The 487,452-nt window shown below is 39.6% G+C and overlaps 4 protein-coding genes, 1 long non-coding RNA gene and 1 pseudogene across 48 annotated transcripts; 4 read left to right on the top strand and 2 right to left on the bottom strand.

Moving 5' to 3' along the window:
- The first annotated feature begins 17,024 nt into the window (after window positions 1-17,024).
- On the top strand, window positions 17,025-76,159 carry CYP20A1 (cytochrome P450 family 20 subfamily A member 1). 3 transcript variants are annotated; one of them, XM_082688908.1, is made up of 13 exons: window positions 17,025-17,181; window positions 25,574-25,623; window positions 26,574-26,740; window positions 29,743-29,885; window positions 46,550-46,717; window positions 52,831-52,909; window positions 57,973-58,088; window positions 58,833-58,887; window positions 61,899-62,019; window positions 66,118-66,229; window positions 68,025-68,089; window positions 75,565-75,654; window positions 75,803-76,159. In XM_082688908.1, the coding sequence occupies exons 1-13, from the start codon at window positions 17,110-17,112 to the stop codon at window positions 75,951-75,953; spliced, it is 1,389 nt and encodes a 462-aa protein (XP_082545034.1). In that variant the 5' UTR covers window positions 17,025-17,109; the 3' UTR covers window positions 75,954-76,159. The 3 variants fall into 3 exon arrangements, with proteins under 3 accessions (XP_082545034.1, XP_082545035.1, XP_082545036.1); XM_082688909.1 differs by having other exon boundaries at window positions 17,047-17,930; XM_082688910.1 differs by lacking the exons at window positions 17,025-17,181; window positions 25,574-25,623; window positions 26,574-26,740; window positions 29,743-29,885 and adding an exon at window positions 36,544-36,567.
- Window positions 76,160-98,575: 22,416 nt separating this feature from the next.
- ABI2 (abl interactor 2) lies at window positions 98,576-226,240 on the top strand. 29 transcript variants are annotated; one of them, XM_082688872.1, is made up of 12 exons: window positions 98,577-99,075; window positions 167,074-167,241; window positions 178,414-178,590; window positions 180,013-180,030; window positions 186,497-186,594; window positions 190,098-190,244; window positions 191,033-191,154; window positions 192,164-192,346; window positions 196,697-196,855; window positions 210,733-210,819; window positions 214,641-214,814; window positions 221,722-226,240. In XM_082688872.1, the coding sequence occupies exons 1-12, from the start codon at window positions 98,959-98,961 to the stop codon at window positions 221,895-221,897; spliced, it is 1,626 nt and encodes a 541-aa protein (XP_082544998.1). In that variant the 5' UTR covers window positions 98,577-98,958; the 3' UTR covers window positions 221,898-226,240. The 29 variants fall into 29 exon arrangements, with proteins under 29 accessions (XP_082545005.1, XP_082544998.1, XP_082545025.1 ...); XM_082688887.1 differs by having other exon boundaries at window positions 98,690-99,075; window positions 191,030-191,154; XM_082688899.1 differs by lacking the exon at window positions 190,098-190,244.
- Window positions 213,168-329,309, bottom strand: RAPH1 (Ras association (RalGDS/AF-6) and pleckstrin homology domains 1). Of its 8 annotated transcripts, XM_082688856.1 has the most exons (17): window positions 328,792-329,101; window positions 289,371-289,490; window positions 284,859-284,964; window positions 283,537-284,042; window positions 273,659-273,739; window positions 266,553-266,627; window positions 258,062-258,139; window positions 257,451-257,610; window positions 255,927-256,048; window positions 254,487-254,552; window positions 252,726-252,869; window positions 251,581-251,691; window positions 241,448-241,546; window positions 240,299-240,419; window positions 236,137-236,279; window positions 234,767-234,836; window positions 233,511-233,587 (listed from the first exon to the last, which is right to left on the bottom strand). In XM_082688856.1, exons 2-16 carry the CDS (start codon window positions 289,488-289,490, stop codon window positions 234,768-234,770), a joined length of 2,001 nt encoding a protein of 666 aa, XP_082544982.1. In that variant the 5' UTR covers window positions 328,792-329,101; the 3' UTR covers window positions 233,511-233,587; window position 234,767. The 8 variants fall into 8 exon arrangements, with proteins under 8 accessions (XP_082544981.1, XP_082544976.1, XP_082544975.1 ...); XM_082688855.1 differs by lacking the exons at window positions 233,511-233,587; window positions 234,767-234,836 and adding an exon at window positions 213,168-213,680 and having other exon boundaries at window positions 328,792-329,102; XM_082688850.1 differs by lacking the exons at window positions 234,767-234,836; window positions 328,792-329,101 and adding an exon at window positions 329,248-329,309 and having other exon boundaries at window positions 226,726-233,587.
- LOC309843407 lies at window positions 233,609-267,105 on the top strand. 5 transcript variants are annotated; one of them, XR_014300123.1, is made up of 7 exons: window positions 233,609-234,197; window positions 238,716-238,818; window positions 239,888-239,999; window positions 242,016-242,135; window positions 245,377-245,402; window positions 258,095-258,193; window positions 266,754-267,105. It is a non-coding gene; the product is annotated as an uncharacterized lncRNA (long non-coding RNA). The 5 variants fall into 5 exon arrangements; XR_014300125.1 differs by having other exon boundaries at window positions 238,716-239,999; XR_014300126.1 differs by lacking the exon at window positions 266,754-267,105 and adding an exon at window positions 259,626-260,156 and having other exon boundaries at window positions 238,716-239,999.
- On the bottom strand, window positions 322,920-323,489 carry LOC309844461 (large ribosomal subunit protein uL15 pseudogene; annotated as a pseudogene). The gene has a single exon. The product of its transcript is annotated as a large ribosomal subunit protein uL15 pseudogene (transcript).
- Window positions 329,310-455,097: 125,788 nt separating the features above from the next.
- CD28 (CD28 molecule) lies at window positions 455,098-487,156 on the top strand (the record flags this gene model as incomplete). Of its 2 annotated transcripts, none has more annotated exons than XM_082689801.1 (4): window positions 455,098-455,188; window positions 475,789-476,145; window positions 476,384-476,508; window positions 482,126-487,156. In XM_082689801.1, 4 exons carry the CDS (start codon window positions 455,098-455,100, stop codon window positions 482,252-482,254), a joined length of 702 nt encoding a protein of 233 aa, XP_082545927.1. In that variant the 3' UTR covers window positions 482,255-487,156. The 2 variants fall into 2 exon arrangements, with proteins under 2 accessions (XP_082545927.1, XP_082545926.1); XM_082689800.1 differs by having other exon boundaries at window positions 455,125-455,318.
- Between the last annotated feature and the right edge of the window lie 296 nt (window positions 487,157-487,452).

Genomic DNA, 487,452 nt, shown 5'->3' with positions numbered 1-487,452 from the left:
AGCCACCTCAGAAACTTGTTACATTTCCTCCCTCAGGAAATGATCATAAGCCAGAGATGTCCATTTGTAGTTCATTGAATAATACATTAAACTGGGCTTTTTTTTTTTTTCCTTAACTTTCTTTCCTTTCACATAATTAAAATCTTTTATTCATCAACTTTTGACAGTCTAAATGTTGACCTAATCCTCCTATGTTTGTTAATAAATCCTAATCCATAATAAAACAGAATCCAAGCTCTGTGTCAGGGTCTTTCTAAGTACTTTTGCCTAGATCTAGAGTAACAACACGCAGAAATGAACATTAACCTTTTTCTAGCCTGATGCCATTGATATATGATACTACACTTATATTGAAGAAGGTGTTAGAATTGGAAATTTCCTGCATTAATTTCATCTGGTAAGATCTCACAGTCATAGGACAGTCAAAGCCAGATCAGTAAAAGGTTTAATTAAGAGTGTCTTGCTTTTGTGAGATAGTCTGTAACACCATAGCAAGCAGTATATTCATTTCTAGTGTTTTTTTTCTTAATACAACCTTCATTCTTTGGGTGCTTGGGTGGCCCAGTCTGTTAAGCATCTGCCTTTGGCTCAGGTCATGATCCCAGGGTCCTGGAATCAAGCCTCACATTGGGCTCCCTGCTCAGTGGGGAACCTGGTTCTCCCTCTACCTCTGCCCGCTACTCCCCTACTTGTGCTCTGTCTCTCTGTCAAATAAATGGATGAAATTTTAAAAAAAAACCTTCATTCTTTAATTAATTTCTCACAGTTGTCTTACATACCATCAATAGATCCTAATGTACTAGTGTACTAGGGTCACTACTATTTTTTAAGTATACTGAAACAGGAAGTTTTGATCTACGATCAACAATATTGGTCAAGATTCTGAGATACTATCTTGTGTCTAATAGACTGTGATAGAATGAAAAGGGCATGTACCTGGAACTAAAGATCTGGTTTCAATTACTTCATGTACAAAATAGAACGTTAGTAATGGTTTAGGTATCAAATGAAATTATATTAAAGGTTCAGAGGTAAAAAATATACTATTGGGGGTGCCTGGCTAGCTCAGTTGTAAGAGCATGCGACATGATCTCAGTCAGGATCATGAGTTCGAGACCCACTTTAGTGAAGAGATTGTTAAAAAAAATAAAAATCAGAACAAGGAAATGCAGGATCATTGATTGCCCTGTGAATGTAAATTGTAAGCCCGGCATATCATTAATCAGAGCAGACACAGGCAGTCATCTGAAGAATGATGAGATGTATCAGGATGGCTGTTAGGTAAGTTGTGATTCATAAGATCATAAACCAAAAATTTTTTTAAAAGAAATACACCATTGTAAAACAATTTTTTTTTAAGATTTTATTTATTTTTTGAGAGAGAGACAGGGAGAGAGAGCATGAGCGAGGAGAAGGTTAGAGGGAGAAGCAGACTCCCCATGGAGCCGGGAGCCTGATGCGGGACTTGATCCCGGGACTCTGGGATCATGACCTGAGCCGAAGGCAGTCGTCCAACCAACTGAGCCACCCAGGCGTCCCATTGTAAAACAATTTTAATTTCACTTTAATGAAAGGCCAATTGACATATTAGTTATAAGAATCCAGATTATTGCTACATATGTTTAAATATTAGGTAACAAGTATGGGATTCTTAATAAAAATGTACTAAAAGGTTATTAATAAATTATTAAGGGAATATGTGATACATATGCTATGGAAAATATAGAGACAAATCTTATTCAAGGAACTCATTGCTTACATTATCTTTCACAAAAAATCTCTATCTCGGCAATGAGTAATCTTTTTTTTTTTATACACGTATAATGTATTTTTATCCCCAGGGGTACAGGTCTGTGAATCGTCAGGTTTACACACTTGGCAGCACTCACCATAGCACATACCCTCACCAATGTCCATAACCCCACCCTCCTCTGCCAAACCCCCTCCCTCCAGCAACCCTCAGTTTGTTTTGTGAGATTAAGAGTCACTTATGGTTTGTCCCCCTCCTGATCCCATCTTGTTTCATTTATTCTTCTCCTAACCCCCCACATTGCATCTCCACTTCCTTATCTCAGGGAGATCATATGACAGTTGTCTTTCTCCGATTGACTTATTTCACTAAGCATGATACCCTCTACTGCCATCCACATCGTCGCAAATGGCAAGATTTCATTTCTTTTGATGGCTGCATAGTATTCCATTGTATATATATATACCACATCTTCTTTATCCATTCATCTGTTGATGGACATCTAGGTTCTTTCCATAGTTTGGCTATTGTAGACATTGCTGCTATAAACATTCTGGTGCATGTGCCCCTTCGGATCACTACGTTTGTATCTTTAGGGTAAATACCCAGTAGTCCTATTCTGGGTTATAGGGTAGTTCTATTTTCAACTTTTTGAGGAACTTCCATGCTGTTTTCCAGAGTGGTTGCACCAGCTTGCATTCCCACCAACAGTGTAGGAGAGTTCCCCTTTCTCCGCATCCTTGCCAGCATCTGTCATTCCCTGACTTGTTAATTTTAGCCATTCTGACTGGTGTGAGGTGATATCTCATTGTGGTTTTGATTTGTATTTCCCTGATGCCGAGTGATGTGGAGTAATTTTTCATGTGTCTGTTGTCCATTTGGATGTCTTCTTTGCAGAAATGTCTGTTCATGTCTTCTGCCCATTTCTTGATTGGATTATTTGTTCTTTGGGTGTTGATTTTGCAAAGTTCTTTATAGATTTTGGACACTAGCCCTTTATCTGATATGTCGTTTGCAAATAGCTTCTCCCATTCTGTCAGTTGTCTTTTGGTTTTGTTGACTGTTTCCTTTGCTGTGCAAAAGCTTTTGATCTTGATGAAATCCCAATAGTTCATTTTTGCCCTTGCTTCCCTTGCCTTTGGCGATGTTCCTAGGAAGATGTTGCTGCGGCAGAGGTCGAAGAGGTTGCTGCCCGTGTTCTCCTCAAGGATTTTGATGTATTCTTTTCTCACATTGAGGTCCTTCATCCATTTTGAGTCTATTTTTATGTGTGGTGTAAGGAAATTGTCCAATTTCATTTTTCCTCCTGTGGCCATCCAATTTTCCCAGCACCATTTGTTGATGAGACTGTCTTCCTTCCATTGGACATTCTTTCCTGCTTTGTCAAAGATTAGTTGACCATAGAGTTGAGGGTCTATTTCTGGGCTCTCTATTCTGTTCCATTGATCTATGTGTCTGTTTTTGTGCCAGTACCATGCTGTCTTGATGATGACAGCTTTGTAATAAAGCTTGAAGTCTGGAATTGTGATGCCACCAACGTTGGCTTTCTTTTTCAATATTCCTTTGGCTATTCGAGATCTTTTCTGGTTCCATATAAATTTTAGGATTATTTGTTCCATTTCTTTGAAAAAAATGGGTGGGATTTTGATAGGGATTGCATTAAATGTGTAGATTGCTTTAGGTAGCATAGACATTTTCACAATATTTGTTCTTCCAATCCAGGAGCATGGAACATTTTTCCATTTCTTTGTGTCTCCCTCAATTTCTTTCATGAGTACTTTATAGTTTTCTGGGTATAGATTCATAGCCTCTTTGGTTAGGTTTATTCCTAGGTATCTTATGGTTTTGGGTGCAATTGTAAATGGGATTGACTCCCTAATTTCTCTTTCTTCTGTCTTGTTGGTGGTGTAGAGAAATGCAACTGATTTCTGTGCATTGATTTAATATCCGGACACTGTACTAAATTCCTGTACAAGTTCTAGCAGTTTTGGAGTGGAATCTTTTGCGTTTTCCACATACAGTACCATATCATCTGCAAAGAGTGATAGTTTGACTTCTAGGCAAGGAGTAATCTTAATAAGAGAGGCAAAGGGGACGCCTGGGTGGCTCAGTTGGTTAAGCAGCTGCCTTCGGCTCAGGTCATGATCCCAGCGTCCTGGGATCGAGTCCCACATCGGGCTCCTTGCTCAGCAGGGAGCCTGCTTCTCCCCCTGCCTCTGCCTGCCATTCTGTCTGCCTGTGCTCGCTCTCTCCCCCTCTCTCTCTCTGATAAATAAATAAAAAATCTAAAAAAAAAAAAAATAAGAGAGGCAAAGTAGGGGCGCCTGGGTGGCTCAGCAGGTTAAAACCTCTGCCTTCCGCTCAGGTCATGATCTCAGTGTCCTGGGATCAAGCCCCACATGGGGCTCTCTGCTTGGCGGGGAGCCTACTTCCTCCTCTCCCTCTCTGCCTGCCTCTCTGCCTACTTGTGATTTCTGTCTGTCAAATAAATAAATAAAATCTTAAAAATAAAAGTAAGTTTGCCTTGAAGTGGATAGCTGACACCGTGAATATAATTACCTTTACTATGAAATAATATTTAACTGAAGGGTATTATTGATCACAACATTAGATAACTTGGCTCTTCTCCTTTTATGTCATTTTATTTAAAAGAGGATTATACTACATTCTATGGCTGCTGTAACAAATTAGCACAGTTTAGTGGTTTAAAATGACATAAATTCCCTCTTACAGTTCTGGAGGTCAGAAATTCAAAGTCAATTTCCCCGAGCTAAGGTCAGAGTGTCAGCAGGGCTGTTTTCTGGAGGCTTGGTAGGGAAAATCTCTTTCCTTTTCCAGCTTCTCATGGTCCTCTATGTTCCATGGTCTGTGGCCACTTTCTCCATCTTGAAAGCTTATCACCTTAGCCTCTGCTTCCATCATCCCACTGCCAACTTCTCTGCTTCTGACTCTTCCTGCCTCCCTCCTGTTAGGCCTGTTGTGATCATGTGAGCCCACATGGATCATCCAAACTTGTCTTCCCCACCCCAAGATTCCTAGCATAATCACCTAATCTGCAAAGGTGACTTTATTTTACCCTGGAAGATAACATTCACAAATTCCAGAGATTAGGATGAGGACGTATTTGGGTGCCACTATTCAGCCTGACACAGTAATGAACACAAAAAGCCAAGAACAGATACCAGTTTGCATTCTTTTCTCTTTTGCTACTTGATCCAGATTATTTCCTTACAAAATGATATAATTAGTTTCACTTTGTAATTAGTGTTCCACAAATCTTACACAGTAAAAGAACATGGAGATTTGAAATGGGAATGTGTATCATTTATGAAACATTTTGTTTTTAGCTAGTAAACCAGCAAGTTAACCAGGATGAAAAGGTGTTTGCTAAAGGAAAATCTGAGTTCTATCAATATCCAAAGGTTAGAATTTAATTTCGAATATTTTAAAAGATATGAGCTATTTGGGATGCCTGGTTGGCTCAGTCGGTTAAGTATCCAACTTTTGGTTTTGGCTCAGGTCATGATCTCATGGTCTTGAGATTGAGCTCTGGGTCAGGCTCCACTCTCAGTGGGGAGCCTGCTTGAAGATTCTCTCTCTCCCTCTCTCTCTATCCCTCCCCCCCCACTTGCTCTCTCTCTAAAATAAATCTTTTTTTAAGATTTTATTTATTTATTTTACAGAGAGCACAAGTAGGCAGAGAGGCAGGCAGAGACAGAGAGAGGGGAAACAGGCTTTCCACCCAGCAGGGAGCCTGATGCGGGGCTCGATCCCAGAACCCTGGGATCATAACCTGAGCTGAAAGCAGAGGCTTACCCCACTGAGCCACCCAGGTGCCCCAATAAATCTTTTTTTTTTAAGATTTTATTTATTTATCTGACATACAGAGATCACACATAGGCAGAGAGGCAGGCAGAGAGAAGAGGAAGCAGGCCCCCCAATGAGCAGAGAGCCTAATGCGGGGCTTGATTCCAAGGCCCTGGGATCATGACCTGAGCCGAAGGCAGAGGCTCTAACCCACTGAGCCACCCAGTGCCCCTAAATCTTTTTTTTTTTTTTAAAGACAAGTAGATGAATGGAATAATATAGAAGCCCTTTAGACACATCCATACATAATATGATGAATTAGTTGTCTACAAATGTATCAAAATCAGTGGGGAAAAGGAAAGTCTTTTCAACAAATGGTCTGGAACTGGTTATCCATATGGAATAAAATAATCTCTTATCTTTACCTTACAAATTAACTTGAAGTGAATGATAGACCTAAATGTCAAACCAACAACCATAAAGTAAATGAAATCATAAACATACATTTCACACTCTTGCATCACAACTGAAGACTCTGAGTTTAGGGAAGCTGAATCTTTTATAACGAGCGGCAAGAAAACCTGTCTGACCTTGGCCCTGGAAGGAGACTTCTGCTGATAAGTAAGCAAACCTGCCTTCTCTTCCAAAGGAAGACCATCTTTGCCTTCTAATGTTGTTGCTGTACAAACATCAGTGAAAAGATATCTCCAGGACAAAATGACAGTTAACGCCTTTCTTGTCAAGACTTAGTTTACCAGTACCACTGATCATTGATTTAGGTCTCATCGGACCACCAAGTCTTAAGGACCACAGGGCAGAGGCAAGTTGCATGAGTAAGTAGCCGTGATCCCCAAAGTATTCACTACTCTAGTACCAGTGCCCCTTCCTCAGCTGAGACGTTTTATTTTATAGGTGATCCTGTATGACCAGATGGAGGAAGAATAAAAAGCCAAAGCCTGATTTATAGATGAAATGACTCAGTATGTGGATAAAGCCAAAAATGGGTAGCAGGAGATTTGAAGCCTTACTTACAGATGGTCCTGAAAGACAATGGCAGGGGGGAAACCATCTCAGTCTCAGATCTTCAGTGCTGCACCTGGTCATTCATTTAGTGTGGAAAGAGCAGAGGCCCTAGGTTAGAATATCTACGGAATCATGGGCAGTGATGAAAGGCCTGGCCAGCTGGTCAGAGGCATGAATGGGGAACGATTTTAAGATTGAGGACAAAAGAGTCTGCGTTAAGAGGTATGTAGATGGACACATGGGAGTGGGAAAAAAGGGTTAAAATCTTTGAGTCACCTATTAACACGACGAGCCCACCCACCATGAAAGAGGCATTCAACAATCAAGTGGATAAAACAACCATTCCAGTTAACGGCAGGTAGCCCCTGCTTTGGCCACCCCAGAGTTGGCAAAATGGCGCATGGAAGAAAGAGCCACAATGACAGAAATGGAGGCTATACCTGGGTTCAGCAGCATGAACTCTCCATTTACCAAGGCTGGTCTAGCTATTGCCACCACTGAACGTCCAGCTTACCAGCAACGAAGATCAATGCTTAGCACTCAGTACCATTCCTCAAAGAGCTCAATGGGCCACTTGCTGGCAAGTTAGTTATTTTAGATCCTTTCAATTCTGGAAGAGCTAGAGATCATTCCCATAGAACAGATATGTATTTTACGTATTCTTACCTTATGTGTCTACAGGACTTCAGCCAGCACCGTTGTTTTAAGGACCATGGAGTATTTGATTCACTGGGAAGGGATCCCACATAACATCACCTTGGACCAAAGAGCCCACTTGATTTTGGTGCTGGAGACAGTCCAGACTACGGGATCCACTGGTCCTACCACGTGCATCACCCACAAAGCTGCCATTTTGATGAAGTATTGGAACAATTTGCTGAAGCATTGGCTTCCTTTAAGATTCCCTATTCTCATTGAGTCAAGGATTTTTACATGGTGTTATGGCTCCAAATATAATAAAACATGGGTCTGGGAATCAAGGAGTGGAAGCGGAAGTAAGCCCTCTGACTTTTACTCTTTTTTTTTTTTTAATTTTTTTTTTAAAGATTTTATTTATTTATTTGACAGAGAGAGATCACAAGTAGGCAGAGAGGCAGGCAGAGAGAGAGGAGGAAGCAGGCTCCCTGCTGAGCAGAGTGCCCGAAGCGGGACTCGATCCCAGGACCCTGAGATCATGACCTGAGCCAAAGGCAGCGGCTTAACCCACTGAGCCACCCAGGTGCCCCCCCCCCTTTTTAAAAGATTTTATTTATTTATTTGACAGACCTCAAGAGTGGGAACACAAGCAGGGGGAGAGGAGGAGGGAGAAGCAGGTTCTCCGCTGAGTAGGGAGCCCGATGCAAGGCTGGATCCCAGGACCCTGAGATCATGACCTGAGCCAAAGACAGACGCAACAACTGAGCCACCCTGGCACCCCTCTGACTTTTAAGACTTTGTTCTTCCCAGCCACACAAATCTAGATTCTGTGGGGGTCCTAGTCCCCCAAAGGGGCACACTTCTATTAGAAAACACATCAAGAGTCCCACTGAGTTTTAAGATACAGCTGTTTCCTGGACGTTTGGTTTCCTTTTTTTTTTTTTTTTTTAACTTTGGTTTCCTTTTGTTCAAGGACTAGCAGGCAAGGAGTCGCCATCCTGTGATCATTAGGAAAAAGTAAAGCTGGTATTCCATAATGGGGACAGGGGAAATATGTGTAGAATCCAGGCGACCTACTTGAGCATAACTTAGACTCCTTTGTGACTTGGCTCCATTGTGACTGCAAATGGACAGAGAAATTACAGCCTGAGAAGTATATGATTACCAGAGGCTCAGGGAGTTCAGAAGAATTCATTCTTTAAGACTAACTACCAAGTGTGGGAATGCAAACTAGTACAACCAATCTGGAAAACAGGACGGAGATTCCTCAAAAAGTTAAAAATAGAACTACCTATAATCCAGTAATAACACTACTAGGTTTTACCAAAGAATACAAAAATACCAATTTAAAGAGATATCTGTACCCTGATATTTATAGCAGCAATATCTACAACAACCAAATTATGGAAACAGCCCAAGTATCCATCAACTGATGAATAAAGACACGTTTTATATATATATATATATACATACATATATATATATATGTATGTATATATATATATATATATATATAATGGAATATTATATACATAATGGGTCACATGCTTGAAAAATGCCACATATCATGAATTCATTAAAAAACTTAATATTAAAGAGCACATGAGTAAATCAGGATTTGGTGTCCTATCAGGATTTAGTGGTCAGTATTTGTACAGTGAAACTAAACTTTCAACATTATTCTCATAGTGAATACTGCTCAGGCTTCGGGGAAATACTTCACATCTCATGTCTTTTATCTTTGAAATAAAATGTGACTGCATCTAAGTGCTATAAAGGTTTATAGGCTGTGCTCAAGCTCAAGTTGGAGAAGAATATATGAGTGGAAAGAGGATTTGAGCAAGTAGATAAAATAGATAAATTAATTTGTCAAGTCTTTGTTCTCAGTAGCATAAACACAATCAATTCTTGCATAATGAAATATCATTTCCCAGCAGTGCTCAGCAATCATTCTCTTCTTCTCTTTGGGTTTCAATTAATGAACTAGAAGCACTCAAGAATTATTATGGTGGCCACAATGGTTACAACAGACAGCCTATGATCAATTTTCTATATTAAACTACTCTTACATTTTAATGCAGATCTAGACATAATAGAAGCAAAATTCTTTATATTACTTTATATTACTGCACAGATAAAGTTATTGCTTTGAGAAATGATGAAAAAATCACAATGTAAGTGATACAACTGTTATGATGAATTTAAATTATTTTATAATATTTCCTGCAATAAAAATGTTACCATTTATAATAATTCCATTACAGTCAAATAAAATAGTTAAAATTTTGGTTCATTTCTGAATGTAAATATTGCTTTTAAAATTGTGTTGACATGAGAGACTGTGGACTCTGAAGAACTAACTGAGGGTTTTGGAGGGGGGGGGCAGGTTGGGTGAGCCTGGTGGTGGGTATTGTGGAGGGCACGGATTGCATGGAGCAGTGGGTGTGGTGCATTAACAATGAATTCTGGAACACTGAAAAGAAATTTAAAAAATAAGTAAAAAGTAAAAAAGAAAAAAAGAAAGCAAATTGTGTTGATAGGGGTGCCTGGGTGACTCAGTTGGTTAAGTGTCTGCCTTCAGCTCAGGTCATGATCTCCAGGTCCTGGGATCGAGACCTATGTTGGGTTCCCAGTTCAGTGGGGAGTCAGCTTCTCCCCTTCCCCCTGCCTCTCCCCTTGATTGTGCTCTCTTTGTCTCTCTCTCTCTCTCTCTCTCTCAAATGAATAAATAAAATATTTTTTAAAAGAAAATAAAATTTTATTGATAATTCCAGTTGCTACTGTCTCAACAGAGCAAAATTTCTTCAATTTAAAAAAATTGGCACCTGGGTGGCTCAGTTGGTTGGGCGTCTGCCTTTGGCTTAGGTCATGATCCCAGGGGCCTAGGATCCAGCCCCAGTCCCCCCACTTATGCTCTCTGGCTCTCTCTCTCTCTGTCAAATAAATAAAATCCTATTAATTAATACATAAATAAATTAATTTAAAAACTATCCTTTAGGGGCACCTGGGTGGCTCAGTTGGTTAAGCAGCTACCTTTGGCTCAGGTCATGATCCCAGTATCCTGGGATCAAGTCCCACACTGGGGTCCTTGCTCAGCAGGGAGCCTGCTTCTTCCTCTGCCTCTGCCTGCTTGTGCTCACTCTCTCTCCCTCTCTCTCTCTGACAAATAAATAAAATCTTAAAAAAAAAACAACTATCCTTTATATGAATAATGCCTCAATAAACCTGAAAAGATTATTTAAAAAAAAATCTATCCAAGAAATACTATGACCCAAAGCAGGCTAATTTGGCATAAGTGCCAACAGAACACAAAAGATATGAAGATCTTGATTACAAAAATAAGGATTACAAAAATTGCTGAGACGAAGGGAAAAAAATTAATTTTATGGAATAAATGAATTATGTGTCTATTTTATTTTTTGCTCAAACACACTAGACCATTACAGAACACCCGGACATGTGCAATAGTTAAGTAAAGCTAGTTTTGTTAGTTTATTGACCTTCAGTCATAAAAACCATAGCTTTACACATGTTTTAATTCTGTCATTATGAAGGTGTATTTTTAGGGCAGAAAGATAGAATATCATTTATGTAACAGTTTATTAACTTCCTTTGTGAGTTGTATTTTGACACATCAACAAAATCCATACCAACATTCCCATCTCCCTAAACCTGTAGACTTCTTTCCTCTATAGCAGGAGCCCATAGGCCTTTTCCTGTAAAGGACCAGATAATAAATATTTCGGGCTTTGAGAGCCATCAGGTCTCTGTTGCAACGACTTAATATTGCCATTGTAGCATGAAAGCAGCCACAGACAATACATAAATAAATAAATGTCTTCCCATAACACTCCATCTACAAAAATAGATGGGGCCCCACAATCCTTAGTTTGCTGACCCCATAAAACAGTATGCTGGGGTATAGCCAGCATCTCAACTAGAATGACTCAGCCAGTGTTGAATCCAGGCTTCAGTTAACCAAACAAGCACATAGTCAGATCCAGTATGGGCGGGGGGGTACTCAAGCTAACACTAAAATCTCAAATCCCGAATGAATGAAACCATATAAATATACTTGGCCCTTACTATTTTATACATACATATATACACATATATATACATATATATATGTATATATATGTATGTATATATATTTGTATATACATGTATATATATGTATATATATTTGTATATATATACATATATTTGTATATATATGTATATATATTTGTATATATATATGTATATATATTTGTTTTTAAAGTTTTTACCTCAGTAATCTGTACACCCAACGTGGGGGCTTGAACTCACAACCCTGAGATCAAGAGTTGCGTATTCTTCTGACTGAGCCAATCAGACACCACTGTTTTATCCTTTTTAAACAGATATGCCTAGAATCCACCCCGGTACATGCTTCCTAGTTTCTCTCTGATGCAACAGATCTTACTGTTTGTTTGCTGTATAAGCCAGTGTTCTTCCCCAGGTTCAGACAAAAGGAGGTGCACTGTGTGTAAAGAAATTTATTTTATTATTTTTTTTTAATATGGAACACTTCACAAATTTGAGTGTCATCCTTGCCCAAGGGCCACGTTAATTTTCTCTGTATCATTCCCATTTTAGTATATGTGCTGCCGAAGCAAGCGCTGTGTGTAGAGAATTTTAAAGCAATAATAAACCAACTAAATGTCTTCTGCTTTTTATGATCACGAAGTGGTGGCAATTGTAAAAATGTCGGTAATAAATTCTTCCATTCTGCTGGGGGTGCCCCATCAGCAGAATGTTGGATTATTCCCTCTAGGAACTGAACAGGCGTTTCTCTTCCTGGGTCACGAGGAGTTTAACTTTTTTTTTTTTTAAGATTTTATTTATTTATTTATTTGACAGAGAGAGATCACAAGTAGGCAGAGAGGCAGGCAGAGAGAGGAGGAAGCAGGCTCCCTGCTGAGCAGAGAGCCCGATGCGGGACTCGATCCCAGCACCCCGAGATCATGACCTGAGCTGAAGGCAGCGGCTTAACCCACTGAGCCACCCAGGCACCCCGGAGTTTAACTTTCTTTATGGGACTGGAGATAAGGAGGGGAAATGGGAGTTCTTCTTCAGGATGACAGGCAGCCCCTTGTGATATAACCGACCAAAGAGAAATTTCTGAAAGATTTTTATGTGTGAAAAGGCAGCTTCCTTAATAAGGGCACAGAGAGCGAGGTTCAGAGGAACTTGGGGTTTGGGCTGTGTCTTGCACTGACCAAATGTCCTGATCGCAGAGTCTTAGTCCTTTCCCAACAGTGCTCTAACTTTAGAATAAGAGACTCTACAAGGTTGTTCTTTTAACTAGGCATCGAAACCCTATAACCTGCACAATTAGATTCTAGGTCTGATATTAGGCCGTATCAGCCCTGCAGCTGCACAAGATAGGAAATCCTTTTGAGACCACCATGGAGGGTTTCTGGTTCTTCATCTCTACCTTGTTTTGAGAACTTATTTTTCCCCTTCGGTAAGATCTATAATGCAGTTGGAAATAGCCATCCACTTCACAATCTTTCATAATCCCTACTGTTGTCATCAAGAGGTATGTGACCACCCATTGTTTTGTCCCCTACCGGCCTTCCATCCCATGCCACCATCAGCGACAATCTGAATCATCTTGTTGCCATTGCATTCCACACTATCAAGGGCAGGTGTCTGTCATTCATGAGGTTGTCAAATATGTGTTTAACCTGGCCCAGAATTCCATCTTGTTTCAAGGGCCCGTTCCTGTTTTAAAAACAGTATTTGACTCAGATCGTTCAGAAGATTTTAATGAAGGAATGATGCACAGGGGTGTCAGCAAGGTTATGACACTAACAAGGGACGCCGAACTATGCAGAGACTAGCAGCAGGGGAAACCATCATTAGCCTTAGATCTGAGAGGTCAAGGAGAGAAAATGATAGTACTGTGGCTCCGAGAGGGCTGGAGGACCAGAGGAGGAGACCACCTCAGCTGTGGGCAGACGGGGATAGGCGCCTGCGGGATAACATGGCTCGGAGCTGGATGAGGAGCAAAACGGAAGCTTCGAAACCTGCTTTCTTCTCAGGCTCAGCATATTGATGCTCCCTGTTGGTGGAACCCAACTGGAGGCAAGTTTACAAGGGAGCCCAGGGGGTGTAGTCTGTGGGAATTTGCTCCAATAGTCACAATACAGGGCAAAGAATGCAGAGAGTGATCTGAGGATATGTGGGGAGGGTGGAGAATGGAGAACAATCGACAAAAAGATGTTTCTAATTCTTTCTTTTCTGTAAAATGCAAAGAGGACCTAATTGAGATGTGAAGGTGAGGTAACAGACCAAAAATATAAAATAAACATAAATATAATATATATATATATATATATATATATATATATACCTAGTTAATCATATTCTCATATGATTTTTGGTCTCTCAAAAGCATTGCCAAAAATTAAATAATGTTGCTATAACAGTGTCTCATCTTACTATTTTTGTGAAAAATGTTTTTTAGGGTTTATATGTATTAAAACAAAAACAGGAATAGAGTTGATATTGAATCATGGCTAATACTAGCAACAAACAGTATTCACTCATAAATACATGAACTAATTGAAAAACTGCCTGTCCATCTGGAGAGATGCATTTCTAATGGAATTTTCCTTATGTTTACTGCTTTATCAAATTTTTTTTTGGTGTGGGGGTTTTGTGTGTGTGTGTGTTTAACCAATTATGTAACAAAAGTGTAATGACAACTTGATCATGAAGAAATATTCAAGAGTTTAAGGGACACCTGGCTGGCTCAGTCAGTTAAGAGTAGGCCTTGGGAGAAGATATTTGCAAATGACAGTACAAACAAAAGGTTGATATCCAGGATCTATAAAGAACTCCTCAAACTCAACACGCACAAAACAGACAATCATATTAAAAAATGGGCAGAAGATATGAACAGACACTTCTCTACTGAAGACATACAAATGGCTATCAGACACATGAAAAAATGTTCATCATCACTAGCCATCAGGGAGATTCAAATTAAAACCACATTGAGATACCACCTTACACCACTTAGAATGGCCAAAATTAGCAAGACAGGAAACAACATGTGTTGGAGGGGATGTGGAGAAAGGGGAACCCTCTTACATTGTTGGTGAGAATGCAAGTTGGTGCAGCCACTTTGGAGAACAGTGTGGAGATTCCTCAAGAAATTAAAAATAGAGCTTCCCTATGACTCTGCCATTGCACTCCTGGGTGTTTACCCCAAAGATACAGATGTAGTGAAAAGAAGGGCCATCTGTGGGCGCCTGGGTGGCTCAGTGGGTTAAGCCGCTGCCTTCCGCTCAGGTCATGATCCCAGGGTCCTGGGATCGAGTCCCGCATCGGGCTCTCTGCTCAGCGGGGAGCCTGCTTCCCTCTCTCTCTCTCTGCCTGCCTCTCTACTTGTGATCTCTGTCTGTCAAATGAACAAATAAAAAATCTTAAAAAAATTACTGTATATTTAAAAGAAGGGCCATCTGTACCCCAATGTTTATAGCAGCAATGGCCACGGTCGCCAAACTGTGAAAAGAACCAAGATGCCTTTCAACGGACGAATGGATAAGGAAGATGTGGTCCATATACACTATGGAGTATTATGCCTCCATCAGAAAGGACGAATACCCAACTTTTGTAGCAACATGAACGGGACTAGAAGAGATTATGCTGAGTGAAATAAGTCAAGCAGAGAGAGTCAATTATCATATGGTTTCACTTATTTGTGGAGCATAACAAATAGCATGGAGAACAAGGGGAGATGGAGAGGAGAAGGGAGTTGAGGGAAGTTGGAAGGGGAGGTGAACCCTGAGAGACTATGGACTCTGAAAAACAATGAGGGTTTTGAAGGGGGGGGTGGGAGGTTGGGGTACCAGGTGGTGGGTATTGGAGAGGGCACCAATTGCATGGAACAGTGGGTGTGGTGCAAAAACAATGAATACTGTTACTGCTGAAAAGAAATCTTAAAAAAAAAAAAAAAAAAAAGAGCCAGCCTTAGGGCACCCCCCCACCCTCCCCTACCCCCCCCTACCCCGCCAATGGGAGTTTAGGCTCAACAGGGAGTCTGCTTCTCGCTTTCCCTCCCCGCTTTTGTTCTCTCCCTGTCAAATAAATAAATGAAATCTTAAGAATAAAAAAGTTTTGAAAATTTAAATAGTTTAAATTTTGAAATACTTTATTTAAAAATTGAAATCTTTTTTTTAAAGTTTTTTATTTTTTTTTTAAGATTTTATTTATTTATTTATTTATTTGAGAGACAGAGATCACAAGTAGGCAGAGGCAAGCAGAGAGAGGAGGAAGCAGGCTCCCTGCTGAGCAGAAAGCCTGATGTGGGGCTCTATCCCAGGACTCTGGGATTTTGACCTGAGCCGAAGACAGAGGCATTCTAAAATGCAATCTCGAATGATTTCCCTTACCAAATCGCTGCGTGTGTGTGCGTGTGTATGAGAGAGAGAGAAAGAGAGAGAGACAGAGAGAGAGAGACAGACTTTATGCCGTTAAAACTATAAAATCTGTACTTTTAGGGACGCCTGGGTGGCTCAGTGGGTTAAAGCCTCTGCATTTGGCTCAGGTCATGATCTCAGGGTCCTGGGTTCCAGCCCCACATCCGGCTCTCTGCTCAGCGGGGAGCCTGCTTCCTCCTCTCTCTTTGCCTACTTGTGATCTCTGTCTGTCAAATAAATAAATAAAATCTTAAAAAAAAAATCTGTACTTTTAGGACGCGGTCACAAAATGGAGCACCTGTAACTAACGGGCTTTGCCTTACATTGTCCATAATTAAAACTTATGAGAAAGAAGAGGGATCAGAGGGGCGCCTGGGTGGCTCATGGGGTTAAGCCTCTGCCTTTGGCTCAGGTCATGATCTCAGGGTCATGGCATGGAGCCCCGAATGGGGCTCTCTGCTTAGTGGAGAGCCTGCTTCCGCCCCCCTCTCTCTGCCTACTTGTGATCAATCTGTCTGTCAAATAAATAAATAAAAACTTAAAAAAATAAAAAGAAGAAGAAGAGGGATCTTAGGGTATTTTTATGCTAAATACTAACGAGCATTTTGCCAGGAGCTGTGCTAAGTAAGAACTTCTCATAAAATATCCGATTTATTCCTGCGGGCCACTCTGTGTCGTAGTATTTCCACTGTTTTACAGGAAGGAGATGGAACCTTCGAAATCCCAATTTACTGCAGCTCTAGCGTGAGGACCCCGTCCCTGAGCAGTCCGGGGCTCCACTCCCGAGGAAGCGTCTGGGAGCCCCACCAGGAGCGCTTCACAGAAGTTCCTTCGCGGAACAAGGAGCCTCCACCAGAGCTGGCCTCGGACACTCCCCAGTCCGGGTTCGCTTGGGTCGGCGGTTCTCACGGACGACCACAGCTTTGTTCCAGAACACACACGCCCTCGCTCCGGGAGTCCGAGCCTGTAGGTCTGGGATAAGGTAGAGAGATCAGCGTTTCTAGCAAATTCCCCGGGGGCGGCTGTGGGTGCTGGTGCTCCGGGGGCCGCAGCGTGAGAATCTCCGGTTTACGGGTTTTCATTTAAACCACGGGGACAAGTGTTGGTCGGGGCAGAGCGAGAGTAACCGCAAACGTGCGTGAGGAGCCGGGACTCGGCTTTCCCGAGCGGTTCGACCCCCAAGGCCTGGGCGTGCCCCGAAGCCGCGGCGGCCGTCCCCTCCGCCCGGGGGTGCGGCCCCAGCCCCGGCCGCCCGCCCTCGGCGCTCCATTGCTCTCCCCGTCGGCCCCGCCCGGCCCGGCCCCGCCCCCGGCGACCCATTGGCTCGCCGGTCTCGCCGGGCGCCTCCGCCCACACGCCCATTCGGCGCCGCGGGCCAGGCCGAGGCGCTGCTGCCCGAGCGCGGGATCCGAGACGTGGCTCCCGGGCGGAAGAACCATGTTGGACTTCGCGATCTTCGCCGTTACCTTCCTGCTGGCGTTGGTGGCCGCGGTGCTCTACCTCTACCCGGTAACCGCCGTCGGGGCCTCGGGGGCTCTGGCCGCCGCCCCAGCCTCTGTGTTTTCCCGCGTCCACGTCGCTCTGCCCACGGCGGGCCGCAGGGGGCGGGCCCGAGGGGAGGGTTCCCGCTGCCTCTCCCGCTCCGCTCCGCTCCGGCTCCGCGCGGGGGCAGCTCCCGGGCCAGGGACGCTCCGCGGGCGCGCGGGCAGCGCGGAGAGGCAGAGGCGAGCGGCGTGGGCGGCCCCACGGCCCCTCCGGCGCCGAGAGGTCCAGAGCGCGTGGCCGCTGGGGTTCTCAGGCCCGGCCCCCGGGGCCTGCCTCCCTGCCCCCGGGGCCTGCCTCCCTGCTCCCGGAGTCGCCCCGCCGCGGTTACCGTCCGCGCGAGAAGTACTCGGGTGGCTTTTCGGCGGTAACTCTGCCCAACCCAAATCACGTTTTCCAGTGCGTCTGCGAGGCAACTGGAGGACGCTCCACTCCTTGGTCCTTCCCCGAGGATTCTCCCAGCATTTTGTGCAGCGGCTGCCTTTGCCGTCCATCTTTCCCGCCGTAACGACTGAAACCCGAAGTCCTCAAGGCCCGGGCCGGGCTTGCTCTTTGCAGGGCCGCGGCGGCCGGCGGAGCCGGGCCGTGAGCGTTACGGTGGGTTAGTGCGTGAGTCCGACGGAGCGGCCGCGCCTCGGCTCCGAGTCTCGTCCCAGCCTCTTTCTCGGCTTGCCTTTGTGGGCCGCCGAGAGTGATTCTGAGAACGAAAGGAGCCGGTAGGGGAGCCGTCATCTCTTTTTTTTTTGTTTGTTTGTTTGTTTGTTTTAAGATTATATTTATTTATTTGACAGGCAGAGATCACAAGTAGGCAGAGAGGCAGGCAGAGAGAGAGGAGGAAGCAGGCTCCCTGCTGAGCAGAGAGCCGGATGCGGGGCTCGATCCCACGACCCTGGACCCTGGGACCATGACCTGATCCGAAGGCAGAGGCTTTAACCCACTGAGCCACCCAGGCGCCCCGGAGCCGTCAAACAAAACAAGGGGGTGTTTTTGTGGAAAAAGTTGTAAAGCTGCCGAGCACGCCTCGCTGATAATGACCGAACACCTTCAGTGTTCCCTCCAGAGCCGGCACACGGATCAGGCTGGAATATTGCAACTACACAATCCGGAACATCCAGGGCCTTTTTTTGTCCCCCCCCCCCCCCCGCCCCGGCCCTTCCTGAGAAACTAAGCCTTTCATTGCTCCAGATCTTGAGTTAGTGATAATCTATGAATGACACTGTCCTTTGATTCGTTAATAGAAAACAACACTGTTTATTTCAGCCAAATACGTGTGCCAAGTAGGGTTCCGTGTGCTGGGGCTGCAGCAGTGAACAGCCAGGCAGGAAATTCTTGACTCACGGAATGCCTATTCGGGTGAGAGGAAATAGATAAACAGAAAACACACACAGTATTTTTAAAAATTAGCATATGATGTATTATTAGCCCCAAGGGCACAGGTCTGTGAATCGCCAGGTTGACACACTTCACAGCACTCACCATAGCACATACCCTCCCCACACAGATAGTGTTTTAGTGTTAAGTATTATGGAGCAAAGTAAGGTTGGTGACAGGTAGGGTTGTTTCCAGAAGGCATCTGGAAGCGTCGGTCAGTTTCAAGTGCAAAGGTCAGTTTTTTGTTTGTTTTTTTTTAATTTTATTTATTTATCAGAGGGGGGGGGAGAGCAAGCACAGGCAGACAGAGGCAGAGGGAGAAGCAGGCTCCCTGCTGAGCAAGGAGCCCGATGTGGGACTCCATCCCAGGACGCTGGGATCATGACCTGAGCCGAAGGCAGCTGCTTAAACAACTGAGCCACCCAGGCGTCCCCGCTCAGTTGTTTTTTAAGGAAACTTTGTAGTGTTTTCCACAGTGGCCACACTAGCTTTCATTCCCACCAGCAGTGCCAGAGGGTGCCTTTTTCTCCACATCCTTGCCAACACTTCTTTCTTGTGTAGAACTACACTGTGATTTAGTTATTGCACTCCTGGATATTTACCCCCCAAAAGCAAAAACACTAGTTAAGAGGATACACGCGCCTCTATTCTGTAACAGCATTATTTATAATAGCCGATTTATGGACGCATCACAGGTGTCCATCGGTAGATGAGTAGATAAAGCTATGTATATACACACAATGAAATATTATTCAGCCATAAAAAAGAACGGACTCTTGCCCTTTGCAATGACCTGGCTGGAGCTAGAGAGTATAATGCTAAGTGGAGTAAGTCAGAAAAAGACAAATACCATATGGTTTCTCTCATAGGTGGCATTTAGGAAACAAAATAAATGAACAAAGGGGGGAAAAAAGATAAACCAAGAAAGAATTTTTTTTAAATTAATTTATTTATTTGAGAGAGAGACAGTGAGAGAGAGCATGAGCGAGGAGAAGGTCAGGGAGAAGCAGACTCCCCATGGAGCTGGGAGCCCGATGCGGGACTCGATCCCGGGACTCCAGGATCATGACCTGAAGGCAGTCGTCCAACCAACTGAGCCACCCAGGCATCCCAAGAAAGAGACTTTTAACTATGGAGAACGGATGGATACCAGAAAGGGAGGTGGGCGGGGAGGAGTCAGATAGGTGATGGGGATGAAGGATTACAGTGGTGATGAGCACCAGGTGTTACATAGAAGTGTTGTCACTGTATGGTCCCCCGGAAGCTAATACTACACTGTATGTTAATTATAGTGGAATTAAAAGAAAAAGTAGGATGGTCAAGAGATAAGGAGAACTTTGAGCGGAGACCTGAAGGGGATGAGGGAACAAGGCTTTTCGCTATCTGGGAAAGCATTCCAGACGAAGAGAATAGCAAATGCACATCTTCAGGGGGAACCAAACTAGTATTTTACAGGAAAACAAGAGTACTAGTGTGGCTGGAGTGGAGTGAGGGAGAGACTAGTCTGTTAGAATGATGGGGAGGAAGGGCAGATTTTTGTTGCAGGCTAGTTTATGGACTTGGCTTTTATTCTGAGAGAAGCGCTGGCGGGTTTCAACAGAAGAGTGACATTTTAAATGTAAGGGAATTGAAATTTCGTTTTACTGTTAAATTAAAAAAAAAAATCATTTTGACTGCTATGTTAAGAAGAGACTTAGAGGCCTGGGGCAAATGGACTGATTTTAGTCCTTAGGGAGTCAGTGTTGTTGCTGCTTATTTAAATACAGTTCACTGTACAATACAGTGCTGGTGTACTCTGCTTTCCAGATGCCTTCTTCCTCAGCCGCCAGGAGGGGTGGGCACCGAGCGGTGACTTAATTTGGTTCATCAGTGGCTGCTCAATTGAAGAACTGGGATTTCATTTTTTTTTTTCCAAAGATTTTATTTATTTATTTGACTGACAGAGATCACAAGTAGGCAGAGAGAGAGAGAGAGGAGGAAGCAGGCTCCTCGCTGAGCAGAGAGCCCGATATGGGGCTCGATCCCAGGACTCTGGGATCATGACCTGAGCCGAAGGTAGAGGCTTAACCCACTGAGCCACCCAGGTGCCCCTGATGCCCTGTCTTAAACCTGAATTGATGTGTGGTGGGAGCAGCTGATTATTTTAAGATATTTTCATGATTCTTTTTTTTTTAAACTCCCCTCCCCCATTTTTGTATATGTAATGGTGAAACATCCTCTAATGTTTTAACAAGGAAGGAGAGAGAAGGACCTTAATTTCTTTCTTTCTTTTTTTTTTTTTTAATTTATTTGACAGAGAGACACAGTGAGAGAGGGACTCAAGCAAGGGGAGTGGGAGAGAGAGAAGCAGGCTTCCTTCCCACTGAGCAGGGAGCCCAATGTGCCAGAGCCAAAGGCAGCCGCTTAATGGCTGAGCCACCCATGCGCCTCAGGACCTTAATTTCTGAGTGGAGAAATCTCCCTCTGTGGAAAAGTGGATCAAAACTATTATCAAGGGGCATCTGGGTGGCTCGGTGGTTAAAGCCTCTGCCTTCGGCTCGGGTCGTGATCCCAGGGTCCTGGGATCAAGCCCCGAATTGGGCTCTCTGCTCAGCAGGGAGCCTGCTTCCCTTCCTCTCTCTCTGCCTGCTTCTCTGCCTACTTGTGAACTCTGTCAAATAAATAAATAAAATCCTTTTTAAAAAAAAATATTATCAAAAGTTTGCCTGTGTTATTGCACCTGACTTTAAGATCTAAAAAAAAAGGGTTTTTTTTTTTTGCCACGTTGTGCCTCTCCTCCTGGAACTGTAAGTGAACACAGTGCTAGTACCTGTTTAAACTGTGAAATGGATATTGTTACAGAGAATACACCAGAGGCTTTCTCACTGTTAAGCAAATAATGCCCTTGTGAATGTATGCTCTGTGGAGAAACCTCTGTAGCTTTACCTGCTGACGCTGTCTCTCTTATTGAAGAATAAATTTTGGCTGCCCCCCGCCAATTCTAATGTATGACCATGGGAATGACCATGGGAATGTTGCTGAGCTAGGTACGTGAGTAGAGGAGAGATGGATCTGGGAAGAGGATAAACTTCTGTAGGAACAGGAGTCTGCGGGATGAGGGAGGACCTGGGGATGGTGGTCTTGGCCTTCATTGGTGTCTAATATCAATAAGGAAAAGGTCATAATAGCATTCTGGGTCGTCTCAAGACACATGGCAGTGGTGAGGTTATGAATTGGGGGGATGGAAGTTTTGCTGGGTCTTGTCTGGGTACATGCCAGTTTGGGGATCCCTCTTATCAATTTAGCCATCTGGCAGATGTGAATGTTGTAAAGGGTAGGAGAGCATTTTACCTGGAATTCTGGGGTTCATGCTTCATTAAAAAATTTTTTTTAAATTTATTTATTTGACAGACAGAGATCACAGGCAGAGAGAGAGGGGGAAGCAGGTTCCCCACTGAGCAGAGAGCCCGATGTCAGGCTCGATCCCAGGACCCTGGGATCATGACCCGAGCCAAAGGCAGAGGCTTTTACCCACTGAGCCACCCAGGTGCCCCTCATGCTTCATTTTTTTTTTTTTTTTAAGATTTTTTATTTATTTACTTGAGAGAGAGACAGTGAGAGAGAGCATGAATGAGGAGAAGGTCAGAGAGAGAAGCAGACTCCCCATGGAGCTGGGAGCCCGATGCGGGACTCGATCCCGGGACTCCAGGATCATGACCTGAGCCGAAGGCAGTCGTCCAACCAACTGAGCCACCCAGGCGTCCCCCTCATGCCTCATTTTTGCTGATGAAGTGTAGAGGTTGCTACAGGAGCCATTTTATCCACAGTATATACAGACTTCTAAGGCTCCTTCTTCCAGTTGGCTGGAGTTGTAGAAGCCAGTATTAGACTTGTTGGGGAGGGATTGTACTAGTATTTCCACACTGTTAGAGTTTATTCACTCTTGCCTATCAGTAGTTTTTTTCCAAATATTTCAACATTTCCACATATTTAAACATTTCTGTCATAACGCCACTTTGTGAAGTTGTCCAGATATTCAAAGACATCAGTTGCGTTTTCTTTCCCGTGAAGATACCCGTTCTGGAGCTTTCCATCATCCTTTCCCAGTTGGTATTGGTTACAGTCTCTTTCAGTTCAGCTGTTGTCCTTTTACTATCATAGTGGATATTCTCTTCACCTGTGTTCTATAACCTATTTCCTATATGCCCCACGTTTCTTTCTTCTTTCACTTCCTTTATGTGCTGCAGTTCATAATTTTCCAGAAGCTTCCTAAAGACATGTGCATGGAAAATACATCTTATGAGACCTAGCTTGTTTGAAAATCTTTCTGTTCAAGTTATACTCTTCAATACTAGTTTGGCTTCGTATAAAATTCTGGGTTCGAAATAATTTGCCCTTAGAATTATAGGGGCTGTTTCCCCCCGCCCCCAGCCTGTATCTCCTGAGTCTGAAGTCTTGAAGTCTCCTTCTAGAAGGACAGTGATCACAGGAATGGAGAAAGACATCTAAGGTGTCTAAGGGATCTGTACACCAGCTTTTCAAGAATTGTTAGAGTCTATGTCTTGCCTTGTGTCTTACCCTGTCTTTTAGTTACTGAAAACAAATCTGATTGCTTCTTGTAGGAGTTCTCCTTTTTCCTCTGCAGACCCCCAGAAGAGACCTCTACAATGTCTGTTAGTCACTTCTCCAACAGCTTAACACTTTCAGAAAATGTGTTGAATTGTTCTACTCCCATTCTCTTTATCCTCGTTTTCTCCTATTTAATTTTTTCGCTTTCATTTAGTGGGATTTCAGGAAGAAGAGATAGTTGATGAATGTTATCAATCTGTCATGTTTGAAGACAAATCAAGAAACGTGTTTTGTCATTAGTAATTTTAGCCTGGAAAAAAAAGGTAGGGTTTTTTTTTTTTTTTTTCTACTACTGACTTTATATCTTTCTGATTATGGATTTCTTTCCATCCTTTTCCCTTCTATTTATATTAAACTTGACAAGGTTCTATCATTGATGAGACTGTGGGACAAAATACAGTGTGGATTTAACTGTTATCAGTTAAAGACAAGTTACACATACTGGTATCTAGATAGCATTCTTGTAGTATTTAGCGGAAAGAGTAAAACTCTTCAATTAATACCAGTCAATCTAGTATTTCTCTTTTGGCATACCTACCCCAAAGGAGGAAAAAAGTAAAGTCGTACAAAGATTTTTCTAGAACTACTTATATTAATGAAAAAAACAAAAGAAAGAAAAGAAACTGTCAGAAGTTTAGTAGCAGTGTAGTAGGAAATTGATTAAGCAATTTCAGCTACATGATGGTACATAGTTTAGCCTTTAAATGTTCAAGTATCTTGAATCGCCTGGGTGTAGCCATTGGTTAAGTGTCTGACTCTTCGTTTTGGCTCAGGTCATGATCTCAGGGTTGTGAGATGGAGCTCCACATCAGGCTGCCTGATCAGTGTAGAGTCTGCTTGAGACTCTCTCCTGCCCTCTTCTCCTTTGTGCGCATGCATGCGGTGCCCCCTCTTTCTCTCTCAAATAAATCTTAAAAAAAAAAAAAAATGTTGAATCACTATGTTGTACACCTGAAACTAATGTAACACTGTATGTTAACGATACTGGAATTAAAATTTAAAAAAATAAATATTTTCCTTTCATTAAAATATTTGTAAAAAGTGTTCAAATAAAGAAACACTGTTCATTTACTTTTATAATGTTAAGTAGGTAGAAAAGGGCAGAATGTCAGATAGGTAAACTCTGATTAGTATTAATCAAAATCACTGACAAAATTCAGAATTGATTCTGGAGTAAATATTTTAGGTTATTGTTTCTGTAAATATTTATTTAAAATTATTTTGTAAAATATCTTACAATTATAAGAATAATATGACTGTTGGGGCGCCTGGGTGGCTCAGTCATTAAGCATCTGCCTTCGGCTCGGGTCGTGATCCCAGCGTCCTGAGATCGAGCCCCGCATCGCCCCACATCGGGCTCCCTGCTCAGTGGGGAACCTGCTTCTCCTTCTCTCACTCCCCCTGCTTGTGTTCCCTCTCTCGCTGTGTCTCTCTCTCAGATAAATAAATAAAATATTCAAAAAAATGTTTTAAAAAAAGAGAATAATATGACTGTCATAAAATTACATAAAAAATAACACTGATCCCAAACAAAGCAACTGTAAACCCGGTACAAAATTGTAAAATACTAAAATTCCCCAAACTTTCCCCCAGTTCATTTCTTAGAGGTTGTTACTTGAACAATTTGCTGTAAATTATTTTGTTAACTTGTTTGTATGCCACACACCTCACTGACTATCTGACCCTCACAGTAATGGCTACATTAAAGCAAAAGATGAAGATCATATTGTATTTTGGTAAATTCTTAAACTAGAAAAAGAACTGTTTTAGGAAGGAGTCTGTTGTAAGCATGGCTTTTTTTTTTTAAACTAAGACAGATGGGATCATATATAGACTCAGGAAAACAATTTTTAAAAGTGCTTAATTATGTATTTGTTGATTAGAATGGACATTAAATTTTTCAAACTTGTTAATTTAATTGACACAGGAAGGGTATTAAGATTATTCTTTTAGGGCCATCTGGGTGGCTCAGTGTGTTAAAACCTCTGCCTTTGGCTCAGGTCATGGTCCCAGGGTTCTGGGATCGATCCCCGCATCAGGCTCTCTGCTCAGTGGGGAGGCTGCTTCCTCCTCTCTCTCTCTCTCTCTCTCTCTCTGCCTGCCTCTCTGCCTACTTGTGATCTCTGTCTGTCAAAGAAATAAATTAAAAAAAAAATCTTTAAAACAAAAAGATTATTCTTTTAAATACACACCCATTTTTTGTATTTTAATATAGAAAGAATTCTTGAGATTCAGCCAAGATGGAAAGCCATCACTTAAGGTCCTGCGGATGTCTTGGCAAAACATCTGACTTATGGGATATATGGTTATATATCATATACTAAATTATGTATTAAATACCAAATCATTATACTGAACTATTTCTTAATTTCTCCTTAAGGCTTCTAGACAAGCTGCAGGAATCCCGGGGATTACTCCAACTGAAGAGAAGTGAGTAGTTACTTTTCTGGGAAATCAATAGAGTTAACTCTTAATTTTTGGTATCAAAACTAAAACCTATTTTTATTTTTATTTTTTATTTTTTTTTAAAGATTTTATTTATTTATTTGACAGAGAAATCACAAGTAGATGGAGAGGCAGGCAGAGAGAGAGAGGAAAGCAGGCTCTCTGCTGAGCAGAGAGCCCGACGCGGGACTCGATCCCAGGACTCTGAGATCATGACCTGAGCCGAAGGCAGCGGCTTAACCCACTGAGCCACCCAGGCGCCCTAAAACCTATTTTTAGATTACACAGTTTATTTAATTCCTTTGTGTACTCTAAATTTATCGCTGGGCATACAACCTGAACTTTATTAATAGAAAGGAGGACTGTATAAATCAAAAACTTTAATTGCTTTTGGGGTTTCTGGCTGGTTCAGTCAGTAGAGCATCCAGCTCTTGATCTCAGGGTCATGAGTTCGAGCCCCATGTTGCATGTAGAGGTTACTTATTAATTAATTAATTAATTAATTAGAAAATGGTTAAAACACAAATCTTAAAAAATATTTTTTCACTTTCTCTAGCCAGAGAGTATTAAAAATAGAAAGATAAGATAGAAGGTAAGAAGAAAAGAATGCCATAGCTGGTTGATGATTTAAATTAGCCTAGGATGATGTTCATTGCTTTCTCAGAATGAGATGTTGCAGAAATTGGGTCATTTTCTATTGTCTGAGCAGATGTTCCTTGTGTATCTTTACTTGGCTTCAACTGTTACAAATTCTCAAAATATCAGACAAATCCAGATCTAAATATGTCCAAGCAGCTTGGTAATTTGCATTTCATGCACCTCTGCTCTCATCTATTGACACAGTTAATTCAGAGTCAACTATTGTTTTTCTGGCTTTTCCCAGTTAAACTTCTTATTTTTCCAAGTTGTTTTGTCAAATGTTGCTCTTTTCTCAGGGATGGTAATCTTCCAGATATTGTGAATAGTGGAAGTTTGCACGAGTTCCTGGTTAATTTGCATGAGAGATACGGGCCTGTGGTCTCCTTCTGGTTTGGCAGGCGCCTTGTGGTTAGTTTGGGCACCGTTGACGTACTGAAGCAGCATATCAACCCCAATAAGACATGTAAGTTTAATCTGATTGGTTGATCCTTATCTCTTAAGAATAAACATCTGTAAATGAAGGGTAAGAAGAGATAACATTTATTGACTGCTTTATATTATGTGCTAGGCATTATGCTAAGGTCCTTATCTCATTTAAGGCAAAGTACTGTAAAATAATTATTTTTTTCCTTCAATTTATAGGTATATGCAGTAGAATCCCAATGTAAATTCCAACAGGATTTTTTTTTTTAAAATAGTTCCAGGGTGCTTCTGTAGGAAACATCTAGAAAAGAATATTAATGAGGGGAATACTTATACTATCAGGCAGAGCAATGTGCTATAAACTTAGATTAATTTAAAGAATCTTGTAAGACTAGACAGATTGATGAAATAGAGTAGGTAGTCCAGTAGATAAACCAAGGATACATGATAAAGAGAGCATTTTATGGTTTGGGAAAACTGGTTAGTTATTGGGGAAAAATAAATCTGCATCCCTGCCTTACTCTTTACATCAAAATGAATTCCAGGCAATTAAAATGTGAAGTCCTGAAAGTATTAGGAGTATTAAATTGGGGTTGGGTGTTGATAAACCTTTTCTTACCATAACATGAAATCTAGGACATCAAGCACAAGACAGGTAAAGCTGTCTGCATAAAAATGAGAAATTTCAGTACAAAAGAATACCTTAAAAAAGGATGTAAAAGAGAGAGGTGAGTGTTGGCCACATATTACTACACATGCTGTGTAATAATTGGCTACTGTATTTCTCTAAAATAAAAGATGCCATGAAGAAGTTTAAAAGAGATATGGGGAAACTATTTACCACCCATTATATATAAAGTAAATAAAAACTAGTGAGAAAATAAAAATAAAATGCAGTTGTAGAAAAATGGGCAAAAACAAGGTAATTAAGAAAGAAGAAATAAAAATGGCCAGTAAGCAAATGAAGATTTCAGATTCACTAATAATTAGTGGGATGCAAATAAAAATGAGAGTTTTACCTATCTGAATGGAATAGATGAAAAATATTGGCAAAACTCATTGTTGATGAGGGGATGGAGAAACACTGAATATAATTATTTTATAAACTTGGGAGAGGACATTGATAGGATCTTTGGCTTAGCAGTGATACCATAAGGAAGTTATAAATTGATATTCATGTAAATAATATAAATTACATAAATATAAATATTCATGTAAATAATATAAATTGATATTCATGTAAATGAGAAAAGATGTATTAGTATTATTTACAATAAAAATTTGAGAAAGAACCTAGATGTTCATCAACAGATAAATGGATAAAGAAGATAGATGTGGTGTGTATATGTGTGTGTGTGTGTATATATATATATACACACATACAATGGAATACTATGCAGCCATAAAAAGAAATGAAATTTTGCCATTTGCAATGATGTGGATGGAACTAGAGGGTATCATGCTAAGTGAAATAAGTCAATCAGAGAAAGACAATTATCATATGATCTCACTGATACAAGGAATTTGAGAGGCAGAGCAGGGGGGATGTAGGGGGTAGGGAGGGAAAAAAATGAAACAATATGTAATCAGAAGGGAGACAAACCATAAGAGACTCTCAATCTCACAAAATAAACTGAGGGTTGCTGGGGGGTGGCGGGAGGGATAGGGTCGCTGGGTTATAGACATTGGGGAGGGCATGTGCTGTGGTGAGTGCTGTGAGTAGTATAAGACTGATGATTCACAGACCTGTACCCCTGAAGCAAACAAGACATTATATATTAATTAAAAAATTTTTGAAGCAAACTTAGATGTTTTTCTTTTTCCTTCTTTTTTTTTTTTTTTTAAAGATTTTACTTTTTTGACAGAGAACAAGCAGGGAGAACAGGAGAGGGAGAAGCAGGCTCCCCACCAAGCAGGGAGCCTGATGTGGGGCTAGATCCCAGGACTCTGGGATCATGACCCAAGGTGAAGGTAGATGCTTAACCAACTGAGCCACCCAGGCACTCCTAAACATTTTTCAGTGGCTGAATAAAAAAACATATTCAGGCTTTAATATGATGACATAAATTTATTTTATTTTGTTCACCAATATCTGTTATAGCCTACTATATGCCAACACTGGTTATAAGCCATTTATACATATTATCTCATTTAATCCTTAGAACAACCCAATGAAATAGATATTAGTGAAAATGGAGATACAAAGAGGGTAAGTCATTGACGCAAGGTTGCTCAGCTAATTAGTGATGGAGCTAGGACTCGAAGGTAGGCAGTGTGGTCTGAGTTTGTGCTCTTCATCATCAAGTTTTCTACACATGAGTGAAACCAGACACGGTCTCTGCTTCTGTGGGGTTCATAGTGTAATTGGAGGAGTAGGGGAGGCATGTAAACATTATTTAAATGACCACACTAATGACCTGGTAGTGCTCTGAAAGAAGGGCTTGTATTCTTTACAAAATCTGACGTGTTTTGTCTGTCTCTGTTAAGTAATGTTAACAGCTATAAAAAACAATCTTGAAAATGTTCAGTGGAATCTCTGTGGCGAAATTTAGATGAATTTTATATTCTTTTTATTTTACTGTTTTAATTGTTTATAATGACAATGTATTTTTTGTATGAAAACAATATAGTCATTAAAGAAATACTTAAAAATTAAGTGAAGAAGGAAAACGTTTCTGAACTCAGCTAAATAATTTTAACCATAATATATGACCATTACAACAATTTTCCTTTAACATCAGTGGAATGAGCTTTTAATAAAGTCAAAGATACTGTTTTCATGTAGGTAGAAAACTTATGTTAAGTATTAATGATTTATAGTAGAATTGCCAGTCAGGATATGGTATTCTTGCCAATTCTTACTGCCTCTTGAACTGTTCATATCTAGGAAAGATATGAGAGGAGTTGGGAAAAAGTTGCCATGCTGTCCGCTGCCGCCCTGCCTCCCTGATGTGTTTGTTTTACTGCTGGAGTTTTTATTGTTACAGTTTTGTTTTCTGAGTCACTACTTTGACGCACAAATGTTTAATTTGTCTGTTTCAGCGGACCCTTTTGAAACCATGCTTAAGTCATTATTAAGGTATCACTCTGGTGTTGCAAATGTAAGTGAAAACCACACAAGGAAAAAATTATATGAAAGTGGTGTGACTAAGTCTCTGCAGAGTAATTTTGCTCTCCTGCTTAAGGTAAGGTGATAAGAAATTTGGCCCAGAATTCTACAATACAGATAATAGTATATTTTTGACTATTAGTGTGTCTCCCCTTGGTACTTTTTTCCTTGTCTCTCTCTCTTTATTTATTTTTAAAGATTTATTTGTTTATTTGAGTGGGAGAGAGAGAGAGAATGAGCATGCATGGCAAGGGGAGAGGCAGCAGGAGAGGGAGAGTCTCAAGCAGACTCCCTGCTGAGCGTGGGTTTCCCCTGCCAAGCTTGATCGGACAACCCTGAGCTCATGACCTGAGCCTAAGTCAAGACTCAGATCCTCAACTGACTGAGCCAGCCAGGCCCCCCTCTTACTTGTCTCTCCAAGGTGATTTTTATTCTTCTGAAATTCTGAAACAAAACAAACAACAGAAATCTAAACACCTGTACTCCTGTGTAAGTTGGAGTGATATGATTACTGGGCATTTGCATATACAAACTGAGTCATACTGGGAGAGGGACCTGACTTTTTTTAAGACGTTCCACTAATGGGACACCTGGGTGGCTCAGTGGGTTAAGCCTCTGCCTTCAGCTCAGTCATGATCTCAGGGTCCTGGAATCAAATCCCACATCAGGCTCTCTGCTCAGTGGGGAGCCTGCTCCCCACCCCCACGTGCCTCTCTGCCTACTTGTGCTTGCTCTCTTTCTCTCTCTCTGTCAAAGAAAGAAAGAAAGTTCGTTCCACAAATGATATACAAAGTTTGAGAACAATACTAATCCATACTATTTTCCTTTTGACCCTAAAGATCCTTAGCTGAGCCCTGTGTGCTACCTGACAGTTCTCTGTGTCCCAGTAGGACTGTTCCAGATCTTCACCCTTACTCTAGTATTGCCAGTCCTGACGACCTCTTTGCTTGCCTCCAGCTTCGCTGAGACCAGAGTCCCTTACCTGTAAGCTCCCCCAGTATCCTGTTTCCCCACCAACAAACTCTATCCATCTCAATCTTTTGTTCTTACCTCTCATTTTAAATCTTAAAGAATCCTTTCTTCTGTTCAAAACTCTATCCATTTGTGGAATTATTAATAAATGGTTGCGGTAGAAAACATGGAAAGTCGAACTTTCAAGAAATCGTCCATAATTTCACTGTAGATGTATGTGTGGAAAACTTCATACTGTACGTACAATTTTATAAAACATCTCATGGGGCACCTGGGTGGCTCATTTGCTTAAGCATCTGACTCCTGATTTCTGCCAAGCAGAGAGCCTGATGCGGGGCTCGATCCGAGGAACCTGGGTTCATGACCCGAGCCGAAGGCAGAGGCTTTAACCCACTGAGCCACCCAGGCGCCCCAAGAGTCTGTTTCTTTGGTGCTTAGTGGCTCAGTCAGTTGAATGTCTGCCTTCAGCTCAGGTTGTGGTCCTGGGGTCCTAGGATCGAACCCCATATTGGGCTCCCTGCTCAACCAGGAGCCTGCTTCTCCCTCTCCCTCTGCCATTCCCCCTGCTTGTGCTCTGTCAAATAAATAAATAAGTCTGTTTCTTGGTTTACCTCTCTTTTTTCTTCCCCCTCTTTGTTCGTTTATTTTGTGTCTTAAATTCCATAAATGAGTTAAATCGTGTAGTATTTGTTTTTCTCTGATTTATTTTGCTTATCATAATACTGTCTAGATCCATCCATGTGGTTGCAAATGGCAAGATTTCATTCTTTTTTTTATGGCTAAGTGATACTTCATTGTGCATATATATATGTATGTATGTGTATGTCTGTATGTACACACACGTACACACACACGCACACATACCATCTTACCCATTCATCAACCAGTGGACGCTTGGGCTGTTTCCATAATTCAGCTATTATAAATAATGTTCCTATAAACATCAGGAATGTATGTATTCCTGTGAATTCGTGCTTTTGTATTCTTTGGATAAATACCTGTAGTACGATTGCTGGATTGTTGGGTACAAAACTTCTATAACTTTTTTTTTTTTTAAGATTTTATTTATTTATTTGACAGAGATCACAGGTAGGCAGAGAGGCAGTCAGAGTGAGAGGGGGAAGCAGGCTCCCTGCCGAGCAGAGAGCCCAATGCGGGGCTTGATCCCGGGACCCTGGGATCATGACCTGAGCTGAAGGCAGAGGCCCTAACCCACTGAGCCACCCAGGCACTCCCAAAACTTCTATAACTTTAATGATATTATAAGGGACAAAACCATTATTTTGACAGTTTTAAAATAAGTGTAAGATGATGTGAACATACTTGAAATTTATATTGCTGACAGCCAAGGGCCTATATTCACAATTAAAAAAAATGCTAAATTTCAATTAGAGGTTAGTAAAAAAGATTTTTCTCCCTCATTCAAGTTCATGAACTCCTGCATTCTAGGCATAGACACTTTGGTATCTGTGGACTTGAGGTTCAAAACCCTTGAAAAAAAATATATATATATATTTTAAAGATTTTATTTATTTATTTGACAGAAAAAAATTACAAGTAGGCAGAGAGGCAGGCAGAGAGAGAGAGAGGAGTAAGCAGGCTCCCTGCTGAGCGGAGAGCCCGATGCGGGACTCGATCCCAGGACCCTGAGATCATGACCTGAGCCGAAGGCAGCGGCTTAACCCACTGAGCTACCCAGGCGCCCGAAAATATATATTTTCAAAATGCATTTCATTTTTTTAAATTTTTTAATTTTTTTAAAAGATTTTATTTATTTATTTGACAGACTGAGATCACAAGTAGGCAGAGAGGCAGGCAGAGAGAGCGGGGGAAGCAGGCTCCCTGCCTAGCAAAGAGCCTGACGCGGGCTCGATCCCAGGACCCTGGGATTATGACCTGAGGCGAAGGCAGAGGCTTTAACCCACTGAGCCACTCAGGCACCCCTCAAAATGCATTTCTTATTTTATTTCTCCCTTGATCAAAAACCTCCACTGGCCTCCCTTTGCTCTTGGAATGAACTCTTGAATATTGAAAATAGTTTTATTTATTTATTTTTTTAAAAAAGATTTTATTCATTCATTTGAGAGAGACAGAGACATAGAGAGCACAAGCAACGGCAGAAGCAGACTCCCAGCTGAGCCAGGAGCCCAACACCAACTCAATCCCAGGATCTGGAGATCATGACCTGAGCGAAAAGCAGACACTCAACCATCTGAGCCACTCGGGTGCCCGTATTTAATGCAGTTTTAAAGACCATTTATGAGGGACGCCTGGGTGGCTCAGTTGGTTAAGCAGCTGCCTTCGGCTCAGGTCATGATCCCAGCGTCCTGGGATCGAGTCCCACATCAGGCTCCTTGCTCGGCGGGGAGCCTGCTTCTCCCTCTGCCTCTGCCTGCCATTCTGTCTGCCTGTGCTCGCTCTCTCCCCCTCTCTCTCTCTGATAAATAAATAAAATCTTTAAAAAAAAAAAAAAGACCATTTATGATTTAGCTTGCCTACTTTTCCAGCCTCATTTCCCATTCTCCTTTGTGCTTGCTTATATTCTAGCCACACTGGTTTTCTTTTAGTTCTATTCCTTCTTCTCTCCCATCTCAAGGCCTCTGTATATCCTGTTCCCATTGCTTGGATTGTCAGGTCTAAGCACCCACACCCAGTAGATGCATGTTCATCTTTCAGCTCTTAGTTTGAATGTCACTTCCCCAGGGAAGCTGTCTCTGATCACTCCACTGTCCCTAGATCGGTCTTCTTTTAGCTGCTGTCATGACAGTCTGTACTTACCTTTACAACACTTGCCAATTTGTTAATTACGTTTTGGGTAATTCTTTGAATGTCTGTGTCCTAAAGTGTATGCTCCATGGAGGGAGAGTCTATTTCAATTATGTCTGTATATCTGGCTCTTGGTGTAGAATAGACCCTCAGTAAAAATGAGTCTAGCTCTTTTTTTTTTTTTTTTTTCAAGAAACATTTTTCTCATCTAGCCTGGCTAACTCCTCCTCTAGTCCCCGGTATAGTGATGTACCCTTCTCTGTGCACCTTCTCTAAATTACAGTGACAATCTGTATATACTTACTGATTTTCTTATCTCTCTCCCTTCTTCGATTGTGCTGTCTACTTTTTTCTAATGTGTGTGCTTCACAGGAAGTTACTTATTTTGTCCTATGTTTAATGAAGCTCATTGGAAAGAGCATTATTTTATAGTGTGAAGGTGAATCTTGGCCAAGAAGCTTTGAATCTTGCTTCTGCCATTTAGTGTCTGCATGATTATGTGTTACTTAGCTTTTTTGTGAGCTTTCATTTCCTCGTCTTTTTTTTTTTTTTTAAGATTTTATTTATTTGACAAAGAGAGATCACAAGTAGGCAGAGAAGCAGGCAGAGAGAGAGGAAGGGAAGCAGGCTCCCTGCTGAGCAGAGAGCCCGATGCGGGGCTCGATCCCAGGACCCTAGGATCATGTCCTGAGCCGAAGGCAGAGGCTTAACCCACTGAGCCACCCACGCACCCCCCATTTCCTCATCTTAACGACATTTACTACATTACAAATTTGCTGTGGGGATTATGTGAGACAATGATGTAAAATACCTAACAACAGGTTTTAGGACACAATAACTTCTCAAGAAATACCTCTCCTTCCCCACACCCCCCAGAAGTGGATTTTCCTGCCATTTGTTTCCTGATCATCATCCTCCCCCAATTCTTCTGTTCTTGCTTTTCCTGCTTCTCTGAAACACTTCCTTTTTAATGTTTCCTACTTGCATAACACATTCCCTCTTTCATGTGTGAGTTGTTTTTGTTTGTTTTTGTTTTTGTTTTTGTTTAGTAAGCTCTGTGCCCAATGTGGGGCTTGAACTCAGAACCCCAGGATCAAGTCACATGCTCTGCCAACAGCCAGGTGCCCCTCATGCAGGGTTTTTATAGTTGATGGGCCTATAGCTGTCTCATTTAGAGGGTTACATAGAAGACTTTTCTGACTTTTCTGTTCTGAAGAGTTAAATCCACATTCACTCCCAAGAGCATAAACACACCCCACTTCTTTTTTCCCCCCACTTATTCTTGCATTACATAAAATAAATAATTTTTAAAATCATGGGAAATTTAAAGGAACAGTTATAGAATAGTATAATGACAATCCATATTCTTCTCATCAAATTTTAACAGTTACCAATAATTTGGTAACTCCGTCTTACTTTATCTCTTACTTTATCTCTTACTTTATCTCTGCCCCTACTTACCTCCCTTATCTTCTCTCTAGAGTATTTTAAAGCAAATTCCAAACATCATAGTAATAAGGACATGCTCTTTAAATGGCCTAGCAGTGTAACTTTTTTGAGTTATAGAATGCCTAATAGTTAAGAGGATGTGTTATTGACTCTTAGCCACTTTTTAAAAATAGCATTTGATAAATGCTTAACGCCATTTTTTCCTTATCAGAGGTCTATTTGAAACTCATACTTCCTATTCAAGGCTTGAGACTGGCTTGCTGAGTTTACTGGAAGCCTTAATTAATACATTGGCTCCTCTCTACAGTTTTCCTCCTAAAAACAAGGCCTTTTACCATGGCTGGATATTGATTAGTCTCTTTGCTTCAAGCCCTTAAGTCTGCGGGGCCATCAGGAGACAGAACACCAAATCCCCAGCTCATTACTATCACTCCCATCTGGTGTCTCAAGGTTCTGTGCTGACTGTGTTCACGGCATGGTCTCAGCCTCTCGGACTGACTTCTCGGACTGACTTCTCGGCTTGTCATGACTCTTCTGTCCTCCCTCATTGTCCTCCCCGGAAGCAGTTATATTGCCTTTGTCTAAGCATTCGCCAGTCAGAATCTTCCTTTCTGTTCTGTTTAAACACCTAACATTTGTCAGTAAACAACATCTTTTTGTATTTAATTGTATTTACTATCTCCAAGGAGTTTCGCTTATTTCTCTTTGCCTTGCTTTCATTGATAGGGCTGCCTTTTTCTTTTTAGTAATATTTACTGTTAAAAGCCTTAATTACTCTTTTATTCTCCTCTTCAAACTAAGTTTTTCTAACTTTTTTTTTTAAAGATTTTGGTTTTATTTATTTGACAGACAGAGAGCACAAGTAGAGAGAGAGGCAGTCAGAGAGAGGAGGAAGCAGGCCCCCTGCCGAGCAGAGGGCCCGATGCAGGGCTCCATCCCAGGACCCTGGGATCATGACCGGAGCTGAAGGCAGAGGCTTTAACCCACTGAGCCACCCAGGGGCCCCAGTTTTTCTAACTTTTTAATCTTCTATCATAGGCTCCATTTCCCAGGCTTTCACTCTTTTGTGTTGTTGCTCTGTACTCCAGATTTTTCTCTTCCTGTCTAATTAAAGGCGAATCAAGATAGAAAATTATTTCCCAATTTTCATGTTTCTTCCATCACATTTTAAAATTTTGGTCCATCGATCGGGTCCAAATGTAAGAAATGTGTTTTGGGTTCATATTGTCAACCCCATGGTACAAGCCAGTTACTCAGCTTAGGCATTAGTGAGAAGTGCCGCTAAATGTTTACTTGGGAAGTAAGTGATTGAACAGTGCAGCTGTCAGAGCACCGTCCTCCTCCCTACCGAGAGACTCTGCTACCAGAGTCACCACCCCAAAATAAGTTGTATACTTCATGTTGACATAATAAAACTTTTGCCTTTGTTTTTGTTGTTGTTGTTGTTCAGATCCGAGTTCTGTGTTCTGATTCTTCTCTAATCCTCTCAAACCTCATCCTCTGACTTCTGGCTCCTTCCTGTCCTGACCGTCTCTGCTCCAAGGCTGTGCGTAAAGCTCCACTTTTATTCTGTGAGTGTGACTTCTCTCTTCCCTATGCTAATACCGCATATTCTCCTGTTACTTTTGGGGGGAAATTCTGATTTAACAAGTATTTTTGGATTTTAGTACTTAGGACTGTTGTCCAGAATCCTCTTAATTGACAGCTCGTAATAGTTAATAGTGAAAATTACTGAGTGTGTTGGTTTAATTGCTTGTATGAACTCATTAAAGCCTCACAACTTAGAAGTAGGTATTGTTATTTGCCACTTTAAAAAGTGGTTAAATTATTTAGTCCAGTGTCATATAACTAGTAAAGAGTAGGACCAGGATACCATCCCAGTCTGGCACATTGTTTCTCTAGCTTGGTTCTGCGGCCCCGTGATGTAATTTTGCTTGGCTAGTTTTTTTCCTTCCTTTTTTCAAAATCTTTTTTAAGCTTGTGGTCACAGTAATACCCTAGCGTAAGTTGGAGTTGAAAATATTTGCTTCTCGGAAATTCTAGTAAGTTTACGATAATTCCCTAAAGATTTTTTTATGAAAAGCAAGTTTGTATTCTTTCTGAACAACTGATACATACCTTAAAATCTTATCTGTTGAATTGTAAGTCTGCCTCCAGGTACACTTATATCTCAAACCTTATTTCTCTGTAATATAATTAATTTTATGTTAGTTGAAATTGGCTTGGTATTTTAATATGAACATCCTGAAGATGTCTAAATTATATTGTATCCTATGACATGTGATAAGATTAATAGCATACATTTTCCAGTTCTTTATACTTCGTATATCATAGATAGTCTTTATAGCTTATATATCATGTAAATATAGTTGGTGAAGGAACAGTCTAGCCTAGACACATTCCTCTCATTCAGCCACTGGGTAGTTCTGTCTTTCATGTAAATGCACATCTGCCACACATGAAAGAATTGGAAGGGATTGTCTAAAAAAAGCAGTCTGTTAGGAATGAAAGGATTTATCATAGAATTAGACATTGCTACCAATGATAAGTCAGTAAGGAACACTGAACTCTCAAATGAAGCTCATCAACAGGTAGTTAGAATTTTCATCTACCATAAACCGGTCAGGATTCACAAACTAAAAGAGATTCACGCAATCCTCTAGCACATGTACTAGGTATATGTGCCTAGAGAAAAATCCTGCCTGAGACTTTTATATTTTCATTGTTTTGTAGAGGACTGTACAAAACAAGTAGATGTAGCCATGGGTATATCACTGTGCAGTTATGTGATGCAAGTGACGGTACTGGTAACAAAATTTTTATGGCCAAAAAAAAAAGGGAAAAAGAAAAAAAGACTTTACCAGCACTTAATCTGTTAGTTATATAATCAGCAGTGATCTGTGGGAAAATAGTCACAGTTCAAATCTCTGGTAAGTAACCCATTGTCTTAATAGGCTAGAAGATACCATTTGGGTCCCAAATTTGGTGTTCAGAAATACCATCTACAGCTTTTTTTCCTGTAATGTGTAATGTCTCATTTAAGAAGGCTCACCAGAAAACTGTTTGACTACCTATCACTCAAAACTAAGGAAAGATGCACCCTGGATTTCATTTAAAAACCAGCTATGTACAGAAGCTTTTACACACTATTAAGAAATATAGGGGCGCCTTGGTGGCTCAGTGGGTTAAGCCTCTGCCTTCGGCTCAGGTCATGGTCTCAGGGTCCTGGGATCAAGCCCCGCATCGGGCTCTCTGCTCGGTGGGGAGCCTGCTTTCCCTTCTCTCTCTGCCTGCCTCTCTGCCTACTTGTGATCTCTGTCAAATAGATAAATAAAATCCTTTTTAAAAAAAAAAGAAAAGAAAAGAAAAAGAAATATAAGCTCCAAAAGAAAAATGGCTAAAAAAGTGAACATGCAGTTCACTCAAGAAAACATGTAAATGGCCTTTATGGTTACTGCTTTTTGTGTCCTGTGTAAGGTATGTTTTTTTATCCTAATTGTCATGAAGATAGTTTTGTTTTGAGACTTGTTCTGAGACGTGTTCTGAGAATCCTCTTTCTTCTATTGTACTGTAATGTTACCTTTATCATAAACTAGGTGATTGTGTACGTCACTTGATTTATGTGAAGTTACCTTCACGTGTAATGAAAACTTCCAGTCCATGAATGTGGAAGAGTACCCTTCCACTTACTTTGGTCTTTAGTTTTTCTTAATAATTTTTTTTTCTTTTCAGTGTATAGGTCTTGTACATCTTTATGAAATTTACTTCTAGATACTTAGTGGGGTTTTGATGCCATCATGAATGGTAATGTTTTTAAATTTCATTTTTTGTTTTTGCTGATGTATATAATTGATTTTTGCATATTGACCTGTTAGTCATTCACCTTGCTAAATTTCTTTATTAACTCTAATGGTTTAACCTAGTGTCTGAGATTAATGGACAGTTTATTTCTTTTCCAATTCTAATGCCTTTTCTTCTTTTCTTGTTTTATTGCCAGACATTCTGTGACATTTTTAATGTCTTTAGGCTCTGGAGTACCTTCCCCAAGAAAAACTTGGTTAGTGTTTCTAGAGGTCTTTATCCTAGTGGGTCCAATCAGAAGAGAGAAAGCACACAATTACTTAAATAGGGAAAGTTCAATATAAAGAATTATTAAGTACAACAGGGGATTGGAGTAGTGAGAGGTTGGCTGGTCAGAAGTGATGAGAACTCTAAAGGATATGGGAATAGCAGGTAGAAGGAGCAGTCATTGATTCTAGGGCTGAGAGGGCCCACGAGAGATCCCATGTGGGACTGAGCTGGATCCAGACTGTTGGAGAGGGCAAAGCTTTGGATGGCAACTCTTGAAATCAGATTCTTTATCATCCTCAGAGTTTATTGTGGGGTATTGCTGCTTGCTTATTGAGTGTCTTTCCTGAACTGTTTTTGTAAGGTCTGTATTCTCTTATGTGGCCACTGAAGTGTCTTCGGTTAGCCTCATGGTCAGCTGGCGTTTTGACAGATTTAATCTTAAACACTTGACAAAAGAAAAGTAAAAAGAGGGGCGCCTGAGTGGCTCAGTGGGTTAAGCCATTACCTTCAGCTCAGGTCATGATCCCAGGGTCCTGGGATCGAGTCCCACATTGGGCTCTCGGCTCAGCGGGGAGCCTGCTTCCCTCTCCCTTTCTCTCTGCCTGCCTCTCTGCCTACTTGTGATCTCTGTCAAATAAATAAATAAATAAATAAATAACCTTTTAAAAAAGGAAAAGAGAAGTAAAAAGAAAAAATTCTCTTCTAATATTTGTAGATTGGCTTTGCCTTTGGGCCTTCCTTTAACACTTATCTGGGCCTTTTATAAATCGACTTTTTACTTCCTACTTGATTGGAGCCAGAGGACCTGTCATATGTGAAAGTTGAGTCTTCTCAGGCCTTCAAGCATGTGTCCTGCTGGGATGTGTATGGCTTTCTTAATCCCCTGGTATAGACAGAAACTTTCAAAAGATTCCCACATTTATCTCTTGTCCTAACCGCTTCCTTTCCAGGCTTCTTTGTCTGTTTATTGCTTGTTCCAAGTGTTGTTTCTTGCCCCAGCTGCTGTGCCCAGTACCTGTGCCTTTAAATGTTTTTGGCAGAAGCCACCCAAGAACGTGTCCTTGGGAACACTCCAGGAATATTGGGTTGTCCAAAACAAAGGGAGGTCTTTGCACCAGTACTTGACGGGAGGTGCCAGGCAGGTTGAGGCTCATAACTACAATTCTTGGAGAATAATGTCTTTATTTCTTCCTAGCGCTCTGCACCAGGGATGTGGACTGCTGTTCTCACAGCTTCTGCCTATCTGGGGTTTGGGGCTGTAGGCAGGTTGTTTAAAATGTCACAGAGTGAGCTTACCACTTACCACAAAGTCACAGCTTCTTTCTTCACTAAGCTCTACCCTGGTTGTTACAAGTTTTTTACTGCATTATAGAGCTTCTTTAGAAGCTGATTGTGATAGTTTTAGCCAGCTCATTACTTGCTTTTGGGGAAGAGAGAATCTTGGGATTCCCTATTCCATTTTCAGTGACCATTTTGGTGACTAGCGGTGATTACACTTTTAATAACACTCCAAAGATGTCAGGTCTCTGTGGTATCTACAATACTGTTGGCTTTTGGCCACCATGCTGCTACTGAGCTGGGGAGAGAAGAAAGCTAGAAATAACCTTGAGTTAAAACATCAGACTCCACTATTTTACCGAGGTGCAGTTTCTGTTGAATAGATACTTCTCGGTGGGCTTTTTTTTAACTGCCAACACCTACAACATGGGGAGGAAATATCCTGGGAACGCTATTTTCTGTCTTGCCCTCCGCACGGACCAACTTCAGGGGGCAAAACAGCGCCACCCAGTGGAGATCAGAGTTGCTACAACAAGCCCTGCGCCCCTGTGCCCTGCATCTCCACTAGGGCAAGTGCATCTGAGAAGGAAGCACAGCAGGCCCCACTCCCAGAAGACCCTCACAGACCCCTTGCATGCACCAAATCTACTGATCATAGAGTGCCACAAAACTTAGGTTCTTGAGAAAATAGGATCTATATATTTTTAAACCTCTTTTTTTAAAAAAAAGGCTTATTTATTTTTGAGAGAGAGAGCAGAGGGAAGGGGAAAAGGGAGAGGGAGAGTCTCCAGCCGACTTCCCGCTGAGTGTGGAGCCCAACACAAGGCTCAGCCTCATGACCCTGAGACCATGACCTGAGCCAAAACCAAGAGTTGGATGCTTAACCTACTGAGCCACCCAGGTACCCCTTGGACCTATTCTTAATATAGCCATTACTCTCAGGAGCAGAAATGCAGTAGGCTTTCATAACTATCACACACACACAAAAGCAGGTACAAAATGAAAAGACAGAGGAATTGACCTCAAAAGAAAGAACGGGAAGAATTTATGGCCAAGTATTTATCACAAATACATACAAGCAAGATGTTTGAACCAGAATTTAAAATGATAATCATAAAGATAAGCTGGGTTTGAGAAAAGCACATATTATACTAGAAAATCCCTTACCACAGAGATAAAAAAGCTTAAAACTAGTCAGGCTGAAATAAAAAATGCTGTAATGGAGATACAAAACCGACTGAATGCAGTGATAACAAGGATGAATGAGTCAGAGGAATGAGTGAGGGATATAGAAGATAAAATTATGGAAAACAACAAAGCTGAAAAAAAGATGGTAAGAAAGGCTTTGGATCACGACTGTAGACTTAGGGAACTCACGAACTCCTTAAAGTATAATAACATTTGTATCATAGGAGTCCCAGGAGAAAAAAAAAGAAGCAGAAGGTTTATTTGAGCAAATTATAGCTGAAAGCTTTCCTAATCTAGGGAAATAAACAGACATTGAAATCTAAGAAGCACAGAAAACTCCCACTAAGTTCAACAAAAGCCAGCCATCACCAAGACATATCAGAGTGAAATTCATAAAATACACAGACAAAGGAAAGAATCCTGAAAGCAGCAAGGGGAAGAGAGTGCTTAACCTCCAAGGAAGGACAGATCGGATCACAGCAGATCTCTCCACAGCAACTTGGCAGGCCAGATGAAAGTGGCATGATATATTTAACATGCTGGATGGGAAAAATATGCGGCCAAGACTACTTAATCCTGCAAGGCTGTCATTCAGAAGAGCAGGAGAGAGAACAAGTTTCCCAGACAAACAAAAACTAATGAGACTGTGACCACTAAACCAGTTCTGCAAGAAATATTAAAGGGGACTCTTTTGAGGGGGGGAGACCAAAAGCAACAAAGACTAGAAAGTAAGAGAGAATATCACCACAAATACCAATTTTATAGGTAACACAGCAGAACTAAATTTGTCTTTCAGTAATCACTCTGAAGGTAAAAAGAATAATACTCCAATCAAAAGACATAAGGTATCAGAATTGGTTAAAAAAAGAAAGACCCATCCATATATGCTGCCTCTAAGAGACTTATTTTAGACCGAAGACATCTGCAGATTGAAAGTGAGGAGATCGGGAAACATCTATCATGCTAATGGATGCTGAAAGAAAGCCAGAGTAGTCATATTTATGCAGACAAAGTAGATTTTATTTATTTATTTTTATTTAGTTTTTTTAGATTTTATTTATTTATCTGACAGACGGAGATCACAGGCAGGCAGAGAGAGAGGGGGAAGCAGGCTCCCTGCTGAGCAGATGTAGGTCTCGATCCCAGGACCATGAGATGATGACCTGAGCCGAAGGCAGAGGCTTAACCCACTGAGCCACCCAGGCGCCCCGACAAACTAGATTTTAGACCAAAGACTGTAACGAGATGAAGAAGGGCATTCTATCATAATTAAGGGGCCTTTCAATGAAGAAGATCTAACAATTGTAAATACTTAAGTCCCCAACTTGGGAGCACCTATATATATAAATTAATTACAAACAAATTCATTGATGGAGTGCTTGGATGACTCAGTCAGTTAAGCGTCTGCCTTCAGCTTAGGTTATGATCCCAGGGTCCTGGGATCAAACCCCGTATCAGACTCCCTGCTTAGTGAGGAGCCTGTTTCTCCCTCTTCCTCTGCCTGCTCCCCCTGCTTGTGATCTCTCTCTGTCAAATAAAATCTTAAAAAAAAAGAGAGAGAGAAAGAAACTTACTGATAATACAATAATAGAAGGGGACTTTAACACCCCACTTACAGCAATGGACAGATCATCTATCTAGATGGGGAATGGGCTAAATATAAATAGGTGACTGCTACTAAGGATGGTACTTGTTATAAGCACTGGGTATTACATGTAAGTGATAAATCATTAAATTCTGCTCCTGAAACCAATATTACACTACTGTTAACTAACTAGAATTTAAATAGACTTTCAGAAGAAAAAGAGAATAGTAATAGAAAACATAAACATAACAATAAATTTTCAAAGTTGTGATAGTGGCATATGTGTAGTCAACAAAATAATGTTCAGAAAAAATTCCAAGGTCATATGGGAATCTGTATAATGAATGGCATTTCAAATGAGTGGAAAAAGACATGTACTTAATAGTGAGAGAACAATGTTAGCATTTTGAAAATTAAGTGAACAAATAAACCAATGGAACATACACTTTATACCAAAGTAAATTCTCCTTTATTTATTTATTTATTAAAGATTTCTTATTTATTTGTTTGACAGGGAGAGCACAAGTAGGTAGACAGGCAGAGGGGAGGGAGAAGCAGGCTCTCCGCCGAGCAGGGAGGGAGCCCAATGTGGGGCTCGATCCCAGGACCCTGGGATCATGACCCAAGCCGAAGGCAGCTGCTTAACCAACTGAGCCACCCAGGCGCCCCAAATTATCCTTTAAATGTAAGGATCAAGGTGAAGGCCCGGCATTGACATGTGCTACCTGGGATAAATTCAAACATTTGGTTCAACACTAAGATCATAAATTATGAGGATGTAGCTTTGACACATGGTGTTTGGCCTGACAACTTACTTAAAACAGATTAGATACCCAGGAGTAGACCGAGTGATGAAGAGGGTAAGATCTGGCACTCCAGTATCTGAGTGCGCGAACACTGAACCCTCAGTTGGGTTTCCCAGCTTTATGCTGGCATCTGAGATGGTTGCAAGTTAATACTTTTCCTAGAGCTTTGAGGTAAAATCCCATGCTTATTAAGGAAAATAATGTTTTTTGAGGCAAAAGAACTTTGATGTTTAGATAAAATAAATCTTAAGGATTTATTTTACATCCATTAATATGTTTTATTTTTTCTATAAGAATGCTTTTTTACCCTCAGTATTTACCTTCCACATTTGGAACTTCTGTGATTATCTGTAGTCAAACTTAAATTGTCTGTTCTGATTTTGCCAAGAAATAGCCTCACTTTAATGGTTTGTTTCCAGAATCCCTTATAACCTTTTAGTATGCAGTTATGTGAACTTCAGTAATAACTATAGAATTCCTAAAATTTTCTTTCTTTCTTTTAAGATTTTAATTAATTATTTGACAGAGAGAGAACACAAGTGGAAATGAGAGAGGGAGAACAAGCTTCTTCTGGAGCAGGGAGCCTGAAGTGGGTCTGGATCCCAGGGCCCTGGGAGCGTGACCCGAGTTGAAGGCAGACACTTAATGACTGAGCCACCCAGGTGCCCCGTAACTATAGAATTCTAAGTTTTTAAAGTATCTGGGATTATTTTGTTCATAACATGAAAGTAAGTTTTAAATTATATAAGTAAATTCTGTTTTGATCATTATCTTCCTGTTTTCTCCATAGTTCACCCATCTCAGAGTTCTTTTAAAGTATATTAACTAGTTCAGGGGCGCTTACATGGCTCAGTCGGTTAAGCGACTGCCTTTGGCTCCGTCATGATCCCAGGGTCCTGGGATCGAGTCCCTTATTGGGCTCATTGCTCAGCGGGGAGCCCGCGTTCCCCTCTGCCTGCTGTTCCCCTGCTGGTGCTCGCTCTCCCTCTGTGTCAAACGAATAAATAAAATCTTAAAAAAAAAAAAAAAAAAAGTTGGGGGCGCCTGCGTGACTCAGTTGCTTAAGCAGCTGCCTTCGGCTCGGGCCATGGTTCCGGGGTCCTGGGATCGAGCCCCGCATTGGGCTTCCTGTTCAGCGGAGAGCCTGCTTCTCTCTCTCCCTCTGCCTGCTGCTCTGCCTACTTGTGCTCTCTATCTCTCTGTCAAATAAATAAATAAAATCTTAAAAAAAAAAAAAAAAAAAGTTGGGGCGCCTGGGTGGCTCAGTGGGTTAAGCCGCTGCCTTCGGCTCAGGTCATGATCTCAGGGTCATGGGATCGAGCCCCGCATCCGGCTCTCTGCTCAGCAGGGAGCCTGCTTCCTCCTCTCTCTCTGCCTGCCTCTCTGCCTACTTGTGATCTCTCTCTGTCAAATGAATAAATAAAATCTTTAAAAAAAAGTGTATTAACTGGTTCAACTCATTAATCTTGATACTATGGAATCATTAAAGCTTCCCTTTCTCCAAAAAGAAGGTATTATATTCCAGATGCATACTTTAAGTTGGTATAAACCTACATGGTGAGATTCTTTTCATCTTATTCTCTTTCTCACAACACTTAATTTTAATCCTTTATACTGTGACAGAACTTTCATGGTTTTGATATGAAAAGGAACTTAAGTATATTATCTTAAAAAACCTTTCCTCCCTTGTGTGGAATGGGTATAATTATATATCACAGCAGCCTCAGGAAGCTGATGTCATGTGCTTTTACCTGTTGAGACACCTGAACCTTGGAAGAGTCAAGCAAATGGCTCAAAGTCATGTTGCTTCTGAGCTAGAAGGAAAGAGCTAGAAGGAAAGCACGGTTTTTCTGACTCCATAGCTTTTGATCTCTTTACTACTCGCCGGTTTTATTCCGTAAGGGATTTTAAAATATTTGTTGAATGAAGGAATGACAAAGAGACTGAGAAGTGTCTGTCACTGAAGCATGTGTAAGGTTTCACATCTTCATATGTTTATTGCTTACTTACCATATCACAGGCACTGTGAGGAACCTTTATTTTTTTTTTTTATTTCTTATTTTTTAAAATTTTAGAACCTTTATTTTTATTTATTTATGTATTTTTTAAAGATTTTATTTATTTGACAGAGAGAGAGATCACAGTCAGAGAGGCAGGCAGGCGGGCTGTGGGGAAGCAGGCTCCCTGCTGAGCAGAGAGCCCGATGCGGGGCTGGATCCCAGGACCCTGGGATCATGACCTGAGCCGAAGGCAGAGGCTTTAACCCACTGAGCCACCCAGGCGCCCCGAACCTTTATTATTTTTTAATAGAGACTAAGATTTTAGTCTCTTAATTTCTTTTGGGTTTAACGTTTTTCCAGCTCTTGAACTTTCAATTTATATTTTCTGTTTTTACTATTGTGGTGGTTCCGTTTTGTTTAGCAAACCAACCCTTTGGCAGAATCTGAACCTGAACCATTGAGGGTATAATTGTAGGTGAAACCAGTGTTAGCTTGGCAAATCAAGTAAACACCTGAATGTTTACTTTGATTGGAGTTCATCTGTGAAATTAACCTACTTGCTGAGTTTTTCTAAGATTTAAAAAGAGGAAATAATAAATCATTGTGCTTTTCTGTTCTCTTTCAGCTTTCAGAAGAATTGTTAGATAAATGGCTCTCATACCCAGAGGCCCAGCATGTACCCCTCTGCCAACATATGCTTGGTTTTGCTATGAAGTCTGTTACACAAATGGTATTGGGTAGTACATTTGAAGATGACCAGGAAGTCATTCACTTCCAGAAGAATCATGGCACAGTAAGTGTTGGGACAAATTTAAAATTATTAATCAAATTGGTTAGTTTAATAATGTAGACTTTGCCTCTCAAGAAGATTTAAGATCCTGTAGTGTAGAATTTCCTTGTTTTGGGCTAAAATAGTAATGCAAGCAAAGATGATTGTATTTCTAAAAATATGTAAGAATTACTTTTTTTAACCAATTTTTGAAATTTAAAAGGTGGATAGCCAAAGAAATTTTCTTTTATTTTTATTTTTTAATATATATATATTTTTAAACTTATTTGACAGAGATCACAAGTAGGCAGAGAGGCAGGCAGAGAGAGAGAGGAGGAAGCAGGCTTCCTGCTGAGCAGAGAGCCCAATGCGGGGCTCGATCCCAGAACCCTGGGATCATGACCTGAGCCGAAGGCAGAGGCACCTGAGCCACCCAGGCGCCCCCAAAGATATTTCCTTTTAATACTTAACAAATATGTTATAAAATAACACTAGATTCTAGAATAAAGAGAAAAACTTTAAAAGAACTAGACTATGTCCTGTATAGAAAGAAATTAATGCCAGTGGAACATTAAAATGTTAATGAAATGAATATGATTTGAAGAAAGGCTAATTCAGTCTAAAATTGATCTACTTTTTTTTTAATAGATTCGTGTGGAATTTATTTTATTAGTCTCTGTTTTTACCAGTCTTGATATTAATTTACTTAATCCCAATATTAAATGAGCTTATTTGGTTCAAATCACACTTAGGTCATTTTGCGTCTCTGAGAAATTATTTCTTATTTTATTCAGATGTATAAAAACATTTTGGTTAAATAATCAGGATAATGTGTTTAGAACAAAAATCACTAGAAACTGTGGCTTGCCACCTTGTTATTGTGTAATGTACTTTTCCCCATTAAAATGGTTTAATTAGGGGTGCCTGGGTGGCTCAGTTGTTAAACATCTGCCTTTGGTTCAGGTCATGATCCCAGGTTGGGGCTCCCTTCTCAGAGGGAAGCCTGCTTCTCCCTCTCCCACCTCTGCTTGTGTTCCTTCTCTTGCTGTCTCTCTCTCTCTGTCAAGTAAATAAACAAAATCTTAAAAAAAAGAAAAAAATTTAATTAGGAGCTCCTAGGTGGCTCAGTCGGTTAAGTGTCTGCCTTCCACTCAGCTCCTGATCTCAGAGTCCTGGCACTGAGCGCGTTGGGGTCCTGGGACTGAGCCCTGCCTTGGGCTCCCTGCTCAGTGGGGAGGGAGTCTGCTTGTCCCTCTGCCTCTGCCTTCCCCACTGCTCATGCTTTCTCTCTCAAATAAATAAATAAATAAAATATTTTTCAAAGATAAAATAAAATGATTTAATTATATATATCTGATGATGAAAAAATACATGTTTCTTATCAACATATTCAGGAGTATAAAAATAAAGGTAGAAAAAATCACTCTAAATTCCATTTTCTAAAGTAAACTAGTCTGTGTACTCAGGCAAATAAATTGGTTAAGGATTTCCTAAAATGTCTTCATATTTTAATGAAGAATCAATTTTTTTTTTAAAGATTTATTTATTTATTTGATAGAGAGAAATCACAAGTAGATGGAGAGGCAGGCAGAGAGAGAGAGGGAAGCAGGCTCCCTGCCGAGCAGAGAGCCCGATGCGGGACTCGATCCCAGGACCCTGAGATCATGACCTGAGCCGAAGGCAGCGGCTTAACCCACTGAGCCACCCAGGCACCCTGAAGAATCAATTTTTGACTCCGTTATTACTGATTTTTTTTTTCATGTTGACAAGATAGCATTTTTTAAAAGTGACATCCACTGTTATTTCCAGGATGACCTACTGTGTATGTTTTTATGCTGGTATTTTCTTTGTCTTCATTTTTCATTCTTTCCTTAGAACTTCAAAATAGAAATAATTTCAAACTTAGTTGCAACTAGGCTAAGGAACTCCCATATATCTTTTAACCCAGGTTTATCTGTCGTTTACATTTTCTCCATTTGCTTTTGTCGTTCATTATCTACCTCTTTGTTGATCTGTCTTTTCATTGCTCCCACCCTTACCTGAACCATTTGAGAGAAAAGTGGACATTTTGCCTTTTCCCATCTAAATAATTCGGTCTGTATTTCCTTAAAACAGTATTCTCTTATATAGTGACAACATAGTTTTCAATCTTGGGAAATTGAACATTCATACAATATTGTCACCCACGGCCCATATTCAGGTTTTTTTATTTTCAACGGTTAGACCTCTTTAATGTGAAACAGTTCCTTGGTTTTTCTTTGTTTTTTGGCCTTGATATATTTTTTAAAAATACAGGCCAGTTATTTTGTGCAGTGTCTCTCAATTTGGGGTTTGAGTAGATTCAGATTATGTACTTTGGAAATCTGGTATTCTCTTAACAATATTAGAAGTTGTCAAAGGAAAGTCTTCAGACCATAAACATGACTTAAATTCCTTCTTCAAATGATGTTTTAGTATCTGAACCACCACAGTGTTGCTATTGTCCTGTCATGGCACCAGGAGTAATAACCAATTTATGCGTGCTACTCCTTGGTTCTCAGCAGAGAGATGGTTCTCAACAGAGAGGTGCCATCATGTGTAGGATGTATACTGATCTCACAGGTGTCAAATGGAAAGTGTATCCCTCACATTAGTTGCATATCGTGTTTCTGAAGTACTCTCCAAAAATACTGTCCCAGTTATTTTTCCCACCAACATTAATGTGCTCTTTTCCTGACATTTAGAGTTATTGGTCCTTTAAATATTTGCCTGTATAGGGTCGCCTGGGGGGCTCAGTCATTAAGGGTCTGCCTTCTGCACAGGTCATGGTCCTGGGGTCCTGGGATCGAGTTCCATGTCAGGCTCCTTGTTCAGTGGGAAGCCTACTTCTCCCCTCTCCCACTCCCCCTGCTTGTGTTCCCTCTCTTGCTGTTTCTCTCTCACACATAAATAAAATCCTTACCAATAAATAAATACTTGCCTATGTCATAAGTCAAAATGGTATTTCATGATTATCATTTTTATTTTTTTTGTCATTTATGAGGTTAAACATCTTTTTTTTTTTTTTTAAGATTTTATTTATTTATTTGACAGAGAGATCACAAGTAGGCAGAGAGGCAGGCAGAGAGAGAGGAGGAAGCAGGCTCCCTGCCGAGCAGAGAGCCCAATGCAGGTCTCAATCCCAGGACCCTGGGATCATGACCTGAGCTAAAGGCAGAGGCTTTAACCCATTGATCCACCCAAGCACCCTAAACATCATTTTTAAAATTTTAATTGAACACTTGTGTTTCTTTTGTGGGATACTTTCTTAGGTCCTTTGCCCATATTTCTACTGATGTGTTTTTCACTAATCAGAAAGAGCTCTTGGGGTGCCTGGGTGGCTCAGTGGGTTAAAGCCTCTGCCTTTGGCTCAGGTCATGATCCCAGGGTCCTGGGATGGAGCCCCGCATCAGGCTCTCTGCTCAGTGGGGAGCCTGCTTTCTCCTCTCTCTCTCTGCCTGACTCCCTACCTATTTGTGATCTGTCAGATAATAAATAAAATCTTAAAAAAAAAAAAGAGCTCTTTATTTTTTTTCTTTAATTTTATCTTTATTTTTTAAAGTAACCTGTACACCCAGTGTGGGGCTTGAACTCATGACCCTAAGATCAAGAGTTGTATTCTCTACTGACTAACCCAGCCAGATGCCCTAAAAGTTCTTTATTTTTATTTCACTTTTCATTTATAGGGCTTTAAAAAAAAGTCTTTATTTTTTAAAGTAGTTTTGGATTTCCAGTAAAATTGAGAGGAAAGGCTGCTGGGTGGCTTAGTTGGTTAAGCGTCCAACTCTTGATTTCAGCTCAGGTCATGATCTCAGGATTGTGAGACTGAGCCGTACATTGGGCTCCGTGCTGGGTGTGGAGCCTGCTTAGGATTCTCTCTCCCCTTTTCCCTCTCAAAAAGAGAAAAAAAAATTGAGAGGGATACAGAGATTTCCTGTATACCCATTATTTCCACACATGCGTAGCCTTCACTATTAGTGGCATCACTTACCAAAATTGTACATTTTTTTCCAAGGATGAACTTATATTGACTTATAATTACCCGAAGGATTCATGGTTGGTGTTGTACGTTCAGTAGGTTTGGACAAATGTATGATGACATATATCTATCATTATAATATATAAAGGACATGGTATACTGGGTAAAAGAAACTGGTGTAAATAGGCCTTTAGAATTGTGATGGTGAGGGGCGCCTGGGTGGCTCAGTGGGTTAAAGCCTCTGCCTTCAGCTCAGGTCATGATCTTAGGGTTCTGGGATTATGCCCCACATTGGGCTCTCTGCTTAGCAAGGAGCCTGCTTCCCCCCTTCTCTCTGCCTGCCTCTCTGCTTACTTGTGATCTCTGTCTGCCAAATAAATAAATGAAATCTGAAAAAAAAAAGTTAAAAAAAAAAAAAGAATTGTGACAGTGAGCTGTGGGATCCCATAGTCCTATGAGTAGGTGTCAGTCTTTCAGTGAGCCTATGCCTCTGGATTGTGAACTTCGTAAGTGTTTCTCAGTATTTTCCCCCCCATTTGGGTGGGACAGGATGGCTAAGTGGACTGGAGTTTGATGCTTTCCTTCTTCCACACAAATGCTAGCCCTGGCTGGAGTTGGATAGTTCCCTTCTTCTAGGTGGTTGGGCTCTGACAAAACCCCAGCAGGTTAGGCTGTCAAGGCAGGCCTTGTTAACAAGAACAGAGTGCTCTGGTTTATTTCAGATCAGTTCCTTTTCAAAGGAAAATTTTTTCAAGTTCCCTGCTAGAAGCCCTAGAGGGAGTTTCTTCATTATTTACCATAGGAACCTGGTTGAGCTCTTGGAGGTAAATCTCACAATATTTTTGCTGGAGAACATTGGGTCTATGATTGGGTTTCCCTGGAGTTTTTAATTCTCAGAGTTGTGTATTACTGAACCTCCAGCTGTTTGTTAATTACAGTTCAGGTTTTCCTCCCCCGGGACTGGTTCCTGAGGTGGTTTCCGTTTGTGGGTCTTTGCTTCGGTAAGCGGTCACTCCCCGATTTGACCTGTCTCTTTAATCTTGGGCCCTTTCCTGTCTTCCTGTTTCCCTAGTTTCTTTAATCCCTGGGTCCTCTCCCGTCTCAGAGTCCAAGAAGAGTTGCTGATTTTTCAATCTGTTCAGCTTTTTGTCATTGAGATGGAGTTGCTAAATTAATTCAGCTTTCTCATGAATTTTCGCCCTCTGCTCTGTGTCATGCTTAGAAACTCCTTTCCTGGGGTTCTTGGGTCACTCAGTTGGTTAAGTGTCTGCACAGGTCATGATTTTGAGGTCTGAGTGAGCCCCACGTCGTGGGACTTCCTGCTCATTGGGGAGTCTGCTTCTCCCTCTCCTTTTGCCCCTCCCCCATGCTCATGCTCACTCATTCTCTCTCAAATAAATAAATGAAATCTTAAAAAAAACAACTTTTTTCTTGCTTTAAGGTTATTCCTAATATAAACATTTATTATATATTTTCACAGTACTTTTTTTGTTTTTAAGATTTTATTTGTTTATTTGACAAAGATCCAAGCTGAGGGTGGGGAGCAAGCTCCCTGATGAGCAGAGAGCCCGATGCGGGGCTCGATCCCAGGACCCAGGGATCATGACCCGAGCCCAAGGCAGAGGTTTTAACCCACTGAGTCACCCAGGAGCCCCAGGGGCTACCCAGTTTTAAAATAACTGGAAGCCAGTTTTATTATTTACTATCTGCAAACCTTATACTAACTTTTAACCTTTTATTCTGGATTTCAGCCAGTGATTACCAGTATCATAAGTGAAGTAAAAATTTAGAATTTCCCATGAATTTTATTCATCCACTGGTGCTATTATAATAAAAAATTGAAAATTGACTCTACTGCCATGTCCTTTTCTTCCCTATTCCTACACCTTTTAAAGAAAAGAAACTTTTGACTTCCTAGTTAAAATTAGTTTTAAAGTGCCCTGACTGAAATTATTAAAACATATTTGCACTCTATCCTCTGAGACTATAGAGTAAATGATTATGCAGCCCACTTAAAAGAGAGAGTTTAATTATTAGATCTGTTAGTAAGATAAGAATTTCTCAATTATTGGCTTAGATTGCCTGGTGTTACTTAGAAAATCGACTTTACTAGATAACAGGTATGTTTTCCTGTTTTCAGATTTGGTCTGAGATTGGCAAAGGCTTTTTAGATGGATCACTTGATAAAAGTACAACTCGGAAAAAACAATATGAAGATGGTAAGTTTTGCTACTCTTAAATTATAGTAGGGACAGGATATGTGCCCCAATTTTAATAAGGTCATCTCTGAATCATGGGATTATGGGTCATGTATATTTTCTATCTTTATGTTTTTCTCCTACATTTCCTATATTAAAGGTTTTTCTTAAAAGAGAGGAAAAAGCAGTGAAGCAGTAAAGGAACTCTGGTACTCACTATAGAATGAGGCTCGTATGGCCTACAGGAAAATGTAAGGGTACAATCCTGGAAAAGCAGTTTTATAATACATCTTAAGAGTAATAAATAATGGGGGCCCCTGGGTGGCTCAGTCAGTTGAGCGGCTGCTTCAGCTCAGGTCATGATCTTAGTGTCCTGGGATCGAGTCCCACATCGGGCTCCCAGCTCAGTGGACAGCCTGCTTCCTGCTTCTCCCTTTCCAGGCCTTGTGCTCTCTTGTGTGCTCTCTCTCTCTCTCTCTCACTCTCAAATAAATAAATAAAAACTTTTTTAAAAAGTCATGAATAATTGGCGAAATTAAGAGAAAAAAGAAATAAGTATTTTTTTTGTAGTGCTATTTCTGTAAATAGAAAACCAGAAGCAATCTAAATGTCCAATAATACTGGAATTGCTAAATACCAGCTTACATGTTGAAAAGATGTTTGTAAAAAAATACGTAGCAACGTAAGAATTCTTGCTGTTGTAACACTGATTAAAAATATTTTCAATATTTTGGGGCATTGGTTGCAACTTTATAAATAATCTACTCAGAAAAACAGCAGTTTTAGTTTTAAGATGACAGCACAAAATTATTCTCACTTGGGCGCCTGGGTGGCTCAGTGGGTTAAGCCTCTGCCTTCACCTGGGGTCATGATCTCAGGGTTCTGGGATTGAGCCTCACCACATCGGGCTCTCTGCTCAGCAGAGAGCTCCCCCCTGCCCCGCCTGCCTCTCTGCCTTCCTGTGTACTTGTGATCTCTGTCAAATAAATAAATAAAATCTTTTTAAAAAATTATTCTCGGGGCGCCTGGGTGGCTCAGTGGGTTGGGCCGCTGCCTTCGGCTCGGGTCATGATCTCAGGGTCCTGGGATCGAGTCCCGCGTCGGGCTCTCTGCTGAGTGGAGGGCCTGCTTTCCTCTCTCTCTCTCTCTCTGCCTGTCTCTCTGCCTGTCTCTCTGTCTACTTGTGCTCTCTCTCTGTCAAATAAATAAATAAAATATTTAAAAAAAAAATTATTCTCCCTTTTTTTGGTTGTATATCTTCTGTCAGTAATTTCATGATTGTAATTCTTTAATACCTGTATTTTGAGCTATTTGAATTCTTTTTTTGGAAGTAGGGTAAATTAAAATACATGGGCTGTGTTGGAATGATGGATTATTTTCCATATATCATTATGTTCCTTTCTACTATTCTCATTCTTCATTCTTTCAGTAAGTATTTATTGAGGACTGTATGTGCTAGGCACTATTTTGTGTGTAGGAGTCAAAAATCCTGGACCTCATGGGGCTTAGAATTCTAGTGATTCCCTTGATGTCCAACATAAGTTCAGAAGAGCCAATTTAACAGACACATTTTTCTACACTCTGGTTTTTATTGCCACTGTGAGTATCTTCATGGATGCAATAGGCTAATTTCCCTGAATAAAAAATGTATTTCACAAGTATTTGTTCAATTAATACAAAATGAAAATTAGTAATTTATACTCTTTGATTTTAAGTAAAACTAGATTGTCTAACATATGTTCCTTGGGTTGTAACATTGGCATAAATCAAATTTGTGCTTTTATTGAAAATTATTCTTTATGTGCTTTGGTTAGTGCTGTGAATTGTTTAAGACTGATGAATCACGGACCTGTACCCCTGAAACAAATAATACATTATATGTTAATTAAAAAAAAAAAAAAAGATTCTTTTTTGGAATTTATGTGAGTAGGAAACCATGGCTGGGTCAGTGGGTCATGTGTTTAAGTGAGTCATTCTTAAACTGATCTGTACATTAAAATCACCTTGAGAACTTAAGACAAAAAAACCCTGAAAATCAGACGTCACTCTAAACCAGTTTATTCAGAGTCTGAGAGAGAGGCACCCTGGGTGTGAGGTATTTCTATGAAAGCCGTGCAGGTTATGCTGATGTACTTGTAGAGCTGAGAATATACAGCAGTAGTTCCCAAACTTTGCTAAACTTGAATCTTTGAAGAAATATGGGGGTTCCTGGCTGGTGCAGTTAGGAGAGCATATGACTCTTAACCAACTGAGCCACCCAGGCGCCCCGCATAGGATGAGTCTTTATCTTGGGGTCCTGAGTTCCAGTCTCATGCTGGGTGTAGAGATTACTAAAAATAAATAAATAAATAAATAAACTATAAAACAAAATAAATAGTGACATCAGGCTTCCATTCCTAAACACTTGGATTTATTTGGTGTGAGGTGTGACTTCCACTTTACGATTTTTTTTTTTTAGGAGAGAGAGTGAACGTGGTGGGTGGGTAGGGAGAGAGAGAGAATCTTCAGCAGACTCCCCCGTGCAGAGCCCAGTGCGGGCTGGATCTCATGATTCTTGGGTCATGACCGAAGCCGGAATCAAGAGTCATGCGCTTAACTGGCTGAGCCATTTAGGCACCCCTACTTTACGATTTAAAAAAAAAAAATCTTCTTAGGTGCTTCTAATTTGTAGCAGAGTTGAGAACCACTGCATCACAGTGTTAGTAATTTTTAATTTTCATCAATAATATGTTACATTCATGCAAATCTGTAACTATTTAGTGAATATCTATAGTATTCTGGTATGTTTTGGTGCTGGGGAGATGTCCATGAACAAAAGAAACAAAAATTCCTGCCTTTGTGGCACCACATTCTAGTGGGAAGTAGCAGACAATAATCTAAATGAGTAAACCGAATAGTGTATTAAAAGATGAAAAGTGCTGCAGAGAAAATTAAATCAGGAAGGAGGATGGGGTGTGCTAGGGATGGGGAGGCTGCAATTTTGAATAGGGTTAGTAGGAAGAGCCTCAACTAAGATTGGGTGACTGATGAGCTACACTTGCAAGAGATAAGGAAATCATTCAGTGCCGATCATTGAGGCTCTCACATGTCCAAAGGAAGATTCTCTAGAGAGGGAGAGTAATTGCTAAATCCTGGGGGTGGGATTCTGGTGTACAGGGAACTTTTTGGCTGGAGTGAAGCCAGTCAGAAGAGAAATAGAAGAGATGAGGCCAGAAAAACTGAGGGGAGGGACAGATTGTCTGGCGTATAGCTCATTGTAAGACTAGGTTGTTACTATGAGATAGGAAGCCACTGGAAGGTTTTAGCAGTTATAATCTGAGTTGTTATTTTTTTTAAAGATTTTATTTATTTATTTGACAGAGATCACAAGTAGGCAGAGAGGCAGGCAGAGATAGGAGGAAGCAGGCTCCCTTCTGAGCAGAGAGCCTGATTTGGGGCTCAATCCCAGGACCCTGGGATCATGACCTGAGCCGAAGGCAGAGGCTATAATCCCCTGAGCCACCCAGGTGCCCCTGTTTTGTTTTTTTTTTTTTAGATTTTATTTTTAAGTATCTCTGTATCTAACATGGGGCTCGAACTTACAACCCTGAGATCAAGAGTTGCATGCTCTCCTGACTAAGCCAGCCAGGTGCCCCAGTCTCAGTTATGTTTTCAACAGGTCAGTCTGGCTGCTGTTATAGATTATAGGCACCTGGAGCAGAAGCAGGGAGACTAATTGAGGGGCTGTTAAATGAACCAGGCAAGAGAAATAATGTGACTTGGACTAGGTGGTAGGCAGCAGAAAATAAAGAATGAAAAAAAAAAAAAAGGTAAGGAAGAGTAATTCTGTACTTTGAAATTAGAACACCAACATTAGCTGACAGCTTAGTTGTATGGTATAAGAGAGAAGGAGACACCGAGGTTTTAGGCCTGAGTGTTTGGAAAATGAAGTTTTTAGGGGGATGGGGCAGATTTGGGAAGATCCAGTTTTGGTGGGGAAAGATGTAGAGTTCATTTGTGGATATGGTGTGTTTAATAGGCTTCAGACGTCTAAGTGGAGATGCTAAATTGGTTGTTAGGCATAGGAATCTGGAATTCAGGGGAAAGAGGTCTGGCCTGGAAATATAAATGTGGGAATGTTCAGTCCATAGATTGTATTTAAGGCCTTGAGACTAGTGACCATCAAGATAATGAATGTAAGTAGAAAAAGAAAAGAGGTACGAAAACTGAATCCTGACCTTGGACATTCCATCATTAAGAAATTCAAGAGATGAGAAGGAATCATTGAAAGGAGACCGAGAGGGGTGCCTGGGTGGCTCAGTGGGTTAAGCCGCTGCCTTCGGCTCAGGTCATGATCTCAGGGTCCTGGGATCGAGTCCCGCATCGGGCTCTCTGCTCAGCGGGGAGCCTGCTTCCCTCTCTCTCTCTGCCTGCCTCTCCATCTACTTGTGATCTCTCTCTGTCAAATAAATAAATAAAATCTTAAAAAAAAAATCCTTTAAAAAAAGAAAGGAGACCGAGAATGAACAGGCAGCAAAGTAGGGGGAAGTATGGGGTCCAGTAGGGCATGGAGTCCCAAGATCCAAATGAGAATCTTAACACCTAGAGAGTATTTGATCAGGGTCTTGGGATCAAGCCCCACATCAGGCTCCCTGCTCATTGGGAAGCCTGCTTCTCCCTCTCCACTACTTGTGCTCTCTCGCATTCTCTCTCTCTCAAATAATAAATAAAATCTTTAAAAAAAAAGAATTGAGAAGGGAAGTATCAAGGGAGAGGTTTATGTGTATGGAGTCCTCCAGGATGCTGGTGTTAGTTCTAGCTCTTGACCTGGTTGTTGGTATTATAGGTGTTTGCTTTATAATTATTCCTTAAATTGTACATATGTGGCATTTGCAGCTTTTTGTATGTATAATTTAGCAAAAAGAAGGAAAAGAAGATTGATGAATTTTAACATAAATGAGCTTTGTAAAAATTTTTGGTTACAGCTCTTTTTCTTGAAAGTTTTATTCTGCACATAGCAACATTGTACAGAAATATTAAAAGAGACTCAATCTTTACAAATGCTTATATTCTAAAATATTTTTTTTCTGTATTTCTTCTCTAAGCTCTTAGGCAACTGGAATCTATTTTAAAGAAAATCATAAAAGAACGAAAAGGAGGGAACTTCAGTCAACATATTTTCATTGACTCCTTAGTACAAGGGAACCTTAATGACCAACAGGTGGTGTAATTGTTAAGTTTATTAAGTAAATAATAATCACCCATGTATAGTGCTTTGTACTCACTTTACTTTTGTAGCACATCGTCCACAAATAGAACACGTATTTAGTCTCTTCTTTATTTAGCTCTTTGAAGCCACTGTATATTATTTAATATTGGGTAAGCAAATGTTGAATCAAATTCTCCGATCATAAAAGAGGAGACTTAACTGACTAGGTTGGCAGCTTGACTTGTTCCCAGAGTGCCTCTGTTACCCCAGCACGCCGCTGTGTTCGCGGGGTTGTCAGGCAAAGGACAAGAGCGGAGCCATTATTGCCACGCCTGTTCCCTATAGGAATGATGAATGCCCGGTCTACACGTGTGAGCCTTCAGAGACAGAATGGTTTTCTGGGTGTGTACAGGTGCAGCATCGAATAAGGCTTCAAGGGCAGTGGCAGCCTCTTCACTGTTCTGAGGCTTTGTTGCTGCACCAGCCTAAGCCAGAAAGACAGCCCTGAGGCAGTTGGTTTGCAAAAACGTAGCACCAGACGGTGATAACTACCAGTAAATGTTTATTGCATCAAAAAGGCAATGCCATATTTAGGTTGATTTTTGCATTAGTTTTTTTTAGGTGAAAGCATTGTAAAGAAATAATATACATTTTTTCCTTTCCTTGACCTTAATTCTATACTATAGGTTATTTTGGTAGGGTCTAATACAGGCCACCTTACGTTTTACACTTTCTAAACTTAGTTTTCTCTCCTAGATCCTTGAAGACAGTATGATATTTTCTCTGGCCAGTTGTGTCATAACTGCCAAATGTGAGTATAAATTGATTTCTTCTTGAGATAGATTATAAAATACACATGGGTAAAATAAAGGAAACATTGTTTGCAAGACCTCTTTATAATTTCCCTTCTCTTTTCTTTTTTATTTTTGTTTGAAAGGCTTGATTCACACAGCTACCTTTTTTTTTTTTTTTGAAACCCCCAGGTGCTCTATGCCACCTCTGAACATTGCCATAAATTTCTTGACACAGTTTATGGATTGTGAATTCTAGTTAGTGCCTTTAAAATGAACTGCTATTGACACCTTTCTAAGCAGAGCAGTGAGCTTTTCAATTTCCTGCTGTGGTTTTCACTTTGACTCAAGTCCAGTTTGCTATTATTAAGGTCTACCAACAGAGGATATAGGCCACAGAAATCACAGTTTAAAAGAACTCCTCTCTTGGTGGAATTGAAGGTGATTTTTATTTAAAGTTCTAAAATGTGTGAAATTTGTGTATGCTTATAAAAATATGCTAAAATACTAAAGGAAGTATCAAAACTTCAGTTTGAAATAGAAAAAAATGATACTCATTGAAGGATTTCATTTACAACTCTTTCTGTTGAAAAACAATAAAGATGTAAACTGCCTGTAAGTTCTTCTTTATAAAATTTTTGACATCTAGAGATGTCCAGGTATTCTAGATTAAATGGAATTTGTGCATGTGTCAAAAATAATGTATGGAACTTCTTTAAAAAGTGCTTAACTTGTTTTTTAAAAAATTTACTACATTAAATTATATCTTTGCTAAAGACCTTCAAAACATCTGGAGTACAACAACAGAGCAAAAAAAAAAAATGACCATTTCCAAAGTTGGGTTAATATTTTAATCTTATCACAGTTTTTAGGGGGGATTTCAGATTATCACTGTTTCTTTGCATGTGGGTTGGTTATTTTTTTAAGATACCTCTGAATTTTTTGAGAGCCCAAATAGGCAGGAAACTTTAATCTTTTGCTACTTATTAGCCTTGAGAAAGATATTTGGCTCTGCATTTTTTTTTCTCTCAAATAATAATTTAGCTCTGGTTGACCTCCAAGGTATATTCTCAAGTCGGTAATTGTGTCTTTGGTTCAGTATCATGTTTAAAGAATGTTCATGACTTAAAATCTTATTTTTAAGCTATGCCCAGTCATACTTTAGAGTTCTACCAAAGAACCAATGTTTGAGATTATTAAACCATACAGTTATGGTAATGTTAAGTGGTAATATGGTAAAGCAGGGTATAAGAGTGCTCACTGCGTACACATCCTTGTACTAAATCTTTCAATATTGTGTATTACTGTATGTTGTAAAATTACAAACATGTACATATTGTACACTGCACAAGTTTCCATTATCACTTGTGAAGCAGAAATTCTGCAGTTCCTTCAAAAGCCCTAATAAAGAAATACATGTAGGAAAAAGTTAAATACAGGCAGTTACTCATGTGCCTTTTTATAAACTCTGAATATGAGTAAATTATAAAGAGTTGAGTACCAGGCAGCTATTAATTTTATTGATAGTAGCATTTAGTTCAGAATGTGAATTGTGTCCTTTCCAGGCATAAGAATTGGATATGTGAATTAGGCAAACATTAAAATAAAAAGTAACTTTGAGACAAATTTAAGTCTGCCCTTAGCTCAAGAAGGGGATAATTGATAAGCAGAAGTAGAAATTACTTAAATACATTTTTAAAAGTGTTTGACTCAGGGGCGCCTGGGTGGCTTAGTGGGGTTGAGCCTCTGACTTCCGCTCAGGTCATGATCCTAGGGTCCTGGGATCGAGCCCCACATCGGGCTCTCTGCTTGGCAGGGAGCCTGCTTCCTCCTCTTTCTCTGCCTCTCTGCCTACTTGTGCTCTCTGTCTATCAAATAAATAAATAAAATCTTAAAAAAAAAAAAGTGTTTGACTCAGAAAAAGTAATAGCAAAATCTAGGGTAAGAGGTGCTGGTATTTGGATGGTATCTGGATAGTTCCATTCTTTGAGTAGTTGTAATCCCAGTGGATTTCTAAAGGAAATATAACTTTTCATATTTTCTGTTTCATGTTCATCATGTGATTTTCTTACCTTTTCATTTCCTTGGTGTATATAATATATAGGCCATTTTAAGCAAAAGTAAGCCTGTAAGCTTAGTGATCTTCCAGTCTTGTTGTTCATCAAAATAAATATGGTATTTGTTGGAAGTACAGATGCCTGGACTTCACCTAAATCTTTTGAATCAGAATCTGTGAATGTGGAGTTGTGCCATCTGTCAATTCCTGGGTGATTTTAGAGAACCGTTGTCCTAAGCAATAACCAATACCAATTCTTGAACCAGCTTATCTACCATGACAAGTAAAAATTTAGAATATTGATTTATAGGTAAATCTCCTGCTACTTTGATTTGTATGAATCATTTCATTAGGTCTCCTGAAGGAACTAATAAATCCGTATTTTATTACACAAGGTTGGGTGAACCAGACAATCCATTACAGTTGCCAACATTTAACACTCCTCCAGATAATGAGGTTTATTTATTATCATTACTGTTTTACTGAAGGTAAAAATGCATTTTTGGCTTCAAGTACTTGCCAGTTTTAAGAAAGCAATTGCAGATCTCCTTAGGAGTTGTCATGTTCTGTTCAGTGAAGTACAAATCCTGTTCTGTTCAATGAAGTACAAATCCTGTGAACAGGGGCGCCTGGGTGGCTCAGTGGGTTAAAGCCTCTGCCTTCGGCTCAGGTCATGGTCCCAGGGTCCTGGGATCGAGCCCCACATCGGGCTCTCTGTTCAGCAGGGAGCCTGCTTCCCTCTCTCTCTGCCTGCCTCTCTGTCTACTTGTGATCTCTGTCTGTCAAATAAATAAATAAAATCTTAAAAAAAAATTCCTGTGAACAATCGTTGTATTTTTTGGTAGCATTTCTGTGTCTTCCATATCAGAAAAAAGGGAAAGTACAAGAAAGAAATAATAGTATGTTCTATCTTACTCTGCACCCAAACTATGAAATTAGCTATTTTCATTGCTATTAATATAAATTTTTATTTAGTGTGCACCTGGGCAATCTGTTTTTTAACCACCTCTGAAGAGGTTCAGAGAAAACTTTATGAAGAGATAGACCAAGTTTTTGGGAAGGATCCTATTACTCCAGAGAAAATTGAGCAGCTCAGGTAAGAATATAATAAAAAGAAGAGCAGATCATTAGCAGGTAAATTTGAGTTGGTTTAACTGTCTTACTTAAAGCTAATGATAATATCTAGGAAAGGTATATATTTTTACAGGACTTAAAATGTTTCAATACAGATTTAAACACCTGGGTGGCTCAGTTGGTTAAGTAACTGCCTTCAGCTCAGGTCATGATCTTGGAGTCGGGATGGAGTCCTGCATCAGGCTCTCTGCTCGGCGGGAGTCTGCTTCTCCTTCTGACCCTCCCCCTTCTCATGCTCTCTCTCTCTCTCAAATAAATAAATAAAATCTTGTAAAAAAAAAAAAGTAAATACAGATTTTATTAGATAATTTAATTTGCTCTTTAAAATCACAAGGTAGTTTTGGGGGTGCCTGGGTGGCTCAGTTGGTTAAGTGACTTTCTTTAGTTCAGGGCATGATCCCAGGGTGTTGGGATTGAGCCCCTCATCAGGCTCCCTGCTCAGTTGGGAACCTGCTTCTCCCTCTTTCTCTGCCTCTCCCCCTGCTTGTGCTCTCTCTCTCTATCAAATAAACAAAATCACAAGATAGTTTAGGGAAACCTTTACATTAGATTTATGTAAAATAGTATCAGTGATGTTCAAGTAAGTGGAGCATTCACATCTTGTTGATGGAAATGCAAAAGGGTACAGACCCGTCAGAAAACAGTGTGGCAGCTAAACACACACTTACCATACAACCCAGAAATTCTCCAATGCATTTATCCAAGAGAAATGAAAAAAATATATACACAAAGACCTTTATGCATATGTTCATAGCAGTATTATTCATGATAGCAAAAAGCTGGAAATAGTCCAGATGTTCGTTGGCTGGTGAGTAAATAAACAAATTGTGTCATATCTGTACCTTGGAATATTACCAAGTGGTTAAAAGTAATATAATATCAATATATACAACAGTGTGGTTAAATGTCATTATGCTAAGTGAAAGAAGTCAAAATCAAAGACTGCATACAATATAATTTCCTTAAGGTGAAATTTGAGAAGAGGCAAAACTATTGTAATGGAAAGGAGATCAGTGGTTGTCTGGGGTCAGGAATGGGGCGGAGAGAACTAGCAGGGAGAATGAGAAGGGTTTTTAGGGGGGACTCTTCTATATCTTGACGGTGGTTGTGGTAACACAGTTATACACAATTACTAAATTTCATCACATTGTATAGGTAAAATAGATGAATTTTTATATATAGATAATACCTTAGTTAAAAAGATTTTTTTCTCTTATATTTTTAAAAGATTTTACTGATTTATTTGACAGAGATAGAGCAGCAGAGGGAGAGAGAGAAGCAGACTCCCCGCTGAGCAGGGAGCCCGATGCAGGACTTGATCCCAGAACCCTGGGATCGTGACTGGAGGCAAATGCTTAACTGACTGAGCCACCCAGGCATTCTAAAAAGATTTTTTAAAAAAAATAGCAATTATGGCTGCTTAGGGTGTTGGAAGTCTATGTCTGGACAGCAGGCAACCAGTCCTACCTTGGAGCCTCTTTTAACTATAGAAAAAAAGACAAGGAGACTTCTGTTACAAATTCTTCAAAATTTGGAAGTTTTATTAATTACCTTGAATATAACTATTTTTCATTTCAAAAGTAATACTTGTCCTTCAAAGTTTTTATAATACAGAAGTGTATGAAGTAGAAAGTGAAGGTTTTTTGTAATTGTATCCCTGGGAGATAGCAATTGTTAACTATCTTTACTCTTTTTCCAGGTTTTTCTATGCATATATACATATATATAAATTTTTATTATTATATATACATAAATTTTATACATATAAAATTTTCTATGCATATATATGCATATGTATGCACATATATGCATATATATTCAAAATAAAAAACTTCCAAGATGTTTTAAAATGTAAAAATATATTTCTTCTGTAAATTCCATCTTTTCTCTAAACATTTTGTGAACAATATTCTTATGTATATAACTCTACTATGCCCAGTCAGAGATTAAGTTCTGTTGATTTGACTTTCCAAACAACTTTTAGTTGGAAATTCGTTTTTTTATTTTATTTATTTTATTTTTTGGTCAGAGAGAGAAAGAGTGAGCGAGCACACAAGCAGGAAGAGTGGCAGGCAGAGGGAGGGATTCGATCCCAGGACTCTGGAATCAGGACCTGAGGCGAGTGGAGGCAGATGCTTAACTGACTGAGCCACCCAGGTGTCCCTGGAAGTTGAATTTTAGTTCTTTTCATTGTCCTCACTATTCAGATCACCATCAACTTGCCTGGGATATTTCAACAGCCTTGGATCTTGCTCCCCACTAATCCAATCTCCAAATTGCCGCTGGAGCCCATGACTGTACACAGTAACACTGTGGGTGCTTTAACCATACAGCTAACCTAGGACCAATGCCAAATCAGCAGTCTCTGGGCATCAGAAGTTTGCAGAAACTACCTAGATGATTCCGATTTGTTCTCATTCTAATGTTGAGAATCCCTGTGCTAGTAATATTTCTGTAACTGAGGAGTCAACATCTGGGCAGATGAGCCCTCAATTTAAAATCTTTCAGTGACCTCTGGTTGCCCTGAAGATAGAACTGAAACTCACCAGCGTGGCTTAGGAGGCATTTCCAGGGCTGGGCGGCTTATTCCTTTCCCACCTTATCTCATTGTTTGTGCCTCTTCCTTCCTTGGATTTAGCAATCCTGAAATTCTTTGGTTTCTTCAAAGCTGTAGTATTCTTTCTCATCTCCTGGCTTTTGCAGACTACTCTTTGTCTAGATTCTCTCTTCCTTTCTCTACTGGCAAACTCCAGTTTCTTCTGCAGGTCTCAGCCTCAAGTGCTTATTTCTCTGCAAAGTCCTTTCTTTAGTTATGTGCTCCTGCCATGTGTTCTCCAGAATCCTGAACTGCCTTCATCATAATAGTTACTGGGCTTCTTAACTTGTTATCCTTGCTGTCCCTACCTCTCTCACTTTCTCTGCCAACTAGACCTTGGATCCCTTTGTGGGTTTCTGTCTTACTGTTGCAGTTCAGTGTCTAACATGGTGTTTCTAATGAAACAATAAATAGTAGTTCAATAAATAGTCCCAATAATAGTCGTTCAAAGAGGAAAGGAAGGATGTTTTCCTTTTTTGTTTTTTGTTGCTTTTAAGTATTATAAACAATCAGCATTCCTGTGCTTGTTATTTTTTTTTTAATATTTCCAGTTGTTGCTATTAATAAAGTCCTAGAAGTGGGGGATTGTTATTGAAGGATACATCCAGTAGTTTGGTATTTATGATTAGGGGCTATGGAGTAAAGCAGACCTGTGTTTGAATCCTGCTGACACCACCTCCCCGCTACGTGATCTTAAGCAATTGCCCAATTTAAAAAATCTATAAAATTAGAATAATAATAGCACCCTTGAGGTTCTTGTAAGGATTAAATGAGATACTATATAGAAACTATTTAATAGAGGGGCATCTGGGTGGCTCAGCTGGTTAAGTGACTGCCTTCAGCTCAGGTCATGACCCCAGGGTCCTGGGATTGAGCCCTGCATCAGGCTCCCTGCTCAGCGGGGAGCCTGCTTCTCCCTTCCGCCCCCTGCCCCTCTCCCTGTCTCTCATGAATAAATAAATAAAATCTTAAAAAAAAAAAAAGGACTTTTCTACTTAAAAATTATGTAAATAATGTTTCGAGTTTTCTTCTGGTACTTTTGAATTTGTTTTTATTTGTTTAAATTTAACCTACCTGGGACGCCTGGGTGGCTCAGTTGGTTAAGCAGCTGCCTTCGGCTCAGGTCATGATCCCAGTGTCCTGGGATCAAGTCCCACATCAGGCTCCTTGCTTGGCAGGGAGTCTGCTTCTCCCTCTGCCTCTGCCTGTGTTCGCTCGCTCTCCCTCTCTCTCTCTCTGACAAATAAATAAAAAAATCTTTTAAAAAAAAAACTTAAAAAAAAAATAAATTTAACCTACCTGGACTTTATATACCTCTAATATATAACTTAATTTTCAAGCAAATTAGAATTATGATATGCCTATTTCCAATTAAGAAGATTTTTAAAGTTGTTACAAAATGTATCTGCATTTCAAATTGCCTTTCCCAGAATTAAGAACTGTAAAAAAAACTTTTTAAAACAGGTATTGTCGGCAAGTACTTTGTGAAACTGTTCGGGCTGCCAAACTGACCCCAGTTTCTGCCCGGCTTCAAGATATTGAAGGAAAGATTGACAAATTTATTATTCCTAGAGAGGTAAGAAATATTTGGTATACTTATTCAGTTATTCTTTTCAAAGAAAAGAATATGTTTTTGAATTGTATTGTCTAATACGTTCAATAAATACCTATTATTAAATCAAAGACATAGTTACTTTAAATGAAAATAATACATGTTGTTTTAGGGTATAAACAATACGAAAGGCTCCTTTCCTCACATGTACTATTGTTAATACTTTAGTGTGTATTTTTGTAGGTCTTTGTGTATATATGTTACTCTGTATGTGTATATACACATATATGTATTTTAAAAACTGAATTTGTATGTGAAAAGTTGCTTTTCGTGCATCATTCATTAATTTTGCTTCTTTAGGTATACTGTGGTTAAGAGTACAACTGGGACTTGATATAGATCCAGCTCATTTTTAATGGATGCATAATATCCCATCACATGAGTGTGTTATAGTTTATTTAAGCAGTCCCCATTGATGAAAATTTAGGTTACATCAATTTTTTTGTTATTACAAATTATATACTTGTATAGATATTGATTAGAACCCTAGAAATTGAGTTTTGGGGTCAGTGTTATTTATGTGAAAATTAAATTACCCTCTAAGATGCATTTTATATTTTTAGCAACAATGTATGAAAATGCTATTTCTCTCCATATCCTTACTACTTCTAGATTTATTAATTTTTTACATTTTTAAATTTTCTTTTCAGTGTTCCAGAATTCATTGTTTATGAGCCACTCCCAGTGCTCCATGCAATACGTGCCCTCCATCATACCCACCACCAGACTCACCCAGCCCCCCACCCCTCGCCCCTCCAGAACCCTCAGTTTGTTTCTCAGAGTCCACAGTCTCATGGTTCGTCTCCCTCTCCGGTTTCCCCCAACTCACTTCTCTCCATCTCCCCATGTCCTCCATGCTATTTGTTATGCTCCACAAATAAGTGAAACCATATGATAATTGACCCTCTCTGCTTGACTTATTTCACTCAGCATAATCTCTTCTAGTTCCGTTCATGTTGATACAAAAGTTGAGTATTCATCCTTTCTAATGGAGGCTTAATACTCCATTGTGTATATGGACCACATCTTCTTTATCCATTCGTCTGTTGAAGGGCATCTTGGTTCTTTCCACAGTTTGGCGACTATGGCCGTTGCTGCTATGACTATTGGGGTACAGATGGCCCCTCTTTTCACTACATCTGTATCTTTGAGGTTAATGCCCAGTAGTGCAATTGCAGGGTCATAGGGAAGCTCTGTTTTTAATTTCTTAAGGAATCTCCTAACTTTTCCAAAGTGGCTGCACCAACTTGCATTCCCACCAACATATTTCTTATATGAAATACTGTCTCATTATTTTAATTTGCTTTTCCCTGACTATTGGAGAGATTGAGCAGCTTTTCATACATATTATCAGTTTGTATTTCTTCTTTTGTGAATTATGTGCTTGTAACTCATTTCTAGTGAGCTTATATATATATTTTTATATTGTACATGCTAACTGTTAATTATATGGAAAAATATTTTTCCTATTATTTATCTTTCAGTGGTGATTTTGGTGTGTTTTGTTTTTACTGGATGCAGGTTTTGAATATTCGTGGTAAAGTCTTTTATTCCTTTATGACTGTCAGATTTTGACATGCTTAGGTCGGCCTTCTCCACTGTTAAGTCATCAAAATAATGGCCTGTATTTTCTTTGATCATTTTCTGTTTTTATTTTGTACTCATTATCTATATTAAAAGAGCATTCAGGAGGAATTGGCTCTCTGACAGTCATTTTGTCTCTGTAAGGCCTCGACTAACTAGAATAATTTTTTTGCAGACCCTTGTTCTTTATGCTCTTGGCGTGGTACTGCAAGATCCCAGTACTTGGCCGTCCCCACACAAGTATGAAATATCTGTGTTTATCTTTGTGATTATTGATTTTTATGTGTTTGTGTGTTTTGAATTTCCTAATTTTTGAGGAGAAAATTTAATATGTGACAATGATATAACATAAGCAAGCCACTGCCTTCTCTTTGGTATCTTCTGTTCACTGTTCTTTCTTTCGTGAATCTGCTGTCTGCTTGCTACTCTTTGTCTCTCCTATTATCACTTCTAGCCTAAGATCTGTTTAATCTCTACAACTGTCCTTTAATTTCAATGGAAATTCGGAATTCTTTTGTTGGTAAGTGGGTGTTCTTCCGTAGTTTCTTTGTTTTCCTGCTGTTGGTCTCAATTAATTAATCTCTTTAGTCAAATTCAAAAAGTAGATGTTGTCTCTATACATGTTGTATGTGAGAATGGCAGAGGAAGGAAAAAGCAAAGAGCAAAGCTGCTACTGTTTGCCTGCTGGATAGGCATCAAGTAAAATCCACCCTAAGGAAATGGGTTAAGATTTATTGCCTTGGTAAAAGGTTATAGATTGAGTTGATTGGGGTTAAGACAGATGTGTGGGGACACCTGGCTGGCTTAGTCATTGGAACATCCAATTTTTGATCTTAGGGTTGTAGGTTTGAGCCCCACATTGGATATTGAGTTTACCTAAAAATAAAATCTTAAAAAAAAAAAAAATACAGCTGTGTGAAGTGCAGTAGGACAGAGTTGGTTGAAGTACTCATACCTATTTCTAGAGGATAATGATGGGTTTATTAAGTGTTCTTATTGTTTCAGTTTTTAATATTATAGTGATATTAAAACAAATCTATTAACAAATGAAACAGTAGTCCTCCAAAATTTGCTCTGAGTAAAAAATATATTTTATATTCTAAATGACTTATAACAAAATCGAAGATCTATATTCATGGAAAATTTATGCTTATGGTTTAGAAAAACTAATATTTGCAGTTTTAAAATTGTTTAAAAAATTTGGAAAATGCCAAATTGTTGTTGTTGTTTTGTGGGGTTTTTTTTGCCAAGTTTTTGATAAATTTGAAATGTAATATGAAAAATAGAAGAAATTTGTTGTAACTTTTGACACTATTGCTTCCCTCAAAACAGATGATCTAGGTTACAAATTGAAAATATTAAAAAATGTGTATGCTAAAATGTGGAACTCATTTTGATGTATCAAATAGAATCAGATATAGGAAATGTTAGTAATAATGTTGCATACTAATGAAAAGCTTTCTGAAATTGGGCACCTCCCTCTTGAGAGACAGCTCACACTAACGAAAATGTACATAGACTGAGATAGACCTTGTAGAGACAGTTGATTACTATTTAATGTAATTGTCACACAGACAAGGATAAAGAGATTAACTTTTTTCATAAACTTAATGCTCTTGAGGTCAACATAATATGTTTTATACCATTTTTTGGCTGCAGAGTTTTTCAACCTTTCACCCACCGGAGAACATTTGGATTGTTTTGGTAATGAAACCGCAAAGAACAGTCATGTAAGGGGTTTTGTGTGAACATAGGGTTTATTTCTTTGGATAAATGCCCAACAGTGCAGTTGCTGGGGTCATATGGTTAGTGCGTGTTAAGTTTTGCAAGAAACTGCCAGGCTGTTTCTCAGAGGTTCTCAGCAGCAGCATTTGAGAGATTCATCTCTGCAGCCTCGGAAGCACTGACCACTGCCACTGCTTTTATTTTTCATATGAGGTGGTATTCCATAATGGATTTTTTTTTTAAGATTTTATTTATTTATTTGACAGAGATCACAAGTAGGCAGAGAGGCAGGCAGAGAGAGAGAGAGAGAGGAGGAAGCAGGCTCCCTGTAGGGCTGGATCCCAGGACCCTGGGATCATGACCTGAGCCAAAGGCAGAGGCTTTAACCCACTGAGCCACCCAGGCGCCCCTCCATTATGGATTTAAAAGTTGTCTTTTTGAGTAACTGACATTAACGTATTCTCCTAAAGAAAAAAAATGTCTGGATATGATTTATTTATATAAAGAAATGATAGAGGGGTGCCTGGGTGGCTCCGTTGAGCCGACTTTTGATATTGGTTCAAGTTAGGATCTCAGGGTCATGAGTTTGAACCCTGCGTCAGGCTGTACACTCAGTGCGTTGTCTGCTTGAGATTCTCTCCTTCTCCTTTTGCCCCTCCCCCTGCTCACACACACTCTCAGATAAATAAATCTTAAAAAAAAAATGATAGAAATACGTTATTACTATTACCATATTGGCATGTTTCAGAGCAAGAAAACCTGGGTCAAGTTCTATGATTTCAGTATATAATAATGTAAATATTACTCTAAACTATGAAATATTATGAATTTTAAAAAAACAGACTAGTACAAAATTCTCAGCTGAAAAGAATGAAGGCAAGTACCCAAAATCTCCATATGGACTGGGACCAAGAGAGTGATAGAGCAGGCTCCTGAATTTCCCTCCTCTCATGGGCACACTCAGTGTTGCCGTGCATGGAGCAGCTCCTTCTGCGAGAAATCCAGAAACCAGCTGAGTGACTTACACACATTGGGAAGACGAGAAAATACCCATACTGAAATGTGTAAAAGTCTGAGACACGCTCTTATCATAAACCCACACCCAGCACAGTGCCATATAATCTGAAGGGAACCCTCACCTGCCAGCTCCTACCTGAGAATCGAAGGGTTTGGACTGCACAGCTACTGCCCTAAATTGAAGACTCCTACCTGAGATACAGGTTTCTAAAACACTTAGTTCTGAAAGCCACCACTTGTGTTCATGAGTCCCACAGGCTTGTAAAAAATGAAGAAGCAGTTCTTAATGGTGCATGATAGGAACACAGACATTTCCTGTAGCTTTTCCTCCAGGGTTCAGCAAAGAAGGGGCAGGCAAAGCAAAAACTCTTTTCCTTGAAGGAGGTTAATTGCGTATTTTAGAAGCTGCTGCCTGCGGTCCAGCTTCTGGTTAGCACACATCTCTGTGTAATGGCCGTGATCCTCCTTGAAGCCTGGGGGAGCCAGTGGGCACAACCCCAACTGAGTTCACTCCACAATAAAACCAAGTCATCCTGTACACATCTAGTGCCCCAAAGTTATAGCTGCTGTCTGAGGGACATGCCCCAAATTACCTAACTCTTATAGCCAAGGGGTCTTATATCCATAAGTACCAAAGAAAAATAGCAAACAAAAGTACTTGTTAATAGGCATGCAGGTATTTACTGTGGCTCACCCCCAAGGTTCAATCTAAAGGGGGGAGGCAAATGCCCACCTTCCAGTCTTTTCTCAGGAAGGGATTTGACTCCTTCCGCATTAGCAAAGTGCAGTCCCTATCAAAATGCCAATAGTATTTCACACAGAACTAGAACAAATAATCCTAAGGTTTGTATGAAATGATTAAAAACCTCAAAAGGCCAAATAATATAGCGCAACATAGTAAAGGCCATATAAGACAAACCCACAACCAACATCTTCCTCAGTGGTAAAGAGCTGAAAGCTTTCCCTCTAAGATCAAGAACAAGACAGATGTTCAGTTCATCACTTTTTTTCAATATAGTAATGAAAGTCCTAGCCACAGCAATCAGACAAGAAAAATAAATAAAAGGCATCCAAATTGGTAAGGAAGAAGTAAAATTGTCACTATTTACACATGACATCATATTATATGTAGAAAACCCTAAACACTCCATCAAAGAACTGTTGGAACTAATAAATAAATTCAGTCAAGTTTCAGGACACAAAATTAATATGCAGAAATCTGTAGCATTTCTATATACTAGTAACAAACTAGAGGAAAGAGAAATTAAGACAACAATCCCATTTAAAATTACACAAGAGACCCCCAGTACCTAGGAATAAATTTAACCAAGTGAAGGACCCGTACTCTGAAAACTGTAAGACATTGATGAAAGAAATTGAAGGTAATACCCATAAATAGAAGGGTAAACCAGGGAGCCTGGGTGGCTCAGTTGGTTAAGTGGTAGACTCTTGATTTTGGCTTAGATTCATCCATGTTGTGCAAATATCAAGATTTCCTTCCTTCTTGTGGCCCAGTAGTACTGCAATAAACATGAGAGTACAGACACCCTTTCGAGACAATGACACTGTTTCCTTTGAATATATATGCAGAAGTGGCATTGTTGGATCATAGGATAATTTTGTTTTAAATTTCTTGAGGACGCTCCATACTCTTTAGCCTTACGGCTGTACCAATTTACATTTCACACCACATCAGTGTACAAGAGTTCCCTTTTATCCATATCCTTGCCAGCATTTGTCCTCTCTTATCTTTTTTGATAATAGACGTCCCAACACGTGTTAAATGGATAAAGAAGTGAATAGGGGCGCCTGGGTGGCTCAGTGGGTTAAAGCCTCTGCCTTCGGCTCAGGTCATGATCTCAGGGTCTTGAGATCAAGCCCCGCATCCGGCTCTCTGCTCGGCAGGGAGCCTGCTTCCTCCTCTCTCTCTGCCTGCCTCTCTGCCTACTCGTGATCTGTCTCTGCCAAAGAAATAAATAAAATCTTTAAAAAAAAAAAAGAAGAAGAAGTGAATATTCCACTTTATGTCTGTGTATATCTATATACACATACATATATTATCTCTTTATGTACATACACATACACAAAATCATCAAATGATTATCTGATGAACTTCGGCTCAGGTCTTAATCCCAGGGTCCTGGGATCCAGCCCAATGTGGGGCTCCCTGCTTGGTAGGGAGTCTGCTTCTCTCTCTGCTCCTCCCCCCACTCATATATGCTCTCTCTATTTCTCTCAAATAAAGAAAATCTTTTTTAAAAAAGATCTTATTTATTAGTTGAGGTGGGGGAGGGGCTGACAGGGAGTGGGGAAGAATCTGAAGCAGACTCTGCACTCAACATGGAGCTCAGTCCTATGATGGGGAGATCATGACCTGAGTTGAAACCCAGATTCAGACACTTAACCGACTGAGCCACCCAGGTACCCCAGTTGTGAGGTGTTTTATAAAATAATTGGGAAATTGTTTTTTGGTTTTTTTTTTAAGATTTTATTGATTTATTTGAAAGAGAGAGAGTACAAGGAGAGTGGCAGGCAGATGGGGAGGGAGAAGTAGGCTACCCCTGAGCAAGGAGGCTGATGCAGGGCTTGATCCTAGGGTCCTGGGATCTGAGCTGAAGGCAGATACTTAACCCGACTGTGCCACCCATGTGTCCCAAGTTTGATTCTTTTTAAATCTACAAATACATAGATATCTGCAGGTAAAATTTAGGGTCTCAATTTTCAAGATAGTTGATAAAAGGAAAAGCTGATTGGGGGACCCAATTGGAAGAGCATGCAACTCTTGATCTTAGGCTTGTGAGTTTAAGCCCCACTTTGGGTATAGAAATTACTTAATTTTTAAAAGATTTATGTATTTATTTTAGAGTGAAAGCGAGAGAGCAGGGGAAGTGGCAGAGGGAGAGAGAGACTCCCAAACAGACTCCCCACTGAGTGTGGAGCCTGATTCAGGGCCTTAACCCAAGAACCTTGAGACCGTGACCTGAGCTGAAACCAAGAGTTGGATGCTCAACCAACTGAGCCACCCAGGAGTCCCAAGATTACTTAATTCTTAAAAATCTTACTTACTTTAAGTACGCTCTGCTTAAAATATAGAGCTTGAACTCATGACCTTGAGATCAGGAGATCAGGAGTCTTACACTTCACCGGCTGAGCCAGCCAGGTGCCCCAGAGATTACCTAGATAAATAAATAAAGGGGCACCTGGGTGGCTCAGTGGGTTGAAGCCTCTGCCTTTAGCTCAGGTCATGATCCCGGGGTCCTGGGATCAAGCCCCGCATCGGCCCCTCTGCTCACTGGGGAGCCTGCTTCCCCCTCTTTCTCTGCCTGCCTCTCTGCCTGCTTGTGATCTCTGTCTGTCAAATAAATAAATAAATAAATCTTTTTAAAATAAATAAATAGTTAAAAGGAAAATTATTTTATATAATTTTTAATGTCAACTATAATGTGCATCTAGTATATTCCATCAGTGGAAGGTAATTTATACTTTTTAAAAAAGAAAATAAAGTAGAATTCTTTTTTTTCTCATAGCACATTTTAAGTCTTTTAACATTTGTCTTTTTTTTTTTTAAGATTTTATTTATTTGTCAGAGAGAGTGGGGGAGAGGGGCTGAGCAGGAGGGAAGTGGGAGGGAGAAGCAGACTCCCCACTGAGCAAGGAGCCCAATGCGGGACCCAATCCTAGGACCTTGGGATCATGACCTGGGCTGGAGGGAGATGCTTAACTGACTGAGCCACCCAGGCGTCCCTAACATTTGTTTTTGAGAGGAATTTTTATGTTCCGTAGTGGATGAGTTTTTGGTTGTTTCTGTGTATTCCATTTCACCAGTGACTTTTTACAAAATGAAATTCCGTACAATAAAAAAAACCCTTCCGTCACTTACTAATAAGTCTGGATATAATATAATTGATGAATATAATTTTAAGTCTGGTATATCCAGTTTTAGGAAATACATTTTAATTGAAGAGGCAGTGTAAAATGCTTTGCATATTGATGAGATGGGTCTCATGTAATAGATAATTTGAACACTTAATTTTTCCTTAAAAATTTTTATTTATTTGATGGAGAGAGGCACAGCGAGAGCGGGAACACAAGCAGGGGGAGTGGGAAGGGGGGAACAGGCTTCCCATGCCACAGGGAGCCTGATGTGGGGCTCGATACCAGGACCCTGGGATCATGACCTGAGCAGAAGGCAGATGCTTAACAACTGAGCCAACCAGGAGCCCTGTTTTGAACATCTTAAATTTAAATATTCATTATGTGCTTTTGTATGATTTATCCTTATATCTCATAATATGATGCACACCTATGTTATAGTTTCACTCCTTGCTGGTTCCAGAGAAATGTATTCTGTATCTGTTGTTTAGAATTAATAAATTAGGGGCGCCTGAGTGGCTCAGTCATTAAGCGTCTCCCTTTGGCTCAGGTCATGATCCCAGGGTCCTGGGATCGAGCCCCGCATCGGGGCTCCCTGCTCCGTAGGAAGCCTGTTCTCCCTCTCCCACCATCTCTGCTTGTGTTCCCTCTCTCGCTGTCTCTCTCTCTCTCTCTCTATCAAATAAATAAATAAAGTCTTTTTTTAAAAAAAGTGATAGAAAAAATAGATATGTTTACTAGTTTGAGAATATAATAGGTAAAACTTACTAAAGATTTTTATTTTCGAGAGAGAGAGATTGAGGGTGAGTGTGCAGGTGAGCGGGGCAAGGGGAGGAGGGACAGAGGGCAGGGAGGGAGAGAAGCTCAGGCGGAGACCCGCTCAGCACAGAGCCCGAGGCAGGGCTCAATCCCGTGATCAAGAGTCAGACACTCAGAACCCACTGAGCTGCCCCTAACAGGTGAAAATTTAAATACAATTGTGACAGCAGTTCTTATTTTCAGTACTTTTCAGACTTTATTAGATACCTGTGTTTTTCTAGTACACACACGTAAAATGCCATTGGAGCTCTGTTGTCATTTGTCCCAAACCTTCTTTTTAGATTTGATCCAGACCGGTTTGATGATGAATCGATGATGAAAACTTTCTCCTTGCTTGGATTCTCAGGCACGCAGGAATGCCCAGAATTGCGGTAAGTGATAGAGAAAGGGACGTGAAAGGCAAGATGCCAGACTTCATACTCAGAGTTTTGCTGATGACTGCTGATGAGAATGAGCAGTCTATGTAATTAAAGTGTAATTGTTAATCGTTAGTAACCGGTCAACTCTCTCCTTGGCTAGGTTTGCATACATGGTGACCACAGTACTCTTGAGTGTACTGGTGAGGAGGCTGCACCTGCTTTCTGTGGAGGGTCAACATATTGAAACTAAGTATGAACTGGTAACATCATCCAAGGAAGAAGCTTGGATCACTGTCTCAAAGAGATACTAAAATTTTATACATTTAACTTTTCTTGAGGAGAATGATGGTTTCAAAAATCTGTATTGAATCCTTTTATAAATCAAGTTATACTTTGGAATATAAATACCTACTGGTACTTCATTATGTAAATTTGGACTTTTGCATATTAGATTTTCTTAATGCATGATATACATTTATACTTTATTGCCTCAATATAATGATAATTTTAATGGGAAGCACTCTGTTTTAATTTTTGTTTTGTCACTTTTTTTGTTTTGTTCTATCACTTTCTATGACATTATCTCTATATTATTTTTCTTAGTTTGATCTGTAGTATTCTTTTTTTTTTAAGATTTTATTTATTTATTTGAGAGAGATTTATTGAGAGAGATCACAAGTAGGCAGAGAGGCAGGCAGAGAGAGAGGAGGAAGCAGGCTCCCTGCTGAGCAGAGAGCCCGATGCAGGGCTCGATCCCAGGACTCTGAGTTCATGACCTGAGCCGAAGGCAGTGGCTTAACCCGCTGAGCCACCCAGGCGCCCCGATCTGTAGTATTCTTGAAAAGAAATGCTATTTTGCACTCTTTGGGGAATCATGTTTTCTGAATATTCTTAAAAGGAAAACATAATCCTAACTTCTTTTCATACTTTAAATCACTTTAAAGGGAGAAAACAAAGACTTCCCATACTTTTGTTTCTTGGATTAATATTTTTATTTTCTAAATATAAATTAGCTTATACTTAATCATTGTTATTAGGTTGAATAACCTACCTAGTATTTGCTTTTATGCCTCCCAGGTAATACTGTTCATTTCTTTACCTATACAAGGCTCCTCATTTTGACTGCTTCTGAGTCATTTGGAAATGACTGAATGTATTTTGAAGTGCTCCTTCTGAGGCTTGTCTTTCCTTCTGTTTTGCTGGAAATTTTAGTAGCACTATATTGCTTCACCAATTCTCATTTGTGGGAAACACTGAATTCCTGATATGTTACTATCATATCTATTATGTCACATAATGAACTTAATGATTAAGAAACAAGAAAGCACTTACCAAAAACCAAAACCAAATTAAAAAAAAAAAAAAACAACAACACATTGTAAAACATATGGTAGGGATAATATCCATATGATATATAAATAGCTTATATAAGTTGGTAAGAAAACATAATAGATAAATGGTCAAAAGACATGAATAAACATCTTTTAGAGGAGGAAATAGCTATTCAACTTTCAGAAAAAAGGGTCAGCCTCACTAGTAAGCAAAGAAATATTGGAACTATTTAAAAAAATATTTTTAAGTATCTTGGAAATTTATACTAAGTACTGATAAGTTTTATGTTTAATACTTTTATATTGATAGCACTATAGTTGAGTCCGCTTTTTTTTGTTACATTGTTCTTGAAGAATTTTTTTTTTTTTAAGACAACAACTGGAGGAAATATGCCAAGTGCAGATAGAGAGGACGGGAAGAAAAATGATAACTGTTGCAAGTTATCATTTTTTTTGACACTGCTGAATTCCTCTTGTAATTTTAGTTTCGAGATTGTACTCTAGTTATTGAGTTATTTTATGCTGTGTTTAAAGTCAGGTAGCTAACATTTTAGAACTAGTTAGGAGTGGTTAAGATAGAATTTAAGCAAGTACATGCAGCTTTTATTTCTGACAAAAATATTTAATTTATGGAATAATTTAAATTCTAAAACTGTAAGTGAAATGTATTCTTAGTTCCCAGCATCATGTTGTTTCTAAAAAGGCACACTGTTAAATTCCCTCCTATCATTTTGTATGGTTTTGTATATATAGAGCATCTTTCTTTGTTCTCCAAGTACCTTAATTGGTTTGGAAACTGGCAGTGGAGAGTTAGAGTGGGCACTTGATGTGTAAACCGAGTGTCAGTAAAATTAGATGAGATAAGTAGAATTTTAAAGCAAGTGAGACCTGATCAGCAGTGATCAAGGCAAAACCAGGACAGCTGAGCCAGAGAGTGAGTGGATTGGCCTGTTGCCAATATATGAGACAATGCGTTATTACTCATAATGATTTGAATCAAGGAAAATAAGAGAATCAGCTAAATAAGCACATTTTATCCATGGTTACATGATGGACTTAAAACATTTTACATATATTCTAGAGGATTTTTTAAAAATAAAAATGCTGTCAATCCATGCACTGTTGTTCTTACTTGACCCTTTGTATTTATCAAGTGACTGAAATTAAAGTGGCCTCAGTGTCACTAATGGCTCGTAGCGTGGCTCCGAGCAGGACTCTTAAGTTTAGTAGCTTTGGGGTTTTTAAAAAACTATTTCTTGGGCGCCTGGGTGGCTCAGTGGGTTAAGCCGCTGCCTTCAGCTCAGGTCATGATCTCAGGGTCCTGAGATCGAGTCCCGCATCGGGCTCTCTGCTCGGCAGGGAGCCTGTTTCCTCCTCTCTCTCTCTGCCTACCTCTCTGCCTACTTGTGATCTCTCTCTGTCAAATAAATAAATAAAAATCTTTAAAAAAAAAAAATAAAAAAATAAAAAACTATTTCTTACCTGATTTTGATCTGCATTCTTTTCGACTGTTGAGAAGCTTACTGTTGAAAACACCAGCACAGGGCATCTGGGTAGCTCAGGCAGTTAAGCATTTGATGGTTGATTTCAGTTCAGCTTGTGATCTCAGGGTTTTGAGATCTAGCCTGGAGTGCTCTGTGATGGGCATGGAGCCTGCTTAAGATTTTCTCTCTCCCTACCTTAAAAAAAAAAAAAAGCACATTTTTTATAGAAAGGGCTCTTCCACACTTTGTGCTAATAAAATTCAAGGGAGAATTGATTCTGTGCATGTGCATGTGTCTGAGAAAAAAGCAAAACTCACATGCTGTTTTATCTGGCCTATAAATGTGCTGTTCCATTTTTTATATAAGTAGATTGTATCTTACTTATAGACCCTATGTAAAAATTTATTTGTCTTATTTAACTTAAAATAGTTTATAATTTAAAAACAAAATGTTCTCTTTCTTTGTCATGAAAATCATATAGGTTTTCTGTAGAAAAATCTTGGAAATACAGAAACACAGAAATAGAAATTCAGTCAACCGTAGTCTCACCACTTGGAGTTAGTTGTAAATTCCTGGGGTAGATACTTCTACTCTCTTTTATATCCACTTGTAATTTTTACAGATGTATACAATGTTCTCTTCATGTAATACCTTATGAACTATTAGTGTTTTTTACAACTGAAACACTAACATTCTCAGAATATATTCTTTCCCATCGTGGGTATTGTTATTCTTTTCAACTTTAAGATTCTATTTATTTGTCAGAGAGAGAGAGAGCACAAGTAGGGGGAGTGGCAGACAGGGGAAGAAGCAGGCTCCCCGCTGAGCAGAGAGCCCCATGTGGACTCGATCCCAGGACCCTGGAATCATGACCTGAGCCAGAGGCAGCTGCTTAACGGACTGAGCTACCCAGGCACCTCTGTTCTTTTCACCTTTAAAAGTGGCTTTAGCAGGCGCCTGGGTGGCTCAGTGGGTTGAGCCACTGCCTTTGGCTCAGGTCATGATGTCAGGTCCTGGAATCTAGTCCCACATCGGGCTCTCTGCTCAGCGGGGAGCCTGCTTCCTCCTCTCTCTCTGCCTACTTGTGATCTCTCTCTGTCAAAAAATAAATAAAATTTAAAAAAAAAAGTGGCTTTAGGGGCACCTGGTTGGCTCAGTGGGTTAAGCCTCTGCCTTCAGCTCAGGTCATGGTCTCAGGGTCTTGGGATCCAGCCCCACATCGGGCTCTCTGCTTGTCAGGGAGTCTGCTTTCCCCTCTCTTTCTGCCTGCCTCTCTGCCTCCTTGTGATCTCTGTCTGTCAAATAAATAAATAAAATCTTTAAAAAAAAAAGAAGAATATAACTAAATTCAGATTGAGGTGGCATTTCAACTTTTAAGAGGAGATTTTAAGAATTTTTGTTGTTGTTTTTGGACCCTGGGGCAAACAGATTAAGATTCTTCCCTTGAAGCCATCTTCATTTTTTTTTCCCTCCAGATTCACGAAAAGTGCAGTTAACCAAAAAGCATACTTTTCTCATTTCTCATGTGTGGTTATGTTGACAGGTTGAAAACTGCTTAAATGCAATTCTACTGAGTCTGTAAAACTGAGGACATGACAAGTAAACATCAGGGAGTAAGTTTAGTAGCTGTGAAAGGACAGCTTGTGAGAGAAGTGGACACTATTTTCAAGGGCAGGTTTATATCATATCAACAAATTGATACTAGTGACCTTATTTCTCTTCTTAGCCAGCCCGATGCCTGTTTCCTAAGTTACTAAGACCAACGATGAAGGTAGAAGGGTTGGATGGAGGGGGAGGTAGGACAACAAAGCAGTTACTGTTAGTACAGAAGTCAGAGGAAATCAGCACAGCCAGAAAGGCTTCGTTCAATGTCGCTTTGAGGCCCTGGGAGTGACCTCCACTGATACAAAGGAATGAGACTGAATTTGCAGCAAGAGTTAAGCTCAGAGAAGAAAGGGAGTGGAAGGAGCATTTGTTATAAACCAAATATTTTATATACCTGTCTTACTTAGTCTTGTAGAGTATGATAGTAGGTTCATTGACTAGCTAAAATAGTTTTTCATTTCTGCTGGAAGAAATACTATAATTGAATATAGGCATATACTTGCTAAGAAATAGAAAGTAAAAGATCCAAATTTCGAATTCTCTTAGTATCTTCAGTGGGGCTTATTGGTGTATTTTGTTATTTAAGAGGGAATCAAGCAATAGTTTCAAATGATGTGTTCATAATAACTAAAGAAAATTACTAAAAAGAGTATTGTAAGAGCAGTATTAAAAGAAATCTTATGGGGCGCTTGGGTGGCTCAATTGTTAAGCGCCTGCCTTTGGCTCAGGTCATGATCCCAGGGTGTTGGGGTTGAGCCCCACATTGGGCTCCCTGCACAGCGGGAAGCCTGCTTCTCCCTCTTCTACTCCCCCTGCTTGTGTTCCCTCTCTCACTGTCTCTGTCAAATAAATAAATAAAATCTTAAAGGAAAAAAGCTAAGTTAAGCTTATAAAAAAAAAAACTTAAAGAAATCTAATGCTACCAACTCAGCCGTATCTGTGTAACTGATTAACTCTTTTCCTATTTCCACATACATATATTTTTACACATTGCAATCGTAACAATATGGTTCGCTTTTCACTTACTGAATTTTAAACATTTTCCTTTGTTACTTTTGTAAGGGCTTTGGGGAATTGATTTTGGGGCGTGGGATGAGGAATAGACTTAAAAATCTATAAATCAAATACTGCATTTATTTCGATGACTCTGAGTGAATGGATAATTGTGAAATTGGAATGGGGAGCCGTTCTGTAAAACATCCAGGCAGTAGACCAAAGGGCACAAAATGACAGGCCTCTTCCAGTTCCACTCCCTCATTTAATCTAGAGACTGGGAATGGATCTTGTTAGAGCAGATAATAAGATGGCATGAGCAAATAATATCCTGTTTGGTAATTTAAAAAAGTTATATCTAAAAGACTTGCAAATTCCTGTTGTAATTTTTAACATGGGAGATTAGGAAATAAAACTGTGTACTTGACCATTGTAACTATGTTATAGATAATGTTGTAAAGTGCCTGTCTCTAAAAAGGCAATCAACAAATATTTTTGAATAAATGAATGAACTCTTACATTGAAGTTTTCTGTGCTTGTAGAATAAAGTAAAGGTGATAATATTTAATAGTTGAGAAAGTGTTCTAGATAGTCAAACTACCTTTAATGCTAATAGTACTTTGTGATATGCTAAGTATCCCATTACTAGAAGTATTTAAGATGTTTTGTGGACATTTTCAGGGTTACCTGTATCAGGTGTGAACATAGATGTAGAATAGGCTGTAGTTGTACAAATATCAACTAAAATAGTTGGTAAGCAAGTAGTCCTTTCTTCTTCCGTATCTATCACCAGATTATCATTAAACTGGGAATGTTTAAGGAACACAGTTTTTTAAAGATTTTATTTATTTGACAGATAGATCACAAGTAGGCAGAGAGATAGAGGGGGAAGCAGGCTCCCCACCTAGCAGAGAGCCCGATTTGGGGCCCGATCAAAGGACCCTGGGATCATGACCTAAGCCGAAGGCAGAGACTTTAACCCACTGAGCCACCCAGGTGCCCCAAGGAACACAGTTTTTTAAAGTTAGTTTAGCAAGAGCATTATTTCCCAAAGTGTGTTTTCATGGAACACTGTCCTGTGAGATGCTCTAAGGAAGAGGAAGAGGTTGCTTGATCATGTTCACTCTCAGATTCTCGATACTATATTCTCTCTCCGATATTTCTAATACTTAATATATCGGAAGTGCTGAGAGGCTTAACTGTAAAGAAACCTATTTTCGGGGCGCCTGGGTGGCTCAGTGGGTTAAGCCGATGCCTTCGGCTCAGGTCATGATCTCAGGGTCCTGGGATCAAGTCCCGCATCGGGCTCTCTGCTCAGCAGGGAGCCTGCTTCCTCCTCTCTCTCTGCCTGCCTCTCTGCCTACTTGTGATCTCTCTCTGTCAAATAAATAAAATCTTAAAAAAAAAAAAAAACCTATTTTCACTTGATATAATCCTGATTGTTCCTAATGTATTTATGTAGGTTTCCCTTTTTTCAGTTACACCCTTTGTCCTGTAAACCCACTGTTTCATGGAATGAGTCCTCTGTAGAACAGAATCCATTTCTTCCAACGTGACCTAGAGACAAACAGGAGTCTCAACGGGGCGCCTGGGTGGCTCAGTCGGTTAAGCGTTTGCCCTCAGCTCAGGTCACCCCACATCGGGCTCCCTGCTCAGTGGGGAATATGCTTCTCCCTTTCCCTCTGTTGCTCCTCCTGCTCCTTCTCTCTCTCTCCATAAACTAAATAAAGTCTTAAAAATAATTTTTTTTTTAAATATTGAAAAAAAAAGTAGTCTCAGGTAACATCTGTCTTGGCTAGTTCCGTAAACTATGCAGGTCCAGAGGTTCTCTAGACGAGGAACAATTGTAGGCTTAGAACCAAACCACCCGAATTCCGTAGTCTCTCACTCCTTTCTCTCTCCCTCTTTTCCCTGTGAGGCCACAGCACTCTGAGCTCTACTGACTCTCCCTCATACCCCTGTCCTGACTTACATTCCTGTCCAAAGAAATGGAACTGACTTAGTCCAGCAACAGTGTTTTATTCAGCATGCCAGCTTTTAGGTGAGGCATTGGGAATATAGCAGCGGACAAAACAGACATGACATTATAACTGTGTTCTCTCTCTTCTGTGCTCTACTCGAGGAGAGAGAACCCTAAAGTCTAACACTCCAGAGCTTAACCTTCTAGCACTCAACGTCCTAGGTCTTGAGTTTGGAAGTAGCTCAAGAATCCTTTAGGCTAGTGGCTGAAAGAGACATAGGAGAGAACTTAGAGATGATTACACGACAACATGAAAGGCTTCAGTTATAGGCTATAGTGAGGGAAGAAGCACAAGGAACAGTTGGGGGCAAACCATTGGTTTTGCTAGTTCTAGTGTATGAGCAGGAGAAGAATCTAAAGGTCTTACTGAGGAAAATTGTCAACACCGATGCCAAATAGCAATCCCGCAGAACTTCTAGAGTGAGATGAAACAATAAGATGTGGTTTGACTAGTTAAGGAGCGATATTTATTGTAGTGATTTGTATGAATTGTTGCTTACCTATATGGCCACACTAGGTGTCTTCAACTTTCATGATTTGTTGCTTGTGTTGCAAGGTCATCAGCTAATAGAAATTTGATCTTTAGGGGAACCTGGGTGGCGGCAGTCAGGCGGCTGCTTTCAGCTCAGGTCATGATCTCAGGGTCCTGGGATGGAGCCCACATCAGGCTCTTTGCTCAGCGGGAAGCCTGCTTCCTCCCTCTCTGCCTGCCTCTCTGCCTACTTGTGATCAGTCTGTCAAATAAATAAATAAAATCTTTAACAACAAAAAAAAAGAAATTTGATCTTTAGAGCTTAAAAGGGCCTTGTAGAGATTATAGGGAATAGCCTGCTCATAATTTTAAATTTTAGAGGGAGAAGCCTAAGGCTTCTGGAACTAGTAAGATTATTGGTCTTTTACTTTGGATTTTTCTCATATCCTTCTCAAAATATGTGCTTAAGTATGCTGCTATTATATTCATAGGATTTTGTTAAGCTTTCAAGGAGGTGTAGCTTCAGAAGGAATTGGAAAATTAAAAAAAAATATTCTTGATACAGAACCTTTGAGGGAGATGCAAATGTGTTTTGAATGTTAAATTTACTTAGATTTAAAAATACATATCTTCAAGCAAAGTTGCCATGACAACCTTTCATAATGTGTGTATAAATTTTATGTCTGTCTCTTTGAGGTTTTCATCTTGCCCAGTATAGGGTTTAATCACAAGAATTGGGCACTGTGGTGTGTTTCTATCTGCATAGTGCCCTGTGGGAATTCTGTTATTTTGGAAAATGCAAATCAAGCAATAGGGCAGCTCTGTGGCACAGCCATCCCACCAAGATAAATGTCATCTTGTTCTCTCCATGATCGGAGATTGATCTGGTTTCAAATCCAAGGTGAGCTTTTGAGTGGAAGTAGAACCATGAGTCCATTATGAGTTTCTGCTTTTTCTTATTTGGAAGATTTACAGGAGGGCCCTAGGAAGCTTGGGAAATTCTGGACCAAATCTCTTGGTTGACCCCCAAACTGATGCGGGGTCCCTGAGATCCTCTAGCTCTAAACCACAGTTGTTATTATAGGTCACCTTAGAACCACGAGAGACTTCTCTGCAGTGGCCAGACATGTGTATAGAGACCCCTCAGAAGCTCTTTCTGGCTTGAGCTCCAATCCAGCACTGCTAGACAGGTACTGTTAACAGACCTTTTCACTTCCTTTTACCCCAATTCAGGTACCCTTGTCTGTCAAGTTCTATTTTGCACATCATGGGCCAGGAAAGGAATAGTAGGATTTCAGAGAACCAAAGTTTAGGAGGAAGGAATTCTCACCCTTAATTTTGAAAATATGAATTTATTAAGCAGTAGAATAAGGGGGTAGTGACCAGTATCTTTTCATAACAATAACTATGATTTTTATTTAAGAACTCTTAATCTTGGAGCACCTGGGTGGCTCAGTGGGTTAGGCCTCTGCCTTCAGCTCAGGTCATGGTCTTGGGGTTCTGGGATTGAGCCCTACATTAGGCTCTCTGCTCAGTGGGGAGCCTGCTTCCTCTCTCTCTCTCTCTCTCTCTCTCTGCCTGCCTGTCTGCCTACTTGTGATCTCTCTCTGTCAATAAATGAAATCTTTAAAAAAAAAAAAAAAAACTCTTAATCTTGGGACACTTGGGTGGCTCAGTCATTAAGCGTCTGCCTTTGGCTCAGGTCATGATCCCAGGGTCATGGGATCGAGTGCCCAGTAGAACTCCCTGCTCCCAGGGAAGCCTGCTTCTCCCGCTCGCACTCCCCCTGCTTGTGTTCCCTCTCTTGCTGTCTCTCTCTTTCCAATCAGTAAATACAAATCTTTAAGTTAAAAACAAAAACAAAAACTCTTAATCCTAACATGGATGCCTGAAGTTTTGAGGTGCTTGCCAAGAAGAGCTGTTCGTGTTTTATATTGTAGCTCCTCTGTGATGCAGTTTTAAAAAATTAATGTTTATAGTGATTTAAGAATCCCTGAAGACAGTTAATTAACTAAACTGAGCTCAGAAGTATGATTTATTAATTTATTAGCTTTGATGCTTTGATTCCCTTTAGTCTTTAATAGGCTTTATATTACTATGTTATATTTAAGAGAATCTATGAAATTTTTGAATCCAGTCCCCATGTAAAAGGGGAAAATTTAAACTGGGAGAGGTTATTGTATGGGAATTATGCTCAGGATTATGCTTTTTTTAAATGACATGTTTAGATTTCCTTTTTGTTTCATCTTAATCTCTAAAGGAAGAATTTTTTTACAAAAAGAAAAAAAGGGAAAGGCCCCTAAGCAGAAAGAACTGGCTATTTCAGTGTACGATGTTTTCATAACTGAGAGAAATAGATAATAGTCTTCTAACAGCAGAAAACACTTGAAAAGAGATGTCCCACAGTGGTGGTTTTTTCTTTAAAGATTTATTTATTTGAGAGAGAGAAAACGTGCGTATGGGAACAGGAGCAGGGGCTGAGGGAGAGGGAGAGAATCTCAAGCAAACTCCACTGAGCGTGGAGCCTGACCCTGGGCTTGATCTCAGAACGCTGAGATCATGACCTGAGCCAAAAGCAAGAGACAGACGCTTATCCCACTGACCCACCCAGGCATCCCCATGCTGTGATGTTTATAAAGATTTTTTTAGTTTATCTTGACTGTAAGGGCGTAAATTAAGGCTGACTACATAATTTTCAGGGCCCAGTACAAAACGAAAATATGGAGCCTTCGCTGGGGACGAAGTTCAGTCTCCCCTCCCATGGGCCTGCTCTTTTCAAATAGGATGGGTTTGAATTCTCCACTCCAGGACTCCTTACTTACTGGGATCAGGGGTAGGCCAGAGAGCCCTGACCAGCCAGAGAATGTGCAGTGGTGTGGCCAGCCCAAGGCGGGGCTGCTGCTTCCTTGCCCTCCTCAAGATGCTCCAGACGAACTGCTTGTGGGAGCCCAGACCTCCCCATGGAGGCTGCACCCAGGCCCCCCCTGCTGAAGCAGGCCTATTGCTGCCCTGGGCAAAAGGCAGCAGTGCTCCCTGGCAGCGGTAGGGAGATGGGGCACCAGGGAGCAGGGAGCTGGTCGCTGAGAACCTGTCAGGGGAGGCAAGAAAGTAGTCTCCAGGGGCGCCTGGGTGTTTCAGTGGGTTAAAGCCTTTGCCTTTGGCTCAGGTCATGATCCCAGGGTCCTGGGATCGAGCCCCGTATCGGGCTCTCTGCTCAGTGGGGAGCCTGCCTCCTCCTCTCTCTCTCTGCCTGCCTCTCTCCCTACTTGTGATCTGTCTGTCAAATAAATAAATAAAAATCTTTAAAAAAAAAAAAAAAAAGAAAAAGAAAGTGGTCTCCAGGCCCCCAGTGCATGCTATGTGGTCCCATTGACTCCACTTACAAAGCACAAATTCAAAAATAAAATTCGTAAGAATTCACTACAGTTCCCCAAGCACAGGGCCCTTCTGAGCAGTGGGCTTTGTGGGACTGCGCTGGTTGCAGCCCATGAGGCCAGCCCTGGACACATCTGACCTTACAGGGCATGGAGCTGTTACTCAGTGGTCCCGAGTGCCATACTCCCTGGTTGTATGCCAGTTTGCCTTGCAAATACCCATAAATGTTTTATTTATTATTTATCATTAAATGGTTTAGACTTCTGTTGGATGTCTTAGAATTATATTCACAATAAGCAATACAGAGATAACAAACCTAAAACAAAAGCGATTTCTTAGTACACGTGTATATTGAAGTTGCAGAAGTGTTCTAGTACAGTAAAAAATCTCATCTTGAACCCCCATTTCACTGACAGAACTTTTACTTTTCCTGTATTTTAATCATAAGTGCCAAAGATTTTTCAGATGAAAGGTAAAATGGAAATTTTCTGTGTAATATCATCATAAAACCCTATGAAATATTTCAGTGATATGAGTCATTCACTTATTCATAGGGGTAGACATTTAGATAATAGAAGTAGCTAACAGAAATCTGTGAGAAATATATTGTTAATTCCTGTGGAGGAGGAAGGAAGAAATCCTACTGAAGTATTTTTAAGTGTAGTTAAATTCAGTGTTCCCTGCCATTTTAAAATATCAAAATTATTCTGTTCTCCTTTCTTTCCAAGAGGCTACATAAAATCTTTGACAAGATCATGAATCATTTTTTGCCATTAACCTCTTATACATTGCATTTCATAAACATAGCAATCAGTGGTCAAGAATATCCTCATTCTCATCACCCTTGTATTGATCTGTAACACTTAACTACCATGCACTGTACTATTTAGTTGGCAATTTTGTGAAAGTATAACCTCTTTGTTTGTAATATTACTGAAAGCGACAAGAAACAGACTATAATAAATAAAAGTTAGCAAGTGTTGGAAATCATGCATGCTATTATTCAGCATACAGGTTCTAATGGTTTTAAGGCATAATGAACTGGTACATTTGAAACCGTTAGCAATTCATGTTATTAAATGAAGGGCAGCACTGTATAGTTTTCAGTAATAAAAACCCAGTACATTTTGAGGCTTGAAGTTTTATAAAATCTTTAACATAATTTAAACAAAGGTGTGAACAAAAGTAGCTAATTTTAGAAAGCAGTTTTTGTCTGCTGTGAGGAAACTATTACCTATTTTATGTTTTAGCTCTGAAATTCAGTGTTTTTCATGGGGAAAAGATACCTAAAGCCAATTTTAGGAGGAACTAAAGAATTTTTATTCTTCACAAACATCTACCTTTCAAGATAAATTGTCTACACCATTGATAAACCTATACACAGATGTATATGTTACTGTGAATAATTTCAGGTTTATATTGCCCACTCTCATAGTTTAACTGAAAACACATTTTTCTCCATAGCTATAGAGAACAACCTGATGGTTATCAGAGGGGAGGTAGTTGGTGGGGGGGATGGTGAAATAGGTGATGGGGGTTACAGAGTGCACTTGGGATGAGCATCCAGTAATTAACATAAAACTTAAAAAAAAAATTTTCTCTTTTTATCTTTCACAAGGAAGGGAACTATTTTGTTGTCTTTCAAAGAAAACTATTATAGATTACTAAGTATCTAAATAAAGTCTCTCCAGGTTGTATTCTGGATACGTAATATTTCCTCTCTTTATTAGAGTAATTTCTTCTCCAAAAAATGTTTTTCGTTGGGTATTGGATAGTACAAGAGGATTATCGCTGACTCTGTTTGATGTGCTAACAGTATTGTGGTTACGTAGCAAAATGTTTTTTTACAGATAGATACTAAAGTATTTAGGGGTTAAATGCCACGTTTACATGCTTAAAGTTCTTTAGTAATGAACTACTATGAGAAGATAAGGTAAAATAGAAGCCATTGTTATTCTAATTAATGTGTATTTATGTATTTCTCATACCATTCTCCATACCATGTTTATATTTTCCATACTAAAGAGACAAAAAATAATGATTGTCAATAAAAATGAAACAAAAAAATATATGAGTTTGTGGGCTGCGTAGCTACTGACTTTCTGAAGATGAATTTTTTTTTTCAAACTAATTTTGGAGGATGTGTTTTTCAATAACTTTAAACTTATTTTATAAAATGTATATTCATACAGCTATAAAGCACAGAATGCTCTATGGTACAGTAAGCTTTTCTTGAAAAAAGAAATGCTTTAGAACATTTTTAACCATTAAATAAATACCCCTAAAATTGAGACTAAAACTTTTATCACTATCACAAAGTTTCAGATGATAAAGCTTGCCTAAAAATGTAAGGCTTAGGGACTCCTGATTGTACGTCAGTGGAACCTATGACTTTCCATCTCTGGGTCATGAGTTCAAGTCCCATGTTGGGCATAGAGCCTACTTACCAAAAAAAAAAGTAAAGTTTAGATTCCAGCCATTTCTCTTTTGATCACATGCAGAACATTTGTTTCAAAGGTTTAATATGTCCAAATTATATGCACTTGGTATTAAAATTTCCTGATAGTCTTAAATAAGATTAAAACCCCAAAACGTGTATAAATACTATGAACATATTAATCACCGATAATTATTTTTCTTGTGTGGGGGTGAGAATGGGAACTCAATTAACTGTGTCATTACTTGAATAAAAACTCTGTTGCGGAAAAAGCATTTGACAAAGTACAACATCCATTCATGATAAAAACCCTCAACAAAGTAGGTTGGGGGTCAACATAATAAAGGCCATCCATGAAAAACCCACAGCTAATATCATCCTCAGTGGGGAAAAATTGAGAGTTCTTCCTCTACAGTCAGAAACAAGACAGGGATGTTCACTCTTACCACTTTTATTCAAATAATACTGGAAGTCCTGGCCACAGCAATCAGAAAACCGAAAGAAATAAAAGGCATCCAAATCAGCAGGGAAGAAATAAAACTTTGACTATTTGCAGATGACATGGTCTACATGGAGAAAACCCTCAAGTCTCCACCAAAAAACTACTGGAACTGATAAAAGAATTCGGTCAAGTTGCAGAATGCAAAATCAATGCACAGAAATTGGTTGCATTTCTACACATCAATAATGAAGCAGCAGAAAGAGAAATTAAGGAATCCATCCCATTTACAGTTATACCAAAACAAAAGGATACCCAGGAACAAACCTAACCAAAGAGATGAAAGCCCTGTACTCTGAAAAGTATAAAACACTGATTAAAGAAATTGAAGATGACACAAAGAAATGGAAAGACATTCCATGCTTATGGATCAGAAGAACAAACATCTTTGAAATGTCCATACTCCCCTAACCAATCCACATATTTAATGCTCTCCCTTGCTAAATACCAATAGCATTTTTCACAGAGCCAGAATAGTCCTAAAAGGTATACGGAACTGCAAAACACTCTTGAGTAGCCAAAGCTATTTTCTCTCTTTCTAATCTCTCTCTCTCTCTCTCTTTTTTTTATCAAGATTTTATTTATTTGAGAGAGCAAGAGAGCGAGAGAGAGAGAGCAGAGCAGGAGGGAGAGGCAGAAAGACAATGTAGAGCTCCATCCTGGGACCCTGGGATCACGACTTGAGCTGAAGGCAGATGCTGACCCGACTGAGCCACCCACGTGCCCCGCCAAAGCTGTTTTCAAACTTTGAAAGTAAAAACAAAGCTGGAGGCATCACAATTCTGGACTTCCAAGTTATATTACAAAGCTGTAGTAATCAAAAAGAATATGGTGATTGTACAAAAATAGACACAGATGAATGGAACAGAATACAACACACACACATACACACTCCACTCGCACACACTCTCTCTCTCAAAAAATAAATCAATAGGGACCCTTGGGTGGCTCAGTTAAGTGTTTGCCTTTGGCTCAAGTCATGATCTCATGTGCTGGGATCAAGCCCCAAACTGGGCTTCCTGCTCAGTGGTGAGTCTGCTTGTCCTCCTCCCTCTGTCCCTCATCCCGGCTTATGCTCTCTCTCTCTCTCTCTCTCTCTCTCGTTCTCTCTCTCTCAAGTAAATAAAATCTTTTAAAAAATAAAGAAATCAATAAATAACAACACCCCCAAAATGAATAATCCAATTAAAAAATGGGCAGAAGACATGAATAGACATTTTCCAAAGCACACAGATGGCCAACAGACACATGATAAGATGCTCGCCGTCCCTTATCAGGGATATACAAAACAAAACTACAAAGAGATATCACCTCGCACTTGTCAGAATGGCTAATATCAGCACTACAAGAAGCAACAGGTGTTGGTAAAGTTATGAAGAAAAAGGGACCCTTTGGCACTGTTGGTGGGAATGCAAACTGGTGCCACTACTCTGGAAAGTACGGAGGTTCCTCAAAAAGTGAAAACCAAAAAGCAAAATGATCCAGCAATTGCACTACTGAATATTTACCCCAAAACGCTTGTTTAAAGAGATACATGTGCCCTGATATTTATAGCAGCATTACTACAATAGCCAAACTAGGGAAACAGCTCAAGTGTCCATCAACTGATGCACTGATAAAGAAGATGGTGTGTGTGTGTGTGTGTGTGTGTGTGTGTAATGGAATATATAATGGAATATTACTGTGATTCAATATATATGGAATATTACTCAGCCACAGAAAAGAATAATATCTTGATATTTGCAATGACATGGATGGAGCCAGAGATAGTATGCGAAGTGAAGTCAGTCTGAGAAGAACAAATACTATATGATTTCACTCCTATGTGGAATTTAAGACACAAAACAAATGAGCAAAGGGGAAAAAATAGAGGCAAACCAAGAAACAGACTCTTTTTTTAAAAAAAAGAGATCACAAGTAGGCAGAGAGGCAGGCAGAGAGAGAGGAAGTTCCCGGAAGCAGGCTGCTGAGCAGAGAGAGCCCGATGCGGGGCTCGATCCCAGGACCCTGGGATCATGACCTGAGCTGAAGGCAGAGGCTTTAACCCACTGAGCCATCCAGGCGCCCCAAGAAACACTCTTTTTTTTTTTTTTTAAGATTTTTATTTATTTATACGACGGAGAGAGATCACAAGTAGGCAGAGAGGCAGGCAGGGGGTGGGGGGAGCAGGCTCCCCGCTGAGCAGAGAGCCCGATGCGGGGCTGGATCCCAGGACTCTGAGATCACGACCTGAGCGGAAGGCAGAGGCCCAACCCACTAAGCCACCCAGGCGCCCCCAGACTCTTAAGTATACAGAACAAATTGATGGTTACCAGAAGGAAGGTGTTGGGGGATGGGTGAGATAGGGGATGGGGATTAGGAGGGCACTCCGTGTGGTGAGCACTGGGTAAGGTATGAAAGTGTGAATCTCTATATTGCAGTGAAATATTACACTGTATGTTAACTAATGAATTTAAATAAGAGCTTTAAAAAAAAACCTCTGCTTGCATTTCTAAGGACTGTGTAAAATCTCTAACAGGAAACATAATTGTACAAAAAGGAGTTCTTTTAAATTCCATTGAAATATATATTACTTCATTGAAATATATATGTATATATGTATTTAAATATATATGTATATGTTTATATATATTATATATTTATATGTATGTATATATACATATATATGTATTTAAATATATTTACATATATACACATTTATATACATATATGTATATATATTTATTTATGTGTGTATATATACATATATACACACATATATACCCAACTTGGTATTGTCTGATAAAATAACAGCCAGAAAACTAGTTTTGAAATTCTCAAGGTAAAAAAGTTAAACAACACCAAGTATCCTCATGAAGAAGAAAGACATTAATATTTAATAGTTTTTAAGCATTTAACATAAAATGAGGAAAAGGGATAATATTTCAGGAAATACAGATATGAAACAGTTGGTTTTATTCTTTAGGTGCTGTAGATGCTACTCTTTAATAGATTTTAAGAATGTATGAGAAAATGCAGTTGCACTAAATATTTTTTGACACTCTTAATAATGTTAAGGATACTACAGCTGATAGATTGATGCCATTTAAAAGAGGAAATTTGGGGACAAAGAGTTAATAGTGAAAACAATGATTATGGTTAATTAGCATGTCAGTGGTATGCAGAAAGAATGAGTGGAAAGTCTGGAGTGAATGGGTATGTCTTTTTTTTTTTTTAAGATTTTGAAAATTTATTTGACAGAGAGAGAGCATGAACCGGGGGGTGTGGCAGGCAGAGGGAGAAAGAGAAGCAGGCTTCCCACTGAGCAGGGAGTCTGACTCCAGGCTTGATCCCAGGATCCTGGGATCATGACCTGAGCCAAAGGCAGGTGCGTGATGGACTGAGCCACCCAGATGTCCCTGAATGGGTATGTCTTATAAGATGTTGTAAGACGTGTGAAGTAAACAGTACTGTTAAACAACATTAATTTCTTTGGAGCCAACAATCACGCATTGCATTATGAACTTTTCCTTAATTTCTTCACTTAAGGATATAGTTATTAGAGAGTGCCTGGGTGGCTTTGGCTCAGGTCATGATCTCAGGGTTCTGGAATGAAGCCCCGTATCAGGCTCTCTGCTCAGCGGGAGGTCTGCTTCTCCTTCTCCTTCTCCCTCTCCCTTGACCCCCTGCTTATGCTCTGTCTCTGTCTCATTCTCAAATAAAAAAAATCTAAAAAAACCCAAAACAGTGCCTACCTTACACACTTAACCTAGGCATCATCTCACATCATAAGAAGGATGAGTACAGTAAAATAAAATACATTTTTAAAAAGATTTTATTTATTTATTTGACAGAGAGACAAAACACAAGCAGGCGGGGGGCAGGGAAAGCAGGCCCCCCCCCCGCTGAGCGCAGAGCCAGATGCGGGGTTCGATCCCAGGATCCTGAGATTATGACCCCAGCCGAAGGCAGAGGCTTAACCCACTGAGCCACTCAGGTGCCCCAAAATAAAATAAAAAATAAAAATAAAATAAAAAAATTTAAGTTATTCATATAAATTTTATTACAGTATAATTTTTCTGTTGTTATTCTTGTTAATCTCTCACTGTGCCTAATTTGTTTGTTTGTTTTTTAAAGATTTTATTTATTTATCAGAGAGGGGGGAGAGAGCGAGCACAGGCAGACAGAATGGCAGGCAGAGGCAGAGGGAGAAGCAGGCTCCCTGCAGAGCAAGGAGCCCGATGTGGGACTCGATCCCAGGACGCTGGGATCATGACCTGAGCCGAAGGCAGCTGCTTAACCAACTGAGCCACTCAGGCGTCCCTCACTGTGCCTAATTTGTAAGGTAAACTTTGTCCTAGTTATGTATGTATAGGAGAAAACAGTACATGTAGGGCTCATTACTAGCCAAGGTTTAGGGCATCCACTGGGGGTCCTGGAACACATTCCCCAAGAGGAAGGGGGAACTACCATATATTGGTAGTGGTCTGAACAACTAAGTGAGATTTAGAAGGGCAAGCCAAGAGGCTCTCTTCTTTGCCTTGACTTATTCAACAAAAGGCTATGATGAACCCCAAAATCTTGCTTATCAAATCTGTAGATGATGTGAAACAAGATTATTTATTTCAAGAGATGGTTATGAGGATTAAAATTTGGGTTAAAGCCAAGGTATAATTTATTGGCTATAAAGAATTGCAATTAGGTTTTTTAAAAGAGTCAACTGGGGGCACCTGGGTGGTTCAGTGGCTTGAGCCTTGCCTTTGGCTCAGGTCATGATCTCAGGGTCCTGGGATTGAGCCCCGCATCAGGCTTTCTGCTCAGCAAGGAGCCTGCTTCCTCCTCTCTCTGTCTGCCTCTCTATCCTACTTGTGATCTCTGTCTGTCCGATAAATAAATAAAGTCTTAAAAAAAAAAAGTCAACTGTACTTGGCGTGAGTAGATTAATATGTAAAAAAAAAAATCTGGGAATGTTTAATGCTTACTTCAAATCAAGTTGATGATCAAATTGCTTTAAAAATGTTACCTTGAAGGGACGCCTGGGTGGCTCAGTTGGTTAAGCAGCTGCCTTCGGCTCAGGTCATGATCCCAGCGTCCTGGGATCGAGTCCCACATCGGGCTCTTTGCTCCGCAGGGAGCCTGCTTCTGACTCTGCCTTCCACTCTGTCTGCCTATGCTCCCTTTTGCTCACTCTCTCTCTGACAAATAAATAAATAAAATCTTAAAAAAAAAAAAAATGTTACCTTGAAGGGGGCGCCTGGGTGGCTCAGTTGGTTAAAAATGTTACTTCGGGCAGTTTTAATAGAAAATATTTGCTCTGATTTTGGGAGATAATAGTTTCACTGGACTCTTAGAAAAATCATCCATGTTAGGGGCACCTGGGTGGCTCAGTCGGTTGAGCCTCCAACTTTTGGTTTTGGCTCAGGTCATGACCTCAGGGTCCTGGGATCAAACCCGGCGTAGGGCTTTGCACTCAGCTGGTAGTCTGCTTGAGATTCTCTCCTTCTCCCTCTGTCCTTCCCTTGCTCACATGCACACCCTCTCTCTCCAATTCATAAAGAGTTGTTTATTTATTTGGGGAGCAGAGGGAGCAAGAAACTCAAGCAGACTCTGCTGTGAGCCCAAAGGCCAACATGTGGCTCAATCCCACAACCCTGAGATCACCGCTGGACCTAAAACCTAGAGCTGGCTCCCTGCTGACTGCACCACCCAGGTCCTCCAACAAATAAATCTTGAAAAAAAAAAAAGAAAAGAAAAGAAAAGAAAAAGAATCCATGTTCATTTTTGGAAAAAGATGATCAAAACCAAAAAAACCCCTCCAACCCCACCACTCAGATAATATATACACACACACGGTACGTGTACTTTTATAGAACTTGTGGTTGTTTTCCTTTTCGCTTAAAATTATCTTTGTGGCAGCAGATGCATATCTAAATCCTTGGATCCTGAAATTCTGCTGAGTGGTTTTTTTGTTGTTTGTTTGTTTTTTAAGTTTTTAATTCCAGTTAGTTAACATAGAGTGTTACATTAGTTTCAGGTATATAATACCGTGATTCAACACTTCCATACAACACTGGGTGCTCATCGAATGTGCCCTCCTTAATCCCCATCACCTGTTTCACCCATCTCCCCACACCCCCCGCCCCCCTTTACCGCCCACTTCCCCTCTGGTAACCATCAGTTTGTTCTCTGTAATTTAAAGAGTCTGTTTCTCGGTTTGTCTCTTTTTTTTCCCCCTTCGCTCGTTTGTTTTGTTTCTTAAATTCCACACATGAGTGAAATCATATGGTACTTGTCTTTCTCTGACTTACTTCACTTAGCCTTAGACTCTTAAGTTCTATGTCTTTGCAAATGGCAAGATTTCATTCTTTCTTATGGCTGACTAATATCCCATTATATATGTATCATATATATTACATCCTTATCCATTCATCAGTTGATAGACACCCAAGCTGCTCCCGTACCTTGGCCATTGCAAGTAATACTGCTATAAACATCAGGGGCCATGTGTCCCCTCAAATCAGTATTTTTGTGTTCTTTGGAGAAATACCCAGTAGTGCTATTGCTGAATCGTGCAGTAGTTCTATTTTTAACTTTTTGAGAAACTTCCATGTTTTCTAGAGTGGCTGCATCAGCTTGTATGGCCATTCTCAACACATGTTGTTTCTTGTGTTGTTGATTTTCGCTATTCTAACAAGTGTGAGGCGGTATTTCATTCTACCTCCGCTGTGTTAAAAGCTCCCTTGCTTAGTGGTGATTCTCAGCTGCCAGAAATTATAATCAAAGACCTTCAGAGCCAGAAGGGCCAGTTTCATCAGCATTATGTGGGAACTTGGTAGAACTATAAATTGGGAAAGATCAACCGTATCAGAAGCTCCGGGGGTGGGACCTAGCAATTTTGTGTTTTAATAAGCCCTGCACGTGACTTCACTCCACACTGAAATTTAAGATCAACTGACCTAGTTAAACCCTTTGCGTTTTTCAGATAGAGAAGTTAAGATCCAAAGAAGTTGTCACAAGTCAATTTAAGAAAGCACCAGAATCGGGGCGCCTGGGTGGCTCAGTGGGTTAAAACTTCTGCCTTAGGCTCAGGTCATGATCTCAGGGTCCTGGGATCAAGCCCAGCATTGGGCTCTCTGCTCAGCAGGGAGCCTGCTTCCCCCTTTCTCTCTGCCTGGCTCTCTGCCTACCTGTGTGGGATCTCTGTCTGTCAAATAAATATAAATAAATACAATCTTAAAAAAAAAAAAAAAAAAAAGCAAGCACCAGAATCTTCAGGCTGTGATTCCCTGGATGACCAACATGCCTCAGAGAGATCTCTTTATTGGGCTAATTGCTAAACAGTATTTGAAAGAATGCTAGGTGGAAAAAAGTGTAATGGGGGGAGAGTCTGTTTACCACTTTACTCACCTGGTGAGCTTGTTACAGTTCAACAGGAGCCTTTTGATTCACTGAAGTTTAGTCTGAAAGAAGAGTTTCATCTAATTTGTTTCAGTCCCTTGATTATTCATATGTATCTTGTTCCCCAAAGTAAGTTTACATACCATTGAAATAACTGCCCCATTCTGTCACTACTGCCCTCTAATTAGGACCCTACAGCTTTCATTTTTAACAAGCTCCTTACGCTTAAGTTTAAGACCCACTAATACAGAAGATGTTCGAAGTTGTGAAGGGAAAAAACTACATGGACTGGACCAACATTTTCAATATTCTTTAATTTGGGTTCCACATTGAAAATTCCAAAATAATTCACTAACGTGTTTATCATAGAGCCAATATAACACCAGAGTTTGCTCCAGAAATTTGTAAAGGCATAGATAGCATTCAAATGGTTTTTTGAAAAAGTGCAATACCATTTTCTCATTATTTGGGGAAGAAAAAGGTGGAGGGGGGAGTCACTGTAGGAGGGCCAAGACATCACAAAAGCAAGAACAAGAGTTGAAATAATGGATCCTGTTCTGAACTACAAATGTAGTCAACCCTGACTTTGTGCATAAATTAAAGGTCACGGACAACTCAGCAGTTGTCTGGAATTTTAGTTAAGATTACGTAGTGCGGAGCCGTCAAGATTGAGGAGAACAGATACGGTATCTGGGAACAAGAACAGAACAACTGCAAGATCAAAATGGTCTACCTTGAATTTTTGCAGCATTTTAACGTTTTTCAAAGTACTTTCACATAAACTTTGACTTTATCCATGTCACCACCCTGTAAGGAAGGAAATCCGCATCAGCAAAACCCGTTTTTCGAAACTTTGAATACTGGATCTACGAAGAAAAAAGGCGAGGAAGTTGACAGAAGCAGAGACACGACAGAAGAGGATGTCAGTGGGGAAGCGAGTCGCAGCCAGGGCCCGCACCACGGCTGAGGTCCGCGGCGGGGGCACTGAGAGGGCGGGGGCGAACCTGGCGGGGCACCGGAGGGCAACAGCTCTAGCGGCAACTAAGTGCAAAAAAGCCGGGATGCAGGACATTTGGGATTAGGAAACTGCAATTTACTTATCCGTACCAAAGAGAATGGATGGGGTCAAAGAAAAAAATGGAAAGCAGGCAGGCGCTTCCAGCCGCACGGAAGTTTTGTGGGCTCCGGCGACCGCGGGGCTCGGCCTCAGGTTGGGAATAACGCGGAGGGGAGCCGCGCAGGGCGCGGGCGGGAAGACGCCGGAGCCGGGGCGCGCTTTCCCCGGACCAACAAAGGCGGCCGGGGACACTTCCCGAGTCACGCAACTTGCGGGGGCCGAAGGGTTAACTGCGCGCACGACTCCCGCGCGCTTCCCGGCCCCCACTCCCACCGTCGCTAGGAAACGCCGGCAGTGGGGGAGGGGCCGGCGGCGCGGCCGAGGGTGGGAATCTTTTTCGGGCGCCCGGGGGCGGAGGCAGGGGAGCGCGCGTGCGCGCGCCCGCCGTCCGTCGCCGCGGTGACCGTCCTCGGAGTCCGTCGGCTCGCGCCCCGCCCCCGTTCCGCTGCCCCCTCCCCTGTGGCGCGCGGGGGGTGTTTCTCGCTCCTCCCGAGTTGCCGCCGCCGCCGCCGTCGCCGCCGCTCCTCCTCTCCCAGGCTTGGGTTTCCCAGGCGTTGCGGCCGCCGCTACCTCTGCGGTCTGTGTGAGGAGGAGGAGGATGTGAAGATGGCGGAGCTGCAGATGCTGCTGGAGGAGGAAATCCCGGGGGGCCGCCGGGCCCTCTTCGACAGTTACACGAACCTGGAACGGGTGGCGGATTACTGCGAGAACAACTACATCCAGGTGCGAAGCAGGTCCCGGCCTGGGCGCGTGGGGCCTCCGGCCGGTGGGCGCCGCGTGGGGGATCCCCGGGCCGGCGGCCGCGCGCGCTGGGGGCGTAGGGCGCGCGGGGTCGAGGCCGCGGCCGCGGCGGGGACCCGGCCCAGCGAAGCCCCCGAGGGCGAGGGATTGGGGGAGTAGGTGGGAGCCGGGGCTGGTGAACTGGTGAGAAACCTGCGGCTGGAGGAAACTGTAGCTTTAACACATCGTTAAAAACCGGTGAATCAGTCCGCGGTGCGGGGTGTGTGTGTGTGTGTGTGTTGGGTTGTGTCGTGTCGTGTCCCAGCCCCTTCGCTGCTTCTCCCCTCGGCCGCCCCCGCTCTCGGTACCCGTCAGTGTTCGGGATGGCGGAGGAGGCGGAGAGTGGCTCCTTCGCTTTGACAGAATCCTGCTCCCCCGTATGGCAGGGGTGTGGGGGGATGGATGGGTCACCCCCTCCCCCAAGCGCTGGAGGATTTTTAAGGGACTGTGTTGCTGCGAAGTAAAGTGCCTTAGTTTTATATTCATATAAATGTCTCAAGAGACTGGTAATTTTGCTTATTATTATTATTTTTTTAGTTTCTAGCCGGGGATCCAGTAGAAGAGCAGTTGTCTCTTGTTGGAAGTTATTGCCATTTTCCTCCCTATGGAGAATGAGAAATTGCATGATAATGAACACCCCCCCCCCATTCCCGTTAGAATAGTTCATTTTCCGGTGGGAAAAAGAATTGTATTTTTCAGCAAGGATTAGGAAAGGATCCTCATGGTTTAATTTTTCCCCGAGATGGCTGGTTTGGCACGGAGACTCGAAGTGGTAACGCTGTGTGTTATGTATATGGAGGTGGGGTTTATTGGGGGAGATGGGATCCAGCTGCGCCCGGACGAAGCAAAAGATGCTGTGGATTAAAAAAAAAAAAAAAAAAAAAAAATCTTTCTTTAAAAATTATTTAAAAGGATAGGTTAAAACACAGTTTGCAAATTTAGCATCTTTTGTTTTCTCTATGGCTTATTCTGAATCACAGGTTCTACCTCCATTTTTTTTCCCCTTCCCGTTTAAATTCTCTTGGGATAAAGGTGGAAATGGAAGAAGTATGTTAAATTGCTCTTTCCCTACCGTCTTTTTCTTTTTTTTTTCTTTCTTTCTCCCACTTCGATCTCTCCAGGCATCCTTCTTCTTATCAGCTATGTTGGGAGGCATTCTTCAGTCTTAGTATAAACTAAAAATTAAAAAAAAAAAAAAGGTGTTAGGATTTATAGGTTCATAAATTTTGTAAGGATTGCAGAGTTAATCAAGGATGGTGTTGTGAGATTTTACTTGATTGGATATGTACTGAATTCTCTGTTATCTTGTAGGGACTATTCCTATTGGGGAAGGAACCAGGCATAATCCAAGGCTTTTCCCTCCAAAGGGGCACTTGAAAGTATGGCTAGTAGGAACAGGAAAAAATGTGTCTTAGGTCAGAGTTCATACAAAATATACAGTGGTCCATATTTGGAGGGTGCTTTGCTAATACCCAGCGGGATAGAAAAGAGTCAAATGATTAGTTGCTCAATTTTCAACTGAATATTATTCAAAAGTCTTCTGCAGCCTGGCACAGTGTAAAGGTTTGATGATACACACCTAGTGTTTATAGAATTTCGTAGTGTAGTTAATAGGAGAGGCTGATCTGTGAACAGATGAATAATGTAGTGTGTCAATTTATACTGTGTAAGGACAGAAGGACTGGAGGAAGCTCTGCGATTCTCAGGGAATTCACAGTCTCTTAGGAGTGGCAGATCTAAAGGACCGAAGTGGTAATTCCATTGCCTCCTGCAACATATTATGGGATTATAGGTCTGAAGAGACACTGGGAGTTGAAAAGTGGTTTGGTAGCAGTTATTACCAGTAGTAAAAAATAAGGAACAGATTTGTCTCTCTTTGGAAAATAATTTTTATTTTTGAAGGCATAGTTTTTCTTCGATTACAGTTGATACATAAAGGTAAAGTATATGGGTTAATAAAGCTGAGAGGTTAAAGGGATTAGGGATTGTCCTCTTTTAAATATTTTAAATATTGTCCTCTTTTAAATATATTTCTTCTAGTTGAGAGGAGGAGAATATTACTGCCACCGTTATGTTTTAGCAATGAGATTAAAAATTTAGTGTGGTGGTATTTTAAATTCATTGTATAGATATTAATAGAAATGGATTTGAAAATATTCTTTCAATTTAGCATCTAAAATAGCTTTTACACTTTAGATTTTACCTCCTAGGTTATCATCTGTTTCATGATTCGGTGGGTGTATTGTTGGTGTTTCTCTCTTCCCAGATGACAGCTCTTTGGATGATTTGTTTGTAGTAAAGTTGATAAGTAGAACATACTGATTGTATGTTTATGCTGACCCAGCTGTACAGTTGACCCAACTGGCTCTCTTTGTGACCAGAGAACTGACCAGCAGGGGTTTTGATGCTGCCTCTTACCCTGCAAAGTTAATTGGTTATGTATATGATTACGTAGTCAGTTTAGCATTGTTATAGCAACGTGCCCTAACCACTAGCTCAAGTTAACTAACCTAACACTCATTTTATTTTGTGGAAATAATTTTTGCTAGTAAAGTAGAAAAAGATAAATCTGTTGATTATATATAGCAAAGGGTAAGGTTCTTTATTGCATGTTCTTAAATAGCTGTTTTTTTTTTTTTTTAAAGATTTTATTTATTCATTTGACAGAGAAATCACAAGTAGATGGAGAGGCAGGCAGAGAGAGAGAGAGGGGAGCAGGCTCTCCGCCGAGCAGAGAGCCCGACGCGGGGCTCTATCCCAGGACCCTGAGATCATGACCCGAGCCGAAGGCAGCGGCCCAACCCACTGAGCCACCCAGGCGCCCCTTAAATAGCTGGTTTTAAGCATAGGAATATCCAAATAATTAGGTTAAATAAGAATATCCTAAATGTGGATTGTATTTAGTGTGGATATTGAGCAAAGGAAGGAAAAATGATTGTACTGTCTTTCTGGAAACAACTATATTGTGTTTAAATTGTTGCTAATAAAAACATCCTTCATATATATTGTCAGCATTAAGAGTGACTAGGTATTGCCTGTGTTAACACACACACATACACAAAATCTACAGGTACAGCAGTATTGTTAAGTAGTAGTTTTTCAGGTTACTAATGCAGCTAATGTTAAAAATTTAAAAATCATCCTTAGTAAAAATTTAGATGGCTTTCTTTTATTATTTCAACCTGTAGGAAAAGTGATACTAAACATATTTTTTTTAGAATGTGATAATAAAAAGTCATAACTAACATTTGCTGCTGTTTACCTGATTTTATTTCTTCTCTGTAAAAAAGGGTTTAGTAGTTGTTTAGGATTTTTAAAGATACGTGTAAGACCTGTGTTTCCTTTTTTCATTTATTAATATAAACATTGATACCTAAACTAAGAAGTGTGCAGAAATTTCAAATAGTATTTTAATTGACTTGGAATCTACATTTTTACAAATAGAAGAATTTTATAATAATATGAGTTATTTTAATGTTTTGGTAGATGAAATACATTTCTAGTTGGTACTTTCCTAGAGTAAATCTGAAAAACTAATTCTTTTTTTTAAAAGATTTTATTTATTTGTCAGAGAGCGAGAGAGAGAGCACAAACAGGGGAGCAGCCGGCAGAGGCAGAGCAGGCAGAGGAAGAAGCAGGCCCCCTGCTGTGGAAGGAGGGATGCAGGACCTGATCCCATGACCCTGGGATCATGACCCCAGCCAAAGGCAGATGCTTAAGGGACTAAGCCACCCAGGCATCCTAAAACTAACTTATTCCTAGTTACATTTTTGCTTTTTTAAAACGATTTATTTGAGAGAGAGAGAGAGCATACAGACACGCATGTCTGAGTGGAGGGAGGCAGGGAGGCAGGGAGGTAGGGAGGTGTGCACATGGCCTCCCTGAGTGGAGAGTCCCACTTGGGGCTGGATTCTAAGAGCCTGAGATTATGACCTGATCTGAGAATGAGAGTCAGACGCTTGACTGACCAAGCCACTCAAGCACCCCTACCTTTTTCCCATTTGTTAGATAAAGTAGTTAGTGCTTTTTGTGAGTGTTAATTCACATTAGATAAACAGTAAAATCCCATTGTCTGTTGTTTGGAGTAAGAACAAAATCATTCAGTAACATGGATTTGCTTAGAAGAACAGAAATTAAAAATGATTCTCAAGGGGAGCCTGGCTGCCTCGGTCTGTAAAGCATGCAGCTCCTGATCCCAAGGTCACGAGTTAGAGCCCCATTTGGGCACAGAGCTTCCTTAAAAAATAAGAAAATAAAAAATACTTTATAAAAATTTTTCAAAAAATATACCTTAAATTTTAGCGGAAATATATCTATGTATATTTCTGATATTTATGTAAAATATATTTTTGTATTTTGCTTTTGAATAATAGGAGAGATGTCATTAGTGGCTTCCTTTCTTCATCTTTATTAACAATGATACTCTCAGAATTCATTAAAAATTATGTGAAAAGTTTACTTATAGGGATCTAATAGAATCATGACTTGTTACCAGATTCATAAAAAAGCCATTACTGAAACAGTGTAAAGATTTAAGATTCTTATTTAATAAAAACTATTTGAATACATGCTCACTATTGAAAAATTACTAGGAAAAATTATAAGGAAGAAACTTAAAATTGCCCAGTCATTTTGAACACATCTAGTATTTATACTTTTAAATCTTTTGCTATACATAACTATATATAAAAAATGGGTTCATGTTCTTTATTACCTCTGTACCTTGCCTTAAGAAGAAACTTTATTTCTATTACTTTTATTTTTTAATTTTATTTAAAAAATATTTCATGTATTTATTTGACAGAGAGAGAGATGGCGAGAGAGAGAAAACAAGCAGGGGGATGAGACCAATATTTACATCCTTCTCTGACTTATCTTTTACCTCCACAGAGAGGAGTGAACCGCCCAAGTGCATATCAGACTGGGAAACTGAATTTCCCTAGATTGAGGTGACTTAATTCATCAGGAGTTGACTAAGGTTTATCATCCTCAGAGAGACTAGTCTTGACTTTCTAGCAGATATTTGGTAATTGGATTTTTAGTGATAACCCAGTTATTATCAGGACCTTCGATAAAATTGCAAATACAGACTAAATTGTATTCTGAGACCCTTATTCTTTTTTCTCATTAAAATTTTTAAATTTAAATTTTATTTATTCATTTATTTTATTTTAAAAGATTTTATTTATATACTTGAGAGAGCGCACAGAAGGAGAGGGAAAGATCACAGAGGGAGAGGAAGAAGCAGACTCATTGCTGAGCAGGGAGCCCAATGCGGGGCTGAATCCCAGGACCCTGAGATCATGACCTGAGCTGAAGGCAGATGCTTAACCGGCTGGGCCACCAAGACACCCCTAAATTTAATTTTTTAAATAACTTTTAAAATTTTGTCATCTGTGCACTTTCTTTCTCTTCCTCTCCAATGTACTTAATTGGCCTTTTAATTCCCTTTATTGATCCAAGGACTGAGATTGCATTTAATTTTGCCCTATCCTGAAGAGCTCGTTGGTATGAAATGACCCTTTACTCAAACAATTAATAAACTCTCCTTTACTTTCTCTTCTTACTGTGGTATGATTAGTGTTTGAACATGTGATAGGCTTGCTTTATTCAGGGTCATCTTTCTTCTTTTGTAGAATAGTTAATCACCACATTGATTTACTTTTGTGTAGAATATACTGTTGGAGATAGTTTTGAGCATGGGATCCTTTTGGTGTTCTTTCCTTTTAAAATGGGAAGAATTTAAATAGCATGCAGTGGCAATATGTCTAAATGTAATCTCAGTGGATGAATGGAAATATCTTGAAAATTAGACTATTTGTGGACTTTGACAACTTACGGTTGAATTTTTATGGGACTTCTGGATAGATTGGCTTCATGAAGTAGCGTGTGGGAGAACACCTGCTTTGAATTTTTCATTTACTTTGTGTTCCTTCTCCACATAGAAAGCTTCTAGAGGATAGAGTCATATCTAAAACAATTTTGAGATCAGTTGATTATATATGTGGGTCAGTTTTGGATTCTGTTTTGTTCCTTTGATCTGTGTACATATTCTTTGTTCATATCAGGCTATCGCTTTATACTGAGTATTTAAGTCAAATAGTGTGACTCTTCTACTTTGTTCTTTGTCAGAATTGTTTTGGCTTCTCTCGGGCACTTACTTTTTTTAAAAATTATTTTTATTAACATATAATGTATTATTGGGCCTTTGCTTTTTAAATATATGTTTTAGAATTAGCTTTTTAATTTCTGCAACCCTCCTTAAGATTTTGAAAGAAATTGCACTGAATCTGTAGATCATTTTGGGACAGATTGACATTTTGACAATATATATTGGTCTTCTACATCGGGGAGGGTATGTGCTATGGTTAGTGCTATGAAGTGTGTAAGTCTAACAATTCACAGACCTGCACGCCTCGGGCAAATAATACATTGTTTGTTAATAAAAATAAAAATTGGGTCTTCCCATCTGTGGATTTGGGATTTCTACTTATTTAGGTCATCTTTGATTTCTTTTGTCATTATAGGCCTTAGAATACAAATTTTGCACAGGTAGTGTTACATTTATTCCTAGTTCTTTTATGATTTTTGGCACTAGAGTAAATAGTACTGTTTCTAAAATTTTCAGTTCCTGTTCATTCCTAATATACAGAAATAGGATTGGTTTTGTATATGGATTTTTTATCCTATGACCTTGCTAAATTTATTATTAAACATAGTAGCTTTTGTTGAAGATTTTTTTTTTAATGTAGGCAGTCATGTCATCAGCAAATAAAGGTGGTTTTAATTATTCTTTCCTAATCCTTTTTCCTTTTATTTCCCTTTTTTACCTTACGTCATTGGCTAGAACTTCCAGTATGATGTTGAATAGGAATGGTGAGAGCCCGTGTTCTTCACTTGTTCTCAGACTTAGAGGGAAAACAGCTAATCTTTCACTATTACATATGAAATTAGCTATAGATTTTTTGTGGGTGCCCTATATCAGATCAGGGAAGTTCTCTTTTATTCTTAGGTGGCTGAAAAGATTTTCTTAAAAACCATGAATAGATGTTATATTTTGTCATATGCCTTTTTCCACATCTATTAAGATGTTCATTTTACTTTTAGTCTGTTGATAAGGTGAATCATTTGATTGTGAAATATATTAAAAAATAATTACAGAAGGTTTGATCAGTGAATAGGCATTTTGAGTTATAGAACATCTTTCTTTTATAAGAAATGGATTTATATTAATGTCTAGAAATTTGCTATAATAAGCAAGCTTGGTTAAATGGGTGTACGTTATATATTGGCTGCTATTTTTTGCACTCTGCTAGATAGTATATTTGTGTGTGCAAAAGGACTGTTTATAAAAGCTTACAACTTTGTTAAAAAATCCTTTTGTTTTCATGTTGAGATCACTAAAATAGTTCTGAAAATTTGAGAATATGATATGGGTTAAATAGTAATTTTATAATTAAATACTCTCATGTGTTAAAGATAATTTTAATTTATTTCAGGATTTTATTTGATTATTTGACAGAGAGAGAGAACGCACAAGAGGGGGGAGAGGCAGAAGAAGAGGGAGAAGCAGGTTCCTGCCTAGCAGGGAGGCCCACGTGGGGCTTTATCCCAGAACCCTGAGCCACTCCAGCTCCCTGACAATTTTAATTTTAGTGGATGTGTGACTCGGAAGCTATTTAACCCCTCTGTCTCAGTTTTCTTATCTGTAAGATGGTAGAGTTACAGCAGCTACTTTGTAGGGTAGTTTTGAAGATTGAGTGACTTAATATAGCTAAAACAGTGTATGTTTAATCAAAGCTAAGACTATCATTTTAAGATATGCCATTATTTTATGTGCTACTGAATTGATGAACACTACCTCTTAAACACTTAAAATACTACCACTTACCTGACACAGTGCATTTTGATTTCAGTTATGTTAAAATAGGAAAAAATGTTCATCATGCAATCAGTGAAAAATGATGTGTGAGAGTTTGCTTTTACTATAATCATTATTAATGATATTGAAAGACTTAGGTATTTTATTTTGTTATCTTTTAACCCTGTTCTTTTGTGGTGTGTCTTTGGTTACTTTTTTAATTTCAAGGATTTTGATAGGATGAGATCTGATTGTTTGAGATTCAAAAATGCTAGGTGGTGCTAGGATATTTTGGATCCTAGTTTCACATGTTCTATTTATTTTTATTTATTTTTAATCTTTAAAATTTTCAAGGTTTTTTTTTTTTGCTATTTTTAAAAAGGAATCTCCGCACTCAATGTGAGGCTCAAACTCGTGCCCCTGAGATCAAGAGTTGCGTGCTCCACTGACTGAGCCAGTACGGTGTGTCTCACACGTCCTGTTTAACTACAACTGTATGATGGCAGTATTTTTTTAGTTAAACAGAATTTCACAGCTTTTTGCAACTAAAATGTAGTCTGTAAAGTTGTAGTTCACATTCATAGACCCACAAATAGTTGTATTTTAATTTTCAAGATATGGTGATACGCTAACTAGGTATGCCCTGGGTTCAACGACTTTATCCCAAAACTGAATTGCTTTAGAGTGATATTTCTTTTTATCATGTCCTCATGTCCTCTTTTGATAAATATACAAATCAACCTACCTTCTTTTATATCCATTTTATGGTTATATACCGACTGAAGGCATAACCATTATAACTTGTAGCTTCTCCAGCATTTTGCCAAGATGGAGGGAGTTATAGGTTATATAACTTATATAGATGTTATATAGTTATAGGTTATATAACTTATGTAGTTATATAGAGGTTATATCAGGGTGATAGATTTGGCAAAGTTCAGAGGTTGAGAGAGGAGTCTTCAGATCATATGTGACCAAATTTTATATTATCATTTAGTTTACGACTATTGTAACTCCCAATTTTGAACTTACATGTATGAGGACATTTATTTAAAATGCTAAAGCATTTATTTAACTTGACACAATATCTTTTGAGTATATAACCATATAATCCTATAGTATTTTTTTTTTAAAGATTTTTTATTTATTCATTTGACAGACAGAGATCACAAGCAGGCAGAGAGGCAGGCAGAGAGAGAGAGGGAAGCAGGCTCCCTGCTGAGCAGAGCCCGATGTGGGGCTCGATCCCAGGACCCTGGGATCATGACCTGGGCCGAAGGCAGTGGCTTAACCCACTGAGCCACCCAGGTGCCTCTAATCCTATAGTATTAATTCCAAATTTTGAAGGAGATTTTGTTGTATTACAGAAAATCTAATACTACAGATAGTTCTTAACTTGTAAATATCTGAACTGTTGTATTTATATTAATTTTCTATTGCTGTTATAACAAATTACCACAAATTCAGCAGTCTAAAACAACACACATTTACCATTTTATCATTCTGGAGGTCAGAAGTCTGCAGTGGGCCACAGAATTGCGTTCTTTCTGGAGGCTCTAGGGGAGAATCCGTTTCCTCGCCTTTTCCAGATTCGAAAGGGTGCCCGCGTTCCCTAGCTCATGACTGTCACTCAGATTCCGAGCCAGAAGTGGCACCGCTCCAGCCTCAGCGTAGGTTTTCCCATCTTTTTGCCTCGGATTCCGTCATCACATCCCCTTTCTCTCTCCCCCCTTCTGTTGTCACATTGTCTTCTCTGACTCCGATCCTCTGCCTTTCTTTATAAAGATTCACCTTGGAACCGCTCTGATAATCTTTCTGTCTCATGGCAGGTACTGTATTCACAGGTTCCAGAGGATTAGGATGTGTTCATCTTGGTGGAGGGGGAGACACAATTCAGTCACAATGTCTGAACGTAGCTTTTCCTTCCTTTATCAGTAAATGGCAATTCTGACCCCCTTGATACCTGAGCCCAAAACCTTGCTACCGTCCTTGACCCTTCTCTTGTGCATTGGATAACCGACGACTCCATCTTCACATGTCTGGATCTGAGTTCTGCCGTCTCCCCTGCTGCCAACCTGGTCCAAGCCACCATTATTCCTCAGATTATAGCAATAGCTAGAGTGATCTTTTAAAAATCTTTTTTTTTTTTTTTTTAAAGATTTCATTTATTTATTTGACAGAGAGAGAAATAGTGAGAGCAGGAACACAAGCAGGGGGAGTAGGAGTGGGAGAAGCAGGCTTCCCGCAAGCAGAGAGCCCAATACAGAGCTCGATCCCAGAACCCTGAGATCATGACCTGAGCTGAAGGCAGATGCCCAGCCACTGAGCATCCCAGGTGCCTTGTCTTTTAAAAATCTTAGTTAAGTCATGCTCTGATCAAAACACTCAAGAGAATTCCCTTCTTAGTATAGGAATTAGAGTCCTTAACATTTCCCACAAGCCAAATGATCTGGTTTTCTAGTCTTGAATCCTCTCCTAATTTAATTGCTCTTCTCTCCTTTGTTTATTCTACTCAAGCCACGTCGCCTCTTTTTCTTGAACATAATAGGCATACTTCTTTTTTTTTTTTAATTTATTTATTTTCAGAAAAACAGTATTCATTATTTTTTCACCACACTCAGTGCTCCATGCAATTTGTGCCCTCTATAATACCCACCACCTGGTACCCCAACCTCACACACCCCCGCCACTTAAAACCCCTCAGATTGTTTTTCAGAGTCCATAGTCTCTCATGATTCACCTCCCCTTCCAATTTACCCCAACTCCCTTCTCCTCTCTAACACCCCTTGTCCTCCATGCTATTTGTTACGCTCCACAAATAAGTGAAACCATATGATAATTGACTCTCTCTGCTTGACTTATTTCACTCAGCATAATCTCTTTCAGTCCCGTCCATGTTGCTACAAAAGTTGGGTATTCATCCTTTCTGATGGAGGCATAATACTCCATAGTGTATATGGACCTCATCTTCCTTATCCATTCGTCTGTTGAAGGGCATCTTGGTTCTTTCCATAGTTTGGCGACCGTGGTCATTGCTGCTATAAACACTGGGGTACAGATGGCCCTTCTTTTCACTACATCTGTATCTTTGGGGTAAATACCCAGGAGTGCAATGGCAGGGTCATAGGGAAGTTCTGTTTTTAATTTCTTGAGGAATCTCCACACTGTTCTCCAAAGTGGCTGCACCAACTTGCCTTCCCACCAACAGTGTAAGAAGGTTCCCCTTTCTCCACATCCTCTCGAACACATGTTGTTTCCTGTTTTGTTAATTTTGGCCATTCTAACTGGTGTAAGGTGATATCTCAATGTGGTTTTAATTTGAATCTCCCTGAGGGCTAATGATGATTAACCTTTTTTCTTGTGTCTGATAGAATAGGCATACTTCGGCCTCAAGACATTTTTTTTTTTTTTTTTTTGGAGAGAGAGAGAGAGAGAGAGTGAGCAGGATTGTGCGATTGTGTGCACACAAATGGGTGGGGAGGGGCCTCAGGAGCGGCAGGGAGAGAGAATCCCAAGAAGGTTCCACGACCAGCACAGAGCCCTTTGTAGGGCTCCATCTCACGATCTCGAGATAGAGACCCATGCCAGAATCAAGAGTTATTTGGTTAACTGACTGAGCCACCCAGTCCCCACCCCACCACCAATTTTTTAAAAACAAGTTCTGACCACTTTTAGAAAAAATTTTTGCATGAATTACTTTTCCTAGTCTCATTTGGCATGTTTCTAATGATACCAGAATCACAATGATAGCCAGTATACGTACCCTGTAGTATTTACCACATGCTGTGCCCAATTTATTAGTATTATTATTAGCAGATATGATACTTTATGTGGAAAACCCAAAAGATTCCACTCCGAAACTGCTAGAATTTAGTAAAGTGTCAGGATATAAAATCAAAGCACAGAAATCAGTTGCATTTCTATACACCAACAAGACAAAAGAAGGAGAAATTAAGGAGTCAATCCCATTTATAATTGCACCCAAAACCATAAGATACCTAGGAATAAACCTAACCAAAGAGGCAAAGAATCTCTACTTAGAAAACTATAGAATACTCATGAAAGAAACTGTGAGGAAGACAGAGAAATGGAAAAACACTCCATGCTTATGGATTGGAAGAACAAATATTGTTAAAATGTCTACAGTACCTAGTGCAGTCTACACATTTAGTGCAATCCCTATCAAAATACCATCACCTTTTTTCAATGAAGTGGAACAAATAATCCTGAAATTCGTATGGTACCAGAAAAGACCCCGAATAAGCGAGAGGAATGTTGAAAAAGAAAGTCAAAGTTGGTGGCATCACAATTCCAGACTTCAAGCTCTATTACAAAACTGTAATCATCAAGACAGTATGGTACTGGCACAAAAACAGACAGATAGATTGATGGAACAGAATAGAGAGCCCAGAAATGGACCCTCAACTCTATGGTCACTATTGTTCCACAAAGCAGGAAAGAATGTCCAATGGAAAAACGTCTCTTTAACAAATGGTGTTGGGGGACGCCTGGGTGGCTCAGTTGGTTGAGCGGCTGCCTTCGGCTCAGGTCATGATCCCAGCGTCCTGGGATCGAGTCCCACATCGGGCTCCTTGCTCTGCAGGGAGCCTGCTTCTCCCTCTGACTCTGCCTTCCACTCTGTCTGCCTATGCTCGCTCTCGCTCTCTCTGACAAATAAATAAATAAAATCTTTAAAAAACAAAACAAAAAAAACAAAAACAAAAGATAAAAACAAATGGTGTTGGGAAAATTGGATAGCCACATGCAGAAGAATGAAACTGGACTGTTTCCCTTACAACCATCCACAAAAATAGACTCCAAATGGATGAAAGACCTCAGTGTGAGACAGGAATCCATCAAAATCCTTGAGAACACAGGCAGTAACCTTTTCGACCTCAGCCATAGCAACTTCTTCCTAGAAACATCACGAAAGGCAAGGGAAGCAAGGGCAAAAATGAACTCTTGGGACTTCATCAAGATCAAAAGCTTTTGCACAGCAAAGGAAACAGTCAACAAAACCAGAAGACAAGGGACAGAATGGGAGAAAATATTGCAAATGACCTATCAGATAAAGGGCTGGTATCCAAAATCTATAAAGAACTTATCAGATTCAACACCGAAAGAACAAATAATCCAATCAAGAAATGGGCAGAGGACACGAACAGACGTTTCTGCAAAGAGGACATCCAGATGGCCAACAGACACATGAAAAAGTACTCAACGTCAGTTGACATCAGGGAAATACAAATCAAAACCTCAGTGAGGTACTACCTCACACCAGTCAGAATGGCTAAAATTAACAAGTCAGGAAACAGCAGGTGTTGGTGAGGATGTGGAGAAAGGGGAACCCTTGTATGCTGTTGGGTGGGAATGCAAGCTGGTGTAGTCACTCTGGAAAACAATATGGAAGTTCCTCAGAAGGTTGAAAATAGAGCTACCCTATGACCCAGCAATCACATTATGGGTATTTACCCTAAAGATACAAATGTAGAGATCCAAAGATGCACATGCACTCGAATGTTTATAGCAGCCATGTCCACAATAGCCAAACTATGGAAAGAATCTAGCTGTCCATCAACAGATGAATGGATAAAGAAGATGTGGTATACACACAGACACACACACACCACGAATACGAATACGATACAGCCATCAAAAGATACAAAATCTTGCCATTTGCAACAATGTGGATAGAACTAGAGGGTATTATGTGAGTGAAATAAGTCAACCAGAGAAAGATTAATTATCATATGATCTCACTGATATGAGGAATTTGAGAAACAAGACAGAGGATCATAGGTTAAGAGAGGGAAAAGTGAAACAAGAGGAAACCAGAGAGGGAGACAAACCATAAGAGACTCTTTTTTAGTATATGTGCTGCCGAAACGAGCACCCGTAAGAGACTCTTAATCTCAGGAAACAAACTGAGGGTTGCTGGAGGGGAGGGAGGTCAGAGGGATGGGGTGACTGGGTGATGGACACTGTGGAGGGTATGTGCTATGGGGAGTGCTGTGAATTGTGTACGACTGATGAGTCACAGACCTGTACCCCTGAAACAAACAATACATTATATGTTAATAAAAAATAAATATAAAAATATTATTTTAAAAAGTTTTATGTATTTATTTGACAGAGAGAGAGACAGTGTGAAAGATAGCACAAGCAGAGAGAGTGGGAGAGGGAGAAACAGGCTTCCCACTGAGCAGGGAGCCTGATGCAGGGGTTAATCCCAGGACCCTGGGATTGTGACCTGATCCAAAGGCAGATGCTTAACCACTGAGCCACCCAGGCACACCCCAATTTAATATTGCCACTGTAGTGATGGACAAATTTTGGCCAGCGTAGTGTAGTGTTCGATTTCAGATTTCCTCAAGGCTGGGCAGTTGTTGGGGAGGATGACCAGTTTTACTGTGCCATGTCTGATCATTTTCGGAGTTTGCTTCTACCCCAAATGTGCTTTTCATTTTTTGTAAGGAATTGGAGCCTAGAGTTGATGAATTCCAGCAGATTTTTATCTTCTTTGTGGCCACCCACTTCCTCCCTTAGGTGCAGGATGGTCTCAACCAAGAGCAGCTGCCACAGTAGCTAGATGTGAGAAAGGTGCTGCGGGACTTTCTTACTCTGCATTCCATGCCCTTCCACCAGGAGTACTCATTCCCCAGATAACTGTAGCACTGGCTCTTTTGCCTTTTTCATGCTTTTGACCAAATGTCAACCTCTAATTTTTTAACAACAACAAAACTCCTAGGGGTGGCTGGGTGGCTCAGTTGGTTAAGCAGCTGCCTTTGGCTCAGATCATGATCCCAGCGTTCTGGTATCGAGTCCCATATTGAGCTCCTTGCTTGGCAGGGAGCCTGCTTCTCCCTCTGGCTCTGCCTGCCTGTGTGTGTGCGCTCTTGCTCTCTCTCTCTCTCTGACAAAAATAAATAAATAAATAAATAAATAATAACTTCTAAAAAGTTGATTTTTAATCCCAGTGTAACATACAGTGTTATATTAGTTTCAGATGTATAATAGTGTCTCAACAATTCTGTATGTTACCTACAGGGATAAGCATCCCAGTCAGTGTTCTTAATCCTCTTCACCTATTTCACACATCTCCCCACCTAGCTCCCCTCTGGTAATGATCAGTTTGTTTTCTGTATTTGAGTATCTTTGTGTCTTTTTTTTTTCCCCCTTTCTTCATTTGTTTTGTTTCTTAAATTCAGTCTTAAGGAGTGAACTTCACATATGAGTGAAATCATATATTTGTCTTTCTCTGCCTTATTTTACTTAGTGTTACACCATTTAGCTCCATCCATGTTGCAAATAGCAAGATTTCATTCTTTTTTTATGGCTGAGTAAAATTCTATTTTGTGTGTGTGCTCACATATATATACACACACAGAATTCTGTACATATGTATACAGACATATACACACACATATATAAATATATGTATATTTATATAGAAAACATCTTTTTTGTAGGGTCTCCAGAATGGGGCTTGAACTCAGGTCACATGCTTTACTGACTGAGCCAGCCGGGCTCTCCATACTACATCTTCTTTATCCATTCATCTATCAGTGGACATTGGTGTTGCTTCCATAATTGGGTGGTTGTAAATAATGCTGCAGTAGATATACAGGTACATATATCTTTCTGCCTTAGTGTTTTCATAGTCTTTCAGTAAATACCCAGGAGTGGAATTCTATTTTTAATTTTTTGAAGAATCTCCATAGTGTTTTCCACAGTGGCTAGACCAGTTTACAGTTTACAGTCCTACCTAGAATGTACAGGGTTCCCTTTTCTCCACATGCTTGCAACAAACACTTGTTTCTAGTGTTACTGATTTTAGTGTTCTGACAGGTGTGAGGTGATTTATCAGTGTGGTTTTGATTTGCATTTCCCTAATGATTAGTGATGCTGAGCATCTCTTCATGTGTCTGTTGGCCATCTCTATGTTATCTTTGGAGAAATGTCTGGTCACATCAACTGCCCATTTTTAAATAGGATTATTTGTGTTTTTTTTTTGGTGTTTATTTGTAGATGGTCTTTATATATTTTGGACAGTAATCTGTCATTTGCAAATATCTTTTCCCTTTCAGTAGGCTTTTAGTTTAGTTGATTGTTTCCTTTGCTGTGCAAAAGCTTTTTATTTTTATGTAGTCCCAATAGGGGTTTTTTTTTGTTGTTGTTGTTTATTTATTGTTGTTGTTTGCTTTTGTTTCCCTTAGGAGACATATCTAGAAAAATGTTGCTGTGGCCAATGTCAGAGAAATTACTGCTATTTGCTAGGATTTTTATGGTTTCAGGTCCCAGATTTAGGTCTTTAACCCATTTTGAGCTTACTTTTTTGTGTAGAATGTAAGAAAGTGGTCCAGTTTCATTCTTTTGCATATGACTGTCCAGTTTCCCCAACACCATTTGTTGGAGATGGTGTCTTTTCCCCGTTGCATATTCTTTCCTCCTTTGTCAAATATTGACTACACAGTTGTGGGTTTATTTTGGGGGTTTCTGTTCTTTCTAAACATTTTTAAAGCTTTATTTATTTTAGAGGAAGAGCGCACATGTGCAGGGGGTTGGGAGAGGATGGCTGGGGGAGAGAGAATCTGAAGCAGATTCACTGCTGAGGGTAGAGCCTCACCATGGGCTGCAGCTCAAGACCCTGAAATCATGACCTGAGCCAAAACCAAGAGTCAGAAGCCCAAATGACCGAGCCACCCAGGGATTTCTGGGTCTTCTGTTCTGTCGATCTGTGTGTCTGTTTTTGTGCCAATCCAAATTGTTTTGATTACCACAGCTTTGTGATAGATCTTGAAATCTGAGATTGTGATACATCCAGTTTTGTCTTTCTTTTTCAAGATTGCTTTGGGTATTTAGGATCTTTTGTGGTTCCTAAAATTTAAGATTGTTTGCTCTACTTCGGTGAAAAATGGCATTTTAATAGGGATTGCATTAAATCTGTAGATTGCTTTGGGTAGTATGGACATTTCAACAATATGTTCTCCCAATCCATTCATTTGTGTTATCTTCAATTTCTTTCTCCAGTGTTTTATAGTTTTCAAGTACAGGTGTTTTACCTCCTTGGTTAAGTTTATTTGTAGGTATTTCATTATTTTTGGTGAAACTGTGTATAGGATTGTTTTCTTAATTTCTCTTTCTGCTTTATTGGTATATAGTTATGCAACAGATTTCTGTATACTAATATATCATGCAACTTGACTGAATTCATTCTATAGTTTTTTGGTGGAGTTTTTAGGGTTTTTTTATATATAGTATCAGATGACATACAAATAGTGAAATCATCTGCAAACAATGAAAGCTTTACTGCTTCTTTATCAATTTGGATGCCTTTTATTTCTTTTTGTTGTCTGGTTCCTGAGGCTAAGAATTTTGGTACTATGTTGAATAAAAGGGGTGAGAGTGGACATCCTTGTCTTGTTCCTGGAAACCTGTCAGTGTTTCACAGTTGAGGATGATTTTAGCTGTGAGTGTTTCATTTAAGGACTTTATTATATTGAGGTATATTCCCTCAAAACCTACTTTGCTGAGGGTTTTTTTTTTTTTTTAAGATTTTATTTTCTTATTTGACAGACAGAAATCACAAGTAGGCAGAGGTAGAGAGGAGAAAGCAGGCTCCCTGCTGAGCAGAGAACCTGATGCACGGCTCCATCCCAGGACCCTGGGACCATGACCCGAGCCAAAGGCAGAGGCTTTAACCCACTGAGCCACCCAGGTGTCCCTTGTTGAGGGTTTTTATTATGATTGGATATTGTACTTTGTCAACTGCTTTTTTCTCTGTCTATTGTAACTACCATACAGTTTTTATCCTTTCTCTTTTTAAGTGATATATTTCATTGATTTATTTGCAAATATTGAACCACCCTTGCATTACAGGAATTAATCCTCCCTGATTATGGTGAATAATTTTTTAAAAGGATTGTTGGATTTGGTTTGCTAATATTTTGTTGAAGATTTTTCCATCTGTGTTCATTGGAGATACTGGCATAATTCTCTTTTTTTGGTGATGTCTTTACCTGGTTTTGTTATCAGGGTCATGCTGGTTTCATAGAATGAATTTGGAAGCTTTCATTGATTTTCTTTTCTTTCTTTCTTTCTTTTTTTTTTTTTTTTACTAGTTTGAGAAGAGTAAGTATTAGGTCTTTTTTTTTTTTTTTAAGATTTTATTTATTTATTGGACAGAGAGAGATCACAGGTAGGCAGAGAGGCAGGCAGAGAGAGAGAGGAGGAAGCTGGCTCCCCTCTGAGCAGAGCCCTATTTGGGGCTCAATCCCAGGATCCTGGGATCATGACCCAAGCCATGACCCAAAAGGCTTTAACCCACTGAGCCACCCAGGTACCCCCAAATCTTCTTTAATTAAAAAAAATTTTTTTTTAAGTGTGTCCCAAGTGGAGATCAAACTCAAAATCCCCAAGATTAAGAATTGGATGCTCCACTGGGGGCGCCTGGGTGGCTCAGTGGGTTAAGCCGCTGCCTTCGGCTCAGGTCATGATCTCAAGGTCTTGGGATCGAGTCCCGCATCGGGCTCTCTGCTCAGCAGGGAGCCTGCTTCCCTCTCTCTCTCTCTGCCTGCCTCTCCGTCTACTTGTGATTTCTCTTTGTCAAATAAATAGACAAAATATTAAAAAAAAAAAAAAAAAGAATTGGATGCTCCACTGACTGAGCCAGCCAGGTGCTCTGTTACCAATTCTTCTTGGGATGTTTGGTGAAATTCACCTTTGGAACCATCTAGTCCAGATGTCACCTTCCTTGATGATCCTTCCTGGTCTATATAAAGTTATAACATACTTTGTTTACTCTCCTTTTTCTTGTACTCCCCCCCCCCCCATGCTTTATTTTTCTTTGTTTTACTTAGCATTTGACATACAATGTATCTTATTTATTTGCTTCTGTCTTCCCTGGCTGGTGAGTTCTATGAGGAAAGGGAGTCTCCCTCACCCCTCATCCCCCACCCACCTGAGAGGGGAAGGGGATGTAGAGGGAGAGGGAGAGAGAGAATCTTAAGCAGGTTCCACCCCAGTGTGGAGCTTGATGCAGGTCTCATGACATTATGACCTGAACCGAAGTCAAGAGTTGGGTGCTTAACTGACTGAACCACCCAGGCACTCCAAAGGGAGTGTCTTTCATTGTCAATACCTGGAACAGTGCCTGGGACAAAATAAGCATTCAATAAATATTTGCTAAAAGAATAAATTAGGGTATTTTTTTCGTGAAAGCAGTAGAAAATACCCATGAGAGTAGTGAAAATAGATTAGTTTTCCAAAATGGAATAGTTTGTATTTATAGGTAAATGAAGTTGGTGAATATTTCTAATTTGTTTAGGATATTTAACAGAGATGTGACCAACAGAATTGCAAGTGGTATTTCACATGTGACTAGTGCTTTGGAGTTAATTCTGTAGTTGGTTTGCTTTCATTTAGTGCATGGCTTATTCAGTAGGGAAACTCAAATGTATGAGTGGCTCTCTCACTTTTTGGGTAGTGATCAAGGGAGATATTCCTACTTTTATTTATTTTTAAAAAGATTTATTTTAGAGAAAGAAAATGAATGGGAGGGGCGGGGTGAGGGGAGAAACCCAAGCAGACTTAGTGCTGAGTATGGACCCCAGTGCAGCGCTCGATCCCATGACCCTGAGATCATGTTCTGAGCCAAACCCAAGAGTTGGATGCTCAACTGACTGTGCTATCCAGGTGCCCCGAGATATTCCTATTTTAAAAAATCAGTTAAGTAAACTCAAGCTTAGTTGTGACTCTGTTAAACTAAAATTCTATAAAGATAAAAATTGTGTTCATTTCTGGGTTTTTTTTGCCTGTGTCCCTTGTGCTTTGTTGAATAAAATGATTGAAATCATGACTCCTACCATTTAAAGTTTTTATATATGATTTTTTTTTCTTCTTTATTCAAGAAATGCTTATTGAGTATCTGTTCATGCTGGGAAATCAGGGTAACTCACGGAGCTACGAGTCTAATTCTGTTACCATTTTGATTGTTATGAAGAGCCTCTGTTCAGTAAATTCTGAATTAGTGGGGTTTGGACTAAATATAATATGGCACTGCTTTTCTTTTTCTTGCTGTTATTTGGCTTTATCTATTTATCTATTGAAGACTTTGAATAGAGCAAGGAGATGCATTGTTAGGAACTTCCAGAACCTACAAAACAAGATTGAATAGAGGAAGCAACAAGGGATGCCAGCCTTTTTCATTATGTAGTACAAGTCTTCTGGGAGATTACATTTGAATAATGATCCCTTCTCTTCTCCCTTAAAACCGCTTATTGTAGAAGAGCAGACCAGGTTCAGAAAAATAATTTGAATAGCTTAGCTTAATATATCGTACTGTTTTTGGGAGAAGAAGAAATTAAAATTTATTGACATTAAATTCATATTTTGGGGGTTTATCATCTACATGTTTGCTTATAATGTAATATGTATAATTATGAATTTTATTTATGTGCAAATAACAAAACCTCATTTAACATAAATTTAATGTCAGCAGTTTGGTTTGTGGTGTGGATGTACATGTAATGACAGGGCACTGTATCTCAATTTTTTCTTCTTTTGAAGTGAATAAAGACTGGATCTCTTGTATTATTATTTTTTGATCTCTTTATATTAACATGACATTAAAAAAATTAAAGTCTGATTAATTCAGATAGGTTTAATATTATTTGGTGTTATACATAGACTCTTTTGACACAAGATGTGTAAATTAGATCAGATCATTTTGGCTACTTTAATCCTGCCTCTCTGTTTTTCCAAATGTAACAGTTGTCATCAGTTTGTTAAAAATCCTGTTTAGGGCGCCTGGGTGGCTCAGTGGGTTAAAGCCTCTGCCTTGGGCTCAGGTCACGATCCCAGGGTCCTGGGATCAAGCCCTGCATGGAGCTCTCTGCTCAGCAGGGAGCCTGCTTCCCCTCTTCTCTCTCTCTGCCTGCTTCTCTGCCTACTTGTGATCTCTGTCTGTCATAAATAAATAAAATCTTAAAAAAAAACCCTGTTTAATTGATTTTTTTTGTTTTACTTTAAACAACATTGACACAACATAAAGCTCACCAGTTTAACCAATTTAAAGTGTAAAGTTCAGTGGTTTTTAATGTTTTTACAGAATTGTGCAACCATTACCAAATCTAATTTCAGAACATTTTCATTGTCCCAGAGAGCTTGTGCCCATTAAATAGTCATTCCATGTCCCCGTACTCCCTGGCAACTGCCGATCTACTTTCTGTCTCTATTGATTTGCCTATTGTGGATATTTCATATAAATAGAAACGTAATATGTGGCCTTTTCTGGGTGACTTATTTCAGTTAGCATAATAATATTTTCCACATTCATCCATGTTGTAACATGTTTCGGTATAGGCATGCCCAGGAGATACTGGAGTTTGGTTCCAGGGCACTGCAATAAAGCCAATACTGCAATAAAGCAAATCAAATGACTATTTTGGTTTCCCAGTACATGTAAAAGTTTTTATTTTTTTAATTTTTTATTTTTTATAAACATATATTTTTATCCCCAGGGGTACAGGTCTGTGAATCACCAGGTTTACACACTTCACAGCACTCACCAAAGCACATACCCTCCCCAATGTCCATAATCCCACCCCCTCCTCCCAAACCCCCTCCCCCCAGCCACCCTCAGTTTGTTTTGTGAGATTAAGAGTCACTTATGGTTTGTCTCCCTCCCATTCCCATCTTGTTTCATTTATTGTTCTCCTACCCACTTAAGCCCCCATGTTGCATCACCACTTCGTCATATCAGGGAGATCATATGATAGTTGTCTTTCTCTGCTTGACTTATTTCGCTAAGCATGATACGCTCTAGTTCCATCCATGTTGTCGCAAATGGCAAGATTTCATTTCTTTTGATGGCTGTATACACAATGGAATACTATGTAAAAGTTTTTTTTACACTATAGTCTATTAAATGTATAGTAGCATTATGTCTAAAAAAAAAAACCCCCACTGTATATACTTTTTGTTTAAAAGTACTTTAATGCTGGAGTGCCTGCCTGGCTCAGTTGGTAGAGCATGTGACTCTTGATCTTAGGGTTGTGAGTGTGGGCCCCACAGACCTAGAGATCACTTTAAATAAAGTACTTCATTGCTGGGAACATCTGTGTGGCTCATTGGTTAAGTGCCTGTCTTTAGCTCAGGTCATGATCCCAGGGTCCCGGGGTTGAGTTCTGCGTCAGGCTTCTTCCTTAGCAGGGAGCCTGCTTCTCCCTCTTCCTGCAGCTCCCCTTGCCTGTGCTCTCTTTGTCTCTGTCTTGGTCTCTCTCTGAAATAAATAAAATCTTAAAAAAAATAAAACAAAACTTCATTGCTAAAAAATGTTAACCATCATCTGAGTTTTCCAGGAGTCATAATCATTGGTCACAGGTTATCATAACAAATATAATAAGGAAAATCTTGAAATTGTGAGAATTACCAAAATGGAGAGAGACATGACATGAACAGATGCTGTTGGAAAAATGGCACCCATAGATGTGTTAGAGGCAGGGTTGTTACAAAATGTTAGTTTGTAAAAAACAGCATCTGGGAAGCACAGTAGAATGAGGCATGCCTGTTTTTCATTCCTTTCTTTCTTATTTAAAAAAAATTTTTTAAAAAGATTTTACTTATTGGGGCGCCTGGGTGGCTCAGTGGGTTAAGCCGCTGCCTTTGGCTCAGGTCATGATCTCAGGGTCCTGGGATTGAGTTCCGCATCGGGCTCTCTGCTTGGTGGGGAGCCTGCTTCCCTCTCTCTCTTTCTCTGCCTGCCTCTCCGTCTACTTGTGGTCTCTCTCTGTCAAATAAATAAATAAAATCTTTAAAAAAAAAAAGATTTTACTTATTTATTTGACAGAGAGAGATCACAAGTAGGCAGGGGGAGGAGGGAAGCAGGCTTCCTGCTGAGCAGAGAGCCAGATGCGGGGCTCGATCCCAGGACCCTGAGACCATGACCTGAGCCGAAGGCAGAGGCTTAACCCAGTGAGCCACCCAGGTGCCTGCTTCATTCCTTTTTTTCTAGGGGCAAATATTTCATTGTATGGATATACCATATTTTATTTATCCATTCATCAGTTGATGGATATTTGGGTTGTTTCCACCTTTTGGTTATTATGAATAAGGTTGCTCTGAACATTTGCTTATAAGCTTTTGTCTGAACATTATATTTTAAATTCTCCAGGGTATACATAGGAGTGGAATTCCTGGGTTGCACTGTTTACATTTCTACCAGTAGTGTATGAGAGTTCCAGTTTCTCTACATCTTTGACAATATTTGTTATTTTCTGCTTAAAGTTGTAGCCATTGAAGTTGGTGTGAAGTGGTATGCCATGTGGTTTTGATTTATATTTCTCTAATCACTGATAATGTTCAGCATCTTTCCATGTGCTTATTGACCATTTTGGGAGAGATGTCTACTCAAGTTCTTTTTTTCTTTGTTCATTTTTTAACTATGTTGTTTACTTTTTGGTTGAGTTGTGAGAGTTCTTTATATATTTTGGATAGCATATCCTTATTAGATATACAATTTGTAAATATTTGTTTCTAGTTTGTCAGTTGTCATTGCACTTTCTTGATAATGTCCTTTGATGCACAGAAGATTTTAGTTTTTGTGAAGTCCAAATTAATTTTTTTTTGTGCTTTTGGTGTCATATTTAAGAAACATTGCTTGAACCAGAGCCATGAAAATTTATACCTCTGTTTGCTTTTAAGAGTTGTATAGTTTTAGCTACAAATAATGTGTGGTTTATTGTATCTGACTTCTTTCACTTAGCATAGTGCTTTTAAAGTTCATCCATGTTGTCTATCATATATCAGTACTTTAATCTGTGTTACGGTTGAATAATATTCCATTGTATATAATATTTTAGTGTGTTTTATTTAGGTCTTTGATCCATTTTGACTTAATTTTTGTATATTTTGTATAAGGTAAGAATTTAGATTGCTTGAGCCAACCAGGAGCCCCACTGAAGCATCTTTTCATATGTCTGTTGGCCATCCGCATGTCTTTGGAGAGATGTCTATTCATGTTCTCTGTCCATTTTTAAATTGGACTATTGTTTGGGTGTTGAATTGTCACCTTTTGAGTTTTTTTTTTAAGATCATATTTATTTATTTGACAGAGCACAAGCAGAGGGAGCAGGAGAGGCAGAGGGAGAAGCTGGCTCTTTGCTGAGCAGGAGCCTGATGTGGGACTTTATCCCAGGAATCATGACCTGAGCCGGAGGCAGACGCTTGACTGACTGAGCCAACCAGCCGCCCCCTTTTGAGTTCTTGATGCAGATTATTAGTGTATTCCCTCTCTCTCTTTTTTTCCTGATTAGTTCTGGCTAAAAGTTTGTCATTTGTATTGTAACCTTTGGTATCATGATTTTCTTCAGTAACTTTCTATTTCTTTTTATTGACTGTGCTCTCAGGTGTTATTTCCTTCAATTTGCTTTCCTTTGGTTGGGGGTTACTTTGTACTCTATTTTCTTCTTAAAGTATAAACTGATGTCATTGGTTTTCTTCTTTTCTAATATAGACATTTTAGGGCTATACATTTTCCTCTTAAGTACTGCTTTAGTGGCATCCCACAAATCTTAAATCTGTCCCCCCCCAGACATCCCCCCCCACTCCCGTTTCTCTTTTAATGGCTTTTTTTTGAGCAATAAGTTATTTGGAAGTGTTATTTAATTTCCAAAGAGTTGGGGATTTTCCATAGATCTTTCTGATAATTTCTCTCTCTCTCTCTTTTTTTTTTTTTAAGATTTTATTTATTTATTTGACAGAGAGAGCACAAGTAGGCAGAGAGGCAGGCAGAGAGAGAGAGAGAGAGGAGGAAGCAGGCTCCCCGCTGAGCGGAGAGCCCGACGCAGGACTCGATCCCAGGACCCTGAGATCATGACCTGAGCCGAAGGTAGTGGCTTAACCCACTGAGCCACCCAGGCGCCCCTCTTTTTTTTTTTTTTAAGAATTTTATTTACTTGAGAGATAGCAAGAGAGAGAGAGAGAGAACGAGAGAGAGCATGCATGCACACAAGTGGTGAGGAGAGGGAGATGTGGGGTTCAATCCCAGGACCCTGAGATCATGACCTGAGATGAAGGCAGATAGCCATCCAGGTGGCTCTCTGATAATGATTTCTAATCCAATACTTCTGTGGTCAAAAAACACTTTGACTTGAATTTTTAAAAATTGTTCTGAGACTTTTTACTGGCCTATAAAATATGGTTTAATTTGGTTAATGTTTTGTGTGCATTTGAAAAAAATGTGTATTCTGCTCTTGCTTGGAGTGTTCCCTAAATGTTAATTAGATTGAAGTGGTTAGTGGTTAATTGTGGCATTCAAGTCTATTACGTTTACTTTCTATGTATTTTGTCAATTTGAGAGAGGGTTATTGTGATCTTTGACTATACCTATGGATTTGTCTATTGCAAGTCTATCAAGTTTTGCTTCATGTGTTTTGAAGCTCTGTTATTATGCGTATGAATGTTTATATTTCTTTTCCCTTTATGAGTTGGCATTTTTATCAGAAATTTAAAAAAAATCTGTGGTAGTATTTTTTTCCTTTAGCAATCTACTTTGTACTTATGTAGCTACTCCCATGTTCTTTTGGGTTGCATTGGTATAGTATATCTTTTCCCATTCTTTTTGTTACTATGTTATCTGTGTTTTTGAAGTGTATTTTTTAAAAAGATTTAATTTGTTCGAGAGAGAGTGCATGTGCTGGCGAGAGTGAGCATGAGCCAGAGGGAGAGGAGAAGGAGAAGGAGAAGGCTCCCTATGGAGCAGGGAGCCCCAAATGGGGTTCTATCCCAGGACCCTGTGTTCATGACCTGAGACACCCAGGAACCCCTGAAGTGTATTCTTTTAAAGGAGCGTATAGATGGGTTGTGCTGTTTTATTTACTCTGACAATGTCTTTTAGTTGGCATGTTTAGATGTTTAGATTATTTACTTTTTTGTGTGATTATAGATACGTTTAGGTTTAATTATATCAACTGTTTATTTTGTTTGTCTTATCCTTTGTTCCCCTTGTTATGCCTTTGTTTGGTTAGAGTAATTCTCATAATTCTAGTGTATTTCCTTTGTTGGCTTATTAGATCTCTTTACTTTCCGATTTTAATTGTAATTTTATAGTACTTACCTCAGTTTCCCTTCAGGTGATGTTATAGCACTTTTTGCATTGCTTGAAAAGTCTTACTTTTCATATTTCTTTTTCTCCCTTCCCATCTTTTATACTGTTGTCATCATACATTTTATGTTCACATTTGTTATAAACTTTTTAATACATTTTTCTTAACTTTTGTTTAAATTGTTACCTTTAAAAAATTTAACAAGTCATATATTTACCAATGTAATTACAATTTCTGGTATTTGTCATTTTTTTGTGTAGATCTGTATTTGTTATCTGGTGTTTTTTTTTCCATTTCTGTCTATCCTATACGACTTCCTTTAGCAATTCTTGTGCAGGTCTGTTGGTGATTATTACTACTTTTTTACTTTTGTATGTTTGAAAATATCTTTCCTTTTTATTTTTGAAAGGTAATTTTGCTGGTTATAGGATTCTGTGTAGACAGTGTTTTAAAGATTTTATTTATTTTATAGAGGGTGCATGAGTCGGGGGAGGGGCAGAGGGAAAGGGAGGGAGTGAGAGGGAGAGAATCTGAAGCAGATTCTGTTCTGAGCATGGATCCTGATGCAAGGCTCAATCCCATGACCCTGTGATCACAACCTGAGCCAGAACCAAGAGTTGGACACTTAACCATTTGGGCCGTGTGGTCAGTATTGTAAAGATGGTACCCGACTATGCTCTGATTTACATTGTTCGAAATGAAAAATTTGCTGTTGTAGTTTGTTCATTTGTAGGGTTATGTCTAATTTTCCCTTGCTAGTTGGAAGATTTGCTCTCTCACTTTTTTAACAATTTGATTTTGAAATGCCTTGGTGTAGTTTTCTTCTCGTAGTCAAGATTCATTGCACCTTTTTGATCTGTGAATGTAGAACTTCCATCAGATTTTAAAAATTTTCATGCATTTATTCTGTCAGGTATTTTTTTTTTTTCTGTCTACTCCCTTTCCTGGGAACCTTGATAACATATATATTATGCTATTTGAGGTTGTTCCATAGCTCACTGATTCTCTTTTCATTAAGTTTTTTTTTTTTCTTTCTGCTTTTTTCATTTTGGAGAAATTCTTTTCTTATGTCTTCAAGTTCATTAGTTTTTTTTGTCGTTGTTGTAATGTCTTTTGTCATTATTAGATGTATTCTTTATCTCGACATTATAATTTTTAATTTCTGTGGGTTCAGTTTGGTTCATTTTATATTGGTCAGGTGTTTGGTTAACTTTTTAAATGCATAGAATACAGCTATAATGATTATTTTAATATGTTTGTTGTTAATTTTAACATTTGTGTCCATTCTAGATTGGCTTTAATTGCTATTTCTCCTCATTATCAATATACCAATATATATTTTCCTCACTTTTTATGTTTGGTAAACTTTGATTATCACTCGTAGTGATTATTAATTTACTGGGTGCTTGATCTTTGTTTATCTTCCTATAAATGTTCTTAAGCTTTATTCTTTTTTTAAAAAAGATTTTATTTATTTATTTGACAGAGAGAGAAAGATCCCAAGTAGACAGAGCAGCAGGCAGAGAGAGAGGGGGAAGGAGGCTCCCTGCTGAGCAGAGAGCCCAATGTGGGACTCGATCCTAGGACCCTGAGATCATGCCCTGAGCCGAAGGCAGAGGCTTAAACCCCCTGAGCCACCCAGGCGCCCATAAGCCTTATTCTTGAATGCAGTTAAGTTACTTGGAAACTGTTTGATCCTTTTGTCCCTTTCATGATTTGTTCGGTATGAACAGTGAAGTTTTTTAGTCTGGCTAATTATTACCTGCTACTCTGTGTAGTGAAACCAGTGAATTGGGAGCTTTTCCATTTTGGCTGGTAGGACCATTCACTATTTCCCAAGTTTGGCTATTTTAGATTCCACATTTAAGTGAGATCATAGAGTATTTATCTCTCTCTCTAACTAATTTCACTGCACATAATGTCCCCCAGGTCCACCCATATTGTTGCAAATGGTGGAAATTCCTTCTTTCTAATGGCCAAATAGTATTCCTGTGTGTGTGTGTGTGTGTCTGTTTGTGTGTATAACATTTTCTTTATTCATCTGTATATTAACATTTAGATTGTTTTCTTATCTTGGCTTTTGTGAATAATGTTTCAGTAAACATGTGAGTGCTGCAGATACTCCTCTGAGATAGTGATTTCATTTTCTTTGGTTATATATACAGAAGTGGGAATGCTGGATCATTTGGTAGTTCTATTTTTAACTTTTTGAGGAACCTCCATCCTCATTTCCATGGTGGATGTATTGAATTACATTCCCAGCAACAGTGTGCAAGGGTTCCCTTTCTCTACATTTTTGCCAACACTTGTTATGTATTTTCTTTTTGATAGTAGCCATTCTAGCAGGTGTGAGATGATATGTGATTGTGATTTCGATTTGCATTTCTCTTATCATTAGTGATGTGTTGAGCAATGTTTCTTGTGCTCTTTGGTCTTTTGTGTCTTTTCTTCGGACAAATGTATATTCAATTTCTCTGCACATTTTTGGTCCAGTTGTATGTTTTTTTCTTTTTTTGCTCTTGATTTGTTTGAGTTGCTTTTATATTTTGAATATTAACCCCTTATTGGATGTATGATTTGTAGATGTTTTCTCTCATTTCTTTCATTCTGTCAGTTGCCTTTTCATTTTGTTGATTTTTTTTTTTTCTGTCTGTAGAAGCTTTTATTGTGATATAGTCACACCTGGTTTTTTTCTTGTTCTTTTTGTTTTTGTTTTACTTTTGTTGCTGTGCTTTTAGTGTCACATCCAAAAAATAGTTGTGAAGATCCACATTAAGGAACTTTTTCCTTGTGTCTTCTAGGAGTTTTATGGTTTCAGGTCTTATATTTAAATCTTAATCCATGTTGAGTTTATTTTTGTGAGTGGTATAGGATGGGGGTCTAGTTTCGTTTTTCAATATGTGATTATCCAGTTTTCCCAGCACTATTTATTAAAGAGTATCCTTTAGCCTCTGACTATTCTTGGCTTATTTGTCAAAATATTGGTTGATTGTAGATGTCAAGATTTATTTTTGGCTCTAGATTCTGTTCCATTGGTGTGTCTATTTTTATATCAGTATCATAGTGTTTTGATTACTGTAGTTTCTTTCTTTCCTTTTTTTTTTTTAAAGATTTTATTTATTTATTTGACAGACAGAGGTCACAAGTAGGCAGAGAGGCAAGCAGAGAGAGAGAGGAGGAAGCAGGCTCCCTGCTGAGCAGAGAGCGTGATGTGGGGCTCCATCCCAGGACCCTGGAATCATGACCTGAGCCGAAGGTAGAGGCTTAACCCACTGAGCCACCCAGGTGCCCGTATAATGTAGTTTAAAGTCAGAAAGTGTGGTGCCTTCGGTTTTGTTCTTCTTTCTTAGGTTTGCTTTGACTATTTGGGTTCTTTCATGATTTCACATGCATTTTAGGGTTTTTATTTTCTATTTCTGTGAAAAATATGGCACTATTTCTTATAGCTGAATCTGAGTGCTATACACTCTGCTCCCCAAGATCTTGCATAATGGTCACTATTTAATTGAATTGTCATTGTGCTTTTTATTGCCCTTGCCTTTGGAAACATTGTGATACTTGGTAGATTAGTATTAAGACATTTGTCAGTAGTCTCTGGGTATGGAAAGAAACTGTGACGTATTTAAGTTTGTTCTGTGCTATTGCTTATTATTTTTGTTATTGAGGTATAACTAGCATACAATATTATATTAGTTTTGGGTATATAACATAATCGCTTGATATTTGTATATATTGGAAAATTATTACCATAGTAAGTCTAGTTAACATTCATCACCAAATGTACTTACAGAATTTTTTTTCTTGTGATGAGAAGTTTTAAGATCTATCTTAGCAACTTTTAAGTGTATAATACAGTATTATTAACTATGGTTACCATGCTGTACATTCCAGTCTTACGAGTTATTTATGTGCTACTGGTTATTGAATGTCTAATATCTCTCTTGCCTTTGAATTAGAGCATAGTAGCATCATTTTTTTTTTTTTTTCCTATTTATAAGGTAGAGGTGGAGGATCATGGTTGAAAGGTCTTTGATGACTCATCTAGCCTGTTGGGCCTTTATCTTGAAATTTTTATTTTTAAGATTTTATCTGTTAGAGCACAGGTTGGGGAGGGGGGTTGGAGAGAGCAGCAGGGGGAGAGGAACAAGCGAATCCCAGCTGAGCAGGGAGCCTGATGTGGGACTCGATCTGAGGACCCTAAGATAATGACCTGAGCCAAAGTCAGATGCTTAACTGACTGAACCACCCAGGTGTCCCTTCTATCTTTAATTTTTATTTACATTAATAATCATTTATGCTTCAGTGTTTTTCCTCATTATGGACAACTTTTTTTTTTTTTTTGCAGGTAGAAAAGCATAAATATGAAAAGGGAAATCAATCTGTAAATAACGGTTTCAGTGTTTATAGTTATAAGTTATTCCAGAAATGTGAAGAAAATACACAGATTCTCAAATGGCCTCATTTTGTTAGATTTGAGTTTAGTATTTTTAGGTTTTTGTTAATCCAAGTATAAATAAAGCCAATTAAGAATTTAGATGTATTTTGGGGCACATGGGTGTCTCAGTCAATTGTGTCTGGCTCTTGATTTCTGCTCTAGTCCTGATCTTAGCATTGTGAGATCAAGTCCTGCATCAGGTTCCATGATGGGTGTGGTATCTGCTTAAGATACTCTCTCTTCCTTTCCACCTGCCCCTTCCCCCTCTAAAAAAATAATTTAGATGTATATTTATTTTCCTGTGACTTGAAATGCTAAGTGTTACCATTGATTTGTTATTTTTCACATTCCTTATGTTAATAATAAAGCTTTGTGTTTAATCTTTGTTTAGAAAGAATCTCACCTAGTAGTGTAGTGTTACCATTTTGCAACTGGAAGTAGAAGACTGACATTGATATTGCTGTTCGTAGAAAGGAAAGTTAATCTCTAATGATAATTCAAAAAAAATTCCAAGTGGGCCAACAATTGCTTGTAAGTAGTGACAACATACTGTAATGAAAATCTAAAGAACCATGTAATTTTTTTGTAAATAAGTATTTTCTCTTTTTAAAGCATTGTTATTTATTAGTAAAAGTTTTGATTTATGGGTGCCTGGGTGGCTCAGTGGGTTAAAGCCTCTGCTTTCCGCTCAGGTCATGATCCCGGAGTCCTGGGATGGAGCCCTGCTTTGGGGCTCTCTGCTCAGCAGGGAGCCTGCTTCCTCCTCTCTCTCTGCCTGCCTCTCTGCCCACTTGTGATCTCCCAACTGTCAAATAATAAATAAAATCTTTAAAAAAAAAAAAAAGTTTTGTTTTATTTTCGTTTTTACTCTTTATACCCAACCTGGGACTCAAACTCATGACCAAAAAGTCAAGAGTTACATGCTCTACCAATTGAGCCAGTCAGGTGTCCCTATGTATTTTCTTTTTTTATGAATGAGATTGCTTGTGATAAAAATTTGCTTGTAATATAACTCTCTTTGGACTTTTCCCCACAGAATAGTTCTTTCCCAACTACTTATATCTTTGAGAAATTTAGTGTTGCAGACACACACAAACCAGAGAAGTCTGTCAAATGCTATTTTTGTGTTTGACATCTTTTTCAAGTTTGTGCTAACGAAAAAGAATACTTTGTAGTATCCTTGAGGGAAATAATTTTACTTGTGGACATGAGGAACTAGTGAGCATGTCTGTCACCATTGTGAGGGATATACCATGTTGTTGGCTGAATGGATACGTCCGCTGTAAGAAGGCACGTGAGGCCTGGGGTAATCATAATCTGCTGCACTGTGGGTTTATCCATGACCAGAGCCATATAGTCATAAATACAGCACATTTCTTCTTTTCGTAGTCTACGGTCTTTTATTTCTCTGTCTCCATTTTATTGCCTTTGGTTAAACTATATGTATGTTTTTTCACCCTCACTTTTTGCTTAAGGGTATATAAACTTGTGCTCTTTTTTTTTTATCCCATCTTTCTGTTACCTTTTTCATTTAACATTTTTGTCTTTGATAGAAGTGACATTGACCTGTAAAGGAGGAAACTGAGCTACCTTACTCTGGGGAGAGCAAGTTCTAAGATAGTAAACTGCTGGCAGGAAGGGAAACATCTACTGTGAAATGTCATTCTTTCACATTTTCATCTTCTAATCTTACAGTATTAGCTTTTTTTTTTTTTTTAAGATTTTATTTATTTATTTGACAGAGAGAGACACAGTGAGAGAGGGAATACAAGCAGGGGGAGTGGGAGAAGGAGAAGCAGGCTTCCTGCCGAGCAGGGAGCCCGATCCTGGGCTCGATCCCAGGCTCGATCCCAGGACTCTGGGATCACGACTCAAACTAAAGGCAGACAATTAATGACTGAGCCACCCAGGCGCCCCATAGTATGAGCTCTGTTTACCCTGTACCTGGAGCCCTTCCTTGGTTTTGCTACCCACTCATATGCTAGAGTAGCTTTTAAATTAATTCAGCCATTTATTATTTACTAAACTTCAGTTTGTTTTAATTTTGCTTAGTATTCCTTTACTTAGGTAGTATTTTTTTTTTCTCGAGTATGAAATGGAGTTTTGCTCTTTAAATTGTAATTAAGAATAACGATTGCCACAGGGCATGCGTTGGGTACTTTTATTGTTGGTAGTTTGTTTTGAGGCCTTGCAAGTCCCTCAGAGAGTAATGAGTCATCCTGTAAATGGTAAGAAAGTGATGGGTATGTTTTGTGGCCAAACCGTGGAGGTGAATTGAGTGAAAAACTTTTTGTAGTATGAATATCATAAGATCTAAACTTTAGTTTACAGGCTTACATTTAGTAATTATTTTTATCTTCTTTTTTCATCTGAAAATGGGAAGGATGATATCCTCTTATTTTATTTTATTTTTAAATATTTTATTTATTTATTTGACAGAGATCACAAGTAGGCAGAGAGACAGGCAGAGAGAGGGCAGGGGAAGCAGGCTCCCCGCTGAGGGAGCTCGATTTGGGGCTCAATTCCAGCACCCTGAGATCATGACCAGAGCCGAAGGCAGAGGCTTTAACCCACTGAGCCACCCGGGTGCCCTGATATCCTCTTATTTTATTCAGATTTTATCCATAGATCAAAGGTGCACTGGTTTTCAACTAATATTCTTTCATGTGAGATTCTGGTGGCATAGGGAATTAAAAAGAAATTATTAATAAACAGTGATTCTTGTTCTCAAGATACACTGGTATAGTCTTGTCATCCCATAATGGACATAGGATCCAGTGCACAACCATAGCATTCCTAAGTGGCAGGATGAAATTACTTCCCAGGGAAAAGTACAGTGGGAAGTTGGAAGATCGTTCAGTCCAGCGGAAATTTTTAGACCTCCACCATATTCTAGCCTCACTGGTCAGCAAGAGAACAAACGTAAGACAGTAGTAGTCCCCGTGTTAGAGCTGGGAATAGAAATTAGATAAGGATTGAAACTGTACTTTTGAAATACTTCAGGTTTATTCTGAATGAACTGTATTATATGATATCTTACTATTACTGCTCTTTGGTTTCAAGCTGGTTGTTGTAGTTGCTTTTAGTTATTATACGTTGGGAATGAATTTTTGGTTTGGCAATTTAAGGCCTGACAGTTGTGACAGGAACATTCACATGCAAGAGTTAATGTTTTGTAATGTTTTCAGAATTCTACAACTTGGATGTTTTTTAGATACTTAGAATTTGGTATTAACCAGGTGATTATATATTAAGATGCAGGAGAAATGATTTGAAAGAGGAAAGGCTAGTAACTGCATCCTAAGTAAAAATAATGTCATTAAGGTTCAGTCTAGTACTTTCATGTTTATTCATTCCTAGTGAGTAATAGTCTCCGGGTTAAACATGAAAAGTTCTTTAAAACTCAGTCATTATTTTAATTGGTCCGAAGCATGCAGGGGATAATTAGTTTAAGAGGTAGTGGTAAAAAAAAATATGCATAATTTAGACTCATGCCTTTTATAGGCTTGAGTGACTATGGAAGTTTTTTTTTTCTTTTAACATGTTTAATTATAAGTTGTGTGTTGACAGGATAATTAAAAGTTGTATGTTAGATTTATGAGGCAAAATTTAATGATGGTGAAACTTTAAGTTACTGGAAACTTTTTCTCAATTTTTTTTTAGCTCAACAGTAATTTAATATTATTCCATCAGTTGAAGTAAGAAGTTTCTTTTAAAATTTTTTCTAAGATTTTATTTATTTATTTGAGAGAGAGAGACAGACAGACAGAAATAGCGACAGACAGCGTGAGTGGGGAGGAGAGGGAGACAGGCGCTCTGCTGAGCAGGGAGCCCGAGGGCATGGGGCTTAATCCCAGGACCCTGAGATCATGACCTGAGCTGAAGGCAGATGCTTAGCCCACTGAGCCACCCAGGCGCCTCTTTTAGTTTTAATTTAAAAAGTTAAAATTAGGGCACCTGGGTGGCTCAGTTGTTTGAGCGTCCCACTCTTTTTTTTTTTTTTTTTAAAGATTTTATTTATTTATTTGACAGAGATCACAAGTAGGCAGAGAGGCAGGCAGAGAGAGAGAGAGAAGAGGAAGCAGGCTCTCTGCGGAGTGGACAGCCGGATGCAGGGCTCAATCCCAGGACCCTGGGATCATGACCTGAGCCGAAGGCAGAGGCTTTAACCCACTGAGCCACCCAGGCGCCCCTGAGCGTCCCACTCCTGATTTCAGCTCATGTTGTGATCTCTGGGTTGTGAGATCAAGCCTCACATTATGCTCTGCTCGGTAAGGAGTTGCTGAGATTCTCTCTCTCCCTCTGGCCCTCCCCACCATGTGTATATTCTCTCTCTCTCTTTAAATAAATCTTTTTTTTTTTTTTTTAATTTAAATTAAAGAACTTTTTGTTTTCTGGACCATTTGGATATAACTTACTGACCCGATGTCCTATCACTGCTAAATACTTGAGTGTGTTTTTCCTAGAATCAAGAATATCTTTTAATTTAGTCACAAAATAACCATCCAAATCAGGAAATATGATCTTTTTTGAATGTTCTAGTTGAGATGGTTTATTTCTCTATAGTCTTAGAATGTTAAGAAGTTAGAGAAATATATCACTTTATATAGAAGTAACTTTTTTTTTTTTTACAAATTACTAATTTACCTTTATGACAAACCAAATTAAAAAACAAAAAATGAAGTAAAAACTTGTTAAGAATCTTACAGCCTTGAAATCAACAGAATCCTTGTGCTTGTGTAGTCTAGTATTTTCCAAACTAGCATTGCATAATATGTAAAAATACTTGTGTTGTAAATTGGATACTGCAAAATGGGCCTCCTATTGAATCAACCAGGCTTAATGTAATTTAAAATTTTCTGGGATGTCTTGTAGTGAAGAAACCTGTTTAACTTACCTCAATGTAGTATTTCACAAAATCTATTAGTCCTTAAAACTATTTTTGCAAGCCCAACAGCTATGAATAAATACTATTGCATGGTCTTAGAAATGCTGTTGTGATTCTTTTTCTTTTTCTTTTTTTTAATAAATCTCGACGCTTACGTCCATAGAATTTGAATTTTTTTTTTTTTTTTTTAAGATTTTTCACTATTTGAGAGAGGGAGCGAGCGAGAGAGCGTGTTCATGCATGGGCAGCAGCCATGGAGAGGAGCAGAGGGAGAAGGAGAAACAGGCTCCCTGCAGAGCGGGAAGCCCCAAGTGGGGCTTAATCCCAGGACCTGAGGTTGTGACTTGAGTGGAAGGCAGACACTCAACCAGCTGTGCCACCCAGGCCCCTGAATATTCTTTTGAAGTCATTTGTCCTTGGACCACAGTTTTTGGGCTTTCATCTGTGTTTACATTCTGAAGTTTTAAGCCTGGGTGCGTTGGTGGCTCAGTTTAGCATCTGACGGTATCTTGGGTCAGGGTCTCAGGGTGTGGATTGAGCCCTGTCTCAGGCTTTGCGCTCAGCAGGTAGTCTGCTTGTGATTCTCAGACTCTTTCTCCCTCTGTCCTTCCCCGTGCTTACACACAGTCTTAATCTTTCCAAACTTTAAAAAGTTTAAAACAGGGGTGTCTGGGTGGCTCAGTCGTTAAGCGTCTGTCTTCGGTTTGGGTCATGATCCCAGGGTCCTATGTTTGAGCCCCACATCAGGCTCCCTGGTTGGTGGGAAGCCTGCTTCTTCTCCCTCTCCCCCTGCTTGTGTTCCCTCCCTTGCTGTGTCTCTTTCTGTCAAATAAATAAAATCTTAAAAAAAGAAACTTAAACAATTACAGCCCATATGTTTCACCCTTCTCTGCTGCCATGTTTTTTTTCCCTCCTTGTCTAGCCCATACTTCCCCATGGTTTAAAACAGAAGTCCAGCTCTTGCTCTTAGATGGCCTGCTCTGAATGTAGCCACCTTCTGTGGCTCTCCTGTCCAGTATGGTAGTCACTGGTCATTGTGGCTATCTGACGTTTTTGAATTGTGATCTATTTTACATTCCATAAAATTCACCCACTTAACTACAGTTTGGTGGGGTTTAGTATACTCAGAAGATTGTGCAGCCATCACCACGATCTGATCTAGAACATTTTCATCACTCTAAAAAGAAACCCTTTGTTAGTTATTTTCCCATACCCCTTCCTCTGTGCCCTGGCAACCTCTAATTTTTCTGTTTCTGTGGGTTTGCTTATTCTAGGCATTTCATATGAATGGAATCCTACAACATGTGATCTTTTGTGTCTAGGTTCTTCCATTTAACATGCTTTTAAGTGTCACTGTGTTGTAATGTGTCAGTACATCATTTTTCTTTTTAAATAGCTTTATAGAGGGGCACCTGGGTGGCTTGGTCATAAAGCATCTGCCTTTGACTCAGGTCATGATCCCAGGACCCTGGGATGAAGCACCACATTGGGCTCTCTGCTCAGCGGGGAGCCTGCTCCTCCCTCTCCCACTCTCCCTGCTTGTGTTCCCTCTCTCACTGTGTCTCTCTGTCAAATAAATAAATAAAATCTTTTAAAAAAATAGCTTTTTAGATATATAATTCACATACTGTGCGGTTACTCATTCAACATATAAAATTCAGGGGCTCTTGGTGTCTTAATAGATCTTTGCAGCCATAACTACTGTTAATTTTACAGTATTTTTATTACCTCAGAAAGAAACCCTGTACCCTTTAGCACTCATGTCTTATTCCCTGAGCTATTCATTTGGGTCTAAGCAACCACTAATACGCTTTTTGTGTTTTTTTTGTTTGTTTGTTTGCTCTGGACTTCTTGTATAAATGGAATCATATACCACGTAGCTTTTTGTGTTTTTTCATTTTCAAGGTTCATCCATGTTCTATTATTATGTGTCAGTGCTTCATTCCTTTTGATGACAGAACGGATGTACTCTATTTAGCCGTTTATCAGTTGGTGGATTTTTTTTTTTTCACATTTTGGCTATTACAAATAATGCTACCACACATACAGAACATATAACATTACACATATTAATATATAAGTTTTCCTATAGGCATATGTTTTTATTTCTCTGGAAATGAGAATGGAATTGACAGATCATATAACTGTATGTTTAACTATTCGTGGAACTGTCAGGGTAGTTGTATACTATTGTATGAGCGCCAGTTTGTCCACATCCTCACTGACACCTGTTACTGACAGTCTTGTTGAGGATCGCCGTTTTTATGGATGTGAAGTGACCTTTTTGTAGGTTTGGTGTTCATTTCCTTAACAACTAATGATGTTGAGCATCTTTTCATGTGCTTATTGACCATTGGTATATTTTCTTTGGAGAAATGGCTTTTCAAACCTATTGCATGTTAAAAATTAGATTATTTGTCTTTTTAAAAAAATTTATTTTTTATTTTCAGCATAACAGTATTCATTATTTTTGCACCACACCAAGTGCTCCATGCAATCCGTGCCCTCTATAATACCCACCACCTGGTAAGAAGGGCCATCTGTATCCCAATGTTTATAGCAGCAGTGGCCACGGTCGCCAAACTGTGGAAAGAACCAAGATGCCCTTCAACGGACGAATAGATAAGGGCGATGTGGTCCATATACACTATGGAGTATTATGCCTCCATCAGAAAGGACGAATACCCAACTTCTGTAGCAACATGGATGGGACTGGAAGAGATTATGCTGAGTGAAATAAGCCAAGCAGAGAGAGTCAATTATCATATGGTTTCACTTATTTGACTTATTTGTGGAGCATGACAAATAGCATGGAGGACATGGGGAGTTAGAGAGGAGAAGGGAGTTGGAGGAAATTGGAAGGGGAGGTGAACCATGAGAGACTATGGACTCTGAAAAACAATCTGGATTATTTGTCTTTTAAAAAGTTCTTTAATTGCAAAAGTTTTTCAAATATTTAGGATACAAGTCCCTTAGGAGGTACATGATTTGCAAATACTGTCTCCCATTTTGTGCATTTTCCTTTTCTTTCTTTCTTTCTTTCTTTCTTTCTTTCTTTCTTTCTTTCTTTCTTTCTTTAAGATTTTATTTACTTATTTGACAGACAGAGATTATAAGTATGTAGAGAGGCAGGCAGAGCCCTGGGGGGTGGGGGGGTGGGGAGGAAGGCTCCCTGCTGAGCAGAGCGCCTTATGTGGGGCTCTATCCCAGGACCATGAAATCATGACCTGAGCCGAAGGCTGATGCTTAACCTACTGAGCCACCCAAGTGTCCCTCCTTTCATTTTCTTTCTTTTTTTTTTTTTAGATTTTTTTTTTATTTGTTTATTTGACAGACACAGATCACAGTAGACAGAGAGGCAGGCAGAGAGAGAGAGAGAGGAGGAAGCAGGCTCCCTGCTGAGCAGAAAGCCCGATGCGGGACTCGATCCCAGGACCCTGAGATCATGACCTGAGCTGAAGGCAGCGGCTTAACCCACTGAGCCACCCAGGCGCCCCCCCCCTTTTTTTTTAAGATTTTATTTATTTATTTGACAGAGAGAGATCACAAGGAGGCAGAGAGGCAGGCAGAGAGAGAAAGAGAGGGAAGCAGGCTCCCTGCTGAGCAGAGAGCCGGATGTGGGACTCGATCCCAGGACCCTGAGATCATGACTCGAGCCGAAGGCAGCGGCTTAGCCCACTGAGCCACCCAGGCGCCCCCCTCCTTTCATTTTCTTGATGGTATTTTTTGACCTGCAAGTTTTTAATTTTAATGAAGTCTAAGATACCTATTTGTTACCTTTTTGTGAACTTTAGTTGTTATATCTAAGAAACCAAAGCCTATTTCAAGGTCACAAAGATTTATCCTCTTTTTTTTTTTTTTTTAAAGATTTTATTTATTTGTTAGAGAGACACAGAGAGAGAGGGAACACAAGCAGGGGGAGTGGGAAAGGGAGAAGCAGTCTTCCTACAGAGCAGGGAGTCCAATGCGGGGCTCATTCCCAGGACCCTGGGATCATGACCTGAGTCAAAGGCAGATGCTTAATGACTGAGTCACCCAGGCGCCCCACAAATATTTATTCTTATATTTTCTTCTAGGAGTTTTACAGTTTTAACTCTGACATTTAGGTCTTTGATCCCTTTTGAGTTAATTTTTGTGAGGTTGTGAGGTTGAAGTCTATAATATTTATTCCCTTGCATGTGGATATCTAATTGTCTCATCATTTGTTGAAAAGATTTTCCTCATCGAATTATCTTGGCATCTATGTTGAAAATTAACTACCCATAAATGTACAGTCTTATTTCTGGACTCTTAATTCTATAAAGTTGATCCATGTTATCCTCATGCCTGTACTACAGAGTCTTTTGTAGATTTGAGATTCCGATGAATGTGTTTTATGTCTCTGAAAATAACTTTGTTCTTTTTCAAGATAATTTTGGGGGTACCTGAGTGGCATAGTTGGTTAAACATCTGATTCTTGAATTCGGCTCAGGTTGTGATCTCAGGGTGGTGAGATTGAGCCCCTGGTGGGGCTGTGCTCTCAGCACGGATTTTGCTTGGACTTTTTCCTCTCTCCCTCCATCCCTCCACCCTATGCCTGCTCTTATTCTCTCTAAAATGGGTAAATAATCTTCTAAAAAACAAAGATAATTTTGGTTATTCTGTCTCTTGAATTCATATATGAATTTTAAGATCACTTGTTAATTTCTGCCAGAAAGGCTGCTGGGATTTTGATAGGAATTGTGTTAAACTTATAGGTACACTTGAGGAGCCATCTTTTTTTTTTAAATTAATTAATTTATTTTCAGAAAAACAGTATTCATTATTTTTGCACCACACCCAGTGCTCCATGCAATCCGTGCCCTCTCCAGTACCCACCACCTGGTACCCCAACCTCCCACACCCCCGCCACTTCAAACCCCTCAGATTGTTTTTCAGAGTCCATAGTCTCTCATGATTCACCTCCCCCCCCCTTTTTTTTTTTTAAAGATTTTATTTATTTGTTAGAGAGACACAGAGAGAGAGGGAACACAACTCCCTTCTCCTCTCTAACACCCCTTGTCCTCCATGCTATTTGTTATGCTCCACAAATAAGTGAAACCGTATGATAATTGACTCTCTCTGCTTGACTTATTTCACTCAGCTTAATCTCTTCCAGTCCCATCCATGTTGCTACAGAAGTTGGGTATTCGTCCTTTCTGATGGAGGCATAATACTCCATAGTGTATATGGACCATATCGCCCTTATCTATTCGTCCGTTGAAGGGCATCTTGGTTCTTTCCACAGTTTGGCGACCGTGGCCATTGAGGAGCCATCTTAATGATATCAAGCCTACTGAACCATGGACATGGAATGTCTTTCCATTTAATTAGGTCTTCTTTAGTTTTTTTTTTTTTTTCTCTACAGATTTTATTCATTTATTTGACAGAGATCACAAGTAGGCAGAGAGGCAGGCAGAGAGAGAGGGGGGGAAGCAGGCTCCCTGCTGAGCAGAGAGCCCTATGCGGGTCTTGAGCCCAGGACCCTGAGATCACGATCTGAGCGGAAGGCAGAGGCTTCAACCCACCGAGCCACCCAGGCGCCCAAGTTTTTTTTCTTTTTTTTTAAAATTAAATTAAATTTAATTTTTTTTCAGTGTTCCAGGACTTCTTTAGTTTCTTTTAATGATGTTTTCTAGTTTTCAGTGTGTTATACTTCTTTTTAAAGATTTTATTTATTTATTTGACAGAGAGAGATTACAAGTAGGCAGAGAGAGAGAGGAGGAAGCAGGCTCCCCGCCGAGCAGAGAGCCCGATGCGGGACTCGATCCCAGGACCCTGAGATCATGACCTGAGCCGAATGCAGTGGCTTAACCCACTGAGCCACCCAGGCGCCCCTTATACTTCTTTTTAAAAAGTTGTTTCTGGGGCGTCTGGGTCGCTCAGTTGTTAAGTGTCTGCCTTCTGCTCAGGTCATAATCCCAGCATCCTGGAATTGAGTCCCATATCAGGCTCCCTGCTCAGCAGGAAGCCTGCTTCTCCCTTTCCCATTCCTTGTGCTTGTGTTTTAAAAGAAAAGTTGTTTCTAAGTATTTTTTTATCATGTTGTAAATGAAGTTGATTTTTAAATTTCCTTTTTGGATTGTTTATTGCTATTGGATAAAAATACAATTCATTTTTGTATTTTGATCTCATGTGGTTACTTTAAATTAACTAAATTTAATTAAAATTTTACATTTCCATTTGCTACCTTTTACGTGTATCATAATTACATGTGCCCAGTGTCTATCACATTGAGTAGCACAGATTTGATTATTTCCAGCATTGCAAATTTATTGGATATACAATTAAAAAAAACAGAAAAACCTACCTCTTTACTTTTGATTTTCCTCTGTCCAGAGGCACTTTGAATTCTTATTTGTTTCCTCTGATGTTTATCTCTGTATGTCCATGCTCATATTGTTGTTTTTAATGTTTTGGACTTTCTACTATGAGAAATGGAGACTTTGTTTTCTTACATTTTCTATCTTTTCAATATGAATTTTAGCAATTTTGGATTTATTCATTTTGTCCTTTATGTAAATATTCACAGTTGAGGCCTAGAATGATCTATGATTATACTTTCTATTCAGATGTTTTCTTTTCCTTGGTACTAATAATTATCTTTTGATCTGATTCATTACTTATGCATCTATTTATGATTCATCTTTAAACTCTCCCCTGGACATATAAATCTTAACATATTAAAACATATCCGTAATCTTGTCAGTTGTCAAGAACTGTGAAGAGTCTGAAATTTAATTCTATACTATGAGGTTACATTGCCACATGCAATGGCAGAATGCAGTGGCAGAAGATATGAGACCCTAGGGTCAGATACAAAGGACCTTATTACTCGCAGGAATGACATAAGGCAGAGTACCAGCATTTTCTTGCAGTGTGCTAGTTCCCCAAACCCCAGTTCTCAGTGTGATATGAAGAGAGACATGATATCTATGCATGCAGTGGATTGCATTATTGGGAGGAAGCCTGAATGTTTTATATTTGTCAGTAAGCATGCCTGCCTTTTGCTCCAGAGGGAAACCGCCTTTCTTTTAAAACTGTTTTGTATACAAACACTTTGAAAAGATAGTCTGGAACAAAATGCTTTTGCTCACATGATGTACAGAAATGCAAAAGGCCCATTAAGAATTATCTCTGAATTATCACTTTCATTTCTACTCTCAGGAGACCTATTTCTTGGAACCCTTTGCCATTTTCTCTAATCTGGGTTATTTGGATTATTGTTTTAGTTCTGCACAGCTTTCATTTCAGAAATTTCCTTTGCCTTTTGGATTTACCTTTTTTTAAACTTTTAAATTTTTAAATTTTTTTAATTTAAATTTTTTGTTTTTTAAAAAATTTTATTTATTTACTTGACAGAGATCACAAGAAGGCAGAGAGGCAAGCAGAGAGAGAGAGGAGGAAGCAGGCTTCTCACTGAGCAGAGAGCCCGACGAGGGGCTCAATCCCAGAATCCTGGGATCATGACCTGAGCCAAAGGCAGAGGCTTTAACCCACTGAGTCACCCAGGAGCTCCATGGATTTTTGCCTCTTGTTGTAGATTCTATTTTCTGGATCCCATGATTTCTTCTTTCTTGTTTTTATTTGTTTGTTTGTTTGTTTGTTTTTGTTTTGAGGAAGCACGGGAGGGTCCTGAGAAAGGGTATATGGAAAGTTTTTTTAAAATTTGACACCTTGGGGCTTCTGGGTGACTCAGTGAGTTAAAGCCTCTGCCTTCAGCTCAGGTCATGATCCCAGGGTCCTGGGATCGAGTCCGCATCGGGCTCTCTGCTCAGCAGGGAGCCTGTTTCCTCCTCTCTCTCTGCCTGCCTCTCTGCCTATGTGTGATCTCCATCTCTCAAATAAATAAATAAAATCTTAAAAAAAAAATTGACACCTTTGTACTGAAAATCTTACTCAACTTCCCTAGATGAATGATTTGACTAGGTATAGAATTACAGTTTGGAAATAATTTTAACTTCCAAATGATTTAAAAATGATTTGTATTGGACCTGGGTGGCCTCGTTGCTTGGTCATCTGACTCCTGATTTCGACTGCAGTCATGATCTCAGGGTTATGGGGATCAAGCCCCATGTCAGGCTCTGTGCTGGGCGTGGAGCCTGCTTGAGATTCTCTGCTGGTTCCTCCTCCCTCCCCTGTCACATGCATGCACTTACAGGCTTTCTGTCAAATAAATAAATAAAATAAAAATAAAAATGATTTGTATTGCCATGTAAGGTCATGAATAACAACGGTGTGACTGATAAGAGGATAAAGAAGGTGAAGTTTTGAGTGGAGAGATTATTTGATTTAGAATTTTGAGAGGGTAAAAGGGGAAATGGGATATGATAAGGGGAAGCAAGTTAGTAGTTCAGATTAGAACAGTTGAGGAGATGTAAATGTGAGGTGAGAATTAAAACACTGCAGGCAGTGGGGGACAGAGATGGTAAGCATATCCAGGTATGAACAGACCAGAGGAGCAGTTCAGCAAGAGGGGCATAAGGAAAATATTAAAGATACCAGGAATGACCTAATTCAGAGAAACAAGTGAATTTGCTAGAGATCAATAGAATTGGGGCTCAGGATATGGGCTAGGTGAGAAGCAACAAGTGCGGGAGAAGCTCAGCGTGAAGAGAAGTAGTTTGCTTGACACTCAGATGGGGCCAGGATTTAAGGGTATGACTTTCCAAGATTAAGAAACTTCTGGGGCGCCTGGGTGGCTCAGTGGGTTAAGCCTCTGCCTTCGGCTCAGGTCATGATCCCAGAGGCCTGAGATCGAGTCCCGCATTGGGCTCTCTGCTCAGCAGGGAGCCTGCTTCTCCTCATCTCTCTCTCTGTCTTTCTCTCTACCTATTTGTGATCTCTCTCTCTGTCAAATAAATAAATAAAATCTTTAAAAAAAAAAAAAAAGAAACTTCTGAGTTGAGGATATTGACCCAACACAAAGATTAAATAGGACGCTTGTTAGTCTCTTTTGGCTCTTAACATCTTGCTAATATAATTTTTGAAACCAGGGAGGACCAAAATCAAGGTAATTGTTTTCAATTATGACCTATGCTTTATTATTTAGGGGTAATACATTTTTTAGGAGAAGTGTGATTGTAGAATGTGCACCAATTCAAATGGAGCAGCTGGTGGCTGGTAGTCAGCTGTGCTCTCTAAAGCATATTCCTTTGAAGAGAGATCAGAGACCTGTGTCTTTGGCCATTTTGGCAATCTTTGCAAAATGTTATTTAGCAATAAATCTGTTAGAAAAGTTGCAGAGAAACTGAGTGGCATGAATCAGTGCCCCTCTCTAAATCATTCAGTGTCCAAAGGACTGGTGTACTTTTGGTAGGTTTGGGTCATGGGTCCATACTTGTGGCATAGGTAAGTGAGGAAGGGGGGTATCCATCCACGTGAACTGAATTCCACACATGAGAATTCTGTTTCCGGAAGAAGAGTAATGAATACTGAACAAGAAAAAAATACCTGTAATACTGCTTATGGAATTTATTTTGGGTAGAGACAGTATAGAAGAAACTAAAATATGGATGAAAAGATAATGAAACCCTAAAGCAAACAGGAAGGCAGAACTATTTGGTTGCATGACTTTAAAAACAGATGAGGAATGAACCCAGTTTCAACTAGATAGTCCTTTTTGCTGCTTAAAAAATGGCTGCTGGGGGCTTTTGGGTGGCTCAGTCAGTTGAGTGTCTCACTCTTGGTTTGGCTTGGGTCATGATCTCATGGGTCGTGAGATTGAGCACCCCTCGTGCTCCCTGCTCAGCGGGGAGTCTGCTTGAAGATTATCTCTCTCTGTCCCTCCCCCAATTGCACTCTTCCTCTCTCTCCTTTTCTTTAAAATAAATAAATCTCTGGATCCCTAGATTGCTCAGTTGGTTAAACGTCTACCTTCAGGTCAGGTCACGATTCCAGGGTCCTGGGATTGAGTCCTACATTGGGCTCCCTGCTCCACGGGGAGCCTGCTTCTCCCTCTGCCTGCCACTCCCTCTGCTTGTGCTCACTTTCTCTTTCTCTCTTTGGCAAATAAATAAAATATTTTTTTAAAAAAATATTTTATTCATTCATCTGACAGAGATCACAAGTAGGCAGAGAGGCAGGCAGAGGGGAGAGGGGAAGCAGGCTGGCTGCTGAGCAGAGTCAGATGAGGGGCTCAATCCCAGGACCCTGAGATCATGACCCAAGCTGAAGGCAGAGGCTTTAACCCACTGAGCCACCCAGGTGCCCCAAATAAAAAAAAATATTAAAAATAAAATCTTCAGGGGTGCCTGGGTGGCTCAGTGGGTTAAGCCTCTGCCTTCGGCTCAGGTCGTGATCCCAGCGTCCTGGGATCAAGCCCTGCATCGGGCTCTCTGCTTAGCAGGGAGCCTACCTCTCTGCCTACTTATGATCTCTCTCTCTCTCTGTCAAATAAATAAATAAAATCTTAAAAAAAAAAAAGACTTAAAAAAAATCTTGAGAAAATGGCTTCTGCACGCTAACACAGGAATTTAAATAAGCTATTAACAAAGACATTCCCCATCCCTTCACTCATTTTAATTTTGTGTCCTGTGCCTTATAATTGGCATTATTTATTGAGCAGGGTAGTACCCTTTTACAAAGCTGTGTCTGCACTAAATTAGTGGGTTTAGAAACTTTGAGTGATTCTACTTTGTTCTTGAGGAGGCCAGTGAAGAATTGTTTCCTTTGTGGTTCTTCATGTATCCTGTGGAGATGTAGCTAAAAATAATTTGTTTGTTAGAGCAAAGGTTTCTAATGGGTTCTGCTGTGTCAGATTGGTTTAGAAAGGAAAGAACTGTATAGTTAGTTAATCAGCATATTAATACATTTCTAGTTTGTATGCTGGACCTTGAATGACACAGTTCCTGTGACGTTGATTATGGTGGCAGTAGCCCAACTAGTCCAGTTCCATAGTTGGGCATAGACTTTTGTACTAAAATATGTGAAAATACAGATAACATGGTGTCTAGAACGTGCTATTATTGGTCTTGTTTTCACAGAAGCATGAGAGGTGGTCATTGAAAATAATATTTTTCATTGTAAGAAGAATACATAATAGAAAATGGTAGAATATAAAGAATAAATAAGGGGCCCTTGGGTGGCTCAGTTGTTAAGTGTCTGATCCCAAGGTCCTGGGATTGAGCACCATGTCAAGCTCCTTGCTCAGTGGGGACCCTCTTTCTCCCTTTCTCTCTGTCTGCACCTCCTCTTGCTTGTGCTCTCTCTCTTTCTCTGTGTCAAATAAATAAATAAAATATAAAAAAAAAGAATAAATGAAAATTATCTGTAGTTTCAATACCAATAAAACTGAACATTTATTTCCCTCTAGTAAGTACTGATATTACGTAATTAGTATTTTCCTTCTAATATCTATCAATACATAATTTTGTATACGTATGCATTTGTAACATTTTATGCATACTGTTTTACATATTTGAAATACAGTAAATCCCTATCATGATGACTTGAAGTTTAAAAGTTGAAAAAGTTAAACAATAACATGAAGTTTAAAAATATAAATTTTCATGCAGTTGTAAGGTCATGTTGTTTAAAGGTTCTGAAAATAGTTTCATTATATTCAAATTTACATTATTGGGGGTGTGTTATTTAGGGTTTTAATATATTTAAAATAGTATTGCATTCTTTATGTCATAAAGATTGTTCATATGCAGTTTTTAATACACATTTTTTAATGATATGGTTGTGCTTTGTTTAACCTTTTCTCTGTTGTTGGATGTTTAGATGGTTTCCAGTTATTTGTGTAACAGGATATTAAATGAAGCTTTTCCCGTTTTCTTAGATTTACAGTTCACACTCCAGAGGTGAGGACAATATCCAACAGTTACCTCCATATTTTAAAAAAGGGTGTTAAATTACTCCTGTAAGACTTGCTGAAAGAGGAATCTACTTTTTAAACCTTTTGTTCTCTGTATATCTGAATATACATATAGATCTATAAACCATTCACTTACATATATGTATGCAAATGAATGAAGTTTTTTTTTTTTTTTAAGATTTTATTTTTTAGAGAGAGTGCACATATGAATAGGCGGAGAGGCAGAGGGAGAGGGAGGGAAGGAGAGAGAATCTTAAACTGACTCCTCGCTGAGTATGAGCCCATTGTGGGGCTTCATCCCATGACCTTGAAATTATGACCTGAACTGAAAGCAAGATTTGGTCGCTCAACCAACTAGGTCATCCCAGCAACCCCAAATGAAGATTTTTTTTTTTTTTTTAAGAGGGTGTAGAAATGCTGTGCTTCTCCCTCATCTTCAAATAAGTTAAGAGAATTTTATGAAAATCAGTCATAGCCATTGGGTTGCCTGTTACAGGACTGAGATTTCACCCCCAGCTTGAGGCTTGCCAATTGGTAGAGGTGCTTGAGGTCTGAAGTACAGGGAGAGCGTTTTGGGCTGATCCTGACCCTAGTTGGATTGAGCGTAGCATGGGAGCGGGCATGAAACGGTTGCCTGACTTCCCGGAGAAAAGTCTGAAGGTTAGATCCAGCCTGAAGTAGAGCAAGTAAGGAGGCTGTAATGGAAAGACCTAGTACTTCTAGAATTTTGGAGGGGTAAAAATGCTGACTTTTCTCCCCCTGGACAAAATAAGTAGACAGAGCAGAAGGAAGGTCACTGGAACAGGGCTATAAGAATCTTGCCGAAGAAAACGGACTGCCCTGGGGCGTTAGCAGTAACGGAAGGGGGCTATGTGATTTGTGCCTTCTAAGCTAAGTCACATCAGATTGCTGCAAAACAGTCATGTAAATCCTTGCACTTCTACTTTCATTGCTCATCGTGCTTTCTTCTACCTTGCTGCTCCTAATTCTGGAGACGTGAACTGTAAGCAGTATTGTGACGTGGGGAGGAAGACCAAAGGGAGTGAAAGGGCAGGTAGAGGAGTCAGGAAAGAACACACATTGCTCTCTCAGTCAGGTTTGTGTGGTTTTCAGTTTAGGCCTGAGTCGAGGAATTCGAATGAAAATTGAAATGGTCTTTTTAATGTTTGAAAATGAAACTATTTTGATACTTGGAAACTACTAGAAAAGCGACAAAATTAGCTGATGACATAATCTAGGAGAGGAGACCCCAACATAGCATGGGTAGGAGGAAAGATTTAGTTAATTCGTGCTTCTGCCCTGTGGAGTTCATTGTATTGCACCTGCTATTATAGATAATGCGCAGAGAACATCTGTGAGCAGAATTTTTTTTTTTTTTAAAGATTTTATTTATTTATTTGACAGAGAGAGATCACAAGTAGGCAGAGAGGCAGGCAGAGAGAGAGAGAGAGGAGGAAGCAGGCTCCCTGCTGAGCAGAGAGCCCGATGCGGGACTCGATCCCAGGACCCTGAGATCATGACCTGAGCCGAAGGCAGCGGCTTAACCCATTGAGCCACCCAGGCGCCCTGTGAGCAGAATTTTTCTTCGCATTTCTTTCTTTGACTCTTTATCAGTTTCCCAAAAGTCAAACAAAGTCTGAACATTTTATTTATTTATTTATTTTTAAGATTTTATATATTTATTTGACAGAGATCACGAGTAGGCAGAGAGACGCGCAGAGAGGGGAGGAAGCAGGCTCCCTGCTGAGCAGAGAACCCAATGCAGGGCTCTATCCCAGGGCCCTGGGATCATGACCTGAGCCGAAGGCAGGAGCTTGACCCACTGATCCACCCGGGCTCCCTGAGTATGAACATTTTAAATATATTTGGTACATACTGACAAATTGCTTTCCAGAAAGATTATACCTCAAATACATTTTTTTTTTTAAGGATTTTACTTATTTATATGATGGACGGAGATCACAAGTAGGCAGAGGTAGGCAGAGAGAGAGGGGGGAAAGCAGGCTCCCTGCTGAGCAGAAAGCCCGATGGGGCTGGATCCCAGGACCTTGAGATCATGACCGGAGCCGAAGGCAGAGGCTTAACCCACTGAGCCACCCAGGCGCCCCATACCTAAAATACATTTTAACCAGTTGTGTGGATGATTATCTGTCTTGCTTTACCTTCACCAGACTTGATTGTTGTTTTTGAAATCTGCTCATTTATTTATTATTATTATTATTTTAAAGATTTTATTTATTTATTTATTTATTTATTTATTTATTTATTTATGAGAGAGCACAAGCAGGAGGAGGGGCAGGGAGAGGGAGAAGCAGACTCCCCACTGAGCAGGGAGCCCGATTCGGGGCTCCATCCCATGAGATCATGACCTGAATTGAAGACGGATGTTTAACCCACTGAACCATGCAGGCGCCCCTTTTTGCTAGTTAAAAGTTACAAAGAAATGTATATCTTTTAATTTACTTTGCTTCAGTTGCTGATATAGTAATAGCAAATATTATCAAGTTTTTGGTGGTTGGGAAGTATTTTTGTGTTTCACCTTATTTAGTTTTAAGTCTTCTGAGATAAATACTAATCTCATGTTTATTATAGAAGTGAGAAAACTGAGACTTCATGCATATGAATCACCTAGGCATCTTGTTAAAACAGATTCTATGTCAGAGATTCTAGGGTTTGGTACTGTTGCTGCTCGTCAGTAGACTACCCTTTGAGAAACAGATGCTTGGAAAAGTTTAAAACCTTGCTTATGGTTAACATTGCTGGGAAATGGTGGAGCCCAAATATGTTTGATTCCAGGCTTTAAGCATGAAGCTGAGCTTTGCTAGTGAGGTTAAACATTTTTTTCTTGTTTTTGACTTATTTTAATTTTTTCATGAATTTTCTGATCTATTCCTTGCTCTACGTTTGTGTTTTTCTAAATGGTTTTATGTCTTTATTGATTGTAGGTTTTTTTTTAAAAGTAGACTTTGTTTTTTAGACCAGTCTTAGATTTACTGAAAAATGAGAGTGTAGATTGTTCTCATATACCCCAACCCCGCCCCACCTTCCCCCAGCTGCCCCTATTATTAACACTCTAGTGTGGTACATGTGTTAAAACGGATGAGGCAATGTCTGTAATTGTTGTTAACTGAAGTTCATTAGGGTTCATGATTGCTGTTACATGTTCTGTGGGTTTTCACAAATCACAGTTTCATAAAGAACAGTGTCACTGCCCTAAATTTCCCTGTGTTCTACCTGTTGAATCTTCCTTCCTTCCCCACAAATGCCTAACGATCACTGATCTTTTTACTGTCTCCATGGTTTTACTTCTTCTAGAATGTCATATAGCTAGAATCATACAGCACGGAGCCTTTTCAGATTGGTTTCTTTCACTGAGCAATGTACATTTAGGGTTCCTCTATGCCTTTTTATGGTTTAAGAGCTCATTTCTTTGTATTGCTGAATAGTATTCCATTGAACGATATACCACAATTTGTTATCTGCATTCACCTATTATAGGGCATTTTTGTTGCTTCCAATTTATTATAATTGCCAAAACACCCTTGTGCAGGTTTTTGTATAAACCTGTTTTCAGCTCATCTGGATAAATACCAAGGAGCATGGTTACTGCATCATGTAGTAAAAGTATGTTTAGTTTTATAAGAAGCTGCCAAACCGCCTTCCATTCACCAGCATTAGAAGACAGTTCTTGTCCCACATCCTCTTCAGCATTTGGTGGTGTTAGTGTTTGGTATTTTAGCCATTCTAATAGGTGTGCAGTGGTGTCTCATTGTTTCAATTTGCAGTTTGTTTCCACTTTGAAACTTCATTTTGTAATTTAAAACATTGTGTGATGTAATACTTTTGGAGATCATGATTGTCTTTTTGACCATTGCTTTCTTTATATTTAGCAGACTTTCTCCATCTAAAGATCAGATAACATAAAAGGGACTGTCATTTTTTGAGCTTTTCCATTGTGCCAAGCTCTGTGCTATGATTTTTGCATGCATGATCTCATTTAATTTTTCAGTGATAATTCTCTGTGATAATTCTGTCATATCCTCATTTGTCTCTTCTTATATCCAAAGCCTATCTTCCTGATTACCCTGCCTCATACTACAGAGATTGAAACCACTATACTAAATCTCCTCCATCTTTCCACCTTAAAAATCTGTAAACTTTACCCCAGTAGCAACTTTCTCCTTTTTCTCTTCTGTTGAAATAACTGTCCTCCTTATCTCAAAGACCAATTGCTCCATTTGAGCTCTTCCTCAAATATTTTACTTTAACTGTCTTGCCTCTTCAACTGCTCCTGTCCCGTCGGAACTTCTATATCAGCCTGGAAACATGCTCTATCATCTCCCATCTTCAACTGTTGTTTTCAACCCCGTGTTCTCTTGTAGCTGTGGTCCCCTTCTTTAATTCCCTATATGAACAGACATTGTTTGAAGACTTATCTACCTGTGCTTCCTTTATTCTTTTTTTAAAATTTTATTTATTTATTTGCCAGAGAGAGCACAAGCAGAGGGAGCGGCAGGGAGAGGGAGAAGCAGGCTTGCTGCTGAGCAAGAAGCTCCATCCCAGTGCCTTGACCGACTGAGGCGCACACGGGTTCTGCTTCCTTTATTCTTAACACTCATTCTGATGTGGTTTCTACAGTCCTATTAAACAAAATGTCTGTTTTTCAAATTCATCAAATGATTCCATATTGCTACAGCCATTCCCTAGGTGCTTTTCTGACTCATCTTTCTTGATTTCCCAGTAGCATTGACCTTGTCTTCCTTCTTGAAATAGTTTCTCCTCTTGGTTTCTCTCCAGTGTTCTACCTCATGTGTCATTTAGAGAGTCTTTACTTTCTCATTATCTAGTTTCTGAAGCTTGGGTTCTGAAGGATAGTTCCCAGGAATCTCTTATTTTTGTACTCTACACCTCATTCATTTTCTCATTTTGTTTAACTAGTTTTTTGGCAGCTACTTTGTATTGCACACTGTTGGGGATACAGGAGTGCTCTGCATTTCCATGCTTTTAAATACTGCATATTTTCTATTTTCTTCTAAATTTCTTGAAATCTGTCCCAAATAGCTTTCCACTCCCCTTTGATTTTATTAGAGACAACTCAGATTCAACATGATTCTAGTAATGCCTAAGTGGGGACAGGCTTATGGATATATAGCCTGATATCATTAGAAAAGAGATTAGTGGTAAATAGTAATCGTGGAGGTGAGATCTTACATGTAATTGTTAAATTCCTAGCTTTTGAGATAGCATAGGCTTCTGTGTCAATTTTGAGTTCTTTCTTATAGATGACATATGTACATGTGTAGTAAGCCGTTTGTGTCTACTTCAGCATTTTCTTGTTGTATGTGGCTAAGTACAGTGCTAACACCATAATGGTAAAGCTTCACTAGGAAGTTAAAGTAGTTTTTGCTGATTTTATTATCAGAAATAGAAGAAATCAGTCTTTGTTGATAATGGGAAGTGTGTTCATGCTGGTGAGTTCATTGTTAGTAAACACCCTTTCCCTGTAGCTAATGAAAGACATTAGTACAATTGATTATACTTTGGAGTGGCATTGATCCAGAGGTCTGAAAATGACTTTGAAGGTTCCAATTTCAAAGTTTTCAAAAATTAGTAAAACCAAATGATATACCATGAATTCACAAACTTCATTCTTAGTTGATCCCATTATCATAACCTAAAGGATATGTGTTTAAAAATACATATATAGTCCCCTTAAGAGATTATCATTCTATCGTTTTTTTTGTTTAGTGGTTTTTATTGTGATAAATACACATATCATACAATTAACTGTTTTAACCATTTTTAAGTGTGCAAATCAGTGTCATTAAGTACAGTTACAGTATTGTACAACCATTACCACTTTCCATCTCCAGAACTTTTTCATTATCCCAAACAGAAACTGTACCCATTAAACAATAGTTCTGCACTCTCCTCTCTCCTTAGTCCCTGGTACCTCTACTATAATTTATGTGGATGGATATGCCTGTTCTAGGTACTTTATATAAGTGGAATCATAACATTGGTCTTTCATATCTTGTTTATTTCACTTAGTGTTGTATTTACAAGGTTCATCTGATAGCATGTACCAGAATTTCATTTCTTTTTAGGTTTAATTATATCCCATTGTTTGTATCCACCAGATTTTATTTATTCATTCATCTGTGGAGGGACATTAGATTGTTTCTCTCTTTTCACTATTGTAAATAATGCTGCTCTGGACATTGGTGTACAAGTGTCCTTTTCAATACCTGCTTCAAATCTTTTGTATATACCTGGAAGCGGGATTGCAGGATCATATAGTAATTAACTCTGAGAAACTGCCAAACTGTTTTCAGCAGTTTCCACACCATTTTAATTAAATAATTAATTTTTTGTTTACGCACCATTTTACATTTCTGCCAGCAGTGGATGGGGTTTCAGTTTCTTTGATTCCCTGCCAACATTTGTTATTGTCTGTTAATTTTTTTTAAAGTAATAGCCATTTTAAATGAGTATGGAGTAGTATCAGGTGGTTTTGATTTGCATTTTTCTAATGATGTGATGTTGAGCATGTTTTCATGTACTTTTTGTTCATTTGTATGTTTTTGGAGAAATCTCTATCAAGTGTTTTTACTCATTTTTTCATTGGGTTTCTTGTTTTTTTTTTTTTGTTGTTGAGTTGTAGTTTTTTTTTTTTTTTTTTTAAAAAGGTTTTATTTATTTGAGGACAGGGGGAGAGCACAAGACAGGGGAGGGTCAAAGGGAGAAGCAGACTCCTGGCTGAGCAAGGAGCCCGATGTGGGACTGGATCCTGGGACTCTGGGATCATAGCCTGAGTCGAAGGCAGTTGCTTAGCCAACTGAGCCACCCAGGCTCCCAGGAGTTCTTTATATATTCTTGCTGTTGATCCCTTATCAAATCTATGATTTGCAGATATTTTCACCCATTCGGTGAGGTGTCTTGAGAGGGTCCTTTGCACAAAACTTTTTAATTTTGATGAAGTCCATTTTTTCTGCTTTATCTTTTGTTGCCTGTGCTTTTAATGTCATTTGTCACCTTTTAAAATCTTTGTTTGCTTAGTATATGTTTCAAAAGAAAAAAGTTATTCTTCCATTACCGTACATTTTAAATGATGTAAATTTTCCCTTTTCCCCATTCTAGCCCTATGCTAGGTTTTTACATAATGCTCTGTTTTCTTTGTAGTCATTTATGGATTTTTTCTATGATTAAAGAAGATATAATGAATAATATGTAACAATGCAGTAACAAGTATAAATATTACATAAACATTGACATTTTTAATGATGCATAATAGGTTTGCTTAATTTATTTTTGCATATATGGGTTGTTCCCCCTTTTCTTTTTTTTTCTAACTAGAGGCTTATTTTTTTAGTGCTATCCTAAGAATTTAGGAAAATATAACATCATAAAAATTTAGCACATTTGATCATAAGTATATACTAACAAGTTCAGTAATTAGCTTTCTTAAGAGTATTTGGCATCCTTGTTATGAATTCTCGTAATTCATCTGCCAAAACAAGATAATCACAAAGCAGATTTAAAACAGTTGTCAGTATGTTTTTTAAAACCTTTTTTCTTCTTAATTACTTGATAAAAATGGTGCTTTGATTTGTCATTCTTCCTTCCCCCCATCATTTGTGTAGCTGAATCATTTTCCCATGTTCACATCTGTCTTGTGTTCTTTTTTTGGTAAATTGTCCATGTTTATCTAATTATATTTTACTGTTTTTCACTATGAAATGTATGACTCATTCTAATTTGAATGCTGTGCTTTTTTTTTTTTTTTTTTAAGGCTGTTTTCTCCATCCAGGAATCTGAAAGCAAGGCATGAATATATTCTTTCATATCATAAAAATTAATAGTTGAACAATTCTAAAGCATAATAAGTGTATTTTTCTAATGCTCTGCATGGTCCTTTGGCAGAAACTTTCCATTTGTATGTAATGATTGTCCTATATTTTAGATGTTATTATTGGAATTTCCATGAAATTTAGTGATGGGGTCTTTCAAATTTGGTTTAGTTATGAGATTTGTTGGTATACAGAATTGAAAGCTCAGTAAATAGATATTCTAAGAATACTCCCCTTAGCCGCATTATTGAGTCAGATGCTTTGACTCTGCCATGACCTAACTAGATTAATTACATATGTGATATATTTTTTGAAAATTTTATTTATTTATTTGGAGAGAGAGAGCAAAGGGAGAAGAGGGGAGGGGCAGAGGATGAGGGAGAGAAGTAGACTATGCACTTGTGAGAGCCTGACACAGGGCTGCATCCCATGACTTGGGAGATCATGACCTGAGCTGGAATCAAGAGTCGATGTTTGACTGAGCCACCCAGGTGTCCCCACATGTGTGATATTTTAATTTCTTAACAGGTTGATGAGAAGGAAATACCAGGACATTTCAGTCTTAAATTCCAGCACATTTCAGTCTTAATGCAGAAGAGGTAGTGAACTAATGATAGGTTAATAATACTGAAATACATGTTTTCTGAACCAAGCAATCTTTTTCATACCTCTTTGTCCTTGTTTAGGCTGTTTCCTCTGCTTGGAATAACTTCTCTCACCCCTGCTTAGCAGTACCAACTCCATTCTTGAGACTCTGTCTGGATGACCATCTAAGATAGTGGTCCTACTTGGATCTCATTCATATTCTTGAACATTTTGCATTGATGTTTTCTGTATGCCTTTCTCTGTATTGGGATGAAAACTTTTAAAAAAGATTTTATTTGGGGGTGAAGGGAGAGAGAGAGAAAGCGAGAGAGTGAGTAGGAGGAAGAGCAGAGGGAGAGGGACAAGCAGATTCCATGCTGAGTGTGGAGCCTGTCATGGGGCTCAATCCCCTGACCCTGAGATCCTGACCTGAGTTGAAACCAAGAGTCAGATGTGTAACTGACTGAGCCACCTGGGTGCCCCAGGATTGAAAAATTCTTGAGTGCAGATTCATTCTGATATCCTTCTGCATAGTAGGATTTGTGTCATGGAATATGTGTTCAGTGAATAAGAGTTTACTGAAACAAATTGATAGAATTAAATCATGGAGGGTCCGGAAGGAATTGTTTAGTTCTTTAGATGGGATAACATTTACCGAGAACTAAGTATCTATACTTTACCTAATCTGATCATAGTTACAGTCAGAACAAAAATAATTATCTATTTTCTAGGTAGTATAATATACTGGACTGGACTAGACAAGAGATTCAGTACTTGGGAAGAGAAGGAAACAGACAGTGGATCTCAAGGGTGTTATCTGTAGAGAAGAATTCTCTCCTGCATGTTTGCACTCATGCTCCCTAAATATTGTCATTCTCTTCCTGTTCTTCCCCATTGTCTGTACACTTTTATATCTGCCAAATCTGTGATTTTATTTAGTAGAAGTAGAAAGGAAAGGTAAATAATGGTAGGAACTTAGTGGTAATGATAGTACATTTTTGAGCTCCTCTAGAGGGTATAAAGTTCTTACTCTTTTTATCTCTGGGTATCAATCACAGAACACCAAATTGAGAAGTAACTTTAGGGGTGCCTGGGTGGCTCAGTGGGTTGAGCCTCTGCTTTCGGCTCAGTTCATGGTCCCAGGGTCCTGGGATGGAGCTCCACACTGGGCTCTCTGCTCAGCAGGGAGGCTACTTCCCCCTTTCCCTCTGCCCACCTCTCTGTCTACTTGTGATCTCTCTCTCTCTCTGTCAAATAAATAATTACAGTCTTTAAAAAAGAAAAAAGAGGTAAATTTAAATTTTCTTCTTAGGGGTATACAATAACCATGAATACCCTGGATGGTGCTAAACCTTCCGGAAATCCAGGAAATCTCCCTTATATCACTTCTTCTCTTATTCCACCTCTATTTCCATTGGGTGATAGAAGTAACCATGATTCTCTGGAACTTTAAGGTAGATACAGTTCAATAAATAATATGTAACTCCTGTGTGTAATGAGATATGAAGATACATAATGCATAGTACTTACTCTCAAAGGTTTACCAGTGTGGGAGTTTGTGTCAATGAAACATGGACATTATTATAAGATATATGCTGTAAATCTGATAAAATGCTGTGGGAATTCTCAAAAATGCTGAGTATCACAATGTGGGATGGTTTCCTTGAAGAGGCAGGGGTAGGTTGGTGAAGTTGATGGGTTACCGATGAAGTAAATAAGGAAAGGCACAACAAAGTTAAGAAATCATGATCTGGGGCGCCTGGGTGGCTCAGTGGGTTAAGCCGCTGCCTTCGGCTCAGGTCATGATCTCAGGGTCCTGGGATCGAGTCCCGCATCGGGCTCTCTGCTCAGCAGGGAGCCTGCTTCCCTTCCTCTCTCTCTGCCTGCCTCTCCGTCTACTTGTGATTTCTCTCTGTCAAATAAATAAATAAAATCTTTAAAAAAAAATAAATAGAAATCATGATCTGTGTTTTGAGAACCATAAATCTCATTAAACTGTAATCTAAGGTCCTAGTAGGGTTGAATGGGAGATAAATTCTAGGCCATATTAAGGGAGACTAGAAATGATAGTAGAGGGATTTATATAAAAGTACATAGGAGATAGCTGTAGGGGCTTTGGAACTGATTTAGGAAGATGAATCTTCAGGACAATCTTCAGATTGTAAGATACCACAGCTGACCCGGGAACTAGCATAAGTAGTACTAGCAAGATATAAGGAGGGCCTGGAGTAGAATGTAGGCAGTAGAATTGAAAGAATGTAAGGCACAGTTAGAATATAAGTATCTTGGCAGCTGATAAGGTGTGGGATATAGAGAGTTGAGTAATGATGTTATGAACAGAATCAGGAAAAAGAGGTTTTGAGGAAGGTGATGAGTTAGCGATACATTGGGCTTTTACAATATGCAAGATGAAATGCCATGTTAACAAAAATATGGGTTTGGGAGAGATGTTTACAGCTGACTTTAGCTGTAAATAGATTTTAAAATTTGTGCTTGGAACTGATAGCTGAGGAAGTAATGAAGTTTCTCTTTAAGGAATGAAAGTACAGCAAGAAAAGTAGTTTGAAGACAGAATTTTTGGGAACATCTCAGTGTAGAAAGTAATTGGTGTCATGAAGGGAAGTAAAGAGATAGCAAGGTTGGAAGGTTTAATCACTGCATAATATGGACCTGCCAGGAAGGTTGCTATTCTGTGTAAGAATCTGTCTTCATGGGACTATTTGTATTTACCAGAACATACATTATGTTTTTCTATAAACCTATGATGATTTTTTTCTTATCTAAGTGATTTTTTTCTTTTTTCAGTAACTTAATCTCACTTAAGTAGGAATGTTAAATAGCTGGGTTGAAGTGTCATACTGCCTTTAGTGCATGACCTATAACCATAATATAGTCAATAGTTAAATTTATAGCAAAAGTTGTATGTCACAGTATTTACTTATCAGACCTTCTGCTTAGGAACTGCAAAACTACCTCTATTAAATTGCCGTTGACTTTCTTCTACATGAAATAAGATATTTTATCTTCTTTTGTCATTAATAGGCTTCTTGTTTAAAGATAAAGTAGAAATTTTTCAGTTTTACTGAAATAGTATCTATCTACATTTATTCCAGTCTACATTGAACACTTTATGGCGGGGGGTCTCAAACTTAGTAGATATACTGCTGAAGTGAGTACAAAAATCTCAGCTCTTGTTATACCAGGTTCTTATAAAACCGTAATATCCTTGGCTTAATTTATCCATAGTGTAGATGTGTAGAAACCTCCGTCCTTTTTTTTTTTTTTTTTTTTTTTTTTTTTTTCCCTGCATGTTTCACTACTTTTTTTTTTTTTTTTTTAATTTATTTTTTATTTTCAGCATAACAGTATTCATTATTTTTCACCACACCCAGTGCTCCATGCAATTCGTGCCCTTTATAATACCCACCACCTAGTACCCCAACCTCCCACCCCTTCAAAACCCTCAGATTGTTTTTCAGAGTCCATAGTCTCTCATGGTTCACCTCCCCTTCCAATTTCCCCCAACTCCCTTCTCCTCTCTAACTCCCCATGTCCTCCATGCTATTTGTTATGCTCCACTAATAAGTGAAACCATATGATAATTGACTCTCTCTGCTTGACTTATTTCACTCAGCATAATAATCTCTTCCAGTCCCGTCCATGTTGCTACAAAAGTTGGGTATTTGTCCTTTCTTTTTTTTTTTTTTTTTATAAACATATATTTTTATCCCCAGGGGTACAGGTCTGTGAATCACCAGGTTTACACACTTCACAGCACTCACCAAAGCACATACCCTCCCCAATGTCCATAATCCCACCCCCTTCTCCCAAACCCCCTCCCCCCAGCAACCCTCAGTTTGCTTTGTGAGATTAAGAGTCACTTATGGTTTGTCTCCCTCCCAATCCCATCTTGTTTCATTGATTCTTCTCCTACCCACTTAAGCCTCCATGTTGCATCACCACTTCCTCATATCAGGGAGATCATATGATAGTTGTCTTTCTCTGCTTGACTTATTTCGCTAAGCATGATACGCTCTAGTTCCATCCATGTTGTCGCAAATGGCAAGATTTCATTTCTTTTGATGGCTGCATAGTATTCCATTGTGTATATATACCACATCTTCTTGATCCATTCATCTGTGGATGGACATCTAGGTTCTTTCCATAGTTTGGCTATTGTGGACATTGCTGCTATAAACATTCGGGTGCATGTGCCCCTTTGGATCACTACATTTGTATCTTTAGGGTAAATACCCAATAGTGCAATTGCTGGGTCATAGGGCAGTTCTATTTTCAACATTCTGAGGAACCTCCATGCTGTTTTCCAGAGTGGCTGCACCAGCTTGCATTCCCACCAACAGTGTAGGAGGGTTCCCCTTTCTCCACATCCTCGCCAGCATCTGTCATTTCCTGACTTGTTGATTTTAGCCATTCTGACTGGTGTGAGGTGATATCTCATTGTGGTTTTGATTTGTATTTCCCTGATGCCGAGTGATATGGAGCACTTTTTCATGTGTCTGTTGGCCATCTGGATGTCTTCTTTGCAGAAATGTCTGTTCATGTCCTCTGCCCATTTCTTGATTGGATTATTTGTTCTTTGGGTGTTGAGTTTGCTAAGTTCTTTATAGATTCTGGACACTAGTCCTTTATCTGATATGTCGTTTGCAAATATCTTCTCCCATTCTGTCAGTTGTCTTTTGATTTTGTTAACTGTTTCCTTTGCTGTGCAAAAGCTTTTGATCTTGATGAAATCCCAATAGTTCATTTTTTCCCTTGCTTCCCTTGCCTTTTGCGTTGTTCCTAGGAAGATGTTGCTGCGGCAGAGGTCGAAGGAAACCTCCGTCCTTTAAAACTTCGTTTTGAATATAGAAATACCAAGAATAAACCTTTGAGCCCAAAATAACTGTTTTAGTAAGCATACAGATGTAAAATACATTTCAGAAACATTTAAAAAAATTGTTCTGGAACCTTGTATGCCTTAAAAATATTTCTTAGCGTTGACTAGGACAGAACTCTTAATTTTCTATACTTTTGTATTAATGCATGTGTAACAGTTTAAAAAAAAACAGTAGCGGGGCGCCTGGGTGGCTCAGTGGGTTAAGCCGCTGCCTTCGGCTCAGGTCATGATCTCAGGGTCCTGGGATCGAGTCCTGCATCGGGCTCTCTGCTCAGCGGGGAGCCTGCTTCCCTCTCTCTCTCTCTCTCTGCCTGCCTCTCCATCTACTTGTGATTTCTCTCTGTCAAATAAATAAATAAATAAAATCTTTAAAAAAAAAAAAACAGTAGCTTTATTTTTTTCTGAAAAGGCAAGTAATACTTCCCTGAAGTTAAAAAAAAATGGACCATATTAAAAATCTTTATTAAAAGACCTAAATAAATTGTGTTGTCAATATTCAGAGAAAATTTACTATAACATTGTGGGACTTATTTTTTTCTGACTTTTTTCTTGTGCTCATATTTACTTACACATAGGTACCTACCGAAGTAGGATGATTATGTTCAAGCTGCTTTGTAACCAGCCCTTTCGCATTTAATTATTTTGTAGGTGTATTTCCATTTCAGTAATACACAGCATTATTTTCATTACTATATAAATGTATCATATAAATGTATTGTTTATCAGTCTTGTGTTTTTTCTCTTTTGCCATTCACTGTGTCAGTGAACACCCTTGTCTGTGCCTTCTTTCATATTTGATTATTTTTCCAAGATAGATTTAGAACTACAAGTTTAGTGGAGTTTATATACACTTAGACCAAAATAGTGAAACCTTTGGAATAGAGGTACGTTTTTAGGGTAAGTTATGGCCTGATGAAGGTGGAGAATATTGGTTCATAGTGTCAGACTCAGGTGTGTCAGCTTACTGTTAGTTGATCATGTGCTAAAGTGGTTCTAGAATGACTATATTGATGGATTGAGGAGTAGCTATGTATTTGAAAATGAATGTTCTTAATATTCAAATTGAGTGATGGAGGATCCGATAGAGAAGATGGTGACCATGGCTTTGCTCTCAAATATGCCCATTGGAAATAGGTTGGGGTAGAATTAATGGCTAAGTAAAAATTATGGGTTTCTGAATAAGTTCTGATTCCATTGTTATAATCTCATGATTTAGAAGCCAAGACAGAATAAGCTTTTTACAGATTAAAAAGAAAAAATATAGATGGTTGTTCATATAGAGAGTTGTATATATATAGGGTGTTTATCCCATGAAAAAAATTAACTCATGTCCCCATTGTGAGCTAGTTTTGATTATTAGTGCAAAGTAATAATGATGTGAAAGTTTCCTGACATTGGTATTTGAAGATTAATAGGAAATAGAGTTATTTTTACACACTTACTTAAGACTTGGCTTCAGATGGTTCACCTTATTAAAAATATACAGGTAATCTGTGGGGATTATTTTTCTGAATCAGCTGTGTATTTATATTAATTCCGTTTTCTTTTCTTGCTTAAAGATCTGTCTAGGTATTTGACATAATTGCCATTGTTTTCAGCCTGCCATTTTCCTCATACCATCTATCATAGTCTTCTTTTTTTCTTAAAGCAAGTTGAATTTTTTTTTAAAGATTTTTATTTATTTGACAGGGAGAGAGACAGCAAGAGAGGGAACATAAGCGGAGGGAGTAGGAGAGGGAGAAGCAGGCTTCCCTGGGAGCAGGGAGCCCCATGTGGGACTCGATATCAGGACCCTTGGATCATGACCTGAGCTGAAGGCTGATGCTTAACGACTAAGCCACTCAGACGCCCCTATCATATTATTCTTATTTCACTGTACTTCGTTTTTATTCATCTTGTTTAATTCACTTTAGTAATTTAGTAATTTATGTGAATTTTCATAAACTGTGAAACCCTGCGGAGTGCGGAGCCCGACAGTGGGCTCCGTCTTACGAGCCCATGAGATCATGAGCTGAGCAGGGACCAGAAGCTGCACGCCCTACTGACTGAAGCACCCGGGTGCCCCAAGATTTTTGCCTCTTCTATTAATGAAAATAGTTGCTAACTTGTCTGTGAATTTTGTGTAAGAATGAGTATCACAGATTAATGAATTATTTCTACTTCATGGAATGTAATCTTAACTCTGTGGGACCAAGAAAAAAGTATTCATCTCCCTTACTCTACATGTGTTCTGGAGCTATTACCTTAATGTTTACAGGACTGTATTTGCATCCTTTTTTTACATTTACATATGAATTGACATAGTAATATTTTTTTTTTTTTAAAGATTTTAACCATTTTAGTGATAACACAGGCTGTGGGGAGGAACAGAGGAAGAGGGAGAGAACATTCTAAGCTGGCTCCATGCCCAGAGGTGGTGCTTGGTACAGGGCTCCATCTCAGGATCTGGAGTTCATGACCTGAGCTGAAATTAAGAGTTGGGCATTTAACTGACTGAGCCACCCAGGCACCCCCAAACTGACATCATAATTCTTAGGCTTGAGTAAAGGACAAGTCTATTTATTTATGGACAGACCTCCCCCACCTTTTTAAAAAGGTTTATTTATTTGAGAGAGAGCTTGGTGAGGGAGGAGAGGCCAGGGAAGAGGGAGAGGGACTCTCAAGCAGACTTTACAACAAGAGTGCAGCGCGAGAGACTCTATTCCACGACCCTGAGATATGACCTCAGTGGAAACCAAGAGTTGGAGACTCAACTGACTGAGCAACTTAGGCATCCCAAGGACAGACCCATTTATATGGAGAGAAAGAAATCTGACTTCTTGTGTTAACTTATTTTGAAAAATACATTTAATTTTTATGCTAATGTTATTTAATGATCAAACATAAAATTAGATATAAACCACTTACAATTCTAGCTCTCTTGTAACAATTATAAATATGTAGCAGATTTATAAACAAAGAAAACTACTAAATGAATAAAAATAAGTCAGAAACAGTAATGTCCTGGGTGATACTTTGCAAAAACTCCATTGTCCTTGAAATTCAAATATGGTGGTAGGTTTACTGGTTGTTTTGATTATGATGAACTTGCCCTATGGTGGTTTCTTGGGATGAATTACATCTTCAAATTCTTTAAGCAACTCTATAAAAAAAAACTTTTGGGGCACCTGGGTGGCTCAGGAGTTAAGCGTCTGCCTTTGGCTCAGGTCATGATTCCAGGGTCCTGGGATCGAGCCCTGCATCAGGTTCCCTGTTTAGCGGGAAGCCTGCTCTCTCTCCCCCACACCTCCTGCTTATGTTCTCTCTCTCACTGTGTCTCCCTCTGTCAAATAAATAGCAATCTAAAAAAACCCAAAACACTTTAATTTGTACAGCAAGTGTAATGTTTATTTGGTCATCATTTGGTGTGAGTGCATTATGTATATATTAAGTTTGCCTCTTTTATCTCATTAATTTGCTTTATAATTACAGTAGGATAACTTGCACCTAACATAATTAAATCTCAAAGCAGTGCTGAATTTGCTTTTTTTCTTAGTTATTTGGTAATTTATATTATGTAATGTTAATGTGTGAATTTTAAAATTTTGTAAATAGATTATTATGAAAATTAAAACACTATAAAAATTTATTAAAGAGAATATCCATGAACTTCCATTAGGGAATGAGTGATTTAGTATCACTCATGATTCTTGAAAAGATACAGTCTGATACATTAAAAATCCTACAATCTGTGGCTCTTGTTTGAATGATCTTTTTAGGCATAGTGTGAAAAATTTTGGCAAATGTTAGCTAGAATAGAAGAGTTCCAATTTTGTTATATTTATAGGGTATCCTTGTTAAATTCTTAAAAATAAATTTCAGTTTACGGTGTAATTTATAAGCATAATTCTAATTTTAAGTAAATATTGTAAGTTTAATGACAGTATAATCTTTACATTTTTAAATAAAGTTTATTTTTAATTTTAGGGGCTCTTGGGCGGCTCATTTAGTTAAGCATCTAATTTCAGCTCAGGTCATGATCTTAGGGTTCTGGAATCAAGCCCTGTGTCCAGCTCCATACTCAGCAGGGAGTCTGCTTCTCTCTCTCCCTCTCCCTCTTCCCCTCCTTCTGCTCTTGTGCTTGCTTGCTTGCTTGCTCTCTCTCAAATAAATAAATCATAAGAAATAAGTTTTAGGGGTGCCTGGGTGGCTCACTTGGTTAAGCAACTGTCTTTGGCTTATGTCGTGATCCTGGGGTCCTGGGATTGAGTCCCACATTGGGCTCCCTGATTGGCAGAGAGTCTGCTTCTCCCGCTCTCTCCTCTCATGCTTTCTTTCTCTCTCTCTCTCAAATAAATAAATAAAATCTTTAAAAAATAATACGTTTTAAATTTATTTCTAGTATAGTTAACATGTAGTGTTCTATTAGTTTCAGGTGTGCTGTGTAGAGATTCAGCAATTCTATCTCTACATCGCTCAGTGCTCATCGTAAGTGCACTCTTAATCCCCCTCGCCTATTTCACCATCCCCCAGCCTGCCTCCACGAGGTAGGCATCAGTTCATTCTCTATAGTTAAGTGTCTGTTTCAATTTATACATCTTTTGTTTGCATCAACATTTGTGAAATTTGACATAGATATGCCTGTCTTGAAAGTAGCTGATAACAGAAACCTGGAATGTATGTTTGTATGTTTGCTTTTTTTTTTTTTTTTAAAGATTTTATTTATTTATTTGACAGAGAGAGATTGTGTTTTTAATGTCAAATTCCACTTGTTCACTGCTGGAAAGCAATTGACTTTTGTCTGTTAACCTTGTATCCTGCCATCTTCTTGTAATCTCTTATTAGGTTCTCAGTTCTTTTGGATTTCTATAGTGATCATATCACCTGTGTCCTCTCCTCTCAAGGGTTCCAGGAATATATTTTTTTCTTTTAATACATTAGAAACTGTATAGTCTTATTAAATAAAATATATTAAGTCCACACATAGTCCTAATAAAGCACTTCTGAATCTACTATGTGCTCCCTGGTCAAAAGACAGATTATAAGCAATCAGGAAGCATTCTTGTTCTTCTCCTGTAATGACCAGAGAGTTGTGCTTTCTTTGGTTTTCTAGACTGAGGTGAATTATTTAGTAAATGTGGATGTAAAATAAATGTATACCCTTTTAGGAAAGAGTTAGCTATACTTTGATATCTGAAGTTTTTTGTTTGTTTGTTTCAATCTCATCAGCTGATATTCATGACTTCTATATATTCATGACTTTGTGACATAATTGCCATTAGGAAGATACATCAGGATTTTAATGGATTGCCAACTTTTTTCCTAAAGATTGATATATTTATAGCAATGTGTTTATAAAATTCAGAGTGTTCCTTTGTGTTACTTCAATGATGCCCTGAATACATACTTTATGTTGATTTATATCAGTGTTATGTCAGCCACAAACAGCATCTCTATTTAGGTTTTCTTCATACATTTTACATTTCAGTGTCCTCAATTTTCCAAAGAAAAGTAGATACACACAAGGCCTATTTAAAAAGAGTCTTTCATATCTTTGATGAAGATCAATCAGCTCCATGATTTCACACATAGACTAGGAGCAGAAGTGGAGCATGAAGTGGTAATATTTGCTTTTCAGAAAATCTCAGATACCATGAATATAAAAAAGGGTGCATTGGAAATAATTATATCTACCCAAATATCTGTCCTCTTGATCCTTTGAAGAAGTATATTGTCAAATAAATTGTTTCAGTTCTGAATTATTCTCTATAGTGAATACTCTGATAGAGTATTATCTGAAAAGTATTAATGACTTGCTGCTTTTACTATGAATTCAAGAAAAGTCGTTGATTTTTTTGTTGTGTTGAGCTTTTCACTTGTTAGGATGGAATGGTGACTTCTAAGCTCCTTAAATGTACAATCAGAATCTAGAAGTCTTTATAGTTTTCTAAGAAGTATTTATCTTCAGCCAAATTTGGCTTCAACTCTGTTGTTAATTCAAGTATTGAAGAGAGTGAAATTACTAAGGATTAGAAAAGAATAGCAAAAAAAGGTAATATAGTTATCCTTAACTCTTTGCACGTTACACTGGGTATCGTTTGATTGTTTTGTTGACTGCTGCTTCTTCAAAAGAATGTTGCTCTCCCTGGAAAATCATATATGGGGTTGTTAATTTTGATTCCTTTATTGTATAGGAGAGAAGAGTGGAACATAGTGGACTTCGAGCAGTTAATGACCACTCAAAGAAATAATGACAGTTGTTACATAGAAGGATTTGTAGTTTTAGATTCATTTTCTTATTTGGTGTTCACACTACTTAGAATGGTTGATATGGAGGTTTATTTTTTCTGCTTTGTAACTGAGGAAATTGAGAAACTGTTACTCTTGTCCAAGCTGGTATGTTGTAGTAGCCTACATGAAAATAAAAGATTTCTGGTTTAGAGGCTTGTGTGCTTTCTACTGAACCACAGTATTTATCCAGAACTAGGACAATAAGATAGTGTCCTGTATTTAGCGGCATAGAATATATATCTTTACCATTGTTTTGCCTTGTCTACGGCCATACCACCCTGAACGCGCCCGATCTCGTCTGATCTCGGAAGCTAAGCAGGGTTGGGCCTGGTTAGTATTTGGATGGGAGACCATTGTTTTGCCTTGGGACCTTGGAAATGATGAATTAACCACTTTTTACCGTGCACTCTGTTTTGATACTTAGCAATTTATGTCTTACAGAGTTGTGACACTTAAAATGCTTGAGAAGAAAGATTTCTTTGATTATTTTATTTTTAAAAAATGATTTATTTTATTTATTAGCATTGGAGAAGAGGGTTGAGGTGGGGAGAGAGAGGATCTCAAGTAGACTGTGCACTGACTATGGTGCCCAATGTGGGGCTTGACCCCATGACCCTGAGACCATGATCCAAGACAAAATCAAGAGTAGGATGCACAACTGCCTGAGCCACCCTGGCGCCCCTTTAATTATTTTTATTTTAATTTCTCATTATTTAAAGCATTTTACCCATTTTGTTTACTTTGTTATTTTTACTTTCATTATCATAATTGTTTTGTCATTATGATTACCTTAGTGAGATATTACATTATAGACCCATTTCATATTTAGAGGGGAAGGAAAGAACAAATTCAGGAAAGTAGGAAAATGGATGCCAGAATTTATATATTCAAATCAGTGCTACCTTTCCAAACAGTTATCTTGAGAAGCTATATACTGCTGCCATTGCTCAAAATATCCAGTGGATCTCATTTTTAAAATAATGGGTATAGAATTTTATTTGCATCTATACAAAGAGGTACATATTTAACATGAAAATGTTAGTCAACTCATTCAGTACTTGTTGGGTTTACATGATAATGATAATCAACATTCAGAACCTTTTAAACTAGGGTGTATAGATTTGGAAACAATGGTTTTGATGAGTATTTTTGTAGAGTAGATTGATAGAGTGGATTATCTTTAAATTAATGATCTTTTTTTCTCCCCCTTAGTCAGCAGATAAGCAGCGAGCTCTAGAAGAAACCAAAGCCTACACCACCCAGTCCTTAGCAAGTGTTGCCTATTTGATAAATACCTTGGCCAACAATGTCCTACAGATGCTGGATATTCAGGCATCCCAGCTGCGAAGGATGGAATCTTCAATCAATCATATTTCGCAAGTGAGACAACACTGTTTTTCTATTTTGCCTATGAGGAACACTTGTTAAACATAAGCTATCTGTATCATGCTGACAGCCTTTACTATGTGATTTACTCACACATATGATTTGGAAAATACAAATTCAGTATCAGGTTGTTTTTTGTTCTTTTTGTTGAGTGATTATCTTCTCTGTGATTTTGACAGGGAAGAAGATTTTAATGGTTTCTATTAAAATTCAGTAGTCATAGGAAAATAATCAGCATTGAGGTAAAAATGTGTCTGGTTTCTTCCAACTTTTACCAGATTTCATGTTTCTTTATCTTTCTTAAAAGATATTAGCATGATAGTCTTATCACTTCTTTAATTTTTCTCTTGGTAGGATTTTTGTGCTCACTTCGGCAGCACATATGCTCCTGGTAGGATTTTTGTTTACCAGGATGGTACCATACCTACATAATGGACATATTAACCTAAGTGAACTTATGAAATTATCCTTATATAAAACTTAAAAAAAATTAATGTTATACTTTTTCCATTTTAAAATCTGTTCTCATAATATATAGAAACAATAAAATGGAAAAAAACCCCACCTTTTTCTACTGTTCAAACTTTTCACCTTTACTACTTTGCTTTACTTTGTTCCAATACTTTTTTCTTATAAATAGTTTTTAAAATGTAGGTGTGATTGTATTATGTATAGAATTTTGGATTTTACCCTTTTAACTTACTGTGGTAACAGACATCCTCCCATGACGTTATGAGCTCTTCATAAACATGTTCAGTGGCTGCATAATGTTGCATGTATGTGTCATTACTTTCATATCCATTTTAGTATTTTGGAGCCATTTAAATACTTCACTGAGAAGCGAGTTTGTAATTGCAAAATGAATTTTAAAAAAACATTAAAAAGATAAAGGTTTTGATCTGCCTGCTTCTCTTTGATGAGATCTTTGGAACTTTCCTAGTTCAGCACTGTCCTTTGAGTGACTTGATGTAGTATTCATTTTTTTTGAAGATTACTTATTTTTTTATTTGTCACAGAGAGAGTACAAACAGGGGGAGTGGTAGGCAGAGGGAGAAGCAGGCTTCCTGCTGAGCAAAGAGCCAGGACCTATCTATCTATTCCAGGACCCTGGGATCATGACCTGAGCTGAAGGCAGATGCTTAACTGACTGAGCCATCCAGGTGTCCGTTGATGTAGTATTTGACACTCTTTTATAACTAAATGATTAGAACTCTTCTGGAATAACAAGTTTTAAGATGTCCTTTATAAAAAAAGACATTATATTTTCTTTTTGTTCATCTTAAGAGTTCAGGACTCTTCTGAAATTGACTAATAATTTTTCAAAATCTGAAACTTAACTTGTATAATTAAATAAAATACATTCCAGAAAATCAAATCAGATACAGGAGTACTCATATTATTGCTGTTACTTGAAAGTTCCATCAGACTAATTTAGAGGGATTAGTTGTTATTTAATACTAAATTTAATCTTAAATATGAATTTACTACTGTAACATTTTCTTTATATTCTGTATAACCTTTTATTTATTTATTTATTTAAGATTTTATTTATTTATTTTAGATTTTATTTATTTGACAGAGAGTGAGAGAGCACAAGCAGGGGTAGTGCCAGGCAGAGAGAGAAGCAGGCTCCCTGCTGAGCAAGGAACCAGATGGGGTGCTTGATTCCAGGCCCCTGGGATCATGACCTGAGCCAAAGGCAGCCACTTAACCCACTGAGCCACCCAGGAACCCCTAAACACTTTTTTTTTTTTTAAAGATTTTATTTATTTGAGAAAGAGAGAGGGAGAGAAAGCATGGGAGTGGGGTCAGAGGGAGAAGCAGACTCCCGGCTGAGCAGAGAGCCTGATGTGGGGCTCGATCCCAGGACCCTGAAGCTGAAGGCAGATGCTTAACAGCCTGAGTCACCCAGGTGCCCCTAAACTTTTTCCTTTTTTAATAGGCTCCTTGCCAAGTGTGGATCTTAGTGCAGGCTTTGAACTCATGAACCTGATCAAGACCTGAGCTGAGATCAAGAGTTAGAGGTTTAATTGAGCCACCCAGATGCCACCCACGTATAAACTTCTGTAAACTATAATTTGCTGCTTGTTGTATTGCTGTGTTTCTTCAAGTAAAAAACAAAACCCCAAAAGAATTGATGAGGTTTTTGTTTTTGTTGTTTTGTTTTTTTTGAATTGGTGAGTTTTAATGAATGAGATGTACATTTTATTCTGAGGAGACCCCTTGGAGGAAACAATGATGATGAAATAGATGAACTTAGATTTCTATAGGAGGAATGTTGACAAATGGCTAATCTGGTAGAGAATTTTGAAGTTTGAAAGTCTTAAAATTTTTGTGTGTTTGAAGTCTTAGCAAAGGACCTAAAAAAGAAAGAAGAAAAGTGTGAATACAGAAGAAAAATTAATATATTAGAGTTCCTAAAGAGGATGAACAGCTTGTTATTAGTTTGTAAGAGAAAATAAGAGTGATTGTGAAGGTAGTAGATAGTAAGCAAATGACAGTGAAAGATAATCATCTATTTTTTTATGTAATCTCCATATGCAGTGTGTGGCATGATCCAACTCATGACCCAGAGGTCAAGAGTCGGATGCTCTCCTGACTGAGCCGTCCAGGCTCCCCAATAATCATCTGTTTTTTGATAATTCTGTACTACTTTGGTAGAGAAAGTAGCAGTCTTGAGGAGAAAGGTGAGTAAGTCTACCTTAAGTTGTAATTACTATGTACTCATTAATGAGAACATTTTTTTTTTTTAAGATTACCGTTGTAATCATTTTTTTTTTTTTTAAGATTTTATTTATTCGACAGAGAGAGATCACGAGTAGGCAGAGAGGCAGGCAGAGAGAGGAGGAAGCAGGCTCCCCAACAAGGAGAGAGCCCGATGCGGGGCTCGATCCCAGGACCCTGGGATCATGACCTGAGCCGAAGGCAGAGGCTTTAACCCTCTGAGCCACCCAGGCGCCCCAAGAGAACATTTTTATTTTTGAGTAGCACATAAATCTACATATAATTAGTAGGTCTAATTAGTATGGTCTTTTAAAATATTTTAATGGAATAAGTGAAAAAATGGGAAAGATAAGTGGATAGAGATTTAGAAGATCAGAAATAATAACAGGGGCCTGAGTCAGAGCCCTGAATATGTTGAATCTTCTTTTTTTTTTTAAAGATTTTATTTATTTATTTGACAGAGATCACAAGTAGGCAGAGAGGCAGTCAGAGAGAGAGAAGGAAGCAGGCTCCCCGCTGAGCAGAGAGCCCAATGCGGGACTCGATCCCAGGACCCTGAGATGACCTGAGCCGAAGGCAGCGGCTTAACCCACTGAGCCACCCAGGCGCCCCCCTTTTTTTTTTTTTTTAAGATTTTATTTATTTATTTGACAGAGAGAAATCACAAGTAGATAGAGAGGCAGGCAGAGAGAGAGAGAGAGGGAAGCAGGCTCTCTGCTGACAGAGAGCCCGATGCGGGACTCGATCCCAGGACTCTGAGATCATGAGCTGAGCCGAAGGCAGCGGCTTAACCCACTGAGCCACCCAGGCGCCCCTGAATCTTCTTTTTTACAATTATTTATTTATATTTTTATTGTTTTGAATCATCTTCATTTGGAGTTGAACAATCCCTGGAAGGGTGAGGTTATCTGCAGCTGTCCAACACCTGTTAAGTCTATACAAAATAGTATGTTGAGTGAGAGTTTGAATAAGAGAAATGGGGGGATGGAGGCTATATCTAAGAAATCAGTAAATTTTTTAAAAATTATCTATTTTTTATTATTTGCTTTAAGGATTGAAATATTTTTCAGCTATGTTTAATGTACAGGTAGAGTCCTTTGTTTTAAAAGTTAAATGAGGGGCGCCTGGGTGGCTCAGTGGGTTAAGCCTCTGCCTTCTGCTTAGGTCATCATTTCAGGGTCCTGGGATCGAGCTCTGTGCCCGGCTCTCTGCTTAGCGGGGAGCCTGCTTCCCCCGTTTCTCTCTGCTTGCCTCTCTGCCTACTTGTGATCTTTCTCTCTCTTGGTTAAATAAATAAATAAAATCTTTTTAAAAAAGTCAAATGAATTTGAACTGAAAAATTATTTTATAGTATGTGAAAACGTTTTCTGTTTACAAAGCAAATACCCAGTAAATACTCTAAGTACAAGGATTGGCAAGCTTTTCTGTGAAGTGCCAGATAGTCAATATTTTAGGTTTTGTGGGCCAAATATGTGGTATCAGTCTCATATTCTCTCTGTGTGTATTTTTTTTTTTAAAGATTTTATTTATTTATGTGACTAAGACTGCAAGAGAGGGAACACAAGGATGGGGAGTGGGAGAGGGAGAAGCAGGCCTCCCGCCAAGCAGGTAGCCTGATGCGGGGCTCGATCCCAGGACCCTGGGGTCATGACCTGAGCTGAAGGCAGCTGTTTAACAACTGCACCACGCAGGCGCCCTGTGTGTATGTTTTTAAACAACTATTTAAAAATGTAAAAAACTATTTTAGCTGGTGATATAAAAGCAGTCAGGGCAGATTTGGCATGTAAGCTGTAGCTTGCAAGCCCTTGTTCTAAAATACTGTTTTTCCCCCAAAAGTTTGATACTTACATTTTTTATTATTCTTATGCTTTATTAAAAATATTATGTTTTTAGAGGGAGTCAGGAAATTCTTACAATATCTTGAGACTAGATTTTTTTTTTTTAATTTGAGCAAAAATATTAGGTTTTGAGAATTTGGAGAGTAGATTTGGAGAGAAGCAAAGAAAAGGAGGTTCAGTCAAGTCAAAGACAAGATTACATGTTTATTGGATTGATTCTAGTGTCAGGAGTTATTCTGTAAGGGTTGTCTTGGTAGGCTGGTTGACAACTAGGAGATAGCAGATCTCTGAGGTATTTGATTTCTTTCCTTATTAGTATCTTTTTCCTGTCTCCTGGGTAAGAATTTTCTCACTTTTTAGCCTTCTGTGCTCTAGCTCTTTTTTCCATAGCTTTGGGAATGGGGAGAGTCAGGGATCGAGGTTTTATTTTGGTTCTTCTGCTGACTTGCCTGACATTTGACCAACTTGAACTTCAGTTTTCTCATCTGTAAAATGGTAGGACTGATTAGATGATTTCTGAGCTATCTTCCATTTTGAATTCTTTTTTCTTTTGAGATTCTCACAAATGAATTTTTTTTTCTTTCTGTTCTGCCAACTTTGCTGTGTATCTCAATCTGTGCCCCTCTGACCTCAACCATCTATTACTCTGATGTAACAATTATTTTCTAAATTATTCTGAATTAGAATCTGAGGATGGGAATTCCATTGACTCTACCAGTTATGTATCCTGAAGATGTGTTAGGAACATACATAGTTGTGTTGTTTTCAACACAACAGAGTAATAACTCCTTCTCTAAATATCAAACAGGATAGAATATAACTATTTAGTGTCAGACTTTTTTGTAGTAAATGGATAATATAGCATTAAGTAGTATACTAATTTATACCACACTCACCATCAGAAGTATTAGGATAGGTTCTTGATGTGGACTACCTTAGGTATTTTAAGGATGGCAATTTTATTATTTATATTATTAATTTTTAAGTAATCTCTTACACCCATTATGGGGGTCGCACTTAGAATCCTGAGATCATGCTCCACTGAGTGAGCCAGCCAGCTGCCCCAGGAATGGCAGATTTTTTTTTTAAAGATTTATGTTTTTTTACTTTTATTTTTATTATTTTTGTTTTTTTTTTTTAAGATTTTATCTGTTTGACAGAGATCACAAGTAGGTAGAGAGAGAGAAGGGGAAGCAGGCTTCCCACTGAGAGAGCCCAGTGTGGGGCTCGATCCCTGAGCTGAAAGCAGACACTTAACTGACTGAGCCACCCAGGCACCCCCAAAATTCAATTTTAAATTAAGGAAATTATACTAAAGTTTATCAATATGTAATTATGCATAAAAAATAGGATTTATACAGTTCTTAAATTAACTTTTTTAAAAAAGATTTTATTTATTTATTTGACAGACATACAGAGATCACAAGTAGGCAGAGAGGCAGGCAGAGAGAGAGGAGGAAGTAGGCTCCCTGCTGAGCAGAGAGCCTGATGCGGGGCTCAATCCCAGGACCCTGGGATCATGACCCGGGCCGAAGGCAGAGGCTTTAACCCACTGAGCCACCCAGGCACCCCTTAAATTAACTTTTTTTTTTAATTTTATTTTTTTAAAAGATTATTTATTTATTTATTTGACAGAGAACACAAGTAGGCAGAGAGGCAGGCAGAGAGAGAGAGAGAGAAGCAGGCTCTGCACTGAGCAGTGAGCCCGATGCGGGGCTCGATCCCAGGACCCTGGGATCATGACCTGGGCCGAAGACAGAGGCTTTAACCCGCTGAGCCACCCAGGCGCCCCTAAATTAACTTCTTATGTATAGTTTATATCATTTTATTAAAAAATGAATAACTGAAAATTATCATTTAGTAGTAACTAATTTGTTTTATGGGACATGAATAATTTAAAGCATATTTGTCATTTAAATAATTAAATACTTATTTGAAACAGTAACTTACTAATAAAAAATGGAAACATTTGAAAACACTCAACTTAGTTGAGTTAATCCACTGTAGGTGTTTGCAGATATTTTCCTACACTGATGGTCTGTGGTCTGAGGTACTTGTGCAGTACAGTCACCTCTCGATTATCTGTGTTAATGGGACACAACAGTGCATGGATAATCCTAAAACAAAGTACTTGATAGAGTACCTTCTCGATATCTGTTGTGTGTGGTCTGTATGTGTTTGGATCCATGAAGGAGATGTGAGAATGGGTCTCGGGCTTCCAAGGAGCTGGGAGCCAGTATGACCATCTCAAGGCGTTAAGAGGTGTTTTCGAGGCCTTGGGTTTAGCACTGCAGAGCTGAGGTGCCATGGGGAGGCCCGCAGCATGTGAAATTAGACCCGGCAGTTGGAATGAGAAGGATAGAGACACACATTAATAAGGATCTTTCAGTAAGAATAGTCCACACAGTTGCAGTGATATTACTTGGTGTGTTTTTGGTTAACAGGTAGCAAAAAACAATAGTGTTTCTTAGAAGTGTACTTGCATTAGTTTTGGTCATCTTTGTGTGTTAAACACATATTTTACTTACCACATATAAGAGCTGTTACTGAGATCTCTACTAAGTAAGAATAAATTCATTGTCATGTAGCTAGTTATTTCAGAAATCCAGGATAAATTTGGAATAATTTTTTCTTACTATTAAAATTCTTCCTAAATATCAGTGTTGAACTAGTTCTTCCAAAATTTAACTTTAATGCATTCTAGTTTAGTAATCTCAAAGAATATTATGAAGGCAAATGCAGTGGTGATTAGTGAAAGCTATGAATTTGATTTAGGAAAAACAGAGAAGCCATATTTTTAATTAAAAACATCATAGGAGGGACGCCTGGGTGGCTCAGTTGGTTGGACGACTGCCTTCGGCTCAGGTCATGATCCCGGAATCCTGGGATCGAGTCCCGCATCAGGCTCCCAGCTCCATGGGGAGTCTGCTTCTCCCTCTGACCTTCTCCTCGATCATGCTCTCTCTCACTGTCTCTCTCTCAAATAAATAAATAAAATCTTAAAAAAAAAAAAATAAAAACATCATAGGAGCTTTACAAAAATTCTTTTTTTTTAAATATTTTATTTATTTATTTAACAGAGAGAGAGAGAGACAGAGAGACCACAATGAGGCAGAGAGGCAGGCAGAGAGGCAGGCAGAGAGAGGAGGAAGCAGGCCGCCTGCTGAGCAGAGAGCCCGATGCAGGGCTCGATCCCAGGATCCTGAGACCATGACTCGAGTCGAAGGCAGAGGCCCAACCCACTGAGCCACCCAGGTGCCCCCAAAAATTCTTTTAATACTTGCAGTTGGCTGTGAGTTGATGAGTGCTGAAGCTGGATGGTAGGTATATATATAGAGAGAGGGGTGTTCATTCTGTTACTCTAATTTGAATATGATTTTCCCCAAGAGAAAGCTTTGAAAAATTTGAAATAGGTGATTCCTGAAAATTTCAGAATTTTATGGACCAAACTTTCTTCTCCTTCCTTATGGATTAGATTTGTTGTCTCTGTTATTCAGACTCCAAATAAAACCATAGCTATTTTCTGAATATATATTTGATTTTGTTCACAAGAACTCCTACAGTTCAGCCTAGTGTGGTAGTAAGATGGCAAGAATACAAATTATGCTCTTTGGTTATCTTAACCATTTATGACTTTTATTATGTAGATGTTTTTAAAAAGCGAATGAAACCGAATATCTGTACGTAGCCCGACACTTTAGAGACATTAATCTCTTAAGTCCACTCTTGTAACAAGTTTGGAAACAATTGACATTTGAGAGGGCATAATGTAAGGACAAGTGAATTTGTCTTTTCTATACATCACTGGTTCTCGAGCAGGGAGTTTTACCCCCACGGGGACATTTGGCAATGTCAGACAGTTTTGATTCTCAGAGCTTGGTTCCGAGGAGTGCTGCAGGTCTGCTGGGATACTTGTTCACATCACGCAGTGCTCAGGACAGCCTCCCACAACAACAAAATGATCAAAATGTTAAGAGTATCTCTGTTGAGAAGCTGCTCTCGTTTTCTAAGATGTAGGAATTATTTTAGAGTAGACAGCTAGGAATATTATATAATCAAACTCAATTCTTGTGATTTTCTGTGGATATGTATGCTGTCAAGAATTATGTTTTAAACATGCCTTCAGTTTTTACTTAGAATTAAGATAAGAAGCAACATTTTTCTCTTCAAAATTCCTCCAACCAATTCTTTTTAAAGTTTAGTGCTGGGAAAATTATCCTTCCTGATGAAGGGATGTATTTTCTTTTTTCTTTTTTTTAAAGATTTTATTTATTTATTTGACAGACAGAAATCACAAGTAGGCAGAGAACACAGGCAGAGAGGAGGCAGAGAGGAGGAAGCGGGCCCCCCGCCGAGCAGAGAGGCCGATGCGGGGCTCGATCCCAGGACCCCGAGATCATGACCTGAGCTGAAAGCAGAGGATTAACCCACTGAGCCACCCAGGCGCCCCGGATGTATTTTCTTGAAACTCATTGTTTGCACTTTGCCTTCCCTCCCAGGAAGCTGGAAGAGCCCAGATCTTTTCCTTTGCTCTATTGGTTTTTGTTTTATCCTTAGTGTAGTGATCTGTGGGTTTGGGCTGTGTATTTGTGTGTATATAAAGTGAACATAGAAGTACTATATAAGTGCCTCTAGGCCCCAGGCATGATCAGATGTTTTTAGTGCTTTTTAAAAAAAGTCTCAGTTTTTTCAAACAGTTAAAAAATATGTGCTTAGTATAAAATGTAATTGTGTATTAATGCAGATATGGAAAGTTGCTTTCCCATTTTTATTCTCCGGAAATTTGTTAATATTTTCACCACAAAAATTTGAAATTGAAGGTTCAATTTGCAGTTAACTTAGAATTCGACTCTGGACAGTTGGGTTTGCCTTCTTATGGTTTCTTTTCTTTTCTTTTTTTTTTTTTTTTTTTAAGATTTTATTTATTTATTTGTCAGAGAGAGAGAGAGAGAGAGCACAAGCTGGGGAATGGCAGGCAAAGGAAAAAGCAGGCTCTCCACTGAGCAGGGACTCCGATGTGGGACTCGACCCCAGGACCCTGGGATCATGACCTGAGACTAAGGCAGACGTTTAACCTCCTGAGCTACCCAGGTGCCCCGCTTTCAGATGTCTTTTTCTTTTATCTTTCTTTTTAAAGATTTTATTTGTTCATTTGAGAGAGCATAGAGGGAGAGTGAAAGGGAGAAGCAGACTCCCCACCTAGCAGAGAGCCCAATGTGTGGGACTCCATCCCAGGACCCTGAGATCATGACCTGAGCCGAAGGCAGATGCTTAACCTCCTGAGCCACCCAGGCACCCCCATTTTCAGATTTCTTAAAGTGATGGTTAATACTGTCATAATGGTTATCATCTTTTCATTTCTATATTATTACTGGGTTCTATTTTAGGAGAGGGGAAAGTGAAGTAGGGCCGGGGAGGAAGTAATGTCTCTTAATTGCTGCTTGAGCCAGGAGTGGTGTGAGAGATATGAACAATTTTAATGAGGTTTTTTCCTACTTTTTTGACTGCAGCACACTGTAAAAAATATATTTTACATTGCATCCAATACACAATTTCTGTATGTATTCTGTATATCTATATATCTATATATATAGTTATATACATAAATAGATGTTTCAGGAAAAAATAATATGTGTATATACAGTCTAGTATTTATGTTCTTTTTTATTTAAAGTCATTGCTCTTCATATTTCACTAAATTACAACCTGCTGTTTGAAAAATGCTGTTTAAGTGTATTAGTTATCTGTGTTTGTGCAGAAAGTCACCATCTATTAGCAAATAGAAGACTAAGTAAAAAAACACATTTATCCTATGTGAACATTTAATAAATAGGATGAATTAATGAAATATTTTATAAATATTTGTCATGATAAAATCTAAGCAAACTTCAGTGTTTTGTTTTGGTAAAACGATGACTGTTAACAGTGTATGTATATTTTAAGCCTCTCTTTTTTTGGTAAATTAAAAAGCATTTGAACACCAATGGAAATTATATTAATAGGTCATTTTAAAATGTAACCAAATTAATACTTCGGGCTTTCTTAATCATTATGTTAGTTTAAATATTAATGGAGTTTGGGGAAAAGTTAGCATGCTTTAACCCAAAGGTTGGAACACTTTTTCTGTCAAGGCCCAGCTAATAAATATTTTAGGCTTTGCAGGCCATCAGTCTTTGCTTTAACTTCTCATCTCTGCCTCTGTGCTGTGAAAATATGTATGCAAGTAGAATAGCTAAATTTCTGTTCCCATAGGAACAGAAATTTGAATTCTGTATAATTTTCATGTTATGACATTATCTTTTTCTGACTTTTAAAAACCACTAAAACATGTAAACACTACTCCTGAGTTGTTAAAGCCAAACAAAACAAAGACTTCAGGTTGTAAAAAAACAGTTTGTGGGCCAGATTGGGTCTGTTGGCCATGATTTGCGACCCTTGCTTTAGCATAAAAATGGAGAAAGCCAGTAGCTCCAAAAAGGACAAAATTTAGCAGTGGAGTTCAAGTATATGAATAATGATGTTAAATCTCTGAGGATTTATATTTTTATTTTTCTGAGTAATAGAGCTATACATTTTTGTGTTGTGTTTATATTATGTTTTGCAGACTGTTGATATTCATAAAGAGAAAGTTGCAAGAAGAGAGATCGGTATTTTGACTACCAATAAAAACACTTCAAGGACACATAAAATTATTGCTCCGGCCAATCTTGAACGACCAGTTCGTTATATTAGAAAACCTATTGACTATACAATTCTAGATGATATTGGACATGGAGTAAAGGTAAGTATAATTTTTGTCAACCTTTTAAAAACAATAGCCCATAATGGAACTAACTCTTTAGAAAATTAAGCTTTTGTCTTTTCTTTCTTAGAAGCCCAAGTTTTGGCCCAGTTGTGGTTCTGAAGATTCCTTACTACTATAACTATTTTATCTTTCTTGCTTCTTCTTAGTGCTGTGTTTTCAAATTTTAAATAGTCCTCTTTAAATAAATCGCATTTACTTAATTGGTTATATAGATCAGGCAAATAAGTATGGCATAATTTTTCTAATCTTTTAATGATTTAATATGACTAATTAAAAATTTCCTCAGCATGTTCTTAAAGTACCTTATCTCAGACATTTATCAGCAAAGCTTTGGCATTAGTGTTCAGAAGGAACATGTATAAACAACCATGTACTTTGAATCTTTCTAAAATAATTTTACCTAAATATTTTGGGTGAGAATAGTGTAGATGAAAGTAACATGTGAATTAATATTTCCACTGCTTTTGAATATGCAGCCATTATATATATGGGCTATTTTTAAAAATGTTTTGGAGTATCTGCTGTATAGTGCCATGATCAAAACTGAGGTGCATATAAATTTCATTTAAATTGGTATTTATACTTAAGTAACTATTTGGAGCTTCCACTAAGTATTAGGTACTTAAAGCTTTCATCTTAATCAGTGATTTGAAAGGCATTGACTTATCAAATGTGACTTTGAATACATATTTACATACGTGTGAAACTGTATGGTTTATACAGTTGATTTATGTCTACATAAGCAAATTGAAACTGAAAAAATCCCCTACTGTTATGGCTAGAAATCGGTTAAATGTAAATTTAATGTAGATCTAGGTAAAAGAAAACATACAAAGTCTTTTTCTTAGAATTTTGATATCAGCATTATTTGGAGTTTGATATTTAATTTTATAAAATATTTACAATTTTATAATTTGAGATTTATTCAAGGCTAATAACTGCTGATAGAAAATCTTAGGGTAATGCCAGAACGTGATCATAATAGGCACTTAGAATGTAAAGCATCGTATTTGTGCTTGTCCACTTGCATAATAAACACATGATTTCCTTCCCACTCCAGTTCTCACTTAATTCAAGTAAAATGTTATTCTTTTGGGACTCTGTACTCTTTTTTATTATTTGGACTTTCAGTGTTTAGGGGTCACGAATTTGAAGAAATCTTTAATAAAGGTTTTGAATAAAACAATGTCACATAATTTCATCAAAAAACCCTCCTGTTCATACACATTCTGCTTTGACCACTCTTTCTATGATCTACTGAAACATTATTTTTTAATGCTGAATGCTTAACTTGTTTTTTCTTTGTTTTTTTCCTTTCTCTTCACATCCTGAAGTTCCAACTAACCTTTCAATGCTTTTTTTCCTTACCTCTTTTATTTGCTCCATTTATGCATTAAGTGGTTGCTTAGATTTAAGGTAAGAGATTCCAGGGCTGGATTTCCATTCTTTGTTCTTATGTAGAATATTACATACGGGGAGTGAAGAGATATTTGGCACTTGGCCTTCTAAAATCAACAAATCCTCTTAATTTTTAAAAATTTTTGTCATGCAGCTTTGTGGTGTGTCTTCATGTTCTGTGAGGGCAGATTTTTTTTTTTTTGTCTGTTTTGTTCACCACCCAGTCTTGTGTGCCTTAAGCAGTACCTGATGCAGACATTAGGTGCTCAGTAAATATTTTTGAATAAATGCTTATTTTGCAATGTTAATATATTTTGTGGAACTAAAATATGTTATCCTATCATAAAATGTCATTGTAAGTAAAATTAGGTGGACTTTTGTAAATGTGGAGCCTATGTTACGGATTGGAGGGCCAACTAATGTGCTTTATTTAACCCTCCCCCTGTGTAATAGCCTTTTTATTCTATAAATGGTGTGCTTTACTATACACCTTGTGGCCAGTATGTCATTATCTCTTGACTCTTAGTCAATGTAAAGAAGTTGAGAAGTGGAAAAATATTCAGTGTTATGGGTTTTTTTTAAGTTGCAGTATCATGTATTTTGCAAGAAGCAAAATTAGTTTCTCTTTTTCAAATTGCTATATAAGATATACATTTCAATATAAACTCACTTTAAGAGTTTTACTAGCTGAGTATTAATTATATCAAAACATCAAAAGTTCATGAGTGTTTAAAAATACACATTAAAAATTAGAAATATTTATTTTAGTAACACATTAGGGGTTTGTTTTTACACATTTTAGTATTTTGGAGAATTAATGGTAAAAGACATTCAAGTGTATTCAAGAAGCATTTAAATAAAATGTTACTAAAATTATTTTCATCAAACTTAGCATGTATTTCCTTTTTGTTCTTATTTTCTTAGCTAAACTTTATAACTTCTTTTCAAATACATTTTCTTTCAAAACCCTGTTATTTGCCTTGTCTTTAGTATAGAAAGTGATAACGAGATGATAACTGGATCTGAATCATTAGCTACTAATACCAACCATAGCCACAGACATTTTAACAGATCCTGGTCGAGAGATGAGACTAGAGGAGTCAAGCAAATAAACTTATTGTGTTACTGAGTAGAATGTTGGGTCCAAGCCCTTAGTCTCGGTGAGTGCGGCTTGCGGACTTTGTGAGGGTACTCCTTCCGTATTATATACAAAGAACTAACCCAAAGCAGTGTGTGACTACCTTAGCTCTTTTCCTGTAAATATTGTATTTAAATTTTAGCTATTGATGTGTTTTTTTCCAAAGTGATAAAAGTGCACAGAAAGATTACCTGAAGGAAAAACACAGAAATGGACCAGTTCTTTTCCCCTCTAAGTTTAGACCAACTTGCTTATCCTACTCTGCCATGCTCATTTCCTCCAAACCCAACTATGATTCCTTCTTGACCTTCCTGGATTCAGAATCGTTCCATGCGGGAGATAGATCAAAATGAGTAGGAAATGAGAGAAGCCCCTAGAAAGAAAGGAAATATCACACTTTGTATAAGACTCCTTCACACCTTTGGTGTTTGTACCAACCATAAGGCTTCACTCCTGAGTACTGTGGCTTTATGTAGGTGTTTCTTCAATATCTGGGTAGAATTGCCCAGTGAAAAGAGTACCCTGAATTCATCCTAGAAGCTAGAATGCACCCGTGCTCTGTCTTTTCTTTCTCTCTGCTTTGTGAATGTCTGTCTTCTCTGTTAACTTGTAGCAAGCACATGGTTAATAATTTTAGGTGAACCAAAACCAAGTAGAGTGAGAAAGATGTTTAGTGTATAACAAATCATTTCTCTTTCTATTCTGTTATTAAAAAATGGAGTGCTTTTGGAAGGGTGATTAATGGAATAATTTAATACATTAAGGTAGAAAATAGAATTAAAGAGAAAATGTTACAGTTGGAAGGGGCTGCAGTGGTTTAGTGGTTTAAGTGGTTTCCAACTGATCTTGGAGACCTGTGGATTATATCAAGTGCCCTAAAGGACCCCTGATGTTTGTTGGTAGAAGTATCTGCTACTTTGATTTCCTCAGCTCTTCACGAACTCTGTCTTTGCTCTTGTTGCTGTCAGACTTTTGATCCTTTTCAGACTGACTCTAAACAAAGATCACACTTTGGGGCCAGACACATGGGATTTGACTCAGAAGAATTCTCCATACTAAAAGTTGAATTTTTAACATTTTATATAGAATGTTCTCCACAGTCAACTAAAGAAAAAAAAACACATAAATTTCAGATGAAAAGGACCATGAACCACCGTGAGAACACGCTACGGTCAAATTCCTGATTACAGCTTTGATTTCCTTGAAGGATCTCCTAGTCCTTTTCTTCTTCTTCTTTCTTTCCCTTTCTTTCTTTCTTTCTTTCTTTCTTTCTTTCTTTCTTTCTTTCTTTCTTTCTTTCTTTCAAGTTGAGCTTATTTATTTGACAGAGAGAGATCACAAGTAGGCAGAGAGGCAGGCAGAGAGAGAGGGGGAAGCAGGCTCCCTGCTGAGGAGGGAGCCCGATGCGGGGCTCGATCCCAGGATCCTGAGATCATGACCTGAGTCGAAAGCGAAGGCTTAACCCACTGAGCCACCCAGGTGCCCCCTCTGTGTATATTTAAAACCTGTTCTTTTTTTTTTTTTTTTTTTTTTTTTTAAACAGTCCAGCTTAGACTTTTCTCTGAACCTTTCTGTAGTTTTTCCTTCTCACATTGATATTTCTGCATATTTTATTCCAAAGTACTTTAAATTCCTTAAAAGCGGAGGCATCATTTTATGGGACTTTGTGTCCCATTCCTCCTCCCCCCGCCCCCAGTGCCAAATGTCCCCATTAGTCTTCATATTCCTTACCCTTGTACCTAGTGGTCTGGTAGGTGATAAGTGGTTGATAAATGAGGGATATACTCCAGATATCGTTTTAGAATGAGTCTGCCACTATTCTATCACAGCAGGACGTATGTCAGGGGGAGATTTCTTCATAGCAGAAGGGATGTCCTTTGTGAACTAGAGATACTGGCGAGCCCGCTTTATAAAAACACTGAAGTTCCCAGGGTACCGGAGAGCACTGAGGTTTATAGTGAACATTATATTATGATGTATCAAGGTTCACGGAGATACTGAATGTCCCAGAAAGGCACAGAGCAGGAAAGGTAGGAGCATTATAGAAAAAATATTAAGGCATGAGAATGGGCCTGATGCTTGGTGCTAGTTGTAGAGCTCTCCAAAGCCTGGGAAAGAGGACCATTCTTGGAACATAAAGAACTTCTCTCCCTCCAGTTTTATCTGCATTCCTTAGTCTCGGGCCAGTTGCGAAGTATTTGAGCCTCATCACTTAAATGTAATATTTCTTCTGCCTTTGAGGGTGGTTTTTTTTTTTTTTTTTTGGTAGGAAAATAAGGGGGATGTTTCCTACTCTTCCTCCTTGTACTTAATACCTGCTTTACTTAGCTTTCAGTGATGACTTTCCCCTTTATGGAATTAAAAAATACGTAATTGAGTGATTGTTGAAGTCTGCCACCAAACTGCATTCTGATTCCCAAATAAAACTTGAAAAGTATAATGAGTGATCCCACTTGTGCTTCCGGACCATTAACTACACGTTTATATGCCAAGCGATAGTTCTGTTTATGTTTACAATTTGTTTTAAAATTTCATGTGGAATTGCTGTTATAAAGTGGGTGCGGTTTTGCTTTGCTTTCTTTGTCCTGAGTTGATGGTCTGTTCTCTTTCTTTGTCTCTGTCTTTTGATCTCTCTCCCTGGAGGTCCCCTTCACTGTACACACAATTTAGTCTGTGTTTTGCTGCTTGTGAGATGTTGTCTCCCCACAAACTTCTCTCAAAATAGTGTTTAGAACCGTTATTGTTCTCCAGTAAGTTTTTTTAATCAAATGATTTTATTTTTGAAATATACTTTCTGTAATTATAACACAGATTATAATTAATCTGCCACCTGTGATGAATTAAGTTTTATCTGGCAGTTATTCCTATTCTTTCCCCTTCTCCTTAAATTAGATGGCAGTATTTATATTTCTTTAAAGATTTCTTTCTTTCTTTATTTGAGAGAGAGCACAAGTGCGAATAGGAACAGAGGGAAAGAGACGGGTGCAGGGAGAGAGAAGCAGACTCCCCACTGAGCACAGAGTCCCACAAACCCACAACCCTGAGAGGTCATGAGCTGAGCTGAAATCAAGAGTGGGTGCTCGACCAACTGGGCCACGTAGGGACCCCCGGTGTTCGTATTCTGCATAGCAGAGTCATTGTTTTACTTAGCATGGAAGCATTTTCCACAAAGGAAGACCACCTTGAAGAAATATTGAAATTCTTTTAGCTTAATATAAGAGTACAGTATCAGTGATGTATAAAATTACAGCTTTTTGGACACTCGGCAGGGCCTTTTTTTGTTTCTTCAGTGATTTAAGTTACGTATCCAAACCCCATTAACCAAGCAGATACAATCATTTGATGATCCTACAGATCATCAAATGTGTCAAGTTTTGTTTATGGAACTGTCCATCAGATTTTAATTTATTATAGAATGTTTATTTTATATTTTTTAACTGATTAGAAGATACTGCAATTTAAATAAAAACTCTTTAGATACCAAAACCTTGAATCAAAGTTGGAAAGCTGTTTTCAAGTATTTTAGCTATTCCATGTATAGAATAAAATTCTCTTTTACTTTTTCTGTCCCTGCTCCTTTTCCTTCCTGTTTCTAGCAAATTGATGTAGTTTAGTGTGGCTCACCTACTTCTCCCTCGTCACTCAAAGTAACTTTGGGTTTTATGTTGTTTAAGGTTGAGCTTAAAGGACTTTGGTTATACTATAAAAAATCTTCTGGTATCATAAATGAAGATTACAGTTTGAAAAGCTACTGGTTTTTTGTGATCTTACTCCTAAAATTTTCCCCAAATGTGGACTGATTTTTTTCAAAAAATTTCTGGCATTTTCATTTTAAGATATGATTAGCATACCCTCTGCTTATTAATGAGGGGAAGAACAAGGACAAGTTAATCTTTATTCTTACTTAATAACCGGTTTGTCTTGTATTTGTTTAAAAGTAACAAAAGGATTATAGACGAATGTTTCACGTTAAAAATATTGACATCTCAAAGGTATCGTTTGTCATTAAAGATTGTTTTAACATCACACACAACTTGTTCACTGGGCTATTCATTTGAAGAGTTTGTTTCTTGATACATTATTTCTTGTCTATTCAGATACCCACTAGTCTTTTAGGAGTTTTACAAATCGCATTTAAGCCAGAATTAGTTTTGACAGCCTTAGTACTCTATATACAATTATGAATTTTAAAATTTATATTTTGAAATACAATTATAAATGTATCTTGATTTCAGTGGTGTAGTGTCTTACAGTTTCATTTTATAACTTGAATACTCCAGACATATTCTTATTAGAAAAGATTTTTTTTTTAAGTATTTGGCAATCCAGAATATTAGGGGCTTGAAATAGGGTCAGGTATGAATCTATCTTTTGAATATTTACTCTGACCCATTGGTAATTTCAAACAGTTTGAGACTGTATTTGTGAATGACTTCCATTACTGCTTTAAGACATGCAGATTTCTAGAGGTTTGGGTGTGAGTGCTGATCTACTTCTTTGGTGGCATCAGTTGTTCCCAGATGACATTAGTCTCCTACCCTTGCATTTTCAGTTAGACACAGAATAGTGAGGAGTCATGGCCCAGCTCTGACTTAGGACTCTATTACATCTTTCCTAGAATCTTTATTTTGGGTCGGAGTGGGACTAATTCCCAGTGGAACTAGGGCCTTGTCTGTGACCCCTGTGTTGCTTATAATTGAATGGGATACCTCAGCCCTGACTTTCTAGTTCAGAGGTTTAGGAGCGTGTCTTAACTTCCGGCAGTTTTCAGGTGGGTGATTCCTTCATAAGAGAACCAATTAAAGAAATCTGAATTGTAAGGCTGATCCACTATTTTAAAAACTGAAAATTTTTTCAGCATATCATACCTTTTAATTATTTTATATTCTCTAGATACAAGGGATCAAAACTGTAGTGCATATTTTATTGGGAAACATGTATTTTTTTTAATAATATACTTGCTATCTAAAAAGAGGTATTTAAAGGCATTGTTTTTGAGTTTCTCTTTATTAGAACTAAAGTTCTTATAGTTATCCTATTGAATTTCAGTTAAATATAGTATCGAGGAATCTAACCAGTGATCTGTTGGTGTGATGGCCTAATGGCAAATACAGTCTTTGCATATAAGTTTACAATCATTTGAAAATCTCATGGTAGGAAGAGTCCTTTGAGTACAACTGTAGAATAATAGTAGAGTAGAAATTGCATATGAAATGCATGGCCTCTAATTTTTTTTTTCCTCTTTAAACCTTACCCTCCTTTGTTAAATAGCATAACGTTATTTCCCACAAGTTACACTTTGTTTCACTACGTACAAGTTTTGATTGTTCCTCAAAATTTTTTTAGGTGAGTACCCAGAATATGAAGATGGGTGGGCTGCCACGAACGACACCTCCAACTCAGAAACCCCCCAGTCCCCCCATGTCAGGGAAGGGGACACTTGGGTAAGTATGTAACTAAATAACAACTGAAAAACATTTCATGTAGTGTTGTTGAAAACCAAACACTACGTATATTTAAACTATTTTTTAATATTTGAAACAAGAACATTTTCTTCCTAACATTAACTTTTTTGTGTGTAACTTTCCCTTTTTCTGGGAAGCGTGTTTATACTTTAAAAAGATTTTGTTTAAAAGTTATTTTTCTACTGAATTTTGAATTTGAGGTAAAATCCTAGCCCAAGTTCATGGTTTATTATAAATTGCACTCTAATTTCTGAAACATTTTAGAGTTGTTTCATCTTACATTTAACAAAAGAATAGACTATTCTTGTGAAAAACACCATGTAGATTTACAAAATTCCATATGTCTTGTGTTGTTATGAGAATATCAAGCTTAATTGCTCCAGCAGAAGTGAGCTCTGGATTTAACTTTGGGCAGAAATGGCCAATTAATGTAAAAGCTTCTAACATTTTTCTTCTGTAGCATCATAGTGTAAAAATGTGATTTACTGGCGTTCCTGGCCGGCTCCAGCAGAAGAGCGCGTGCTCTTGAGCTCAGGGGTGGGATTTCCAGCCCCACAATGGGTATAGCAATTGCTTAAATAAATCAATCTTAAAAAATTTTTATCATGGAGATTTGTGATCAGATGGACATAATATATCCCAGAAGCCAGATGGCTAAGACTGTGGTCCAGCTCTGCTCCTGCTCTTTTGTCTTGCGTAGTCAGCCTCTTTGCAATTCAGTTTTTTCATCTGTAAAAGGGGGTAATATTTGTCCTCTGTCAACTTTTCAGAGTCATTGTACCACAAATTGGATTTTTAAAAAAATGTATAAGACAAAGACAAAATGCTTTGACAACCATTGGCTTTATGATATATTCTTAAAATTTTTTTAATTGGAAATGTTGTTTTTGGCCCCCTCACCAAAAAAAAAAAAAAAAAAAAAAAAAAAAAAAAGAAAGAAAGAAAGAGAAAGAAAATGACAGAAACCTAATTAAGCACCATGGGTCAAGACGTACAAAGATGAGTTAAAATGTAAAGGAGGATAGTTCTGGAAGAGGAGTTACAGTTAGGACAATGGGAAATAAAAGACCAGAAATGAATTCCAGCTAGAAAGAAGATCATTTTATTTGGGATCAGCAAAACAAATTCTGCTTAGATTAGAGAGAAAATTAGTAGATCAAATAAGATTTAAACTTCAGGGTAGAATGTTGAAGAGATGATAGGGTGTAATTGTGAAGAGTAGAGAGATGAAGAGGAAGTATTTATTTTCCTATGGAACGTCTACATTTTTATCATTTGTAGTGCCTAATAGCTTTTGTTAGGTGTTTTTTTTTCTTTTCTTTTTCAGATTTTGTTAGGTTTTAAGTCAAGATTGTTCGCAGGGTAACCCACTGTCATCTCTAGTAAAATAAAACTTCGTGTCGCTCTCAAATTCTGAAGATTTATTCATATACCAGAATTTGTTTCCCTTGTGTGTTAGCAAGGGTTCTGCAGGATCTTGGAGACCAGAGTTGCTGAACACCACAAGCCAGCTGATAGTCACAACCTGGCTTTTTTGCATAGTCTTTGCCTAGCCATTATATTTTGCTCTTTTGCCCCTAATTTTTTATTTTGTTTTTAATCATTGCCTTCACTGTATTGTTCTCAGTCAGCAAAGGGTTTTTTCTTCCATTGAAACAGAACTTTTGGGGCGCCTGGGTGGCTCAGTAGGTTAAGCCTCTACCTTTGGCTCAGGTCATGACCCTAGGGGCCTGGGATCGAGTCCCGCATTGGGCTCTCTGCTCAGCAGGGAGCCTGATTCTCCTCATCTCTCTCTCTGTCTGTCTCTCTGCCTATTTGTAATCCCTCTCTGTCAAATAAATAAATAAAATCTTTAAAAAAAAAAAAAAGAAACAGAACTTTTTTTTTAAAATTTATTTATTTGACAGACAGAGATCTCAAACAGGCAGAGAGGCAGACAGAGAGAGAGAGGAGGAAGCAGGCTCCCTGCTGAGCAGAGAGCCCGATGCGGGGCTCGATCCCAGGACCCTGGGATCATGACCTGAGCTGAAGGCAGAGGCTTTAACCCACTGAGCCACCCAGGTGCTCCGAAACAGAACATTTTTATTGTCTGGGAAAATTGTCTAGAAATCAGATGTTTGGAAATAATCAGTTTCCTGTCTTAGGTTTTTTTTTTTTTTTTTTTTTTTTAAATATATTTAATTATAATTTCAGAGATGCCTAAACTTTTTAGTACTTTAAATCCAAGTTGCTGACATTCCTTTTTTCTTCCTTGGACCCAGTATCTCATTTATTGCCCTTTACTTATATTTAATTATTAATGTATCCATGCAGTTATGCAAGATTTGAGGAGTGAGCAGGCTGGAGTGGACAGTGGTCAGTGAACCATAGTGAGTCAAAATCAATGAACCGTAACCCGACTAGCCCAGGAGAGCTGTATTTAAAGGAACCCTGGGACTTTGCGGGGAGTGAATTATTGAGAATGTTATGAGCGAGCAACATCATTTCAGGGAAAGAAAGCTTTTTAATTTTTACATCTTGAGATTCTAGTTTTGATTTTTTTAGAAACCAGAATCGTATCTGCAAAATGCCGTTTCATGGCAGTTGAGTATTTTTCATTGTCCTAAAGAATTCAGACACTTAGGGATGAGAACTAACTTAGTAATCACTAATGTGCCATGGCGCATCCTATTTCCGGTCAGACTGCTTTGCTTACTTTCCTCATTCTCTTCCTTTTAAAGGAAATTTTGAGAAGAAGGGAATGTTTTAATAAAATCCAGGCCTTTTTGTGCTTTATAGTCCAAATAAGGTAGAAAGACTTAGATGGTCTTTTCTTTTTCTCGCCTTTTAAAATGTTGACCTCTGAGGAAGATAAGAGGTAACAGAGAGCAAGGTGAAGATAGGAGGAGGTGAGGTGAGAACGGGAGATGAGATTAACTGGGTGCATTGCTGGGTGTGGATGTAGGTCCGTTTTTTGTGTATTTACTATGTAGAAAGGGAAGTAACTTGTTATAGTTGTTACTGATCTTCAGTGTGGGGGTTGTGGAGCCCAGTTATGGATTGATTTATCTGAATTTTGAGTATCTTTGGTTAGGGAGAGAGGGGTGAGGAAGATAATTAGTGCATTCATGCAGTGCAGTTGGGAAACTTTGACATGGTACTAAAATAATTTGAACTCTTCCCCTTGCCCCCCCCCCCAAAAAAAAAGGGAGAAGAGAGTTTGGGAAGCACTGACTTACTTGGTGGGAGAATCTTTGTGCTCTCTGAGAATGAGCGAACAAAATTGCATCAGTTCAGGGAAATGAGGTTTGGGACTGAAGCACAGCAATAGTCATCAGAAGCCTCATGGCAGAGAAGTGATACTCGAGACTGAAATCGGTAGCGGGGTTATGTCAAAACATTTTCCTGTCTCTGAATACAAATTGTATTTCACTACTGGCAATTCTGAATTTATTGTGCCGAAATTTGCTAATCACACAATACATACGCTCTTCTTTTTGTAGGCGGCACTCCCCCTATCGCACACTGGAGCCAGTGCGTCCTCCAGTGGTACCAAATGATTACGTACCTAGCCCAACCCGTAATATGGCTCCCTCGCAGCAGAGCCCTGTGAGGACAGCTTCTGTGAATCAAAGAAATCGAACTTACAGGTATTTTCTCTACCTCAGTGCAAATGTGATGGTCATAGTACCATAATTTGTTTAGATTACTTCAGTTAAATCTCTCTCATTTTCCAAGCACTAAGTTCTTTTCCTTACTCTACTGCCCCAAACCTCATCTGAATCCACCTCTCTCTCCTCATGTTCTGATGCAGCTTTGAGGGCAGGAAATGGGAAAAAAAACAAAAACAAAAACACAACAAAACAACAAAAACAACAAAAACAAACAAACAAAAAAAACAGAAAAAACCCAGACATCTTAAAATATAAACTTCTCTACAAAATTAATAGTTCCATTTAGCCTGAAAAAAAGTTTTGGACCAGACGTGGGAAATTGCAAGTTGTTTTTTGGTGGAACTTTACAGATGAAAAACTATACATAACAAAACAGTAATACAGGATGGTACATCAAGATGTCATTACAAACAGAATCAACCTGTTTAGGAAAGCTGTGTTTTTATTATAAAGCAGTTTTCTTCAGAGAGTAAAGCTAATACGATTTTCATGTGTTGAACCCTATCACTTACCTCTTGTATTTCTACAGAAGCCTTCCTTTTTTCTCAATTTCTGTTTCTGTCATAGATGCTTATTAAAAGGTGGTCAGAACAAGCTTCTTGAACTCAGTGTTTTTCCTGTTCTGCTCGAATTAATACACAAAGTGGAGGGTTTTTGGAACCATCCTTACTTAGCTGTGTTCATCTCAGAAAATGTTGGGACATGCTGGCGGCATCTTAGTGTATATAAATGCTCATGTGCGGTGGCTCTGCTTTCTTCAGCAGCAGTGGCAGTAGTGGCGGAAGCCACCCGAGCAGTCGGAGCAGCAGTCGGGAGAACAGCGGAAGCGGGAGCGTGGGCGTCCCCATCGCTGTCCCCACGCCCTCTCCTCCCAGTGTCTTTCCAGGTAACACACGGATGGTGCCTCATCTTTGTCTTTTTTGAATTTGAATTCAGCTTCTGGTTTGATTACAGCGGGGGTTCTTCAGAATCTGGATTTTTGTCCCCTTTAGGACTCCATAAGTGTTGGGAAAGCTTTAAGCATTTGTTATTTTTAACCAAGCGATTTCTGAGTTTATGCTGCAGACTTCTCTGTTATTTGGCTTTGTGTCTTTGGTACAGTGGCTCAGTTGGTGCTTTGAGGTTTCAGGTACCCCCTGGGTACCTGGTACCTTATATGTTTGATGCCAGCTGGTGTTACGACATTGCACGTGCTTGGACACAGTGTGCGAATCACGTTGGTAACAATGGAGTGGACAAATACAGAAGTAGTTTTGGGAGTTAAATTTACTGCACTTTTGGAACTTAATACTCTTTGAAATGCTACCCTTTTTTTCCCTAAACATAAAAATGTCCTTGTTTAATGTGAAGACATCAGAGCTAAACTTTAGTTTTAAAAGCATGACACAGAAGACCTAGGGATAGAATTTTTTTGTATTTAACTTACTTACCCTGATACCTAATAGATAATATCTTTTAAAAAATGATGAAAAGATTTATGTTTTTCTAAAAATTTTTTTAACCTAATAAGATGTTTTGTCTGGAATATGTCAAAATGGAATACTGTTTCCTAATGTATTATGTTTAGTTTTATATACTGTTTACAAAATACTATGCTGAAAATTATAAAGGGAACATCTTTCTTCCAGAGTAGTAGCTTTCAGGTAAAATAGAATGCTGTTTTTAATGAATTTAAAAATTTGTACATTACCCTGAGCATTTTGAATTATCTGCTGCAAACCTAATAATCCTTTAATATAAGCTTCATTCTTCTTCTTTTTTTTTTAACCATTCCCTTCTATTCTTGGGTTAGTGTTAAGCACTGAATATTTAACATTAGGTTCTCTAATGCCTTTTCTAATCCTGCCTACTGGGTCTGCCTCATTAATGCTGCCTCTCACTCCTCTTTCCCTCAGCCCCTGCTGGCTCTGCTGGTCCTCCTCCCCTTCCTGCTACTTCTGCATCCGCCCCTGCCCCTCTTGTTCCTGCTACTGTCCCTTCCTCCACCGCCCCAGAGGCTGCTGCTGGGGGTGCCCAGACCCTTGCTGATGGCTTCACTTCTCCAACTCCCCCTGTTGTTTCTTCCACTCCCCCGACAGGTGAGTATGGCTTGTTCCTGGGCAGGCACATCCAGGCATCCGGCTCTTCTTCCTGGAACTCCGGCTTTATGACTTTTGTTTGTGCTGTGTGTGTGTGTGTGTGTGTGTGTGTGTGTGTGTAAACTCTGAAGATTAATGGACTGACTAGAAAATGGCATGTGACCAAAGAGTAGAATTTCCTGAGGAAGTCAGGGCGAAGTTCACATACATTTTTCATGTGTAGAGTAACACAAATACACATTTTTTAAAATTGCTTGAATTTCATTTACTGGAGATTTGTGAATTTAGTACGGAGTGATCTTCTGTACAGTTTTGTGAAGTTGTGGGAAGTACTGTTACAGATTAAGTCTTTAGAGAAAAGTCTATGGAAATAATTCTAAGATACAATTTTATAGGAAACGTTTGATGTAACAGTTGGGAAGTTTCTGTAAGTCTGTCAGACAGCACTGGAAACACATAGACAATGGACTTCTTAAGAATTTCAGGTTTATGTAAGTGTTACTTAAGGTTGAATGGTGTTGTAGTGTTTTAAAACTGCAACCTAAAATCTTTTTTTTGGGTAAAGATTTTATTTATTTATTTGACAGAGAGGGAGAAAGGGAACACAAGCAGGGGGAGTGGGAGAGGGAGAAGCAGGCTTCCCACCGAGCAGGAAGCCTGATGCGGGGCTCAGTCGTAGGACACTGGGAGCATGACCTGAGCTGAAGGCAGACGTTTAATGACTGAGCCGCCCAGGTGCCCCCTAAAATCTGTCTTGATGGGGAAGGGGAAAAAGGTTCAGTTGCTACAAAATATATTTGCAAAGTTAATAGTGATGCTGATTAGCAAACAAATTCTTTATCTATTATAAAAATGTATGTGTTCGGACACACATCATCTTAGCTTGTTAAATACTTCATAGTATTTAACATCTGCTATAACCAGATGTTTAAATGTGTTAAAAGACAGTTTTAGCTAAAATGGATTTTGGATGGTGTTTCATGGGATAGCTTCTATAATAGAACTTTTTAAGAAAAGCTCTCCATGTAAATGTAAGCGTGGGCTAGTCTTTGATCTATGAACATCTCTGTTAGGCCAGACTGTCTAGTTAAATATGGGAATTCTGTTATGCTCCCGCACCAATGGAGTAAAAATTACAGCTTGAAGTTGGTTGTAGGCCCAGAAGGAACAAATCACTTCCACCCAGGAGTCAACATTTTAGTAATAAAATCATAATTTAATAGGTACTGCTTTGTAGTCTGCACTGAATAAACATTTGTTATATGAGTGGGTAAGTATGGTTTTTATTAACAAAAAGTAAGGTGTAAATGCCTTAGTAAGTTATATCGGTATAATCTCTTTTATACAGTCTTCAATTTACCAAGTACTTTTTTCTTTTCTTCTTAAGGTATAATTTACATACAGTAAAATTCATCCTTTTTCTCGTGTATGCGTATGACAAATGTGTACAGTGATATAACTGCAGCCCACCTAGCTTGAAGAAAATCTAGACTATCTAAACAGGAGATGCCTACATGTATTAAATACTCTAAGATCATATAAACTTAGAAAAGAAAAGCAAAGCTGTGGAATGGCCCCATCGCGCGCCGATTTCCTCTGTTCTTTGTAGTCCTTCTCCCTCCTACCCCTGGCAGCCCTTTGATCTGGCTTTTTTGGTTTTGTTTTTTTGTCTCTAAAGTTTTGCCTTTGTAAGAATATCACATAAACAGAAGCAAATGGTCTTTTGGGTCTGGCTTTTTGGCACTGGCGCATTTGAGATTCCTTCAGGTTGTTTCACGGCTCCTTGTTTTGCTCCCTTTTATTACCATGTTGTGTCATGTGGGGGCGCCACAGCTTGTTGAGCCCTTCCCCGCGGAGGGACATTGCGATCTTTTCCATTTGGGGGTTATTATGAATAAAATTGACTTGGCGTACACACGCAGACTTTGTGTGAGTGTCGGTTTTCAGTTCGTTTGGGTAAACACCTAGGGAGTAGTAGGCTTGCTGGGTTGTGTGGTGAGTGAGTGATTTTAGGAGAGGCTGTGGGCTGTGTCCCAAAGGGGCTGAGCAGCCTTACCCCACCGCACGGGGTGGGGGGTGGGTCTCTGTTGCTCTGCGCACTTGTTAGCACTTGCTATTGTCAGTTTTCTTTTTCTTTTTCTTTCTTTTTTTTTTTTTTTTAACTTGAGCCATTCTAATAGGTATATAATAGTTTCTTTGTGGTTTTGAGTTTTCCATTTCCCTAATGACTAATGATGTAGAACCTCTTTTCGTGTGGTTCTTTGCCATCTGTTTATCTTCTTTGATGAAATGTCTCTTTGTTTTGTTCCCCTCCACATACCTTTTGAATTGGATTGTTTTACCAAATTCCTTTATTTCTGAATGTAACTCCTTATTGGTTATATGATTTGGAAATATTTTCTTCCATTTATGACTTAATTTTTTTATTCTCTTAATGATATCTTTCAGAAGGGGAGTTCTTCATTTTGATTGAGTCTATTTCTTTTATGGAGTGTGCTTTCAGTGTCATACCTTCAAACTGGTTACCTTACACAAGGTCAAAGATTTTGTTCTTTTTTTTTTTTTCCCTAGAACTTCTAAAGGAATTTTTAAAAAATATTTTATTTATATATCTGAGAGGGAGAGAGCGAGAGAACATTAGCGGGATAGTTAGGTCTGTGTTAATTAAAGTATAGTTTTGTTGGGACACCTGGATGGCTCAGTTGGTTAAGCTGCTGCCTTCAGCTCAGGTCATGATCCCAGAGTCTTGGGATCGAGGCCCACATCGGGATCCTTGCTCATCAGGGAGCCTGCTTCTCTCTCTGCCTCTGCCTGCCACTCTGCCTTCTTGTGCTTTCTCTCTCTCTCTGACAAATAAATAAATAAATAAATAAATAAATAGAATTAAAAAAAAAAAAAACAACACAAAAAACTATAGTTTTGTTTGCTTTTTAAGCCCAAAGCAAAGTATATGCCTTATTAATGGAATGAATAGAGAGTCTTTAATGTTTGTCTTTGAATTACTGAGGACTTATGTGAGATTTTAGACTGGATCTAATTATAGAGAACTCATAATGGTTTAATTATCAGATGCTTTTAACTTGAAGATAGTAGATTTGTATTAGTTTGTTATAGATTGATTACTAAAATGCCAATAATGTATTCTATCTGGTGATTCAAATGACAAAATGTACCTTTTAAACAATCATTTATATATTTTTACATTTTTTATCATTGTTGCAGAGACTTGACAGTAGATTATGTAAAAGCTTGAATACTCCAGATTTTTTAGTACAACAGAATTGATTTTTAGGTTTTGATGCTATCATATGTAAAATTAAATGATATAGAAGATCTTGAGTACTTTTATAATATTCTTTATATGAATTCACATGAATCCAAGTTGGATAAGGTTACAGAGTTCCTGAAGATCCTTTTTACAGTTAGAGATAAGACACAAAATCGCCAGAAGTGTTTTCCTTTCTTTTCTCCTTTGCCCTCCCGTTCTTCCTCCCTGCACTTTCTCCTCTTCCCTGTATCTCTGCTCCCTGGTTCTTCCTCTCTGCCTTCTGCTCTCTCCCCTTCCCTTTTCTCTCTGCCCCTCCTTTCTTGCCTGCTGGAGTGGTCTCTTAAGGGTGCTCCAGTACTCTGATCTGTCTGTAAGAGTCGGCCTTCAGCTGAATGATTTTAAGTGGAAGTGGAGTCCAGATAAAATTTAGGAACTGGATTGCTTTAGGGAATTGGATAAAGAAAAAATGTCTTTAGTTGGCATTAGCTGTTTAAGTACTCAGCAAAACTGAGTGAAATTGCTAATAAATATTACAGGTTTAGAGATGGTATTACAAATAAGATACATTTTGATTCCCTTTTTTACTTTAGCTTTTTTCTTAATTGTAAATTTCTTAAGCTCTAATTTTAAGACAAAATAATCTAGTGTTGGAGATGGAGATTTTTGATTGAGTAAAGATGTGTTTGATTTGGAATTATGTCACTTGATTGCTGAAATACTTTGTTTTCCTTTATACTGACCGCTTTGCCACCTTAAATTCACTGCTCTTATTATTATTATCTTGAATAAGACTATGTGAAACATTTTTTTTTCTTTTGCTGTCCCAAATGTCATTCTTGTTAAGTTTGTTTTTTAAGGGTTTATTTATTTATTTTACAGAGAGAGTTTCCTGCTTTTGCACTTTGATATGGTAGCTGACCAATAACTCTGACCTTGCATGATGTTTAACAGATAGCAATTAAATTAACTAAATATTGTAATTTTTAATAATCTTATTAAGATTCAGTCAGTGTACCTAAAGCATTTCATTGCCTGAGGTAATTATCTTTTAATGACAAATTTATGCTCTGTGCCTTTTCCAGGACATCCTGTTCAGTTCTACAGCATGAACAGACCCGCCTCTCGCCACACTCCCCCAACAATAGGGGGCTCCTTGCCCTATAGACGCCCTCCTTCCATAACGTCACAGACGAGCCTTCAGAATCAGATGAATGGAGGACCTTTTTATAGCCAGAATCCAGGTTAGATTTTCTTTTTCATTCTGTAGAATATATCCAATTAAAATTTTCAGTTACAGGGGAAAAGCCTTTAATTACAAATTACTAGCATATAATAGATGTTAAATACTATTTGTTGAATGAATAGAAGAATGACTACAAGGTTGACTAATGCTGTGTCATCCAGTTTTTTTTTTTTAAATCATTATATGGTTTCTGTGTAAAGCGTAGCACTTAATTTTCTGAGCAGAATCTTTGATTGTGTTGGTGATTATTTGCTTTTAAGAATAATATTGTGGTGGGGCGCCTGGGTGGCTCAGTGGTTAAGCCGCTGCCTTCGGCTCAGGTCATGATCTCGGAGTCCTGGGATCGAGTCCCGCATCGGGCTCTCTGCTCGGCAGGGAGCCTGCTTCCCTCTCTCTCTCTCTCTGACTGCCTCTCCATCTACTTGTGATTTCTCTCTGTCAAATAAATAAATAAAATCTTTAAAAAAAAAAAAGATTAATATTGTGGTGAACGGTATTTCCTTCTTACTTAACCTGATATTCTTGCTCTGTGAATACCAAATAATGAAAATTGAGGGTTCATGAACAGAGTCTGTAAGTGGTATAGTGAAAGAGAAGGGATGTTTTTGAAGCTCTTTTATGCTTGGCAGTTACACTGTTGTACTCAGCTCTCATACGAAACCCTGTGGTGGGGAGGCGAGGGCTTGCTCAGGCCAGTCTAGACACTGTAGTCGTCTTCCAGTTGCATCATGCATCCAGAAAAACTTAATCTGGCGCATATTTAATACCACATGTAGTCATTATTTTTGCTTCTTCCCCAGAGAGGATAAGAGCAAATATTAGACTCTCTGACTATTGTGGACATGGTGTATCAACTTACTGTGTTTTTCTGTATTTTTGCCCACAGGCCACTAAGCCTGTGTATCTTTAATATTAGGGGCCAACCCATTCCATCTTTGATAGGCGATGAACCAGTCTGCCGTGGCTACTACCTTTTGGTGAAACCTTATTCCTTTAGAGTAATGCAGAAGAAACTTGATTCTACTTCTACATAAATGCAGTTTAAAGAATGATTTTATATGTATTCTCTCATTTGATTCTCATAACAATGTGATCATTTTCATCTGCGTTTTGTAGGATGAGAAACTAAGGCTGAAGTGATGTCCCATTAGGATTTGAAATTAGGTCATATACCTTGAAGTTCCGTGTTCTTCTTCCCCCTAGCCTCCTTACCTTCAGATTTAAAAGAAAAATCTCTCTGAATCTCCTAGTCTTCTCTTTGGCGGGGGTGAGGCGTGGTGAAGAGGATGTCCGCATCGCGGTAGAAGATGCACGAGAGCCAGAGACCTTATCAGTCTTTATACAGTGTTATGCTGGGAATAGTGCTCAGGAAATTCACTGTGCTTTTCTGTGGGATGGGAATCTGGCAGCACTGTTAATATATTTGGTTGAGTTTGAAAGGGCATTATAACATAGGAATTAAAATATGAAACACCCAGTGTCTAGTGCCAAGTCCTCCGAGTATACTAACAGTTTTCTAATGATCCTAAGGGTGCAATAGTTGTTTTCTTTTTTTTCTTTTTTTTTTTTTTTTGCCTTTAACTTTTTATTTTTTATAAACATATATTTTTATCCCCAGGGGTACAGGTCTGTGAATCACCAGGTTTACACACTTCACAGCACTCACCAAAGCACATACCCTCCCCAATGTCCATAATCCCACCCCCTTCTCCCAAACCCCCTCCCCCCAGGCAATAGTTGTTTTCTAATGAGATTATTTCAGAAGCAATTTGATGAAAGAACACTTCGATCAAGGCATAACTGAAACCTCTTTGGTTCTCATTGTTTCTTAATAATCTAACCAAAGAAGTAGGAACACAAATTTACCATTCATCATGTCAGCAGCTAAGAGGATAACTGAAATAAATAGAGCTAAATGTAAGTTAACAGTTTTTGCCTTAAATATGAGTGTGAAGGGCTTTGGTGGTAAAGAAGTATGTGTAGACACACACACACACACGTATTTGTACATTTACAGATCTAAACCTAGTTTGGTAAATGTCTTAATTCAGGCTGCTGTCATAAAGTGCCATAGGACGGGTGACCTATAAATAACAGAAATTTATGTCTCACAGTTCTGGAGGCTGAAAGTCATATGAGAGTGCTAACATGGTCAAGTTCTGGGATTCTCTTCTAGGTAGCTGACTTCCATCTTCTTGTATCCCCCCATGATGGAAAAAGAGAGGGAGTTTTCTAGTTCTCCTTTATAAGGGCATGAATTCCATTCTAGAGGGGTCTACCCTCATGACCTAATTGCCTCCTAAAGACTCCACCTCCTCATATCATCACATTAGAATTCCAACATATGAATTTAGGGATGCATAAATATTCAGTCCATAACATTAAAGAATTGATAATGTGGTGTTTAAGTACCGTCTTTGGTAATAGATAATTATATATATATTTATATATATAGATATGTGTGTGTATGTGTGTGTGTGTGTGTATGTATATATATATATATTATATATATATTTTTTTTTAATAAACATATAATGTATTTTTATCCCCAGGGGTACAAGTCTGTGAATCGCCAGGTTCACACATTTCATAGCACTCATCATAGCACATACCCTCCCCAATGTCCATATCCCCCCCACCCTCTCCCATCCCCCCTCCCCCCAGCAACCCTCAGTCTGTTTTTTGAGATTGAGTCTTTTATGGTTTGTCTCCCTCCCAATCCCACCTTCTTTCATTTTTTTCTTTTCCTACCCCCCAACCCCCCCACATTGCATCTCCACTTCTTCATATGAGGGAGATCATATGATAGTTGTCTTTCTCCGATTGACTTATTTTGCTAAGCATGATACCCTCTAGTTCCATCCACGTCGTTGCAAATGGCAAGATTTCATTTCTTTTGATGGCTGCATAGTATTCCATTGTGTGTATATATACCACATCTTCTTTATCCATTCATCTGTTGATGGACATCTAGGTTTTTTCCATAGTTTGGCTATTGTGGACATTGCTGCTATAAACATCTGGGTGCATGTGCCCCTTCGGAGCACCATGTTTTTATCTTTAGGATATATACCCAGTAGTGCAATCACTGGGTCATAGGGTAGCTCTATTTTCATTTTTTTGAGGAACCTCCACACGGTTTTCCAGAGTGGTTGTACCAGCTTGCATTCCCACCAACAGTGTAGGAGGGTTCCCCATTCTCCGCATCCTTGCCAGCATCTGTCATTTCTTGACTTGTTAATTTTAGCCATTCTGACTGGTGTGAGGTGATATCTCATTGTGGTTTTGATTTGTATTTCCCTGATGCCGAGTGATGTGGAACATTTTTTCATGTGTCTGTTGGCCATCTGGATGTCTTCTTTGCAGAAATGTCTGTTCATGTCCTCTGCCTATTTCTTTTTTTTTTAAGAATTTATTTATTTATTTTACAGAAAGAGATGCAGCAAGAGAGGGAACACAAGCAGGGGAACGAGGAGAGGGAAAGCAGGCTTCCGCCGAGCAGGGAGCCCGATGCGAGGCTCGATCCCAGGACGCCGGGATCATGACCCGACCTGAAGGCAGTCACCCAACGCCCATGCGCCCCCTCTGCCCATTTCTTGATTGGATTATTTGTTCTTTGGGTGTTGAGTTTGCTACGCTCTTTATAGATTTTGGACACTAGCCCTTTATCTGATATGTCGTTTACAAATAGCTTCTCCCATTCTGTCAGTTGTCTTTTGGTTTTGTTCACTGTTTCCTTTGCTGTGCAAAAGCTTTTTTTTTAAATTTTTTTTTTTAAGATTTTATTTATTTATTTGACAGAAAGAGATCACAAGTAGACAGAGAAGCAGGCAGAGAGAGAGAGGGAAGCAGGCTCCCTGCTGAGCAGAGAGCCCGATGCGGGACTTGATCCCAGGACCCTGAGATCATGACCTGAGCCGAAGGCAGCGGCTTAACCCACTGAGCCACCCAGGCGCCTTGTGCGAAAGCTTTTGATCTTGATGAAATCCCAATAGTTCATTTTTGCCCTTGCTTCCCTTGCATTTGGCGATGTTCCTAGGAAGACTTTGTTGTGGCTAAGGTCGAAGAGGTTGCTGCCTGTGTTCTCCTCAAGGATTTTGATGGATTCCTGTTTCACATTGAGGTCTTTCATCCATTTTAAGTCTATTTTTGTGTCTGGTGTAAGGAGTGGTCCAGTTTCATTCTTCTGCATGTGGCTGTCCAAGTTTCCCAACACCATTTGTTGAAGAGGCTGTCTTTCTTCCATTGGACATTCTTTCCTGCTTTGTCAAAGGTTAGTTGACCATAGAGTTGAGGGTCTGTTTCTGGGCTCTCTATTCTGTTCCATTGATCTATGTGTCTGTTTTTATGCCAGTACCATGCTGTCTTAATGATGACAGCTTTGTAATAGAGCTTGAAGTCCGGAATTGTGATGCTACCAACTTTGGCTTTCTTTTTCAATATTCCTTTGGCTATTCGAGGTCTTTTCTGGTTCCATATAAATTTTAGGATTATTTGTTCCATTTCTTTGGAAAAAATGGGTGGGATTTTGATAGGGGTTGCATTAAATGTGTAGATTGCTGTAGGTAGCATAGACATTTTCACAATATTTGTTCTTCCAATCCAGGAGCATGGAACATTTTTCCATTTCCTTATGACTTCCTCAATTTCTTTCATGAGTACTTTATAGTTTTCTGGGTATAGATTCTTTGCCTCTTTGGTTAGGTTTATTCCTAGGTATCTTATGGTTTTGGGTGCAACTGTAAATGGGATTGACTCCTTAATTTCTCTTTCTTCTGTCTTGTTGTTGGTGTAGAGAAATGCAACTGATCTCTGTGCATTGATTTTATATCCTGACACTTTACTGAATTCCTGTACAAGTTCTAACAGTTTTGGAGTGGAGCCTTTTGGGTTTTCTACATATAGTATCATATCATCAGCAAAGAGTGATAGTTTGACTTCTTCTTTGCCGATTTGGATGCCTTTAATTTCTTTTTGTTGTCTGATTGCTGAGGCTAGGACTTCTAGTACAATTTGAATAGCAGTGGCGCTAATGGACATCCCTGCCGTGTTCCTGACCTTAGCTAAAAAGCTTTCAGTTTTTCTCCACTGAGAATGATATTTGCAGTGGGTTTTTCATAGATAGCTTTGATAATATTGAGGTATATGCCCTCTATCCCTGCACTTTGAAGAGTTTTGATCAAGAAAGGATGCTGTACTTTGTCAAATGCTTTTTCAGCATCTATTGAGAGTATCATATCGTTCTTGTTCTTTCTTTTATTGATGTGTTGTATCACACTGTCTGATTTGCGGATGTTGAACCAACCTTGCGGCCCTGGAATAAATCCCACTTGGTCGTGGTGGATAATCTTTTTAATGTACTGTTGGATCCCATTGGCTAGTATTTTGATGAGAATTTTTGCATCTGTGTTCATCAAGGATATTGGTCTGTAATTCTCTTTTTTGATGGGATCCTAGTCTGGCTTTGGGATCAAGGTGATGCTGGCCTCATAAAACGAGTTTGGAAGTTTTCCTTCTGTTTCTATTTTTTGGAACAGTTTCAGGAGAATAGGTATTAATTCTTCTTCAAATGTTTGGTAGAATTCTCCTGGGAAGCCGTCTGGCCCTTGGCTTTTGTTTGTTTGGAGATTTTTTTTTTTTTTTAAGATTTTTATTATTTATTTGACAGAGAACACAAGTAGGCAGAGAGGCAGGCAGAGAGAGAGAGAGAGAAGCAGGCTCTGCACTGAGCAGAGCCCGATGTGGGGCTCGATCCCAGGGTCCTAGGATCATGACCCGGGCCAAAGGCAGAGGCTTTAACCCGCTGAGCCACCCAGGTGCCCCTGTTTGGAGATTTTTGATGACTGTTTCAATCTCCTTACTGGTTATGGGTCTGTTCAGGTTTTCTATTTCTTCCTGGTTCAGTTGTGGTAGTTTATATGTCTCTAGAAATGTATCCATTTCTTCCAGATTGTCGAATTTGTTGGCGTAGAGTTGCTCATAGTATGTTCTTATAGTTGTTTGTGTTTCTTTGGTGTTGGTTTTGATCTCTCCTCTTTCATTCATGATTTTATTTATTTGGGTCCTTTCTCTTTTCTTTTTCATAAGTCTGGCCAGGGGTTTGTCCAATCTTATTAATTCTTTCAAAGAACCAGCTCCTAGTTTCGTTGATTTGTTCTATTGCTTTTTTAGTTTCTATTTTATTGATTTCTGCTCTGATCTTTATGATTTCTCTTCTCCTGCTGGGTTTAGGCTTTCTTTGTTGTTCTTTCTCCAGCTCCCTTAAGTGTAGGGTTAGTTTGTGTATTTGAGAACTTTCTTGTTTCTTGAGAAAGACTTGTACTGCTATATATTTTCCTCTCAGAACTGCCTTTGTTGTGTCCCACAGATTTTGAACCTTGTGTTTTCATTATCATTTGTTTCCATGAATTTTTTCAATTCTTCTTTAATTTCCTGGTTTTTTAGAAGGATAATTTTAGTCTCCATATATTTGGGTTCTTTCTAAATTTCCTCTCGGGATTGAGTTCTAGCTTCAGAGCATTGTGGTCTGAAAATATGCAGGGAATGATCCCAATCTTTTGATACCAGTTGAGACCTGATTTAGGACCGCGGATGTGATCTATTCTGGAGAATATTCCATGTACACTAGAGAAGAATGTATATTCTGTTGCTTTGGGATGGAATGTTCTGAATATATCTGTGATGTCCATCTGGTCCAGTGTGTCATTTAAGGCCTTTATTTCCTTGTTGATCTTTTGCTTAGATGATCTGTCCATTTCAGTGAGGGGAATGTTAAAGTCCCCTACTATTATTGTATTATTGTCGATGTAGTTCTTTGATTTTGTTATTACTTGGTTTATATAGTTGGCTGCTCCCATCTTAGGGGCATAGATATTTAAAATTGTTAGATCTTCTTGTTGGACAGTCCCTTTGAGTATGATATAGTGTCCTTCCTCATCTCTTATTATAGTCTTTGGCTTAAAATCTAATTGATCTCATAGAAGGATTGCCACCCCAGCTTTCTTCTGATGTCCATTAGCATGGTACATTGTTTTCCTCCTCCTCACTTTAAATCTGGAGGTGTCTTCAGGTGTAAAATGAGTTTCTTGTAGGCAGCATGTTGATGGGTTTTGTTTTTTCATCCATTCTGATACCCTGTGTCTTTTGATTGGGGCATTTAGCCCATTAACATTCAGGGTAACTATTGAGAGATATGAATTTAGTGCTATTGTATTGCCTGTAAGGTGACTGTTACTGTATATTGTCTCTGTTTCTTTCTGATCTATTACTTTTAGGGTCTCTCTTTGCTTAGAGGACCCCTTTCAATATTTCCTGTAGAGCTGGTTTGGTGTTTGCAAATTCTTTCAGTTTTTGTTTGTCCTGGAATCTTTTTATCTCTCCTTCTATTTTCAATGATAGTCTAGCTGGATATAGTATTCTTGGCTGCATGTTTTTCTCGTTTAGTACTCTGAATATATCATGCCAGTTCTTTCCAGCCTGCCAGGTCTCTGTGGATAGGTCCACTGCCAATCTAATGTTTTTACCCTTGTATGTTACAGACTTCTTTTCCCAGGCTGCTTTCAGGATTTTCTCTTTGTCACTAAGACTTGTAAATTTTACTATCAGGTGACGAGGTGTGGACCTATTTTTATTGATTTTTGAGGGGCGTTCTTAGCATCTCCTGGTTTTTTATGTTTGTTCCCTTTGCCATATTAGGAAAATTCTCTACAATAATTCTCTCCAATATACCTTCTGCTCCCCTCTCTCTCCTTCTTCTGGAATCCCAATTATTCTAATATTGTGTCGTCTTATGGTATCACTTATCTCTCAAATTCTCTCCTCGTGGTCCGGTATTTGTTTGTCTCTCTTTTGCTCAGCTTCTTTATTCTCTATCATTTGGTCTTCTATGTCACTAATTCTTTCTTCTGCCTCATTTATCCTAGCAGTAAGAGCCTCCATTTTTGATTGCACCTCATTAATAGCTTTTTTTATTTCAACTGGGTTAGGTTTTAGTTCTTTTATTTTCCCAGAAAGGGCTTTTATTTCTCTGGAGAGGGTTTCTCTAATATCTTCTATGCCTTTTTTGAGCCTGGCTAGAACCTTGAGAATCGTCATTCTGAACTCTAGATCTGTCATATTAGCAATGTCTGTATTGATTAGGTCCCCAGCCTTCAGTACTGCCTCTTGTTCTTTTTTCTGTGGTGAGTTTTTCCGTCTTGTCAGTTTGTCCAGATAAGATTTGCTTTCTCCTCCTCTGGAATTCCGCTGTTCTCCTTGGTGAGTGAAGTTGTTCTTGGCTGGGTTTCTTGTGGATCTTCTGGGGGAGGGGCCTGGTGTAGTGATTCTCAAGTGTCTTTGCCCCAGGCGGAATTGCACCGCCCTTACCAGGGGCCGGGCTGAGTAATCCGCTCGGGTTTGCTTTTGGGAGCTTTTGTTCCCTGAGCGCTTTCCGTAGAGTTCCGGAGGACGGGAATGAAGATGGCGGCCTCCCAGTCTCCCGCCCAGAGGAGCGGAGAGCTCAGGTCCGCTCCTCAGGGCGCCCTCAGAGAACAGCACCCAACTGCCCCCCTCTCCATGGCCTCTGGTTGCGCTTGTAGGAAAGCGCTCAATCGGTCGCACTTGGAGAAAAGCGCCCAGTCGCTTCCGTCTCCCTGGCCTCCAGCTGTGCTCTGAGCTCACTCAGGCTGCGACCGGTTGGAGATAACCCCTGGGAGCTCACTCCTCGGCTCTGTCTCTGTAGCCGGCTTCCCCGCTCTACTACTTGCGAGCTCTGCGACACTCAGACACCCCCGTCCTTCTCTGACCCCGCGGGACGTGGGGTTATGCTGACCCCGCGGGGGCTTTCCTCTGGTTTAGCCTCTGGAGCGATGTCCCTCCGTGGAGCAGAGTTTTAAAAGTCCCGATTTTTTGCTCCGTTGCCCCGCCGCTTGCCGGGAGACGGCCCCTCCCGCTGCGGTCTATCTTCCTGACGCTTTGGATTCACTTCTCCACTGGTCCTACCTTTTAGAAAGTGATCGATTTTGTTTCTAGAATTGTTGTTGTTCTTCTCTTCGATTGCCCATTGGATTTGCAGGTGTTTGCAGTGGTTAGATAAGCCTCTAGCTGATCTCCTGCTAGCTGATGTTGCGCAGCCTGCTGCTTCTCCGCCATCTTGGCTCCTCTCTAGATAATTCTATATTTTATTGCTACAGTTCCTTACAGCAAAGACTAAAAAATCTAATTCATAAAGTGAAATGTTGTTTCTAAGAAATGTGACTATATATAGGTGTATGAGAGAGGAATTTGTGAACGAGTATAGTGTTTTACACAGGGAGAATGTCAAGGTTTACCCATTGAATGTTGTGAAAACAACTACAAGGAAACTGAAAAAATAACATTGGGTTGGTGGTATTGCAGAAGAGAAGCCAATAACATATATCCTCTAAATGAAAGTTAAGTTACAACATTACCATAAATTTCCAGAAGAATACAGATATGGTAAGGCTTTAGCAAAGTATGAATAAAGAGCAGTCGCAAGAAGCATTTTTCAAATCCTTATATTAGGCAGTCTTTAGGATTCGTTAGAGAATCCTTACTCTTTTTATTTTATTTTTTTAAGAATGCTTTCTGTAATGAGAGCAAAAAAGCCAGAAAACAACTGAAAAGTGTAATATTCTCAAATGACCAAGTAAGCCAGATAGACCCTTAACAGTGATTATTAACACAAGCTGTGTTTTTATTTTTTTTTTTATTTTTTTTTTTTAAGATTTTATTTATTTATTTGACAGAGAGAAATCACAAGTAGGCAGAGAGGCAGGCAGAGAGAGAGAGGAGGAAGCAGGCTCCCTGCCGAGCAGAGAGCCCGATGCGGGACTCGATCCCAGGACCCTGAGATCATGACCTGAGCCGAAGGCAGCGGCTTAACCACTGAGCCACCCAGGCGCCCCAAGCTGTGTTTTTAAACTTTGTGTTAATATGCTGCTTTTTCTTAGCATAACATCTTGTGATTTTTTTTTTTTTTGCTTGGAAAGGAATAACAACAATGATCCAATTCTTTTAACCCTTCTGAAACTACAGAACTGATAATTATTTCGTAAAAAGCCTCCTTACTCAGTATGATGAGTTCAGTTCACTTTTAAATACTCCCTGCTGTTCATGTTTAGGAAATGTTTCACTCTTAAAATGCATTGCTCAAATATTTTCCTTTACTGTAATGTAAAATATAAGTACCTAAATTTGAATGCACTCTCAGATGTCTATAACCTCCAAAGGTAGTAGTCTTTTCTTAAAAAAAAAAAAAAAAAAAAAAGATTTATTTATTTATTTATTTATTTTAGGGACTGCGTTGGGGGGAGGGGGAAAAGGAGAGAGAAACTTAAGCAGACTCTGCACTCAGTGCAACCCTGAGATCATGACGAGCTGAAACCCAGATTCGGACACTTAACTCACTGCATCACCCAGGTGCCCCAGTGGTATCCTTTAATGGTTTTAGAAGTAGTATTCATTTAGAACATTTAGAGTGTTCATTTTGTCTCATTTTCTCAGAGTATTTACAAATCTGTAGAAATAAGCTGTAAAATTCCAAGTTATTTTTCAAAACGTTTTGAAGTAGACATTTTGAAACAATAAGCCTCAAAGATTATGCTCCACAGGATTTCATAAATAACCAGGAAGGTCATGTTCCGAACATCTGTATAGTTCATCAGCACAGACTCTTCCTCTAAGTGTGGTTGCTTGCAGAGCCTTTACTATGTACATACCTACTTGTTGCTGTGTGTAGAACTTAAGACCTCTCTAAAACTGCAGTCATCTGGTGAGGCCTTGTCTTCACATTAACATCTTAGTATGTATTGTGAACATAAAACTCCCAAGTCTAAGTTTGGAGATCTTTTGGTGGCTTTAGGGAAAGGGTCTTGTCAAATGAAGAATCATCTTAACGAAGTGGAGTGTAAAACAAGTGTCTGGTTACTTCTCTTTCCTGTTCATGAGATGCTAGGTCTAGAACCAAATAATGTAGATGATGATTCTCATCAAAATCCTGCTTCAGGGGCGCCTGGGTGGCTCAGTGGGTTAAGCCTCTGCCTTCGGCTCAGGTCATGATCTCAGGTCCTGGGATTGAGCCCCGCATCGGGCTCTCTGCTCAGTGGGGAGCCTGCTTCCTCCTCTCTCTCTGCCTGCCTCTCTGCCTACCTGTGATCTCTGTCTGTCAAATAAATAAAATCTTTAAAAAAAAAAAAAAATCCTGCTTCAGTCTTCTAGAATGGCTTGTTTTTAGCTCAGCTCTAAGGAAAATAAGTCTAAAGTAGGATGTTGTGTTTCACAGGAGTTCTGGTAGATAAAATCTTAATGCGGTCCAGAAAGAAAATGCTGTGGTATCGAAATTAATTTGGATCATCACATTAAATTTTTGCCCTGGGGGAAAATAGTAGTATTTGGGGTGACCTTTGTAAACTCCATTTGGAACTGAATTTTTTTTTTAAGATTTTATTTATTTATTTATCTGACAGAGAGAGAGAGCGCGCGCGAGAGAGAGATCACAAGTAGGCAGACAGAGAGAGAGAGGAGGAAGCAGGCTCCCTGCTGAGCAGAGAGCCTGATGTGGGGTTCGATCCCAGGACCCTGAGATCATGACCTGAGCTGAAGGCAGAGGCTTAACCCACTGAGTCACCCAGGTTCCCCTGGAACTGAATTTTTTAAACATGGTCTAGCTTTGAGAAAAGTCCAACTTGTTTTGTTATGAAGTAAATGTTTTTTAGGAAGATTTGGGATTGGTTTTTACCTGGGCTGTTGTTGGTGGACTTCTTAAAACCATATGATTTCAGATTTTCACTTTCAGAACTAGAAAAGAAATAGAACATACTCATCTTAAAAAATAATAATACACTTGATCTACCTACAAGAAGATTGTTCTGAGTTAAACACCTAATCATTCTGGTTTAGCTGAGCACCAGAAGGTCATTAAAAAAAAAAAAAAGGTTGAGAAATAGTGACTGATGTGGGGCATTCCCTACTTTTCTGTTATGGGACTGTTGGTAACAGAAGAGGAACATTTTCATCTTATTTGATGGGACCATACACCCAATAAATAGTTTTCTAGAATACCAGTTGCTGTCTCCTTCTATCAGCTTTGTCTCTGCTACTTCTATGTTCATTATGTCATCTTCTTCCTCCAAGTTACACAGGGTATTGGGAACATACCAGCAATTGTTCCAAGCCCCTGTGAGGGGGAGACAAGGCACCAAAGGGTTTACTACCAAGAAGTATGACCTTAGGGAAAAACCTAATCAAAAGTTACCTTTTAAGAAAGGTACTTGTTTCTAGGGTTATTCTACTCTGTCCCTTACAGCTAGATACTCTTCAGTGTTAACTAATAGCTTAACTCTTGTCTATATATCACGTATGTCTCCTAGCTACCAAGTATACTTTTTTCATACTATTACTAAGTTTTCTTCTTTTCTCTGCGTTTATGCTGTATTGAGTTTTTTTTTTGTTTGTTTTTGGGTTTTTTTTTTTTTTTTTTTTTTTTTGGTGACAGGTCCTAGGTTAGGCATTCTGCATGCATTAGTTTTTGGTTTTTGTTGTTTTTAAATCTTTGCATCCGCTCTGTGAAGTAAACCACCTTTTTTCATCACATTTATGGATTAGGGCCAAAGAAATGATTACTAGGTGTTTAACAACAAGGAAATGGCGAATCAGGTGATTGATGCTGGGTGACTTTGAAGTCCAGTCTCTCACCACTGAGCACTCTGTCCCCTAAGGCACTTCCCTAGTTCCTGTCTACCTACTTACTTGTCCAGGTGTGTACTGGTCATGCTGTTCTAGACCTGTCAGCCTCTGCCCCTCACTTGGGTTTCGTCTGGTCTTTCTCTTCTCTGCTTGTTGAACTCCTTTTCTTCTAGTGCCCACTCAGAGAGTGTTTCTGTGTGGCCTTCCCTACAAATACCTGCCCCCACCCCAGCATCCCCATGCCGCCTCTCCCAGCACAGCCCCCTGCAGCGGATTCCCACAAACATTGCCGGGCTCAGGTTATGTTCTTTTGTATCTCCGGTTAGAATATGAGACCTTTGAGGGCAGTGACTCTTTCATCTTTTCAGTTGTATTAGTCTTAACTGTAATTTGAGTTAATAAAGGTGTTTTCTTAAGAAGATACATACTGTGCTTTACACTCATTCTGAAGGAAAGCATAACTGTAGAATTAATCTTGGGCTATTGTTTCGTACGTACCAGGTATATTTATTTACATACATTAAACATTCGTTGTAGGCTGACTAGTGCTATGCACTGTACCAGGCGTTTGCGATAGAGGCAAAGACACGTTGGGGAGGAGAGAGTGATTTGAATGAGTCCGGTGTGTTTTGGTATGAATTGGAATTGTCATGACACAGATCTAACTCTCAGAATGGCTTGATACTGGCTTCCTAGCAGAGTGCTTGCCACTTACTAGAAAGTCAGTAAATATTTAATTAATGAATGAAGAACCAATTAATTTGCCTGTTAATTAAGTAATGGAAAGTATAAATTTAGGATGTTGGGATGCAATTTTTTTTCCTGGTGATGAACATTTAAACTTGTAACCTTTAAAATCCTGAAAACCAAATTATTCATGATAATCTGCAGAAATTCTTTGAGAAAACATGTTGTTAGTGATGTGACAAGATCAGTTTGGTATTACATGTTAGAATAGATCCGTATATAAGAAATGCTTCCTGTTACAATTTTTAGAACTTTCTTTAAACTCCCCCAATACTTTTTTTGTGTTAATGCATTATCCCTCAAAAGAGGGCCTTTAAGATAGCTTAAAAATATTTGTACCTATGGGTTTCCCTCCGTATACGTTTGTTTTCTTGTATTATTAGCCTTTCCTTTTAATGTGACTCGCCCTGACCCCTGACCCTCCGCACCTTTTTGTTTCCGCAGTATCTCTGGCTCCTCCTCCTCCCTCCGTCCTACAGGTAACTCCTCAGTTACCTTTAATGGGATTTGTGGCCAGAGTCCAAGACAATAGTAAGTGTATGTCTTCTTTATGCTGTAGATCAGATTATAGGCATAAAATGTCATTTATATATAATTGGCTGAATAGTCCTTCGTTCACTGAGAGTTCACATATTTGCATATTCTGGGCAAGTTCCTGGGTGAGCAGCTAGTGTGATAAAATAATTAAGATGAAGTTCTTTGCTTTCAGATAACTTAAAATCTGGTAGTGAAGATGAGACAAGAATAAAATAAAGCCCATCTAAGAAAAGAAAGACCACATCTAACCAAGGAGATGCTCCTTAGTCCCCCAGATAGCTCGTCTCTTTATATGCATTGCTCAGACAGCTAGTAGCCTCGTTTGCTGTCACTGGAGTCGCAGGGTCTGGTGGCCGGGCTTGAGAATCTTCCTCCAGTCTTGTGATTCCAGGTGTAAAAATGGCCATGCCGTGGTAGGTCTCAGGGGACCAAATGGCCAGTCTTTCTCTCCTAGGAGGCCTCATAGATTGGCAATGAATTTCCATCGGCCTGTAGTCTGGGGTCGAGACATGCAGGACCAGATAACTAATTTCACTGACCCATTCGGTCGTCTTCTAGGAAAGCATTAAGGAAGCTCAGGAGACTGATGTCTCCGAAGCAGGAGGCCCTTGTCACACTCAGTGAGGAACTGCTGTTACAGAGACCAGTGAAATAGGCCATAAGATGAATTCTTTTCCGGGGAGAGGTCTGTGCAAGGAGCCCACATCACAGTCACACAGTTGCACGATGGGCATGGAATCTGAGCCAGGCGTTTCCATTAATGAAAAGTTTCATGCCATCAGTATGATGAAGCCCAGAGTATGCATCTCATAACAGGGGTGGCCTGACCAGAGGGGTACACATATTTGCACTGTGTTGCTTAGGCACACAGATGGGCGTTGCTGATACCAGAATGGGAGCTCGTAGGAAGGCAGGAATTTTCGGTGGTTCTGTTGGCTGACTGTTTCCCCTGCACTTAGAGAAGCATCTGACACAAAGCAGACACTTTAGTCCCTGGTTTGTTGTTGTTGTTGTTTTGTTTTGGGGGGGTTGATTTTTTTATTTGTTTGTTTTTTGTGCTTTTGTATCTAACCAAATGCCCCCTTTTTATGGACACATTTCTTTTTTTTTTTTTTAAGATTTTATTTATTTATTTGACAGAGATCACAAGTAGGCAGAGAGGCAGACAGAGAGAGAGGAGGAAGCAGGCTCCCTGCTGAGCAGAGAGCCCGATGCGGGACTCGATCCCAGGACCCTGAGATCATGACCCGAGCCGAAGGCAGCGGCTTAACCCACTGAGCCACCCAGGCGCCCTATGGACACATTTCTTTGTTGCATTTGAAGTGGTTAGAATCCTGGCCCACTTGCCTGAGGGCTCACGGCCTCTTGCAGGTGCTTTTGCATCTCTGCTCCCTTCTGAAAATAGTCTGACTTCCGCTAATTGGAAGGTAAACCAAGGAGCACCTCCAGTGTTCAGCAGTGTGATTGCCTTTTGGAATAGTCTTTTCTTTCTTTCCATAGTCACATATATTTCTCCCCTACAAAATGTAGAAAAATAAGAAAACTTTGTTTATGAGGTGAGCTGTGGCTGATTTTATGGATACAGCAGGGATTCTGCATTCAAATGGATGTTCTCTTCAAAACGTTCACCTTGGAAAGATGTGTACTTGTCTTTTAGAATTATCCTCTTAGTTTTCAGGTATATTACTTTGAAGATACTCTGGTAGCAGATAGTCTATAGTAAGATTGATACTTGGAAACAGTCTGGAATTACTTGGAACCAGGTATACTGGGCTGAGTGGTGCAGCGCTGATTCTGTTATTCTTAAAATCCTTCTGTGGCTCCCCGTTGCTCTTTGGATAGAATCCAAACTGGTGGAAGGCCCTTCCTACTTAGTCCTCTTCAGCTTCCTCATGCCTCTTTCTACTGAACTTTGGCCAGTTCCTTGAAAGGTTCCTACTTTCTTACCTTTGTATTTTTTTTCTCCCTTCACGTCGGACATGAAGTATCCACCCTCACTCCATCCTGCCCTCTGGCCAGTAACTCTTACTTATTCTTCAGGTTCAGGAAGCCTTTCCTGACCTGTGTAAGAGTTTTGGTCTGCTGCTGTGTTTCTCAGAGTGAGTTACAGCACTTACTGCGTGTAATTACAAGTGAAAATTCCGTTGTCCGTGTCTCTATGACTTTTGCCTACTGCTCTGTCTCAGTGCTGAACATAGTGGCTAGCCATAGCAGGCTCTCAGTTGATGTTTGTTGAATGAGTAATCATGAAATATGACTTTAAAGTTACTGATCTTGTCTCGTAATAGTGTGTCTTTTAAGATAACAGGCATTGAAGTTCAAATTCCTGCTTTTCTACTTACTTAGTGGAGGACTACTTAATCCTGGAAAGCCAGTTTCCACATAAAATGAGGATTAAAATGGTAGGTTATGTCAGTCTCATTAACTCTGAGGCATTATAAGAAATAGTAAAAATGAGCAATGGCAGAATCTTTGAGTAATTTTATAACGTAATTTCTCAAGGTGATTGTTTTGAAAGACAGCGTTCCTTTGGATCTTTGTTTTTATGTAATTGTTTCAAGTCAGCCTCTTTACCTTATAAATGCAAATAGGTTATATTGTTGATTCCCAACCTTATGTAATTTGTCATAAAATATATGCTAAATCACATATCTGTAGTTTTTATTTTAAAAACCCATTAGGAGTAAAAGAATCACTTTTAATGAGTAAAGTTTGGAAGTGCATCAAACAGGCAGGTTGGGAAGGAGACTGGCAGCGCGTGGGAGAACCTGGAACAGGACAGAGGATGGGAACCGACATCCCAGGCCCCACCAGATGCCAGCAGTCTTCTGCATCCACTTGGTTGAATCAGTAGGCTCACATGAAAGATAGAAAATAAACAGGATTGCTCAGAGAGTTTCACAGAAACAGTACTGGTACCTCACGAATAAGAATAAATAAATGAAATTGGGCAGCTGATAAATGCAGCTTTACTCAGTTTATTTTGTCGAGCTGTGTCCAGTTATGTACCAACCATTTTGAAAAGCTTTTGAGTTGCCTGAGTTTGGATATATGCTGATACTTGAGCTGTGGAAGCAGATTTTTAAGTCACTCTTCCATATTTAGCTTGAGGAAATTCTGGATCATAAATCAGTCTGAACTAGGTGAAATTCTCTCTATAAAAAATAGCAAGCACGAACATCTTCATGCATGAAGTTACCCAAAGTCTTGTGATTTCCATTCCACTAATTTGGTAAAATGCTCTTTAAAAAAATTCATTGAAAGGAATGGAGATTACTAATATTTGACTATTTACAAGTGCATTCTAATTTATTAAAAATTAAATATGCTTGTAAATGTCCAAATTATTAATATTTTTGATAACCACTGCTCCTTGGATATAATATAAAACCAAACTATATTGTACTTACTCTTTCTTTGAAAAAGAGGATTGTGTATTAGCATACACATTAGAATCACCTGCTTTATTTAACACCCATCAGCCCTGACCCACAGGGAGGAGAAAGTCATGCTTGGAGATTTGAAACATTATAGTTGGTGGGGAGCCTTCTCTTGCCCACTTATTTTTTGAAAAGATCATTTTTAAAATTAGCATATAATGGATAATTTGTTTCAGGGGTATAAGTCTGTGATTCGTCAGTCTTACACAATTCACAGCACTAAACCATAGCACATACCCTCCCCAGTGTCCATTACCCAGTGAAAGATCACTATTTTCAAGTCTAGATTTACATTCCATGTATATAGAGGTTTGGATAGAAAATACTGAACTTTGCATAACACGTAGTATTGTTATCAGCTTGATACATTCTTAGTTTCAGATACACCACCTCCACCACCACCTGTGGAAGAACCAGTCTTCGATGAATCCCCTCCCCCACCTCCTCCCCCAGAAGATTATGAAGAGGAGGAAGCAGCTGTGGTTGAGTATAGTGATCCTTATGCTGAAGAGGACCCACCGTGGGCTCCAAGGTCTTACTTGGAAAAGGGTAAGTTTCAGAAGGGTGTCTAGAGGGGTAGGGAGACACCTCTGCGTGGAAATGGAATTTAGTCATTCTGAAAACCGTATTTATTTTTTTACTAATAGGTAAAGTTTTACTTGCATGATCTATGCAACATTTATTTTTTATTTTTTAATTTCTAAATTTGGCAGAGATCACAGGCAGGCAGAGAAGGCAGGCAGAGAGAGAGAGGAGGAAGCAGGCTTCCCGCTGAGCAGGGAGCCTGATGTGGGTGGGGCTCGATCCCAGGACCCTGGGATCATGACCTGAGCTGAAGGCAGAGGCTTTAACCCACTGAGCCACCTAGGTGCACCTATGCAACATTTTATTAATTTAGCTTACAAGGTTCATGATTTTTGAAAATCACATTAGTAAAATTCTGTGACTCTCTGATTTTATACTGATAGTTATTTATTGTTCCTACTGAACATGCTTTTTTATGATTGGTTTCTATAAGACAAAAATTTTAAAAATAGACTTTTTCTGGAATGCCTCTGGAAGAGGATGATATTTCCAAATTATTATTTTTGTGGTATCTTCTTTCAGATATTTTAGGTTAAACATCTGCATATGAAATTTTCTCCCAGACAATAATGGTTTCTCAGTTTCTTTGCGAAGTTGGGCATTTTTTTAAGTGCTGAATGAAACTTTTCTGACATGACACTTTAGGGACACAGGCTTCCAAATCTCACGAAGACTAGCTCAGAAAAAATGTATGCTATCTTCAAATTTTCTGTTAAGGGAATTGAAGCTACTAACTTACTTGTTTTAAAAATTGACCACATTAGAATCACCTGGGGAGCTTACTCTAACAAATAGGATCAAGGTAAAGTAACAATGACAGATTTACCCTTCCTCTTAAAGCAGGAATGAATCCAGAAAAAAAATACAAAAATAATGATTTTCAGACACTGGGTAACAGGCAGTGGTAGACTATGACCCCATGGAGAAGGAAGTCAAACAAGGTAAACCTTTGATTGTCTGAGTTTGCTAACTAGGGGAAATTTCTGGGCCACAGTGCGAGGAGGTGGAACCCAAATAGCCTGGAGATCTCACTGCATAGGCAAGGTAGAGATCAGAGTCTTAGGAGGCCACAGAGAAGAAGTAGTTACACAAAGACAGAGGACAGTGCTCTGGAGGTCTGCAGAAGCATCCCCTTATGTCTTTGAGTGAATCGTCCTCTATGTAAGTGTGAGGAAACCACCTGAGCTTGGAGAGAGAACAACCAGAAAGGAGTACGCAAAAAAATTACTGGAAATAACAAGTCTGGGAATGGTTCATGCTCCTGAACCAGCCAGAACAGAAAGACCTTGCAATGCACAGGGTATAGAGAAGAGGCCCCCAAACTGTCTGCCTTTAGTGATGGGGCCAAATGAGCCATACACTAGAGGTTACTCCAGACTGCCCTAGCAAATGCTTAAATACAAACCCTGAACGCATCCAACTGATTTCACGTAACTTAGTTGATCTCTGGAACAAAATCCAACATTGCTCAAAAAAGTAAAAAAAAAAAAAAAAAAAAAAAATCCAGAGCACCAAAAGGTAAGATCTACAGTGTCTAACATCCCATCAAAAATTCCAAGGCATGTAAAAAAGCAGGAAAACATAACTCATAACTAAAAGAAGTCAGTGAAAAGAAACAGAAATGATTGAGATGGGGGAATTGCCAGACAAGGGTGTTTATATTACAAATGCCCCATGGGTCCCAGAAGGTAAAAGCAAACATAAACACAAAAGAGGAACAGTATGTCTTAAAAAAAAAAAAGAGAGAGAGACCCACATAGAATTTCTAGAGATGAAAAATAACAGTATCTGAAGGGACAGTTCAGAAGAAAAGATCGGCAACTTGGATGATCTAACAATAAAAACTATCCAAAATGAGAGGTGGAAAAAAACAAAAAACGGCAACAGATATGTGGGACAATATCAAATAGTTTTCATTTGCAGAAGATATGATGTTTTTTTTAATTATTTGAGAGAGTGCAAAAGCAGGGGGAGTAGTGGAGGGAGAGGGAGAAGCAGATTCTCCTGCCGAGCAGGATGCTTCATGGGGCTGGATCCCAGGACCCTGAGATCATGTCCTGAGCCGAAGGCAGACACTTTACTGACTGAGCCACTTAGGTGCCCCAGAAGATACGATTTTATATGTAGAAAATCCTACAAGGAATCCACAAAGAAGCTGACAGAGCTAAAAAGCGAGCTCAGCAAGATTGTAAGCCACAAAGCCAATGTGCAGAAGTAATTGGATTTTATTTTTTAATTTATTTTTAAAAAGACTCTATTAGCGAGAGAGCGACAGAGATAGTGAGAGAGAGCGCGTTGGGGAGGAGAGGGAGAAGCAGGCTCCCCACTGAGCAGGGAGCCCGAATGCAGGGCTTGATTCCAGGATCCTGGGATCGTGACCTGAGCTGAAGGCAGATGCTTAATGGGCTGAGCCATCTGGCTGCCCCAAATTAATTGGATTTTTATATATGAGCAACAAACACTTGGTGATTGAAATTTATTCAATTATACCTTTTGTAGTAACATCAAAAATATGAAATACTTAAGGATAAACTTAATAAAATATATGTAAGACCTATATGAGAACTATAAAACATTAGGAGAAATTAATAAAGGCCTTAAATAAATCAAGAGATATATTATGCTCTTTGATCATTATTGTTCAATAATTGGTTTTACCCAAATTGGTCTGTAAATTGAATGCAATTTCAGTAAAAATTCTGGGAGCCATTCTTACAGAAATTGATAAGGGGATTCTAATAGTTATATGGAAATGTAAAAGATCTAGTGGAATCAAAACAGTTAAAAAAAAAAAACTAATGTTGGAAGATTTAAACTAAGTCTACAGTATTTGGGACAGTTTGGTACTGATATAAGTATAGAAATATAAATCAATAGAATATAGAATCTAGAAAAAGATCCACACATGTTGTTTAACAAAGGTGTCAAGGTAATTCAGTGGGGAAAGGATAGGGTTTTCAACAAATGTGCTACAACAACTGGATATCCATCATTTGGGGAGCTTAGATTAACAAATAGTGGTCTTCCATTTCTGGCCAAGGTAGAGGTAAAAAATTAATGTTCATGTAATTTCCACCCTTACTTTACCATATACAAAGATTACCTTGAAATGTATTTTAGATCTGTTGTACAACCTACACTATACAACTTCTGGAGAAAAATATAGGAGAAAATCTCTGTGTTCTGGGATTAGGAAAAAAATTTATAGAGAGCATATAAAAAATTGACAGACTGAATATCATTAAATTTTTCTTCTTTAAAGATGCTATGAATAACAAGGCAAGCCTAGACTGGGAAGAATTTTAGCAAAATAAGTAAGGAGGCTAAAAACTTCTAGAAAAAAAATTCGAACACACTTCATTTAGGTGCATGAATTGCAGATAAGCTCACGAGAAGATACTTAACATTATTAGTCATTAGGGAAATGCAGATTAAAGCCACAGTGAACCAGACAAACTCCCACTGCACACCCTCTAGAAGGACTACAGTTCGAAACCCGGGCGATACCAAGTATTGGAGGAAGTGTGGTGAAGTGGGAGCGCTTAGGCTTTGCCGGTGAGAGTGCAGCGCCTTTCAGCTACTTTGACAAACAGCTGTCAGGTTTTTTGTTTGTTTGTTTGTTTTAAGATTTTATTTATTTATTTGACAGACAGAGATCACAAGTAGGCAGAAAGGCAGGCAGAGAGAGAGGAGGAAGCAGGTTCCCCGCTGAGCAGAGAGCCCGATACGAGGCTCGATCCCAGGACCCTGGGATCATGACCTGAGCCGAAGGCAGAGGCTTAACCCACTGAGCCACCCAGGTGCCCCCAGCTGTCAGTTTCCTAAGAAATTAGACATACACTTGCCAAGCTGATCTGGCAGTCCTTTCTTGCATATAACTTAAGAGGAATGAAGATCTATGTTCACACAAAGACTTGAACTCAAGCGTTCATAGCTGCTTTATTCATAATAGATAAAATCTGGAAACAGCCCACATGTCTTTCAACTAGTGAATGGATAAACTAGTTGTGGGATATCCATCCATTCAATGGAATACTGTGCAGCAAAGAAAAAGGAACAATCTTACTGATGCAAGCAACAGTACGGATGGCTTTCAAGCCTTCTACCAATGAGAGAATCTGGACACTAAAGACTCATACTTCATGGTTCCATTTAAATAAAATCTAGAAAATCAGTGGTTTTCAGGGACCAATGCTGGTGGGTGAGGAAATTTACGTAGGGGCAAAAGGAAACTTTGCAGTGTGGCATGTTCTGTATGATGACTGTGGTGGTGGCGGGGATGTATTTGTCATGTATACAGTGCATGCATTTGGCAAAACTCCTTGAACTCTACATGTAAGTGGTTATATTTTATGTCTAAATTACACCTTAATAAAGCTGTTTTTTAAGGAAAATAGCCTGAAGTCCTACGGTAGTAGGGTAGGACTTTGGGCATGGACATGTTTTACAAACTCCCTGCCTGATTTTCACGCTGTCCTAGATAAAGTGATGACAGTTTTCAGCTCTGACAAACCAGGTCAGTTATTTCTTAAGAGAACAGCACAATAAAGGAACGGTTTTGCTTTCTAACAATGTACTCTTCATTGAGTATGTTAAAAATCTGCAGGAATTTGTAAGAGAAGATAGTGAGTTACTTTCAGTCCAGGTAACTCTTTGGAGTTTTTAAGAGTATGTCTGAATTGTTCTCTAAGATGTTTTTCAAAGTTTGATTTGTCCTTTAGTTGAGATCTTTTAAAACATGAAAATCAAGTGAGCGCTTTCTTACTCTTTCCGGCAAAACAAAAAGAATCAGCCATGCTTTGCTTATGGTTGCTTTTTCGTTTGAGTGTACATCAGTGTTAAGCCTGCTGCCTAATGACTCATTTCGTTAGCTTAGACTGTAGGGCCTGCCGGCATTTGAGTCACTTACGTTGCATTTCGTATGTTTGCACCTCCCAATGTAAGAAACCAGAAGCCCATGGGCCTGCATCCCAGCATCAGAATTTTTTAAAGTTCTTCCCATAATTCCAAGGTTGAGAACCATTGCCATTGGTTTATCTTAACCTTTGGTGGTTTATCTTAACCTTTGATTACTGCCCATACTGGCCAAATGGAGATAAGGTGTATATGTAAGTATCTTGATTTAAAAGAACAGATAGTTTTATGTATTTATTAGGTTGCTTGGCATAACGCTAGAGTTACTATGTATGTAAGGCAGTTAGTCTTCCCATTTTGCAAACTAGGAAATGGAGGTTCAAAAATAATTTATATAACAGAAAATGTTAGTGTTACAAAAAAGATAGTATCATAATAGTTATTAAGATAATAAAATATGCTAACAGTTATATAGATGTTCACTTACTATAAACAAGGCCCAGGGCTATATCTTGTATGTTCATTGCTTCGTTTAATGCAACTATATTGTTTTGAGGGTTAGGGCTATGTAATTCCCATCATACAGCTGAGTAAAAAGGAGCTTAGGAAAGTTAAGTATATTCTGTAAACTCACAAGTGCTGGAGCTGGGATTTGAACGAGGTGGTATAACCCTGGAGCCCACATTCTTTTTTTATTCCGTTTCCCCTAGAGCCCGATTTCTTAACCACTGTACTCAGCTTGATTTCAGATCTGGGATTGAGTCTTAGCTGTACTTTTTATTAGCATTAAATTCTTCCTGGCAAACTTCAACTTATTTGTCAGTGCCCATTTTATATCCTTCCTTCTATCAAGCCATCTGTTCTTGTGTTCTTCCAGCTCAATGATGTAACTTCTTGGTGGAAGTATAAACAGTGTATGGTAACTTACCAGATCCATTTCTGTCCTCACAAGACTATGACAGTCCCTTGTCTTACTCACCCGCCTCTAAAAATCAGCATGGATGTTCCATTAAGGATTGTCAAAAAGTGAATAGTGCCATTATTCTATCTGGGCATTCCAAAAAGCTGTTCAGAAGACGTGGCGTTTGTGGTGTGTCTTGAAGGATGAGTAGGAGTTTCTCAGACAAATGAACTAGGGCAAGTCACACTCAGTCATAAGTCTCTGTGGTAGTTTTGTTTTATTTGAGGATTAAGTTTGCATGAGAAACTAACAAAATGTACTAATCAGAAGGAGAGCTAGATGGAGATTTTGAGTGAAGTTCTGAGTGGTGTAATAAAGGTACAGAGGACCCTTTTATAAAAATAAATCTTCATGTGGAGTTGAGCAAGTTATAAGGTCTCCCGAGTTAACGGAACTGTTGAGATCTCATGATCAGCAACCAGAGATGGCCTCAGATGTTGTTACCAAGTTATTTAAGCAGTGAAGACGTCAGGAGAGCTGACAGGTATCTTCGTTTTCTTAAAACTTGTGGCCCCTCATTGTGGATATGTGGCCGTGGCCCCGCGCGGCCTGCGCTGTGAAGGGATGTCTAGTGGAGACTCCGCACAGAACTCTTGGGAATTCAGCTCCTTCTTCTACTTCCTGAAGAGGTGGAGGCTCCAGACAGTCGGCGGACACGCGACTCGGCCTCTCCCTCCCTCCCCCTCTCTCACCTGGCCGTTCGGGTGCGCGTCTCCGCGCGAGAACCATTCCCTTCGTCGACCATACGGGTGTGGGCACAGCCTGGTGCGCGGCCGCCCGGCTCTGGGACTGCGCCTGTCTCCGCGGTGAGGTCGCTTCCCCTCGGCTCCTGAACGGCAGGTCTGACGGAATGGCGGTTTCCCCTTCATACTGTTTGGGCGCGAACCTCTCCGGGATGGGATCGCGCTGCACGGGACGGAGCTGGCAGAGCGTCTTCGGTCCGCGGCGAGAAGGGCCCCGCGGTGCGCCGGCGGCCGGGAGGGTCGGGGATTCGTTCGCCTGCTTCGGTCTTCCCGCGGCTGTCGTTCTGTTCACGTATTTTTTTTTCCCCTCTAGTTGTGGCAATTTACGATTACACAAAGGACAAGGAAGATGAGCTGTCCTTTCAGGAAGGCGCCATCATCTACGTCATCAAGAAGAACGACGACGGCTGGTATGAGGGCGTCATGAACGGGGTGACCGGGCTCTTTCCCGGCAATTACGTGGAGTCCATCATGCACTACTCGGAGTAAAGCTCAGCGGGGCTGCGCGTGCCTCGCAGGACTGGTCCGGTCTTCCCGGGAGTCCCCTCCAGTGAGCCGAAGGAAGGACACCGATGACACGAACTGCTGACGTTTTTTTTGGTTTATTCCCCAGTGTTAAAAAAGCAAGCTGAGTCGCAACAAACGGATCTTTCTGCCATTATTTGTACTATCTGCTGAGCTGTTTGCATTAAAATAAAGTGCCCGTTTCTAAATCTGGCCGAGGCACAACGGCATGGAACTCTGTAAAGCAAATCAGGTTCAGACTGATTCAGGAAATCTGGGATCTTCCTCAGGAATACTCTGCCCCCTCGGGGCTTCTCCTTCGGCAGAACCCGGGGCACTGGCCGTTCCCCGGTGCCTGTGCGAGGGGGGCAGCGTGTGGCCCCCGTGCTGTGCCCTCGCCCACCTGCTTCCACTTGGATGAGGAGGCGTGAACTAGGATTTAGCTCTCACCCTTCACCGTCTTCGTAGCTGTCGATGGCTTCTTTCCGGGCAGCCCCGTAAATCCTGCATTCTCGCCGCACCGGAGTCACTGCTGCTGCCTCGCATCCCGGCATGCTTTGCAGTTTGTAGACTGGGGTGACGAAGCGAGTCCCCAAGCATTGTGAGGGTGGTCACCAGTCGCTGGCTTGGTGTTAATGCGCTGCTGCTGCTGCACGAGAGCGCGCTGCCGCGGGTGCTGCGGGCCCCGCGTGTGGCGTGCGCGCCGGCTTCGCGGAGCGGGGCGGCCGTGCCGAGCTAGACGGAGGCCCCGAGGCTCCCCGGCTCCCCGAGACCAACCTGGAGAGAGTGTCGGGTTCCCAGACGCCCTAGACTCTTGCCTTAGGCACTGTTTCCGGAGTAGAATCTTGGGAGGTCAGACCAGCTCTTTCTTCTTTCACTATTTAGGAAAACATTCTTTTTTGGAAAATCGCAGTTATTTCCAAGTCTCTTCACAGTCCCTGGGAATCCGAGGCTTGCGCTGCGCTGCCTGCGTGGTGGTAACGGCCAGGGTCAGCTGCCGCGGAGCTTGCGCAGTTCTCAGAGAGGGAAATGCTCTCCCGGGCTGCGATTGGCTTCTGAAGTCGCTGCTCTTGGTAAGAACTTGAACCTTCGATCTCGGACTAAGACTAGTGGAATAAAAGGTAGGAGGCCAAATATTCATCCTATTACATAGATAAAAATTAAGATAATTTGGAGCAAAACAGTATTTTTTTCTGTCTGTGCAAGTTATAGCTTCACATTCAGCGCAGTTTTAAGGCAGACGGCTCTGATCCTCGCTTCTGTAATCATGTAAGAAATACTGAAAAGGCCCGAGAGGGCTCGCCGCTCGCCAGCATCCGGGCCGAGCTCGCGAGCCCGTGGAGCTTTGCCAGGTCATTCCCCAGTGCTGGGGGCAAAGGGGAAAGGCAGTGACCACATTTATTTCAAATGAAGGCCTTGGACAGGAGAGCGCAGGTAGAGGAATTTGATTACAGAATGGAACAAGAGCACTCGTGTATGAGGCCTTCGGGCGGCGCAAGCAGAAGTTAGTATCCCACGTGTAGATGTTTTCTGAGCACAAAACTTCATCACCGCTTAACAGGCCTAGATACAGAGTTCCCCTGTCAAGACTTTGTTTTCATGTTGCAGGGGTTTCCCCCACACGTTGCAAGTTAGCGATTTTGCTTTTAGATTTCTCCGACACTTTGAATTGGGAATTTAGCGTTCATTAACTTGCCTCCACTTCAGGCTTTTGTTAGGTCTTGACATTCTTTATGTCCTGTTTTCCTTTAAAGTAGCGGCCCTGAGTGTCCCCTGAGCCTTCAGGTTCATTATGGACCAAGACTATCCACCTGGATAGGTTAAGCTCTTCTTAGTGTTGGTGTAAAACTAGGGAAACTGTTTTGACATTTAGATGTGTTCCAGTTTTTACTTAAATAGCTTTGTGCTGAGAAAGCTTAGTGGATATTTAAGGCAAGAGGGTATTTTGAAATCCGGTATAGTATTCACAGCTCACACCTACAGAAGCAGAGAAGAGAATTGTGCAGAAAAGTTGGTGGCGGTCAGTTCGCCGGTTGGGCCCCGGCTGGACTGTGGCGCGCGGGAGACGCCGGCGCGGCCCTTCCCACTGGAGACGTGCAGCGGAGGCGCCGCCGGGGCCAGCCGACTTCTCGCTATTATTTAGTACTAATGTGTACAATTGTTTTAAAAACACCTTTGAGTTTTCTGCATATTCTAAATTTCTGTACAGTTTTGAATTCTATATATTGTCTTGGAAGGATGCTATGTAATGATGATGATGGGCCAGGCCTACAGTAATTGGAGACTTTTAATGTATGTAATATTTCACAGATTGCATGCTATTAATAGTCTGTGAAGGTAGTATTTCTTGATTTATTGTAGGTTCCCCCTGTTTCTCTTTTTATGAACTACAGGATGGTTGGTAGTAGGAATTCCAAACGGATGCAGAACTCTTACGGGATATAGAATATTGTGGCAGAGATGATCCACGTCTAGGCTCTGCTGACTTGTAAGCAACCATTTTAACAGGATAGAGGGAATCTAATGGCAGCGGGGATTTTTTTTACATCTGAAGTGCTTTTTCTTTAAAAAAGAAAAAAAAGAAGTGACTTAAGCGTCCCTGTTCCCCCCTCCCCACCCCACACCTTTTTGGTACTACTATTTGAAAGGCCACGGGGAATGAATGAAAATACCCTTTTTTGTTGACCTTATGGCAAGGCAATGAATCAAAAACCAAAATAGTGTCAAGATCTAGAGCCGAGAGATTCAGCCTGCTGATTTGGAGTACATAGGAATCTTTTAAGAGGACTTGTTCCGCGGAGTCTCCGTTTCTCGGGCTGCTTGCTTTCGCCCTCCCTCAGGGGCAGCGGCCGTTCCATCTTCGGGTTGGCAAGGGCCTGCTGGTTTCCCGTGTTCCTCGCAGTCACTAGGTGACACACTCTCATCCCTCCCTTTCTTCCCCCCTCCCGCTTCCCTTCCTTACCCGGCTAGACCTAAGGTTTATGCATCTGGACGGGGACGTCTGTGATGGGGCTGTGCTCCCCAGCAGTCTGCAGTGGACGGTTGCTTAGGATCTTTCTGCTTTAGAGGCATCAAAATGATGGTAGTTTGCTTTTATCTTTTTGTGTTCATTGTCTTTTAGCAGGTACCTTTCTGCATTATGAACTCTTCATTTTTTTTTATTACCCTTTCTCCTTGGTGGAGAAGCATGACATGTCCTGAAGGCTGCCTTTCCCCTGGAACAGGGTTTGTTGGAGGAATTGGCAGGTGACTGCCAAGTCTTTGAAAAGAATGGGGTCTGAATCACTTTCCATCTGTTCCCTCTGAACCTCTTTCCCAGGAACTCCTGACTGGTGTTAAGGTGATTTCCCCTCACGTGATTTACTTAAGAATCATAGAATTTTAGAGCTACATGAGATTTAAAAATTTTTAGTTTTCATTTTGACTGAGGAAGTTAGAGGTTTCATTTCAGGTAACAGCTAGTTAACAACAGTAGAGTTCCTAACTCCATCAATGCCTGTACTCTTTCTACAGCTGTCTTAATTGAATATGCTGTATGGTTTTTTTTTTTTTTTTTAAATTATGAGTGCTACTTGATGTCTTCAGGAAGATACTTGAAAAGATATGCTGTTTTGGTAAATACCATCAGTATTCAAACTGTTTAAAGAGTGTATTAAGCACAACTTAATTAGTGAAAATCATATTCACGTTAACCCTTCTACTACTCCACTCAGTACTGTGTAGCAGAACAGGTGACCTGACTTCAGCACCGGCAGGAGCACAGCAAACAGCCTTATCACACCAGTCCTAAACGGAGGTGCTGTGCTCATAACCTTACATCTACTTGATGCTGATCTTTATTCCTGTTTCTTACTGAGAATTTCATAATTCTTAAAAAAAAAAAAATTAACAAATGAAACAATAGGGCCTAGCTGTATACAAATGATCCTTGCTCAGTATTTTGTAAAAAACACAAAAACAAAAAGCTTATTTTCACATTACGATGAACGTGTCTTTTGCAACTTTAGAATTCTATGGAAAAGCAGCTTTTCATATTTTGTGTCCATGCATCTTTTTTCTTAAGATGGTTTACAAAAAAGAATGTTACAACAACGTGTGATTTGGCCAGTTGTATTTTAAAGCTCCTCCAGGGAGGGCTGGTGTCCCGAGCGGAGTAGAAGTCCTGCAGGAAGACTCGAGGGAGCAGGCTGCTGCCAGTCACGGCTCTTGTGTGTGCCATGAAGCCACCTCCAGCTGAGGGGGGGAATCTTCACTTTTTAATTTTGAAATTGTATTTGAAATTGTTGCTGTGTACTAAGAACTTGACTTAAATAAAATTCTACAAAGTATGTCCAAGTGTCTTGTGAATGTTTTTATGCAAGTAACCAAAGAGGTTACGAAGGTGGTAAATGGAAGTGTACTGCGGAGTGCTCGACCGGTGCTCGACCTTGACACGAGGGTTCTCAGTACAGTTGTTTTGCTACAAAAAGGAGAGCTTTTTTCCTCTCGGTTTGACAAACAATAGTGAGTTGTTAATGCACACACTTACACGTACCTTGACATGGGAGGCCAGCATGTAACTGTAGTGATACCAGAGCTTTGAAACAAGAAGCATCCCTCTTTTAAAGAAGAAAATCTTAAATACCCAAAGCTTGCTTGCTTCTCTGCTGGTACAAACTAAAGGGTAACCAGTTGAGCGGACCCAACTGCAGCTGAATTTACCTTCCCACTTAATCTGTCCTTACCGCACAGCTTCTTTAGGGGCCCCCCAACATAACCAGCAAAAAACCCACTTTCTTAATGATGCCAATCCACAAACAGTCAAGTCCCCATGTTTAAATGAAATCTATGTATTCCTTTTATTAAGGATTGGGTAAGCTGACATAATGAAAACACAAAGAAAACAAATTTACACTGACTGTGTATGACTACTGTCCTAAGCCATTACAATAGTTCACCGACAGTAACTCGTAATTTGGAAAATAACTTAATCCAGCAGTAGAACAAAAAAACATCATCAGTAGTACTGAATATATCTCTCTCATATATATATATCTATATATATATATATCTATATATAGGTTTGCACAATCAGGGAGCAAGGCACATAATGAAATGAGAGCATACATTTAAGCAGAAGAAAATAGCAACAAAGCTGAAAGAAAAATGGTGACTTCACCTTTACCGAGCTGTGCATAATCATAATCTTGAATAATGTTCTCTATCAGGTACGTTATAATGCAGTTCCTTTGCCTTCTTTTTCATGCTTTAAAAAACTATATTCCTACATTGTATCTATTTATGGCAAAGCTCCCACAGCCTAGAGATCAGTGTAAGCCTTGACTCCATTTTTTTTCAAGAAATGGGAAAAGGATCAATCCCAGTTAAATATGTGCAACTTTCCTTTAAAACAGTAAACAATGTTTTTACAACATTTAGCACAAGCTAATGATATTGTAAATGTATATTTCTATAAAAGGAGTTCACTGGTGGCTAATGATAAAATTAAGCAAAATCATTTGAAACATTCCAGTTAATGCTTATTTTCTAGGAGGGGTTATTTACAAGTAGGAAAAAAAAAACATCTAGGAAGTAGGAATCATGAAAAATGGCAGTTTTTGGTATTAGGTTATAATAAATCTGACAAACAATGGACAGTTCCCAAAATGCAAAGACTTTCTGTAAGTGCTGCAAGCATGTTCTGCCTAAGGAGAGGCTGAGGCTTCGACAGTTAAGAGCGTGGTATTAACGGCCATCTGTGATGAACGTGGTCACTTCTGAACTTCGCCGTCTTTTCGTATGTAGTATTCGCCATCACCCTGACTCGACTCACTTCTCTAAATGTCTTTGGTAGAAAGCGGACAGACCCCATTCAGGTAGATGAAGCCATCTCTTGTGAGACCGACACTTTCTCTATTTCTGCGCAAGCTACAAATACTCCTCTTCCTTTTCTTTCATTAGCACCTCAAAGTTTACTTGTTGGATTTTTTTTTTTTTTAAATGCTATTCCTCCAAGAGAGTTCAAGGCACTGGGGATTATAGCAGATAGTGTCTTCTCTTCAACAAAGAGCAAACGAATTGGAGGTTTTTTCCCTTATGTGTTTATCAAGTACATTGTTTTTTTTAGCAAATTTATTCTACAGCTAAATTTCAGGTTTGTTTTACATACAGACCTTCCAAGGGCACAGTAAGAATAGAGCACTTGTTTATTTGGATGGACAGACTGGCAAAAGTATAGAAATGTTCTACCGAATTTTTAAAGGAAAATAAACCTTAAAAGATAGTGGGATATTTCATTGTACTCGCATCTCTCTGTGCATCAAATCTCAGTTTAGGGAGTGAGCACATATTCTTACAGGACTAGGGATAACCCTGTATAAATGCTGTAACGTGTATAAAAGCAAAAGTGCCAAAAGGAACTGGCAACAAAAACAAAAGGGAGTTTAAGAAATAGACATCTTCTCCTCAAGTGTGTAATCCAAATTATCATACCTACTTTACCTAAAGCAAGTCATTACACCCTTAATCCTACAGGGCCATACAGGTTTAACTAGTCTAAACCTGAATAAAATCTGAGACACTGCATCAGTTATCATGTTAGCTCTGAAGGTATATGAAGGGAAATAAAAAACAAAACAAAACCAAACCCTAGGGAAAAGGTTTTTTGTTTAAATTCACCTCGTGTTTGTAAGAAATTATTTTTAGCTGAGGAAAAAAAGGTGGCAAAGGGTTCTCTGCTGGCGGCTTGACAGTCAAATGAAACTGGTCCTTACCATTATCTGAACCTTCTTCCCAGGCTCTGTTGTCACCTTACATCCTGGACACCAGCTCACTAACGATGGTATACTCTCCCAGAAGAGCAGCTTCTGAAACTAACTGGATGCACAGCTCCTGTTAATCTTGATCTCAGAGTTGTCACTGTATTGGATCATAGCCTCCCAATGTTGTTTGAACTTTGATAAACTCAGCACTGTTTTTAGTGGCAAGTCAACATTCATTGAGAGGACTTCCATGATCGTTCCCAGCCCTCAGAGGATGCCGTCAGTGGGCAGGAGCTGTTCCACAGCCTCACATCTACACGACTTTGACATTTTCTGATGAAAATGGTTTCCCGTAGTTTTGAAGTCACCAATCTTTCTCATCTTAAAAAGCCCCAGAAATTAAAAAAAATCCAATTTACAGTTAAGTGGGTACCTATACAAATCATAAGAATACCTTTCCTAAGGGGGAATCAGAGCAGCTAAAGAAATAATGTATGTGAGTAGTAAAATCCAAGCTGAATAAAATTTCAGTACAGAAAAATCTAGCTTTTATATTCTTACCTAGAACCCGTGAGATCTGTTAACAAAACAGGCTCTGCTGCCCTTCAGAGTCGGTACCCAAACTAAGCACAGGGCGATCACCAATTCTGAAACGATCTGTGGTGGAAGTTAGGGGTGTCACTAATTAACCAAGTCACTAGCTGAAACAGGCACCTGTTTGCACTGCCCTCGACATGCTGTTCATTTCTCAAAGCTGCAGGCAGAACTGTGGGCAATTATTTCACTCGGGAATTCCGCAGAGCTTGGCCACTGGCACGGAACCACGACTGAGGGCGCTGTGCACGCTGAGATGAACGGTGCAGATGTGCGAAAGGTCACTTCCTAAGCCTATCGAGCAGACGAAACTAAGAGAACAGATGAAAAGATCCAAAAAGTATCTTCTAAAGAAGTAGGGTTTTAAAAAACGCACAATGGTACATGTTCTTATTGCTCCATAACACGTGAACTGCTAACAGTGTCCTAGAGATCTAGGAACGGAGAGGTGCACTTCGAATTCTGTGATGCAATCCTTTTTTGGAGGTGGGTTTACAGCAGTATCTTGTGTGTACAGTACAACTGCTGCTCACTGTTCCACTATTCACTAACTTGCCCCACTGCACTGACATGACTTTCCTTATGGGACAACATCAAAGATTTTTGCAGTTTGCACTGGAAATCCTTATTCACGACAGGCAGAGCGTGTCGCTGCAAGATGTGCTCCTGCGTCCCTGCTGCGATGGCTCGTTGTTGTTTCAGAGCAGCTCTGAGATTGCGTTTATTTGTAATGGTCACTTCATCGTAAACTGATGAGACAGTACACATTTCTCTAGTACAACAAGTTAAATTCACAGGACAAAAAAAAAAAAAAAAAAAGGCATTAAGCGTAGTGTGAAGCATACAGGACTGTAGTGTGTCATTAATGATTTCATGTCATACCAAACTGCACATGCATGATACGTAATGCCACTCACTCTACCCGGACTACACTCCTCCGGCAGGACCCCTGGGAGCCCGCACGGGTCTCCACCGCCAGGCCAAGCAAGCAAGAGTCGTAGTGCGCGCCAGCGGCTAGGGATGAACCGGTCTAACGCTTCCCCGCTCCCGGGGATAGTCCCACACTTCAGTGAATTCTTCGTTGCACATCACAGTCCACACACAACCTAATGATACCCACGCAGGGGGCCGTTCTGGTCTTTCCTAATCACCCACCCTAGAGCAACACACACACAAGACTTATTTCAGAAGCTAATTTTGTTTTTTGTCATGATGCACTGTATTGGACATGGGATATGTATACTTGAAATAGCAACTGTCTACAGATCTCTACTATCCACGTCTACCTAAAGCACACACAAGATAACCGGGGACCAAAGACAGAGCGGGGCGGAGCATTCCAGGGGTACCGCGGCAGATACTCTCGGACGACAAAATCAAAACAAAAGGATCACGAAGCCAAACTCGAGGCTTCGCAAAGCTCAGGGAAGAGTCCAACAGTATAAAAAGAACTACCCGGGGTTACAGTACTGAATTACCCATGTATTGCCGACAAAGAGCTTCCCTGTGCCAGAGCACAGCCTAGACACAGGCGGGATGAGGGCGGCGCTCCTGCGACTAGAATGGCTCGGGCACGCGGGCGTCTCCTTCCCACGCGCGAGCGCGGACGGACGCGGCAGGTGTGCAAACTGCCCGCACGGTCCGGGACACCCCCCCCCCCCCCCGGCTGCTGCCCGCTTCCCGACGTGGAGTGCCCCTCGCGTGCAAGGGAGCACGTGCCAGCCGAGCGGTTCGACCTGCAGCCGACTGGGGAGAAACCGACACGAAGCCCCACCGATGCACCGACCATTCCGCGGTCTTCTCCAGCGGAGAAGCCGCACGCCGCACGCCTACTCCGCAATGTGGAGCACACGGCCTGCACCGACAGGCCGCGCGTGGACACTTCCAAGTGCCTTCCAAGCCCGTCACTGGGAGTTTTCGGTCCAATCCACGTGATCCACCACAGAGATCGTTAAGGGACAGGACACGCATCCGCTTCCACGCCTCTTCCACCCAAGATCCACAAGCCATTTTCAGAGGAGGAGGTGAACGAATAAATAGACTCGCTCGGAGCTATCCGTACACATACATATATGTATACATACACGTACATATACATACGCACACTACCTATATGCGCGGAGCTCTGTGTGTCCACGCACACGTACACACACGTACAGCTGGGTTCTACCTGAATGACCACATCATCACACTAGGAGGCTCTGCACACCAGAATCACAGGCGGGCAGGGGAGCTGATTGTAGAACTGGTTACAGACACCATGAAAACGAAGTCCGGCGGCAGCCGCTACCAGTCTCTCGAGAGCTTGGTGCTCTGGTCCCTTTTGGGGGGAGCGGGCGGCGGCCCTCTCCGCAACGTTGCGTAGCCCGCTATGTGGCCACCTCCGAAGCCGGCCTTCTGCGGCTCAGAAAGCAGCTCCGGGGGCGGCGGCGGCAGTGCCATGTCGTCCATGGTGGCCGCGGGCTCTGCGCGGGACGTGCGGGCGGAGGAGAGCGAGCCGTGCCGGGTGACGGACTTCCGCTGCAGCGTCCTGTTGAGGTCGGCGAGGAATCCGGGCTGGACACTAAGGCTGGACTTGGGGGACGTGGGCACTTGAGGCACGACGGCGGCCGTCGCGGGCTGCTCCGAGAGCTCGGCTGGCGTGAGGCGGGTGCTGTCGTTCCGCCTGGGCCGTGTGGGCGGAGGGGCTTTCTTCGTCGGCGTTCTGGACCACGGCTGCGGCTGCGGATTGACCACGGCCACTTTCGGCGAGGTGTTTCCCGAGAAGACGGCTGGAATCTCGACGGGGGGCAGAGGAAGCTCGATTTCAGGCGGAGGCGGGGGAAAGTCCGAATCGGACGGAGGAGAAGGAAACTCGACCGCAGAGCCCTTCCCACGGCCACTCAGGCCCGAGGCTTTGGCCGGCGCACACCCTTGCTGCAGAATTCCGGGAAGGTTCACTCCGGAAAGATTTAGTTTTCCGGGTTTGGGGGGCGCTGCCGGAGGCGACTGGGTCTCTCTGCTGGGAGACCCCGAGGGTTCCGCCGGCGACGCGAACTTGCTCACTAGACTGTCCACGGAGGGTCTCTTGGGCTCAGCGTGCTCTGCGCAACTGCTCGACTTCATGCTGGAGTTTCGCTGTGGGGTCGGGGGAGGTTTCTTTGCCCCGGGGCTGGATGTCTTACTGGTCTTCTTCCCTGGAGATCCACTTTTGTCAGAGGCAGAAGCCGGGGGTGTGGCTGTCAGAGGCAGAGGGGCTGGGGCTGGGGCTGGAGCAGGGGCGGGTGGGGGCGGGGGTGGGGGGGGAGGAGGAGGAGGAGGAGGAGGAGGAGGAGGGGGAGGAGGAAACACCAGGCTGCTCTCAGGTGGAGGAGGAGGGAAGTCCGGAGAGGGGACAGGGATAGAGCTGGGCTGCCACTTGGGTTTTGCTTTTACAGCAGGAGGGGACTGTGGGGCCACATTCGCCGAGGGAGGCTTGAAGGGCTGCTCCGCGGGGGGAGGGGCTGGAGGGGGCGGAAACTGGCTGGCGATCTGCTTCACGACCGAGGGCACCGGAGACAGCGGGGACGGAGGGGGCTTTACACAGAAACTCTGCTGCTTCGGCAGTGTTGGCGGGGGGACTGGCGCAGGAGGAGCAGGGGAAGAGGGGGGACCGTGGGGGACAGGGAAAGCGGGCTGCTTTTTTGCTGGGGGAGCTGGAGGAGTAGGCGCGGGTGGCACCGCTTGTGTCATAGCAGGTGGCACGGGCTTGGTGCTGGTTGGTAGGGGCACGGTCACAAGGGGCTTGGGGGGCGCTTGGGGAGGGAGGGGTGCAGGGACAGGAGGCGGTGGTGGCGGTGTCGGAGGGGCCGCCTGGGCGGCATGCTGAACGTGGTGAATCTTCAGTGGAGGGGGCGGGGGGCTGAACTGCGGGAGGGATGGGGTGCAGGGTGCGGGTTTGAGCTGCGCCATGGCTGAGCCTGGCGTGGGGGGCGGGGGCGGAGGAGGGGGCGGGGGCACGACTCCATTGGGGGGCACCAGGATCTGAGGCTTTCCTGCCTGGGAGGTGGACGTCAGAGACTGCATCACTGCGGGTGCTGGAGGCTTGAACAGGGGTCCTGAGTGCTGAGAAGCGTTCTGCAGCCTGGTTATTGTGCTGTACTTGACGAACATGGTGGCTGCAGAGCCAGCAGAAGGTGCAGACTGGCTGGGCAGAGGAGGGGGAGGGGGCGGGGGCGGGGGAGGGGGCGGGGGAGGAGGCGGCGGCGGGGGCGGCAGAGGGGGGGAAGGCTGTGAGGCTGTGTAGGGGGTGACCAGCTTGGGCTGTGGGGATAAAGGGGGCATAAGTGAGGTGTAGGGTCGGTTGACAGACTCCACTCGGACCTAAAAGGAGCACAAGGGGGCGGGGTGGGGGGGAGAGAAAACACAACAAACACAACAGTTACAGAGGGAAGCTTTGACTGCGTTCAGCTAAACAGCAAGAAATCTGGGACGTGCGAGAAAGGATCCAGCCGTGGAACCACGTCAGGAAGGTGAAGGTCGGATCCCGGGCAACGAAGGCACAGGGAGTTCGCCCTCCCGGCAATACTCTCAAGTGGCCAGACTGCCTAACAATCTAGGGAAACGGGTGATGGGCGGTCTGACTTCGGAGCCGTCTCGCGCACCTGCCGTGACAGGACGTGACAGGAGCTCCCGCGGGAGGACCTCTGTGCACTGCCTCCCCCCCGGACTGTGGCAAGCGGGGATGTGGCCGCTCCGGTCACCCTTCAGTCCACGGCTGCATCCACACCAAGCAGATGCCGTAAGTGGGCTTAGGGGTGCTGGCGGAGGGCCTCCTGAGGAATGAGGATGGCTTTGTGACGCTAGCAAGCGGACACGTGAGAAATACGAGAATGTTCAGCAGGGCGTGCACAGGAATGAATGAGCTTGACACACACACTCGTGTTCGTGTGAGACACTTGCATCCAACATGCACAGAAGTCCAGCAATGCAGGTAAAGGGGGAGCATTCTTTACATTTGCTTTACCGTAAAATACATAAAGAAATCCTTATAAACATTACAGCAAAAGACTTTAAAAACATCATACAGAAAAAGGCAGGAGGAAATGAGAGGAAACCTTAGAAAACTAAAGGAAATGTATCCAGAAATGGCAGCTAGAGTTTGCCAACAACCAGCTGACCAGCCCCTCGGGGTATCTCAGGCACTGCCCGGTCCTCTGGTGGTCTGTGTCACGGAGCCATGCATGCACGAGTGTGGTTCAAGTGCTTTTGAAAAGAGCGAAGGGAGGTCCCTTGGTTTAATGAAGTCTGGGCAAGTGTTTTAGGTTCTCTGAACAGACTGTGAGGATCCAAGAGAAACCACGTTTCCGAATCACAAATGACATCTATTAGCATCAAGAATACTCAGGTTAGTAGACTGAGTAGGCTCAGGATGGGGTGAATTCTAAGGCCCACCAGGACACTCACGTTTCTTTAAAAACGGCATGAAGTAAAAGCATTAGTCTGTGAGACTTGGTTATAGGAGTCACCCAGGTTAATGTGTTTCCAAAGAACAGCCCTGACCTTAACTTGACCCTGTCCTGGCTGCTGCGGGGATGCAGACCTTAGCCGTGCTGGCCTTCTCATTTGGCACCTGAGGTTGAGGTAACAGAAGAAACACAGGTGGGGTCAAGACAGACAGACTATGGCTTCTGCACGGCACGGTGCGCGCCAGAAACTACCCCGACCAACTCCGCTGCTTCAGCACGGAGCATTCGGACCTTTTGTTTATTATTATTTTTTTCTCTTGGCCTTTCATTTAATATATACATGGTCAACACTATTAAAAATTTAGTAAGGCAGAGGACTTTTATTTAGATACCTAAATTGTGTAAATCTGCTTCTCTAACTGGGTACACAGTTATTAGCACCAGAGAGGGCTGTTTCATCCCAACTGATTAAGTAGGGAAAGGGAGATGGAATTACTTCTTAAAATCTGAGCCCCTGATAAGGGAGTTAAACAGTTTTGTGACTTCATGTCATTAGAGCCAATTTTCAAATATTTCTAAGACAAAAGTGTTCCACCCCACACTGGCTATTAACGCCTCTTGCTGAGGGGCAGTTAGTATACCACAGATGCAAATTAAGGAATACATCAAGGGAAATTATCCACTTAATTCTCATTGGTGAGTGTTTCTGCCTAAGTGATCCAAACCAAAACAACAAAAAAATCACAATGGTTACTGGGTAAAAACACAACACTGAGGCCAGCTGTGCCACTGGTCCCTCAGTGATGGCCCTAGCGTCTCCTGCTCAGACGGCAAGCACGGCCAGGACATGAAGCTGTCCACAGAACTTCGGAGGCAGGCCTCTATGCTGTCTTTCACCGGGCTAAAGAACCTACATATTTCTAAACAGTCCTGCAATTATAACTCGCCCTTCAGTGTCATTGAACAAGATACCATACAAAGCCCAGGGACCCAAAATTTGAAGGGGATTAATCTAAATTTAGTCTTCAGCATGTACTAAAATTTGAGAAAATTCATCAATGTGCAGAGAAATGCCAAAAAGCATGAAAGAATAGAAGACAAAGGAATGAGTCTGAATAAATGAAATTAATAATGAATAGTGAACCATTAGCAGCTTCTCTGAAACAAAGTTAGGGCACTGGCATTAAATGGCATTGGTTCATCCCAACTGATTAAGGGTGAAAAGGAAGAAGTCACTATTCCTTAAAGTCTGAGCCACTGGTAAGTTGTTAAATTGCCAGTTTGAGATCTTAGGTCAATAGAGCCAATTCACAGATACTCATTTCTGAAGAGAAGTCAAAGTAAGAATACCGAAATAGGGCCCAGAAAGAGTTCTAATTAAGGAATAAAAGAGCAACAGACTAACCCATGGAACAGAAGAGATTTTTTTTTTTTTAATATAAATTAACAGCAGTGTGTACCCACCTTGCTGGATTCTTCCAACTGAGTACCACGTTTCCAGGCTTCAGAGAAGATGGAGCTCACAATACTCTGAGAGCGGACGTGTCCTGCTGGCTGAGTATCAGATACTCCACTGTCAGACTGGTTAGAATGATTTGACTGAGACTCTGTTTAAAGCAGATTAAAAAAAAAATAGGATGAAATAAGTTGTTATTCCGACAGTATGAACACGGACTCCCAGCAAGCTTTTTCACACAACATCAGATGCAGCACTGCAACAAGTTACTTTTACTAAATTCACTCCATATAAACACAGTCTGAACTTTCCTCTAGAAAACTTCCCTTATCTTAGGGCAAATAGGAAATCCTGATTCTTTTTAAACAGTTCACCTTGGGGTGTCTGGGTGACTTAGTGAGTTAAGCCTCTGCCTTCGGCTCAGGTCATGATCTCAGGGTTCTGGGATCGAGCCCTCCATTGGGCTCTCTGCTCAGCAGGGAGCCTGCCCCCCCCCCCACCTGCCTCTCTGCCTACTTGTGATCTCTCTCTCTCTGTCAAATAAATAAATAAAATAAAATAAAATAAAATAAAATAAAATAAAATAAAAAAACTAATGAACAGTTCACCATGACAGACTGCACACTGTAATGAAAGGTTTGTGTAACATTACTGGTATCCTGACAACCCTGGAAAGGTGTTCTTGCCTTGTCTGGAGGCCAGGCTATAGTGTTAACTGCTGCCTGGTGGAGCCAGTACCTGAATCCCACTTCTCACTTGAGCTCAGGGTTGCTGGGAACAGTGAAAGATACACTGGATGTCTGTCTGGGGAGGAACCTGGGGAGATTATGTCACTGGCCCCCATGTCAGGTAAAATATGGAAGCACCTAGTCTGATGGCCGACATCTGGTGGAGATTCTGGTGTTAAAGCTCACCCTATCCAAGGACTCTGTGGAGGGGGGTATTATTAGATTGCTTTACTAATCAAGCCCGCCAGGTCAGCCGAAGCAGTACAGAGGTAACAGCCACAACGTCCTTCGGATCAAGTTAAGACATATCCTCAGGCAAAAATAGAGGATAAAACCTACTCTGTTTTCTTCTTTCTTCATCATTCAGTTGCTGGGTCTTTTTAAAAATTTTTACTTTAATTCCAGTATAGTTAACATACAGTGTTATTATTAGTTTCAGGTTTACAATATAGTGATTCAACAATTCTACACATTACCCAGTGCTCCTCACAGCAGGTGCTCCCTCGTCTCCATCGCCGAGTTCACCCCCCCCCCCCACCTCTCCTCTGGTGACCCTCAGCTTATTATCTATAGTTAATAGTCTATTTCTTGGTTTGTCTCTCTCTCTCTGTTTGAGTGAAATCATTTGGTATTTGTCCTTTTCTGACTTACTTCACTTAGCATAACATTCCCTAGCTCCATCCATGTTGTTGCAAACAGCGAAGATTTCATTTTTTACAGCTGAATAATTTTCCTGTGGGAAACACGCCCCACACACACCCCACACACCCCACATCACATCTTCTTTATCCATTCATCCATCTACAGACATCTGGACTCTTCCACGGTTCCACAGCTTGGCTATTGTAAATAACGCTGCCATAAACACAGGGGTGTATATCCTTTTGAACTAGTGTCTTTGTATTCTTTGAGTAAATACCCCGGGGTGTGATTCCTAGATCATAGGGTACTTCCATTTTTAACTTTTTGAGGAACCTCCATACTGTTTTCCACAGTGACCGCACCAATTTGCATTCTCACCACAGTGCATACGGGTTCCTTTTCTCTACATCCTTGCCAACACTTGTTTCTTGTGTAACTGCTGAGTGTTTTTTAAAAAGTTGCAACCTCATTAGCCTCCTACATCCTTATTTAATTACCAACCAGAACAAGAGCCTATAAGAAAGGAGGCTGGAACATGTGAATCCTTGAGCTCTCTTCATCATCAGTGTATACGATTTTGCAATTTATATTTAAAAGTCTGCATAATACTTAACACTGTATAAGGAGGGATGATGCTGGCCTAGGAAAAGGCACCACACACCACTTCAAAAATGTGGATTAATGCACCTGCACTGATGCTATATGAACTAAAAAAAAAAAAAAAAAGATTATGGCATCTTTTCCCCCAATCTTTCCCTTAATTTTCCAAAAATCTTAACTTGTGACATACTTTTACCTTGCCTTTCTCAATTCATTATCTCAAGTGTCTTCTTCCCCTTTAATAAACAAACATTTTCAGAGTAGTTTTAGATTTGTGGAAAAGTTGCAAAGCTAGAAAGAGTTCCTACATACCCAGCACCCAACTGACCTCATTATTAACTTGCTACATTCCCATGTACATTTGTCACAACAAGGAACCAACACAGATATATCACTATTAACTACACTCCAAACTTTATTTGGATTTCCCTAGTTTTTCCATAATGTCTTTTTTTTTTGGATCCAGGATATAACATTATAGTTAATTGTCATGTCTCCTATGACAGTTTCTCAGGCTTTCTTTGTTTTTGATGACCTTGACAGTTCTGAGGAGTACTGGATCAGGTATTTTACCGAATGTCTCTCAATTTTGATTTGTCTGATGTTTTCTTGATTAGACTGGGTTATGAAATTTGGAGAGGATGACCAAGAGGAGGGGAAGTGACAGTCTCATCACATCAGGTAAAGGGTACACGCTACCAGCAGAAGATATTACTGAAGGTACTGACCTTGATCACTCAGCTGGGGTACTGTTTGTCAGATTTTTCCACTGTGAAGTTCCTCCCCTTTCCCCCACACTCAACTAGCCTCTTTGGAAACCAGTCACTCTGCACGACCCGCACTTAAGGAGGGGGGAATTAAGCTCCATCTCCCTGAGGGTTGAGTATCTGCATAAAGCATTTAGAGAATACTCCGCACAGAAGATCGGCCTCTTCCCCATTTATTTATGTATTTAATAAGGTTTATCAGCATGGACTGATGGCTATTTATAATTTGGATTGTAATCTTATACTATTATTCCGTTGCTCGAACTGTTTCAGCTTTGGCCCCTGGACACTCTCTCAGGTTGGCTCCCGTGTCCCTTTGCACAGCCCCATCACCGTGTTTTCGGAGCACTTCCTTCATCATAAGCTGCTTCAGGCTCATCTTATTCTTTGCCATAGCCCTAGTTCCTTTGTTCTGGAAAATGGTATTAGAAGACCAAGATGAAGATACCCTGTATTTTCACTGCTCTTGGGATGTCACTGCTCCTACTTTTCTTAGTGGACAGCACTAGGAAATACATGTATACTAACCCATGTTTATACTCATTCTCATTTTGTTTCTACTTACTTAGAGATGAAATAATTATACAACTTTTTGGTCAAATACTTCTTTTTAAATAAAGTCCATAGTTATTTTATCCTAAAGTAAAATAGATTCTGAATGTAGAATTTCCTTAAAGTGTACATACATAGCCAGGCAAAAACATACACTGAAAGATTAATTTATATGTTGTACTAGTAAATAAAATGAAAGGTTTTTTTTTTTTTTTAAGTCAAGTGTTTCCTGAAGTTGTTATTTTATGTGATGTCGGAACAAAAATATTTCGCTTTTAGAGGACATAGTTATCATTCATGGAATATTCTGAAGGGAAAGAAGCATTCATTTTAAGGTGTGATCATAGCACACTTGTTTGAAGGATGTAGGAATCTGAAAATAAGCACTTTCTGAGTATCACTGATTTCTTGGGAAAACTTTCGTAAGTTTGATGACTTAAATAGCCTCCTTAACTGTGATACTGAACTAGTTGCAGTTATTTCCACTCTGCTGAGATGTCGGGAAACCTACGGGGAAGGAAGGCAGTTTCATCATGGATTCTGGGTATGGAGACTTTCTCCAAGCAATTTTTCTATCCCCAGGTATGCATTAATAGTTGATATTCAGCAGTATGATGGAGTTCGAAATAAACTTTATAGATATATTTAACAACACTCTTAGATTTAAAAGTCTATATACTGGTGCTCCATAACAAATACATTTGTGAACTAGTCCATGATACTGTCCCCTCTAACCACCGAATATTTGGTGGTTTTATAATAAAGACATTATAATTTAGACATCAGGTCCAGCTCTGGTTTTAAGAACCTCACTAAAAGAACCAGGCCTGCCACCAGTCTACAGAGAGGTCTTTATATTTGCTGTCAGCATTTCAAACTACCTGGGATGCTTGAAGAACTGGATCCTGATTTAATGCTGGAGCTGGATAAGGAAGTCCAATCGTAAGCGGACTCTGTCCTCTTCAGGGCGTCTTGATAGTTCATGTAGAGCTGTTTCCCGTACTAAACAGAAGGCAGTAAATGATGACATCTGAACATTACTGGGTATGATACAGATGGATGTTTAATGATTCAGAGTTTGCATTCAAATTAATACCTATAATACTTCAAAAATCATTTTTAATACCAATAAATTACCATCAACTCTTATTTATCCTCATTTTAAGAAAGGTTACAAGAAGTTAACATTTGATTTGTTCATTATCAATATAAAGACTTTTTGTTATTCCCAAAGCAATTTTGATTTTATAGCTATCATAAATTTTATTTTCACTTAATGCACATAAATATTCCTTCATGTTGTATGTGTAATCATCTTCAAGATATCCTTAAAATTTTTTTCAAAAACTCTTTTTTTTTTAGAGCAGTTTTAGGTTCACAGCGAAACTGAGAGGAAGGCAGAAAAACTCCCCGTGTGCCCTGTGCCGCCGCCCATGCCTAGTCTCTCATTTATCAATATTCTCCACCAGAGGGTGCATTTGTTTCAATCAATGAACCTACATTAACACACATAATGATCAAAGCCCACCGTTTACCTTAGGTTTACTCTTGGTGTTGTACATTGGATGGGTTTGGAGAAATGTATAATGACATGCATTTACCGTTATAGTATCACACGGAGTATGAATATTTCCACGGCCCTAAAAATCCCGTGTTCTGCTTATTTGCTTCCTCCCCTTCTTCCTTTCCTTTCCCTCCCCACCTTCCTTCCTTCCCCTATTCCCACCCTGAGGCATTTTAATTCTCCAAAAATTTCTTTTGCTTAGGCTAAACTCTGCTATGTAAGAATCATATACCGTGTTCTTCAGAGCCAAAATAAATCTACACACAAGCTTTTACCAGCAGTATTAGTCCATGGATACCAACTGTTAAATGTTTATTCCCTAAGACATTTAAAACAAAAAACTTAGGCCTCAGGAAACACTGAAAAAATAATAAACATGAATGATTAGAATAACTGTCATGATAATCAAAGCCATTTCATAAAACACCTAATTCTTCTACCATCAAACCAAAAAAGAACACCCTACCTTTGCAATGCGGATACCATTGACCCACTGATGCAGGGTCCTCATGTCATCACAGCAAAGGTACTTGATATACTGAGATTTCTTCTGGATCTGTGGGTGCTGCGAGATTAAAGGCAAAGTCCAATTCAGTACCCTGAAGAACTAAAGAAAAACCTATCAAAGCTTAAACAGACCCTGACAAGTTATAGGCCATCAGAGTCAAGGCCAAAAATAATTTGTACCTCTTATATGGCCATAAGGCCAAATAAAATGGCCCATAAGTATTTTTACAAAATGAACTACAAAGCAGGGTGCCTGGGTGGCTCAAGTGTTTTAGCAGCCGACTCTTGATTTTGGCTCGGGTCATGATCTCAAGGTTGTGAGATCAAGCACCTGCTTAGGATTCTCTTTATCCTTTCCTCTGTCCCTACCCCCTGCTCTCTCCCTAATGAATAAATAGCTAAAAATAAATTAAAAAAAAAAAACTATAAAGAAACTGGTTAAATTTTAGCTCAAGATATGCAAATTTAAAAAAAAAAAAAAACCTTTATAGCATGGCAAATCCCAAGATACTCCTTCTATATTTCAGAGAAACACAGTCCATCAAAGTTAACAAACTCAAGAGCACTCTTCATCTACAAGACTATGAAAAGGGAAGACTTCGATTTCACTTTGAACCCACTGGAATCAGGAATTGAGAGGGTGTTTGGTAAAGCTTCTAGCACTTCTCTGGGGGTGACCCCGTAGGTGGGGTGGGTGAGGGCACAGCACCTGGGACACGAGTGGGCGCTCACACTGGTGCAGTGGTGCCCCCTGTTGTGGACTAAGCACTGCTCTGCACACTATCTGCCCACAGCACATGTCCTCCAGGGAAGGAGCAGCTTTTCAGCTGCATCAGTGGATTCAGTTGTCACTTTCCAGCCCCAGTTTGGATGGGGGTGACGGACTGACCAGCTATACAATGCAACTGCTAGAAGAGACTTAAGGTATTTTAACTCTACTGGGCCACAACCACTAGTTCCCTGGAAAGAAAAACCCTAAATCATACTTGGTTTTGAATGTTATGGTTGTTAATTATTACTTCTATTTTCAATTATCCTGGAAAATTTTTTTAAATGACTACATTATACCTGGGGAAATATTTAAGATTATGTTAAATTATAAGAGGCTTTATTTTTATTTTTTTTTTAGATTTTATTTGTTTATTTGACGGAGAGAGATCACAAGGAGGCAGAGAGGCAGGCAGAGAGAGAGAGAGAGAGAGAGAGAGAGAGAGAGAAGCAGGCTCCCTGCTGAGCAGAGAGCCCGATGCGGGACTTGATCTCAGGACCCTGAGATCATGACCTGAGCCGAAGGCAGAGGCTTAACCCACTGAGCCCCCAGGCACCCTATAAAAGGCTTTAAAGATTCTCTAACCACATTTGTTGTGGAAATCCATGAGATCAATAAAATAAGCAATATGGATAAGTTCTCAATGCTGCAGAAATATATGACCACCCATATAAGTTATGTATATGTATCTGCATTGTTATAAATCAATCTTGGGGCACGTGGGTGGCTCAGTCGGCTAAGCATCAGACTCTTGATTTTGGGTTAGGGGAGATTGAGCCCTGAGTCGGGCTCCACGCTGGGCATGAAGCCTGCTTAAGATTTTCTCTTCTGGGCGCCTGGGTGGCTCAGTGGGTTAAGCCGCTGCCTTCGGCTCAGGTCATGATCTCACCGTCCTGGGATCGAGTCCCGCATCGGGCTCTCTGCTCAGCAGGGAGCCTGCTTCCTCCTCTCTCTCTCTGCCTGCCTCTCTGCCTACTTGTAATCTCTCTCTGTCAAATAAATAAATAAATAATTAAAAAAAAAAAAAAAAAAAAAGATTTTCTCTTCCTCTGCTCCTCCCCAACCCTGCTCATTCCTGTATGTGGTCTCTTAAAAAAAAAAAAAAAAAAAAGTCAATCTCTCTGGTCTACAGTAAGAGAAATTTAAATCCATTTATTCTATTCTATACATTGTAATATAGAGTTCAGCTCCTATAATAAAACATTTAATACCAAAACCAATTTAGTTATTAAAGGCTAGAGTGAAAGTTTTAAACAATAAATCATCAACAAAAAGTAGTTGGCAAATGATGTGGATGGAACTAGAGGGTATTATGCTAAGCAAAACAGAGAATGACAAATACCATATAATTTCACTAATATGTGGAATTAAAGAAACAAAACAGATGAGCATAGAGGAAGGGAAGGAAAAAATAAAATAAGATGATAACAGAGAGGAAGGCAAACCATAAGAGACTTAACTATAAGAAACAAACTGAGAGCTGCTGGAGGGGAGGTGGGTCAGGGGAAGAGGCAGTTGGGCAATATAAGGAGGACACTCGATATAATGAGCACTGGGTGTTACATGCAGCTGACGAATCACTAAATTCTATCCCAAAACTAAAAAAAAAAAAAGAGATTAGCCAAATAATACTTAACAGTTTTCTCTCCTTATAAGTCCCACAGCATTCTCTTGGAATATATTCCCTCACCCTTATTAAATCACATTATAATAAACCACCACAGCAATCTCAAAAAAGCAAAGGAAGACAGGTAGACAAGATGTATTTTTCCATAGAAGGAGGAAGGGGAATTTTATCTCATTCATTCATGCAACAGGTATTTATTGAATAAGAACTATTTGCCAGATCTTTAAGTAGGCATTGGGATACCCTGTGAGCAAAACAGAAGCCCCAGTTCACGCGGAAGATAAAATGGGATGGCTGAGAAAGGGCTTTCATTGGTGTTACCAGCGAGGGCTCGAAGAGTGGCTGTTCTATTTTCTGTGTCACTCAGGCACCACCTATAGGACAGGGTCTGGACATCTGAACAAGAGGCTCTTGGATAGCTCTCAGCCTTTACCACCAGCCCCCTCTTTACGGCGAGTCACAAACCATTCTTGACTGATTCCTTCCATTTCCTGAGAGCAGGGCTACCCATCATGCATGGGCCATGGACCTGCCTGAGTGCGTTCCAATCACTCCATACACTAAGGGAGTGTTTTTATCAATACAACATCAGAGAAAATAAAAGAGAAACAATTCTCTCTCCTTTTCTCCTCATTTCTCCTACCTGACAAGCCAAACAACACCACGAAGAATACTATGATATGATTTAAAACACACACACACACACACACACACACACACACACACAACATTTTATTTCCTTACCTGGGGGAGAAAGAGCGTGCATGCACACAGGAGTGGGATGGGGCAGAGGGAGAGGGAGACAGAAGAGAATCCAAGCAGACTGTGTTGAGTAGAGCCTGACATGGGGCTCGATCTCATGACCCTGAGATTATGATCTGAGTCGAAATCAAGAGTTGGACACCTAACCAACTAAGGCATCCAAGTGCCCCTATGATATGCTTTAAGTATTTGCAGATCACTTGCTAGTTTCATTTCAGGACCTCACAACTTGTCACAACTTGTCTTTTTCACCCAGGCTCTGCACCAATTCCACCAGTATATTATTTCATTAAAAGTGACATCTATTGGGATGTCTGGCTGGCTTAGTCAGGAGAGGATATAACTCTTGATCTTGGACTTGTGAGTTTGAGCCCTAAGAAAGAACTTCTTTTAAAAAGTGGCATTTATTGAGCACTTAGTATATGCCAGGTATTATTTACTAAATATGTCACATATATTAATTAGCTTATTCCCGCCTCAGGAAAACCCAATGAGTTACGTATTACTATCTTCATCAAATGAAGAGAAACTGAGGCACAGAGGGGTTAAGACAGTAACTTTAGGTTGCTCACATATTCATGCTTATTAGTGAAAAAACCGGGATTTGAAACCATGCCATCTCATTCTAGGGCCTATGTTCTTAATAATAATGTTATACTTCTGTCTTATTAGTAGTGAAATCATCTTCCTAACGTACTGCTTCTCTTTTCCCCCCACAATATCACACAAGAGGAGCACTTGGGTGGCTCAAGTGGGGTAAGTATCCGCCTCTGGTTCAGGTCATGACCCCAGGGTCCTGGAACAGAGCCCAAGTTGAGTCGGGCTCCCTGCTCAGTGGAGAGTCTGCTTGTCCCTCTCCCTGCCCCTTCCCCCCTCTTGTGGTCTAATAAATAAATAAAATCTTTAAAAAAATTAAAATTCACACAAGAGCTAAGAGCAAGTATGAAGGAGACATTCTTTGCCAAAAATGAGAAGCTTAACATTTAGATTCTTAAAGATTCCAAAGAGAAAATATAATCAAACTGTTTCTCCCTTAACAAATGAACAGCTTTTAAGGAAGAAAGGTCATGTCTCTTCAATAAATGGTGCTGGGAAAACTGGACAGCTATATGTAGAAGAATGAAACTCGACCATTCTCTTACACCGTACACAAAGATAAACTCAAAGTGGATAAAGACCTCAACGTGAGACAGGAATCCATCAGAATCCTAGAGGAGAACATAGGCAGTAACCTCTTCGATATCAGCCACAGCAACTTCTTTAAAGGTATGTCTCCAAAGGCAAAGGAAACAAAAGCGAAGATGAACTTTTGGGACTTCATTAAGATCAAAAGCTTCTGCACAGCAAAGGAAACAGTCAACAAAACAAAGAGTCAACCTACGGAATGGGAGAAGATATTTGCAAAGGACAGTACAGACAAAAGGTTGATATCCAGGATCTATAAAGAACTCCTCAAACTCAACACACACAAAACAGATAATCATATAAAAAAATGGGCAGAAGGTATGAACAGACACTTCTCCAATGAAGACATAAATGGCTATCAGACACATGAAAAAATGTTCATCATCACTAGCCATCAGGGAGATTCAAATTAAAACCACATTGAGATATCCCCTTACACCAGTTAGAATGGCCAAAATTAGCAAGACAGTTAACAACATGTGCTGGAGATGATGTGAAGAAAGGGGAACGCTCTTATACTGTTGGTGGGAATGCAAGTTGGTACAGCCACTTTGGAAAAGAGTGTGGAGAGTCCTCAAGAAATTAAAAACAGAGCTTCCCTATGACCCTGCAATTGCACTACTGGGTATTTACCCCAAAGATACAGATGTAGTGAAAAGAAGGGCCATCTGTATCCCAAATTTATAGCAGCAATGTCCACAGTCGCCAAACTGTGGAAAGAACCAAGATGCCCTTCAACAGACGAATGGATAAGGAAGATGTGGCCCATATACACTATGGAGTATTATGCCTCCATCAGAAAGGATAAATACCCAACTTTTGTAGCAACATGGATGGGACTGGAAGAGATTGTGTTGAGTGAAATAAGCCAAGCAGAGAGTCAATTATTATATGGTTTCACTTATTTCTGGAGCATAACAAATAGCATGGAGGACAAGGGGAGATGGAGAGGAGAAGGGAGTTGAGGGAAATTAGAAGGGGAGGTGAACCATGAGAGACTATGGACTCTGAAAAACAATCTGAGGGTTTTGAAGGGGCGGGTGGGAGGTTGGGAGAACCAGGTGGTGGGTATCAGAGAGGGCAGGGATTGCATGGAGCACTGGGTGTGGTGCAAAAACAATGAATGCTGTTATGCTGAAAAATAATAAAAGAAAAAAAATAAAGGGGTCCACCAAAGGCGGGGAGGGGGGAGAAAGAAAGGTCATTATTTCATTTTTAAAATGACATGGATTTGGAAAGTCTGCATTCTCTGATAAAAGATAAAAAAACTTGAGAATTAAAAAAAATCTAAGAATACAGTAAGAAATTCCAGATTACTATTGTGCTATCAGATTACTTTTTTCTGTTTATGCCAAAAATTAGACTGACACAGATAATTCTTAAAACTCTAAGAGCAATACTCCAAAATCACAGTCCAAGTGCCAAAGGCAAACCTCTGAATATATACTACCCACTTATTGCTTTGGGAACACAAATAGGCTTGAAAATTCTCTCACTAAGATCCAAGAAGTTAAAAAACAAAATATGTAACACTCCAACCTATTCTCTTTTTTTTTCCATTCCAACCTATTCTACCATTATCATATACAACATCTTTCTTTTAATAACACTGTTTGAAAAGTTCATGTTCATATTCTACCTTTAAACTCTAATCACTTTTTCCTTCTTACCTAAGATACTAAAATAAATTACTTTGTTCCATTTCTTCAGGAATGAAAATCTAGACATGGCTAAGTTAAGCTGTATTCCAACAATTACTGTGGTATATGTATTATAAAAACACAGGTTTCCTTTAAGAAACTTATATACATGCATACATATGCATACAGATGTGTGCAACGAGCACATACCTCTTTCAAATAATAGATAACATATACCCTATTTATTCCCTCACTGTCATATTTCATGAGGAACATCTATTTCCTGTATCCTGCATGTTACTGGAAGAACTCAGACTCAGTTGTTATAGCCCAAAGCTGATAAATAGGATCAAACTCTATAAATATTTACATTTGCACAGATCTTGTATGGTAGCATTTTTTGGTTTGTTAGAACTCATATGCACAAGAATAAAAACACTTACATAGGTAAAATCTGGTAAAGACTTTTCAGGAAAAAAATACCAATACTTGTGTGGCATCAGGAACATTAATCTCTCTGAACCTCAGTTTCCACCTGAAAAATAGGGACTCTAGAACAGATCTGTGACACTGATGTGCCTAGTGCTTCTAGTGCAGTGTCTGCCACCCTAGAGTTCTTCAATAAATGATAGCTATTATTTTTACTACTATTTGTGCCCAGTGGTATGGTTTATTTCAATACCTTGAATATTTCTAAACATAAGTAGGCAATATGAATATACAAATTTAGCTTAACCTATTTCACTAAAAGCAAATATGAAATCCATAAATTATTATATAAGCCAACAAACAAAACCCCCTTAGAATAAAAATCTCTTAACCTAAGAATTCTAGGAGTTGCAGAAGGCATTAAATAACAGTCAGTGGTCATAATTAATTTTGGCTGTAAAACACACTGCTGGTTGCCTTCCTCACACCTATCCTCTCTTCCCTACTTTTCTTAAAAGAGCCCAATTTTGTTTGGATGTCCTTCTACCCCGTATGTCAGGGTATGAATTCTAACTAGGCTAAGCCAAAAACACTTGAATAAACTTAACCAAGGAGGGGAAAGACTGGAGAACACTAATGAAAGAAATGAAATATGACACAAAGAAATGGAAAGACATCCCTTGCTCATGGACCGGAAGAACAGATATTAAAATGCCCGTACTAGTCAACACAATCTACAGCTTTAATGCAATCCCTATCAAAATACTAATAGCATTTTCATACAACTACGACAAATACTACTAAAATTTGTAGAAACCACAGAAGATCCCAAATAGCCAAAGCAGTCCAAAATAAGAAGAACAAAGCTGGGGAGTATCATAATCCCAGATTTGAAGATATACTACAAAGCTGTAACCATCAAAACAGCATGGTACTGGCACCAAAAAAGACATAGAGATCAACGGAACACAATAGAGAGTTCAGAAATAAACCCATGGCTTGTATGGTCAATTAATCTACGCCCAAAAAAGGCAAGAATATATAATGGGGAAAATACAGTCTCTTCAACAAATGATGCTTCCTGGAAGAATTGGACAGCTACATGTAAAGGATGAAACCATCCACAAAAATAAACTAAAAATGGATTAAAGACTTAAATGTGAGACATAAAACCATAAAACTCCTAAAATAGGCAATAATCTCTTGGACATCACCCTAACAACATATTTTTGAATATGTCTTCTCAGGCAAGGAAAAATAAAAAATAAATTATTGGGATTGCATCTATATAAAAAGCTTTTGCACAGCAAAAGAAATCATCAACAAAACATAAAGGCAACCTACTGAATAGAAGAAGATATTTGCCAATGTGTCCATTAAGGGGTTAAATCCAAAATATATAAAGAACTTATAAAACTCAACCTCCAAAAATAATCTGATCAAAAAATGAGCAGAAGATCAGAAGAGAATTTTTCCATAGAAGACATACAGATGGCCAACAGACACATGAGATGATGCTCAACATCATTTATCATCAGGGAAATGCAAATGAAAACCACAATGAGATATAGATATCACTTTACACTTGTCAAAATGGCTAAAATGAAAAACAAAAGATAAAAAGTGTGGGCGAGGACATAGAAAAAAAGGAACCCTTGTGCGCTGCTGGTAGGAGTGCAAGCTGGTGCAGCCACTATGCTAAACAGTATGGAAGTTCCCCCCAAATTAAAAATTACCATATGATCCAGTAATTCCACTACTGGGTATTTACCCAAAGAAAACAAAAACACTAATTCAAAAAGATATATGCACCCTTATGTTTACTGTAGCATTATTTACAATAGCCAAATTATGGAGACAACCCAAATGTCCACTGATAGATGAATGGATAAAGATGTGATACACACACACACCAGTATTACTCAGCCATTAAAAAAAAAAGGGATCAGGGCCCTGGGTGGCTCAGTCAGTTAAGCTGCTGCCTTCAGCTCGGGTCATGATCCCAGGGTCCTGGGATCGAGTCCCGCATTGGACACTCTGCTCAGCAGGGAGCTTGCTTTCCCCCCACCACCACCCTGCCTCTTTGCCTACTTGTGATCTCTGTCTGTCAAATAAATAAATAAAATCTTAAAAAAAAAAAGGGGGATCTTGCCATTTGCAACAGCACAGATGAACTTAGAATGTATAATGCTAAGTGAAATAAGTCAGTCAGACAATAATCATATGATTTCACTCATCTGTGAAATTTAATAAACAAAGCAAATGAAGAAAGGAGAAAAAGAGAACAAAACTACACTCTTAAATACAATGAACTGGTGATGAGCCAGGGCAGGGTGGCGGGGTGGAGGGGTGTGGGGGTGTGGGGGTGTGGGGAGGGTAGATGAAAGGATGAAATAAAACAGATGAAGGGTACACATGTATCTTGATGAGCCCTGAGAAATGTAAAAATTGTTGAATTAATTACATCATACACCCGAAACTACTACAATGTTAATTATGCTTCAATTTAAAAAATAATTTAAAAAAACAGTGGGCATGTACTCAGGCCAATGACTCTCAAGAGGAGGGCCCGGGACAAGTACAGGGAGAACCAGTTCCTCCTCTTCTGCTGGAAAGAGACAAAGATAGGGAGAAACAGTCCCTCCTCTTCTGCTGGATTTTGCTAAATCTACCGCATGGATCCATCATCCATGTGATGCCTAGCACTGCAGTGGTCACCTGCAAGTGTGTGGTGAGCCAGTCTGAGGACAAGCTGACGCGAAGAAGATGGAGCAGGGAAAGAAGGAAAGAATTTGGTTTCTTACTGACAACCCTGAACCACCAAAGTAACCAACTCTTGCTATCTTCAGGTTATAAGGATATGCCCCACACCAAGTAACTTTCACATATATGGTTTACATCTACTATGTCTACTGATATTTACCATTGATGAAGATTACAACTATGAAAAATTTAACATACAAGAATATACAAATATTTCTTCCACTACCCAAGAGAGCAAAGATATCATGATCATATCATGTAATCTCCCAGGAAACTCCACTATACAATTTTGAGAGAATGAGTATAAAAGGCAAGTAACATCTCAGCATTACTGGAATAATAATTTTGACATCACAGACCCTTTGACAAAGTCTGGGATTCCTAGGGGAGCTTGGACTTAATTTTCAAAACTGCCAGATTAAGCTATTTTGTAATGACTTTTAGAAAATTATTTGCTGCTGTAACCTAAATGATACAGTGGTATTCTCCAAAAAAGGATTATTTAATAAAGGGGCACCATTACAATGGTATTTTTATTTTTATCAAAGCAATCAAAAACTCCACCTCAAAACCCCAAACCCAACTGACATGATACAAACATGGAGACCTAAGTAGTTACCAAGAGGTGACAAGAACAGAGCCAATGAGAAAAATATAATCATCTCCATAATTATCTTGAATTTTAAAATGTTGTCTTTATCAGTAGCATAAATCTAATTAGCGCTATTTAGGTAGAGGTCAGCTGTGGTGTGAGCATATACTTCTTTTCCTTACCATTCTTCACCATTCCTTTAAAAGCCTATAGAAAAAGCAAAAACAGTATACTTGATAGAGCTATTCTAAACTATTCTAAAATGTGCAATAACTCACTCTATGCCTAACATCAATTAAAATTCCTAAAAAGGAAATGTGTGTACCTTGAGCACCAGACAATGATCTGTAGGTGCTTTGTATTTGTTCCTGTAATCCTGTCCGTAATAAACATTGACATGATCCAGCTGGAGAAAGCACACCAGTTCCCGAGAGACCTAAGATAAAAATACCCATAAGACGGAATTAACAATAATGTATAAACAAGCAAATATCATACCTGGTAACAGTTGCTAGTGGCAGATGACAAGACAGTGAGATTCTCTAAAAATGTTCCTTCTTTAACCCAGGATACAACAAAAAAGCAGTCCTCTCACTTACTGTCTGCCATTCACAATGAACACAGACTTGCTTAGAAAGGGTGGCATTTAAGGAGACTTTAAATATGATATAGTATATTAAATACAATATAGTAGAACTCTGGAAAAAAATAAGAAAATATCATAGTTCAGTGCTCATAATGGATAGCTCAAGTACAATGATTCTTTAAGGCTTCCTCACCTTAAAGAGGCAACAAAATATGCCTCTTGGGAGGGTGGTAAAGCCTGGAGGAGAGGATGCTATAAAGCGCTTAAAACAGTGCAGGTCCCGCCAAGCACAGAAATGGCCTCTACCAAGGGGTCCCTCAGCAGGAGCTATTATCCAAGCAGAGTGGAAATGCCTGTAATCCCAGAAAGCTACCCTCCCCAAACAGTAACAAGCCAAAACTACTCTGACAGAAGTTCTGAAAATAATAAATAAAAGCATGATTTCAAATGTGCCAAGAGAACTGAAATGGGCCCAATGAGTGACCAGAGAGCAAACACTTCCAGGTTTCTTCTTCTTTATAACAGATCAATAAACAAAGCAAAGCAATATTCTGTGTGTCCTACAAGAGTTGAAACAAGGGACAGCTGAGTAGCTCAGGTGGTTAAGTGTCTGCCTTTGGCTCAGGTCATGATCCCAAGGTCCTTGGATGGAATTCCGCATCAGGCTCCTTGCTCAGGAGGGAGCCTGCTTCTCCCTCTGCCTGCCACTCTCCATGCTTGTGCTCTCTCTCTTACTCTATGACAAATAAGTAAATAAAATCTTTGAGAAACAGAAAAAGAACTGAAATAAATCAGTGCCTGGATTCATCTTGTCGGCATACTTAACTACAAATTAAAATCAACTGTCATAATGAGGAAGCTCAAAAGTCAGCACAGGGACACACCTTTGCCTTTCCTTTAGGGACATAGTAGATACCAGATGCTCGCAAGAGAAAATAACGCTTTTTCCAGGACTTTTTGCCATCATCTTTCAACCACAGGACTCCTTCAATTTCTGGCACAGTTACAGAACTTCCACAAAAACATTCCTAAAAGAAGAAGATTTGGAAAAACATGCGATCTTTGGATCCTCAGAAAAAAATTGTGTTTATTCCTGTGAAGTTCATACTATAATTAAACCACAGAAGTGGCTTTGGTAATAAGGTTACACTGCTACTATTGCCTCAATTAGAACTCTGTATTCTAAACATCATATAAATCCATTCTGAAACCACTATGGCAGTCCTTATGAACTTTTCCCTAACATTGTTTTGAAGAATCTGAGTTGAATTGTCAGCTGAGCTGCATACAACAGGGTCTAAATGCATCTGCAGAACACAGTAACACTAAATTTAGTGTCAGAGTTAACAAAAGCATGGACTAATTCTCCAAATTAACAACACATTTAGATTAGCTGTCAAACTAAATTTGTTTTTTAAAAAAGCAACATGCTAAATGAGTAAACGCTCACAATTTAAAACTATCAATTTACATGATTCTAAAACAAAGAGGACATTTATTTTTTAAATATTTAAAACTAATTTGAAAGGGGGCGCCGGGGTGGCTCAGTGGGTTAAGCCGCTGCCTTCGGCTAAGGTGGTGATCCCAGGGTCCTGGAATAGAGCCCCGCATTGGGCCCTCTCCTTTGGCGGGGAGCCTGGTTCCCCCCCGCCCCCCCCCCCGCCTCTCTGCCTACTGGTGCTGTCAAAAAAACCAAAAACCAAACAAAAATAAAAAACAAAAAAACCCCAAACTAATTTGAAAGGAATGTAAACAAAACTCAAAATTATGAATTCTAATGTCTAATATAAAAACATAACTGAAAATCAACCATATAGTTGGTAAAAAAAAAAAACAAATCCTCATTAAATATTAACATGGGACATTTTGAGCCTAAATTAACTTATCTTTTCCCAAAGTACAGAGAAACCAAGAATAAAGAAGATTTTTAACTGTAGCTATTATCACTATGAAAAGTTGAGTGCTGATCTTCATCTTCCTAATCGCCTTGTTGCTAAGAATTTATTCTGGTTTTCAAACATACTACCTTCTTTGATTTTAGTTCTCTAAAATTGGCAAAGGCCAAAAAGCTAAAAACTGAATTATATTTGAATTTAGTTTATTAAAATAAGGGGATGTAAATATGTATTTAAATGGTTATGATTTTTTAAATTGGGTTATTTAAATTAAAGCTTGAAATACTTTGTAATTACTAGTATATTCAAACTTCTCTTGGGTGAGCAAATAAAGCACCACAATCATGTCCTTCATTGACTAGCCCTTTCCCCCACTTGTCTGCCCCTAACAGCTCATGACTCTTTTTAGTCCCCTAATACATTACTTGCAAAATAACAGGGGTTTTTTTTTTTGGTTTGTTTGTTTATTTCTTTTCAGCGTAACAGTATTCATTGTCTTTCCACCACTCCCAGTGTTCCATGCAATCCGTGCCCTCCCTAATAAAAGTAACAGTTTTAAGAGGTTCTTCAGTGGTTTAACATTCACACAGCTGAACTCTTCCCCCCAGGCTATGGAGGAATATAGGCTTCTCTAGTTCCAAGTGTAATTGTGAATATATAGCATTGACATACTTGACTTCAAAAAAGGTACTTAAATTTTAATATGTAATGTGCAGGAAAAAAGGGGGTGGGGGAACTGAAGAGTCATACCTCCAACAGCACTTCTTTGTTTCTATCTGCCATCTCAGCAGTTTCCTTTTTCCCCAGAAGATAATTCTGGAAAAATAAATAAAGGAAAGTTAAATCCACAGGTTTGTGTCCCTTGGCACAGGTGCATATATGATTCCTTCTAGAGATACGGCAACTGTGTCTGCCTTTATAGAATGACAGGATTACTGCTTTGAACATTAACTTGTGCCTGAGCATCATTGCTTAAAATGCTTAAGGCTGGCTTCTCCTTACTTTAGCCATTATCTTGAGGTATTCCATAAACTGACCTCCCCCAAATCCTGAGATGATACTACATCCAACAGCTGACAAATGTTATGTACAACTAATGAAGGGACCTGAAAAGTTTATAAATTAAGCACAATGAGTAAGGTAAATTTCCTTAAAATATGCTAAGCTTAACTGACCCAGATGCAGAACACTTAATTTATGTTCTGGCTTTGAAAAAAGAAATCCCTAATTCTCTGAGACTATCATAATATTACTTGCTTGCCTTGACTAAAATCTGAATTCTAACAATTAGCGCTTTATAAAATACTTTTTTCCAATCACCTATAAGAAAATCTATTGGTAGGGCTGCCTAGTGGCTCAGTTGGTTAAGCAACTGCTTTTGGCTTGGGTCATGATCCTGGAATACGAGGACTGAGTCCCACATCAGGCTCCCTGCGTGGTAGGGAGTCTGCTTCTCCCTCTGATCTCTGCCCTCTCATGCCTTCTAATAAATAAATAAAATCTTAAAAAAAAAGTCTATTGGTATTCCCAAATGTGTATTACTTAACTAAAATCATTTAGTAAAGATATGTCATGATTAAGCTGTCTGAAGGATATTTAATACTTTTAACACTGCTACTATCTTTCATTACTACTTTTTAATACTACTTTTTCACCTACTGATTTTTTATAAAATATTTGTGTACTACTAATTGTTAACTCAAACATTACTCTGGAATAAACAGATGCCAAACAAATCAAGGTAACATATATTAAATGTGGAAACATTTATAATCAAGGTTATTGAGATTAAAAAAATATATTAAAGTGTCAATTGGATAAATGGAGGAAGTAGAGAACTTAAACACGTAAGTACTTTTCTTTGATGGATGAGAAGCTCACCCAGTAAATAGCTGGGTTCAACAGGCTGGATTACAAAAAGCAAAAACCTGCTAACTCCCTGGAGTCACTTCTGCTGCCCCAAGGGCTCACGCCATCTGGCTCTGGGTGGCGGGTAATTTCTTTGAGGTCTGACACCTGGGGTCCAGCAGACCTTCCACCTCAGCAGTAGTAAATGTTCCCATGGGGTTTTGCAACCGCAACACCCCAACCAGGAGGTTGCCAGTTTTTTAGCTCTATTAACTTAAAAGTAACAGACTAATATAAGATGAATATTTAGAAATCATGACCTCTGTAGGATATTGGCCTCACCTGTGGGTTCTTGAAAAGTGCATATTTTTCTATACGTTCCATAAATATAAGCTTGTTCTGGCTATCTCTTGTCCAATTAAGAAGATTTTCAACCAAGTTTTCATGGTCTTCAAAGATTCTCTCTGTCCCAAGATAAAATATCAATATTTTGTTAGTATTCATCAGAGCTGCTTCAAAGACCTGAACCTTGTGAAGTAATTCCAAGCAGAATCACAGAATTTTACTCGACATTATGGCTCTTAGTCCTTAGAAATGATCCAGTCTTCCCTCTATTTACAAATATGGAAACGTGCCCACTGTGTTAATGGATTTTAGCAAAGTCACACAACTGCTACATAGAAAAATTAGGACTAAAATCTAGGTTTTCTGTTAGGTCTTCCTCAGCCTTCAGCTTTTTCCCATCCACCCCTGAAAAAAACCCAAAAACCAGGGGTGCCTGGATTGCTCAACAAGTTAACCATCTGCCTTCAACTTAGGTCATGACCTCAGGCTCCTGGGACTGAGCCCCTCCCTCCAGCTCCCTGCCCAGCAGAGCTCGAATTCCTCTTCTCCCTCTCCCCCAGCTCGTGCTCTCTCTCTCCCTCTAAAATAAAAAAATAAAAATCTTAAGAAAAGAAAAAAGACACTGTAGCCAATTACATAAAAGGGAATAGAGAAATATTATATACATGGGTCTTTAACCTACAGCCATAGACATATTCCCAAAATTAGTATTCAAACATTTTCTGTGTATCATGATGCCATGTCTCTGAACTCAAACCTTTCTAATTCTCTAAGAATAGTTTTGAGTATTATTAGAATACATTTTATACGTGTTAATAAACTAATAACATGTTTTAGTTTCTGGGGGCTATATATGTGTGCTCTGAGACAAAAGGGTTATTAAATTTTTATTTCTCTGGAAACCACTGTGAAATATTTAAATATATAGGTACTAAGAGCAATGCAAATACTTTTTAAAATAAAATATAAAGTTGACATTGATTACAGAATCAACAATACCTAATAAAATAACAATTGCCATAATCACACATTATAATAAGGAAACTTTTAAGAGTCAATTATGGCATTAAAAATGAGGAATTTTTAAAACTAGAGAATACCACGCTAAACTACAAACCACAGGAAATTAAGATTTAGTACATTTAGCTAAAAATAAAAAACATAGGTTTTATGTTTTCCCTGAAAGTCAAATGCTGGTTAAAGAAATTTGGAACAAATCTGAATAAACAGAATGGTCTTAGTAAATGTGTCTGTCTATGCAGTAATTTGAAGGGAAAAAGTATTTTGTTATTAAAAAAAAAAAAACAAAACTGTTTCAGCCATAAGAAGATTTGAAGTGAACTGGAAATGATCTTGTATCCAAAGAAATCTCAAAATACTTGGAGGAAAAAAAGATAATGTAAAAAGCTAAGGCTATATATAGGGGGGGCAAAAAAGATGACTCAAAGTGCTTTAGTTAACATGAACACTGTTAGGATTGCATAGAAATTAAAAAGTAAATGAAGCAATTAGATTACTAACCCATTTGTAATTCAGAGATGGTTTCTACCAGCGACCAGTCTAAACTATAACCGCAGTGGGATTTGTCCATTAGGTTATCCAGCACTTGTCTCACTGTCTGCCTCTCATCCACCATCATTGTTTTAGAACTATCGTCAGACATGTGGACTCTAATCACCAACTATAACAGGTAAAAAGGAAATTAAATACAAACCAAAAACTAGGCATTCTAGAAATTTCTTCTAATATCAAGTAACATTGAGTAATGTTCTTAGTTAAATATAAATTAAAACACAAATGATTTTATTATGCAAGAAAGATGCTTGCATCTAAATTTAGGTATCAAATAACACATCTAAACAAAGGGAAAGCATTTCTGAAATTATAACAATGGGTTTAAGATTATAATAAGACAATTTTGTTTTACTTTTTTAAAAGAATTTAAAACAGAAAGATATTTCTTTCTAAACATTTTATCTACAAAAAACATTAAGTGAAAAATATTATTAGGAAGAAATATCCCTCTATCTTTCTGTATCTTCAAGATATGTTATATAAACAAGGTAAATCTTTATAAATCTGATAAAAACTGATAAAAAAAATCCCAAATGAGGAAAAAGCCCAAATATCACCTTTTTCACTTGTGCCTCTTTAATCTTCTCCAGGGCAACTCTGATCTTCTCAGCTTTCAATTTTGCGGCCTGTTCTTCCTGTGAACACAAAGCACTGCAGATAAACTAATGCTGAAACAATGAGAATTTCTGGTAAGTCTTTTTATCTTAAGGATGTTGCCAGTATTGAATTTCAGGAATATAACTTCAGATACTTACAGAGAGAGCACATTTAAAAAATAACCCTATTCACAAAGTGAGAACAGACATAGTGCAAAGGAAAATTTCTAAGATGCAGACTTGAAGATCTCTTATAGTAAGACTAGATTCCATCTTCCAGAGAAAAAGAAATCTGTGATATAGCAAATTAATGAGTTTGATTCTGTCAATCTGAAGCAGATGAATTTCAGAACGGAGAAAAGGGGACTGTATAATGGGCTGTATAATGGGCTATGTGCTGGCCTCCACTTTGCCATACCTGCACAGTCCCTCGACTCAGAATTTATACCTGCCTCTGAAGCACGGGCAATCTTCTGCATACTAATGTTTTGTTTTATTATACTGAAAATGTATTATCATCATCAAACAGCAGAAAAAGTCAATTTATTTCTTTGCAACCACATAAAAAATCCTTAATAAAAAATACAGGTATGTTCTTATCAATATACTAATGCAAAGAGAGAAGTCTGCATTATACTCTGGGCTTCATTCTGCTTTGAAAAGTGCACAATATAATCAATGTCTCATGTTAGTAAACTCAAATTTGTTTCTATTAACTCACTGATGAAATTTTTAAATGCTAAAATATAATTTTCCAAATATTTAACTTCTAGTAACTTCTATATAAAATTTAGATTATAAATAGTAATAAAATTATCAAGAACTATAATTATACCATTTACTTTTTCCTAAAATAACATATAGTATTGTAACACCAGTACTTACTTGTACTTTCCAGCAATAGGCCATTGTACACTGTAGTCTTAATCTTCAGTTGAGAAAAACTCATATAAGTAAATTTTCACTTTGTATGAAGGATTACTTTCCAACTCTAAGTTTTTGATTACTCTTGAAAACATCTAAGGAAAATATACACTGCCATCTTACATATTCCTATATTTAATATAAGACTTAAAACAAAAGAAAGATCTAGTTATATCAGCTACTTTTATCTGCTCTGGATTATGATTAAAAGCCATCCGTTTCACACTCGAAGCTATCTTCCCTCATTTCAAGCTTAGTAGTTACTACGGTAGAACAGAATGAGAAAACAGTAAGTAGTTAGAAAGACAGTGGAGCTTGTTTGCCAGAAATCGGATCCTTTTCAATGAGAGGAGCCAGTGAATTAACATCATAACCAAGGTGTGGAAATACTATCTGTAAACCCAATTAGACAGAGAACAAAGTACTTTATTTTAACAATGGAAGGGGTAAGGTAAGACTTGATTCTTAAAACTGTTATAGATGTATTCATTTGATTAAAAAATCAAATCATTGTATCGCCTTTATGCAAACAAACAAATAACATAATTATAAAATATGTTGCCTGTGTATTGTAAAATAATTTTTTTTCTTTTTAATGCAGGCTATACAAATGAGATCACTATGCTACTGTCATTAAAACTCTGTTTCTGGAATAATTCGTTTTACATAAACAAATCATTGTTAGTTTAATTACCAAACCCGGTGTTTCTGATGAGTATAGCACTACTCTAGAAAGGAATTTTGAATACTATCATTTCCCAGTGGTTTCATGAAACCAGTTGACAGTTTTGTTGTTTTTGTTGTTTTTGAAGAGAAAAAGGGAAGCAGGAGCTTTATGAATGTCTTCTCAATAGGATAATGACCTTCTGTTTCTCATGGCTCATTTGACACATCTTTGTATTAGTATGAACGGCTGTTACAGAAAGGAAAAATTTACCAAGGCATATTTTCAAGTTTTACTTCATGTCTCTGAAAGGCAAATTTAAATCTCGAAGTCTGATAAGGAAAGACTGATACATAAAATCAATGCTTTGTGTATGTGGAATATAAACATGAACTTCTAAAAGGCTAAATTCTTTTATAGCCTTGTAATTATTCTGCAGAAATTAAAAAAAAATCCCCCAAGCCAAGAATATTTTTAAGAGAAAAATACTCAAAAGAGTAAGACAAGACTTTTGAAAAAGCTATAGACTAGGAGAAAATATTTGAAATTTATCAAACTTATCTGATAAAAGACTATCTAAAATATTCAAAGAAACTTAAAATTTAATTTAGCCATTTAAAAAAATCTACCCATTTAAAAAACAGGTAAAAGTCATGAACAAACAACTCACCAAAGAAGGTATACAGATAGCAAATAAGCCCATGAAAAGATGCTCAATATCATATATCTTTAGGGAACATCAAATTAAAATGAGCTATCACTATACAACCTATTAAAATGGCCAAAATCCGAAAAATTGAAAACATCAAATTTGGTGAAATAGAGGATCAACAAGAACTCACATACATTGCTGGTGGGAATGAAAAAACGACAGAGCCACACTGGAAGACAGTTTGGTGGTTTCTAATAAAACAAACATGCTCTTACAATATGATCCAGTCATCAAGCTCCTTAAGATCTACCCAAAGGAGGTGAAAACTTCCCTCCACCCAGAAATCTGCACACAGATGCTTCTAGCATTACTCCTAATTGCTAAAACTTAAAAGCAACGCAGAGAGCCTTCAGGAGCTGAATGGTAAACTGTGCTACATCCAGACAATGGAATATTACTCAGTGCTAAAAGGAAATGATCAAGCCATGGAAAGACACTGAGGAAACTTAAATGCACATCACTAAGTGAATGAAGCCAATCTGAAAAGGCTGCATACTGTATGATTCCAACAATATGACGTTCTGAAAAAGGCAAAACTATGGAGATGGTAAAAAGATTATGGTTGCTAGGGGCTGGGGAGCAGGAGGGATGACTAGGTGGAACACAGCACTTTTGTCCGAGCGAAGCTATACTGCCTGACGTGCTGTAGGACATGTCATTACACATTTGTGCAAATCCACAGAATGAACAACATGAAGAGGGAACCCTAATGTAAACTGTGGACTCTGGGTGATAATGATGTGTCAAGAAAGGCTCGTCTGTTGTATCGAATATACCACTCTGGTGTGGGATGCTGATTACAGGGAGGCTATGCACTTGTGGGGGCAGGTAGTATATGGGAAATCTCTGTACCTTCCCCTCCAATTTACTGTGCATCTAAAACTGCTCTAAAAGAATTCAGTTTATTTATTTATTTAAAGATTTTATTTATTTATTTGACAGACAGAGATCACAAGTAGGAAGAGAGGCAGGCAGAGAGAGAGAGGAGGAAGCTGGCTTCCCACTGAGCAGAGAGCCCGATGCGGGGCTTGATCCCAGGACCCTGGGATCACGACCTGAGCCGAAGGGAGAGGCTTAACCCACTGAGCCACCCAGGCGCCCCAGAATTCAGTTTATTTTAAAAAGACATATACAAATTTGTAAATAATTACATTCTGATATTGGCTAGAAATATAAAAATAGTACTTTCACACTCCCATTTTATTGTAATATTATTTGCCAAATACAACAGAACACAACCAGTGCTATCTTCTGAAGGACTGATATAAAAAGTCATTTAATTTTAAAATTAGTTTAAACCAAGTTTCTGTTCTACAGGCTAGCAGGAAAAATGCTGACATGGTGGAAGAAAGGATTAAAGAAACAAGAGATTCAGTGCAACCATTTAACATACATTAAACAAATTGGATTTCCTAGCCATCAATAAGAAACCATCTTTTTGGAAAGCACCTAGGTGGGGCTATTTTAACATCCAAATTTAGTTCTTTCATTTGCTCAAAATAATACTCTTTAGTAACTACATAAATTGATCTGTTTTAAAACTGTTATCAAATTCAAATTTAGGAGCTATGTGCTTAATTTCAGCATAGGCAAATTTTAGTTTATTCTTCTCCAGTTTATCAACAAGGATGATCTTTGCTAGAAGCTTTTTGAAGAAACTGATCAAGATACTTCTTACTTTTAGAGTCTGAATATCATCACCAGAGCAGAACTGAAAATAGAAATACTTGTATCAAATTGCAAGAGTCATAGTGTTTTGTGCTTCCCATGGATAACCTGTTTCTCAGAAGGTTTGACCTTTACCTACATTACCATGGTAGATATATTTGTACCTTTACTTTTAACCATTACAACCCAGGAGAGGAAGAAATTGTTTTAAGCTCATATAGCATGCAAGATCAATAAATCTTTGTTGATGTGATTAGACTGTACAGGAAGAAGATACTTGATAGTTTACTTATTAAGGCAATGTAAATCTATGTTCAATGTCTGCAGCCTAATTTCAATACAAAGAACAAAGTTTTATTCATCTCACATTCTCCTCTTTTTGGTAATGCAGACAACCTCAAGGTCTTAAGTCTTCAGCCCCCTTATCTTCTGACTATCCTTTTCTTCACATTGTCTGTTCCTCAGTCATCCTCAACATAAGTAAAAGATATCTCACACGTATAACAACTTTCTCTTCTACCCTGTCTCTTAAAAGAGCAAAAGACAACCCATTTTCTACCTGAAAAACTCCTGCGCAGCTATCACTAACCATCAAATGCCAAGTCTCCTCAAATTTACATAAAGAACAAAAACTCAGTGAAGATCTTATGATTAAATGAAAGCCAATGCTGTGGTTACAAAGTGTTAAAGCACTCTCTTGAGTGTAAAAATTAGAATACTGATAGAAAGAGTGACAGTTGCTAAGAGACGGCCAGTGAATTTCTTCAACCAAGAAATTATTAAGGCTTTGTTGGTTCAGAACAAATCCAGCTGAAATTAAGGGGCTCAAAATGAATTAACAGTTTCTGTAGGATGTAGTTTATTTCACATTTTACAACAATAAAAAGTTATATCAATTTTAAAAGGTTCAAAGAAAACTTGGAGTGGTAATTAGTTCACTGCCAATTAAATGCTCTACTCTATAAAATTACTTAGAGCCAAAATAATTACTTTACTTCCCTGACAATGAAAAAGATTCTCATTGAGAAGAGAACAAACAACTGAACATCTAAAGCTTACCACACACAATGAGGTGTGTTACACATGGGATCTCATTTAATTCCCAATAATGCAAGGCCAATATCACTATTATATACATTGTACTGATGAACTAAGGCTCAGAAAGACTAATCTTTCTAAGATCATCCAGGCAGTTACCAAATGACTGACTACTTGCTCTCTCCACTATGTCATAAAGGTACAGCATAAACGAATGGGATAGCAGTAAATTAAAACCACTTGTCAAAAAATGAAAGACTTACAGTAACATAATAGCATTTTTATAACTTCTCTGAAGCAAAGAAAATGGTGGTTAACATTACAACAGTTCTCGAAGGTTACTAAAGGACCATTCTGTGACAGATGTGTGTTGAGACTGAAGGTTTGGGTCTGACTGCAGTAGCTTACATTTCATAAGAGACAAAACAATAAAGAATTAGATGTGTGGTTAGTCAGGGACAAATCCTATGGGGGAAAAAATAACGCAGGGTAGAGGAGTGAAGGATGACAAAAAAATGCACTATGAGATGAAGAGGTTAGGAAAGGCATTTAGAAGAGTAACCAGAGATTTAAGGGCACCAATCAGCAGTATGTCCTTTGCCCACTGTACCCATTTATAGTACTAATGCCATTCCTAGAAGAAACTGGTTGGCACTGTTTTTAGAGGTTCCCAGCTCAGAGCTATATGTGGGATAGTTATTTCATTAATAGTGGTATAGTGACAACTGGATTTTGGATAGGAAAAAAAACCAAACATCTTTTTGGTGCTCTGGCCTAGGCGCAGTGCTACTATGTTCATTCTACTGTGTACTAACTACTGGGTGTTACAATGTCTTAGTTTGGAAAAGTGTGTATCAGAGATGGGTAACTGGGGTACCATGCTTTCTGGGTAAGGGGAGCCAGACTGCCACACAGATGGCATGCAAGACGTGTAAATCCATTTAGTTTCAAAACAACCAAGTGCCCTGGTATTGAGGGCACTGACATTGACAGGCTCCTATAGTTTGGGTTATTTAGGAATTTCTGCTACCTCCTTGGCTCCATGCCCCATCCTAGCCTAAATGTTTAGGTTCTATGCTAGTGAATCACATTCCTGCTCAAATTTCATATGTATAAGCAGGGTAGTATGTAGGAGGAAGCTGGAGCCACATGTTGGCTACACACACCAGCAATTCCAACACTTGGGTAATGGGAGAAGAGTGGATCCAAGCAGGGATGGCTGGTGCTGCAGTTGGTATTACTGTCTCTTGGGCACACGGAGATGAGAAATTACTGACTGCATTTACCCATAACTTGCAAAGAAAAACTCTCCCTGTGGTAGGAACTTCGTATTGTTCACTGCTATATTTCCAGGGTAGTGAACATAGTAGGTATTGAAGTATCTGTTGAATGGATGAAGTTATTCTCTTCAACAGTCTGCCACTTCATTTAGAAAAAAATACAAAGTCCTTAGCGCACCTTGAATAATCTGGTTCCTGCCTACTTCTCCAACCTCAAATCAAGACACTCACTCCTACCTTCATTCAACTACTGTGGCTCCAGCAACATAGCCTTTTCTCAGCTTCTCCAACCTGCCAAATTCTTCTCCCTGGGCTTATCTATCTACATGGAACGCTAACCTTCACCTTCAAGCTGCCTTTTCAGCCCCCAACCTTTAGGTTAAATAGCACCCCCTTAGAAGGGCCTTTTCTGATCTTACCATTTAAAGGAAATGTACCCCTAGTACCCTCCCCAGTATTCATCCCCTAATGAACCTTTGCTTCCTCCACAGCTCTTAACATGATTTCAATTTGTTTACACTTGCCCATTAATATTTTTTATCTATCTTCCTAAGCAGACTGTGAGCTCCTGAGGGAGGCAGAATATGTCCATTTTATACAAAGTTATATCCCAGCCCCAGGATAATACATGACTCAGCAAATATTTGTTCAATAAATAAACAATGGAAATGGTAAAACGATTACATCTGAGAGCAGTGTACAAAATGGACTGGAGGAAGGGAAGGTGAGAATGTAGAGACCAGTGTGGTAGCTCTGATAAGAGGTTAGAAGCTATTTTAGGGTGGTGGCAATGGGAATAAAATGGATGAGTGAATTTAATCCTGCAAATTCTTCAATAGAGCTTTAAGATAATAACTGAGAAGAAAAAAGGCACCATGGATGGTAGAGGGCTTACACCTTAGTAACCAGGAGAGTAGCAGCATTCTGAATAGAAACAGCAATGTCACAAGAAGGATATAAATTGTGAGGCAGCAGGCTGAATGTAGGTAAGGAAGCTAGACATCTGTGGGACTGGAGGTGCTGGTAAAATTCTGGTAATCTTCCAAGAAATACCTGAGTGACCAGGAAATATACTGCTCTTAGGTAGAGAGATCTTATCTAGAACAGAGATCCTACTTGAAGTCATCAGTGCAAATTGCAGGGAAAAAGAGAGTAAAGAGGAGGAGCTGAGGAAAAGAAAGACCTTTGCTATGATTATAAAGTATAATATGGCTATTATTCACTTAGACTTCTACATTTCCCTAATCTTAAGCTGTTTCTAGATCTACTTTAAAGAGAAACTCAAGCAAGAGAAAGCAAGATGTCTCTTGGGTCTTCTCTTTGAGCTGCTTCTCAGGGAGGTTTTAGTCATAGTCTTAATACCCTCTTTCAAAAATTTATAACCTTAATAAATTAAAAAAAAAAAAACCTTAGACATAATAATAACTTATAGACATTACCCATAATTACCATTATATTCCAAAGTAAATATCTATAACCAAGTCCAATATTCTTGAATTTAACATTTAAATACGATAATGAAATAAAAACCTGACATGAAAAGAGGTCAGAATCTATTTAGCTTCCCTACTTTGTTACTGCTTAGTTAATAATGACAATGGCTAAACAATTTTAAATTGATGTAAAATATTAGCCCAGTGAAAATCCCGTTGGACTGACTGAAACCATTCTGAGAGCGGATAACTGAGAAATTAAAACTGCAGTCTTCTCTTCCAATTTGATTAAGCTACTGTAAAGTAAGATTCTGTTTATATAAATATTTTAATTTATAATACAAGCATGAATTAGAAAACAAAATTTGCTAAAGAAACTCACAGCATGGATAGATAACCACTAGGAATAAAAGTTTAAATTAGAGCAACGTTTTTAGACTTTAAAATAAAGTGTTAAACTAGAAAAAGTGTAACATACTTGGGAAGATGGCCAGGTATTTACAATATTTACAGTATTTTCGGATATTGAGAGTAGAATATTAAGTCATTGTATCTTAAGTCATTAAGATCATAAATAATTACTTCAGTAAGAGAAAAAAATAACTATAACAACAAAGATGCTGAAATAAGAAAGCATAATCTAGGAAATCTGAGAACACAATCAAAACCAGAAATTATATTCTACCTGAAAGACAATAAATATTTACATGCAGGTGGAAAGAAGTAGTATCACCTTGGTCAGCAAATGAGAAGGTTTTCCTGCAATGTTTCTCAGAAGAAGGGAGGTTTCCCTGTCCAGATAGGAGTGCTTGTGCAGAAAAAGAGAGAGAAAAACAAAAAAGGCAAAAGAAGTCAGTGGAGGTTTTATGTGTTTAAAATATAAAGCAGACAAAGAATGTTTCTCTATCATTAATCTCATGTCTTTTTCCTACAGTGAAATGTGTCTATAAGAAAACTTTAAAAAAGAAAACAAACAAACAAACAAACAAAAAAACAAAACAGAAAGAAAGAAAAGGATGGGGAGACAGACACCATTGATGCCAAGAGGCATGTCCTAGCCAACTCGGGCTAGTCCCTTACTGCGAAAATGGACCATGCGCTGCCTAGATCACAGAGCCAGCCTGTCTTCTAGGGAGGCCTTTGCGAGTGCTGTGCACACAGCACAGATAACAGGTGTTGAGACCAATGACTAAACAGAAGCCTTCCTCTTATTAAAGCTGATAAAGACCCCTATAGCTTTAAGTAGTATATTCTTGTGAAAACAGAGTAAGACTTTTAAAAACTTTTTCAAAACTCTGCAAGTATTTCTGATCAATTCAATGACAGCTTTTTCCAAGAGAAAAAAATGTGCATAAGTATTTTGCCTAATGGATATCACCTGTTTTCAGTAAAATCTTAATTCACTCATTACATCAGAATACTAATAAGACTATACTGCACAGTAAAGGACTTACATAGCAGACAAATGACATAAAAAAATATTAAGTACAGCTCCTTTAAATTGTTAAATTAATTTAAGCAATTAATATACTTTCATAAAAATGATCTGTGAATAACAAAGGCCTTAACTACTGTTTTCCCCCTTGGTAAATTTTTAGTAACATGTTTAAGGTAAGTGTATGCAATTGTATTTAAACCCAGAGTATAAATTAGAGTCATTTCCATATAAACGTAATTCAGACTTGCATGTCCCTAAATAATTCTGAATTAGGAACTATTTTTTAATGCAATGTAATTACTAACCACCATTTAAAGTAATACACTGGCACATTCAGTTGAGTATCCCACTCTTGGTTTTGGCTGGGGTCCTGACCTTAGGTCATGGGACTGAGCCTCCATACAAGCTCTGCACTCAGTGTGGAGTCTGCTTGGGACTCTCTCTCCCCACCCTCTCTGTCCCACCCCCAAACCTGAAATAAATAAATCTATCTTAAGAAAAAAAAAAAAAAAAAACAAACAATGGTGCAGCTGAGTGACGTTACAGAAAATATTCTATGTTGTTGTATTTTATAAATCTAACAATGTATCAAGTTATTCTTAAGAAAAATGTTCTTTGGAAAGAAGTATTAGAGCAGTACCCACTCTTAGTTCACTGTCACAGATAATAAAACACATTACTTCAAGATTAGAAACACTGTTAAAGAATACTAATCTTTGGGGCACCTGGGTGGCTCAGTTGTTAAGCGCCTGTCTTTGGCCCAGGTCATGATCCCAGAGTCCTAGGATCGAGACCCGCATGGGGCTCCCTTCTCAGTGGGAGGCCTGCTTCTCCCTCTCCCACTCTCCCTGCTTGTGTTCCCTCTCTCACGGTCTCTGTTAAATAAATAAATAAGATCTTAAAAAAGAATTAATCTTTGCTCATATCTATACTATGTTGTTTGCTATATAGAATTTTATTGCCTATGCATTTTTTTTTGCTTTTGTTAAATTTTTTATTTTTTTTTTTAATTTTATTTATTTATTTGACAGAGAGAGAGGGAGATCACAAGCAGGCAGAGAGAGAGGAGGAAGCAGGCTCCCCGCTGAGCAGAGAGCCTGATGTGGGGCTCGATCCCAGGACCCTGGGATCATGACCTGAGGTGAAGGCAGAGGCTTAACCCACTGAGCCACCCAGGTGCCCTTTTTTTGCTTCTTAAAAAAAATATAAGATGAACCTTATAAGCATACCTGCCCTTTCACCCACTCCTGCAAAAAAGAACAACAAAGGAAAAAAAAAAACCCAAGGTTAAAAAAAATTGGACATATTCATCAAGATCAGCACTTAACAGGGTCAAACAATAACAAGAACAGAGACAATTATCTCTAGGTCTTCATTTACCTAAATGGTATAATCCTCCTGAAGGTAAAGATTAGTTGGCTTCTCCAAAAGACACGAGGAAAGAGAAATTTCTAAAAATTCAATTTAATTTGAGGTTAACAACCCGCTAAGACCAGGGAGAAAACTGGGAAGGACAATTAAAAAGAGGAACTTTAACTTTTATTGCTCTTATTACCATTCATTTTTTGCTATTCATATGTAATGGGATAAGTGTATTCTTACACAAATATGTAAAAAATAATTTATGTAAAACCTACTCCTATTTCCTTTATCTTACTCAAACATTAGTTCCTCAGAAAAAGATCCCCCAAATAAGTAAAATATCTATATTCAGGTCATTTTATTTTACATTCTAAAAAACAATATGCTTCAGGCCATGAAAACAAATTTTTTTGTAAGTATAATCCCCGACATTAAGTTCAAGTTTAAACTTAAAATCTTTTAAGATTTACTCAATTAGTCCTAAACTCAGATCACCTCAAGATTTCTCAAATCACTAAAAAACAACAAACAACAAAAACCCAAAAAAACCCCCCAAAACCCCCAAAAAACCTGTTTTATGATCATTAAGAAACAATGATATCTAACTGTATTTGTTTAAAGACTCAAAGGTGGAAGTTATCCATTTAAAAATATTAAAAGGTTTAAACAGCCTAAAATAAAAAGGAGATAATCATTATATTATTATAGCTAGAGTACCAAAAATAATCCACATCTAAAAAACTGAGACCAGGAAGAGCTGAACATGACAATAAATGGCGGGGGGGGGGGGGCAGTCCGGTAGCTACTCACGGCTTACTCACTAGCAGGGAGGGAAGCCAGGCCTGCAGGTTTCCTCTATCTAAGCTATAGGTATTTGTAGCAGAAAAAACAAAAACCTAGAAACCACAAGAAGCAAACTCCTTCCTTCAAAATATCCTTCCTTTATCTATCTTCCCCTAATGGTGCTAATCATAAGTTGCTCTAGAATTCCTCAGAAAGGAGGTCAGGGGGTCGGGAGAATGTGTTACCGGAGAAAGATGTAAGAGGGATGAGAAGAGTGGCGTACAGCGGAGGACTGAGAACAGCAAAGGACACGGTGACTTGGACATGTCTTTAACTCAACCTTCTGTCTTGCAACACCTTCTGATAACAAAAATACACACCACTTCATTTAAATAGGGCCTTCTTACATTTTCTTTCATTCACCACTAACCACACAAAGTCAGTGGCTTTAATCAATTTTCTGGTTTATTAGCTTATTTTCTTTCTCTCTTCCACTTTCCACTTTATTTATTTATTTATTTATTTATTAGGTTGCAACTTTGACCCTGGAACCATGCAAGGCATTGGAGATGCCAAGGTGACCAGGACAGGCATTCCTTGCTCTCACAAAGTTTAGAGTCTGATGGGGAAATTAAAGGACAAGTACAGCACAATGTGTTACGTGGTATGGAAGCAAGTAGGACATACGGTACTTAACGCAAAATCAGGGGCTCAGAGGAAGTATTTTTGAAAAAGCTTAGAGTCCTGGAAGGAGCAGCTAGGAGTGCAGTGAGAGGTAGAGACAGAGAACAACTAAGGGTATCAGAGGATCTAAAAGGGGGTAGTACTGCCTTCAAGGTGACATTTCAGAAAATGGGGTATTTTGGGCTGTCACAATGAAGAGGAGGGGGGTGTAACAGGTATTTTTAGAAGAGAACGAGAATGCTGGATGCCCTATAGCATGGAACAATGTCACATAATAGCAAGTAAAGTCCCACATCACACAGGAACTTTTATTGTCTTTATATGGAAAAATCACATAGATGGGAAATGCTGTTCATAACACAATCTGAGCTTAGAACCTAAATCTATTTAAATGCACAGTGTATTTTAAATACAATTTATTTCTGTATGATTTTAATATTCATTGACTTTTCCAAGAATGCTATTTACCATAAAGCAAATTGAGGGAAGCCAGCATTCTTTTGTTCAGAATTTACCAAAAGTTATTCATTATGTTGGAAAATCATTTCACCAAAGGAAACCCACCTTGAAAAGCTGCCAGTACCAAAACTGGCAGCATCGATATGCATTCTGTCACATCCAAGTACATGACAGGAGACATCTCAAATTCTTTTTCAGAAAATAACCAAGTACTATTAATGAAAAGACATGCCATGCAAGAATTCCTGAGGTTTATTAATAAAGGAGGTTTAAAAATACTCCACATTACTGTCTTATTTAAAATAATTACAACACAATGAAAAATCTAAACTGTAAAAATAAATACCAAAATCATTTTATCACTGCCTCATCCAAAGATGTAAGATAGGGAATGGTTTTATCACAATTATACATAAGACTTGGGCGCCTGGGTGGCTCAGGCAGTTAAGTGTCTGCCTTCTGCTCAGGTCATGAACTCAGGGTCCTGGGATCGAATCCTGCATCAGGCTCCCTGCTCAGGGGGGACTCTTGTTTCTTCACTCATGCTCTTTCTCTCTCTCTAAACAAAATCTTTTAAAAAAATTATACATAAGGCTCATTTATAAAAATTTTATACTTCCCATTTTTTTTTTTTTTAAAGATTTTATTTATTTACTTGAGAGAGAGACAGTGAGAGAGAGCATTAACGAGGAGAAGGTCAGAGAGAGAAGCAGACTCCCCATGGAGCTGGGAGCCTGATGCGGAACTCGATCCCAGGACTCCAGGATCATGACCTGAGCCGAAGGCAGTCGTCCAACCAACTGAGCCACCCAGGCGTCCCTATACTTCCCATTTCTTTTGTTGGAGTCTATAAATTGTCTCAGCACATTATCCCTATTTTGTTTAAAGCTATTTTCTTTTTCTATTACCATATAGAGCTATGTTTTGTCTGCTATTACTTGTCACAACATGTTTTAGTTCCAGGTCCACCCAATTTCTGCTTTCTCTATCCTGTAAAAAATGACTTCTGATCTTTTCACCTGTCTTAAACCCATATTATAAGTGGGTGTATGATAATGTCATTGTGTCTTTTACTACAGTGGTGGCCAAACATTTAAAAACTGAAATACAGGGGCGCCTGGGTGGCTCAGTGGGTTGGGCCACTGCCTTCAGCTCGGGTCATGATTCCAGGGTCCTGGGATCGAGTCCCGCATCGGGCTCTCTGCTCAGCAGGGAGCCTGCTTCCTCCTTTTTCTCTCTGCCTGCCTCTCTGCCTACTTGTGATCTCTCTCTGTCCAAAAAAAAAAAAAAAAAAAACCACCCTGAAATACATTATTATATTATAAGTAACCTTTTGGTTATTCTTCTCCATCATGGGTATTAGAGCATTAAATTCCTTTTAAAAAGCAGGTATGGGGGCACCTGGGTGGCTCAGTGGGTTAAGCCGCTGCCTTCGGCTCAGGTCATGATCTCAGAGTCCTGGGATCGAGTCCCGCATCGGGCTCTCTGCTCAGCGAAGAGCCTGCTTCCCTCTCTCTCTCTCTGCCTGCCTCTCCATCTACTTGTGATTTCTCTCTGTCAAATAAATAAATAAAATCTTTAAAAATAAAATAAAATAAAATAAAAAGCAGGTATGTGGGTAGGTTAGATTATCTATGAATTTCTTTGAGCCAAAGATAGTGATTTAAATTATTTGTTATAAAATGGGGGTTCCAGGACTGAAAGGACTGGGAAGTAAAACAAGCAGATGACAATGCAAGTGTTGCAGCAAGCATGGCTGATGCTGAAGAATGTAAGGGAGGGGCTGAAGGTGAGGTGAGGAAAGTGGTTTTCACTATGCTGGATATAAGCCATTAGTACATTGTGAAATCAATTCACTGGGTTACTGGATTACCAGACAAGGAAAGGAAGCAGGGTTAAAGAGAATCTTATTCAGCTGGGTGGGGGTCAGGAACTTGGGGGAATTTTACACTTCACAGATGATTCTGAAGCAGCACTGTCCAACTGAATACAATACAAGTCACAAATACAAAATTTTCTAGTAACTACATTGAAAAGAAAAGAAAAAGCAAAATAAACATTAGTATCTTTTATTTACCTGAAAATATCCAAAGTAGTATAATTTTACAAAGTAATCAATAAAAAATACTGAGATATTTATATTTTTAAATACTAAATCTTTGAAATTCACACTGTATTTTATCTTTATAGCACATCTCAATTTGGATTAACCATATTTCAAGTGCTTAACAGCCGCATGTGGCCAGTGGCTACCATAAGGAAAAGCACAGATGTGAAGCATCTCAAATTTGAGACAAATTTCAGACTTGTTAACCACTGACCAGAGGATACAATTTTGAAGAAAGAAATTAGGTTTTCACTGAATCATCAGTGGAGAAAGTCATTCTACTCGATAACCCCATTCTGAAGAACAGCTACATTTGTATCTTAAGAAATTTACAAAAGCCCTTAGTTTCAGAAAAGAAGAAAGCTTGTGGTTTTAGGCTCCAATATATAATTTTTCTATATCAGATACGCTACCAGCTATATAATCTTACCATAAGTAGTAATAATAGTCAATGGTATTGTATCATACAGTTGTTCATTTGTTTTCTGCTCATTTATTTTTAAACTTGGTTTTTCTTTTTTTAAAATTTTTTATTTTTTTATAAACATATATTTTTATCTCCAGGGGTACAGGTCTGTGAATTGCCAGGTTTACACACTTTACAGCACTCACTAAAGCACATACCCTCCCTAATGTCCATAACCCCACCCCCCTTCTCTCAACCCCCCTCCCCCCAGCAACCCTCAGTTTGTTTTGTGAGATTAAGAGTCTCTTATGGTTTGTCTCCCTCCCAATCCCATCTTGTTTCATTGATTCTTCTCCTACCCACTTAAGCCCCCATGTTGCATCACCACTTCCTCATATCAGGGAGATCATATGATAGTTGTCTTTCTCTGCTTGACTTATTTCGCTAAGCATGATACGCTCTAGTTCCATCCATGTTGTCGGGTTTAATTTTTACTAAAAAAACCTAAGGTTTATGACCAGATTTCATCATCAGGAGTTCTAAAGAATGTATTCTGCACTGCTATGTAAGTAGTCACACGGACACATTTACAGAACTTACAGGTGTCAGCTCAGCCTGTTCTTCTGTGAAGTCAATATGATGCTTGGCCTGCTTGCTGGAACATCTCAGAGAAATAGCATGCTGTGAAAATGCAGGAAGGAAGAAAATGATAGGTAAAGGAGGTGGAAAAGGGCCAGTCTCATTATCATGCAGGAAGAGAAAAAGATCACTGAAATGAATTGTTGAAACAAAACTGTAATGAAAAGTTGCATGCATCTTTCATTATATTTTGCAAAAATAAAAGAACCAGATGATCCTAACCCTTGATATCTTCAGGATAACCTCACTTCTGGACAGCAGAGCTCTATAGGAGAATACCAAGTCCAGTGCCAATTCCTGGTTTAACTGGGCCTTGACTGCTGTTTAGCAGTACTCTTATTCCTTTCTTCCCGTCACTCCCTAAGTCATTCCCTCTAAGATCATTCTAAGTAGTTTCCAAGTTGGTCAAGCTTCTAGTTTCACCCTTTATCTCTTCATATGACCTCACTTCCCCCCTCCTGGTACTAAGAACATCACATCCATTAAGAGGATTTTCATCACTAAAATGAATCCTGTAAGTGCACCCCTATTCTCCTCCTTCTCTCCATTTCTGTATGAATAAATATGTATTTCCCTCTAAAGTTAAGCATGTCCTACATCCCACTCATTGCCCCTCTTTCTCAAGTCTCTGATACTCAACTACTACAGCTTATTGGGAGTGTGAAAGACAGAAAAATATTTAATACTGCTGGGTACACACCTCTTGTTAAACTAGTGTTTTCTCCTTTTCACTGCCAAATTTCCTGAATTTAGCTACCCTCCACATACCACTCAATTTCCCACAATCTAGCATCCATCCCTCTCCAAAGTCTGAATACTCTGGGTTGTAATGCATTCTGTTATTCATTCTCAAAGTCATCCGTGACCTTTTAACTGGGGTTTTCTGTCTTTCCTATCATAGCACTTATCACACTGTACTGAAATTGAAATTGCTTGGTTGTCTGTATTGGCACCCTCTTCTCACACTATAAATCATAAACTCGTAAGCACATTGTGTATTACATTCACATTTCATCCCTTAGAGCCCAGTGTACTGCAGAGGTAATCAAATATTTAGGGCATGTGTGAATAACCATGTCTTCTTGAACTTCATGCCACAAGCTTGGCCAGATCAAGACTATTTTCGCTTTGCCTTCTCTACATTATTGCCTTAAACATATTCAATAGCACTGTGTAAATCACTATTATTAATGGCAGGCCTATCAAATCAATATTGTCAATATCCTCATTCTTGGAAAATAAATAAATATAGACTGAACTATTAAAGGCTAAAAAACATAACAAATGCAACTGACTAAAATCGTTCAGGAAAACAAATGTATATATAAAAGAACAATAAAGCAAGTGTTGCAAAATGCTAAAAAAATCAGTGAATCTGAGTAATGAGTTTCTGAGTTCTTCGTGCTATTCTTTCAATTTTTTGAGTTTCGTATTATTTTAAAACAAAAAGCTTTTAAAAAATCTATTCTCTGTAGACTCAATCTCACACAAACTCTCCATATTTCCAAATGCTTATTGGTTAATTAAAAAAAATCTAAATCTGTGGTGTTCAGAAGAAGAGATGACTGCCTATATACTATGTTATTAAAAAGTATGATGGAACATTAGTTCTTAAAATTCAACACATCCTCACCAAAAATGAATGTAGGCAAGGTGACAAAAACAGTAGAAATAGTACATGTGTGAAGATTAAATGTTGTTACATTAATAAAGATGGAAAGGAATTATGGGATGATATAAACAGTTTATTTAATATTAGTTTCCATTTCTACAAAATATTTAAACACTTTTCTATAAAAACAAGTAAACAAACAAAAACCAAAAAACCGCTCCCAAACCCAATTTTTACCTCAAAATGAATCTGAGGATCAATTCTACACATCATTTTTGCTCTAAACATGTTCAGTTCTAGAGACTTTTGTTTGTTATCAAGCTATCAAATTCTCCAACAATCCCTCAAAAACTCTTTGCAAAATTAGTTATGGATCACCATTTTCTTGAATTGAATCTGTAACATGTTAGAGAAGTACCATTTTCAAGTCAGAATCTTGTGCTGGTGTAGGGGGTGGGGGATGGCAGGTGTATAGAAAAGCACTGATCTCACATAGACGCCAAACCATAATCAAGAAATGGCCTTATACCAAAGAACAAAATAAAACACTTCCTTTTGATAGCCAATACCTTAGATTACAATGGGAAAAAAGAAGTGGAAGTCTGTGAACATGCATTAGTGTTTCAATAAAACAGATTTACATTCATCCTTTGCTGACATGTGTGCACTTTTCACAAACATTAAAAATGAGCAAAGCACTAATGGTAACGAATGCAGACCTCAGGACTGGAGTAACTAGGTTAGGGCTTCAGCTCAGCTGTTTACTGACAATGTGACTCTAGGCTTACTGTTTAACCTGCTTTCTCATGGTAAAATAGAGGGATAACAGCATTTTCTCCAAAAGTTGCCATAAGAATTAAGTGAATAACATTACTATTATTACACAAGTGAGAAACCACCAGCCCTCATCTGAATTTCATTTAAGCCTCAATTCATTTAAGGTAGAGCTAGTTTACATTTGTTAAATTTTAACAATACATGCAGGAATATACTAAAACACCACAAGATGGGGATGTTACTGCATAAACATAAATCTCTTTGCCCTTTTTCTTCTGCCCTTATATCTCTATCTCTAGGTCTGGGTCTAAGAGCATTGGCCAGTCTAGCCTTGTCTTGGTTGTTCTTCAATTCTGTGATGTAGTAGTATGGTATTGCAGTGTGAGTTCTACACCTCGACTGTCTGGGTTCAAATCCTGGGGAACTTAGTCACTCTCTGCCTCAGTTCCTTCCACTGTGAAAACGGAGGTAATGGTATCTATTCGACAAGACACCGTGCAGAGTCAGCCTGTTGTTAAATACAATGTCCAACACAAAATAAGCACTCAGTAGAGTAGGGGATATTATTTTTCTATTTTACTGCCTCTTTTTTTCCTTCTCTCCTTTTACTAGCCATTATATAGCCAGTATGTGTCTGAATTCCTTCTAAAATTATTTCTTTTAGGGAGTCCGGGTGGCTCAGTTGGTTAAGCATCTGCCTTCAGCTTAGGTCACGATCCTGGGAGACCTGGGCTCTCTGTTCAGCAGGGAGTCTGCTTTTTCCTCTGCCCCTCACCCTAATCATGTTCTCTCTCTCACTCTCTTTCTCTCAAATAAATAAAATCTTTTTAAAAAATAAAAATTATTTATATTAAAAAAAATTATTTATATTTTATAGTCCTCATCCATTTTAAAAACAGATAAATACATTTCTATTCTTGTCCAAAAAAAGGTCCTTTTTTGGACCAACACACCTTTTTGTGTTGTGGACTAGCCCTCCACAACACAAAATAATGACAAAACAGACCTAAAATCAAATAATGATGATGTTTTATTTCTTCAAAGATAAAAATGACACGGATTACTAGGAAATACACAAAATGAGAATCCTGGCGTATATGCCAATGTCAACTGGAGTAGCATATTTGAAAAGTATGGTGAGAACTAGACTTTCACTATGCTTTTCATTAAATCTTCACCTCTTCTTTCATCTGAAACCTATTCTTTTTGCTATTTATTAACCTCACTAGGCCAGGGAAATCTGGAATTAAACACCAGATGGGTACATGTGAATAAATTTCAGTGAAATGTAGCAACACAGTCATTAGAATTTTAAGAATAACGTAGCTGCAATAACTGAGAAGTCAATTAATAATCCCCATCTTTTTAGATAGGTAGGCCTCTAAAAGTTTGAGGAAGCCCCGTGCTTTCATCCAGTTAATACTTCAGACCAAAGGTTGCTTGATAAGAATTTAGGACTTAAATGCCAGTGGGGCTCTCTACCCCCAGGGCTACAATAAACACAATTGCTATTTTCTGTCCACTACCTCAAAATTTCTGCACACATTAATTCTTGAAATAGTTCTGAAAAGTGAAGGAACTGGAAAAATTTATTGCACTGAACCTATGATATGCTGTTGGCATATCACAAGTTATGGTATATCCATGAAAGATTTCACTTAGGAAAAAACTATAAATATGAGGGAAACAATGATAACATTCAGAAGTTTTAGTAGCTCAGATACTAAGGAATTTTTTCCTATAATATTTATGGAACAATCATCAAGTATTAAAAAGATTCAACAAAACCTTTGGACTCTGCCATAAACTACAATAAAACCTTTTTTAAAGATTTTTAAAATTTATTTGAGAGAAATAGCACAAGCGAGCACAAGCAGGGGGAGTGAAAGAGGGAGAGGGAGAAGCAGGCTCCCTATTGAGTAGGGACCCTGGGATAACGACCTGAGCAAAATGCAGACACTCAACCAACTCTGCTATCCAGATGCCCTACAATAGCTTTTAAAAGCATTTTCATTTTAGAAGTACATTTTCATGTATAAAATTCCAAATTTAGAAGCATCATTAAGGTTTAAATCTCACCAGAAAATAAAGGAATGTGTTAGCATTAACTTTTTATCAGTGAACTTTATTTTATGTAAAATTTATAACATGCAATTACCATTTATATTTGCAAACTTCTATCTAACTGAAAACTATTGTTTTTATCAGTTAAGATGAGTAAATGTGCCATAACAATGCCAGGAAATCAGCTGCAACATTTATTTCACATTGGTTAAGATACAAACAGAAACTTAGTAGAATTATTTCAACCACACTGAATTCCAATTTAAAAACTTAGTAGATGAGGAGTGCCTGGGTGGCTCAATGGGTTAAAAACTTAGTAGACGAACATTACTGATGGATTTCAAAAGAACACTGACTGAAATTATTCTATAATCCATTTTTATGCTTATCCAAAGAAAATATTTTATACTACAACATTTTTAACACTTAGGAAATAATTTTTAAACAATCAGCTTCACTTTATTTTTAAGATACTGATAAAAACTGGGAGGTAAGTGTAGTTTCATAATTCAAATACAGGTTTCTCAGTTACCTGACCTACTTAAAATCTCTTCTTTGGAATAAATGCCCCTACCAAAGGGATAACAGGAGACTTAAATGAACTTAAATGACTTAAATGAAGTGCCTGAAAGCACAGTATTTCAACAAAAGTCAGAAAAGAGAAAGGCAGGGAAAAAAGACTTACTCTTCCTGATGTGAAATTGTACTGTGCCTATCCCTGTTCGCTTTCAGAGAGCAACAAGACAAAAAGGTAAGCCACAGTATTATTTCATTTTCAGATGGACAGTTTAACTACCCATGTCCCAAAAATGGAACACTACCAACTTCAAACTGACTTTTCTAACTAGGCTCAGATGTCTGGCAAGGAACTAGGAGGCAGTATGACTGGCCAAGTAAGAAGAAGAGGAAAGAAAGGAAAACAGAGGCAGAGGTAAGCAGAAAGCAAATCCCATAAGGACCTGCAGGCCAATGCAGGGATTTCAGTTTTATAATAGGATACAAAGTCTTTGGGTTTGAGAAGAAGAGGGGCAGTATCTAACTAACTTTTAATAGGACGACTCTGGCTTTGGTATGGATGGTAGACTATTAAGGAAAAGGTAAATATAGGATGCCCAAGTGGAAGGCTATTGCAAAAATTTACATCAAGATGATGTCGGCTTGGTGGCAGTGAAGGTGGTGAGAAGTGATCAAATTCTGGATATACTCAGAAGGTAAAGGCAACAGAATCTGCTCCTGGATGGGAAGGACGGAAGAGCCATTAACTAAGATGGAGAAGACTTTGGAGGAGTTAGTTTGGGAGAAACCAGGGCTTTGGTTTTAGACCAGTTAAATTTGAGCTACCTATTAGACATCCAAATAGAGATACTGATTAGAGATAGGATGTATGAACCTGGAGTTCAGGGGAGAGGCACTGGCAAAAGATACCTGTATTTCTTCGACTCTAATATGACTTAATGCTGGTACTTTCTTGATTTTTATCAGGAACTGTCAAAAGAAAACTTCACACAGAATTGCCACTTTGCTAACGGTGACAGGTGCCACCTATTTCTAAAACATGGTCTCTCAACTTTGGCACAATTTTGGGTCAGATAATTCTTTGTTGTGGTGGCTATCCTGTACATTGTAGGGTTTTAGCAGTACCCTTAGCCTCTACCCACTAGATGTCAGTAGCATCCTTTTATCAGTGACAACCAAGAATGTTTTCAGATACTGCTGAATGTCCCCTGGGGGACAAAATAGTTCCCAGTTGAGAACCATTGTTTTAGGGGCATTAAAATGTGGGGAAAAGGTGTGTCTTAGATAAATGAAATAGAGTATTAAAATGTGGGAGTTGTCAGTGCTTAAGCTCATAAGAAGAGTGGATACAGACAGAAAAGGAGTCAGGACTATACCTTGGGGCACACCAAAGTCAAGAGACTGCAGACAGGAAGAAGAGATTACGTTAGATATGTCAGGCCCAAGGAAAGCTGAATGTTAAGGCAACACTAGAGAAAAGCAGAAGGGCATCTCAATAGAAGTGCTGGTGGGAATAAAAACAGAAGGACTGGTTGAAAGCATGCTTAAGCAAACAGTTCACTCACAGATTGCTTCCTTTACTTGCAGACCAACAGGGGTCTCAGGTTCAGACTGAGAGTCACTCACAGGACCCAAAAGGCCATAGCTTGGCACCAAGTTCGCTTAGTTCTACAGAAAGATAAAGCATGCTAGCATGAGACATGGTATCTTTAAAAAGAATCTATACAGGCCACCAGAATCCTTTTCTGGGCCCACCATTCTAAGGCACAAAAATCATGGCGGTAAGTACAGAAACCACCCTGGCTATGGGAAACTTCATACTCCACAGGAACCAGCAGTATATTTTAACAGCCAATGAGTGCAGGTTCTAGGAACCCTCAAGGGATGTATTTAGGTTCACTTACAAAACTGATAAATTTCACACCAGGAAACAAAGGTCTGTGTCTTTTCATAGGCTTCTTTTAAGTTCACTCACAGTCTTTCTGGTCCATATGCACTCACCAATCAGGAGTCAGTTTATAGTGTACAATATTTCCTGGAAACTGTCTATATTAGTCAAGTTTATAGTAAAAAAAAGAAAAAATGCCAGGAGAAGGAAAACACCCAAGATCATTTTCCATGAAGAAAATGGGTTAGGACTTGCTAATAATCTTTTCTACTTAAAGCAGTGATTCTCAGGGGACTTTTGCCATATGGGGAACACGTAGCAATGTCTAGAGACATTTCTAGTTGTCACAACTGAAGGAGGTGTGTACACTACTGGCAACTAGTGGACAAGAGAGATGCCAATGATGCTTCTAATGTCTTACAAGGCACAAGATAGCTCCCACAACAAAGAATTATCTAGCCCAAAATGTTAGTAGTCAATGTTGAGAAATCCTGACCTAAAAAGATTAGATGGAAGTTCACATACTAAACACTGAGGACCACCTTACACTGCAAGTCTTCTTTCCCCAATGGACTGCAAAAGCACTGAACAGCTGACATATGCCCTCTATGCAGGAGGATAGAGGAATCGTATTCTCTGGAGCAGCTCACACACCTGAGGGAAAAGACCTAAGAAAGATACTAGAGCAAAGACTATGAAAGACAGCAAAGAATTTTAAGATGATATTAAAAGAACACTAATATTGTTTGAACTAAGAGACTTGAAATCAAGTGGGGAAAGTTTGGAGTTGAAACAGTGATAAACATACCAAAAACCTATACATTTTAAAATCTCAAGACAATTATTAATTCCAGGTAAGTAAAATGTAATGTCGCAGAAAGGAAATATAATAAAAGCATATAGTTTAGCACCAAACTGCATGCATGTACATAGTCATGATAATATAAAAACTGAGTAGTAAACCAACCAAAATAAATTGGGAGGCCAGGGGAGCATAAGGGGAGAAGGGAGAGGAACTGTCTAAAGAAGAGGTGTCTATACCCTAATCTTCCAGAGTGGGAAGTCAGTAGATGACACACACAACTGAAAAATATCAAGAAATACCAGTATAACTACAGTTTAATGACACAGAGTTAAAAACCCTGAGAATCAGCTAAGAGTAGGAAGTTCTGACCTCTGAGAGGATATGGCATGTGTGTGCACATGTAGAGCAAAGTTTTCTGTAACAAGTCTCACAGAACTATTTTGACTCTTTAAACTCCACACATGCAAAAGTAATTAAAATATTTCTTAGAGATTATATTCGAGTGTAGGGACAACTGGATACATGGGTTTGGGATCTAGTAAGCCTCAACTGGTTTTCTTGATTTGAAGAACAGACCAGATCCATAAAAAAGTACACTAAAGCAAGCTTCAGGTTTGCTAACCCACTTTTCTACTCATCCAAACAAGACAAAAGAATAGGACGGATAGAGAAGATTTCACCTCCTTTCCTGCTTTATTCCTGGTTTACTCACCGAACTTTATTTTAAACATTATAACACTGGTATCTTTGTCCATGAATACCACTAGGTCACAACTGAAAAGTTTACTGGGAGAGGACACCTGACCTCATGCGTCTTGACCCAACTCAAAATAATCTGATTAGAAAGAAGGACTATCAACATTCAAAACAAAGAATAACCAAGAAAGCATGCCTTTAAAAAAATATTGCTCATATCCCAACAAGAAAATCTGAAAGACCTAAATGACACATACTACATAGCTGGTGTTAAATATAATCCTTAGGTATCATATGAGAGAAAAAAATTTTTAAGTTCTCATAGAATATATATCACTTAGATGACCTTCATATTAAATAAGTGACAATTTATTTTTTAGATTGATATACTTTTTCTTCACAAGCAGTTAAACTCATATTTATCTCCAAACCACCACGATTCATGCTTCTTTTGTTTCACAGTGCCCAGAATAAACTGAGTACATTAATGGCTACAGAGTTACTAACTGATGGAAATTAATCTAATGAAATTAAATCCATGGGGGGAAAAATTAATAATGTTGAGTAACAGGTGTAAATTTTAAATTTCTCTGTAATTCTTTAAACTGTGTTTTACAAGATCATTCATAAGTAGATTACTTTACCCTGTGGTAGACAGGATTGTAAACATAAACTGAACAGAAGGCTGGCTTTATTTTACCCACATTGATCTTCTTTCTTGCTGCTACCCTGTAACAATACTGCCGTCTTCTTGACAAAAATATTCGATAAAGAATCTACCTACACCAAACTCAGCTTTCGCTAAAGTTATTTTAACAAAAATTCATTTCCTTGCCCTCACCCCATCACATCCAGAAGAACTCTGTCCTTTAAAAACCTGTTCACATAATATATTATCACTTTTGATAACCTGAACCACCGTTTGAGTATTAGACCACGTACTATTAGACCCATTTTACTTATGAGAAATTGATGTTTGCAGAGGCTGAATCACTCATTTAAAGTCTGGTGGGTAGTGAGTGGCAAAGGGAACAGCTGGAACCCAGTTTTCTGATTCCAAGCCCAGTGGCTCTTTCCACTACAGTACCCTGAATCTGATAATAAAACAGAATCCTGGAGGATTATAGCGGTGGTAGGCATTTTTTTCTCAAGTTGTTGTTTTATAATAAACGTACACTAAACAGGAGTTACTGTTATAACAATTACAACAGCTTTGCAAAATGTTATCCACATTTCAAGTTTTTAATCATATGAAACAACTGATATTAATTCAAGGGCTTCAAATAGCCTAAGAATAAAATGAAGAAACTCTCTTAATCATTGACATTTCTGTATCTGGTAATATATTCCTTCTGCAGTGACTTTAAAACTTAGTTCAGAAGAATCCTGACAAATTTTCAATGTAGAAAAAAATTAGTTAATTAAAAATACCATTCCTTCCTTTTTAAAGTACTAAAGGAAAAAACGTTTCCTCTACCTACCTCGGTAATTGGCTGCCCCTGATGTGTCAAATTCAGCTCTTGAGGGCGTGTTACTTTATCAATATCCAAAGAGTCCATGCTGGAGGTCGCGGAGGTGATGCTGGAGCGAGAGGAGTTGCTAATAGAGCGCACTTCGGCGTCGCTCACTGTGCCTGCCGACGCTGTTCTTCTGTGCTGGTTAGTTACTGAGGGCTTAGTATCTTCTAGTACAGACTGCTGAGCAGCCTCATCCATGCTCAAAGAAGCCTGTTCTAACTGTGCAGTGATGTCATCCAGGGAGTAGTTGGCATGTGATGGTTTCGTTATCCTGTTAGATGAAGAAGACAATCCTTTCAAAGTGCCATGTTTTGATGTGTGTCGGCTAGCAGGTAGTTTCTGAGTGGCTTTTGTTTCTGTGATTTGACGCTTACTACTTCCTGCACCAATACTGCTGAGCTCCTGCTCTATGGAGCAAAGATCGGCCATCAGGGCATCCAGATCCACAGTTTCTCCCTGATTCAGAGCTTCTGCAATGAACAATACGTACATGATGTTTCCAGAATACACTGAATCAGAATTCATACATTCTCTTATAAATCTGTCAATGAATGCAAGCGAAGAAGCAAGAAAATTTATCTTACTGTGCCTAAAGCCTATCGAATACACTATTTCTAAGAGGTTTTTTGTTTTAAATTCAACACAGAAATTTTTAAAAGCAAATAGTCCATCTTTTAAAATTTGTAGTAATCAACGGAGGATAATATTATAAGTTGAAAGATTTAAAATAATGCAAAGATCATATACTGTCCTATGGGGTTTTAGCCACAACCCCCATGCAACTTTTTATCATAGGCTTTCTGTTGTTAATATGATCAGTGCCCTAGTAGAGCTGTTAATACTTAAAGAGCTGGGAGCATAGAGAGAAAAATGTAAAGCCTAAAAAATTACAGATTTTTATGTCAATTCCAAATATTAGAAAGTTAATTGGGCAGAATACATTAAATAAAGGCCAGAGGGGCCGATTTAAAACTTACTAACAAGTTATTTCACTAGACTTTATTCCAATGAAAATACAACAGTGAAAGTAAGTTTGTCACGGGGTACCAGTTGAGTACGTACTTTGTCAGTTATTAGTAACTAGAAAACTATGTCAGTTATGCTCTAGTTTTTTTTTTTCTGTGATCATTTGAACTAATAAAAAATGCACAAACCTAGAAATATAAGAACTTGTTCAAGTTATGCATGTAGTTTTTATATTGAGCTACTTGGAACTGTAGCTGCGTTGCTTCTGCATTATAGAATTTAGTATACTATTTTATATTTTATTTCCAGTTACATCTTACCATTCAAGTTGTATATGGAGAATCGATAAGAAAAATTGGCCATATTTGTTTCCTGACGAAGAGGAGATCTTTTTACTGGTTCCATGGGCTTATCAGAATCCAGACTCTAAAGAAAGTTTAATAAGTCATATTATTTTCAGGTTTCAATTATAAAAAAGAGAAATAAAGCTTGTTATTTGATTAGGTGAACTGTCATATAATAGTTAATAAAACCAAAGTTTAGATTCTAGTTTTAAAGACAAGTATAATTGTTTTTCATGTTATTTTGGTCATAGTTGCTTCAATTTTTAGATAAATGCTTATTTAAGCCATTTAAGACCATCCTAGTTTGGAGGGAACATCTTTCCAAATACATCAAGTGTAGCGACTGAGCTCATTTTACATAAATTCACTATAAGCTAAATATATGAATATAAGCATGGTAAGGTACAAAATAGAAAGGAACAATGCAGAGAATTCTTTTTTTTTTTTTTTTTTAGATTTTATTTATTTATTTGACAGAGATCACAAGTAGAGAGGCAGACAGAGAGGAGGAAGCAGGCTCCCTGCTGAGCAGAGAGCCCGATGTGGGACTTGATCCCAGGACTCCAGGATCATGACCTGAGCTGAAGGCAGAGGCTTTAACCCACTGAGCCACCCAGGCACCTCAATGCAGAGAATTCTGTTAACTTTTTCCTCAAGGGGATTTGATTTTGATCAATCTCATTCTCGGCATGAAGTACCCTGAAGATAAGGCACAATTCTGAACTCAAAATGAGTGAGGTCCAAGATCAGTTTTTCCTTTGTATTTACGTATTTATTTTTATTAAAAATTTTTTTCATCTTAGTTCTAGTTAACCCACACTACTATATTAGTTTCAGGTGTACAATACAGTGACTCCACAATTCTATATGTTACTTCGTGCTCATTATACCGTTCTCCCTCCCCTCTGTTAACCATCATTTTGTTTTCTACAGTTTGGAGTCAGATTTTGGTGGTTGTTTGTTTTTGGCTTTAATGATTACTTGGATCCCCTTCTCTCTCTCTCTCTCTCTCTCTCTTTTTTTTTTTTTTTTTTTTTAAGATTTTTACTTATTTATTTGACAAAGAGAAGAGAGAGAACACAAGTAGGGGAGCTGCAGGCAGAGGGAGAGGGAGCCTGATGTGGAGCCTGATCCGAGGACCCTGGGATCACGACCTGAGCTGAAGGCAGATGCTGAATCAACTGAGCTACCCAGGTATCCCGGATCCTTTTCTCTTTATTCTTTGCCTATCTATTACTGGTTTTTGATTTGTGTATTAGGTTTGTATATAACATCTGCATATAATAGTCTATAATAAGTTGATGCTAAGTTTAAACCCTAAGTTTATACTTTATATCCTTTTATTTTGTGAGTCCCTTGACTGATTTTTAGAAATATACTTATTTTACTGCTTTTGTGCTTCCTACTTTCCTTATTCCTATTTATGGTTTTCCACTCAAAGGGTCCCCATTAGTATTTCTCATAGACCTGCTTCATGGTCATGAATTCCTTTAAATTTCATTTGTCTGGGCAACTCTCTCTTATTCTGAACTACAGCCTTGCTGGATAAAATATTTTTGGTTGTGCGTTTTTTTCCTTGCAGCACTTTGAACATATCATACCAAGTTTCCACTGAAAAATCAGCTGAGAGCCTATGGGGTTTCCTTTGCTTGCAACTCTTTTCTCTTGCTGCTTTTAAAACTGTCTTTATCACCGCTTTTGGACATTTTAATTACTATGTATCTTGGTGTGGAGCTCCCTGGATTGATTTTGTTGGGGGCTTTTTGTGCCTCTGGAACTAGATTCTTGTTTCCTTCCCCAGATTTGAGAAGTTTTTCAGCTATTATTTCTTCAAGTAAGTTTTCTGCCCCTTTCTCGCTCGTCTTCTGGGATCCCTAAAATGCAAATGTTATTACACTTGATGGTGTCACTGAGTTCCCAAAATCTATTTTCATTTTTTATTATTTTTTTTCTCTCTTCTATTCAGCTTGACTGATTATTCTGTCCTCCATGTCACTGATCTGTTGTACTGCTTCTAGTTCTACTATTTATTCCATCTACTGTATCTTAAATTTCAGTTATTGGATTCTTCATCTCTGATTGGTTTTTATTTTTTTCTATCTCTTTGTTGAGGGTCTCACTGAGATCCTCCATTCTCTTCTCAAGTCCAGTGAGTATCTCTATGACCATTACTTTAAATTGTCTATTGGGCATATTATTTACCTCTGTTTTATTTAGCTCTCTTGCTGTGACTGTGTCCAGTTCCAACCCCACTGATTTTTAAAGTTTCAGGTATTGAGTCTCAACTGATTGTAAGAAGATAAGGAAAATTTGGTCCGGCTAGTTTTCAAAGCCAAACGTTAGGGGGATACTTCTTCCCCATGCAGGCTCCCTTGTCTGAGTCTGTTCCTCTCTCCTCTGTATGCCCAGGATGCCCTTCCCTCGTGTCTTTGCCCTTCTTCCTTCTCGACATTTAGCTATGGAAAGTTTGTTCTTCCAGTCTTTAGGTCATTTTCTGGGTCATTACACTGAGGTGGGGGTTATCTAGTTGTATTCATAAGATACAATGTGAGTTAAGAATCTTCCTATTCTCCCATCTTCCCTAGAAGTCCCAAGACCCAAGATCTTAACAGAGAGTGGCTACAACTTCAGACAATGATGGAATATCCTCGTTCTTCTCAAGCTCTATTAAGATGAGGACAAACTGTAACCCAGCTATGATACTGCCTATGATAAGTCTAGAATTATACTATACTTCAGGGCAGAGTATCTTGGTTAAGTTATCTTGCCACCTTTTTAAATGACACTTTTCCTCTTCCTCTCTATAATAAAGAATATAAGCTGCTTATAACAGAGAAATTCAGGAAAAAGGTCAGTAGTTAGTGTATATTTAAATAAATTTGCATGTATTAAGAACAGCCTTTTAAAACTTTAACTTCTATTTATCATTATCAAATAGATTTTAAATAAAAAGGAATGCTAGACAGTCTGTAGAATCATGGAATTAAATTATATTTGTGCCTTCTTTATTCATCTGTCTCAAGATAAAATGAATCCATTCAGTGTCCAACCAGTTTTTCAAAGCTATCATATGAAGAAGATCCATAATCATTCACTGCCTTATTTCAATGTTTCACAAAATAAGAAATTCTTCAACCTCAAACCTGTTCTTCTGCTGCAATTAAAGTCCCAATGCTTCTCCCAGTAGAAATGAAAAATAATAGGTAGGTTTAATATTTTCTGTTAAATAACTTGAATATAATTGAGGACATACTAAGATTCAGTCCATTTACCAGTTCAAATAAACATACTTGTTATAATTACCTGCTGTGCCCACAGTGCTGAGAGAACAAAAGAAATACTCCTCAACACCAAGAAATGGTAACCTAGTAGGTGGTTTTTAAACTTTTTGTGTGGGGGGGGTGGGTAGAGAGTGTGGGGCGGGCGGGTAGAGAGTGTGGGGCAAGTATCATGAGAATTTGGTAAAAGCTTTGACCTTTCTTCCAAGAAAATGCAAACACACAAAAACTTTAGAAACGAGTTTAAAAGATTCATTAACCACTTAAAACATAAACTTGATATAATATAAAGCTGAAAATTCCATTAACAAGGTATGTGTGATATGAGTGGGTGCAGATGACACTTTGTAGTAAACAAAAATAATGAAACAAACTTTATTAGCCACTAATAAAGTACATAAAACATTTTTTGGAAACATCTTAAGTGTAAAAAGCAACTTGTTAGCAGTGAGCCACCATTACCCAGTGATTAATATGTTTTGTTTCTGAAGACAGATTTATACAATTAAAAAACAAAAACAAAAACAAAATAAAAATAGTCACAGTATTAGTTTACAAGCCAACTTTTTTGGTTAGTGGCTCTTCACATTATATGGCAAGGAATTTAAAATACTGGGAAGAATAAAAGTACCAAACCAGCAGAAAAGCCATCTGCAGTGAAATAGCATAGAGTTACTATTCTACCTTTTTTAAAAACACAAGATCCAGTAAAACAAGATAAAAAAGCTTTGCCATGGTTTTAAAATGCAGCCAGAAATGAAATTTTGTCAGTATTCTAGAATTATATAATAGAAAAGACTTGCATGTGAGGCTATTACTTACATCATAAAATGTAAAATGTAGTAAATATTCACATATTTTAAGTTATGAAATAAGAGTTGATAAAATTTAGACTTAGATTTTGGGTTTTAAACCTTTTTAGCCAGCAATCTCAGCTTACCAAACAGATTTTATATAATCCCTCCAGAGGAACAGAACCTCTGCTTTAAGTTTGTTTTGCTTTTTTGTTTTGAGACTCCTTTAAATAACCATATAATACTTTGTGTTCTAGAGTTAACATTTATTTACTTGTTAAAGGTTTGGACATTTTCCCTTTAGCAGTATTTAAAAATGGAACCTATATCCATATCCCTATGTCTACACAGTAAATTTTTTAGCACACAGTGATGGCTTGAAATCCTCGAACAATTTTTCAAGCACTATTTCTAACCTGAGTGAGTTTGTCCAGCTCCCCTAGCCAGGCTCCAAACATTTTGTCCAGGTCCTGATCTTCCTTATCACTGTCTTCTTCAGCTCCATGGTCAATTTCTTCATCTGATAGCTGATCCATCTGAAATACAGACATTTAGGTAGAATGAAGTTTAAGAGGTTAAACTTGAAAAATTATGCAGCACATGCTCTGATATAAATTGTAACTCTCTGGAGTCAAATCTTCCAAACCAGAGATTATATTATACAAGGAAATTAGAAGTCATTAATGGAGACAGGGTTGACAAGCGAGTAGGAATGAGTAACTCTGTCTCAAATTTTTAGGCAATTGTGAAGAAAAGATTGTATCAGATTACGACCAGAATCACAAGTAACAATAATTTTAAAATTGCAGAGCCCTCTCAATAACCAGAGGATATTATAGTAGTGAGGTTTTCTCCACTAACAGATTCTGTAACACCCCCAAAACCACAGAGAAATAATTTTAAGACTTCAATCCAGCACATTATTAACTCACTTATTCTGCAACAATCTATTTAATACAAGTTAGTATGTATCTTGCAAAACCTCAGTTCGAGAATCACTTCAGAGAAAAGACAAATTGTTAATTTAGTCTGTTGAATTAGTTCCTACTCTCATAGCATTCTTTCTACCTTACTTTCTCATCAGTTCTGACAAAATCCAAGGAACTAGAACTAAAATTTCCTGTATGTAATTACTCTTCAAGTATAAGTCTTGAAAAGAAGAGATATTTTTCTCTCTTCTTATTAATTATGTTATATCTGACATGGAATCTGCATATTATTTTGCAAAGGGAAGAAAAGATTACACAAAACAAAGTAGGATCAATACTGACCAGATACTTAAAGTTCTTAAAGATTAATCTGATTAATATAAAATATTTCAATATTAAAGGCGCTGAGAACCTTTTTTTAAGATTCCAATATAGTTAACATACAGTATTATATTAGTTTCAGATATAAAATGTCGTGATTCAACCATTCCATACATTATTCAGTGCTCATCACAAGGGCCCTCCTCAATCCCTATCACTTATTTCACCCATCCCTTCACCAACCACCCCTCTGGTAACTATCCCCTCTGGTAATTATCAGTTTGTTCTCTATAGCTAAGAGTCTGTTTCTTGGTTTGTCTCTCTCTCTCTGAGAAATCTTTAGTATAAAGCCTGCACTTGCTTAAACCAAGATATTCCAAATTAATTTGACCACAAATCCTTTCCCTTCAACTTGGAATAATATCTATTATCTTTCCCAGGGATACAATGAATACTATCATTCTACATTTCATTCTTGACTCACATTTCTGAAATATAAATTTTGTTCCAGTGGATCTAGGCACTATTTGAAGTACTACCTGCCTATTTGTTTAAAGAATTCCTCCAAGATTAAAGATATCCTTAATCTCAAATAAGAATTCGTACACATTTAGCAACAATCAAAAGAAGTAATTGTGATCCTTAAAATGTGGTTATGAGCTAAGTGAGGAATTTAATTATCTAATGGGATGTCATGAAGCTAAATGTTAAACCTTATTTTACTATATAAAATTCTGCAGAAAGGGTCAAACAGTGTCACAAAATCAATCTGAACTGGGTGGCTCGGTCAGTCAAATTGGTTCAGGTCATGATCCCAGGGCCCTCTACCTGCTACTCCCCCTGCTTATGCTCTCTTTCCTTCTCTTTCTCTCTGACAAATGAATAAAATCTTAAAAAAAAAAAAAGTCAAACTGAACTTAGTTCTAAAGATATGGAAAATCAGATCATATACCATTTAATCACAGAAATAATTTTCTTAAGCTTAATACTACAAAGGAACACAGCTTATATCTCTAATGTAAACTGGTGATTCTCCTTTCTTAATTTCACTACTCAAAGCGTTTATAAATCGAATTCTCCTGACAAATGGAAAATATATCCACCAATTCCCCAAATCACAATTTGACTCTTAAAGAGATTTGGTTTTTATAATTCATTTGTGTTGTACTAGTTCTAGAATTCTTATTCATTAATGAACTATTTACAGAACTATCTCAATAGAAACCTGATACCATTATTTCATTGTTCTACCCACGAAATATAAAATGTTAGTACAAAGAAAAACCTCATCTGACTAGGTAACTTAATTACTCATATAATAGTTGCTAGTTTGAGAACATTTAAGAGTAGGAATATCCAGTCTTCATAGTGAAGGCCAAGAAGCGACAGAACTGGAAATTTTAAAAGTCAACTTCCTCTTCCTCCCTAATCCTTAAAAGTAAACATACTGGAATAACCTAGAAGATAAAATATTTTAGGAGGAATTCTGCTTTGAGACAATGATACTTATGCCTGCACTTCCATTCTGAGCACACATTATAAATGTCCGTAAGAGGCCATACTGCAAAGAATGAAATAGGAATATGATTTTCATACAGTTTTGCAGAGCATATGCAAAATAGTTCAAAATGAATGTGTTTTGAATTATTACGGTGCTAAATGAAATACAGAGTCCACATCAAAGACTGGTGCATTTTTGGAGTTTTTTTTTCCTACTATTCAAACCCAGTAATTATTTAGATTTTTAAGTATTTCCTTAAATATTTTCATTAATAGTTTTATTTTATCTAGACTACTGCACATCAAGTAGATGAAAATACAGCTAAGGTGTAATAATACAGAATCATAAAATAAATGGAAATTCTGAAGCAATTCAAAATATTAAATGTTAAAATATCAAAATAATATTATTTTGAATAAAACAATAAAAATTTGACTTTTACTATTTATGTAAACTTTTGCCAACTTTTTCCATTCTTGAATTTGTCACCATGTCGGTTATTTTATAAAAATTAAGACACTTATTCAGAGACTTTTCCAATAAAAATTTAGGTCCTACAACATTTCTTTTTAAATTTTTTATTTTTTTATGAACATATATTTTTATCCCCAGGGATACAGTTATGTGAATTGCCAGGTTTACACACTTCACAGCACTCACCAAAGCACATACCCTCCCCGATGTCCATAACCCCACCGCCCTTCTCCCAACCCCCCTCCCCCCAGCAACCCTCAGTTTGTTTTGCGAGATTAAGAGTCAGTTATGGTTTGTCTCCCTCCCAATCCCATCTTGTTTCATTTATTCTTCTCCTACCCACTTAAGCCCCCATGTTGCATCACCACTTCCTCATATCAGGGAGATCATATGATAGTTGTCTTTCTCCGCTTGACTTATTTTGCTAAGCATGATACACTCTAGTTCCATCCATGTTGTCGCAAATGGCAAGATTTCATTTCTTTTGATGGCTGCATAGTATTCCATTGTGTATATATACCACTTCTTCTTGATCCATTCATCTGTTGATGGACATCTAGGTTCTTTCCATAGTTTGGCTATTGTGGGCATTGCTGCTATAAACATTTGGGTGCACGTGCCCCTTTGGATCACTACGTTTGTATCTTTAGGGTAAATACCCAGTAGTGCAATTTCTGGGTCATAGGGCAGTTCTATTTTCAACATTTTGAGGAACCTCCATACTGTTTTCCAGAGTGGTTGCACCAGCTTGCATTCCCACCAACAGTGTAGGAGGGTTCCCCTTTCTTGCATCCTCGCCAGCATCTGTCATTTCCTGACTTGTTGATTTTAGCCATTCTGACTGGTGTGAGGTGATATCTCACTGTAGTTTTAATTTGTATTTCCCTGATGCCGAGTGATATGGAGCACTTTTTCATGTGTCTGTTGGCAATCTGGATGTCTTCATTCAAGAAATGTCTGTTCATGTCCTCTGCCCATCTCTTGATTGGATTATTTGTTCTTTGGGTGTTGAGTTTGCTAAGTTCTTTATAGATTCTGGACACTAGCCCTTTATCTGATATGTTGTTTGCAAATATCTTCTCCGATTCTGTCAGTTGTCTTTTGGTTTTGTTAACTGTTTCCTTTGCTGTGCAAAAGCTTTTGATCTTGATGAAATCCCAATAGTTCATTTTTGCCCTTGCTTCCCTTGCCATTGGCAATGTTCCTAGGAAGAAGTTACTGCGGCTGAGGTCGAAGAGGTTGCTGCCTGTGTTCTCCTCAAGGATTTTGATGGATTCCTTTTGCACATTGAGGTCCTTCATCCATTTTGAGCCTATTTTCGTGTGTGGTGTAAGGAAATGGTCCAGTTTTATTTTTCTGCATGTGGCTGTCCAATTTTCCCAACACCATTTATTGAAGAGGCTGTCTTTTTTCTATTGGACATTCTTTCCTGCTTTGTCGAAGATTAGTTGACCATAGAGTTGAGGGTCTATTTCTGGGCTCTCTATTCTGTTCCATTGATCTATGTGTCTGTTTTTGTGCCATTACCATGCTGTCTTGATGATGACAGCTTTGTACTAGAGCTTGAAGTCTGGAACTGTGATGCCACCAACTTAGGCTTTCTTTTTCAATATCCCGTTGGCTATTTGAGGTCTTTTCTGGAACCATATACATTTTAGAATTATTTGTTCCATTTCTTTGAAAAAGATGGATGGTACTTTGATAGGAATTGCATTAAATGTGTAGATTGCTTTAGGTAGCATAGACATTTTCACAATATTTATTCTTCCAGTCCAGGAGCATGGAACATTTTTCCATTTCTTTGTGTCTCCCTCAATTTCTTTCATGAGTATTTTATAGTTTTCTGAGTATAGATTCTGTGCCTCTTTGGTTAGGTTTATTCCTAGGTATCTTATGGTTTGGGGTGCAATTGTAAATGGGATTGACTCCTTAATTTCTCTTTCTTCTGTCTTGTTGTTGGTGTAGAGAAATGCAACTGATCTCTGTGCATTGATTTTATATCCTGACACTTTACTGAATTCCTGTACAAGTTCTAGCAGTTTTGGAGTGGAGTTTTTGGGTTTTCCACATATAGTATCAGATCATCTGCAAAGAGTGATAATTTGACTTCTTTGCCGATTTGGATGCCTTTAATTTCCTTTTGTTGTCTGATTGCTGAGGCTAGGACTTCTAGTACTATGTTGAATAGCAGTGGTGATAATGGACATCCCTGCCGTGTTCCTGACCTTAACGGAAAAGCTTTCAGTTTTTCTCCATTGAGAATATTTGCGGTGGGTTTTTCATAGATGGTTTTGATGATATTGAGGTATGTGCCCTCTATCCCTACACCTTGAAGAGTTTTGATCAGGAAGGGATGCTGTACTTTGTCAAATGCTTTTTCAGCATCTATTGAGAGGATCATATGGTTCTTGTTCTTTCTTTTATTGATGTGTTGTATCACAGTGACTGATTTGCTGATGTTGAACCAACCTTGCAGCCCCGGAATAAATCCCACTTGGTTGTGGCGAATAATCCTTTTAATGTACTGTTGAATCCTATTGGCTAGTATTTTGGTGAGAATTTTCGCATCTGTGTTCATCAAGGATATAGGTCTATGGCTCTCTTTTTTGATGGGATCCTTGTCTGGTTTTGGGATCAAGGTGATGCTGGCCTCATAAAATGAGTTTGGAAGTTTTCCTTCCATTTCTATTTTTTGGAACAGTTTCAGGAGAATAGGAATTAGTTCTTCTTTAAATGTTTGGTAGAATTCCCCCAGGAAGCTGTCTGGCCCTGGGCTTTTGTTTGTTTGGAGATTTTTCATGACTGTTTCAATCTCCTTACTGGTTATGGGTCTGTTCAGGCTTTCTAGCTCTTCCTGGTTCAGTTGTGGTAGTTTATATGTTTCTAGGAATGCATCCATTTCTTCCAGATTGTCAAATTTGTTGGTGTAGAGTTGCTCATAGTATGTTCTTATAATAGTTTGTATTTCTTTGGTGTTAGTTGCGATCTCTCCTCTTTCATTCATGATTTTATTTATTTGGGTCCTTTCTCTTTTCTTTTTGATAAGTCTTGCCAGGGGGTTATCAATTTTATTAATTCTTTCAAAGAACCAGCTCCTAGTTTCGTTGTTTTGCTCTATTGTTTTTTTGGTGTCTATTTCATTGATTTCTGCTCTGATCTTTATGATTTCTTTTCTCCTGCTGGACTGAGGGTTTCTTTCTTGTTCTTTCTTCAGCTCCTTTAGGTGTAGGGTTAGGTTGTGTACCTGAGACCTTTCTTGTTTCTTGAGAAAGGCTTGTACCACTATATATATTTTCCTCTCAGGACTGCCTTTGTTGTGTCCCACAGATTTTGAACCGTTGTATTTTCATTATCATTTGTTTCCATGATTTTTTTCAATTCTTCTTTAATTTCCCGGTTGACCCACTCATTCTTTAGAAGGATGCCATTTAGTCTCCATGTATTTGGGTTCTTTCCAAACTTCCTCTTGTGGTTGAGTGCTAGCTTCAGAGTATTGTGGTTTGAAAATATGCAGGGAATGATCCCAATCTTTTGATACCGGTTGAGTCCTGATTTAGGGCTGAGGATGTGATCTATTCTGGAGAATGTTCCATGTGCACTAGAGAAGAATGTGTATTCTGTTGCTTTGGGATGAAATGTTCTGAATATATCTGTGATGTCCATCTGGTCCAGTGTGTTGATTAAGGCCTTTATTTCCTTGTTGATCTTTTGCTTGGATGATCTGTCCATTTCAGTGAGGGGAGTGTTAAAGTCCCCTACTATTATTGTATTATTGTTGATGTGTTTCTTTGATTTTGTTATTAATTGGTTTATATAGTTGGCTGCTCCCACGTTGGGGGCATAGATATTTAAAACTGTTAGATCTTCTTGTTGGACAGACCCTTTGAGTATGATTGTGTCCTTCCTCATCTCTTATTATAGTCTTTGGCTTAAAATCTAATTGATCTGATATAAGGATTGCCACTCCTGCTTTCTTCTGATGTCCATTAGCATGGTAAATTCTTTTCCACCCCTTCACTTTAAATCTGGAGGTGTCTTCCGGCTTAAAATGAGTTTCTTGGAGGCAACATATAGATGGGTTTTGTTTTTTTATCCATTCTGATATCCTATATCTTTTGATTGGGGCATTTAGCCCATTAACATTCAGGGTAACTATTGAGAGATATGAATTTAGTGCCATTGTATTGTCTGTAAGGTGACTGTTACTGTATATTGTCTCTGTTCCTTACTGATCTACCACTTGTAGGCTCTCTCTTTGCTTAGAGGACCCCTTTCAATATTTCCTGTAGAGCTGGTTTGCTGTTTGCAAATTCTTTCAGTTTTTGTTTGTCCTGGAAGCTTTTAATCTCTCCTTCTATTTTCAATGATAGCCTAGCTGGATATAGTATTCTTGGCTGCATGTTTTTTTCGTTTAGTGCTCTGAAAATATCATGCCAGCTCTTTCTGGCCTGCCAGGTCTCTGTGGATAAGTCAGCTGCCAAGCTAATATTTTTACCATTGTATGTTACAGACTTCTTTTCCTGGGCTGCTTTCAGGATTTTCTGTCACTGAGACTTGTAAATTTTACTATTAGGTGACAGGGTGTGCGCCTATTCTTATTGATTTTGAGGGGCGTTCTCTGAACCTCCTGAATTTTGATGCTCGTTCCCTTTGCCATATTGGGGAAATTCTTCCCAATAATTCTCTCCAGTATACCTTCTGCTCCCCTCTCTCTTTCTTCTTCTTCTGGAATCCCAATTATTCTAATGTTGTTTCATCTTATGGTGTCACTTATCTCTCGAATTCTCCCCTCATGGTCCAGTAGCTGTTTGTCCCTCTTTTGCTCAGCTTCTTTATTCTCTGTCATTTGGTCTTCCATATCACTAATTCTTTCTTCTGCCTCATTTATCCTAGCAGTGAGAGCCTCCATTTTTGATTGCACCTCATTAATAGCTTTTTTGATTTCAACTTGGTTAGATTTTAGTTCTTTTATTCCTCCAGAAAGGGCTTTTATATCTCCCAATAGGGTTTCTCTAATATCTTCCATGCCTTTTTCGAGCCCAGCTAGAACCTTGAGAATTGTCATTCTGAACTCTAGATCTGACATATTACCAATGTCTGTATTGATTAGGTCCCTAGCTTTCGGTACTGCCTCTTGTTCTTTTTTTTGTGGTGAATTTTTCCGCCTTGTCATTTTGTCCTGATAAGAGTATATGAAAGAGCAACTAAAATACTAAAAGGGTGGCAACAACCCCAGGAAAATATGCTTTAACCAAATCAGAAGAGATCCCAAATAGTGAGGGGGGAGAAAGGGGATAAAGAGAGGTTCAAAAAGAAAGAAAGAAAAAATAGAAAAAAAAAAAAAAGAAAAGAATTAGAAAAAAGAAAACAAAAATATATATATTAGATAAACTAGTTTAAAAACGTTAAAAAAGGGTACGTTAAAAAATATTTTAGCAGAAGAAGAGAAAAAAATGAAAAAGAAAAAAATTAAATTAAATGCAAGACTAAAAAAATCACAGGGCGAAAGCCATGAGTTCCGTGCTTTGCTTTCTCCTTCTCTGGAATTCTGCTGTTTTCCTTGGTATTACAACCGCACTCCTTGGTAGGTGAACTTGGTCTTGGCTGGATTTCTTGTTGATCTTCTGGGAGAGGGGCCTGGTGTAGTGATTCTCAAGAGTCTTTGCCCCAGGCGGAATTGCACCGCCCTTACCAGGGGCCGGACTGAGTAATCCGTTCAGGGTTCAGGTTTGCTTTCGAGAGCTTTAGTTCCCTGAGCGCTTTCCGTAGAGTTCCAGAGGACGGGAATACAAATGGCGGCCTCCTGGTCTCCGGCCCAGAGGAGCCGAGAGCCCGGGGCCCCACTCCTCAGTGCGCCCTCAGAGAACAGCGCCCAGTTACTCCCGTCTGCCTGACCTCCAGCCGCACTCCGAGCTGTGAGCTTACTGTCGGCTCTGTCTCTGTAGCTGGCTTTCCCGTTCCAATACCCGCAATCTCTGCGACACTCAGACACCCCCAATCCTTCTGTGACCCTGTGGGACCTGAGGCCACGCTGACCCCGCGTGGGCCTCGCCCTGGTTTAGCCTCTGGAGCGATGTCCCTCAGTGGAACAGACTTTTAAAAGTCCTGATTTTGTGCTCCGTTGCTTGCCAGGAGCCCCCCCCCCCCCCCGGTCTATCTTCCTGTCGCTTTGGATTCACTTCTCCGCCAGTCCTACCTTTCAGAAAGTGGTTGTTTTTCTGTTTCCAGAATTGCTGTTCTTCTTCTCTTCAATCTGCTGATGGATTTGCAAGTGTTTGCAATCTTTAGATAAGCTATCTAGCTGATCTCCTGCTAGCTGAAGTACTCGCAGCCTGCTACTTCTCCGCCATCTTGACTCCTCCTCAGGTCCTACAACATTTCTTTCTTTTCTTTTCTTTTTTTTTAAAGATTCTATTTGTTTATTTGACAGACAGAGATCACAAGTAGACAGAGAGGCAGGCAGAGAGATAGAGAGGGAAGCAGGCTCCCTGCCAAGCAGAGAGCCCGATGTGGGACTCGATTCCAGAACCCTGGGATCATGACCTGAGCCAAAGGCAGCAGCTCAACCCACTGAGCCACCCAGGCGCCCCCTACAACATTTCTTAACAGAACAGCAGTCTCCCTTCTCTAGAAGCTGAAGTTGATCCTTATTTAAATGACATAATTTCTGATTACTACACACACCAAATGAGAGTATCCCCAAAAGTTTTTTTACACACTGTGTACTATTAAAATCAGCAAAACTGGTACAGAAATTTATCCTCTATTACATATTGATACCTGCCTCCAATTAGATGACAATTCTAAATCTGAAATGCCCTGACTAGAAATGACGACAGCAGAAACTGCAAATAAAATAATAAAATAGTCAACTGTCTCTCCAAAGGGAAAGAAAAAATTAAGGAAAAGAAAACAGAACTTATCTTATTTTGAAAATAATTTGGATTTAAAAGAATAGCTTCTAATGTGATGCTTTTCCATAATGATGTTGAAATAGGCCCAAAGAAACCATAATACATACTAGACCAATTATTATTAAATTATCCTATGACTATTAGATTAGGTACTTGGTGATGGGGGGGATACAGTAAAGTTTCACTTTAATTCCATTCTCCATTACATCTGAGGGAAACTATGTCCTGAAAGAATGAATGTACCCTAACACAAATGAAAAGGTTTATTTCCCAAAGGGCACACTTAATGAATACAGAATAAAATCCCCAGTCAGTGGCAGATCAAGAACACCCAGGATGGTCCTGGCCTTCAGGGACCTCTCTGATCTTTCATCCCACTCTCCCTTCCAGCCACTGTCCTGCCTGCTGTTCCTTCGAGCAGCCTGGGGGTTGAGAGGATGTGAATTCTGTTTTGAAGATAGACTGAGAGATGCCAGGAAAAAAAATGAGGAAGGGTTATTAGGACTCAGGTAATGAAAAGGGTTAGTTAACCTGATTATTTCAAAATCCTATGTTTATTACAGAATAATCACAGATTGCAGGGAACTAATATTTTAAAGTAATTTACATTTATTTTTTTCATAAAGTAAAGACAAATAATGGTGAAATGATCCACCACTGTTTATATGCCGACTGGTTTCATTTCACACATAACAGTTAATAATTGTGCTTCAATTATTATAGGTTAAAGGTTACGTATGACAAGCTCCACTACATGTAACAAAACTATCCATTTAGTATGCCTTAGTATAAAACAATATTATTTCCACTATATTTTCTATGAAGCTAATTATTCAGCATATTTTCCCTATTAGCCTTCCTCCTGGGATATATTTTGGTTTACTACTCAGTTTCCTCACTGTGAGATAGAATGGTGATCTTTATAAAGAAGGCTGGGCTTAGAGTAGGGCTTAATAATTTGAATAAATATATTCCAGGTAGGGGAAATTATAAAGAGCAAAGGAGAAAGTCTGTGTTTGTAAACTGTCATGAGATTGGCTCACATAAGAGAAGAGGAAAAATAGAGCTTTCAAAAGTCAAGGACTAAGGCCAGATAGATAACCTTGAGAGCCAAGTCTATTCTTTCCTCCAGGAGGCAACCATATTCTTAAACACAGAAGTGAAGGGGTAGGGAGAGAAATGCTATTTTAGTGAGAGGACACAATGCCTGTGTAAGAGTTATTAGAGAAGGGAAAGGCCAACAGAAGGCTACTGTAAATATTATGCAGAGATAATTATAGAAATGCAAACTGAAGTCCTCAGGAAATACAATTTACACAAGTCAAATAGTTAGACCGTGGCAAGAAAAATACATGGTATTGAATGAGGATGCCTTATTTATTACTGACCTCTTTTTGTCTACTTAACAATTCAAAAATAATTACTTTTTATAAAAATATACTTAAAGCCACATGAAAACTCTGAGAATGCAGGAGGAGTGCAAAGTTGCTACTAGAGCATTTCTCTGGGTCTAATATGCTCAATATTCCAAAGAAGCAAGAGAAGACTTGATATTTGCTGTACATCTATTGTATACCAGATGCTGGGGGAATAGAATTGGACATGATAACCTCTGTCTTTAAGGAATATATAATCTAGGGACACCTGGGCGGCTCAGTTAGTTAGACATCTGCTTTCGACTCAGGTCATGATCCCAGGATTGAGTCCAACAGGGGATTGAGTCCCTCAACAGGCTCCTTGCTCAGTGGGGCAGAGAGGCAGGCAGAGAAAGAGAGAGGGGTAAGCAGGCTCCCTGCTGAGCAGAGAGCCCAATGTGGGGCTCAATCCCAGGACCCTGGGATCATGACCTAAACCGAAGGCAGAGGCTTTAACCCATTGAGCCATCCAGGGGCCCCTCTGACTTAACATTTCTTTTTTCTTTTTTTTTTTTTAAATTTTTTATTTTTTATAAACATATATTTTTATCCCCAGGGGTACAGGTCTGTGAATCACCAGGTTTACACACTTCACAGCACTCACCAAAGCACATACCCTCCCCAATGTCCATAATCCCACCCCCTTCTCCCAAACCCCCTCCCCCCAGCAACCCTCAGTTTGTTTTGTGAGATTAAGAGTCACTTATGGTTTGTCTGACTTAACATTTCTAATGCAAAAGATGTATGGTATAGACCCAAGGGAGAACGGGGGCTGGAGAGGAATTAGGGTCAAAATTATAAGCCATATGAAATAGAGTCTGGGCCTGATGCTGTATGGCAAAGTATTTCCAATTGGGTCTGTTGATGACCTACATCAAAAAATTATCTGGGGTGGGGTGCCTGGGTGGCTCCATGGGTTAAGCTGCTGCCTTCAGCTCAGGTCATGATCTCAGGGTCCTGGGATCAAGTCCGCATCAGGCGCTCTGCTCAGCAGGGAGCCTGCTTACCCCTCTCTCTTTCTCTGCCTGCCTCTCTGCCTACTTGTGATCTCTGTCAAATAAATAAATAAAATCTTAAAAAAAAAAATTATCTGGGGTGCTTCTTATAAAGTCCGTTTTAAAAAGGCCTGTTTAAGATCTACCAAATACTGGGATGCCTGAGCGGCTCAGTGGGTTCGGATCAGGTCATGATCTCAGGGTCCTGGGATCGAGTCCTGCATCAGGCTCTCTGCTCGGAAGCAGGGAGCCTGCTTTCCCCTCTGTCTCTCTGCCTGCCTCTCTGCCTACTTGTCATCCCTCTCTCTCTGTCAAAAAAAAAAAAAAATCTTAAAGATCTACCAAATACTAATTTTTAGGATCCTGGGACATTTTTGTAACAAGTCACCCCAGGTATTCCTTATGCCTACTTAAGTCTGACAACCGCTGCAGTGTGTTGTGTTCTAATTAATAAGAGAACTTGCAAGACAAAATTAATGCAGTTTCATACAACCACAACTTGGTTAAAGGCAAAGTAAGACACGTACACCCAAAGCCCATTAAGAAATTAGGCAGTGACAAGATCCCTTTATTAACATACCCTTATTACCACAGTTTCATGATTCTTCTGAGAGTTATTCATTTAGTTATGATTTTTAGTTCTTTATGCCCAGTTACATTTCAGCAATTCTATCACAAAAACAGCTTTTGGAAAACCTCCTAAGCTGCTCTACTCTGATAAATAATTCCAAAGAAAAACAGGCACTAGAGAAGGGAGGCTATAAAGACTTACAGATTCACAGAGTGCCCCCCAACTGTGCAAGATACAACTCTTGCAAAATAAAGCAGGAGGAAGGAAACCTAAATCAGACAAAAGAAACAGTAAGAAAAAAAACTCTGTTAAAATTAGTAAGGCACAAAGAGAGGAAGAAGACTCATCAAAAGGAGGAGGGAGGAAGTCAGAGCAGAGAAGGAAAAGGAGAGAAATAGGACACAATATAATATAAAATGAAGTGAGAACTGTGGGGGTTGGGGGGCCATTAGCTGCTCATCTGACTAGGGCACCCAGAGTGAGGCGTGCTTGATTTACTTTTCTCTTGACCTACAACTCTTCAACACAGAACACAGTTCTGCTGTGAACTAAATGGCATCGTTTTTAAACTGCCCAAATGGAAATTGGGAATTGAATGAACCAACTGAATTTCCATGAGTTCCTCACAGAATCAAGATATTAAGTTTGTTGTATGTATAGCAACATTTTTCTCCGGTTTTATCTTTTAATTTTGGATGGTCTTTTTTTCTTTCTTTCTTTCTCTTTTTTAAAGATACTGCTAAAAGTTTTATTTTTTAAGTTATCAAATATGTAAATTCTTTTCTGGGAGAAGTCTTACACTGTTTTGGTCAGTAAATTCTTCTCAACCAAGAAATCTGATAAATGTTTATGTAAATTTTGTTTTATTTTATTATTTGTTCTTTTCTGTAGTTATTGCATTTAACATAGATAGCTTAGTTTGGCATTACAGAACCTTAAACTGATTTTTCCCAAAATTTAATTCTTTTGAATTTATATATTGTTTTCTATATATACAGTAGGTTCTTTTTCTGAGGATCCTTTTCCATTGTGTACCTACTTTTCAGTAAACATCACTTTGTATTTTATCAATTTATAGAGCAGATAAGTTAAAATGTCAAAAGTTGCTTTTTGTAAATTGATCACTGAAGTTTTCTCTGTTTAGGTTAGTGGTCCTCCACTGAAATGGCCCAAGTTTGACTCAGAGTCTAACACTTCCAATACTTTGCATACAAAAAGCATTATGCCAGGTACTGTGCAGGACACAATGGTGGCAAAAAACACACCCTATGACTTCAAAGAACATTAATCCTAACTGTGGCAGCGATGGTAAACATTGAAGCATCTTGATTAAAAGAGTCTCTAAGAACAAAGTTCCTTCCGTAGGTCTGTGCATGAAGCAACTTATAGGAAACTATGGTCTCTGAAGGGTTGAAAGAAGAAATATACTTGTCATTCCAAGGCTTCACAGGAGCAATCTGAGTAAACTGGCAGAAACTTGCATGGCCTAGTCTTCTGGGAGTGAACTGACATCTGGAACTAAGTTTCTACATAGAACAAAACCTCCCTAATAAACAAGAAAGGTGTACTGTTTGAGGGTTGGCCATCTTTCCTCACCAAGAGGAAAAAGAAAAATTGGGGAGGTCATTCTCACCCCTTACAATAAATCTTTTATTTGCATTTCAGTTTCTGACAACTCAAGATGTAACTAACACATCCTCTTCATTATCATATACCTTAATTCTAAGGTAACTAAAGATTACATAAAGAAGCATAAAAAAAAAACCCCAAGAACTGTTATTTTATTTTATTTTTTTTAAGATTTTATTTATTTATTTGACAGAGAGAAATCACAAGTAGATGGAGAGGCAGGCAGAGAGAGAGAGGGAAGCAGGCTCCCCGCTGAGCAGAGAGCCCGATGCGGAACTCAATCCCAGGACCCCGAGATCATGACCTGAGCCGAAGGCAGCGGCTTAACCCACTGAGCCACCCAGGCGTCCCACCCAAGAACTGTTTTTAATAGTTGACAGAAGTTATTATGTCTAAAAAAAGCGATAAATCAAAGCTGATTTGTTAATTTAATGTTTTATTTAACAAGCACGTAAATGCACCCTGGCAAAGGAATTCCCTTCACAGAATAATGAACCATATTTGTTTCTAAATTTACATTGGATTTTTCATAATAGTGGATATCTATTATCTATTAAATCCCAAACAGGAACTCAACTGAAGTGAAAAAAAAAAAAACAATCTAAGATCAATGGTTTACAAAGAAACTCCTAACATTCTTAATAAATAAGAAGTTCTAAGGATCAATCTTAAAATTACTAGTTATACAGTATACCATAAACCATAATCTGAAATCAAAGAACTAAAATAAATAAATAAATAAATAAACCAATAAACAAACAAACAAAAAATAAGTATAATATTCTTTTGTTATATTCCACCTTTCCAAGTTCAAGAACTGTGAGAGAATAAATTTCTGTTGTTTTAAACCACCTAGTGTGTGGTAAGTTGTTATAATAGTCCTAGGAAACACACAGTCACTACAAGTTACCTATAGAAATGGGGCTTCCATGACTGCTTCCAGAGATGTTGATGTTGCTTATTCTGCTCCACACTTTCCTGCTATAGGACCTTTCCTGCTATACTACCTACATACCTGTTATCTTTGGGGATAGCTGATATTGTACATGCACTTTCCAGCTTCAACTGGAAGGAGAGTGCTAGACAGTAGTAGCCTGTGGCTTGGGAGCCATTTGGACTATATTTTGTAGATTATTTATTTATCTATTTGACAGAGATCACAAGTAGGCAGAGAGGCAAGCAGATGTGGGGAGGGGAAGCAGGCTTCCTGCTGAGCAGAGAGCCCGATGCAGGGCTCAATCCCAGGACGCTGGGATCAGGACCTGAGCGGAAGGCAGAGGCTTTAATCCACTGAGCAACCCAGGTGCCCAGGACTACAATTTGAATCATCATTATGAACTCAAGGTTTCAAAGAGACAGAGGAAATACAGAAGGGGTAGGAATAAAGATAGATATACATTTAAGTGTGTTTGTAGGTAGGTCCACTCAAAGGGCCTAGTAGCGATGACATTCCAGTAGCAATGACATTCCAATTACCATACCCAGCACCCAGTTTTCAGTTTCTAAATACATATTCTACCCAAAAAGTAACTATGAACCTTGGAGTAATGATTCAAAGTTGGGGCTGGCGAAAAGTAAGATGAGATCCTAGAATATCTTCTTGTGCCAGAAAGTGCTCAATAAAGATGGGGATATGTCAAAAGGATACAGAAACCAGCCGGAAGGGGATACACAGAACCCAATATGGGACAATTTAGGCATAAAAAATCAATTATGACAGGAAGAAACAATAACCTGTTGAATAAAATAAGAATCCACAAACCCATACTGATATAAATAAATACATGGGAAAAGAAAGCTCTTCCTCACAGAATGCCAATTAAATGATGCAGATGAACTGACAGAAGATCACCATATGCGACCATTGTAATAACTGATTCGGGTAGGAATCATTGATAGATGATAAATCATGGGTGAAAATCTGGTAAGACTATTTACATATCATTAAAATATCTCCCCACAAATTACTGGGTGACACTGCCATAACCAAGTGATAAAATTCAACATCACTAACATTGGGGCAACCCACATCATATATTTTTTGAGAAATAATGCAGAGAATATACATTATCATTTTGCGGTATTCTTTTTTTTTTTTTTAAGATTTTATTTACTTATTTATTTGAGAGAGAGAGTGAAAAAGAGAGAGCACAAGCAAGGGGAACAGCAGAGGGGGAGGGAAAGCAGGCTCTCCACTGAGCAGGGAGCCCAACGCTGGGATCCCAGGACCCTGGGATCATGACTTGAGCCAAAGGCAGATGCTTAATGACTAAGCCACCCAGGTGCCACTTTTTTGTGGTATTCCTGACAATATGCATTACCTGAATCATATCACAAGACATTTTACAAAATAATTGGCCTATGGTTAAAAAACATGAAGGCCCAAAACACAAAGGCTGAGGATGTGTTCTAATTTAAAGGAAACCTAAATGGGGCACCTGGGTGGCTCAGTGGTTGGGCGTCTGCCTTCAGCTCGGGTCATGATCCCAGAGTCCTAGGGTCGGGCCCCATATTGGGCTCCCTGCTCAGTGGAAGCCTGCTTCTGCTTCTCTTGCTACCCCCACTTGTGTTCCATCTCTGGCTGTGTCTCTCTGTCATATGGATAGGTAAAATCTTAAAAAAAAAAAAAAAAGTAAAAAAAAAAGAAAGGAAACCTAAAGAGACCTGATAACTCAATGCAATGCTTGATCCTGGACTGGATCCTGGACCCAAAGAAAATATGTAAACATATAAATAGAGCTATAAAGGACATTACTGGGATAACTGCCAATATCTGACTATGGGCTGCAGATTAGATCACAGTATTGTATTGATGTTACATTTCCTGATTTTGATAATACCACTGTAGTCATGTAAGACAGTATCTTTGCCCTTAAGGAAACACATACTGAACAATTTAGTCATAAAGGGGCACAATGTCTACAATTCATTTTCAAATGGCTCAGAAAAAAATGTATGTGTGTATTTGAGTGTGTGTAAATACATAAAAAGGGAGAGAGGAATAATAACTAGGCAAAAAGTAAACAATAAGTGAATCTAGGTAAAGGGAATATGGGAGTTGTTTGCACTCTTACAAATTTCTTAAGTTCCAAACTGCATCAAAATAAATTCAGAAAGAGAGGGAGCGTGGGAGGGGAGATGAAGAAAGTGTGTCTCAGAAGATTGTAGTTTAGTTAGGTAAACACAGTATATCAACTAATGGATCACTTAAAATTCAGAATTAAAGGGAAAAAAACCATATAGGTCGAAAAACATTTTTACCAAATAAAATAATGCAAGTAAGGTCCCTGAAGAACAACTGCGTATTTCCCAACATGTGATTTTTATTATTGTATGCATGTATTACATTCCTAAATTGCATTTGCTTGGTTTCCTCAGTTAATGTTTTTGGTTTATTTTTGGTCATCATAAAATTAGTTTTAATGCAAATAAAAGGTTATCACTTTTGAAAAATAATTACTCATCAGATAATTCTTTCACAGAGGCAAAGACAATCATTTCTAACCTTCAGATAAGAAAAATAAGTAACCGAGTTTAAAAAAAAATTGGTTAATGTCACAGCAGGTCAGGAAGAAATCAGAATTCATTCTAAATCAAAGACTCATACACTTGACTCATGAACAACACAGGTTGAACTGAGTGGGTCCATTTTTATACATATTTTTAAGATAAATACAGTACAGTATTATAAATGTATTTTTTCTTCCTTATGATTTTCTTAGTAACATTTTCTCTTCTCTAGCTTATCTTATTGTAAGAATATAGTATATAATACATACAATGTACAAAATATATGTTAATCAACTGTTTACATTGGTGATAAGGCTTCTAGTTAACAGTGGGCTATTAGTTATGTTCTGGGGGAATCAAAAGTTATACTCAGACTTTTCACTGCATGGCGCTGGCACCCCTAGTCCTTGCATTATTCAAAGGTCAACTGTATTTAATCAAATAAGAAGGCTTGAGCTAAATAAAGACTTTAATAATTTTGTTATTAAATATGAGAACAAATGGGAGTAAAACACCTGCACCTCGCATTATTCATTAGCATATTCCCCGACCTCTTGCCCACCATTCAGATGGCACGTGCTCAATATCCCCTTATCCAACAAAACTGAAATGTCTGCTTTGTTTCGTCTATCTCATAAACCTATACATTCTAGGAAAGATACTCTTAACACATTGCTGATAGAAGATACATTCAGTATAGTCCCTCATACAATCAACCAATCCATCTAAATAAAAGTCACATCACTAAACTGTAATTATCACACAGCAATTCATCAGTGTCAGCACCAGGAGGCTCAACTGTTTTTCTGTGCCTTTGCTCTCTTTCTTATTTTGATGACCACTACTGTCTTGGTTCAGATCTATACTGTAATGTCCTTAGATTATTCTAGCAAGTTCCTAACTTACCTCTCTTTTTGTAATCCATCACTGTCAAACTAATCTTCCTTAAAAACTTTTTTTCATGCCACGATTCTGCTCAAACACCCACAAGGGTTTCCCCATGACATTCTGAATTAAGTACAAACTCTACACCAAATGATTTCACACCCTCTCTTACATGGTCTCAACCTAAATTTTCAACCTTATTTTCTACCCTTCAAACAACCTAAACTACTCAGTATTCTTAAACAAACAAACAAACAAACAAACCCTACGCTTTCTTAACTTGGTCTTTGTTCATGTTTTCAACCTGACTGGAACATCTCAACCTGTCAAAAGAATGAGAGAATACATTTCTCTCTCTCCCTAAAATCCCACTAAAATGACAGTACACAATTATAAGAGGGAATAAACTCAAAGGCAATGAAGGCTAGAGATGGCAAAAGCATCCAAAGATCAGAGATTCTGGCAAATTTCTGGAAGACAGGGACAGGTAGAAACAGGGAGATGAACCAGAGCAGAAGCCATCAAAGCAAGCATTTTCACTCAATATTTATTCAGCAAATATACATTAAGCACATACTATGTGCCAAACACTGTTCTGGAAACACTGTAACAAAGGTGATCAACTCGGGACCTGCCAACAATAAACTTAGATTCTAGTCAAGGTAGAGAAATAGTAAACAAAAACAAACAAACAAATAAGACCCATGACATGTGTGGTGGTAATTAAATTAGGGTTGTATGAAAAGTGACAGAGTAGCTGTTTTAGACTGGATGTACAGAGAAGGCCTCTTTAAGTAGTGATATTTAAACTGAGATTTGAGTTACAAGAAGGAATCAGATATGTACAGATCAGAGAGAATAACATTCCAAGTAGAAGATACAAGTCTAGTGTGTCAGGGAACAGAGTCTGATAGGAAGAGAGAGCCAGGTCATTCAAGGATTTGAAAACCAAGAAATAGAGTTTGGTTTTTATTCTAAGGAAGCCCTCTCGAGGGCAAGGAGAAGTCATCCCTCTCAAAAGACAGCCGCAGAAGTGGGGAGCATTCTTGGAGTTAGAACATAGAATGGGCAAAGGAACAGAAGTAAAAAAAAGAATGCAGAACAAGAGCCAGTATTCCCCACACTGGCGCTCCTAGGGAAATCCTGGCATTTGCTTCAGGGTTAATGCAAATAGAAAAAAACCAATTCTTTCGCATAAACTTAAATGCTTTCAGGGGTCAGGTGACCAATACAAATCCAGCAGTAGCCAGATGTAAAACAATAGGAAGGGCCTGAAAACTAGAGAGCATAACATCAGCTAAAAACACTCCAAGTTTTAAAAAGTTTATTCTAGAATTAGATAGTGAAGTTGTACAACCTTGTAAATAAGTTTTAAAAAAACATATATGTGTATTATATCTTAATTAAAAAATATATAACTAAGAAAGTTTATGCATATCTGCTAAACAAAAGTTAGATGTTACTTCCTCCAAGAGGCCCATGAACTTTGTACCTCTCTAAGACACTTACAGCAAATCAGCTTTATATTATATGGTTGTTATTTGTGCACTTGCCTTATCACCCTCCACACCCAACTAGGTTGCAGAATCAGGAGAGAGACCATATGGTTTTCATTTGTCACCCCAGAGCAACTCCCAAAGAGACATATTCTTTCTTCACCTGAATATCATTTTTTTTTTCCTGCTAAACACTTCTGAAATGAGCCTGAACTTAAGATGGTACCTTAATTTCAGAGAACTCAAAGCTAAAAAACAAAACAAAACAAAAAAAAACAAAACTGTACCTCTTTAAAAAAAAAAAAAAGACGGATGGACGAATTTATCCGATTCTCAATAAATACTAATTTCAAAGAACCAACACATTTAAAATTAATTTCTCTATCAACAGAGGAATGTTTTTTTAAAAATACCATAGAAATTTCTACAATGTACTTTGGTTTGGGCAGAATTTTTTATAATATCTCTGTAAGACTATCTGTTTCTAGGGACAGGATTTGATTCAACAACTATGTTAATAATATGATTCTCCTAGAAAGTAACAAGTAATAGTAAGGGTTCCTGTACAGAATAGAAAAAACTTAACTCTAATTTTAAACAAAGAATCTAATTAAAATCAAAGTACAAAGAAATTTATCAATATGCTTATCACATTGTATCTCTTCTTTCAACTTTCTTCACCTCCCTTTCTCTCCCTTCCAAGCTTTCATTCCAAAATGCTGTACTGCAACCTGCTTCATTATCTCCATTTCTTTAGGTTCTTCTCTTCTCATATCCGTGAAAGAAGCTACTCTCAATTCCTAAGCTTCAACACAATTGTTAAAACAGACTTAGAATTAGCCAGAACTCTGAATTCACACAATTGCTAAAACAGAATTTCAGAATTAGCCAGAACTCTGAATAGAAACTCAAGGTTAGGGAGAAATCACTTTACTAGTAAATCCCACATACAGTTGTAGTTCTTCCTCCATCGTTGTCTATCAGTATTTTATTTTGGCAGGAGTCAGAAATCCAACCAGAGATGGCTCGTTATTTCTGACATTAACCAGCCACAAACAGAAATGGATAATATTTAATGGTCAAGAATTGCTTTGGGTGAAAAGATAGGGTGAATATTTACTAAAATTTTCAGAATGACTTTGTAGGGTGTCTAAACAACAATGCTAAAACATCCTCTAAAATTTTAAAACAAACTGGTTAACAAGAAAACTCAAGTTGGAACGCCTGGGTGGCTCAGTTGGTTGAGCCTGCCTCTTGATCTCTGCTCAGGTCTCGATCTCAGGGTTGTGAGTTCAAGTCCTGTGTTGGGCTCCATGCTGGGTGCGGAGCCTACTTAAGAATAAGAAGAAAAGGGGCGCCTGGGTGGCTCAGTGGGTTAAGCCGCTGCCTTCAGCTCAGGTCATGATCTCAGGGTCCTGGGATCGAGTCCCGCGTCGGGCTCTCTGCTCAGCAGGGAGCCTGCTTCCCTCTCTCTCTCTCTGCCTGCCTCTCCATCTACTTGTGATTTCTCTCAAATCAATAATAAAATAAAATAAATAAAATAAATAAATAAATAATAAAATCTTAAAAAAAAAAAAAAAGAATAAGAAGAAAAATAAGAAACTCAAACCTTCATTATCTTATACCACTGAAAGGATTCATTTAAAGACAGTCTGCAAGATCTTCCTAGCCCAAGCCATCTAGGACTAAATAAGGAGTCAGGAGAGTTTGGAAATTCTTATTCTACCATTAAGTAACTACAACTTCAGGCTAAATCATTTAAATCCTTAGTTCTCATTTTCTTAATATGCAAAAGAAAAGATGGACTAGCAAATCCAAAGGTCTCTCCCAATCTCTTCCAACCCATTTTTGTCTGAAGTTCTATTTCTTAATTACTGACTTCAGTCTAAATAAACTTAGGGAATTCAGTGACTTCTTCAAGCACAGTAACATTTACATTATAGGGATCTCAGAAGAAGAGAAAAAGGGGACAGAGAACTTATTTGAAGAAATATTAGCTGAAAACTTCCCAAATCTGAAAAAAGAAACAGATATCCAGATCCAGGAAGCACAAGATTCCCCGCAAAATTCAACCCAAGGAAGTCCACACCAAGACCTCTAGTAATTAAAATAGAAAAAAGTAGTGATAAAGAATTTTAAAAGCAGCAAGAGAAAAGCAGACAGTTACATACAAGGCGAAACCCCGTAAGGCCACCAGCTGATTTTTTTCAGCAGAAACTTTGCAAGCCAGAGGAGAGTGGCATGATATATTCAAAGTGCCAAAAGCAAAAATATGCAACCATAAATACTCTCTCCAGCAAGGCTATTGTTCAGAACAGAAGAGACAGAGTTGCCCAGAAAAACAAAAGTTAAAGGAATCCACGACCAGTAAGCAGCCCTACAAGAAATGCTAAAAGCGACCCTTTGAGTGGAAAGACCATAAATAGGAGTAGGAAAAGTAGGAAACACAAAAGCAGTAAAATATTTTTCCAAAAATCAGTGAAGGGATTCACAAAATAAACAATGTAAAGTATGACACCATATACCTAAATCGTCAGGGGGAGAGGGGTAAAGAACAAACATAAAGGAAATAACTAACAGTAATAATAGTAAGAAACTTTAACACCCCACTTACATCAATGGACAAATCATCAGAAAATCAACAAGGAAACAGTGGCTTTGAATGACAGACAGAAGCAGATGGATTTAACAGACATATTTAGAACATTCTGTCCTAAAACAGCAGAATATACATTCTTTTCAAGGGCTATGGAATAGTCTCCAAAACAGATCACCTATTAGGCCATAAAACAAGTCTGAACAAATTTTTAAAAACTGCAGTCACATCATGCATCTTTTTTCACTACAATGCTATAAACTAGAAATCAATCACAAGAAAAAAATCTGGAAAGAGCACAAATACATGGAGATTAAATAACATACTACTGGGGCACCTGGGTGGCTCAGTAAGTTAAAGCTTCTGCTTTCATCTCAGGTCATGATCCCAGGGTCCTGGGATCAAGCCCTGCCTTGGGCTGTCTGCTCAGCAGGGAGCCTGCTTCCTCCTTTCTCTCTACCTGTTTCTCTACCTGTGATCTCTGTCAAATAAATAAAATATTTTAAAAATAATAATAAATAAATAATATACTACTACACAATGAATGGGTTAACCAAGAAGTCAAAACTCCCAAATTACATGGAAACAATGAAAATGAAAACACAGTGGCCCAAATCTTTGAGATGCAGCAAGTGGTTCTAAGCGGGAAGATTATGGCAATACAGGGCTACCTCAAGAAAAAAGAAAAATTTCAAACAATTTGTTACACTTTAAAGAGCTAGAAAAAGAACAAACAAAACCCAAACCCAGTAAAAGGAAGGAAATAATAAAGATTAGACCAGAAATAAATGATATAGAAACTAAAGAAACAACAGATCAATGAAACCAGAAGCTGATTTTTTGAAAAGATCAACAAAATTGATAAACATCTAGCCACACTCCTCAAAAAAAAAAAAAAAAAAAAAAAAAGAGGGACCCAAATGAAATCACACTAAGAGGAGAAATAACAACATCAATTGTACAAACAACTGTATGAGAATATTATGAAATTATATGCCAATAAATTATGCAACTCAGAAGAATTGGATCAATTCTTAGAAACATATAACTTATAAAAACTAAAGCAGGAAAAAATAGAAAATCTCAACAGACCCATTATGAGTACTGAAATTCATTCAGTAATCAAAAAGCTCCCAACAACCAAAGTCTAGGACCAGACGCCTTCACAGGCAAATTCTAGCAAACATTTAAAGAAGAGTTAATACCTATTCTTCTCAAACTATTCCAAAATATAAAAGAGGAAAGAAAACTTCCAAATTCATTCTATGAGGCCAGTTTCATACTGATACCAAAACCAGATAAAGACACCACACACACACACACACACACACACACAGAGAGAGAGAGAGAGAGGGAGAGAGAGAGAGAGAACTAAAGACCAGTATCTCTCATGAACATAGATACAAAAATCCTCAAGAGAATTCTAGGAGACCAAATTAAACAATACATTTAAAAGGAAATCACCTGCCATAATCAAGTGGGACTTATTCCCAGGATGCAAGGGTGGTTCAATATTTGCAAAAACAAAAAAAGTGATACAATACGAGAACGGATAAAAACCATATGATCATTTCAACAGACGAAGAAAAGCATGACAAAGTACAACATTCCTTTATAATAAAAAAACCTCTGCAAAGTAGGTCTAGAGAGAACACACCTCAACATAATATAGGCCTTATGTGAAAAACCCATTGCCAACATCATACTCAATGGTGAAAAACAGAACTTTCCCCCTAAGGTCAGGAACAAGACAAGGATATACAATTTCACCACTTTTATTCAACACAGAACTAGATTCCTAGATGCAGCAATTAGACAACATAAAAAGAAATGAACAGACATTTCTCTAAAAACAACATCCAGATAGCCAACATATGCATGAAAAGATGCCCAACACCACTCATCATCAGGATATCACCTCACGGCTGTCAGTATAGCTAAAATCAAAAATACAAGAAACAAGTGTTGGTGACGATGTGGAGAAAAAGGAACCCTCTTGCACTACAGGTGGGAATTCAAACTGGTGCAGCCAACTGTGGAAAACAATATGGAGGTTTCTCAAAAAATTAAAACTAGAATGACCTTACAAGCCAGTAATCACACTCCTGGGTATATACCCAAAAAACACAAAAACACTAATTCAAAGGAATACATGTACCCCTATATTAATTGCAGCATCATTTATGATAGCCAAACTATGGAAGTAGTCTAAATGCCCATCAAATGATGAATGGATAAAGAAGAATGATGAATGGTATATACACACAATGGAATATTGGACAGCCATAAAAAAGAATGAAATATTGCCATTTGCAACAACATGGATGGAGCTAGTGAGTATAATATTAAGCAAAATAAGTCAGTCAGAGAAAGTAAAATATCATATGATCTCACTCAAATGTGGACTTTAAGCAACAAAACAAAAAAGGTGTTCTAAGTAAATTCTTAGATTAAAAAGTTAACTTTCCTTTTCAGTTAAAAACAAAGTCAGATTTGGGTTTCTTTGTAATAAACAAAAACAAAAACAAAAAACCCAACAATTTAGGATAGCAACTACCTGGATGTTTTGCTTTCAGAAGACCAGAAAGAAGAAAGCTTAATTATTATTTGAGAATATTAACAATTCTAGGTTTAAGCAGAATTAACTATTTATTTGTACTAAAAAAAAAAAAGTCATTTTCACCTAAGAAAATTACTACTTTTTAACAAGAAATAATCCTGTTCGTTCAACAAATGCTTAATGAAATACTATCATGAGTTGGGCACCGTGCTGATTAGTTACAGGTAATACAGCTATTTAAAGGGTTAAATATGGGGCGCCTGGGTGGCTTAGTGGGTTGGGCCTCTGCCTTCGGCTGGGGTCGTGGTCCCAGGGTCCTGGGATGGAGCCCCGAGTGGGGCTTCCTGCTCAGCGGGGAGCCTGCTTCCCCCTCTCTCTCTGCCTGCCTCCCTGCCTGCTAGTGATCTCTGTCTGTCAAATAAATAAATCTTTAAAAAACCTTAAAAAAAAAAGTAAAATCTTAAAAAAAAAAAAAGGGGGTTAAATATGCCTGCCCTCAGGCAATTTCATTAAAATCTCCAACAAGAGAACAGAACTTTTATGCCATTTATATTTTTTATTTTAAAATTAATGCACCTACATGCTACAGTACTATAAATGAGATGTTTTCATTTTACAAACACATAAACACACACACGGTAGCAGGGTTGGGGGTTAAAGACAAATTTTGTAAGAAGGATACATTCAACATCTCCAGAATAAATAATTTCTACGCTTTTGTCATAAACATTCATCAAATAGCTGTTATAGCTGATATTGTATTTTTACTTGACCGTACATGATTATAAAAAATTTAAGTATGTTCTCCCAAAAAGCTTATTGGAAGTAAAATCATCATGGGTTCTATTAGCAAATAATCATCTAAATTATCTACACAGATGTCATAACATAGAAGTTAAAATATTTTAGGCAATTCTCCAGTATGACAGTTTTATAGCTAAGACAGCTAATATATCTTTAGAGAAAGTATTTCTACACCACTCAATAAACATAAATAACGATGCTGTTATTTAAAACTCTTTAAAAGCTTCAGAAAATGTTGAAAATAAAACTACCCTATGACCCAGCAATTGCACTAATGGGTATGTACCCCAAAGATACAAATATGAACCTAGTGATCCAAAGGGGCACCTGCACCCCAATATTTATAGCGGCAATGTCCACTGTAGCCAAACTATGGAAAGAGCCCAGGTATCCATCTACAGATTAATGGATAAAGAAGATGTGGTGCATAAATGTAAACACACACACATATATACAATAGAATATTACACAGCCATCAAAAAAAGAAATCTTGCTATCTGCAACGTGGATGGAATTATGCTAAACGATATAAGTTAAATCAGAGAAAGACAATTATTGTATGATATCACTGATATGTGGAATTTAAGAAACAAAACAGAGGATCATAGGGGAAGGGAGGGAAAAATAAAACAAGATGAAATCTGAGATGGGAGACAAACCATAAGAGACTCTTAATCATAAGACAGAAACTGAGGGTTGCTGGAGGGGAGTAGGAGTGGGGGCATAGGGTAACTGGGTGACGGACAATAAGGAGGGCACGTGATGTAATGGGCACTGGGTGTTATGTAAGATTGATGAATCACTATAACTGAAAAGAGCAGATTCTACACTTGATCTTAACCAAAAGGCTGAGAAGTGATAAAAAATTATTTTAAAATGAAATTCAAAACATGAACAAAGATTGTGAAGAAATATGTTCATCAAAGAAATATTTTTTAAAAAACAAAATGGGGGGAAAACAGAAGGAGGGGGCGGACAACTAAATATCTTACAAAAATTAAAAACAGTAAATTGGGGATGTGTTTTATGTCTGGTTTGGGCTATAATGCAGGTATAAATTATTCATAAAGTATTTAATGCATGGGAAAATGTCAGTGATGTAACTTTAAACAAAAAGAAGCAAAGCTAAACTGTGCATATAATAATGAGCTATATAAATTCACACACACATTTGAGAAAATATACTAAAAATTTAAACTGTGGTCATTTCTGGGTGGTAGGACTGGTTTTATTTTCTTCTTTTTACAGCTCTAAATGTTGCAGATGTCCACTATTATTATTATTATTATTATTATTATTATTATTGAAAGGAGGAGGGAAAAGAGAAGGCAAAACTGCAAACTCAAAATCCTCTGGTTAAAACTTATGCCCCAATTAAACTGGTAAGATTCTGCTTTATTTCTGATTCCAAAAATACTGGACTATGTTAACAAAGATAAGCCTCTTTAAATATTAATGTTTGTAATATTTGTAACCATACAAGCCAAAGGAATTATTCCAATAACTCTACAGCTGTAAATTTCTAGTTTAATATTTCTAAAGTTATGTTTAATCTCCTGTTTCCAGTACTGTCACATCAAATATGAGCTCTTTATCTATGCATTAAAGTTATCATATGGAAAAATCCCCGTACCAAATTTTAATTTACATCACAAAAATAAGCATGTGTAAATTAACAATTTAGCTGTAAGAAATGACCAAAGAGGGCAGCAGGCAATGTTCACATAACACATTCCATGGCAACTGAAAAACAGGAAATATTGTTGAGAGAAATGAAAGACCTGAATAAATGGGCAGATACACGTTGGTGGACTAGAAAATGCAATACTGTTATATGTCAATTGTCCCCATACTGAACTAAGTATTCGCTAAGTTAATTACAACCTATATCTGATTCTAAAACTTACATGGAAAGGCAAATGAACTAGAACAGCCAAAAACAATCTGGTAAGAGACCTTGGGGTAAAACCTGCCTTCAAGACTTACTATAAGGCTAAGCAATCAAGACAATGTAGTAACGGCAAAAGAACTGAGAATTACGTTAAGGTAAGAGAATGGACAGTCCAGAAATAGACTCATTTTTATATTGTCAAATGATATTCCACAAGGATGTCAAAGTAGGGAAGAAGGAAAGGAAAGCTTTTGTTTTGTTTTATAGATTTTATTTATTTGAGAGTGAGAGATAGCATGAGAGGGGAGGTCAGAGGGAGAAGACTCCCAGCAGAGCCAGAAGCCTGACAAGGGACTTGATTCTCGGACTCTGGGATCATGACCTGAGCGGAAGGCAGTCACTTAACCAACTGAGCCACCCAGCTACTGTTTTGTTTTTCTAGCTTTACTGAGATATAGTTGACAAATTAAAGTACACAGCAGGGTTTTTTGTTTGTTTTTTGTTTTTTGACAGACAGAGATCAAAAGTGGGCAGAGAGGCAGGCAGAGACAGAGAGAGGGGGAAGCAGGCTTTCCACCCAGCAGGGAGCCCAATGCGGGGCTTGATCCCAGGATCCTGGAATCATGACCTGAGCAGAAAGGAGAGGCTTTAACTTACTGAGCCACCCAGGCGCCCCTACAAAGTGTTTTTAAACAAATGATGCTGAACAGATAGAAATATTGGGGGCAAGGGATCCTTGGCTTCTTCATCACACCATAAACAAAAGTTAATTCAAAGTTGATCAGGCTAAAATTATAAAGCTCTAGGAAAAAACGTGAGAAGATACCTTCTGCAAATTTAGTGTAGGCAAAGATTTATTAGGACAGAAAATATTAAACCGTAAAAGTAAAAATACTTTGATGAAGTCCAATATAAAACTTCTGCTCTTTTAAAGGCACCATAAAAAAAAATAGGGAAGCCACAGAGAAAATATTCACAAATGTATCTGACAAAGGACTTGTATTGACAATATATGAAGACTTGCTACCAATAAATAATAAAAAAGGTAACCCAGTGTTTAAAAAGACTTGTGGTCATTTCTCAAATGGCTAATATGAACCTGGAAAATTGCTCAACATTACTAGCAATTAGGAAAATGTAAATTAAAACTACAATGAGATACTACTATATACGCATTACAGTGGCAAGTACTGTTGTTGAATATATAAAGTGATACGACTTTGGGTAAGTTTGCCAGTTTCTTAAAAAATTAAAAATACACCTACCCAATATAACCCAGCATGTCCTCACATATATTTATCCAAGAAAAATAAAAACATGTATCCATGAAAAGACTTGTACACAAGTCAGCACAGCTTTATTTATAAGAGCTAGAAATGGAAGCAGCCCAAATATCTATCAAGAGGTAAATAGATAAATAAGCAATAATATGGGCCAATCTAAAAATCATTATTCTGCTTGAAAATAAGTCAGATTACAGGGAGGAGAGACGGGGAGGAACACTGAATGATTTCATATATAAAGTTCCAGTTGATACAATCAACTAATACAAAGTTATAGAAAAGACAAAATTTACCTGTGGTTACAGTTGCTTCTGGGATGGGGAGAAGTAGAGAGAGTGGAAAAGGGTAAAGGGTAGAGTCACGGGAAATGTTCTCTATGTCTCTAGAAAAATTAGGGAAAAAATGCTCACTATGGACATGAAAAAATTATGTCTATCAAACTAGTGAATAACAATGTTTAATGAGTGCCTTTAACTGACCTTGAATAATTCCCCAAAGCATACGGCAAAATCCAGATTTAAGCTTCTGAAAAAAGCCAGAATTTCAATTGTAGTGAAGAATAAATTTTATTTAGGTCTCACTTTGCTGAAATTTATCTATTTTTCTTCCACTTGCTCCGAGTGTTTTAAGATGGCTTCATATAATATTATACACTATGAAATGGAACTTAATATGAAAGACTCATTAACAAAAGTAAAACTGTACAGTGGTTTCCATAATGGAGGTGACCGTATCCCAGGAGGTATGAGTGATGATCTACAGGATATAAGAACATATTAGTTATTTTTATATTTAATTGTATTATAATATACATATGTACTTTAAGTATAACCTAATGTAATAGAATACACAGGTTTCGTTAACACACAAAATGACACTGGTATCTTCCCTAGGGCCACCTGTCAGACAATCACACATCACATAAAGTTATCAAAGTACTCAAAGCAATTCTAAGTATTCTGAGGAGAAAGTGATAGTATTTGCTAGGTTCTTTTTTAATCATGAAATCAAGAACCCACCTTTTTTGGAAGTTGCTGAAAGAGACAGGTGTTCCAGAGTAATGACTTCCTTATTAGAAACGATACTTTATGGGGTCCCCTGGATGGCTCAGTTGGGTAAGCGCTGGACTCTTGATTTTGAGTCAGGTCAGGGTATCAGATCAAGCCCCATGTCAAGCTCCATGCTGGGTGTGGAGCCTGCTTGAGATTCTCTCTCCCTCTGCAACCACCCCCCTTAAAAAAAAACACAAAACAATATTGTATGGAAAAAGCATATTATATAATCCTTCATGAAGCATCTATTCTGACCTTGACAAAAAAAGTTGGGGGCAGGGAAATCGGTTTAATTTCAAAAGCTACTACTGAAGCAAAAGAGAAGCTGAAGTAAGAAGACTGTCAAGTGTTATTTTATTGATGTAGTTGAGGATTGACCATAGCATCTTGTACCCAACAAGTTTATTGGTTGTTTCATAGCAAAGTATTTAAAAAGAGGTGTCAAAAAGTTAATCATGTATCTTTTACAAAAAAAAAAGTCTAAATCTGCTTACTTTCTGTGGTGACCATTAGTAGTATGCTACCTAGACATTGTTTTTATTTATTTATTTATTTTTAAAAAGATTTTATTTATTTCTTTAACAGAGAGAGGGAGAGACCACAAGTAGGCAGAGAGGCAGGCAGAGAGAAAGGGGGAAGCAGACTCCCCACTGAGCAGAGAGCCCGATGCAGGGCTCGATCCCAGGACCCTGAGATCATGACCTGAGCTGAAGGCAGAGACTTAACCCACTGAGCCATCCAGGCACCCCATAGCCATTGTTTTTAAAAACAAAAACAAAAAAGTGGTTAATCTGTACCTTAAAAATAAATGAGGCATTTTAAAACTTGGTAAGAAAATAACTGTATTCCAAAAGAAAACCATGTGTGTCATCTTGAAATACTGTACCTGACACTCTAAAAACAGAGAAAACATTTTCAAACTCTTTAAATGCTTCCCAAATACAGTTTTCTATGGATTTTTTAATGCATTTATTAAAAATATATAAATGCAGGGGCACCTGCATGGCTCAGTTGGTTAAGTGGATTGCCTTGGGCTCATGTCATGATCCCAGTGTCCTGGGATGGAGCCAAGCATCAGGTTCTCTGCTCCGCGGGAGCCTGCTTCTCCCTCTGCCTGCTACTCCCCTGCTTATGCTCTCTCTGTCAAATAAATAAAATCTTTATATATATATATTTATATTATAAATTTATAATATATTATATTATACATATATGTATACACACACACACACACACACACACACACATATGCAAATCCTTGCATTGGTCTGCAGTTAAAGCAAACCTTACTAGCCAAATCTTCAAAACTGATGGATGGAGGGGCGCCTGGGTGGCTCAGTGGGTTGGGCCTCTGCCTTCGGCTCAGGTCATGATCTCAGGGTCCTGGGATGGAGCCCCACATTGGGCTCTCTGTTCAGTGGGGAGCCTGCTTCCCCCCTCTCTCTGCCTACTTGTGATCTCTCTGTCAAATAAATAAAATCTTTAAAAAACAAACAAAAAACTGATGGATGGAAATTAAACAATGAGTGTCCCCATTAACAAAGCATAGCCAAATACGTACTTACTCCTTTTGGGAGTATATGAGCTGCCTTTTAGTTAAGACAAACATTAAAACTGAGTGCCAAATTAAACAGATATAATATCCAGACTTTAGAATTTCTGCATTACCAAGCAGTAAACCCAAGATTTTCCAAACATAATGCTGCATATTCATTGCTCCTGCTTTAAAAGATATATTTTTAAAATCGAGGGTAAACAAAAAGGTTTTTGAGCCACTAATAGCATTTATAAAGTACTCTATTCACAAATAAGGGGATCACTGATTCCCCTCACTGGTCTCTAAAGTCATTTGTTAAAATATAAAATAAGCCAAATAAGCCAAGAAAGAATTATTCTTTCTAAATAAAATTAACATTACTAGGTATTAATGAATGCTTTCAGGAGATATAATGCCAACTGCAAATAATTTTTCAAATAACAGTTTTCATTAAAATCTTTTTATTGAATTTCTATTCTATTTAAGGGACTGCGAGATATTTCAGATGAAGAAAGGTCCAATACTCCCAAAATTCAGGGGGATTTGAGACAGTACAAAATTATCTAAAACACAAGGCAAATCGAGTAAGATCTAGAGAAATGAAGAAGAAAGCAATTAATTCTGCTCAGTGTCTAACAGCTTCTTGGTGTCTAACAGCTTCACAAAGGACCCACTTGGGTCTCAAAGGGCAAGTGGGATTTTGACTGGAAAAATTAGAAGAACAAAGCGTGACTGAAAACCAGGAATAGAGGCATGTATAAGCTTGGATACATAAAGAATACACTGTGTTTTCAAATCATATTATTAGTTGTTTTGTTGTCCTGACTTAGCTAACCCTTTTCTTCACATATCAAACTTAGCAAGGTCCTTTTAAAGGTGTTTTTTAAAAAAGCATATAATTCTTAAGTATAGTTACAAAACTGATTTATTGCAATTCTACAGTATTTAATGGACTTAAATTGTGTCACATGATGACAAGACATCAATTATGAACCTCCCAACCTTGTTTTTCTCCTCATGTAAAGGGATGGCTTGCTTGTCTCTTCTTTTCTGAACCTAATCTCTTCACATTGTTTTGAAATCCCAATACGTTGTGCTTCTTGGATTCGGCTCCCTTGATTATATTCTCTACCCATTCCCTCTATCCTGCACTTAAACTGGAATCCTGTTTTGGAGGGCAGAAAACCTAGCTGTTTGACTTCTCCATTACATTGAGCTCTGTCTAAAGCAGAGAACACTATGTTTTAATATATATATATTTTAAAGATTTTATTTATTTGACAGAAAGCGAGAGAGGGAACACAAGCAGGGGTGTGGGAAAGGGAGAAGCAGGCTTCCCGCTGAGCAGGCAGCCTGCTATGGGGACTGATCCCAGGACTCTGGAATCATGAGCTGAAGATAGACGCCCAACTGACTGAGCCACCCAGGGGTCCCTGTTTAAATATTTATTAATATTCTATTAATAGAAAAATATATACTGTTCTAAAAGCCAATCTATAAATCAAGAGTCATGTATTTTAAGACATCTGCCCTAACTTGCGGTAAATTGTATCTTAAAGTAACAGCATGAGATAAAGCTTCAGAGATTACATAACCTGGGAGTTTTCTTTTTTCTTTCTTTCTTTCTTTCTTTCTTTTTTTTTTTTTGAAAAGCACTTGTTAGCATTTAATGAACCTCTCCCCACGAGGCTTCAAGCTACTAGAACACAGGTGCCCCCGACACCCTTGTTCTTCTCCTCTGCTCTTCTACTAAAGAATTTGGCCTTGACAATGACAGGCTGTTTTGGGAGTTTCCCCTTTCCCAAAACTTTGTAGTAGCCCGATCGCACCACATCAATGATAGGAGCAGCTCCAGTCTTGTTTTTGGCGGCATTTACCCATGTCTGCTCACTGACTAAGGTCCACAGTTTATCAAGGTTGACAGTTGGGCAAACGCTCTGGTTCCTCTTTAAGTGGTAATGTCTCATACCAACTTTTCCAAAGTAACCTGGGTGATATTTGTCGAAGTTGATCCTGTGGTGATACATGCCACCAGCACTACGCCGGCCTCCTGGGTGCTTCTGGTGCTTGCCGATGCGGCCATGGCCGTGGCTCAAGTGGCCCCGAAGTTTCTGGGTCTTCCTCAGTCTGGAAGGCATGTTGGCAGCCCAGACGGAAAAGGGCAACCTGGGAGTTTTCTAACATTTCCTGACAAAATCTTCCCAGATGAAATCTTTATACAGTATATCAAATATGTAAAATTGACAAAAGTGCTGCTAACACTAGTCTATGTTCAAATACATTAATGTATTACCAACTCAGAGACAAATTAAGGATTAAGTATGTCAGTTACATTACAGTCCTACAACAACCTAAGCAACCCATTTATTACTATAAAGTTTTGTTTTGATTTCGCCTAGATAAGTAGTTCCAAGTAGGTAGTAGCTTTTGTTTGTTTTGGTAGCAGCTTCTGTAGTCTCAGGATAAGCTTCAATTAAATTTATTAAAAAAAAATTTTAAATAAGAATTTTTTCTTTCAAAATTGGCCTTGAATGTGTTATGGTTTTCATTGTGTGTGTGCCATGCCAACAAAATCTTTATTAACATTTTGAATTTAATCAAAATTATCTTGGATCTTAGCCATCACATTCTTGATGGTGCTACTGAGTTCCACCTCCAGAGTGATAGTCTTGCTGGTCAGGGGCTTCAAAAAGGTCTGCATACTACCCCTCTTATGCAGGACCAGGTGCAAGGCTGACTCTTTCTCAATACTAAAATCAGAAAGAGTACGGCAGCCATCTTCCAAATGCTTGCCTGCAAAGATGAGACTTTGGTGTTTTGTGTGGCAGAGGGTAATGCCCTCTCTATCTTGCATCTTGGCCTTCACATTTTGTCACTAGGCTCCATCTCCAGGGCAATACTCTTGCCAGTCAAGGTCTTCATGAAGATTTGCATTTTAACCTGCTAGCGAATGCAAGGACACTGAATCCAATCATGGAAAGTCACATTCACACCAACACAGACACCCATCAATGCCAAATGCTTCTGAACTAAAATTTTTTATATCTGTACATAAGAGTGAGAAGACCATTCACTGGAGAAAGAATAGTCCTTTCGACAAATGGTGCTAATAAACTGGATATGCACATATGAAAGGATGAAGCTGGACGCTTACCTACCACCATACATAATATCAACTCAAAACGGGTTAAAGACCTAAACCTAAGAGATAAAACTGTTAAGAAAAACCAACAAGGGAAAAGCTTCATGACATTGGATTTGGCAATGACTTCTTGGACATGGCACTGAAAGCATAAGCAGCTAAAGAAAAAATAAAGCTGACTTCATTAAAATGAAAAAATTCTCTACATCAAAAGATACCATCAACAGAATAAAAGGCGACCCATGGAAATGGGAGACAGTATTTATATAACATGGATCTGACATAAACTTAATATCCAGAATATATAAGGAATTCCTACAACTCAACAACAAAACAACCCAATTTTAAAAATGGGCAAAGGACCTAGATAGACATTTCTACCAAAACACCACCAATAACAAAACTAAAAACCAGATGGTCAATAAGTACTTGAAAAGATGCTCAAATCACTAATCGGTAGAAAAGTGTAAATCAAAACCACAATGAGATACCACTTTACACTCATTAGGATGACTGCTGTAAAACAAAACAAAATAAAACTGAGAAAATAACAAGTGTTGCTGAAGATTTGGAGAAACTGGAATGCTTGTGCACTGCTACTAGAGTGTAAAATGCTGCAGCTGCTGTGGAAAACAGTATGGCAGTTCCTCAAAAATCAAAGAGAATTACCATATGACCCAGCAAATCCGCTTCTGGGTATATATTCCAAAGAACTGAACACGGGGACTCAAAGAGGTATGTGTATGACAATGTTCAGAGCAATTATTTACAATAGCCAAAAGGTGGAAATAGCAAACATCTATCCACAGATGAATAAACAAACAAACTGTGGTATACACAAACAATAGAATATTGTACAGCCTTAAAAAAGGAATGAAATTCTGATTCATGCTATAACAGGGATGAACTTCGAAGACATATGCTAAGAAAAATAAGCCAAATACCACAGAACAAATATTGCATGATTCCATTTAAATGAAGTCTAGAAGAGTCAAATTTATAAAAACAGGAAGTAGAAAAGTGATTACCAGGAGCTAGAGGGGGAGGTGGTGCAGAGTTATTTAATGAGTAATTTCAGTTTGGGATGATGAAAAAGTTCTTAAGATAGTGCTGGTTGCACAACTTTGTGAATGTACTTAATACCACTGAAATGTACACTTAAAAATGATTAATATGGTAAATTTCATGTTGTATGTTACAATTAAAAAAACTTGTGGGGCACCTGGGTGGCTCAGTGGGTTAAAGCCTCTGCTTTCGGCTCAGGTCATGATCCGAGAGTCTTGGGATCAAGCCCCACATCAGGCTCTCTGCTTGGCAGGGAGCCTGCTTCCTCCTCTCTCTCTGCCTGACTCTCTGCCTGCTTGTGGTCTCTGTCTGTCAAATAAATAAATAAAATCTTTGAAAAAAAAAAAAAAAAACTTGTGTGTGCTATTTATTTAATTATGACAGCAATATAAAATGTGGTTAAGAATACAGGCTTAAGATTATTCTGCCTGGTTTCAAACCCAGCTCTGTCACTTTACAGCTCTGTAGTCTGTGCTTGTCTGCTCAGACAGTAACACAACCTACTTCACAGAATTATGGCAAGAATTAAATAAATTGTACATGTAAAGCATTTAAAACAGGACATGTCACTTAGACACTTTTAATTATTAAGTTTAAAATACATTTTTAATGAGATTTGAGTGAAACATCTATAGAACATTGACGATCATCCTCAAAATTGTAGAGTTCAGTAAAACACACACTGAAAACCAGTGACCTAATCCAAATTTCTCATTTTATAGGTAAAGGAACTGAGAATCTAAGATAAGAGATTTGTCTGAGGTCAGGTATCTTGTTTTGCTAATAATAATCTTCCTAAGAGTTTGGGATTAACAATACTACGCTGACATTGAATTACTTCAGAACCATGGCAAAGCCATGAAATTCTACAGAATCTACAGTGTGAAATCATCCACCATACTAATCTTTATTTTTTGCTAATTTTCTTTTTTAGAGAGGGAGTAGATAGAGGGGGAGAGAGAATCTTAAGCAGGCTTCATGCCCAGTGGGAAGACTGATCTCAAGACCCTACGATCACCACCTGAGCCAAAATTAAGAGTCCAACACTTAACTGACTGAGTCACCCAGGTGCCTCCCCAAAATGCTAATCTAAAAAATACAGTAATTATGTAAGGGGTGAAAACCAAAAGAAAGCAAAACCAAAAGAAAAGTCATTCTAATCATCCTAAAAGACTAAAAACACTTCTTCAGAGAACAGTGTTAAAATATTAGTGAAAACAAATTATTTTGACTCAGAGTTTGAGGCACACTACTCCACTCCTTTTACTTACTATATAATCTTAATGAGACCGCTCAATCTAAAAAATCAGCTGCTTTTTTCTACCAAATAAAGCTAATATTCACCATGAGGAGACATCTACAAATAATTCTTTATTAAATTCAAACAGAAGACAGCAGCAGTCCAAAGAGCACAAAATGTCTAACCCAAAAAATCATGTATTAAAGCTTTGTAGACATTTCGGTACTTACTTGAATAGGGCTAGGTCTGGTCTCCGGGAAATTCACAACACAAAAAGCAAAATAACAGAGAATCTTTGAAGGTCAGACTCAACAAGAGCTAAAAAGCTTTTGAGCGTCTCTATTTTGCCCTTCCTCCATTGGTCTTACTCTTCAGTGGGGCTCTCAAAGGATAGTACCACCTCTGCTTGGAACATCCTCGCCATCTACATCAGTTGAAATCCTACCTCCTCCTCTTCTTTTTTTTTTTTAATCCTACCCATTCTTAAAGGTTCCGCTGAAATCCCACAGCTTCCATGAATGTCCCCCCAGTGCTCCCAATGTGGAATTTCTCTCTCCTCTTTGCTCCCCTATTTTGTAACTTGACTTCAACATTATAGCGTTGCCTTACAATTACCTACTTCTTCCCTCTCCTTATCCGCAGGAAAATCCCAAAAGCAGTAGGCTCAGGAAGAAAGGAATCAACATTTGCCAACACCTCAGAACCTTGAAAAGGGCTAAGCATTTTGCATACATTATCTCATTTAATCTGTTCGACGGCACCCGGGAAGGTCAACAACAGGTGGTGTCATTCCCATTTCTCTGATAGGAAAGTACTGCTGAGAGTTCATAGCTTGGCCGTCTCACTGCTAGCCAGTTCAAGGGTTCATGCAGCCTCTGGTTCGCCTGGCTTCCAAGAGCTCTTTCCACCACGCCGAGCTGCAGGTCTGATCCACTTTGTGCCCCCACGCTACCAAAGAGCAGGTATTCCATAAAGATCCGCCGAACTGAATATTCCTACGAGCTCGCCACCACCCTTTTAATAAGCTGTTCACGCCCTATCCCTAGCCCGTTACGGTCACGGTTCCTCTCCAGCAGCTCCGACATACACACGGGCAGCTCTCTCCATCCCCGGGAGAAACGCTGCGGGCACATCGACCCTCGCTGGGAGGGGAAGTGAAGAATCTTTCAATGCTCCCAGATCTCCCCCAACGCTCTTCCCACAGAATATAAGAACCCCCCACACACGAGACAACATGTGACGCGACGCCTATACCCCCTCGAAAAAGCTCTTAGTTCATACCCCGCCACGTCTCTGCGCTCCCGAGCACTGAAGGCGGATGCGGTTCCCAGCTCGCACGGCGGGGACCCCCTAAGACGCCGCCTGAATCCGAAAACCGCCTCTTTCAGACTGTTTTACAACGAAGGCATCCGATCGCTCTCCCACGGCCCCCCTCCCCCGCCAGGACCCGCAGTTTGGATTTCCGGCGGGAATGCACACAGACGCGGCGACAGGAGAGGGGGCTCCAAGGCCAGGGAGCAATTACTTAGCCCGCTTCATCAGAGGGCGCAGAAGGCGCCCCGCATTTCCAGATCTCTGCACTGAATTCGTTTACGAAAGGGGGGGGGGCACCGAAGTCCGAGGAACCCCAGACGCCGAATCACCGCTTTCCGCGGCTAACCGGGGAGAGTCCTTTCCTCCTCGCGGTCCCGGGCCACCAGCGCCCGGTGCCAGGTCCAAGCCCAACCGCACCCTCCCCCGGCGGTCCTGTATCTCATTGTCTCCCTCCGTCGCTGCCCCCTGGGGCGCCGGGGGGGGCAGCCCTGGCTCCCACCGACCCCCACCGACCCGCCGCCGCCGCGCTGGGCGTGGTTCACCGAGCCCGGCCCCGGCCCGGCAGCGACCCCGCCCCAGGCTCTGCCGCCCGCACCGCGCCCGGACGGCCGGGCCGGGCGCCGGGAAAATGGAGGCGGGAGCCGCGGCAGCGCCTCACAGTCCGCGCCCCGCCGGCCTCTCCGCCCGGCTCGAGGGCGAGGCTGAGCACTCACCGCGGCAGCTGCTCGACCCTCCAGCGGCGCGGGGCCGGGCAGCCGTCGCTCCCGCCGCTCCCGCCGCCGCCTCCTCAGGCGCGGCGCTCCTTCCCCGGACCCGCCGCGAGCGCCCGCAGCTCCCGCGCCGCGCGCACCGTGACTGACTGACTGACTGACTGACCGACCGACCGGGCGGCGGCGGCGGAGGCGGGGCGGGGCGGGAGCGCGCAGCGGGCGGGGCGGCCGCAACGCCCAGCCGTGGCCGATCCGACTGCGGCCGCGTCCGGCCGAGACGCAGAAGGCGGAGCCGAGGGCCGGGCGGCGGACGGGCGGACCGACTCGCGCCCGACCGCTCGCTGCCCCCGCCCGCCGCCAACCACTCACTTCCGGCGCAGGCGGCCGCGCACGCCCCTCCCGGGCGTCCGCCCCCCGCCCGCGCCCCTGGGCCCGCGCCCCTGGGCCCGCCCCGCTCACCCTCCCCGCGGACGCCGGACCGCACCCAGACGCGGCTCGCCGCGGTGCCCCGCCTTTCCTCCGCGCGCGCCTGTGAACCGCCTCCAGGAACCGGTGAATCAGAATGAATGAGCGAGGAAGGAAAATCCCGGGGCCGTCCCACCCCCTGCTCGCCTTTCCTTGGACGCAGGCCCAGTGGCCTCTGTCCCAGGGCCGGGGCACTCACCGAAGCGTCGAGCAGATCTGTCAGGGACCTGTCTGCATGCACCTCTGCGTGGTCCCCAGCAACACACCCCATGTCTCAGGACCATTGTCGTTGCAGTCTGTGAGGCGTTTTTTTTTTTTTTTAGGAAAACCCATTTTGGCCGACAACTCTGTATTTTCATGCGCTGTATGGAGAAGCTTTTAGAAACTGGGCATTTCCATGATCTTTAATTACTTTTTACTTTTGAAATTTGCTTGTTTTTCGTTCTTGATTTCTGTCACCTTCTTACTGACATTGTTTAGGAATAAGGTTTTGGCATTTTTCTTGGTCACCAAGCTCTAAATTCCTCAGATACTGCTTATTTTGATGCAGGCTTGTCTTAGACGTTTTCATCTTAAAATTAAAAAAAAAAACATACTTTATTTATTTGAGAGAGATCACAGGTAGGCAGAGAGGCAGGCAGAGAAAGAGGAAGGGAAGCAGGCTCCCCGCTGAGCAGAGAGCCCGATGGGGGGCTCTATCCCAGGACCCTGAGACCATGACCTGAGCTGAAGGCAGAGGCTTTAACCCACTGAGCCACTCAGGTGCCCCTAATCTTAAAGTTTTTATATCTTTATTTTGACTTTCTCCTAGAGTTGATCAAAGAGAAAAATAGAATTAAATCATTTTTGCCTGGCTCCCTGCAAAGCAAGTTTGTTGACAGCACTAAAGCCGCTGACCAGTCATACATGTTACCTGGAATTAGTTGCGGTGAATATTCCTTTATCATGTCTTACCATTTGCTTGCTAAGTAAGAGTATCTGCAGCTTGCATTTTCACAGATAAAAAATTGACTGTACTTTTCTGACACCTGGACTCCCTTTCTAAGAACCAGAGTGTTCATTTTTCTGTCCTGGGGCCCTATCCTGTTTTGGTTGATTACATCCCCTTTTTCCAGATATTCTTGAAGATTTCCCAAAGGGTTCCAATCTGTTCCAAACTGGTACACAATCTGTTTCAAACTGGTATTTAGAACCATATGATACAGCGACAACCGCATTTCACTCTTGAGGTATTTGTACTTTGGAAATATAACTGCACTTTTGTATTTTAAGTTTTGTAGGTGCTTTAATATTCTTGGGTAGAATACTGTAATGTCATAAATGAAGACGGTGCTGCTGACCAGTTCCTTGCCTTGTGTTCCTTTCTTGTGGGATTCGTCGTTTATTACCTCTAATTATAAGTATTTCAGTAAGTTATAACCTTTCCTAATGAATGTAATACAGCAGTTTGCTTTTTCTTCTATCTTCCATAATACTAGCTTGGCACCCTGCACAATAAATATTTTTAAATTAACAAATGCAAACATTTTGATAAGTGATAATTCATATATATCTGTCTATAGCCTTTCATCCCATTTCCCTCTTGACCAGGTATATTGAGATTATACACACCTGAGTGCCAGACCTAATAAATCTCTATTGTCATCAAATGCTATTACCAGACTGAGTTATACTATACAAGGAAGATACTCCTTTCATTGAACGTCCTTTAAAAAAATAGATCATTGAGCGCTCTTTAGATAGCTCTTAGTCAACTATATTTCCTCCCAGGGCTTAAGTTGGTCAAGGTTAATAAGAAAGAAAAAACAAAATAAAACAAAAGTCACTTTCAGCCATTGAGGAAAGTAAGCAAGTTCTCATCATTTCCTTTAAACCATGAAACCATTCATTCATTCAACAAGGGTTTATTGAGTTTTAATTAAAGCCTAGGAATACAAGGGCAAGAAAGGTGGTTCCTGCCCTCAAAAAGTACATAGTCTAATGGGTAAAGAATGCAAGGAAGTCATTATTACAGAGTTCACTCCCTGCTCAGGAAAGCCTTCCAGGGAACGGGATTTTTTTTTTTAAGATTTTATGTATGTATGTATGTATGTATGTATTTATTTAGAGAGTGTGGGTGGGGGGAGCAGAAGGAGTGGGAGAAAAAGAATTCTAAGCCGACTACCTACAGAGGACAAAGCCTGTTATGGAGCTCCATTTCATGAGATTGAGATCATGACCTGGACTGAAATGGAGAGTCCATCGCTTAACCAACTGAGCCACCAAGTGCCATTGGAGGGGATTCTTGAACTGCATGTTCAGTGACCGAGAGGAGCTAACCTGATGAGGAAGGAGGGAACTGGTGTTTCAGACAAAGGTAACAACACCTACGCAGGAATGGAGGTACCGGACAGCACAATGCTCTGCCTGCAGTTCGGTTTTGTCAGGACGGCACAGAAAAGGGTCAAAGAGATGGGAGGAAAAGCTCAGAAAGGCTTCTTTCAAAAGAGGGTGGTGGGTGGGGCTCCTGTGCTAAGCCAAGGAGTTTGAACTTGATATTCTTGGAAATAGTAATGGAGATTTAAAGCCTCAGAACAACTGAGTTTGCACTTTGGAAACCAGGGAGACCAGACTGGAGCAGGAGTAAATTAAGAGGTGGTGCCAACAACTGGGTTAAGATGCTATAAGGGAAGTGGGCAGGAGGGACTAGATGAGAGAAATATGAAGGAGGTGGACTCCCTAGGATTTGGTGTGTGATTGGGTCTGAGGGAATGGAGAAGGAGAGAGCCTGGACTACCCTCAGGAGTTTGGTTTGGCAGGCAGGCTGGAATGTCATGGTCATCTCTGTGAAGTAGAGATCCCAGAAGGAGGAGCAGATTTCAGGGGACAGGCTGAATACCTGTAGGAGAAATAGCAGTACCACAAATCAAGGCATATCAAAGGATCTTAATCCATTATTTCCCAAAAGTGTGTTATTTGGACCTCTTGATATGATCCCCAAACATAAAATTTTCCTTTAATTGAATAAATGAAAAAAGCTAGGCTAACCAAAATTTAGTGGGTTTCTAAAGTAGAGTGATTTTCAGTGGTTTTAATATGTTAATGTTCACTGAATTTCTAAGAGACACATGTTATATGCAGAATTTCCCAAATGTATTCAACCTTGAACTGCTTTTTTTCAGTGGAACAGCTCATAAAACATGCGTTCTCCAGAACACACTTAGGGAAATGCTGACCTAAGCCAGATTTTTGGTTTATAGTAAAAAAAAAAACAAAAACAAAAAACAAAAAACTATAGCCCCAAGAGAAGTGACTTGCCTGAAGTTCAGTAACTATTATTAGAAGACATTGGACTAGAATCCACATCTGCTGACCCCACTCACATGCTCTTTCTACCACATAATGCTTTATGAGCTACAAACTCATTCTAGTACCTTCAGCAAATCATAGAGAGAAAAATGTTATAAAAGGATTATGGGATATAGTCTTTTAATTGAGGTTTCAAATCAGTAATTTCTAAAGCTATGCTAATTTTTAATGATTACCACTTTACATAATGTGGAAAGAATTGTACATTGGAAAAGTGGGACCAATTATTACCTTAGTTTGGTCTTTCTGGTAATTTAGCAAGAGTCTTGTAAAATTAAATCACTTAACTAAATAGGACATCCATCTATTCGCCCTAGCCCTGAGGTATCTTTAAATAAAACAAACTTTCAGGAATGAGTAGAAACATAAAAACTGTCCCCAGAAATTTTAGTGCTGATTTTTTTCCCCCTTCATATTGAAGGAAGGACAGGTTCTAAAATGTACTATGAAAATCCACACCAGATCTTGGCTTCCTCTCTGACACAATTGCCCTGATTCTGAAGGCTGTAATAGCTAATGAATGGGAAGATTTTTCATATCCTAAATTCATAGTCCTTTTCCCCAGAGGAGAAGTTTTAGTACTTCCTATTCTTAGAAAAATGAGACAAATTGTTTGTTCTCAAGAGACTTCTTGGACAATAGGACACTTTCTTTTTAAGAGTAGCTTTTATACATACTACCTTTGAAACTAGTCACCACTGTCTTATGTTTCAGTAATTCAAACAAAGTATTTATTTCATTTCTAGATACCATATTCATTTTTAGTAGGCACACCAAGGACAATGCCATGTAGTATAAATACGCTGAGTGAATGAATAATTATTTACTTAAAACAATCAGTAGTCATAAGTAGTGAAAAGAACACTACTTACCAATTTATCAAAACTATCTTTAGTGTCCACTGTGTCTCCAGCTCTGTTGAGTCACTTTAAGGAGTATAGAAAAGTATAAGATAGAGTCTCTGATTTTAAAAAATGACCTCACCCCCCCTCCCCCCAAAAGAAAATGATCTCACCCATTTTTGGATGGGAAAAAACATACTCTTATATCCTGCTGTCAACAATGTAAATTGTTACAACCTTATTCTGGAGGGCAGTTTAGCAACAGACATTAAATTACCTTAAACTATATATCTCTTTGCTCAAGCAATTTCTCTTCTGTGAATTTATTCTAAGAAGTAAGAACAAAACATTGGCTAAGATATTGTGGGATGATGGCAAATAACTGGAAATTCCCTAAATGTCCAACAATGAGATTAAGAAAATGATGATTTCTAGGAAAATAGTTTTTGATATGAAAATATATGCACAATCTGTTGATCAGTACAAAATTACAAACATATACAATATGAATTCATGAAAAAAACATACTACATAGGAAAAAATCTAGAAGAGAATCCAACAAGAAGGCAAAAATGTTTATTGCAGAGTGGTATGATTATGGTACTTTCTTTTATTTCTTAGTCTTTTGATGAATTTGTATTCTTTAATTGGCAATTAAAATGAATGAACCAAGTTAATATTTATGAAGAGAAATAAAATTATATTTAATTTTTTTAGAACTTATTTAAAAATAAAATCTAAAAATGTTGAGGAAAATAGCACACAGCACATATATTATTTAATAGAAAATGAAGTTAATTTTAATTTAAAAAGGGATCTCTGCATTCAAGAGACTATTAGTGAGACAAGAATGTACGAAAAAAAACAGAGAACGATACTCAGTTCTAACACAGACTGTAAATACAACAGGAGTTAAGAGAGAAATTAAGTGGGGTTGAACCAGGTTAAGATGACTTCATGGAAGAAGTAAGACTTAGGTGGCTCTTAGAATCTGAATGCCAAGGGGAGAAACAGGGTCTGGGGCAGTAATATAAGGTGAGGCAAGAGCCTCCTGTGGTCCATACTAGACATATATGACCCCTCCTAGTTGAACATTAACAACAGCAGAACACTTGATCTTTTCCTGAACATATGCCCGTTTCTTTCCCACAAGTAGGATTTATATGTCATATGTAATATAAATGTGTAGTAATTAGAGTATTACATATCCTTTGTAGTTTTTTAAAGATTATATTATTTTTTTATGAGTAGCCCTTTGTGGGGAGCATATTATCTGCAAAATCGGTAGCACTGGACATTTCCAGATATTTATTTAGAAAAAACAGCAGCTATTATGCAAGAGCAGGGATCACAACCAGCACTCTTACGAATGTCCTGACGTCCGCAGTCAGACCACATATGAATTTAGCCAATTAGAACTCAGCAATCCTCTGATTAAGCACATGTTACAGAGTGCTACTTTGGAGCCAGCTTTCTAGCTCAGTAACTAAATTAGTGGTAGTAATATTAGCTACACACACTAATTGAAAGATTGAGTGACTTTGGTGTTTAGTGCTTGCTAATAAACTATGAAGGCTATGCCCATCTCAAAAATGTCTGCAATGGGAAAGCACAGGGCAGAACATGGATCTTCATCAAGTATCCCTTTAGTGTGCGTTATTGCCAGGTCTAGAGTTGCCACTGTAAGTAGGGAAAAACATTCCAGATGGGGGGATGGTAAAGACAGGAGGAGGATGCAGTTCAGTCCATGACTGCTGGCCAGTAAATATTTGTTGAGTTGAAGGGACTCCATCCAAGGGGAGAAAAACACACCTGGTGGCCACAATGACTGGAAACATAGTAATTAAAGACTAGGGTTGGGAGTTCCTGGGTGGTTCAGTCTGTTAAGTGTCTGCCTTTGGCTCAAGTCATGATCCCCTGGGCCTGGGATTGAGACCCACATCAGGCTCCTTGCTCAGTGGGGAGTCTGTTTCTCCCTCTACCCCTACTCCTGCTCGTGCTCCCTCCCCCACTTAAATAAATAAAATCTTAAAAAAAAAAAAAAAAAGACTGGGGAAAGGAAAGATTGGAAACACACACATACACATATATATTATATATATATATATAATAAATGGTTTATGGATATTATCACACATGATGTGTTCAACTATACCGCACAATATGTTCAATATATTGTTCCTTATCAGCAACGTATATTTCAATTTATCGGGCAAAGTTGCAATGAACATAGTACATTAAGGTAGTCTTTCCATAGACCCTTGCACACCCATCTGTGATTCTTGGCTTCAGATGATTTGTGTCTCACATTTTCTTTGAATAAATGTACATCTTTAGCACACCCCAGATGAAGTAATTGTAAGTGTTTAATCTGTAAAAAAATAAAATATTATCTAGGTTTCCAAACTTTATGGCCAAATATAAGTATGCAATATAGAGACAAAAATGTGCTTTTTTGAAACAGAAGTTTTATTTTACCAGAAACAATTTTAGATTTCTCTATCATATATTTATCACTTAACACTTTTTTCCTTTATAAATCCTCTAGGGGATTGATGATTGTGTTAAAAAATGGCTCTCTCTCTTTACTGCCTCATGGTTATATTTGCCTGATTCTTTAAACTGCTTGAGAAAAATCATTTGAAAAACACGTCATGGAAAAACAAAGTAAACAGATGAATAGCTGATCACTAGAACTTTTGTTCAGTTATGTGCTTTGAGGCAAGGCTATGCCAAAGAACATGACGTCACCTAAAGTGTTGTCACTGGTTGAGTCCCATCAGTCATGCTCTTCCAGTGTCCCTAATTGTCCTAATTGTCCCTTCTTTACTCTTCTCTCTGCTACTACACCTCTCAAGATCTTCAGCATCTCAAACCAGCGTTTAGCAAGAGCCTGAGCGCTTGTTCCCATTAGCCTCCCCCTTCTCCCTTTGAAACACCCTGCGTAATACTTCTAACCAATCTCAGGTAATATCAGGACCACTTTTACTGCTTTCACATTTTTTCTGCTAAAGGAAACAAAAAAAATAAAAATTACAATCTTTATTTTGAAAAACTGTATGTTACAAAACATCAGGTACAGTATGATCCTGACTTTGTTGAAAATAAAAAACCCAACCCTCAATATACATACATATATATGTATCCGTTGTTTAAATTTTCTTTCATTCTTCCTTCCTTCCTTCCTTCCTTCCTTCCTTCCTTCCTTCCTTCCTTCCTTCCTTCCTTTTCTTTTCTTTTTCTTTCTTTCTTTTGAGAGAAAGAGGGAGCATGTGAGGGGGGAGGAGGAGCAGAGGAAGAGGCAGAGAGAGAATCCCCAGCATGGAGCCTGACTTGGGACAGAATCTCAACCCTGAGATCATGGCGTGAGCCAAAATCAAGAGTCGGATCCTTAACCTACTGAGCTGTCCAAGTGCCCCCATTGTTTAGTTTTTCTATTGCAGCTATAACAAATTCTCATAAACTCAGTTGCCTAAAACAACCAGAGTTATAGTTATTATCTTTCAGTTCTGGAGGTCAGAAGTCCAACATCAGTCTCATCTGGCTAAAATTGAGGTGTTGACAGAGTTGCATTCCTTCTGGAAGCTCTGTGAAGAATCTGTTTTTTTGGCCTTTTCTAGCTTCTAGAGGCTGCCTGTATTCCTTGGCTCATGGCCCCATTCTCTACCTTCAAAGCCACAGCATACCGTCTTCCAGTGTCTCTCTCTGACCTTGACCCTCCTGCCTCCCTCTTATAGGCACCATTGTGATTAATTTGGGACCAACCAAATTATTCAGCATAATCTTTCCATCTCAAAATCCTTAATTTTATTTATTGGAGTCTTCTCTCTTTTTTTCTTGGTGAGTCTGGCTAAAGGTTTATCAATTTTGTTTACCTTCTCAAAGAACTAGCTCCTGGTTTCATTGCAATTTTCCATTTTTTTAAGCCTCTGATTTATTTATTTATACTTTAATTTTTGTTTTTTCCTTCCTTCTACTAGGTTTGGGGTTTGTTCTTCTTTTTCTAGCTCTTTTAGATATAAAGTTAGGTTGTTTATTTCAAGAGCCTTAATTACATCTACAAATTCCCTTTTGCTGTGTAAAGTACCAGGTTCTAGGAATTTTTTCTTTTGAGGGGAGGATATCTTTTGAGGGGAGGAGGATTATCCTGTCTACCACACCTATATATGGATACACACAAATTTGCATGAAAAACGGAAACAAAGTATACCAAAATACTAACAGGCTCATTAACTCCAGATTAAGATCTTCCGGTGATTTTAATTTTTACTTCTTTGTGTTTAATCAATATTCCCAGTTCTCAAAATGATCTTGCATTACTTTTTTATTCATAGAATGACAATGAAAAAGTTAGTATCATTATGGAGGACATTTGCTATTTTCTCTGCCCTGCCGTCTTCTATTTTTCTGGAGACAATATGTTTCTTTTGGAACTGCTCCTCCTAATCCAGCCTCCACCTCAATGGTGTGATTTTCAGGACAACTGGAAATCATGGTACCTCTTTACTGGTTACAGATGAGAGCATGTGATCCCCACTGGGGTAACCAGGGAAATTCCCAAGCATTACTTTCTTTCTTTTAATTAGAATTTGGGGAAGGGAGCAGTTCTTCTCTGATGGGGCACTGAGGAAAAGGCAAACTAGAAAATGTTGGTGACTGTGGTTCTAGTATCATAGAAAACACGAGGGTAAAGCAGAGATGAGGAGAACAGGGAGAATCCCAGTGGTATTTGCATGCGTGGTTAGAGTTGTCTAAGGCACTTCTAGCTCTTCCCTAGGTTTGGATATATAAACCAATAGATTCCTCTTTCTGCCCAAACTGGCTCTTACTATCATTTGCCTCAAAAGAGTCAGGTTAAATAGGTATGTTTTTAAGCCCATAACTATTCCTGTTGCTTGTTGCTCCTCTGGCTGTCTTCAAAGCTATTCACCACCCTCTCCTTCCCTGGCTCCACTTCTCAACACTGTTACGCTCTGGTGGGCCTTCTCATCTTTCCACGCTCAATTAATGGCTTTTGCTTTTAGGGCTTGGCTCTCATTCTCCTGATCTGGGCTGTCCTCCCCTCGCTGCCCTGCCCATCCAAATCCTGTCCAACCTTCCCAGCCACCTCTAGGACACTCCATGAAATACCCTCCAAGACAGCCAAGAGAAATCTTCCTCCTCTAGATATTTATAACATGCAAGATCATCCATTCAATACCTACATCCATTTTTTATGGTTTCATAAACCCCATGAGGTGGAGAACCATACCACATTTTACAAATTGCATTCGTAGAACTCATTCTCCATGCTGATTAAATAAATTGTGTGTTAAGTCTAAGCTCTGAAATATTAAGGTGTAGTTCCTCTTGGATGAAAGCAGAGGCCATTGTGAAGTTCTAAGTTTTACATGGCCTGGTACACTGGTACACTGGAAAGATAGTTTCATTGTCATCCTTATATATTGTTGCCTGTTTTCTCATCATTTCCACAGAGATAATTTAAGAATGGGAAGTAAGACCTGATGGGAAAAGATGAAGAAGCCAGAAATATTTAGCTGTGAGGAGAAAAAAATGGAAGTGAACCTAACAATAATCTTAATGTTTGTGAAAATTTGCTATACAGAAGAAGGGTTCTTGGAATTGAGATTAAGGTAGGGAATGATCATACAACCACATGATGAAATTTAGGTGTGCCTAGATAGATTTATCACCATAAGAGTATGAAACAAACAAATTCTTTCTGAACTTCATGTAATGGATTTCTATGGTAGTTCTGAAAAAAAAAAAAAAAAACAAAAAAAAAAAAAACAAAAAACTGGAGGGGGAAATGGCTTAAGGGATATCTTGTCTAAAGGCAAGAAGTTGAGTAAAATGACCACAGAAAAATTCCAAGTATAAGGATTTAGTTTATAAAACTTTAATCTTATGCAGAGGAGAGAAAAACTTTGAATGACAAATGTTATAGCTACGTATGCAGATGCTTTTGTTGTTTTCTCCATGAAAAGAGAATGTCTTATTGCAAATACATGCAAGGATAAGTTAAAAACTTTGCCTGATCTATCCATCTGCTTTCTTCCAAAGGAAAACTTAATTATGTGAGATATCACCCAATTTCTGCCTTTGAAATTATTTCTGACTTTTTGCCTCAAGTATAAGTGTAAATTTTCAGTCCAAGTCAGGTATTTAAAAAAAAAAAACCTTTGACAGTATTTTCTTTCTTTCTTTTTTTTTTTTTTTTAAAGATTTTTATTTATTTACTTGACAGAGAGAGATCACAAGTAGGCAGAGAGAGAGAGAGGAGGAAGCAGGCTCCCTGCTGAGCAGAGAGCCCGGATGCGGGACTCGATCTCAGGACCCTGAGATCATGACCTGAGCCGAAGGCAGCGGCTTAACCCACTGAGCCACCCAGGCGCCCCTCTTTCTTTTTTGAAAATATTTTATTTATTCATTTGAGAGAGAGACAGAGTGAGAGAGTGCATGTCCAGGCACATAAGTAGGGGGAGGGGCAAAAGGAGCTTGCTGAGCAGGGAGCCCAGGGTGGGGCTCAATCCTAGGACCCCAGGATCATGACCTGAGGCCAAGGCAGATGTTGAACCAACTGAGCCACCCAGGTGCCCCTTGAAAGTATTTTCTACCTGGACCATGACACTCTTCTCACAATAATTCTAACATAAGCACGAAATAACCCAATTCTATACAGCACTGTCCCCAAGGAACAGTCGAACACCAATGATATATCTATTACCAGGCTAAGAAGTGATTCCAGGGGAGGGAGAATTGGGTAGATGGAACACCGGGCATTTTTAGGGCAGTAAAACTATTCTGTATGATACTATAATAGTGGATAGGCGTCATTATACATTTGTCAGAACCATAAGATGTTTCCAAAGAGTGATTCCTAATGGAAATTATGGACTTTAGTTAACAATAATGTATCAATATTGCCTCATCTGTTGTAACAAACATGCTACACTAATGCAAGATGTTTATGTAGAGAGACTTAGGAGGAAAGGCATGGGAGGTGGTAAAGGGAAACATTTAGGAATTTTGTGGTTCCTTCCAAATTCTCTGTAAACCTAACACTGCTCTTAAAAGAGAGCCTAATTTTGTGTCTGGGTGGCACAGTCAGTTAAGCCTCCAACTCTTGGTTTCGGTTGGAGTTGTGATCTCTGACTCATGAGATTAAACCCCTCACTGGGCTCTGCTCTTAACCCTGAGACAGCTTGAGATTCTCTGAGAAAGAGAATCTCCTCTGTCCCACCACCCTCACTTACGCTCTCTCCCCCTCTGCCCCTCCGCCACCCACACTCATGCTCCTCTCTCTCTCAAGTAAATAAATAAATCTTTTTAAAAAGCCTAATTTTTAAAAAAGTGAGTCCAAACACCTGAATTAGTCCTTAATTAGGGAAAGAAAGGGAGCATAAAATAGCTATATTCTATCTTTTGTTAAAAATATTATATATAACCAATATCTATCTGTAATAAATTGCCTTCCCAATCTTTTAAACACCCAGGAAAATCCTGTTGCTCTAATGATCAATGTCTCATTGAAAATAAGTTAAATTTGAAGCCATGAACATTGTGTGTGTGTGTGGTTTTGCTTACTACAAACTAAAATTAGGAAGAACGCCTGATTGTCCTCCATAAGAAACTCGAAGTACTTGTGACAAAATCTCCTTTCTCCTTTTCTACCTCAACAGTAATCCAGTATCCCTTCCAGCTTTAATTTTGGAGGTGTAAGGGGACAAAGCCATATCAGCTTCAATGCTGGCCCATCGTGGATCAAAGGTAGTAAATATTCCCATTCACTGTTCTTGTCATTACACTATATTTTAAAACTTGAACAAATAATGGGGATTCCAGTCCTCTGGAAAGAATGATTCCTTTCAAAGCTCTTTCCCTTATGAACGTTACAGATGAGTGCAGAATTTGGCCACTATTATCAAAGGCAAGTAAAAGTTCCTATGGGAGCACAGAAGAGGGCATATGCTCAGGGAATGAATGAAGATGAGCAATGATGTAGGGCTGTATATTCAAACGCACACTGGTCCACTAAATGCTTTATATGTATTTCAAGATCATTCTCAAATGGACACAGCTAGTTCCTATGTGTGGCTGCCTCACCACAGTGTCTGAAGAATATCGTTTGTTGGTGAAAGGGACCACTACCCTTTTTCAGTAGGGGGAAGAGGTATGTCTTCCGTTTTTATCTTTTTTTTTTTTTTAAGCATCCGTATTCAGTTGTTCTGTCCTCAAACTCTATGTGCAAAAAAAATACCACATTTCTTTGTTTTCTTGAATTACTTTGGACTCGGAGTTTCCCGAGTGTCGCAAGAAATTCAACCTCAGTTGTCCCTGGCACTCTCCTACCTTATTGCTCCCCATCCCTTGCCAAGGACCTCCTGAGGCTTCACCTAACCTCAAAACACAGGGGAGGTCCCTTCTGTCATCTCACCACTCTGTGTTCACACTGCCTTCGTTCTCAGAGCCTCAGATCTGTGACTCTAGCTGCTTTCGTTCAATCTTTGGGTACAGGCATCTCTGATGAGCTGGAAATATTTGGCCACTTCTTTAGGTTAAGACCAGGGAAGAGAGGGCAGAAAAACAAGGGTGCACAGAAATCTCTAATTTTCCTCAAGGCACAACCTTTTCCCTCCCAAGCAGACTCAGTTCTCTTTTTTCCCTCCAGGGAATCTTGCATAGATTTCTGGAGGAGGTAGGAGGAGCATTTTAGGCATTTGAAAATAAACCCAAGTAGGGAAGTATCTTGCAGACAACTTCTTCTTTCCTCCTTGTGACATATTTAATACTCCCCCGAGGCAAAGAAGCATGTGGCCTACTACCTTCCTGAATTTAGGATGAGAAAGAGGAAAATACACGAAGAAGCCATAAATACATATCTTAAAAGCCTCATCCACCCACACAGTTAGATTGCCCAAGCTTGCTTAGCTCAATGAGAATCTTTTGTTGGAAGCCTTAATGCAAAAGGATCAACTCCTAGTAAGCTACATGATAGCTCCCCTCTTTCACAAGTTCAGTTAAAATTCTGACAGAAAGAGAAGTCCAAGATAGGAGATGTGAGGAAAATGGGCGCATGGAATTATCTCCACAGCTGATGTTTATTAATATGAGATTAATTCCAGTATGTAAAATGTTCAAAATATGAACACCAATAATATGGATTAATTGATAAAGTTAGAAAATTTCAGCAGAGACTTCGTCCTTTGAGAGCCTGATTCTCCCATTAAAAAATGTTGATGCGAGGGGCACCTGCCCGGTTCAGTCCATGGAACGTGGAACTCTTGATCTCAGGGTTGTGAGTTTGAGCTCCACATTTGGTATAGAGATTATAGAAACATAAATCATTAAAACAACAACAACAACAACAAACAACAAAACTAAACTGTTGATGCGAATGTAATTCAGACAGTTAACCATTATACCGTAAGAAGAATCACTAGATGATTTGTAGCAAATCCTCTCCCGTGTATTTATATTGAACTCACTGATTTTTTTTTTCTCCTAAAATAATTTGGTAAAGAGTAAGGCAAGTCGCTACCAGTAGTTTCTCCTATAATATATTTGCAATCTCTGTAATAATCTTTGCTGTGTAATTATTGTTTTTCTTCTTCCTGGAAGTGTAGAAATTAACAAAGAGAAACACAGGAGTTTCCATTTTGTCTGGAGATTTCCTATTCTCTGTTCCTCTGCTCCAATTTTGGATACACTTATGCATGTGATTGCAATGCTAAGTAAAAGTTATAATTAGAATATCATGGTAATGTAGGATGAGATACATCTTTACTGTTCTTTGCTGTTACCACAACAAATAATGGGAAACCACAAAGGCCTCTTATGTATTTTTTCTTTTATTGAGGGGCTGCCCCTTTAGATTATTTGTCAGACTTGAAGTGAAAGGGTTTTTTTGCCCTAAATATTTTTTACCATATTTCCTATTTATGTTTTATGCTTCTATTTGTATAACCAAAACTTTCTTTTCTTTACGTATTATCCAAGGGGAACGTGACCTTTAATTAAGTATTAGTGCTTGTTTGAACGGTTCCTCAATTAGGTCATATTTCCATAAACTTATTCTAGAGAAGATATGACATCTGCCACCAATTACCCATGTCTATATATCACAGAATCTATATTCACAGAATCAGGGACGTTAAAACTGCATGTAGGGGAGGCCAACAACAAAAAAGTTACTAGCTCTTGGTGTAATTTGAGGACGTGTGCCTGATTCTTTCCTTAAGGCTCCAGAAAGGAGGAGAAAAATCTTTTTTTCTCTAGCTCTTCTTAAGCAGCATAGCAATTGAAGAACAAATCACCTGCACATTAATTTGTTTTTAAGATTTTATTTATTTATTTGACACAGAGAGAGATCACAAGTAGGCAGAGAGGCAGGCAGAGAGAGAGGGGGAAGCAGGCTCCCTGCTGAGCAGAGAGCCTGATGCGGGGTTCAATCACAGGACCCTGAGATCATGACCTGAGCCAAAGGCAGAGGCTTAATCCACTGAGCCACCCAGGTGCCCTGTTCATGTACATTTTTTATCACATAGAAATGTGTACTCCTAGAGTGTCATATAAAACAAAGAATTAAGGTAGATGATTCCTCCCAGTTTTTTGGCTTGGCTAACTTCTCATTCTAATCCATGTATCAGGTAAACCTGGGCTTTCATTCCTTCAGAAAAACTTTTATTAGGGCTTACCATGTGTCAGCTATACTCCTAGAAATATAAGCTCAAAAGCCATGTAGGACTGAAAAGCTAAATTATCTCAGAGGATCAGTATTGGAGCTCAGAGTCAGGGTGGGGGGCTCAGAGTGTCTGCCCAAGCAGTGGACATAGAATATGTGCTCTGAGGATGAGGTCAGCCAAGGCAAAGGGAAGCTGTCTAGTCAAATCCTGAGAATAACAGCCATGAATCATGTCAGAGAAACAAGTAGTGGAACCCCAGGCAGGTGGTTAGCAGTAGGGAGGCCTGGAAGCAGGTAGCACTGCCCTTGTGATAAGTCTGGGGTTCCTAGGTTCTGGTTCCCAGAAGGACAAGAGCAAGTTGGATCCCAGGGCTACCTTAACCAGACTGGGAACTACAACATATATCATGGCTTGCTACCCCAAAGCACCCTCATTTCCCTCCCTGGCAGTCGGGGGTGGCCATGGGGTCCAACTCTAATGCAAGACATATTAAAGGATGTCTGTTGAAAGTAACGGACAGGTTTTTGGGGAATATTTTGCTTTCCTAAAAAATAAGGTTAAGCATTATTGGCAAGAACTCTTTCTTTTCTTTTTGTTTTCTAGTGTAGAGTAGAAGCAGGCTGGCATCAGTACATAGTCATCGAAGGCAATGCTAAGGATGGTGGAGAAAAGAGAGTAAGGCTACGTCTTTTTTTTTTTTTTTTTTTTTTTAAGATTTTATTTATTTACTTGTTAGGGAGAGAGAGAGCACGCCTGCGAGTGAGCATACAAGCAGGGGGAGTAGCAGAGGGAGGGGAGAAGCCAACTCCTCGCGGAGCAGGGCCTCCATCCCAGAACCCTGGGATCCTGGCCTGAGCCAAAGGCAGAGGCTTTACTGACTGAGCCACCCCGGGAGTCCCAAAGCTACATCTTTGATACTGTGCAGCCACAATTCTAGCCCCGGATGCCACACCTCCAGGCTTCTTGTAATTAAAAAAAACAAAACAAAACAAGCCCCACTTGTTTGGTTAAGCCACTGTTGGGAATTCTGTTGCTTACAGTCAAACACAGTCTTAACTGAAATGGAATGTAGAAACTCCACGGAAAATAAAGGGTAGAGGTCGTGATTTAACTGTTGAAGGGAGTAAGAGATGGAGGATAACTTATAGGGAACTAGATCAGAATTCAGTGATTAGAACAAGGAAATGGATCCAGACAGAGCACAACCAGTAGAAGGCTGGTTTTCAGACTTTTTAAATCCTCTGTGCCAAAACCAGACTGGACCCAGAACCCAAGACAGGACAAGGGGTCTAGGTTAGGGTGTACAGTGTTTTGGGGGCAGAGAGGACAGAGAAGTATTAAAGTCTTGTCTTTCATTGTCAAAGTCTTTTAAAAATTTCATCCCATTGTTTAAAATGATCAAAATAATGTCTTTCATCATATAAACCAAAAAAGTAAACACTGTTCATGGAACATCACAAAGTTTTTTTACTCCTCTAACGAGTTGATTAAAATGTCTATTAAAGAAAAATTGATCTAAATTATAAAAACGAGAGTTAAGAGATCTTACAAGACTAATACCTGTGAAGGTAAGTCCTTTTCTCTACTAAGTCCTATGAGAATACCTTTTCTCAGTCTGAGAAAGTAAAACAATAATATAAGTGGAGTATTATATTAGCAAATAAAATATCCCATTTAAATAGGGCTAAAACCTTTATTATTAAAAAGTAGAAACCATATAGAAGGTCTAAGATGTAGGGAAGAAAGTCTTGTCCTCTGAATGGATAATTTAATTCTATCTGGAATTCAAGAAAACATGATCTGTATTTGGGAAAAAAAAAAGGGGAAGGGTAAACTTAGGGTTGAGAGGTGAGACATCACTGTGTTGGACAGAGTAGAAAGTTCTAGGAGACAGAGGGACCTTGAGGACAGACCGGGCTCCACCCTAGACATCAGTGATGAAAATGAGATTCTTGCTCCAAGAGATTCTTCTTCTGGGAATAGGTCTCTGGGAGGCCGAGTCCAGCATCCTTTCCCAGGAGAGCAGAAAACCATTTACTTCGGGAGGAAGAAAGTAGTCATTGTTCACATTTTCCTATCCTCTCACTGGGAACAAAGTGGCTAGGAAATTGTACCAGACATGGTTTTGCAGGTGGGAACAGAGCAGTAGCATCTAAGGTGAGGCCAGGCATGGGGCGAGGTAGCCGGAAGCAGGTTACTTGAGGTCAGGCCAGGTACGGGTTGGATACGCTGCTGGTCTTGGAGTTTAACTCTGTTGGCCCAGATGTCTTTCCCCCAGGTTTTCTATATTTCAGGTATCAAATTTCCAGGCCCGCCCAAAGAAAGCTCTCATCTGCTGGATTACACAACCCTTCATCCAGAAGGAATTTGATCCACTGGATAGATCCTGAGGTGTGAATTGTCTCTCCAAAGTGTAAGGTCCTACTGAGGTCTCAGTCCTAGAAAGCCTGACCTCATTATTGACTCTGTACCCATGCAGAACCCTTTTGCTCTTCAAAATCTCTTACTTTCAATGTCAGACTGGATTCCTTAGACTGGGTGTCCAATAGCTTTTCAGCCCACTGACCAAATGGTTGACCTTTCTGAGAAATCTGACTAGGAACATGACTAAACCAGGAGGTCTCAGCTTCACACCTGATTTGAAAGCTGCATAAATGTGATCCCCTTTCTCAGGGAGATTGAATAAGTTGGTTCAGGAGCCCTGTCCTCTACCTATCAAGGGAATTCTTCTCAGTTGAAAACTCCTATTTCTTCAAGGCCAGGAAGAAGGATTCAGCCCAACTGAGATCCTTCCACATTAAACATACAGTGGAAAAAAACCTAATTCTTCATTCAGAGTGGGCATAGATGGTTCCAGAGTCTCCCTGACCCTACAAAGACCTCTACTTGCTTGATTATGGTTGGCATTCCTTTCCTTGACAACTCCTTTCAGGGACAGGTAGAATAAAGACAAAGGCCTAGTCGAAGACATATATTGACTAAAACTCGTTCATACCAAGGTAATAAGCCAGTTAATCAATAACCTTAAGTGAATGATTTGGGACAACCTACTGGGTCCTTGACATGGGTGATGAGGTGGAGAGAGGCCTCATCTCTTATTCGTAGTCTCTTAATAATTCAATTATTGGTGTTTAATTTCACCATCCTTAGCATTGCCTTTGATGACTATGTACTGATGCAGCATTCTTCTATTCCACACTAGAAAACAAAAAGAAAAGAAGGAGTTCTTGCCAGAAAGAAAGCAGAAAGAGTCAGGTGAGTCTTTTCTAAGAAGAAGGAGATGAAGACTCCAAAAGCAAATGTCATTTATTCCACTCAGGAATATTGCTTTTGAATTATATAAATGCACACTTCTCATTATGTGGGGGGAGGATTTAAATTGTCCAACTTCACTACAAAGCAATTTAATTCTAGACTAGGTAGTTTCAGGTTTCCATAGTAAGCTACTGTTGAATTATTATTAGTTATCATTTCTATTAATTAGAATATTAATGATAATACAAATATACGTATGACCACAGGCTACTTATACCAAAAACACTGAGAATGTGCAAATTCACATGATTCACTCAAATTGTTGGCTCAATTCATTTTTCAAATAGGAAGAAATTGGAATCCTCTTATCCCTCCTCATAGTTGTGATGTCCTGTCTCCACTTACTTCTACTTCTTGGAAACTCACCTCTCATGTCAACTCAGGGGCTTTTATTTTCCATTTTAATCCCTGAATAAATGATTTTTAAATATTGCCTACAGTATTTATTTTATCAGAGAATTATTGCTGTATGCATCTGCATTGTGAATTTGATGGAAAGCTGAAAGCAAAAGTTTGAATAAACGAGTGCCCTGTGTAAATGAAGTTGGCATTTGGGTGACATTATTTTTCCTATTGTACATTCAGTATGTGCTGTAGGAGTGGTATAGAATAATAAGTTTTTATAGCCAGAAAGAAGTTTTGGAGGCTATTTTTGTCAGTGTTGAATATTTCTTTTTATTTTATTCTATTATATTTTAATTAAGTTTTTAATTTTAATTCCAGTATAGTAACAGTGATACTAATTTCAGATATACAATAATTCTATACATTACTCAGTGCTCTTCAAGAAGAGTGTGCTCTTGCAATGTCCACAATAGCCAAATTATGGAAAGAACATAGATGACCATCAACAGATGAATGGATAAAGAAGATGTGCTATATATACACAATGGAATACTATGCAGCCATCAAAAGAAATGAAATCTTGCCATTTGTGACGATGTGGATGGAACTAGAGGGTATTATGCTTTGCGAAATAAGTCAATCAGAGAAAGACAATTATCACATGATCTCCCTGATAAGAGGAAGTTGAGAGACAGAGTGGGGGGCTGGGGGTAGGAAAGGAATAAATGAAACAAGATGGGATTGGGAGGGAGACAAATCATAAGAGACTCTTAATCTCACAAAACAAACTGAGGGTTGCCGGGGTGGGGCGGGGAGGACACAGATTGTTTTTTTTTACTGTGGTAAAAAACACATAATATGAATTTACCCTCTGAAAAAATTTTAAGGGTACATTACAGTATTGTTAACTATGTGTACATTGTTACATATCAGATCTCGAGAACTTTTTCATTTTGCATAATTGAAACTTTATACTCATTGAACAACAACTAGAGATGTTTTTAAACTCTTTAATAACTGCTTATGTTCTTAAGGAGGTAAACTATTTTCTAGAAGTCTTAATTTCAGCACAAGCATAATACAACATTTAACATTGTATAACACTTTATGTGCCAGGCACTTTTCTGAGTGCCTTTTATATATTATTCCAATCTAACAAAAAATGATATATATCTAAAATTATATAATTTTATACATATATAAAATTAAATATTATATATATGACTTCAATTGCAGGAAAAATTAAACTGTACTGAGAGGCAGAACTCCCTTTTTTTTTTTTTTTTTAAAGATTTTATTTATTTATTTGACAGAGATCACAAGTAGTCAGAGAGGCAGGAAGAGAGAGAAAGGAGAAAGCAGGCTCCGCAAGGAATGGAGAGCCAGATGCGGGGCTCGATCCCAGGACCCTGGGATCATGACCTGAGCCGAAGGCAGAGGCTTTAACCCACTGAGCCACCCAGGCGCCCAGAACTCCCTTTTAATAACAAACCTGGATTATTACATATTTTAAATTAATGAATCCTAAATAATGAAATTTAGTATAAAGGAGGATATTTAAAATAATTGTAAAACGATTTATTGATTTATTGTAAATATAAAATGTTCATTAAAATAGAAACACAAACAAGACATGTTTCTGATATTTCTGATTATTTTACTGCTTGTGGCGGTAACTATGTTGGTTTTTCTTACTAAGATGGTTTTCTTAGCCTGGACTGCCATGGTACATGAATGTTTCTGCCCTAGACTTAGGCATCTATTAAAGGAGCTGGTGAACAGAGTGATTATAACCCAGGATCAATCTTCATCCAGAAAGCAAACTAAAGGGTTGCTAATGGGACTTTGGCTAGAATAGGCGTTCTATCCCCTGCCACGTGACTGCAGCCCTACTTTCTAGAGTTGTAAATAAACACAAAATACCAAGCTTGCCCTTACCTACAGGAAGTAAATCATTACAGACATTCAGAGCACACTCCAAATCATACAGAAATGCTTCCTCTAAATGCACCATGACTGCCAATCAACTTGGTCACATTTTCCAAGTCAGTTGGGTGGGGTGGGGATATTTAACTCCCCAGTTTAAATTTAGATCGAGCTCCCGTATCAAATTCCCACACTCACTCTTTATTCTAACCTCCCAGAGTAATGCTTCCTTTAATCCTTTGCTGTCCTTCCTGCTTATCTGCTTTCATTTTTTTTTTTCTTATATCCTAATCCACTTTATAAGACCTGCTTGGGCTCTATCAAAGCTAATGCTTTAGTCTCTTCCTGGCATTTTGCAGTCGCCTTTTGTTTGGCCCCAACAGCTGGGATCCAGAAGCCCTCACTCGCAGGTTCTGTCCTGCACTTGAGTTTGGGAACAAATCTTAGGTCTGAGGCAATTTAAAGAGCCCCAGGCCAGTATCTGGACAAATCAGCCTCAAGTCCTCCTGTCTGCTGATGCCGTCTGAATGTTCTCCTTGTATTTATTCAAAATGGATCCCCCTATCATTCATTCCCTACCATGTGTCATGCACAGTGTAATACAATGAAGACCCAACAAATACAGAGCCACAGTCCCTATTTTGAGGGTCATGCAGCTTAGAAGTGTAGACAGATAGGGTGAATGGAGTACTTCCAAAGTTTAGCAGGGATGCCCCCTTGTTCATTATATTTATAGTAGAATATGATATATATGTAATATAATAAATACACACAATATAATACAACATAGACTACAATATAATACAATATAGGTACATGAAACTTATAGTCATTAGCCCTAACTTGTTCCTTTTCATCAACATCCTTGACTTGGGACTTGACCGCCTCTGGGGTTGGAGTCCTACCTTACTCAATAGGGCAATTAGACTTACATTTCTGGCCCTTGGCCTAGTCCCCTACAAAAATTGGTGCTTTGTAAGACCCCTCTGTTCCTGATGGCCATCAACCTCCATCTCTGCTTCCAGCCTACTCCTGAATGCCTCAGATGCTTGAGGTCTTGTTTTTTGACCCTCACCTGTACCTCCATGGAATCTTCCTGACACTAATCTAATCCTTACCCAGACTTCTGTCCAATGTCTAACCTAGAACAGTCCCAGAGCTCCTGACCCACTTGTCTGATGGGACACTGCATCCTAGATTCTCTGGTGCTTCTTGATCTGGTCTACCTCACACCAGCCGGCTTTCAGTCATGTTGTTCCACTCCTGTCCCTTATATTTTTGAAAATATTGCCTCTATGCCTAGAATACTTTTTTCCTCTTTTGTAATATCCTTCTGCCACTATTAGCTTTTGGGATTTTAATTTAAGTGTTCCTTTTTGAAACCATATTCCATAGAGCATTGGTGTGTGAAGGGAAGTTAAAATCATTCTGTAAAAAGAAAGAAGAGTGATTTCTGTGGGCAAATGTTTAGGAAGTACTTTGATAAATAAAATTAGATTCCTTACCACAGGATCTCTCAGAACCCTTAGTAAGCTAATATGCATAGAAAATTCTCTCTTACGGTCTGTAGAACTTTCCAGTAGAGCCCACTTTTATAGTATACTTTTTAACATCTTTTGGGACTTTTGAGTAGCACAGCTTGGAAGGCACTGTTTTAGAGGTTCAAAAGGGCTCTATTTAATTATAAATCCTGTATTCATTTAATTATTTCTTATTCATTGAATCAAGATTTATAGAGAGCCAGTGTTATATACTAGAGACACTATGGTGATTAACCTTTGAGGAACTCACGAATAGATATGAGCATGGTCATGTTCTCTGGAACTCATACTCACTAATCTCCTTAGTGATAACTCTTCTTAAATATGTTTCACCACTGACTGACCTCATACAAAATTGGTATTTCTAACAGTTTTGAAGCAGTTGGTATAGTCAACTTAGATTTGAAGGTCTGCGTTAAGTGGCCCTTACCTTCTCGGGCTTAGTTCTGCCATATGTAAAATGGGGATGATAATGGCCTATTTAAGGTGGGGCTGTGGTTAGGGTTAAATCAGATAATATATATGGAAGTTATTTGCAGAGGACCAGAAAAATATAATTTATTTTTTCAGAAGAGATAACTTATTGAAGAAGAGAATTATGGAATAAAACCAGGATGACAGCATTAATAGATACTTGAAGCATTATAGTCAGATGTTCAATTTTATTTTTCATGTTTTATTTTTATTATTATTTTTTAAAAGATTTTATTTATTTATTTGACACACAGAGAGAGGTCACAAGTAGGCAGAGAGGCAGGCAGAGAGGGAGGGGGAATCAGGCTTGCTGCCGAACAGAGAGCCCGATACGGGGTAAGATCCCAGGACCCTGAGACCATGACCTGAGCCGAAGGCAGAGGCTTAACCCTCTGAGCCACCCAGGCACCCCTATTTTTCATGTTTTAGATATTACCTCTTCTTTGGCAGAAAACAATAACGTTGATCCAAATTGAAAGAACAAAACAATTTTACCTTTTTAAAAATATATATTGGAGCGCCTGGGTGGCTCAGTGGGTTAAAGCCTCTGCTTTTGGCTCAAGTCATGATCCCAGAGTCTTGGGATCGAGCCCTGCATCCGGCTCTCTGCTCAGCAGGGAGTCTGTTTCCTCCTCTCTCTCTCTCTGCCTGTTTCTCTGCTTACTTGTGATTTCTGTCTGTCAAATAAATAAATAAAATTTTTAAAATCTTTATTTATTTATTTATTTGAGTGGGGGAAAGGTAGGGGGAGAGGGAGAGAACCTCAGTCAGACTCCCTGCTGAGTGTGGAGCCCAATGAGTTCCATCCCATGACCTTAGCTGAGACCAAGTATTAGAGGCTTAATCGACTGAGCCATCCAGGCGCCCCTCAAGTTTAACTTTTTGAGAAGCTATAGGGCGCTACTGAGTTTCTGTTCTCTCCCAAATTACTGTTATAATTATACTTGTGATCCAAACTTTGTTGTTGGGGAGGAGTGGTAAACTTCCCTCCAATTAGGACATGCATTTAATTGGGTGGGAAGTATATTGAACAAAAACTTTTCAATGTTTATTTTAAGAAAAGGCTATTTGTAAGAATCAGATTGTTTTTATGAGTATTGGGCACTAAAATGTTTACTGGAATCAATTTAATTGCCCTATGTAAGTTCCAATTTGAATGTCAACTGTGATAAAAAGAAAAAGAGGAAAATGGTCAGAAGAATATAGCTATCTGAATTAAGGAATTCACACATTGGGAAGGGAATTCACACATTGTTTGGAAAGGCAGTATTCTGACCAAACATGCTGTTCTGTGTTCTTAACCACAGGGGAACTTCTAGGAGATCTACCCTATGACAGTGATCTATTTGAATTATTAGTCAACAAGTTTCAACACAATAGAAACTGTAAAAAGAATATGAAAAGACCTAGAAAGTCTCTTAGCTATTCTACTTCTGAGACAAATGGCTTATTATCAGAAAAGTATCTTGTTCTGATTTCTTAAGTTACAAATTAAGCCATGTGTGTTTTCACTTAAGTCCAGGGACTTTATTAATGTGGAAAGACATGGAAGAATGGTCCAAGGTGAAAGTCACATTGCTACTGAGTCTTTGCAATAAGCTGATTTGACTAACTCTTTTTCCATGGAAGGAAGAGGAACTCCCTGTGAGCTGTAGGAGAACCCAAGAGATCATCTTTTTACTGGTGAAGAATCTTGGGTAACTTTTGCTCATTCAGAGTCATGGCGACTGCACGTCTATAATACCTTACTTGCAGTCATCCTTTCTTATTATACATTTGGAAAGACAATTGCTTTAGGTATGCTTTGTCTGATGTGGGGAGAGTCAATCATTCTGTGTATATATAATTGTAACTACAGTAAAGAACAATGTCAATATGTAGTCACTTTCTTCATTTGCAAGTAAAAGAACTCTTTAGCCTTTGTTGGAAAAAAAAAATGGCTTTTCCCTGCACTGCTTGTTTCTTCTCTATTTTGAGTTGTTTCTTATGACATATTCTTAAACATCTGAATTGAAAATTATATCTTTGGGAGTGAAAATACTTCTTTTACCTACTTTCCAAATAAAGAAATTGACTCAGAAAAATAGCACTGACAGGGGTTGGAAACCCAACTAGTTATAAAATCATACATAATTTGTATAACCTTGAAGTTTGGATCTGCTTACGGAAACTCATGCCATGAAACCCTCCAACTCAATCAAATTCAGCTTTGTTAACATCAGTGCTGGCTGTGTAGCACTCACCATACAGGCAAGAAATAAAATCAAACATGAGAAACAGACAGCAGTGCTCCCTAGAATTCCCATCATTTGAGATTTACTCCTTTGAAATAAGATATTTTATTCTGGGAGTGGTGGAAAAAAAATTCAGAAGCTTCTGGAAGAGTTGCAATGTTGGACCATTGTCTTCAATGAGCCCCTGGGGGAATGAGCAATTCACTCATTTTTGGGGAATCGTTGGGAGACCTAAGAACTGGAGGTCACTGATATAGTCACACTGGCCAGACGACTAAGGGCATCAAAACTCTAATTACAGCTCTGCTCATACCTCGCTGTATGAGTTTGAGCACATGACTCCCCACCTCTCCACCCCCAAGCCCCTAACCTCTTTTTCCATATCGGTAGAATATGGAAATTTCTACAGCAGTTCTAAGGGAAGGGAGGCAGAGTGAGATGGAACTGGGCTTTCGAAACAACGAGCCTTGTTGTCCCTGATATTTCTGTCTCTGCAAAGTGAGGGAACATGAAGGCCAAGCCCCAGCTTTCCAATATTTCCTCAGCTCTGTACTCCTACCTGGAGTTGTCTCAGGTGAATGGTGGTTCCCAGTCAGGGCCTATGTATATTTTCTCTCTCTCTCTCCCTTTCCTTCCTTATTTCTCTTTTCTTTTCTTTTTCCTTTTCTTTTCTCTCTCTCTTTCATCTTTTTTTTTTTTTTATATATAAATGAGCTCACACTGTTCATCTACTTCTGTCCCTGCCCCCCCCCACTCCCCCCTTATAATGTTTCATTGTTTGGGTATGCTGTAACTTACTGAACCAGTCCCCAACTGATAAAGTTTTTTAATTCTATGTTTTGATGTGTTAGTTAGATTAGTCAGGAAGCATAGATAAAGAACTCAGACTTTTTTTTAGAAAGTCGGCTTTATAAGATTAACCTCCGGTAGAAAACACATCTTCATAGCAGAGACCTCTTTTTGTGTTTCTTGGTAAGTGGTAGGCACAATCTCTGTAGGCAAAGCTTTCCTACATTGTGAAATCTACATACTGGGTACAGTCGCTTGAATTACCCATGCTTGGCATTTGTTAATTGGTGATAATTACAGTGTCTCATTTTAGAGGAAAGAAGTAAGTTACTGAGAGATCAAACTGGAGGATGATAGGAGTGGGCCCACAGCCAACCCTGAGCTGTTGAACTGGCTCTTTATTCTTTAACTATCTCTCATTGTTGCAAGGACAGTTACCCTCACCATTAAAACAGCTGGTACTGAGCTAGAAGGTATAAATACAGACTGGAAAAATGGATCTATCTCCAGACAAGAAGTGTAAAACACAAGGGATGGAAAGAGGTCCATGTCAGAAAGTTAAAAAAAAAAAAAAAATGAATTATTAGTAGGAGTGGTATTGTGATGCCCCAACTGAAATGAAATGATAAAAATCGCATCATCATTAATTTACATACTGAGAATAATTAAAAACAGTGCCTCATAGCATTGTTCTCCAGGATGAGCAAAAACTACAATTGTTTGCAAGATAATCCCCTATTCTTAAGTGTCTCTTCTGTGATTCCAGGAAGATGGGATCTGCGGTGCAGTGAGCAAAAACAATTACCACATTTCTCTTGTGGGCTGCAGCTAACGCTCAGCCTCACCTTCCTCCTCACTAAGACGTGCAGCAGACATCAATCATCATTACTGCACAGCCTGTCTGCATCCCTAATTAGGAAATACCATGCAGTAGAGCTTAGCGGCAGAGTATGCAGTATTATGCATTTTAAAAAATGGTGGTAAGAAGCAGTCCTAAATAAATTGCACAATAGCTTGTGTACTGTGAGCCCAGGACACCACAAGGTCTTAGGAAGCCAAAACCATTTGTTGGTAAAATTTCAAGAACCTAATTGAACATAACTCTGCTTGCCTAAGCAATTTGCAATTATGTTCTTGAGTACAAATAAGGATATTTTGAGGACTATTTCTCATATTTTCATGGGAGCTTTCCAGGTTAATTTACCTTGCCATGGTTGCCTCATGCTGTATCCTTGGCTGTTTACTTGGCATTGGATGCAATTTGCTGTAGTTTGTTCCAGCACAATGAGAGATTGTTACTGGATGGGAAAACACCATGATTTGTGTCTTATCATTGATTTGCGGCTTTGTTGTTTCATCCTATTGTCATGATTCATCTTGGCTATTTCTGGGCAAGCAAATAGAGGAAATTATTCTGATTTAAGGAAAATAAGGCATTTGAATCTTCAGCAGAGAAGGGAAAGGGGGCTAACATTTGCTGAGGACCTACTGGCTTCTAGGCAGTATTCCAGGAACATTTTCCGCTTTTATCCTCCAAACACACCTGATAGATCTTTATTATTATGTCTACTTTACAAATGAAAAAACTGTCATTCAAATTACATAATTGCTTAATGTCACACAACTCACACAGTGGGGCCATGACTGCAAACCCAGTTTGTCTAACCCCTGTCATTCTGTTTCTTCAAACAATAATAGTGCCTTGGAGTTATACAGAGCTCTATCATTTGCAAAGCACTTTCCCATATGTTATCACCTTAATTTTCCCAACAGCTCCATGAGGTATACACCATTATAAAATTTTATAGATGTGAAAGATGAAGCTCAAGGAAGCTATGACTTGCCCAAGGTCAAACACATAATGGCATGGCTAGGACCTGGAGACTTATTAATGAAAGGTCATCACTTTCTCCATGACTCTACTGAAGGCTTGGAGCAAACCAATTCCTGTTTAAAAGAACACAGAGGGTTTTGTACCAAGTTCTGTGTTCATCTGTTACTCTATATTTCTATAACCCATACACTTGGAAAAATAACTTGTGAGAAGCACAGTTTAAGACATCGATGTTACACAATTAAAGCCAACGTAAAAAGACCAAGTAGTGTATTAGTGAATTAGAAAACCGAGGCCAAGAGTATACATTAGTGGTTGTGCATAGAAGTGGCAGAAGTTAGATCTGAGGTCACTACAGACTTGGGTATCTTGTTGTAGTGTTGATGATGTAATTAGGTGCTTTTCAGCCAGGCTTAATAAAGGACTCTCTTGCCTGAGAAGACTACTTGTTAAAAAGTTGAAATGGAGTGGGGAAGAAACTGGGGGAGAAAGAGGGATCTTTCTCTACTTTTTCTTTTCTTCCTTTTTTTTCAGTTTTTTATAAAAAGATTTCATTTATTTATTTGTCAGAGAAAGAGAGCACAAGCAGGGGGAGCAGGAGAGGGAGAAGCAAACTCCCTGCTGAGCAAGGAGCCTGGATGAGGGACTCGAAGGCCGATGCTTAGCCAACTGAGCCACCCAGGCATCCCTTTATTTTTTTCTTAATTATGTTCTCTAACTCCCCACTCCCTTCTCTTTGACTTCCCCTCCCCCACCTAAAGATGTTTACCTAATAGAGCATTGGTACCAAGATGTTAATGAATGCTAAGCTTACCTTTTCTTTTCTTTTTTTAAGATTTATTTTAGAGAGAGAGAGAGTGGGCATGCAGGGGTGGGGAGAGGAGCAGAGGGAGAGGGAGAGAGTGTCTCAAGCAGACTCCGTGCTGAGCATGGATTTCGATGTAGGATTTGATCTTAAGGCCCTGAGATTATGAGCTGAGCTGAAACCAAGAGTCAGATGCTCAAGCCATATGCCACCCATGGGCCCCTATGCTTACTTTTTCAAAAAGAAACCTATGAACAGGGTACCTGGGTGGCTTAGTGGGTTAAGCTTCTGCCTTCAGCTCAGGTCATGATCTCAGGGTCCTGGGATCGAGCCCCAAAGCGGGTTCTCTGCTCAGTGGGGAGCCCGTTTCCCCCACTGCCCCCCCGCCTACTTGTGATCTCTCTTTCTGTGTCAAATAAATAAATAAAATCTTAAAAAAAAAAAAAAGAAAGGAAAAGAAACCCATGAACACAATTGGACTTCCGAGTGGCGGAATGTCCCCTGAGAATTTTTTTTTTTAAGTGGGAACAGTTCCTGCTGTTCTGTGATTACTTCCGGCAGCCACGTCCCTAAACTTGAGTCTACTTCTCTCCAAATACTCCTCGAACACACTTTCAATGACACATATTTATTGGGCACAATTCGTGGCAGGCCTGATACCAAATGCTGGGGATATGTGAGTGAGAAAGCAGACATACTCTCTTACAGAATAGAAGCTCCAGGAAGGCAGGGTCTGCAGTGTATGGCGTTGGCACTGTTTTCTCTGCCAACCACAGCCTCGTTCTCACAGTAACGAGTGACAGTGTATTCCCTTGGGCTCAGTAACAACAGGGAACAAATGGAATATGTATGGGTATGGGTTCGCAGATGGACTGAAGCCACAAATAGAGGACCAGCACGGATCCCTCTGTTGGCGTGTTTCTTTCTCTTTTCCTCCATTCCTTCCTCCCTCCATCTCTTCCCTTCTTTCTTTCTTTCTTTCCTTCTTTCTCTTATTACCACTCAACTTATTCCTAAAAACTGAAATCGGTTAACAGAAATCAGGCTCTAGGGATGACCATTTTGGGTCTAGCCCCACAGCAGAGACCTTGCACATTTTCTAGCTGTGTGCTTCAGGTTCATTTCTCTACCTGCCAAGTGAGGACACTTAATAGCTCCCTTAAAGCAAGTACTACCTGTGCATCGTAGGTGCTCAGTAAATGGAGCTGTTATAATCACTACTAGTTAGATTTAGAACTCTTCATTAAGTCATTCATGACCTTTATCATAAAGGAGATATGTTCTTTATAATATTGGAGCCACTATTTGTGGAAAGATGATATTTATAGTAATAATTCTGCACATTTTCAATTGTGATGTATTACTTGCTGGACTTTGATTTAGCATACTCATAACTTAGATTGTTTTGATCATTCTAGGTAGGTTCTTTTTTTTATGTATTTATTTGACAGAGAGAGAGTGAGAGAGCACAAGCAGGGGGAGCAGCAGAGGGAGAGGGAGAAGCAGAATCCCTGCTGAGCTGGGAGTTGGATTCGGATTCAGGGCTTCATCCCAGGACCCTGGGACCATGAGCTGAAGGCAAGCGCTTAACCGTCTGAGCCACCCAGGTTCTTTATATACCACTAGAACAGCTAAGCATTTGAAAAGTCAACAGGTATTTGTAACACATATGATACTTATAAATAAACATTTATATGACATGGGAAGCTGGGTCTATCCCCCTTTATTCCTTGATAAGTCTTTTCCTTTCATGAGATGACACAGAATAATGTGACCAAATGGTATGACTCAGCTGTGCTCTCTCAAGGACGCTGTGGGGTCTATTGTGTCATCTTATGCTTCAAGTTCAAGTGCAACTAAGGTTCCAGTGCTTAAGTATCAGCTTTGGAGTTTGCCTACAGAGATGCAAAACATCCATGCTGGAGGCCCTGATTCATTACATTTTTGGCATAATTTAGAAAAACAGAGCAATCCTATAATGCCCAAACCAAATTAAATAGTATTGTATCATAAGAAACTACTAAAATTTTTGAACCATTCTCCAACAACTACAGAGCCCTGTGGTGCATTTGAAGGTTTTGCTCAGTCTATTCAGCATTCAGATCCAATGTTTTGGCTCCCACTGAAGTGGGAAGGATGTGTTCTTATTAATTGGGTGTTTTCTTTAAAAGACAATATGCATAAATGCAAGGAAAAAAAAAAACTCCCAGTGGTTTTTCTATTTGCCTTTTATTGTTTTTTTTTTTAGAAACATGCTGAGTGTGACTATATAGTAAATATGTCTAAACACAAACACTCTAAGATTTTTCCCCTTCCCAGTGAGATAATACATTTGATGCAATAATGGTGCTGTTGTTCAAAATATGTTCAGAACAGCCTTCAGGGCCTCTAGCATTTTCTTTGGAATATATCCTCAGTTGTGGAAAATCACATCTTTTGAAGATGGATGTGAATTTCAAAAACAAAACATCAAAACAAAACAAAACAAAACCTAGAAAACCTGAATCACCCGTGGTCATTTGGAGCCAGGGCTAGTCAATCAAGTTGGATGATTTCACTTGAAGCTAAAAGAAAACAAAAAGTGATAAATGTGATAAAATCTCATAAAAGATTATGATAAATGTGGCACATAAATGGACTTTAAAAACAATTCAAAAGAGTTCTGAAACAACTTCAGGCATGCCAACATTATTGGAATTACATTGCCTTCCAAGGTGACTGTGTTAAAAATCTAACTTTTGATTATTTTGTGAAAATTTAGCCTTATAACTTGCTGGCGAGACTTTATGCCATTGTGGCCTGACTCAATGAAATTCCAAGAAGCCAGGGACTGTGCTTTCAACGATTAAGGTACATTTTTACTCAAGTGCTTGGTATGATGCCAAGCATTTTGTGGCAACTGAATCAATAGTAGATGATATCGGTGACTGGCTTTGATGCCAATGGAGTTGATATTATAAGAAGACTTAGCAAGACATTAGTGACCATGTGCAGGTTGCTTCAGGAGGGCTGGCATTGCCTTAGAATAGAAAGGGTAAAATTGCTATTTATTGGCACTTTTTTGCTCTTTTTATATGGCAGCTTGTAAAATATGGGCCTTATGTTTACTTCTAATACAGCTTGTTGTGTTAGTGTGTTGTATAGTGAAGCCACTGGATCCTGACAAGCAACCACTAGTGGCGGAGACATTTGGCACAAAACAACATTGGAGTGGCTCATTTGGAGGAAAGAAAGTCAGGAGAGGGCTTGCTAACCAGGGACTATGAGCCCAGAGGAGGACTCATAGATCGTTGTCCTACAAAGTACAAGCCATTGACAGTTTTCCATTGTCATGTATACCTTGGGAAAGATTTGTCTTTTTATTCCAAGGTGTACTAATGGATTTCTACAAGTGAAAAAGTATAGTGTATGCCCTAAATATACAAGAAAAGAATTCTCTCTAGATTTTTTCCTAAGGGAGTTTACATGGTAGCCGAGGAAATCAGGTTAGGCAGAAATAATAATTTAAAAAATGCACTGTAGAAAATGATGATAATTATCTGGGAAGTACAGGTAAAGCAAAATGAGGTTGGAAGAAGGAGAATCGAGAAATGTTCTATGGAGGAAGAAAGATTTGATTTGAGATTTGAGAATGAGATCAGAGAACAGCGCATTAAATATGTAGAAGCAAAAATCCATGAGATGGTGGGGGAATGAGCGAGTTGTTGAGCAGGTTGAAATGTGAGAGAGTGAGAAGGGCTGGAAGTAGGTAGAAGTAGGTGAGCTTTAGATTGTAGGGAGTGGGGAAGAGTAAACAGATGAGTGATACCATTTGAACTTTGCCTCATTAAAAACAATCTGATGGGAATGTGGGGAGAGATCTCTTTCACCTAATGTTCAATAATTAGCTAATACTGGAACATTAGCTTGAGATGTGGTCAACCATATTAGATGTGAACCAAACATGAGTTATAAATGCATCTCCAATTCTGTGGTTGTAGCATTCCTGATTGACTTACTAAACAAAACTTTTCAAACATGAATGGCATGGGTGTAAATGTGTTAGTTTTATACTGTCCACTAGCAGGACATTTAAAAAAAAAATTGCAGATGAAGTGCATTCAAAAATGTATGTTCAGGCATGAATTGCCTATTTTTTTTTTCTATAAAATGATGAATCTGGAAAAATCCTTAGGGCAGAGGTAATACTCTATTCATTTACCTGTTTACAACCTTTTAAGTAGGAGGAGGAATGACTTGTTCAAATTTTCTTAAACCTCTGTCTGCATCAGAGTGCAGGTTGGTACAAGCTTCTTTTAGTTCCCCAGGCTACAATAAACCCAACATCTGCTCTCTTCTTATTGGTGGATATAAAGCCAATATATCTGGCATTGGAATGCAGTTCTGGATATCAGACGGCTTGACCATGTTACCTTCCATGATGCTGCTTATTCTATTTTCAAACAAAACCAAAACCAGTCCCTACACTTAAAACGTGCTACCTGTGCTCGTTAACAACAAACCAGGAGTCAGTGAAGCGATCAAAAGTAGGAGCGTGGGCATCATTACAATGCTGAGTCACTCTCAGAGATTTGTGCTTTCACTGAATTAAAGCTGCAATATTTTGAGCGTAGCTTTTAACAATACAGACCTCTCATAACCAAGTGTGGGAGTAATAACAGAACAAGCAAATTACAGGGAACTGGAAAAGGGATTCCACTACTGAGGAAGCAAACCAAGGGAATAGCTTTTATATGACATGTGAATTTGGTTCCCCACACATTCCGTTGTCCCTTCCAAATACAGATTTTTTTTTTTCATGCGGAGTCAATGACTGAAAATGTAAGCTGCACACACAATAAATTCAGTGCATGAAGAACTCTGTATTTTAGGGTATTAGAGTTTTTTTTTTTTTTTTTTTTTATGTTTCCTCAGGGTACTGAAATTAAGGGTAATTTTAGCTCAGCATTATTAACTATCGATGACGAAGAACAGTGGAAGATGTAGATAAGTTGTATCAATGAATGCCCAATTTTACTTTTTTCAGTAAGAGAGACCTACTAGTAGTGCCAGACTCTGCTAGAATCTGCAGGGGTACAAAGTTGAGGAGAGCACAGTCTTTTTCTCAGGGGATTATATCTAATAGGGAACAAAAGATAAATGTACAATTAACTAAATTACAAGGAAGAAAATGTTAAGTGCCATAAGTGAGCTTACAACCAAGACGCCACAGTAGCTTGGAGTGGAAGAACATCCAGGAAAAGTTAAATGGAGGCAATAGGTGTGACTCTCCAAGAATCTGGGTGGCCAGGAAGATGGTGGCCCCATTCATGGAAATACAGAAGTGAGGAGGAAAAGTAGGTTTGCCTGTGAATGTGTTGAGTTTGAGAAAGCAGTGAAACATGGATATCCTAGGGTAGCGGGAAGCCTGTCTGGACGGAATCTGAGGATAGGGATGTGCACAGATATGCAGCTGTAAGAGTGGAAGTTGTGGAGGAGATAAGATCACCAAGAAAAGCCATAGAGAGCAACATAAATAAATAAATAGATAGATAGATAGATAGATAGATAGATAGATAGATAAAAATAGGAAAAGAGCACTGGAAACTTTTAGGGAAAACCTGTTTTTAAATGACAGGAGTCAGAAGACGGAGTGGCACTGAAGGAATGGCCTGAGCAGTGGGAGAGCTTCATTTCACAGAATGGAGTTTATTGAAAATTAAGAGTGGGTTTCAGGAAGCAATGGAACAACACTCAGGATTGCTGAGGGCTCTAGGAGGAGGCCAACCCAAAGGGTGTTTAGTGATTACAAGGTGATGGATGCCTTTTAAGAGAGAGGTTTCAGCAGAACGGCAGGGGCAGAAGCCAGATTAATTATTAAACGTACGTGGAAGTATACAAAACAAATTATACAAGGATCACACATTTTCCTGTTCGGACAAATACTCTGCTCTTAATGTCAGAAAAATAATGCAATAGCTAGAGGAAATTATTTTACAATAGATTAAGCATTCAAAAAACCACACTTGGTGAGGTTATCTGAGTCTTTCTCATGCATGTTAATGTAAACCTTTTGTTGAGATAATTGAGTGGCTTGTCTTCCATGTTATTCATACTTGCTAATACCATGAATGAAAATTACATGTAGATAGCTAGGCACTGAAGAGGCAGACGTCTAGAATAAGTGAAGGAAAATAGCAGAGATGTCACTTGAAAGAGCTTGGCATGTGGCACTCCTTTAGTCATTGATTTTCTCTGTCTTGGAGTGCTGATTTCTCCTCCTGATTTCTGTGCTTCTCTTTGGATCCCAGGCTTTTTTCTTTAATGGTGTCTTAAGTGCTTGCAGACTAAGCAAGGGACTATGGTTACAAAATTATACTGCAAGCATCTCTTTTGCCTTCTTCAGTAGAATTAAACAGCTGGTGATTATGGAAACAACAATAAGATTACAACAACAGTATTTTTTATTTCTATATTGCCTCTCACTTCTCAAACTCTATTTACATATGGCTTCCATTTGACCTCAAACCAGTTCTATGGGGATAAACGTAGCTCTTTGGGATGGAAGTGAAAATATATGATTTATTTATTGATTTTTTTCAGCACTACTGTAAACTCCATCTCCTTTTTTAATTTTTAATGCTATTTTTCTTCTCTGGTTAAATTGAAGGTATGTAGATAGCCAATATTACTATATTATTATTTTTAACAAGCTTATGTGCTCATAAAGACTGGGTAATTATATATATAGTCCCTGATTATCTGTGAGAGTTAAAACATCCCACATTAATACTCTGTGTAAAAGAATAAAGAATGGAAACATTGAAATAAAATTAGGTAATTATTTTTATTTTTAAAAAGATTTTATTTATTTATTTGAAAGAGAGAGAGACTAAGAGAGAGAGAGAGATAGCACAAGCAGGGCAGAAGGAGAGAGACAGCTGTCAGAGGACTGTTGAGTGGGGAGCCTATCTCGGCTTGATTGTCCAGGACCTGGGATCATGACTTGAGGGGAAGGCAGACACTTAACCCACTGAGCTACTCAGGCACCCAGGTAATTATTTTTATTTTTTGAAATTCATACGGAAAGTGGAATGGCCCCACAGTGTAAGGGAAGAGACAGAGATAATTTGACTTTACCTCAATTTGAAAGAAACTTTCCTCCTTTCAGTTGGATAATCCTTCTGTAAAAGACACTATGGTTAATAAATAATAGTTAAAGGTATTTAGAGTTAAATAAGGAGTGTGTGTGGGGGGGTTAGATATAAGAGAGGTAAAGTTACAGAGGAAGAAAATCATTCATGAGTTCATTCATTTAACATTTACTGATCTTACTATGTGCCATGTGTTAGGTGACGTTTGGGGTATACAATTCCTTTGGTGAAGGGCAGGTATTTTTAAAAATATTTATGTATTTATTTTCAGAAGGGTGGGCATGAGAGCAGGGAAGGGAGAGGGAGAGGAAGAGAGAGAATCCCAAGTAGACTCCCCACTGAGCTCAAGAGCCCTGTGTGGCTCAGTCTCACGACCTTGAGATCATGACCTGAGCTGAAACCAAGAGTCTGAGGGTTAACGATTGAGCCACCCAGATACCACAGGACAAAATATTCTTTTGAGGGGACACCCTGCCAAAAGAGCAGAGAAGGAGTGGGAAAGCCAGCAGTGAAACTGCTGGATGATGTGAGAAGTGGGCTGTTGCTGTCAACTTCTCCTTCCATCAGGAATCTTGCTAAGCTTCAGGAAGAAAAGATGGTTGCAGGTGAGGACTGGAGAACCCTCAGGTAGAGCATTGAGTTGAAACACTCCAGGACTTCAGTAAATGGTTGGGGAACTGTGCTGGGTACCAATAAGACTTTATGATAACTTCGAAGAGAGAAAAGTTAAGAGCAGTTCCTAACTTAAAACCTTGAGAAAACTTGGGAATTGATCAAAATATCATATTCCTTTAGTGAGCATTGGTGTATTTTCAAAAAAATTGGAATTCTAAGACTAGAGGGTCATGTTTCAGCTAGTGTTTTGATTTAATTCTTACTCAGGGGAAAATTGCCACTTGGATCATCAACCCCAATTTTTGTAGGATCAGATTTTTCACCCCCTCTCTGAAATTCTTATATAAGAATTGTCCAAAGTTAAATGAGAGGTGACAAGTTCATAGCCCAGAAGGAACACTGTGTCTCTGGGCTATCAAAATACCAATCATCCATCCAGCCATTTAACAGGGATTCCCTGGAAAATCTCTGATTTCTAGTGAATAGTCAAAATATGTGAATCAAAAGACTAGATTCAGAAAGCTGCCTGAGAAGAAAACACACCGATGACAGAACACAATGTGTATTCTGTGAGTTGGCAGAAATGTGGTTATGTTGACTGCATTGACAGTTGACAGAGTCTAGGACAGAATGTCTTTGAGCAACTGCTCAAGTTGGGTATATATTTTTTACTGGTAAAGGGAGAGTTCTTGGTGGTGGTGGCAAGGGCCTATTTTATACCAATTGACATAGTCCTGATAAAGTTCACCAGGTTGGCTGGCTCTACTCATGGCTGATAAAGCAAACTAGAATGGCAAGTTCCTTTGGTGGTTGTCTGAGCCAGTCTGCACAGGTCTCTGATTGCTGTGAATCAGATTGTGTGAGGTTCCCTGAGCAGCAGAACCAGAAATACTGGTTTCTACCAACCGCTAGACTCTGGAGGACTAGTGTGCCTAACTGACTGTAACAGCAACTTCAGATCCTTTCTTGGAGGAGGCAGGTTCACAAGTAAATAGAAAACAAATACAACTGACTCAAACTGAAATCTGTGGCTTTGGTTTGATGTGGTGGATGGAATTAACCTGGTCAAAGAGAGAAAGCTAGAGAGTCTACACATATGCAATCACCGTTCAACATCGTCTAAAAGAATCATAGACAGTGTTGAAACTTGTAATCATGTGACTAATATAGTGATAATTATAGTGCTCTGCAAATGAGAATGTGAAATGATAGAAGAGGAGAGTATTTGGCATTTTAATAAAACAAAATAACACACTAATAGTTGTTGGAGTATGAAGTACTCATTGTATATGCTTCCAAAGTGCTTTAATTGTAAACAATCTAGCATTTATTATAAAGTTATTACTTCATTTTTTCCCCTATGCTCAAAACTAAAAATTCACTTAAAAAAAAAAAAGGTTTTTCACAATTCATCTCCCCTGCTTTAAGAAAAAGTGGAAGTAGTAACAGCTGAGTAACGTGATTTTTTTTTTTTTTTTTTTTTTTTTACATTTCAAGCAATCCTCATTTAAAAAATATATCTAGAAGCTTACGTATTTGTCTTTCACCCCCTTTTGGGATTATAGACAGATTAATCGCTCTGGGGCCTGGAGTTTGTGCCATTTATTGGCCAGGCTGATATAGCAGACTTTGTGGTTCCATGCATGGTACCCTGATTCCTGGGATTAGGAATACAAAAGTGGGTCTGTGGGGAGAAGGAGAGTTTTCTGGAGGCACGTGCAGCTGCTGCAGGCGCATGCCAGCTCATTAGCCAGTCTGACAGCAGCATTGACGTTTACTCTCAGCTTTTCACTTCAGGGCAAAGAGAAGCAGATGCTGCCAAAGGGCCTTCCTGTTCTTCACTGCACACGGAGAAGGGGAAAACTAGAGAGTCTGCTGATTGTTTCCCTCCCAGCTTCCTTGTTTCTGGGCCATTAGTTGCCAGGATCTTGGGTAGTGATGCATTTACCCCTGTAAGGCACATGGATCCTACTTTATTTTAAACATAAGTTAAGTAATCCTGTCTTAAAGATCTCTGCTCCCTGCCCCCTGCTACCTTTTTATGATGGAGGAAGATGGAAATTTAAGTGGGTGATTTTTCTGTGTACTGAATTCCATTTCTAGAATAGATTCCATATAAATAAGAATTAAACGTTGTTTTGCTATTCCCAGTACATTTAGTACTGTCTATTAATTGCTCTAGTCATTTCAGAATTTAAAACTGAATGTTCAATTAAGCCTGCATAAGGGTTGTTTTACTCTTGGGAAACTGGAAAAAAGAGAAAATTTAAGTCCATTTAGATTCATTCATATCACCAACATACATAAATGATGATAGGCGTGCCGTAATCCTTACACTTGGCTTATCTGATGTTTCATGAACATGTCAGCTAATTTACACATATTTTTTTATTAACATAAAATTTATTATTTGTCCCAGGGGTACAGGTCTGTGAATCATCAGGCTTACACACTTCACAGCACTCACCATATCACATAGCCTCCCCAGTGTCCATAATGCAACCACCTTCTCCATAACCCCTTCCCTCCAGCAACCATCAGCTTGTTTTGTGAGATTAGGAGTCTCTTATGGTTTGTCTCCTTCCTGATCCCATCTTGTTTCATTTTTTCCTTCCCTACCGCCTAAACCTCCCAAATTGCCTCATTTGCCTCATATTAGGGAGATCATATGACAATTGTCTTTCTCTGATTGACTTATTTCGCTCAACATACCATCTAGTTCCATCCACGTTGTTGCAAATGGCAGGATTTCATTTCTTTGGATGGCTGCATAGTATTCCATTGTATATATATACCACATCTTCTTTATCCATTCATCTGTTGATGAACATCTAGATTCTTTTCATAGTTTGGCTATTGTGGACATTGCTGCTATAAACATTCGGGTGCATGTGCCCCTTCAGATCATTACATCTGTATCTTTAGGGTAAATATCCAGTAGTGCGATTGCTGGGTATTTACTTATTTTCAACTTTCTGAGGAACCTCCATACTGAGTGGCTGCACCAGCTTGCATTCCCACCAATAGTGTAGGAGGGTTCCCCTTTTTCTGCATCCTCTCCAACATCTGTTGTTTCCTGATTTGTTAATTTTAGCCATTCTGATGGGTGTGAGGTGATATCTCACTGTGGTTTTGATTTGTATTTCCCTGATGCCAAGTGATGTGGAGCACTTTTTCATGTATCTGTTGGCCATCTGGATGTCTTCTTTGAAGAAAAGTATATCATGTCCTCTGCCCATTTCTTGATTGGATTATTTGTTCTTTGGGTGTTGAGTTTGCTAAGTTCTTTGTAGATTTTGGATACTAGCCCTTTATCTGATATGTCATTTGTGAATATCTTCTCCCATTCTGTCAGTTGGCTTTTGGTTTTCTTGACTATCTCCTTTGCTGTGCAAAAGCTTTTGATCTTGATGAAGTAGCTAATCTGCATATTACCCAGATGTTTTGGTTTCACCAAATTTCAGGATTGGACTGTGAATATTTGCAAATTAAAAAAAAAAAGATTTTATTTGTTATTTGAGAGAGAGAGAGACAGAGAGAGCACAAGGAGGGAGAGGGACAGAGGGAGAGGGACAAGCAGACTGCCTGCTGAAGGGGAAGCCTATTTTGGTGGTCAATCCCAGGACCCTGAGATCATGACCGGAGCTGAAGGCAGACGCTTAACTGACTGAGCCATCCAGGTGCCCCACCAATATATATATATATTTTAAATGAGCTTACATTACTGATTGTCTCAAAGTATTTTGGTAATAATATAACAGTCCTTAATAATAAGTAGAAAGCTAGAATAATCCAACTATGGAAGCCAAAGATGGGAAACAACTCAACGAAGCTTCTTTCTCTGTCTTGCCAGTGTCAGTCCAGAGGAACACAGACAGATTATGATTTTCTTCTGGGTAGTGTCACAGAAAAATGGAGAGTTTGCAAGCTGGGCCAGGAGGTGTTATTAAGTGGAGATAACAAACATGGTCCCTGATTAAGTAATGATGATAAAAATGTGCTTTTAGGGAACAATTAAATCTTTATAGACTCCAGTAGGACATTCAATGTGTTTCCCAACTTGTGCATTCTCCATTTGAAGAGGGCTGGATCTCTGGCTGGGGTGGCCTCCTCCCTGAATTTCAGAAGTGCTAAAACAACAAGCAGTGTCTGGCTGGGTGATTTTCCACATTCGCCCTGCTTAAAGGAAGAAGCTTGTTCTACCGTAAACAGTTATGGGAACTGTTTGCTTTGGATGGGGTTGGTCCACACGGACTGAGGAAGGCCTTCTTAATCTGGTTTCTTGCCAAGGTGGAAATTTAATGCCAAAGGCTTCCTAGTAATGTAGAGGCATCCTCTGATTTGAGTAAGTTTGGTCTGAAGAAAGTGTGTCAGGGAGTCTAGAGATAGTAGTAGTGGCTTGAAAAAAACAGTTGCTTGAAATAAGAGCTTCTGTTAACATAGCATGGAGCAGAATCCATTGTCATATCTTGGACTGAATATTTCTTGAAACTGTTTTTGCCCCACCAATGGTTAGGAAAGGCTGTACCCAGAGACTATAATGTACATCTATGGAAACCTCTGGGATTCTTACAGTCCCTTCTATTAAACCTAGGGGATAAGCATTTTAGGTGACTTAGTCCAATTAGGAGCATATACGCAGCCCATGGGCTGGTCCAGGTGAGTAGACAAAGGAAAGCTGGGTGTAGCTGCTAGAAAGAAGCCAGTTTTACATTCTAGTCATTCCATTACTTGCTGTACTCAGAGTGGAGGATCTGTAAGAGTAGTGATTCTAAACCCAGGCTCTAGAGATAAGCTGCCTTGAGTTCCTGTCTTGCCTCCCAATTATTTGATAGGTAACCTTGGACAAATTGTCTAAATTCACTGGGCTTTTTCACCTCTGTAAAAGGAGGATTGTCATAGGGTCTCAATAAGTTAATGTATGTGGAGCCCTTAAGATAAAACCAAGCTACCTTTATTTTCTCTTTCTCTTGACATTGTAAGTGATGCCAGTTGATGACTGACTCATTGTCTAGCTCAATGGTTCAGGTTGGAGAAGGAATGAATGAGAATGAGAAATCTGTGGATGGGCCATCTGGTCTACCTTAATACCTATATGTACCCATATCTGTGCACAGAAGCAAAATAGGGCCTGCTGAGTGCTCAAACGTGTATCAAGATTTGTCTCAGAAGTCACTTTTCTGGCTTTTATGTTTTATTAGGCAGATTAATTCTGTTTTTAATTTTGTTCTTTTTAATTTCACTCTGTCCTTTTGATAGTATAAGCCATGCTTATTATAGCTTAACCTTACCCAGAAGTTACCGTGTGCCAGTCTTATAAGACTACTAACAATGACCTATGGGAACAGTCCGTTTCACATACAAACAGTGGTTGACCAAATCTATATATTCTCTCAGATGTGGGTGGAACCTCTAAAATACCACATCGCAAGTGGGAGGTGGGGCATTTACAAGTAGCAGATCATTGTATAATCATTTCCTGTGCCCTGGCCTGCTCTGACTTCAGCTGCTTTTTAAAGCCACTGATCCACAGCTTTTGTTATGAACCATAACCCCAGCACCTCCCCTGCGCAGCTCCACTAGCCACTCCCTGTCTCAGATCCTGGCTGCCTTCTGTCCCAGTCGCAGGGATCACGTTATCTGCAGTCAAATGCTCTACCACTGAGCTATACCCCACCCCAGATCACGTTATCTGAATCCAGTATTCCCTTGTTGTCTCCTCTGTCAAGGACACTGCAGTCCCTGGTATTTGTGTGTTTCCTACGCCAGGCGCATGTTCATTTTCTCATTCACCCATTCACCACCTAACTGGCATTCATTAAAGCTTCCTATGTACTACAGGCACTGCAGTAGGCCTTGTGGATGCAAAGACTTCCCAAGCTCTGGGTGGCAGGGGCTACATCCTAGTAAGAGACACACAGACAGATCGTGACAAAGGTAAGAAAATGGAAGTTGGGACAATTGGTAGAAACATTGACTTGGAACTGGAGTGACTGGGTTCAAATTCTTGCTCTGCCACTTCCTATCTGTGTGAGCTTGGACAAGTTTCTTACCATTTCTATGCCTAGTTTCCATATTTGATGGGGAGCATCATTGGACCTACCTCATAGGATTGTGGTGGGAGTTAATATTTATGAAATATATAGGAGAATGCCTGAAATACAGAGTAAGTGCTATGTAGGTGTTTGTTAAGCAATGACAGTAATAAGTGATAGTAATATACACAGGGAATTATAGAGCAACTGGTCCCATTAGCAAGATCAAAATTTTGTTCCCACTTAGTTCTGTCCCAGGTTTGAGGAACTCTTCCTACTCAGGAGAACAGAGAAAAGAAAACAAGTCAGGGGGTGGCTGGGTGGCTCAGTCATTAAGTATCTGCCTTTAGCTCAGGTCATGTTCTTAGTGTTCTGCCCCATGAGCAGGGAGCCTGTTTCTCCCTCTCCCTCTGCCCTCCCCACCTACCCCACCTTCCCTCCCCCACCAGTTGCTGCTCACTTTTCTCTCTCTCACTCTCTTGCTCTCAAATAAATAAGTAAAATCTTTAAGCAAGCAAGCAAGCAAGCAAGCAAGCTATTCAGGCTAGAGTTTGACTGTTGAGCCTCAGGACCACTGTTAGTACAGGCCAGCGTGTCCTGATCTTTTGCAATATTTCCAGAAATGAGCCTATTGCCCTGATCCTTGGACTGAACTTCTACCTTGTATCTTTTTTTTTTTTTAATTTAAGTTTTAATTTGAATTTCAGTTCCCTGTATCTTTATTGCAGTGATTGAGTCTTTTTTTTTTTTTTTTTTTAAGATTTTACTTATTTATTTGACAGAGAGAGAGAGGGAGAGAGAGAGAGAGAGAGAACAAGCAGGCAGAGTGAGAGACAGAAGTAGGCTTCCTACAAGCAAGAAGCCCAGTGCAGGACTCAGTCCCAGGACCCTGGGATCATGACCTGAGCCAAAGGCAGCCGCCAAACCAACTGAGCCACTCAGGCATCCCACAGTGACTGAGTCTTTGTCTCACTTTCCTGCATCCTTAGTCTTGGCCTTAGTTTCTGGCCAAGACTTCAGAGGTTCTGCCTTGATCTTGTCAGTCTGTCCTTGAACTCCATTCTCCAGGTAGGGTTCTAGCTACCAGCTGCCAGACTTCCTGCTGCTTGGATCTCTAACTGTTACTTGTTCTAGGAGTCTCCATTGCCTTTTTTCTTCCACTTGCTCAGACACTTACCTATTAATTTACTCTCCTGACACTATGCCTTGCCTACATGGGGGTCCCTTCTTTGTGCCTGTTTCCCAAACATTAGCCTGACCTCACAAGCAGGTGCTTAGTGTCTGGTCTTCTCTCAGTTAAGGGCTGTTCTGTCTCCACTTCATTTTCCCTAGGAATAGAAAGAAGATAGGAAGGAAGAAGGGCTGAGTCAGAGAATGTCTGGGTTGCTCATTAAGTGGCTTACACAGTTTACTTGCTGGTTCAGAGGGATTTTTGGAGTGTGTCTTAGGAGGCATCTGTAATGAAAGTGCATTGGCATCGGTATACTTAGGAGTAGGATGCTGTATATAAAGTTTGCTACTTGGGACTTTCTTTCCTTGATGCCCAAGTTAGGGAAATTTCTTTGCTAATTTATCTCCCGGAATAGCCAGTCTTGCTCAATACCAGTTGTGTACATTGTCCCACTACTCATCATCAATTAATGAAGATGTAATATTGCAGTTCTGATTCTTTACTTCCGGTCTTGCTATATATCTTTCATTCTTCGTGTGTACATGGGCTTTCAATTATTTCAGGAAGCCATGGATTTCGTCTGTGTTTTCCTGCATTCCCATTTTTGCTTCCTCAGACTTTTCTAAATCTCAGATAGAGTTTAAATGTCAGCCCAAAGAATTTCTCTTTCCATGGACTTACTTCTGTCGAACATGGCCACGTTCCTCTTGAATAAGACGATCTAATCATCTCCATTAAGATAATAACCTTAGAGCTCCATGACTGATGAGGGTGGTGTGAAAGTGAGACAATAGTGAAAGGGAAATAGAGGGCATAGTATAATCCCCTGCTTTTAGCAACATAACCTAATTCTCATTAGGCCCCATGTAGCTGCCTAATTTCCATTAGGCACCTGCTGATTCCTTACGGCCCCACACACTGAAGACAATCTCATTTTCCCCTCAATTCTATTTGGTACTTAGATTTAATTGAAAACTTAATTATAAGTGCTAGAAGTCATCTGCAGAGTATTTCTCATTTGTGAATTATTTTGTTATCCCCCTCCCCCCTTTTTTTAATGACGTGCATTTATTTTCTCGGTTGAAATAATTTTTATTTTAAATAGCATCTGACATTTGCGAGGGTTTTCAAGCACATTCACATATGTTATCTCGTTAATTCTCACAGCAGCCCTGTGAGGTAGGTGGAACATATTGTTCCGATTCTACAGATGAGAAAATAATGGCACAGAGAAAGATTGCAGAGGGGTTACGTGGAAGGGGCATTTGGAAAGCAGTGCCCGGAGGGACACCTGAGGATATAGTCTTGCTTGCAGCTCTGGCACGTTGATTCCTAACTGTGTGCGTCTGGGGAACTCACCTAATCTCTACCCCTCAGGTTCTTTGTCTGAAACCAAAGGACTTCCATGCACCATTCCAGGCTTTCTTCCAATTCTAAGTCTGGATAACATTTGTTTAAACAGACACATTCATATTTACCTCCCCTACTCAATCTCTGACAAGTGAGAAGCATGAACACACAGACACACGTGCACCCATGCACATGGACACACACAAACATTAGTGTACTCCTTTGGACCTAGAGTTGAGGCTCACCAGTCCCAAAGTGAAGGGGGTTACTGGCTGGGAGAATAAGGGAACTGGGCATGTACGCAAAGATGATTTGTTCTTAAAAAGGTGTAATGTTCATTCTAGGTAGATTTGAGGTGGCAAGTCCTGGCTGGGACAATGTTTGATCCAGTTCAATGCAAATGTGGAGGAATTAGAAGATTGGGGAAGGTTGGAAAGTATGTCTTTTTAGGGGAGAAATAAACTGGGCATTAATTACAAAGTTTCACTGCATGATGGTTAATAGAAATGTGGTAACCATCAGAATTGTTTTAAAGAATATATATATTTTTAAAGAGTAGTTTTAGGTTCACAGCAACATTGAGAGGAAGCTACAACGATTTACCATACACCTGCTGCTCCACAGACTCCCTCAGTAACAATGTCCCCTATCATAATTTTGGAAATCTTGACATAGAGCTACCTCGGTAAGTGCAAAACTGTGAAATGCCTTTTGAAAAAACAGTGGACTGATTTATTAATCATTGCACAAGAATCTTGCGGTAAAGTTTTGGGAAGAGGAAGCCTTTCTCTTCCTCTCCTTGTGTTAGTTACAATGTTATGGCACTAACACTTAGTCAATAAAGGATTAACCACAGGAGTATCTGTTTTGTAACATAAATAATAATCTTGAAGGCTTTCAATTGTAGTGCTTTAAAACAGTGGTGTTTGTTTTGTGTCTATGTGTTTTTATATTTTTTAAGAGCTTAGATGCTTTTACTGATCATAAGATATGAGCCATCAGCATCTGCTAGAGCCATCCTCTTCTCGTAATCAGTGGTAATTGCTGACAGAAGCATTTCATGGAAGCATCGTTGGAACACTTCATTGAATCCAAAGTGAGGTAAGCTCAGTGTGGGCAAGGAGGCTGCCTATGTTATTCACCCATGACCCCTGCGTGCCCAGCGACAGTAGACATCATAAAATTGGGGATGAGTAAAGCATATTCCTCCTATAACTGTAACATTGTTTGTAATGATCCATAGTGGAAATAGTAGGACGAGGCCTCAAGATGAGTGAATTAAGAAACAACCTCGCTGTGTGAGGTAACTACCAGGGCTCCATGCTGTATCTTCAATCATGACATTCAGTGAATATCATTTCTTTTCTTCTATGGTCATAAAGGAGTGAAGTGTCCCTGGTTTTCGAGTAGACAGTGGTAGTTTCTGTAGCTGTGTAATCAGGAGTTTTGACTTCTATGAAAATATTGCAAAGCAGAGAGCACATGAAGAGGATGGTGAGGATAATATATGCATCTTGGTGACTCTTAGGGCCTGGAAATAGAACCCAGGGTAAAATTTCTGGATGGATTTTGCTGTGGTCTCAGGTTGAGACCCCAATGTAGAGCACAGTAGGGGACAAGTGCCTCCACTTTCTATTGAAAGGAGCTAGACCAGCATAAGGGCTTGCTAAGAGATGCCCTAAACCATTTTTATTGTCCCTCATCCAACTCTAACAGAGTTCTTGGGAGAACTTTTAAAAAGAAATCTTTATTGAGATATAATTCATGCTCCATCAAATTCACCATTTAAAGGACACCATTCACTGGTTTTTAGCATATTTATAGAGCTGTGTAACCACTGCAACTATCTAGTTTGAGAACACTTTTTATCACCTGTGATAAAATCTCAAATCTCAAGTCTAGTTTGAGAACACTTTTATCACCTGTCTTCACAGTGGCCACTCTCCATGTGTCCTTCTTATGGGCCCTGGCAATCATGAGTCTGCTTTTTGTCTCTATTGATTTGCCTATTCTGGACATCTCATTTAAATGAATTCATATAACATGTGGCCCTTTGTTTCTAGCTTTTTTTACTCAGCATTATTTTCAAGATTCATCCATGTTGTAGCATGTTTCAGAATGCCACTTTTTTATGACTGAATAATAGTCCATTGTATGTATCTACATTTTGTGCATTGATCTGTTGATGGATATTGGGTTGTTTCCACTTCAGGACTGTTATGAATAATGCTACTGTGAACATTCATGTACACATTTTTGTGTGGTCTTGGAAGCATAGAACCTCTGTCGCCTGGAGTTTGTGAGCACAGGGTATGGAGTTGGATCCTTGAGTAGATATGAAGCTGGCCGGAGCTGCTCTTTATAACAAAGAGAAGAGAGGTGGTTGTAGTAGGAGTAAGCTGCAAGTCCATGGTAAGCAGGGTAAAGACTGTTTTATAGGGAGTAGAGTGACACTAGGGAGTAGAGTGACACCATGGAAAGTGCAACCATCCTAAAAAGACCATGACCAAGAATACTTTTCTGTGTATGGAGTTAATGCCTGAGCAAGAGCTAAGGGAGAATCATTAGTGGTCAGTAATATAATCTATTCTCCACTTGAGGGAACAGGAAAGTATTGGAGATCCCCAGTGGGGAGTGAGCATTTTTCTAAAGAACACACATAAATTTCCCACAGGAGAGTCAGAAGAGTCACAGAGCATACCAATAGCCAAAGATAGTACCAGCTAAACATTGAAGACATTTTTGTTTCGTTACTTCTCCTTTCTCCTCCACCCCTCAACCAGGGAGGAACAAAAACAAACCTTATTCCAAGGACTGTGTTTCACTTCCCTGTTGCAGGTTACTGGAGCCCATTAGGACCTGACCTAGAATTTAAGGGAGGAAGATATGAAGAAGAGGAAAGAGAGAAGTTTGGATATAAGAAAAGATTGAAACTAGATGATACCTTGAAATATGACTGTTAGAAAAATAAAAAAGGACCTAGAAAAATCATACATTTTTCTCACAGTATTGTCTGGGGTCAGGAAAAAGATCTGACAGAGCAGGTTTGGAGCACAAGAATAGGGAAAAAATAAACTATACCTGTTTTTTTGTTTGCACTCTAAAGAGTCTAGCCCAGTGAATATACAAGTCTTTGTTAGAGTGATGTTAACTCTAAACTTCATTCAGACTGCTTAGGACATCTTTGGATCCCAGAATTGTGCCAGAGATGCTTTCCTGCAGTTGCTGGTCATATCTAGTACAAGGGGTTGTCAATCAAAGGACATTGCTACGCCTGCGACAAAGGTAGGTTCCTGATTTTGGAAGTCTTTCTCCTCCTGAGGCCATGAACTGTAAACACACTAACCCACTGCTTCTAAATCATTTTCCTTCCATGTGGAGAGAGCTTGCTGGAGAATGAAGCCAATCCAAAGAGAAGTGAGCTAAGAGACAGAGACTATCTGATTCATGATACAGTGTTTTATGAAAAATGTTAAAAAAGCATTCTTGCGCCATGGGGGCATGGAGTTGAATTAATCATAGCCTTTGATTCTGGGCATATATCACCAATGGTCACCACTTCTCATTTTATTTTATTTCATTTTAAAATTATTTTTTAGGGAGGGAGGGGAAAAGGGGGCAGAGAGAGAGAGAATCTTAAGCAGGCTCCATGCCCAGTAAGGAGCCCAACGTGGAGCTTGATCTCAAGACTGTGAGATCAATGTTTGAGCCAAAATGAAGTGTTGGACCCTTAACCAACTGAGCCAACGAGGTGCCCCCCAACCACCTTTCATTTTAGAATCTATTGCCTTTTCTGAACACTTATTTCCTCTCACATTCTCCTCCCATTACAGGCCCCTACTTAAATGTATTTCAAGTTTTTCAAAGGTACATGCATATTGGCGAATATATATTAACATGGTTTTGTATGTGTTTTTAATATAAATAAATGGCATTGTATGATAGACTTCACTAAGCTCACCCCCCCTTTTTTTTAAACTCAATACTGCGTTTTTAAGTTCTAACAGCACTACTGTATGTTGCTCATTGACCTGATCGTGGGTGGGGCTCCTAGCTTGACTCAGGCTGCTTCACACCATACACAGTACTGCCCTTGACATTTCATACATGCCAGGGGTACTCCTAGAAGTGGAGTTTCTGGACATTTCAGTTACCACTTAAACTATGAATTTATCTTTTTTGCTTAAGCCACTTGGCAATGGATTTGTGTTACTTACAACCAAAGGACTCCTACCTAATCTTTGTCTGTTGGAGGTGAGGGGCATCTTGTCCCCTCTGCCTGGCCTCCTCTAATCCCCTTTGGTGAGGCCAATAATAAAGCAGCATTTCTAATGTCCATCCATGCTTTCAGAACAGTAACTGGCTTCTCCTTTGGGAAAAGTCTCATCACCCCTGGTTCACACGGTGGATGATGAGAATCTGTAGGTGTTGTTTTACTGAAAAAGCATTTTAATTTAAAAAATCCATATCAAATGCTCTGAACAGAGAAATGTTTCCAAACTTTGGAACCGCAATTATGTTTGGGACTCTCTAGAAACGGAAATGTCTATTAATGCTAAAAATACTTCACGAGATCAATCATCTTAACAATAAAATCTTATTAAAACAATATTTTCTCACCACAGGAATGTAAGTTATGAGACCTTGGTTAGGGAGATTTCCTTCTGTGGTACATAGATCTTTCTCCAAATGTTTTTGTTTACTGAACTTTTTGGGACTTCTCAGAAGTCTTCCCGTCACACACTGCTGCAGAAACTCCCATTCATGACCCAAAAGTCAGGCGAAGTAGCTGAAGAATAATGAATTAGCATTCTATTCCTTGACAATGAGTGTGATAAGATGAAGTTCAATAGGGCTAAATTCAAGGGATATAAATCTAGAGTTATTCATTGATGTTAACCCTAACATTGAATGGGTTCGGGAAAATGTAGTTCTGGTTTGACAGCAATTCATTTGAAAAGGAGACAGAGGTGGTAAGTGACCTTAGCTTAATGAGTAACAACAGTTGGAAGAAGCTGTTGGAAGCCCCATTGCAACTGGAGGGAGAAGGAATGGAAGGGGAGTGCTGTGTTCAGCCTGGGAGGCAGGGGAGGAATCGGTCCCTATTGCTAGTTTTACCATTTCTGGGGAATTTTTCTGAGCTTAAAAGAGACAATGACAAGTGGGAAGCTTTGAAGTGAGGACAACTGGCATGGAAAAGAAATCTAGAACCTGTCATGTCAGCACACACCAAGATAATACTAGTTGTTTTTAAATATTTGGAAGGCTTGCATGTGAATAATGGTAACACCTTCCATTATATGTAGCACCTCACAATTTTCACAGCTCTTTCATTTTTATTATTTAACCTGATTCCTCCATTGACCTTGTGAAGTAGACCAGGTAGCTATTGCTCTCATTTTAAAAACGAGGACTCTGAGACTCTAAGAGGTTGTTAACTTCATTTCGCTCAAAGTGGCCTGTCAGTTGAAGAGGGATGCTGGGACTAGAACAGAGGTTTCCTGACCTGTGTTTAATGCTCTTTCAGTTGCCCAAACTTAAGGCTCCATGTTCTGTGCTCTTGTGGAAGGTAAGCCCAGGACCAATGGTGTTCGTAAACCAGAAAGCAATAAATCAATGTAAAGAAGACCACACACACACACACACACACACACATACACACCCAGCAAGTGCTCTCCAATAATGGAAGGGGTGGCCCCCAAAGCTGTGGTGAACTTTGTTATGGATATTCTTCCAGTGGAGATTTGATAATAGCCCCTCAGGGATACTGTAGAAAGGATTCCTCTATGGAAAAAGACATTGGACAATCTTCTTTGTTTTCATAACTGTTATTTTATGTATTGGACCGGGAAGAAAATAATCATATAAATATTCTGGCAACCTGCTATGTTTTCATCTGTCAGTTTGCTAACTAGAGCTAAGATCTGAAAATAAAATTCCATTTGGAAAAATATTATTCTGGCTGGTGGCAGATAAATGACTCATTGATATATTTATGTCAGTCTTATTTCTGTTTATTCTCTGATCAGAAGTACATTGGTGTCAATGTCTCTTGTACTTCAGTCATTTTCTTTAACACCAGTTGTACACAGACAAAAGAATAAGAGAATAATCATGACAAATCAGGCTCTGGGAACAGATTTGCCTGGGCTGAGGGCTAAGTCCTAGTCACCTCAGAGGCTCGTCAAGTCTGATGTTTATGCAGCCTCAAGTGTCTTTATTTTTACCGTGTATCTGAAGCTCATGACATGATTGAGGTTAGTAACTATGGAGACTGGAGTGATTTATTTACCACCGAGGAGGTTTAGCACTGACACAATCAGAACAGGCTTCCTCATGCAAATGGGGTCTGCTTATCCTTTATTAGGGGAATCTGTGGGGAAGCTGGATGAATGGAACTGAGGAATCTGAGGAGATATTTTAAATGAAGGCACATGAGCGCAAAAGGGAGAAAGAAAGGGCTTGGAGAAGTGTGGGGACTGATGTTTCTTCTCACCTCCATATTTCTGCCTGTCCAGTCTTCTCCTTTTGGGATGCCCTTCTCCATCTGGAATGGTGACTTTCTCCTAGCCTCCCTGACCTTCTACACAAAGCCTTCCCAATAAAAATAACTCACATTTATTTCTCCCTTTTGTGACTGGCCATGTCAGATGGCTTCTGTACCATGCCTCTCTGTGGTGGATTACATTAGACTGAACATTTTTATTATCGTTCCCAGGGTTGCCCCACAGGCATTTTGTGTTCTGTTCAAGAGTGTCTGGCCAACAGGGTGAGTAGGGACTGAAATCCAGCCATATTCCTTTCTCCATGCCAATAACCCAAGTAGAGGATAGACTGCCTTTTCAGATTCTCACAGAACATCAAATGGATTAGTGGTGGCCCTGGTTGTCCCCTAAGTATTTCCCTTGTGTTTGCCAAATCTCTTCTATGAGTTTGTATACCCCTTGAGGGCAGGGGGCCTATCAGATCTACTTCTGCATTCCCCATAGGTCCTGGCCTTGGGTAAATGCTCTTTCATGTGGCTTGAACAGAGACAAGGAATAAAAGGAGGCCTTCATTCCAGACGTAAAGCATAGGGAAGATGTTCTACAAGGGAGAGAGAAGCGAGAAGTCCCAGGGAAAGAAAGCTGAAGCAAAAGAGTTTGCAAATGCAGAGACCATTTCTTGATCTTGCTTTTTTCCTTATGTTTCAAGGGTACCTTGGTTTTCCATGGCATTTCTGGCTTCTGATCTCTAGTTCTGGCCAACAGCAATTGAGCACACAAGCAAGGGCTCTTCACGGTCTAAGAAGCTGAGCCTGTCGGGTCTCTGTTAGCCATGTCTGGCTCCGGCTGGTTGCCAGGGCCGGGCTGGAGGTCTGAGAGATGAAGCCAGAGCCCAGCATAGTTTTGGAGTTGCGAAAGGAAAACAGCAGAGATCTGTGACAGATGGCCTGACATATTGCACTGGGTCCTACAGGAGAACCCTCGAGAAAATCCTTCCCATCCCCATGACATCCCTCGTTATGTTTCAGAATGAAGTTATCCTTTGTCGTCACTCAGACACAGCTGTGATTTCAGACTAGAATTTCAGGGGCCACCTACCTCAGACTCCTGTGTCAGAGTCAAGCTTGGCTGACCTTCTTTCATTTTTTCACTCTTTTCGGAGTCAATGTAACTTGTGCACGTGACTTAAGAAGCAATCACAGGCTGCTTCGTTGCTTCCTCCCTGAAACTTCTACCTCAAACCCCAAACCAAAAATACCATCAACTCACCACTCTTGAGGAAGCCACAGGAAGAGCATGGGCATGCTTAAGGCGTGATTGCAGCCAAATACCCATTGCAAAAAGAAAGAAAGAAAAAAAAAAAGCTCATAGAAAGTATGGAGCGCTGAGAGTTGCTTTATTTTTAGGCCACAAGAAACTAGAACCACTTAGGATAGGCAAACCTCATCAGCTGGGATGGGTTTTGGATGATCAGAGGAAGCAGAAAGAGCTGCTGTTACTCTCAGGAGAAATGGAGTCCCCTCCCTCTCTGACAGAAGCCCAGACCTCGTTAGCTAATGTCTTTCACATCTGGGTAGAAGTAACACAAATACAACCGCGGTATGATGTAGCATGAGCAGACTAAACAGTAAAAGAAGGCGTGGTGCGAAAACGCTGTATCCCCAAATAGAACCATTTTGTTTAAATAAGCTCTGATACCCATAAATAGCAAAATGAAGAGCCCTTGAAGTCCATGTTGCAAAAACTGCCCACTGTCGACTCATGAGCTTTGCTTTGCTCTATGGGATGGCAAAGAGGTTTTTTCAGTTTAGTACTTTTCCTCTTCGTAGACCTGAACAAAATAACCTCTGAGGCTTTGGACAAATCATCACTCAGTGTCTCCAAACTCCAGTTAACTGCTCTGTGAAATGGGGATTAAAGTGATACCTTATGGGGTCACTGTGAGGATCCAATGACACATTCCATGCAAAACGCAGTGCCTGGGAGATAGGGCTTGATAGACTTTTGTTGTCACGGTGGTTCAGCACAAGGGCCAAGTCCACAGACTCTAGTGTCGCACGTCTGTCTTTGGATCCTGCCTTGACTGCTCACTGATGATGCAACCTTTGGCAAGTGACTCAACTTCCCTGCTCCTCTGTTTCCTTAACTGTAAAATGTGGAAAAGATTACCACCTAGCTTGTAAGGTTATTGTGACCCCTGCCAGGCACAAAGTGAGGACGGTATAATGGGGTAATTACTTTCATTTTTCTGTAAAGAGAATTTTGGTTCTCCCCCTTTCTCTCTACTCCCTGAGCCCAATGTTGGAATTCTCTCTCTTTTTAAAAATTTAAGTTACTAGAAAAACCTGTGGGACACTGTTCTCTCTCTCCTGTGGCCCTGAGCAGGAACACATCCAGTGGTGAGAAAGTGGTAGAACCTGAAACTTGAGCTGTGCAAGGGCTCTGATAGACTCTACCTGCCCTTCCCCTTTCCCAGATTAACCATGGGGGCTTAGGGGTGGCCTTGAGGATCTGGGGGGACCTGTTGGAGCTCCAGTGCTTCAGCTGAGACCAGGTTCTTGAGGAACATACCCAGAGGCTCAGAGAGTCTTCCAGACTGTAGAGCAGAGCAGAAGTCCCAGCTCCACTTTCCCTTCCTTCCTTCCTTCTTCTATCCCTCCTTCCAAAAACGATTTTATTTAGCTGACAGAGAGAGAGAGGGAGAGGGAGAGAGAGAGAGAGCACAAGCAAGGGGAGCGGGAGGCAGAAGGAGAGGGAGAAGCGGGCTCCCTGCTCAGCCCTCTCTATCCCAGGACTCTGGGACCATGACCTGAGCCAAAGGCAGACGCTTAACCTACTGAGCCACCCAGGTGCCACTCCATTTTCTAACCAGCCTGACCTTGGTGAATTCCACAGTTTGGGGAGAGCCAAGGCTTGGAAGGTCACCCATGGCTGTATAATCTGGAGAAAACGTCCAGACCAGAATTTCATCCAGGGGTAGAGACATTAGCTTTTCTTCAGTGATGGTAGCAGGGTGAGTGCAGGAAAGGAAACTGCTCCTTCATGAGGACTTGCTATGTGTCAGCCCAAGTGTTTTACATGCTGTCTCTCTTTGAACCTCTGAGAGCCCGAGGAGGTAAGTACAAGAAATATCCCCATTTTATAAGTGAGAATATTGAGAATCAGAGGGGTTAAAAAGCGTCGCACTGACAGTGGTGTGGCAGGAGTCTGGGATCAAACTCCATTTTGTGTGATTTTAAAGCCTGTGCCCTGGGCTGAATGTTTCCAGTTGTCTCTTTCTGACCCTCTCCTTTTGCAGATTTCTTCTATTCCTTACTCTGTCCTTTTCAAAACCTCCACCAGAAAAGGCATTTACCATAGACATTAGAGTCTTTGTGTGAATTTAAATCGATGTGTCACAATTCCAGGGAGAATCTCATTTTACGGTCCTTTATCAGTTCTAAAACGAAAGGTTTTATTTCACTGAGGGGGTTGGGGCATTATTCAGGAAGTAGGGATGCATTTTCAGAAAACTACTAAAAAAATAATGTAATTCTTGCTTGAGGCCTAGCCTTGCTAATAACAATAGCAACAAGAACAACAATTGCAATCGCAATGATTCCAACAACCATGGGAATGGCTTGTGCTAGTGTTGAGTGTGCTGTGCCCTTTGCGTCAGTCATTGCATTCAGTCCTCACCACAATCCTTATAGGCGGGCCTGATTTATCCTTATTATCCTCCTCAATTTATACATGAGGAAACTGAGGCTCAGAGAGGTTAAGGAGCTTAACCTTAACCTTAAGGATCGTATAGCAGGCAACTGTTAAAGAGCTGGGATTCGAGCCTAGGTGGGTGTGTCTTCAGAGATGGCATGAACTCACCCTCCGTCCCATCCTGGAGAAAACTAACCTACTGGAGGGACCCTTTTGAAGTAGGCCAGAAGTTCTCTTTATCTTCTTTCTTTCTACAGGTTTCCCTGCCCTTCTGGCACACATTGCCATACAACATGAGGTTAGGTAGAAGAGATGCCTTGACTAAGTCTCCACTTTATAGAAGCAGCAATGGAATGGCTCTGTTTCTCACATCCCAGCACAAGGACTGCCGAGTCCTATGGTCACTGGGAGCATTAACTTATCCCCATTCTGTCCTCTTTGTTCTGTACCTTATCTCAGTGGGCTGAGAACCCCAGGCTCTTTTTCTAGCTACATGGGGATTTATACTAAATAGATACTCCAAGAAGAATTGGGCTAAGGGCTGTCTTCTGCATATGTTCAACTCAAGGACTCCATGTTGGAGTTGAAGTGGTCTGTGGTCCAGGGATTTCATAGGATCATCAGTTTTCTCTGTTTCAGGTCAAGCCCCCAAGACTAATATTCAAAATTAACTTGACACAATTGTTCATGCTTTCTTGGAAGGAATCAGTTTGTAAAATATAAGAGAAAGCCTGAAGACCATGCTAAGTGTTAGACTGCCTCTTGTGATATTCCCTGTGGGTTCTGTTGAAAGGCACAAGAAAGAGTTCAAGGGTAGTGCACATTTGCTGCGCCACTTGTACACTCTGTATTTGGTTTTGGCTGTTTGATTCTGTATATTTGATTCTTCTGTGGAAGAAAAGAAAGCAAATGGGAAGGTTAAGTTCACAAGAAATGTTGATTGTACATAGAATGTGAGCCAGCAGCTTTTGAGAGATGGGTGAGACGCCTAGGATGTTATCTTAGAATCGTAAGTATAGATAAGGTGTAAGGAAATGCTCGTGCGACAGGCAGAAGTCATGAGATGTGTTCCATATAGACAGTAAGTGAGAAGTCTATAAAACATGTTAAAGAAAGAATAAGTGAATTATATGATGGGAAAAGATACAAATGTTACTTATAGATAGAAAGGGATGGAGAGATCAAGTCATGATCATGCCACCTCTGGGCCGACAGCAGTGTGGTCCCTGCATGACTGCTCATTGGGGACACCCATTTTTGGTCCCACATGTCTTCTTCCCAAGAAATGAACATAAAAGCCAGAGCTGCTGCAGGCTAATTGGGAAGCTATAGCGAAATTGCCCCTGGATCTCTTTGGGGGAAAAAGTGTGTGTCATTATTCCAGGCCACCCTCTGTCTGTTGGCCCCTTTGCTGCAACCTCATCTCTGGTCCTCATAATCACACTGACAGGCTGATGTGAGAGAGAGGGAAAGGGAGAGGAAGAGAGACAAGAGAGAGAAGAGGTCTGAGTGTGGTCCTTTGGCCGGCTTGTACTTTATTCTAAGTGTGTTCAATTCTTCCCCTCTGTTTCTCATGGTGTATTTTATTTTTTAAAGATTTATTTATTTATTTGACACAGAGAGGGGTGGGGTGGGGGAAGGAGACCACAAGAAGGGGGAGTGAACGAGGGAGAAGCCATCTCCTGGCTGAGTAGGGATCCTGATGTGGAGCTTGATCCCAGGATCCTGGGATCATGAACTGGCTGAGTCAAGGGCAGATGATTAACTGACTGAGCCACCCAGGTGCCCAGGGAGAGAGTTTTTTTTTTTTTTTTTCTTTTTAATTAACATATAATGTATTATTTGCCCCAGGGTACAGGTCTGTGAATCATCAGGCTTACACAATTCACAGCACTTACTATAGCACATGCCCTCCCCAGTGTCCATCACCCAGCCACCCTCTCCCTCCTCCTCCACCCCCAGCCACCCTCAATTTGTTTTGTGAGATTTAGTCTCTCTCTCTCTCTCTCTTTTTTTTTTTTAAGGTTATTTATTTATTTATTTGACAGCTAGAGATCACAAGTAGGCAGAGAGGCAGGCAGACAGAGAGAGAGAGGAGGAAGCAGGATCCCCCCTGAGCAGAGAGCCCGATGTGGGGCTCGATCCTGAGACCCTAGGATCATGACCTGAGCTGAAGGAAGAGGCTTAACCCACTGAGTGACCCAGGCACCGTGAGATTAAGAGTCACTTATGGTTTGTCTCAGGGAGAGAGTCTTAAGCAGACTCTGTGCTGTGCACAGAGCTGGATATCACGACACTGATAACAGGATCTGAGTGGAAACTGTGCCACCCACGTGCCCCTCTCGTGGTGCATTTTATTTTTAAAAAATTTTTAGGGCGCCTGGGTGGCTCAGTGGGTTAAGCCGCTGCCTTCGGCTCAGGTCATGATCTCAGGGTCCTGGGATGGAGCCCCACATCGGGCTCTCTGCTCAGCAGGGAGCCTGCTTCCTCCTCTCTCTCTGCCTGCCTCTCTGCCTACTTGTGTTCTGTCAAATAAATAAAAAATTAAAAAAAAATTTTATATATTTTATTTATTTATTTTAAAGATTTTATTTATTTAAGGATTTTATTTATTATATTTATTTATTTGACAAAGCAAGAGATAGAGAGAGAGGGAACACAAGCAGGGGGAGAGGGAGAAGCAGGCTTCTCACTGAACAGGGGGCCCAATGCAGGGCTCAAGTCCAGGACCGAGGGACCATGACCTGAACCAAAGGCTTAACGACTGAGCCACCCAGGTGCCCCACTCTCATGGTGTATTTTAAATAGATTTACTAAACCATGCAATTCTGAGCATATTCAATTTTGAGGCTTTGAGTCTTTCTCTCTTGTAGCCTTGGGGATGATTTACTTGGTAGGGTTCTCAGAGGTAAATTCCCACATGACATCCGTATTAGACTATCACCATTTGGATATTTTCACTCACATCATCTGTTTCCTTGGATAAGACTCCAATGGTGGATACTTTTACTCCATCAGAGGACCTAGGAAAGAGCTGTGCCAACAGAGTTTGGAATAGAGGCAAAACCAATTTTGCAGAGCTCCAATGTGTATTGAAAAAGAAAGCAATTGCATAAATGTGTCGTATCACATCCTGAGTATGGTCTTAGGCCCTCTGCCAAGGTAGTCAGTGAACATTTTTTGTGAATTTTATTTTTTTTTAATTAGGAAAATTACCGAACCTCCAGAATAGCAAGAGAAGGACAGCCTGGGCCCTCTGTCATTCATTCAGAGCACATTTGGGAGGAAAGAAGAGTGGTGGTTTGCAAAAATGAATCCCTATATAACAAATGATTTTAATGACTCTGGGTGACTTAGCAGCTCCCACTGAGTGACCACCTCAATATATTATTTATGCCTTTTGTGTTTTTTCTCATATAGCATCTTTTTTAAATCCCCTCTGCTTATAGCATTCTGTTGTTCATGTATTGTGTTTTAACCACAAACTTTTTGCCACTATCAGTCACATGGTTCTAAAATGAAATACAGATTATAAAAGGAAACACTTCCCACGCATCGAAGAAATGGTTTCCAGCTGGTCTTAAAATTGTCTCCGATTCCCCCTGGATGTAAGCGTTTATCTGCTAATGCTTAGCGCTTGGGACTTCCCCTGCTCAGTGTCCAAAGTGGGAACATGCAGATAAAGCCAATATTTTAAGAGATTAGTTTCTGAGAAACATAAAATTGGATGAAATAAATATCGCACATCTATAAGAGGAAAGTTTTAAGCATCATATAGTGAAATTATGCCTGCCCTCGAAAACAAAAACAAAAACAAAAAAGAAAAAACAGACAGCAACAACAGCAAAAAACCAAACTCCCTGTGTCAGAGAATACAAGGCTTGGTCGCTTTGAGATCAGGAGGCATGAAGTGTGCTCAGAAGGGTTAAGATTATAGTGCGGTGATGCTGTTCCAAGTGATCTGTCAATTCTGGCAGAGGACCCTAGGTCCTCTGATGGAATCCCTTTGGAAAATTGTCTGTTTAGAAAAATAAAAAGGATCTGTCAGGTACCCTGGGTCCCCTCCAGGCACTCTGCTGTGTTGGTGGCTCTAAAGGTTTTCCATGTTGTCACAGGTATTCAGGCCTTGGAGATGACTCCTTAGTGGTTGCTAACAGGAAAGGAATTAGGGAGTCATCCTTTCCAGGCCACTTTGAGGACCAGGGAGGTCCCTGTGCCTGAATTTATAGATTTAGATAAATGTTCATTTCCCTTTTCATTACACAACTTGCCCTTCCTGCTTAGGGTAATAGGCTTTTATCAGTTATGGGGCTCATTTAAGTCAATCCAGTTTTGGATTTCAACAAGACATATGGTGGCATCTTCCAGGAATATTGTGGAGAAATCACTTTCAAAAAAATGAAGCATTGAAGTGCAAAGTACTAAAGCCCAGAAGAACGCTCCAAGCGGCACCTTTGTTTCTGAAGTGCTCTGACCTTTGCATCCACCAATCATGGACTGTTTTTCCTTCATTTTAGCTGTCTCTGGCTAAAATGGGTGGGGTGAGTCTCTTTGGACAACAATAGGCAGTTTCTCCCCAGTTAATGGGCACAGTAGTAAGATTTATGTCAGGAAGACTTGCTGGAAAGAACAATGTGGCCTCCCAAAGCCACCTGCTTCCTTAGCAATCACTTTCCAGCTGAAGTCAGAGTGGCACTTCTCAAACAGGATTCCCTCAGAACACTAGGGGTTGTTTCAACCGCTACTGGATTTGATTGCTTTTTAACCATTGCGTATGGTCAAAAAAAAAAAAAAAGTGTGAAAAATTCTAGGTTGAACACATTTCAAGGCATTACCTTCCTGAAAGGTGTTAACAAATATTTAATGTGTTAATCTGAATCACATGTCTTGGAATGGATGGTTTGCAGAGCACAGTTTGCAGACACAGAGCAAGGGAGAGGACCTGTAGAGAAGTGGTCCATACTGGCTTCCATGACTGTGGGTGTCACTGACCTTTTGAGTGCCAGGGGTTAGGCAGTACCAGAGGAGTGAGTTGAGGAGAGGAGAAAAAAGCAGGATAAAACGGAAATGATGAGGTGTTAGAGATGCTCAGTGACTTAGATTTCTGACCCTTGTGTGTCTGGGGTTGGGGGCCCTTTTGGGTAAGAAGCGTTCCTTCCTCTCTTGCTGTGGAGCAAAACTGACTTGACGTCACCAGGGGAGGATGGCGTTGGATGATATAGCTCTCCGTGGTTTAATCGGGGTTGGCTTCCTTTTCCAAGATGGCTTCTCTTTTCTCAGTTATGTGTATAAAAATGTGTATATTGGAGAATTACCATCTTTTCTTTCGGCCATGAACTTGAGTTTTCTCCTGGATAGTACATCGAGTCACGGATATTTGGGTGTAAATCCATAGCAAAAGTTCACTGAGAAAAGAAACAAGGGGAATAAAGACATTCCGATATCAAGAAGATGGGGTATGAGGTGTGCAAAGTGAGAGGAGGCTTTAGAAGGCAGAAATGGTGAAGAAAAGGCTACAGCAGAAAGGGGAGAAGGGATTGAATAGTGTGGGAAGACCAAGAGGGAACTTCATTCAAGACTTTCTGGAGGTAGAATCCAGCAAAACAGCTTGCATCAAGTAATATCAGAGAATGGACCCCAGAACTAGTTCATTGTCATTATGAATGACTAGAAAAAGACAAAGGAGTACGCAGCAGAAAATAAAAATTCCTCCTTCATACCTCCAGAGATAGCTATTGTTAACTTGTAATATATTTTCCATATATATATTCATTTTGCAACTATATGTATTTTATGTGACAAAAATCATACCACATATATAATCTAACATTCCACATTTAAATTTAAGACTTAATGTGTATACTTTATTTATTTTTTTTAAAGATTTCATTTATTTATTTTAGAGAGAGAACACAGGGGGAAGGGGCAGAGGGAGAGGGAGAAGGAGAGCATCTTAAGCAGATTCCCTGCTGAGCGTCCATGTGGGGCTCGATCCCATGCCCTGGGATCATGACTTGAGCCGAAATCAAGAGTCAGATGCTTAACCCACTGAGCCACCTGGTTGCCTCTCAAAATTTTGACTTTAAAGAATTTATTCAGTGAGGGAAAGTATTCCCCTGACCCGGAATGAAAACTGGGAGTAGCTCCGTGACTTTGCTAATTACAGTGGCTTACCATTGCCTTAAATCTCCTGATCTCCATTCAGAAATTAAGAAATCCAGTCTGGAATAAGAAGCCACATTCCAGCCTTCGTTTGAAAGCCAGTCCCCTCCAATGGCAGGTGGGCCAGTGGCAGGTTGCGATCAATTTTTTTCTTGCTGACCTTCCCTCCTCAATAGCTTCTGTTTCTGACCCAGGGTGGGGGAAGAATAAGCGGTCAGGGCAGGCATGGGAAGGTTCCTACTATCTGAAGATGAACTGGCTTTTGATCTTGATGAAGTCCCAAAAGTTCATTTTGGTTTTGTTTCCTTTGCCTTTGGAGACACGTCTTGAAAGAAGTTGCTGTGGCCCACGGACGAATGGATAAAGAAGATACGGTCCACATATACAATGGAGTATGACGCCTCCATCAGAAGGGATGAATACCCAACTTTGGGATCAACATGGATGGGACTGGAAGAGAGTATGCTGAGTGACATAAACCAAGCAGAGAGTCAGTTATCGTATGGCTTCACTTACTTGTGGAGCATAAGGAATAACATGGAGGACACTGGGAGAAGGAGAGGAGAAGGGAGTTGGGGGAAATCGGTGGGGGAGACGAACCATGAGACTGTGGAGTCTGAGAGACAAACTGAGGGCTTTAGAAGGGAGGGGGGTAGGGGGATGGGTGAGCCTGGTGGTGGGTATCAAGGAGGGCACGGATTGCATGGAGCACTGGGTGTGGTGAATAAGCAATGAATCTTGGAACAGTGAAAAAAAAAAAAAAAAAAAGATGAACAGGCAGTTTACAGCTGACTCCTTCCCAGGGATGCTCTGCCTTGATGGACACGTGATTCCCCTGGGCTGGCAGCTCTGCCCATGGCCCCTTGTTTTCCAGCTACCCACTCTGCACAGACTTTCTCTGTTGGGGTTTCGTCATGAACACCCATGGTCTTGCATAGCATTCCTATGAACATGACCTCTTGTAAACAGTCTTTCTTGGAGTTTCACATCTTGTTCAATGGCACAATTGCTCTCAAGACACTCTCTTCAAAAACCCTCCTTCTCCTCACTCGCTCTTTGCCATTTATTATCTGCACTGTGAGCCAGGAATGTAAGAGAAACATACAACCAATTTTCAGCTAAATCCTTGAGAGATTTTGCATTTGGACTCACACCTCCCTTGGAATCTTTGTGCTTCAGGTGAAGCCTCAGTTTTAATTCCTGCTACAAAGATGTTTGTATGTATACCTCTGAATTTCTCTTAGGATGGCAATTTACCTTAAGATGGCTTTCCAGAAGGGGAATCATCGGCTGGAAGGACTTGGAACAAGTATTTTCATTCTAAATGCCTGGTTGTTTTCTTCAACTGTGAGACTGAAGGGGGAACGGCTGGGCTAACTCAGGGATGAAACAGGTTGTTATGGGCAAGCTAGACCCTGTGTTAAGTGGTACCAGGGTGGGTATTGGAATTTTTCTATGTACCTATAATTTGCTTATCTGTTTAGTGCCAATAGTTTGAGGTTTTTCACACTGTAGTTCTTCTAAGCAACTTGCAGTGCCAGTGCGGAATAGTTACAAAGGGGCCAGGCCCACAGTTTGCAATGGAAATAGGAAACTCTTGGATAGGGTGTCCATAGAAATATAAATAACAATAATTAACATTTACATAGCATGTGGGGAGGGACCCTTTTAAAACTACGTTGACATATGCTCCTTGCTTTAGACCTCACACCAACTCTATGAAGAGGCACTTCTATTATTCCCATTTTACAGATGAGGAGGCTGAGGCACAGGGAGGTTAAGTAACTGAGGGAGTTCCTAGGTGGCACAGCTGAACGTTGACCCCAAGCTGTTGGGCTGCACAGAGTGCGTCTAACCATTGCATGGAGCTGCCTCTGACACCAAACAAAGCACTCTTTCTTGGGATTAAACTCAGAGGTTTTGTTACCTTCTCACGAAAAAGACTGGAAACAACCTCAGAACACATCTGGTTTGCAGGGGTGACAAGTCTGCAAAACGAGGACTGTAGTCCAGCGGGGTGGGTACCCACTTCACCTTGCTGCTCTGGCTTCGTTTCTCTTCCCCTTGACCTGGAAGTTGGGACCCACTGTGCTTGTGGTTGTGCCTGGGCCTAAGGGGACACTCACTAAAGGGTTGTTGTGTGGCTGAATGAATGGTGGAGTTCACCTAGACAAGGACACAAATGCCTGCTCTCTGCGTTTGTTTTCTGTCTCCTTTTCTCCTAATGCTCTTTAATCATCATGGCAACAGTATAAGCCATCAGGATTGCCCCTGGGTACACCTGAAGAAGGCAAAAGGTAGAATAAGTAAGAGCTTTCGCCTCTCCAGGGCTGTGCACCTAGTTTCCAGACCACATTGGTCATGCTCCTCTGTTCACCTCGTATCTGCCACTTACGTCCTAGGATCTGTCACAAGAGTAACACTATTTGCTTACGTGTGTTCTCTTAAAATAGTCCCCTCAGGAGACGCAACTAATTTATTCCCATTTAGATGCCTCATACTCAGTTTTGCTATTAAAATATTTCCTTAGGTCTCCAAGCTGATGGTTCACATCCTTCTCATTAAAATTAAACCAGGGTAATTTCTACATAACTTAGAACACTTCTGGCTTTGTTAGAAAATCCCTGAATTTGCAGAAAAATGAAATTGGACCATTTCCTTACACCACACACAAAAATAGACTCAAAATGGATGAAGGACCTCAATGTGAGAAAGGAATCCATCAAAATCCTTGAGGAGAACACAGGCAGCAACCTCTTCGACCTCTGCCGCAGCAACATCTTCCTAGGAACAACGCAAAAGGCAAGGGAAGCAAGGGAAAAAATGAACTATTGGGATTTCATCAAGATCAAAAGCTTTTGCACAGCAAAAGAAACAGTTAACAAAACCAAAAGACAACTGACAGAATGGGAGAAGATATTTGCAAACGACATATCAGATAAAGGACTAGTGTCCAGAATCTATAAAGAACTTAGCAAACTCAACACCCAAAGAACAAATAATCCAATCAAGAAATGGGCAGAGGACATGAACAGACATTTCTGCAAAGAAGACATCCAGATGGCCAACAGACACATGAAAAAGTGCTCCATATCACTCGGCATCAGGGAAATACAAATCAAAACCACAATGAGATATCACCTCACACCAGTCAGAATGGCTAAAATCAACAAGTCAGGAAATGACAGATGCTGGCGAGGATGTGGAGAAAGGGGAACCCTCCTACACTGTTGGTGGGAATGCAAGCTGGTGCAGCCACTCTGGAAAACAGCATGGAGGTTCCTCAGAATGTTGAAAATAGAACTGCCCTATGACCCAGCAATTGCACTATTGGGTATTTACCCTAAAGATACAAATGTAGTGATCCAAAGGGGCACGTGCACCCGAATGTTTATAGCAGCAATGTCCACAATAGCCAAACTATGGAAAGAACCTAGATGTCCATCAACAGATGAATGGATCAAGAAGATGTGGTATATATACACAATGGAATACTATGCAGCCATCAAAAGAAATGAAATCTTGCCATTTGCGACAACATGGATGGAACTAGAGCGTATCATGCTTAGCGAAATAAGTCAAGCAGAGAAAGACAACTATCATATGATCTCCCTGATATGAGGAAGTGGTGATGCAACATGGAGGCTTAAGTGGGTAGGAGAAGAATAAATGAAACAAGATGGGATTGGGAGGGAGACAAACCATAAGTGACTCTTAATCTCACAAAACAAACTGAGGGTTGCTGGGGGGAGGGGGTTTGGGAGAAGGGGGTGGGATTATGGACATTGGGGAGGGTATGTGCTTTGGTGAGTGCTGTGAAGTGTGTAAACCTGGTGATTCACAGACCTGTACCCCTGGGGATAAAAATATATGTTTATAAAAAATAAAAAATTAAAAAAAAAAAAAAAAGAAAATCCCTGAATTTGCATCTTCTTTACATGGCACATTTATAAATTAATTATCCCATTCTTTTTTTTTTTTAAGATTTTATTTATTTACTTGCCAGACAGAGATCACAGGTAGGCAGAGAAGCAGGCAGAGAGAGAGGGGGTGGGAAGCAGGCTCCCCGCTGAGCAGAGAGTTCGATGTGGGGCTCTATCCCAGGACCCTGAGATCATGACCTGATCCAAAGGCAGAGGCTTTAACCTGCTGAGTCACCCAGGCGCCCCTAATTATCCCATTCTTAGATCATCTTTCTGCCCACAGCCTGGCAGCTCAGAGAGACATGTCCTGCTTCCAGCATTGCAAGAACGGATGCCTTGACCTAGAGTCAGAGGACCTGAGTCCTAGTGCTATCCTGCAACCAGAAGGGGAGAGTATTTTACTTCTCCTGAATTTAATTTTCTCTTACATCGAATGAAGAAGTGTGACAGGTCAAAGAAGGTGTTAGTTGTGCCCATCACTAATCTGTCTAGGAATTCCTCCCCACTGGCTCTTTTTTTTTTTTTTTTTAAAGACATTTTTTATTTATTTGACAGAGAGAGAGAGAGAGAGGTCACAAGTAGGCAGAGAGGCAGGCAAAGAGAGAGGAAGAAGCAGCCTCCCTGCCAAGCAGAGAGCCCGACGTGGGGCTCGATCCCAGGACCCTGGGATCATGACCTGAGCTGAAGGCAGAGGCCTTAACCCACTGAGCCACCCAGGTGCCCCCCCACTGGCTCTTAAAGCAGTTCTTTAGCAGGCTCAGTGGATGCATTGCAGGCGGCAGCCAAGGGGAAAACTAGTCACTGTCTTGGTAAATATGGACACTCAGTTCCTGCAAGGGTCTATGCCTAACATTTGTGGTCTGGGATAAGAGTGCACATGGAGGCCACATACTTTATGTCTAAATATTTAAAAGTTATAGGTCAAGCTAAGCAAACTATTAAATAATATATGTTTTCCTTTCCTACCTTAAAAAATACAGCTTCATCGTAACCTGGAATTCTCTTACTCCTCAGCATTCCATGTTGGAATATGACAGCAGGGTGGAGATCAGCCACTGGCCATGGCTTATCACCTTCATTCCAATACCGCAGTCAAATTCTGAAGCACCTTGTGTGCAAGTGTTGGTCACCCCAAACTATGTGTCTAAGTTCATCTCACACTGCAGTAAACAGCTGTCCCCCCTCCATCCCTCAGGGTTAGTTATGAGCACCCTGATGGTGGGCAAGGATTTGGGTAAGAGGATTGTTCATGCCTTGGAAGGCTACTTGGGCAAGTATTCTAGGATCCTGGTCTTGGGTCTTGCAGATTCCTGACCCTGAGAGAAGGGGCATCACTGAGAGAGGACCAGAGTAGTTTCTCTAGAGGGCAAGGTTGCTCTGACCTGATTGTTCTTCTCTTATAGCTACCAGGAAGGGTGAGTTCATTCTTTTCATTTAGTGATCATTTATGACCATAAAAGCTGATCACCCCCAAATTTATATTTCCACAGAAACTGAGGGAGTAGAGAGTTTCACAGAGGCAGAGTGGTCAATAGCATCAAATGCAGCAGAAAATTCCAGTAAGCCAAGGCTTGAAACGTGTCCACTGGGAGTGGGACTACGGAGGTCGTTGGTGGCATCAGATAGAACAGGTTCCTAATTAAGAAAGTGGAAAGGTGTTGAGAGATGAGGAAGTAGAGGTACAGAGTGAGGCATATAATGAATTTTTCCAAGGAAGGGATATTTATTAAGGCTCCGTGTTAGAAATTTCACATATTTTTAGTTAATTCTCATGATAATCCTGCAAAAGCAGCACCGTTATCCTCATTTCATAAATGGTATGTCTACATGTCTGCGACATGATGTGAATTTCTATATGAATGCAGACTTCCTCCCTGAATTCTAAAACCAGCTAAGGCATAAATAGAAAGTCAAATAATACAGAGAAATAAAAAGTCAAGTCAATAAGCAATACAGCCTTCATAGCTGCCTTTAGTTTCTAGGCAATATTTTATTACACCTTGCCTGTCTCCTTTGTGTAATCTTGGCTCACGGCCTATCTGTTTTATCGTTTGACAGGATTCAAAGTGCTATTTCTAATCTTCAGCAGTAAAAATATTCAAATCACATGTTTTAAAGAATAATTCACTTCAGACTGTCTCTCTGCAGGGAGGGAGTTTTGATGAACTGAAAACATGGCCCTGAGAATTGGAAGCACAAATTTTGGTTCTGGTTCTTGCTATTAACAAACTACGGGATTTAGATGAGACAAAACACCCAATCCCTTGAGTTTCCTCAAGGGGAATTCAGAGCCATCTCCTTATGTCAGGCTTCAGGCAATGTGGACTTGAAACAGGTTTATAGACCTTAATCTGACACCTTTGTAGCCGAACATGTTTTAGAAGGGAGTAGAGTTTTTTTGATTTTAGAAAGGAAAATAGCATCCTTTAATCTCACACATGAATATTTCTTTGGCAAGATACAACTCTTCCCATTATGAGAGAGAGCGAGCGAGCCTTGTTTTCACATAGGTCAGTATAGTAGGCTGAGCAATGGCCACCCAAAGATATCAGGTCCTAATCCTCGGAACCTGCATATGCCACCTTATAAGGGAAATGGATCTTGGTAATATCCTTGAGGGAAGGATTGTGACAGGTGAGGTTACCGGATCATCTGGGTGGGCCCTAAATACCACCAAACATGTAAGAGGAAGGCACAGGGAGATTTGATACCCATGGAAGAGGAGAAGGCATCGTGACCACAGAGGCAGAGATCAGAGTGATGCAGTCACAAGTCAGGGGTTGATGGCAGTCGCGGGAAGCAGGAAGAGGCAAGCAACCGATTCTTCTCCAGAGCCGCAGGAGGGAGTGCAGCCTTGTTCACACCTCAGTTTTGGCTCAGTGAAGTGGATTTTGTACTCTGGCCTCCAGAACTGTGAGAGAATAAATTTCCCTTGCCTTTTTTCCTTTTTTTTTTTTTTTTTAAAGATTTTATTTATTTATTTATTTGAGAGAGAGAGAGAGAGCACAAGCAGGGGGAGCAGCAGGAGGAGAGGGAGAAGCAGACTCCCTGCTGAGCAGGACCTGGGACCTGGGGATCATGACCTGAGCCAAAGGTGGACGCTTAACCGGCAGAGCCACCCAGGCCCCCCTTAATTTCTCTTGTTTTGAGTCACCAGGTTTGCGGTAATTTGTGTAACAGCCCCAGGAAACTAATACAGTCAGGTTTTGCTGCAAAATGAGTTACGAAATAAAAGACAAAGTTTTCAGGTTTTTGCATGTGAGTTAGAAACAGATTGTGGGTCTGTATCTAGGACTGGTACCTGAATATCTTTCAAAGCGATTCTTACGCCTGAAACTATTTGCCACTGTATGTTAACTATACTGGAATTAAAAAAAAAAAAAGTGGTTGTTACGCTACCTTCAAATTCATAGCCGGTCAGAATGGTGGTGGCGGGGGTGGGGAGGGGCTGGCTGCGGCCTCCGCCGGCACGCTCACTGTGGCAGCGACACTGGGCGACACGGCCGGACATGGAGTTGTGTTGGGGGAGGAGGGCAGGGTGGGCCCCTCCAATAACAAACTCTGAGCTGGGGCCCAAGGTGTTTTGCTGAAAATGCACGGTGATTTTTGCCATCATCAGGCAAATAAATGGCAGGCTTCGGGGATTCAAGAAGTGGCTGTGTGTCTCCACAGGTGGCTGGTTCTCAACAGCCCAGGTAAAGAAGCATAGGTGAGAAGGTCTGAGTCTCAGGTATCAGGGGAGGTCAAGAGAGGGCTAGGGCACCAAGGGACGTTGGTAGCAAATAGATTATTCTAACAGAAACTTGGAAAAATAGTAACGGATGCAGAACTCAGTTGTATCAATGTGTGTGTGCGTGTGTGTGTGCGCGCATGCGCGCGTGTATCCACTGGCTTCCCTCGTAATGTCACAGGTGAGCACTGCAACAGTCATCCTGGACCAGAATGACGCAGAGACTTCATCAGTACTCAGCCCAAGGAGAGCAGTGCTCAGGCCCCAGAGGACTCACACCAAACTGGACCTGGAAACCGAGAGGAGCGGGATGTGACTGGGCCTAGCAACGGCCAATGAAGGGAAAATCTCCGGGGTCGGGGGTGGGTTGGAGGCAACAGTTGCTGACGTTGTCAAGATCTTTGTCTTTTTGTTTGTTTTAAAATCAACTTCCTGATGATAAAATGGTCCTTGTATCAAAATGCAACCAGCAGTCTCTGATGAAATTGTTTGAAATCTCTATTTTAAAACTCTTTAAGTTTATCTGAAGGCAATTTGAGAAGTTATGATCTAACCTAAATGGCCAACACAGGGCCTGGTTAAGGAAACGATGGGCATTTGTGCAACCAAACATTTTATAGCCACTAAAATTATGTTTGTAAAGAGTTTCTAAGGGCCTGGGAAAATGTTTATGCTATAATGCTGTGTGAGAAAGGCAGGATACAAGATTGTTTATAGGAGAATGGAGAAACAGAATAAAGACTGCAGGAAAAAACAATCCAGTAGCCAATCCATCAAAATATATTAATACGACTATAGGTTCTGGGTAGTGGGGCTAAGAGTATCTTTTTAAAACACCATCTTTCTAATTTTCTATTTTCCAGATTATCTGTGCCTCACCTTTCTCTTAGGTTTGTGTGTGTGTGTGTGTGTGTGTGTGTGTTTTATATATATTATTAGTGTAATGGAAAGGGCCCAATAAATTCTCCTTTCTGAAAGAGCTTGCACCTAACTTTCTTTAACTTACTTAATTCAAAGCATTTTGTGTTTTAAGGCAATAATCTCCATAAATTAAAATGGTATGGCACGAATCTTTCCAATTATATAAACTCTAGTTACAAAAGGTTAACAAAAAAAGAGAGAGAGAGAAAAGAAAAAAAAAAAAAAAAAGAAGGATCTCCCTCCCCACTCCCAGGAAGCCTAAGAAGAAACGAATTTATATTTTTCTTCTCCAGTAAAACCAGACCGGCAAGAAGACTGAGGCTGTGGAAAAGCATTCGGAGAATCCTGCTGTGGCGCAACATGGCTTGGATTTGCCCTTTCCACACTTCTGCTGCAGGAAGAGGCTGCTTTCAGAGGGGGGTGTGTATGGAAGGAGAGAAGCCGTCTGGCAGATTTCCTCTAGGGAGTGAAGCCCTCAAGGTTCTTCTCAGGCATTTATCTCTTCCAGGACGCCCTCCCTGCGTCCCGCGCTGGAGGAAGTGTCCCTCCTGCTTTCTCAGCACCCCCTGCAATGCCTCTGTCACCCGTACTCATCGCATGACCTTCTGTCCCTGACAAGTAGAAGCCCGAAACTGTTTCGCTTAAGGTGGTCTTCTCTGTACCTCGGATAATCCCTGGCAGATGACATGTGCTGAACAGAGTATTTGTTCAGTGAACTGAGGGATTTTCCAAAATTGTGAAAGTAATTGTATTAGCTCCCTCGGGCTGTCGTGGCCAAGCACAGTGGTTGGGTGGCTTAAGACAACAGAAATGTATTCTCTCACAGTTCTGGAAGCCAGCAGAAGTTTGAAATCAAGGTGTGAGTGAAGTTGGTTTCTTCCTGAGGCCCTTTTGGGAGGGTCTGTTCCATGCCTCTCTCATGGCCTCTGATGTTTGCTTGGCCATGCTGGGTGCTGGGTTTTTTTTTTTTTTTTTTAAGATTTTATCTATTTATTTGACAGAGATCACAAGTAGGCAGAGAGAAAGAGAGAGAGAGAGGAGGAAGCAGGCTCCCCACTGAGCAGAGAGCCTGATGCAGGGCTCGATCCCAGGACCCCGAGAACAGGACCTGAGCCGAAGGCAGAGGCTTTAATCCACTGAGCCACCCAGGCGCCCCGCTGGGTGGTGTTTTGACTTGCAGCTGTATGATCCAATCTCTGCTTCTGTCTTTGCGTGCTGTTCTCCATCTGTGTGTGTGTCGTCTGTGTACTGTGTCCCTGTGCTCACGCTTCCCTCTTCTTATGACGAGACCAGTCAGACTGAATTCAGTAGGACCCTACTTCAGTATGAACTCATCGTTTCTTTTTTTTTTAAGATTTTATTTATTTGACACAGAGAGAGAGATCCCAAGTAAGGAGGGACGCAGGCAGAGAAAGAGAGGCAGAAGCAGGCTCCCCGCTGAGCAGAGAGCCTGATGTGGGGCTCAATCTCAGGACCCCGAGATCATGACCTGAGCTGAAGGCAGAAGCTTAACCCACTGAGCCACCCAGGCGCCCCAATATGAACTCATCTTAACTTGATTGCATTTGCAAAGACCTTATTTCCAAATAAGTCACATTCATAGGTAGTGGGGTTGGGACTTGAACATATCTTTTGGGGGGACATGATTCCACCCATAACAGAAACTACAGAGAACCAGTGGATGTAGCCAGCATAAGGCAATGGCCAGGCAGAGAGGGCACGCGAGGCACTACTAGTCCTTGGTAGCCAGGAGCGGGGGCTGGGTCAGCCTGTGATCCAGAAGGCACAGTGGCGCAGGAAATGGAAGTGGGTGCTAAAAACAAGAAAGGAAGAAACGGAGTCTTAGAAATTCGGCAATGCTGCCAGGCAGGGGGCGACAGGAATTTGGGGTTTGTGAGGGAGAAGAGCAATTTGCCAAAGTCGACTTCCATCATGTCCTCGGCTGTTGCTCACATGACATCTGCCGGTCTTTGGCTCATGGCATCTACTTAGCCTCTGGCCCCAGATGTACATGAGGAGTTTGGGCATGAAGTGAAGTAGGTAAGAAAAAAATTCAAGCATTTTTCTCTTCTGAGTTGTAAAAGGAATGAAAATATGTTGGCTCTCAGTATCATAACAGCCTCTGTGGGAAACACACCAGACTGTGCTCTGCCATTGTCCTAATCATGCTTTTTCTGAAAAACAAAACCCATAAATTGGTGACATATTTGGCAGAGATTAAACTCTCGTGAGTGGCTCTATGGTAAATTTTACATGCAATGCAGAGCACTGGGGCTTGAAGAGCAAAAGAAGGCATGCTGTCATTTCTCTCTGAGCTAGAATTTTAAGAATGTTTATTATTCCTTGTAAAGAGCGTTTATAATAGCCAAATTGGAAACTATCTCAGTAAATGAATGCCCCAATGTGGAATGTCTCCCATAAGCTATTCCTTTGTGAGAGTCATTTTTTCACCCCCTGAAATCTCCTATAAACCATTGGCTGTTTAACCTGAGAAGGATGTAGGACAGAATCTGAACATTTCCATGATAAGAGAACTTAACCCTTGCATTTCTTATCTCTTATTACATATTTCTTGTCCAAGAATATCTAAACTTAAGATTTTTTAGTCTTGAATATCAGAAAGTGAAAGGAAAACTTGAGGGGTTAAACTGTTCCTACTTGGATGAGGACCACATCCTTTGAGTTTCGTATAGTTGAAGTAAACATATTACAAGTCAAGGAGAAAGACAAAGAGAAGGTGGCATGCCAAGCTGAACCCAAACAAGGCAGAAACCTGGGGGATCTATCAGAATTTCAGGATAAACTACTCTCTTCCCTGCCTCCTGAACACCAGACTAGAGTTTGCAAAGGAAAAACAAACAAACCAGCAAACAAAGAAACCCAACTGAGAACCAAGCCGTGTCATGTGCAACAGTAATTCGCAGTTACTTCATGCATGCTCTGAGTCTGTTTTCGATAACCAAGCCTATCTTTTGTAACCCAGGAAAAAGGGAAATATTTGTCCTCCTGAAGGAGCTGGACTGGATTTGAGCATTCCAGCCTCGAAGATAATTGAGACCCGAGAAGTTTCCTTCTTGAGCAAGAGTTCGGAGAAGTTTACACTGACTTCACAATTGGCTCCAACCAAAAGTTTCAGCACCCTTTTCCTTAAGATATTAACTTACTTGACCCCTCGTTTGTACATGATGCTGGTTAAGCAGAAAGGGGGCAACATGAAAACATGTTTTAAAAAATCTGGGTTTGAACTATGCCTGGTATGCAAAAATAGTTAATTCTTCAAAACTTGGCATTTAGAGAAGAGGGTGGATTTAAATAGAGGATGACCAGCCGGCTAATTACATGTTGCCAACATTTCCCTCTGGCTACTTACTGGATGAGTCCTGTTTATGTCAAAGGCTGACTCTGTCCTTTATCCTCTTTCATGGCCAAAAAGTGGAATGCCATGCATTTCACTTTAGATGAAATGTTCTGGTGAAACCCAAAGCAACAAAGCCCGCTTCACTTTCCTAGCGGGCCAGACAAGGCAGGTGGTCCTAGAGAGGTTTCAGGACAGGCTGAACATTATAAAGAAAATTCCACCTCACCGCCCTCTCCATGTCCTTTTACAGAGGGCGATGTCTTATCCTTAAGATACTGGGAAGCCAGTATCTGAAAGCAGAGACTGTTCCTCGCAGCCCCATCGACCTCGCTGAGCGCTGTAGATTAAGTGAGAGTAGAGTGGAGAGTGGCTTAAGGATGTGAGGTAGGGATGGCTTCTTCTCATTGCATGATTTAAATAAAATAAAATAAAATAAAATAAAATAAAAAGCTTCCGGGGACCTCTGCAGTGGATTGCTCAGTAAAGGAACCAGGTATAAAATTGATAGAGACTTGGAGAGAATGAGGCGTAGAGGTAGAAGGGAAATGAAGGTATTTGTGAGGGCCATATGCTGGATATATCACCCAAGTCCACCCATCGGAGGCTTAGCCAAGACGCAGACTCTATTAGGAATTGTAAACTCAAATGCCTCTAGGCAGGGACTAGTGGAAAATACAAATACTAGAGAGCCGAAGACCACAGACAATGGTGGGGACTGTGTTGAACTGCAGAACACATATCTGATATAAAGGATTTTAAATAAATTAAAAATAAATTAAAATAGCATGTTGACCAGACAAAACATATCTGTGGGCTGTGTTGTGCCCGAGGACCACTAATCTGTGACCCTATCTAGTGAGAACTCAACATTGAGGGTCTGAATTTTTTTAGCTGTATTTATTTGTTAAAAGTATCTTGTAGGGTCATCTGGGTGGATCGGTTGGTTAAGCATCTGCCTTCGGCTCAGGTCCTGATCCCAGGATGCTGGGATCCTGTCCCACACCAGGCTCCCTGCCTGCTTCTCCCTCTCCCTCTGCTGCTTCCCCTGCTTGTACTCTCTCTCTCTCTGTCAAATAAATAAAGAAAATCTTAAAAAAAAAAAAGTGTCTTGTAAATCCACTTTATATGAGGGAAAGCTACTGTCCAAACTTTCCATCACGATCTAAGATTATGTAAAATTCTTTTTTTTCCCCTGTCCTTTGCCTACTGTCATGAAATGAAGGACATGTCTTTGGAAGGAAGATGTCTGTCCATCTTGGAAGTTGTCGGGAGAAACTGCCCTTCACTTCCTCAATGAGTAGCTGGGAATAAGCACTGAGAATCCCCCTCCATTGCCCACTCTAACCTCAGGGGTTATCAGCACACCAGTCCTTAATCCCAGGCACCCTGGGCTTGCTCTCTCCTATGCTGTCCCCAAACCCCAGTGGCACTGCAAAGGAAGCAAACCATCATAACAGTGAGTTTCAAGTCAGCTTTGTGAATAGGACGGAAGTTTTTGTTGATGAGAAGGAAAGATTACTTTGTTGCTTTGTATAAATAAACCAAAATAAGTTCCTCCTAAAGTGGGTGCCCCAATGGGACAAAGCCTGAATGAATAAGATTTACAGCTGGGTTAGTAATATTGAGGCAGGGACATAACTACATTTAAAAAAAAAAATCCTCTAGGTCTCTAGAGCTGTATTTTTTGAGCTCTCACCTGAGAATTTCTCTCTAAAGTCCTCATTGGGGGTATTGTTCAAAATAGCTTTAATATATGGTATATATTCCTTGAGCACATCAGAGGCTAAACAGTATTGTAGCTCTGTGCTACTGACTCTAGCTTACCCCGTTACTATAATGGAGTTTCCCAGGATCCACTGTGATCAGGCTGGAGTTTCCGTGCCTATCTTTCCACGGGTTAGACCACAGCCTTCAGGACCTTCTGCTCTAATTGCACATAAACATCCATACCCCAGGCTGCTAGAGCAAAAATAGCACTAGCAAATAGTTATTAACAACTTGGTGTGCATCTAGTGGTTGTATATGAAAAGTGAAGTAGAAATAGTATCCGATGGCTGATAGAAGAGGGCCGTCAGCCGGGATGGAGTAGAAAGTTGGAAAAGTAGGTTGGAGCCAGCTATAGGCAGTTCTGCTACCTGGGTTGAGAAGGAAAGACATTTTCCTAAATGTAGGGAGTCCTTGAAAGTTTTTGAGTGGAGAAGTGAAATGTGGAAGAAGCTTTTTAGAAAGCTTAACTTGGCAGAGATCCCAAGGTGGTTCAGAGGTGGTAGAGACTATAGGCTTAGAAATTAAGGATAATAAATCCAAGCATTAAACCATCTGGAGGCTTGTAGTAACAATGGGATACTGAGTTATGAGGATGAGTAGCTAATATTAATTGTGTGCTCTCCATATGCCAGCCACTTTGTAAGTGCTTTATAGCATTAACTAATATTTGCAACAACACTTAGACGTGGGTGCTATTGAATATCACTCTTTTTTTAGAGAGGGAAATTGAGTCTCAGAGTAGGAAAGAAAGTTGCTCAGTGTTACTTGGTTAGGAAGCACCAGAGTTAGGATGCAAACCCAGGTGTTCTGGTTGCAAGCCTTCATCTTCAACCATGCTCTACACTGCCTTTCAGCAACTGGTGGGCGAGTTTCTTGGTCGCTGGACTTCCCCTGCCATTGTGGCAAGACTGGGACCAAGCCTGGGACCATCGGTATGACTCTGCCTCATTGTCTTATGTTTGTGCCTAGAACTCTACCTCAGACAGCATGTTTGCCCAGTATTTGACTTTGAGACACTCTGAACATTTGCCAGTGCTTGCCTTGATTTCCAAGCAGACTTGGGAGGAAAGCAGGAGAAGATAAGGCACGAATACTATACTAGTATGATGAGAAGTCATGGGATAGTCATCATATTCTAGCAGAAGAAGGAAAGAAATGCAGATGTTGATGATGATACCTGCCTGTCCTCCTTGACCTTGACCTCGGGTCAGTGGGTATAGGATGCATTTATTTCCAAAATGGTTGTTTTGGAACTTACTTGCTAAATTTTTGGTGTTTCTCTGGCATCCTTCAGTCACCATAAGATGAGAAAAAATCACTTGTGTATTCACACTGACTACATGTTTTTCTTAAAGCTACTGTGAAAGATCCTCAAACATTTTGAGCCTACAGATAGTCCAGGCCAAAGCAGCTTTGTAAGAACAAAACTGAGAATAGAGACCTGCCATTTCAGTTTCTTCTAACACTACTCTTAAAAGACTGATGCACAGTCAACCAGAAGGTGGCCTAATTACCTCATGTTTAAATTAAGGTAATTCCATATAGGTTTCATTATGAAACTTTCCTATCTAAAGAGAGCCATTAACTCTGAGAACATTAATTTTGTCTAGAGCCCTAGACTCTTAGAGTATTACTTCTTAAAATATGATTTTATAATAAACACTACAGTACTGAAGGAGTTCTATTGTAGAAAAACAGACAATACTTAATTGTAGACCCAAACTATTTACAAATGATGGTCATATCTACAATGGAGGAACTTACACACGTGTTTCATTTCATGTCAATTTCAACAAAAACTGATTGAGGACTTGCATATTATTACTAAATCCGTATCATGTAGTTTTTCTTGCTATGTTGGGTTCTCTGTGCTGAATTAAATCAAGAATAAGTTGTTTATTGTTTTAGCAGAGTGCCCTCCGGTCAGGTCTAACTAGCTGCTCTCAACTGCATCAGCAGATCAACCCATTTATTGATTATCTGTTGAGTAAATTTTTAAGTTGAAACTTTGACCAGGCAATTATTAGAATAGATTTGTTTTGGCAAACAAGCAGATCACAGAGGCAAGCAGGCTTAGAAGGACTATTGAGAAATCTGGAAAACATTTTGTTTAGAAAGTTAAACATATGACTTTATATCATAAGAAAAGCATCTAATTCTGAGTGGCTGCAAATAGAGGTTCTCTAATGTTGATATTTAAAGATGGCATTGATAAACATGTCAGTTTTCTATAAAAATATGTTACTGAGATATATAAGGGTAAGTTTATTAGAAAACTCATGAAACAAGTTTTAAAATTTCAAAATCACTCTTATTTGATATAGTATGGGTCCAGATTTAGTCAGAATCGATAATAAAAACTAGAACATTTATTTTTTAACAGTAGAGAAAGTCCAGCAAATCCTTGAGGAAAAGTTTAACATTTGGGTCACTCTTCCTAATGATATTCGGTTTGAAGAATTGATATTGATCGAGAACCAAGAATTCTATTTCTGCTTAGGAGTTTTAAAAATTGATTCTGAGAAATCAATTTTTAAGAGCCAACTTTCCCCAAATCCACATTTTTTATTAAATTTTACAGCATTTTCTTTAATATTTTGCCCATAGAACTCAGACTTCTTTTCTATTTAAACAATAACATTCCTTAAAATGGGTTTGGGGCAGACAACATATTAACAACAACGCTTTAAAAAATTTAAAACCATATAATATGCAAATGTCTTATAATTTGGGTGATATTGTTCGGAAATGTACTTTATTTTCAAGTAGGCTCTATGTCCAACGTGGGGCTCAAGCTCATGACCGTGAGATCAAGACGGCATGCTCTACGCTCCACTGACTGAGCCAGCCAGGCCCCCCCAAACCCCCGGGTGGTATTGTTTGAAAGAGCCAAGAGCCCCCTTCTTCCCCCTTCCCCATACTGGCTCTGGCCCCGGTTCTGTCCAATCCTCTTTCTAGGTGTTTCTGTACCTGTATGGCTACGCTGGCACAGAGACATATGACTTTTGAATTTTCCCCTAGCATTTTAATTCTATTTCCATAACATTAATTTTCTTGATAAAGCAGTAACAGACTTAACAGGACAAATAATGTTTATCTCTGCCAAATGGCTAGTAGTAAATTAACAGTTGAAACAGTCAATTAAGCACAGGTGTCTCATTAGGGACTCTTTTCTCTGGCCTGATGACTCCTGGTCACAGTCGGGTAATTCTTTGTTAGTGTCCAGGGGAAAGTAGGAGCTGTGCTACACTCTGTCAGGACCATTAAACAGTTTGTTTCTGTCTCACATTATTGCTTTTATGATCAGAAAGAACAGGCAACTCGCAAGCCTCACTGAGGGTCATCTGAAACGGATTCTGACGACCGTCAACCCTGTCCTCTCCTCTTCCCGTCTCCGTCCTTCTTGCCCTGTGCTTGACTTTCATCCTTTTTCCTTCTCCTGTGTTTGTCAGGCACCCATGATTGCTGCTGATTTGGGGGATAAAGCATACATACACTTTGCAAGTGGAGTTACATTTGCTAAGTGGGTTATACCCAAATGCCAACGAGCACCGATTTCCTGGCCTTGTGCACAGCCAACACGGCGGTCAGAGAGACCCAGGTCTGAATCCACCACCTGTCTGGGGCCATAACCAACTACAGAATTGATACCTAACTCGGGTTCCTCTTCAGTAAAATGGAAGTAATACGATCTACTTCATATGGCTATTGTGAGGAAATAGCAAAATAACGTACGTAAGCTTTTCCAGCATCATCTCTCAGTGAAGGGTGGTTCTTATCACCACAGGGTCAGCCTTTGCTGGGGGCTGATGTGAAGGAGATGGAGAAAATCTCAGTAGATCTTGATCAGTCCCTTAGCTTCTGGGAAGGCACTTTCAGCACTTGCCCAAGGTTTTGTGAAGAAGTGGAAAAAAGTAGGGATCAAAAGTAAAGTGACCTGGACAATTCATTGGGTAAGATATTTTGAATTAGACAAAGTCCACAGGGGTAAGCACAAAAAGTTTACAGGACAAAATCAAAATGCTACCACGCCAGATGGGGAAAGGTGGATTTCATCTCAGTAGGGCAGCCCTGATAGAAGGAGTTAAATAAAAGCTGTTTATTTATAAAGCCAATACGATAGTGCGATGCACGAAAGGCAAAAGGAAGGAAGTGGCCTGTCAGCTCTTCCCAGCTATGGTCTAACCCAACTGTGGCTACTTTGTGTCTCCCCTCAAAGGAGGATGTGGAGAACTGGCAGAACTCCAGAAAAGAGCAAAAATATAATGAGGGCTTGGAAATTAAGGGCTAAGAGGAAAGGCCAAAGAGCTGTGGGGTTATTTAGTTTAGAGAATGAAGGTCTCAGATTTGATGGGTCATTATAAGAAAGACAGTGGTTTCCCATCTCCACAAATAACAGGACAAGAAGAAAAGCTTACATTGCACTTCAGAAGGTTTAGGGCCAGAGGATTATTAACAAGCAGGCTCTGGAGGCTCTTCCTGGCAATGGGGGGAAACAGGATTACTGTACCTTGTGGGTGTGTCTACCCACTCACATTTACATGCAAAGGAAGAACAAGGTGGTTTTCAAATTCAAGCTTTTCCATTATTTTGAAAACAAACCAGGGGCTCCTTATTTGAAAGTGTTTAGGTTTCCATTTATTAACAAAAAGTTAATCTGAGGGTTTAGGCACACATTAGATAGGTTTGGGATTTTCTGAGACAAAGCCTTGTCCCGTTAGATTGGTTTTGGCTGACACCAAGTAAAATGCTCTTTGAGGCACATCTCCTTATGGAATCCCAGAAGAAGTGACATTTGACTGTGACTTTTAGGGAGAGTTTGATGAACCCCAGTGCTGGTGTCCATATCATTGCCTGGTGACGCTATAATGAAGGGTTCTCTGCCTGTCATTTACCCCCTTAGGATGGGGATGGAGAAAGTGAGGCTCCACAAGCATTTCAGCTCAGGACGTGGTAGTGTCCAAGTCAGAGGGAGAGGAGCACATTGGCTTTCGTGAGTGTGTGGTCTGTCGATGCTTCCTGCTGTCTTTCAACTTGGGTGACTGGTGGCCTTCTTCAGTTTGGACGCTTCCTCTGCTACTAAGCGAGGCCACATTCGGTCAAAATAGCTTTACTCATCATATTTCTCTTCTCCTTTCCACCTACCATTCTTTCTGTCATTTCTGTTATTAATTTTGAATTCCATCAGAAATACAGAACAATTATGTTTTGGCATCGTTCCATGTCGGGATATATGATCTACTGTCCTCATTTTAACGACTGCTTTTTTTATTCCTTGGCCAGGATGTACCATCATTTATTTGTTAAAACATTATGAAAGGGTAAACCACTTGAGAGTCTAAGAACTTTCTTTTCATTTTGGTCCTGGGAAAACTTGGAAATGATATGCTTTTGTAGAAAATGATTTGGTTTTTAACCTCAGAAATGTGGATGAGAGTTAGGGAATTTTCCTTGTTTTGGAACTTGTGGATCATATATCATTTATTTAAAGATGGTAAGGATAGTTTAAATGACAAAGGAGAGGACCTGGGACAATTTAGGAAAATTCATTTAGAAGCATAAATTGTGTATCCTCTATATCATTTTGGCTCTAGAGGCTAGCTCTCTCTTTCTGGATGTTTCCCCTCAGTTTAATTCATTAGACTTTTTAAGATCTTCTTTTTTTCCATAATTTTCATTATTTTATTTTTTTAAAGATTTTTTATTTATTTATTTGAGAGAGAGAGCGAGAGAGAGAGAGAGCATGAGAGGGGAGAAGGTCAGAGGGACAAGCAGACTCCCCATGGATCTGGGAGCCCGATGTGGGACTCGATCCCGGGACTCCAGGGTCATGACCTGAGCCGAAGGCAGTCGCTTAACCAACTGAGCCACCCAGGCGCCCCCATAATTTTCATTATTAAAAACACTTTTTTCTCTTCATTCTCCTCTTGATAGTTTTCTTCCACTTCTCATTACTGAGTTATATATGTTTTTATTATGTGTCAGCACTGGGCTTGAAAATTGTTTACATCAAATTCACTTAACCATAATTTAGAAAGATTGATAATTGTGCTCTTTTCGTAATGATGGAGTCAGCAAGAACAACACATACTCCTCGTATAATTAGTTCACTCCCATGATTGGAATAAACTCTATTCTGAGATGTTATCTATTGAGAACCATAAAACTTTTAAATCCTCGAGAGGACATTTGCTAGAGTTGTAAATAATAGAATCTTAGATTGTTAGCCATAAAAGAGGTCTAATTTTGTACAAGAGAAAACAATAGCCCAGGGATCTTTGTGCAAATTAGTTACTTTCATCACAGCAATCAGGTTCGTATAACCTAATGTAAATGATATCATTTCTTTGTAGTACTGATGAAATGAGTCTGTAATGCCTGCTTCCTTTGTTGATTTGGTTTTGGAGGTGTGTACTATAATGCATGCAAAGTTGAAAATGTCTTTTGTACCCTCTAGTCATTTAGTTTATAAGCATAGAAATACTAGTAAAGAAAAAAGAAAAAAGAACAAAGGTCCACATATTTCTTCCAGCTCCTTGGGCTCTTTGGCATGAAGCTTGGTTACAAGTCAATGGAATCACCTTAGAAAGGTCCTCAGAGTTAGTGTTATTGCTTGAGTGGACATGAATAAAAGGCATAGACCTATGTTTCCCCTGCTAGAACATACATCATATGGTAAATAGAATCTTTGATTATTTTTGACTGTCTTTCTGCATCGAAGACCGAAACAGCCAAGTCCAACTCCATATCCACTCTCTCTCTCTCTCTCTTTTTTTAAAAAGATTTTATTTATTTATTTGACAGACAGATCACAAGTAGGCAGAGAGGCAGGCAGAGAGAGAGGAGGAAGCAGGCTCCCTGCCGAGCAGAGAGCCCTATGCGGTACTCGATTCCAGGACCCTGGGATCATGACCTGAGCGGAAGGCAGAGGCTTTAACCCACTGAGCCACCCAGGCACCCCCATATCCACTCTCTCTGACATGGTTATGGTTTTCTGATGATGACAACTCCGCAAAGCAAGTCACATCTATGATCTGATACAGAAAAGGTTTTGTTCAGGTTGAGTTACCACCACTTCAATAGAAATACATTTTGAAATATTATCTCTGGAATATATTGTTTTATGATATATAAGTCCAGAAGGAAATATATTTCCCTCTTGCCCAAATAATGTAGTTTTCTTGTTTTTCTTTTCTGATTACAAAAATAATAGGTTGATGCAGAAGATCCAAGCGATATAGAAAAGTATTTAAAAAATAAGTCATCTTGGACCCAAGAGATGTTAAAATTTCTCCTGACATCTATGTATTTATTTTATCCATCCGTGTGTGTGTGTGTGTGTGTGTGTGTGTGTGTTTGTATTTATATACAAGATATCATAGACTTATATACTTTGTTTTTTACTCAGCCATCTGTCATAGAGATTTTCTTTTCTTAAATGAGTATTGAATTCTTTTTAATAGGTTCACAGTAGCCCATCATATGGCTATGTCAGAATTTAACTAATCCCCAGTAATAGACGTTGTGTTGTTTGCAGTTTATTGGTATAAGCAAGGAGTGAAGATTCTTACGCATGTATCTTTAAGTCAAGAACCTATCAGGAAAGTAGATAAATTCCTAGAAGTCTGGTCCACGTCACTGGTTTGCTTTCCAAAAACTTTTCTTCTTAAATTTTACCAATTTTCATTGCTGCAAAAACATTTGAGAATATAGAAGCAGATTTTTTTAGTTCACTGACTTGAAAGTCTTCAAATATTCAAAATTAATATTCATTACTTTTGACAAACAAATGTCAAATGTTCCTAATGACTAGATTAAAACATGTGCTATTAATGATTAGCAGGCAAAACAAATCTTTCCAACTGTTTGCCAAGCCATCAGGAAAAAAAATCACTTTTCTTCTGTGTTCTTACACACAATGTGTATACTTCTTTGGGAGCCCTTATTTTATTTTTATTTTTATTTTTAGGTATTTTCCCAATTAAGATGTTAGCTCCCTGAGGGTAGAAACTACCACCACCCTGCAAGGATCTTATAAAGTTTGTCTGTTCCTCAGGAAACTTTGAGGATGGATCAACAGCCACAGAATTTTCCATTTGCTTCTCCCTCATTTAGCAACTTCCGCCTCCCTCTTTTTGCTTGCGTTTTGAAATATAAGTGTAATATTTGCCCAAGGCAAATAGACTCGGGGCTTGGAGGCTACATTGTGTAAGAGATATAAAAATCAGTCTACTTGAACTCTTGGCTCTCTGATTTCTGTGCTCTGGGATGCCGGGCAGACTGCTTCACTTCTCTGACTCCTCATTTTCTTCTCTGTAAAATGGGGATAGTAGGTTCTATTTCAAAAAGTGTCGTACAGATTAAAGGAGGTTATGTCTTAAAGACTTTAGCAAGGTGCCTAGGGTACACTCGATAAAAAGGAGCTATAGCTTTTTATTATTTCTTCAAAGGTACAGATGTACTAAAAGAAGAAAAAAAAAAGGTCAGCTGTTCCTTGCCCTCCACTCTAGTGAACACCTCAGCGTCTCGAAGGGACACCATCAAAAGCTCCGAATTAACAGGGATTAGGTCTGAAGCTCGTAACAAAATCAACTTGGAACATATGGCCATTGATAAAAATTCATGTTTTTAAAACCAAAAGAGGTGCTCTTTTGGTTTGGAAACAGGGCAAGAATAGGATTGGGCTGGGTACTAATAACCATAAGGTTATTTTATTAAGATAAAAAGTAACTCTGGACAGTCTCTAGTGTAAAGCACCACATTACACAACACCAGGAATAAAAAATGAAACAATGAAAATATAGAATTTGAATTCTGGTGATCTTTGTTCTTTCCTGACTGGTGACCAACATTTTACAATGACAATCGACTTTTGCCTTTTTGGGTCTGGGACCGTTCGTTCTTGGTTTTCACCAGGTTTGCCTCCCTATACTGCAGCATTTGCGTCTGAACTTAGTTCCCGTGGAACAGTTGAGTCTTAAAATGTGGAACACCTTGTAGTCTTGCTCACTAAATTTCCATCCAGTTTCAGCACTTGTTGCTGGAGATGGCTCAGGGAAATGCAACATCATCTGTGTGTCTCATTTCCAATAGTGTGCCCTCCACTTGGGTTTCTTTCTTTCTTTCTTTCTTTCTTCTTATTATTTTTTAAAGATTTTATTTATTTATTTGACAGAGAGAGAGATCACAAGTAGGCAGAGAGGCAGGCAAAGAGAGGGGGGGAATCAGGCTCCCCGAGGAGCAGAGAGCCCGATTCCGGGCTCCATCCCAGGACCCTGAGATCATGACCTGAGCCAAAGGCAGAGGCTTCACCCACTGAGCCACCCAGGTGCCCCCAATTGGGTTTCTTGAGTAGAAAGCCAGTTATCAACAGCAAATGCACTTCTAAAAAAAAAAAAAAAAAGTCTATGGAGCAAAAGACCACAGCATCTTCTGCAAAATTCCGCAGAATTCAAATATGGGTGAAAGATAGCTCTTTTGAAAGGCGGAGTTTTTTTTTTTTTTTTTTTTTTATTTATTTTTTTTTTTATTTATTTATTTATTTTTTTTTTTGAAAGGCGGAGTTTTAAAAAGGATCAGCAAAATGCGTGCTTCCTGAGATTAAGTAACCATCCTCTTCTATGGAAGCAAAGACACTTCTTCCTCTTCCTCGAAGGAAACCAGATCCTGAAGACTTAGCAGAAACACAATGCTTCACTTTCTAAAGGCTTATTACGACAGGATGACAACACTCTAATTTCCATCAGGGTGAAATGCTTCCTGGGGCTCCAAGCCAGCGAGGCTCAGGGTCATTTAGCACTTCTCTAATGTCTGACACAGGCAAATATCTTCATGTCTATGCATTCTCTATTCGCTTAGGAAGCATTTAAAAAACGTTCTTTTGACAGAATCTCATTAGAAGCAGCAGTCGGGTTTTGCATGTGACCAGGTTTGCTTTCCCCGGTGTGGCTAGACTGTCAGACAGTCTCTAAGCCGCTCTGACTGATGGTACCACCCACTTCCGAGGCCAAAGCAGTTGTCAAATCAGTTGAGTGTGCAGAAGGCCTTTGGGTTCTTTGGTCAAAGAAAACCTGTAATTGGAAAACTCCTTGATTTCATTGTTTACATAGACATAAATAACGCTGCCTTGTCTTTTTTCTGGTTATGGGGTATGTAGTCATTCTGATGTTTTGAAGAAGTTAAGTAAGACCCTTACGTAAACATCTTAGGGAAATAGCTAAGATCTAAAGCTTGCAACACTTCATAGTTTTGTCTATTAAAAATTAGACATTTTTTTTTTTTTTCAAAAAGGTTTCTACCCAGCTGCCCCTGCTCCAGTTATCATTGTGGACTTTTGCCCCAGGAGACTGTCTCTACATAACAGTCACTTCCCAATGAGAACTACCTGAGCACTTAAAATAATACCTCCCACATGGCCAGGCACAGTGGCTGCTCTGTGACTGGAGTCCTGCCTGCAGGGTACGTGCCTGAGGGGGCAGGCACAGCTGTGTAGCAGGCCTTTGATCCAATAGCAACACTGGGTCTAGCCAATTAGTCATCTCGGTCTCTAGCAATCGGACGTGGCAAATACGTAGCAACTACTTCCAAAGGCTTCTCTCCTTTTTGCTTAGATTGGCGGTGGGATGAGGATAGGCTGTGGGAAGTCTAAAAGGGAAAACACAGTATTTGTTTATTCATCCATTTCTTGATTATAAATGCAAACATCTCCTAAGTGCTCTGGATGGCCCCAGGCACTGTGCTCAATGTTTGACTATGCTATCTCTCTTAATTCTCACAACAACCAGCAAGCAGGTACATTTCAACCTTCATGTAGCAGGTGAGGAAACTGAACCTTTGGAGAAGGTACGAAACTCGCCCAAGGTCAACAGCATTAAGAGGCAAAGCCGGGACTCCATCCTGATGGGATGCCAAGGCTGTGTTCTTAACCACTGTGCTATACTGCCTCCCTGTGTTAGAACATCTTTGATCTTTTATCCACTGTAGGGTGGAAGGTAAATACAAGAGAAGAAACCTGCTGGATGCTAGACGCCTGGGGGATACTATTATGTATGTTTGCCCTTGTATCCACATAAGATTATGGGAAGATACACTAAATTGTTACATATATACAAACGAGGAGGAAACTTAAATAGGCTCCAGCAAATGTAATTCAAGCCGTTTGATCTCTAAAATTTGATTATAATGATCTCCTGCTGTCGCCTCTGTCTGTCACTGGTTTTCTGAAGTGCTCTTTTGTTTTGCACGAACAGTTGTTGCTGAACAATGCCAGCTGCAAGGGGACCATTCGTGACATTCCCTCCTCCCCCCCCTTCCTGCCCCGCCCCCTCTGATCCTCGGAAGCGCTGTTATTGTGAATGGATATGATTGACAGAGATGGGAAGCTCTTTCAAAATTTACTGAAGCAAAAGCAGCTCCAGAAGAGGCCCCAGCATCGTTTCTGGTTCAGACACAACCCTTCAGGAGTAAAAGCGGCTGCCAATACAATTTAGTTGGAAGATGGAGAGGCAGAAGGAGGAGGAACACTTTGGGGGAATTTTAAGCACTCTGATTCTCATAGTCTCCTATTTTGGGCGCCGTGAGGGATAGTTACATCTCAAAGCACAAATTAGAGTAAGGAGAACTTCTGAGATTCTGTAATGTCCTCTGTCCGAGACATCAAGATTTAGGGTTGATCTAATTGACTTGGGTTACTCATTTCTGAAAATTGCCTCTGGGATGCAGAGTCACCCTTCAATTCAGCCTCCCCCTTGTTCTGTGTGAGCGAATATGCTCAGGAAACCAAAATCAGAGAACCGCAAAAAATACCCCAAATCTGTATGCATGCCCCGGGTCTTCCATGCAAGTATAAATCTTTTGGTTCTCTTGGAGGCTCTCAGTCTTCTGCGTTAGGCTTTCAAGTGCTGGAAGTACCAGCAATACCAATGCAGGGCTTCAAAGAACCAAAACTACCCCAGCATTTCCATGATGATAGAACAATATCTCTTGGTGTTGGCAAAAGTAACTCCAGCAGGAGCACCACGCCTGGGCTTGCCGCTCCGTGTGGTCTGTGTTTGAGAAAGGCCGTTGGTGTCCTCATTTTGTTGATGAAACAAAGTGTTGACGGGTTTCAGAAAACAAGCGATCTCTCTTTGTGGCTGATCCGCCAACGCTCCGTCTTTTACTCTTTGCAAGATGAATCCCAACAGACCTCGGGAACAGTATAGATATACTCCGTTGCAGCAAAGATCATTTATACAAAATTTGGCAAGATGATCCAATGCCGGGATGTCATACATACCGTTTTGAAAAATACTGCCTGGTATCCCTGAAAAGTAAATCATGGTAAAAGAAAGACCAGAATGAAAGAAACAGAACTGCGTGGGAGGTGCTTTGCCAGGTGGCCCCGCCCAGGCATCTAACAGCAGACCTTGAGCCTTGTTCCTGTGGGGCCACAATGCTGGGTTGCTTTTTGCTTTGGTGACACTCAGTTGGACATGAGATAGCTTGGTGAGGCCTGGATAATGAGTCAAAAGTTGCAACGGATTCTTATAGTGTGATGATTTTGAGGTGGGTATGCTGGAAAAATCATTAAAATGTATGTACTTAAAAGCTGGGGCTTGTTCATTGTGAAAAGATCAGGTGGGCAAGTGCCTGCCTTGAGTTTAGAAAAACTTGTGGTGTTATCACACCTTAGGCAGAACGACTCAAGTGATTTGAGGGAGATTAGACAAGTTTATTTTATTCTTATGCACATTAATTTAGGAATTTGGCTGGAAGACTTTCCCTTTTCCTTGAAGCCAATGTCTAAAGTCGGTCCCTCTTAAAAATGCAGAATTCATTTTCTTTAACTTTCTTAGTATCGTAGCCAAATTAAATGCTGAGTAGTCTTGAGAAATGGATTTGAAAGAGAAAGGATGAATAAAACCTAGCCAATTTCATTCAGAGTTAGCCTGAGCTTAATGCTTACATGTAGTGTGGCTCAGGCAAAGCTACCTGGTTCTAGCACTTGTTGATAGTCTACCGTGTACCTAGTCTATATCCTAGACTCTGGGGATAATAAAACAGTGAACAAGACAAGTAAGTTTTGGCTGTCACTGATCTGAAATTTTAGTGGGAGGGGCAAATGATAAATAAATATTCAAATAAAGATAGAGAGAGAGGTAGAATGATCTGGTGGGAAGGGAGCCATGATGCTAATTCAAAACGTGTATTCAGGGACGTTCTTTGGATAAGGTGACCTTTAATGGAGGATTGATGAGCCACGTAGGCATCTCTGGCAACCATATTCCAGGCTGGAGAACATGGAAGGCAAAGAACCTGAGGCAAGCTCCCATTCTGACTCTGGGTTCATCCATGGGACTTGCTTTGGCCCATGGAGTGTTCCCAAACACAATGGCAAGCAATAGTTTGAAAAACTTGTGTGTTTCTTCTTGCTGTCTTGCATGATTGGGCGTATTTTCTTTTTTCAAGTTTGCCTTGTTGCAAGGACATGCCCAGGCTAACCCACCTGAGATGTATGAGAAACACGTGGAGAAACATTGGAGCTCAAATCCAGCTGACAGCCAGCCAAGTCCTAAATGGTGAGCATGGGCAGTGAAGAGCCGCAGAAGTGCTCCCCAGCGTATACCTGAGTACAGTCACGTGAGCGACTCAAGTTGAGACTAGGAAAGCCACCCACTGACCCATAGACTTAGGGGCACTACTAAATGTCTACTGTTTTAAGCCACAGAGTGTGGGGATGGTTTGTTTTGCAGCACCATTGGGGCGATAGGCAACGGTGACAGGCACTCAAGGTTCTTTGCACATGGCCTTACCCACCTTTTTAGCTTCCTGTCCCAACAACCCAATGCATTTTAAGTTCTAGACTATTACAGTCCCTTATGCACTTCTATACATGCTACTCTCATTTCTGAAAGGCACTTCACGCCCATCTTTGCCTGGGCAACTGTCCTTCTATCAAGGCTGAGGTCAGGTGTTGCTTCTCTGGAAAGTCATCCTGATGCCCCATTTTGGGTTGAGTGGTTCTTCCCTGTGCCCACACGAGCATCTCTAGTACAGAAGGGCACACCCATGATGACAATGTAATCTGCCAAGTGTTCTCTCTCCCCTAGGAGCAGAAGCTTCCTGAAGCCAGAGACTGTGTATTCTCTGTATCCTGAATGTACTGTTTGGCATAAAATATCATCTCTACATACACTTTAAGCTTATTAAAGACATTTATTTACCTTAATGTAGCAGAGTTCTAAGTCTCACAAAGAAAGGAAGAATTTTAAGAGAACAGGGCAGGTTTCACAGAAGAGGTAGAAGAGTTAGTAGGTGGAGTTAGTAGGTGAGTTAGTAGGTGGAGAGGGTTTGTGAGGTAGAAAACAGTTCAGGCCGAAGTAGTAGCCACAAATAATGGCAGTGTTAGGATGCTGGCTGAAGCAGGAAGTACTGTGAACAGGTGTAATAAGAGGCAGGGCCTTTTTGTGAGGTTTTGAACAGCACATGAAGGCATTTGGGCTTCATTTTGCGGGAGAGTGACACCATAAGAACCATATTTTAATGGGTTACTTTGGAAGCCGTATATAGGCTATTTTAGGGGTCAGAAGACAAAGAGACTGGATCTGTGGAACTATCTACATGTGGCATTTAGAACAATTCAGACAAAAGGCAACAGGTGAGAGTGGGAATGTGTCAGGATATACACAACACAGTAGTTAAATGTGGGAGCTGGGAAAAGGGACATAACCAGAGACTACTCTTAGATTTCTCTCCTAGTATCTGGGGAAAAAGAACAGGCTTAATGAGAACTTTAAAACCAGTTTGGACATACTGGGTTTGAAATGCATGTAGGTGGAGGTCTCTAGCCAGCAGAGACAAATGTGGACTTGTTGCTGAGCTAAGAACTGGCGCATTTGGGGATCTTTTGTCCAGAAAGGATTGTTGGAGAAACAAAGCCCAGGGAGATGAGAAGTTCGCGGGCTGATTCTTGCATAATGCCTTTATTCAGGGGACAGTAAGAGAATGTGGGGCATGCAAAGGAGACAGATATAGTGGAAACCAGAGTCACATAGAGTAGCTGGTGGACAGTGCAAAGTAGGAGCCTAAGTTGGAATGCGGTACTAGTTTCAGATAGGAAGAAAAGCTGATGGGAATTATGACTGAGAAGGGGCTAATGGATTTGATCATGCTGGTGTCCTTGAGAAAAGAATGTTTTAGTCTATTGTTACAGATTTTGAAGTCAAATGGTAAGGACCAAGTTGAGATAGATGAGAAGGTGGAGACAGAATCCAAGAAATTTGATAAAGAGAAGAAAAAGTGACAAAATAGTAGCTGAGGGCCAAGAAAAGACATCCTTATGATTTGGGCATTTGTGTAGATAAATGGGTGGGGTGGGGGTGGATTAGAATAAGGGATGGCTCAACAGCTCTCAGAGGCCAATGTTTATAGAAGCAATGTCCACAATTGCCAAAATATGGAAAGAGTCCAGATGTCCACAGATTGATGAATGGATAGAGAAGATGTAGGGTGTGTGTGTGTGTGTGTGTGTGTGTGTGTGTGTGTGTATACAATGGAATATTACTTGGCCATCAAAAAGAATGAAATCTTGCCATTTGCAATGACCTGGTTGGAATTAGAGTGTATTATGCTCAGTGAAATAAGTCAGTCACAGAAAGACAAATACCATATGATTTCACTCTTATGTAGAATTTAAGAAACAAAAACAGATGAACATAGGGGAAGGGAAGGAAAGTAAAACAAGATCAAAACAGGGAGGGAGGCAAACTATAAGAGACTTTTAACTATAGGAGACAGACTGAGGGTTGCTGGAGGAAAGGTGGGTGGAGGGATGGGGTAACTGGGTAGAGCTGGGTACTTGATGTAAGGAGCACTGGGTATTATATGCAACTGATGAATCACTAAATTCTACCCTGAAAAAAAATAGAACTGAGAACACATAAGGAGAGGTTTGCCTTTAGAAAGGGGAACTGCACTTCTTTTCTTGATACAGAGTACGGAAGAGGAGTATTTATCTTTCACCATTATGGGGGACAACCATGGCTTCACACAGTTTGTATTTGGGCCACACCCAGAGAGACAAAATATCACAGGTGATCAGCCACTTGACATGGTATGAGAACAGTCACTTTTAAACTTCTTGTCTTAGAGGTTAAAAGGATTAAAAAAAATGAAATGTGAGTATATTAGTCTTGTCAACAATCCACTATTTTTTTTTAACATATAACAAGGGAATATCAAACTGTAAAGGGATAAAACAAAAACACATGGCTTTCTAAAGGGTGGGAAACCAAGCAGATGATATTTATCAAATGCTAGTTTATTCTTAATAATCAGCTTTGCTTAGGTCTCCAAAATTTGGGGTATTGGGAATGGATAGTAAATTTGAGGTATTATAAACACAACAATTATATACTCTTTACGTGGATTGTTCCCTCATTTGGCTTTAGTATTTTGTAAAATAGAAAAGCTTCTTTATAGCTAGCTTCAAAAATAGACCCATAACTGTGTATATAAATATTTACTTCCATGTGTGATTAAGCCTGCAGAAGTTACATATACGTGAAAATATTTGTATTGAAGTAGTAGAAATTTATAGATAATTTAAATTCATCCATGAAAATTCCCTTCAGTGTGGTTAATGATTCTATGACAAAATGACTGTCAAGAATTAATTGTCGAACCAAGTCTTTTCTTTTCTTTTTTTTTTTTTAAGATTTTTTTAATTTATTTGACAGTCAGAGATCACAAGTAGGCAGAAAGGCAGGCAGAGAGAGAGGAGGAAGCAGGCTCCCCACTGAGCAGAGAGCCTGATGCGGGGCTTGATCCCAGGACCCTGGGATCATGACCTGAGCTGAAGGCAGAGGCTTTAACCCACTGAGCCACCCAGGTGCCCCAAGTCTTTTCTTTATATAAGGTGCAGGTGACGTGGGGTTTCTAACTGCTATGTTGGTTTGGTTTAAGGTATTTCTAATAATCTAAGTCTGCTCTGTCTTTTATTAAAATGTTTGGGTGACTTGTAATTTTTTTTCACAGAGGTTGCCAAGATATGGGTGAAAAAAGACTAAGGGCAAGCAAGGTTGTTCCAGGTGGATGGACATTCTCTCTGGTGGCTTTCATGTCAGTTGCAGGAAGTGAACTATCTGTCCTCTGCCCCACCCCCAACCTCCTTTCCTTGTGCCCTTGCACAGAGGTTGCTGATGTTCTGTGAGGACCAGCTGGGGAGTTGCTGGGGCCCTCAAAAAGGAGGGCTGCTTTGATCTCTGCTCAACCCCCATCTCTTGGGTCATGTCTCTCTCTCTTTTTTTTTTTTTGTCATGGGAAAGGCCATGTCCCTTTTGGTGGATTCCTGGACAAAGAAGAAAGGCTGTCCCTGCACTTTTGACTGTGGGGTGCTTGGCTGTGTGTCCCAGTTCAGACTCCAACACACCCTATATTGAAGAGGAAGCTTACAAGTCTGAACTGGTTCGGGCAAGTAGGAGTGAAAGCATTTTACTTCTGAACTTCCTGTGCTTTACGCCCCAAGGAAACACCTTTAATACTGACCCCTACTCTCTGCTCCGCAGGGAGCCTGCTCCCCTTCCTCTCTGCCTGCCTCTCTTCCTACTTGTGATCTCTGTCAAATAAATAAATAAAACCTTTAAAAAAATAAACACTGGAACCCTAATACAGAACATTAGAAAATTTGTTTTTTTGATGAAGAAAATCCTTGATGCACAGAACAGGTGATACCAGTTTCCCTGAATGGTTGTTATTTAATCTATTTAATAAATTTTGAATTCTTTGGAGATAAAACAAAATATAAGGAAAAATAGGACAAAAAGGAAGATGAGAGGGTTTTTTTTTCTTTTTGCTATTATTGTTTAGAGATACCAAGATATAGAAATTATCATTTCTTTAATTTTTTAAAAAAGGTTTTATTTATTTATTTGAGGGAGAGAGAGAGAGAGAGAGAGAGAGTAGGGGAGAGCAGAGGGAGAAGGAGACAATCGCCAGCAGACTCCATACTGAGCACAGAGCTGGATGCAGGGCTTGATCCTACAACCCTGAGATCATGACTTGAGCCAAAATCAAGAGTTGGACCCTTAAATGACTGCACCATGGGAGCCCCTATGGTGTTTATAATTCTTAACAAAAGTTCCAAGAACATCTGATTTTTTAAAAATAGTGTAAACAAAACTGAAAAAGAGAAGAATTCTATTTTCTGTGGGATGTTCAGGGACGGGCATCCTAATGGGTTTCACTTAAGTGTCAAAGAGAAAATTTGTGTGTCACTCAAATTTAGTTCTGCTCCCATTTTCTAGAACTCTAAGAGCTGATACTGGAGCTACGGCAGGGCTTCCCATTTTTTTCCTGATGGTTCCCAGGCCAAGTCTCCATTTCTTCCAGCTCTTTTTGGCCCTTCTCCATCAGGCAACTAGAGCACTAATCCATTCTTTCCATGTCCATGTATAGGAAGGTAAGACAGGGATGAACCACACATTCCTATCCTCCAACAGGATATGTTTGCGAATAATCTAAGTCCTGATGGTTTAGTTTTCCACTTGAAGTTTTGATGGCTTTTGGGAGGTTCATTCTTGATATTTTGAATATATTGTGTGTAACTCTTTCTATTTATATGCATTTGCACTTGTCTGAGTTCATATCGCCCCCTTAAGTACCTTAGTGAATTTCCATCATCTTCAGATAAACCCCAAGCTCCTTAACATGCCTGGAATCTCCTTTCTTTCATTCTTTGTCTGGTTGATCTTTCCTCTGTGTATGGGTTCAGCTTAGCATATATCATTTACAGGAAATGTCTTAGGTCCCAGGATGTATGCAGGCACCAACCTCGTCTCTGTTCCTGTATCATTAGCCCATTATAATAAAGTGATTCATGGATTGCTTGGTTCAGCCAACACTTTTTGGGCACTTATATTACTGATTGATCTATCATAGCCGCTGCCTCTGGAAATGAGTGGGTGAGTACTGGTGCTCTGCTGTGGCCAGCTGCTTGGACAAATCAAAACCAAAGTCCCTGGCTAGAAAGTACTCATGAAAGAAATTGAGGAAGACACAAAGAAACGGAAAAATGTTCCATGCTCCTGGATTGGAAGAATAAATATTGTGAAAATGTCTATGCTACCTAAAGCAATATACACATTTAATGCAATCCCTATCAAAATCCCACCCATTTTTTTCAAAGAAATGGAACAAATAATCCTAAAATTTATATGGAACCAGAAACGACCTCGAATAGCCAAAGGAATATTGAAAAAGAAAGCCAAAGTTGGTGGCATCACAATTCCAGACTTTAAGCTCTATTACAAAGCTGTCATCATCAAGACAGTATGGTACTGGCACAAAACAGACACATAGATCAATGGAACAGAACAGAGAGCCCAGAAATAGACCCTCAACTCTATGGTCAACTAATCTTTGACAAAGCAGGAAAGAATGTCCAATGGAAAAAAGTCAGCCTCTTCAACAAATGGTGTTGGGAAAATTGGACAGCCACATGCAGAAAAATGAAATTGGACCACTTCCTTATACCACACATGAAAATAGGCTCAAAATGGATAAAGGACCTCAATGTGAGAAAGGAATCCATCAAAATCCTTGAGGAGAACACAGGCAGCAATCTCTTCGACCTCTGCCGCAGCAACGTCTTCCTAGGAACATCGCCAAAGGCAAGGGAAGCAAGGGCAAAAATGAACTATTGGGATTTCATCAAGATCAAAAGCTTTTGCACAGCAAAGGAAACAGTTAACAAAACCAAAAGACAACTGACAGAATGGGAGAACATATTTGCAAACAACATATCAGATAAAGGGCTAGTGTCCAAAATCTATAAAGAACTTAGCAAACTCAACACCCAAAGAACAAATAATCCAATCAAGAGATGGGCAGAGGACATGAACAGACATTTCTGCAAAGAAGACATCCAGATGGCTAACAGACACATGAAAAAGTGCTCCACATCACTCGGCATCAGGGAAATACAAATCAAAACCACAATGAGGTATCACCTCACACCAATCAGAATGGCTAAAATCAATAAGTCAAGAAATGACAGATGCTGGCGAGCATGCGGAGAAAGGGGAACCCTCCTACACTGTTGGTGGGAATGCAATCTGGTGCAGCCACTCTGGAAAACAGCATGGAGGTTCCTCAAAAAGTTGAAAATAGAGCTACCCTATGGCCCAGCAATTGCACTCTTTGGTATTTACCCTAAAGATACAAACGTAGTGATCCGAAGGGGCACGTGCACCCGAATGTTTATAGCAGCAATGTCTACAATAGCCAAACTATGGAAAGAACCTAGATGTCCATCAACAGATGAATGGATAAGAAGATGTGGTATATATACACAATGGAATGCTATGCAGCCATCCAAAGAAATGAAATCCTGCCATTTGCGATGACGTGGATGGAACTAGAGGGGATCATGCTTAGTGAAATAAGTCAACCGGAGAAAGAGAACTATCACATGATCTCCCTGATTTGAGGAAGTGGAGATGCAACGTGGGGGGTTGGGAGGTAGGAGAATAAATGAAACAAGATGGGATCGGGAGGGAGACAAACCATAAGTGACTCTTAATCTCACAAAACAAACTGAGGGTTGCTGGGGGGAGTGGGGTTGGGAAAAGGGGGTGGTGTTATGAATATTGGGGAGGGTATGTGCTATGGTGGGTGCTGTGAAGTGTGTAAACTTGGCAATTCACAGACCTGTACCCCTGGGGATAAAAATACATTATATGTTTATAAAAAATAATAATAATAAATAAATAAATAAACAAAACAAAAGTCCCTGGCTGGGTCTGCCAACACCATTGCGGAATAAATTTGGATTAACTCACTGTAAGAGAAGGAACAACTCAAGAGATGAGGGATTGGAAAAAGAAAGGGAGGCATTTATTTGGGGGGCCACAGCTAGGGGAGGTGGCAGGCTCAGCCTTAACATCTCTTCTGCAAGATAGACACCTAGAGTTTTATAGAGAGAGGTTTGGATGGGGGTGGTGGTTATGTGAAAGAGAGCAGGCAGAGAGAGCATGTGCTCACAGATGGGGGTTGGAAAGTGCTCAGCATGTGATCATGGGCAGCAAAGGGAATATGGTCTAGACATTCCATTGCTATCAGGGCTTTTCTGGCCTGGTGACTGGAGTATTGTGGTCACTGCAAAATATCTTGGTCAATGCCTCCAAGTGCGATAAGAAGAAAGAACAATGGGTTTCAGTTAGAGCATGGGTTAAGTGGTCTTGTCTATTTTGGTTCTAAATGTTGTGGTCTATAGTTGAGCACGAGGGCCCATGGACACTCATTGGGCTGGCACCTGGTTCAGGGATTGTTATACATAAACATTTATAAATGTTTATGCAATCAAAATATATGTATATTATTTTTAGTTTTAGGATAAAGCTTGATGAGTTACTCATGAGTGAAAATGCCTTTAGAGACCAATGTAATGTGGTTAAAAAAAAAAAAAAAGACCCCACTGGAATTATAAGAAGAACAGCTACAGGTGTGACTAACAGCCTAGATTTGAGAGTCAAACTACGTGTGCAAATCCTGACTCTTCCGCAAGCTGGCTTTGTGCTATCAGGCCAGTTACCCAGTCTCCTCACGTCTCACCGATAGGAGAGAAATCACAACAATGTCTGGTTGTTCCTTGAAAGGGAGGTGTAAGCAAAATGACTTTGGAAGCCTAGAGGAGTCTTGAAAGACAAAAGAAAAAGGCCAGATCCAGCTTGACAAGAAATGATTTGTTAAAGGGACTTAGGGACAGAAGTGAGTCTTGGATGGGGCAAGAAGAGTAGTGTCCACACCCTCATCTCCTGTAAAAACTGCTTTTGTAGCCCTAAAGGCTGGGGAGTACGTGCAAGGAGACCAACCTGGGGGGAATGTTTGAGGATCATAGTCGTCGTATCTCCAGAACTGACCAAAGATGTTATGCTCCAAGGGTATGCTTAAGGGTGTGGTTAAATGAAAAGAAAGAATGTGGGACAGTGAATAGTTGTGCTCAAGAAGGCTTCAGGTCAGAGTGGTCACCATGGTGGGTCTGTCCAAGATGGTATTTGTCTGGTTCACACACTGGTCCACAAGGCTAACAAGAGGGACAAAGGAGTGACTCCTGAGTGGCTCAGGTGGTTAAGTGTCTGACTCTTGGTTCTGGCTTAGGTGATGATCTCATGAGTCATGAGATCTAGCCTTGTGGTGGGCTCTGCCCTCAGTGGGGAGTCTGCTCAAAGATTCTTTCCCTCTGCCCCTTACCCTGTATGCACTCTCTCTCTCTCTCAAATAAATAAATAAATCTTAAAAGAAGTTAAGTCACAATGAAAAAAAAAAAGAGGCAGTTTACTCAGATAATAAACATTTGTAAGGTTGTTTCTCCTCAAATTAGTGTGTATGACACAGGAAAAAAAAGGGAGGTTTAATAAAGGAACATGTGTTTAATTTGTTAAATGAAAGGTCAGGAGTTGCTTAGATATTTTTTAGATTTCCGTGCCCTGATTGCCATGAAAGTCCATGAAATTTTGAATGTTGAGCAGATGACTAGTTTTTCTGCTGGGCCCCATATGCACAACTCTAAAACAGAATTCAAGGCTGACTATAGTTTAAAGATTGCTAACTTCATAAAACACGTTTCAACTTTGAAGGACATAGCTGTGAATTAATTCTTTATGTCTTGCAGAGTACTGTAGATTATTTATAGTAAAAAAGTTGGGCAAGGTTAACAAAAAGTGAGCAAATGGCCTGGTTAGATCTAAATTTAAATTTGATGGAAACCAAACTTGTACCTTTGCTCCCAGTACCATTACACTTGTTTTGGGATCCCATTAGACTATGGTTTCCTATAGTGTATTTCCTGTTACATTTCTGTCACATTTGTTATATTTTCTCCCTATCAGCTGTCTTTTGGCATCATTTCTTTATGATCCAGCCAACCTATACTGGCCTATCCCTTTGACTACTTTCACCATTTTATTTTACCTCTCTGACCCTCTGTCCTCCGATTGCTCTCATCCAACAAATCCTAAACCCTAGCTAAATCCAACATCTGACAGAACTCTTTATCATTTTACTCTGAACCTAAACACCTATGTTTAGGTGTGTGTCTTGTAAGATATCTGTTGCTGCATTTTGTTTTGTTTTTAATCCAATCTGAAAATACCTATTTTTAAATTGGTGGGTATAGCTCATTTTGTTCATTATGATTACTGACTTATTGGGGCATATTTATATCACTGTTGGGGGAGATTTTATAATGATTTTCTTTTTTTTTTCACTTTTTTTGGTATCAATTAATTTTTCTTTAGAACTATTTCTCCCTCAATTTATGCTAAAAGTTTATATATTTCTCATTTTTTGATCGTTACTTTTACATTTTTAACATATCTGCTTAATAAGATCTAACATTAAAAATATTTCTATTTTCCCTCAGAACAATATAAGTGCTATGGCATGTTTGAACTGTGGCAAACCCATCCCATATTTCAGGTTATTGGTGTCTAGAATTTTAGTTCAACTTTCTTTTTATTTCACCCAGCTAGTCATTATACTAACAAAAATCTTAATTTTATATAAAATGTGTGCAATATTTAATGTATATCATTTGTATTTACATATATAGGAAAACTGCAGAAATGATAACTTTACAACGTGATACATTTTCTCAAAGGGAATGTAACTCATGTCACAACCACTAGATCATGAAATAGAATATTACTAGTGTTCTAGTAATATTCTTGTGGCTTTTCTCACTCACTAACCTTCTGAAAGGTAATCATAATCCTAACTTCCATCGTCATTGGTTAGTTTTATTGGTGTTGAACTTTCTCTCAACTTTATTTTTGTGAGATTCCTCCACATTGTTGGGTCTAGTCAAAGTCTGTTCCCATTGCTGTAAAATATCCCATTATTTGAATACCTATATCTTATTTATCTGTTGTCTATTGATGGACATTTAGGTTGTCTTCAGTTTGTCTACTACACATAGTCCATTACGAACACTTTGCACGTTTCTTTTGTATTTCTTTCTGGGTATATGCTCTGGGTATGTGTTTATATAAGCCCATTTCTCTTGCATACATAGAGAATTGGCATTGCTGTGTCATGAAATACACAAGTCACACTTTCACCAATAATGTATGAGAGTTCCAGTTGCATAACTTCCTCACCAAGACTTGCTGTTGTGAGTCTTTCAAATTTTAGCCATTCTGGAGGCTATGTAGTTTATTTTCACTTATTAGTTATTTCTTGATGACTAGTGAGGTTGGTCACCTCTTCCCATGTATATTGGTCATTAGGATATCTGTTTTTGTGAAGTGCCTGGTCAGATTCTTTCTGAGGTTTGTGCTTGTTGATGATGAGCTTATTTCTAGCTGGGATTTGCTTTTGGCTATGGAGCCCTGTGTGATTTAGCTTGTAAGTATGTACTATAGAGTGCTTTGTGAATGTGACCTACTGAGATGTCCTGCACTTGATCCTGCTGGCACACTTAGATTTTTGGCTTGGGATTCTAGCCCATTGTGCATAGTACAGATTTGGGCCTCTCACCTGGGTGGGGCATTTGCTTGGTGTATCAATTTCTTTTCTTTTCTTTCTTCTTGACTTTTTAAAGTAGGCTCCATGGAGCCCAGCGCCAGGCTCAAGCTCACGACCCTGAGATCAAGACCCAAGCTGAGATCAAGAGTCGAATGCTCAACTGACTGAGACAGCCAGGTGCCCCGGTGTACGCATTTCTTATAAGGAGAGTTCTTCTGTTTTCATCCAAAGATGGAGACAAATAGCACATTTCCTCACTGCTTCTTTAGAATAATAGCTAGAGACTTTCTAGATTAGCACTGTCCAATAAAACGTCTTGTGATGATAGAAGTGTTCTAGATCTGTGCCTTCTAATGTATTAGCCACTGGCCACAGGTAGTTATTAAGTACTTGAAATGTGTGACTGAGGAATTAAATTTTGAGTTTTATGGACCCAGCATGCTTCTGCTGCACAACTCTGCTAAAATTTTGAATTTTATTTAATTTAAATTTAATTGTCATTTTCAGCTATCACCTACCATACTAGATAGTGTGCTTCTAGACTAATTTTCATGGACTGGGAAGCCCATTGAAGATTGTGGCTATATGCACTGGTGTCTGCTTCAACTCCTCTCATTATTCAGGCCCTAGACCTTGTCTCTTGTGCTCACTCTGCCGCCCAGTTTGTAAACTCTGAACCCTTAGACTATAGTAGCATCAATTGGAGTTGTCTTTTCTTCTCTGATAAAGCTCAACTATGTGTTGCATATTTTTGCAACATTGTGTTTGAGTGTTTGAGTGTTCATAATGGAGAGGGGATAAATGTGAACTCAGTCTGCAGCTCCAGTTCTCATGTGGCTTGTCCAGCCACTTGCCATTTACCTTCTGTTACCATCACCCTGTGGAGATTTTCACTGCTAATGGCTCTCTACATCATTATCTTTAATGCTTTCCTACCTGTCCTTAGAAAGCTTTGGCTTTGTTGACCACTGATTTCTTTTTTTGAGAGAGAAAGAGAGAGAGAGAGCGATCATGGGTCAGTGGGGGTGGGGTGGTGGGGTGGGGACGAGAGAAAGGAAGGGGAAGAGAGAAAATCCCAAGCAGGCTCCACCCACATTGCAGAGCCTGACATGGGGCCTGATCTCCCGACCTTGAGATTATGACCTGAGAAGAAATCAAGACTTGGATGCTTAACTGGCTGAGCCACCCAGGCACCCTGACCATGGATTTCTTAAAGCAGTTCCCTAGCTTCTTCCAAAGCTCTACTGTTTTCTTTATACCTATATTGATTCTCCTTTTTAGGTTCCTTCCAGGATTTCTCCTCTTCTTTTTTAATTGAAGTATAATTAACATACAGTGTTGTATGAGTTTCAGGTATACAATAAAATGATTCAACAATTATATACATTACTTAGTGTAGGACTTTTCTTCCTATGCTTACCTCCTTCAATACTCAGTCTCCTTCCTTCCTTCCGTCCTTTCTTCCTTCCTTCTATGTATTATTTTCCCATGGTGATTTCTTTCAAATTTATAACTTCAACAATATTTTATAAGTTTATTAATCCCAAATTTATTGCAAGTTTTGAAGTATTAGATGATGTATTTCACTATTTTCATTTCTCCATTGCTTTACTGCTCATCCTTGCAAAAACAAAATCCCAAATGCAAAGAATAGATTTTTCTAGGCTCACAAGGCTCAAGGGAAAGTGATGAGAATCCAATGAAGAAATAGCTGCATAGTGGATCTAGGCAGACATGGCTTGGCCCTTTGACTCAGTGCCCCCTTGATTTGTCTCCAGTGAAATTGTAAGGGATTGCAGAATTCTGGGATGTTAGCATTAGGAGGAATCTTAGAGCGATTCTTGGGTTTATTTCCCAGGTGAGTGAGTAGTGAGTGGCAGAGCTGGTACTAGAACCCAGGTCATCCAGAGATGCTCTTTCTGCAGCTATCCCCAGACTAATCAGATGGGTCTCCTTCCCTCAGTCTTGAGTTAGTTTAACTTAAGGAAACTAGGGGACATCCCTGTTTCTAGATGGCGTAATAACTGATAGGAAATTCCAGCAGATTTCAGTTCTATCACTTGTTAAAATTAGTATGTAATGGTATAACATCCTATATGTAGCAACTGAAACATCAAAAGCCATTTATATATATATACTTAAAATATTTATATATACATACTTAAAAATCCTCATATTTTCCTTTAGTGATCATTTAGTTGTGTGTGTGAAAAAGACACTATTGCAAGAAACTTTGAAACTTTTTTCCTCTCATCACATGTCTGCTTTAGCCAGTATTTATGGGGGCAACATTATTCTTCCCCAGTAACTATATCTCCCTATTTCCTCTAAAGGTCATGTGAAAGACTGGATAATTCAGAATACTTCTACAGTGAGAAAAAAATACCTCATATTTAAATCAATTCAATCCTCTTCCTGACATCTAGTCTGTATCTAGGACACATCTGGACATTGGAAACATCCAAATTTGACTGAGTTTTTCAATTTTCAGCATAATATTTGGTAAATAGAAGAAGAAGGAAATGATAATAACCTTTTTTTTTTTTTTTTTTAAAGCAACAGCATTTCAGTGGGGCTTGTCTACCCATAGCAAAGCCCTTATTTCTTGCCTTTTGTCAAACTTGCCCAACATCGGTGAAGAAGGTTCACACTCAAAGGGTGTGGTTTTTGAGGTTGCCACATGGCCTTGCCATGACTTAAAATATCTCTCTCTGGCTGCCGCCTGGTCTGGGGGAGGACCAAACACAAGACACATTGACCTCAGAACTTGGTGCCTTATGATTGAAACCTTTTTCAGGATACTCCCCAAATTTCGGTTGCAAAGTATCTGGAACACTTTCAGCCTGAAACCAGCATCCTGACCCTCTCCTCCTCCCTTTAGTAAAGCAGAGGGTAATAATTAATTTTGGGCACAGAGAGTGAATGCTGACTTTCATTGTTCCCCTGAGGACAGTAATCTTTTACTACTCTCTAGAAGAAAGGCTTCCTTCTTCAGCCTAATCCTTTGGAAATTATGTGACTAAAAGGTAAATAGAAATGCCATGGGGAACCTTTTCTGGCAATCTACATATATAGGCTGGTCCTTGGGGTACCTGGCAGGGGTGAAGGAAGAAGACTCAAATATACAACTCAGGTCCAATCCCTTACTGTGCGTAGTAGCATAAAAGGCAATTTGCTTCAAGTTATTAAATGATCATGTCTTTAAACATTTAGAAAAAATAGTCATCTTGAAGGAAAAGGCAAAAAGATTCTTTAGAGAAAGGGATTTTTTTTTCAATTTATAGAAAGGAAAATGAGATAAATTGGTTTGAAAAGAGAAAGACAAACATATTGCAAGGGAGACTTTATTCATCAAACATTTATTGAGCACCTAGTCTGTGCCCAAGATAGGTCTAGGTTCTAGAGATATAACAGTCAGTGGATAGTCAGACATGTTCTTTGGCCTCATAGACTTCCTGCTGTGTGTGACAAGAGACCTAACCCAGTGTGTGCACGTGAAGAGGAATTCCCAGTCTGTGTGTGCGTGTGTGTGTGCGTGTGTGTGTGTGTGTGTGTGAAGAAAAATCAGAGGAGATTTCTCTCAAGACCTGAATGGAGTTGGACAAAGTCACCAATTTAGTTTGGCTTCATCTTCAATGATCCTGTTACAAAACCAAACAAAACCAGTTCAAATTTATTTTTTTCTGCCTTTCACTGGTTGCCTGATGGAGACACAATTCTGATTTCAATAGGAGACAATTGGATTGCTATCTCTCTCTCTAGCCCCCTTACATGGGAGGAGATATATTATTTCTTGTATCCCTGTGTACTATGATTAATTGTTTTATATACTGGTCTCTTCCTCTGAATCATGAGTCTCTTAGTCTATGTCCTGGCACAAAGGAGCACTGTGATGAGTAAATAAAGAAGTCAAGATGGATGAATAACATAAACTGATGTGCTTGCTGCATCATTTTGCACTAATAAAAAAGAATATCAAAATGTCCTTCCTCCCATACAATTTATTCACTCCTTAGCAAATTTACTGAGCATCTACTATGTGTAGGTACTGTTTTGTCATGGGAATGTCATGGTGAGCAAAGTAGGCATGGCGTTGGTTCTTGTGAAGCAGACAGACTGACCGAAGAGGACAGACTTTATATAAATAATCAACAGGTATCTAATTTCTAACTCTACCAAAGGGGACAATGTAGATAAAAATATTGAAATAAAAGATTTTAGCACAAAATGGCAGGAACATTTAAAGTTTTGTTGAATTTTTTGATGTCTGTAAGAAATGTAATTCATGTTTTCTTCCTCTCTCCTCTTCTATACTCCTGCGGTGATGAAGTTTCTAAACTCAAGTTGCATAATTTCTATGAGAAATTATGGGAAAGGGTAAAAATTAGTATTTATTTTAGATATTTTCAGCTGCTTGGCTTGGTTCAGATGCTAATGGCAAAAACCACTTTTTCATAAACACTAGTCTGATTTTCCCTAAAGTTGTTTCCCAATGGTCTTGATACTTAGTGAGTCAGAACCTTGTTTTGAATGGAAGTTATGGAGCTCAAAAAATTATCAACATCTATAATCAGGGTGTACATTCTTGCATATTGAACTTGTAAAAGGATACATAGTTACAGAGATAGAAAATAAGTGCAGTAGTCATTTGCACTGCTTTCCAAATGTCAGGAAGACTACTCTTAGAAGCTTATGGAATAATTATACATGACACAGCATATTTTTATTTCTGGCTCCAGATCTAAGAAAAATAACTTAAAATAACTTCAGTACTGAAGGTGAACACTGAAAGAGCAAAGTGACCTCTTTAATATAGTAAGACAGCACACTACTCTTAAGTTGATGTTTCATAGCTCCTTTTGAAAATTGTGGATATAAATTAGGGAAAAAACCCAGCATTCTTTTCTTTTCTATCTTTTATCTTGTTTGTCTTTTTTTCTTTTTTTTAAAGATTTTACTTATTTATTTGACAGAAAGAAATCACAAGCAGATGGAGAGGCAGGCAGAGAGAGAGAGAGAGAGGGAAGCAGGCTCCCTGCTGAGCAGAGAGCCCGATGTGGGACTCGATCCCAGGACCCTGAGATCATGACCTGAGCCGAAGGCAGCGGCTTAACCCACTGAGCCACCCAGGCGCCCTTTTTTTCTTTTCTTTTATCCCCCCTGAATGCTATCATGTGGACCTCTGGACTATGTTGCTAATAATTAATAATACATATGTTATTGACAGTAAACAAGCATGGTGCAGAGGGGTGCGCATGAAGTGCTGTGTGGTCATACTGGACAGTACTTTTCACAGGTGCTCTATTTTCTCTAGTCGAGGAAACTGCTGATCATTTGAAAAGGAAAGGTGTGGGGCACCTGGGTGGCTCAGTGGTTAAACCTCGGCCTTTGGCTCGGGTCATGATCTCAGGGTCCTGGGATCGAGCCCTGCATTGGGCTCTCTGCTCAGCGGGGAGCCTGCTTCCCCCCCATTCCCCCCACCTGCCTTTCTGCCTACTTATGCTCTCTTGCTCTCTCTGTCAAGTAAATAAATAAAATCTTTAAAAAAAAAATGGGAAGGCTTATTTGTTACTCTTGCCTAATATCATGCTATCCTTGATGAAAATATGATCTTTAGTCCTAGTCTGGTATTGAATTGCTTGCCATTTTCATAAAAACTGGAGAGTGAAATTGGTTAAGAATAAGGATAGCTAATTAAGAAAGATGGAATAAAAGAAATGAAACATTACTGACAGCTCCACAATTCAAATAGACCACTTCCCCAAATCCGTAGGCCCTGTGTTCACCTTGTCAGCCACAGATTACGGCCGAATAAGGATTGTATTATAGAAGCAGACAGTAGAGTGGGGGTTACCAAGGTGGTACCAAGGTGGGGAGGTGAGGGAAGTGGGGAGATGCTGATCAAAGGGTACAAAGTTGTAGTCGTGTGGGATGACTGAGTCTAGAGATGTAATATACAACATGACAACTATAGCTAGTAATGCTATATCGAATATGGAAATTTTGGTACGAGAGTAGATCTCAAGTGCTTTCACCACACACACATGCACACACAGAAGGTAATTATATGAGGAGATGATACGTTAATTAGCTTGACTACAGTTATCATTTCACTATGCATATGTATATCAAGTTATTGTGTTGTATACTTTATATATATATTTTTAAAGATTTTATTTGTTTATTTGACAGAGATCACAAGTAGCAGAGAGGCAGGCAGAGAGAGAGAGAGAGGGAAGCAGGCTCCCCGCTGAGCAGAGAGCCCGATGCGGGACTTGATCCCAGAACCCTAAGATCATGACCTGAGCCGAAGGCTGAGGCTTTAATCCACTGAGCCACCCAGGCACCCTGTGTTGTATACTTTAAATATACACAATTTTTATGTAAAAAAATCATATATAGGATGTACTTCATATGCTTTAAATCATGTATTTTCCATAGTGTGATAACCTTCCCAAGGAGATGACAACTGGTTCTTGTGTGTATGTGTATAAAATACTACTTTTTAATGTATAAGCATATGGGCTTGTATAAACAGACATAAAGTATATCTATGATATTAACTTTCATGGGGTAGGGAGTAAGTAGGAAAAAATGTCTAAAAATGTTCCTGGGTTGGGAGCTATCATGAAAATAAATAGTTTAGAAACAGTGCCTTTCATGTTATCTTCATGCTGTATAGAGGAGATAATCTACTTCTATGCAAATTTACTTTCTCTTAATACTGTAGTTATACTATGGTATATAGTACATGGTTTATACTATAGCAGTAACTAGGAATTGACCATGATGGGATGAGGCCAAGCGGTAGCATGGTTAATAAATGATGAAAGGTGCTGAGGCAAACTGATAGGCTTCTTAACAGCCTCACTATAAATCTAACAAACCTGGGCTCAAATAGACACTGTATTGGCAATAATGAAGTAGTAGGAAGTAAATCCTTTTTTGCTTATTTACAGAATCTTTTTGACAGGATCTATATCTTTCACGTGTACGTGTACAGCAGACATTCTTTTAACTGACCCCCAAGAAACTTACTTGCCAGACTAAGAGAGGTTCTCCACACTCTCTGTAATACTCCATGGCTGACATCCATGGCACCTTGAACACTCCAGAGTGGTAGGCTACACTGTTGTAACCCACACTTCTGTTCTCCCAGGCGGATTATATGTTTACTAAGAGACAGCTTGGTTCATTCCCAAACCTGTTAATACCATTTGCATTTTTTCCTATATTTAGTTTTTATTTAAGGAAATAGCAGGTAAGCCTATGAAAACAAAAAGAAAGAGGATTATTGTTTCCACAAACACCAGGTTGAATACTTTAGAAAGAGTCAATAAAGAGAATCTCCAATTTAAACTGAGAACAGTCAAAAAAGTTGTGTGCTTATCCCCAGCCATGCTCAATTACAGGTACAGAAAAAGTAGGGCTTTGAATTTGACCAGGCTTGGGGTTTTGCCAGAGGACTATGAAGGAAGGAGAGAAGGTCTAGGGAGTTAAGGTGTATGTGAGTTAGAGAGTATAGTAACTGATCTTGTCCTTAAGCTGGATAAGGAGGAACATGGGAATACAAATGGCAGGAGAGAAAGGATGGTAGGCGTGGTCGACTAGAGGGGTTTGAGGTACTGGAATCATCAGGAATATTGGAGATTGTAATTGGTTGGAGAATGAATGCTTGAAATTGAGATTATGGAAGGGGTACAGTCAGTGCTAATGACAAGATAGGATTGGGTGGCCCAAGTTTTGTAGAGGACAACTCAATAGGAGTGAATAGAAAGGTTATGAGAGATCACATTCTATTGGAAGGATGTTGAAATCACCAAGAATTACTCCAGGCATAGGGTTGGAGGGAGATAGCGAAATGTTACAAGGAATAAAGAGGTGACATTCAATTTGGTGAGTGGCAATTTAGTAAGTGCAGGAGGTGCTCAGAAGACAGAGAGCACTGGTCTGCCATGCTGGGAAAATCGTGGAGCAATGAGGTTATGCCCGAGTGTCGAAGGTTGAAGAGTAGGATCGGGATAAACGGAGGGGATGGGGAAGGTGTTTCAGGTGAGGGTCATAGAATGAGCAAAGGACAAAAGGCAGGAAGGAGTGTGATGTATTTCACACTCGGTGAGTTTACCGGGTGTGGTGGCTTTGGACTGTGAAAGGTTTGAAATGCTGGAATGAGGCTTTTTGTTTTTGTGCTTTTCACTTTTTTTTTGCAGAAAAGTAACTATTGTTTGGCTATTGCCTCCTCTCAGAGTGCTGATCTTTACCGATGCTATCTTGTGAGCCAGAATTCATTCTTGCATTGACGTTTAAGGTGGTGAGAAATTTGTCTATACTTGTAAACACTGGTAAATAGGCAAACACATTGAAATATAAAAGGGCAGATGGAAATAAGTTAGAAAACAAAAATTGAGTCTGGGCCCAAGTTCATGTAGAGGCTATGTTTGCAGAAGCTTGTGCCTGGTAAACCTCAGATTCTTTATCTTCGAACACTGATCTTAGAGTTCTTTATCTTATAATGTCACTCCTTCACTTCTGTGATTTTTTTTTTTTCCATAGAACTAAAAGTGAACTAAGTTAATTTTACCACCTCCACTTCCCTTTGACTTTCCATTCACTATTTTTATAAAACACAATAACAATCTTCTGATTTGAGTGGAGATATTGTACCATCCAGAGAACCTGTAGGAAGAGACAGCCTGACCAGGGTCTTCTATTTTTTTTTTTTTTAAGCTAGAACAATACGGAAAGCCAAGTTATCAGAAAGTTTCTAGGTGAAGTGTAATTAGAAGACTGGTCATTTATTTGTTTGTGACATCAGGCTCTGCATGCGCAATGTGTCCATTCCCAAAAGGATTTTCTGTTACTCTTTTTTTTTTTTTTTAAGATTTTATTTATTTCTGAGACAGAGAGAGAGAGAGAGAGCATGCATGAGCAGGGGGTAGGGCAGAGGGAGAAAGAGAAGCAGACTTCCTGCTGAGCAGGGAGCCAGTACATGGAGCTCTATCTCAGGACACAGGGATCATGACCTGAGCCAACAGCAGATGCTTAACTGACAGAGCCACCCAGGTGCCCCTTTCTGTTACTCTTCATCACTTATTCCAATCAGGGTCCTTGGCACACTCAAAGATATCACTGAAGAGAGGTTAACAAAAGAACTCTATAGGGGTGAGGGCAGGGTGAAAAGTACTCACAAAGGTGACGAAGCACCCAGGGAACTAGCAGTGTTGGGGTGCTGTTACTGCTCCTAGGTCTGAAGGGACACGGAGAACAAGTGGTGTTAGAGAACCCAGCATGAACATAGCCATGGGAAGGGCAGCCAACAGGAGCTGTGTCCATAAGGAGAGGAATGCAGCCACTGCCCAAACCTCGCCAGTCAGGGAAGGAGCAGACAGAATAAACTCTGTCCCCACCCTCGGGCTTCTTCAATGGCTGGAACCCAGCTGGACGGCGAGAGAGTCCAGATGATGCAGCCCCAATGGCCAGCCTCCCGAGGTCCAGCAAAGAAGGAAAAATGAAGAGTAGGTCTGGAGAGGAAAAAAAAGAACAACCAGACTCTTATTCTTTCGACTCTTCAATTCTCCAGAGTTTCATGTGCTTTCGATTCCTCCCCAAAGCAGCACTTCCTTAAGATTCTGAAAAATTAAAAATCTAAAAAGATTCTTTTTGTTATTAAGCCAAGGTTAGAGTTTTGAAGAAGGCTCCGTAAATAGAATATACTAGGACAGAATCCAGATGAATGGCAGGTGGAAGCCAAAATAGCTAGTTTGTGATTGGTCACCTTAGGTTGCACGGAATGACTTCGCGTGAGGACCTCTGAGTCTACCACCTGAGCCCAGAATTCATCAGTCTCCTCTGGCACCAAACCGTGTTGGGGAGAGCCTATTTCCGGAGGAGAGTAGAGAATGCCTGCTTCCTGTGGGCAATTTGCCTCCTCTCCCCAAAGGAGGAAAGGTCTACTTACCAGGGCAGAGCTGGGAGCTTTAAGTCTAGCTTGTACCCCTTGATGGCAGCTCTTTCTCAAGAGGGAGAGGGGTGAGACTGGGCCGCACCTGCCTATATCTTCTTCCCAAATCTACCAGGCAGAGAATTCTCTCTACTGCCTGGGAGCAGAGTGCGTTAGGAATATTAGAGGGGACTGCCTTTTCTTGACCACATTCTCTCATTAATTGATTCATTCAACTTACAGACTTCCAGGAGCTGGACACCCAAATGCTGGGAATGCAAAGATGGATAGGATGTGATTTGTCCCTGGATGGTGATCTGGTGATCAGAAGAACAGACAGTAGTTGTTGAAGGTAGACCTTAAGGCGGCACATGTTTTTCATTCATTCATCATGAAATACTGACAGCCACTGTATTAGACAGATACCACTGCTAAATTTATTTTGTAGATGAAGAAGTTGAGGCTTGGCAGGTTTCAGGAACTTGCTCCAAGTCACAGAAACTGGTGGCAGAGCTGGGATTCAAATCTAGCTAGTTTGGCCCCAGTCTTGACCTCATCCCATGTCACAGGCCAGTAAAGACAGGCCTGTGAACAAGTCGTCATAGTGTAGTGAATGAAGTAAGTGCTCCTGGAGGGATGTACCATGTGCTAAGGGAGCAGAGGAAGAAGTGACTAAACAGGCCTGGGTGCATATTTGTGCAAAGTCCCTTGTCCATTGCCAGAAATTAACACAATGGAGTCATTTTAGGGCATGCTTTATTATTACTATACACAGATGAAGATATAGAGCTCAATTCATGTCGTCTCGCTGATTCTCCCAAGCATAACAGCACTTAAAATAATTTCTTCCTGACATCTTGGATCCATTCCAAGAGCTCTGTTCCAGCTTTTGGACAAGGCAGAAACAGGAAGAGGATGTCCTAATGTTCCCTGACTAGAGATCTGGGTTGGAAGTTGGAATAGTTTTGTGATTAAAATCGTTGTTGTTAGGACTCTATTGTCCTATACTATACATATGAGTGATCAACTATATTAAAAAATCAGCCGTGATACTGTACTATAAAAATCACTAAAATCCACTGTAGCTGCACCTGGGTGGCTCAGTCAGTTAAGCATCTGCCTTCAGCTCAAGTCATGATTTCAGGGTCCTGAGATCAAGCCCCCAGTCAGGCTCCATGCTTAGTGGGGAGTCTGCCTCTCCCTCTCCCTCTGCCCCTTCCGCTGATGTACTCTCTTTCTCTCTCTAAAAAATAAATACAATCTTTAAAAAATCCACTTTAAATGGGTATACTTTCATACTTTATAAATCTTATGTCAAATGATGATGATAATTTTCTCATTTAATGTGGGATTTTCTCACTTTTTTTTTTGCTATGACTTTATCATAATTTAGTAGTAATATATCAGAATTTCTGCTAATAAGACAACAAATTCACTTTTCGATATCATCCTTCTAGGGAGGCATTATTGCAATTTGGCTTCATTTAATGACTCACTTCACAGCTTATCTTTAAGACATTAAACATCCATATCTTTGGTTTTTATGTCACTCGATTCTAGAGTAAATATCACTAAGTTTCTATGACCAGATCACATACTATAAACAGGTGCTGTTGTCTGCTGCCAAGTGATGGCCCATTCATGCCAGGATATTAAGCACATCCTGAAGTTGGGTGTAAACACCAGGTGGGATTCTAATCCATTAAGCATAGAGCCCCTCACTCTTTTCCTCCTTGATGAATGAAAATCTCTGGGAAGTCCCTGCTCAGGAATTTTCTATACCTTTGAAGTCTATGAGTCTCACTCCAAAATGACTCAGGAAGAAGGCTGGATAAATTACTCCCCCGCCTCCTTTACTCACAACCTATTTCTTGGAGTGACCTCACAAGCTCACGGGAAAAAGTCCAGGTTAGCATGTCGCCCTTTCTTGTTCTAGGTTACTCTTTTGGGGTTTCAAGGTTGGAGAAATCCTCCTTCCTGTCCAAAGTTGAAATTGCCCGAGACTTTGTGTCCCTGACGCGTGACTACATTATTTTCCTCTAGGGCTGTAGAGAAGCCAGAATGAGACAAGGTGATTCTTATAACCACGGGATAACCTCTAGGTCTTAAGGTAGCCAAAGTCATGTCTTTGGTTTGAATAAATGATGACAATACTCAGAACCAACCAAAGCCAGCAGCAGAGGAGTTTCCCAGGAGGAGGTACAGCCCTGTGTACCGATGTGGCCAGAGACCACCACACAACGTGCACAGGTGGGGGATTCTGCTCTGATGGCCCTTCCTTCCTTAGGCCTACTGGTGTACCATACTGGCACGGGTGGTCTGACTAATGGGCTCATTTTGGAGGGTGGCACAATGCAATGGCTTTGCAGGAAAAGAGGCTGTCTTCTGGTGACTTAACCGTCATCAAAGCATTAACATGAAATTGACAATTGTAGAAAACCACTGGCTGCCTCTTGGTACTGATTCTCCTTTTTTTCCCCATAGCAACCCCTCCTAGGTAGCTGGGGAACGGCCTTGAAGCTCTGTTGGGTCTTACAGTCAGGTTCTGGCCAATGGGATATAGGCAGAAGTGGTGTTATTTCTGGTTTGTGCCTTTAAAGGGAAGGGGCAAGCATTTCCCTTCTTCATCATACCTTCTGGTTGCCTATGAGGTTGATGTGATGGTGATCCCCGCCCCCCCCTCCCCCCGGGCCATATGGGTCTAAGCATTGAGGAACTACCCGGTAGAAGGCATCGGGACCCTGAGCTTTGAGTTGCCATACCAGTCCAGGTCTGCTCACTCCCAGACTGTTAGCTGAGAGGGAAGAACCACTGATTGTGTTAAACCAGTATTATCATACATATCTGTCAAAACAGTCAAGCCTTTATCCTAAATCAGTGACTTTAGATTTTATTAGAATAGAGTCAGTTTAATTGAGAACACTGCTGCGTTATTACAATTCATCTGTATCAACAGGTAGCATGATTCTTCTCAGAGCTCTGTAGAATTCATGTCTGGAGCTGCCTCTTGGGGGTCTACACAGAAAAAGAAAGGCCTACATGCTACATGCTAACCAGGACTTTTTTCTGTGAGCTTCTGAGGTCACTCCAAGAAAGGCCTCAGCTAGAATAGAGAGTGGAGTTGTGGACTTCTCACTTAGACTCAAAAATCTTGCCCAGAGCTGTCACTTAGTCCAAATGTTGCCATATTTCTCTGGTACTCCCCATGAGTGATGTCTATAAGAGCAGAAGTACTTTCTCAGACATGACTATAGTGTTTGAATTTGTTGCCAAGACATCCATGGAATTTCCATATTCTCTCCCAAGAAAGAAATCGAATGTTTCTTTGATGCTACATTCTTCTTTAGCCAGAAATACAAGGCAACCACTGTTTGCTGTAGTGTTTTGGCAGAACTCTGAAGCGTGGCCTGGATCTGGAAACCCACAATCCAAGAATAAGGCACCATTTACGTACAAAATTATTGAATTTGGGTAGAAACTAAGCTCAGCTATGCTTGTGAAGCCACTGTCTTGCAGGGCCAAAAAGAGCTTATTTTTCAAGTAAGTGTGTTTCACTGTTTACTGGCGACTACCAAAATAATTATTTCCTGTGTGGGTCATTGGGAGTGAGGTAATTCCAAGGAAAATGTTCCATTGTGCTTACTGGGCTGGGCGGCGCTGCAACCCCAGACATTCCCTTAAAGCAACAGGGATCATGTTCACATGCCCCTTGGAGGGGAGGGAGATTCACTTTCAGTATCTTGTGAGTGATGGACTGAAGTAAACACACACACACACACAGACACATTATCTCTGATGCCCTTATGTTGGTTTGGATGTTTCAGAAAGAGAATGTCTATATGAACCAAGAAAATGCTCTGTGGTCCTTTGAAGGTAAAAGCAGCAGCTCACTTTGTACAAGTGGCTAATGGTTTACTTGTCCGTCTTGAGCCACGTGAGGGCACGTTTCATTTGCCTTTGTCTTTTCCAACCCCCACGAACAGGCCCATCATGGAGTACAACGCTCACTAGTCATCTGTGCGTGAAGATGTGGCTTGTAACAGATGTGAATTTCAGGGAGGGGACCAGTATTCCAAAGGAGTGCCTGGGCAGCTAGTATTGGAGCATCCCTGAGGCAACAAACACTGTGGTTCCAGAGATTAAACAACTCTACTTCCTACCATCATCTTCCCTGGGATCGAAGAAGTAAGGCACAGAATCATCCACACCAGTTAGAGACTGGCGTAGTAAGTATGGTGAGCTGTGGCAGCTGGATCAACAGGTGACAGTCAAACTAGGCCAAATGGGGGTACCCTTTTTGCTCCATAAAGCAGAGGATTGCTTTTGAATAGATACTATCCGACACTTGACTCTGCCTTACCTTTCCATTACTGCTCTGCTGTGAGAGTTCAGTGTGTACCTTACAGATGATAGAGCTGAAGATTATAAAAAGAAACGTCATTACTGATGAATACACTTGGCAGTTGGTTTTTTTTTTTAACTGAGCACCTATTATGTGCCAGGCATTGCACTGGTGTTGAGATATAAAGGGGAAGAAGCCCGAAGTGGTCCTTGCCCTGAAGATGTTTAGCCTCTAATGGAAGAGATAGACAAAAGCACAAATATATCAAATAATTATACATTGTGGGCATTTAAAAAAATAAGCTGGATATTGAGGTAGGGAAGGAAAGAAGTACCTAATTTATCCCAGGTGGCCGGAAAAGACCGTCAGGAGGAGAAGCACATCTTGAGAAGAGAGAAGGGAAAGAACATTCCAGACAGAGGAAAAAACTCATGTGAATGACCCAATGCCTAACAGAAATGGATGTTTCAGTAGAAATAGGTCTGCAGCAGAGTGGAGGGTTGCGGGGGAGGACTATGCTCTAACTGGCAGAAGTCCTCCAACGATTTTTTGATCCACCCCAGGGACAATATCATTGGAAGATGTGGGGAGCTTGCAGAGTGCTCAGGGGGCTTGAGCTTATCCTGCAGAGCAAGGGGTCTGAACCTGACTGCGGTCCTTCCACGTGTGTGGAAATTCTCAGTGCTGTGGGTCTCACCCTGTTGAGGAACCGTGGGGCAGAAAGGAAAGCGGGAATTTATCTAACATGCAGGAGGAAAACAAGGGCAGGTGGAGCTGTAGAGCTTGCAAGTCTGGCCCAGTATCTGGCCCACATGAGAAAACCGTGGCTGGGAGTAGCCATCCATGCCCGGTCGGCCCTGGGAACTGGGGGCTAACGAGAAACTGACATTGGCGTCTCTAGTGTTATTTGCACTTTCTGCTCCTTGATCTTTCAGGCTATGAGACATCTGGGAAATGTCCTCTGAAAGTCATTAAGATGCTGTCAGATTCCAGTTGAGACTGCGGGGCATGTAGTGCTTGTGGGGATGTGTGTGTGTGTGTGTGTGTGTGTGTGTGTCCCACAGGTTGGTAGATGAGCTGCTGAAATCAGCCAGATGCACTGGTTTATTCTGGGCTTCTTAACCAGGGGTCTGATGGAATCTCGGGCAGGAAAAAAATTACATCTTTGTTCTCACTAACCCCTGTAGTTGAGATTTCGCATTGCAACAATATACTTAGGCTGCAAATCACAGTAATTTCAGCCGTACTTGTGACTTTGTCATCAGTTGAAATCACAGATATTTTCATATCCCATAGTTGTTGCAGATATCTCAAAATATCACTTACGTGTATCACTACTTGAACATTACGGTAGTTATCATGCCACAGCTGGATCTTGTTATTTAATGTGTTAATATAGTACATTTATTACTATATCAGGTTTTAAAAATATTTGAAAACTGCATTTCAGTACTTCTGGTTTTCTTTGCTATGCTATGTATTTTATTGTTTTGCATTTCAAACGTGATTGTGAGAAGGGTTTTAGGCTTCCAGATTGCCAGTGGGTCCCTGACATAAAAAAAGCCAAGACCTGCCAGACTTCATGGACACAGTCTTGCAGGTTGAATGTAATAGGAAGGTTGGGGACTAAATGTCCACATGTCCACTTTCATAGGAAACCTTTTTGTCTTCTGATTGGGGCAGTAAGTACCCGTCAACCTCATGTTTGTGCAGACTGAGTTTCTGAGAAATGAAAAGAGAAGGACTAATCTAGGGACAGAGAGAGGAGAGAACATGTCCATAATTTTGGGTACAAAGAGTGCATTTTCACAACCCCTTCCTAAGCAGACAGCCAGAAAAGGGCAACCATAATCTTACAACTCTTACCTCCTGGAAAAGGCCTGAGCCTTCTCCATTTCCTTGGGCTGTAGCCTCAGGGTCTCATAGGTGACATCGCAAACACACACACACACACACACACACACACACACACGATGCAAATTATTAGCCAGTCTGCCACCTCCTACAGCTTAGCCACCTGATAGGTGCTATTTTTAGGAAGTCTAATTTCTCTGCAGAGACAAAGCACTGATAGCAAGCCCTGAGAACTCAGCCTGGTTTCCCAAGTCTGAGGTGGCACCCAGAGATAAGAAATCCTTTTATGCCCTTTGCTGAAATTAAAATAGTTCTATCTCTGTATTTTTTTTTTTTTTTAAAGTAGGCTCCATGCCCAGAATGGGGCCCAGTGCAGGGCTTGAACTCACAACCCTGAGATCAAGACCGGAGCTGACATCAAGAGTCAGATGCTTAGACTGAGCCACCCAGGTGTCCCTCTGTTTCTGCATCTCGAAGAGAGGGAGATGAGAGGGAAAAAGAGATGTTTGCTCCCTTTTTCAGAGATTTAAAACATCGAACTTAAAGCTTAAGAGGCCATTCACTTGCTCCCACCGCCGACTTCCCACCACACAAACTGAAGGATGGTTTCTGAAAATGTCTCTGCTGTTGATTTATGGTCTAGTGGAAGCTCTTTCTAAAGGGTCGGGTTAATGGAATGATGGTTTCATGGCACAGAACACCAGATCGGAGGATTCAACTTCCCTAAGATCAGTTTCAGAGCCAGGTCGGTGTGTTCCAGGCCTTTTTTGCTACTTAGTGGTCTTCTGTGCTTTAAGATGAACCAGCAATCATGGCTCCCACACAGGGTGTCCAGGAGTTCACGTGTGTGAACTGAAAAGTGCCTGGTCAGTGTTCCCTAATCTGGATTGCTGTAACTTTTGTCTTCCTAAACAAATGTGCTGGTCTCAAAGAAGTGTCCTCCTTTTTAATTAATGCTGAGGTGTTAGAGTATGATCTAGGCCTAGTTCCTATTACCCTCTTCCTTTTCCTCCTTCAGACAATCCCATCTTAACCTCTTCAGTCTTTCTGCAGTGTCTTCTTTGTCTGAGCATGAAAATACGCTTGCTTCCCTGTACCTTCTGCCTTAATCAGCTGCGCCTCCTGAACTCACACCTCCCTCTGGCTCCTGCTGCCTCCTGTCCCCATGATTGGGACTCATCTGTGTGCAGAGAGTCGTGTTCTGCTCTGGCCCCAGTGGTAGCTTAGTGGTCAAGACTCTGCTCCTGGACGTGGGGCGTGGGGTTTTCTAGTAATGCCCCAACCGGTCGGCCCTGGGAACTGGGTGCCTCATTCTGGGGTGCTTGTTGGGGCTGCCCGTCTTAGGCAGAGTCTTGAGTAGTATTCTAGCAGCCATATTTGCATTCCCAGGGGCCTGATTCCTTTGCCTTTTTTAGTTGTACTTGATTTAGGACTGAATTAGCAAGTAGAAGGGAAGAATTTGTTTGCCTCCTCATACCCCAACGATGGAGCGATGCCAAGATTTAAGGGACAGGTGGAGAAAAGTTGGCTGCAATTTGATCTGTGTTCGTGGTTTTATTATAATCCTGGTCAGGAAGCCACAGAGAGCCCTTCCTGTCCCTCCCCTGGCTTTCCCCACGCTCCTACTGAACCCGAATGCTGTCTCAGAAACCCTGATCATCGCTGTGATTTGTGAAGCTTATACCAATCCACTGGCATTGATGTAAGATATTAAATCCATCTGAAAGCCTGGACCTGGCTTGCTGATGCTCCTTAAACTGTGTCAGGAGCCCAGACAGGCTTGCCGACCCAGACTGTTCTCAGGACAAAGAGCAAACTTCTTCCTGTGGCATGACTGCCCCGAGCGCCTGTCACCTCCATTGCCTTTCCTCGGAGTTCTTCCTGCTCTGGCCACAACGAGCTTCTTGTGGTTCCTTAAATAAGCCATGTAGTTTTGGGGTTTTGCAAATAGTATATACTTTGCCCAGAAGGAAGTTACCATTCTTCCCCATTGCTGACGGGGCCCATTTTGTTTATCCTCCTAACTGTAGCATCCCTGCCCCGAGAAGTTTCTCTAAACAAGTTAGGAGCTTCTTCCTCAGAATTTCTTCCAGAGTTGAGTCTCCCCTGGACCCTCAGGGTGTAGAACAAGGCCTTTTCTATCGTGGGCACTGAGCTTGGGGTTATTGGGTGAATGGGTGCCTTTTCAAGGTCACTCTAGATTTCCTACTCTTGTTGTCCTGCTTTGAAGCCCACTAAATAATTCCCATTTCTCTAGAAAATTCCTGTAACAATTTGGCATAGCAAAGCTGGATAAACTTCACACAATGAACAACAGCGCGAGAAATCAGAGTAGATTAGAGGTCTTGACATGGGTGAGATTTCCCTGTGTTTCCAATATAAATTCTGTCCCCTCAGTGAAGAGAATGATGAGTTAACTTTTAGTCACTTCAAATCTGAGCAGCCTACATGTATAGGCTATACATAATACATATACAATATATATGATGATATAATATATATAATATATATATGGCCTCTCATAAAATAGAAACTAAACAAGTTTAGTCTGAAATTTTCCTCCAGATCATGTATGAAAGACATCATACATACCATGGTGTTAATGGGTTTTTCTAAGTACCAGGTTTGTCTGGCCCCTGCTTCAGACCATAGCCTTGCCCCCCCCCACCCCAATTCTACGCATTACTCTGTGCTACCAACAGAAGTGTCATGTGTCACCATATAACACTCTTGCTCCCTTACTATTGGGCTTCTTGCACCATCTCAGTTACAGTTTTTTTTTCTTTTTATCCTCTTTACCTTTCTTTTTCCCTCCTCCACCATTTCTAGGCGTAAACGTAATATCTTCAATTTATAACTTGTAGACATGGAAGGTTAGTAAAAGTGTGTGTGTGTATGTGTGTGTGTGTGTTGTGTGTGTATAAAGATGTGGAAATGTAGTGAGAGGGAAATCCTTCTTTTTCTAACACTTAAGGGAAAAACTAGAACTTAAACAACTTGAGGCACTTTTAGCTTAGTGGTACATCTGGCACATAGGAAATACTTAATAAATTTTTGCTACAATTGCTCTTATAATTTTTAATGTTATTATTAGTATAAAAGGATCCAGCACCTGAAAGCAGGTTGTCTTTATACCAAAGCACATGTGGGGAATACTCTCTTGGGCCTCCTTTCTCCATAGGAAGTGGAGATTGTATATATTAGCTGGAGTTCATCCAAGCTACTTTGGGGACAAACAGGATCATGTGTTTGGAACAGAGGTCAACAGCTGTTACTCCTCTGTGGCATTCCAGAGATGTGGACAGATGTATTCAGACTGACCTTCCTTATGCAGTGAGTGTGGGAACCAGTGGGAAGGGGTCGGGGGAAGGGAGATGCCACAGCGGGGAGGGTGGGAAGGGTCCCTTGGGGCCCAGTAACATGAGAGATCACTGAAAATACTGTCGAAGTGAACAGTTCCATTTCCTGGAGGTTCTGTGCTTAAAAACATATGAGGGGATGAAGGCCCTTTAACTTTTTTTCTAAAATGAGGAAAACCAGGCATCAGAGTTTTCCCAAGGCCAGGACAAGATTGCACTTCCTGGAGAGGTCGGAGGTTTTCTCCTTACCATTCCGCTGATTGCACAGTAGGGAATAGGCGAGGGTCAAATCAGGTTTAATACAAGATGTGGAGTGAAATACATTCCTCACCTTGCCCTCCTAACCCCAGTCATATTTAATTAACATTCCCGTTACTAGAAAATATCCAAATGTCCCAGTGGTTTCAAAAAAATCAAAAATTCAGCCTGACTCAGGGCTCTGGGTACCGTTGTGTAATGCCAGCAGTAAGGCAGGCAGTGGGTCTTGTAGGAGACTGAAAGAACATGGCTCCATGAGACCATTAGAGTTTCTGAAATAAGATTTGAGAATAGCAGAGTAGACTTCCCTCATAACAATACCTCAGGGTCCTAAAACCTATAAATTTACATGGTCGTAACAGCTTAGCCAGAATCTGATTGGTAGTAGTGGTAGTAGTCTTTCTCAGTCTTCCATGATGGTGACTAATATTTTCAGTACTTGCCACTCCCCTTCTGCTTTTTATTTTTATTTTTTTCTTCAGATTACCAAGTGAATGAACTTGTTGGTCATGAAACTGACCTGAAGCTCAGTTTAGCATTGCCTAGGCTCACCACGTGTCTTTGCTGGTGGTACACAGATTCTTGGTCTCCTCATGGTGGATTCCTTTCCTGATAATGTCAAAACTACACACATCATTTTGTTTCTTCCTCTTGGCTGGGTCAGCAGGGAGGTAATGAGAACGGCGTACTTTTCACTTCAGGAAGACTTTGCAAGTCACATAGAATTCTTGCTGAATCTTTTTTTTTCTTTGGCAGACTTAACATGTTATATTAGTTTCAGGTGTACAATATACTGATTCAACAATTCTATGCATTACTCAGTGCTACCAAGATAAGTATAGTCATCATGTGTCACCATAGGACATTGTTATAATAGTATTAACTATATTTCTTATGCTGTACTTTTCATTTCTGTGACTATTTTATAACTGAGACTTTGTACCTTTTATCCATTTATCTCTTTTATCTATTCATTCATCTTCCATCCCCTACCCCCCTCTGGCAACCACCAGTTTGTTCTCCATGTTTAAGAGTCTACTTTTTTTTTTTTGGTTGGCTAATGGAACCTAATAATAAAAAATAATAAAAAGTAGAGTCTATTCTGTTGTTTGTTTCTTTGCTTCTTTATGAAGTTGGTGCTAAAGTTCAGACGAGCCCATTAAAAAAGACATTTTCTCTCTAAAAACCTTGCTCCTAACCACTGCTCCGTCAATTACATATTCAAGCTGTTGGTTGACCAGGATTGCGTCTGTTTCTACCATGATTGCGTCTGTTTCTACCATGATTGCGTCTGTTTCAACCATGATACATGGATCTAGACCAAATCACTCAAATCCCTAATTTTCTACTTACTGTGTGGTGGTGTAAATTACTTAACCTTTCTAAGTTTCTGTTCCTTATCTATAAAATGGAGATATTAATAGTATACACCTTCTAGGCTTATTGTGGAGATTAAATGAGATAATATAGTGTAATGCTTAGTTAGCTACAACAGCTCCTTGTGGAAAGCCTCCAGGAAGTGTTAGTTACACTTTTACCACTTGGGGTGGTAGGTCTTCCTAAGTAACTGTTTTAGGCTACCTTTTTTTTTTAAACCATATTTTTTCATGTAATCCTTGATAACGCCTTCTAGATTGTTCATGCAGAAAGATCTTTTTGTAATAGCTTTTTACTCAGTGGGAGTAGTCAGCAAATATGACAGTAGTTTCCTATTTTTCATTTCTTTTAGGTGTAATTTTTTTCAGGCTTTTGTCCTGCTGGCTTGCGCTAGTATACATGACTTTCTTAATGTCGTCTTTGTCTATGTTTTGAGCAAGTGTTTCCTACCAAAAGCTGGGGTGATGCCACAGAGCTCATAGAGAATCTCAGGCTTCATTATTTTCCCATAATCACCATGTGAGCATTTGACACTTTGTAAGTCAGGGCTTTGGGGGAGCATTAGAAACTAAAATGAAAGGCAAGTTTCTGGAATTTAGATCAAAGAATATATTATCCTGGCAGGCTTGCTGTATATGACTTAGAGATAATCACATGGCTTCTTATGGTTGACTGGCTTGACAACTAGAAATCTTCATACTCTTCAATGACACTTTGTAGTTTTTTACTAGTGTATATTATTATTAAAGCACTGAGTACCAAGGAGGAATACTATGCTAATTTCTAGAACAGAGTTTTGGTGGTACTCATGCTATGAAGAAAAACTAATCCACATAAATATATTGAACATATATTCAACGATCCATTTTGGTTGATCCAACAAACATTTATTCAGCCCATGTAAATGAGTATGAAATGGAGATCCATTAAATCTTGATTTCTATCCTAAGGGGGACAAGATTTACACATTTTGTGAGATACGAACAACTTGTTGAGTAAGGTAATCTCATCTCCATTTTATATGTGAAGAGTTCAGGCTACCCATTTCTAGGATCAGATAGCTATGAGGTGGCCCAACTGGGATTTGACCCCCAAGCACAAGGCTGCAAATCCTGGGTTTTAGCCACTGGGATTCCAGATGCATGATTTTTCTCCCATATCTACCATTTCTCCAAACACCAACTGGATGTCCTACAATTCAGTTCGGTTCTAACACTGTTTATTTAGTGTCAGGTCCTACAAATTAAGGGCTCAGTTCCAGGAGACTGCTTTCACTTCAGATGCCGATTCCCAGCCTCAAGTTGTCACTTACACTTCCATCTGACTTGCCTATAAACTGGGTTCCTTCCTTCCTTCCTTTTTTCTTTCCTTCCCTTTTTTTTTTCTTTTAAAGATTTTATTTATTTATTTGAGAGAGAGACTGAGAGAGTGAGAACTTGAGAAAGGTGAGGGACAGAGGGAGAAGGAGACTCCCCAGTGAGCAGGAAGCCTGATGTGGGGCTCAATCCTGGGACGCCAGGATCATGATCTGAGCCAACAGCAAGCAGACACTTGACTGACCGAGCCACCCAGGGGCCCCTAAACTGGGTTTCTACCACTCCTTGCTCAGGTTCAATAAATTGCCCTGACCTGCTCACAGAGCTCATGAAAACACTCATTTACCTGTTTATTATATAATAAAGAATATGTTAGTGGATGCAAATGTACAGCCAGATAAAGAGATACATAGGGTGAGGTCTTGATTCTGAGTTCTAGAGGTTTTCTCCCTGTGCAGTTGGGGTGCACCTCCCTCCCAGCTTGTGACAGGTTTACCAGCCCTGAAGCTCCTTGAACCCTGTAGTTCAGGGGGCTTCACCACGTAAACATAATCAATTATTAACTCAATCTCTGTTCTCCATTGCCTAGGGGATAGGGGCTGGTGTTGAAAGTTCCAAATTTTCAATAATGGCTTGATTTTTCTGGTGACCAGCTCCCATCCTAAAGCTATCCAGGAACCCAACAAAGTTGCCTCCTTTGAATATAAGATGCTCTTGTCACTTAGGAAATTCCAAGGGATTTAGGAACTCTGCATCAGAAACTAGGGTCAAAGACTCAAAGGGTAAAACGAAAGTGCTCCTAGCACCTTTATTGAGTAGGAAGTTCCAAATGTTTTAGGAGTTATTGGCGGGAGCCAAGGACAAAGACCAAAATATGTCTTATATCACTATCTTATATGTTCTGAGATTCTCTGTGCCCCTACGTCCCCCATAAAACTCTTACCCCCAGCCTTAGTTCCTATTATGTTTCAAATGGCCTATAGAATTTGGCCACTTGTATTACATATTTTTTTCTGACAAGCCATGTAGTTGGGACTTCAGTATACTTGTTGATTGATTAAGGTCATTTGTTTCATCATGATATATATGTCCTTGCATTTCAAGACCAGGTGTAGATTTAAGCAATCTGGAATTTCTTCAAGAAACTACAGGTGCAGTTTTATGAAACATAGTTTGATTTATATCTTCCCTGTGCCATTTTGGGCCACTAGCTCTTTTCCTGTCCGTACTCTAGTCACACAGACTCTGAATACAGACTCTAGTAAGACATCTTGTTAAATACGCTTTACCATGAAAGGGTAATGCACATTCCTTATTCTTTCATCCTGAAGGAATTTACAATACTGGGGAGGATTGAAAGTAGGGAATCAGTAAAGTGCTATTATTAGGGAACAGCAGTTCAAGTTTGAAAGATCTAGGTTTTTGTTTGGTTTTGTTTTGAGAAAGAGAGAAAGATAGGGCTCATGCAAGTAGAGGGGAGGGGCAGAAGGAGGAGGAGAGTGTGTCTTCAGCAGGCTTCGTACTCAGTGCAGAGCCCCATGTGGGGCTCCATCTCATGACCCTGAGATTGTGACCTGAGCAGAAATAAAGTCAGAAGCTTAACCAACTGAGCCACCTAGGCACCCCAAAAGAATTAGGTTTTAGTCCTAGTTGCACTCATTCCTGACCCTCTCTCTTTCAGGGTCAGTCTTCTCTTCTGTGTAATGGGGATAACAATAGCATCTTCCTTACAGGTTGTGTATGTATTAAATGAGATCAGGAGGGTAAAGCGCTTGGCACATTAGCACTTGCTCTTATTATGGGAAATGGAGTAGGGTACTCCTGTACTGAAATGGGGTCCCTTATTTTACCTCTATCATTTCTACTTCCTGGTATATGGGAATACTATTAAATTTCAAGAAGAAATGTGAAAGGATTCTAATGAAATGATTTACTTCTTTAGTGGGATACCTGTTAAAAACATTCAAAGTCTGTGTTTCTTTTTATGCTAAAGAATTGAAAACCAAATAAAGTTGGTCAAGTAGTGAAATCAAGTACACTTAATTATTGTTTTGTGAGTTAGTGTAAGCCTTCTAACTTCTCTGGGCTTCTTCAGTTTCCTCCTCTGCAAAATAAAGGATCTAGACCAGATAATTGCATGGTTTCTTTCCACTTAATTTGATTCTATTAAGCACTGCCATAGATATAATATTAACTAGATGCTATACAGTCATCTTTAATATACTTGAAGATAGTTATTAACTCATGCCTTAGCCTTTGTTAATCATAGGAAAATTTGGGGAGTCTTTGTTTCTACTGTATGTATTCTTAATCTGTGTAATGAGCTTCAGAGCCTCAGACGGTAGATCTGAGCTGTCCGGTGGCTCCATAATAGGGATTATCTTTTAGAGAAGGGCACCTTGCCTTCTGTAAATTGTGCCTGGAACGACATCAGGCCCTGAGTAAGATATACAGGGTCAGAGCCGGGAATCCTGGGTCAAATTCGAGAAGTAAATCTTCCTCAGGGCTGGGAACATGACTTTATCATTTACCTTTTTTTAAAAAAAAATTTTAAATATTTTATTTATTTATTTGACAGAGAGAAAGATCACAAGTAGGCAGAGAGGCAGGCAGGAAGCAGACTCCCTGCTGAGCAGAGAGCCCGATGCGGGGCTTGATCCCAGGACCCTGAGATCATGACCTAAGCTGAAGGCAGAGGCTTTAATCCCAGGACCCTGAGATCATGACCTAAACTGAAGGCAGAGGCTTTAACCCATTGAGCCATCCAGGCGCCCCTATTATTTACCTTTAATTCAGAAGTGTAAGTGAACCATTTCCAAGGATGAATTGTTCCAAAGGGCAGAGAGAGATGTCAGTACAAAAGGGTCACCAAGATCTGTTTGTAAGAAAATTGAAATGGGGACAAAGAGGGACTGTCAGCAGACAAAATACTTCTGATCTATCATTTCTCAGATGAGGAGAAAGAGACATGAAGACTTCTTTCACTTATAGCTAGATCATCAAAGATGTTCATGGTAACATTTTAAAATAGCAAAAAATTGGTAACAACACTAAGGGATTGTTAAACAATTTATGACATAATTATAGGTTGGAATATTATGCATTAACTAACAATGATGTTTATAAAGAATGCTTAAGTGTCATGGGAAAATGTTTAAGGTGTAACAGATAATAGTATATATCTGTTGAAAAATATAAATAAAACATGATATTAAACATGTAAAAATCTTGATAGAAAAACATATGGAAGGCAATGGGCCAGAATATTAACAATGTTTGTATCAGGGTGGTGAGATTATGGGTGAGTTTGTTTTAATAATTATTTTTAACATATAAAAATGTAAAATGTGGGGCACCTGGGTGGCTCAGTGGGTTAAGCCTCTGCCTTCGGCTCAGGTCATGATACCAGGGTCCTGGGATCGAGCCCCACATCGGGCTCTCTGCTCTGCAGGGAGCCTGCTTCCTCCTCTCTCTCTGCTTGCCTCTCTGCCTACTTGTGATCTCTGTCAGATTAAAAAAAAAAAAAATCTTAAAAAAAAAAAGTAAAATGTATCTTTTACTAAGTTTTCTATGTGAATATACCCTACCTTAACAGTTAGAATAAAAAACCGTGTAAGTTATCTTTAAAAAATACAGAACACCCCAACTTAGGGTACTCATATAAAACTTAGATTATCAGGGAATGAGAAAAAAATTACCAGGAAGGTTTTGAGGAAGCCGTTGAGTACAAGACCTTGACCCAGATGGCAGATGAAGAGAGCGGGGTTGGCCCCACCAGTGGGATGACTCCATGTAGAAGGCCCGGCCCGCTGAAGAGGGTTGCAGAGGTGCGGTTGCTGGCCTGGGGAGCCTGTTACAGAGCCTGTGTTCATGCCTCTTACTCAGCCTTGAATGGCTCCTTGTCATGCTTTTGGAGTCTCCCTTTGCTCAGGAAACCCCCTCCAGATGCTCACTGGTTGGCGCTTGTAGGTGGGGTGTGTTCCTGGAAGCGAGCTGGGGAAGGCTCGGTATAAACTGAGCAGTGTGTGCTAAATGCTCCACAGGGCTACCTATGCCTCACACAAAAGTTCAATTCCTAATATCTAGAACTCCTCCCACACTGATGTGCATGCTTCCCAAATCCCACGTAATTCTTGTTGTCTTCTAGACACAGTCTCTCCCCATGCTCCGAAAACCTCTCTTCTGTGATTGGCTTTCTTCCTCCTTTGTTTGTCTGCCCTTCAATTCCTGCTGAATTCGAAGCCCCTATGTCCACAGCTCTGATATACGTGTATGGAGAATAAGTCTCACGAGCCCATCATAGAGTAACTGACATTCTTTTTCAGTGACAAGAAAAGCTTGTCTTTAAAAGAAGAGGAAAAGTCTAAAGTCATCAAAACAATGTAATATCCTGTGTGAAATGTTGCAGTCATGATGCCTTGTGGTTTGAGTCCCTTGATCATGTGCCCCGAGGGAAATAAGTTGGTGGGGGCTGTGGATGACGGAGACGCTGAGGCTTCAGCAGGTGCATCTTCTGTTCCCCTCACACTCTGGGCTCCTCGGGGAGGAGGGGCTGGAGCCCTGGCCCACCATTAGCACAATGATCCTCAGGCTCCTTCTGGCTCTCAACTTCTTCCCCTCGATTCAAGTAGCAGGTAAACATTTTTTATTTCTTTTCTCCTCTGGGTTTTTCTTTCCAAGTCTTTGGTGGGCTTGGCTTCTCTTCAATTTCAGACAACTTGTGAAATGTGGACTTTTGAAATGTAGTTCTGCTCTACCATGGCAGCCTGTTACTTAGAAATCCACTGAGTCTCCATCTACAGTATAATATTTTAACAAACATTCTTTGGAATTGAATGAGGTTTATTTAGCTATTAATTGATAGTGTCACAGGAAGCTATGAAAATGTTGCTTTTTTAAAGAAACTGTATGAAAACCGCTATACGTAGGTGGGTCCTGAAAGTTCTGGATTTAGACTGCCAGGGTTCATACCGTCGATCCATTTCTTACTGGCTAGGTTTAGACTAGTATGTGGACTTGCTAAGCCTCAGTTTTCTTCTCTATAAATTGCGGGTGGTAATAACCTCATCTCAAGTTCATTGTGGGGATAAAATGAAATGATCTGTGTGAAATGCTTAGTATAGTCAGAGCTTATCTTGCAAAGATGAATGTTAGCTGTAGTTACGACTCTACTCGAATCGAATGTGTCAGAATGAATTTTGGAGTCATTACAGAAGGTGACACGATACAAATGCCAATAAATTACTTTCTTCTACAGTTGGCTGAAATCTGTTATCTTAGATTAAAATCCCTTACGTTCCCAATGATGATGAGGAGGCTATACCTAACACTATTATAACAGAGCTCCATTTCAGATGAAGAGACTGAGGGGTAGGGATATGAATTTGTCCAAGGATATACAGATATTATTTATGGGACTCAGGGTCTGAACCACCTTGAATCTGACTCTTCGGCCTATGCCACGGACCATGACGTTATTCCACCTAACGTGATATGGTTTATAATTTCATAGCTCCAGAAAATTCCAGGGGTCAAACCATCTTTGGAAAATCACAATTCCAAACAGAAAGAGCTTGTTGCTTTGGTGGGCTGGAGACAGGTGTTTGTTCGATTTGTTCTCAGAGTTAGAAAATTGTCTCGCTTGGCTCAAGATGTGTACTGATGCATGAGCATGTTTAAATAAGAATCGTTCTTCTTCTCTTGAAGATATATCGAAAAGCCAGTATCTTCAGTTTTTTTTTTTCCTCATTTATTTTGGTGGGTGTAGAGGCTGCGTTATTTGCTGTTATTCTTAACATCGTGTGCATGGGCTCCAAAGGGTATAATTTCCCAATGTGCCCAAGTGACATAGTTACAATTACGCCCATCTATTTTTGTTGCCTTCTGTGCCAGTGAGCGTATTTACAAACTGTGTGTATTAATAAAATGTACCCATTCAGTGAAAGACACAAGCTGGTGAGCTGGGTTATACCCCAGCATCTATCTGGTTGCCAAGCATGTAGAGCTACCAAATATTTTTCAAAAGAATCTTTAAAATGTATTTTAAAGAAGGTCTTTAATGTCTATCTTAAGGGATCTTTAGAATTTATTTTAAAAAAGTATTTAAAATTTCTTAATTAATTCCAAGGAAACGATAGACAGAATAGGCAGAAAGGAAAGAGCAGCTCATTCTCACAGAAACTATGTCAGTATTTGTACACAGAATACTTTCCTGATGTGCTCTGTGGACATCCATCGGTCATCAACTCACTGAATCTCTTTGGAAGATGTTTTTGGGAAGGCACAAAGCTTTAGATTTTTCCTTTGGAACATTTATTGAAAGGGGGTTAGCTTCAGAGCCCTGTTAAGGATACACCCATGTGGCACCTTTGTTTTCTATTTTAAGATACATCTACATTGTGAAGACCAACGCACCCCTGAAACAACATTTACGATTTGATGCTGAGTGGCCATCAAATGAAGTAGGAAAAGCACTAGAGAAGGCACTTTTGAAGTGCTTCTCTCAGTAAAAAAAACTGTTGTGATAAAATAACTACATCATACCAACAATGCATGGTCCATTCTAATCAATGGTGCAAAGCCTGTCATATGTTTTTGTCTGTATTTGTCCTCCCTGAAGAAATTATAGATGAGGTAAAATTCTCTGGTCACAGCGTCATTGTTCTCCCTAGCATTGAGAAAGTTTTCTGGTATGGCCGTGTTGAGATGTATGGGGTGTGTTGTATATGCGTGTGTGTAGGAAGAACAATATTACATGGTATCTTAACTAACTGGAATTTGGTAAAAAGTTTTTTTAAAAAACAGGAAAAAAGGAAGAACTGTCCTTTTCCTCACTAATTTAAAGATTCTAACTCACTGGCTCCCAGCATAGCTTAAAATGCTTATTCTAGGAAAGTTAAACCTAACCTGATTCTTCATGATTTTAATGATGCTGTAGAAATATTTTTATGACTAATTTAAAGAGGTATAATTTAGGGAGCAGGAGGAAAAATTCACTTACACAATTCCTTTCCTCAAGTCACATGTTTCCTACCGGATTTGAGTAATTATGCAATGGAGATCCACAAATTGAGAGGATTTTGTTGGATTTTCAAATAGGAGTCTGACTTAAAACTGTAGTTCCTTGAAAGGGAACCAATTTGTGATGGAAGATGGAAGGAGTGTGCCTCTAATAGATGGCATTGTTCATAGATTTTTCAGCCAATATTGGTCATTTTTCAGCAAGGCTAATCATCCAGAATGAAGATAAAAATCAGGACAACTTATTTTTTCAGGAGAGGATTTTTTTTCATTTCTCCCCAAACCTCAGCAAATAAACTGTCAAAATGGCCAGTTCGAACATGATTGATTTCTCCAATGCTTCTGGATTTCTCTTAGCACCTTTTGTTTTTTTCCCCCCTGAGAGAGGCACAGAAGGCAGGAAGATGGTTGGTTTTTAATAAAAAATCATCAGCAAAGCAAAGTAATGAAAGAGTTCATTTTTAGCTCAGCAAATGCCCCCTTTGAGGTAGTTGTTCATAATGGCAAGTAACTGACCTCTTATAGGGTAGTGCTGCCGTGAGGGTAGGCTTAGGAAAGGAAGAGAGAGGGAGAGATGAGCATTGAAAAGGCATTGTCGCCCGCAGATTGCCTATCTGCCTGACGTCCACTGCACAGTAGCCTGTTTTTGTTTTTGGTTTTTTTTGACTTAAAAAATTGACTGGGTGTTTTGTTATCTCAAGTAAATTCAATGGGCATTTCAAATGTATAGATGTTGTTTAAGACAGGATATTACATTTTTTTTTTTTCCAAAGGCAACCATCCAGAAAAAACTTTTACAGCAAGGATTGTAAAATAAATATCAACATATCAATATTAAGAAATAGAATGAGTCATTTTCACAGACAGATTAGAAAGAGAAATGAATCTGTGATCGTAACTCTGAAGCTCTCACATTAAAACCTTTCTTATGGGTGAGGGGGTGGGGATCTTGTCTCTTCTTAAGACATAGACTGTCCTCTCTTTTAATGTCTTTATTCTATTTTCATGAGTGGACAAATGTCACATGAGTACCATTCAGCTTTTACCCTGTGTGGATATTTCCCTTCAAGTATTTCCTGTAGGCAGTGTGCTGACATTTACAAAATGAAAATTTTTATGCTACCAATATCCTAGAAGAAAATTCCGTTTGTGGTTTATCATCTCTAAAACAATAGCTCTTTTATTAACTAGTGTAGGCATAGATAAGGAGACATGATTGCCAACTTTCTTGTCTACAAATCAGAGGGCAGGCCATCTTTCAAAGCACAGTTATTTTGCAACAGGTCACTGAAAAGGAGAAGATCTTTCATTTTCCCCTTTCATCTTGGTTAAATGTTTGCTTGCCTCTTTCCTTCAAGAAGTTTGTTACTTATGGAAATACACAGAGGCCAGTAGAAGTATTCTTCTCAGTAGATGGTTTGGCTGAACTTCTGGGAAAAAATGACGTCTGGGTGGTTTTGTGACTGACTGAAGGGGTCTCAGGTTTTCGAAGCTGTGTTAGAAAAATCTGTCTCTTTTATGGCGATTTCTTGACAGTGCGTTGTCATCAAAACATGGTACCCCAAGCTTTCAGACTGAGAATTGTTGCATGAGAATGGGTCCCTGAAGCCGGAGGAACACGGGCCCCATGGGGAAGGGGTTGCAAAATGGTTGTCTAACTTCTTGCTTGTTACCTTCATTTTAATGACCCTGAACTTCAGAAGAGAGAAGCACTGGATGGGGTCAAGGGCTACTTGGTCATTTGTTAGAGGATGTGAGGAAGAGAGTTTAGACTCCTTTGGTCTTGGTATTTAAATATTAAGGTCACTGACGTCTTGACTGAGTCTGTGTATCACCAGGCAGGTTACGTGTGTTTATGTTTTCAGTGCTGGACGAAAACCTGCACTGTGGTGGAGAATTTCTTACTTAACTCTGAGCTGCAACTTTATCTCTGCATCACCATTACCGTCATCTTTTCATTTGTCATCATCTTCATTATCTGTGGGACTCTGGCTGCCACGGTAGCTGTGTTAATGGTTCCTGATGGTGTCATAAATGGCACCCACTCATAGTTCTCTCTGACCTCTGATCTAATCGGCGACCCTTTTCTGCAGTAGCTAAGTGAACTTCATGGCTCACAATTCACCATGTAATGTATTGATTACGTCAGGAATTCCTGTTCATCACCCACTCATTGATACAAGAATCTGCATTACTGACATGTGTTACATTGTAATACTGACATCGATTCCCTTGTTAGGAACATAGGTGGTTGTTTGATTTTTTTTTTTTTTTTTAACACTTGCTGAGAAGGTAGAGGGTTGTGCTTTTCATTGCTTAGGGATATCTAACAGATGTTGAAGTATCAGAACATCCCTGTGGCTGTAATTAGCTTCCATGTAACCCGATGACTTTCTTTGGTACTGAACACTACTACTAATAAGGCTACAGAATTTAAGACCATCTTTAGGAATGTTGGGTCCAGGAGGGCTCCATTTCTGATCTACAGACTCTGTCCCATAGAAACTGGGTGAGAATGGGCACATATGGGAAGAATGTTTCCTTTTACTGAAGCTCCCGGGGGGACTAAAACAGGATATTACTAGGTTACTGTTCTCTAAAGTACTAGGTTCCTGTTCTGTAAAGTTCCTCCATCTTCTTACATGTGAGCAAGACAAGTCTTCATTCTTGTGCCCATTTGATAGGTATTTATTAACATCTTCTAGATGCTATTCTAGGTTCTATGACTGATACAAAAAACGCAGTCTGAGCTTCAATGAAGTAAAAATGAGAATTGTAAAATCTTTCTAGAATTTTTTTTCTTTCAATTTAGCATCATCGTGAATGATTCACTGTTTGTGGTAATTTATTTTATTTGTTCTCTGTATGTAATAATTTAATTTAGTTATAAGCAACAGCATCCATATAACTGGTGAATTCAACCAGAGACATTTAGAGATGGGCAAGGACTTAGAGATCTCTCAAGCTATTGAAAAGGTGGCTGTGATGATGGGTCCTGGAAGATGCTAAAGAAAAGTCATTTTGCAATGTTCCTTGGCATGTTTTGGATGATCTAAGGCTGGACCCCTCTTGCTTATCCAATCAATCTTCTTTCACACCCTAATATAAGACCCTCAAACCCCAATGCAGCTTTCTTCACAGTCCCTGTGAAGACTGCTCTGGGCGTTTTTGACCTTTCTGATGCTATAGCCTTCCTGGGGTTCCCTCTCTCCCCCTTTCCATCTATCCAAATCCTACTCATCTTTCGTTTCATGACTATAATGCAAGATTCACTTCTTTTGAGGAAGCTCTCCCTGGGTATTCAGCCTTTATTATGGACTTGAAAGAGGAGTTCCAGTGGCAGTATAACTCAATCTAACAAAGACTTATTAAACCTCTGTTATATTTTAATCTTTATGGGAGCCTGAAGGAATATAAAAAGAGGAAAAGAAGTATAAGGATTTAGCACACAAGAACTGCTTGTGCAATTGACCAAGTTCTCTCTGCAGCCATAGACTTTTTGATCCAGCTGAGAAGACCATACATGACATGATATAGCAGTGCGGAAACAATAACTAAGTCTTTGGCTACTTCTTCTGTTGTTTCATGCCTTAATGACTTTGTATACATTATGCTTATAATCTGAAATGTCCCCTACACCTCTCACCTCTCACTCACCTACTCATTCCTTCTCGGAGACCCTAAACGGCAAAGTGAGGGACTTCCTTCCTTCTCAGGGTTTCCCAAATTGTTATTGTGCAGTGATGCATCTGTTTCTCCTCCTAGACTGTGAGCTCTTTGCAGGCAGGATCATGTCTTATTCATCATTATAACTTCACAGCACAGCAAAGATATAACTGAAGATTCCAGCACAGTGTTGGAAGCATTATTAGGTGTTCAACAAATATTTGTTGAAGAAGGAAATGAATGAGTTAGTACTAAAATGAGGAAGCATAACATCAATATCCTAGTAAGATTAATATAGAATAGTAATATAGAATAGTAAGCATTTATGGGAATTGAATGGGACATTAAAGCTAGATATGATTTGAATGGATAATGTTTTTAATAATAATTCCTAGCTCATACTGATTTTTCACTTATAATGTGCCAGGCACTATTCTCCCTGGCTTCCCTTATATTAAATAATGTGTTTTTTCCTGAAATCCTCTGAAACAGTTGCGACAATCTTCTATCTGTATGATGAGGAAACTGAAGGACGGAGCAAACAGAGCAACTTGCCTATGGTCACACAGCTAGTAAGTGAGTCAATCCAGACCCTTGCTCCAGGATTCATGTTTTTAACCAACTCCATGTAACTTCAGAAGGGAGAAGCCATACAAATAAAGAAATTAAACCAAGGATATTGTTCTGTGCTCTTGGCCAGAACTGAATGTGTGGAAGTGCGGAAAGGTAGGGTAGAATCAGGTCAAACCAAGGACAGAGCACTGGTCCCCCAAGTTTGGACTTATTTTCAAGGCATTTTGATGCAGTTGGAAGCTTTTGGAAGCAGGATGGTCTAGAATGTATAGAGACTAATGGCAAGGGGCTCACATTATAACACTTTGCCAGGAGGGGGGTAGTAGTTTAGAATTTGGGTAGCAAAGGTGGGAACAGCAAGAAGTGACTATTCTGAGGGATGCTTGAAAAGTAGAAATTCCAGGATATAGTGCCTGATTTGTGAAAGAGAGGGAGGGATCAAGAGTGATGTCAAGATTTTTGGCTTCATAGAGGAACGGTGGTATCACCGCCTGTAATCAAGATGTTCTGCAGTTGAGTTTTGGGGCAAACTGATGTTTAGTTTTAGAACATTGAGTTTGAAGTGAAGGCTTGAAATGACAGAAAAATGTCCTGTACAAACCTGAAGCTATGGGAGTCAGGTAAGAAGAAAATATCTAGGAATCCTCATCTTTGGAGTAAAGCTGATGTCATGGGAAAGGATGGCAATAGAAAGGAGAGAGTTGAACTGTACCTGGAAAATTGCTCGGTTAGGAGTCAGCTGAAGAGGATGATCAACCAGTGAAGGAGACAAAGAACATGTTTGGAGAGAGAAGAGGAGAAAGAGACTTGATAGAACATCACTAAAGCCAAAGAAGGAAATAATTTCAAAAAGAGACAGTCCTTAATAACATCAATTATATAAGGGAAGAAGTGATTAGTGGCCTGGGAAGGCTATTGGTTTTGACTAAAAGGAGACCAGTTGGGACTTTTGAGCCTAGATAGAATGGTAGGAAAGGAAGATAAGACTTCAAAAAGTCAAGAAAAAGTGGAGGGGAACAATACAGAGATAGCAGAAAGAGAGGAAATTGTTGGGTAAAGACAGTTCTATCACCTGTGATGTTCACCATTTCTTGTATATGACATGGTAGGTATGTAATAAATGTTTGCAAACCCAGTGACTTTATTATGTTTAAGATGTAGAAGGAACCAAGTGCTGTTCTTGAGTGTGAGTGTGTGTCATGTTGAAGGGCCATTAGGAAATAAAAGAGGAGGAGGGAGAACAATGAAGGACAGAGGCAGTTGTCACCTAGAGATGGGGAGAAAGATTTGGATCACAGAGGATGGGAGTATTAGAGAGAAGAGGACAAATCTCTAAGAAGAATGGGGAGGGAGAGAAGAGATTTATACAGGCAGCCATATAATGTTAGAATGGAGAAGGGGTAGATGAGTGATTACATGCTGCCATACTTGATATTAAAAACTTTTACTTAAAAATTATATCTATTTCATTCTTTCAGAACAGGTTTTAGTGTTAAACCTGTATCAGCAAGGGCCACTGGATAACACATGCCTTAACTTTGAAGACCTCGCCCATCTCATTTTAAATTTGTTTGAGCCTTCAAAAATGTACAATATGGCTTGGCCTGGACTCAGCTCATGGCTGAAATAAGAGGGTCATGAGATTCAGATCAATCCTGCCCAATATCATGAGCAGGGCTCCAGTTTCCAGTCAGGAAATTGAATCTCAGCATCTCCCTGTGTTTTTTGGACCAAGGATGTAGCTGCTTGCTGTTGGCTTTGGGGAGGCCACGTCTGTTTTTTCTACCCTCAATTCCTTTTTATTTTTTTCAAACTTAAAAGCTAACACCACTGATTTCTCAAGATGGGGGGGATGTGATTAGGAGTTTTAGTCTGTTGAAATGTGACAAAATCTTTTCTAGGCCTTCATTTCCTTGTCTGATGTGTGAGGGGGTTGGACTTGAAGACATCTTAGGTCTATTTCTGGCTTAAACATCCTTCTTACAAGCAATAAAAGTACTGGCTCTTATCAGTTTTAACAAGACAACTCAACCACCCCATCACTTTGTGGATGCTCTTATGATCTGAGAGAGAAAATACAAAGAACCGCTGAAGAGCAATATCTGAAAGTGCTTGGAGAGACCGCAAACCAGAGTGTTAGGTCCAAAGATGCTTGGAAACTATGGCAGGACTTGGCTTTTTCTTTTCTTTTTCTCCTCCACCTTCCTATATAATGTTAAGGTTCCACATAGTAATTATTTTCAAACTTCCAAGTCATGACATTTGCCTAGAAGATTCTGTATGTGTCAAGGTGGCCCTGCACAGACTCTTTGGAGATGTAAGACTGAGTTATTGTTATACTGTTCATGTAGAAAGCTATGAAGCCCTAGTTACCTATGGTTTGGATTACAGGCAACCTTTTAGGGTAATAAAATTGGATATTTGGGAGGGGTTTGGAAGATTTCATATAAGGTGCTCTGCCTTCTTGGCCTCTTAGATTATCTTCTAGCATTAGGGACTCAGAGGACAATTGTAGACCTTTGAACTGTAGGGGCTGGGTCACATCATACCCATTTATGTTGCTTTGTGTTTAAGAAGCTTCAATCCTGGAGTGCTTACACCCTACATTGCTGGGTAGTGTGTCTGAGCATTTGGGGTGGATTTCAGTGCAGGCAATGGCTTTAGGCATGTTTAATATTAACTGTCATCCTAATAAAGATGACATCCTGACGTACATAACTATTTGTAACTTTCTTGAGCTCTAGTCCAACACATCTAACTCCTGGACCTTTCCTTCGGGATGCTTTACCCACCACTCAACCGAGTGTATCTGAAGCTGAACCCAGCAGCTTTTCTCCAAACAAAGCTAATTTTGCCAGCAATGCTTCTGCTTTCACCCTTCCCCAGCCCACAAACTCCGTGTCATTTCTGATTCTCGTTCACCGTCAGTGAGGACAACCAGGTCCCCACTCCTCATCTGTCCTGCCCACCCCAGCTGCCTCCTCTGCACCTCACACCCTGTGGGCTCACATCAAAGCTATTGCAACAGTCTCCCAATTGGTCTCTGCCTCCTCTCCACCCTCTCCAGCAAGTGTGCTCTGCACTACTGTGCTAACCTTCCTGAAGGGGCACTTACCACCCTATTCTCAACTCAGGTGTCTTCATTGTCTCCCTTGCCTTCCTAGCAAAATCCATGTGCCTTTTCTTGGCATTAAAGTTTCTCTGTGATTGGAAGCCACCATCTTTACCTTTTTCCCCTTTATGTAAACAGAATGCTCTGCTGGTCCCCAATAAACCTTTATACTAAAAGCTATTTCCTTCATCTTAGCCTGTCTAAATTTACCCCCGACTTCATTGCCCAGCTAAAGGCCAGTTTGTCTTCATAAAAGCCTCCAAAATCATCTCGACTGGAAACAAGGCCTCTTTTATATGACTGTTAAGACAGGGCTTATAGACCATACATGGCCCTAGAGTGTAGCTAATGGTGTATTTACCTTAGGGTTTCTCCTAGAAGAAAGAGGTTGTATCTTTTACATCTTCCATCTCCCAAGAACCTAGTACATTGGTTCTATTATTTATTTACTGAATAAATCCATGACTTCATCATGGCAGAAGTCAGAATACCAAAGAACAATTTTTGGACACATTGAAATTTCTTTTCAGAAAGTGCTTATTGATCATTTTGATAATTTTTCTCTCTTCATAATTGATGACTAGATACTTACTTGGGACTTTTTGCTACCGAACTATTTGATCTCGGAGTTAACTTCTTGACAGTTGTATGGAGCCCAATAGTTATGGAGCTTAGACTGGTGCTGGTTAATGGCAGCTTGCTGAGTAAATGTATTAATCAGGTTATTATTTCTATTTGTATTGCTACCTATCTATAATCATTTGCATCTGTTTGAACTAAGGCCTCGAGATTTTGAATAAAAGTCACCCTTTCAATAAGAATAAATGTGCTGGACAGAACTGATAGTTGTAGTCACGCAATCTTGGGCAGGGCTGATCCCATGGTCTATTTGTCTGAACAAAGTCATTGCATCTGTCATGGCGGCCTCCTCTAGGTGATTCTATTTCCTTCTGGTTCTGGTAACCTCACCCTGCCCATGAGCTTTTAGACCTAAGGGTGCTCATAACTCTGCTGCCATGAACTACAGTTTCTAGCATTTGCCTTGTGGCCTCCACACCTTTGCCAACAGTACTTTTAAAAAAATATACCTTCCTCCTGTTGCCCAATTTTGAGTGTGCCATTTGTTTTCTGCTGGGCTCCTGAATGGGATAACATATATGTATACACCGCATGCTTTTTCACAGCCCCTTTTGGGCGGAGCTTTCCTTAAATCTTGACCCTTGGGAAAACAGGGGGATTTCCAGATGACGGCCATTAGAAAACTAGATGGAATGATCACAAAGTTATTCTGAAAATGTGATGTTTGTTACTCTCCACCCAACCTCCGCCCACTTTATCATGAACTTCAGAGGGTCTGGAGCCATTTAAGGTATGCTAGGTCATTCATAGCTTTGTTTTTATCTTCCTAGTAACTCAAAGAAGATGGTCAAAGACTGATGAGGGTTTTTTACTCCTCTTTCTCACATCTATAGGAGGCTGAGCCACCAGCTAGATTTCCAGAACCACCAACAGAGGAAAGAGCCACTTTCCTCCCAGAAAGCGCAATTGGTCTTACAGGTTTCGGAGCAAACACTGCATTGCCCTGTTAACAAGCCTGGCCCTTATGGAGCCTAAAAAGGAACAAGTGGTCAGAGGGCCACGTGCTGAAGGGTATCCTAGGCCTGAAGAGGAAATGTACTTAGAGGAAAGTTACAGTAACTTCACCAGTTCTGTGGTCAGGAGGGAGGTGCTCTGTGCCAGGGAAACCAGTGTCACCTTCACAGTGTGTTCACAAACATCGTAGGGCAAGATGGTTGAAAATAGAAAGCTTTCATTTGCTCTGGTTCCTGCCTGACATGTTAAATTCTGTTCAGTCAGAATTTTAAAAAAGGAAACGACGTGATTAGGATCTTATGATCTGATTTTTAAGCTGCAAAAGAAACTGTGATGTGCAGAAATGGAACCCAATGAAGTTCTTAAGAGGTTCCGAAAGAAAGTCACATTGCTAATTAAATACCTATCATATCTCCTTTTACTGCTTCCTTAACGTTTCAATGCACATCTCTGTCTTGAGTGCTGTCTACTCCACTCTCTGGTTCTGTTTCTCTGTGGTGCTATGATAGAGAAAAGGAAAGATGGCATATCCTAAATTAGACATGATAAATGTATGTAATTCACAAAGGTCCTGAGGTTGAGAATTTGCCCAATGAGGTTTAGACTGAAAAGTGATGTTCTATACCGACGAATTTAGTTCCAAGTATTTTGTACAAACTTGGGCAAGCGGAAATAGGAGAGCTGAGATGGCATCATTGTTGGTTGTGGATCTGAAATAAGTTAAAGAGGCATTTCACATGACGGTATTGTCCGTAGGCCTTATCTGGGATCCATCATAACCTTTAGGAAGTCTCTGAAATCATAAGCAAAATGTTTTGTGCACATGCATTACAAGCCAAGAAAGTTTGGAGACACACTTTTTCTAAATATGACCATGAAATCAAGTGAATCTACTGAATGCACAAAGTTGGCTTTCTGAATAAAACATTCATGACTTCAAACAGTATTCCTAGAAACATAAATAAATAAATAAATTTTGCTTTTCCATTATTTGTGTGACCTTACTTAAAAAGTCGTTTTTTGTTTTGTTTTGTTTTCAGTGGTCTCTTCTATAAAATAAGGTTTTGGTTTAGATCACCTCAAGAGTTCCTTCCAGCTGAGCACTCCAGCAACATGTTGGAAAAAATAAAATTTTAACTTAGTTTTGTCCTGATTCCACTCCATCTATTCCCCTATTCAATGGTATTTTCCTCCCTAACTCTCACTTCTAATACCATCCAATTATCGTCCAACTTTGAGAAGATCTAGAATCAACCACTGAAATTGTGTTGAAATTTTGATGGAAACTAACAGAGGGGAAAAAAAAAAACTACCAGTAGATTAGAAGTCATGAAGCATGAGCCAAGTCATAAAGGTCACTTGTCCTATAAACTTGGGCAACTTGTTTGAGCTCTTTAACCTCAGTTTCCCCATCAGTGAAATGCACATAGAGATGACTGTCCTATTTATTTATTTCACAGGTTAATATGGAGTTCACATGAGATAAAATAGGAAAATGCACTTTGTAGCCCTGTGGATGTAGGCCGCAATTACTAATTTAAGTCAATGTGTGTCCCATATTGCCTTTTAGGCTTCATCTTCTTTTGAAATCCAAGCATTAACTGAGTTGGTGAGGAGAGTCCTTTTAGGGGCAGGATTTCTTCTCTGGTGCTTGGAACCACACCCGAGAGATGGTTATCCACTCCATCTGTGCAGAGAATTGATGGATTATTAATATAGTAATTGACCCATTTACAACAGGCAAAAAGGGAAAGGTTTTTTTGTTTTGTTTTGTTTTTTTGTTCTTTTGGTGACCAGTTCTCATGGAAGCACAAGCAACTTTCCATTTTCTAAGTCAGCTGTATCACAAGATTCACAGATTATCTGTGGGAAATCTTTTAGCTTGCACTGCCTTACTTATAAGGAGCAGATAAGTACCTTTTCACCTCCAGTCTTACTCTTCATGTTGCCTGTTGTTAAGGAGGAGTTGTGAGGGAAAGAGGTTTGAGGTTACAGCTTCCTGTCTCCACACCTTTAGCTGATTTAGCTGCTAAGAAAGGCTTTGAAAGCAAAGCACTAAATTCATCATCAAAACAACTTGTCAATTCAGTTAGAGAAATGTCAGCCAAGCGAATCTTTTGATACCAGAAGCAAATACAATTGATGGATTGACATGTTTCTCTTTTAATGCAGTAGGTTTGACCTAGGTGGACCTTGCTTAAATACTCACAAGAAGGAAAGGAAAGGCTACATGGAAAGGCTAGGTCTGCAAAGACCAAAATAACCTGAGAAGGGTGCTCTTCATTCCTAGCATGAAAGGGCTCAAATACAAGATAGTACAGGGAAGCTAAACATTTCTCTAATGTCTTCTGAGCCTGGGTATGTTCTTAAATTTTGCAATGTGTTCTTAAATTATTTGATGTCTTGCAGATTCCCTGAAACTCTGAGAACTAAAAATACATTTCAAAGCCAACTATCATTTGATGTTTCTGTTACTGGTAGCTATGACTTATCCATGTTAATACTCATTCTGGTAGAGTGAGGGGTGCACATTTTCACAATGCTCCATTTTAAGAAAAAAATAAGAATTATTGTGTCTACTGTAAGTAGACACATATGATCACATATATTCAGTATCATTTAGAGAAATTGGTTCTCTTTTTCTACCACCAAAAGTGAATTTCCTTCATTTAGTGTGTCTTCAAAGCAGAAGTAGATTTTGAAATCCTATGAGATGGTTTCTTACTTAGGTTTCTCTAAATGATTGACATGAACCAAGGTGGGGCCAAGGGCTATCAGGATATAAATAATGAAAACAAGAAGTTTTATCAGCCGATCTTTAACTTGGGTTGAACCCTAAGCTTAGGGAATCATTGCCACACACTAGCACATAGTTGGCACACCACTTCGTGCATAGCACCTAACGTTAACATTATGTGCTGACATGGAAGGCAGAGAAAAGTAAACATTGACAAATACATTGGATGGCTCTTTTTTATCAAATGGCCATGTCATCACTATTTTTCAAGTTCTTTTCCAACAAATTTTAGTACAAGGAGTCACACAAAAAAGGACTTTTCTTTCCCCTTTGAAGTTGTTGGATGTGCCATCAACCAGGAGAATATGGACTATGTAACCCCCAGTCAAGATCCTGAGAACTTGGATTACTCCTCTCTGAGAGGTTGTGTAATTTGCAGTGCTGAGGTGGAATGGGTTCAGAGAAATCCCCTATAACCATGCTCACGTTTGAATTTGGAAGCCCCATGATGAGCAGAAGTAAAGTCTATCTTCTAGTTATCCCACTACATTATGTTTTGTGAAAGAAAGCCAGTTCCAGGAGAGAAATACTACCACTTCTCCCTTGTGAGAACAGAAAACAGTGAATTAAACTCCAGGGAGTCAATTAGTTTTGAGGTAACTAATATGCTCTTTGCAGTGATCTCTTAGGCTGGAAGAATGTCTTTTTCATAGCTCAGATGTCTAACCTTCATCTCAGTTTCTCATAATGAGTGAAGAAGAGACATAGGTAAAAGAAAAACAGTATTACTTACTGGTTGGTCTGTATGGTCTGAGGATAATCATTTCTAACTCCTCCTCTCTCACTCACCACATCTAAGCCAACGCTGAGTTCTGTCAGTTTTAACCTGCACATATTTCTTGAGCTCATCCACTTCTCTGTAATCATAGTTCAGACGCTTATCACGTCTTACCTAGGTCACTATGATTGTATCCTAACTTGTCTCCATGTTTTTACGCTTGTGCCCTTCAAATTTACTTTCCGCATTTTTACTAAAGTGGTATATAGCAAATGAAATCACCTTTCTGCTCAAGATACTTCAATAGGTCCCCATCACCAGCAAGAGAGCCCAAGCTGTGAACTATGCTTGTTTTGCCAATATTTTCTTTTACAAGTCATGGGCCGGCAAAATGGAGGCAGCTCTAATTCCCTATGTCTGCCACACTCTTTCTCACCTCCTTATCTCCTCTGCGTAGATCCTTCTTTTTCTCTCTTTGTCTTGTATTCCCTATAGTACTTGACCTCACACCCTATTCTCCAGCACATACTCTCCTACCTCATTTCACCCCAACACAAAGGCTCCTCTTGCAAGGCTTTTACCTAATAAACTTGTTGAATAAATGCATGCCTACTTCCACGGCAGGTCAGCAGTCACCTTGAGAAATCCTTAGCTGGTTTTCTAGTTGCTTGCAGAAATGCCCTGCAGATCACTGTGCCACTGTCTTAAAAGTAGCTGTTGATGAAACTTTCCTTCCCACCAGACTGTAGCTGCCCAAGGATAGAAACTGAGCCGTGTTCTCTTTGGGAAATAGACTTTTTCCTTCTGTGTGCCTCTTGGGAGGGTGTCACATTCTGAGTGATACAGGACATGTTAAGTAAACTACTGGAGTATAGATGCTAGAGCTTTTCTTCCTTCTCCCTCTCTCCACCTCACTGTGGGTGCTAGGAAGAGGAGCCCAAACTGGATCCAGGGTTTCTCTCCAGCTTTCGTCGGTTTTCCTGCTTATGCTCCCTTTTGTTATCCTAGCAAATTACTCCTATGCTAATTTTTTCCCCTTATGTCACCTCTCAAAGGCAGAGTAGGAAGAATTTGATTGCCTCTTGACACCGAATCCAGATAATCAGGGACAGTTACAATCCCTGGAGGTCTCAGTAAACAGAAATACCAGCGCCTAACCTGGACTCCCTGAAAAGCAGGAATTTCTTGCTGGATTTGGCTCTTTTAATCAGAACTGGCCCAGTGATTCTTTCTACGTAAATAAAAATAAAACCAAGCAAAATGCAACACAACAAAAACAAGTTGAATTTCCCTATTTTTTAAAAGATTTTATTTATTTATTTGGCAGACATATATCACAAGTAGGCAGAGAGGCAGGCAGAGAGAGAGAGAGAGAGAGAGAGAGGGGAGGAAGCAGAGAGCCCTGGTGAGCAGAGAGCCCGATGTGGGGCTCCATCCTAGGACCTTGGGATCATGACCTGAGCCAAAGGCAGAGGCTTTAACCCACTGAGCCACCCAGGCGCCCCATGAATTTCCCTATCTTTATGGGTTTAAATTTTGATTACCTACATGTGCTTTTCAGTGCTTTAAGGGGGTTTTGAGTGAATAATAAATGAAGCTAATGTTGTTGTGGAGACACAAATTTTGAGCAAGGATTTAATGAGATGGTAATCAGATCTCGCTGTTGATAACAATGACAGAGTCAGATTACCACCTTTCACTTATTGATTATTTAATGAGATCTTATCATTCACACAGTAGTATATAAAGAAACATAACAGATTGTCCTTGCTCAAAGAAGACCCAGAAACTGGAAGTCTAGAGGAAATAAATACATATAAAAGCCTGAAGTATATGAAGCAAGAGGTGTTCCACATGTAGAACCTGACCAAATGGCAAATGAGTGATACAGATAGTAATCATTTGAGACCTAAGAAGGGAGAGACACTCTAGGCCATGAGCTTAGTTAGCAAAGTATGGAAAGAGGAATGCTCACACAGTATATTACTGGGATGTTAAATAGTCTGGCTGATTGGGAAGATTGGGTTTGAGGAGATGAGACTGGAAAAACCTGTGGAGGCCTGGGAATTGAGGATAAGAAATGAATTTTCAATTGTTAAGTCACTGGTTCTCAAACTTGACTGCAAATTAGAATCTCCTGAGAAACTAAAAATACTGATGTCTGGGTTCTATACACAGAGATTCTGCTTAAATTGACCTAGGAATCAAGGGTTTTTAAATTGCAGCTGATTCTAATATGCTGTCACCTTGAGAAATCTGTTACATGACTGTGATTTTCAACCCTCACTAAATACTAGAATCAAAGGGGGAAATCTTTATGACAATACTAAAGATGACCCACAGAATGGGAAAAAATATTTGGAAATCTGGTAAGATTTATATATGATAAGGAATTTGCATCAAAAATACGTAAAGATCTCTGATAATTCAACAATAAAAAACAGTCTGGTTAAGTGGGTAAATGATCTGAATAAACATTTCTCTAAAAATGATAGACAAATTGAGCACCTGGGTGGCTCGTTTGGTTAAGTGTCTGCCTTCGGCTCAGGTCATGATCCCAGGGTCCGGGGATCGAGCCGGGGATTGGGCTCCCTGCTCAGCAGAGGGCCTGCTTCTCTCTCTTCCTCTGCTCCTCCCACTGCCTGTGCTCGCTCGCTCTCTCTCTCTCTCTCTCTCTGTCAAATAAATAAAGTCTAAAAAAGAATGAGAGACAAATGATTAAAAAGCACATAAAAAATGCACCACATCGGGGCGCCTGGGTGGCTCAGTGGGTTAAGCCGCTGCCTTCGGCTCAGGTCGTGATCCCGGGGTCCTGGAATCGAGCCCCGCATCGGGCTCTCTGCTCAGCGGGGAGCCTGCTTCCTCCTCTCTCTTTGCCTGCCTCTCTGCCTACTTGTGATCTCTGTCTGTCAAATAAATAAATAAAATCTTTAAAAAAAAATGCACCACATCATCAGTCATTTGAGAAATGCATATCAAACCACAATAAGATACTGTTTCATATCCACCGGAATGGCTATGGTAAAGAAAATGAACAATACCAAGTGTTGGGAAGGAGATGGAGAAATCAGAATCCTCAGACACTTTCGGTAAAATGTAAAATAGTGGGTGCCTGGGTGGCTCAGTGGGTTAAGCCTCTGCCTTTGGCTCAGGTCATGATCTCAGGGTCCTGGGATCAAGTCCCGCATTGGGCTCTCTGCTTGGGAGCCTGCTTCCTCCTCTCTCTCTCTGCCTGCCTCTCTGCCTCCTTGTGATCTCTCTCTGTCAAATAGATAAATACAATCTAAAAAAAAAAAAAAAGTAAAATAGTGCAGTTGCTTTGGAAAAGTTTGTCAGCTCCTCAAAAAGCTAAACAGAATTACTATATAAGCAAGCAGTTCCACTCCTGGCATACACCCAAGAGACCTGAAAGCCTATGTCCGTACAAAAATGTATATCCATTAATGTTCATAGCAGCGTTATTCATAATAGCAAAAAAGTGAAAGCAAATGATGAATGGGAGAACAAAACTTGGTATATATATATACACAAGAGGATATTATTTGGTCATGAAAACGAATGAATTCCTGATACATTTTGCAACAGAGATGAACCTTGCAAACATGATGCTAAGTGAAAGAAGCCAGACAAAAAAGGCCATATAGTGTATGAGCCCATTTATATGAAATGCCCAGAATAAGCAAATCCATAGAGACAGAAAATAGTTCAGTGGTTATCAGGGGCTAGAGGGAAGGAGGAATGAGGAGTGGTTGTTAACAGGTATGGGGATTTCTGTTTGGGGGGAATAAAAATACAATATTCTGGAATCAGATAGTGGCCATCCATTTGCAATTTGTGAATTAAAAAAAAAAAAACAACAACAACTGCCAGAGGGAAGGGAGGTGTGGGGATGGGCAAAATGAGTGAAAGGGAGTAGAAGATACGACTTCCACTGTGGAATGAGTAAGACTTGGGCATAGGGAACACAGTCAGTGGTATTGTAAATACTGATGTGTGGTGATAGATGGTAGCTATGCAATGGTGAGGGTAGCATAACTATAGAGTTGTTGATTCTCTGTGTGGTATCCCTGAAACCAATGTGACGTTGTGTGTCAACTACACTCGAATAAAACAAAATAAAACCCAACCACTGAATTGTATATTTTCAAAAGGTGAACTTTAAAAAAAGAGAGTGGCTTTATGGTGCATGAATTATATCTCAGTAAGTTGTGTGAAAAAAATGAGAAGAAACAATACAAATCCCTTCTTGTGTCCAGCATAGACTAATTAAATCAGAAGTTTTGGGAATGGGAACTGGATAGAAAGGTTTTTTTTTTTTTTTTGAAGTTTTTGATGTACAGCCAGAATTGAGAACAATCCAGGTGATGGAAAGCTGCTAGTAATTTAGTTCTATGCATCTTCCTTTCTCTTAAAGCAAAAACAAAACACCTGAGCACTTGAATGCAAATCCAGGGCAAATTGTAGGTTTTATTTTAATAGATTTTTATTTTATTTGGGTCTTCAGTATGGGTGCGTGGGGTGTGGCTTCAAAAAAACCTTTTTTTAAAGAATGCGAATACATAGACAATTATTAGCATGACCCAAAATAACAGCAATTTTTTTGGAATTAAATTTTGAACCAGAGATGCAAAGCCATTAATTATTTTTGAGAAATTCATTGTTTAAGAGTGACGGAAAATTTAGAGAAATTTGCAAAGTTGATTCTTAGTGGTTAAGAAGGGTGGTTCTAAGTGGTCTGTTTCTCAGGTGGTTGTAGTTGGGTTTTTAGTCGCAGCTTTGCTCACCAACTATTCAGCGATTTTAGAGAGGCAATGGGCATACAGTGGGAGACAAGATGGAATACATGTGTTCTCTTCCTCATGTAGGCTTATAATACCTAGCTTCAGGTTCTTTGCTTTAAAAGTGAAAAGATTGAACTAGATGCTCTCCAGATTCTTTGATCATTCACTGGAATAGCATTGAGGCAGAAAAATGGAACAGAGGGGGAGCTCTTGTACACCCCTTCCATCTCCTGTGATTTAAGAGAACAAATATGGCAAGTTCTTGAGCAGGCTCCTCTCAGAATTTGGAAGGTAAGTTAAGCTTTTGGGGTTGTGTCTTCTCTTACTTTTTATCCTACTTCTCTTACTTTTATCCGACTCTTGGAATGGCCAATAAACAAAGTCCAAACGTTTCAAAACATTTTAGTTCACAAAAGCCTGTATCACAACTTAAAGCCAAATCTATTTTTGTATCCATGTCAGGTGTTCTGAAGCCATTTCCAAGGATCCCACTCAATCAGGAAGATAAACAATTAAGCATGACTAACATCATTGGAATCTTAGTACAGATTCAAAAATTCCAAATGCGTAGCTGTGGTGCTCAGTGCCAACAGAAGGCCACATTCTGCCCTCCAAGTGAAAACACACTGCATTGTCCCAGTCACAGGAAGATGCAGATAATATCAAAATGCAAACTTTTAAACTCTCACTATAATTTTCTCCCAAAGAACTCCTGCAACTTCATCTGCCAAGAGAAAGCCTTTGCTGGAGATCCATTTATTTTGTTAATTATTATGTCTTGATTTCAGGGGGGAAAAAAAGTCCTCATGCTCTTATTCTAAGCAAATGATTTTTCCTTCTTCAGAAAACAAGATTTTGGTGAAGCAGTTGCCCATGCTTGTGGTGTACAACAATGAGGTCAACCTGAGCTGCAAGTATACCCACAACCTCTTCTCAAAGGAGTTCCGGGCATCCCTTTATAAGGGAGTAGACAGTGCTGTGGAAGTCTGTGTTGTGAATGGAAATTACTCCCATCAGCCTCAGTTCTACTCAAGCACAGGATTCGACTGTGATGGGAAATTGGGCAATGAAACAGTGACATTCTACCTTCGGAAGTTGTTTGTTAACCAAACAGATATTTACTTCTGCAAAATCGAGGTCATGTATCCACCTCCTTACATAGACAATGAGAAGAGCAATGGGACCATTATCCACGTGAAAGGTAACACATAACTCTACCAGGGCACTGCTCTAAAGTAAGAGTTTTCAGTGGCAGTCTTGCAAACTAGGTCATGATCAATGGTGGGGTTGGATAAGTCCCAGAGAGGAAGTCTACACATTATAAGCTGGTGATATTTTTTATATTTTGATCCCTTTCCCATTCTTCTATAAAGTTCAGAAGGAAGGAAATGTACTCAAGTGCCACTCCCATGTTTAACCCATTCTGTTCTATTTTTCAGAGAGACATCTTTGTCCAGTGCAGCTGTCTCCTCAATCTTCTAAGCCATTTTGGGCACTGGTGGTGGTGTGTGGAGTCCTAGTTTTCTATAGCTTTCTAGTAACAGTGGCTCTTTGTGCTTGCTGGGTAAGAGAAGCAACACTATTTTGTGTAACTTTTCCATGCATGTGTAATCTGAACACATTCAAGAAATTTGCCCATGTAGTTCATTTTCTGTTTAATACATGATTGTTAGTATTATTGCTGTTATTTCTCTTCTCTTTTAACCTGTTTAGCTTTATTTGAGATGAAAATCTAATGTGAATTCTATTTTCCAGAAGGTAGTAATTAGGTGGCCATGCAAAAAAAAAAGAAGCTGAAAAGTGGGGATCGAGTCTTAGGGCCAGTTACTTTTCTTTTTCCCATTTTGCAATATCATGATGATATATAAATTAGTTTTCATATACATATATGTATAAAAATCTAACAACTTGGGAATCAAGGCACTGAAACCAATGCACAATTTTTGTTCAGGGTCCAAAATTGTGAGAAATTTGGTTACTGAAATTATGCATTCAAACCTAGCAAAGAAACTAGGTCTGTTTATCTGAGTCATATTTTTATCTCCTCTGAAGCAGTTGAATTTCGTGAGGCCAAGTATGGTTGCTGTCATTATGAAACCATAATGGGAGTTAGACTTTTCTGAGTTCTCAGCACTGAATTAGAGTTTACCAATTTGTGCAAATGTTCATGTAATGAGCTTGGTGTATTTTTCTTTACCTCCTTCAAAGTCGAAGGTTTGAACACATCTTGATGGCCATAACCAATGTTAAGATGGGACTCCCTTACCGATGGTCTTTCCCTTACTCAGAAACCTCCCTTTCTCATTGTACATGGTGTGGGACAGAATGTCTCCTGCACTGGTTTCACGTTGTCTTTGAGTTTTTTCCTATGTTAGATGCATGTGTGAGTCATTTCTTCAATAAGAAATGTATGCTCCTCAAGAATAAAGGACCATTTCTCTTGATATACACCATCCATGTGGTATTAAGCATTTTTAATGCTTAATGAGTGCTTATCAGATTTATGCATTAATAACCTTCCCAAAGGCCAAACTAAGGACTTAAATGAGCATATCTTTAATGGATATTCTACACATTTAACTAACCCATAGATGGGTCAGTGACTTCTGGAACCCACACCTGGTGAGACCATTCTATTTACTAAAGACTTGGTGCTGGGTGGGGGGCAGGGCAGGGGATGGACAGAGGTGAGGGGGCAGCCTTGGGTTCACAATCATGTAAATGATGGATCTAGCCTGAGATTTTTTTTTTTTTTAAGATTTATTTATTTAAGAGAGAAAGAGCATGAGTGTGAGAGTTAGGGGGAGGGGCAGAGGGCAGGAATCCTCAAGCAGACTCCCTGCTGAGCACCAGATATGGGGTTTGGTCTCATGACCCATGAGATTATGACCTGAATTGAAACCAAGAGTCCAATGCTTAACCGACTGAGACACCCAGGTGTCCTACCTGAGATCCCTTTATTTTTAATTATTTATTTATTAAATTATTATTATTGTTTTTATCATGTTAGGCACCATACTGTATGTCATTAGTTTTTGATGTAGTGTTCCAAGATTCATTGTTTACACATAACACCCAGTGCTCCATGCAATATATGTACTCTTTAACACCCATCACTGGGCCAACTCACCCTCCCCCAACCTCCCTACCCTCTAAAATCCTCAGTTTGTTCCTCAGAGTCCATAATCTCTCATGGTTTGTCTTCTCCTCTGATTTTCCCCCTTCTTTTTTCCCTTTTTTTCTCCTAATGTCCTCCATGCTATTCCTTTTAAACTCTGTTGGCTTATTTCCAAAGTCTGCCTCTCGATCAATCCCCACATGCTGCAAACATTTTGGAAAACTCTAGGGGCAGAGATGGACATTGGTTAGGCTGCCTGTTTGCCTAATCTGTCTCTTCTGCAGAGTAGGACAAAAAGTGGCTGTTGATTCCTAGAAACCCCTTATACTAGATAGCAACTTGATATTTACCCGTCTTGCTTCCTCCAAGTTGCCCAACCCCGAGAGCCTTTTATGTACAGAAATATTGCTTAAATTCTTTCTCTGATGTCAGTTCTGTCCCTCATCTTTCTTGATCTTGGGGTCTTCATACAAGTTACGTTCCCACTTTGAACCTCTATGGTGTTTGCCAATGATTTTAGAGGTTAGAATCTTAGTCCTTATTTTTTTTTTCAGTCCTTATTTTTATCTCTTGGGAATTTCAACTTCTTAATCTAAAATATAGGTGAAGTGGCTTTATGGGTACACTTCCAGGACAGGTACTTCCTTTGTTATTGTTGACCTAGGTCAGTGTCATACCAGCTTCCCAGGAAATAGTTTTGAGACTTACTTTAACTTTCGGTGGCCGGAAAGGTACTGCTCACCATTTAAAACTTATTGTAAACAGACATTAGAATATCAGTTACTATAATCAGGCACGAATTGGCTCAGTGACTGGAATCACCCAGAGGAACAAAAGTCTTGTCATTTTCAGTGAATTTAAATAGTTCACTTTCAACTTGGAAACATCATAGATGCTACAGGTTTTTCTTTGGTAGCACTACTTGCTTTGTCTTGATAAAATTTAACTTTGGTCTTATTCTGTTTCGTAAATTCCCTGTGAATTAGGAAGAGCCAGTGCTTGGCATGATCTTATCTTCTGCAGCCTCTTATAGTCGATTAGGTTGTCCAATAAGAACCCTTTATTTGCCTAGGTCTTTGTACTATCTGACCAAAAGAGTGTGAAATAAATATATATCTTTATTTTATAAGATAACATCACTTTCCCCCGCCCCACCCCAAGCTCATCTTTTCTTGCTGCTGTTACTGTTTAAGCAATCAGCACCTTGTTGATCCCAAGAGATTAGCCATTTCCTGGGTCCTATTCTGGGAGCCTATTTTTGACTGATCTGCTCTATGCCTTGGTGCGAGGTGCTATTCTCCGGAACTTCCTGAGGGCTTGTGATGTGCTACCGTAGGCAGTTGTAGGCTGAGCGGGTTTCTGGGAGCAGCTGCACATTCTATCCCAGCTCTTGACTTGTTGCTTACATTTGAATAAATAAAGTGCTCCCCTCTACCAGCCTGCTGCGGAACAGCACCTGCGACTGTCACTCATTCCTCCACTCACCCAGCTGAGCTGGAAAACCTATTCTCTTTCTTAGTCTAAAGGAACCTTTTTGAAAACACGGTCTTCTCCACGATCAGTCACAATGTAGGGAATGTGGACAGTGTGTGGATAGGTGGTATCTTCCTTTAAACCAAGCGTGCCATTGAAGACTGTGTCTTTAAGTGGATTGTGTCATGCTGTTGCTTCCAGGAAACAGGTGGGTAAGGGTGGGGGTGGTGTGAGGGCAAGGGAGGAATGGTCCTGAGATCACATATCTTTAGTGGACTTAATAGAATGGTGAAGACCTTATGAGGTCTTCTCTACCAGCTATAGTTGTATTTGAGTGTTTGGAGGCAAAGACTGCTATTTGGTGTTCTGGCAAGGGAAGTCAGAGCAGGAGTAAGTACTAAAGTGCTTTCCAGGGTATTGGCAGTGGCCTTCCACATGTATTCAGAGGCAGAGGTTTCCTTGCCCTTATCCTGCCCTGACATAACCCTGTGCTCGAGAGAACGCTGGTTCTTATTTATGGCAAGGATGTAAAGCCACGATGTTTGAAGAGCAACTTCCCTCACCCACTTTGTTTCCATGGCTACCTCTCTTGAATGAATCTCCCAATTATGTCTGTTGAACACTATCCTCTTCTTCATTTCAGCTGGATAACCCATCCATCATTTATATCCTAAATGATCAAAGCTGAATTTGTAACCTTCTCTTACAAATATACTTCTCCTTTTGTCCTGCCTTATATCCATGGATGGAACAGCCTCCTTCCAGTCTATCAGGCTCAAATCACTGGTCATTTTTGAGGATGAGCAAAAAGGAAAGGTCAAGCAATCCGACAGTATTCATTCTAAATTTGGTCCCATGTTTTGTATCACTTGCTTGCTTTTCATCCCATTCCTTTTCATGATCAGATTCCTTAGATTGGGATTTCTCAGTCTTGGCGCTATTGACATTTTGGGCTGGGTAATGCTTTGGTGTCAGGGGCTTCCCTGTGCAACATAGTGTGTTTAGTCGCATTTCTGGCCTCTACCCACTAGATGCCATAGAATTCTTCCCAGTGGTGACAACCCCAAATACCTTCAGACATTGTCAAAAGTCCCCTGGGACAAGGGATAGGGGACTGGAACTGTCAAGGATGAGGCTTAGGAAGTGTTGGGCAATTGTATATGTAGAAGTGTCACTCACTGAGATAGAAACACTGGGAGAAGACCAGACTTTAGGGGAGGATCTCAGTTTCCTTTTGGACATGTTTTGTTTGAAGTGTCTTTGAGGTCCCATCCAGAGATATAAATTTGGGTGAGTAGGTGGTAATTGAAGTTGCAAATGGGGTTGAGTTTGCCTAGAGAGAGAGGATGGAGTAAGTAAAGGAGGTGGTCTGTGAGGAGCTTGAACACTGAATGGCTACTTAGAGAAGGATGAGCTTGCAAAAGAGGCATGGAAGGAGTAGCCAGATAGGTAAGATGAAAACCATCATGGTGCCGTCTTAGGGAAGGCAAAGTGGAAGAGCATCTCAAAAAGGCAAGAGTCATCATTAGTAGAGAATGCTACCAAGAAGTCAAAAGATGAGGCCTGAGAAAGATGAAGACATGTTAGTTGGATTTATTAATGTGAAGGCTGGGGTTTTCCAGCTTGCTCCTGCTCATTTGACAAGCCTCAGGGAGGAGCATGGAAATAAGACCAGGGCAGAAGTCACTTGCTCACTTACTTGTTCAAGTGTTCATGTTCCATGTATCTATGCATCAGGCCTAGGTGCCTAGAAATAGACAATTTTTTTTTTCATAATAGGGAATTCTAAATTTGGAAACCCAGGTAGCTATTTTTAGAAATTTTTATGGGCCTTTTAACAAACATGTAAAATTTGCCATCACATTGGTTCAGAAAAGATGCTCTTAACCTCCAGTAAAAACTACGCTAAGATTCATAGTGCATGTAACTCTTGCTCTGGGTTTAGTATTGCCCCTACTTCCCTCACCCCGATAGAAATTCATCTAGAAGGAGGTGAATCTGAGGAGCAGAGATAAGTGACACCATTATTTTTATGGAAATGTACATACACACAAGAGAGTAGGAATGTAACTTGTTGTCTTGAACTATACCTCTCCACTAATTTGGACTCCAGGGCTATGAATTTATGATTATTTCAGACTCTGGAGGGGTGAAGGTTCTCTCGGATTAATGATGCAAAAACAGCTTGTTAAGCAAATGACAGATGTAAGAAGATTGCAGTGGAGATGCTTAACCTTTTCAAAGGAGGAAGGGCCTTCAAGAGTATTTACACATAAATGGTGGATATATTAATTAGATGTGCTTTTGGAATTTAGATCAAATAACTGCATTGAGGGTAACATGGGTATATTCAACCCAAATACCTTCTTTGATTCAGATTTTGCATGTTAATTTAGAAGAGTCCAAAGAAGTTAAGTTTGATGAGGCACTATCCTGTCCAAGGCACTCAATGAATACAGGTGTGTTCAGCTTCATTTGTCAGTCCATATTCTGAGTAGTTGCCTGCCCCCGCCCAGTCTTAGAGTTACTCCCACTACATCTCGTTCTGTTCCTTGGCACCCCTTCACAGAGACACTTCTCTTTTCTGCAGATGAAGAGTAGGAGGAGCAGGATCCTTCAGAGTGACTACATGAACATGACCCCCCGGAGACCGGGGCCCACCCGAAGGCACTACCAACCCTATGCACCAGCGCGTGACTTTGCAGCATACCGTTCCTGACATGGACGCCTATCCAGATGCAAGCCGGCTGGCAGCTCTTCACCCGCTCAACACAATTGCTCTGGATAGGACAAACCTGCCTCGTCTTCAGCCGGCCACGGGCTCCTTCTACAGGCTCTTCTTAAGCCACTGATGCCAATTTTTCTTGAATGACTAGACCAAATAACATTATTTTGAGACTCCGAAATGAAGTTAAAGAATATTATTGTGGCAGGCTCTATCTTGTAGTGCCATGACCCAAATGCCAACTTAACACATATTTATTGACTTAAGAGGTTATAGTAGAAAACAAATCAATCCATGGATTCTGTCAACCTTGAAATCTGCTTTCCATTTCACTCCTTTCTCACTCACCTGAACATTGTGGTCAAGTGAAATGCGATATGGAAGGACATTTTAGATGGAGAAGAAAGGATAGAAAAACATTCTTTTTGGTTAAATGGGGGTTTATAGTGGGGATAGTTTAGAGTGGGGGAGAAGGGACGGAGACTTACACATTTCAAAAACCATTAAAACACTCTCTCTCATTCCTGAAATGAACCACTTAGTTCCTATTAATACTGTTTTAGTTTAGAAAGATATAGACATTATTTTTTTAATTTAAAATTTTTTTTATTAACATGTAATGTATTATTAGCCCCAGGGGTACAGGTCTGTGAATCACCAGGTTTACATACTTCACAGCACTCATCATAGAACATACCCTCCCCAATGTCCATAACCCCACCCCCCTCTCCCTACACCCCTCCCTCCAGCAGCCCTCAGTTTGTTTTGTGACATTAAGAGTCTCTTTTGGTTTGTATAGATGTTATTTTTTTGATGAACTCTGGTCATATTTAGTCATCTTGACCAATGGAATTCATTCGAAGCAATTTGAGGCAAACAGTCTTGCTCTCCTTTACTCCCTGTGATGGGAATGCAATGTAGTATTCACAATATGATTTGAAAAGCATAAAATAGTCTTCCCCCTTACCGAGGAAGAATGTGTCAGGAAATGAAGCCACTTGATGTCAAAATCATTTGAATACTCTGAAGAAGGGTTACTTCTTCAGAAGATCATTCCTGTCAAATCATATAGGGGGCTTTTCTGTTCCCTATATTTCAGGTTTGCCTGGTTGGTCTTTTTGTCATCTGTGTGGAAGTCTGAAGTGGGAGACTGAAAGGACATCCAGAGCAGTGATGGTACTCTGAAAAGGGGCCGTTGGTATTCATGAGGGTATGGGGGATAAGTCCTAAGAAACTTCTTCTGGAGGAGGAGAATAGAAGGGAATCATGTGACTCTTGCCAATGTACTGAGGGGAGTGACCAATATCTGGTGGAAGATTTCCAGAAGACAGAAGGAGACAATGCGAGAGTTCCTTTACAGTGACTTTATATGATTTAGGGCTCAGAACTCCATAACTCTGTGGGTTCAGCTGTGTGTTTACCCTGGAGTTCCACTGACATGGAAAATTATTTTGGGGTGTATCTTTTAAGACAACATCAAAGTTCTCAAGATACCCTGCAAAGCTGGACCCTGTAAGACCTGATCTTGTCATGACAATGGATATTTTTCTGCTTCTGGTTGGTGTCAACTGGTGTATGCCTGGGGACCTTGAAGAACAGCTTTACTGCTGCCTTTACAATTTGTTTTGTACTTTGATTTACTCAGCTGTTAGAGGAGTCTAGGTTTTGGAAGCAGGTAAAATAGAACTGGTCCAAATCCCATTTCTAGTTGGCCTTAAGCAAGTCACTGACTTTCTAAGACTCTACTCTTCAACTATAAAATGGAGGTAATGATCATAATTGTTTGTCCCTATACTATAATCACCATCAGGGCATGGCCCAAGTTAGTCTTTTTTTTTCTGCTTGTCCCTGGCACTAGTGCCATATCTGACAAATAATGTTAGCTATTATTATTATCATCATATAAATAATGTATAAAGATTAAACTGGGGGGGTACCTGGGTGACTCAGTGGGTTAAGCATCTGCCTTCAACTCAGGTCATGATCTCAGGGTCCTGGAATTGAGTCCTGCATCAGGCTCCCTCCTCAATGGGGAGTGTGGTTCTCACTCTGTGCTCTTTCTCTCTCTCTTTCAAGTTAAAAAAAAAAAAAAAAAGATATCCTGGCCCACACTGCAAGAAAGGAGAGAATATTTTAACAGATTTAAACTCACTATCTGGGGATAAGGTGCAATAAAATCTGAGAGCCTCTTGACTTCCACCATTTTCCTGTTTTGGAATGAAATGTGCAGTGTTCTGTCTCCCATTTTTATGTATAAAAAGAGGTCTTCTTTAATTTTTTTGTGATGTGGAAAGGAGAATCCTATGATTACAGCAGAAAATATTGTACTTTGGTTGGCTTTGAAATGGGCATCCATTCCATGAAAATAATTAATCCAGAGAAGGTCAAACTCACTAGAACTGGAGTGACAAAGAACTCTTGAATTTATACTGGCACACGTTCTGCATTGCTAGCCTCTTGGCACACAGAGTTCTTTAATCTAATGTACTGAATTGGATTTTAAAATGATAGAGCTAGAGAATTTTATAAAGAGCAATGGCAAAAAATAAATTTAAAAAATGGAAAGATCTGATCTTTGGTTAAAAAAAATGGTTTTTATTTTCTGATGGGAAAAATAGGTTTACCAAAGATGAATCACACTTTAGTTTTCTCTTACTCACTCTGAACAGAACCAAAGTAGAAATGTTAATAGGGAAGTCCATTTTCACTATTAGTATGAGCCAAGAAATGGTTTAAAAACAGTGGTTGGAGCAATGCTTTTACAGTTTCCGATATGATAATTATGAAGAAAACAATGTCATTTGCTGCTATTATTGTAACAGTCTGATAATTACTAGTATTTCTATAATTTTTGATTGTGAGCTCACTTATTTTGGGCTGAGCAGGACAAGTTAAAGAGACCAAGTGTACATTATATTCTGTGTATTCAGTGGTAAAATTACTGAACTACCATGTGCCTGTTTTTAATTTGAGCTTTAGTATCTGTCTTTCAGAGCAGGTATGTTTAACTTTTGGTCATGAATCTGGAGAAAGCTTGCTACTTAAAAATAGTGTGGGATAAATCTTTTTTTTTTAAATAAATCTCCAGTTCAACTTTTTAAAAATATACCAAACTTTCACATATTAGTTCTATTTCAAGCAAGGTACGCTCCTGGTTTGTTTACTTGGCTTCAGTCACAATCTCTAATCAAACCAATGGTTTATATCTCTGGGATGTGTGCATTCTGTGTGACGTGAATGCTCTGTGAGAGAGATCAGACTTGACCCCATTGGTCCCTTGGATTCACCAAGTGAACCACTAGTTCTCATGGCAAATTTAATGGGGATGTTGATGGTTAAATGGATGTTAGATCCCTTATTCCAGCTTTTTGCACTGCTGGATAAGAGCCACGGCCTACCCAGGGACTGATCCCAGTGTTAAATTCAAGTACATGCTGGAGGTTGGAGATGGTGGTAGTGATGGACCCAGAACCAGGGTCATCACTGCCATAGACTGGTTATTAACCCAAGTCAAGGACCATAGCAATGACTTTCTCAAGTCCTGGCCTGAGTGACTTCTTGAAATTTGAGGCTTAGGAAATCTCTGTTATAGATATATACATACTTTCTGACATATTCCTCCTCAAACATCACAGGCATGTTCTCACCTCAGGACTTTTGCACATGCTGTTTCCTATATCTGGAATGTCTGTCTCCAGATATCCACCTGGCTTTCTCCCTCATTTCCTTCAGGCCCTTGCTCAAATGTCACTATCCACCATAGTTAACAACCTCCCTACCCCACCCCACTGAACCCTATATGCTTTCCTGACTTGCCTTTTTTCATAGCATCTCACCCTCTCTTACACTAGATTTTTTACTTATTTATTTGTTTATTGTTTATTTCCCCAAACTAGAGTGTAACCTCCATGAGAGATGGAACTTTGTCTGCTTCGTTGATTGCCATATCCCCAATGCCTAGAATAGTACCTGGAATGAAATAAATATTTATTGAATGAATGACTTTAATATATCTTATGGATTAATGGTCAGTTTAAATGTACCAATCACATTCAGAGAAGGAGAAAGACAGTTCTGTTTTCTACTTTTCTATTAATAAGGACCAAAATCCATTTTGTCAGTGAAACAGGAGGTAATACATATATATATATTTACTGCTGAAATTGGTGAAAGAAAACCTGAAGGATGGAAGTTCATTCACATTTTATAAATTTTTGTGCAGTGAGGAAAACTAATAATGTTAGAAAGAAACATCTTGAAAAGTCATGCTAAATAAGCCCAGTCAAGAGAAGTTTGATTCTCCATTGAAGTTTCCACATCTATTCTTAATGGACTCTTGACTATGTTTTAAATATTACTTTAGACTAAGACTTCTAAAAACGTTGCCTAGTTTAAATCCCATTTTACTATTGAATTACTACTCATTTCTCTCCCTCTTTATTCCCTCCCCCCAACAAATTCTATAAATCCCTTGCCTGGCTATGATTCAAAAAGAGCTCAAAGATGAGAATGCTGGGGACAGACAATTTCAGCTGCTTTACCTGTTATGCTCATAATTGAACACTCTAATGGCTTGCAATAATTTAAAAATAAAAGAACAACAATGAACAAAATTGGAGCGCTTGGAGTAAGCTGAAAATTCAAATCAAACATGTTAGTTACCATGTACAGACAGACGCATAGACACAGAGCTTGAGGGTGGGAGAACGTCCTTGAACAGGATACACAGAGCTGGTCTGAAATTTACATAGAAGCTCCTATTTATTTCATTGCAAACTGTGCTTTCAAAGTGGCCTGAAGTCAGATAGGTGTGCCATGAATTCTTCTCCAAAGCGATTCTTCTTTGTTAAAATGGAGCTCATTAAGTTAAATAAAGGTGAACTTGAAAAAAAAAAATGAGCTTATATGTGTCATTCTACTCCAAGAAAGACTGAAATTAGCTAGTCACTCATGAGTTCAACTGGACGAAACAATTCAGTCGGAAAGGGACAAGACTGGTCAAAATTAGCCTTAAATGAATCTTCTCAGTAAGCAGTCCTTTGTTGGGCTAATAAAAATAGTGTAACCTAGTTCTGTGAAAAGGTTCTAGTACCTTGAAACCAAAGTTCAAAGAGAAATAAAATGCATACTTCATAATTTCCCCTGACAGACCTCCCACCATGTTCTAGCTACTCACTATGTGAATGGTGTAA

This window comes from Mustela nivalis (assembly GCF_964662115.1).
Source record: "Mustela nivalis genome assembly, chromosome: 11".
NCBI lineage: Eukaryota > Metazoa > Chordata > Mammalia > Carnivora > Mustelidae > Mustela > Mustela nivalis.
Note: the sequence above shows the minus strand (reverse complement) of the source record. Positions and strands in the feature narration are given on the sequence as shown.

What these genes read in the sequence shown, in the direction of transcription:
- CYP20A1 (XM_082688908.1), top strand. Translation starts at nt 17,110, where the DNA reads ATGTTGGACTTCGCGATCTTCGCCGTTACCTTCCTGCTGGCGTTGGTG. An exon ending in CGGTGCTCTACCTCTACCCG is followed by an intron (nt 17,182 to 25,573) that starts GTAACCGCCGTC and finishes TTTCTCCTTAAG; the next exon opens with GCTTCTAGACAAGCTGCAGG. An exon ending in TTGTGTCATAACTGCCAAAT is followed by an intron (nt 58,888 to 61,898) that starts GTGAGTATAAAT and finishes ATTTTTATTTAG; the next exon opens with TGTGCACCTGGGCAATCTGT.
- ABI2 (XM_082688887.1), top strand. Translation starts at nt 98,959, where the DNA reads ATGGCGGAGCTGCAGATGCTGCTGGAGGAGGAAATCCCGGGGGGCCGC. An exon ending in TCAGGGAAGGGGACACTTGG is followed by an intron (nt 186,595 to 190,097) that starts GTAAGTATGTAA and finishes TTCTTTTTGTAG; the next exon opens with GCGGCACTCCCCCTATCGCA. An exon ending in TTTTTATAGCCAGAATCCAG is followed by an intron (nt 196,856 to 210,732) that starts GTTAGATTTTCT and finishes TTGTTTCCGCAG; the next exon opens with TATCTCTGGCTCCTCCTCCT.
- RAPH1 (XM_082688850.1), bottom strand. Translation starts at nt 289,490, where the DNA reads ATGGATCAGCTATCAGATGAAGAAATTGACCATGGAGCTGAAGAAGAC. An exon ending in CACTTTTCAAGAACCCACAG is followed by an intron (nt 254,553 to 255,926) that starts GTGAGGCCAATA and finishes TTATTTTTCCAG; the next exon opens with AATTATCTTCTGGGGAAAAA. An exon ending in TCCCTAAAGGAAAGGCAAAG is followed by an intron (nt 251,692 to 252,725) that starts GTGTGTCCCTGT and finishes TTTTTATCTTAG; the next exon opens with GTCTCTCGGGAACTGGTGTG.